This window comes from Cavia porcellus, unplaced genomic scaffold (genome assembly GCF_034190915.1).
Source record: "Cavia porcellus strain 051 isolate PalLab524CR breed Dunkin Hartley unplaced genomic scaffold, mCavPor4.1 scaffold_27, whole genome shotgun sequence".
In the NCBI taxonomy this organism is placed as follows: domain Eukaryota; kingdom Metazoa; phylum Chordata; class Mammalia; order Rodentia; family Caviidae; genus Cavia; species Cavia porcellus.
This window is the reverse complement of record NW_026947510.1, coordinates 6865917-7323924: the sequence shown is the minus strand read 5'-3', so window position 1 is coordinate 7323924 and position 458008 is coordinate 6865917. Positions and strand designations below refer to the sequence as shown.

General features: G+C 45.4%; 7 protein-coding genes, 3 long non-coding RNA genes and 1 other non-coding gene across 19 annotated transcripts; 3 read left to right on the top strand and 8 right to left on the bottom strand.

Annotated features, from left to right (window-relative positions):
* Positions 1-2460: 2460 nt before the first annotated feature.
* Sec61a1 (SEC61 translocon subunit alpha 1) lies at positions 2461-16594 on the bottom strand. The gene is made up of 12 exons (XM_003461496.5): positions 16404-16594; positions 16079-16146; positions 13549-13614; positions 13376-13454; positions 12284-12415; positions 10018-10127; positions 9627-9780; positions 6602-6762; positions 5501-5698; positions 5084-5275; positions 4561-4637; positions 2461-4042 (listed from the first exon to the last, which is right to left on the bottom strand). The coding sequence occupies exons 1-12, from the start codon at positions 16408-16410 to the stop codon at positions 3856-3858; spliced, it is 1431 nt and encodes a 476-aa protein (XP_003461544.2). The 5' UTR covers positions 16411-16594; the 3' UTR covers positions 2461-3855.
* A 28375-nt stretch (positions 16595-44969) lies between these two features.
* On the bottom strand, positions 44970-100658 carry Kbtbd12 (kelch repeat and BTB domain containing 12). 6 transcript variants are annotated; one of them, XM_013152831.2, is made up of 6 exons: positions 100422-100656; positions 92364-93533; positions 87969-88239; positions 85631-85781; positions 62574-62771; positions 44970-47120 (listed from the first exon to the last, which is right to left on the bottom strand). In XM_013152831.2, exons 2-6 carry the CDS (start codon positions 93431-93433, stop codon positions 46939-46941), a joined length of 1872 nt encoding a protein of 623 aa, XP_013008285.1. In that variant the 5' UTR covers positions 93434-93533; positions 100422-100656; the 3' UTR covers positions 44970-46938. The 6 variants fall into 6 exon arrangements, with proteins under 6 accessions (XP_013008285.1, XP_013008278.1, XP_013008280.1 ...); XM_013152824.3 differs by lacking the exon at positions 44970-47120 and adding an exon at positions 51306-51802 and having other exon boundaries at positions 100422-100658; XM_013152826.3 differs by lacking the exons at positions 44970-47120; positions 100422-100656 and adding exons at positions 51306-51802; positions 100202-100415.
* LOC111756932 (uncharacterized) lies at positions 100151-229820 on the top strand. Its single transcript, XR_010043711.1, has 7 exons — positions 100151-100241; positions 155167-155204; positions 165025-165123; positions 193849-193957; positions 223024-223136; positions 223399-223507; positions 225722-229820. It is a non-coding gene; the product is annotated as an uncharacterized LOC111756932 (long non-coding RNA).
* On the bottom strand, positions 225083-232672 carry LOC134473475 (uncharacterized). The gene is made up of 3 exons (XR_010043712.1): positions 232555-232672; positions 227292-227432; positions 225083-225252 (listed from the first exon to the last, which is right to left on the bottom strand). It is a non-coding gene; the product is annotated as an uncharacterized LOC134473475 (long non-coding RNA).
* On the top strand, positions 231619-323112 carry Mgll (monoglyceride lipase). 3 transcript variants are annotated; one of them, XM_063237802.1, is made up of 8 exons: positions 231619-231761; positions 232953-233097; positions 270642-270748; positions 301611-301747; positions 302740-302850; positions 310072-310161; positions 318477-318692; positions 321008-323112. In XM_063237802.1, the coding sequence occupies exons 2-8, from the start codon at positions 232973-232975 to the stop codon at positions 321122-321124; spliced, it is 903 nt and encodes a 300-aa protein (XP_063093872.1). In that variant the 5' UTR covers positions 231619-231761; positions 232953-232972; the 3' UTR covers positions 321125-323112. The 3 variants fall into 3 exon arrangements, with proteins under 3 accessions (XP_063093872.1, XP_063093873.1, XP_063093871.1); XM_063237803.1 differs by having other exon boundaries at positions 231632-231807; XM_063237801.1 differs by lacking the exon at positions 231619-231761 and adding an exon at positions 232076-232498.
* On the bottom strand, positions 246273-249197 carry LOC106027783 (uncharacterized). Its single transcript, XR_001201379.2, has 3 exons — positions 248986-249197; positions 248477-248643; positions 246273-247768 (listed from the first exon to the last, which is right to left on the bottom strand). It is a non-coding gene; the product is annotated as an uncharacterized LOC106027783 (long non-coding RNA).
* A 3686-nt stretch (positions 323113-326798) lies between the features above and the next one.
* Abtb1 (ankyrin repeat and BTB domain containing 1) lies at positions 326799-331047 on the bottom strand. 2 transcript variants are annotated; one of them, XM_003461487.5, is made up of 12 exons: positions 330892-331047; positions 330153-330215; positions 330006-330061; positions 329601-329745; positions 329340-329499; positions 329203-329248; positions 328844-328960; positions 328645-328763; positions 328452-328550; positions 328192-328359; positions 327446-327646; positions 326799-327377 (listed from the first exon to the last, which is right to left on the bottom strand). In XM_003461487.5, the coding sequence occupies exons 1-12, from the start codon at positions 330945-330947 to the stop codon at positions 327171-327173; spliced, it is 1437 nt and encodes a 478-aa protein (XP_003461535.1). In that variant the 5' UTR covers positions 330948-331047; the 3' UTR covers positions 326799-327170. The 2 variants fall into 2 exon arrangements, with proteins under 2 accessions (XP_003461535.1, XP_063093870.1); XM_063237800.1 differs by lacking the exon at positions 330006-330061 and having other exon boundaries at positions 330892-330975.
* Positions 331048-331350: 303 nt separating this feature from the next.
* Positions 331351-370763, bottom strand: Podxl2 (podocalyxin like 2). Its single transcript, XM_004999648.4, has 8 exons — positions 370609-370763; positions 361822-362100; positions 342992-343761; positions 342754-342828; positions 333913-334069; positions 333601-333662; positions 332039-332218; positions 331351-331645 (listed from the first exon to the last, which is right to left on the bottom strand). The coding sequence occupies exons 1-8, from the start codon at positions 370682-370684 to the stop codon at positions 331436-331438; spliced, it is 1809 nt and encodes a 602-aa protein (XP_004999705.2). The 5' UTR covers positions 370685-370763; the 3' UTR covers positions 331351-331435.
* Positions 370764-376012: 5249 nt separating this feature from the next.
* LOC111756964 (small nucleolar RNA SNORA11) lies at positions 376013-376142 on the bottom strand. Its single transcript, XR_002791354.1, has one exon. It is a non-coding gene; the product is annotated as a small nucleolar RNA SNORA11 (small nucleolar RNA).
* Positions 376143-378731: 2589 nt separating this feature from the next.
* Mcm2 (minichromosome maintenance complex component 2) lies at positions 378732-393666 on the bottom strand. Its single transcript, XM_003461494.5, has 16 exons — positions 393515-393666; positions 392550-392764; positions 391742-391917; positions 391393-391653; positions 390245-390464; positions 389947-390154; positions 388069-388203; positions 387247-387438; positions 383475-383568; positions 382179-382429; positions 381934-382060; positions 381398-381510; positions 380859-381107; positions 379891-380073; positions 379585-379740; positions 378732-379489 (listed from the first exon to the last, which is right to left on the bottom strand). Exons 1-16 carry the CDS (start codon positions 393518-393520, stop codon positions 379379-379381), a joined length of 2697 nt encoding a protein of 898 aa, XP_003461542.2. The 5' UTR covers positions 393521-393666; the 3' UTR covers positions 378732-379378.
* A 6078-nt stretch (positions 393667-399744) lies between these two features.
* On the top strand, positions 399745-409900 carry Tpra1 (transmembrane protein adipocyte associated 1). The gene is made up of 11 exons (XM_003461485.5): positions 399745-399877; positions 404899-405040; positions 405157-405289; positions 406955-407041; positions 407126-407198; positions 407290-407369; positions 407741-407851; positions 407941-408001; positions 408125-408227; positions 408384-408464; positions 409332-409900. The coding sequence occupies exons 2-11, from the start codon at positions 404916-404918 to the stop codon at positions 409570-409572; spliced, it is 1095 nt and encodes a 364-aa protein (XP_003461533.1). The 5' UTR covers positions 399745-399877; positions 404899-404915; the 3' UTR covers positions 409573-409900.
* The last annotated feature ends 48108 nt before the right edge of the window (positions 409901-458008 follow it).

Genomic DNA, 458008 nt, shown 5'->3' with positions numbered 1-458008 from the left:
GCTGACCAAAATTCAAAGGAGAGGTCCTAACCCCGTCCCTCTTAGAGAAAGAGGTTACATGACAGCTCAACCAGTTTCATGGCAGATCCCAGAGTGTGAAAGGACCCTGAGGACCCCTCTGTTTGCACAAAGCGCTGAGGTCCTTGAGTGCCTCTGCCACTTCCAAGAACCACGTTCTCACGTCCTCTCACTGAGGCTGCCTTGCCAAGGGAAGAAGTGACCTCTAGCAGCCAGCACTGGTGCTGACCAGGCTGAGCCAACTGCCCTCGCAGCTGATTGGAAACAGCCTCGCATCACCTCTGCCCCCTGCCGTGTCTGTCCCTCTTCCTCAGTGTGGGCCGCTTCCCCTGGCTGCCTCTAGGACAGAAGCCTGGCTGCCCCATCGCCGGCCGTCACTCGCGGCAGGTGGTGATTAATGGCTGGCCGTGCCGCCCGCGTCGCGCGCGATGGATGCGCTGTCACCGCGTCGCTGCGCTGACCCCGGCCCGGCCCGCGATCAATGGCGGCGGGGCGGCGGCTGGGCCGGCGCGATAAGGGCGATGGGCGCCTCGATCGTGCCCCCGCCTCCGCCTCCCCGCGTCAGAGCCGTGATTAATGGGGCCGAGTGCCACGGGGCGACACGGCCGGGCGGGGACGTGGGGATCCGGGGACGCGGGGCAGCGGCCGAAGGGACCCAGCGCCATCCCCAGACCCGCACCGCCCTCCGCGCGGAAGGGGTGGTTGCCAAGACTGACTGGGACTGGGGAGGGGGGCTTAGCCAGCGGAGCTCCTCCTCGAGCCCCCTGGGGGCCTGCTCCAGGACTGCGGGGCCACAGCGACACTCTCCAGAGCCTCCAGAGCACGGGCACACAGCACACCGGCCGGCCCCGCCCGTGTCCCGCCCTGGAGGGCGTGACCAACCTGTGCGCCGCCCCTGCCTGTCTGGTCATCTGCAGGCTTGGCTGCACTTTTAAATACTGTATTGTTGACATGTATCTAATTTTTTGGATATTGACTGATTAACCGACTGACATAGTCTCCCTATGCGGCCCAAGCTGGCCTCAAGCTCCCAGCAATTGTCCTGTCTCAGCCTTCTGAGTACTGGGATTACAGGTGGGGGGAACTACCCGGGTTGGGTTTATAGTTTGAAGTCTAACTTACACACTGTGAAAAGCACACAATTTAAACGGACCACCCCTGAGCGCTAACAAAGGAAAGTCCTACCCATCAGGGTTGTTGCTGGTGGCCAAAAGGTCCCTCGCAGTAACTTGGAGGCCTCACTTAGCTCTGCCTTCTGTGGTGACCACTTCCTTGAGCCCAGCTCACCGCCCTTGAGGAGCTCAGCGGTGGGAACGCTGCTCCTGTGTAGGTCCTACCAGGAGCCGTGGCTGGGCAGATGTGGTTCTAGTTTAGGAGTTTCCTAGGCTCTTTCTGGGGGCACTGTGTAAATTTTATCCATGTCCCACCCACACTTTAAACACAAATAGTGACAGTTATTCTGCTGCCTTTTTTTCTTCCCGGCAGCCTTTGGAGGTTTTTCTCTGTGCAGTGTCCTGGCTCCTTCCCTCCGGAGAGGTGTGGTCGTTTACCCAGGTCCCTCTTGGGGACCTGTTTGCAGCCTGAGTGGAATTTGAAAGATGAGTTTGGCAGACAGGGAGTACAGGCTCTTCACAGCACTCCAGCTGCTGGAGCGAGCTTAAGGGTGGAAGCCGCTTCCACCACAATTACTGTAATTCTCAGAGTGCAGTGCGTGGTGGGGCCCAGGAGAGTCCGAGCTTCCTGAGGGTACTGCTGGCCTGGCCCAGCGGTGGGCTGGGAAACAGTATGTTAGGAACAGAGGACAATGGGACCAAGTGGTGGAGTCACTTCTTCCTGGCCTCATTCTACCCACTGGGTCACCAAGGGGACCTGTAGGTAGGGCCAGCAGCTAGAAACTCTGGGTCTGAAGAGCCTGGGCCTTGGGTCCCTGCCCTGCTACTGTGCGGCTGTGACTGCAGCCACACCTTCCCTGGGCTTCAGTTCCAGCTGTCTCCCCTTGGCTCTACTGGGGGTGATATGAGGTCCCAGGCAGCATGTACCCCACGGGAATGAGAATGGCAAGTGAGGTGAGGTGAGGAGCCAGCATTGTCAACGTGCACATGCTGCAGAGCTGGGCCCCTGTGCTGCCCCAGGCACTGTCCACAGGGTGTCCCAAGGTGGGGGAGCTGGCACTTCCCCTCCAAGTTTCCTCAGCTCAGACCTCTCCCGGCCAGCAGGGAACTGCTGCACACACCACCCCAAATGTGAGCACACAGGGGCCTGCTGCTACTGCAAAGTGCCTGAGGAAGGACAATCACGTGGAGCTCCTGAAGCCTCAGCCAAGCCCTTGGTCCTACAGGCACATGAGAGCTTTTAAATGTCTTTGCTTGCCTTTCAGGGAATAAACACTTCACTTTTCAACAAAAAAACAAAAAACCCCAAAAAAGAACATGACCAAGCAGCTTGTAAAAAGTTGGCTTTATTCATCACATATTCACTGTATCTCAGTTGTGCCATTTTGGCGTCCACAGTGACAGTCCCCTGGAAGCTGGGATCAGCCCCCACCCGCCTTGCGACCGCCAACCGCAGGTGAGCCCGGCCCGGCCGTGGTTGCGGTGGCGCAGGGCACAGGAGTGGCTGTTCAGGACTGGGTCTGACAAGGCCACATGTGATATGGTGTATGCAGTGACGCGAACCTCTTAGGGCTTTTAGTTACGCAAACAGCCCGCTGTGGAACGAGTGTGGTGGGTTCACTGCCACTGATTTGAGTCCTGGCTTTGGGGAGGGCCCTGCCCTGCCCACCTGGCCCGTGCTGTTGCCACCCAGTACCGCCAGCCAGGAACTAGACAGGACAAAGCCCGAGAGGGTGCTGTGTGCCCTTTGCCAGGAGCCCTGGTCCCACTTGTGGCTAAAGTCAGCCCAGAGCCTATTCTGGTCCCTCCCTGAGCCTAGGAGGCTTTGCCCTGTCATCCTTGTTGCCTGTCCTCCCAGGCAGAGTGCACTTCAGACATGATTGTAAGTCTTCAATCAAACTGCAGCAATGTCCCCAGGATCCCACCCAGCTGGACCATGACCCCTGGCCTGCATATTTTCTCCCTGCTCATGGACCTGGTGAAGGCCTGGGGGAGACTTGTGGAGTCTTGTCACCTGCTTGTCTGCATCTAACTACAGAGTGGAAGTGGAAGTGGCTGAACACTGAGCCTCTCCCTTTTGTGTCTGGTGGTGGCTATAAGGGATCCCTTCCCTGGGGACTGAGGGGAAGAGTGAGCACAACCACAGACAGCAGAGACAACAGACAGTGCCAGGACCGGGCAGCCTGTTCTGAACCCCGACACCTGCTTGGCACACTGTCCGGGAGGACCCATGATGCGTGCAGCAAGTTCTGGGGAACACGTCCCTCCGAGGAGAAGCTCTGCCTTAAGACCCTGTTTTAGAAAGGGGACAGTGGAGTCTTGTAAAGAACAGTCTTAAGCCAGGCTCTCCTGGGTGACAGAGGTCACCTGCTGCCTGAACGGGTTTCAGTGTTTGTGCTTCCAACCAGAGTGGGTCACTGCCCACCTGCATGGGGGACAGTAAGGACCCCTTCAGTGGCAAGGGTTCAGACAAAAGTGACATGGACACTTGGGGACAGTTGCTTACCACCCCAGTTCTGGTGGCCAGTGAACAAACACTTCCTTCTATAATTTTTTGCCAGTGCTGGAAAACTAAAAGCAAAATTTCAAATTAGAAAATTTCTAGCACTTTACACAGTGGAATGAAAAAATATGAAATTAAAAACCCATCATTAAACACAAGTCCATATGCCACGGGCAGCACGCTCCGTGGTGGGGCTCCTTCCGGCGGCTCACGGCCTCCCGCTCAGAACAGAAGTGCACCCATACTGCCGACCTCACTCTGCTCCTTCACGAAGATCTCGAAGTACTGGTAGATGATGGTCACTGCCAGCAGAATCCCGGTTCCAGACCCGATGGCACCCAGGAAGTCAGCCAGGACCGAGAGAGCCCCAATGCAGAGCCCGCCGAAGGCTGCAGCGGTGGGGATATACCTGCAGGGCCCAGACATAGTCAGGTCTGGGCCCCCTTAAGGGCTGTAGCCCTGCCATGTAGAAGCACCATCCCCCACCACTGGCCAGACTAAGACCAGAGCTGCCCTGCAGGCAGGCCACGTGACCGAGGATGTGACGGTCCACAGGAAGACTGATGAAGTATACAAGACTTTTGAAGAGCTGGCTTGTAAATGAAAGTGTAAACTATCATGCCATGACTTCTCCTGCACTGATGCAATCTGAAGTCAGATCCAGACATTAGAATTAATCCCCGCTGCCAGGCCTGTCTGCCATGCTGTCTCCTCCTCCCCTGAGCTGGGCCATGTCTCCCTACCCAGGCTCCTCTTTCGGGGGGCCCTCCATACTTGTTTTTACATCTCTAGTGTTCACAGCTTAGAAAGACCATAAATACTTAATGACATGAGACCTTTTCTAACCTGCAGCACAAGGATGAGACTCAGTAACCCAGAAAACAACACTGCACATGGCGTGGACAATGAGGCGGTGGGGGTACTCACCGGTTGAGCTCGTGGACCATGGATGTTTCTCGGTGGCCCCGCATCACCATCTGTTGCTCCTTTAGCTGCTTTGCAACCTGTGTGAGGCCCAGAGCAGAAGACATGTTCAATTCTATGTATTTATTTTTATAATGGTAGAGATTGAACCTAGGGCCTTCACACTGAGTTTCATCCCCAGTCCTCTCTATGGAAACAGGTTTTTGGTAAATTGCTAGGTTGCCCTGGGATCTTCCTGCCTCAGTCTCCCAGTGCTGGGGGGAAAGGCACGCACCTACGAGCCTGGTTCCGATTTTAAACTGGATGCTGAAGGAAGTGGACACTTCACTGTTCTTCTGCAGCATGGACAATGTTTACACAGAGAACTTAGAACTGGTGCAAGGACTAGTGGTCAAAGTTGAAACTTTTTTGGTGACCCAGTGCTGGTTGTCGGGGACCCATATGAAAGCATCACAAATCACCAGTTGGGAAGAGAAGCAGTCATACCCCAACAGGACAGCTTGTCGTGGAGATGCCTGCTACTCACATCTTTGGCAGAGGAGCCCGAGACCTCGATCCAGGTCTTGGAGAAGAAGGCGCAGGAGCCCAGCATGAACACGATGTACACCACCGCATGGACTGGGTCCTCCAGCACGGAGCCAAATGACTCTGGGGGGGACAGGTAGTAGCACAGGCCACCGACTGGGTAAGCACGCGCTGGGCCTCCGGAGGACGTGTCCTGAGTGAAAGAAACACAAAGTCTGAGAACACTGTCTCCCCAAATCTTAACACAGGATCCAGAGCTCTGAGGAGAGGCACCCACAGGACAGCTTTCTTTGGGAAAAGAGAACAAATTTGTGAAAGGCACCACTGAAGATGACCTCTGGTGATACAGCTGGTCCCAAGCAGGACACATAACACACGCCACCTGCCAGAGGATGGCCTCCCACCCTGCCAGACTTACAGACCAGGTGCCCAACAAGCTGACAAGCAGGTTGCCACTGAAACGCGCTGATAGCATCTGGGAGATGACGTATAGGTTTGACACCAGAGCAGACTGCAGGATGATGGGGATGTTGGAGGTGTAGAAGAGCTTGATTGGATAGGTGTTGTACTGGCCTCGGTATCGTGCGGACTTGATAGGCAGGTCCACCCGGAAGCCCTGGGAAACAAGAGAACACGGTGCCCGCTGACCAGTCGGCTCTGATGCAGAGGCAGCTAGGCTTTACCCTCTGCTGTATGTGGGCCGCATGCAGAGTGGTCCCAGCAAGACCAAGCACAGCAGTGGAATGATCCCACATAACAAAAGCCAAAGTCTACCCAGGTGGTATTCACCTTATGTGACACAGACAAAAAAGGATGGAAATATATAAATCCAACTTCCAAAGTGGGTCTTTTAAGTGTGGTCAGTCCTGTGCTGTCACAGGAGCTGCTAGCTGTCCCTGGGATGGTCCTTTCCAATGCTGTGGTTTTCTAGTAGTCCCAGGGATGGAACTCAGGCTTTGCACGTGCTAGGCAAGCGTTCTCCACTGAGCATCATTCCCTGCCTTTTGATTTTTTATTTTGAGACAAGTTTCACTATGTGGCCGAGACTGGATCATACTTGTGATGACAGTCTCAGCCTCTCCCCCAGGGGTATTACAGGTAGTGGCACCATGCTCAGCCTTTTACAATGGTTTATCAACAGAAAAGCTAAACTCTACAAATACAGTGTCTTCATCTAACTCTTGGAGACAGCAAGAGTTTCAGTTATCTGGGGAGTTACAAACTCCCCAGGCCTAGAGCAGAGCTTAGAATACAAAGAATTTAGAATAAATTCGTAATGGGCTGGGTGTGGTGTATAGCACTTGGGAGGTTTGAGGTAGAAGGAGAGTTCCAGGCTGCCTGGGCTACACAGGGAGATCCTATCTCCCAAAAACAAAACAAAACAAATCCAGTCACAGAAAGGCCAACTAGCAGTTAGGTTCTCGTATTATGAAGCAGGTTAAACTTTAAACCTGAAAAGGCAGTCGGGGCCCTTGTCGATGTAGACAGCAAGGAGCTACAAGGGCCAGGAGGGACGCACCTGGAAGTAGATGACCACAGCGAAGACGAAGATGGTGGCAATCAAGTTCATGAGGTTGGGGAGGTTCTGGCGGTAGAAGGCCTCTCGCAGAGCTCGGACTTTGTCTGTGCGCGTGGCCAGCAGGTGGAAGAGCGCAATGATGGCGCCTTCAAACTCCATGCCTGTGGGAGAGGGAAGGATGGAGAAGCTCAGTTCACCTCTTGGCTTCCAAGACAAGAGGAAGACAGAACTGCTGTGACATTCATGGAACGCACGCCTATGGCCACACAAACACAGTACAGATTACTTTTTAATCTCCTCCCATTTCTGTTTCTTCTACAGAGAAGTCAGACAGTAATGGACTGGCTCAACCCTTCTGAGTTAACTTGTGGGTCCATGGCCACCAGCTGTGGGGAAGGGTGACACCAGCTTCAGAGGCCTCTATGCAGAGCGCACTGAACTCCAGCTGCAAGGGGCCAGGTGCGGCCCTGGACACCCCTGGGGTCCGAGCACCCATCCTCAGTCTGCGGCTCAGGTGCAGTTGCCCGTACCTCATGCCAACTGCACCTCCCTTGAGGTGTTCACTGTCAGAGTGGCATGGGGTGGGCCCAAGCCTGAGTTCACGCCTGACTGCAGGACATCATGGAGGAGGCAGGAAGCAGAGAACCAGCACAGGATGAGGGGCAGCTGTACCATGGCACACGGAGGCCCAGACATTGTGGGCATCATTGCAAGACTCTTGCTGTTCTAGGACAGTGTCACATTGGCAAGTGTGGCTCTAGCAGGAAGCGGATACTGTTCAGAGTGTATGTGGGCAGTGCTGGCCAATGGCACTGGGACTGACAGGTACCAGTCCTACCCCGGGATGACCACTCAGCCCTACTCCCCCTGGCTTCCTTCTCTAGCCTGCAGTGTCTTCTGTTGGTCTCTCTCCTTCCCAACTTTGGGTATGTGTGACCTACCTCCCTACTACACAAGAGGACACAGAAGCCAGCAGCCATGGGAAGGAAGAAGGGTCCTTCTCACGCTTCTCTACACCGAGCAGCACTGAGCGGTGGCCAGGCCTCCGCCTCCTTCACTTTGCTGCAGCCATACACACTGCTCCGTGAGGTGCAGCCCTACCCCAGGGCTTCTGCATCCACCGTGAGACTTTCCTCAACTGTGGAGGAGGTGTCCCGGGATTACACACCAACACTGCACCCACCATCCTGAGCTACAGTGCCTAAGCATCCAGCACACTCACAACACATTTTAGTTACTTTGTCTTTAAAGCCTGCAGCAAGGCCTGGCAGTTAGTAGTTAATTGTCAAACTATCTGTGGAATGAAAGCCGTGGAACACTAGTGGCAGGTGGATGATGCAGCTCTCTTAGCTTGTCATGATTTCTTTTATTTTTTTGAGACAGGGTTTCAATATGCAGTTCAGGCTGGCCTTGAACTCACTGTGTAGCCCAGGCTGGCCTCGAGCTCAGAGATTCTCCCATCTCAACCTTGAAGTGCTGGGATTAAAGGTGTGCACCACCTCATCTGGCCCCAAGATTCTTTCTTGAAATCTACACCTGCTGATCTTTGGGAAAGAGACTATTGGGAGGGGCTAGCGTTACTCAGAGGTAAAAGTCACCCTCCACTTGTGCTGTGCAAGAGTTCCTGTGCTGTCTAGGACACAGGTGCCCCAGTGTATCTCACAGCCTCCTTCCCCCGTGTGAGTCCCAGGTGCCCTCTGCTTGCTCTTCCCTGGCTGCAACCTCAGACCACTCTGTCCTGGGTGCCCTCCAGCACCATGCACATGAGGGGCACTTCCTAATGTATCTCTGCTCCCAGTGAGCCCCAGTCCTGACCCTGACAGACTCACCCAGGGCCTTGTCTGTCTTACCTCTCACCCTGTGCCAGTTCCACCCCGGCCTGCAACACCTGCCTTCCCCCCAGGTTCTCCCAATCTGCCCGTTAGTCTAAAATTCTCAGAAGCTCTAAGGCAGACTGGAATCACCACTCACTCTTCCCCAAGGCTCCTGACTCTTCCTGACTCAAGCTATACCCTCTTCTCTACCCTATGTCAGGCACACTTGGCCTTCACTGGACTAGTTTTCAGGCCACCAATTATATTACAGAGGATTTTATGGGTTCTGGAGGCCAAGAACTGTTTCCATGCTCGAGTTCAGGAAAATAACTCAAGAGTGCATGAATCAATATTTTTCACGGGACTCTTCTGAATAAAGAACATATTATTGACAAAAAGCCCATTTCTTTTTCCTAATAAGTCTTATTATGATGCTTCCTTTGTATATTCAAAACTTTACAAAATTTTACTTTTACTTTTTGACAGTACTGGAGATTGAACCCAGGGAGCACTAAGCTACAATTCCCTACCACCTTCCTCTTTAAATTTTGAAACAAAATCTCCATAAGCTGCCTAGGGTGGCCCTGAACTTGTGATCCTGCCTCCTTCTTTGACTAGTTTGGATTACAGGTGTGCACCATGCCCATCATTTTTTAAAATCAGAAACATTTGTAACAAGATCTCACTGCACTCTTAGATACAACACAGCATAGCAACATCTGACATGCATCTACTGTGAGTCAGGAATCACATAATGTCATGTTCTTTCTCATGTTCTCCCGGAAACTACAGTTCTGTGGTGGGAGAATCTGCCCAAAGTTACACATGGACAACTGAGAGGCACAGGCAGGATCTGGACCTGACTGGTGAACCCCAAGTGCAAGCCTCTTTCACAAAGCTGCCCCTTGCATGCCCAAATGCTCTGGTTTTCTCAGTAATTCCATTTTCAGAAAACTACTCACTCAGAGAACTCTTAGCTTGCCAAAATACATAAAGACAAGTGCATGTTCACTGTTTCAATGTAAATGACAGCAAACTGGAAATGACATAAATGCACCAACAGAGGACAACTGGTTAAGAAAAATGTTGCTAAATAAATGTTGCAATGGAGATTCACATGTGAGACAGGAGGCACACAGCACCAGGAGTGCCTAGGAGCCCCCTTCTGTGCGGCTCTTCCTGCCACCTGCTGGAGTGGCACAGACCCTTACCTCGGCCAGTGTTGACAGTGGTGGGGCTGAAGGCCTTCCAGACGATGGTCTCACAGATGTTGGTGGCTATAAAAAGGGAGATGCCAGAGCCCAGGCCATACCCTTTTTGTAGGAGTTCATCCAAAAGTAGGACTATCAAACCAGCAACAAAGAGCTGTTGAAATTTAAAAAACAAAAGAAATCTGAATAGATTATATGTTAGTTTCCCCAGCAGGCCTGGTTCCTTCTTTCTTCCATAATTGTGTTTTCTGATATAAATGGTGAGGTCTAAGTCGGAGCTTGTCCTTAGTCTTCCTCTGGTGAATTCAAAAGGGCAAGACTAAGGCCCTGGACTCCTCCCACACACAGCCACAGTGCTCTCTGGGGATTAGGGAAACTGGTGCCACATTACCTGGATGGTGATGAGAAGGCAGATGCCGGCACCCATCTCAGAGGGGTCCCCGTACATCCCTGTCATGACGTACACGATGGACTGGCCGATGGTGATGATCATGCCAAACACTAGAAAGCAAAAGGACTGTATTCCCAATGTGGCATGTCACAGAGGACACCCAAGCAGGGCACTAGCAGAGGAAGCCCTTGGTGAATGTCTTCTCCACACTGGACAGAAACAGTGGCCAATCCTGATGCTGCCCACAGGCTGCCCCCGGGATCCCCGCGTGGCCTCCTGGTCTTTTCAGTCATGGGAGAATACTGCAGAAGCAGTGGCCTAATCTGACTCTTCTTAAAGGTGAATTGCACCCAGGGATTTAGCTCAGTGGCATAAACACCTGCCTGGCAAGCACAAGGTGATAAATTTGATCCTCAGTACAAAAATCAAAACAAAACAACAACAAAAAAAAAGAAAGAAAAAGAGAAAAAGCAAATTGCGTAGCACAATCTATTTAATTCTGTGATGTCACCACCTGTAGCACCCAAGTGCGCTGTTAGGTTACCTGGGATTTAGACTTTTGACATGGAACTACATTGGGCCAACTATGAGGATGACTACTGAGACCAGCATACAGAACACTAAGAATAAAATAGAATAAACCCCTGTCTAACTTTCTTCTGGTTTTGTTTAGTGGTACTGAGCTGCACTCCTGGCCCTTTTAAAAAATTTGACACAGGGTCTCACTACATTGCCTAGGCTGGCCTTGAACTTGTGGTCTTCCTGCATCTGTCTCTTGAGTAGCTAGGCCCAGTTCTGACTGTACTTGTTTTTTCACTAGTCCTGGAATCAAACTCAGGGCCTCAAGCTTGTCAGGAAGGCTCTGTGCCGCTGAGCTATACCCTCGCCCCTGTGACTGTATTTTTAAAGGAAAAATTTTACACCACCAACAGACTGGTTACTGGCCCAGTTTCGTAGGCTACCAAGCACCATGAAAGAGCTTTGTGTGGACCGTTTCTTGTATCTCATTATATTTTATTCTTAAACACAATGGGACCAACATACTGTATTGGTTCCTCAATATAGACAGGTGTCAATTTGAGTTTTTCAGTTAAGTCTTTCATAGAAAATGAAATTTTCCTCCAACGTGTCCACCAAAAGTCCCTATCTGACTTTTTAAAAAATTACTCAGTAACCCTGAATTCTTTTTCTCTTTTTTTGCAGTGCCAGAGATGGAACCCAGGCCTTGCACTTCTAGGCAAGAGTTCTACCACTGAAATATACCCCTAGCCCAACAACCTTGAATTATGAAGAAAAAACAACAAAACCCCCCCCCTCAAAAACCCACAAAAAAATGACCAAGATTAAGGAACGAACAGTTAATTTGGGGGGCTAGATGTGGTAGCACACATCTTTAATTCCAGCACTAAGGAGGTAGAATTACTGTGAGTTCAAGGGCAGCCTGGGGTACATAGCAAAACCTTCTCTCAAAAACAAACAAACAACCTAAACCAGCTAATTTTTGCTTTTTACTCCATTATAGATTTTAAATCTTAACTTATGTCTCAAACTGATAAGTTTAGATTACATGTCTTTCTTGCTCAATTATTAATCTATTAATTTAAGATCTGAAAAAATGATGTGAAAGAAAAGACTGAGCAGGAAACTGGAAATACAATTTCCTAATTAATGTCTTTCAGTTCAAAGAGGCTAAAGCTGGTTAATTTTGGTGACTGGCCACTGTTACCATAAATACCTAGTATTTTCTGTAAGGCCCACATGGTAAACACTACTACCAGTACCTTTAACAGGTGAAGAAGCTGAACCTTAACAGCTGTCATTGCCATCTGACTTTCCCTCACAGCACAGAGCTAGCAGGTAGCAGAGCTGGACTGAGAGATCACTATTGCCCTCAGTTAGGTTCTTACAACACTTGCCAAGTACCTACCAAGTGCTGGGCACCCTGCAAGTGAGCATTCAATTGAATTGTTATGACAGCCCTGAGTTGATGCCACCTCCTTCTACATGGTAAGTAAATTGTGGCCAGTGGAGGGTGATTTCCAAACTTGCTGCTTCTACTCTATTTTGTGAGGTCCTCAGGGATCTCCCCTCTCATTCCGCCACTCTCTGGGCTGGGCACCTCTATTACAGGTCACAAAGCACCCGTGGAGTGGCTGGCTAAGGAGGTTTCACAGTACAAAGCACAACAGTTTTAATGTCCCAACTTTAGAGCAAATTCAAATTCTCGACTACAGATATCAGAACATGATATACAAGCTTTTCTTACACTTTTGGGCACCATTGAAGAGAGCTCTGTCTTTTGGGGTGTCGCCAACTTCAATGATCTTGGCCCCAGCCAAGAGCTGCATGATCAGGCCAGAGGTGACAATGGGAGAGATGCCTAGCTCCATCAGTGTGCCTGGAGGAAAGGGGAAGTTAGACAGTCAGCATTAGCTTGGAAAGGTGAAATATTCAGAATGAATAGCAAAACTGAATGGGTGCCCCTTACACAAATCCTGTATGTTTCAACTGGCCAGCAATATTTAATTTACAGAATAACCCCCAAACATCAATGATTACAGCAGAATTTAATTTATTCTGTTCAGCCTGCCAAGCAACATCTTATTCTGTTTAGGAAATCACATGGTGTCTAAACAGACTGCTACATTTAAATTCACCACGAACAGATTCATTCTGGTCTCACAGAGATAAGAAAGGTTCGTCTCTTCATCAGTTAACCGAAAAAAGGATAACATTCAAATCATTTCCAGAGTCTGCAGAGAAGGCTGGTGCACTTGTATCTAGCTGTGAACAAATCTCTACTTTCCATTATGCTAAAATGAGGTATATTTTTGACTGGTTTGGAACTTAATTTGAGCTACATTTTTAAAATGAATTAATCAACTCAGTATCAACATACACATTCAAAATCCTCCTGGCACCCTGCAGGTGACTAGTTAGAATTCACAAAACACCAGTGCGGATTTTTTGACATACACGTAATCTATAGATACGGAAAAGATACAGCTGAGAAGCAAATTACATATTCTAAAGGATGTTATCAATGGACACGCCATCATTTCAGGTATTCACAAGGCGTTCTAGTTTCCCATGTTTCTTAAAATTCTCCACAACGCAGACTTATCTTGCTATTACAGGTTTTATACTGTATTTATATCCAATTCTAAACACGATGGTATCCCTCAGTGCTGAATGCAGCATTTAATTAGGCCATTCAGTGAGACATCCCTCACTGCTGACATTCCTCACTCTTCCCAAATACTTTCTGAGCGCTGCAGAAAGCCACAGCCCATAATTAAAATGAGACTGGTTGAGCCCACACTGTGCAGGGAAGAGACACACTGAGGGACAGTCCTACCCCTGTTAGAGGCTAGAATCACTCGCATCCAGTAGAAAGGGTCGGCTGAATCTGAAGACATGATACCAAACAGGGGAATCTGGAAACAAGAAAAGAGAAGAGGACTTGGCACCTCATTTCTAGCCACTTCTATCCCCACCTCAACACCAAAACCTGAAGCTGGAGCTTTTTACCTGGCAGCATACTAAGAAGATAAAGAGGGTGATGGCTGTCCATAGCACTTTCTCTTTAAACTGAATCTGCAGAAAAGAAAGCAATCAAGTTAATAAAAATATTCACATCTGACCCTTTCGTCTATTCACTAGGACAGGCAAACCATGCACCCAACAGCACTAAACCAAGAACAGTTATAGTATGCTTATCGTATGCTACCCAAGTAGAGGGCAGAGATCTCTGTTAATCTTCCCATAGCACTGCATCTTCATCTTTATATGACAATGAGGAAACTGGCTCTTAGGCAGGCGAAGTATTGAGTCTTACATCCGCAGTTGATGTAAGTTTGGGTCTAAATCTGTGCTCTTAACCATTTGCTTTAACAGTGCTTCAACCAAAGATAAAGAACATCACAATAGAAAGTAACTTTCGTAAAACAGACAAGCCTTGATGACATCTAAGCAAACACTTTCTATTTGATTGGAGTCTGGAAATAAGAAAATCTTGTTATTCTGGAGCCAGCTAATTTGGAATTTGGGATTGTTCAAAAGTGCATTTTTATGATCCAAAGAAAACTATGTAGTAACCAATACTAGGGAAGAACAGGAAGAGCTGCATGTAACATCTGTTTAACTTTAAGAATTTTCTTAGTCTTCTAAGTCAAACAGGTGATAAGAATCATGTTACAGATGACTATCAGGTATCATTGGAAAAGTTTAGACTCTTCTTGCTCAAGGCATTGGTCACTATTAGAGTGGGAACTATTCTGGATCTTCTTCTAACACTATCTTCCCTAGTACAGTACAGTACAAGGCTGCCTACAACAGTGGATGTAAAGGGCTTAGCAAACACATGAGTTATTATGGGAGGGTCTGAGGTAGAATTAGCTAACAAATAACTGTATGAAAGGCCCAAACTGTAGACAAAAAGAAGTGTGCATGAGTATAGGGTCAGAACAGTAGCTGAGTCCTCTACTTCCACTACAGACAAGGAAGAAGACACAACACACCTAGTAAAGGAGGTGTGCCACAGTCACTCCACAGGAAGCTGGGTATTTGCAGAACTCTTCTTTGCCATGAGAACACTCCCCTTCCCAATTCTCATCCTTCCACATCAAGAAAGTAGAAGCTGGCCAAAGAAAGGCTTTCAAACTAACCAGTGATGTGACAAACTTATAATGAAATCAGTCCCCAAGAGAAAAAGAAAGGCAGACAATTTTTCCAAGATTCTTCAATTTAAAATGACCAAGTTTTTTCTGGTTACAAGCAAACCTAACAGCAAAATTTCAAAAGCTCTTTAAGACCTGTCTCTTTCACCTCTTAAATAGCCCCTAAATGCATCTTTGCTCAATACTTCAGGTCACCCTTTAGTGCAAAACCTCTAAGCCATACTCTATGTTTCTCCTTTACTTCCAAAGTGATCTACTAATCTGTCAATTCTTCTTCCTCATCCATTATTCCCTATCTTCTCTTTTCTGTCCTATCAATATGAACTACACTGAACGACTTCCATGCAAACATTGACTAATCTGGTCTCTGCACCTGCAAAATATACATTCTTGTTATCAGAATTCCCTTCCATACCCTCAAGAGACTTCTAATCCTCTTTCCAAACCACTAGACTTCACCTCTTCCAGAATTTATGTGCTATGCTCACCAAGGACACATGGCTGTTAGGAAGCAGTGTAAGGGGTAGGAGGCCTGCCAAGCTCCAGAGCCATACCCGTCCTATGACACTTGCATGGAGGGGGTCGTTTTGCAATTTAGTCCATGAAACGCAGCTCGTATGGAAGGCATTTATATGAAACTATGTATTTTATGTAAAGGAAGAAAAGTAGATCTCAAGCACCCAAATATTCCTATGGATGCTGACTAATTATAAACATATGTGACTATATTAACAATAGTCTGAAAGATTGTGGAGACAAGATAGCTTTTTATTCACCTAATGAAATTTTTCTTGTCAGACAACTTCACATTGGCAATACACTTTTGAGCTGTGGCTGTGCAGCCATGGAAATTCTGATAAAGAGTCACCATAGTGCTACACTTCTTTCTTTGTTTTAATGCATGTTTTGAGTAGCAGCAGACTCCACAAAATGCACGTATTTTCAGCACTGTGACAGTCTACATTAAATGTACAAACAGCCTGAAGTGACTGTTGTTCCGCTTAGCATCTGGGTATAAAGATCACTTCCTACAGGGGTCAAAACCACTCCAGGATCTGCTCAAAGAAGAAAGAGCAACGCAATCTGAGGATGCTAATTGAAGCCTTATTCACCCACTCTGGAGCAGAGCAAATCTAAGGCTGTGTTCACTGAGCAACAACCACCAAAGCTGCTCCAAGTACAACCATGATACGGGGCTGGGGGGGCTTCCCCAAACAACCAGGCCTCCTCTTCACAGCGCTCCGAGGTGTGACAGCGTACCTTCCACTCCACTCGTAGAGGGAGAGTTTCCACTCGACGAGTCGAAGCCATCTTTAATTGTACTCTAAACTTCAGCGCCCAGTTTCGCCAAGCCTCCTCTGATGGCGATATGGGGAACTTACCTTCCGCTCTGGCTTCTGAATTTCCGGCAGGATAACACAGAAGGGCTTGATGACTTCCAGAAATTTGACTTTGATTAAAGAAACAAAAGACTAGGAGTTAGGACACAGGGAGACCTGCCGCACCACCCAGGGATGCCTCGTGCCCAGGACGCAGCGGTGCAGGCTGGGCCAGGGGAGCGCGAGGACTCCCGAGGAGGGCCGGGGGGTGCAGGCCGCGCGCACCGAGACCCGAGCGGGCCTATGGGGTGGACGCCTGAGCGTCCACTGGAGCGGAAGGGGGCTTGATGCATCCCAGCAGCACCACGGCTGCCCCCGAAGGACTCACTCGCCATGGCGGCGGCGGCTGCTCCGGGTCGGCGTCCCGCTTCGGCTTCGCTCCGCTCCAAGTAAGGAGACGGCGCCCTCTCCGGAGCGCAGCACCTCCGCTGAAAGACACGTCAGTCCTATCCCTGTGGGGAGCGAGGCGGCGCGGCACGGGGCGGGGCCGGGGGTGGGGCGCGAGCCGCTTCCGCTTCCTGCCACGCGCGCCGGCCGACCACCTGGCCACCGTCCACCGAGACCACATCTCCCGGCATCCATCGGGGATCGCGGGGGCTTGCTGGGAAGAGGGCGAGGGGCACGCCGGGACTGGGAGCGTGCGGCTGCGCAGACTGGACGCGCGAGAGCGCGGGGCAAGGCTTGTTTCGACTACGGAGGCCGGAGTGCTGTTGGCTAGCAGGGAAACGCAGTCAACCTCACAACTTTTTGAAGATAGCGAATAGGCTCAAATCTCCGTTGTATAGGGAGCGCCAAGTAGTTTTCGGTCACTGTTGAATAGGGCGAAGGTCCGGGGGAGCCTATGGAAAGCCCTGGTTTGTCAAGGCGGTCCGCAAATCTGACTTGGGCGGCAAGGGGTGGGGGTGGGTCCCTGCTGCTGTGGACAAGTGGGCTTCTGAAGACTGCGAAGTTCACCGAGGACTGGAGCTGCTCTGGACACAATCTGGCCTGGGGGGGGGGGGGCGGGAATCCAGGAAGGCCTCCTGGAGGAGTATCTCCTGTTCCAAGCCTGCGGGCTCTGGCTAGAAGAAACGAGAGTAAAGGATGTTCCAGCTGGAGGAGGCCTTTGAAGGCTGGACGTGCTGTGATTCCCCATGGTATACGGGGAAGAAGGTTCTATCGAGCTGCAGCAATGGCTGTGTAGAGGACGACAGGCAGGACGCTAGGGTGGGTCTTCTGGAAACCGCTGTCATGCAGATATCTATACCCGTAGAGTAGCGTGTGGTGACTAATATAAGAGAAGTAGACTGCGTTAGGCAAGTTTCGTGGAGCTAAATTTTAATCTGGAAGAAGCTGGAGGTTCGATGTACAAGATGCTTTTTGTGCAGTGTTAAATTAAGGATCGCTGTCCTTCCCTCTCACTTAACTCACTTAACAGTGGGGCGCTCAAGTAAGTACAGCGGTAAGGTCTTGCAGATCTGATATTACTTGTTATCCATCCCCCGCCAAATAAAACAAGGCAGAAATGATTGTTCCTCTTGAGATGTGACTGAATGCCAGCCCTCTAGCTTCACTTCTAGGACCCATTGATAATCTCTTTTGGAGTTTTACTTAGCAGCTCCTTAACTAAATTCAGCATATAGACCATAGCCTTTATTTGACCAGTATGCACCCTGCACTATATCAATGATTAACGTATTGATATAGTAACTGAAATAAATGTTAAAAATGGGTTAATACTGTAAATCTAAAGATCATTGGTTTGTACTAACTGTTGTGGAATATTAATACCATCGGTTAGAGGCTTTTTGTTATGGCCACTTCTGAGTCACATTCATTTCAGGTTGGCCCATGTCACTGGAGAGGCTGTTGCCAAGTTCATGTATTTACAACACTAAGTGGTTTAGAAGAATCATTAGCCTTAGCCTTTTATTACAGCAGATTGTGATTTTTTTTTTTTGAAAAAAGTATGTGCAAGATTTTTATATTTACACTTTTTGGTTTTTATTATAAAATATTAAATGCATAGAATAAAGACAACAAAGTACAGATTTTTTTTTTCGGTTCTGAGGATTGAATGTAGGGCCATCACACTGAGCTAGCTCCCCAGGCATTTTCAGTCATTTTTGAGACAGGATCTTGCTAAATATGTTAAGTTGCCGAATCTGGGCTTGAACTTGTGACCCGCCTGCCTTAACCTCCCAGAGTGCTAGTAAATGATACCTTAATGGAGATATTATTTTTTGTTTGTGTTTTGTCTTTTTCGTTTTTATCGGTACTAGGGATCGAACTCACGACTGCCTGCTTGCAAGGCAGGCGCTTATGCCGCTGAGCTAAATCCCCACCCCCTAATGGAGATATTATTTACTTTAGCTTTACAAGAGAAATGTTTATTAGAGTTGGCATTATTTCAGTTAAGTTTAAATCAGTTGGACATATGTAAAGAAAGTTTGAAACACAAGTGGAAGGTAGTTTGAAAAAGAAAAAAACCCAGGTATACCGATTGAAGAAAAATGAGACATCAATTCCAAGAGAAAAATGATTGGATTGGATTTTCTGGCATGGAAATGTATGTGATGACAAAGGTGAAAACCGTAGTGAACTTTGCGTTTTTCAGCTTTTTTTTTTTTTTTTTTTTTTTTGATACAGCACCTTGCATAGGCAGAACAAAAACTCTTATCACTGGCCTATATACCAAACCCTCAATTTCTTGAACCCTGAAATTTTGGGCTGTTGGTTTGTGAAGATCCTTAAGAATGAACAAAAAGTTGTAAATTAAGCCATCTGGTTAAAAAGTGTTTTCATAAATGATTTTTATGAAATACATAAAAGCCTCAGATTATAAGGTCATAAAATATTCATAAGCAGAGGATTCAACATTATAAACAATATCAGTGATGTCTGGGAGGTAGCTTTTTCCTTTTTTTAAATTCCCCTTGGGAACTGAACAGAGAACACACAGAGCTGCATCCTCAGATTTTTGTTTTAAAAATCTGGAGATATAAAAAAAATCCAGATTTTTTTTCCTTTTGAAAAATTAGAAAATCTGAGAAGACTGGCCCATTATTCTTACAAGCTGGAAATCAGCCAAGTGGTGGCTGCTTTTTTTTTTTTTTTAGATTGGACTGAGCTCCCTGTAGTTTCCATTTGTCCCTTGTTATTTGCTAGGTCTCTGGAATTATTTGAATGTGTGGTCCCTGCTATAAAATGTTAAGGCTGGGCTCTTGACAGGATGGTGTTATCATTTTAGGCCATTTGCTCAAGCAAGCAAATCAGGGAAAGAACAAATTGCAAATCCTAATCCCCATGATGAGTGTTTGAATGTGTTTGTGTCTGGAGTGTGTCGGAGGAGGGGGAGGGAGAGGTGCTAACAGTTCACTTGGCCATGTAGGAGAAAGAGGCATGCCCTGCCTTTATTTTATGTATTTTATTTTATTTTTATTTTTTGCCCTGCTTTTAATCCCCAGCCCCCAGTTGAGGGCTGGGGATATAGCTCAGTGGCACAGTGCCTGCCTGCCAAGCATGAGGTTGTGAGTTTAATCCCTGGCACGCCCCCCCCCTCCCCTGCCAAAAAAATTAATGTACAACTTAGTGCATCACACACATTACTTCTGCTCACATCCTATTAGTTATAATCAAGTCATATGACCACACTATGGAAAGAGAGACTGAGAAATATTTTAGTCTTATCTTGAAAAGTTATGTCTGGCCAGTTTCCATTGAAGAAAACAATGGATTTTAAGAGACACTGTCAGTCTGCTGAACAGATAATGCATAGAAATGGGTCCTTGAAGAGAGAGGGGCAGGGATATGGTAGATGAGTTGGGCAAAGGTGGCCCCCTGTGACTGAAATGGAGACTGACATTGGCAAACAGCTGTGATTGGAGAAGCTAGGCTTCCCAGTTATAGCAGACATGTGATGAGCTGGACAGGAGAAATGGTAACCTCAGGAGACACAGGCCTCTAGTCTCCTGAGAAAGACCTCCAGAAGCAGGAAAAGAAAAGGAGGGAAGGCCGGCAGGCCTGACCTCTGGGGAGAATTCAGTAGCTTTTTCTGTGACTGGGATCAGAGGCAGCCACATACCATGTTCTGTCAACATATATATCAGATATGTATCTGTGTGTACACACATATATATGTATGTATATACATACCAGAGAGGGGTTTATTTTTAGGAATGGGCTCATGTTTGTTGATTCAGCCTTTCAGGTGATTAGATGATGTCTACAAACATTTTCCAGGACAATTTTTTTTTTTTTTTTTGTGGCATCAGGGATTGAACTCAAGAGTTTTTGCACTGAGCTACCTCCCCATCCCATTTTAAGTTTTGAGTCCAGGCCTCACTAAGCTGCTGAATTGCCCAGGCTGGGCTAGAACTTACAATCCTTCCTCAACTTTCCAGGTGCTGGGATGACAGATGTGCATCGCCACACCTGGCTGAGAATGGTCTTTATTTAAAGTAACTGATTGTTGATTAATTATATCAAGAAAATGCAGACAGCCCTCTGTGGAATGTACATCCAAGTACGCAACCAACCATGAATCAAAAATACTGAAAAAATAGTGAGGTCTTAAAAAAAATGTTGGGGTCTTGGCCTAGCCTCAATCTCCTGAACAGGTGGGTAAGTGAATGGCTTAAATAAAAGAGACCAGTAGTATGATTTTGGAGCATCCAGGAAGGTCAAAACTCTAAAGACAAAGAGCTTCACCAGACAGCCGTATTTATTTGCTTTTCAAGCAAAGGAAGGGGATACTAAGGCAAGCACAGGAACTGAGCAGGACCTTGGGAGTCAGTTCAAAGATTTCTTCAGTAAATTTTATCAGTTAAGAGGACTGTTTGATCTCTAAGGTTGGTAGCTTTATTGCTCTGGAATAGGGGTTTCAGCAGCCCGTGTCCTTGGCTGCCTCAGCTGTGGTGTTATCTTGACCTCAGAGCACTATGCATATGCTCTTTTCAGCACACCCATAGGTCCCTGTGTTCAGCAGCTTAACCCTGTATAGCCTGGTCTCCAACAGAACAAACTCAACTGAATGTGACTTGGACATTTACAGACTTTCTTCTTGTCATTTCTAAACAGAACAGTAAACAACCACGAAGCATTTCCATTGCATTAGATGTTGTATGTTGTGCACAGGTGATTTAAAGTCTACACAGGATGTCCAGGTTCTAGCAGATACCACACCATTTTATATAAGGGATACAAACCCATTTGAGGAGGTCCTGGAACTGACCCCCCTAATTACCTGGGAATAACTAGCTTCAAAGCAACTCTTAGATTAGTGTTTGCTTAAATAACTGGAAACCACCTAGCCCTAATCAAGTTTACACTCAAAACTGGCCAAGCTTGCTAAATCCAGATGCAAAAGCCTGTGGCAAAGAGTGTTAACCTTTGTACCACCAGATATGAGTTTAGGAATTAGGGTTTGTTTTTTTTTTTAAGGAATTAGTTTTTGATCTGAAAGGTACAAAATGATTCAATCTGTGTGGTGGTACAGGAGGCAAATCAAACCAGGGAGGTGGTACACTGAGGCAGGAGGATCAGTGTGAGTTTGAAGCCAGCCTAGGCTATGTATAGAGTTCAAGGCCAGCCTGAACTACACAGACCCTGTCTCAAAAAACAACAAAACCTATAAAAAATAATAAATAATTTTTACTTTTCTGTACTGGAAATTATATCTTTTTATTTTTGTTTTCAGTGCTGTTGTACCAAACAAAATCCTTCACCACCACAGAGCATTAACAGTTACTGGGAAGTAAGCAATGGTTGGTGCTCATAGAAATTTAAGAACCCCCTGTGTGAATTTCCTAGTTTTGCTGGATCCTTAAGACTCAGTTGTTCAAGGTAAAAGAACCAATTGAACAGGTTTGAGGAAAAAAAAATCCTGGGATTTTTTTGGTTCCAGTAACAAAGGGAAGAGCTAGCTTTCACCAAATGTGGATCTCAGAGTTCAAAAATTTGTCAGACTGAACTTCTTTCCCTCTCTGCTCTCTTTCTTTTGTATGTAGGCTCCTACCCCAGCTGTAAGCTGTTGTTTTCCTCCAGTGCTAGGAATTGAACCCAGGGCCGCAGACACGCTTCTGGCCTCCTCTCTCACGTTAGGGAGTGTGGACTGGCCATTCATTTGGCCATGTTCCACGGTTCCAGAGACTGAGGCTTCTGTGGTCACGCGTAGCTTACATTCCCACAGTCTCCAAAGGGCTGCTCAAGTGCCAATCATATATCTACATTCTACTCAATGAGAAGGAAGATGGGAAAAGTTGACAGTTCCTTTTTTTAAAGACCTTTTCTTTTGGGTGGATTTAAGACAGTCTCACTATGGAGTTCTGGCTGAACTTGAGCTCACAGAGATCTTCTTGCCCCAGCCTCCTGAGATTACAGGCAAATATCACCACACAACTAGGTTAAAGACCTAGTTTTACACACATAGCTTTCACATACATCTCATATACTAGTATTTAGTGTAGAGTCACCTGTAGGTGCAAAGGAGGCCGGGAACATATTGCTCACATTAAGTATAGTATATAATGTGTGAGTACATAGCTTGAGAAATATGTAGCTACAACCAGGTCTGAGACAGAGAAGGATTCCAGTGTTTGAGCGTTATCTCGGTGGCTCCCAGTTTCGAGACCTTTTCTGCGTAACTGCTACTTGGTCCTTGGGACTTGAAAGACATTGCAGTATTCTGCATGCAGTCCTTTATGTCTGAATCTTTTCTTTCAGCCTTAGGTCTGTGAGACTCATCCTTACTGTTGATGCAGCAATAATTTGTTGCTTTGTATTGTAGCATTCCACCACTATTCTTTTGTTGATGGGTATTCACATTGTTTTGGGATTGGACTTTTTTTTTTTTTTTTTTTTTGGTACTGGGGATTGAACTCATGACCTCGGGTTTGCCAAACAGGCACTTACATGGCTGAGCTAAACCCCAGCCCTGTGGTTGGATTATTTTAATGAGCATTGATATTCATGTATGTTTTGATTTTTCTTGGGTATTTATCTGGAAGCAGAACTTCTGGATATTCACTATTCCAAATGCTCATGTATTATTATTATTGGTATCGGGGATCAAACTCATGACCTCACACTTGCCAGGCAGGTGCTTCTGCCACTGAGCTATATCCCTGGTCACATATTATTATTATTGAAGGACAGAACAACTTTTAGGGGCTCATAAACAATTCTGTAGTGGCCCATTGTCTCCACATGAAAACCAAGCTGTGCTGGTGTTCAGATACGTAGCTGTTGCAGACTGCTCTAGAACCATCTCTCCCGCCTTCCCTCTCATGCTCACCTTCTGTCTCCCAGTTGCTGCAAATTCTTTTCTGCCCCTGGCCTCTTTGCAGACGCTTTCTCTTCTTCCACTTCTCTTGCCCATGCCTTGGTTCCTGTGCATTGCCCTTACTGTCCCCTGATGCTCAGCACAAATGTTGCCATTTAAACCTGACTGGCTTCCTTGTACGTTTGCTTCCATGGCATGCTGTACCTTGCCAAATCTATAGGCACATTCACTTGTTAAAATTATATCATTGTGTCTCTGAATTTAAATTGGAAGGTCCCTTGAAGGTCCTGAGACTCCATAGAAGCTCATCTAGCCACTTCAAAGATCTGTCATCCGGTAACTAAGGACAAAGCCCTGCTGCTGTCTCTTCCAAAGCATGTGGTAGGCAGAAGCCCAACTACAAAGGATTCCAGCCATCTGCTTCCTCCTAGTCAGCTTGGAGCTGAACACTGCTGTGCTGCTTGCATCTTCGGTACATCCACTCAGTTGCAGTTGGCCCAAGTGTCTACCTTGTTTTCTTAGTTCACACATCTCTCTGCAGTAACCGCTGTGTTTGTGTCCTCCAAAGGTTCCTGGGCTTACCTGGGCAAAGTGGTGCATGCTTCCAATCCCAGCACTCAGCAGGCAGAGGCAGCAGGATTGCTGCAAGTTGGAGGCCAACCAGAGATACATAATGAATTCAAGGCTAGCCTGAACTACATAGCAAAACCTTGTCTCAAAAAACAAACAAACAAACAAACAAAAAAGGGCAAACAATAAAATATGTATATTTTCAGACCTGGGATTTAACTCAGTGGTGCTGCGCCTGCCTGGCAAGTGTGAGGTCCTGAGTTCAATTCCTGATATCACCAAAACAAAACAAACTCAAAACTAATGATGTTGAACATGTTTTCATGTGTTGTTTGTCATCCTTATGTCTTTCTGGGTGAAATGTCTTTTCATATCACTTGCCTGTTTGGAAAGACTGGGTTGCTTGTTTTCTTGAGTTTTGTGAGTTCTTTATTTTGGTTATAGATCATTATCAGATTATGATATGCAATTACTTTATCTAAGTCTTTGCCTTGTCTTTGGAAAACAGAAGTTCTTAATTTTGTTGAAGTCCAGTTCATCAAGGTTTTCTTTTATAGACTACACTTTTGGATCACATCTAAGTTTTTTCCAAATGTGAAGTCCCAACGATTATATTCTATGTTTTATTTTTGAATTTTATAGTTTTAGGTCTTTGTGATCTGTCCTTAACTAATTTTTTCTTTGACTGTAATGTCAAGTGATTTTATTTTTAAATGTAGGTTAATTTTATGCATGTTATACATTTACAAATTGTAAAAAGACTACATATCTTAAAATGAGAAACAGGATACCCATGTCTTATCTAACTATACTTTAGACCCACTTCTCAAAGACAATCATTACTGTTACTTTCTGGGCTGGTCCTTCACATAACATTTATCTAGCACTGTTGCTCTATTGTTAACTTTAGACTTTCTGCTGGCTTCCTTCTCGGAACATTAGGTTAGCTTTCTTGTACTCTCCCACCTTCCTTACCAATCCCATCTTAATTTCCAATACAGTTGCCATAAACCAGTGCTTAGTGCCTAGTTACTATGATTATGGCTAAGCAAAACAGAACATTACATACACTTCCTTCCTTAGTTTTTTTTTAATCTTATAGTTAATTTATTTTTAAAATTTGTTTGGCCTTGTAAGTGCTGGGTATTAAGTTATCCTATGTTTGATGAAATGCTACAGTCCCTCCCAAATTGTGAACGCTCAGGTGACCTTTGATGCCAGTTCTGATTTGTGTTTTCCTTCTTGCTTCTGCAGTTCTAGGCTGATTCTTTGGGTCAGAAGCCCATCTGCTATTCTGGGATTTCTTTCACCAGGGGTGTCCCTTTAATTTCCTGTTTCTGTGACATCGTGTCCTGTTTCCCTCACTGGCAGAGCACTTTCCTTGACAGTATCCTACAGCAGGCCGCACAAAGGAATCTCTGCAAGACCTGGTCTGACTGAAGCATCTGCAGTGGCTCCCTGGTGTGTGAATTTGGTGGCTGAAACCTAGGTTGGAAATCCCTTCCCACGACTTTAAAGTCAACACTCACTGCCACATAGTTTTGCTGCTGTTGGTAAGCCTGAAGCTGTTTTGATCACCATTTCTTGTGTGTCTTCTTTCTCCTGACGTCTTCAGTGAAGCCAGGGTGGGTGGATTTCAGGTCTGGCTGCCAGCCTTCTGATAGCAGATTGGAAGGGGGGCTGGAGTTCCAATTTTTTACCATTATTGCCTCGCAGTCATGTAGTCTTCAGTGGAGCCTCATGCCCATTCAGGGTCCCCTGTTTCACTTCTCCAGATGTGCAGTTTAATTTCTGGTTAAATCGGAATTCCAGATGAGTAGCATATAATGCCTTAGGGTATACTCCATGTAACATGTACGTTATACTTACACTAAAAACCATCATTTGCTGCTAATCTAGTTTAAATTTACATTTAGTTGGAGGTCTTGATACTATTATTATTATTATTATTATTATTATTATTATTTGTCTTTTTGAGACAGGGTCTCACTATGCAATTCAGCCTGGCCTTGGGCTCACTTTGTAGCCCAGGCTGGTCTTGAACTTGCAGTGATCCTTCTGCCTTAGCCTCCTGAGTGCTGGGATTACAGGCATGTACCACTTATTTTGGTGGTTTTGAGACAGGTTCAGGCTGGTCCCAAACTCACTATGTAGGCCTGGCTGCCCTCAACCTTGTGTGAACCTCTTACCTCTGCCTCCCAAGTGCTGGGGTAACTGTACAAACATGCGCTGCGATCCTTGTTCTATTTTTTTTTTTTTTTGGTACTGAGGATTGAACTCTTTCCTCATACTTGTCAGACAGGTGCTTATGCCAATGAGCTAAATCCTCACACCACCATAGCTGTTCTTATTTTATATTAAATTAGCTAAATCTGGTATCCTTACCCAGATGACAACCTCCTTTTTCATGCTAAAAGGGTCAGTCACCCAGTTGGGAGAGCTGGAGAGATGTTGATGTTTAACTACTATAATGAGTTTAGGTTCCAAACCAGATTTTGTAGCAGCCGGTCTTGCACAAGGCTAAAGACAGAACCAAGCATTTCAGCCAGCCAGGCACTTATATACCCAATGCTTCTGGTTTTAACCCTTCCTCATGCGCCCCTATCTTCAGAGGCACTTGGTTCCTCCAGTGTCTGAGCGTCCCTTCTCTGTGCCTCACCTTTGCAAGCAATCAGCAAACGAGAACTAGAGGACTTTGTATTAACCTGTTTTTAAAATTTTGAAGTTCCTTTGGCATCTCATCTGTTACTGTCTCTCCTTATTTCATGGCCTTGTGGTTTTTTAAAAAAAATTTTATTTTTGCATTCTTTTAGTGGGGTGTCCTGAGGAAACCGATCTTGGGAGTAAACTTTTGCTAGAAGAACCAAATGTAAATTCTAGAGATGAGTAACAAATAAAATTTCCTTGGAGGGGCTCAGCGGTAGATTTGAATTGGCAGAAGGAATCAGTAACATTGATCATGGGTAGTGTTTACACGATCCCAAGAAGAAAGTCATGGAATATGTTTAAGTGCACCAATGGGATTTTAGGAAAAGGGAGAAAAACTATGCAAAGAAACAATGGTGAAGTTTGATGAAAACCAACAAGAAGCTCAATACACATCATGTGGGGTAATCACAAAGAGACCAGTACCTGGACAAATCAGTGAAAATGTTGAGAGACAAAAATCTTGAAGTCAGCCAGAGAAAAGTGATCTGTCATATTCAACAGAACCCAGGGGCTTATCATCGGAAATCACAGAGTTCATAGACAATGGGATAAGATAGTGAGACTACTGGGGAAAAAAAGTTTTACGGCTCATGCAGCTGGACATGGTGATGTATGCCTTTAATCCCAGCAGTATAGGAGGCTGAGGCAAGAGGACTGCAATTTCAAATCCAGCTTGGGCAACTCAGTGACTTAGCAAGTCCCTTTCTTCAAAACAAAAAAGAGGGATGTAGCTCAGTATGAAAGCTCTGGGTTCAGTCAGTACCTATAATGTTGAGTAAAATCAGACACACAGGCTTAAAATGCCATATGATATATTTCACTTGAGTTAGGCAAATCACAGACAAAGAACATAATAAAGGATGGATAGAAAGAAGCAAGGGAGTAGATCTCTTACAAAATGGAAGGGGTTTGGGAGAGTAAGAGAAGGGGAGGGGAAGTAAGAATGAATATGTGCCACTTATAGGAACCTAATCTCAGTGAGCGTAGTAAATGTTTTATGTCATAAGAAGAATGAAAATAGGGAAAAGGATTTAGAGATGGGAATTATAAAAAGAAGGGGGTTTAAAAAAGAAACAAGCTGTATTTTATACTTGTACCTATTCCTCAAGATAAATGTAAACTTATGCCCTGAAAACGCTAATAAAAGTTTTTTAAAAATGTATATGTAGGTTTTATGATGTGGCTCATTAGTAGAGTAAAGTGCTTGCCTAGAAGCTTTGAGTCTTGGATTCAATTTTCAGCACTAACATAAGGGTAGGGGGAGATCAGGGTGTACCTCAGAGGTAGAGCACTTGCCTAGCATGCACAGGCCTTAGGTTTGACTCATAGCATTGCAAAAACAGACAAAAATCTTATATGCTGAATGGCTATTTTTCAAAAGTGAAGCCTAAGTTAAGATAATTATGTAACTTATAAAAGGTAATTTAGATGTGTATTATTAATTGGTTTTTAAAGCTATGTGTAAACCAATGTTTATAATTATCATTTAGCAATGTAGTATGTTGGGAACAGTAGCAAAAGGAAGGTTGGGGGACAAAGCTATATTGGAGTAAGAAAATGATACTAGTTAGTAACTCAAATCCACAGGAACAAAGGAGGAGAAACTTAAGTGATAAATAAGGAGGTTAGTGTAACAAACTTTACAATATATAGCTGCTCTCTTTTTTTCCTTTAAGATGGACAGTTATATACATTTGTATTGCAATTGTATAAAGTAATCAGTAATTTTAAAAGATACTGTAATACAGTAATAGATATGTATGGTTAAGTTTCTAAGTGAATTCAATATGTACAACAATATGTACAACAATAGTAGCAAAAAAGGGGAAAGAGAATAAAGAACTATAGATACACTTCTAGATCTCACTGGAAATAGAAGTCTGAAGTAGATTTTAAAAAGATATAGATGGCGAGCTTCCAAAATTGTTACATAGATTTAGTGCAATCCCAATCAAAATACCAATAGCATACCCCAACAAAGAGAGAAAATAATCCTAAAATCCATTTGGAAGTACAAGAGACCTAGAATAGCAAAAGCAATCCTAGGCAACAAAGACAAGGAAGGGGCATTACAAACCCTGACTTGAAATTTTACTCCAAAGTCACTGTGATAAAAACAGCATGGTACTAGCAAAAAAAAAAAAAAAAAAAAAAAAGGCCTGAGATCTATGGAACAGAATAGAAAATGCAGAACAACTGCAAACACACTCAGCTACCTTATCTTTGACAAAGGGTCTAGTCTACACACCTTCTCTGGTAGAAAGATAGCCTCTTTAATAAATGTGCTGGGAAACTAACTTTCCTCATGATGAAGATTAAACCTGAACCATATCTCTTATCATGGACTAACTAAAATTGGAATGAATCAATGATCTAAATGTTAAAACAGAAACAATCTGCTGGAAGATAAAATAGGTAAACTCTTGAAGACGTAGTATGATCTGTGTCTTGATGTCCCCCCAAAACCTCATGCAGTCATAGGTGAGACTTTTTCAGAGGTGGTTGAGTCCAGAATGTGTCGTGCTGGGATGAAGGGGACTAAATTAGTCCACTGATTGGTCTGGCAGCTGCCCTAAAGTTAAAATATAAAAGGAACAGAGTGGGAGGAGCCCACCAAGAAGCCATTAGCCAGCCTTTCTGGTGAGCCACACAAGGCATGTGGGGTCCAGGAAAAGAAAAGTCAGATAGCGCTTCTCATGAGCCTGCTGGACAACTATTGTGAGAATGGCCAGATACCCTATGGCAGCCACTGTTGTTTTCCTAGTACCCTGCTTCCAAGTTCTGTACCAGTTTCACTGCTTTGTTTTGATTGGCTTTATTCTATTTTGTTTTGTTGGATTTTATTATCTTTAAAATAAAACGAAGGAATAAAAGGAACAGAAAGAAGCTGCTATTGTCAGTTGCCTGCTTTTGTTGTCTTTGTGCCTGCCACAAACCCTTCCTCCTCTGCAATCCCTGCCTTGGAGCCAGCTGACAATGAACTGAAATCTCTACAAACTGTGAGCTAAATAAAGCATTCTCCTTTAACTTTGGGTGGTGAGTATTTGTTTCAGGAATGAGAAAAGTAAGACAACATAGGTTGGGCAAAGACTTTTTTTGTTTTGTTTTGTTTTTGGTACCAGGAATTGAACTCATGATCTCATGCTTGCCAGGCAGGCACTTACACCTCTGAACAAAACCCCTGGCCCCTCTTTTTTTTTTCTTTCTTTCTTTCCTTTCTTTCTTTCTCTTTCTTTTTGGTACTGGGAATTAAATTCAGGACTTGGCACTTGGCAGGCAAGTGCTATGCCACTGAGCTCTAGTCCTGGCAAAGACTTTATGAATAAAACCCTGAGCATACAGGAAATGTTACAAAGGATCAACAAATGGGATCTCATCATATTTAAAAGGTTTTGCACAGGAAAAGAAACCAGCAACAAAGTGAAAAGACAACCACAGAATGGGGAAAAAATTTTTATTAACTATTCCTAGACAGAGGACTAATATCTAGAATATATAAAGAACTAAAAAATACCAGAGTCCCAAATTTAAAGATCAAGTCTAAAACTGGGCATCTGAGATCAATTCACACTTCTCAGATGAAGTACAAACAGCAAATAAATATATGAAAAAATATTCTACATCACTGGTCATTAGAGAGCTGCAAATTAAAACAACACTGAGATTTCATCTCACCTAGAAAGAATGGCTGTTATCAAGAAATCAACCAATAACATGCTGGTGGGGCTGTGGGAATAAAGGAGCCCTTCTCTACTGTTTGTGGGAGTGTAGACTGGGACAACCATTGTACAAATAAATCAGTATGGATATTCCTTTAAAAACTAGGACTAGTGATTCCATTTGACCCAGCTCTTCTTGTTGGTATCTTTCCAAAAGAATTCAAAGCATCATACTGCTCCATTATGTGCACATCCATGTTTACAGTGGCACAGTTTGTAATAGCCAAATCTTGGAAACAGCCCAAATGCCAGCACCTGGTGAATGGATAAAGATGTGGTTTTTTTAATACAATGAAATATTACTTTGCCATAAAGAAGGATAAACTCGAGTTTTTAGGTAAAAGAATGCACCTTGAGACCATACTCAAGTGAAATTGGACACATGTAAATAGCTCATTATTCTCTGGTGTGAGAAACCACATGTAAATAAGAACAAATGGGTATGACATTGTGAAATGGAAAGAAAATAGTCAAATGAAGAGGGGGAAGGGAGAGAAGGGAAAAGTAAAAAATAATGAGAAAAGAAGGAAAAAGTGGAACAAAGCCATTGTAAGTGGGGAGGGAAGGAGGGGGTGAAAGGATGGTAGAGAAATGGGGGAAAAAGAAACAAGTTATAGCATGGACAGCTATGAATTCTCTATGATGAATGTGAATATTATGTGTATCTAAAATGTACCAATAAAATCTGATTGGAATAGGGAAAAAAAAAGCAGTATCTCTTAAGGGCCCCAGGGCTGCGGTTGTGAACTCCGGTTACCTAGTGACATTAGCTCCATGTGAGAAGGTGAGGACTTCACAGAGACCTCGCTTGGTACAGAGGGGAATGTAGTAGGGGAACAGAAAAGAAAACTGTTTCTTCATAGAGGGTTGGTGGGCTTTTATGGGAGGAGAAAGCCCACCTGCTGGGAACTCTGGTTTGGCTGCTGTGCTGCCCGCCTCTGGTTTAAGGCTGTCTGATCCAGGTTGGAGTCGCTCTTCACCTGGAACAGGCAGGTCCTCATTTCCCACCTTTCTCCACCTTGTGTGACTGTTAACTCTGGTGCCTGCTTGAATGGATTAAGAGCCACATAGTGGATTAGGAGAGCATGGTTCTGGATACGTTAGGGAAAAAGGCAGTCAGCTCTTTTTCCTTCGGAGGGGCTCCTGCCTTCACCATTGTGTTTGGAGGTTCCTTCGGGCTTCCAACACTCACACCAGGCCGCAGGGAACTCCAGGTCTTTGATTTTTGACTGCGTTCTCTGCCTCTCTAGTGCACAGATCTGTATTCTGCATTCTTCCATCTTGACTCTGCAGGCAGCCATTGTAAACCTATTAAGTCCTTTGATGCATATTTATTTAAATTTGTCTCTATAATGAGCCATAACTGATCTGCCTTACTACTTTCTAACAGAGATAAGGAAATTAAAATTCAGACATTTTACATAAACAGTATCATATGGAACGTAATTCTGCCACTTGCTAGCTTTCATTCACCTTTATGTTTCTGAGTTTCGTCACACAGATGTACACCTTCTGGTTTGTTAACTGCCCCTGTTGGGAATTCTGTCGGATGAACACACTAAGAGAAGTTCCTGCTGTCCTGTTTGGGACATTGAAGTGGTGGTTCTTTTCCATCCTCTTGCGGCCTTCTATCAAGGGCATTGCCACTGACATTCTCTGTGCCTGGGCTCGTGCAGTTGCACCCAGGAGGATGGAAGGGTGATTTTGCCTGTGATCTCATCAAGTCCAGTAGTGCTAAATGTGTTCCCAAACACTGTAGTGCACCCGATAGCAGCATGCCTCCATCTAGGCCTCACTGTGATGGTCCTGGCTTTGCAAAGGAGGGGTGGGAAGTTATTTCTTCATGGCTGGAACTTGCTCTTCTCCAAATCCTAATGAAGCCGAGCAAGTTCCCTCTGGTTTCTTGGCCATTCCCACTTCTCTTTCTGTGAAATGAACTCATACCCATGCCCCATTTTCTAAGCCTTTCCCCCCTTATGAATTTTCCCCCTTACGTACCCCGTGTCTAGACGATGTGGAAGGGACATTGTCACTCCTGTTGTTGCTTCTCTTGACCTCAGCTGTCCAGGCTGTGTCACAAACAAATAGGTTTGCTGGCTGTTACTGTGGAGGAGCACTGTCCTTCGCCTCCTTGCAGGACAGGGGCTCTATCTGACCACAAGGGGGAGAAGCTGCTCCACTGAGCAGTATCTCTTGTGCGCTTATTGCGTGGTCAGCTCAGGGTGCTGTGTGCCCAGGAAAACCATGCCAGCCGAGCAGAGCAGAAGGGGTGGTGGTGGTGGTGTCTGAACAACAGGGATTTAACATCAGGATAAAGGGCTATAGGAGCATGGTAGGGAAGAACAAGACCCCTGGATGGTGACAGGGAAGGTGTGGCAGTGAATGACATGGGCTGTGCCCTCAGCCTGCCTAGACCTGACATGCTGAGCAGCCTTCCTGGGGTGAAGCCATCTCAGGTGTCCCGTGGAGACAGTAATTCCTTACTAGATCCCCTAGTCGGGGTCCAAGTCCATATTCTAGGGGTTGATGAGCTTTCATTCTCCAGCTTCCTAGTTTTGATGAGCCCAAGAGTACCCTTGGCAGCACAACCCTTCTCCCCAGGGCCTGATGTCACATGTGTTCTTTGGTTCTTGTCTGACCTGCAGCTGCTACAGGGTGGCTCTCTGCTGGTGCCTCGCCTGTGGGAAGTAGCTGAGTATTAAACCCTGAGCTCTGAGCAGAGAGCCAGGCTGTGGGGACACATAGCTGCAGGTTCCCCAGCCACCAGTCAGGATTACTCGCTCACATGGACTCCAGGACTAGAAGGACAGTGTACTTGTGGTTGGTGCAGGCTCTGCTGTTAGTTGAGTGGGGTGAGTCCCAGTAGCCATGTGCTTCCAGCCCCTTGACCTTGGACCTGTGGCTGGTTTCACAACTCTAAAATGTGGACATCACGGTAGCATCCACCTCCTGCAAGGCTGGGCAGGTTGTCAGGAGGGTGGTGTGCAGGGAGCCCTGGATACAGGGCCTGTTGTTGTTAGAGATATAGAGAAACTGTTACTCTTAGAGGTATAGACACATGCACATATACACAGGAGACATTGCCAAGACCCAAAAGGATGTCTTTCTGTCAGATTACATGTGTGCTTGCTGTGATTGCTACATAGAATATGTGAAAAAACTGGCTGCCTATCCCTGTCTCCTATCTCAGCTCAACCAGCCTTGGCAGTAAGGGCTGTGCTGGCATCTTAGGAATCTTACTATTCCCTCCTGTAGAGGTACACTTCTGCACACACATACATACCCACACATTCACGCCCATAGGCAACCATATGCACACCTATACACATGTGCACATAGACGCATGCACATGCACATGCATACCCTTATACATACACACCCATGAAAACACATACATGTGCACAGCTATATACACACATGCATACACATAGGCACACATACACATTGGTGCACATCCATGTACACACATACAACCCCATAGACATATAACACATGCATACCCATATATACCTATACACATATATACCCTCATATATATACACACACAATATACTTACATACTCATAGTCATATGCATCAAGCCACATTCTCATCCATACACATGTGTACATACATGCACACACACATGCATCCACAGACAGACACGTATGCACACACTTGTATGTACATAGAAGTATAATTACATATCTACAGACATACCATGTGCATGTATAGACACAAACAAATCATATACCTATAGCCAAAATAAACACACTCACAAAGGAGACAAAATTAAAAACAAACTTTCCTACCAAACGAGAACACCTCTTCACAGAAGTAGAAGAGAAAGAGAACAATTTTGTTATTGTGCAAGCCTTGGACTAGATTGCGGCATACTATACAAAGGCGCTCACGCTTCAGAGCCTGGCAGACACATTTGTTCACACATGCTCTGTTCCTAACTTCTGTCCTCCCACAAGCAGGAAGTTGCTCCCTCCTGGGAAGTGGGGAGGCAGGGCCCTCTGGATGGGTCTAAGTCAGAGGGGCCGCCTGGGCCTCCCCAGAGATGGTCCTGAAGTGCAAAACTGGCCAGAGGCTCAGTTAGCTTTTAAGCAAGATTCACACCCTGTGGTGAGATGGAGGTAGCATTTACCATGCCAGCAGTACTAAAAACGCTACAGGGAGGCATCCTCAGTACGTTTTGTACATCAGAGAAGACGTAAACTTGTTTTAAATAGACTTGTAAAACACAAATCCATATGCATTCATTCAAACATAATGCACAAACACATATGAATCCATCCATCCACACACATGTATGTCAAATAACTCTATCCATTCACCTCCTTATGGGCATTTGGGTTGTCTTGAGAGTTTGGCTGTTATGAATAAAGCTGTTCTGAACCTTCCAAGCATCATGTGCTTTCACTGCCTAGCAGCAGAATGGCTGGGCCTTGTGGTCAGTGTGGTAAAAGTGCCGCCTCACCATGACCCCAAAGCAACAGGGTTAATCCACCACAGGTCAAAATCTCCAAAATTGAGCTACAACAAACCTTTTCTCCTTGTAAGTTGATTTATCTCAGTCATTTGTTACAGTAAGCCCAAACTGACTTACATGGTATCTTTTGTCCACAATCACTTGCATTCTAATTATTGGCTTTTAAAAGTTTTTATATGTTCTGGATACATGCCCTTTGGTATGTATGATGTGTCTGAGAAATGTTTTCTTCCAATCTGTGCCTTATGTTTCCTTCTTTCCTTCTTCCCTTCTTCCCTCCTTCACTGTGTTCCTTTCTTCTGAACTGGGGATCGAGCCCATGGCATGCTAGGCAAGTGTTGTACCACTGACCCACATGCCACACCTTATTTTCCTAAGGCTATCTTTTGAGAGCAAAAGTTTTTAACTTTAATGAAGTGCAGTCTGTCTAAGTTTCCTTTATGATTGGTGCATTTTTCATCCTGTCTTAAGAAATCGTAGTCTAATGCTCCAGAGGTCTTTTCTCAGGTTTTCTTTTGGCAGTTTTATAGTTTAGTACTCTTGTTCATACCTGTGATCCATTTTGGGTTATCTAGATATATGTGGAAGAAACAAAGGTCATGGATCACTTTTTCCCATACGGATGTCCAGTTGTTCTGGAAACAAATGTTGAGGGGCTTCCCTTTCTGTGTGGGAGAACTGTGAGCCACTGTTGGGGATCAGCTGTGTTGATCTGTTTCCAGGCTTCTGCTTCCTGACACGTGTCTCATGCCTGTGTTGTGCCTGCTCGGCATGGATTTCCTTGTGGCAGGCAGTGTGTTTCTTGTGGATCACTATGACCTTTCCAGGCTTATCTTGCTCTCACAGAGAGGGAGAGTGGTCTCTCTTCTGGGGCTGGCTCATGGTTCGTTTTCATTCCATGGCTCAGCCTCTACTTGATGCCTTGGAAGTTTCCAGGCCTTTCCTTCCTGGCTGTTCCCCCACTACTGTGTGACCCCAGGGCTTCTTTGTCAAGGGACACTAGGTCAGCATTACCCACAGAGCTATGCAGGCCCTTTGTGTGGCACCTGCTCTGTGCCCTGCAAGTCCCAGCTCCCTGACTTCTCTGGAGCTGGTCTTCTGCTGTACTCTCTCTGGGTCCCACCTGTCACTGCAGCAGGGAGCTGGCAGCCAAGGAACATCTCATTTGTTTCCCTTTTGACATGGTTTGAATGTTTTGTCTCCTCCAAAACTCAGCCAGAGCTCAGTCCCCAGTGCTTGGTGTTGTAATAGTGTAATCTGGGTCCACGGCTCACAAAGTTAAAGAATGAAGTTGAGAACAAAGACAGGAGTTTATTGAGGAAAGAGGAATAGCTCCCAAGAGGCAGGGGGGTTAGGTTTTCTTCATTAGCCTACAGATAGCTGATATTTCAGGTGTGTACCACAGTGCCAGCTGTGATCTCCTCCTTTATTCAGAGCTTTAAAATTGAGTCTTATATTCTGGATTTTTTTTTTTGTCTTTTTCGTTTTTATCGGTACCAGGGATCGAACTCACGACTGCCTGCTTGCAAGGCAGGCGCTTATGCCGCTGAGCTAAATCCCCAGCCCCCTATATTCTGGATTTTTAAAAATCTCTTTTGCCAAATGATTTTTTAAAAATCTGTTGATATGGCATTTTATAGTATTATAAAAGGGTTAAAATTTGAATCCCCCTCCTTAGTTGTAGACATATTTCATCTTGGTTGCATTTTTGATCTAAAAATAGAAACTTACAGTGGCATTGCTTTTAGGATTCTAGGGGATATCATCATGCCTCCTCCAGGGAAGAAGATGTGGTTGCCTTGGGCACAGGTGGGGACCACTGTGGGATGCTCAGATGGCCAACTATTTCCTGGGTGGCCCAGGGCAGGTTCAGCAGCCCATGTTGAGGACATTGTTGTTTGGGTGGATCAGGCCACTTCCAGCCCCAGGAGACTTTCTTTTGGGGTCAGCTCCGGGGTTCGCAGGTCAGGCCTCAGTGCTCATTCCTGAGGGTTCAGGTGGCTTTTATCTTGGAGTTTGTTTAACACCCAGGAAAGCTATGGGACCCAGAGCCATGGGTATCGGGGGTCCTGGGGCATCTACCTACTGGGAGCCTGGGCATCTCAGAGTGAGATATATGGGAAGCACCTGAGTCTCTCATTTTCCCTGTGCCAACTGAAGGGATTACAGGTGTGTCCCTCTTCTTATAAAGCTACCTGATGAGGTTAGTCCCAATCACTTCCTGGAAACCAGTGCTCCTCTCCCCTGCCCTTCCCTTTGCTCCCCCTCACCCTTCTCAGTGCTTAGGGACAGTTTGTTTCAGTGTCCTCCTGGCTACTAAACCTCCACTCCAACACGAGTGCAGTGATATAGGCAGCGTGCTGCCCCTCAGTCCCTTCTGTTACTCCAAGTGCTATTGCTGTCTTTGTGAAGAAGGGAGGGGGGACCCTGGAGTGGTTTATGTCAGGAAAGGGGGGAAATCTGGGCTCTTTATTTGCATGCCCAGCATTCATAGCAAGCTTTCAACCCTTCCCCTCATTGCCACAGGCCTGCAGGTCCTATATAGGCGGCATCCTCAGCCACTTCCTGGGTTTAGTCTAGGAGGGACCCCTCCTGTTTACTGAATCCCTTTGCTGGAGTCCCAGTCCTGTTAAAATACTCTCTTTGGTGCTCCTATAAACCTGCTCATGATCTATTTCCCAGGTAGCATGGGGTGCAAAACAGTCCTGTAAATCTACTTGGGATTTTTATTCTGAGTTGTTTCAAAAGAAAGCAATAAACACTCAGAAGTGTTAACATCGAAGTGCTCCAAAGACTAAAGTCAATCAGACTAGTGGCAAGGACCCAGTGTCTGATAGAGTCAACTTATGATGCACAGCACAAGGTGGCACTGGATGGTGATGGCCAGAAGTGGCAGTGACCAGCAGCTGGCTGTGTCAACTGTAGGCATTCAGCATTACCTGGTGTCATCTGGTGATATCAGGTCTGCTAGTAGAGCTGTGCTTTGCCAATTCATGATTTCCATCTGAATTGAACAAGAAAAACCTAGGCTGATTAGTAAAAAGAGGGGCAGCCTCCTTGGAGCAGAGCTCCTCCCTGACTAGCAAAATCTTCCAGGAAATGCATCACTGAAAGATGTACTTGTATTGTGGTAAGATAATATCACAAAACACTGACCACTGAACCATGTTAAATGCATACTTCCGTGGCATCAAGCACACCTACTATTCACCTGCAGAGCTCTTTGCATTTCACAAATCTGAAGCCCTATCTTCATAAAACACTACATTTTCCTTCCTTATCCAGTAGCAATGCCCTCATTTCTGTCTTTCCAAGTTTGACTGTCCTAGATAACTAATATTAGTGGAGTCATGTGGCATTTATCTTTTGGTAACTGGTGTTTTTACTATCTCATCCACATTGTAGAATATGTCAGAAGTTCTTCCCTTTTTAAGGTTGAATAATATTCTATTTTATGGGTAGACCACATTTTATCCATCCGCCTAGTGATGGGCACTTGGGTTGCTTTTACCTTTTGGCTTTTGTGACTTTTGCTGCTTTGAATATTGGTGCACAGATCTACTTGAGTTTCTGCATTTAATTCTTTTGTGGATATATCTTACAAGTAGAACTGCTAAAACATATGGTCATACTACTTTGTTTTTTGCAATACTGAATAGCGAACCCAGGGCCTTCACACTGAACTACACCCCTGCCTCCTTTTATTTTTTATTTTGAGACAGTCTTGTTAAGTTGTCTAGGCTGGGCTTGAACTTGTGATTCTTCTATCTCAGCCTCCAAGAGTACTGGTATTCCAGGTCTAATTTAATTTTTTGAATAAATGCTACCTGTTTTGCATAATGGTAGCACCATTTTACATTCCCACTAGCAGTGTACAAGAGTTCCAATTGTCTTGTGTCTTCATGAACACTTATGTTCTGTTATTTTATGCTCATCTAAAAAAATTCAAGCAGTTAAAATGGATGCATACTGAAAAGTAAATCTCTTTGCTTCCACCTGTAGTCTGTGTGTGTGTGTGTGTGTGTGTGTGTGTGTGTGTGTGTGTGTGTGATTCTAGGAGATTCTGTGCCTACACAAGGTCATTGGCACACCTATTTCCTGTCTTTTTACACAAATGGCAGCTTCCTGTATTCCTGTATAGATTCTTCCTCTCCTGTTTATTATTGGACAGGGCAGCAAATCCTGCAGTTGGTCCCACAGCTCTGTCTCCTTCCTTGTAAAGGTTGCAGTGTGTTTGTTCATGGTACAGCTACGGCATCTCCTATGGGTGGCCCTGAGATTGCTTCTTGCCTCTGCTGGCACATTTTGACAGTGTCTTTGTGTACCCGTGGGAGTCTGTCTGTCGAACACTTTTGTGAGACAGAGCTGCTCTGAAAGGCATATAAAATATATCATGTTGTCAAGTTGTGACTCTGAGCTGGTTTCTCCAGGTCCATGAGATGAGGCAAGGACTCCTGGTGAGCAAACCAAGGGACATTAGAAATGGGAGAGAGAAAGGTATCTGGGGCCAGGCGGGTTTCAAATACAAGAAAAAGGTGATTGCAACCTGAAGTAAAGCTCTTTGGGCTTCCTGGACAAAGCTGTTTCTGCCCCCTAGGATGGATGGTATCCTTGTCCCCTTTCCTTGACAGTGAGCTGGTCTTGCTATGCAGGGAGTGACCCAGAGAGAAACAGCCTGAGTGGAGGGGCCAGACATGGACCTGTGGAGTGAACAGCCCCACTCAGTTCATGTGTGGGTCCCTTGTGTGACAACACATCTACGTGATCAGCAAGTCATGTTATGACCAATTAGTTATGTTTCTCTTTTTTCTTTGACCTTTGGCCTTTCCACCTCTGACCAGATGGTGTGGGAGGGACTGCTGATCAGAGGATGAGGGCTGCTCTTGGGCCCAACACAGCTGAGGACAGGCTGAGGACAGACCACTGTGAGCCTGTGTCATCCACGATGTTGGGAGCACAGGCTCCATGTCAGCTTGGTTGGTCACATGGCTGGCCAGTGTCCCATGAGAGCATCTTTTTAAGGTCCCATCTGGCTCAGAGAGTCCATTATGCTAGGAGACCTTGAGGCTTAAACTCCCTTTTAATATATTTTTCTTTAACTTTTTTTTTTTTTAGTTTGATGAAGGTGTTAATTGTACATACTAATAGGGGTCATGCACTATTTCAACACATGCATATAGCATGCATGGCTGGAGGTTGGATTTAATTCATCTGTTTTTTGGTTTGGTTTTTTTTTGTACCTGAGATCGAACTCAGGACCTCATGCTTGCCAGGCCGGCACTGTGTTAATTTATCTTAAATGTCAAATGTTTAGCATTTAATGAATTTGTACATGCACAGAGAAAATTTCAAAAACATGGTTATCAGCCCTATTCCTTCCTCTGTGCAGACCTGGTCATCAGAGACAGCCATGCTGAATGTTTTAGATTTTAGCTGGCATTTTTGTGCACATTTTATTTCTGAATAATCTGTTCATGCTGCTACTTACTGGTTTATCAATTTTAGATGTTACAAGTTGGTTAGCTTTTACATATCTCTTCTCTGCCGATATCTTCAAACAGCTATTTTCTTTTTTTGGTTATACGATGCTTAGATATTGTAATTACATACAATTATTCATTTTAGATCCCAGTGGTATCCTATAATTAAATACATATTTGTTTACATTGTAAAATTTTTTTGATTTCTTTATTAGAATTATCATTGCCTTGTGTTTTCACTTGCACAGTTCTCTCCATTTATACACTCCATTCCTTTCTGTGGTTCCACCATTTCCCTCGTTGCTCATCTAGTCTTTCTAGTTGTGCCTTGGGTTTGTTTTGTGTTGGAAATCTTCCCTGGAGTCCTGCTTTCTCTTTCTTCCACCTGAAATGGATGCTGTCTGGGCCCACAGCAAGTCAACTGTCTGACATTCCTCAGCCATCCTTGAAGGATTCACTCCTCCTGGTTCCATGTCTCACTTTTCTTGGATTCATACTTTCATTCTGCTTGAGAGTACCCTTGAAGAAGAGTCTTTTCAGAAGTACATGGAAGATAGATGTGGCAGTTTAAAATATGGCTGCACGTTCTTTGGCTTTACTCTCAGTGAAAGATGTCTTTTTTTGTGTGTGTACCAGGGATCGAACTCAGGATCTTGTGCTTGCCAGGCAGGTGCTTGAGCTGCTGAACGAAGTCCCCACCCTGCCCTTCCTCTTGAGTCTGACACTTGTAACTGCTTCTAGCAATGCAGTGTGGAGGGAGTGATGCCGAGAGACCGCAGTGGGTAGGTCACAGGAGCTGAACTTCTGCCAAGCTCGCTGGAACATGTACTCTGAGCTCTGAGGTTCCCATGCTGGAGAGGCTGTGGGGAGCATGGCCTTTTAGCCATCTACACCAGCCACCAGGCCGCAAACGAAGCTAGGCCTAAACACCATCCAGGACTTGTGTGAGTAGTGTTGGAACTGATGAGTCACCCACTGAGTCATGCCTGAGTTCTTGGCCTATGGAATCATAAGGTAGAACTAAGGGATCATTGCCGAGGGTGGATGTAGTTTGTTGCACAGCAAAAAGGCAACAAACAAATGTTTCCTAAATTTTGCCTTTTGCTCTTTTGCTTAGCAAATAGCAAGACTGGGAATAGGGAAGTAGGTTGAAGGTGAATTTCTTTCAGAATGTTACAGTTTTGCTCCATTAGTCTCCAGAGTGAGTGGTGGCTTTTAAGACTTCCAGTGCCCCTGTTTAGGTCCCTTCCATTGTCTACTCCATCCACTCAAGACTCTGAAGACCTCCACTTCATCTGAAAGTTCTGGAATTTCCCATGAGTTTGTTGTGAGAGATGTCTTTCCATCAGGCGACCCCCTAGGAAGGCTGCCATTTCTGGGATCATCTCCTTTCCTTTGTCTCTCTGTCTTGTCTGGGAATTTCTCCTGGCTGGTGGCTGGGTCTCCTGATTGATTCTCTAGGTCTTAATCTTTTCACTGTCCTGTGTCTTGGTTCGGCTTTCTGGGCCATTTTCTTACACGGTTGACTCACATCTCAGAATAATTCAACTTACACTTTTTGATTTTATGATTGTGTTGTGATTTGCATCTTAAATGGGCCTCAAGGCCCATGTATTGATGAGCCTGTCCTGTTGCCAGGTGATAGAACCTTTGGTGGGTGGGGCTTCATGAAAGAAAGTTAGGTCATTGGGGTTGTGTACACAAAGTGGGTATTGGGACCCCAACTTTTTTCTCTTCTTGGGTACCATGGGGTGAGAAAATCTGTTTCCCATATTCCCTACCATAACATTCTCACCACAGGCCCAAAGGGTCAGGGTCAAGTAATTATGGGCTAAAGCCTCTAAAACCATGAACCAGAATAAATCTTTCTTTCTTTCAAGTGATTTGTCTCAGGTATTTTGTCACAATGATGGAAATCCAATTAACACAGATGGTGTGCTAGCAGCATGTGTTCAGAGAAAGCACGCTTGATTTCGGCTCTGGATTGAGATGTTCTCCTGGCTACTAATATGTGTTGTGTTTCTCCCTGACACCAGCTGTGGGCTAATGTGAGGATTCTGACGTGTTTAAGTGAGGCAAGGCTGAGCTGGGGAGTTCAGTAGGGGTACTGAATGCATTTTTAACCAATAGCATTTTCAACTCATACCTTATTTCCTATTCAACTGAATTTTTAATTTTAGATCTCATTTATATATTTTTAATATTTATTTTTCTCTGGTCTTATTACATAATATGTTTTCTTTTTAGGGATGAGAAGAATCTTCTTGGAGAGTCAAGCTTATCTTGGACTCCAAGTTTTCTGAGACAGGATCTTGCTGTTGTTATAGGGTAGCTTCTTTAGAAATGGCTTGATGATCAAAAACTATTCCAGGTTTTTCTTGCCTTGAATAAAGAACTGGATAAGACAGGCCAAAACTTTATTTAAAAAGTATGATGTGAATGGGTATGAAGAAACTAGCTCCATAGAGCGAATTTGGGTCAAATAAAGAGAAAAAGGATAAAAACAAAAATAAAAGTATGAGCTGCTTCTGAGAAACTCAGTGTGGGCTATCATGGGGACTCACCATAGCAGCTCACTATGGCATCTGGTCTTCTTTCATGCTATACACATCTGGTGGGAGCCCAAGAGAAGTGTGATGGACACTTGTGATTGACAGATCCTGCTCATTTTCACAGTCAACTTTGCCACACCCTATCTCCTATATCATTGCTAGGTAGTTCAGACTGGCCTCAAACTCACTGTAGAGCCCTGCCTGGCCTCAGTCTTATAGAGATCCTTCTGTCTCAGCCTCCTAAGTGCTGGGAGTATAGGCACTCACCACCATACCTGGCTCATTTGGCTCCAATTTTACCTGCTTCCAAGTCTCTCATTTTTCTGCTTCAGCCTATATAGATCTCAGCTTGGGGTTGAATTCTCATGACTACTGCCTTTGCTCACTAGTATTTTTATGTACTTACTATGGCAAACATTATCTCAAGACCCTAACACATACTTTCTTGTTTAATCTCATGGTAACTCAGTGCTGTGTGCTGCCATTATTCCCATCGTCGTGAGGAAAGTTGGAATAGAGTGTTTAAATTTGCATAACCAGTGAGGGGCAGTGCCAGTTAAGCACACAGGTGGCTTAGAATCTGTCTGACCCTGCAGGATCCAGAAGAAGGGACCCAGAGCAGCTTTTCCTGAGCCTGCAAGCAGAAGGGGCATCTCTCTTCTTTCTTCCTACATTAACCCTTTTGCTGTTTGTGGCTGCAGTGTTTACCGTGACGTAACTTGGGGATCAGTCCTGACCCACTCCTGAAGTGCATCTTGCCTTTGTTATTATTTTTGCATTGTTCTGGTATACTGATAGTCTCTGGAAACAAAAGGTATCTTTTTTTTTTGGTACCAGGAGTGGAACTCAGAGCCTCATGCTTGCCAGGCAGGCACTGTGCTGCTGAGCTATATCCCCAACCCAAAGACATCATTTTGATTATAGCATTCTGGTTTTAGGAGTGGTTTTTCCACTTATGAAATATAATAATTCTTGGTTGCTGGAGATTAAATGAATGCTGAGCTACATTATTTGCTAAGCAGAAAATTCATACTCCTTATTTTGAGATAGTAGTCAATTCATCTGTGGCTATAAGAAATAACAGACAGACTCTGTAGCTTTTGTTTCCTTGCAAGGGCATCTCTTAAACATGCTTTCTTTATTCTCTTTTTTTTTTTGAGACAAAGTCTCACTATAACCAAAGTCATGTTTGGTTACAAATACGAAAGTCGGAGAAGAGGCACCCAAACTCACCATATATAGTCCAGTCTGGCCTTGAACTTGTAGTGATTCTCCTGCCTCAGCCTCTCAAACACTGGCATTACAGGGGTTCTCTACTACGACTGGCCCTTCTGTGTTTTCTCATGGGCCACTTTTAAAGGGAGTTTGCCTCTGCTTTACAGGTCTTACTGGAGACAGAGTTGACAGGGTCCATAAGGCATCTTGAACTCCAACAGCTAGAGTCTTCCACAATGGTCCCCAGGCTTGGAAGCTTCAAGAGCACCTTCAGCTCATCACACAACCCCAAAGCCAAGTGCCACTGCTCAGCCTGGATGGTGACCTGGTGGCTCCCTACACCCTGTTTCTTTCTACTTCCTACTTAGAATGTCTTCCCCACTTCATTCTTCTCCCTCTCCTCCTCTGTTCTCCTCTTTCATTCTTTTTTTTTTTTTTTTTGGTACTGGGGGATTGATCTCACAACCTTGCACTTGCCAGGCAGACACTTGTGCCACTGAGCTAAACCCCTGTTCCTCGTCCTCTTTCTTTTGTACTGAGGCTTGAACTCACACCCTGAACCATACCTCAGACCTTTCTTTTTTTTATTTTGAGACAGGTTCTTGTGAAATCACTAGATTGCCCAAGTTGAGCTGGATCTTGCAATTTTGCCTCAGCCTCTAGAGTAGCTAGAGGCTACAGCAGTAACACCATGAGACATCCTCTTGTGCCCTCTTGTGCCCTGGCTGCCCAAAAACTGGCTGCCGGCTACCTGTCTCCCCCTTCCTGGGCCTGCCTCTGTCTCCCTCTGCTGTCCCATTTTGGCTGGTCACTCCCGGCTCTGGGGCCGCTCAGCACCCCTAAAGCTCAGGAACCCCTCTCAAATGAAACTCACAGGAAGCTGCGGTACAAAAACCAACATGCAAGCAATCTTTCGTAAGTAATATTTTATTTTATAAGTTTGGATCTAAAGCATTTGCTTGTTACAAGTCAACTGGACAACAGTGCTGCTGTCTAGAACATGCACAGAGCCAGCATGGTGGTACTGTGGTCTTTAATCGCTCCCAGCCAAACTCCTTCCCCATTGAGCTCCTCAGTGTCTCAGGGACAGGAGGCTGTCAGTCCAGGACACAGCCGCAGTCACAGCAAGGGCTGTGCCAAAGGGCAATGGCCTTAATCTGCCTGAGGAGGTGGTGGCAGTCATGTTTGGTTACAAATACGAAAGTCGGAGAAGAGGCACCCAAACTCACCATAACCATGTGAACAAGAAACAATCTATTACGTAAAAGGAAAATTAAGATCAGAAAGAAACATTAAATCTGGGAAGTCACTCTCTGGGAACAGGTTTGGGAACCTCTGTCTCTGGGCGCCTGCCCATCCTTCAGGCAGCTCCAGCAGAGACTCACGACTTGGGGAGGCAGAGGCCATGGCCTGTCCTCGGCCAAGGCTGCCCACGGGTAGAGTGGCAGAGTGCAGCCTCCTGAGGGAGCAGAGCAGCTCATCCAAACTCAGCTTTCTGGATCCCAGACCAAGCACCATAGCTTCAGAACACTACTCCATTCTGGCCACCAGAGATCCATCCCCATGCCAGGGGACTTTGGGGACAGCCTAGCTGAACCCGTATTGCCCCTATAAACTCTTTCCCCACTGGCTCCAGTTCTAGTGGACTTGGTTTATCTGCCAGTGAGTGACTGGAGCTTGGCTGCCACCGTCACAGTCAGCATGAGGAGGCCTGTCACAGTGTGGGCTTTGTCTCCCTGGCAAAGACAGCACCATTCTGCGTGAAACTCCTGAAACAGCCCCCGCAGGTGAGCCCTGTGCTTCGGCAAAGATGGGTGGAATGAGGTAGAGGATTCCCCACATGGCATTTCAGTGCCACCCCTAAACTATACTTGGTGACTGACTCCCTGTGTTCACCCTGTGACATGGGACAGGTTCAAAGGCTGGGCCCAGAGGGCAGCAGGCAGTGGGGGTATGGCCACCTGTCCCCCAGGAGGATGCCTTTGGCCTGTGACATTCAGGGCTGGGCAGGGGCAGTTGTGGAAGTCTGGTCTAATATGTGGTGCTGACCTTGGAAGCTAAGGGCGGCAGAACCCTGTCTCTGTTCTGGGAGGAATTTTCTGCTCAAAGTGCCTGCCAAGGGGGCGTGGACACATCGCCAGTGACCAGGCTGCAGTCGGGGGCTATTTCAATGACCAGCAGTGCTGCTAGGACAGGAGCCTCAGCAGAGGGAAGATGTCCCTTTGCAGTCACTGTCTTGAGAGAATTCTCTTGCTTAAGAGCCACAATCCAAAGCCCTTTTCCTTGCAGGTATGGTCATTTAGCTACAGCTACTTTATTTATTTATTTTTTTTAAATCTTGGTAGCAAATCCTGTATCCAGGCAGTGTAGCCCAGGAGGCTGAGATGCCACACAGGTGAATAACTTGCCCTCTGGGGACCTTTGAGGATATCACCCTCTGCTCTTTTTTTTTTTTTTTTTTTTTTTTGTTTTGCTTTGTTTTTTGAGACAAGGTCTTGCTACGTAGTTCAGGCTGACCTTGAGCTCACTATGTGGCCCAGCTAGCCTCAAACTCACAGTAATACTCCTGCCTCAGCTTCCCAAGTACTGGGACGACAGGCATGCACCACCATGCCTGGCTCACCCTCTGTTCTTGAGTACCCAGTAAGTGAGATCCTCCCATCCCTGCGCTCTGAGGCCCTCTTCATGCTCCTCCCAGTGCCACCTCCTCTACCTGTCTGAGAGACCCTACATCCTTTCTCCCAGCATAGCACAGCACAGCTCTCACCCACACCGCCACACATGTAACACACGTGCACCGTGGTGGCAGCTGTGTTTTGGGATGGTACCTGCCGGCAGGCAGGGTGTGCTCCACTCTGAGGGCCTGCAGCCATGCTGGCCTCAGTGGTCCCTGCCGTCCTCCACCAGGTCCGAGGGCGGGGGGATGAGGTCTCGGGGGTTCATCCTGGCCACCAGGCAGACATCATAGCTGTCATGCATGAGGACATTGATGGCGATAACATTCCACTGGTTTTCCCAAGGGTCTAGCTCCAGGATTTCTTTGGAGATAACCTCATGGCGATCTGAGATACAGCACAGTAGGGAGACAAAATGTCATGGGATATCAAATTCAGAGGCCATTAACACTGTGGTAAACCAAGTCTCAACAAGGCACTAAGCACCAAGAGGTAATGCACAAACAAAGGCATAAAGATGCTGTGAGGGGAATGCATAGTATTCACAACATAAGAAGTTGAGAAAGGACATGCTACTGCTCACACTGAAAAATCTATTCAAACCAGGTATGGTGGCAGCTATGGTCTGCAATGCCAGCATGCTGGGAGGCTCAGGCAGGAGGATCTCGAGTTAGATCCCAGCCTAGGCAACTTAGCAAGACTCTGTCTTAAAATTTTAAAAAAGGGCTGGGAATGTAGCTCAGTATGAAGGCCATTGGGGGTTCAATCTCTAGTACCAGACAGAAATAGACACGACTCTAAAGAGAATATGGTTTTGTTTGGGCTTATATATTAAATTTGTAAACTAAATTGGGAAGGTCTAATGGTTTAACAGTCTGGTTAGAAGCTTGATGTATTTCTTGATTTTGGGAGTTGGGAGTTCCTTTATGTCTTTCAATGTAATTTATTTAGAAAATTCTAATGAATATACTATCAGTACTGAAACTGAGAATTAGGTCAGGCCTCTTACCTCAAGTGAAAAATTTTGAATAGTGCCAGATAGAGTAATTTGGACTCAGCAGAAAGACATATCTGAGATTTTCTTTTGCTCTATTTAGAATTCCTTTTTTCTGTCTTCTTGAAACGGGTGCTGAGTTCATTTATTTTCATTTTTAATCCCTTTTTATACATACATTCAAGCCTTTAAATTTCTCTCTGAATACTGTTCTGCTTTGTAGAAGATTCCTAGTGTGGTTTAGATTTCTCCATAGTTTGCAATTTCAGGCTTGAATTCTACTTTAATCCAAGACTTATTTAAAATGATGTTTTAAAATTTCCATCCAAGTATGTATAAAAGCGTGAATGTATGTGGATTCAACTGTTCTTTTGTTGCAAAATTATAATTTAATTGCATTGTGGATGGGTATGTAGTTTCCATAATTTCTTCTTTGGAAAATATATTCAGATTTTCTTTGGTCCTCTTTTATTGTTAGTTAATGTAAGTGTTCTAGAAGAGGGCTTTTTTTTTTTTTTTTACAATTTTTTTTTTTTGTGTGTGGAAGGGGTTGTTTTCTGAGATAGGTTCTTGCTGTGTAGTCCCTGCTGGCCTAGAATTTATGGTGCCTCAGCCTACTGAGGGCTGGGATTACAGGATGCACTATCAGGCACAGTGACTCTAGAAGTATTAAAAGGATGGTATATTTTTGTTTGTTTGGCATAGGGATATTTCTATGAAATTAAATGTACTAATTGTTCTACAGAACTTCATCACACCAGTGGTATCAGAGGGAACTTTTCAGGATGGGGACCTGTTCTGTCATCTCCATTGTCCAATACAGTAACCATGGCCACATGTGTTGCATACTGACTATTGTGTTAGATAACTCAGCTCCAAGTCTCCTTTTGCTTTAGTTTTACAAATCCATCTGTCCAGATAGTTTGTAAGAATGGTACACACGCATTCCCCCCCGCCCTCTGTTTTTGAGACAGAATCTCACTATGTAGCCCAGCTTGGCCTTGAACTTGCCAAGAGCCTCCTGCCTCAGCCTCCCAAATGCTGGGATTACAGGTGTGTGCCATGTACCTGGCACACTATTTCTAATAGTTTCTGCTTTCTATAGTTCAACATTGTGCTGTTAAGTGCGAAAGGGGCTGTGTTTATTGTATCAAGGTTCTTGGGAGCAGCAACAAACTGATTTTGTCTGGTGGAGCAAAATGGGTCTTCCTAAGGATGCCTGGACAGGCCACAGCGCTGCCACTGCCCCTCCACACTGCCCCTGGACGTGGCTGTTGTCTGCCTCTGCCTCACAGGAGACTGTATGGCAGCCTCAGCAGGAGTGGGCACTGCATCCACCAGGAAGCAGGGTGTGCTGCTCAGTGGCCCAAATCACATCTTCCTGTTTGTTCCTGCTACCAAGGTAAAGTAATCATCATTTTCTGTGACAGCCTTGAAGTGTGTTTTTCAGCATCACCAAGCCAGGGCTTTGTTTTTGTTTTATTTTAGTGGATGAAGCCTTCCAGTGTCTTTATTCAAATTACCGCAGGTTGGGCCTTTCAGACGACAGAACCAAGGGACTTTTTGCCACCCCTGTACCTCTGCCGCTCCCTGGAGTGCTCCCTGAGGAAGTGCAGAGCTCCGCATGCATACTGCCTCTTTTCTAGGCATCTCTTGCTTTATTTCTGTGGAGTGAAATTGCTGCACTAACAGGAAGTGAAGCAGAGACCTGAGAGCTTGAGTCACTGTGATGGGGAGAACCCTAGATGACAGACGCTGGTGACTCTCAGAATGCGCAAGGGTTTATCTTATTCCACCTCTTGGGGTCACTCTTGGCATTCCGCTGACTTCATAAAGGAGGTGGGGGTGGGGGTGATGGCATTTGCCTTGACCTATTTCTTTGAGGCCTGGATCCTGGGACATTATCATACTAACTAGAAGAGGCAGGAGGCGAGCTCCGTGTCAGGTCTTCTCAATTCAGTTAATTATCTATGAATAAACATGCTGGAGGCAGCAGCGTGGTAGTCCCTGAAGGAATCAGGGACTCTGCATGCCGCCACTCCGACTACTATGCGATTTAGAGCATTATTTCCTTCGAAGACAGGTACAGATATGTTAAGCAGGAAAAATTCACTTGAGTTTTCAAGGTAAATAACACGATGTCAAAGCAATGGTGAGTGGTAGCATGCCTGGGTCTGTCCCCTGTGCTTCTTAGGGATGCTCTCTAGAGTGGGGAGCACTGCAGTGGGAAAGCTATTTCACCCTTGAATTGGTCAGACCATCCAAAATGGGAAACAGGAGGCTCGCGGAGGGCCCCCTCAGAACGGTTCCTGCTGACTTGCTCTTCGGTGGAGAGCAGCCCTGCTGCTCATCTGTCGCAGGACGCGGCCTGCTAGCTAGGACGATGCTATGGGGAGACGTTTCTCCTTTTCTTTAAGCGGTGGGTGCCAGGTGTTTTGTCTCAGCAACAAGAGAGCGACTAAGACAATTATCATGCCTAAGAAAATTTACATTGGTTGTAAAATAATACATAATAACCTATCTTCTGAATTTCCCAATTCTCTCTAAAATGCCCAATATAACTGCTATTTTCAGACCAGGATCCAGTAAGAGTTCAACCATTTTATTTGGTTGTTTTTTTATCTCTTTGGTCTCCTTTTACTGACATTAATTTAAGACTCTAGAACAGCTTTCTTGTAGAATGTTCTAAACTTAAAATTTTATATTTCCTCATAGGATCATTTATTTTGTTACTCCTCTATAAACTGAGGTAAAATGTGAAGGTTTGATTACATACATTAAGCATTTTGGTGTGGTGGTGAAAAGTTTTCCTCCTGTATTACACAGGAAGCAAATACTGTACAGTTATCCCCTCGTGGATACAATGGTGACCATTCAGTTTCTCCACTGTTGAAGTTTTTACGTGATTTGTTTGGTAATATTTGGTGCCATGCTAATATCCTGTTCTTCAGAAGCTTTCATTGAGTGCTTCTAGCATCCAGGTATGGTGTGCCCTTGAGCTAATTACTAGGGGTCACAATGCACTGATTTTATCTACCCTTCTACCATTTCTTATACGTTAATTAGCTGCCTGTTTATTCATTGCCATCAGATACAGTCAACCATGACTTTTGATGTTTAAAGTATTCTGAATTTTGCCAGAGACTGTGCTTTTAGGCTGGCTTCTCTGTTTTTTGTTTTTTAACACGGCTCCTTAAGTCTCTGACAGCTTACTTGCTTTCTGGAACACAAATGTAACCTTCGCTCACCTCATAGTTTCTGTGCTCCAAACGTGGGGTCAGCTATTTCTCTAGGGAACATAGCTAATACTAAGCAGCCGGCTGAGCCCATTATACTAATAACACAGCAACTTTCTTATTTCACCTTCAATGAGCCCCTAGGGGCTGCAACTGAATATATCTGTGCCTGTGTCTTTAGGTTCAATGTGGTCTTATTGCGTGGCAAGGATGAAACACAGGTATGTTGAAGGATAGACCCTAATAGGCACCAGCCAGCCTGGTGGCTCTCAACCCTGCCTATTATTAGAATAGTTTGAAGACCTCGTGAAAGATGATAACACAGGCTCCATATTGAAATATAATAATTTAATTCATCTACTGTAGAGAGTTTAGGTCAGATTCCATATCTAGGTTTGAATCCCAAATTCAGCATTTATCCCCTGTGTGAGCTCTCCAGGTGTGTTCATTTCTGCACTGTAAAATAAGGGTGAAGAAAGTCTCTTCCTTGCAGGCAGCTAGGGGATCAAGCTAACCCATGCACAGTGCTTGCAACAGCATCTGGCGCTGAGTTAACGCCAGGGCGTTGTCTGCCACCCATGTTAGTGGGAATCCGCACGGTAGTGCCCACTGCGCTTCCCTCCCTGACATAACTGCTCCCTTTCCACCCTAGACTAGCTCCCAACTGGACCGCAGAAGACAGAGGGGTTTGAGGGAGGTCAGATGGTCTTGACAGATGGGGAAGCAGAAAGGCTTCCCGGTTCTGGGTGAAGGAGGGAGAGATGGGGAAGGGCTGGGACTCAGGTGGAAATGCTGCCTGGATCCACTAGAAGTCAGTCGAGGACGACAGTGAAACTGCCCTGATGGGGGTGAGAGGAAAGAGAGAGAGAGAGAGGAAGAGGGAGAGGGAGAGAGAGAGAAAGAAACCGTTCTCAGAGAGTTACAAAGTAAAACCAAGTTGGGGCTTGGTCAACAGGGTGCTGGCTATGCCCTCAGGAGCAGCCCCTCTTCTTGGTACACAAGAATTCTGGGGTTCCCCTGTGCTAAAAACACGGGAATGGCCTTTGGTGTTCAGTTCACAGGAATCTTTTGCCAATTTCCAAGACCACAGTGCTGCCATCTCTTGGATGTTCTCACAGCAGTCAGTAAGTTTTGCCACTAGGTGTCATCAGCCACCAATATCTTCTGTTTTTGTTTCCAAAAACCTGTCTCTGTAATGAGCCATTTCTGCCTTTTTTACCCAGAGACCCACTTCTAAATGCTCTCCCTACAGGAAGTTCAGAGCCAAAAGCTGACTACTTTTGGGGCAGGAAAGGAGAAAGAGTTGACTGTTTCTTTTAAAAACAGAACTATTTTCTTTTAAAAACAGCATAACCCACACTTTATTTATTTATTTTAGACAGGGCCTTACTAGCTAGTTCAGGTTGGTCTTGAACTCACTATGTAGCCCAGACTGATCTTGAACTCACAGTGATCCTCCTGCCTCAGCCTCCCAAGCACTGAGATGACAGACCGGCCTTATAAATAAATTTCATTTTAGAAAGTATACAATTCAGTGATTTTTCAAAGCACATTCACAAAGTTATACAATCATGACTGTTTAATTTTAGAGCATCTTCGTCACCTCAGCGAAACCCTGTACCCATTACCAGTCACTTTCCATCAACCCTTCCCCTGGCCCCTGATAACCATAAGATTATTTTCTGTTTCTGTGCAGTTGCCTTTCCCGGACATTTCATGAAAATGGGGTCATACAATATGTGGTCTTTTGTGGCTGCTATCTTTCACTTAGATTAACATTTTCAGGGTTCACTCAGGTCATAGTGTGTAATAGAACTTCATTCCATTTTATTGCCAAATAACATCCTACCACATAAATATAGCATATTCTATTTATCCATTCTGTTGATAAATGCTGCAGTTGTTCACTTTTTAACTGTTACAGATATTGCTGCTGTAAACATTCACGTATAAGCTTCTGTATGGACAGATATTTAGAATTCTCTTGTGTAGCAGTAGAATTTCTGGGTCACATGGCAACCCTGAGTTTAACCTATGAGGAAATGCCAGGCTGATTTCCACAGCAGCTGTATATTTTCTGTTTTCCACAGGAGTGAATAGGGATGCCAACTTCTCCAATTCTTGTTGGTATTTGTTATTCTCTAACTCTTTAACTATAGTCATCCTGGTAGGTGCAAAGTGCCATCTCAGGATTTTGATTTGCATTTCCACAATGGAAGGAGTGCTAAGCACTCACTGGAGAAATGTCTATTGAAGTCTTTTGCTACTTAAAAACATAGATTGTCTTTTTATTATTGATTTGTAAGATTTTTACATATAGTATAGATACAAGTCTCATCAGATATAGGATTTGCAAATATTTTCTCTCATCCTTTAGTAGTTGGTTGCTTTTTCATTTTCTTGATGTTGCCTTTTGAAACAGAAAAGTCTTAAATTTTGAGGCATGATTTGTCTCTATTTTTGCATATACGGTTCAGGTATATCTAAGAAACCACTGTCAATGTCACAGAAGTTTATACCTATATTTTCTTCTATGAGTTTTAGAGTTTTAACACTTATGTCTAAGTTTTAGATCTATTTTGAGTTCATTTTTGTACATGGTGTGAGGTAGGGATCCAACTTCATTCTTTGGCATGGGGATATCCAATTATTCCTGTGCCATTTGCTGACAAAAAGATCTTTTTTCCATGAGACTGTCATGGAAGCTTTGTTGACAATCAATTGGCTGTAATAGAAGGGATTACTTCTGGACTCACAAGTCTATTCCATCGATCCATATATATTCTATGCCACTATCACAGTATTGATTATTATAGTTTTAAATTAAGTTTTGAAATTAGGAAGTGTAAATCTTCTAACTTTATTTTTCTTTTACAAGATTGTTTTTAGTTATATTGAGTCTCTTGCATTTCCATTTGAATTTTAATATCACCTTACCAAGTTTTATATATAATGTCTTACTATCTATTTAGGTTTTCAATTTCTTTTACTAATGTTTTGCAGTGTACAAGGCCTATAACTTTTTAGGAAGAAAATTTATTCCTAAGTATTTTATTCTTTTTGATGCTATAGTAAATGGAATGGTTGTTTAATTTCATTTTTTGATTGTTCAATGCAAGGGTATAAAACATAACTGCTTTTCGTATACTGGTCTTATGTTCTATAACCTTGCTGAACTAATACTGGCTCTAATAGTTTTCTTGTAATTTCTTAGGATTTTCTCAACACAAGATTTTGTTAGTTAGGCATAGTAACACATACTTGTAATTCCAGCACTCTGGGTGGCTAAGTCAGAAGGACGGAAAGTTAGAGGCCAGTCTGGGCATCCTAGAAAAATCTTGTCTCAAAATAAAATATAAAAAGCACTGGGGATATAGTTCAGTGTGAAAGTCCAAATTTCCATCTCCAGGACAAAAAAAAAGAGACTCTTCCCCCCCCAAAACCAGATCCTGTCACATGTAATTACCTTTTATCACTTCCCAATCTGGATGCCTTATCTTTTCTTTTTCTTTCCTATGTTTCCTGATTATATACTCCAGCACAATTCTGAATAGAAATGGCAAGAGTTCGTGATTTTAGAGGAAAAATTTTTATCTTTCACTCTACGAATGATATTAGCTGTTGGATTTTTCATAGATGCCCTTTATAAGTTTGAGAACTTTGTCTTCTATTTCTAGTATACTGAGTACTTATATAGTGAGTGAGTGGTAGATTTTGTGAAATCTTTTTTTTTTTTTTTTGCATCTATAAAGATGTTCATCTTTTTTTGGCTTTTATTCTATCAGTATGGTAGATGACATCAACTAATTTTCAGATGGTTAGCCAACATTTCATTTTTCAGATAGATTCTGTTTGGTCTTGATAGAGCATTCTTGTTGTATGATGTAGGATTTGGTTTGCTAGTATTTTGTTCAAGATTAAATTAGGAAAAAAACGCATTCACAATAAACCAAGAAAAATTAAATACTTAAAATTAACCTAACAAAGGAAATGAAAAAAACTACATATAGTACTCTGGAAAGGGAGACTGAGTAAGACTTCAGAAAATGGAAAGACATTACTTGTTCCTGGACAAGCTGAACCTGAATACTCAAAATGGGCATACTTTCAAAACTGATGTATAGATTTAATGCAATCTCAATCAAAATACCAACAGCATGCCTCACACAACTGGAGAAAGCAATTCTGACATTTATATGGAACCAGAAGAGACCCAGAAAAGCCAAAACAATCCGGGATAACAAGAGCAGAGCAGGAAGAATCACCATCTCAGATTCGAAGTTATATCACAAAGCCACAGTGATCAAAAATAGCATGGTTGCAAACAGACATATGGATCAGTTCAACAGACTAGGTGACCCAGAAGTAATCCTGGATACATTCAGTTATCTGATCTTTGACAAAGGGGCCAAAAACATACCCTGGAAGAAAGATATCCAAATGATGCTGGGAAAACTGACTATCCTTATGCAGAAGACTGAATCCAGACCCATATCTTGTATTAAAATATGTATTAAAATAAAAATCAAAATGAATCAAAGATATAAATATTTAAAAAGAAGCATTTAATCCACTGGAAGGTAAAACAGATAAAGATCTTAATAATGCAAGCATAGGCAAGGACTTTCTTACCAGAACCTCAGTTGCACAGGAAACAATATCAAGAATTAACAAATGTGATCATTTCAAATTAAAAAGTCTGCACAGCAAAAGAAATACCTAACAGAATGAAGAGACAACCTATAGAATAAGAAAAAATTTTTTACAGCTATTCTTCAGACAGAGGACTAATATTTGTAATACATAAAGAATTAAAAAATTAGACTTCCCTCTAAATGAGACCCAATCAAAAAATGAGTGAGTGAAATGAACAGACACTTCCCAGAAGAAGAAGTACAGATGGCCAATAAATGCATGAAAAAAGGCTCAACATTGTCGGCCATTAGAAAAATACAAATTTTAAAAAACACTGAGATTCCATCTTACCCCAGGAAGAATGTCTATCTTTAAGAAACCAAATATTGACAAATGCTGGAGGCTGTGGGAACTAATACAACCACTATGGAAATCAGTATGGAGATTCCTCCGAAAAATAAAACTAGAAATTCCATTTCAGCCAGCTAGCCCTCTTCTAGGTATCTATCCAAAAGAGTTAGGGACATTATATTACAGTGACTCACACACACTTGTGTTTATAGCAGCACACTCATAACAGATAAATCTTGGAAGTAGCCTATATTGTGCATCAGTAGATGGCTGGATAAAGAAAATGTGGTGTCTACACACAGTGGAGTACTGCTTTGCCATAAAGAAGGATAAACTTGAGTTATTTGTGGGAAAATAGGAGCACCTTGAGACATTACTGTTAAACGAAATAAATCAGACACAAAAGCTCCAGTATTGCATAGATGCCCTTATATGAGAAACCCAGAGAATAAATAATGAGCAAAATAAAAGAGAGATAATAGGAAGTAGGGAGCCAGATCTTTCATAAATGGGAAGGGTGTCAAGAGACAGAGAACAGGAGGAGACAGGGAGGAAAGGAGTGGAAAAGAATGAAAGTGTTTCTGTCTATGCACCAACTTTACAAGGGTATGTGATCATTATGTACCACAAACACGGGCTAATGAAAGAGAACTCACAGATATGAAGGACTATGTATTCTTTTGTTTAAAACAAACTGTAAGAGCTAACTTGTATGCATATATATATATGTATATATATTTTTTTGAGACAGAGTCTCACTATGTAGCTCAGGCTGCCCTTGAACTCTCTATGTAGCCCAGGCTGACCTCAAACTTGTGGCAGTCCTCCTGCTTCAGCCTCCCTAGTGCTGAGATTACAGGTATGTACCATGCACCACCATGCCTGGCTTTATGCATATATTTTTAATTGACAAAATGTGCAGCACTGTAGATCTCAAAAGAAGACTCTCCCACTTATATTCAGAAAGGCTATTGATGTATTGTTTTTTTTCTGCAACATCCTTCTCTGGCTTTTGGTATCAGCATAACATTGGACTCATAGAACAAGTTGGGAAATGCCATTTTTCCCATATTTTGTAAGAATTTCAGAAGGTCCTGAGTCCTGACCTTCTTGAAGCCTAGCACTGGCTTCCTGAGGTCATGCTGGTGGTGGAGAAAAGACCTTCTGATGTGTCCCAGGCTTGCCTTTGGCCTGGAGGAAAATAACACATTGCCCATGATGTCTGTGACAGGAAGAAGCTGGGAGGGACGGACCAGAGAGAAGGCAGCTGGTGCTCCTCCTGAGATACATCACAGGTATGAGACCCATGGGGGTTTGATGTCCAATACATGTCTGCTAATATTTTCCTTAATTCTCTCTTTAGTATTCCTCTATCAAATAGACCAGTAGTGGCAAGCCTATGGCACACATGCTGCAGAGGATGTTTGTATCACTGAAAGCTTCAAAATGGTCACCATCACCAATAGAGACTGCGCTTGTGTATTTGAAGTAGTTTTTCATCAGCTTCCCAATCACATGACTTACTGTCAAATGACTTTGTAAGCTTTAGTCCTTAAAAATGTGGCCCCCATTTACCGCTTCTCTTTCTACCCTTTCTGACTCCTCCAGCCTTGACAACTAGACCTGCTAATAACATTTTTAAGAACACCACTCCCACTTCTCAACTTCTGGTTTGAGTACATTCTTTAGTGATTTGTGTGCTGGTGAGCTCATCCCCAGGGCCACCATCCTGGTCTTGGGAGGATGAAGGCCCTTTAAGAGGCAGGGTCTACAAGGGTAGTTAGGTCATCACTGCCCTTGGAAAGGATAGCCACAGTTCTCAGTGCTCTGGTTGGTTCCAGAGAGCAGGCTGCTCTAGAATAGCAAGCCTGGCTCCTACATCCCCCTGGCTTCCTGTCTGGCCGTGTGACCTGCCCTTTGTGTGCACTGTCACCTTGATGTCATCTGGCATTGTGGAATGTGGCCAAGAGAGCCCAACAGAGGCCAGACAGTTGGGACCACCTGACCCTGGACTTTGAGACTCCAAAACCTGAGCTACATAAACCTCTTTTCTTTAGGAGCCCTTAGCTTCAGTTATTTTGTTATAGCAACAGAAAACAGACCAAGACAGAGGCTTTGAAGACTCAACTTTGCGGGAATTGTGGGTTTACCTTTCCCTCTGGTCTGCACCACACCTGCCTACTTTCTGTTCCCTCATTTTTCTAGTACGGTTAAGGCATAGCTCTGGTTAGCTCAACACTGCCATCACTGTTATAAATGCACCTCACTGGTGAGTTGTGTGGTATACTTTTCCTGTCCTGTATTACTTACTTGCCATTTGCTCTCAAGTTGCTTTGTTTCTGTTAGTTTTCATGCTTTTCTGCAAATGTGTAACCTTTTTTCAAAAAACGAAGTAAGTAAAGAAAAATTTCTAGACCAAAGTCAGATGAGTCGAGTCTTTAGTGCCTCTGTCTTGGTTTGTTTTCTGTTGCTGTAACAAAATAACTGAAGCTAAGGACTCCTAAAGAAAAGAGCTTTGTGTAGCTCACGTTTTGGAGTCTCAACATCCAGGGTCAGGTGGCCTGTTTCTCTTCCTGAAGACATTGCTCTCATAGCCTTTCGACAAGCTCTGCTCTGTATGGGTTGCTCTCTGGACTTTCCCTCCATGTCCTCCCAGGAATTTCCTTTCCTCCCTATGATGTTTGGTCCTGTTTCCTGCATCTACTCTTTCTTGCGTCACATGCTCATTTTTGGTGAAGCTGCTCTTCCAGGCCGGCCTCATGCTCATGGTCATCTGGCTTCAGTCTCTCCACTAAAAAGGATATCTTGATAAAAAGACAAGGGGAAACAACGTGAGATGTTGCCTGTCAGGAAACGCACCTTCACAGTTTACTAGTTCAGCAGGTATGGTTGTGTAGGTGGAACATAATTTCTCAAAGTTTTGAAAGCATTTATTTTATTTTCTTCTCATTTCCAGTGTTATATTTTGGAAGTCTAACTCTTGGTACATTGTGTAGAATCTTTTTTCTCTCTCTCTAGAAAGTTTTAGGGCTTTTTATTTGTCCCTAACATTCCATAAGGTCACTGATGTGCTTGGTTTGGGTCTGTTTTCATCTGTTGTCCTAGGTATCTGATACATGATTTTGATCTGGAACTTTGGTTTTAGAAAATTCTCTTTACTTACTTCATGATGATTTATTTTCTCCATTTTCTCTATTCTCTGTCTATCTGTCTGTCTGTCTGTCTCTCTCTTGAGACAAGGTCTTGAACTCACTATGTAGGCCAGAATAACCTGAAACTCATGGTGATCCTCCTGCCTCAGCCTTCCAAGTGCTGGGATTATAGGCACCATACCCAGCTGTTTTTTCTGCTCTCAATTGCCAGAGTTCCTATTATTCAAATCTTGTGCCTTCTGGACTTGATTTCTCCTCTGCCCTTTTTTAATCTAATTGTTTTTGCTCTGTTTTCTGGGAAGTCATCCTCACATAGCAGTCTCTTATCTCCCTGAGGATCATTCTTCTCCTGGTACAATCTGTTTCCCCTTGGTTGCTTTTACTGTTTTTATTTCTGTTTTTTATATACATACACACTTTGCTCAAACATCTGGTGACCCTTGCCCATTTGTGAGAGTGTATCTCATACCACCTCACCATGGAAACTGGTTTTGAGATTCATGGCAAAGTGATATGGCTTTGCCTTGTTTTGTGGTTTGGAGGGGATGGCTGCCCACATCTGGGGTTCCTGGAAAGGAAGGAAGCTGGGGCTCTCCATGGTCAGTGTGTCATCTTTCCCTGAATCCCTGTTTTCAGTGCTGGATGCCTGGCCTCAGCTCTTTCCTCCTCTGCAGCCTCAACCCAGGGGGAAGAAGGGCTTGGTCTCACAGCAAATCTAGGGTGGGGGACAGGCATTTTCCTGTCTTTAGTGTCATCTATATTTCCTCTTCCAGAGTCACCTTGCCAACTCTTGAGGTTATCTAGGCTCCTTTGGTCCAAATTAGATTTCTGGGTATTTTTTTTTCTCATTGCCAGTTTTGGGTTAATCCTTCTTAGGTCTAGTTAGTTCTACTCACTCATCTGCAACCCAGCTTCCAAAATTCTGTCCTTATTCTCGCCCTTCTGCCTTTTGACTAACAGTGCTTATTCTATCACCTGTATGTTACGAGGCTGAGAGGTAAGACAAAGGTAAACTAAAGATGTTACTTTTAAAAACATTATTTTAATAAAAATTACTGTACTTATCACATTTATATACTTTTCCATTAAATGTTGACTATATTAAGATTCTATTCTAAATGCCTGCCCATGATATATTTCAATAGCTACAATACTTTGTTGAACTGACTGTATTAAAAAGTTGAAGTCTTTGGCTGTGGTTTTTTGAGAAGGAAATGGAACAAACAGGCCCCATTTATTTACTGCCAGGCAAGGGAAGAGGCTTCTGTGCCTGCTCAGGTCTGAGGGGCATGCTGTTACACAATCGTTCTATTTTGCATCGACTTCCAGCGACAATGCATCCTGTGAGTCCCACATAATCTACCCTCAGAGAGCCAGATAATTAAAACAGGCTTGGAGGCTCATATAGTAAATCATTTTCCCTCTGGCTGAAAGCATTATCAGTCCATTATGGCACCAAGAAAGGAGCTTGGTGAGTTTAATATATATCCTAGAAAACCTAGGGGATATCAACTCTCTAACTCAATAATATACTAAGTAAGATAAGGAAAAACAGAATGTCTTTCAGCTCCTTAGACACTCATTTCCACCCATTCCCTCTGGAAGGCCTGAGGCTACTGCTTGTATTCTCTGCTCTTCCTTTCTGGGCCAGAGAAAGCCAAAGCCCAGGGAGTGGAGAGGAGTTCATGGGATGAGAGGTAGAGAAGAGCTCTGCTGGATGTGGGCCTGCACTAGCTTGCTCTCCTCACCCCTTTGTAGAGACAGGCCCTGTGCTTGGTAGGTTTCTTGCTATCCTGATGGAATGTAATTTTTACTTGAGCGTGGCATATAATGCTCAAGATGGAAAAGATAGTGAAAACCTCATTGGAAAGTCTTCTGAAGGACACAAAGAGAAAGTCAAGCTCTTTATTGTGGTATATTTCAAGCATTTAAAATAGCAAAAGCAGGTGCCAGGTGTGATAGCACATGCCTATAATCCCAGCACTTGGGAGACTGAGGCAGGAGGGATCAACACAAGTTCAAGGCTAGCCTGGACTACCTAGTGAGACTATCTGTCTCAAAAAACCAAAAAGAAAAGAGAGACAGAGGGAAAAGCAAAGCAAAAATAGTAGTCTCTAGTGCTCAATACCCAGCTTTGACAATTATCAACACTTACTAATATAGTAAAATCTATTCTTCTCCCTTCTCTCATTAAAAATTTTTGCTAGAGTAGTTAAAACAGATTCCAGATGGCATATCATTCTTACCTTAAATACTCTACTTGGTCAGAATTTTCCTTCATTTATATAGAACTATAACACATTATTATCCCTAGAAAAATTAATAACTCCTTGATAGAATCTGACACCCTGGTCTATAATAAAATTTCCCAGATTATTTGAAAAATATCTTTTTATGGAGGATTTGTTTGAATCAAGAACAAAATAAGATCTGTTTATCACTCCTGATTTATGTCTTGGAAATCTCTTTGAATTAATAATGGAAACCTTACTATCCTTTTTTTGTGGCCTTGCACTAGCTCCCTAGTGTTTTGGAGTGCTGGGAACTGAACCCAGGACCTTGCACAATGCCAAACAAGTGTTCTACCACTGAGTTACATCCTTTGCCCCAAGTCCTACTCTTGAAGTTCCACATAAATGTGTGCTTAGAAAAGGAGGCAGGCCTGCAGGAGACTCTGCTCTGCTGGCATACCAGTATACAACATTACTCCCAGCTACAAGCCCTGTTTTAATCTCGCATTCTTCCAAATGTGAAGTGCCCTCAGGCCTGGTCTAATGGTTCCTCTAATGAGGTAAGAAACAGTCAATTTTAAAATAATTGCATTCTGCCTTATTTACTGATACAACTAAACAAACTTTGGAGACATTGGCCTGTCAGATTTATGCATTTCTAAAAATTTCTGTTATGTTAAAATTAGGAACCCATACTGTAGAATGCAGTGATGGTCCACTTAGATACATGGAACTAACCTCATTACAAATACATGTACTTGAGGTTGTTTCAGAAATAACCGCAAGCAAATGACTTCAAGTGGTGGTGGTGGTATAGTGTGAACACCTTCAATAAAGACAGAAATACCTACCACCCAGTGCTTCTGGTCATTCCTCTGCTCCCATGTATTCTGCCTGTTTTGAAATCCTTCCTTTATTCCTATTCCTCCAAAGTGTTTGTCCCCCTGCCTCATTTCTCCCATTCTCTCTTTTCTATATCCAACTGCTGTATATTGAGGGTCTGCTGTGTGCATAAACTAGATTCCCTAAACTAGCATCTACAGAATCCTTTCAACAGCTGGGAATGTCATCACTCCATCTGGCAGAGGTAAAGCTCAGGCATAGAGGTCTGCTGATCTGCTCACTGAGCCCTAAAAGCCACACTTTTTCCAGTGCTTGTACTTCACAGCTAAGTGGACCAGTGAAGAAAGATCAAAATTAACCTCCAGAGAGGTTCCCAAACAGTTGGAAGTGGCCAGTACCTGCTCCATGGAATCCCCCGCAGACATAGAGCTTCCCGTCCACTGCCCCAGCATTGGTGGAATTCGTTCGGAGAGAGAGAAGGGGACTTGGCATAGGTGGGCCCTCTCGCCAGAAGTCCCCATCTGGGTTGTAGATCTCCACCACATCAAGGCATTTCCGAACCTGGCCTCTATCTCGCCCCAGGCAGCCAATTCCACCTACAGAGAATGGAACACAGACAGGAGATGATCAGGAACTGAAACTGCAACATGGACAGTGCCCTGCTGGAGCAGGCTGTAGGACTGGTTTATGGAGCTTGGCTTTTCTTTCTTGCCTGATATTACTTCTTAGATAATTTCTAAGCAATGTTGATAGCATAGCCAAATTTACTGTAGTTTTTGCTTGGGTTCTCTCTATGTGTCTGTATGAGACTGATCCCATTGTGAGCCTTAGATTCAACATATCTGGTGCTGGTTTCCACAAGGTCAGGCTTGTACCTGAGGGTAATGTGCCATGAACATTGGCTTCGCTGCTGAAGGTCATCAGTGACCTTGCTGATTTAGCTACCTAGGATTGGGTCATTCCTATCCCTCATTAAGCTAGTCTCCCCTCTCCTTCTCAGTTGCACGAATGTTTCCCAATGAAGAAAGCACTATTCTTTGTAAGTTTTAGGTTTGTGCTTAAAGGAAGGCCTTAAACTCAGATAGCCAGTGCATCCCACATTTTTGGATGATACAGTTCTTCTGCCAGATACCCATTAAGTGCCCATTATGCACTTGTGCACTTAGCACAAGGCCATGTGCTAAGTGACAAGGAGTTTAAAAGATACACAGAGTATAACACAGGTTTCCTTCCCTTAAGAGATGCATGAGATAGACCAAGTCATTTATGAAAATATAGAAGAGGATAAAATGACATGTAGCTTAAAAGGGATACAAATTAGATTCAGAAATCTAGAGATAGTAGCAAGTAACAGAAATAATATTTGCAGAATTCTGATTAAGTATACCCCTCCTTGGGAAAAGTAAAATTGTGTAAGACTTCTCAGTTCAATGTAAAAAAACAAACAAACAAGCAAAAAGCAAAAAAGCAAGTTGGTAGATGATTTTTGTTTTTGTTCTCCCCTCCCAAATCCTACAGTGAAAAGTCTTTGTGGTCATCTTCTTGGACTGGAAGGATGACTCCTAAGGCTGGTGAATTCCCGAGGGGAGGGGCACTCTTTTCCTCCTGGGCCCCATTCCATCCAGACCCACATCCTGATTCACTTGACTGACAAAAACAAAAACAAACCAGCAAACAAACCGGAAAGTGCTGGCCTTGTCTATACTAACTCTTTTCCCGGGCGAGCCACTGCATGTGTAGGGTGGTGACTGGTGCTGGGTATGTTGTTTACAGCAACATCAAAACCCAAACGAGGAAGAATGGTAATCTCATGGTTTTTACCTTATGCAAAAGGGTCACTTGCTGAGAAATTAACTGCATACTGCCTTGTAGCATTTCTCCTTTTACTTCTATTTAACACCCTTTACCCACATTGTATTAGCCAGATGGTGTTTCATCAACATCTGTTTTCTTCTCTTGCTCACTGAACCTGTTCCCCAGTCCTAAGCACAGCACCTAGCACACTGGGTGTCTGAATGAATGAATGAATGCAAAATTTAACTTTCCATGTGCTTCTCTGTCCAGGTGGGTATTCTGTAAGCTCACTGAGGATAGAGGCAATTTCAAGGGCACTTTGTACAGGGCCTGCCACAGAAGGTGATGGGAGTAGCTTACTTGCACCCAGTTAGGGCTTAAGCCAGGTGTCAGAGGTGACAAGAAAGGGGTTTGTGGAAAACTTTTTGCTGCTTTGTTGATGAAGTATGGCCTGCTTCCTGTCGCAGTATGAATCCAGGGACTGAGCCTACAAACTCAGGAAGCTTTAAGCTGCTTTCTCTCTTATCCGATTGGATAAATAATTTAGCCCATTACAACTACAAGTCTGACCTGCCACGTTTCCGAGGCAGGTACACACTGGCCTCAGTCAATAGCTCAGCTCTGCTGTTTGCAGGCCATTCTCACTGTGGCACTCTGGGAGCACTCTTTTCTTTTCTTTTCTTTCTTTCTTTCTTTCTTTCTTTCTTTCTTTCTTTCTTTCTTTCTTTCTTCCTAGGGAATAAAACCAAACAAAATAAGACAGGATAAACCCAATCAAAACAGTGAAAGTGGTACAGGACTTCAAAATAGGATAATAGAAAATCAACAATGGCTACCATAATACCTCTTGTTTTCTTCAAAATAGCTGCCCATACCTTCAGGTTTAATAAAAATCAAACAAAACAGAACAGAATAAAGCCAATAAAAACAAGATAACAGGAAATCAGTGGCTTCCATAATATATTTTGTTATCTATAAAATAGTTGCCCATACCATCAGACATAATAAAATCAAACAAAACAATGAAAATGATACAGGAATTTAAAACAAAATAATAGGGAATTAACAATGGCTTCCACCTTCAGAAGGAGATCCCTATAGTTGCTATATTGCATATTGTTATTCTCTAAATAGATGCTCAGTCTACTGGTTTTAGACTTGCAAAGTCAATCAAACAATACAAGCATTAAGTTGCTTCTTTACTTCAGTAGCAACTGGTGCTGACATGTTAATAAAGATCATGCCTGTGTTTCTCATAATCAGCCAGTTGCTTATGGGAGTGGGGCTTGGCACTACAGCAAGAGGTTCCTTAGCCTAACAAAATGTCGAATTGGTCCAGAGCAGCTGAACCCAGCACCTCGCCATAAGGATAAGATGATTTAGTTGTTAATTTCTATAAGATCCAGGAGAGATGAGATTGTACTGGGTGAATACACTTAATTCAGGTAACCAGTAAGTGAGGCAAACAGGTTAAATGTGAGTCTCTGGGGGTCAGGCTAGGGCACCTTGAATGCCAGTCTCCTGAATCCAAGTCAGAAGTTCACATAAAAACCACTTAGAAAAGCTGCCCCTACACAATGCATAGAAAGAATGGGTATTAGTCACTTGATTTTTTCTGAATAATGAGAGTACTTATCATTTCTGTTGCTTTGCTACCAAGTTTATTCAATTATAATGTTTAGCCCTTACTCTATAAAACTAACCTTTCTACTATGTGCCCTTTCAACCTGAGTGGCAGAGAGTTCAGATGCTTTACTTGAGGGGCAACATGGCTTATAAGTTACTCCACCTTTGTTTTTCACCACTGACTCCTGGGAACATCCTCTGTCTCAGGTGTAATTCCCCATCAAACACACTCTGTTAGCTGCAGACTTAATGAGCTTAACTGAAGGTGAATCTTGATTAGATAAATAATCAAATAAAGGCATGATCTTTATTAATAAGTCAGCACCAGCACTACAAGAGAAATCTTTTGATGAGAGATCCTAGGGTAGGATCAGCACATCTGTAGAATGTCAATGAGATACCTCCATATCTTTAATTTATATGCTATCAAAAGCTCTGAGCAGAACTTTCCTTTATTCAAAAACAGGCAAATGAATGGAAATTATCTTTTCAAGTCATACACAAATGGACCTCAAACGCAAAATAAAGACCTGGATTATTTTGGGGATGGAGTACAGAGAGATAATTATAGAAGAGGACAATGCCTTCCTTTCTTCATTTTCATTTCTGAGAAGATGAAGACTTCCTTTTGTTGTGTTGGGTTGTGATATTCTTTCCTTTCTGAGGGTTGTGGGAGTCAGCCTCTCCTGGGAGCTGGGGGAGGACATAGAGGGAGTGGTGCCTCTCTGACAACCCCCCAGGACTTACAACCCAGTAGCCCTGGCCCCTGTGCCCTTCAACCCCAGTGCTGCCTCTAGGTGGCAGGCATACATAGCCTATGCTCCCCTGGGTTGGATCCAAACTACAAGAGAGGTCTGTAACACTTCTGAAGTTTCCTGAAGTGCTTACTAAACCCCTCTCTGGAGGGAATGGCTATGAGAGAGTGTGTGTGTGCGTGTGTGCGTGTGTGTGTGTGTGTGTGTGCGCGCGCGCGCACGCACGCGCATGTGCGCATGCTCCAGTGTAAAACTAACTCCTCTAAGCCAGAGTTTTTCCCATCTGCAAATTCAGGATAATGTCACTTTCATAAATTGTTATAGGGATTAAACTATTAGAAAACCACGGACAGCAGAAGGGTAAGGAGGAACTCATCTCTGTGAATTTCTATAGGAATTTTCTTTTATATATTAACTCTCATGCACTGACATATAAGGATAGCTCTACATAAAATGGCCAGCATGCAGTCAGTACTTGTGGTAATTTTTGTTCTTTTCTCCTTCCTCCTCTTTTACAGTACTGAGGACTGAACCCAGAGCCTTCACACTGATCTACATCCCCAAGCCTCCCCCTTTTATTTTTAGTCAAGATCTTGTTAACTTGACCAGGATTGGCTCTAATTTTTGATCCTCCTGCTTCAGTCTCTCAGAGTGCTAAAATTACAGGCACGAACTACCATGCCAAACTCTTATTCTGTCTCCTGTTCTAGGATGTTTACAAATAAACCAGTACTTACTAAAGTTTTGAAATTTAACCTTTGATTTCTCTCAATTTAATGATCTGGTATGTCTATAATTGGTGGCTTTGATTGGCTCAGTAGCCCTGAGGGTGGGCAGAGACACAAGGAAGGTCAAAGAGTTAGGAAGTCAGCAGAGCCTTCTCTCAGCCCTTGTGCCTCTCACGTGACCTAGAGTCACTCATTTGGTCATGAACTTCTGAGAGAGGTGGGAGAGGTCATGTGGACAGGAAATCTCTACAATCTGGAAGCTCCTGGCATGAAACTGGCCATGTATCTGTGGTGATAGCGAGTTGTCAGCTGACTTTTTTACACTTTCGTTTTAATTCCAGATTTAGAACCTAAAACCTTAGAAAACATGAACTGTCATTTTGCACAGTCTAACACAGGAAAGCTGCTGGCTATTTTCAAACAAAAGTCCTTACTTGCCTTTTACGAGTTTTGGATGGGGTCAAGTGACACTGACTTATTGTGTATCTTAGGTTCCCAGACCTTCCACTGATATATGCTGTTTGCTTGTGACAACTTTTTCTCAGCAAACTAAAAAAATACAGTGATCTGTCTGTTTTTTTGTTTTTTGTTTTTTTTTGGTACTGGGGATCAAACTAATGAGTTTGCTCATGCTCATCAGGCAGGCACTTACACCACTGAGCTTACACCACTGAGCCAAATCCCCAACCCCTATTGGTCTGTGTTTTATGACTCCAAACAGATTACTGTGAAAAACACATAAAGCAACTGGAAGAGGAGACCAAGTTTTATTAGTTAGAGCTTGGAGGGAAAATCAAGTGTTTGGGTTGTCTTATTCCTTGTAAGTGGAAATGTAGACAGCTGGATAGAAGGCTCTGGAGCTGAGGGTCCCCAAGTGGTGCTGAATAAGCTATGACTGAAAAATGTTGTCCTGTCTGCTCCCATTTAGCCTCAAGGATGTCTCAGTTCAGCGCTGGAGTGCACTGGGTTTCTAGCTGGATCTCAGCCTGTCAACCCCTGGGTCTGTCTTTCCTTGTCTCTTCCTTGCCCTCATGCTGGGTTTTCCTGCAGGGTCTAGTCAGGCTTGAAGCCCAGCACATAAAGAGAGAACAAGGCTGGGGAGAGTCTGGGAATGGTGAGTGGGTAGCAATAAGCTTAATGGGTGACCCGTGCATGTCACAGCCCCAGGTGAAGGTCACCATTGTGTTCAGCCACCCAGTCGGGCAGACCTACCTATGTTAACACCAGTCCTACCTATGTTTTTTGCCAACAGTATACCTGACTCCCCTCGCCCCGGCCCTGTCTTACTCACTCCTCGCATTCCTTGGCTTCCTTCTTACCTCCTTCTCGAGCTGCTGGCATTCCAGTTTTGAGCTTCTACTGTCCTCTGCGTGGAAATCAAAGTTCCTATAAAAACATACTGTCTCTATCTATCATCTTTCTATCCATCTATCTGCATCTCTCTATTAGATTAGACCCTAAGTGCTTGCGGGCAGAATGATGTTGAATTTGCATCTGTTTCCCCAGCACTTTCCACACCCAGTACAAATAATAAAGCCATGAAACCAGCCTCAATGTGTGGTGACTAACTCCTCACCCTCAGCCCAGGCCTCAGTGCTCAGCTGATCACACAGGTGACCTTCCAAGGAGCACAGGAAGGTCAGCCATATACAGAGAGCCAGAGAACCATGGTGCATATGCATGCCTGCTGGAGTTCAATCTTTCCCATGTCTGCCTGCTTACAGAGTCGTCAGCCTTTGCTAACAGAACACTGGCCAAGTTTCCAATAGTGCCTTTGTGAAGTAAGAATCCACAAGACATAAGCTCACGAGGGGCAGGTGAAGCACATCTTTCCATTCCCGAGTGTCAGTCATTGCATCCTTCCAGAGGATGTGTCACGGTATTTGTTAAACGAAAATTTGAAGAGAAAGGTCTAAGAAGCCTGGAGAATTTATGTTGTGTTTTAAAGAAAACAATTTACAGATAATGAGTCATTTGTACTCATTTCCATATTCAAGAAATGACAGGAGAGCATGATAAAAATTGATCACATATATGAATTAGGATAAACTGATTTTGAGGAAAGATAATACATTTTACTCAAAATGCCAGGATTTTTTTAAATTGGTATTTTCTTTTTTAAAGTATGACATTTTTTTTCTGTTTCAACTCTTTAAGATATAATGTTGTTCCCAGCCTTACTGATTTGAAGAAACCAAATTTAATTTAACATTTCCTTAGAGTTCAGGAGTTACAATGTGATCCACTCTCATAACAAGCCATGGAAACAGACAGTTTGTTAGGCATGCCTAATATTTTCTTTCTCAAGTAACCTGTTATTGGCATGGTGTTTTAACAGGTTACCACCTCTTTTCACAAACCCCACAACTGTGTAACACGACACTTTTCTGCAGACACAGGTAACCCCAAGCCAAAGCGGTGGGCTTTTGCTCCTGTTCTCAGGAACACTATTAGCACTGCTCACTGGTGCGTTCACATTTTTGAAGCTTCCATACACCCTGAATCAGAAGCATTTTAAACTTTTTACTTTTGCGCAACCTAAAAGCATATTTTGTATGCCCACTTCATGTTTGTACTGGTTTTACAGAATTATAAGTTTCAGCTTTTAGTTCTGTTTTTGCTTTTGCTTCTGTTTTTTGTTCCTAAGATACTCAGAATCTACTCCTCTGGGAAACCAAAGATGAATATGAAACCACATAAAACAGAGTCCTGGAATTACACACTGGCTGAATCAAGGGTAATTCCTAACTCATGGTCACAGTGATATGTGGGATGCAGGACCTCTGACCTTTTAGGATATCAGTGTTATAGTTACTCTAGGTAGGTTGTGATCTGGAAGCCATAGGGAAACTCTGGTCTTTAGAGCACTCATTTCTGGAATTCCATTTAAAGTGGCAGATAAGAGAACTTTAACACCCTTCATATCTTAGTTGGAAATAGTTGACAGATTTACAGCAATACCTTGGTGAACAGTTCCGTGCAGTTCAAAGCTCAGCAACTGGCGAATCTGTAAATCTAACTCATTCCTCAAAATGAGGAGGTACTATATACTCTGACTTTTCTGTCCATGTAAGTTTTCCTTATTTAGCATTTATTTAAGAAATATCTATTTTAGCCTAACACTCTCTTGCAATTAGATCAGGAAGCACCAGAGAATTTGCTCTGTTAATTTATCAATGGCAGGATGCTTGGACCAAATAATCTTATCTAGCTTCCTAGAATCTTGGATGCTGTTTACAGAAAGAGGTACTGTTTTAGTCATCTGTGTGTCTCTTTTAAAAACCAGCCCAGGCATTCAGTTATGGAACTCTTGCCTAGTAAACATGTTGAGCACATGCCATCTCTATTAACATATTATTATCTTGTCACTTTCCTAAACAATGTGTTTTCTGAAGTTTGGTCTAATGGATTATTCACATCAGAATTGCCCAATGCTTTCTATGATTCAGATTTCCAGGTTCCACTTTAGATCTCTATGAAATTGATGAAAGGTGAGGACGAAGAATCTGCCATTTTAATAAGCAACCTACGTAATTCAAGAAGCTCTTAAAAATTGCTTAGAGTTTTATCAAAAGAAAAAGGCAAAATCTTTTTCTGATTTTCAGATCTTGTTCAACAAGACCTGAAACCTGAAAACACAGTGAAACCTGATTCTCTTATCTCATAAAATAATTCACCACTAAAGTGATCTTTGAAATGCATTTGCTATAATAACTCAGGCCTTTTATGTAACTTTTCCCTTCATTACTCTTTAATGGCATTCAAGCTGCGAGTCAGGCTTATGCAATGCTGTTATGTTTTCAGTAAAGCAATGAGGCACAAAATGGCTTCTTGGAGAAAACAACATTGATGGGCTGGAACATTAGATGTGTAGGAAGCCTTACCATGAGCTGTCTCCCTTGACAGGGAAATGGTAAGTCCCCTTTTTAAAAAATTGCCACAGAGCTGTACCACTGATGTGTATGTGTGTGTCCTATTTTACATGATGAAAAAGTAGGGCAGGCTATGAAGATGAGAAAATTCAATTCAGTAAACCAGTATTTACCAAGTAACTACCACATAAAGCCAGGCCCTAGTTGGCTTTTGAAAGAGTCACAGAGATGAAGAAGATGTGGTCTCTTCCTAAGATGGCTGAATTACAGTGACAAGGCAGTTACAGGTCAAACATCCGCTGTTGCAAGGACCAGAATAATTCATCCTGCCAAGAGGTCACGCAGTGTCCATGAAGAGACGGGATATTTCTCGGGCTATACAGGAGTTGGCAACCCAGAGGAGGCAGCACTACCACAGTGGCAAGGGAGGGAGGCCAGTTCAGGAGCTGACACTGGGGCCATGGGCTAGAGGTGGGCTGTGTGGGGCAGAGGGGAAGCTGGGGAGCGTGATGCAGCTCTAAAGCTCCCACAAATGGTGCCTGACCCAGTAAGCCAAAGGGATTTCAAATACAATTTGAGTTTTCCAAAACACTGACAGAAAATCAAAGCATACTTATGAATTCAGAAGCAAGTGTCATTTCTCCAAAAATGTAACAGTGTAAAATATAAAATGCTTGCTAGTTTTTCTAGCCCTCATTGTTTCTTGAAGAGCTAACCTTGGTGCCATCTTTAAATCAGTGTTTTATAACAGAAGTGTTTAACAAGACCTCATGACCAGATTTCCAAGAGGGGGAACCCAGGAGGTCTTATCTTTCTCAAAAATTTACTAATGGGAGTCTGCACTTCAGCCATTCTCTACTTTGTTATTCATAAAAATGGAAATTAAAAAGTTGAAGACAAGGATTTCATGTTTCTCACATCAGTAGGATATATTACCCTAAGTTTTTGGACTGCCTCTCATAGGCAGTTAGCGTTACAGCAGTTTAATTGTCCCTTAAAATGAGCTTTCACTGAACAGATGACAAAAGGCTTGTCTTATAAAATAAGGCATCTTACAGCGAACACAGCCCCTCCATTTGTTTTTCCCCAGAGACTCTCAATGGTTTGTGTCATTTCACAATCACTGCCACTCCATCCTGCACTTCAGAACACAAATGGTTATGTTCCAGAGAAAATTCTCAGGAAAAAGGCCAAAACAAAACCCACGGTTTAAACACCTGCATTTGCAGTAAGGGTGTCATCTACTCAGAGGCTTTACAGACTGCTTATTGTAAGCTCTCCAGGAAGTTGGCCAATGCAAAGCCAATCACTATGCAGTAAAGCTGATAAAATGTCCAGGAACCATGCGAACAGTAGATCACTTAAGCAAAGAACCTACTTATGTCTTTTTATTAAGGCATTTTATAGATTTCCAGGAAAAAAATTCAATTTGTAACTAATATGCCCCTTGACATAGACTGTTTTCACCAAAATTTGAATTATTTATGTTATCCATGACAGCATGTTTTTCAAAGACAAACATTTTCACAATAAAAAGCTAGCACAGATTTTAACTGAAAGCCAAAATGATCCCATCTTTACAATTCAAATCAAACCTCCAGGGTCAACAACGTCAGGCACTATGTCTAGTAGTTTTACGCTTTCATCTTTAGGCCCTGTAGGAAGAATATATTCTGGGCATTGTTCTCTCGTTTCTCATGTGATAATAGGTACCTGCTCCACAAAGAGAAGAAGGCTGTGTCCAGGAGCAGTGGGTCATCAGTATACCCTACAATGGGAGGAAATGAAGAAAGTAGAACCATGTGGTCCTTTCACTCCAAATGCTGCTCACCTCTGATGGTCCTCAAAAATGTGTCCTTAACTTTGGCCAACACAGAAAATAGTAAAGTCCAGACCTTTGGAATGCAATCAACCAGTTTAAATCCTTTTGCTCATGTAGTTATACAGTCAGTAAAGCCTTGAATTTCCTGTTGCTAACTAGAGAGAGTCCATGCCATTGCTAGGGTAACAACTTCATTTTGAATCTGGATTAATAGTGAAATTTCTATCCTGGCAAAAGAAAATACAATCTATTAAGGAAGGCTGAGGACATTGTTAGGACTAGTTTTCATGGTCAATCCTGGAAAAGTCCGATCATTCCACTAGACTGCTCTCCAGTCTCTTGTAATGCTGTGATTCAGTAGCTTGCTGCAGTTTTCTGCCATTATGAAGTCTAAAATCTACACAGCCAATCGTTCTAACAAATGTTTTGACAAATGATTCAAAGACAAAACCAGAATAAGGGCATGTCTTTCTACATGTAGACTGCAAATCAGACCCACAAAAACTTGCCTGTAGAAGAACCAGCAACAATGGTAAACATCTGGAAAATCCCTGGTGGTCTACCCTGCTGCCTTGGCTGATAGAAGACCAAAAGGAAAGAGCAGAAATATACAAAAGTCTGAACTCCTGGAAAAGATGAATTGTTTTTCAGCTATGTTATTGAGTCAACATCAGAACTGGTTTTTGACATGGTTAATCAATCAATGAAAACTCACTTCAGTGAACATGCCTCTGGGACCCATCAGTGAGACAGACAGCTCATTCTCTGAGAGGTAGCTCATCAGTGGTTGACTCATGGCAATGAACCCCTTCTCAGGTTGAATTGACCCACTGCCCCCTCAGTAATGAACATAAAGCATACTCCTAAATGACAGTAATACACTCTCAGCTCTGTAACTGAAAATAATCCAAAATAAATTCTTGCTCACAATCCTATATAAATCATTGGTTTGCTTTGCTCAATGAGAGTTATTTCCATTAAGCTATCTCCATTATTCCTCCATTAAGTAAAATTAAATATAAAAGCACAGGACCATCTCAATAGGTACAGAAACAACATCTATAAAATTCAACGTCTAATCCTAAGAACTCTTCAGAAAATGTGTAGAGAGAAATATTTTCAACACAGTGAAGGCGACTCATGAAAATCCCATAGTGATTGATAGGGAAGAAGTAAGAGATTTCCCTGTAAGACCTGAAAACAGCCAAGGATATCAGGACTTACCACTTTTGCACAACATAGTACTAGAAGTGCCAAATAGGTTAGAGAAAACAGGGTAAAAAAGAGCAAACAGAGTAAAAAAAAGAGGTACACACACCAAAATGAAGACGTAAAACCAACTGTATTTACAGAGGACATGGTCCTAGATGTGTAAAACTAAAGATTCCACAACAGAACTGTAAGAACTAATAAATTAGTGGAAGTACACAAAATAGATAAATCAGTTGAGTTTTTAAGCTATCATAGCATAGGGAAATTAAGAAAACAATCCCATTTGTAATAGCATCAAAAAGAATAAAATATTTAAAAATAAATTTAACCAAGGTAATTGAAGATCTCTACCTTGAATCTTATAGTATTGCTGAAATAAACTAAGGAAGATACAAATACAGTAAAAACTTGGATTGTGAATAACTTGTTTTGTGAGGGTTCTCCAAGATGAACATTTATAATACATTGTAACTTGATAAATGAGTGATATCTTGCAATACAAGTAGTACATGACACTGAATGTCACATGATAACAACTAGTCAATGTCATCACCCCTCAATACCATCTTTCTCTGTCTTTCTTGCTGTGGGATTGTGGGTGATCACATCACAAGAGCAAGCAGTTATAGAGAAGATCTCATCTGCAGATGTAGTGGTTGATTGTGTCACTTTGAGAAGTTTAGATGCTTCACTAAATTGGCTTAGCAATTCTACACCTTAAGGTGTAGAAGACACAACCAATAGTGGGTCATTGCCTGAACGGTATAAAAGGACAAATGAGGTTCTGTTCTTCAGAGGGGCTCTAGTCTTCGCATATAGCTTGGACACTGTCTCCTGGCTTCCAGCACAGACTCTTGAGCATTCATTGCAGACCTATTGACCTCCCGATACAGACTTGCATGGGACACTGTAGTGAACTCCAGACCTTGGATTGAATCCTTCAGCCTCCAATGTGTAGACACCTTCTGCATGCTTCCCCATTTGACTGTGTGGTTGAGCACTATAAGCCAATCTTGTAATTTCTTATATAGTTGTGTGTCTTGTGTTATATCTGTTTCTCCAGTAAAACTTTAATACAGATTTTGTGCCGCTGCTGTAACTACACCTGACCATGTGGTTCAAGAACCTTTGGGAATGGCTTGTGGGAAGAGTTTGGAAAGGTTCAGAGATGTCACCTGAAAGAGTAGAACCAGAATGCCTTAGGCTATTTTGTATGTGAGATCCTAGTCAGAGCTCAGAAGGCCAGAATTGATAGAAATCCTGCCAGTAAAGATCAGGCTTGGGAAGTTTCTGCTGGGAAGAACTGCATTGGTTTTTGGAGTTCAGACACTGTATGTTATGGCTTGGCAGAAAGTTTATGTGCATTTTGCCCATGTTTAGAGATTTTGCCTGACACTGAGATTAAGGATGGTAGACTAATTAATATGGAAAGGCAATTTCAAAGCAGTCTAATGTTGAGGCGGTGGCATGGCTATTGTTAGGGACTTTTAGCCAGATTTATGTTGTAAATCAAGAGTGAAGAGCCCAGCAGGATGACTTAAAATGTAATTCTGAGCAGAAAGGAAGCTCCAGTAAAGCTGTGGACTACAAAGTTAGAGCTGAGAAGATTTTGATTGCTGAGAAGGAATAGAAGAATATAAAAGATGGCTTGAGGGTATCACAAGAAGCAGTAAATCTCTACTCTTTGCAAAAGAGTGGAGCATCAAAACTGCAAAAGTAAAAGACTTTGCTTTGAGGATAAAGCCACAGAGCACTATGTTCCAGAATGGTGGCAGCCACATTGTGTTCCAGAATGGCAGTGACAGCCAGACCCAGTTCCAAAATGGCAGTGGCATAGAGAATTTGTTCCTCAGAATCAAATTCAGGTGCCTGGTGATCCAGGCATTTGACCCCTACAGACAAAAGAGAAGAAAGCTTGGTTACTGCCCCAACTGGCAGCAGACTTCAGCATTTTTGTCCATGTGGCACTGATTTTAGGTGCATGCAGAATGCAAGAGATCTGGAATTAAAAAGGCTCCCACCCAGATTTCAGAAGAAGACTTGGGAGGCCAGGCAGTGTGTCCCTGAGAGGGAAAAGTGTGAAGCTGTGAATGTGAAGTCAAAATTGCAGTAGAGACTCCAGAAGTTTGGAAAAGTCAGGAATGTGGATTGCTGGAGGAAAACTGCAAGGAGGAAGGAAGGTGGACCTAGGAGATAAGCTATGAGAGCTACAACCACTGGAAGTGCCGCAGGGGTGGAGCCACATAAGCCCTCTGGAGTTTACAACCTGTTGTTTCAGATGGTCCACATGGAACTACAGCACTTAATGTTTGCCCTGCTGGATTTTGCACTTGCTTTTGTCTCAATGCTTTGTATTCGCATTTGTACCTTTTGGAATGGTAATGTTTGTCTTGTGCTATTACATGTTAATTTTTCATTTGTAGAGGGGCTCACACCTAAGAGTTTGCCTTAGATCTGGGATTTGGACTTTTCAGTAATGCTGAAACTGTTAGGATTTTGGCAACTCTTGGTGATGGACTAAATGTCATTCGCATAAAGGGATGAGCATGAGTTTTGGGGGGCCCAGGGATGGAATGTTATGATTTGTGTCTAGATGTCCCCCAAAGTCTCATGGAATCATGGGGTCAAGCTTCTAGAGTTTGTGACTGATCCTGGTCCAATGCTGGGATTATGGGTGTGAGTGATACACCCACACTGGTGTGGGTAGCCTGCATATGATATGAGGGAGGGAAAGAGGTTTGTTCTCCCTGTGTTACTTCCTTTTTTCTCTTGTTGCTTTTGGTGTCTTCTGTTGCCAGGAACTGTTGCCCTCTCCCATTGGAGCTGGCAGATTATGGACTGAAACTGCCACAAACTTAGAGCTAAATAAACCTTTCCTTCATTTTGTATACCAGGTATTTTGTCACAGCAATGAGAAAAAAAAAAAAAAAGTAACCAACACAGTAGAGTAAAAGAAGAAAAAGGTGGAGAAATCACTCACTCAAATAAGATTAGGGAGATGCGTACAATGTAGCAAACAGTGCAAAATTTTGTAGAAAAGCACCACCTAAATAAAGCGGTAGCCATGTAAGCCGCTGTAGCAGCACAAGCTGCTTATCTGTTTAATGACAATGAAATGTCATATCCTTAAAAAGGAAGCAAAGGAAGTATCATTGGGTAGGTACCTTGTTAAAAGTTACAAGAAAAGAAAAAAATTCCACTGAGCTAATACTACAGATATCAGCTATTCTGTTAGTTATAGTGAAAGTCACCTACACAGACCTGGTGTGGGTAGCCTGGTGTGGGTACCCAGACCTCCTCTCTCATTTCCCTCATACTAGTCATGGAGGTTTTCAAAAGTAAATGCAGGTTAATTTGTTTATTTTTCTTCATACAGTATTTTGTATTTTCTTTGTTATTTTGTATTATATTATGGTATTGTAGTATTTTTATATAGATATTTTTGGGTTGTGGAATTAATTATCTGAATTTTCATTATTTCTGATGGAAAAACTTGCTTTGATATACAAATGCTTTGGGTTACAAGTGTGTTTCTGGCATGAACTATGATCACAAACCAAGGTTTTAATACAAATGGAAACACACCATGTTCATAGACTGAAAGAATTAACAATGTTAAAATGTACATATTATCCAAAGCAATATATAGATTCAATGCAATTCTTATCAAAATTTCAATATTTTTCACAGAAATAGAAAGAACAATCTAAAATTCACTTGAAACCATAAAAAATTTTGAAATGCTAAAGTAATCTTGAGAAAAAACAAAGTTAGTGGTATTGACTTCCTTGTTTCACACTATACTACGAAGCTACAATTAAACAGTGTATTACTGACATAAAAACAGATGCATACCAATGGAACAGAATAGAGATCAGGAATAAACCCAAATACACATGGTTAGCTAATTTTTAACAAGGGTACCAGGAATAAATAATGGGAAAAGGAGTCTCTTCAATAAATGGTGTCGGGAAGGCTGTATATCCACAAGCTAAGAAAAAAACTGGGCCCCACCTTATTCCGTAAAAAAAAATCACTCAAAATGGGTTAAAAGATTAAATAAGACCCCAAACTATAAAAGTCCCGGGAGAAAATATAAAGAAAAAGTTCCTTGGCTGTGGCCTTGACAATCGTTTTTATAGATGTGACACCAAAACCTCAGACACCAAAAGCAAAAATAAAGTGGAACTATATTAAACTAAAAAGCTTCTGCACAGAAAAGGAAAGTCAATTACATGAAAGCATGTAGCCTGCAGATAAGAAAATATTTCCAAACTATATATTTGATAATGAGGAAATATCCCAACACAACTCTATAAGAAAAATAACTGATTAAAATGGGCAAAGGACCTGAATAGATACTTTCCACAGAAGACATATAGACAGCCAACAGTGAAAAGATATGAAAAGATAAGTAAATCAAAACCACAATAAGATATTACATCATACCTGTAGAAGGGTCAGGATAGGATTAACAAGCTAAAAAAAAGATAAAAGTGTTGGCTAGGAAGCAGAAAAAAGAGAATGCTTACATACTTTCGGTGGAAATTTAACCTGGTACAGCCATTGTGAAAAACGGTACAGAAGTTCAACAAAAAATTAAAAACAGTAGATATGATCCTTTCTCAAGTATGCAAACTTAGCATTCAAACTAAGCATGCAAACTTAGTTCAGTATTCAGAAATAAATCTGGATATACCATCTTAAGAGACTACATAGGGACAACCATATGACCACATCAATTAATGCCAAAGTCATTTGGAAATCCAAAAGAAATGGAAGCAGTACCTCAAAAAGATATATATGCACTCTCATTCAATGTGGCAGTATTCACAATAGCCAAGATATGGGAACAGCCTAAGTTTTCACCAATGGACTATTAAACAAAGAAGTGAGATATTATTTAGCTTTAGAAAAGAAGATCTTGGCATTTGCGGCAACATGGATGAACCTGGAGGGCCAGACACAGGAAGAAAAGTACTTCACAATCTCCCTTATATGTGGAATCCAAAAAAAATTGAGTAACGAGCAGAGTAGAACAATGTTTACTGGGAAGTAGGAAGTGGTGAGCTTTAGGTCAAAGGTACAAAGTTGCAGCTACCTTGGATAAGTCTACATACCTAATGCATAGCATGATGCTTGTAGCTAATACTTTACCATACAGTGGAAATTTGCTAAGAGAGTTGTCAGGTGGTCTCACCACACACACACACACACACACACACACACACACACACACACACACACACAGAGTACGCAAGGAGATGGAGAAATCATTTTAATTATGTATCTGTATATTAAAACATGCTATAAACTTTGAATATATATAATTTTCACTATAGAAGAAATAAGCTTGAACTTTAGTATGCACTGACCACACTAACCTCATGTTCTAGGAATTTAAAAAACAGATCCTTGGAGGCTCTCTACATAGACAATCATGCCATCTGAAAATAGGGACAGTTTCATTTTTTCCTTTCCAATTTGCACAACTTCTTCTTTCCTTATTCTACTAAAACTCAAATCAAGTAGAAGGAAGTCAATATTAAAAGCAGAAAAAACCCAATTCCAATTGCTGAAAAGAACAAAAAAACAATGAAGCACAGCTATTTATTTGGGGGAAAAAATCAATACAATTGCTTAAGCCTTTACAAAGATTGACAAATAAAAAGAAAAATACACAAATCACCAATATGAAGAGTGAATGATATCACTACGGTCTCTGCAAACATCAAAAGGACAGTTAGGCAGCCCTACAAACAACTTTACATTTGAAAACTTAAGTGAAATGGTCCAGTTCCTTGAACATAAAGAACTACTGAAGGCTACTCAAGACAAAATTCATAAGCCAAATGCTCAAATAGCTTACATTCATAGTGGAAAATGCTAAAAAACAACAACAACAACAACAACAAACTCTAGGCTTGGGTGGTTTCACTAGTGAATTTAACCAAACATTTAAAAGTAACACCAATTTTAAAACCACTTTCAGAACAGAGGAGAGAACACACCCATCTTATAAGACTATCATTGCCTCATAGCAACTCAGATGATAAATGGTACCAAAAAAAAAAAAAAAAAAACCCATAGACCAAAATCTCTAATGAACATAGGAATAAAAACCTCAAAAAAAGTTTAACAAGTTCAATCCAGCAATATATAAAAAGAATAACACACCATGCCTGATGGATTTTATCCTGGGCATGCAAACTTAGTTCAGTATTCAGAAATAAATCTGGATATACCATATTAAGAGACTATATAGGAACAGCCATATGACCACATCAATTGATGCTGAAGTCATTTGGAAAAACACGTGACCTAGGAAACAATTTCTTCATTCCAGAAGGACAGAGCTCTGGCAATAGTGTCTTTCAGACTCTCACAGGAAGGCATCTGGTCTTCAGTAAGGTCTGCACACCTATGATCCTTGCTGATGTTGCTGTAGAAGGGATGCTCAGGCTCTGTTGGAGGTGGTGGGGCATCACAGGAGCACCTACAGTCCTTCACCTGAGCCTCACTGTGCTTAGCAGCAGTTTCTGCTTTATTAAGTTCAGTCAGACCCTCAAAGTGCTGCTCCTCGAGGTGCCGAGTTCTTACCATGGGCACCCACATCTAGTCAATGGCATCCAGTACTGTCCAGAGGGTCTGGACTACTCTTTTCTGCACTAAGGTGAAGTAGATGTCAAATTCATAGTCAGCATCTTGCATTGCATGCCTGCCACGCTTTGCCTCTTTGTGGCCTGCTGGGCTCAGGTTGGGATTGTACCAGTCGCTGACGTGATACCATGTTCCAGCTACTCTTTCCATGTCGGATCTATACCAGGTTATAGGCAGCCATGCCGACAGGTTAGGGTGTAGACTCCTGACACATTTCTTCTTTTGTAACATAAGCACTGAATGCTGTAAATTACCTTATAAGAACAACTTAGCTGCACACTCACCATGATGTTGTATTTGCATTTTAATCTTGTTCTCTATATTTCTAATTTCTCTTGAGATTGCTCCTTAGACCCATGGATTATTAAGTGTGTAGCTCAATTTTTAAGTGTTTCGATGTTATTTTGTGTAATCTTGTTTCTAGTTTAATTATATTAGCATCAGAGAACATACTTTATATGGCTTAACTTTAAAATTTGTTAAGGTTTATTTTCTGACTCAGGATATGGTCCATTTTGGTGAATATTTCACATGCTCCTCATGGGTGCAATGGACAATCAGATTCAGTTGGTTGATGGTGTTGTTCAGTTCTATATACTTGCTGATTTTTTGTTTACTGATTCTATTACAAAGAGAGGAATGTTGAATTTTTTAAAAAAATTTTTTTAAATGTTCTTTTTTTGTCTTTTTGAGATGGGGTCTTGCTATGCAGTTCAGGCTGGCCTTGAGCTCACTTTGTAGCCCAGGCTGGTCTCGAACTTGCAAGGATCCTCCCACCTCAGCCTCCCGAGTGCTGGGATTACAGGCGTGAGCCACCACGCCCGGCGAAAATTTTTATTATAAAGTTGGGTATTTCTCCTTTTATCAGTTCTTTCTTTGTGTAAAATCTGTGGTTAGGTGCATACATGTTTAGTATTATTATATCTTCATAGACATTCAGTAATTTTATCACCATGGAATATCTTCTGTATCTCTGGAAATTTTATTTCTGCTGAAGTCTACTTTGATTGCCTTATAGCTACACCAGTTTTCTTTTGATTAGTGTTTACATGTTACATATTTCCCATCCTTTTACTCATAAACTATGTTACTACAACTGCAGTGGGTTTCTTAAAGAAAGAATACTGGTAGTTTGCTTTATTTGTAAACCATCCTGATAATTTCAGTCTGCTAACAGTGTCACCAAAGCCTTTGCATTCCAGGTACTTATTTTTATGGCTGGATGATGATATACTACTACTTGGTTTTTTTTTGCTTGTTCTCTCTTTTGTTGTTGTTGGTCTTTTCTGTGTTGGCTTCTCTCTTTTGGATATTTGAACATTTTGATGACCTTTATCTTTATGTATTTATTGTGATTTTGACTATATCTCTTTTAATAGTTTTTTGAGGAAGAATTACAAAATATGTACTTAACATTCATAGTCTATTTAGAATCAGCACTTTACTACTGTATTTGGAAGGATAGGAATTTTATGTATCTCTTTTTCATCCTCCTTTTAATGCTATTAAAACATGTTTCAGATGCCTAAATAACACTGAAAGTCCCATAAGACATAATTCTTACTTTCAATCACAGAAAATATTTCAACAAACTCAGAATCAAAATAATATTCTCTTTACCAAGATATTTACCATTTCTACTGGCTTTATTTCATCCCAGTGTTCTCGGTTTTCCTTCGGCAGAATTTACCTTCTGTCTGAACAACATCCTTCAGTAATTCTTTCAGGGCAATCCTATATATTCTCTTAATTTTCTTCCACCCTTGAATACATTTATTTCATTTCCATTCCGGAAAGATATTTTCCTGAAATACAGAAGCCTCGGCTGACTGTTCTCTTCTTTTTTGGGGGAGAAGATGCCAACATTTTCACTCTATAGCTGGAAGTCTTGATCTCACTTAACTTTTTGCCAACAAAATTCTTACTGGTATAGCAAATCTTAGAAATTTAAAAAGTATTTTATCCACATTTTCAGCTGGGAAGATCTTTCTGGATATTTAGCCAGCCATTTAGGAGAGACTTTGGCCATCTTTATTAAAATAAAGCTTTATGTTAAGAATTTCAGCAAAGTATCTCTGTTTTCGTCAGCTTTCAGTTTTCTGGGACATAATGCCTGACATAATCACATAATCTCTCCTTTAGAAGGAGAGACTTATTTGGCTCATGATTTAGAGGTTTCATTACACAGCCTGTCCTGTTGCTTTGGTTCTGTGATATGTGATATCTACCATGGAACATCATGGTAGATGAAGTCTATTTACCTCATGGCAGCTAGACAGCAAAGAAATATAAAGGGGTGGGGAAAGAGAAAGACAGAGAGAGACAGACAGACAGCTGACAGCCCTCAATATGCCTTCCAAGGGCATACCCTTAATACTGTAGCTGCCTTCAGAGGCCCCACCTTCTAATGGTTCCACCATCTCCCAATAGCACCACAACTGGCAAACAAGCCATGAAACCCTGGAGGACATGGTAGTTGCAAACTATAGCAGCCTGTAACATAGATGAACTGAGTAAGCAATGTTTATAAATTTGAACATTTACGTTGCAGGTATTTACACACATTATTCTTAACTCTAAGATGGGCATTCTACTTCTAATATTAATAATAATAATAATAATAATAATAATAATAATAAAATATTTATTAGACAAGGACATCCAGAGAATAAGAGATGGAACTAAGATTTTAATCCAAATGTCCTCTAAAGCTGGTACCTTGCCCAGTTTACTATGCTGCCTCCATGGTGGAGAAGGCTCCTCTGTGGAGACCTCCTTTAAACTATCTAGGAGACAGTAAGGAAGTAAATCCATTGCAAGGATTAGGGAGAGACTTTATTGTTATATTAATTGTCAGCAACCCCCAAAATAATGGGGATACACATAGGTCTGCCAAAGTTTTTACCAAGACCATTAAGACATATGGCACCTCTGTGAGTTGTTCAAACTAGTGAGCTCTTAAGGTCCTTTGTGATATTTGTCCAAATTCCAATTATGTATACAGTAAATAATTAAATTTAAACTAAAACTACCAGAAAAACTCTAAACAACTGATCTTCATTCATTTCAAAGCTTATAAATATATTTGGAAAGTAACAAGTGTTGGAGATGACTGGGTTGAATTTTACAGGGTGGTAAAAGCTTGCTCAAGTGACTTCTAAACTGGTCCACAGTTCTAAACATCTATAAGCTACCACAAAAGTCTTCCTAATTGGTCTCTCCAATCCTTCTTTCTTCTTAGTTTTGCTCTGTTGTTCATATCTTTACCTCAGCAATCTTCCTAAAACATTTTTCTTGTTGTTTCTGTGTGGTTTCTCCCTGTTCACTATTATTGTCTTAATTATTTGTCCATGGCCTTTCTAATCTGGTTCACAGTTATCTACTGTTGTCTCTCTCAACTCCCTGTTTCTAGTGGCTCATTCACTCATTTTTCACTTATTTTCAACTCTTACCACTTTTATTTTCATCTCCAAACCCCACTACGCCATCCCCCCACTTTTCTTTCCTGCCCTTCCTGTCTCTATCCTAGGGCATACTCCTTTATATTTTTTACAGATGCAATCTACAGATCCTTTTATAGCTGCCTCTTTTCATTCATTCAGTGGACATTTATCTGTGCAGTGAAGTGTAAGCTCCTAGGAGTACCTCTAAGGTTCCTTTTTCCATATAATTTTCTAAAAAGGATAGTATCATTTTTATTCCACATCCAGCCTATTGCGACTTCATCTTTGGGGAAGATCTCATTCTGATTCAACTGATGTATCACTTTCATCCCACACTTTGGCTATATCCAACTTTAATATGATCAGCCCCACACAATCTTGAGTTATACACCTACTGCATGCAATGTATCATAGTCTAGGTACTATCTCTTCCAGGCCTGTGACACAGCATATGGTTAAAACAAAGTAAGGAATATTTATACAGAGGGAAAATTTAATTATAAGTTAGTCTCATAACTAAGGCAGTCATAAATTGTGTTGCACAATGTTCTTGTTCTTAAATAAAACAATTATTAATGCTTAAGTACATGAATTATTTTGCTTCATGCTGTGAAAAAACAACCAAGAGATAATAGCTTTCTTTTAGTTTTTTTAAAAAAGGCATTCTATTCAAATGCTTGGTTTGCTTTCATCGCATGTTTTATTATTTTCCTTGTCATTTTTTTGCTACCCATCACCTTCCCGTATTTTTGCCAGTTAGTCATCAATACAGATGGGACTCAGGGAAGAACTGGCACAATTAACATCTTACTGGCCCAGTCAGCTTCCCCACCTCATCTCTCTTCCCATACTCCGGGGACGTGAGGGAAGGTAATAGAGGATGTTGTTAGGGGGACAGAATGCACTTAGAAGATTAAAAGACATTTTTTAAAAAAGCAAGAAAAACCATGATGTGAAGTAGGATAAAGGAATTAGGTGGTGTATTCTGGAATTGTTTTTACTTATATTGTGGAATTAACCCAAGCCTTTTGCCAGTCCCTGATGGTTATTATAAAATCACACATATTCAAGAGGTTAAAAATACCACATTCAGGTGAAAAATATTTGGTAACAGCTCTACAGAAATTTGGTGAATTAGGCAAAATGAAGAGGGCTGACATATTGCCTATCGTGTGTTTTAATAACACAGTTACAGTTGGTTGCAAAAACTCACATTTCACTGGCTAAAAGGGGCCACAGGTTTATTTTCATTTCTAAGTATGTTACTTGGTAGTATATGTAAGGATCTATTACCACTGCCTTTGCAATTTAAGCCTCTTGAAAATGCCATAAAAATAGTTTTGTTTCCAGTAGGTCAATGAACTTTCATTTAATCTTATTTGACTGTACTGTAGAAAGCAAGAAATAAAATGAAGTTTTAGGCTAGTTATGCATATATTTGAATCAAATACAAGAGTAAGGGAGATTATTTCATTTTTACTGAGGCAAGTTGCTGAGAAAAATACAAGTGATTATACTCTGCTTGCAATTTGCTGCTCCTTACCTAGAACATAAATCTCACTGTTGACTACGGCTGTGCTGAATCGGTACTTAGAGTACTGCATGGGCGCCCGCTCTTGCCATTGATCTTGGCTGGGGTCATACTGCAACAGTTTGTTGCTTAATCGATCAGGTTCTTCATCAGGAAGATCCATCTGTAGGGAATATGACAGTCAATATAACGCACCACTTAGAGGTCTTTGTGAGTACATGAGTACAATTAATCTAAGCAGACAGCCAAGAGATAAATAGAGGTTAACCACAGTGACACAAACACACCCAATCCCAGGACTTGAGCTTGTGAGTATCCTGTCAATCAGAGGAATTTATATTCTAACATGATGGTGCTAAGGTGCTGGGATATAGCAAACAATCTGTGATTCTAGTAGTGAGACACGACAGCTTTAAAAAAGAAATGAAGCAACTTAAAAATCTTAAAAATGAAACCAAACTCTCTTGAACAGTATTTAAAGTATAATTTCATGTTAACAAACTTTATAGTTGTGGATTTTAATATTTGTGTGAAACTTATTTTAATAATTCATAAGGCATTTGTCTAATGTGTGGAAGTTGCAAAAAATGTATTAGTATTTTAGCAATTAGATAATTTTTATGCCATAATTATGGCCTGTATATAAATGGCCTGAATTCAATTTTCAAGCTCTATGGACTAATATAAAGTTGTTTTTATGTACTCATTTATACATTTTTCACATCTAAAGATAATGCAAATGGAATATGTTTATATTCTTACACAGATATAAATGACTTTTCAAATTCTAGGTGAAATAATATTTTCTGTATTCAATGTATCTGGAACTTCATGACTTCAAGCTAAGGCTTCATTAAGTGTCTCTTTTTTTGTTTTGTTTTTGGATCCAAACGTTCAACAAAGAACTGACAAACTTATGAAAGCTGTGTGTAATTGACTTTAGTTAACTATCTTAAATATGCCAAGAGCTCTAAGCACTCTGATACATTCCCAACTCCAGGTTATTTTGCAATGTAATATATTGTTTTAGATATACAATCAGATTTAGATTTAGCAATATAATGTAATATTTTAGATATGCAATCAGATTAGTAAAAGCCTTTGTTATGCAGCACATGTTATTTGTTCACAGAATATAGATTAACAAATATTTACTATCTTAATTTTCCTTTTTTTTGAGACAGGGTGTCACTATGTAGTTCAGGCTGGCCTCGAACTCGTGGTAATTTTTCTGCCATGGGATTATAGGTGTGCACCACCATGCCTGGCTTAATTTTCCTTCTAATTGAAGTACTTCAGTACTAGTTTTTTTTTTTTAAAAATAAAGACATGCTCTTTAGTTGTCTTTGGAGCTTGTTCATGAAAAATTAACTATGTAAATGGACAGTTTTAAAAATGTACAAATCACTTGTCAGGTTTCGGGTACTAGATGTGATAAAATTTGTATTACTTTTTTATCTGCTAACAATAAAAATGGATTAAGTAGGAAGTTTAACTTTTAAAAACAAATATGGTACACTATAATTGGCAAATCCAAGCAAAATGCAAAATGAATACAAAGGTATCAGTTTTATCATGAAGCAAATCTGTAGGAAACAAGAAATAATGCAGACAAAAATACATTTGCCTTACATTATGGGTATGATAAATGAGATATGACTAATTTTTTTTAAAGGACTGGATGGCCAGCAGAGAGCAGCTGGAGAGACACTATTGTAAGTGCCAAAGGACCCAAGAGGACACTGAAAAGAGGGGAGAGGTCACTGAGGTCACATTACTGATTCTTTCATTTTGGCTGTCATTACTTCCTTGGCCTTCCATATAAACAGTATTCCGCTGTCCCCATTGGCTGGTGCTCTACAAAAACAGTGTTCATAATCATGATGTACTTTCCTGGACAGCATTACACTATCGCAGGATCAGTATTTTGGTTTCCCAGTTGGAGTAAGATTTTTAAATCTGGAAGAGACCTAAGAGTCTCTTGTTCCAGGTCACATAGCTATTGGATCTGGGACAGGTCTGGGATGAGGATTCAGGTTCTCTGCTCCTACTTAAACGTTCCCTACAAATAATCCCTTAGTATGAAACATCTTTCATAATTAGCAAGGATGAGAAAGACTATGAAGAATATAGCATGAATACCAAATGAAGTCATGGCTATAAATAACACACTTAAAATCCATTCTTCTAAATTGCTTCACCACTTTAAAACCTTAAATTTACATCTTATGAGACAGAAAGCAGTTTATCAAAATGTAAGTCATACTTTTATATTCAACAACTACAGCATTTCCAGCGGAGCCAGACTCAGCACAGCCATGCCAATGAGGTACACAAGAAATTTCTTAACCTGAGGGGTCCAGCCTCCAATCACATAAAGTTTGTTTTTCACTGTCACTACAGCATGACACGCCAACTGCAGTGGAAGAGGAGACACCCTTTTCCAGTTGTCTCGTTCTACAGAGTACTTATCAACATAATTTGTAATGAGGTACTGGTTTTTAATTTTCATCTGTCCTCCTACAACATAGAGGTCATTATGGACACTGCCCAGAGCATACAGCTCCCGAAATTCAGTTGTGCATAACTTTTCCCAAAACTGGTTTCCTCTATCATGATACCTGTAAATCAATAGAGAGAGAACCCAGGATTAAAGTTATGAAAACAACTCACCTAAGAAACACACTGAAGTTTCTTTTCCAATTAAAAACAATGAGATCTAGGCTTTGTAACATTAAAATAAAACAGTGGTACAGGTTCACTTTTTTTTTAAGGACTGATGACCAAAATATAATGTGCTTAAAGATGACTGATCAAAACTACCTGAAGAATTTTAGAAAAAATCATATGTAGAAAAAGTACAGATTGCTCAGGACTAGTGTTCATTTCCTAATTCTGGGAAAGAAAATCAAGAATGAGTAGGAAAGCTTTTCAGTAAATCATTTGTAATTTTGACATTAAAGAACAAGTAAAAAAAATATATATATATACACATTTGCCTTATTCAGGGATCAAGAAATATTTTCATGCTAAAGAAATTACAATTTTAGGACAGAATCCGAAAATACTTCAATTCAGCATTTCAAACAGGATGATGTGGGCTGTGTAGAATTTTAAGGATTGCTGTGGTTCTAATTGGTTTAAAACTGTGCCGACACTAGCCAGGCACCGTGGTATACACCTATAATCCCAATCTCTGGAGACTGAGGCAGGGGGATTGCTGTGAGTTTGAGACCAGCCTGAGCTAAACAATGGTTCAAGGTCAGCCTGAGTTACATAGTGAGACTCTGTCTCAAAAAAACAAAAAACAAAATTGGGTCAAGAGCACTGTATAAAAACACCATAAAGAAGGAAATGAAGGAGAGAACTGAGGGCAATGTAAGGGAGAGTAATGGGGATAGATAGATCAAAACATTTCTGGCATTCATGAAAATGCCACATTAAAATTTTGAAATATTAATATGCACTCATACAAGAAATAGAGAACACTAAGTTTTTTTAAAGCAGAAAATGCTATAGTTACAAGTTAATGAAATACAGTACTTAAAAATTCAAATAAACCCCCACCTCTGTAGAAGGCTGCTGGGTATTTAACATCTATTTTAATCAACTAGATATGGTAATTTCTTACAGGAACAGTTCCATCAGTCTGAAGGGAGTCTGGGGAGAGAGGGCCTGGAATATACATCTCAGTGCCTGCTGATCCGACACAGTAACAAATTGTCTGGCAGGAAGGGCACTCAGTACTTACTGAGTATATTTTGTCTTGTAAATCTATTCTTTCCAATCATAATTTGGAATACACAGTTTGAGAAGGACATAAGTACAAGGACACTGCAAAAGTACAGTGGGATAAATACATGAAATTAAATGTCCCAGAAAACCCAGGAACTTCGTGAAATTAAATGCAGTTAAACATATAAAAACATAGGAGAGCATGAAAAATAAGACAAAAGGTGTTCTGTTTGGAAAGAATAACAAAGATGAAGGAATAATATTATTTTGTACAGCATACAACTTTTAAGTAACATTTGAGAGTCATATAATGGGTATTTCCTGTAGCTGTTCCAGGTCAGCTGTCACATTTCCCAGAAAGAACATTTACTTAGGTAAACTGCATATCTGGCTTGTTACCAATGAATACAGAACTTTATCAAATCTTATGATGCCTGTTTTTCATATAACTCTAGGTAGAGAATGAGATTTTAGAATCACAGGTAATATTTTCACTACTATTTTTAATTGTATAGATTTAGAAGAGAAAGGAGGATTAACTGTCTTAACGTGGGGGTTACTGAAATAAAGCCAACTGAATGAATATATAAATAGAAGTAAAAATGGGTTTTTGTATTCTGAGACATAGTTTTAAGAAAGCTGGCTGGGAACAGAATACATCCCATGAAGGTTGGAAAGTACACATCTATTGGGTGATTGCTGATTTGATTTTTATAGTAATATTTAGAATGAAAAGGGGAAGAGAGAAAGTACCCATATTAAATTATAAATCTCACTTATGATAAAAGTGGATATAATATAAAAAAGTAAACAATAGTGACAAAAGCAATTAACAGGTTGATATCTTAGAGGTAACATATACCCTCTTGTATGCTGATGTGGGGAGATAAGTAGTATCAGAAATGCAAATCTTTTTCAAAAGAAATTCTTACTAGAATACTAGCCTATTTCTTCAAGAAGAACACATCTGCATAGAAATGTACATGTTACACAGAAAGGACAAACTCAAGCATCTGAACAAAGATGAAATGGTTAAGAAACAGAAATAATATTGCAGGAATGTACCACACATAGCACAATATATTCCTCACATGTATCACAAAACTGGCACTAAGGTGACTTTCTGAGGTGCTGGATTTTAACTACTCAGTCACTGACAGAAGTTTCATTTAAGCTAATAGCATGATGATTTCATTACTGGAGGAAATGGTGGGAGTCACTGGTAACTTTTACCCTAATTGTTATAGTTTAAATTTAAAGTGTTTCTCAAAAGTCTCATGTGCTCAGAGGTGGGGCTTTCAGAAAGTGATTGGATCTAGTGAGGACTCTAACTTCATCAAGTGGATTAATTCATTGATCAGTTCATCAGCTAATGGGTTTATCAGGAGTTGGGGCCTAATTGGATGATATACATCATGGTAGATATAGCTTTGAAGGCTATATTTTGTCCTTGGACTCTTGCTTTCTGTAAGTCTGTCCTGGCTGCCCTGAGGTAAGCAGCGTTCCTTTGTCATACCCTCACTGTGATGCTCTGCTTCACCTCTGCTCATGGTCATGGAACCAGCCAACCAAGCACTGAGACCTCTGAAGCTGTAAGCCCAAATAAATATTTTTTGTCTTTAAGTTGACCTTCTTATGTATTTTGTCACAGTGACAGAAAACTGATTAACACTAATTCTGACCAAAGTTGGGACTGAGTGGGCTTTCAAAACTAGGTAAGAGCAAAGATGTCCATGGATCAGAACAGAGACACTTTCAAAAAGCTGGATCTTTATTAAAAATAACTTCTGATGGGAGAATTGTGGACTGTTGAGCTGAAGATGAAGAAAAGCCATCTAAAGGATTTGAGGTACATGGTCAAATGTGCCTAAGATGCAAAAAGGGCATCTACTATAACCAAATTAAGTATACAACAAGAGCCTGGGTTCATAAGAGCCATGCCGGAGAGCCAGAGCTTTCTTCCTTTAGAATTTGACATTCTGGCTCTGCGGTCCATATCTGAGAACCTGGAGCAAGGCTGATCCTTCAGCTCAGTAACACATGACTCCAAGACATGATGTGGGTCCAGACCACTCACCTAGGGCTCCGCATCTGCTCCCCTCTTACTACAGGGGAGGGGGACACATCCTTGGGGGATGAACATGGGCTGTAGTTCAAAGCAGATACTGTGATGCCAAGTGACAAAAAGGAAGCAGTAGGTCTCTGAATCCTTTCTGTGTCACCTTCACTGTCACAAAGCAGGACTTTCTAACTGAACAGTCTGGAAAAACTGATAAAAAATCACTGAGAGGGGAAGGGTATGAAGAAAAGCTTTACCATCTAGTCTGTATTCTAGGTGTGAATTTTATATTCAGTTAGATTTAAGCATAACTCATTGACTACCTGCTGAACAAATGGTAAACGTATGTGTTTTCACAAATAAGACTCCAATGATACACTACTGATTAGCAGCCATTCTTGTTCTTCTTACTGCAATCCTAGAATTAAGATATCCTTCGGTAATGGGTATTTTTCAATACTAAAGGTTTAGGAAACATTCACAAATTAAAGTCACAGAATGAAAAATTTCTGGTTAGGAAAAAATTACTATTCTGAATGATAAACTAAAAATAAGTTCAAAAATATCTAGGTTAATAAACTTTTCTCACTGTTGAAATTTATATCAAGGGCTTTAAAAACAAAGCAATATATTATACCTTATCATATAAATAAATAGTGAAAGGTAAGAGTGGAAAACACTTCAAAAATAGCATACATACATTTAACTCAGGTAAATTTAACAAAGGAAGAGCAAGAGAAAATTTAACATGCCCAATTATGAATGCTACATTTATGCTATATTTATATTTATGGGTTTATACATATGCATACATACAACTCGGTTATGTATGCTATCCCTTATGGGAGATTTACAAAGTAATTTTGATTACATGTAATTTAAGTTATGACCACTCAGTAGTACTTGCCAATGTCAAAACAAGATAAAAATAATTTTCTGCTAGATACAAACCTATAAATTTCAACATTCTTGTTCTTTTGTCTAGAGAGTCTTGAAGCACTTGCTTCCCCAGCCACAACGATAGTGTTATTTTCCATGACAACGCCAGTATATACGGTCCCTAACCCCTCTCCGTACTTGGGAGACGAGATGAAATAGGTTTTCCGGGAAGTAGGATCATAACAAAAGCTTGCATCGCCATAGTTTCTGTGTCTTGACCTGATTCCTGAAGAGTTGTTGCCAATGCAAAGCAGAAGACTGGTGGTCTCCATGCCATAGCGAAGATTCAGAGATTGCTGCTGGGGTGTCTTGATGGCTTTGAATGCATTCTGAATGATGTCAATGCAGCTTGCATCACACAGCAGCATTGTATTCCTTTTGAGGGCCTGCCTTAAGAAAGAAGGATTTATAAGTTCCAATCTGACTTCCTTCAAAAGCTCAACGAGATGCTCTGTGCGCAATTCTTGGTTATGATTTACCCATCTCAGCACCAAGTCCAGAATGCTCTCCTCTCTGGATATGTTAAGATCATCTGATTTAATAAGTGCCAGAAATTGGTGCACTTCCACATCTAGTATTTCTTCATGTAAGCTCACTTCAGCAAAGTGCTGATACAAATACTTCTTTGACTGATCGGATAAATCCTCAGCTCCAATCTGCTTTGCGAAATAATAAATTCCTACACAGTTGGAGGCATCCATGTGGTCCATCATGTATTTCTGACACGCTCTGAAGACTTCTTCCATCTGCATAAAATAGGCAGCCATAGCCACGGTCTGCACATTAGCATTGTTGATCTCCAGAGCTGCACTGTACATGTAATTTAGTATCACTGATACACTCTCTGCTGTAATGTCATAGAGGACGACTTCCCTCTGAGTACATTCCAGCAGTCCACAGGTGAACATAGCTTTGAAATAAGGACTAAAGGCAGCCAGGACCAGTCTGTGGCAAGGGAATTTCTCCTCTTCAGCAATGAGCACTACATCAATCATTTCTGTTAATTCTCTCATGTTCTTAATTGTATTCAGTAAGTTCAAGCTGTGTTGGCATTTCTCTTTTCCCTCAGTCTTGCGCTCCATGACACACTCTCCGAAGTTTCTGGATCTTCCTTACGTTTAGCTTGATTCCTGAGTAGCTATTTGTTTTTCTGATTACTCACAGAGATGCCACGAAATACCCCTGAGGGTAGGAAAACAAGTAGTTTTCATCTAAGAAAAAATTTCTTTAATTGGAATATGCAGCATTAGTGCCAAGAAGTATTTAAAAATAAATATAATTCATTGTAAACAGAGCAATTTAAGACAGTTATTTTTGCATCTGAAAGTGTCTTTGATATGTAACTAGCAAATTATTAATTGCTACAAAAATATTTCCTAAACAGCAGTGGAGATTTTTCGAGGAGTGTTCCAGTAGGAACAAAGAAAGAAGGGACATGAAGAACATATTTGCCATTCTAGTTCAGTTAAGAAATAAGGCTAAACTGCAGGTAGAATGGCACAGGGCACCAGTTAGTATTCTCTCTAAACGCAGTCTTACCCAAAAGTTTATATGCACCCTCTCCAAGAATACAACCATGTGTTATAATGACCTGACCAGGGCCAGGCAGAATATACCCTGGAACCTGGATGATTGGGAACAAAGTACACTAAAATTCTGCTCAAACTTTGACACTGGACAAATAATTCAAAGGAGAAGATAATACAAAGATCATTTCTATTGATCTTTGAAAAGCACAGGCAAATGTCTGCTTATCTGAGAATTCACGGTGTTTGGAACTTCCAACTAAATCATGCTCAACCTAGAAAATGCACCAAAGCCTTCCGATTTCTCTGTCCTCACTCTTTGCTCAGCTCTTCTTTGTTCCCCATTTCATAGTGGCAGAAATGAACTGCTTCTTGCTTTAAAAAGCACTAGTCTAATTAAAAGTCTTTTCAAGCTAGTGGTGCCATCTTTGCCTTCCCGGGGGCAATGGAAACAGGAGGTTTCAAGATAGTTAATTAGCTGCTTTGATTTAAAGGATATTCCTAGAGCCAACCTTCACATGAGATCTCCAGCTTCTGCCTCCTTTCTTAGCTCCTACTTGGCTTAAAGATGCATATATGAGAATAAATGTTGACAGCAGAAAAGTTAGTCCTGACATTTGAGGAAGGAGAGGTAAGATTTCAATAATATGAACACAAAATTTGTCAGCTATGAAAGGTAGACATTTTCTAAACCTCTGAAGCCCTGTAGAGAATTAAGAATCTCATGAGAAATGACGTTTTTGAGCTTGAATTAAAGCTCATTTTAAGAGCAAGTGTTACGCATGACGGGAATGCTCAATTGTGTGATGGTAACTCTAAGACCTATGAAGCACCGTGCTGAAGTCTGTGGAATTATAACAACTAGCTAACGTCAGAAGCTGTACAATTTAACCTCTCCTGTCCCACTTGCTGGACTTTCTGGTATTGATGACTTAGTTCTATCTTCAGGGATTGAACCTGGGGCCTTTACACTAGCTATATCCTCAGCTTTTTTCTTTCATTCTTTTCTTGTCTTGTCTTGCCTTGTTTTGTTTTGTTTTTGTTTTGTTTTGTTTTGTTTTGTTTTGTTTTGTTTTGAGACAAGGACTAAATTGCTAAATTACTTATGCTGCATTTGAGCCTCTCAAGAGTGCTGGGATTACAGGTATGCACCACTACCCACAGGTAGTATATTATAAACAACTTCATAGTGGATGTTGTTGGATTTCTTAATCATGTAACCTGCCCTCATTTAGTGCAGTTGGGGTTGGACTGACTCCCCCACCCACTGTTACTGTTTTGGGGGCAGCACCAGACCTGAGATTGGTCTAATCAGAGTGAAGCATGGGTCTCTGGTTTGATGACTAGGGGTTCACACACTGTAAAGGAGGGAGGTCAAGGGCTGCTATAGCCATGATCCTATAAATCAGCCTGGAGACAAAGCAAATCCGAGACACAGGCAGAATAGTTATAGAATTTGAAACACGCCTTATATCCGTAGTTTTCAGTTATGAGAGACAAGTTAAGCTGATTTTAATTAGAATTGCTGATATTTTTAATCAAAAATCATTCCTTGTGTATGTAAGTGGTACATGCAGAAAATATTTAGAAAAGGTTGCCTAAAGTAATTGTAATTATATAAAATACCATTTTTGCTATTCTTATATTTTCTATTATTAAACTGTCATGTAAGAGAACCACAGAAACCTCTTCTCAGTCTCCTTTCTCCTTGTTATAAAACAACAGATCACTTAAATCATTCTTTTGAGTTTGCCTCTTTTCATGAAATGGACACAAAGTCAGCAATCTTATCCACTCTCTCTAGTGCTAGGGCTGGCAAGACAGGGCCAGACAGCAACTATTTTAGCTTTGCAGGCCACACGGCCTCTGTTGCAGTCATCCAAGTTTGTAAACTAATGAGTGTGGCTGTGTTTCAGTACGTTGTTTAATGGCGAGCAAAACCTGAATTTCATATATATCATATCATATTTTCACGTCATAAAGTATTATTCTTTTGAATTTTTCAAGTCATTTAAAAGGATGAAATCCATTCTTTTTAAAATTTTTATTTATTTATCTATTTTTTATGAAATCCATTCTTAACTCAAGGGCTATAAAAAGCAAGTGGCAGGTTGCTGACTGCTGCTCTAATGTTATAAATAAATGCATCCTCTATTTTGTGAGTAGGACAACATTCTGTCTGTGTGACTAATTTCCACTTCTCTTAGATTCAGCCGAAGAGTTCTGAGAGAGGAATCTTCCTGTTTTAAGATCACCTGATTTCCTCAGATTCTCAAATATAAATCAATTTCTTGAATAACTATTGTACATGAGTGCAGCTTCCCAGTATCAAAATTGGCTTCAACAAATAACAAAAATTCAGAATTTATTTTAAAACAGAAATAACCATTTCAAATACTCTAGAGAAACATTTATTATGAAAAACTTAATTAGGCATATGTATTTGTTAAGTATTCCTTCTTTCCACATGCCCTTTATATGTCTCAAAAGCTACTCTAATTGCTATGAATTTATAGATTAAATGAATTTATTGATGGAAATCCTGAAAAATGCCTATGAAGTTAAATTAGCCACTGCACTTCAAAAACATTCTCAGTATTTTTTTTCTTTCTTCTTCTTCTTTTATTTTTGGTTTGCTTTTTGAAAGGGTCTCGCTACATATTCCATGCTGGACTTGAACTTTCTATGTAGCCCAGGCTAGCCTCAAACTTGAAGTGATCTTCCTGCCTCAGTCTCCAGTGTGCTGGGGTTACTGGTGTACACCACCATACCCAGCTTCAGTATTGTTCTTGTAAGCAGAAAATGCATAGAAAATACTGGCATGGCAGATAGGGAATTTAAACTGAGAAAGTCCTGTGTCTGAATCCTGGGTTAGCTGCTTACATGCTGTAATCTCCAATTTATTAAGACTTTCTAAACTTTGGTTTCTTCCTTGGTAAATGGTGATAAAGTACATAAATAGTTAGATTAGTACTAGGCATCTGAATGCCCAGATTAAAGACTTTTGGTTTGCATAGACTGAGCCCTGGGTTTGAATCCTTGTTGTTGGCCTTTTTAGATTCTAGTTTTCTCACCTTGGATTCGTTTCAGATTTGAGCTGGGGATATAGCTCAGCACCATAAATGCCTGCATGGCAAGCGCAAGGTCATGAGTTCAATCCCCATACCAAAATACAAAAACAAACAAAGAAAACCACTTGAATATTTGGGAGAATGAATAAAGCCATGAATGTACAACTGTAACTTGCTTGGTAAATTTCACTTGGTTAAAGTTGGTACAGAATATACCTGTAAAATAGTTCTTCAAACAGTAAAAATATTTGGGTGCATGTACAAATCACTTGACACAGATCTAGCTCAACACAAATGAAGAGAGCTGACGGCAACTTTTTCTCATAATGAGGGCAAAGAGTACATTCTCCTTTCATCAGCAAAACAAAATTGTATAAATGTTCTCAATGATATCAATGGGAAGTTATTCTCTGCTCCAATTTATAGAAGACTGGACTGGTGCATTCTTAATAATAGTACCCATAATAATGGAGAAAAATGAGTAGCAAAGATAAATATAAATCACAAGAATAAAGCCTAATTACTTTGCAAATCCACAATGCAGTTATGCTCATGTTCATTATATTTGAGAAATGGACTGCTATAAATTTTAGTGTGGGGCAAAAATGTCATTTTCCTTAAATCACAAATGTTTTGCTCTTATAATCTTCTATGGTCTTCATATTATCTTTACAGTGGCTATTTCTCTGAATAATGGATAAAATGACTAGTCCTTCCTCTTTATGAAGATTTCCCATATTTTGCTGAAGAAAAACTAATTTAAATTTACAGCAACACTGCTTAGAATAGTGATAACTTGAAAAATTACAATGCCATTAACAGCACAGATAGACTATAGTTTATTCACTCAAAACAATGTTGTGCAGAAAAAAAAACTAGATCTACATATATTCATGTGGATGAATCTCTGTGTAGAAGACTACAGGATAATGCTGCACACTGCTAATATGTTTAAAATATGAAAGTAGTATTATATATTCTAATAGAGTAAATGTAGGCCATATATTTTGATGAAGTAAATATAAACAACTGGTAATCTAGCTAAAGGGGTTTTCTGTTCCATTCTTGGAACTTTTCTTTAAGGTTTGAAGTATATCAAAATAAAAAGTTTTAAAAATGAGAGATTCTTTAAGAAGCCATAGCACTGTAGTGGAATATAAGGAAATGAAGTGTAATTTTAAATGCAGGACAGTGGTTGCCTTCAGGAGGTGTGGAAGGAGGGGGAGAACAACAAAGAGTTTCAATAGTATAAATATTTAATTTTTCCAGCTCTATGGTGGTACCCTATATATATTTTATTATTCTTGATGCTGTTTTCATGTGTTAAATATTGTATAAGTCATAATTTTTAAAAACTGTCTTATATTTGTTGTATATCTTTTGAACCTCTAACCCTCATTATAAACCACATCTGTGCATTATCTAATTAAACATGCCCTATGTAAAGGGAGATAACAGATACATTATGAATTTTCTTTTTAGAGGATCAAAGTATAGGCAGCCCAGATATAAGTGACTAGAAAATGCAAAACATTAAAACCTCCAATCCAGTCTGAATAATAACAGCTTTGAAATTTCAAGGTTGTAGCCCTCTTGTCCCAATTTCTCTGGCATTGGTCTGTGTGATGGGAAGAGACTGGATACCAAAAACCCCTGAAATCTAGAAAACTGATAGGGCTCCTAAAGCTACACAATCTTCCTAAAACTCCCTTATTAGACTTGGGTACCCAGGAAAAACCCAGGAGAAAATATCCCAGTTCCAATGTTTAAGGCAGAATCCTCTTGGCAGAGGGACCTTTTTTGCAAACTATTCATGACCATATATAAAGTTTTTACCCTATATTTTAAAAATTATCATGGGTCTCCTTTCACCACCACTCACTAAGGCTCCTCACAGTCTGACACTTTCCATCCTTTCTTGCCTATCTCCTGACTTCCCTTCCCTGGGACTGTCAATGTTTTGTGGTATTACTGAACTGCTGACAATGCCAGAACATATTCGCTGTCCTGTCAGGAGTATCCTTCTACCTCTGTCCACCTGAAAACTGTAACTGGCTCTCCCAATCCAATCAATCCTTTCCTAGTGAAACCATCGCTTCCCTTCCATGTCCATCTGGACCCTGTTACTGCCATTTATTTATGCCATGCTCTCCTGTCCTTTCATGAAGAGCATGGGATTGGGGGAGTCTTAGGTCTTAATCACTTTCCATTTTTTAACATGGCTGTGAGGACACTTAGCAGACTTTTCTTCTATATACAAAAGTCATGCTTTAAGTTGCTAACCTCTCACTAGTCAGATGCATAATTCAGAATTATGAACAATCTTGATTCTCTTGCATAAAGCTCGATGCATTATGAAATCTACCTCCCATTCCTACACTCAAAAGTAATTCCCAGTCATCACTTCTCTGAGATTCCCATTTGTAGAGAATGTCAGGTTTACTTAGGTCAGAGATTATAAATTGGCTGCTAATCTATTTCATTTTCTTCCTTCCTCCCTTCCTCTCTCTTCTCTCTCTTGTCTTTCCTTCTTTTTGGTAAATTAGTTGTCAACATGCAAGTTGAAATATGCCAACATCTACTGGAAAAATGGAAGAGATGGCAACAATCAGCCTTTAATTCCCTGGCAGTGTGCAGGATCTGAAAAGCCAGAGGGTGCCTCTAGGATGGCACATCTGCCCTCCAAGGGCCTGGCCTCCGTGGTCCGCTGCTGAGAGCTGTCCTCACTGCCCATCTGACCCTGCTTGCTTAGATTACCTTATTGACATTTAGATTGGCTTCCCCTACTTTACATCAGAGCCTGTCCATACTGCCAGTTTCTGCATCATCTTGCTCAAATCTGATCCATGTAGATGCTTGGATCATGTGCACTGCCCTAAATGTGCTCCGAGGTTCCCACTAGTGTGGAAACGACCTGATTTCATTTCAACAGTAATAATCCATCCCGCACGGTAGGCAGTGAATAATGGTCGGACACATGAATGATGAAGACAATAAGACAAGTTTCCTTTTTTCCTTTCCTTTGATGAGATCACAATGTTTTGCACTCTCCCAGTGCTTTCTACTTTTCAAAGTACTTTAATATGCATTATAGCTCATTAGTTCCTCTTAAGAATCAGTGGGGAAAATGTGGGGCAATTATTTTCCAGGCTTTAAAGTTAAGAGAGTTGCCCAGGGATACAATCCACGTCGACTGAATTTAAACGAATCATTCTAAGTGCCAGGCACTCTTCTAGGTCCTAGCTGCCCCTACCTTACGATGGACGCTGGTCATCTGGCGAGGACAGCAGAAGGTAAGTCGGTGGAGAATTCAGAGAAAGACATTGTGAGGAAGGCCAGGACACTGACATAGGGACAGCCAGCCGGCAGGCTGTGGGGCAGACACCACCTGGCCCCTGGGACCATGAGCTCAAGGTCGCGTCAAGGTCGTGGGCTGTGCCCTCCCTGGATCCCAACCTTCCGCCCCTACTTACGCCCACTTGCTCTGCAGGGCCCCGCAACAGCGCTGCAACCCAGCCGGCATGCTCTGGGGTCGACGCACCGGGAGGGGCCTGACCCGCTGCACTGCCCAATATGGGCCTGAGCCTGACAAGCGATATAAATAGACGGCGCCGGTTCCTTGGCTGGCAGGGGGCCGCGGGTCAGCGCCTGAGGCGGGGGAGGGAAGCAGGGAGGGCGCTCGCGGGCCTTTTGGATGACAGGTGCTCCTCCGCGTTGGAGCAGGCCCAGAGCACGCGCTTCCGGCTGCTCTGCGCCTGCGCGGGTCTTCCCGCGCAGATTCTAGAGAGCAACTACCACAGCCTTCTGGCCCCTCTGCGCCTGCGCGAGTCTTCCCGCGCCTGCCCACGTGCCAGAGGGCTGAAGAAACGGAGTCACAGCGTATTTTAGAACAGAATTTAGGATTGGACTTTTCAAGGTGATGGATCTTTCGTTTAATCCGTGAAAGCTGCAAAACGAACAAAAAACTCTATACGTGTCCCTATTGCGTGGACCCCCAGTAGAGTTGTCAGGTAAAATGTGGGAGCCCAATTAAATGTAAACCTTAGATATGCAACCAGCATTTTTAGTATAATATGTCACAGGCATTGGTCATCTCATTTTTATTTTTTTAAAAATTTATTTATTTATTTGGTGCCGGGGTTTGAACTCATGATAGCGTGCTTGCCAGGCAGACGCTTATATTCCTGAGCTAAATCCCCAGCCCCAGCAACTCATTTTAAAATCAATGTTCTCATTTGTGTATGTGTGTAATACTATATCAATATCACATTGAAAATGAACTTTTGTTGGTAAGTAAATTCCCTTAAAACATTTTAGAAGGTTTTCATGTTAATGAAGACTCTTTGCATGCATTTGTATTTACATGTTATGTATGTACAGTTATTTGAGAAAATTCTTTCTTTCTTACAAACATTCCTTGATCTATCAGCCCCAGTAAAATCCTTCTACAATCGTTGTATTCCCACTTTTTTTTTTGATAAAGTGTTGTGCAAAACTAATAAGCTCTCCTCAGCTTACTGTAGTGCCCTCTTCAAATTCCTATTTGACTGTTTTATTTCACCTTTTTCATTGGTTACAAGAAGCAGGATTTCTTGTGAGGATCTATAGCTTGATATCCAGAGATATCACTTAGTGACAGAACCGAAAGAGATACTTGGTTCTGTCACTAAGTGATGTTAGATGATTCTCAAAATATTAATTTACCAAATACTTAGTGAAGTGTAAGTATTTATCGAATATACTGTTTTACCCAGAAATAGGACTGGAAGTCTTGGACTTGGAGGATGACTTTTAAGAACAGGTTGGGCCAATGAGTTTATTCTTAGTCCTTTTGTGTGTGTGTGTGTGTGTGTGTGTGCATACAAGATGTGGTGTATGTTAGCTTTAGGATCTGCAGTTTTGGGTGAAGCACCTGTAGGCCCCCTGTGGGAGGGTGGGGCTTCCAGAAGCTGCCACACCACCATTTTTTTTTTTTTTTGTCCTCACTGGTTGTTTTTGTCTCAGAGTGTTGTTGATATCCAAAGGACTCAAGAGTGTTGTTGTTGGTACATATTCACATTGTCATCCTATAGAGCTTCACATTGTAGCCATGTGCACACACCTGCTGCATCCTATTGTGTTATCCAGCTTTCCATCACTGTAACAAATATCAGAGACAATCCATTTATGAAGAGCAAAGTTTTAATTTGACTCATAGTTTTGGAAATTTGGGTCCTGGAAGAAAATGGCAGGGTACACCCACTTACCTCATGGCTAGGAATTGAGAGAGAGAAAGGAAAAGATGAAGGCCCCATAATGCCCTTTTAGGCTATCTTTCCAATCGCTTGAAGACCTCCACTAAGCCCCATATCTTCAAATTCCTGCCATCTCTCAATGTTGACAAGCCGGGAAGCAAGCCTTCAGTGCAACAGCCTTTCTGGACATTCCAGATCCAAACTGGTGCTCACCATGCCTGTGTTCTTCCAAATGGTCACACATTTCAGACAAGTGTGAGGCAAAACAGGTACAGGGAAAGGAAGGTGGGCCTGGATCTGGGGCATCCAGCACTCTGGCCTGGTTCTGTTTTCTCCCTGCAGCCTCATAGTGTCCTGTAAGTCACCAAGCTTCTGGGCTACCGTAGACAAATGATAATGGGTCTGTCTCCCTTCTGGATTATTAGGTGAATGAGTTAGGAGAGCTAATAGTGAGAAAGTACTTTGTTAACTGGAAAGTTACACCAAATCATCACCCCTCGTCAAAGGCATGTGTTTTTAAATGGGATCTCTTTTTCCCGAAGTCTTGACAGGGGTACAGAAACCATCTCCTACTGATAATCTTTATTTCCTTCTGTTGTGAACCAGTTATGGACCATATTTCTTGAAGCACATTTCTTCCACTTGGAAGACCCCATAAAAGGGAGGCTGTGAAGCAAAGCCATTATCTGTTCATTAAGCCACACTTCTGCGCTTACAAGATGTGGAGTCAGGTTCAGACAGGCCTTTAATCTTGAGGCGATTCTGGGCTACCCACAGCTTAATCTAGACAGCATTTGTAAAAAGACATGAAGCTTTTTTTTTTGGTACTGGGGATCAAACTCACAATCTTGTGCTGCCAGGCACTTAGGCCACTGAGCTAGATCCCCAGTTTGAAACCTTCTTGAAGCCAAACTTCTCTTCATATTACACCACTATTTCATTTCCCCCAGCAACAAAATCCCTAGTACTGAATATATGAATGTTCAAAGTCCTATTTTAGGCAGGGCTCAAGTAATTTCTGAACATGCAAGCATGATTAATTGTTGCCTCATTAAGTCATGACCAGAGACCTTGCATATTGTAAGATATGTAGGCTTGGCTGCTTTGATACAGAATTAAAAGGAGTCCTCTGTGTGTGTGTGTGTGTGTGTGTGTGTGTGTGTGTGTGTCTGTATGCCTGTAATTCCAGCCACTTGGGAAGCTGAAACAGGAGGGTTAGAAGTTCAAGGTCAATTGGACAATTTAGTGAGATGCTATCTCAAAAGGGAGGGATTACAGGGTGTGTGTAGCTCAGTGGTAAAGCAGTACCTCAATTAAAAAAAAAAGAGGAAGAGAAAGGAAAGAAAAAAGAAGATAGGAGAACTTTGTAATCTAAAGGGAATTTTTTTGTGTGTAACTGCATGGGTGGGCACTGAAAGGCTAATAAGGCGCCTGTGATTGACCCCAACTCCTTCTTGTTACACTTCCCCTCAAGTATCTCTCTCATTCACCTACCCCAAGGTGACCCCCACCACTTCCAGTCAGGGGGAGGAGGAAGAGGAAGACCAGCCCTTTTCTTTAAGGGAATACTCAGAAGTCACAGACATGACTTTGCTCGGATATCATTGGACCTACTAAATTCTGTGTTCAAGCCACAAGGGCGTGGGAGCTGAAAGTCCAGTTTATCCAGGGGACCAACGAGAATAAAATTATGCTGAATCTAAAGCTAGCATCCTTGGCCCTCACCCAGTTTCTAGAGATTCATGAGTTCTCTTTTCACCCTTCATGGAGCCTTGAGCCTTGTATCTCCAGCCCCTTTCAGGCTTAGGTTTGCCTTTGTTCACCTAACAATATGGTTCATGGCTCCTCTTCCAAACACTGTGAGGTCAGAAAGTATGGCTGTCACTGGTCTCCCGTGTCCCCAGAACCTAACACAGTGCTTGGCACAGAGTAAGTGCTCCATAAGTAGTTGGGAAATGAGTAAATATAATTAGAGAATGCTCATTATTTCCTAAATCCAGCTTGAATGTCACCTCTTCTGTGCATTTTTCACAGAAGACCTTGCCAGCCGAAATGATGATGCAGTTTTGTGTATTCCAGAGCGCTTCTGCTCTGCAGCACTGCTGGTAAATGGTCCTTGGCTCACAGCATTACAGTGGTCCAGGGTCTCATAGCCTTCAGGACAGAAAGTGGTTGCACTTACTTCTGTCTCCCCAGTGATCAGCACTTACCTGGCACATAGCAGAGGACTCCAAAATTTTCCCTCCAAACTTCAGGTTGAAATGCAATTGTTGCTGTGATGGTATTGGGATGTGGAACATATAAAAGGTCACTATGTCCTGAGGTTGTCCCCATGATTGAGGTTGTTAGGAGAGGGTTGATTAGGTACAGTGAAAACTCACGCCCTTCTCTGTGTCACCTGCCCTTGCCTATCCTTTCACCATGTTATAACCACACAAGAAGGCCCTCGCTAGGTGTGGCCCTTGACTTTCAACTTCCTAGCCTTCGGAACTATGACAAATAAGCTTCTTTCTTTCTTTCTTCTTCTTCTCCTTCTCCTTCTTCTCCTCCTCCTCCTCCTTCTTCTTCTTTTACAAGTTACCCATTCTATGGTATTCTATTACAGCAGCAAAAAATTGCCTGAGACAGGGGCATATTAATTGAACTGATTTGTGTTGTGAAATGAATGTCTTCTATATAGAACAAGGGAGTTTTTGCTTTCCCATTATGTGCTCTTGACACTGCTCATGGTATCTTCTCTCCCAAAGTATCCTTGTATTGGGCACTAGCCATTCCTTCTGCTTGCTAGCACTCAGGGGTGGAGTGTCTCATACTGTATTGCAAAAGAAAGGTCTGGTCTACCAGTGAACCCATGTACTGCAGCTTCTCTTTAAATTTCCACCTGAACCCTGCAATTTGTTCTTTCAGAATAATTTGGCATTGATGTCAGAATGGTTATGCCTCCCTTGACATCTGTCCCTTCCTTTGGTCATTTCCCGGATGGTTATCACATGCCAATTTCCTAATCCTTAAAATTACATGCCAACTATTTCCTAATCTTTAGAAAATAAACCCTTAAATCTTTCTGTTACCTTGGTTGCCCTTCCTAGTGGCTTGTTTTCATCTTCCCTCTTTACACCCGGTAGTTACAAATATGTGACCTGTGCTATGGTGGCCATTTCCCCATTCAACGTTTAGCTAAAGTTGCTCTTCAAGTGTTGTCAAGGGGCCTTTAAAAGCATGTTTTAAATGTTTTGGGGGGGAGGGATTAAGATGGTAGAGTAATAAGCAGCAGAGAAAAAGCCTCTTGGAGAGTCACCATCCAGATGCTAGAATATTGCAATGTGAGGAAGACAAGAAGGAAGGAAGTGGGTTTCTGGGACCCAAGAAGAATCTGAAGTGAAAATTGAAACCCATGGAGAGACTGAAGAGAAACTTCAACAAATAAGGAGGAGGTAGCCGGCTGTGTTTTCTCTCACTGTGTGAGAGGAGTTGTTCGAACTTACAGGCACATGGTGGTGGCTTGCAACCCTGGAGGCCTCTGCAGAGAGATGCAGTAGAGGGGAGCAGCAGACATGAATATAGAGGAGAGCAGCAGATGGGAGGACTATACTGGCTGGTGGTGAGTGCAAAGGGCTCATTTTTCTGTGGGAAAGAGCATTTGGCCTGGAGCTATTTTGGGGATGGGCCAGCTGAGATCAGAACACAGAACTGTGCCTGACGCCATCTAGTGGCTCCCGGCAGGACTCAGACTTGTGGAAGGAGCTTGGTAGGTGATGAGCCAATGTGACTGTCTCAACCACAAAGTGCAGGCTTGCTGAGATTATCCACTACCCTCCCAAAAAGCTACTGCTGGTTACTGGAAAAGGTTGGCATGGATCAGGATTCTGTCTCCATAGGTTGTATACCAGTGAAAGCAGAGACAAGCCCGGACAAACCTGGAAGTGGACCTTTTATACTTTCCTCTCTCTGTCATTTGTTTTTTGTTTTTCTCCTTATAGGTGTGAACTCTTTATGGTTGTGGTTCTGTTCTGTTTTTCTTTTCATCTCTTCCTTCACTCTTTCCCTCTGGTCTTCTACACTAGTTTCCCAAAGTTAATGTGATTCCCCTTTGTCCTTCAACCTTATGTCTAATCTTTTCCTCTTCTTCCAGTTCTCTACTTTCTCTTTAGCACTTAAATTTTAACCTCTGAGGGCAAGATTGACATATTAAGCACTTGTATACTGCATATAGTCCTCTGGTTTGTTATAGATTTTGTTATATAGCCGCAAATCTAGTTCATACAGGTAAAGGGTTAGCTCAGTTTATAATTTTTTAACGTGTTTGATACTAATGGTATCACTGTAACCAAAAGTGACACAATTGTTTTAAATAGCTGTTCTTCCTGGTATTCTATGACTGACATTAACTAAGGGTCACAGAAAACACTGTGGCACAGTGCAGAAGAACAAGAGACTGGGTCAAACAAGTAGCAACTTCTCATCTCCCAACAAATTGAAGAGATAGGATCTTCCAACAGATTCAAAATCCAAAACTAGCTATACCTGGAAGATACCTTGGAGAAGTAGTCATCACCTAAGGGTCCTAAACACTAGCAGTAAAGTGACCCACCATTGACAATTTACAAGCATCACCCCAGGAATTAAACTAAACAAAGAAAAGAAAATGAGAAGACACTTAAACAAGATGCAACCCCAGACATCCAGTTCCCTGAAGGGAAACCCAGGAGGCAATGAGGTGAGACAAATAAAAAGCTTCCCACCTGGCTTCTCTGAAGTGGTAACAACAAAGCAATTCAATGAAGCTCTTGAAAAAAATCAAATAAGAAATAATTCCTCAGATAAGTGCAGAGATGGTATCCAAAATAAATACCATGCTTAGTGTTGCTAGAACAGATACAGGCAAAAACATAGACAAACTTAAGAAAACTATGAAAGCCATAAATTCTCAGTATAGGAAAGAAATGGAATCTATAAGGCAGATTCAAGCAGATATCCCAGAGATATTTATGTATTCAAAGTAGATTAAGTTAGTGTGAGGACAAGATTTTAGATATAGAAGACAGGCTTGCAGTTAGCAATTATGAAAAAAAGATTTCTCAATAAAAGCAACTGACTATGATAAATCAATCCATCAGCTGCTAGATGAGACAAGAATAATATTAATTGGAGTTAAAAAAAACAGAGCAGGAGATAGCACAAATTACTAAAAAACTGTTCACAGATGTCATAGCAAAAAACTTCCCTGGGAGAAAAAAAAAGGATTTGACATACAGATAAGTAAGGTAATAGAACTTTAAATAGCTATGACCAAAAAGTGTCTATAGCCAGGCATATTATAGTCAAGATTCAAGAAATTCAACACAAGAATAGAATCTTAAAAGCTGGTAGGGGAAAAAAAACCGAAATCACCTATAAAGGAAAGCCCATCAGAGTCACTGCTGACTTCTCAGCATAGACTCAAGTCAAGGAGCACTTAGAGTGAAGTATTTCAATTTCCAGGAAAGCAATCTTCAATCCAGATTGATGAATCCTGCAAAACTCTCTTTCAAAGCTGATAGAGAAATAAGATACCTCCATGGCAAAGAACATATGAGGAAATTTATAACCACCAAACCAGCACTCCAAAATGTTTTGAAGGACATTATATAGAGAGATAACAAGGACCATACCTCCATGAACCCCAACAGAAGAAACCGACCAGGCAAGGTAAACAATTAAACAGGAGGAGGAGAAAAAAGAAGGGAGCCAACAACAGGAAAATAACATGACAAAGATAAGTCAATACATATCAGCTATAAGTATCAGTGTTAATAGTCTCTGTTCATCAATCAAAAGATGCAGATTTGTGGAAAGGATCAAGAAGCAAGATTCAACAATATGCTGCATATAGGAAACACATTTAATGAAAGAGGAAATTCATAGACTGAAAGACAAAGGATGGAAAACAATATTTCATGTGACAGGAATCCAGAAAACAGCAGGGATAGCTATTCTATTTCAGATTAAGTGAATGTCAAGCCAAGACTAATTAAGAGAGATAAAAGAGGTCACTACATCCTCTATACAGAATAATCCAAGAGGAAGAGACAACAGTCATAAATATATATATGCAACAAATACCATGCACCCAACTATATAAAACAATTACTAATGGAGATGAAAATTCAAATAAACCCTAATACAATTGTATTGGGAGACCATAATACCTCACCGTCACAAAACACAGATCAACTAGACAAAAAAATCAATAACTAAATATTAGAACTAAATTAAACTTTTTAACAAGTGGATTTAGTAGATGTCTGTAGAGTGTTCCACCCCACAACATCAGAATACACATTCTTCTCAGCGACACACAGGACATTCTCCAAAATAAACCATATACTGCCTCATAGAACATGCTTAAATAAATGCAAAGGAATTGGAATTATCCTATGCATATTATCAAGCCATAGTGCAATGAAACTGGAAATCCATGGCAAAAGAAACCATAAACACATGGAAATTAAATAGCACCCTCCTGAACAACCAATGGGTCACAGATGAAAATAAAAAGAAATTAGATAGCTTTTACAGTTGAATAATACTGACAATACAACTTACCAGAACTTATGGGACACAATGAAAGCAGTCCTAAGAGGTAAATTTATAGCGCTAAATACCCCTATCAGGAAAACAGGGCACGTGCATATTAACAACTCAATAGCAAACCTCAACTTCTAGATTAAGAAGAACAGGCTAAGCTAAAAACTCATACAAAGGAGGAAATTATAAAGATCACAGCAGAAATTAACACATTGGGGACTAAAAAAAATGCAAAGTATCAATGAATTGAAAAATTGTTTCTTTGAAAGATTAAATAAAATCAACAAACCCTTATCCAATCTTATAAAAAAGCATCTCAAATCCATGCATTTAAGAATGGAAAGAGTGAAATCATAATGGACCCTGGAGAAATCCAGAAGATTATCTATACCTACTTTGAAAACTTCCATTTTAATAAGACGGAAAATGCAGAAGTGGACAGACTCCTAGATACATATGAATTACCAAAGTTGAACCAAGATGATATAAAAATCCTAAATAAACCGTATCACATAATGAATTTGAAAATGTAATTAAAAGCCCAAGCCCCAAGGGATTCACTGATGAATTCTGTAAGAATTTTAGAGAAGACCTAATACCACTACTTCCCAAACTCTTTAATGAAATTAAAAGGGAAACAATGCTCTCAAATTTATTTCTAGAAGCAAGCATTACCCTGATACCAAAACTGGAGAAAGACTCAAGTAAGAAAGAGAATTACAGACCATTCTCCCTAATGAACATAGATGTAAAAATCCTCAAAAAGATACTGGCAAAAAGAATGTAGCAAATCATCAAGAAGATTATACACTATGTCCAAGTGGGATTCATCCCAGGGATGCAGGGATGGTTTAACATATGAAAATCAATAAATGTAATGTATCACATTAATAAAATCTAGGATAAAAATCATGTGATCATCTCAATAGATAAAAAAAGCTTTTGACAAAGCCTAATACCAGTTCATGATAAAAACCTAACTTTACAGAAAATTGGAATAGATGGTTTTTATTTCAATCTGATGAAAGCCAGCTATGACAAACTAATAGCCAACATCATACTAAGTGGACAAAAATTAAAAACTTTCTCGCTAAAATCAGGAATAAGACAAGGTTGTTCATTATCTCTATTCTTTTTTTTATTTTAAAGACAATAAAACCAAACAAAATAAAACCAAATAAAGCCAATCAAAATAAAACAATGAAAATGATATAGGACTTCAAAACAAGATAATAAGATATTGACAATGGCTACCATAATGCCTCTTGTTATCTTCAAAATAGCTGCGCTTCAGCTTCACTTCAATATCTTCAAAATACCATCACTCTTATTCAACATAGTCCTGGAAACTTTAGCTGGAGCAATTAGACAAGAGAAAGAAATAAAAAGGATAAAGATAGGAAAAGAAGTCAAATTATTGTTATTTGCAGATACTAAAAAGCTACTTTGATTAAAGAAAAACAGCATGGTGCTTGCAAAAGCAAAGCAAAACAAAACAAAATGTCAGACCTAAAGATCAATGGAACAAATTAGAAGATGCAGAAATAATTTCAGACATACTGAGCCATTTTATCTTTGACAAAGATGCCAAACACATTCATTGGAATGATAGCCTCTTTAATGAATGGTGCTGGAAAAATGGCTCTACACATGCTGAAGAGTAAAATTCAACCCACATCTTTTACCATGAGTTACACTAAATTTGAAATTGATGAAATATCTAAATATTAAAACTGAACCCTTAAATCTGCTGGAAAGTAGAATAGGTAAAATCTTTGAAGACATTGGTGTAGGTAAAGACTTTATGAATAAAACTCTGATTGCATAGGACCTATTACAAAGAATCAACAACAGGGATCTCATCTTATTAAAAAGTTTTTCACAGCAAGAGAAATCACCAACAGAATGAAGAGACAACCCACAATGTGGGAAAAAATATTCACCTGCTGTTCCTCAGACAAAGGATTACTATTGAGTACAGACAAAGCTCAAAAAAATCAGGCCTCCCAATAAGTATAAAGAACCAATCCAAAAATGGGCATCTGATGAAGAAATAAAAACAGCAAATAAATATATGAAAAAATGTTCAACATCACTGATCTTTGAGAGATGCAAATTTAAAAATGCTAAAATTCTATGTTAATTGTTTGATAATAGCCATAAGAATGGCTATTGGTTGATAATAGCCAATAACAAATGCTGGAGGGACTGTGAGGATAAAGGAATCCTTCTCCATTGGTGGTGGTAGTGTAGACTGGTGTAACCACTGTGGAAGTCAATGGAGATTCCTCAAAAAACTAGGATTGGAGGTCCCATTTGACCCAGCTATTCCCCTTCTGGGTATCTTCCCAGAAGAATTAAAAAACATTGTACCACAGTGATATATGTGTAGTAGTACCATTTGCAATAGCCAGGTCTTGGAAATGACTTAAAAGTCCATCAACTGAAGAATGGATAAAAAAGATGTGGTATTTTTTATACAATGAAGTACTACTCAGCCATGAAAGAGGGTAAACAAGGTTTTTGTAGGTGAATGAATGCAACCAGAGACCATACTCGTAAGTGAAATAAATCAGACTCGCGTGTGTAAACTGATGGGTTTTCCCCATGTGCTAGTCAAGATGGCGCTGGGACAGCATCTTCTTTTAGCGCTGGACAGTGTTTCCCTTCAGCAAAGACTTTGGCGATCTTGCAAACCGAAAAGTTGAACCTCTTGCTTTTCATGCACATGCCAACACTCCCCCAATCAGCTGTCAGTACATCATTCCACCCCTCTTTACACCCCTGTCACCTCCAAATAAATCTGTAGTTTTTCCTTTGTTCCTTCAGAGGGTGCTTGTGGCTCTTCTGCAGCCCTCCTGTGCCTACAATAAAGGCCTCTTTTCTTTCTTTCTTTCTTTCTCTCTCTCTCTCTCTCTCTCTCTCTCTCTCTCTTTCTTTCTTTCTTTCTTTCTCATATCAGAGGGCCAGACATAAACATCTTATTGTCTCCCTAGTGTGAGAAGCTGAAAGAAATTACATATGTATGTGTATATATATGATGTGTATATATGATATATATATATTATATGATAGTTAAGATAGTTATACTACTAATTTCTCTTAGTTCATTGGAAAGAATGGTTTGGACAATTAAATGCAGGCATCTTGTAGTCTGAGTAAATAATTTAGAGATAATATGCAATATATTAACCACTGTTACCTCTTCAGTATCATGTTTTCATTGCAATTACTTTTTTTTTTTTTTGGTATTGGAGATTGAACTCACGATGTTGCACTTGCCAGGCAGGTGCTTATACCACTCCAGTATCATGTTTTCAAATTGTGTTTCTTTTTCCTCTTTAAAATAAATTTTTAAAAACCAGGAATCCCCCCAAACAACAACAACAACAACAACAACAATAACAACAAAATAAAACCAGTGCCCCTGTCCCAAACTGATTTCCATGGTTATTCCCTTCCTGAAACCATGGTAGAATCTAATGATTCTATGTTATAGCTTTTGGTTAGATGATTTATGAGATTTATTCTGTCCTCAAGTTGCAACAGAAAAAAATAAACCTGAAACACAGTATTTTTAAAAGTGCTCTTACTGAAAAATAAATAATGTAACTGGTAAAAATATATCCTCTTCAAAAGGGCATACTGTTGAGAACCTACCTCAAGTCACCAACCTTTCAGTTTATTGTCTCTCAAGGAATTACCATTAATTTCTTGAGGCTCCTTTGAGAAATATTTTCTAAATGTAGAGGGGACCAAGACACTTTCTGTATGGTACTGAGAGTGGAGCCAGTGAGATCAAAATTTGTTTTGAGAGTCTGAGGTGAAGGATTAGAAGAGAAGCAAAGATGAGCAAAGAGACATTTTGAAGGGAGAAGTAAGATACCAGATGGATTAGATCGAGGTGAGAGAAGAAGGGAAAGAGTCAAAGACAATTAACTATGAGGTTAGCAATCTTTTACCAGGAAACAGGCTAAAATGTGTCAGTGTTAGAAATGGGATCACCAGGGGGCTGGGGATTTAGCTCAGTGGCTTAAGTGCCTGCCTGGTAAGCTCAAGGTTGTGAGTTCGATCCCTGGTATCAAAAAAAGAGAAGTTACTTTATAAAAGAAATGGGATCACTAGATGTCAGATGAACACTGGAAGATGAAAGTCATTTCACATGGCCAGGTAAGTGGAAAGTGCCCAATGGAGTCAAAAGACAGAGGTTTGAATTCTACTATTAACAGTGTGATTTTGAGAAGAAGATCTTTTGTTTTTTCTAGACAAGGTCTCTCTATGTGGTACAGGCTGGTCTTGAGTTCATTTTGTAGCCTAGGCTGGTCTGAACTTGCAATGATCATCCTGCCTCAGCCTCCCTAGTGCTAGTATTACAGGTGTGAATCACCTGAGCAGAAGAACTTTGAGCCTTGGTTCCTTCATAAAGTTTTGCTGAACAATTACTTCACATCTCACACACGGATGACTTAGCAAAAACAGAAAACCCCAGCCCCATGGAGCTTATATTCTAGTGGGAAAGACACACTATAAACAAAATCAGATATAGTCTCAAGCAGTGACAAGGCAATGATGAAAAAAACAGACTAAGAAATTAGAAAGAAGTGAGGAACGATGATTCCACATACAAAGGACTTAGAGAAGTCCTCTGGGGTGGTGACCTGGAGGATGAGGGATGATTTAGAGGAATTCCAGGGAACTAGCTATGTGGCCACTATATGGCTCCTACTCTATGGTCTGTAATTCTAAGTGAAGAAATCCTGTGGAACTTGGAAATAAGGATGTGGGACACAGGTATCAGGTCAGGGAGATTTGTAGATATGTAGATTTGAAGAGCTGCCATTAGCCTAGGACTCTGAGGGGTTGCATGGATGACAGAGCCAAGAAATGGGAGATGATCAGTGTTAGAAGAGCAAAGAAGACCAAAGACAGCAAATGGAGGCATTCTGAAAGTGAGGGTGGAAACAACTAAGCAGGAGATAAGAATTTTCAGAGTGGCAGACTTTTTCAGATCATGCTTACAGATACCCAGCGAACAGGTGATGGTGGTGAAGAAGGTCAGATAATGTGAAGAGGTTAGGAACTGGGACAAGGCTCTAGCTTTGGCTACAAAGTCATTGACCTGTTTGAGTATCATCTCAGAGATGAGGAGGCAGGGCAGGAGGGTAAATCGTTGGGAATGAAAGAGGAATGAGCACAGAATTAGGCAAGTAATAAACAGCCTCAAGATTTCACGGGTATGTGTTATCTTTGGTATATGTTACTCTAGAAGTGACAGTGAACCTTGTACAGTTCATGATGGCTGTACCATGTCTTCCAAAGTCCTCTGAGCATTTATGTCCAGATCCAGAAAGAGGGTAAAGGAGTGGAAAAGACAACATGAGAGATTTATGGGGTCATAGACAATGCAGATCTTGTGTCCGCTCATCTACTAGGAAGGACTATATTGGATGGATGGTCACCTCTACTACAAAGAAAGTTGAAAAAGGAGTTGGACTTTGTATCTGAGAAGATCTAAAAGATTTGGAAGGGAGGGTAACCATCTCTGTCACAGACCCACATGCAGTGGCAGCTCTTGGGACATTATGTCCTCAAGGTGTCTTGGAAGATGGGAGTTCTAAGAACAATTTGGGGAATGCTGAGCTCTGTGTCCTTTTGTGGAGAATTAGAACACAATATTAAAGGTTTTGGTAGTCTTGCAGTCAAGAGACAAAGCATGTCCTACACGTTGCTGGCTTTAAGACCTCTGGATTTCTGAGGTGAAGATGGGTGTGGGAGTGATGCAAAGAGCCTGGGAGAAGAGCCTGGGAACCCCGAATCCCTAGAGCTGTTAACACAGAAGCTTTAAGTCTGTATCATTGTGAAAACCAAGACATCTCTGGGAAAGGGCGATTCCAACATCTGAGGAGAAGGGAAATTGTCTGGCCAGTGTTGGAATAGGTGGAAGGAGTAGCAACCGAAGAAGAGGCAGAAATTCTGGCAATCTTTTGGGGAGCAGAGAGGTGGACTCCTGTTGTAACAAAGCAGGAGACAGTAAGCAGAGGTGGGGGATGAGGGAAAAGGGAGGTCTGAGAAGAAGGTGTCTAGAATGAAGCTGTGTAGAATCTCTCCAAGTACTGAATTGTCTAAATCCTTTTGGATTGTAGGAGGTGGATGGAATTCTCCCAGATATGCTGTGCAAATTAGCACACAGTAAGATTGATAGAATAGTAAATCTCTGTCTCCCAAATCTGATAAAGACAGCTGTAAAAGAAATGACAGACGACCCTGGCTCACAAATGATAGCTGTTGTCTGCAGCCCGCCCGCCTGCAGCTCGCTGTTCTTCCCCCTGGAACCCTGATTAAACCTCCCAGCAGGAGGCGGCGCCTGTGATTAGCGGGGGTTTGCAGTTTACATAATGCCTTCTGCTCCTGCTCTCATTTAATCCTCTCGCCACTCAGGAGGATGCAGGGTCTCAGGATAGTAGATGGAGGAAGATAGGGCTACATCCTTAGCACTCAAGGAAGTGGCAGGGCAAGCCCATCCTCCAGTGTCATCTCTGTTAGCCACCCCATTGCTCCATTTACTATCTTAACTTCCCTTTGCATTTATATTCTCATGTTCATATTTCCCCAGTTGTGTCTTCCTTGGTAGAGCTGAACAGAGGGCAGCTTTGTGATACTGCCCTAGAGATTTGCAATTCTCCACTGCAGGGGTTGAATTGTGCCACCCTAATATGTTGAACATATGGTCATATGTTGAAGTCCTAATCCTTGGACCCTCAGAATGAGGTTACTGAAGTCCCCCCTGCTCCCAAATCCTTAGGTTGGAATCTTACCCCCTAGTGTCTCTGAACAGGATCTGATTTGAGAGAGTGTCTGGATAGAAGTAATATAGCTAAAATGAACTCATTTGGATACATTATGTGCAATGTGCCTAGAGTCCTGTAGAAAGGGAAACTTGAAGATAGGCATATACAGAGGAGGGACTCACTATAAGCATGACAGTAGCCACTGACCAGCTGGGGAGAGAGGCGTGAGTCTGGTCCTTCCTCAGAAGACACTAACCAGCGCCACCTTTGACCTTGGACTGACAGTCTCCAGAACTGCCAGACAATTGAGCCTGGTTGCTTGGTCCACTTCCAGATTGTATTATTTCATCCACAACCTCAGGCAGATCCAGTTAGTTTTCAATGAGCAATAATTGTGCAGGTTGCGGTAAAAATTGCCCTGTAGTGCGGTATTACTTAATCCATGAGGATGTTGTAAAATGCTGTCAAAGTTAAGATTCATTGGCTAATGGTCATTCGTTTTAGGAGACAAGATGAGGTAGTCTGACCCAATTTGCATTTGTTTGTTTAGTTTTCATGGGGGAGAGGTTCCTTTTGCCCTGTAGAGGCCCCCAGGATCTTTTTCAATGATTTTTAAGTACTTGGCAAACCATCCATTTGAGAAATTGTTCTAGGATCAATTTCAAGCTTACCAACATTCAGTGTTCCTAATATACTGTGCTTTGTATCAGTTGTAACATTTGCCCCTTAGAGCACCAGGTTGGTCAGGTCTCAGTTCTTTTAGGAATAACCAAATGCTTCTAGTTCTGGACTATATTTCTCCTATTTTTACTTTGAGAAAACTTCAAATATTCAAAATATTGTGATCATATACAATGATTACTCGTATTTCTTTACCCAGGTTAATAAACTCTTAACTTGCCACATTTACTTTATTTTTGGCATGTGTGTATGTATATTTAATTGTTTATATAATTTAAAGAAATTTAAATATTGCCAGATTTTTAAGAAATTTAAGTATTTAATATTATGAATTATAATTTGAACACAGTTTGTCTTCAACAAAACTCATGCTAATAGCTGGCTGATAAAGAAAATGAGGTATTTACACACTATGGAGTCCTACTCTGTTATAAAGATGGATAAATTTGAGTCATTTGAAGGAAAATGAATCTTGAGACCATAATGTTAAGTGAAATAAATCAGACATATGAAATTAAATATCATGTGGTTTCTCTTGTAGGAGAAGCCTAAAATATAAATAAAGAGCAAAATAAAAGATGATGAGAAACAGAGAGCTAGATATTTTACAAATGGGAAGTGAACCAAGAGATGGAGGGACGAGGATGGTGGCATTAAAAGAATGAAGATGTGATATATACATGTACCCACTCCTAAGAAAATTCTTCATTCTGTGACCTAGACCAGCCTAGCAGTTGAAACCGGGGTTATAAAGGCAGGGGTCCACTTCATCTTCGCTCTCTGTTTTCTGACCTTGCCATGGTAGAAGCAGTACATGGCCCTTACCACATGCAACCATGGGATCTCGGCCTTTCCTACCTCCGTAATTGTAACCACAAATCAATCTCTTTTCTTAAATAGATTATCTAGGGCTAGGTATTCTGTTACAGCAACAAATTGGACAAGAGCAAAGTCCAGTTATGATCCTTCCCCTTGAGGCCCTTAACCAGTTAAGCATGGAATGCTAGGAACCAGGGTACTCTTTTAAATATTTTTGGTATGTTACCAAAGCTGGATGTTTCATATCACCAGCAAAGCTGTTACTATGCATGCAATCCATATAAGAATTGGCCTAAATCGGAACGCTGTCTTTTCTAGAATTTCTCCCATTCAGGACCACCCACTGCATTTACTTGTCATTTCTGTTCAGTCTCTTTTTATTTGGAACAGTTCTTTTGCCTTGTATAACTTTGACACTTTTGAAAAGTTCAGACCAGGTATTTTACAAAGCCATTCAATTTGGGCTTGTTGGATGTTTTCTCTTGCTTTGATTCAGGTTGTGTGCTTTTGCTATAGGTTTAAATTCAGGAAGACTCAGAGAAAAATAGCTTCCAGAAGGAGTTCTGCCTTCTGCTATTGACCTGTTTACTCTACTTTTGCTTTACAGCAGAACTTTCCTTTGGTCCTTGATACCAGCATGGTTTTACAGATCTTTTTAAAGGCTGCTAGCATTTCTCAGTCTAGTCAAGCCAGACCCTCATCTTTGTGACTGAAGGAGGAGGTAGCAAAGGCATAGGAGTAAAAAGATCCTTGTCTGAGTTTGAATCTTAGCTCTACTACTTACCTACAGCCTCTTGTATAAGTTTTACTCCTATCACTATCCTTGAATTTCTATAGATTAAAAAAATGGTAAAATTAAGCACTCCACTTACAAGACTGCTGAGATTAATTAAGGTAACATCTACAGTGATGAATGATGGCACATACCATGTGTCAAGTACTATTTCTGATTTTTCTTTCCTTCACTCTTCTGGCTCTGGGCCATGCCTTAGTGTTTATCCCTAGCATCGCAGATGCTGTGGCACCCACCAGCATCTCTGTCACAGATGCCGTGGCACCCACCAGCACCCTTCTTTAGGACAGAGGCACATCCATGGCACCATCAGATACTGAAAACTCTCCAGTTGTCCTCTCCTGCTATTCCCTGGGGCTCAAGGAAGTGACCTTACCCAAAATTTCGTTTCCTCCTTGGAGACAGTGTGCATTCAAGGGTTGTTGGTTGAGAGGGTATAGAGTCCTTCAATTGGGGATAATCCTGAAGGGCTATCCCAGCTCCCACAACCCTTACAGAGGCCTGGCCTGTAGCTGCCCTTCAGCCTGACTTATTTTCCTGGCCAGTCCTTTCTTCCTTATAGCTGATTTACATGCATTCCCCAACAGACTGCCTATATGTGTCTCAGAGACTCAAAAGCTGTTTCTAGGGGAGCTGACTTAAAACATCTGTTATATGTCTTACACTTTAAAGTCTCTGACCTTGATTTAATTTATGTCATTCATTTGGAAAAAAAGCTCTTCTGAGCTGTATGTTCATTTTAATAACTGTAATTGTTATGGTTATGTTTGAATGTCCTCCCAAGCCTGAAGGGATCATGGGCAGTGGGCTTTTTGGAAATGGCTACATCTAGTTTTTATGATTGATTCAGTGTCCGGTGCTGGGATTGGTGGTGTGAGTGTTGCACCTGCCCGGGGGCAAGTAGCCTGCATATAACATAAGGGAGAGAAAGAGGCTTGCTCTTCCCTTTTGCCCCTTTTTCACTCTTGCTGCATTCTGTCTCTACCGCCATGCTATCATGAACTATTGCCTCTCTGCCATGCCACTCTGCCTTGGAACCAGTTAATATGGACTAAAATATCTATAAACTGTATATAAACCTTTCCTTTTTTAATTTTGGGCCTCGAGTATTTTGTCTGAGCAATGAGAAAAGCAACTAAGACAGTAATCAATAAAAAAAGTTAAGAAATAAAGTCAAATTCATTCAAAGTTCTAATATTCTTATAAGTATCAGGGTGCATGTTTGTGAATGTAGGGGTGTATCCTACACAAATGAGACTATGCACCACATACTATGCTATAGTGGTTGCAAAGACTGCTTGTCTTTCAATATCTACTCTCCTCAACTCCCATTATCACAGAATTAATTTGTGCATATGCCTACTCATCTTACTTACATCTAGATATGGCCCTCTGACCTAATTCAGGCCAAAGGCATGTGAGAGGAGGTGGTGAGAGAAACTTCTGGGTCATGTCCTCAGAAGGAAGAGGCTTGCTTTCCCTTATAGAATGCTGTAGTTTTCATCTTGAGTGTCCCTCAGAGGCCTACGTATTTCAAGCATGGCCTCCAGGGTGGCATTACTAAGAGGTGGAGGAACCATTGAGAGGTGGCATGGAGTGGGAGGTCCTTGGGGTAGGTTGGGGATATGCACTTGGAGGAGATTGGGGGACTCTAGCCTCTTTCTTCTTCTCAGTATTCCCCCGCCATGAGGCAAGTGGTTTTCCTCTGCTGTGAACTCCAGCCATCACTTACTGCCTTAGCATAAGCCCAGAGAAATAGGGTGAACTGATCTTGGATTGAAAATTGAGCCAAAATAAAACTTGTCTCTTTATACATTGATGTTCTTAGGTGTTGCTAGAGCAATGAAAAGCTAACACTTTCCTACTGGTGACAGTACTGAAAAATGTTTAGCGTAGAATAGCAAACCATGTTCTTTCTTGATTTACCACTTTAAAAATTACATATTAACCCCTGGTAGTTGAGGCTTAGATCTTTCCAGGCATGTCTGTGTGGTCACCAAGCACTTTCTTGTGGTCGGATGAAGTCTGAGATGCCTTTGGGACTCACAGGTGGAGGTCTCCAGGGTGTCATGCTTATGTAGCTCTGGCTTCATCTTCTCTCACCTCTAAGACTATCTGGAGTATTTTTATTTGAAATCTTTTCTTTTTAAAAAAAATTGAGCCAGATTAATTTTAAATCAAGACATAAAAATTATACATATATATGGATACCACATGATGTTTCAACATATGTGTACAATGTGTAATGTTTAAGTCAGAGTAAATATATTTACATCTGAAAATATTTATCACTTTCTTTTTATACCGTTTCCCTTTTTACTTCTGTTTGTTTATGCACTCTCTTTTGCCTATTCTGTTTGTCCTAAGACTCTAATTCCTGTAGCTTTATTTAATGTTCTTTGACACAAGCTAGAAGTTTCCTGTGCTCTTCAAAATTTTCTTGGCTTTCCTTGTGCATCTATTTTTCTACTTCAACATTAAATTGTTTTGTCTAAATTTCTAAGGACAATTATTTTGTAAAATTGCAAAAACCCCTACACTATTAGTTTAGGGAACCATAATTTTGCATATTGAATATTCTATCCAAGATCCAGACCTTGCCTTCCCATCTGTTAGGGTCTTCTGATATAGCTAGTCTGTGATAGTTTTAAATTTTTTCTTTATATGGATACTGGTTGTTCAGTTTATTTTTTAGATAGTGTTTATTATTTATAGGCTCTCATCTTTCCTGGTTTTCTAACTAGTTAATGATTGACTAGCAAAAAGGGCTTGGTGTGGGCTGGGGATTTAGCTCAATGGCTTAAGCGCTTCCCTGGTAAGCACAAGGTCATGAGTTCGATCCCAGGTACAAAAAAAAAAAAAAAAAAGAGCTTGGTGTGAATTGTGCAGCAGCTTCCTGCATCATCCCATCTTCAGAAGGCCATCCAGTAGTAGGGCATACTAACAACACATGAGTGCTTAAGTGTTAATTTCTTGTAAGTGAATGCTGCTTCATAGGTTAAGGTATGATGGAAAATATCATTGTTCTTTATATTAGCACCCACATACCAGCTTCCTGCCATCTCCACTGCAGGCAGATGAATTGCACTGAGAGGCTCTGCAGCAGAAACAAGCCATGCATTCAACACCATGTATAAAATTTAAGACCTGCACTGTTGACTGTCATTGAATTTTCCACATGCATCAATCAGCATTACTGTAGCAAAATACCTGATATAAGCAACTTAAAAATAGGAAAGGTTTATTTTGACTCACAGTTTTAGAGTTCAGTTCATGGTTAGTTGGCCCTGTTACTTAGACCCTGCAACATGGAAGCATGTCATGTTGTGAGTAGGTAGTAGAAAAAGCATTTTCATCTCATGGTTAGGAATAAAAAAAGAGAGAGGAAGAGAAGTAGCCAGTGTTCCAGTGTTCCCTTTTGAGGACACAAACCTTGACATAAAGATCTCTTGCTTGACCTTACCTCCAAAAAATACCACCGACTGGGGACCCAGCCCTCCAGGCACAGGCCACAGGACAGCGTTGTACATGGAGACTGTTGCCTTTGACTCGTGGAGTTATGAAACTACATATTCCCATTTCTTGGCAAACCACGGAGGCTGGAGGCATTTTTTCCTTTTGTGTTGAAATAATAATAAAGTGTTTAAATAAAGTTAACCAAGATACAGTTGAGGGAAAACTGAGGTCCCTTTGATACTGTCTAATACCTGGTGTTTCAGTATTTTTCAGTGCTATGGTATTTACCAGCTCTGTGATTCCCCTCCAGTTGCTGGGAGCTTGTTGACTGAGATATTGTGATCTCCAAGGACAGGTGAGCTGTGGAATTTTGTATCAGCTGACTGTTTTATTACAAGTGAGCCTCTGTGCAGCACAGCACTGAACAGGCACTGGCCAGGAAGAGACAGCTTAGGATCAAGAGAGTGTTGTCCAGTAGTGACGGTGCCAGAAAGCAGTGTTCTCTGGAAGGCTTCACATTCTTGTCTTTTTAGCTCGGGTCCACTCACTAAATTCTAGTCAAAGACCCAGTGTTGGAGGGTGAATACTGAGATAACCATGGATGTTTTTTATAGGCCTATGAGACTTTGTTCAGCCGAAAAAGTGTTTTCATTGCAATTATTTCTGATTTGTTTAGTGGCTTTCACCCCCACCACCACACCCCCTCTAACCCCCAACCTTGAGCCTTTCAATCCCTTCAATGTGCTCTAACCGTGAAAAGGTGACCAACCACTGGGGTAGTCAATTTGGGGCCAGGATGGTGGGATTTAAATATAACTGTGCAAGTGACAGAATGATTCATTACCTCTTGGTCACTGGAAAAGATCAGAGTTTCTTCCCTGTGTTCCATGGGCTGATATGAATCATACAGGCATCCTGAGCACAAATAGTTCTCAGGGTTCTAGGGCCAAATTGGCTTAGGAAATGCTGCATACTAATACCCTCTCGGCGCTGTACAATGTGCATTAGCATATTAAAAGTTCTGAAAAGTACAGCAGTGAAGAGTCCAGTTTTAATTCTGCTAAGTGATTAAGCAAGTTTATTAGCCCAAGGGACAAATGTCTTTTAAGCCTAACAAGTTTCCCTTAGTACCAATTTTGGAAAGGCCCGAAGAGATTTAATAAAATTTTACTTCTTCTTTGGTTACAGAGTCCCAGCAGCCCATTAAAATGTGTGTCAATGTTGAATTACTAGAGCTAGTTTTTAAATGAAATGCAATCAAAATCTAATTCCAGTGAATTTGCTTCTTTGTTCAAAATGTCATTGGTGTACTTAAATGCATTAGATACAAGGAATGGTGTGCCTTTTAACTCCCATGAGTCCTTTGTCGCTTTCAGAAAACGACCTTTAATGCATCCATGGATTAATTTATTCAAATAATAGCTATGAAGGGACTCCTGCATCTATAGCTCTGTGCTAAATGTAAAAAGCTGGAGATATTTTGAAGACTGGGTATGGCAGGGGAAAAGTGGGATAAGCAAATGTAAGAAGCCATGCATATCATTTGCATGGCTCTTGGCCACTCTGTGGATGTGGTTCTGTGCCCTGCACTGGGTGACTGTGGGTGGGGAAGTGCCACCCTGGGCCTGGGAGGATGGTGGCCCAACCAGAAAGTAGGTCATCCTTTCATTGGAGCCCTTGAAAGTTTTGCTAGGGACACAGATACTCACAAACTAAGTCCCCACAAGTAGCAGTTCATAGTGACAACAGTACTGCTGTGTGACAGCCTCAAAGCTCTGTTGTTTAACAGTCTCCTTTCGGTTGCTTAACAGTCCCACAGGTTGATTAGGTTCATCTGGTTGAGCTGAGCTGGGCAGCTCCGCAATGCTTCTCACGGTAGATCTGCAGGTCAGCCAAGCCATCTCTGCTCCTCATGTCTCTGGACCTCCTTGTGTCAGTGGGCTTAGCTAGGAAGGTCCTCCTGGAAAACACAAAGCAACGGTGGGACACCTGGCCATTCAAGGCTCCAAGCCTCCATTTGCTTCTGCTTTGCTAACAGTTTATTGGCTCTGCACAGCAGCAGTTACACAGCACAGGGAATGATGTGGGAGCCAGCGAACAGCTGACCCATAATCCAGTTTACTCTGCTGTGTGAAGGTCCCCCTCTAGAGTGAAGGGAAGGCCCCTACTTCCAGCACTTCAGTTGCAGCCAGGTCTTTAGATCTCAGCGTGGCTCCTTGATGAAGGATTCCCTTTTGGATTTAGTGAGACCTGAGGCTGGCAACCAACTTTGAGTAAGAACTAGCACATATGTGATGGTTACATTCATGTGTCAACTTGACAGGAACATCCAGGTAATTGGACAAGTATTGTTTCTGGGTTTGTCTAGGAGGGTATTTCATTAGAGTTGGTAGACTGAGTAGACATCTACTCTCCAAAGTGGATGGACCTCATTCAATCATACAACTTCTTGGGGCCTACAGAGCAAAATATCAGAGGATATTTTGTCCCTCTTGAGATGGACATCTTTCTTCTCCTATTCTTGGACCCCAGAGATCCTGGTATTTAGGTTTCAGATTTGACCAGGAGTGACATATTGATCTACTACCCTGGCTTGGTGGCCTTCAGATGGGGACCAAATTGCACCATCAGATTTCTTGATTCTCCAGCTGCAGGTGGCAGATTATAGGATTTCATGGCCTTCATAATTGGGATAGTTAATTCCCATAATAAATATCTCTGCTTTACTATCTCTCTCTCTCTGTGTCTATGTGTCTGGCCTCTTTTCTTTCCTCTCTCCTCCACCTCTCTCTCTCTCTGTGTCTCTCTCTGTCTCTGTCTGTCTATCTCTCTGTCACACACACACACACACACACACACACACACACACACACCTCCTACTGGTACTGTTTCTCTGAAAAATAAGACTCACATACTAGGGATGGAAATTTGGCCTGTGAGTGGGCTGGTCTCTAAGCTGTGCATTCTAGTCATATCTTCCTTTACTGAAGACTCAAGCTCTAATAACTAAGGTCAGGGCTCCAGCTAGGGCCTTTATGTATAGTAGAAGATGTTTCCGTCTGCCCCCATTGCTGCAAGGCCTTTCTGAGGGAAACTTTGAAGGAAGAATTCCAACCAACCAAGGATTGTCAAGGGAAACTTCACAGAAAGATTGAGTGTTGAATGCTCAACAGACCTAAGGCAGAAACAAAGCAAAAAAAAAAATTGGAATAGAGTATAAGATAGACTTGTCAGACTCTTCCGTACTGATTCTGGGTGGGGGCTTGTGATTAGTTTGGCTACTGGAAAAATGATGGCCAACAGACAGGCAGAGACTTGCAAAGGATTTGTATGTCAGGGTGGGCCTCCGGTGCTGCTGGAAGCCCTTCTGCCTCCAGGCAGACAAGTCCAGGCCAGCCTGCTGGAGGATGAGGGAATCGAGGCTCCTGCCTCATCTGACATCGAGCCAGACCTACCAGTGAGGCTCTCAAGGGCTGCCACAGTGCTGCCCTATAAATTCTGTGCCTAACAGTGTAGAAGAGCCACTCTGCCAACCCATGGGACCATGGGAGACAATGACATACTAAATGTAGGAGTCTTTTTTTAGAGGAAAGTCCGTGATATGTAATATCAGTGTTACATTTCTTGATAGTGTATAAATAAGGCAAAAAACAGAATAAGATTGAGAATTATGTTGTTAATGATGAAAGATTATGTTGTCTAAATGTAAGAGAATTTAGGAATGAAAGGATAAATACAAGCAGCCATAATACTGTTGACTAAACTTGGGTAGCTAAAGAGGGAGAAAGCTAGGGCCCGAGAGACAGAAGGTAATTCTACTGTTTACTCTGAAGGGAGTCAACAGACAGTAATGAAAGAAATAGGAGATTTCAGGTATTATGTATATTTATTAGTATAAAATAAGTACTAGTATAAAATAAGTAATAGCATGCTACACAAAATTTGGGCCTAGAAGTATTAAACAAAACAAAAACTGGCATCTGATAAATACCAAAGGATAAATTTCAGAAAAATATAGCTGTTGTAAATAAGTATATATACACTCAATACTACTGTAGCTCTTTTCATTAGACAAATAATTAAAGTCATGTAAGGAAAAACAGATGAAAACACACTAACAATAGACCTTAATTACCTATTTCAGTCTAAAACAGGTAAAGATGACAAAAACTGACTTTTTTCAACTTGGTTACTTTGTAAACATTCTAAATGAAGATTATACAGTTCTAAGGAAAAAGTGTGCACCATGTAAGAAGTGATAGGTCTCATGTTTGAGTGACATGTATCTGGTGACCATGTGTGTTTACAGGTGCATGAAGACTGAAAGAATCATAGGAAACTGTAATTACTTGTCTAAGTGAGAATTGTGAGTCTACAGCAGTGGTGGCAAACCTATGACATGGTTGTTATTCTGTTCTTTTAACACAAAAGATATAAACCTAGGGTTGTTTTTTTCTAAACTAAACCCTCAGAATTCAGGATTAATAGCAGGGGTGGCACTTTGTAATAAATAAGTAGAATTTGGTTTGCAGTTTGGCACTCAGTGTCTAAAAGGTTAGCCATCACTGATCTATAGGTTTCAGCAAATTATTGTGATGGCATAACCTTTTAAGAAAATGCTAATTCTTTAGCATAAACCTGCACATTCATTATACACAACGGTCCTATATGGCAGTGCCGATCTGTGCGAGGATTCACATAGGACATCTAAACGTGAAATATAGTGTTGTAGGAGTTATTTTATCATATGACCAAGAGTTTATTAAGTAGCTTTCTGCTGCAATGACAAAATATATAAGGTGATAAACTCTTTTGGTAGAAAGGTTTATTTTGGCCGTGGTCTCAGAAGTTTTGGTCTGTGTTGCTCTGAGCTGTGGAAGAGGCTGCTCACCTCACGGCTACTGGGAAGCAAAGGAAGAGGTCTCCATATCTCCTTTAAGGCTATGCCCCCAATAACCTAGCAACTTCCCTCCAGACCCTGTCTCCTAAAGATTCTATGGCCTCCCAGTAGTCCCACAGGCCAGTGACCAAACTTTGTATGCATGGGCCTTTGGGGGACGCTCCAGATCCGTACAACAGCACAGAGCATCTGGCTTCTCATCTGACAACAAGAATGTAGCTGGGACCCTGGAAGAGGCATCAGTTGACTCTTGTGCTCGAAGCATCAGCCTTGACACAAGAAAAATACTGCCTACTGTTCTTTAATTGGAATCCTTGGCACTGAGCTAAAAAAAAAAAAAAAAAAAAAAAAACACCCAGAAGTGTATAAAACCAGTTCCAGTGAATTACATATTTGCAAAGGAAGAGAGGGAGAAAAGAACCGAATTCTGCGAAATTACTGATTTTGGACAAGGAAACTGAGGCCCTGAGTTGATGTACCTAAATGTACCTGAGTTGATGTATCTAAATGATGTACCTACAGTCCCACAAGCAGATAGAAGGAGTTAGATTAGCACATCTGCTGCTTTCCAAAATGAAAAGTGTTAGATGCCTTCCATCTTACTACCTGAATATTCAAAAGATTGATAATCACCCACAGTTTAGGAAACATGTTCCATTTCATAGGATATATTTAAGGTATATTGCTCTATCCATGAAGTACTGTCTGCATATTTATAGTTTTCTTCACCTGTAAGAGACATCTCATGGCAGGAAGCTTGATCCCTTAACATTTTACATCTGTAAGGTGTTTGCTTCTCCCTCAACTTTGCATTCCTCTAGAAGCAGACTCGTTGATGAGTTCTTTCTCCTTTGGCCACTGGTCTCCTTTTCACTATTGTAGCTGTTTTTGCTGACCTGATTTCTTCACTGGGACTGTTCCCAGCTGTGACAAACAAAACCCAAGAATCACAAAATTTAACAGTTGCATACATCTAGTTAAAAATAACAATGCATGAAGGGCTTCTTATGTTAAAAATTTTCCGTACACATGTTTCAAAGCCAAAGTGCACCAAATTTCAGAATAAAGCTTATGGAAACATTAGCGGCGTGAGTGGACTCTGTAAGCTGATGGTCCCCAAGCCAGATGTGAGGATAAAATACTGTGGAGAGAGAGGCAACAGTGTTTTCCAAGTTAAACAAATTTTCAAAAGCAGTAAGCATGACAAGTGTATAAGGTCTTGTGTCAACAAAGGGGACCAGGGGAAAGTTCCAAACATGGCCTAGAAATGTGTTAGGATGTGCTTGAAGATGTGGTGTCATACAGTCATTCAAAAGTACTTTGAAACATCTTCCTTATACTTGGTTCTGTGTATACTGAGTTGGTAATGGTATTCATTGCATGTGCTTCTTTCCATTTTACAAATTCTTTGTTATAAAACTTAAATCCTATCTTAGCCATCTATAACAGGTTCCAGGAATATTCCCAGGAGGTTCCTGACAGCTTAACCTCAAGCATGTCTTTTTATTTTTCTTTGTTAACTTCAGCTAGAGATTGGGAGAAGGTTGTCATTTATTAGCACTTCAAATGCAAGATGTATATGTGTATATATATGCTATACATATTTTGAAATTATATATGTGCTATATGTATGCAATATATGTGTGTGTGTGTGTGTGTGTGTGTGTGTGTGTGTGTAAAGAACTATCTGATTTGAGTTGCTATTGCTGTTCCTCTATTATGGCATATTATCAAGCATATCCCATAGAATTGCAACATAGGCCAACAATTATTCAGAAGTCTCTAGTTTCTCATGTATTAGGCATTTAATAGAATGTATTCCTATGTGTAAAAGCCTATGTCCTACTTTCAGTATATTACATAATTTTTGAAATTCTTTTGAGCTTTTATGTCTAACTCAATTTCCTCCCAATGGTAATTTCATAATTCTGTGCATGAGGAAGGGCTCAGAATAAACAGAGAGGAAATGAAAATGAAAATAATGTCAACTTGAACCAGACTGGCTGTGAGACACAGTGGATGGAAAGAGAAGGAAGCAAAAACAGTGTAAGTTGGGAGACAGACTCAGCTCCAGGGGAGGCCCACAGCGAGACAGCAGTAGTTAATTTATAATGTTTACTTGGGTTAGGCAATTGTGAACTGTCCTATTGTTAATGTACATATTTATTTATTAGGCTGACTTCCAGTATGGCTGTAATGGAATAGCTGAATAGCTGGTATTAGTCCAGAACTAATTGTAGCAAGTGGACTACACATAGGAAACAGTGACATTGGACAAGAAGTGCTTGAAGCCGTGATCCTTGAGCCAAGGGAAGCACTTGAGGTAACCTCTGTATTTACCCTGGATTTCTGCTTAGAGGTGATTTCTAAACCACAGAATGGGAAAGTTTAGTCAATAAGAGAGCTGCAGTCTCCTGGGGAGAAATTTTAGATACTAAAACAGTGGCAATTTGTGTGTTGGGTACCAGACTGCAGCTGAGTGGCCCCATAGTGCTGCGTAAGGGATCCCGCAGATCCCTGGCCAGATCTAAACTGAACATGTTCAGGCACCAGGATGCCCAGTAGAGAAAAGCTCCTGGGGAACAAACAGTTGATTAAAAAATTCAGAGGCCACTCAGTATTGAGGAATTTTGTCCTGCCAAGCCAAAGACTTTGGTGGACACCCCATCACTTGGTTAAAACCCCAGAAAAGCCATCTGTTAAGAGTAAAAATCATGTTCTCAGAGAAAAGGCTGCCTGAGAAACACTGAAATAGACCTGACTAGAAAGCAAGCCTCAGTGAAATTGAAATGATCCATCAACCTCCCTGAACAAATCTCACCATTCTCTAGGGAAAGGTAACAAAATTCAGACACTTTGTTAGGGCTGACACAATGTCTGTCACACACTAAAAACCCTCTTTCTATGTGAAATAGAAAAAAAGGCCTTATGGAAAAATAGTAAAAAGAGCTGCATTCAAAAGATGAAGCAGATATTGGAGTCAGTACACAAGAGCTTTAAAATAATTGTTATAGATATATTAAAGAATTTAGTGGAAAATGTTGGTGAAATGAATGACCAGATGGGAATAGAAATGCTATAAAAGAACCATTTAGAAATTCTAAAACTGAGAAATTTTTACCAGGCATGGTAGCACATGCCTGTAATCCCAGCATTTGGGAGACGAGGCAAGAGGATTGCCATGAGTTCAGTGCCAGCCTGGGCTATACAGGAAGACTCTGTCTCAAAACAAAACACAATACAACAAAACAAAATAAAAACCTCAAACAAACAAAAAAACAGAAACTTTTAAAGTGATGAACTCATTAGTTCTTAACATCATTTAAATCAAAATAATAAGAGAATAAGTAAACACAAAAATGATTGCATACATTACCCAAATGCAGCACAGAAAAGAACTTAAAAATCAATAGACAAGAAGCAAGGGTTCTATGTATGGAGCAAAATCAGATTATCTAATTGATGTCCCCAAAGGGGAAGACAGAAGGCCAGCAGCCTCCAAGAAGGATCACGATGAAGACCTGTGCACATCTCTGCACGTCTTAATCAAATCAATGAAATCAAAACATAAGGAGAAAAATTTTAAAAGCAAGAAGAAAATAATATTACATTCAAGGAAATGATAAAGTACATTATAATAGTGAAAAATAGTAACAAAGCTCTGAGCATGGTGGCATACACCAATAATCCCAACACTGTAAGAGAGGCTGATGCAGGAGGTTACAAAATCAAGAACCACTGGTTGTGATAGCACACACCTGTAATTCCAGCACAGGGGAGGCTGAGGCAGGAGGATTGCTGCAAGTTCAAGGCCAACCCAGGCTATGTAGTGCGCTCAAGAGCAGTCTGAGCTACATAGCAAAACCCTGTCTCAAACACATGTGCGCGCGCACACACACACACGCGTTCAAGCCCAGCCTGGGGAGTTCAGCAATATCCTGTCTCAAAATTTTGGGAAAAAAAAAAAGATGACAACGTAGCTATTGTGAAGCCCTGTTTCAAAAGGAGGATAGAGAGAAGGCACTGGTTTAAATCCCCAACACTATACACACAAAAGTAACAAAGACATTCTATTCTGAGGAACAATACAAGGAATGATGGTCAACCATCAAAATTCATAGCCATTAAAAATGATTGATGTCACAGGACAAGGGAATAATATCTTTAAAGAACTAAGGAAGAAAAGCGCTCATCTAGATTTCTATATTCAGTGAGATGTTTTCAAAAGTAAAGGAGAACTAAGATGTTTAAGAAAAGGAAAAATTGAAACAAATTATGTTTTGCTAGTTATCCTGTGCACAAGAAACATTAAAGGTTAGCTGGGCATAGTGGTGCATACTTGTAATCCCAGTACTCAGGAGACTGAGGCAGGAGGATCACTGCAAGTTTGAGACTACAATGTGAGCTCAAGGCCAACCTGAATTGCATAGCAAAACCTTGTCTCAAAAAGATGAGGGAAAAAAAAATAAGAAGAAGAAAGAAAAAGCAAAAAAAAAAAAAAAAAAAGAAACACTAAAGAAAGTTCTTTATGGTTGCTATTGATTGAATATGCTCCCACCACCAAAAAAAAAAAAGAACCCCTCATGTTAAATATTAATTCCCAATTGATGGCATTTGGAGGTGAGGCTTGTAGGAAGAATTAGAATTAGATTAGATTATGACAGTAGAGCCTTTGTCATGTGATTAATCCTCTTATAGAAGAAAAAGAAGAGATGTGAAGCTGTCTTGCATACACACTAAGGGGACCACATGAAGGCATGACTTTGGAAGGGAATCCTCACCAAGGACCTGGCAAGGCTGGTGTCCTGGCTTGGACTCCCAGCCTCCAGAACTGTGACAAATAAATGTTCATTGTTCATACCATCCAAGCATCCTGTTCTGGTAGCTGAACTGACCAAGACACCAGTGAAGAGAAAAGATTCAAATTAGAATTCCACGTATTTTTTTAAAAAAAGACATAAAAAGATTTATTAAATAGATAGGAGTAGAGACCCTCCAAAGAGAAGTGCATAACAGTCTGAAGCTAGAACTATTTATGAGTTTTTGGCAGTGGAAATCTATGGAATTTGTGAATCAACAGAAAGTGTAGGCTTGGTTTATAGGAGAAACATGATGTTCTACCCACTGGTAGAAAGTAAATAGCTCAGTGTACAGGTGAAAGTATGGCTCATTTATGGGAGAAAGGCATGGCTCAGTTGGTTGCATTTTTCTTTTTTTAAAGATGGTGATCTAAGATGTTTTGTCTAAAAACATTCTTTGAAACCTTTGAATCTGTTTTTCTTAAGGTCAGATTTTGCCCTTTTCCTTACCAATTAAGCTAATCTGTAAATTTATTGTAACTTTAAGGGATTTAGGGTATGATGGACCTATAAAGAAGAGCATAAGAAAGCAGGAGTGCAAATATGGGCAACCTGGAATAACTTTGTGACCTGATGTCACAATGTATAAATTATATTCCTTCTCTCCTTCTTACCTTCTTTATTTCCTTTACCCTGCCTCATTTCTCTCCCTCCCCTTGACACTTTGATCCCCTATTCTTAATTAAGGGATGCAGAGGGGTAGAAGGTCTGTCTTCTTTTGGCTGCTTCTGGCTAAGGAATTATGTTGACCCTGCCAACCCAGGGATCAAAAGTCTCACTCTGAGTGATCTAAAGGAGACGTAGGACGATGAGTTTGGATGTTTAGTGTACTATTATCCTTTGATAATCTGAAAAGAGGACAAAGATATTAGCAAGTCATTGCTCTTAGGCTTTAGTTTTATAAGCAAAGCCCCCAAATTAAAAGTAGAATACTGAATAGGGACTCTACAAAGCTGTAGACATCAGACAAAATTAGATGGCATTTGGCATAAATCTTTTATCTTTAATGTTTACCTCTATCTGTGTATAGATGTTAACCAAAGTATAATAGGGGGACTTTAAGGGCATAGAGACTCTCTCCTGTTTTGTCAAAATAATCCAACACCTTCCTATTTTAATTATAACAATTGCCTAGGGATACACTAAATAAAAATATCTCCATTTTTGTGGCTATTGGTTCATTAAAACTTTTATTACAGGGCATGAAATGAAAACTTTTATTACAGGGCATGGATCTGGCCTCTGCTTGGTAGATCTGAAGACCTTTTATAGGCAGCCCATATTTTTAAGGACTGAGGACCAGTAGAAACATAAATAGATAAATAGAAAAAGCTCCATAAAAACACATTTTAAAGACTATTGACCACTTAAAGCAAAATACTAAGAGGATACAGAAAGAATATTATGATATGTAGAAATAGAATTTATAGTAAGTAGCAAAAGTAGGGTTACTGGTTAAAAGGAATCGAACATTGTACCAAAACTGTATGTTAATCATTTAAAGTACAGCTGGGCATGGTGGCACATGCCTGTAATCTCAGCACTCAGGAGGCCAAGGCAGGAGGATTGCTGTGAGTTTGAGACCATCCTTGCCTACATAGTACTCTCTGTCTCAAAAAAAAAAAATTATGCTATGATAAACTAAGGAGGCGTAATCCCTGAGTAATCATTAAGTACTACATGAAGAACTATTACTAAATATTCTAGGCAGTAGGATGCTAAGTGCAATGGCTCTGAATCAGGATCATTGCAAGAGCCCAGGTGGCAGGTGTGGTTGCAGCACAGGGAATGAGGGCAAAAGCAGCAGGAAGTGAGTGGAAGAGCTTTTGGGAACCTGATTATATGGTACCTTAAGGCCACGCAGTCATTAGTCTCTAGTAAGGTGGAGTTACACAGTCATTCACTTTGTACATCTCTGTCAAGCATGATCAAGATGGACCCAGGAGCCTGGTACCCTATGCCAGGTGAGTTAAAGCAGTGAGCTAAAGTGCTGTTGCATTTCTGTGGCCTCAAACTTACAGTTCCAGAGGCCATGGACCACATAGAAGTGTTAGGGGTTGAATTGTGTCCTCTTGAAAAAAGACACTGAAGTCCTAAACCCAGTATCTCAGAATGTGACATTGTTTGGAGATGGAATCTTGACAGAAGTAACCAACCTAACATGAAGTCCCCCAGAGCAGCTCTCATCCAGTATGATGGGGTCATTTGTAGACAGACACAGAGAGAAGGAAGATGATGTGAAGTACAAGGACAAGCCAAGGAGAAAAGCCTGGAACAGGTTTTCCCTCGCCAGTGGCCCTTGGGAGGAACCACCACTGCCCATACTTCATTTGGAAACTTCTGGCCTTCAGCAGTGTGAGACAATCCATGCCTGTTAATTAAGACCCCTAACCCCAGTTCCTTATTGCAGCAGCCTAAGAAAACTCACTCTGGGAACAGGCTTAAGCTCCTGTGCCTAGAATAGGGATGATGTGAAAATTTCATATAGAGGCGCCCTCTTGCTCTCATTCATCCACCTGAGACCTGCAGCAATGTGTTTGCCTGGAATTTTTGTGAATTTGTATAGTGCTCTAGACCTTCTAGGCTTGCTCCTGCTTTGTGCCCACCTGGAATCCATTATCACCTGTTCCCTCATTAGTATCATCTTGATTTTATTCTGGGCAACACTGTACTAAAATAAAAGTAAAAGCAAAGCAAATAAAACCAAGCAGAGACTATTTCTTCGCTCCTTCTGCAGGTGACCAAGCTTCAGGCGACTAAGATCTGGTCATGGGCTCTTTGCAGAGGTGGCTGGATGAGGCTTGAAAGAGAAGCTGCTTAAAATGAGGCATCTCAGTTCAACTGGGCTTCATGCCATCCTCCTCCTGTTGTCACCTGCAGCAGCTATTTGGAAATAGATTTGTCCCTCAGTGTCCTCAGGGGATGTTGCAGTTCCAACATCCTAAGATGCACAACTCCTTTACATAAGATGGCATCACATTTGTGTGGTCCTATGAATATCCTCCTGTAGACCTTAAATCGTCTCTAGATGACTTCAAATACTGAATACAATGGAAATGCTGTATATATAGTCTCATACTGTATTGTTTGGGGAACAATGAAAAGAAAAGAATCTGTCCATGTTTAGTATAGGTAAATTAAAAAAATTTTTTTTGGCTTTGCAGTTGTTTAAATCTGCAGATAAGGACATGCAGATATGAAGGGCTGACTGTATAAGAATGTGGGTCACACTTAAGAGATGACAAGCAGAGAGCTCAAAGGGACCCACGACTTTTGATGACATCGCAGAGCTGTCATGCAGCCCGGTACTGTTTCTGACAGGCTGAGAAAAAAAAATTCACATTCTTCCTTTCATATAAGCTACTGTTTCCCAGCCTCTGTACTTAAGAGTGAAGCATACTTCTGAGCTGATCCTGCCTACAATTCTTATTTCACAAAAATATTCTGCACAGGAGTCTAGAGTGTAAAATTACAGCTAGCTGTTTACATAGCATTTCTTCTTAAAGTGTGATAGAAATGACTTTGTAAGAAGTAAAGAAAGACCAAGGGCCACAGTCATATATAAGCAATTTGCTTAATCCTTAGTCTACATCTGCAGAATAGAGATAGGAATACTTCTCTCAGGACTGTCATGAGGCAAGTGCCTCAAAAGCTCCTTGTCCCTGACTCAGGAAGAGCAACGGCACAGCTATTTCTTATTCCTGTGATCCTCCAAGAAATCCCAAGTGCAGCTGTTTCTTTTGTGGCCATTTCCTTCCTGCTCTTTTCACACTGTGCAATTCCAGGCCAAGCTCTGAATGGGGCGGTCTTGGTAGACACCGGGACTCATTAGGGAAGCGTGGATGAGCACACTGTCCAAGCAGAATGCCAGGCTTGGTTGCTTCCTTCCCTCTTTTCCACAGTGGGGTGTCCCAAGGCCCCCAGAGGGTGCTTGAAACCTCAGAAGTTTTAGTCTCCCATAAATAGGTATGGTAATGTTTAACGTGTGAGTTAGGTAAAAGATTAACAACTATGGATAATACCAAAATACAATTATTATAACAATATATTATGGTACATATTACTTAAAATGTGTGACCTCTTTATCCCTAGAATCTCTCGTTTTCATATTTCAGGAGGTAGTTGGCTGTAGGTGACTGAAACCACAGAAAGCAAAACTGAGAAGGAGGCTACTGTATTGGAAGGGAGAGTGTGCTTGGTAAAGATGTGGTGGAAAAGCAGTCCTTTCCTGGCTTCACCTGGGTGGCAGGGCTACTCCTCAGCGCTAAGGTTTCATGGTGGCTTTTTAGAAACACATCCAGAATTGCCTGGGTTGAACCTCATGACCCACATGACCAACTGCCTGGAATATCTGCGTCTATGCCTTTCCAGTTCCCAGTACCCTACACACTCTAGGAACTGAACTTCAATTCCAGAGTAGTGTGGCTAGCATACAGCAGAGCAATAAGAGGTGACTTGTCTCAGGTGGGCCGAGATTTGTGTCCTTCAGTCTTTTGCCTGCAAATCCTACAACAGCGCCTGGCACATCATAATGCTGATCCAATATTTGTCTACCAGTTGAATGAATGAAGAGTCAGGAACAATAACAGCAGTTCACTTGGTCCAGCCCACCCTACCTTTAGGTTCAGTAAATTCTGGTAGTAAGATGAAATTTGACTATAAGAAAGAGAAGTAATGGGGCCAGGGGTTTAGCTCAGCAGCACAAGTGCCTGCTTGGCAAGTGCAAAGTCCTGAGTTTGATCCCCACTACAGAGAGAGAGACAGAGAGAGAGAAGAGAGAGAGAGAGAGAGAGAGAGAGAGAGAGAGAGAGAGAGAGAGAGAGAGAGAGAATAGTGGTTTAAATAAGATGGATATTTCTCTTTTGTGTTCAAGAAAGGCAGGGTGGTGTGGAGCCAGTAGAATATTTCCATTTTCAGAGCCTTAGACTTCAATCTTGCTGCAGTATAATAAGCTTCTGTTCCCAAGATTACTGCTGGGGCTCCAGCCAATAGGAAAGAGGAAGTGGAGAAAAAGAAGGAAAGGGCAAAGCCACACTATGTATAAAGGGCCATCTTGAAAGCTGTGTCATGACATCTCCACTTGTATGTGACTGATCAGAATGTAATCACATAGCCATTCCTCTATGCTTAAAAAATGGGAGGATGTGTACTCTGTTCTGGATTGTCTGGTGCTCAGCTCAGAGATGAATTTTATAAGGCAATGAAAGCAGGGGAGTAGGTACATGGTCAACAAACCTAGACACCTGTATTTTAAATTAGCATCTATGGCGACTCCAGTGTACACTGAACAGCTCAGGTGGAATCTGAGATGCACACTTCATCTTCCTGTGAGCATGTTTTTTTTTCTCACAGAGACAATGCTGCATGCCATCCAATCCTGGTCCCTGTGTCCCTCTCAGCGACATCCCTTTGTCAGTGAGCTCATGGCAATACTTCTCTGGTAGAACTCTTTATGTTCTGTTGTTTTGAAAGCCCAGCACTCCCCAAGTGTCTAATGTGAGCCAAGAGTAATTTCATCCTGGTGAAACCTGAGCTCTACCCTTTGATACAAATTTTGCCATTTAATAGGTGAGCAAAGCAGGTCTCAGAGCTTTTTGACAACACAAGAGTGGCAGAGTTAAGGTGGAGCTTGGTCTGGCTGCATAGAAAGTGTCCATTCTCTTCACCATGGACCGCATCTGACTCATGATGGTTCGAGCTGTGATTGTTTGATATATGAAGGTGAGAAAGCAGCAAGAAAATCACTGGATATGTTTAACAGGTATGGAGGATTCAGGAAAGAATCCTGTGAGGTCAAAGCTAGCATAATAGAGATTACCCAACATGAACTACAGAGAGAATAGACAACAGAATGAAGAGTGCTTAGGGGAACCTATGAGACTGTTTGAGTTTCTTTCTCTTGTCACTAAGACAAAATACCCAATACCCAAAATTAAAGAGGGAAAGGTTTATTTAGCTTAGTTTGTAGAGGTTTTAGTCCATAAAGGACTGGCTCCAGGGCAGGGTGGCTTTGCAGAGGACAACAGTTCATGGTTGGTAGAAGACAACAAAAGGAACAAGGGACCTTAGCAGAATCTTTCTGCCCTTTTACATTCTATCTAGGCTACTGAGGTTAAGGTGGTGCCAAATCCATCAGTGGACCAATTTAGTAATCAATCACATGCCCTTAATCCCAGCATTGCAACATGAGTCAATCATGTACCCTAGATCTAGCCATCTCCGAAAAAGCGCTACCTATGACCATATTAGGCTTTGAGGGAACATTTAGATACAAGCCATAACAGGGACCATAATAAAAGATCCAAGAGATGTATAATTGAGTTCCAGAAGACAAGAAAGAGATCAAGGCTGAAATAGTACTCAAAGAATAATGGATTAAAAAATTTCCATATTTGGCAAAAGGCACAAACCTATAGGCTAGAGAAAGAGAGCAAACTCCAAACAGAATAAATACAAAGAAATCTACACCAAGACATATGGATTGTTTGTATCTGAAGAAGAAAAATACAAAACAATTTTGAAATCTAAAGACAAAGTAAGAGTCTCAAAAGTAGTAGTGAAGGAACAAGAAGTCAACAAGAAGCAAACTTTCCTTGTGAATTGGTGTCATGTGTGGGCTGCTGGTGGGGAGAGCCAAATGCCAGTCTTTTCCTGTAAGTCAGAGCCATTCACAGACTCCAGGGGAAGAGGACAAGAAGTCAACAAGAAGCAAGCGCTCCCTGCAAATCGGAGCCATGTGCAGACCACTGAGGGGAGAGCCAAATGCTAGCCCCTTCTGGTATGTGGGCTGGGAAACAAAAAGAGCCAAACTCCTCCCAACCTCCACTGCCACTACTGTGGCACTGCCACTACTAAACCACTGGCTGATCTGGAAAAACACAGGCTGCAATGAGAGCTATTGAGATAAAATATAATTTATTGCTTATAGTGTTTAGTGTTTCACTGACTTTTTAGGTCTAAAGCCGGTAGTCTGATCATCTATTAAGAGGATAACAATAGGCAATGTTGTATCTATGGAATATCTCCTTCTGAAGGTGGTAGCCATTGTTAATTCCCTATCATTTTGCTTTGAAGCCCTGAATCGTTTTCATTGTTTTCTTGCATTGGATTTCATTCTGTTTTGTTTTGTTTGATTTTATTATATCTGATGGCATGGGCAGCAGCTATTTCAAAGATAACAAGATAAATCATGGTAGCCATTTTGGATTTACTATTGTCTTATTTTGAAGTTCTTTTTTGCATTCATTATTTTGTTTTTATTGGTTCTATTCTGTCTTGTTTGATTTGTACTACGTCTAAAGTTACGGGTGCTATTTTGAAGGTGACAAGAGGCATTATGGTAACTGTTGTTGATTTCCTAGTATCTTGCTTTGAAGTTTTGTATCATTTACATTGTTTTGTTTTGATTGGTTTTATTCCGTTTTATTTTGCTTTGTTTTATTCCTTTTAAAATAAAAATTGAAATAATTTAAAAAATTAAGTAGTAGTGGAGAAATGGAACTTTATATATATAAGAAGAATAATTAGAATGATGAGAGATTTTTAAAAATTTTTATTTAAGGAGAAAAAGAAAAAACAGACAAAGGGTACAAGTTATAAAGAATTTCAAAAAAATAAACAGTAGGAAATCACTAGTTAGTAGATTACATATTGTCATCTTAGAAATAGTTGTTCAAGTTACAAAATTAAAGCATACAAAGTGGACATTCAAACAGTGAGACTGCAAACAGTTTTGTCCAATGATCCAACAAAAACTCAGTAATATGGTTATCTATCTTATATGCTTAAATATACATGCAGTTATATCCTTTAGAGCACTTTCTTTTCCTCTCTTTTGTACAATGACAATTACACATTTTGGGTTTTATTACTCCCACAGTTCTTATTACTTTTTTTTGAAGAGAATAAAACCAAATGTGACATAACAAAACAGTCAGTCAAATCAAAAGGATGGACATAGTACATAATGTAAAAACAGAATACAAGGTGATCAACAATGGTTACCGTAATGCCTGTTGCTATCTTAAAAAGAATTGCATATATCACCAGTTGTAATAAAATTGAACAAAACAGTACAGAACAAAACCAATAAAACCAAAACACTGGAGACATTAGAGGACTTCAAAAGAAGATAATAGTTAACCCAGAATGGGCATCATAGTGAATCTTATTGTCTTCACAGTTGTTGCCTATACTTTCAAACTTGGTACTATCAAGCAAAACAGAATAGAGTAAAATTAGTCAAAACAAGATGGTGAGAATAATACAGGGTTTCAAATCAAATTAATAGGAAATCAAAGTGGGTTACTATAATATATCCTACTATTTTTATTTATTTTCCTTAATTAAAAAGATAAAAATAAAAAAATAAATAATAAGAAAAGGATATTGAGATAAAAGAGGACATAACAACAAAACAGCGCAGGTAAGAACATAACCATTTAAGCAAAATAGTGTTTCACCACAAGATAATCTCGACATAATAGTAGTTACCATAGTGTCTCTTTCCTTGAAATCTTTGAGTATAACTTTGTATACTGTAGCATCAAACATATCAAAACAATGTAAAACCACTCAAGAGAATGACAGTATTACAGGGTATTTAGAATCAACTAACAGAAAATGAGCAATGGTTTCTGTATAATCTCCTTGTCTATAAAAGTTTTTGTTTATATTATCACATATAATAAAATCCAATAAGATACAACACATTAAAACCAATGGAGACAGAAGAACAAAAGCTTGATGGGACTTCAAAACAAGAGGATATTAAATCAGCACTAGCTATTATGATGTCTTGTTTTCTCCAAAATAGCTGTTACTACTATCCAACCTTCTCTGCCTCATTTCTGTTGAGCTCTTTTTCTGTCATTAGTTGTCAGCTTGTCTTCTTCATTTGCTTTCTGCTCCATTCATTGTGGCCTCTCTGCCACTATTTCTGGAATCTTGGCTTTTTTCTCTTTTAGAATGTCCAGCAGTGTTCTCTGTAGAATTGAATTGGTGGTTGCAAATTCCCCTAGTTCCTCTTTATCCTGGAAGCACCTTGTTTCTCCATTAAGTTCTAGAGACAGTTATGCAAGATATATCAATCTTGGCTGGAGGTTATTGTCTTTCAAAGCTTGAATTATTTCGCCCCATGCTCTTTGTGATTTGATTGTTTGTGCTGAGAAGTCTGCTGTAATTCTGATGGGTGTTCCCTTGTAAGTAATCTATTTCTTGTCTCTAACAGCTTTTAATATTCTGTTCTTATATTGGATTTCTGGAATTTTGATTATTGTATGCCTGGGTGTATTTCTGTTTGGGTTGTAGGTGGCTGGGGTCCTGTATGCCTCAGACATCTGAGTATCTTTACCTTTTCCCATATTAGGGAAGTTCCCCTTGATTATTTCTGTGAATAGCCTTTGCAGTTCATTTATTTGTATCCCTGCTTCTTCCTTTACATTCTTAATTCTTAATTTATAGATCCTCTTATCATCTTCTAGCCTTTGTATTGTTACTGCTTGTTTCCTTGTTATTTTTAAGAAGTTTTTCCTTTCATGCTCCCACATTACAAATCTGTCCTCCAGTTCAGATAATCTATCCTTAGTTTCTTTCAAGCTGTTATGCCAGCTTTCAATAGAGTTTTTAGTTTCCTGGTAATCTCTTTGAACCTGCTTCATATATTCTACATTTTCTCTATTTTCTCCATCAAACAATTCTCCCCTTTTTTTCTATTCTTCCATTTCACCATCTGTTTTTTCTTGGGAAGTGCTTAGCATTTCTTTAATTATTCTACTTATATCTTGCTTTACTTGGTTAAATACTTCACTTTTGAACTCATCTATGAGATCCCGGAGATATCGCTTTATGTCTATTGGTAGAGGGATATTGCATGTTTTCTGTCCTCATTCTCCTTTGCATTTACCTTTCTTGGATCAGTGTTCTCAGGATTGGGGACTGAGGACCCTTTTTTGTTGCTCTGTCTTCCCATACTTTTTGTTCCTTTCATACAAGCGTACATAGGAAGCCCAGTTTCTTTCTTTGTCGGTTACAGTTTGTTTGAATTGTGCCAGCTAAGTGTTCCCGCCCTCTACAGTGTACTAGGGAGACACAGACCTGGGCAGCCTATGCTGGGCATGCACCTCCAGGTCAGTCAACTGCTGAAGGCTTCACTGTATTAGGGTGCACTGCCAGGCACAGGGACCTGATTTGGGCTATCCTACTGGGTCTTAGTCTGTGGTGTCACCCAGCTCAAGCACTCCCCACCAATCCCACTTGAGAGGGGAATATGTGACTGAAGTTACTGCAGCCTCCTGTTCTGGCTAGTCTGCCTGGTTGCAGAATGTCTTCTGTTGGAGCCTCCTAGTTTATGGAAGGGTCCCTGTTCCTCTCACTCACCTCAGGTTGATGTAGGGCTCCCCGCAATCTCTGCTCTCAATTTGGTTTACCAATTGCTGCTTTCAGAGCTTTTGTGTCTCTATCCCTGCTATGCTGATTCAGATGCAGCAGCGGCAGCAGGAAATTCAAGCTGCAGTTTCCAGAGGCATGGGTTCTAGCTTTGGTACTGAGACTTTAGCTGTTCCAGTTGGTTTCTCTCAGCTTAATTCAGTCCTGGGTCGACAGGGTATATCTCCCCCTGCATAGGACTCCCCACACTGCACCATTCCTGGAATCTAAGCTGGCTATCTCAGAGAGCCTCCATAGCTGCTGTTATCTATCTGCCATGTTCTCCCATGAGATTTCTTATTGTAAACCCAAATATCAAGTTTAGTCATTCAAGTATTGTAATCTTCTTTCTAGTTTTTGTCATAGTTCAAAAAGTTATATTTGTAATACCATTGAGATGTTATTGGAATCCTAGCAAATTAATTCCAATCTACCACCACCAATCCAATCCACAGCAAGAATAAAGACACCAAGACATGTTTCAAGTTAAGGGGTCCCAAGTCCAATCCTTGTGAGGACATGCAGACAAAGGCCTGGATCCTAGGCCTCTCCCAGCATGTATTATCTTGTGAAAAAAGGGGGGTGGCTCAGGGATGAGTGATAGTGAGGATGTGGGGATTACTGAGTAACTTGAGCTGGCTAGCCAGATGCAAGAATGGCATCTTTGTAATTTGCAGAGATAAAAATATACAAAAGGATCAATTTACATAACCCAATTAAGGTAGCAGTGGAATCGTTTTGGGGGGCTATTGCTTTGGTTTCTGATATGCAACTAATAGGAAAATATCAGAAAATTCAACATTGCTATGAAGCAACAGGATCTAAGCACTTGATGAACATTCTGCCAAGCAACAGTGGAATGCATATTCTACTCAAATGCCTGTAGGACTCAATAACAATAGACTGTATCCTGAGTGACCAAACAAGGCTCACAAGTTTAAAGGAATTGAAATTATACAGTGTATTCTCTCAACATAATGGAATCAAACTAGAAACAAATAATAAAAAGATAACAAAAACAAAATAACACATAATTGGAATCATACAGTCTATAGTCTTTTCACGTTGGCTTCTTTCACTTGCATTTAGCTTTCCTCCACATCTTCAAACAGCTTGATAGATCATTTATTTTTAGTGCAGAATAATACTGCATTGTCTTACCTCAGTTTGTTTATCCGTTCATCTCCTAGTGGACATTTTGGCTGCTTCTTTGCTTTGACATTATGAATAAAGTGTGTAAACATCAGGTGGAGATTTTTGCTTGGATCTCAGTTTTCAATTTATTTGGGTTGATGCCAAGGAATATGCTTGCTGAATTGTACAGTTAAAAAAACTGTTCAACTGGGCATTCTCCTCAGTAATGAGAGACCTTGTTACTTTGGTGTTGTACCTACAAAGTCATTGCCAGACTCAAGGCCATATAGATTTTCTCCTTTGCTGTCTTGTAAGAGTGTTAGAGTTTTGCATTATACCTTTAGCTCTATGACCCAATTAGAGTAAATTTTTGTGAAAGGTGTAAGGTGTTTTCTTCATTATATTATTCTTGTTTCTTAGCTTCAGATCATTTGACCACATTTGCATAATTCTGTTTCAGGGTTCTTCTCCTCTTCCCTTCCCTTCCCTTCCTTCCCCTCCCCTCCCCTCCCCTCCCCTCTCCTCTCCTCTCCTCTCCTCTCCTCTCCTCTCCTCTCCTCTCCTCTCCTCGCCTCCCCTTCCTTTCCCTTCCCTCTTCTTTCTTTTGAGACAGGATCTCACTAAATAGTTCGGGCTAGCTTTGATCTTACTACACAGCCCAGGCTGACCTCAAACTTGCAGTGATTTTTCTACCTCAGCCTCCCAAATGCTGGGATCACAGGCATGTCCCACCATTCCCAGTACTGGTCTCTTCTTCATCAATACCATGCTATCTTGATATTGTACCTTTCTAGTATGTCCTGAAGTCAGGTAATGTCAATCTTCCTACTTCTGTTCTCAATATTGTGTTGTCCACTTTGGGTCTTTGGTGCTGCCATATAAACTTTAGAATTATTAGTATTCACAGAATAACTTTGGCTGGGGTTCCATCAAATCTACACATCAAGTTTGGAAGAACTCTCAATACCAGTTTTTTTTAAAATCTGCGAGCATGGAATATCTCTATTTATTTAGTTATTTGATTTCTTCCCTCAGTTTTCTTCATATGGATCTTATACCTCTTTTCTTATATTTATATCTGAATAGTTCATATTTGGGGATGCTAATGTACATGGCATTGCGTTTTTAATTTCAAATTCTACTTGCTCATTGCAGGTGTATGGGAAAACAGTTGACTTTTGAATCATACTATAATCATTTATTAGTTCCAAGAGATTTAATATTTTCAGATCCCTGAGCCAGTTGTGGTGGTGCATACCTGTAATACTAGGACTTGGGAGACTGAGGCAAGAGGATCACTGTGAGTTCAAGGCCAGCCTGGGCTACAAAGTGAGTTCAAGGCCAACTTTAACTGCATAGTGAAACCCTGTTTCACAAAGATAAAAAACAAAACAAAACAAAATACTTTCAGATTCCCTACATAGGTATAAATATATTATCTGAAAACAAAGACAGTTTCATTTTTTATTTCACAGTCCTTACACATTTTATTTCCTTTTCTTGTCTTACTGTATTAGCTAGGACTTCTAGCATGAGAATGAATGGTGAGAAGGAACATCTTTATCTTGTTGCATCTTAGTGAGAAAACTTCTAGCTCTTTCTTTTTTGTCTTTTTCCTTTTTATCGGTACCGGGGATCGAACTCACGACTGCCTGCTTGCAAGGCAGGTGCTTATGCCGCTGAGCTAAATCCCCAGCCCCAAAACTTCTAGCTCTTCACCATTAAGTATGATGAAAGCTGTAGGGCTTTTGTAGATGTTCTTTTTTCTCATTTAAGTATTTTTTCCATTAAATGCCAATTAAGATTAAATCCAAAGAGCACTTAACTACAGCTGTAGCCCTTTCTTATTTTTATTTTAAGACAGAGTCTTGCTAATTTTCCCAGACTGGCACTGAATTTATAATCCTGCTGCTTCAGGCTCCCCAAAAGGTGGAATTACAAGTGTGCACCACCACATCAGTTGTAGATGTTCTTTATCCAGTTAAGGAAGTTCCCTTTCATTTTTAGTTTTGAGAGTTTTTATTATGAATGTGTGTTGGATTTTGTCAAATGCTTTTTCCATGTATAGTGATATGACCATGTGTTTTTTTTAAATTCAGCTTGTTGCTATGATGGTTTACTTTATGCTTTTTAGTTTTATCTGGACATCTTCTGCTCATAGATCTGTAATATAGTGAGCTATGCAGCATGAATATCAAAGACAACAATGAGAAGTCTGACAGAATGGCCGGGGGACAATTTACTAAACTGAAAACTATGTCTCCTTGAGTTTCCTTGAGAACTGGGCAACCTTCCTATACGTTGGCTTCTCCTGGTGGAAATGAATCAGTTGGGCTGTTGGTCTGCTCCATTCCAGTTTTCAGACCCCACGGTTGCTCCAAGAAGCTGCATCTTCAAAAATACACTTGTCTCTTAGAAGAGATGAATTAGTTTGCATGAGATAAGGTGTCAAGGGATCATAATAAATAACATTAAAGTCTCATAAACTAGACAGTGTCCTGGTCTGAGTTATTTACACACACACACACACACACACACACACACACACACACATACACACACACACACACGCATAGTTGGTTTCCAGTGACCCAGGTGCCCTCTTTTTAGGAAAAGGACTTGCTAGCTCTCTTTCTCAAGAACTGAGATATAATCAGATTAGCTCTTTGACCCTTCAGCTCCACTTGGGCTTAATTCTGATCATGTGCTAAATGTCTTTTCAGCAGGACATTTTTCTTCTCAGCAATAAATTGTTTTGGTTTCTTATAATCCAGGATTTAAAGTCATTGATCGAGGCTTGTACACTTAAGATAACAGGCCTGACTCTAACTGCTTGGGAAATGAGACGTGCACTCCCAGACATCTTTTCCCCATGGTGTCTCTCTCACTATCCGTCTTAAGGTTATGAAGGGCCCAGTTGCAAAAGGGGTCTGAGATGATGCCTTCATTGGGAAGAGGAAGAGAATGGTCTAACGAATTCAGGGAAAAGCAGGCGGGCATGAGTCATGTCCACACGAGGGAAAGCTGGGCCAGGCACATCAGAGAACAACAGATGCTTCTAGGTTGGATCTGATATGTTCCCTGGAGGGTCATGTGTTGAAGGCTTGGGTCCCAGCTTGTGGCACTAACAGGTGGTAATGGAACTGTCAGGAGGTGCAGCCTAGTGGGATCAAGGTGGGCCATTTGGGCCATTTCTTTGAAGGTGATACTGGAACACCAGCTCCTTCCCCTCTTTCTTTCCCTACTGGTTGTTAGGAGGTGAGCAGCCTCCTGCCACACACTTCCACCATAATGTGCTCTGCTGTCACAGGCTCAGAGCCACATAGGTCATAGATTGAAACCTTTGAAACCATAAGGCAAGTCAAACTTGTCCCCCTTTAAGTTTTTTTTATCTTAGGTGTTTTATCACACTGTTGGACACCTGGCTAACATGGTAAATAACCCCAGGCCAACCACCAGCAAAAGACCACTGTGCCAAATCATGGGAGAGAAAGCTGGGTGTCTCATTTCTGCAATAAACCTGTTAGTGAGAACAGAGAGCAAGAGAAGGGTGGTCCCCAGCAGTCAGTAAGAGGAAACCAAGAGCACAGCTTGAGGGCAATACCCTAAAAACTACCCTGCTCAAAGAGCAAGGAATTGGTGTTGAAGCAGGTGATTGCCACTTTGGAACGAATTAGACAAAGCAAGGAAGCAGAGATACAGCACACAAGAGCAGATAGCTGAGGCAGCTTAGCAGCCACTGAGCTTTGTTACATAGGCCCGTTTCATCACTGGTTCTCTTGAATATGTGAGGGGTGGTGAAAAGGTTATGGATTTTGGAACCGAAAGTTAGTAGTTCTACTTTTGCAGTTTAACAACCTTGTGGCCTGAGCAAACTACTTTGAAGATAATAATATGCAATATATTAACCATTGTTAACCTCCTATTATTTTGTCATTAAATTCTGTGTCATTTTTATTCTTTTTTTAAAAACAACTTTGTGGTATTCTGCAGATAATGTAACCTAATTTAACCAAGGCTGAGTGACTTTGTCGCTAGGATAAACCTAAAAAGAGGTTTATCTTTGTCCACAGATTTTAGAACACTCAGTTCATAATCAGATGGCTCCAAAGCAAAAAGGGCATGGTAGAAGGGACCAGCAGAAGAAAGCTGTTCACATTATGGTGGTCAGAAAGCATGGAGAGAAAGGGGACCTGGAAAGGGGACCACAGTCTTGTCTCTTTCAACTAGGCCCCATCTGTTAACAGCACAGTCAGCTATGGTTCATCCATAGAGTCACCAACTGATGAGTACCACACCTTCAAAATCCAATCACCTTCCGCAAGCCCCACCTCTGATCTTGTGTAATTTTCCGGAGACTTCTTAGATCTCAATCATAACACTCAGGAAGGTTAAGCAAGTTGTCCATAGCAGCACAACTGGGAAGGAAACTGCAGAGGCATTACAGGGATTCTGGTTTGTCTCATCTTCAAGCTGGTAGCCTTTACATAGAACACTTAACTACACTTGTCCTGGGAATAGTTTACAGTCTACAACAATAATAATGTTACAGCCACTGGAGTTGTTTGGTGTAGGAAGTAGTTCCCAACTCAGTGTTTGTATTAGCTCTGTGAATTTACTTGGATCACAGTATGTAAAACCACCATGTCTGAACTTTTATATGGCATACTTTGCTCCCTATCCTTAGGGTTACACCACAAGGCCCCACTAGATGCCTAAACTACAATTAATACTGAGTCCTATAAATATGGTGTCTTTTTCCTATCCATGCACACCTATGCTAATGTTGAGTCCATAAATTAGGCATCATAAGGGATTTACACAACAATAAAGTAAGAACAATTATAACAGCACACTGTAATAGAAGTTATGTGGATGCTCACCCTTGTTTTTATCATACTTTCCCTCCTTGTTGACTGCACATAATGAAACTGAAGAAAGAGCAACCATAGATGATGGGTCCGACTCTACTGGGAGTGACATATCAAGAAAAGCTTCATTTGATGCAAAAAGTTATAAAAAAATTTATCAGAAGCTTTTGGCTGTGGTGAATAGAAAACCTAACTCAGATTGTTTAAACAAACAAAAAAAGAAAGAAAACGAATGCCTCAGTGTGCCCATAACCAGAAGTTTAAAGCTAAATGGTGACCAGCGCAGCCCCCCAATGAGACAGGAGACGCTTCAGGTGGTAACAGGAACTGCCGCTTTATTTACCGGGCTCTGGTTTATATATTCGGCCGTGACCAATCACAGGCTGCCACGAGGAAGCAGGGCGGGAATGGGATGCAGGCTCTGACTAATATATCCAGCTGTGGCCAATCAGGGGTTGCCACAGAGTCAGCACGGGGCGAATACGGAGTGAGCACGAGGTGCGCACGGGGTGGCTAGTTTAGAGAGGGACTTAACGCATTGCGGAAGCTGACGTGGTCTTATCGTCCCGGGCGGGGTGTGTTGAGCGCCTGTGCCGGACAAAATGGCTGACTTCCAGTGGGAATAATCCATGGTTCCAACTTCATTTTTGTTTTGTGATCCTCAGTTGCTCCCTCTTTGTTACTGGTTTTGATCAGCATCCAGAGGAAGAGAGAACCTCTTTGCGGGTGCCTTTTCCACAACCCCTAGCCACTTCTCTGTGTGCCTCTGAGACTGGCCTTGCACAGACAGAGAAAGGGAAATCCTTCCCAGTGCCCCCAATGGGGCAGAGTACAGAAGGAGGTCACTCCCAGGGAATGCCCTATACCCTCAACTCTGGCTGAGCTGATCTGGTACCTGTGTCCATCTTTCTTCTGCCCCTTGAGCTGAATATGGAAGCAAAACTTCTGAAAGAAAATCTAGCACTATGGTTAGGGACAAGGGAGGGCACATGCTGGGATCACAGCCAACAATGATCTTCCCAGTGGAGAAATCAGAACTAAAATTGTATGTGTGCAATTTTCTCAGAGATAGTCTCTGTTTCAAGCCACATGGTAAATGGTCAGTGTGTCTTCTGTGAATTGCAGCAAAAATTAAAGGAAAGATCAAACCTTGAGGAGATTTGAGAACGTATTTAAAGTTGAATCCATTACGACAGTATATAAACCAATTCATTCTACCTAGTGTGGCAATGCTGGTTACCAACAACACAAAAATGAACAGGGTAAGATTCAAACCCTCCAGGAGTCTACAAATAACTCAGCAGTATCCTTGGGAACATAAAACAAAAGTGGAAATATCACATCAGTTTCCTGCACAGGTAATCTCAACATCTGTCCCTGTTTGTGGGAGGCTGTGGCTATGGTGGCTCTGGGGACCAGATACCTGAGTGCTAAGTTATCAAGTACCAACCCTAGGACTCTGGCAAGTTACCAGTTTCCTTCACCTCTGCTGATTGTACCTTCAAAAGGACATTGTGGTGACTAAATGTGTTAATATACTTGAAACAGTAACATTCAGTAAGTGTTCACTCAACATTTTGCATTTTCATTATTGTCATTGTCAGTTAAGAAATTTTGTAATCAGTGAGACTCAAGATTCCTTTGGTTTTAGCACAAATAGGCGAACTGCTCTGTCAGGAAGGGTGGTTCTAGTCCTGTCCTCATAAAGTCCTTCTTCTTGTTGGGTGGAAGTGAGGTGAGGTGAGTGGGTGTCTCTCATTAGTATGATAAGATATAGATAATGAAAGAGTTTTTGGCATGATGAAAGGGAGAATATAAAGCAAAAAATAGCCTTTATTCCAAGGATGTGGAGAGAACTCCATGACCACAAGTGCCTGGCTGTCTCTGCCAGAAATGAGGGGCATGGGATATATATGTAATTTTTGACTGGGATGGTGTTTAGGGCAGGCATTGCTGATGTGTGAGCAGCTGATTGAAATTTTCTTCATGCGCAAACAGAAGCTGGGGAAGTATCAGGAAGTGGTGGGCCTTCCGTCTTTGGCCTTCCACCTCGTTAGACCACTGCCTTAATTTCTACTGAGGCAAAAACCTTTCATTCCCATCTTTGTATTGTTAGGAAAAGGGCAAAGTCTCTCTCTTACTATTTCCTGCTGAAAGGGGGCACCATATTGGGGTTTAGTGAGGTTGATGGGATGATGGTTCATGCCCATGTAGAAGCTGCTACCAGGTGTTTCAGCCAGGACAACTTCATCATTGGTGAATGCCTACATTTTAGACTAGAAAAACAAAGAGACAAGGTGCTATGAGGAAGAAGGCCACTATCATATTTAAGAACCTAGGGGAGGCAGAAGGAAAAGTGTCTTTGATTTAAATATGCCATTTTATTAAGATCTATAGCTGTAAAGTGAATAGTGGAGGGAGGGAAATGAGAGAGTATGGTATAAGGGTTTGGCACCACTGGGTGGATTGGAGTAATGTCATTATTGATTACCCCAAGGTCCTGCACTAGACGATAAGACCCATCAGGCTTGAGTACCAGGAGAATGGGAGTATTATAGGGTGAATGGGTAGGTTTAAGAAAACCACTGTCTAAAAGGTGCTTAATTATAGGTGTAAGTCCCTGTAAATGTTTGGGAGCTATAAGATATCGGGGAATGCAAGAAAAAAAATTGAAGGATCCCTGAGACAAATTAAAATAGGCATGGCATGGGTAGCACAGGTGGGATTGGAGGTAACTCAAACTATGGGATTGACAAGAGAAGAAGGGAGTCTGGAACATGCATGGTATAGGCCCTGTCTGCAAAGGCTGTGTAGGTTGACTGTCAACACCCATTACAGAGACTGAGGACTTAATATAGTGGCCTGAAAACTCAGGAAGAACACTATGCATAACTTCTATGTCCGCAAGTACAGAGGATATGTTACCTGAGACTGCCAGTGGGACTTGGGGCTCTGAGAAGGACACCTTAATAGAGAGCTGTGGACCCCAGGCTCCATCAGTCTTCAGCAGCAAGTTTGAGTAGATCAGTCAGCAATGAATCCGGTGATGATGAGATCTCCTATGAGGGCAAGGAGTTAGAGGATGGCTTACCTGCTCTCTGGTGGTGAGGACAGTTGCTCTTCCAATGGCCCTTGAGACTGCAATAGGAGCAAGACCCCAGAAAAACACAGGAAAGGGGTTGAGGCACTCTCTTGCCCAGTGTCCTTCTTTGTTATACTTGAAGCATGGTCCAGGAGGGGCTCAGGCAGCTCCACCTTGTGTTGGTTTACCTGTTTCAGAGTTCAAGTGTCACTGCTAAAAGATCCGATTGTTATTTTTCCTTTTGATTTTTATCTCTGTTATTGAAAACATGAACAGCCATATTAAGAAAGTCTCCCTATGGGATTTGAGGGCCAAGTTTAGCACTTTATCTTGGGATCTGGCCCACAATGGAAGGTATCATCTGTCTCCTCCACAGTCACAAGACATCTGGCTTTTGACTTCTGGGAGAACATGGCAGACAAATAACAGCAGCCATGGAGGCTCTCTGAGATTACCAGTTTAGAATATAGGAGCGGAGCTGTGTGAGGAGTCCTAAGCGAGGGGAGATGTACCCTGCCGACCCAGGAATGAACTAAGCTGAGAGAAACCAACTGGAAATGCAATCCTGATGCTATAACAGGAACAGATAAAATCTCAGTGCGGAAGCTGGATCCTGCGCCATTGGAAGCTGTGATTTGAATTTCCTGCTGCCCATACTGCATCCCAATCCGCACGGCAGGGAGAGAGACGTGCAAAAGCTCTGAAAGCTAGAATCGGCGAACCAGACGGTGTTGAGAGTGGGACTGGCAGGGAGCCCTGCATTGACCTGCAATGAGTGAGAGAAATGGGGACCCTTTCATAGACTAGGAGGCTCCAACAGAGGACATTCTGGGAATGGGCAGACTAGCCGGAATAGGGCCCTGCAGTGCTTTAGTCGCATATTCCCCTCTCGAGTGGGAGTGGTGGGGAGGGCTTGGCCTGGTGACGTCACAGACTAAGATCCAGTAGGCTAGCCCAAATCAGGTCCCTGTGCGTGGTGGTGCACCCTAGCAGTGAAGCATTCAGTAGGTTGACCTGGAGGGGCAGGCCTAGCACAGACTGCCCAGGTCTGTGTCTCCCTAGTACACTGCAGTGGGTGGGAACACCTAGCTGGCAGATTCAAACAAACTGTAACAGACAAAGAGAAAAAAAAAAACTGGGCCTCCTACGGACACTTGTATGGAAGGAACAAAAAGTATGGGAAAAGGGAGCAACAAGAAAGGGTCCTCAGTCCCCAATCCTGAGAACACTGATTCAGGAAACATAAATGCAAAAGAGAATGAAGACAGAAAACATGCAATATCAAACATGGCGCCTATAGACATAAAGTGGTATCTCTGGAGCCTCATAGACGAGTTCAAAAATGAAGTATTTAATGAAATAAAGCAAGAAATAAGTACAATAGTTAGAGAAATGCTAAGCACTGCCCAAGAAAAAACAGATGGTGGAATAGAAGAACAGAAAAAAAGGGGAGAATTGTTTGATGGAGAAAATAGAGAAAACATAGAATACGTGAAGCAGGTTCAAAGAGATTATTGGGAAACTAAAAACGCTATTGAAAGCTGCCCATAACAGTTTGAAAGAAACTAAGGATAGATTATCAGAACTGGAGGACAGATTTGTAAGGTGGGAGCATGAAATGAAAAACTTCTTAAAAATAACAAAAAAAAACAGCATACATAATACAAAGACTAGAAGATGATAAGAGGATCTATAACTTAAGAATTAAGAACATAAAAGAAGAAGTAGGGATTCAAACAAATGAACTACAAATGCTATTCACAGAAATAATCCAGGAGAATTTCCCTAATTTAGCAAAAGGTAAAGATACTCAGATGTATGAGGCATACAGGACCCTAGCCACCTACAACCCAAACAGAAATACACCCAGGCATATAATAATCAAAATTCCAGAAATCCAATATAAGAACAGAATATTAAAAGCCATCAAAGAAAAGAAACAGATCACATACAAGGGAACACCCATCAGAATTATAGCAGACTTCTCAGCACAAACCATCAAATCACGAAGAGCATGGGGGGAAATAATTCAAGCTTTGAAAGACAATAACCTCCAGCCAAGATTGATATATCCTGCACAACTGTCCCTAGAAATTGATGGAAAAACAAGGTGCTTCCAGGATAAAGAGGAACTACGGGAATTTGCAACCACCAATTCAACTCTACAGAGATTACTGCAGGATATTCAAAAAATGAAAAATACCAAGATTCCAGAAACAGTGGCAGAGAGGCCACAATGAATGGAGCAGAAAGCGAAATGAAGAGGACAAACTGACAACTAATGACAGAAAAAGAGCTCAACAGAAATGAGGCAGAGAAGGTTGGATGGTAGGAACAGCCATTTTGGAGAAAACAAGACATCATAATAGCTAGTGCTGATTTAATATCCTCTTGTTTTGAAGTCCCATCAAGCTTTTGTTCTTCTGTCTCCATTGGTTTTAATGTGTTGTATCTTATTGGATTTTATTATATGTGATAATATAAACAAAAACTTTTATAGACAAGGAGATATTATACAGAAACCATTGTTCATTTTCTGTTAGTTGATTCTAAATACCCTGTAATACTGTCATTCTCTTGAATGGTTTTACATTGTCTTGATATGTTTGATGCTATAGTATACGAAGTTATACCCAAAGATTTTAAGGGAAGAGACACTATGGTAACTACTATTATGTTGAGATTATCTTGTGGTGAAACACTATTTTGCTTAAATGGCTATGTTTTGACCTGCGCTGTTTTGTTGTTATGCCCTCTTTTTTTATCTCAATCTCCTTTTTCTTGTCTACTTTTTCATTTTTATCCTTTTAATTAAGGGAAAAATAAAAAATAGCAGGATATATTATAGTAACCCACTTTGATTTCCTATTAACTTGATTTGAAACTCTGTATTGCTCTCACCATCTTGTTTTGACTGATTTTCCTCTATTGTGTTATGCTTGATAGTGCCAAGTTTGAAAGTATAGGCAACAACTATGAAGACAATAAGATTCATTGTGATGCCCATTCTGGTTGACTATTATCTTCTTTTGAAGTCCTCTAATGTCTCCAATGTTTTGGTTTTATTGGTCTTATTCTTTATTGTTTTGTTCAATTTATTATAACTGATGATATAGGCAATTCTTTTTAAGATAACAAGAGGCATTATGGTAACCATTGTTGATCACCTTGTGTTTTGTTTTCACATTATGTATTATGTCCATCCTTTTGATTTGACTGATTCTGTCCTGTTATGTCACATTTGGTTTTACTTTCTTCAATAAAAAAGTAATAAGAACTGTGGGAGCAATAAGGCCCAAAATGTGTAATTGTCATTGTACAAAAGAAAGGAAAAGAAAGTTCTCTAAAAGATATAACTGCATATATATTTAAGTGTATAAGATAGATAGCCATATTACTGAGTTTTGTTGGATTATTGAACAAAATTGCAGTCTCACTGTTTGAAAGTCTCCTCTATATGCTTTAATTTTGTAACTTGAACAACTGTTTCTAAGATGACAATATGTAATTAACTAGTGATTTCCTACTGTTTATTTTTTCTGAAATTCTGTATAACTTGTACCCTTTTTCTGTTTTTTTTTTTCCTTTTTTCTCCTTAAATAAAATTTTAAAAAAAAGATCTGTTTTTTATCTTGGGTAGGTGTACAGCTGTAAGTCTAAAGAAAACAAAGCTAAAGAATCAATTAAGTATGTAAGAGTCAAATAATACAATCAACAGGGTATTTATGATTATAACTTTCGTAATGGCTTCCCACAAGGAGCTGGGGAAGAAGCAGGAAGTGGTAGGCATTCCTGCTTTGGCCTTCTGCCTCATTAGACCACCACCCTAATCTCTACTGAGGCAAAACCCTTTCAGATAATAGGTAGATAATATCTACCTTTTTAATATCTTAAGTGTGCAATATAGTGGCATTGAGTAATTCACAATGTCTTGCAAACTTTGCCATAATGCATTTCCAGAAATTTCTCAACACCCCAAACAAATTTTGTACCATTAATCAATGGGTATATGACTTCTTATCTCTCCCTCCTCAAGCACCTGGTAACCTCTGATCTGTCTTTTATCCATGTGAAATAGTTCATGTAAGTAGGGCAATGTGACACATGTCCTTGTGCACCTGGCTTATTTTTCACTCTCGCCATGGGTTGCATTGGTGGTGGTAGATTAAAATTAGCTTACTGGGATTCCAATAACGTCTCAATGGGATTACAAATATAACTTTTTGGATTGTGAGGAAAACTAGAAAGAGGATTACAATACTTGGACGACTGAACTCGGTATTTGGGTTTACAATACATATTTTAAGTGATCTGGAAATGATCAGAAGTGTGTGGAAGGAAGCACATAAATAATATGCAAACATATCTTTTTACATAAGGGATTAGAGCACACTACAGTTTTTGATACCTACTGGGGTCCTAGAACCAACTCTCTTCAAATACCAAGAGGCACATATATATGCTACATTTTAAAAACCATTCTATGTTGCTGACCTTTAGGTTCTTTGAACCTTTTGACTATTGTGAATAAAGCTGCTATTATTCCTGGTGTGGAAGTATCTGCTTGAGTCCCTGATTATCATTCTTTTATTTGGTTATATTCCCACAGCCAGGAATCCAGGAACCCAGGAATTGCTGGATCATAGGGTAAGTCTTTAATTTTTGGTATAGCAGCCAACCTACCTTCCACTCTGGCTACACTATTTTACATTTGCACTCTCACTACACAAGAGTTCCAATTTCTCCCTACCTTTGCCAACACTGTTATTGTTCCTTTTTGTTAATAACCATCCACATGGAAATGAAGTGATATTTCTCTTTTTCTTTATGCTGTTACCATATACCAGCCCACTGACATTTATTGCCTGGTTTTCTAAGGTAAGTAGCCCAAGTATAATTTCTCTTCACATAGCCAAAGCAGTGTGTAGTTTTCAAAAATACTTTACTAAATAGGAAGGAGAACAAAACAGAAAACTTCAAAGATACAAAAAGCATTACTATGGTTTGGATCAAAAATATCTTCCCAAAGCCCACATTATTCAGAAGTAGAACTTTCAGAAGGTGCATGGATAATGGGCTGATGTGGTGTTGGAGGAAGTAGGCCCCTCAGGGCATAACCCAGAAGGGCATATCAAGTCTCTTTGTTTCCTCCAGCCCCCTCTTTGTCCCTGCTGCTATGAGGTGAGCACTTTGCTCTACCATCCCCTTCCACCATGATGTTTCTGCCTTGGAGGCAGCTGACTATGAACTGAAGCCTCTGAAACTGTGAACCAAAAGAAACCCTCCCTCCTTTAAATTGCAGGTATCAGGCATTTTGTTACAGATATGAAAGGCTGATTAATAGAAGTATAAGAAGTTTAGCTTATAGAAGATCTTAGTTTATAAACTTGCTTGGAAAACAGGCCCTGCCACAGTCACCTCCTGCTTCCCCAGCCCACAGAAAATGAAACAACCAGCGAGGCTTATGATATGGATCCAATTCCCTGGTCCTGTGACCACGAGAAGACATCACCAAGTGCCCATAGGGCTCAGCCTCTCAGGCACATTGTGTCACTTACTTTGTGGCTAAGCATGGTTTTAATTTAGTTGGCTCTCAGAGGTCCACCGTCACAGACACCTACCTAAAATTCTCCTGCCATCACATATGTGATACTGTGTCACCACAAGCCCAAAAGTAATGGGACCAAGCTGCCATAGACTGACTCCTTTGAGAGCATGAGTCAGAACAAACCTTTCCTTGTTACAAGTTGTTTGTCTCAGGTATTTTTGTTATCTGTGGAAATATAACAGGTTTTTAATATCAATTTGCTACTTCCAGGGGAATGAACACAGCCTTCTCTGGCAGGGCTGACAGGAACTAAATCAGGATACACACAGTATTTGAGAGCTGGAAATATGATGATAGGAAGCAAGATAGTATATTAATCACTTTCTCATCCGTGGAATGAAGTACCTACTTTAAAGGAGGAGACTCAGTTTCCAGTGGGTTTGGTCAGCTGGGCCCAAGTCAGAAACAATATGGTAAAGGGGCTGGCTGGGGAAAGCTGCTCACACCATGGTCACCAAGAAGAGAATGAGTCATGCCCCCCCAGTAGCCCACCTACAACTGTACCCCACCTCCTAACAGTACGTTCAGTCATGAATTTATCAATGGTTTAACCCACTGATGAGTATGCTACCCCATGATCTCGTCACCTTATAACACAAGAGACTTTGGGAGGACATTTTAGATCTAAACCATAACAGATAGCAAGGTCACTATGTGGCTACCTGAACTTCACTTATGGCCCAGTCATTTTCTGTGGTCTCTCAAGAAAGTTTCTCAAGCCCTTTCCTAGAGAATCCTTTCCTTCTTTTGCAAAATAAGAATAATAGTAACAGCTACATCACGGCCTTTGTGAAAAAATAAAGTAGATATTTTACCAAAAGCATTTAGAACATTTTGGTCAAAGAATAATGTTCCACCCTGCTCCCAAAAACCCAATTCTCTGTTATTGATATTCTTTCAAAATCTTAGAATTCTTGCTCTGAAGCCTAGGATTTTTATTGACAGGATTTTGGCCTGTCATCCCTAACTCTCAGAAAGCACTGATGAGACTATACATGAGTAGGCATAAATAGAGAGAGGAATAAAAATGTTCAGATTGGTTTGACACAAAGACAATTCTCCTTTAGTAATTACAGGGCTATAAAAAGAATTAGTGCTGTGTTAGCCTTCTCAACACATTTCCAGAAGAACTTGGCTTAAGGATGAATTACAGTACAGATGAGCACTGGCTACCCTCGAAGCTCCATTGCCTGTCCCTATGGAAGTTTCAGGGCTGAATGCATCTTTTTTGGCAGCAAGAAAATTTGCCAAGCAAGAATGTGAAAATCAGAATTGCCAAGAATGAAACAAAAGCAGACACATTTCACCATTACATCAAGGTTGAGCTTTACAGCTGTTGTCCTCTCTGAATGAAAACACTGGCCCCTGGGTAGAAAAAAAATGGAATGTAATTATTGCTGGGGGGGGTGGCAACGAAAAATTGTAATGCAAAACATGATGGATGCTGTTTTGTCAATCGAAACTGCTGGAATGCGGCAGTAGAGCGAAGCGACATAATAACTCTTTCTTCTTGGCCAATCTGGCAGGCGAAAATACAGCGAGATACCACATTTTTTTGTGTGTTTCTTTTCTCCGTGTAATTATGTCAGGTTTGTAGAATGGATTGTAGAGTTATCAGTCATGAAAATAAAGCGGATACACCATATTGAAGTAAAAAGCTACAGTTCTGTTGAGTAGAGATTTCTTTTTGCTGACATGTGTTTTACAAATTACAAGGAGATCTTCTCTTCAGGTCATTTACAGGATGACCAACTGTCCATCTTTGTATTCATGCCTTCTGGGTAATGTGGATTTTATTTACATCAAGTCAGAGCTAATCACATATTAAATCATGATTTATGTCACAGTTAGGAAGTCTCAACTGAAAGCATTAATCAAGAAGACTCGATTTGCTGTGTGTATTACAGAGAGAATGGTCTGTCAGGGAATGAACAAATTCTCCTCATGTAGGTAGATGGTGAAAGGAATATTTTAATTTCATATGTTTTCAGAAATAAGAAATCTGAGTGATGATTCAAATATTTTAACAACTAATTTGAGGACCATTCCTGAAATAATTTTAATTTTAATTAATGAGGGATTAATCCTTTTTAAGAGATGACCATGAATATAAAGAGAATACATTCACATGCCATAATAAAAATAACTGACACCCCAAAGAAGATGTCTCTGAACTATATATTTAGCAAAAAGAAAAAAAATCATATATAAAATGTGCAGATGTGTGTTCAACAAGCACCTTTGGTGTCCAATGCAGGATAAAGTGGCAGCTGAAAGACTGAGGAATAGAAACCATTTAGGACATCATTTTATTGGCCCAGGAGCCAGCTGAGGGGCCCTTGACCCTGCGCCATGGCAGTCAGTTGGAAACAAGGCACTATCCTTGCTGGACAAAGACAAAAGATGTCAGAGTGAACATTTGCCTGACGTTGAAAATGATCTTTAGATGGAAGATCAGATAGGTTGTTTACATGGACGGCTATGAGACTAATATTTTGTTTGCAATATCATTGTTCTTTATTAAGAGTTAATGCTGCATTTAAAAGTCAGATCACTATTACCATACTTAAAGATTTAAAGTTTCAACCCTTTATCAGTACAGTGGTTACTGGAGTTTTTGTAACTTTGTGATAAGTCTTTTATTAATTCATTTAGAACAGCGGAGTAGTTTTTTAAGAAAAAGTAACTATATTTTTTTGTGTATAAATTATTCACAGGTTATATGGTTAGATATTTTTTAAAATTTTTTAATTTATTTTTTTATTTAAGGAGAAGAAAAAAAAGCAGAAAAAGGGTACAAGTTATACAGAATTTCAGAAAAAAAAATAAATAGTAGGAAATCACTAGTTAATGGATTACATATTGTCATCTTAGAAATATTTGTTCAAGTTACAAGATTAAAGCATATAAAGTGGACATTCAAAAAGCGAGACTGCAAACAGTTCTGTTCAATGATCCAACAAAACTCAGTAATATCATTGTCTATCTTATACACTTAAATTTACATGCAGTTATACCATTTAGAGCACTTTCTTTTCCTCTCTTTTGTACAATGACTATTACAATTGGGTTTTATTGCTCCCACAGTTCTTACTGCTTTTTTTGGAAGAGAGTAAAAGCAAATGTGACTTAACAGAACAGAATCGGTTAACTCAAAAGGATGGACATAATAGATAATGTAAAAACATAATACAAGGTGATCAACAATGGTTACCATAATGCCTCCCGCTATCTCTAATAGAATTGCCTATATCATCAGTTATAATAAAACTGAACAAAACAGTAAAGAACGAAACCAACAAAACCAAAACATTGGAAACATTACAGGTCTTCAAAAGTAGATAATACTCAACCAGTATGGGTGTCATAATGAATCCCACTATCTTCACAGCTGTTGCCTAAACTTTCAAACCTGGTACTATTAAGCAAAGCAGAATAGAGGAACATCAGTCAAAACAAGATGGTGAGAGCAATACAGGGCTTCAAATCAAGTTAATAGAATATCAAAGTGAGTTACTATAATATATCCTGCTTTTTAAAAATTTATTTTTCCTTTAATTAAAAGGATAAAAATAAAAAAGTAAATAATAAAATGGAGATTGAGATAAAAGAGGGCATAACAACTAAACAGTGCAGATCAATATATAATCATTTAAGCAAATTAGTGTTTCACCACAAGATAATCCCGACATAAAAGTAGTTACCATATTGTCTCTTTCCTTAAGATCTTTGAGTATAACTTCGTATACTGTAGCATCAAATATATCAACACAATGTATAACCATTCAAGAGAATGACAGTATTATAGGGTATTCAGAATCAACTAACAGATAATGAACTATGGTTTCTGTATAATCTCCTTGTCTATAAAAGTTTTTGTTTATACTGTCACATATAATAAAATCCAATAAGATACAACATGTTAAGACCTATGGAGACAGAAGAACAAAAGCTTGATGGGACTTCAAAATAAGATGATACCAAATCAGCACTACCTATTACGATGTCATTTTCTCCTGTTAGATGATAGCTGTTCCTATCATCCAATCTTCTCTGCCTCATTTCTCTTGAGCTCTTTTTCTGTCATTAGTTGTCAGCTTGTCTTCTTCATTTTGTTTTCTGCTCCATTCATTGTGGCCTCTCTGCCACTATTTCTGGATTCTTCGTATTTTTCTTTTTTAGAATATCCTGCAGTATTGTCTGTAGAGTTGAATTGGTGGTTGCAAATTCCCTAGTTCCTCTTTATCCTGGAAGCACCTTGTTTTTCCATCAATTTCTAGGGACAGTTGTGCAGGATATATCAATCTTGGCTGGAGGTTATTATCTTTCAAAGCTTGAATTATTTCCCCCCATGCTCTTCGTGATTTGATGGTTTGTGCCGAGAAGTCTGCTGTAATTCTGATGGGTGTTCCCTTGTAAGTGATCTGTTTTTTGTCTCTGATAGCTTTTAATATTCTGTTCTTATATTGGATTTCTGAAATTTTGATTATTATATGCCTGGGTGTAGCTCTATTTGGGTTGTAGGTAGCTTGGAGTCCTGTATGCCTCATATATCTGAGTATCTTTACTGATTGCTAAATTAGGGAAATTCTCTTGGATTATTTCTGTGAGTAGCTTTTGTAGTCCATTTGTTTGTGTCCCCACTTCTTCTCTTATGTTCTTATTTCTTAAGTTATAGATCCTATCATCTTCTAGTTTTTGTATTGTTGCTGTTTGTTTTTTTGTTATTTTTAAGAAGTTTTTCATTTCATGCTCCCATATTACAAATCTGCTCTCCAGTTCAGATAATCTGTCCTTAGTTTCTTTCAAGCTGTTATGCCAGTTTTCAATAGAGTTTTTAGTTTCCTGGTAATCTCTTTGAACCTGCTTCACGTATTCTACATGTTCTCTATTTTCTCCATCAAATAATTCTCCCCTTTTTTTCTGTTCTTCCATTCCACCATCTGCTTTTTCTTGGGTGGTGCTTAGCATTTCTCTGACTATTCTGCTTATGTCTTGCTTCAGGTCATTAATAACTTCATTCCTGAACTCATCTATGAGGCTTTGGAGATAGCCTTTTATGTCTATTGGTGGCATGTCTGCTATTGCCTGTTTCTCAGGATTGGGGGTCGAGGAGCTTTTCTTATTGCTCCCTCTTCCTATATTCTTTGTTCCTTATATATGCAAGCATATATAGGAGGCCCAGCTTCCTTCCCTGTTGGCCACAGTCTGACTGAATTGCGCCGGCTAGGTGTTCCCACCCACCGCAGTGCACCAGGGAGTTACAGACCAGGCAGTCTATGAGGGACCCACCCCTCCAGGTCAACCTAACGAAAGGCCTCACGGCTAGGGTGCACTTTCAGGTGCTGGGATCTGGCTTGTGCTAGCCTATTGGGTCTCAGCCAGCAGTGTCATGTAGGCTAGGCACTGCTCACCAATCCCACTTGAGAGGGGGATATGTGACTGAAGTCACTACAGCTCCCTGTCCAGCAAGTCTGCCTGGTCCCAGAATGTCCCTGTTGGCGCCTCCTAGACCGTGGCAGAATCCCAGTTTCCCTCACACACCGCAGGTCGATACACGGCTCCCCACCCAGCTTTTAACTCCATTCACCAGTTCCTGTTCTCAGCACTTTCACGTGTCTCTCTCCCTGCCGAGCCGATTCAGATGCAGCTGTGGTGGCAGGAAACCCAAATCGTGGCTTTCAATGGCGCGGGCTCCAGCTTCCACACTCAGGCTTTATCTGTTCCTGTTATAGCACCAGGATTGCATTCCCAGTTGGTATCTCTCAGCCCAGTTCGTTCTTGGGTCAGCAGGGTATATCCCCTCTTGGTTAGGATTCCTCCCTCTGCACCATTCCTGGATAAGCTGGGTCTCGGGGAGAGCCTGCATAGCTGCTGCTATCTATCCGCCATGTTCTCTGGATTCTCTCATATGGTTAGATATTTTTGCATATATAACATTACAGGGAAAAACTGAAGATCTAAAGAAGTAGAAAAATATATGATGATTATGAGTTGGCAGTGTTGATGTAATTAAAATGTCATTTTCCCTAAATTGATTTACAGATTTAATCTGATTTCAGTCAAAATCTCGGCAGTCTTTTGTGACAAAAATTGCTAAATGAATTCTGACACTTATATAAAATAGAAAGAACATACAGCTCTAAAAGAACCTTGAAAAAGTAGAGTGAGTCTGTAGAACTCACACAGTCTGATCCCAGGACATACCAGAAAACTAAAGCAATCAAGAGACATTATGGCATTGATGTGGGAATGGCAAATGGGTTACCTGAGTCCACAAATAGATTCACAACCAGCCATGTTCTACAGTAGTCAGACATTGAGAAATGTGTCACTGGATACTTTTGTTCTTGTGTGAGCATCACTGAGTATATTTATAAACACTAAGATGGCTAGGGGATGCTACAGAGGATAGTTTGCTAGGCAATATCACCTTATAGGGTCACCATCATATATGTGATCTGTCATTATCTAAAATATCACTATGTGACTGTAGCCAATTGGGTTTTCAATAATGGCCCTGGAACCTAATTTTTTTAAATAGGTAAAGACTTACAGACACTTCAAAAAGAATTATGAATGATCAACAAGCAAATTGAGAAATGCTCTTATCATCAGTTGCCAGAGAACTGCAAATTGAAAGCAAGATGAGGCTCCCTCCCTCTAGGCTCGATACAGTGACTAATAGTAAACAGACTGTCAAAATTGAGTGTTGGCTTGATGTAGGGCTGTTAGAACGCTTATGGGCTAAGCACAATGGTGTATCCTATAATCCTCAGAAGGCTGAAGTAGGGGAATCCTAAATTTGAGTTCAGCCTAGGCAACTTAGTGAGACCATATCTCAAAATAAAAAATAAGAAGAACTAGAGATGTAGCTCAGTGATAGATCTGGGTTCTATCCTCAATACCTTCCCCACCAGAAAAGAAGAGAACTCTCACATATTACTTGTGAGAACATAAGTGGCACAACCTTTTAGGAGATTAGTGATTTCCTATGAAGTTAAATGTATACCTACCCAGAAATTCCTCTTGGTTTTATTCAAGGGAAACAAAAATACTGTATATGTTCATAAGAAGACTTCTACAATTTGAATGTGGAATTCATTCCAAATTGTGTTGAAGTCTAGGTCCCTATTTGATGGCTCTCCTGGGAGGTGACAGATGGAGCCTTGAGGGAGGGGGAGGCAGGGGATGTCTTCAAAAGGCGCTGGAGACTCTGGTCTCTTTCTCCTGTCCTTCACTGCCAGGTAAATGGTTTTGCTCTGTGTAAACCTGCCTTGATGTGTAGCTTTCCCTACAGATTGTGGGCTGGACCCTCACATCTGGGAACCAAAATAGGTTTATGTCTTGTTGCAGCCAATTATCTCAAATATCTGGTACAGTAAAAGAAAGCTGACTCACACAGAAACACACACTAAATACTGTAGTGCCTTGGTTCATGAACTTAATTTATCCTATGATTCTGGAAAAGATGGACACATTTGCATTTGTGTGAGAAAGATGGCCACAGTCATGTTTGTCACCTGATGCAGAATTTGCTAACAAAAACAAATTTTTCCAGTGTTTCTGTGTGTGAACAAAAAATATTTGTGAACCAAAGTACCACTTGTACAAAATTGAGCAACACAAATGTCCAGTAATAGGAAAAGATATACACAGTTTATAGACCACAATAACACAGTGGAACAGACTACTAATATGTTTTGGTCTCAAGAACTCATAGTGAACACAAGGATGCACTGCGTGACTGTGCAGCTCTAGGACAGGTGAAGTAATTTGTAGTGGCCAAATCAGAGCAGGATCACCTGGAGCGAAAGTGGGCTGGAAGTGGGTGTGTTGGAATGTTCCAGAGTGATAGAGATGTTGGATTGAATGTTGGTTACATGGGTGTCAATATTTATCCAAATGTATTAAATTGCATATTAAGATCTATGTATTTCACTGTATATAAATTTTACTTCAACAAAAAATTGAAAATTCCCACTGAAATCATAGTTTCCTCTAATATTTACAAAGTAAAGTCCTTTAAAAATATTCCCATGTAATATTGTACATTAATAATTCAGGAGCACTAATAGCTACAATTTCACAGATCAGAACTAACAACATCTAAACTGCATTTCAAGGAAAATTTGTCACTTTTATTCTTAATCATTTGTAATCCTAGGTCAGTAGTTTCGTTATCATGTAGACTTTAAGCAGCTGCTTTTCCCCACTGTTATGTCCAGAGCTTCATAAGGAAAGGAGCACCTAAAAGTTCTCTTGGTCATTTCTGATCATTGAGGTCCTATTTCCACTCCTTCCTGGACCTCTTTCTAGGCTTTGCTTCATTTCCCTTTGCATACCACTTCTTTCTCAGAGAACCGGCAAAATCTTTGCATCCCATATCACTGAGTTGGGGTTCTATGTCGAGCCCATTCAATTACATTTCAAGCAGTTTATTGTCACAGCGCAACACATCAATGGCGAATGTGTCCCTGGGAGCTTGTCCTCATTTTTTAATGCTTGTTGTCCGGCATCTAGCTACAGAGCTGGGCTCCCTCCTCCTTCATTTAACTTTTGCTCATTCCTCGCTCGCTTGTTACAACCTGCAGCTCTTGTTTTGCAGTTTCTCTTCTCCCCTGTGCAGACTCCCAAGCCTGACTTTCAGTATGTCAAAGGTCCTCTGAGGCATTATGCTCAGATTCCAGACAGAGGTTTGAAACTAACACATTTTCTCCCTTTCACCTACTTCTACACAGAGAGAGATAGGGAAAATGCTCACAAATATGTTCTTCAACTTGAAGAAAGTGGGTGGAAAATGTAACCATGTAGCTCTGGAGAGAGAAAGGAAAATCTAACACATCTACCACATTACAGGAGGGGCCATTGTCTGGGTTCTGCTGTGTGGAGAAAATGACTGAAAGCCCACAGGAGGGGAACACATTGCTATGAGGCTGGCTGTCCTGACGGAACTCGGTAAGTGTCAGCTGGCTAACTACCCTAAGCACCCAAACCCTATACCCTCAAGTTACATAAAACCCAACAAAAACAGCTCAGTCCACAGATTGTGGCTCAGAGGAGAAGACAAATAAGTGTCAGTTCAAGTGGGAAAAGATCAGGGAGAAATTTTTTCTCCCACTAGCAGGGCAAATACCACCAAAGCAGGCACAAGATGAAAAGAGATGGCCTGCAAGTGTGCACATCCATAAGAACACCAGTGTGTAAGGCACTGCATGGAAACAGAAGTCAAAAGAACTCAGTCTGGGGAAAGACACAACCTAAGGAATAGAAGAAGACTTCTCCCTGTGTTTCATGATATGGGAGGACTAAAAATAACTTATGAGACTGATTCAGTGCTGAGGTGATACAGTGATATAACAAAAAGGGATGAAAAGAAAAGCTGAAGACAAAGCAAAAACAGTAAGACTCTGTTATGGCCAGATTCCCCCCACACCTAGCCAAAAAAAAAAAAAAAACCCTCATGCACTCATAGGTGGGGAGTTTTGGAGGTGTAGGGTGTGTGCTAATGGGATCAAGGATGTGACGCTGGGACAGATTTACAGTGCAAAACTAGGATTAAGGGTATGAGTGCTACCTACCCTTAGGCTGGGTGACCTGGATGAAATACAGAAGGCAGAAAGAGGTCTTCTGAGGTCATCGCTTGCTTGCTTACTGCTTTCTGCCTGTCCTGCTTTGCCGTGGACTATTTCTCCTCTGTGATATCTCTCTGCCATGCCACTATGCCTTGGAGCCTGCCAATTATAGACTGAGACTTGTACAAACTGTGAGCTAAATAAACCTTTCCTCCTTTAACTTTGAGTGTCAGATATTTTGTCTCAGCGATGAGAAAATTAACTAAAACAGACTCCAAGGGCTATTATAGGTCTAAAAAATAATTTAGGTCAAGAATTGAAATATATAAGCGTGATGAGTTTTCTGATCTCAGAAAAGGTTTCAGATACAAAAATTTCAGAGGAGAAATACAAGAAGACTAAAGCAATTAAAGAAAAATGATAGATTTGAAGAAAAGACAAAGATAGACAAAGACAAGTATAATTAGAGTCCTTCAAATACATAACTCAAGACATTGAACAGAAAGACTACTAACAGGTGTATTAGAGTTAAAGATTCCTGTAACAGAGGAATCAAAATCTCAAAGTACAAAACATTCCTTAGATCTGGTTAAATTATTGAACTATAAAACTAAAGACGTCAGACATTACATAGATAAACAAGTATTTTTTTTTTCTTGAGACAAGTTCTCACTGTATAGTTCAGTCTGGTCTTAAACTCACTATGTAGCCCAGGCTGGCCTCAAACTCAAGGTACTCCTCCTGCCTCAGCCTCCCAAGTACTGGGATTACAGGTGTGCCCACCATGTCTGGGAACAAGTACTTTTTTTTCTTTTTGAGACAGGGTTTCACAACGCAGTTCAGGCTGGCCCTGAGCTCACGTTGTAGCCCAGGTTGGTCTTGCACTCGCAATGATCTTCCTGCCTCAACCTCCTGAGTGCTGAGTTACAGACGTGTGCCACAACACCCAGCTAACAAGTATTTTTTAAGGGACAAAAATCAACCTTGGATTTCTCTATAACAGCATTGAACGCTAGTAAACATTGCAGGAGAGTAAACATTGGTAAAGTTTGTAGGGAAGAAAATACTATTCCAGAAACTTATAGCCAGCCAAACAGTTCCCCTGGCAAAGAGAAGAAACAGGAAGTTAAACTTAACCGTGAAAAGACCCAAGCAACAGTGCACATGAGACTTCCTATTTTTAAAAAACTTCTTGGTGATAAATATGACCAACAATAAGATTCAAATTTCTTTTTAATTCAGCAATAGAGAAAAGACAGTAAAAAGACCTGTATTGTATCATATTTACAAAGGAATGTTAAAGTAATATAAAAGGCCTAAACAACAGAAAAATATTTATTGAACTAAACGTAAATATTAGGATACTTGACAGAATAAGAAAAACAAAATATAGCTCATAAAGTTCTGGTAAAGCAGGACAGGCAGAAAGCAAGTGAGGACCGTGGAAGACCTCTTTCTGCCCTCTGTATTTTGTTTAAGGAGAGGAGTATAAGAATACAAATCTCATTCCATACTAGGTAGTCAATAATTTTTTCCAAAACTGAGATAATGTAAATAAAAATATATAAAGAACCTAGCTGTCTAATTGCTCTATAACCTTTTAAATTTTAAGGGCCATCTTATGATTAAAAACCATTTCTCTAATATCAGGTTTTTACTCTTTTGTCAAAGTTAAACATTAAATAGCCTTCAAAAAATATATATACATTCTATATATGTCTGTCTGATGATACTCATTTGGTGTTTAAGACTGTTTTCTTTTCTTCCTTGGTGGGATTCCGTAAGGTATTGTGTTTTTATTTTTGCTTCTATTTAAAAACTTTTCCTATGGTTCTTATTTCTTTCACTTTATGAAAACTGTGGTAATTTTTTGAAATAAATATGGGAATGATTCATGCAGTTTAGAGAAGGCAAAGTGAAGTAAGTTGCACTAACAGAGTAGGACTTTTCCAGGTCACTGCAGGAATTAAATCAGTGTGTTACTAACAGAGGGGCGGGTGGAACAGGAGCAGACTGGAAAGACTGGAGTCCATAAACTGACTTGTGTTTACATGGGAATTTGGTGCATATTCAATCTGACTTATTAAATCAATGGAAACAGTTGAGTATGGCAGCACATACCTATAATCCCAGAACTCTTTAAGAGGCTGAGGCAGGAGGATAGGAAGTTTGAGGCAAGCCTGAGCAACTTGGTGACTCAACGAAACCCTGTCTCAGTGCAAAGGCCCTAGATTCAATCCTTACTACCAAAAAAAAAAAAAAAAAGTGGGAGAATTATTTAATAAATGCTGTTAGTAAAAAAGCTTAGATGTTTAAAAAATAAGTTCTAAACAAGCTTCTAATGCTTCAAAGTTTTAAAAAGGGGCCATCACAGTGTCACATGCTTATAATACCAGTATTTGGAAGGCTGAGACAGGAGGATTGCTGTGAATTTGAGGCCTGTTTAGACTACATAGTATGTTCAAGGCCAGTCTAAACTATATAGCAAGACCCTGACTCAAAAATCTATATAAAAAACAAACAAACAAGCAAAACAAAGCTTTAAGAAGGGGAAATAAGAAATTATAAATGATATCAGAGTAGGAAAGGAGAATCATTATAAAACCTAAAGAAGAAAATTAAAATATTAAAATTGGTTACTTGAAACTTTAAATGTATGTGAAAAACCACCAGAAAAAAGATTAAAACAAAATGTGATGTGGGGAAATTTTTCATCACATGGTTAATAGGCAATTATTTAACATCCTTTATAAATTAAGAACTTGTCATTTAATAAAATGCATAAATGACAAGGACAGATAAATCACAAGAAAAAACAAAAGTAGTTCAAATGAACAGTTTCATTTTACTTGTAAATGTACATATTTAAAAACAGTGTAATTCCAACTTGGTTTGCTTTCCTATAGTCAACTTGGAAATTTAAAAACTAGATAAAACTCAATGTATGTGAAGTTTAGGCAGTGTGCAATTTTCTACACTTAAAGTGACACAATATTTTCTTGCAGGACAATTTGGCAGCATAGCATATCAAAAACCTACAAGCCCTTATATGCCACAATTTCACTTTTAGGAACTAAAGCTTAAGAAATAGTTGAGTAATGGGGCTGGGGATTTAGCTCAGCAGGCATAAGCGCCTGCCTTGCAATCATGTGGTCGTGAGTTCGATCCCTGGTACTGATAAAAAAAAAAAAAGAAAGAAAGAAATAGTTGAGTATTGTGCAAGAGAAAAAAATTACAGCAATGCCCATGGTGATTGAGAATGTCTCCTTCCCAAGTCTTCATAAAAACTCCTCTAACTGCCTCCTGCCCCATCCTCCACAAGAGATAAGGGCACGTGCAAACTTACTCTTTTCACTTTTCCCTCAACGTACGTTGTGTGTATGAAATAAAAATGACAGGAGTCCATTGTCTTGGACTGAACTCCTGCACAGACCAAGATAGCATCACTCATGCTGTTTCATGGCTCTAGGATGAAACCAAACTGTGTATCTGACCTTCCTTCCAGATATCTGATTAGTGAAACAGCTGAATTTTCCAACGATGTGATTGTGAGTTTCAGCTAACATGGTCATGACTTTCTCTGTGCCCAAAGAATTAGCCTGCAGTGACCTACCAGTAACCTATCGGTTATTTCCCTATTGTTCTGTCTCCGTATTCTTCCCTTAAAAGAAAAGCAGCTTTCAAGTGTCTACACAGCCCGTTCAACCTCTCTGAGGGGTAGAGTTCTGCTCTTTCTTTATCTTATCTTTACATCTCATGGAGCTGAACTCTCACCAGCATTTGCTTGCCTCTGAGCTCTTGTTAATAAGGAATCTTCCACAGCCCTTGGAGTCTTCTGGTTAGAAGACCCTGATTACTGGACCACTGGGCTGAAGGGAACATTGTAAAAGTATTGCAATGGGTGTTTAGGTTTTCCAGATCATACAGCCAGCAAGAGTCTGTGTTACAAATACTCAGCTGCAGTTTGAAAGCAGCCATTGCAAAATGTATCTAAATGAGCATGGTGTGGCAGTGTTCCAGTAAAACTTTACTTATGGGCGCTGAAATCCGGATTTCACATACTTTCATATGGTACAAATTAGCTTTCTTTTTTATCTTTTTCCAAATCATGAAAAAGCCATTCATAGTTTTTACACTATTCAGAAATAAGTGGAGAACTGGACCTGATCTGTGCCTGTGCTTTGCCAATCCCTGCTCTGGACCAACAGAGAAGCCTCAGTGTAGCTCTCTTATAGGTCAAGAGGTCCTCTCCAGTGTATTTAGCTTGTTTATTCTGAGCATCCTCCCCACCCCTCGCCATTAGCATCATCTTTGGTTCCCAGAAAATGGATTGTTTTCCAACAGAAAAGTAAATAAAAGGTAAGATTGCATGTAAGGTTATTTTTTGTAATTCCAGAGGAGTCCTCTGTGAATACAGATCTGGGTCAGGTAGGCCTAGACACTCTAATTACACACAATGACATAGCAACTATAATGAATAAAAGAGAAGTTTGCAACATCTACTGTATCCACGAATTAGTCAGTGGTCATCAGTTGTTGCCAGCATCACAAAAGAGAGACAGCTAGACACAATGCATCTCTTTTCTTTTATCAGTGTTGAAGGTTGAACCCAAGAGTGGTATGCCACTGAGTCACACTCTTAGCCTTTTATGTATTTTATTTTGACTCAGGTCTCAATAAGGTGCGCAGGCTGTCCTTGAATTTATAACCCTCCTGCCTCAGCCTCTCCAGTGGATAGAATTACAGGTTTATGTCACCACACCTAGCACAATGTGCCTTTTGAAAATTTCATCTTGTCCAGCAAACCTACATCAGATAAAGCTGGCAGATCTCACTACCAGTTTATGGAGAATACCAAGACTGGAGAGAGATGTTAGAAACACACAATGGAGAGGCACTCAGCAAGATTCAGGCTATGGGAAATTCCATTGAGCCAGCAATTCAGTTCCTTCAAGATCAAAATTCAGCCAGGTACAGTGGTACATGCCTGTAATCCTAGCTCTTGTGAGATTAAGTCAGGAGGATTGCTTAGAGTTTGAGGTCGGCCTGGGCTACATAGTGAATTCAGTTCAGCCTGAGTTGAACAGTGAGATGCTGTCTCAAAACATAACTAACTAACTGAATAAAATTTGAGAACCAAACCAAAACAGTGTCATGGGCTGACTCTAGATTTAAAGAAATACAAGAAAAGATCAATTAATAACCATGTGTGATCAGGAAACTTTGAACCCTGGAAATTTCATGATATTAAGAGTTTATTGTTAATTTTGTGTAATAGTGATATTATAGTGTGAGGTTTTCTTTGTAGAAACAAACAAAATCTTTTATAGTGATCTGCTGAACTGATTACAGATGTTCTTTGCAGTGTTCTCAGTCAGTGGAGGACTGAGATGAAGCAAGACACCATGTGGATCACTATTGATGTCAGAGTTTGTATGTGGAGCTCGTGATAGAATCTTTCCACTTATGTAATGCTTGCACATCTCCACAATAGAAAACTTAAAGAACAAAAACAGAAGATAAGTTGATAAATTGAGGGAAATCCTTGTATCTCATCACAACCAAAGGGCCAACTTGGGTAATGTATGGAGTGCCTGGAGATCTAGAACAAATTGCAATAATAACCCAATAAAAACAGTTTTTGCCAAGTGGCAGAAAAATTATACATGTCCAGAGACATGTGAAAACATGTTTAATCTCACTCATAAGAGAAATGAGAATTAAACTATAGGAAGAAAATATTTGTCACTTACCAGATGATCAAAAATCTGAAAGGTAAAGAACCTGCTCCATTGGTGAGGGTAAACGAAGGAGCCCCGCTGCACAGTGTAATGTTGGACAGCCTCCTAGGACACGTGTTTGGCAATGTTGATTGATATTGCAAATATGTTTGTCTGTGGTCAGTCAACCCCACTTCTGTGATTGATTAACACAAATGTGCCTGGCATATCTGTGAAATGATGCTTGGTTTATGTCTTAGTTATTTTTTCATTGTTGGGACAAAAATACCTGACATCCACAAGTTAAAGAAGGAAAGGTTTATTTCAGCTCACAATTTGTGGAGTTTCAGTTCATAGTTGACTGGCTCCAAGGCAGGTGACATGGCAGAGGGGCATCACAGAATAGAAGCAGTCCATGGAGGAGCACACAGAAGGCAGCAGCAAGCAGCAAGTGTCCACTTTGTCCCATCCAGGCTACAAGCCTTTTGGGTGGTGCCACCTACATCCAGGCCGAACCTTTCCATTAACTACACCCAGATCCATGCTGAACAAAGCAGTGAACTAATTTAGTACCACGCACCCTTAATCCCAGTATCACACACACTAGATCCAGCCATCTCTGGAAAGTCCCGCCTATGAGAGCCTGGGATTTTGGGGAAACATCTAGATACAAGTCATAGCAGTTTATACCACAACAGAATGAAAATCAACCAAAGCAGTGTTCTGTAGGGCACTGGCCAAATGCTCTGGTTCATCCTCTGATTTAAGTAGTATACAGCAGTCAGAAGAGCGAAAGCACACTCTATTGATGTGAGAAAATCTTCAGGGCTAAACTACTAAGTGAGAAAATCAGGGCCCCTGCCTGTGAGCCATTCAGAACACAGATGGGGAAACAAAGAAGAAAGCTAAGTGCCTGATGCCAGTCATTGGAGTCACTGGAGTCATTCCGAGCGCAGCGCAGCTCAGGGAAAACAAGGGAGGAAGCTAAACCCCTGCCTGTGAACGGCCAGCATGCAGGCTGGGGAGAGGAGAACAGCCCCTCCCCCACTGTGAGGACCAGCTGATTCAGAGGAACCTAGTGTTTGATTGACTTTGCAAGCCTAAAGCTGAGCAACTATTTAGAGGACAACAGTATGCAATATAGTAACTATTGTAGATTTCCTACTGTCCTATCACTGTTCTGATTCATTTTATTGCTCTGTTTTACTCCCTTTAAAATTACAGAGAAAAAAGAAAAAAACACTGAAGATGCCAGCGGGATTCCAAAATGTACAATAGATATCATGAAGGTGAAAAGGGGGGAAATATCTAAAAAAGGATGGTGGTAGCCATTGTTAATTTCACATTATTTTGTTTTGAAGTGCTGTATCATTTTCATTATTTTGTTTGGTTTTATTCTGTTTTGTTTTGTTAGATTCTATTATGCCTGAAGGTATGAGCAACTATTTTGAAGATAAGATATATTATGGTAGCCATGGTTGACTTCCTCTTATTTTGCTTTGAAATCTTGTATCACTTTCATTGGGTTTTTTTGGTTTGGTTTTATTCTGTTCTGTTTTATTTGATTTCATTATGTCTTATGGTATGGACAGATATTTTGAACATAACATGAGGCATTAGGGTAGTCATTGTTGACTTTCTAGTCTAGTCTGATTTCTGAAGTCTGGTGTCACTCTCATTGTTTTGTTTTGATTGATTTATTCTGTTTCATTTTGTTTGGTTTATTCTCTTTAAAACAAAATTTAAAAAAAAGAAAATCAGAATATTATGTAGAATGTAATACACTGAATTTTGTCCTCATGGAAGACAGTATGTTGAAATCCTGGCCTCTAGTACTTCAGAAGATGTCTGTCTATGATCAAGACTCTGTAGAGGAAATCAGGTTAAAATGAGGTCATTAGGGCTGGTCGCAGTATGATTGGTGTCTTTAAAAAGGTAAGATCTGGAGACAGACAGGCACACAGTGGGATACCATGAGGATGTTTGAAAAACATCACTTTGCAACATCTCATGTATAGATGCATCAGTGCATCTCTGATGATGGCTGTCGCTTGGCCAAGGAGAGGCAGGTGAGGGAAAAAACTCTGTCCAACCCTGACCTCAGACTCCCAGCCTTCAGTCTTTGGTACTTTATGAACAAAGACTTTATGAGCAGCTCTCACCACTTCCTACATTTAGTATGCCATGTTTCATGAGATAGGAAGGAGAGTAAGCTTCATCTTTGTACGTTTGCATGAGAAACTAGTCAATGTGATTACTGAAGGTGTGGGGAGAAATAGGGCTGAGGAACACGCAAAGGAAATTCAATGTATTGCTTTAATATTTTTAAAAATTTTGATGCATGAAAGTATAGGGCAGATTACTTTAAATTAAAAAAAAAAGAAAATACAAAATGCTATCTTTAATTCTTTGGTGTTCTGAATCATCTCTGATTTGTTTGGGATCTGCCATCCTTCAAGTCTGTTCCAGAATTTCTCTTACTGTCCTCAAATGTCTGGTGGGCAATAGCTGTCATACATATTTATTAAAGAACCTTTCAATATTTGTTAAAGACCCTGGATAGTGTTGGTAGCTGGTGCAGGGTCCGCGTCCTGTGAATTCCTTTTCCTTCTCCTCCCTTCCCTCCCCCTGTTCCTCCTCCTTCCTCCCTCTCTTCTCCCAGTTCCTCTGACACAAGCCATCTGTGAACTGAGAGTGGCAGATGTCACCTGCAAGGCACAATCAGGGAGCTGGATGACAACCCAAAAGCACCACAGGCACCCAAGAGAGAAGAGCCCTGTTGTGATATACCTCAGTCCTCAGCTTAGCTGCTTCCCTGTTTCCTCCCATCCCAGCAGTAATGGACACATCTTAGATGCCAAGTCCAGCTGTGCCAGCTCCCTGTCCCTGTCAGTACTCATCACAGGCTTGGGGAAAACAGCGTTACCCTGCATCCTGAAGTCTCTAACTATTTGATTCCAACACCTGTTCTCCCTAGAATTTCTCTAAATGTTTGATATGCAGGGGTTGCCCTTTCTTCTTTTCCAATGCTGGTAAAGCTCATAAATTTAAAACAGATTTTCATTTAAGTTTTTAATCTTTACCAGTTCATATTTGCAGTACATAATGATCACATTCCTTGTGAGGAGTTAGTCCATGCACATAACACATCTTAATTGTTTTTTCATCCCCTTCTTCTCCTTCCATCTTTTGGTTCCCTTCCCTTTTGCAAAAGATCTATCTTTCTACTTCTTATTATCTACCTTTCATTTTGTTCTTTAGCTATAGTTTGGGTCTCATATAAGAAAAATTATATAATATCTGAGCTTGCATATCTGACTTATTTCACTTAACATTATGGTCTCAAGGTGTATTAATTTTTCTACAAATAACCCGTCTATCTTTCTTTGTGTCAAAGTAAATGCCACATTTTCTTTATTCATTCATCTGTTGATGAACATATAGGCTGCTTCCAAGTTTAGCTATTATCAACTGTGGTGTTATAACCATGAGTATGCATGTATCACTGTAATATGCTATCTTTAATTCTTTGGAAAATACCAGTTGTATGATTTTACTTTCTCAACATAGAAGGGTTTCTTTTTCTCTGCAGCCTCTTTAGTACTTGTTATGATTTGATTTCTTGATGGAAGTCATTGTTTTTGGAGTAAGATGAATCTTGGTGTTGCTTTAATTTGCATTTCTCTGGTGGCCAGCAATAGTGAACATTTTTTCATGTATTAGCTAATTGTACTTCATCTCTTGAGAAATGTCCATTTATTCCAGTTGCCTATTTTTTGAATTGGCCTTTTATTTTGGAGGATATCTAGCTTTTTGAGTTCTTTATATATTTTAAATATTAGTCCTCTGTCTGAGGAGTAGCTGGCACTTTTTTCCCATTTTGTAAGTTGTCTCTTCACTCTGTTATGACTTTTGCTGTGTAGAAGATTTTTTTATTTGATATGATCCCATTTGTTGATTTATGGATTATCTATTATACACCTAGGGCTGTGTTCAGAAAGTCTTTGCCCATGTCTATGTCTTTTGAGAGTTTTACCTGTTTTGCCAGGGAGATAGCTCAGTGGCATAAGCACCTGCCTGGCAAGTGCAAAGTCCTGAGCTTGATTCCTGGTTTAAAAAAAGTTTTACCTATTTTATCTTCCAGCATATTATGTGTTTCTGTTTTAACATTTAGATCTTTGTTCCATTGTATTTTAGGGTCATACAAGGTGAGAGATATGGGTCTAGATTCAGTCTTCTGTATGTGGATAGCCAGTTTTCCCAACCTTATTCGTTAAAGAGGCTGTCTTTCCTCCAGTATTTGTTTTTGGCTCCCTTGTCAAGGAAGTATATTATGGCAGAAGCATGTGGTAAAGAAAATCTGTTCAGTCCATGGTTGTATGTGACAGAGAGAGAAGAACAGACCAAAGCCCCACAATGCTTTTGTATTGAGCATTTTTGGTAACATGGCTTCATAGTTCATTGAAATTACAAATTTGGATTCTTCTATGATTTTATAAAAAGATATAAAATATATGGTTGAATTTCTTGAGAGGAAAGACCAGACTTATTTTTTTCTCCATATATTGTATGGCATGCATTTGACCTACTGCAAGATACCCTAAGTATTAGTTAATTTCTGTATTTTCCCAATAAAATAATTAAAATAAGGAATTTTTGTTTTTTCTAATTTGAATATGCAAACTTTTAGGGATGTTAGTCTAAATAGTCAATGAGCTACTTATATAATTTATCAATTTGATCTTAATAATTACATATTATACATATATAAATATATATATATTAATATTGAAATTGCATTATACTGCCTTTGCATTAAAATTGAAACTACTTTTTTTCTGCTTTCTTATTTTATGGAAACAATTTTACTCAAACTTTTTATATGCATCTTTGAGATCAGGGGTTTTTTTTAGTTTTTTTATTTTAAAAAACAATAAAAAAGTATACATACCATGAAGAATTTCAAAAAATAGGAAATTAATACTGGCTAATACATTGCATATTATTATCTTAAAAGTAGTTGTTCAGATTACAAGATTTAGGCATAAAAAATGATCAGACAATGACAACACAAACTGTTCTTTTTGATGAAATAACAGAGATTAGTAGTATAGTTATCTATCATGTATATATATGCATAGACTTATATATTTCCCTTCCCTTTCTCCTTTCCCCTATCCCAGTTGTTCTTTCCTTTTGAGCATCTTTTTTCCCTTTCATTTTCACAATATCTGTTGTACATTTTGGATCTTATTTACTATTTCAGGTTTTTTTACACTAGAGAAACAATATGATATTTACATATGCGAGTAGAAACATTATTTTAAGAATAATTACTCCTCAAGGAACATGATTTCTCTAAGTTGAGGTTGATTGGATTAAAAAGTCTACCAACTGTATGTTAAATAGAGGGCTGGTGCACACTATGCATGCTTTGCACCTCTGCTTGTGACATCCACGGGGCCCACACAGATGTACAGAGAATCAACAAACTTAGGTTGATGGGCTTGGCTACTGAAAACTTCCTTTATGTTTTCTTCTTCCCACTATAGTAATCTAACTGTGCTCTAGGACCTATACCCTACGTTTGTTTTTCTTTAAATCAGAATTTATTATCAGTTTCTTTTAGTCAGCCACTGCTTCTCTGCTTGAACACAAGTGCACTGGCTCCTGCCTAGCCCCTAAGACACAGTTTTATTTATCAATCCATTTAATAATGATCACATTACTCACAGCAAAGGAAAGGAGAGCTAAATAGCCTCATGTTGTTTTGTATGTGCAGGCATCACATATAGCATTCTCTTAAATCTTATGAGCAATGAACTTTATTTTACAAACAAAGAAATTAAGACCTGGCTAACCTATCCATAGCTGAACATCTAATAAATCTCAGTTGGGATTTCAGGTTCAGATCTTTCTGATTAGGAAAACTGTATCCTTTCTATCTTTATAAAAATGTCGCATTCTGGAAAAGAGAAACTATGCCTTCCCATGAAGCAGGCTCCACTATGCTGATGGGTAGGAGCCTCAACCAGAAGAGAAACCAAGCCTTCCCATGAAACAGGCTTTGCCATGTGGATCAGAAAGAGCCTCAGCTAGAAGAGAAACCAAACTTTTCTGTGAAGCAAGTCCCACCATGCTGATTGGAAAGAACCTCAGCTGGAAGAAAAACTATGCCTTCCCATGAAGCAGGCTCCACCAAGTGAATTGGAAAGAGCCTTGGCTGGAAGAGAAACTACGCCTTCCCATGAGCCAATTGATGCATGGGCTGAAAAACCAGAAGAGCATCCCTCCCTACCCCTTACTGATTCAGAGGACTCAGGGTGAGATGATAGCAGCTGAGAGGAGGGAATATCTTGATGCTTGTATTATATAGTTGACTCTGCAGGCCTGAGGCTAGTGGTCTGGGCATCTACTTGGAGGTTGGCAGTGTGCATTGTGTCAACTGTAGGGGATTTCCTCCTGTCTTGTTTTTGAAATTCAATGCTGTGTTCCATTTTATTGTTTGGTTTTATCCCTGCATCTGGTAACCTGAGCAACTATATGAAGATTAAAAATGTGCAGTATTGTTATCACTGTTTTGTTTTGTTCAGATTTATTGTTTTGTTTCATTCAGTGTTATGTTTTGATTGATTTTATTCTGGCTTTTTGTTTGATTTTACTATGGCTGATGGTATGGGTAACTATTATGAAGATAGTAAGATATATTATGGTAGTCATTGTCAACATCCTATTCTGTTTTGAAGTTCTGTACTATTTTCACTGCTTTTTTATTTGCTTTAGTGTTTTGTTTTGTTGGGTTTTACTCTCTTTAAATTAAAGAAAGTAAATAACAATGTCACATTCTATGTTTCTATATTTAATCAATATTATTTCACCTCTTTCCTATATTTAAGCAATGTTAATTCCATTATGTTTGGGTTATTACTATATAGCAGATTTCAGTACCAGGAATACACTGAGTAACCTGAGGATAATAACAAAAATTTTAAAATTGTTTTTAAATAATCCAGATATGACATTTATTTTGTCATTTCATTTGTCTTTTGTTCATTGCCATCTGTAACTATTCTGTCTTGGCAAGGTCAAGAAAGATTTTTGTTGTTGTTGAAAGATTGCTTGTTTGTTTGTAGCAGTGGTCAAACTCATGACCTCACACTTGCCAGGCAGGTGCTTCTGCCACTGAGCTAAATCCCCAGCCCAAGAAAGATTTTTAATAGTTTTCAAGACACCTGTTGATTCTAGCAAATGATTATTTCCAAGTAACTAGAATGAAATTTCTTCAGCTTTGCCATCTAGTATCATTCAAACAACCCTGGTAGACAGTTGCATTATTATTATTATAAAGCTGTCAATAAAATTGTATAGCACTACTTTGCAGATAGTTAATGACATTTTGTTAAGCAGGAACATTTTCAACTACTAAGGCAAAATGCACGTTCAAAGACAGATACTGCAGTACCTTCAGAGAGAAGCAATTTTGTATTGAAACCTTTTGAATTTTTTTTATTTTAAAGATAATAAAAACAAACAAAATGAAATAGAATAAAGCCAATCAATGAAGTTAATGCAAGACTTCAAAGCAAGATAACGGAAAATCAACAATGGCTACCATAATGCCTCTTGTTATCTTCACAGTAGCTGCCATTACCATCAGACGTAGTTAAAGTCAAACAAAACAGAACAGAACAAAAACAATTTTTAAAAAACAATGAAAGTGATACAAGACTTGAAAACAAGATAATAGGAAGTCAACCATGGCTTCCATAATGTATCTTGTTATTTTCAAAATAGTTGCCCATACCATCAGACATAAAAAAATCAAAGGAAACAAAACAGAATAAAACCAAACAAAACAAGACAATAAGAACAATGTAAGACTTCAAAACAAAATAATGGGAAATTAGCAATGGTTATGATCTTCTCATTTTAGACGTTTCCTCTCCTTTCACTTTCACAATATCTATTGTACATTTTAGATACTACTAACTCCTTCAGGTTTTTATACTATGCAGACAATATGATATTCACCCATGTGAGTCCAAACCATTTCACCTGTAAGCATAATCTCAAGTTACATCTACTTACTTACAAAAGCCTTGAGATTCTCCTTCTTTATAGCTGAGTAGCTTTCCATTGTATAAAAATATCATATCTTTCTTACCCACTCTGTGGTTGATGGGCAAGTTGCCCTGCTTTTTTCTGGGTCCTTGTCTCATGGAGCATTGTCTTCTCTCCTCTGACCTTTAGTCCGAGAACTTCTTTTTGAATTAGATGTGTTTCTTGTATACCATATATTGATGAATCCTGTCTCCTGGTCCATTCTGCCTATTTCTTTCTATCGGGGAGTTGAGGCCATCTGCATTAATGGTTATGATTGACATGCACTGGCTCATCTCTGCCATGCTATCCTTCTTCCATTGCCCCTCTCCTATTTTCTCCCTCCGTTCAATTGCCTGCTTTGCTTGGTGATTCCCCTCTATTGCTGTTCCTGGAACTGTGGTCATTTTTATCTCTCTCAGGAATATCCTTCAGCATTCTCTGTAGGGTTGGTTTGGTGGTCATGAATTCCTTCAGTTGTTGTTTGTCATGGAAGTATCTTATTTCTCCATTAATTTTGTTTTTTACTTTTTTTTTTTTCATTTTTATCGGTACCAGGGATTGAACTCACAACTGCCTGCTTATAAGGCAGGCGCTTATGCCGCTGAGCTAAATCCCCAGCCCCTTCTCCATTAATTTTGGAGGATAATTTTGCAGGGTACATCAACCTGAGTTGGAAGTTGTTTTCTTTTGGGACTTGAAATGTTTCACTCTAAGCTCTTCTTGACTTGATGGTTGTGTTGAGAAGTCTGCCATGATTCTGATGAGTTTTCCTTTATAGGTGATCTGTTTCTTTTCTCTAACATCCTTTAATATTCTGTTCTTGTGCTGAATTTCTAGGATCTTGACTATTAGATGTCTAGGTGTAGATTTATTTTGGTTATGGCTAACTGGAGTTCTATATAACTCACTTATCTGTATGTCAGATCCTTTTCCCATGCATGGGAAGTTTTCTGCTATTATTTATGTAAGTAGTCTTTATGTAATTTATGTTGACCCTCTGCTTTTTTGCTGACACCTATTAGCCTTGAATTGTTTCTCTTTGAGTCATCTTGCCACAAATGAATTGTTGTTTCCTGGTTCTTTGTTATTTCTAAGAGATCTTTCCTTTTGCAATCACTAGCTGCAGTCCTATCTTCATGGTCTGAAAGTCTACCTTCAGTTTTTATATAGAAACAGCACATTTTTCAGCTTTCAATGGAGTTTTTGATTTCCTGGATATCCCTTTGAATCTGTTTCATGTATAGTAATTTTTTCCTATACTGTACATTTAAAGTTTCCATCATTTTGCTATACTCTTCTTTTTTGTCTTCTTTAGATGTACTCAACAATTCTTTCATTATGCTTGCCATTTCTTCTTTTGAGATATTATTTCTGATCTGATTGCTTTTACAGCCTCATGAAGTTGTTTCCTTACTTCAGTTTCTATCTTTTGAGAAATTTCAGGTGTGTGAACTCCAATTTATTCAAGTCCATGTCTCCTAGACATGTTCTGTGTGGGCTGAAGGTCTGAGATTTCCTTTTGCTCCTTCATATTGACATTTTCCTGGCTCTGGATGAACCAGTTGTAGGGTTCCAGGTGCTTGGCTGCACATCTGCGGTGTTACAGGCACCTGGGTTTCTCCTAACCTGGATTCCCAGGGAGGCAGTGGGTGCGGGTAAGGCTCCTCCAGACACGCATGGCTATGCTGAGGCTTCCTGATGGCAACAGGTACCTAGGGGCATGGCTAGCTACTTCTTCCAGCCCTTGCTGGTTACCAGTCCTGATGGTGGCTGGTAGGCTCTCGGTATTGAAACCTAAATACTAATCTCCAATTTCTCTGAGAAACCAGAAGTTCCAAGGACCCATCCCAGCCTGGTTCATCTTTTGGAGCCTCAGATCAGATAATGGATGCACCTGGTGTTTCATTTGCTTATTTCAGGGAATCCCCACCAGCTAGGAGGAAGTATCACCTAAAGTCACCCTAGGGGAAGGAGGCAAAATCAGAATGGAAGGAACAGTGCAGCTAAGAGGCTCTAACTGAAGCCTAAATGAGCAAGTCCTTCAGTGCTCATCCAGAGTCACTGTATGATGCTAGGAACTCAAACTTGACATCAGATATTTTTCAGTTTGGTTTTTTTTTCCTCCCTAAAGCAGTGTCTTAAGTCACTTAAAGCAGATTTCCAAAAAGCATGTCATCTTTACATAGTGCTATAGTTTGGATCTGAAATGCCCCCCATGGGTCCCTGTATTAATGTGGTGTTACTGGAGGGTGGTGGGACCTTTAGGAGGTGGAGCTTAGTGGAAGGAAATGAGGCCATTGAGGATGTGGCCTTAAAGGGAATGGTGGCACTCTAGTAGCTCTTCTCTTTCATTTCCCAGCCATGAGGTGAGCAGTTTTCCTCCCCGATGATTCTCACTATACTGTGCCTCATTACCTAAAATAACAGGGCCAGCTGACGACTGGGATTCTGACCCTGTGAACTCAACCCTTATCTCCTTACAAACTGATCTTCTCAGATATTTGTTACAGTAAAGAAACACCAGTTCAAAGACATAGGTCATTTCAGTAGATCCTTCTCTGTCCATTCAGGAGAATGTGACAGGAAAATATTGAAATATGTTAGAAATTTTGAATATATGCAAACTGAAGAATAAATAATTACTAGCATCAACATTTTAAAATTTACAGTATGTTTTATTTTCCCCGTGCCTCCATTATATTACAGTAGACTATTTTAAAGTCTCAGAGTTGTACCGGCAGGGAAAGAACCAAGAAACTAAGCTGTGCCCTCCTGTGAGCCAACTGGCATGGATCAGGAAAGAAGACAAGGCCACCCTGATTCTGAGGGATACAGGCTGACACGATAGCAACTGAAATAAAGAAACAACTTAACATTTGTACAGTTTGATTTTGCAGGCCTAAAGCTGATAGTCTGAGCATCTACTTAGAGGGTAACAATATACAATTATAGTAACTACTGAGGATTTCCTACTGTCTTGTTTTTGTAATCCAATATTGTTCACATTGTTTTGTTTTATTCCCTTTAAAATTAAAAAAGTCTGAAGCATATCAGTTAACCCATTATATTATCAGAAAACCCATATTCACATTCCCCTCACTGATTAATAACATTTATTTATTTCTTTTTTCAGTTGGTTTATGTGAATCAGACAAGAGTTCTGGGTCTCCCATCCTCTTTCAGTTCTGGGGATGAACTCCAGGACCTTACCCATGCTAAGCACACACTCTAGGACTGAATGTCGAGTCTCCTCACTTTTATCACTTGATATTACAGCCCAGAAATTGCCCTCTCGCAGAAGGCAGGTCACTCATTCCTGTTTACAGCTGCATAGTACTCCACTGTGTAGACCATTTCTTGTTCTACTCTACTCATCCTGTCCAAGGAGTCCTTGGGTTCCTTGCTGGTGGTGCAGCAGAGAGTAGCCTTACGTAGATGTTTCATTGTCAGTGTGCATCTTGGTGGATCCCTTGGAAGTGGCAGTGCTGGTCAGAAGTTATGGGATTTGGGTAGCTACAGTAGTGTAGAGTATGCCTGGCTCCTGGCTGGTTTCCCTGTGTTATGTTAATCCGCACCTATTGTCTTACAACCAAGATTGGCAGTTCAAGCCCTTTTTTCCATTGAGTCTTTTATTAGAGTACTTTTGATTGAAGTGGAAAGCTTCCTTTGCTCTAACAGAGAGATCTTGCCTCATGCAATAGGACAGGATGGGTGGGTGAGACCCTGTACAGGTTCTGTGGAGTCTGGAGAGTTACAGGAACCCCCAGTCCTGCTTATGATGCCTTTGGGGGAGTAACTGGGATACTCGAGCTTTTGCTTCCCCTGTCACTATGAACACATCCTCCACATCCTTCCAGGCAGGCACAGTTGGTCCCCATGTTCACACTCTTCTCATCGTTCTATCCCACCTTCTTCTCCCATCTTCCAGAACACTCGATTTCCTGCACACTTGTCATTCTACCCAGGTACCTTCTCGGGACATGGTTTCTTTCTCACTGGTTCTGCTCTCGGCAGGACAGGTGCCTCCTCTGCCTCCTCAGGGTTCCAGAACACTGGCACATAGCAGGCACTCTGGCATGTGGGGCAGTGCTGTGACTGTGTGCGGGGAGGCAGAAGTGTCATTGAGTCTGACTTTAGCTAAGACTGTTCAGTGCAAGTGGCGAGGGCTTTGTCTGGTGTGTGCTTGCTCTTCCCAGTGGATGGTAAGCTTCTAGGGAGACACTTCAGAAATCAGCACCAAGTTGTCTTCTGGGAACGTGCCCAGCAAGGGGTGATGGGAACATGGAGCAGCATGTCAGCCTGTGTCAAATGCACCAGGGTGGGGTCTCCGGGCAGCACTGCTGTGCATTAGGTTACTGGGCAGCACTCTCTTGCCTTTTGCTTGACTGTGCATGACACGATCTCTAAGACTTGTTCTGTTCTCTCGGTTCCTTTTTCTTTAAACCCTGTACACTCCAAGATCATCTCTGATGTGTGCTGTTCTCTGAGCCGGCTTTCCTACTGGGAAGAAAATGTGGCTGCCTATTGGCACAAATACAGCGGTATGCTTGGCAATTTCATTCAGGTTTTTAAAAAAATAGTGCTTATTTTTTTCAATTATAGAAAGAATGTATGCTTACAATAGAAAATTGGGAAGTATTAAAAACTAGAAAGGAAGAAATAATTATCCATGATTTCACTGCCTAATATCCCCACTGCTAACATTTTAGTGGATTTCCTACTAGTCATTTTCTATGAATATTTAAATGGTTGGATTCATTTTCTGGGTACATTCTCACACTTTTAACTTAAAGTTGTCATATAAGCATTGCATTTTCCCTTTATGCACAAACATATAAGTGCATACTATTTAGCTGTTTCCATAAACTCTTCATAAATATCAGTAAAAGTAAAAGCATATGTATTGGGCTACAGATATAGCAAGCAGAACATTCACCTAGCATGTGTAATGTCTTGGGTTTAATTCTCAACACTGAAAAAAAGTCTCACAAAATAAAACAGACATATTTACAATAGTGATAGAACCTCATTGTAGCAAAAGAAAAAAATGGCAAGAATGTGTAATTTGGAAAGGCAAAATTCCTCATCCCCTCTCTCCTCAGACGTAAGTATTGTTATTGGTAAAGCTTTTCTATATATGTATTAACATTAACATTAACATATTTAAACACATGTATAACTTTTAATTTCTGTCCCTTAATCACTGCATTGTAAAGTCATGAGGTAATAGAAAAACATGTTGAATAATTGTGGGATGACTCACATAATCCCAGCCTCTGCCCCTTTCCCTTCCCTGCAGACAACAACAGTTAGAAGTCTGCAGCATGGCCTCTTCCCAGTTCCTCCTCAACAGCAGTCCCTTCTTTTTGGGTTGCAGGTGGCCACTTCTGCACTAGACTAGCAGATCTGAGTAAGACCTAAAGACAATGTGGCTTTCAAGCCACATGACTGTCCACCTGACTTATGGTGCTATCCATATGTCAATAGAGAGAAAAACATTAAACATAAACTCAAAACTAAATCAAGTTTTATTTGAGAAATAGCACTGCAGTGGGAACGTACACACCATAGTACTTTAAGAGCATAATCAAAGAAGTTGAAGCAGAAGGAAGTTTGTTTTAAAATTTTATTTAAAGAAATACTAAACAAAACAGAAAATGGGTAGAAGTAATACATACTTCCAAAGAAAAAAATAAACAGTAAGAAATCACTAATTGATGATTACAGGTTGTCCTCTTACAAATTGTTATTCAAGATTCTAAAGTGGAACATATAAAGTGGGGATTCAAACAGTGAGACTGCAACCAGTTCTGTTCAACTATCCAACAAAAACTTAGAAATATGGTTATCAATCCTATACACTTAAACATACATGCAGTTATCCATATCTTCAACTATGCTGAGACTGAACAAACCCAAGCAGGCTAATATCACTCTGAACAAAAAATAATACTATTGCTGGGGGTCACATTATGACACTCCAAGATCAGCACTGGGTACTTTAGTGTCTCTTTTTCTTCAAAGTATCTGTTCATTTCATCATGTGTCATAAGATCAGTTCCCATAAACTGTTTATACATTCTACACATGCATGAGTCTTAACATGTATTTCTATCCTCTCTATATTAGAGGGAGAAACAAAACAAAGCGAGGCAAAACAAAACATATTCTTATAAACACATGAAATAAGAAAGACATATAAGACCGTTGTACAAGGAGTTCTACCATAGTTCCTGTGTTGTCTCTTGTTATCTTCAATAGAATTGGCTATATCATCAGACATATTATAATTGAATATATCAGTACATAACAGTATTAATAAAAACACAACTTTGTATATAGTATAAAACTTCAAAAGCAGGTAGTTATCAAACCAGAATGTGTATCGTAGAGTCTTGTCATCTTCAGTGTAGTTGCCTATACTCTCAGACTTGATACTATCAATCATAACAGTTTTGAATAAAATCTGTCAATACCAAACAGCAATCAAACAAATCAGATTTAACTAAGGTCAGTCATGATAAAACAGTATAAGTCATACAGGGCTCTAGATTAAGATAATAGGAAATTAAAGATGATTACTGTGCTATATCCTGATATTTTTGGGATAGCTGTCTGTGCACTCAAATCTAATGCAAGTAGACAAACTGGAACAGAATAAAATCTATCAAAAAACAAAAAGAATAAAATCTATCTTAGCAGAGTAGTGCGAATAATGTAGGTTTTAAATCCTGGTACACTATTAACAATATCTTCTGCCATCTTTTTTAAGACTCTCCCTCCCCTTTCACTTCCCCAGGTACACTGTGCATTTTTGGGTCTGACCAAGACCCTTGATTTTAAATTGGGGCTGGGGGGGGTAGCCTGCTATTTACCTAAGTGGTTCCGAACCATCTCTCTCCTAGACTTGATCTCTAATTGTATTCCTTTACCTATTAAAGCCTGTCTTTCCAACCTATCCACAAATACTAGTCTAGTTGCCCCTATTACTCTCTGGTTCTCTGTCACAGAGAGCATTGTTTTCTCATATTTGATTTTCAGTCCATGTATTCTTTTTCATGTTAATTATATTTTCTATAAACAGCATCTTGGTGGACACTGCCTCCTGATCTACTCCATGTGTGGTTCTTTTTTTTTAATTTAGTGTATCAAAGAGATTATAACCAACCTTCTCTGCCACATTTCTGTTATGTTCTTTTTTTGCCATCAGTTGTCTGCTTATCTTCTTCATTCTGTTTTCTGCTCTATTGATTGAGGCCTCTCTGCCACTGTTCCTGGAATCCTAGTACTTTTCTCTCTCTCTAGAATGCCCTGCAGTATTCTCTGTAGACTTGGATTGGTGGATGCAAATTTCCCAAGTTCCTCTTTGTATTGGAAGCATCTTGTTTCTCCATTAATTTCTAGAGACAGTTTATCAGGGTACATCAATCTGGGTTGGAGGTTATTTTCTTTCAGGGCTTGGAATATTTCGCTCCAGGCTCTTCTTGACTTGATGGTTTGTGTTGAGAAATCTGCTGTTATTCTGATGGGCCTTCCTTTATACGTTATCTGTTTCTTGTCTCTAACAGCTTTTAATATTCTGTTCTTATATTGAATTTCTGGGATCTTGATTATTATATGCCTGGGTATAGCTCTGTTTTGGTTGTAGGTGGCTGGAGTTCTATATGCCTCATACATCAGAATATCATTTCCTTTGCATATGTTTGGGAATTTTTCCTTAATTATTTCTGTGAATAGCCTTTGTAGTTCTTTTGTTTGTACTCCTGCTTCTTCATTCACATTCTTTATTCTCAAGTTGTAGATCGTTTTGTTGTCTTCTAGCCTTTGTATTGTTACTGCTTGCTTCCTTATTGTTTTAAAAAAGTTTTTCCTTTCATAATCCCACATTGCAAACCTGTCCTCCAGTTTGGATAATCTATCCTTAGTTTTTTTCAAGCAGATTTGCCATCTTTCCATAGAGTTTTTAATTTCCTGGTAATCTCTTTGAATCTGCTTCATGTATTGTATATTTTTTAAATATTATTCATCAAATGGTTCTCTCCTTTGTTTGAGTTCCTCCCTTCTTCCACCTGTGTCTACTGGAGGGGTGCTTAGTATCTCTTTTATTAATCTTATATCTTGCTTTACTTGGCTAAATATTCTACTTTTGAACTCATCTGTGAGGTCCCAAAGATATCTCTTTATGTCCTCTGGTGCCCTGTCTGATATTGTCTAATACTGCTCGTTTGCTGTTCCCATTCTCCTTTGTATTTACCTGTCCTGAGTCAATGTTCTCAGGGTTGGGACCTGGGGACTTTTTATTGTTGCTTCTTCTTCCCATCTTTTTTGTTTCTTCCAGGAGGCTCCAGTTTCTTTCTTTGTTGGTTACAATTCTTCTGAAGCACGCTGGTTAGGTGACTCTTCCCACTGCAATATGCTAATGAGTTGCAGACAGGGGCAGCATATGCTGGCCTCTCCCCTCTGGATCAGTCAAGCTGATGAGGCCTGTACTGTATTACTATGCGCCGCCTCCCCTCCGGGTTAGTCAAACTTTTGAAGCTTCACTGTTTTAGTGTGTGCCACCACTGTAGGGAATTGATTTCAGATAACCTATTGGGTCTCAGCCAGGTCACATGACCCAGGCCTAGCTCACTCCACCAATCCCATTCAGGAAGGAAACATCTGACTGAAGTCACTATTGCCCCTTTTACTTGCCAGTCCAACCCAGTCCCATAATGTCATCCACTGGAGCCCCCCTTTCTGTGGAGTGGCTCTACTCCCGTCATTCACCACAGGTCGATGCAGGCTCCCTGCCAGCTCAGCTCTCCATTCAGCTGGCTGACCCTGACCTCAGTGTGACTGTGCCTCCAGTGAGTCGAAGCGGTGCAACCTTGGATGGCTTGGCAAGTTGCCCACTGTGGCGGAAGCACTGATCCTTTAGCTGTCCCAATAATAGCACCGAGACTGTATGTTTGATTGGTTCTTCTCACCTTACTTTCTTCTTGGGATGAGAGAATTCATCTCCCTCTGTTCAGGGCTCCCCAAACTATATTATGTTGAATTCTAAATTAATCATCTCAGGGTGCCTCTGTAGCCAGCTGTTATCTATCTGCCGTTTTTGTTCTGCCCCCAGAAGGAAGTTTTTAAAGGCAGAAATGGAGAGGATGGCATCAAATATTTTCAAACAATAATCCTCCATCACTGTGATGGATACTGAAACTGACATGACATTGAACAATCACTGGGCAAACACTATTGCAGAGCAATTTTATGTGTAAGTGTGATATGGCTTAGCAGAACGTTTGTCTGTATTTTGCTCATACCCAGAGACTTTGAACCTGAGATTAAAGTTAGCAAACTAATTAACCTAGCAGAAGAAATTTCAAGGCAGTCTAATTTTGAGGCAGTGGCATGACTATCATTGGGGTCTTTTAACAAGATTTATATTGAGAATCAAGAGCAAAGAACCCAGCAGAATGATTTAAAATATTGTGAGTTTGGCCAGAAAGGAAGTTCCAGTAAAGCTGTGGACTACAAAGATAGAGCAGAGGAGATCTTGACTGTTGAGAAAGAACAAGAGAATAAAGCAGATGGCCTGAAGTCATCACAAGTAGCAGCAGGATTCTACGCTTTGCAGCCTCAAAATTGTAAAAGTGAAAGGATTTATTTTGAGAAAAAGTCTCAGAACATCATGCACCAAAATGGTGACAGCCTAGTGAATTTTTTCCTTTGAACTGGAATGAGAGTGCCCAACAATTCAGGCATTCATCCCCTATAGCCAAGGGAGAGGAAAGCCTGGCTACTCCTCCAGCTGACAGCAGAAATTGGCATCATCCATGTGGTGCTGGTTTTAAGGTCACACAGAATACAAGTGTTGTGGGATCAGGAAGGCTTTCACCCAGATTTCAGATAAAGGCCTAGGAGGCCAGGCAATGTGTCCAAGAGGGCAATATGTGAATCTGTAAATGTGAAGCCAAAGGTGCATTGGAGACCTCAGAAGTTTGAAGAAGCCAGGAACATGGATCATCTGAGAAAATGTAAGGGAGTAGAATGAGCCCAAGAGAGGAGCCATGAGAGCTACAACCACCAGTAGTGCCTCAGGGGCAGAGCCACTTTTGGATTTACATCTTGCCATAGGTTTCCTCAGATACTACACATGGACCTACAGGACTCAATGTTTGCCCTGCTGGACTTTGGACTTGCTTTGGTCACTTTCCTTTGTAATCCCCTGTTTGTAACTTTTGAAATAAAAATGTCTGTCTTGTGCCACTGAATGTTGGAAATGTTTAACCTTCTTTTCATTTGTTCAGGGGCTCACAGCTAATAGTTTGCCTTAAATCTCAGAGGTGTCTTGGGACTTGGACTCTTCAGCAATGCTGAGATTGTTTGGACTTTGACAACTTTTAGAGATAGACAAAATGCCTTTTGCATAAAGGCATGTGCATGAGTCTGGGCTGGGGTGGAAAGTTATAGTTTGTGTCTAGACGTTCCCCCAAAGCCTCATGCAGTCATGAGGGTAGGGGGTAGAGATTTTCAGAGGTGGCTGAATCTAGAATTTGTAATTAATTCATGGTCCAATGCTGGGATTAAGGGTCTTCTACCATCATGAACTTATCCCTCTGCTATATGCCACCCTGTCTTGCAATTAACAGACTAAGAGCCAAAACTTTTACAAACTATGAGCTAAATAATCCTTTCCTCCCTTTAATTTTGGGCATTGGGTAGTTTGTCTCAGAAATGAACAGAGTGTAAAGAAAATGACCTGGTCACCAAGTCTATGGCCATCTGCTGGTGGTGTAGACATGAGTACAGATGCATTTTGTTCTGTAGCTATTTACTGACTGGCTCTTCACAGGAAAAGTTTGCCTGTCCTGTGTATGATTGCTTCATCTCCTCAAGTGCTTCCAGCACTCACAGTGGTTTTGCATTTAATCAACCTCTAGAACACAACATTTTTTCAGATGTGTGAGCACCACAGCAACAACAAGACTTTTGAGTCTGTGTGCTCACAGCTTGATCCTTCTTCAGGACTTGTTTCTAAGGTCACAGTTTCTGGTTCAAGGAGCACACTTTCAGGGAATTTTGTCAGATATTACAAAGCTGCCCTCCAAAGATGTGGCAGGTGTGTGGAGTTATGCCAAGAAGACAGAACCAGGGTGGCCAGTCAGGCAGGCTATGGGGAGGTCACAAGAACTCTGAACTTGAGAAGGTGGCAGAGACAATGAACAAGATTCTCTGATAGAGCTAGAAGGTGGCATCCTGAGTCCCATTTTCAGTCCCCCCAGGATGGCTAAGGAGTCTTTGTTACACTGGGTGACTATTTACAGCATATGAGCCATTTTTCTTCACCTCCTGACTCAGTGGCCAGGTATATCTCAGTCCTTTGTTGATTCAAGCCCACACAGGGCTTGAATCCAGGGTGTTCTCTACCACAGAGCTGCATCCCTGTCCCTTTTGATTTCTAATTTTGAGCCACAGTCTCACTAAGTTTCCCAGACTGGCTTCCAGCTCACCATCCTCCTGCTTCAGCCTCCTAAGTAGTGAGATTACAGGAATGTGCTACTCAGCCCGGCACCAGCCTATTTTAAATGGCTAGATATGTGACACGTGCAGTGAATAGTCTGTCCCTGGAGAGTGCACATTGGCCTTTGAACACAGTCACCATGATACTAGAATCCAATCTCCACCTCCCCTGCAGAGGGATGAGCTAATCTCACACCCATTTCTGAGGAAACCTGCTTGTTTACCCCACCCTACTGAGTAAGGACCAAGGCCAAGAAGGTGCAGATCAGGAGAAAGGAACATAGGTGAGGAGGGACTAGTGGGGTACAGGGGAAATTTCTGGATATGCTGGACCTACTGTCTTTACTCTGGATGTTGGTGTGTTCATTGTGAAAAAACGCTAGGAACTTTGCACTTGCCAAGCAATCGCTATGAAACTGATTTATATCCTGGACCCTGAGTTGCAAACTTAACTTGTTGAGTATTTTATATGTATACTACAGTTTGGATTTTTGTCATTGTTTTGAGGCAGGGTCTTGCTGTGTGTTCTAGGCTGGCCTTAAACTCACAACAGTATGTTATCCGGGCTGGCTCTGAAGTCATGTCAATTCTGCCTCAGCCTCCTGAGAGCTAGAACTACAGGGGTATATCACCATGTCTGGCATGGGTTAGAGCTTTAGTTGAGCTTCATTTGTTTAGGGTTGAAAGGAGATGCTCTGTGACAAAGTGGCCTGGGTCCAGGTAGGAGGGTCATTGGGAAGGAGGGTGAGTTTCTGAGCCGCTGCTATTAGAAATCAACAGTATTTGTGCTTTTGCATTGGATTAAGAGTTTGGCAATCCCCTTCCCTATCCATGTTTCCTTTTCTGTGTGTGTTTGTCAGCTTTATATTGCTCTGACAAATACTTAAGACAAATAACTTATAAAGAGGAAAGGTTTCTTTTTGGCTCATAGCTTTGGAGTCTTAAATTCCCAGTTACTTGATCCCTTTGCTTTGGGTTTGTGTGACACAGAATATCACAGCAGGGACACATGGCAGAGGAGGCTTCTTCAGCCTCCTGGGAAGCAAAGGAAAGGGAGATGCCAGGGTCCTGGCATCCTCTTCAAGGCCACATCCCCATGGCCTGCCTTCCTCCACCAAGCCCTACCTCTGGAAGGTTCCACCATGTTCATGTGAGTGTGGTGGTCTGAGGACCACTCCTGGAACACATAGACCTCTGGGGACACTTCTGATCCAAACTTGAAAAGCATGACCAAAGGCAGTCTGAAAATAGCAAATTAAAACTCCCAGAAATTAAAAAAAATGATGTTTTAGATGACTTTTCCTAGACAATATTGTTATAATTTTTTTGATCTTTTTGAGGCAGGGTCTCATATGCAGTTAGGGATGGCCTTGAGCTCACTTTGTAGCCTCGGCTGGTCTCAAACTCACAATGATCCACCTGCTTCAGCCTCCCAAGTGCTACAGGTCTGAGCCATCAAGCTTGGCTCAGTTTTCTTTGTATTTTGTCACCAGCTCAATTCCAAACTCTATACTTTTGTCTTTATTTCTTCATTATCAGGTCACATACATAGACATATAGTTTGAATATCCCTTATATATTGGGGATTGAACCCAGGGATACTCTACTATGGACCTATATTCCTTTCTTTTTTATTTTTTGAGACAGGATCTCACTAAGTTACCCAGGTTGGCCTCAAACTCACTATTCTCTTGCCTCAACCTCTCAAGTTACTGGGTTCACAAGTATATGCCCCATGCCCAGCACTGTCCACTCCTCTTTAAAGTAAGCCTCTGCTGTTCCTTGAGAGGGGATTGGGATGGAGCAAAGCAGATCCTGTGGTCAACCTGCTGTCTCCACCTGGTGCATCTCAAATAAGACTTCTCTAGGGAGGGTTGTCTTTAATACTCCCCTTTCCAGAGAGCAAAATCTCCTCAATTACAGTCGTAAGACAAAAGGAATAATGACAATACTTAGAAAGGAAATGCTTTAGACGTGAAAAAATATATTAAACATCATATATTTTGCAATATGTGTGCATGTGTACACATGGAAAAAGCAGTAAATTCATAATTTTATCACATTTACTTTCGTAAAAGGGAGGCATTTATGTTGCAGATTGCACTTCACTTCATAATTTCAAATTTTATAGGAGATTTAGCTCAGTGGCATAAGCGCCTGCCTTGCAAGTGCGCAGTCCTGAGTTGAATCCTCGGTACCAAAAAAAAAAAAAAAAAAAAAAATATATATATATATATATATATATATACCCTTTATAAGTATGAAGAAACACTATAAAGGAGCCCCAGAACTGAAGCAATTTCAGTTGTTTCTTCATCTACAAAATCACAGTATCATTTTTTACTTTGAATCTACTGTTAAAAAGCAGGAACATCCCATGGACAGGTTGGAGATAGGAGCCCAGAGGGAGCTGGCAGAGTTCCAGACTTACGAGAACTCTGCAGTGAGGCTCACAGCCACTGGGTCAGCTGTGCCACTGAGAGTTCTCCCACTTCTGTATGGATTAGGCTGTTGTGTTAGGGTTCCATCACTGTGACCACACATGAGATAAATTACTTTCAAAGAGGAAAGCTTCATTTCATCTCATGATTGCAAAGTTTCAGTCCGTGGTTGGTTGACCTGTTGCTTTGGTTCTGTGATGAGGTGGCCACGTGACAGGCAGCATGTGGCAAAGGAAACCTGTTCACCTCAGCAATTAGGAAGCTGCAAGAGAGAGAGGAAGGGATGGGGTCCCAACATCCCCTTCAAGGACAAACCCTTAATGACCTACTTTCTTCCAGTAGGCTCTGCCTTTTAAAGATCCTGCCAGCTCCAATTATCACAGGCTGGAAACCAAACCTTCCACACATGAGCATTTGGAGTCCACGTCCAAACCACAGCATTCATGAAAGGGTAAGTAATAAATAATGTAATAATGTGCCAATATAAAGTATAATGTTTACATATAATTTGGAGTGTACTTACATACTTTGAATTAGCATATTTTAGTATAAATTTATTTCAGGTTTATCATAAGTTTATGTAAATTTTTGAATATCTATGTTTACATCAACCCTGTCATGAACAATGTACTTCCCAGTTCACTGCTCTGCAAAACGTGTTACCATTGCACTGCCTTTAGGACATACATCACGTTCTGAAAGTCTTGTAAGTTATTTTAAATATAGAACTTGCTGTCTACCTTCTGTTCTGCAGATATTGCCAGGAGCTTTTACCTGTGTTGTCTTAGTGTGTATTTTTAATTGAGTCTTCTTCTGGGTTATTTAGGGCATTCACTGACACCAGATTAGGTAGTTCCAGGGTAACTGCACCTTTAGTCAAGCTCCAAAACTGAAGGAGCAGATTACGTCTCAGCAGGTGCATGCAGATAACAAGTTTTTGCAGCCACATGATGCTGTTATGGTTTATACTTAGATGTCTCCTGAATGCCTCATGCAATCACAGGGAGGGCTTTTGGGAGGTGAGTAGGTTATAGAGGCTTCTATGTAGCTGACTTGCTGTTAGAGATGGGGTTTGACTGGAACAGGCAGGACACTGTGGGTATGACCTTAAAGGTGATAATATCTCCATCCCCAGCTCCCCCGTCCTTCCTGGTTACCATGCTGTAAGTTTCTTCTGCTATGCTGTTCTGCCTTGGAGCCAGCTGACTGTGTGCTGAAATGTGACCCATAATGAACCTCTCTTCCCTTAAGATGTGGGTATCAAGTATTTTGTTCCAGCAACGAATAAAGTGACTGAGACAAATACAAATACCCGAGAGACCTCGGTGCCACCTGTTCTGCCAGTCCCCTCCATCTCCACAGTCAGAATCCTGACCTGTTCATCTCTGAGTCGTCTTCCGGCTCAGCCTTGTCATTGCAGCTTGATGGCTTTTGATCTCATTGTGGGAAACTCATGTTTGCATGGATATATTTTAGAAGACCGTTGCCACCCTAATTTTCTGCTTCTGCTTCTGGACTTTGTTTTCAGGGTTGTCATTGATGACAAAGCTGATGACGTCTCAAAGGTGAAGGTGACTCTCTTTTCCCTGCTTCATCTGCTGCCCACCCAGCATCCTGGGCCTGCCATGAGCAAAGGATCTGTCTTAGTTTGTTTTCTGTTCCTACCAAAAATTACCAAAATTCGTCTGCCAAAATTGCAAGGGAGAGTAGTTTATTTTGTTCCTCAGTCCTGAAGTCCAAGAACATCTGCTCAGCTTCTGCTGAGTCTCATGCATTGCTCCACGCATGGTGGGCAAGTCAAAGGTGAAGTGGGCTCTGTGGAAGGAATGCATTTTCCAGAGAGACTTGGGGGAGATGAGAGGCTTGCTTTATAACAACCTGCTCCAAACATCTCCAGCCCACTCTCCAGGGAGCTACATTAAGCCCTTCAAGAGGGCAGAGCCCAAGGGTCATCATCTCAAAAGTACTTCCCTCCCACACTATTATATTATAGTTAACTTTCAACATGAATCTGACAGGGACTAACCAAAGCAAACCATAGCTTTCTTCTTTTCTAATGCAAATACAAAAGTAAATGATTTTATTTTTCTATATTTTCACTGAAAGAAGCAGTAGACAAACTGAATCCAAGAATACTCTTGAATATGTAGCCTTAAGTTAACCCTCTTATGTAAAGCACAAATTCTTTCCCTTTGTAACATCATGTTTTTCTCCTGCAATTTTTATTTTGACAAATTTCAAGCTGCTTCCAAAAGTTAAAAGAATAATACATGGAAATAACATCCCATGTCCCTTCACCAACTCTTAACATTTTGCTACATTTTGGTTTAGTATTTTTTTCTCCCTCTCAGCAATACACTCCACACTCAAATATACTTTTAAAAAAATCTTTGAAAGTGAATTCCAGCCATCACATTTCACTTCTAAATACATCAGCATGGATTTCTTAGATACTCTCTTACATCAACAATGTCCTCTAAGATTTTCTTACTTAATCAAATTTGTCCCCATTATTATATTATATTATATATTATATTATATTCTTCATCTCCTTTCAGCCAGAACTGTTCCTTTCTCTTTGTGTATATGCGTGTGTTTCATGACATCGAGGTTTTTAAGAGTCCAGGACAGTCATTTTCCAAAACGAACCTGGTCTTGGATTTGTGTGATGCTTCTTCCTCAGTAAATTCAGGGCACACATTTATGGAAGGGATGCTCTGTCCCTGGTGGGACACAACAGTTATCCTGTGATGTCACTTTGCCCTTGACTTCTCAAGTTAAGATTGATCACTTGATTAAGGTATTAAGCTAGCTAGAAGTGCTCTTCTTTTTTTGCAAGAAATCAGACTTTTAAATCTATTCTTGGGGAACAGTGTTTATCAAACCCTTGCTGTGTAGTAACTGTCAAGGTCTTCAGTCAAAAGCACACCTTTGTTGAATGCCCTCTATGGGTCATATAGTGTGTCTCACTTAATCCTGCCAATCTGAGAATCAGGGTTGTCCCCATTTTATAGATGGAGTAGTTGAAGTCAAGAAGGGTCAGCTGCCATCCCAAATGGCAGCTATATGGGGGTTCAGGTGCGAGACAGTATAAATCTGACATCCGCCTTGTTTTCCTCCCCTCCTTTATGAGAAGTCTGTTCCCATCCCTTTGGTCCAGGGCAGAGGAAAGAGGGCTCCTGATTTGCTTTTGTAAACTTGGGCAATAGAGTATAATGAGTTCTTAAATCTCATGCAGGCTAGGTTTGAGGGAAAATTCCTGCTTCCTAAGCACCTGTGTTTGAGTCAATATTCATTCATTATTTGCTGACGTTTGGTAATCTTGTATATCCTGAAAGTTCTAATTTTCAGAAATCAGAAAATGACTACCAAAACAGCATGCCAGGATAAATAAGCCAAAAAGTTCAAGTACATTGCATTAGTTTGCCCATGGCACCTAGAGCTCATGGGCACAGCATGCAAGGCATACAACTGTGAGGGCTGCTGCTGGCCTCCTCCTGCCTGCTCTCTCTTTTCTTACAGAAAGAACTTCTGGTTTTAACTTGGTGGATCCTGAGAAGCGGCCTTCCAGAGGAAGAACTACATTTCCCAAGTTCCTCATAGCCAGGCTCTGCCATGTGGGAACATACCTAGGAGAGATGTCTAGTTCCCCAGTTCTATCCTTGGAGAAAGGGTTGACACCCCCACTGGGCACAGAGCAAGGACAGGATGCTCATGGTACATCACACAGCAGCTGTGGTAGAGGTGAGTGCAGAATGCACCATGGCAGGGATAGAGCACAGCGGTAGAAAGGAAAGAATCCGATGTGTGGGGCAAGCTGTGACCAGCTATGTGAACAGGGTCTATGTGCCCAGGATGGCTGGGCACCAAGACAGGAGCAGGCCTCTGCAGCCCTGGACAGCTCATGTCTGTACAGTTATGTGAGCGAACACACACATATCTTTATTTTTACATCCACTTTGTGCCAGGCATGGTGCTATGTGCCTGGTATCCCAGGACTCGGGTTGAGGCAGGAGGATTGCTGCAAGTTCAAGGCCAGCCTACGCTAAATACACAGTCAGTTGAAAGCCAGTCTGTGCTGCATAATGAGACCCTGTCTCAACAAACAAACAAATGAACAAAATATAAACAAAATATAAAACTACTTTGATTTTGGAAACTTAGAGTATCCTATGTGCATATGGAGACCAAAGCAACAATCAACATCTTCTGATCCTACCTCCCATCTTCCTTTCAAATAACCACGCTCCAGATACAGTGGCTTACATGTGTCTCATCTGATGTGCTTTGAATATGCTGCTTCCTCTGCCTAAATATCCTTTCCTCCCCTTCTTTGGTTGGTAAACTCCTATTTAATCTTTGATACCCCACTCAAATATCCTCTCCTTGAGGGATCTTTCTCCAAGTCCCACTTCTTTTCAGATAGGACTCATTATTTTCTCCTCTTTGTGGCCATATTAAAGTATTAAAACCTCTATTAGCACTCATTACCCAGTGTCTTGGGTAGTGATTCACACAATCTCTCAGACTAGACTTTCCTTTCCTTATGGTTGAGACTCTATTTTCCTCACTTCTGTGTCCCCAGTAAAACTTTGTAAAAGAATCTGATGGACCTTTGGTAACTGGACACACAGCACAGAGGAAAGAATTGTGTGGCCACCCCTGTGGTAGAGGTGAGTGCAGAACACAGTGTGGCAGGGATAGAGCACAGCTTGTTCTATAAAAATTCATGTCTTTTCTTACTTTTCTTGTTGCTGAGACAAAATATCCAACATCCAAGATTTTATTTAAGTCACAGTTTGTAGGAATTTCAGTCCATAGCTGGCTCCAAGGCAGGACACATGGCAGAGGGGCAATGGGTCTTGGTGGTGAAATACGGTGAAGACAACAAGGAAGGGAAAGGCTGGTCTTTTTCTACCCTTCATGCTGTGTCCAGGCTATCAGGATGAGGGCAGTGCCAGTCCAATTACCCACTATTAATCTCAGCACTCCGAAATCCCAGCATTGCACACTCAAGATTCAGTCACCTTCAAAAATCCTCTGTGACTGCATGAGGCTTTGGGGGACATCTAGACACAAACCATAGCATGTTTCCTTCTGCTAACATGGCACATGTGTGGCCACACTTCCCACAGGACAGCGTGAGCACGCAGTCACAGCTCTGAGATGGAAACGCACATCATAGGTGTTCAGGCCTCCTTGGCTGAATAAGTTTGCAAGCAGCTTCCTGCCCTGGGTCTGCAGCGACCACAGGACTTAAAATCAAAGCCTTTGCTAGATTCGTCTCTGTCTTCCTTTCAGCTCTGCACTTTGTAGGTTGCAGTCCTGGTAGTTTCCACAAAATGCTAGGGCATGCTCCTATCTGACAAGGAGATGGGTGCCTGTTTGCTCTAGAATGTGAGGAGTTCAAAGGCTTTTCAGGAAGCTTGTTGTGTTCCAGCAGGTGTCATGGTTTGCTTTGCTGTTATTCTGGGCCAAACTTGGAACTTTGGCAGTGCATTTTGCACTGAGGTACTAATACTAGTATTAAAATGTAATTTTATTTTCTAGGGTTTTTCAGGGAGAAGAGTTTGGTACTAGGGAATAAACCCAGGGAGCACTGAGCTATTCCTCCCATACATAACTTTTCTTATTTTATTTTGAGACAAGGTCATGCTAAATTGCCCAGGCAGGCCTCAAACCTGCAATCCCCCAGTCTCAGCCTCCTGAGGCGCTGGGATTACAGGCCTGGCCACCACATCCAGATCATTTTCTTGGTTTTAATGTGCAGCTTGTGTTCATGTCTTGGAGTCTTTCCACCTGGTGACACTTACATATATTACCTGGGACCCTCTGGGAAGCGTTGAGGGACAGAATCTATGCCCATGTGGCATGTTCCTGTAAACGATGGCCTTGTAATTTCATATCCTTATTTTTGTAGAAATTTACTTTAAATAGCCTTAATTTGTAAAAAATCCTAAAATTATTCTTAGAAAATTTCTAGTATCTAACTTCATTTCCCATACTGTGGTTCTGAAACATTAATTAAAAGCATGTATTCTTCTGATCAATGTGATCATGTTTTTTAAAAAAAGCATGTATTCTTTGAGTGTGCAGTAATAAAATGTATAGAATATTCTGTGTGTGTGTGTGTGTGTGTGTGTGTGTGTGCACGCACGTGCATGCGTGCACATATACACTACTGAGGATTAAACCCAGGGCCTTGGGACTAAGCTGGCTCCCCATCTCTGTCTTTTTCTTTGAGACATGGTCTTGCTAAATTGCTGATTTGTCTAGACTGGGTTTGAACTTGTGATCCTCCTGCCTTGGCCTCCCAAAGTACAGAGTACATTATTTTCACATGCTTATTTGTTCATTTCTGATCCAGGCAGCTAGGACATTCTCTATGTCATTCTCACCATGTGCCCAGCCCCTGGGAGGAGCTGGATGAAGCTGAGAAATGCATGAATGAATGATGTGCCTTCTTTGGTAGCCATGTCTGCACATAGCTGACTACTCTGGTGGACAGGCCTGGACTCCTCTGCTTCTGCCAGGTGTGTGACATTCCTAATCTGCAGGCCTTCACTCATTCCTTCCCCACAAATGGCTCTGTCTCCTTATGACACATGCTCTTGCTTTTGTTTTTCTGTTTCTTTCAAGTACGGTCTCAAGTTCTGCTGATAAACTGGCTGTCCATAAGGTGTGTGCTGTGGTTTGAATATGGTCTGGATCCAGGACCCATGTGTTATGCGATTGAGGTGATATGAACCTTCAAGAGGAGTGCCATGTGGGGGTACCTAGGTCCATAGGGTCTGCCTGGGAAGGGACTGCAGGACCCCCTGGCTTTCCCTGCTTTTGGGTTGGAAATGGGATACTTCATCCCACATGTGCCCCCCCCCAATTGTCACTCACCTCTTGACACAAAAAGAGGACCCTCCCCCAAGGCAAGCCAGTTCAGGCACCCTTGAACTTCCCAAACCGTGGGTTTCACAACCCTCTTTCTTGATAAAGTGAGTCCTCCTCAGTTATTTCATCACCTCAGTGACAGACAGATTAGTACAATAGGCCATTTAAATGGCTTATTGTGGAAAAGAATTAAGGTTATTTTCAGAAGACAGTGGCAAAGATCTGTTTTCCTATCTATTCAGAAAGGTCTAAAACAGAACAAGTTCTTAAGCACGCAGATCAGGAAAGCTGCCAGTTTCTTATATAACAGCGGTAATCACCAGACTGTGAGGCGAGAGAGGAGGAGAGGAGAAAGACATTGTCTCCATAAGATCCCAGCACACTGAGCCATTCGGCCTCTGCTTCCCAAACAGTGCTCTGCATCAGCTGCTCTCATAGGTGCTGGGAACAAGATGGTCCCTTTCCTCAAAAAGAGCCTGTCTGAGACCTTCAGCTTTCCATGGAGGGAGACGATGGGATAATCCAGTATATCCAAAGTACTTTCATTTCCACATATAATCAGTGTAAAAATGGTTGATGCTTTATGACCTTTTGTGTGTCAAGTCTTCAAAGTCATTATGTATTTGACCCTTACAGCACATCTCACTTCAAACAAGCCACATTTGAGGTGATCACAGCTACCTGTGGCTACCATATTGGACAAATGATCACCATATTGGCCAGGGCCATTCCAGATAATAAACAAGCAAAGACACTATATATAATAATTACACATATATAGATAATTTAATTTTAGTATTGAGTGTTGTGACATTGTGGAGCACTAGGAATAGTAAGAGTATTAGGGAGGAAAGTAAAACAGGACCAGTCAGAGACAATGAGAGGACTTTGGCAGGTGGGCTGAGGATGGCTTTCTGTGGAACTGGCAGCTGAGGACTGCAGGGAGTGAGGAAGAGAAAGCCATGACAAGGCTGGAGGAGAAATCGGACCTCTGGGTGGACGGTCCAGCGCTTGCATAAGCCCTGAGTCAGCATGCAGTGGAGTATTTTAATAAGAGAGCAGACACAGAGGGAACAGTGCACAGGGACCTCTGCATGAGAGGGGGCCATCAGTACTGGTGCCAACACCATAGGTCTTGATGACCAGGCAGGGACTTTAACCTCCAGGCCCACCTCTTGCTTTCCAAGAACTTGAATCCACGTCCATGTTTCTGATTGCTTCCATGTTGAAGGTAGAAAGTTTAAATTACTCTTTCCCAGGTGCTGTCTTAGGCCCTTTATGCTTTAGATGTAATTTGTTAGCCTGTCTGCTTGTCCAGAGTCCCCCATGGTTTTTATATCCCTGTGGCTTCTGTGAATCCATTGTACTCCAGACACAAGGACAGTGTCCAGGGGTTTGGAATGTGTCATGAGCCAACGCACATTCTCTGAACGCTGCTCCGCCCCCCCCCCACGTGGCATCAGTATCTAGCATGTCCTTGGAACTCAGCTGTTCCCTTGGGGTCCACAGAGGATTCTCTGGAACCTTCCTATGAATACCAAAGATAGTGTTCAAGTCACTTTGATAAAGTGGTGTACTATTTGCGTACAACCTTTGCCCATCTCCTGTGTACTTTAAATTGTCTCTAGATGACTTGTCAATGCCGTGCCAATGGCTTTATATTGTATTGTCTAGGAAATGACAACAAATAAGTGTGAACATGTTTAGTACAGATGCAATTTTCCAATCTAAATCTTCTAGCCGCTGTTGGTTGAATCTGTAGATGCAGAATCCATGGATGCAGAGGGCTGGCTGTATTTATTCCCTGTCTATCACAGTGCTGCTTAGAAAGAGGACATACGAACACACTGTCAGCTCTTCTCAGGAACCAGGCACTTGCAGGCTTTCATTTTTTCTCTGAACTGAGGAAGCCTGACAGCCAGCTCGTCTCTGTGCTGCTCGCCAATACAGGGCCCCCCACTCTAAACACTTGCTGGCATTCACAGGGCTCCCCCACAGCAGGGGCCATAGAAGCTGCCCCTGAGGCTCAGCAAAGGCACTTTCTGTGATATGTGTGGGCCTGAGCCTGTCTCCTGCTGAGGATGGCATTCTGCAGCATTGTCTCCTGTTGCATTTTGTGGACTTCCTCCGGTGGATAGATGCATTTTAGGGCTTTCTTCCTCCTTCTCCTTTCACTGTCTTCCCCAAGTCCCTTTTCTTGCAGTTCCCTGAGCTTCCTCTAGGATCTGCAGGTTGGGAGGTAGGTAATATGGTCACCTCCACTTCTGACTACCAGGAAGTTCTGAGCTGAACCTGGGGAGTCAGTCAAGACATGTGCATGCCCTCATAAATGGGTTATGATGTCCCCCTATCAGAGGGAGCTCTCTTGGAAAGATTTAGGGTTTTTGTCATAATGGTTATGGGGCTGCTGATTACCAAACAACAGTTTATTTTAACTTCAAAAAAGAAATTTGAAGTGTTGCTCCTTCCACAGTACCTTTGTCCCATTATCATTGACTTCTTTCCACCCAGCTCCAGTCACCTCTGACCAGGTCTGACATTGGCAGCAGTGGTGTTTTCATGGCTGTAACAATGCTCTCTTTGTTCTGGTTTAATCTCTAAGTAAACAGATGAAGAGTTTGGAGTTAAGAGATAGAACCACATATTATTTGCATTTTTCAAACTTGATCTTTGTGATCTGCTGTGGGTGCCAAGTTTCTATCTCTCACAGCATTTTGTGCTCCTTCCTCCCATGCAGAGGTCCTCCCACCCCTCTTCTCTGTCCTTTCAGCGCTGACAGCCAAGAGCCTAGATGTGGGCTGGTGTGCATCTATCCGTTCAGCTTCAAATTTGCATGTTCTCGGGTTGGCATATCACAAATAGGCTGAGGCAGGAAAGCAGGGAAAGCTTCTAAAAGTGTCGAAAGGGATTCCTGCTGTGGTAGCAGTGGTTCAAATGCCACATTAGTCAGAGCAAGTCACATTGGCTGCTGTCACAGACTAAACCCAGATCTCAGTGGGTTCAGCCCAGTACGGGGTGATTTCTTGTTGTTTCACAGCCCAGTGTGGGCTGATGGTGGTGCAGGTGGCGGATGGGGGTGGTCACGCAGGGACCCAAGCTGTTCCCCTTGGGTGGCCCTGTGCCATCTTCTAGGAATGGCCTGGCATGTTCATTTCCCTCTGGTTAGAACCCAGCAGAGGCACTCAGTGAGCTGCAAGGGGGGCTGGGAAGTGGAATCCAGCTATGACCCAGGGGAGAAGTGCAGGCCACCTCTGCCCTACATATAACATAAGCTTGTGTGAAGCAATTTTGTTCTGCATTCCATAGTCAGGCGAGCCAGAGTTGGTTTGAAAAACATAGAGAATGTGTCTGTTCTTAGGGCGACACTCTGCCTTACGTGACTTTGCCAAGAGATCGGATAGGAGTCTAGAGAGAGAGAGAGTGTGTGTCAGGCTTTGTTTTGCCATATTTGACTTTATTCTCTCCCCCCCCCCAAAAGTAATAAGAACTAAGGAGTAATAAAATCCAAAATGTATAAATTTTGTTGTAAAAAAGAGAGGGAGGAAAAAAAAAAGAGCTCTAACGGATATAACAGCAAGTGTGTTTAGGGATGTTAAATAGCTGACTATATTAATGTTTTGGATCATTGAACACAGCTGTTTGCAGTCTCTCTGTTTGAATGTCTACTTTGTATTCTTTGATACTGTGATGTGAGCAACTATTTCCAAGATGATAATATGTAATCTATTAACAGGTGATTTCTTACTGTTATGTTTTTTGTAGTTCTGTATTATGTGTAACCTTACACTGCTTTGTTTTGTTTTGTGTTTTTCTCTTTTTCCTCTTAAATAAAAAAAAAAAAGAGAGAGTGTGTGTCAGGAGAATTTCTTGATATCAGTGTTTGTTTTTTGAGACAGAGTTTATGTAATTCAGGTTGGCTTTGAATTCACTTAGAAACCCAGGCTGGCTCACATTCACAGTGATCCTCCTACCTCAGTCTCCCAAGTGCTGAGGTTTACAGGCATGCGCCACTATGCCCAGTCTGATACCAGTGGTTTCTAATCATTTGTGATGTTTCCTTTTTCACACTGAGATCCCTGACCCCTCTGGGACTTGTTCTTGTGAAAGATATAAAATGGGATCCAGTGTTACCTTTTCCAAAACAACCAGCCCAGCATTGTCCAGGGCCTACCTTGCCTGCCCTCATCTCTGCCTGTGCTTGAGTCCACCTTTTGATTTTCTCTCCTTTTCACTGGTCCGTTGGTCTATTTATGGGCTGATACCATGCTGTTAAAAGATCTGCCTCAGTGTCTGGACAGGCACTGTTGCATAACCAGCCCGAAAGGCCCTTCCTGTGTTTTCACTGTCATGGTTGCCAGGAACTGAACCCAGACTTTGGCTGAACTACACTCCAACCCTGCTTGCGTGTTTAGATAGAAGATGCTTTATATCAGTTATTTAGCTCTGTAAAAATGTTTGCTGCTGTTTTGGGGGATTGCTTAAAATTTATGAACTGAGAGAACTTCCATCTTCTCAATGTCATCCCGCCCAAGGACAAGCAATCTCTTTCATTCATTCTTGGTTTTTCCTCCCTATATCTATCCCTAGGTCTATCTTGTTATGTTTAGTCCTAAATACTTTATTTTCTGTTATAAAAGGGCTTTCTCTACCTTTACATCATCTAACTGAAACAGTTATGGATTTTGATACTGATTTATATCCTACTGTCTTACTCATTTATTTACTTAGTTATGCTTTTGAACTTCAATTTTTTTCCAACCTGTGAAATTCCCAAGAATTGCCTAAGGAGTTTTTCCAAATACACATATGGAGGCTCCCTTCCAGATCCAACATGGCCAGTGTGAGAGAGTTGGTACTGCTGTTGTTGTTTTGAGAAAGGGTCTCCCTATGTAGTCCAGACTGGCCTCAAACTTTCAACGATCCTCCGACCTCGACCTCCTGAGATTTGGGATTATAGGTGTGTGCCATATGGCTGGGTTTGTGCCAGAGAGTTTTGATGCTTCTCTGGTCAAAATCTGAGTTCTCAGATCTTGGGTCAGAAGGTGAAGCTGGGCTGAGAGATGGCTGCACACCTGCTCCCAAAGGCAGCAGGGAAGAGCCGCACCTCAGCCTCAGAATCCAGGCTCTAACAGCGGACTCCAGAGAGCCCAGGGCTGCAAAGGGTGGAAGCACTTTGGGCACCAAGCTGGAAGGCCTAGAGCAGAGCAGGTCTGGGATCACAGGCCTCTCCTCCTGCCAGTGCAGCCTGTGATTTGGAAAACTAAAACCTGAAGCTGGGTCCCGAAGTGGGCAAAACTACAGTTTCAGACCCCTTGCTGTTTATTTATATACGCACATGGTCATTTGGGGCTTTGTGTGCCAAGGGCCAAGCCTATCACCCAGTTCATTTTGCACAACATTACCACTGTTGGTGCAGGGAACTCAGCTTTGTATGTTATCATTTACTTATTTTATTTCTTACTTTTTGGTGCTCGGGATAAAATCCAGAGCCTCATGCATGCTAGACAAGCACTCTACTAGCCCCTCACTCTGTATTTAGTACATTTTATTATTTTAATTTTATTTTATTACCATTTTATTACTTACGGTTGTTATGTATCTCTGCATCCCTCTCCCATTCTCCTTTCAAGCAAATACAGCCCATCTGTCCTGTTTAAAGTTTGTTATGTTCCCTGGAATTGTGGTATAGATTTCAGTGTCTATTTTACTTTGTCCACAAGCACTGTGTCTAAGAGATCTTTGCTCTGGGTATGTCTGTCCCTTCTGCTGTCACAGTGAGGGCTGCTCAGGACTCACACATGTGCCTCCACAAAGTGCTCCATGTGCATCAGAGGAGACGATGCTGCCCATCCCAGCCCTGCTCTTGCCGGCTCTGTCCTACCCTCAGGGTCCCCTGCTCAGCTCTCCCAGTGCCCAGCATGGTGCAAGCACATGCTGTCCACAGCCCAGGGTGCAGGTCACTCCTCCTGCCTTCCACCCAGAACCAGGCAGAGCAAGCTGCCCAACCCTGGCCCTGTGACATCTCCCCAATCTGTACTCAGTGTCAGGTTGCCTACTCATCTTCTCTACTTATTCATGAAACACACCCCAGGTCACCGTGAGCCATACCTCTCCCCAGAAAGTATTGTGGAACAGTGGAATTAGTGCTCTTATCTAAGTCTATTTTAGTACCCAAGCCCCTCTGTTCCCTTCCTCCTCCTCCCCAGGTACCATTACACATAGAGCTCTGTGTCTCTAACTAGGTCCCTCGAGGGCTCCTTGCTATTGCTCCAGAGACCACACTTTGCCAGCAAAAACTAGGGAATTTTGTGTACCTCCTCCAGAGCTGGAGCTAAGCATCCCAGTCTTTGAGGACCGGAGCAATCCCCTCTTCCTCAAAGCCTGGATGAGACAAAAGTCCAGGATGAAGACACAGCCCGAGATCCACAAGTCCTCCTCTGATCCTTGGAGAGGGAGGGCCACTCCCTCATCTTGCACATGGGAATCATCACTGCTTTATCCTGTAGCGTGTGCCCGCGCTGGCCTCTGCAGCTAGATGGGCTCTCTTCCTGCCCTCTTCTGCTTGGGCCATGCATCATGTGAGGGGAAATCCTGGTGCTTATCTGAGCACCTGGCGTGAGGACCAGCATGAGGCAGGTGCTTACTAAATGCAAGCTGGATGAATGCATGGATGGCAGAAGAGGTGAATGCTGCCTTCTCTGTTCAGGCTGTCCCTGAAACAGTGTCTGTTTCCATTTGTGCAGGCACCCTGTAAAGGGCTATTTTGCCATGACCATTGGTGGAGCCTTGGCTCAGTCCTTGGAAGCTTCCTTCTCTCCACGTTTTGCCTTCTTATTTCCTGTTGTCTGCTTCTGAGCCCTCAACTGCAGAGTGCCCTCTTGTGCTGTTGCCCTGACCTCCCTGCCCACTTTAGGACATCAGTGTGCCAACCTCTGGACTTGACCTCATTCTTATTCCTCTGTCTTCCTGCTGCCAGTTGTTACACGGAGACCCAGCCCTTGTGTCCAATTCTCCACTAGCCTCATTGCCAGGAACTTTCACAATGGCAAGTGCTGAGAGGACAATACCTAGGCTAAGTCACGGAATGCAAATCTGGCCAGCTTATGCCAAATCAGACTTTCCCTGGGGGCCTACAGAGCACCTCAGAGGATACACCGAGGTAGGAAGGCCAGGCTTGGAAACAACACATCAGGACTCAGACCCAAGTGTCCTACACCAGGCACAACCTTGAACCAGCGTGAGAAAGCATGAAAGCCACACTCTGCTCAGGAGTTTCCAAAGGGAGAACACTGCCTTCCTCAACCTGGGGTCATCTTGATGTACAGTTGGCCCAAAGATGTCCACAGTGGCCTTGAGTTCTTCCAAAGAAAGTGGACATGGGGATTGGTTCCAGAGCCTCCCTCTGCCATTCTAATACCAATGCTCAAGTCTCTTATGGGAAATGGCATAATATTTTCCTCTAAGATGTTGTTCCTTCCATAGACTTTAATATTCTTACACCAACAACATTTTCTCTACATCAGAGCTTTCCCAGAGCACGCTAATGGGTTGATTCATGTAATTGTCAGAATCATTCTATGAAGTAGATACTCTTATTGGCTTGATTATACTGTTGAGGAAACTGAGACTTGCAGAGGTTAAGTAACTTGCTCAAGGTCCCAAAACTTCTGAGTCCAGAGCCGATTCAGACCCCAGGGACTATACCCTTGGTCAGCACTCCTCAGGCCTCTTTGATCCAAGCTAGACAATTGCTACATCCCGGAGGGATGAAGTGCTGCTGATTAGAAAATGTTGCTCCCTGTTATGGTTTGTGTCAATGTCCCCCAGAGCCTCATGTGGTCATAGGTAGGGCTTTTTGGAGGTGGCTGGATCTAGAGTGTGTGATGCTGGGATCAAGGGTGCCCCATGCGGGACTACCTGCCCTGAATACAAGGGACAAAAAGAAGGCTGCTGCTTGCTGCTCGCTGTCTTCTGCCTGCCATGGACTGTTTCTTCTCCACAGTGCCCCTCTGCTATGCCATCCTGCCTGTCGTCCAATTGAAACCTCCACAAGTTGTGAGCTGAAATAAACTCTCCCTCCCTTTAGTTTGGTGCTGAGTATTTTGGCTCAGCAATGCAGAAAGTAACTAAAACTCTCCCCCTTCATTCTTAGTTTTGCCTAAATTATCTGGAAACATCTGTATACTGGTAACCCTTTTGGCACGGCTCCTCAGTCCTCCGCTGGGCTTTCCCTGCGTAAATGTAGCTGTTATCTCATTTGCCTTCCAAGACCACACTTTAATGTTAGGTCAGCAGCCTCTATTTTTTTTTCAGAAAAATAAAGTAGCTAGGTACACATTTATATTTTATATGCAAGCTCTGTGAGAACCCCAGGGGGGTACTTTTAGCATGTACAACTTTTCTTCACTTCACTAACCTGATTAGTCAGTGGAAGAATTTCTCTTCCACTGCAGAGTCCAAATCTCATTATACTGCTGGGACCCAGTTAGCAGCTAGCTGACATTCTGGACCTGCCAGATGCATTTAAAGAAAGTGGCACGTAGGTGGGGACCTGTCCTTTCATCTTGCTAGATTTGATTAGGTTTAATGACCTTTCCCAGCAGGCCTGGTCCTTGTGCTTAACTATATAGTGAAAATCTCCCTTTACAGAGTGATTGATGGTCAGGGCCAGAAGGACAGCTGGATACCATCAGCCCACCTTTATTATGAACTACAGAAAACTGAGGCTCAGCATGAATATCAGAGGCTCAGCCTACAGGCGAGAGGCAGCCAGGGCCAAATTCAGCTCTCCTGCCTGGGTCCCCAAGCCTGGTCATAGCTATACTGAAGACATGATGGCTTTGTCAGATGTGTGTCCCACAAGTATGTTATTTACTTAATGACTTTCTTTATGCCAACTCATACTTTAATTCACAGAACTTATTTTAAAAGATTTCTTTACATAGAAAGAAAGCGAACATTTGCCATAAAAAAATAATGACAACCCTTCAAGTGAAATTGATAAAAGCAAAGCTAAGTTAATAGCCTCTAGTGACAGACCCGGGGCTACATTTGGGACAGTAATGAAGGGACATGAACACCTGATGAGAACTTCGTCTTTGATGAACAGGAGAAAGGGACCAGCAACAGGCATTTTTGCAATGAAGTTCAGCATCACAGATGCCTGCTGCATCTCCCCACAGCCAGTTCACGTCTGTGTGTGGACAGGAATGATCATGGGAAGCACGTAGCCAGGTGGGGCTCCTGGGAGGCTCCGCTCTGCTCCAGGGATTGCCTTGTACCAGGAGAGTGCCTCTGTGTGCCACTCCTGCAGTGAGGGTCCTCATCAGTGCCTGTCCAAAGGAACATTGGCATTGGCACCTGCTAATTTACTTCCAGATTTTGATTCCAATTCATCTAATTTCAGCAGAAACTACAATGAAGGAATTCAAAATTTACTGTTTAGTTTTTGCCCTGGGGTGGTAAAAAAAAAATGCAGCAGAAAAAAGCAGGAGAGTGTCTTTGTCTTCCACACCTGTCCTTCTGTAATGACCTTGCTGGTGAAGAGGCAGCTGGAGACCAAGCCAAGCCTTGGCAACCCTCAGGGAGGGGGAAGCAATGTCCCTCCATGTATAAAGACTCATGTTCATAGCAAGGAGGCCTAGTCCTCCTTTCTCAGCCATGGACATCAATGACTTCCAACCTCCCACGCAGGATGAATGTATGCAGAAGAAATTTAACATGGAGAAAAAGAAGGCTACGGCACCAATGATTTGAGGAAACTATGCAGTAGCATTACAGACATTTGTGACTCCTCCAATTGCAGCACTTGAGAGCAGCCTACTATCTGTCCATCATCTGTAAAGTTACTCTGTTTTGTAGATATTATATATAGCACAAAGTGTTTCTTTTTTCTTTTCTCTTTCATCACCCAAATTTGTAATGATTAAAAAACAAATAAATAAACAAAAAAACTTCTTTAAAAAAATTAAGAACAGTTGGCCATTCTTGGACTGTGGGGAGAGAGAACCAGGGACCTCACCAAGAGGTGATCCCCACCTGGAAAGCAGTGCTGTGTGCCTGCTGCTGCAGGAGTGGGGACACCCACACCCAAACCCCTCTCAGCGAGTCAGCCCCATCCACCTGCTGACTGTGCTGCGGGGTGGGGTGGGGGGGATCCGGGCCTCAGCAGGAAGCGATCCCTGTGGGAAACCGTATCATTTTCATGGCTTTATTGGGTTGGGTTTTATTGTCCTTTGTTTTGTTTGATTATGTTAAATCTGAAGGCAGGAGCAGCCATTTGAAAGATAATAGGACTTATGGTAGCCATTTTGGATTTACCAGTGGCTTGTTTTGAAGTTCTTTATTGCATTCACTGTTTTGGCTTTATTGTTTCTATTCTATTCTGTTCTGCTCAATTTTTACTATGTCTGAAATTATCTGCAGCTATTTTGTTTTTTGTGTGTTTTTTTATTTAAAAAAAACAGAAAAAGGGTGGAAATAATACATAATTTCAAAAAAATAATAAGAAATCACTAGTTGATGATTACATATTATCCTCTTACAAATAGTTGTTCAAGTTACAAAAGTGAAGCATACAAAGTAAACATTCAAACAGCGAGACTACAAACAGTTCTGTTCAACTATCCAACAAAAACCTAGTAATATGGTTATCAATCCTATAAAATTAAACATACATACAATTATATCCTTTAGAGCACTTTCTTTTCCTCTCTTTTTTACAATAGCAATTAAACATTTTGAGTTTTATTACTCCTACATTTATTACTTTTTACACTAGAGACACAATGTGATATTTATAAATATGATTATTATTTATTTCACTAATGAGGATAGCCTCAAGTTGTCTCCATTTGTCAATGAAGGCTTCAAGAGTATCCTTTTTATAGCTGAGTAATATTCCATTGTATAAAAATACCACATCTTTTTCATCCACTCTGCAGTTGATGGGCATCTTGGTTGTTTCCAAGATTTATCTATTACAAATTGTGCTACTGTGAACATGGGTGCACATATATCACTGTGATATGACCTTTTCAGTTTTCCTGGGAAAATACCCAGGAGGGGAATAGCTGGGTTGAATGGAACCTCCAATCTTAGTCTTCTGAGAATTCTCCATACTGATTTCCACAGTGGTTGCACCAGTCTACACTCCCACCAACAATGGAGCAGTGTTCCTTTTTCCCCCCCGCAGCCTCGCCAACATTTGTTATCAGTTGATGTCTTGATGGCAGCCATTCTTTCCGGAGTGAGATGAAATCTCCGTGCTGTTTTAATTTGTGTTTCTCAAATGACTAGTGATGGTGAACATTTCTTCATGTATTTATTTGCCATTTGTATGTTTTCACCTGAGAACTGTGTGTTCATCTCAGATGCCCATTTTTGGAGAAGGTCTTTGAATTTGGGGGGCTTGATGTTTTTCAATTTTTTTTATATGTTCTGGATATAAATCCTTTGTGTGAGGGATTGCTAGCTAAAATTCTTTCCTATTCTGTGGGTTTTCTTTTCACTCTGTTGATTTCTTTTGAAGTGCAGAAACTTTTCAATAATATGAGATCCCAGTTGTTGATTCTTTGAAGTGTTTCTCGTGCAGTTTGCTTTTTGTTCATGAATTCTCTGCCTACCCCTATGTCTCCAAGGCTTTTTACCTACCTTGTCTTCCAGTAGATTTAGTGTTTAAGTTTTAATATTTAGGTCTTTGATCCATTTAGACTTTGTTTAGTTCATGGTGATAGGCATGGATCTAATTTCAGTCTTCAGCATGTGGAGAGTCAATTTTTCCAACACCATTTATTAAAGAGGCTATTGTTCTTCCAGGGAACATGTTTGGCCCTGTCATGGTTTATGTCCGTGTCCCCCAGGCCTCATGAGTTTGCATTGTGTATTTGTGACTGGTTCATTGTCTAGTGTTTGGATTGATGGTGTCAGTGCTCCACCCACATAGGGGTGGAGCCAGGATGTGATGTAATGGCAGGAAGAAGCTGTGTCTTGCTCTTTGCCAGTTGCTGTTTGCTGTTTGCCACCACCATGAACGGCAGCCCAGCCATGCCCTCCTGCCTGGGAGCCAACTGAGTATGGACTGAAACCTCCAAAAACTGTAAGAAATAAACCTTTCCTTTCCCAACTTGGGCATCAGGTATTTTGTCTCAGCGACGAGCATAAAGTAACTAAGTCAGGCCCCTTTGTCAAATATCAAGTGGCTGAGTGTCTTTGTAGCTGTGCTTGTATCTTCTAATCTGTGCCATTGATCCTCAGGTCTGTTTCTTTGCCAGTACCATGCCGATTTTATCATTGTGGCTTTGTAGTTTATTTTCAAGTCAGGAATTAAGATGCTTCTTGCCTTGTTTTTGTTGCCCAGAACTGCCTTTGCTATTCGAGGTTTCTTCGGTTTCCAAATGAATTTTAGGAATGTTTTCTCTAGATCTGTGAGGTATGTTAATGGTATTTTGATTGGGATTGCATTAAATCTGTATAACAGTTTGGGGATTATGGCCATTTTTGCAATGTTGGTTCTTCCTAGCCAAGAGCAAGGAATATCCTCCCATTTTCTAATATCCTCTTCAATTTCTTTTTTAGCATAGCATTATTTTTCAGCATATAGGTATTTTACATTCTTAGTTAGGTTGATTCCTAAGTGTTTCATTTTTTAAGATGCTATTGTGAAGGGCAATATTTCCATAATTTTTTCTTGGTGAGTTTTTAGTTTGTGTACAAGAATGCTACTGATTTTTGAGCATTGACTGTATCCAGCTATACTGCTGAATTTATAACTTCTAGTAGCCGTTTAATGGAGTTTTTTTGGATCTTCTATATAAAGTATCATGTCATCTGCATATAGTGATAATTTAAATTCTTCCTTTCTTTATTCCTTTTATTTCTCTTTCTTGTCTGATTGCTCTGGCTAGTGAACTTTGTTGAATAAGAGTGGTGATAGTGGACATCCTTGTCTTGTTCTGGATTTTAAAGTGAAAGCTTCCAGTTTTTGTCCATTTAGTATAATGTTGGCTGTTGGTTTGTCATAGATGGTCTTTATAAGATTGAGATAGACACCGTGTATTCTGAGTTTCTGAAGGGTTTTTATCATGAACATGTGTTGGACTTTATTGAAAGCTTTTTCTGCATCTGTTGAGATGACCATGTGGTTTTTGTTTTTGGCTCTGTTGATGTGGTGTGTAACATTTATTGATTTGCATATTTTTTAAAAAAAAGATTAAGATAAAAGAGGACATAACAACACAGGTCAAAACAGAACAATTTAGGCAACATAGTGTTTTACCACAAGACAATCCAACATAACAGTCGCTACCATAGTGTCTCTTTCCTTGAAATATTTGAGTATACCTTCATATACTCTAGTATCGAACATAAAAAGACAGTGTAAAAGCATTCAAGAGAATGAAAGTATTACAGGGTATTCAGAACCAACTAACAGAAAACAAACAATGGTTACTATATTATCTCCTTGTCTATAAAAAAATTTTGTTTATGCTATCACATATAATAAAATCCAGTAAGATACAACATGATAAAACTGATGGAGGCAGAAGAACAAAAGCTTGGTGGGACTTCAAAACAAGATGATATTAAATCATCACTAGCTATTATAATGTCTTGTTTTCTTCAAAATAGCTGTTCATACCATCACAGACAATAAAATCAAACAACCCAGAATAAAACCATTCCACTTAATGAATGAAAACATTATAAGGCTTCTAAGCAATATAATGGGGAATCATGATTACCACATACTTTCATATATTCTTACCATTTCTTACACTAGGGAAACTATTTGGTATTTATACATGTGAGTTTGATTTATTTAGCTTATGAGTATGGTCCCAAGCTACATCCATTTATTTATAAATATCTCAATGTGATTATTCTTTATAGCTGAGTAGTACTCCATTGTATAAAAATACCACAACTTTTTTATTCATTCCTCAGTTGATGGACACTTAGGTTGTTTCCAAGATGTGGCTATTACAAATTGTGCTGCTATAAACATGGGTGCACATATATCACTGTGGTATGATGTTTTCAGTTCTTCTGGGAATATGCCTAGAAGTGGAATAGCTGGGTCAAATGGGACTTCCAATCCCAGCTTTCTGAGAAATCTCCAGACTGACCTCCACAATGGTTGCACCAGTCTACACTCCCACCAACAGTGCAGGAGAGTTCCTTTTTCCCCACAGCCTCTCCAGCACTTGTTATTGATCCTGGCCATTCTTTCTGGAGTGAGATGGAATCTCAGTTTTAATTTGCATTTCTCTAATGAGTAATGATGATGAACATTTTTTCGTGTATTTATTTGCCATTTGTATTTATTCATCTGAGAATTGTGTATTCATCTCAGATGCTCATTTTTGGATTGGGTCCTTGAATTTTGGGGGTCTGATTTTTAAAAATTCTTTATATATTTTAGACAGAAGCTCTTTGTCTGAGGGACAGTGCACTAAGATTATTTCCCAGTTTGTAGGTTTTCTTTTCACTATGCTAGAGATTTCTTTTGACATGCAGATTTCTTTTGACATGATCCCAGTTGTTGATTCTGGGAAATACTTCCCGTGTGGTTTGATTCCTGTTCATGAATTCTCTGCCTGCCCCTATGTCTTCAAGGTTTTTACCCAACTTGTCTTCCAATAGATTTAGTGTTTCTGCTTTAATATTCAAATCCATTTAGATTTTAATTTAGTACACGGTGATAGGCATGGATCTAGTCTTAGTTTTCAGCATATGGAGAGCCAGTTTTTCCAACACCATTTATTAAAGAGACTGTTGTTCTTCCAGTGAAATGTTTGGCCCTTTTATCAAAGATAAGGTGGTTGAGTATGTTTGTAGTTGTGGTCCTATCTTCTAATCTATTCCATTAATCTTCGGCTCCGTTTTTATTCCAGTACCATGTTGATTTTACTACAGTTGCTTTGTAGTATAATTTCAAGTCAGGGATTATGATGCCTTCTGCCTTGCCTTTGCTGCTTAGAACTGTCTTTGCTATTCTAGGTCTCTTCTGGTTCCAGATGAATTTTAGGAGTGATTTCTCTAGATCTATGAGGTATGTTGATGGTATTTTTATTGGGATTGCATTGAATCTGTATAACAGTTTTGAGAGAATGGCCATTTTTACAATATTTATTTTTCCTATCCATGAGCAAGGGATGTCTTTCCATTTTCTGAGATCCTCTTCAATTTCTTTTTTCAATGTATTATAATTTTCCCTATATAGATCTTTCACTTCTTTCATGAGAATAATTCCTAAATATTTCATTTTTTGGTTGCTAGTATGAAGGATGTGGCTTCTCTTATTTCTCTCTCTGTGATTTTGTTGTTAGTGTATAGAAATGCTATTGATTTTTGAGTATTGATTTTGTATCCAGCTACATTGCTGAATTTATTATATCTAGGAGTCTTTCAATGGAGTTTTGGGGTCTTCTATGTAGAATATCATGTCATCTGCAAATAACGATAATTTAACTTCTTCTTTTTCTATCTTTACCCCTTTTATTTCTCTCTCTTGTCTAATTACTCTGGCTAGTATTTCCAGTACTATATTAAATAGGAGTGGTGATAAGGGACATCCTTGTCTTGTGCCTGATTTTAAGGTAAAGGTCTTCAGTTTTTGGCCATTTAGTATGATACTGGCTATTGGTTTGTCCTAGATGGCCTTTACTATATGGAGGTAAAGACCATCTATTCCAATTTTCTGTAAGGTTCTTATCATAAATGAGTGTTGGACTTTATCAAAAGCTTTTTCTGCATCTATAGAAATGATCATGTGATTCTTATTTTTGACTTTATTGATATGGATGGATTTCATTTATTGATTTACATATGTTGAACCATCCCTGCATGCGTAGGATGAATCCCACTTGGTCATGATGTATGATCTTCTTGATGATTTGCTGCAATCTATTTGCCAGTATTTTATTGAGAATTTTTGCATCTGTGGTCATTAGGGAGATTGGACTGTAGTTCTCTTTTTTAGTTGGGTCTTTCTCAGATTTTAGTACTAGAGTAATATTTGCTTCCAGCAATGAGTTAGGAAGGATTGCTTCCCTTTCAGTTTCATTGAAGAGTTTGAGGAGTGTCAGCATTAAGTCTTCTTTGTATTTCTTGTAGAATTCTGCAGTGAATCCGTCTGGGCCTGGGCTCCTCTTTGAAGATAAGGACTTGATTACATTGTCAATTTCATTAGTAGAAATTGGGTTATTCAGCAGTTTTACATCTTCTTGACTTAGCTTTGGTACTTCATATGTTTCTAGGAATCTGTCCATTTCTTCTGTATTATCAAACCTATGAGAGTAGAGGTTTTTGAAATAGGTGTTGATGATCTTCTGCATTTCTACAGAGTCTGTAGTGATTTCGCCTTTTTCATTCCTTATTGCATGAATTTGAGTTTTTTCTTCCCTTTTTAAAATAAGGTTGGCTAGGGGCTTATCAATTTTATTTATTTTTTCAAAGAACCAACTCTTTGATTCATTGATTCTTTGGATTGTTTTCTTAGTCTCTATTGCATTAATTTCTGCTCTGATTTTTATAATTTCCTCCCTTCTTTTGGCTTTGGGCTTGACTTGCTGTTCTTTTTCCAGATGTTTGAGGTGTAGCATCTAGTTATTTATTTGTATTCATTCTATTTTTCTGATATGGGAACTCAGTGCAATAAATTTTCTTCTGAGGACAGCTTTCATTGCATCCCACAGATTCCAATAAGTTGTATTTGTATTTTCATTTGCTTGTAGGTATTGTTTAATTTCTTCTTTAATTTTCCTTGTGACCCACTGATTACTCAAGAGTGTGTTATTCAGTTTCCATGTGTTTGTGGGAATTTTGCAGTATCTTTTATCATTAATTTCTAGTTTCATGGCGATATGATCTGATAACATGCATGGGATAATTCAACTCTCTTGCATTTATTTAAATATGTTCTGTGGGTTAGTATACGGTCTATTTTAGAGAATGTCCCATGTGTACTGCTGAGAGGAATGTGTTGGATGGAACACTCTTTATATGTCTATCAAGTCCATTTGTTCACAGGTGTGATTCAGTTCTGTTATTTCTTAGCTGATTTTCTGTCTGGTTGATCTGTCCCTTGGTGTCAATGGTGTGTTAAGGTCTCCTGTTATAACTGTGTTATTGCTAATTTGGTTTTTCATTTCTATTAATACTTGCTTTATATAACTGGGTGCTCTGGAATTAGATGCATATATATTTAAGATTGTTATCTCTTCCTCTTGAAGTTTTCCCCTTACCAGCATGTAATGACCTTCTTTATCTCTTCTGATCATTATTGGTTTGAAGTTCATATTGTCTGCAAACATAATAGCTACCCCCACTTTTTGGGGGGGTTCCTATTGCATGAAGTATTGTTTTCCATCTTTTGACTTTCAGCCTGTGAGTATCCTTTTGGGTTAGATGGGTTTCTTGTAAACATCATATGGTTGGATGTTGTTTCTTGATCCATTCTGCCAGTCTGTTTCTTTTAATTGGTGCATTGAGACCATTTACATTAATGGTTATAACTGTTATATATTGGATTATTGTTGACATGTTATCTTTCTGCTATTGCATCTTTATCTTTCCATTCTGTTTAATTGTATGCTTTGCTTAGTGTTTATTTCCTAAGTGTCTAAACTGTTTCAGTATTCTTTGCAGGGTTGGCATGGTGATCTTCAGCTGTTCTTTGTCATGGAAGTATCTTATTTCTCCATCAGTTTTGAAGGACAGTTTTGCAGGGTACATCAGTCTAGGTTGGAAATCACTTTCCTTTAGGATCTGAAATACTTCACTCATGCTCTTCTTGACTATTGTGCTGAAAAGTCTGCTGTGATTCTGATAGGTTTTCCTTTATCGGTGATCTGTCTTTTCTGACAGCTTTTAATATTCTATTCTTATGTTTGATTTCTGGGATGGTGATTATTATATGTCTGTGTGTAGTTTTACTTTGGTTATGGCTATTTGGAGTTCTACATGCTTCACTGATCCTGATGTCAGTTTCCATTCTCATGTTTGGGAAATTTTCAGCTATCACTTCTCTAAATATATTCTTGACATCCTTTATGTTGTCTCCTTCTTTTTCATTTATCCCTAATTAATCTTATGTTGTTTTCTTTGCATCATCTTGCAGCTATTGAATTATTTCCTGATTCCTTGTTATTTTCAAAAGATCTTTCCTGCTCACTAGCTGCAATTGATAGAATTGTGGCGTGGCTGAAAAGATAAGAAGTATGAAATATAAATGAACTTCATTTTAAGAATGCGGAGTGAGACTCCCCCGACCCTCTGGGGTCTGGCATTCTCCCTGGGGTCTGGGAATCTCTCCGTTGGACACATGGAGTGGGGGCATACATGTAGCTTAGGTTTGGGGTGGAGCCTGAGAGGCATTAGGGATGTACAGGTATCTCATTGGTATTATTTCATGTCAGAGGCAAATTTCTAGGGGTGGGGAAGATAAAGCTCCTTGGTTCTGCCTCCAAGGCTTTATTGGCTACAGTGTCCTGTCTGGGCCAAAACCCTTTCAGCAATCTTGTCTTCGAGGTCTGAAATTCTATCTTCACTTTCATTGAGGCGGTTTTTACAACTTTCAAAGGAATCTTTGATTTCCTATATATATCTTTGCATCTGCTTCATGTATTCTGTTTGTTTCTTATATTGTTCATCCAGGGACTCTATCTTTTTGTTTAGTTCTTCCAATTTTTTAACTGTGTCTTCTTTAGATATGTTCAGCATCTCTTTCATTTCTTTTATCATTTCTTTTTTTACCTGGGAGATTATTTCTAGTTTGAATTCCTTTGAAGCTTCCTGGAGTTGCTTCTTTATTTCAGTTGCTATTATTTCAGGTATTTCAGGTGTATGGCATATGTTTTCTTCTATGTACATAGCTCTTAAGGTTTCTTTGATGTGCTGTAGGCTTGAGATTGTATTTTGGTCTTTCGTTTTGTCATTTTCCTATATTTCCGTGTTTCAAGTGTTATTCCAAAGCTTCCCCTGGGCCTATTGGAAATCCTCTTCTATGTTCTCAGCTTCTGGGACTCTGGTCGCCCAGTTCCCCTGATTGAGAGTGTCACTGGGAGTGGGGGCAGGTAGGCTCAAGCCCTGCTGAACTGGTCCAGTGTGGCAGGAAGCCGCAAAGTTCAAGTTCCCTGGCTGGTGGGAGCAACGATCTTAGATCTTAACTCTTTCCCCGGGCTCTGGATGGTGCAGGTTCACTCACCCCCAGGCCGCTCAGTCTCCAAAGCTGAGAGCACAGGCAGGCAGGCCCAAATCCCTGGAGCTGGCCAAGCACAGCTGCCAGAAAGTTGGTGCAGGCAAGCCCAAGCCCTGCTGAGCTGATTTGCATATGCAAACCATCCCTGCATTGCTGGGATAAATCCCACTTGGTCATGACATATAATCTTGTTGATGATTTGCTGCATTCTACTTGCCAGTATTTTATTGAGAATCTTTGCATCAATGTTCATTAGTGAGATTGGCCTATAGTTCTCTTTTTTGGTTGAGTCTTTCTCTAGTTTTGATATCAGAGTAATACTTGCCTCCAGGAATGATTTAGGGAGGATTGCTTCCTTTTAATTTCATTGAAGAGTTTAAGGAGTATTGGAATCAAATCTCTAAATTTCTTGTAGAATTCAGCCGTGAATCCATCAGGACCTGGGCTTCTCTTTGTTGGTAAGTTTTTAATTACATTTTCAATTTCAAAAGCTGATATTGGGTTATTCAAAATTGCTATATCTTCTTGGTTGAGCTTTGGTAGTTTATATGTTTCTGGAAATCTGTTCATTTCCTCTGTTTTCCACTCTATGTGAATAGAGATTTTCAAAGTAGGTATTTATGATCTTTTGTATTTCCATGGGATCTGTTGTAATTTCCCCCTTTTCAGTCCTTATTGCGTGAATTTGGGTTTTTTCTTTCTTTTTCTTTATAAGGTTAGCTAGAGGTTTGTCAATTTTGTTTATTCTCTCAAAAAACCAGTTTTTGACTCATTAATTCTTTGTATTTTTTGTTTCAATTGCATTGATTTCTGTTCTAATCTTTACAATTTCCTCTCTTCTATGAGCTTTGGGTTTAACTTGCCCTTCTTTTTCTAGAAGATGAGATGAAGCATTAGGTTGTTTATTTGTGCTCATTCTGTTTCCTTGATATGACAATTTATTGCTACATATTTCCCTCTTAAGACCACTTTCATTGCATCCCACAGATGGCAGTATGTTGTTTCTGCATTTTCATTGAATTGTAGGTATTGCTTTATTTCTTCTTTAATTTCATCCAGAGCCCACTGGTTGTTCAAAAGGTTGTGGTTTAATTTCCATGTATTTATGCATATTTTGCAATTTCTTTTGCCATTAATTTCCAATTTTAATGTGCTATGGTCAGATATTACACATGGGATAATTTCAATACCTTTGCAGTTATTTAAGAATGTTTTATGGGATAATATATGGTCTATTTTGGAGAATGTCGAATGCACAGCTGAGAAAAATGTGTATTCTTATGTGGTTGGGTGGAACACTCTGTAAACATCTACTACATCCAATTGCTCGCAGGTATGATTCAGTTCTATTATTTCTTTGCTGACTTCTTGTCTAGTTGATCTATCTCTTTAAGACAATGGGCTGTTAAGGTGCCCTGTTATAATTGTGTTCTTGTGTATTTGGTTTTCCATTAATATCTGTCTTATATAGTTGGGTGCTCCTGTATTTGGTGCATATATATTTATAATTGTTAGTTCTTCCTCTTGAATTTTTCCACTAGCAAGTATGTAGTGACCTTCTTTATCTTTTTTATTAAGATCTTGAGTTTGAAGTTCATGTTGTCTGCAAACAGAATAATTATCCCTGCTTTTTTTCTGGGCTCCTGTTGCATGAAATGCTGTTTTCCATCGTTTGACTTTTAATCTATGAGTTTCCTTTTGGGTCAGATGTGTTTCTTGTATTCAGCATATTGTGAGATCTTGTTTCTTGATCCATTCTGTCAACCTATTCTTTTGATAGGTGAATTGAGGCCATTTACATTTATGGATCTCACTGATTTGTACTGACTCGACTTTGCCATCTTATATTCCAGTTGTTTGCTTTCTGCTTTTCCTCATTGTTTAATTGCTTGCCCTACCAGATGTTTTCTTTCTGTTGTTGTTCTGGGGATTCTGGTCATGTTAATCTCTATCTAGTATTTCAACACTCTTTCTAGGGTTGGTTTGGTGGACATGAATTTCTTCAGTTGTATTTTGTCATGGAAGTATCTTGTTTCTCCATTAAATTTGAAAGACAGTTTCTCTGGGTACATCAGTCTGGGTTGAAAGTTGTTTTCTTTCAGTGCTTGAAATACCTCACTCCAAGCTCATCTTGACTTGAGGGTTTGCGCTGAAAAGTCTGCTGCGATTCTAATGGGCTTTTCTTGATAAGTGAGTTGTTTTAGCAGCTTTTAGTATTCTGTTTTTATGCTGTATGTCTGAGATCTTAATTATTAATGTCTGGGTGTAGATTTATGTTGATTGTGACTGTTTGGCATTCTATATGCCTCACTTATCTGCATATCAGATTTTTTCCCCATGTTTGGGAAATTTTCTGCTATTACTTCCGTGAATATTTTAGTTATGTCATTTGCATTGACTCCTGCATCTTCACTGATGCCTATTAATCTTAATTGTTGCTTTTGGCATCATCTTGAAGTTGTTGGATTGTTATTTCATGTATCTGCAGCTATTTTGAAGGCAACAAAAGGCACTATGGTAACTATTGCTGGTTTCATAAGGTTTTGAAGTCCTGTATTACTTATACTGGTTTATTTTTTATTGATTTTATTGTTTTATTTTTCTTGGTTTTATCCTCTTTAAAACTTAAAAATAAAATTAAGAACTGTTGAATCCCAGGTCCCAGGTTCCACATGTATTATAGGGACAGGATAACTCAAGCTGCAGGATGGCAGAGGCAGCCAATGTGGTAGTGCTTGCTTGTCATCCCAGAACTTGGGAGGCTGAGGCAGGAGGATTGATGTGAGTATGAGGCCAGCCTGGACCACATAGAAAGTTCAAGGATGGTCTGAACTACATAGTGAGACCCTATCTCAAAAAACAAGCAAACAAATAAACAAGAAGTCAAAGTGGCTAATATGCTGCATGTGTCAGTTCTTACTGCATAACAAGCCAGCCCCAGACTTAATGGCTTATACAGACTGTACTATGTGGCTGTTGATTCTGAGGGACAGTGACTTGGGCTGGGCTTAGCTGGGTGGTTCTGTTGGTCTCAGCAGGGAGACCTACTGCTGGGGACTGATTGTTCTTCTCTAGGGAGTCTTGGTGTCCTCTGTGTATTTCACAAGTGGGACAATGTCATTTCCACCACATCCTGTTGGCCACAGCAAGTCAGAGTCCTGCACAGATGCAAGGCATGAGAGCCAGGCTCTGCCTCTGTGAGGAAGAAACCTTGAAATCATTGCAAGGCATCTGAGGACAGGCAGCCCATTTAGGTGACCATAGAGGCCACAAATACCATCCCCTGCTCAGGAGGTATCTGTCCATTGAGCCCTCCACAGGCAGCTGGCCGCATGGAGCCACTAGGAAGCTGGTCACTCTAGCTCTGCAGGATGTCCTCACATACCACTGTCCCTGACTGGCTCTTTCTCGCTTCCTTTCTCACTTTCTAGGAATTTCTGGCACAGCTCATGCTCCTCAGCCCCCACCTCTTTGGAAAACCACACAGAACCTGGATTCAGGAACCAAAACAGTGGGCATGGGCGAGAAGGAAACTCAGTTCACTGTGAGAACTTTTTGATTTTATTTGAACTTTCACATGTGCATCTATTGCTTCTTTTATTTTTTATTTCTTATTTTCAAATTTATCTTAACTAGCAGATTGAAAACAAAGATTGTACATATGAACCAATTGATGTTTTTGTACATGTATACAGTGTGTAAAATGTTCAAGTCAGGTTAAACATAATCTATCTCTTCAAACAGTTATCATTTTCTTTACACTGAAAACTTTCAAAATCCTTTCTGCAATATTTATTTTGAGACAGGGTCTTGCTATGTAGTTCAGACTGGCCTCAAACTTACCATGTAGCCCCCGGCTGGCCTTAAACTCACAGTGATTCTCCTGCCTCAGCCTTTCAAGCAATGGAATTATAGGTATGTACCACTGCACCCAGCTTTACTGTAATTTTTAAATGTGCATTGAATTACTGTTATCTGTTGTTGATCTCCTGTGCAGAACTTCTTGCTCCAATCCAGCTGTGACTTACTGCCCACTGTCAGCCTTTCCTTCTCCCTCACTTTCTCCCCTACATCTGTTACTTTACTTGGTGATAATGAAATCCTGCCCTGCTGTGCCCTTCTACCACGTCCTGGCCACTAAGCTAAGGACTCAACCTGCATTCAACGCCATGAAATAGGCAGAGGCCAATCTCAGTTAGCCTCCCTTTATGGAGATAAAAAGCTAAGGTGCCTACCCACGAGCAGGGAGTTTCTGTGAGCAGCCTTCTAGCTCCAAGGTCTGTGGGCCTTGAGCTACTCTCTGCTGCCTCTTCTTCACACAAAACATCTGGAAAGGGCTGTCTCCACTCACTGTTTACACTTACATTACACCCACCTCATGAGTCAGTGCAAACTGACACCCACCATGATTCATACATACACAGGTTCTCTCCAAGGTCACAGTGACCTCACTGTCACTGAAAGGACTACATATGGCTCTGTCCTTCTTCTACTTGGTTTCCGGGTCACTTTGGACTCTGCCACAGAATTTAAAGATAGGGTTCCCTGAGAACTCAAGTCTGCAGTGACTCAGACCTCCCCTCCTGACCACCTCCCAAAACAACTCCCCTTCCTTCCTTTACATCCTGCAGTTCAGGAAGGCACCACCCAGGGACACAAACCAGAAAGTCCCAGCGTTGGGAGGAGGTGTCACAGACAGTGGGTGGGAAGGGGCAGATGTGTAAGCCACCTGCAGGGGGCAGCCTACTCCCAGATGCAGGGCAGCAGCCAGGCCCAGATGCAGTATTCCCAGGTCTTTGGCTTTTTAGAGGAGTACAATCTAGCATCATGTGAAATGTCCTCTTTGTTTTGTTGTGGTTTCTGTTTGTTTTTTGGTGTCAGGCGTCGAACCTATGTTTTGTTATTTTGTAGTATTGGAGATGGAACACAGGGCCTTTGCACTAGCTACATCTCTAGCTCTTGCTGTTTCTTTTTTAAAAATTGGGGGCTGGGGATTTAGCTCAGCGGCATAAGCACCTGCCTTGCAAGCAGGCGGTCGTGAGTTCGATCCCCGGTACCGATAAAAAGTTAAAAAAAAAAAAATTGTTTTTATTTTGAGACAGGTTCACTAAGTTGCCCGCGTAGGGGTTGATCTTGCAATCCTCCTACCTCAGCCTCCCAGAAGGCTGGAATTATGGGCCTGTGCCACCACATTGGGCTAAATGTCCTGATATTCAAATGTTGTTTACCAATTCAAATTGTGTAAAAGCACTGTTCATCCCAGATCTCCAGCCAACCAGGGCAATGTGCAGCCCTGCCAGTCGCCTCCCCTCTCCTGGCTGCAGCTGCCATGTCTCTGTGTCCAACCCAGCCTCTTTTTTTCTGACCCACAAGTCCAACTGCCTACAGGCACCACAGCAGGTGGAACTGTGACCTCTGCTCTTTGAGAGAAGGTTGGATTCTACATTTGCGACATTAAATCACCAATCTCTAAAATTCACATTTCAAAAATTCAGATGGAAAAGTACTTTTTATTGGTCAGATTTGACCTGTGGGCCATCAAGCTGCCACAGCCAGTTTAGCGTGAGCTAAATCACCAGGAGCGATGCTGATCCTGTGTCCAGCGGGCCTCAGCCATGTTTCCCGTAGGTGTCGTGGGGTGCCTGTCTTCACAGTCCTGTCTTTGGGGGAGAAGACAGGCTCAGTGAGGGAAAGGAGCTCACCAGGAAAAAGCAGAACTGCTCAGAGGAGCTTCGTCTGAGCTTCATGTCTCTGCCTACCTTATTTTCCTTTGGTTTGACGATATGAAGCCTACTTCATCACTTGCTTTATGTGCTATCTCTCTTCTTATTCTCTACTTTTCTCACACTCGGAGTGATTTATAACTGAGGTATGCAGCATCCAAAACTCCTTTCATTTATTTTTTGTTTTCAAAGAGTACATGTTAGTGGTACATAATGATCACATTCATCATGGGGAGTTGAGACATTTTAATTCTTTTTATACTTCCCTTTCCTCTCTCCTCAGTCAACAACCAAAATTCTGGTGACTATAAACATCTGTGTTCGCCTAAACTAAACTTGTCAGTGAGAGAAATTCTTGGTTTCCTTACTGTCTCATGGCTCATTCTTTCTCTCTCCTTCCTTACAGAAGTTTCCAGCATATTCCACCCTCCTCAAATCCCAGATCATCTCTGACGGTCACACAGAACATTTGTGTCCCTTTTCTTTGAACTGCCACCTGCTTTTGATCCTAGGTTATAGGAGCAGATGCAGCCATTTTGCACTTTTCTGAGATGGCAGTAACCAGTCCTGCTCTGGAAGTCTGTGAGCATAATGCAGGAAGGACCTGGTGGCCCAATAACTTGAAAAGACAGAAATGAAAAGTCAGCAACAAGATTTCTGTACCTGCGAAAGTGAAATCCAAGTGCTTTCCCTATTACTCCTGTTAAATCCCACTAAAGCTCCTGAGCCTTAGGCATAGAACAGCACATAAAGACTTTGCAAGGTGAAAGGAAAGGCAGGCAAGTCCAGGCCTCAGGAACGTGCATGCACACTCATGGCCTCTAGCCCTGGCTCTGGAGAGGTCAGGATCCCAGGAGTGTCATGGCAGCAAACTCACAAAGCCAACAGCACAGAAAACTTCAGAATATAACTGCTTTGTACCACTCAAACACAAGGAGGGGAGCTGAGCTGAAACCAAAAGCCATGACAACAAAGGCCAAGCAGGAAACCGGAGCCTCTAGCTCCCTCTGGGACTGGCAGGGCAGGGTGTTCTTTACCCTTTTGTTTAAGTCAGCTCAGAGCCAAATAGGTAAAACAGAAAGCTCGAAACAAGGCCCAGGGTCTGATGATGTGATCAATATGTGGTCATATTTCAGTAGAAAAATGCTTAGCAAGAAACCAAAATATCTAACATTTAACAAAAGCAAGATGATCAACAGATGCCCACAAAAAGAAAAGAGATTATAAAGCAGCCATGATAAAATGCTTCTATGAACAACTATGGACACACTAAAAACATGAAACACAGTCCTAGCAAAGGAACAATGTGAAGAACAACCAAATAGAAATTTTAGAGCTGAAATATACCATAACAAATGAAATGCCCAGTGAATGAATGGTCTTAAAGGCCAAGTGTAGGGGCCAGAGGAGATGATGGGTAAACCAGAAACCAGGCATAGGGTGCCACCTCTGATCCCAGCACTTGGGAGGTTGAGTCAAGAGAGTCATCACTAGATCAAGACCAGCCTGGGCTATATAGTGAGTTCAAAGCCAGCCTGGAATACATAGGAAGAGCCTGTCTCAAAAAACAAGAACAAAACAAAGCAACAACAAAAGAATCAGTAAACTCAAACATAGAACAAATTCAGCCAAGATGAATGACAGAGAAAAAGTACACCAGGAAAGAAAGAAAAACCTGGCCTCAGGGACCTGTGACACTGTAAAAAAAAAGATCTAATATTTGTTTTGTCAGAGTCCCAGAAGGAGAAGAGAAAAGACAGTGAGATTGAAACATACTTAAAGAAATAATGCTGAAAATGTCCCCAGTTTAGCAGCAGACAAAAACCTGGAATTTTTTAGATTCAAGAAGCTGAGCAAACACCAAGTAAAATAAACCAAGGAAATCTACACCAAGACACGTCATAGTAAAACACCTGAAAACTAAAGACAAATAAAAGTTCTTGAAAGTATTGAGAAAGAAATGGCATGTTACTTACAAGACAAAAAGCATTCATGTGGCGGTATATGTTCCATCAGACACCAGCAATTCCAGAACAGAGGACGTGATATTTTTCAAGATTATTTCCAGTTCAAATAAGCCACAGGGGGACAAGGAAAAGAAAACAGAAAAAGGAAAGCTGTGATAACAGAACACAAAAGAGAAACAGCAGACTTAACTCCTAACATAATTATTATGCAAATGGTCTAAAATTACCCATCCAAATGTACACTCTGGCATAATAGACCACATTAAAAAAATTTATTTCTAACTCATAAATCAAATGTACATATCAATGGTATTAACATGAGAAGTTGATACATGTATATTGCTCAAGGCTTAAATCAGTTTAAATATATCTATCTCTTAAAACATTTATAGTGAAAATTTCAAAATTCTTTCTCCTAGCTAGCTTTTTTGGCATGGTCAGCCAATTATGTGCACCCTGCTGTACAACAGCCCACTAGAACTTGCTTCCATCTAACCACAAATTAGTACCCACTGACTGATTTTTCTTACCTTTCTTACCCCACCATAATCGCTGCCACCTTCCCTGGTCTCATTTTATCCTTAACATTTTAAATTACTCATAAGAGTGAGATCACACAATACAAGACTTGTTTTTTTTTTTATGTCTGGCTTACTTCACTTAACATAATTATCTCCAGTTCCACCCATGTTGTTGATAGGATTTTCTTATTTATGGCTCAGTAGTATCCATGGTGTATAAGTACATTTTCTTTATACATCAGAATGGATTTTTAAAAAGGACACAACTATATGTTGTCCCCAAAAAACTCACTGAAAATACCATTATGCCCAATGTAGAAAATCCTGAGAAAGCTGCAAACAAAAGCAAAAAGCAAAATTCAAAGCCTCCTCTACTGTATATGATAAGTGAGCTCAGCAGGCCCTAGAATACAAGATCAACAGACAAAAATCAATCATAATTATTTTCATAAACTCAACATTATCGTGTGGAAACTGAAATTAAAAAGCACATGACATTTACAGTTAGTTAAAAGAAACAAAAGTGTACATCTGACAAACCATGTGCAGGATTTTATGCTGAAATATTTCGACCTTGATAAAATAAATCAAACAGAACTAAATTAATTGGTGGCTATACCATGTTCATGGATTGAACATTTTGGATTTGTTTTGTTTTTGTGATATTGGGGATTGAACCCAGGACTTTCACACTGAGTTACATACCCAGCCCTTTTTACTTTTTATTGTCACTAAGTTGCCCAGGCTGGCCTCAAAATTGTGATCTTCCTGCCTCAACCTCCCACAGGCTAGAATACTTAACAGTAAAAATGACAATTCTGATGAAATTGATATATGTGTTTGATAAATTTCCTATCAAAATCTCAGCCAGATATTTTGACAAATATAAAGATTATTCCAGAATTTGTATTGAAAGGTAAAGAAACTAGAACAGCTAAATCAACCTTATAAAGGAATAAGAAAACAGAAGGAAATGGTCCGTCCCATTTTAAGGTTTACCAGATAGTTTCAGTAATGAAGATTGTGTGGTTCTGGAGGAATTGACACAGATCATTGGAGCAGAATAGAGAACCAGAAAAAGATTCACAGCAGAAAAACAGAATTTTGGCGAAGGTGCAGAAACAGTTGAAGGAAAGAGCATCAGCTTTTCAATAGACCATGAACGTGCAGCTTGGTGCATACAGATAAACAAGCGCACCTTGACCTGAACTTACTCCTTCTACAAAAATTCAGTCTAAATGGGTTATAGAAGTAACATAAAGTGCAGACTACAGAAAAGAACCAGAGGAAATCTTCAGATGTTGAACTAAACGAGACTTCTTTAACCTGACACCAAAAGAATGATCCATAAGAGGAAAAACTGATACACTGGGTCTTACCAAAGTTGGAATGTTTCCTTTGCAAAAGACCCAGGTAAGAGAATGAAAAGTTGGGCTATGCATGAAGAAAATATTTGACCAGTCTACAATAATTCAAAAACTCTCAAGACAAAACAGTAAAAGAACAATTAGGAGACATTTCCCTGAATAGGACACAGAGATGACAAACAAGCACATGGAAAGAAAGTCATCACCATTAGCCATCAGGCAAAACAAAATAAAACCACAAGGACACACTGAACAAAGGGGCTAATTTTTTCTAAGTGGTGAAAATATTTAATGCCAACAAGAATGCTTAGAAACTGGCTCTCTCACACATTGCTGGTGGGAATGTACACTGGCACAGCCACTTTGGAAAGCATCTTACTGGTAAATAAACTTACCATGTTTTTTAAAATAAACTTGCCATTTCTATGTAGCCCAACGACTGCACTTCCAGGCTTTCAGCTCCAGAGAAATGAAGACTTATGTCTACACAGACGCCAGTCCGTGGATGTCCATAGCAGCTGTATAAGGCTAGCCACAAACTGAAAACAGCCCAGGTATGCTTCAGGGGTGTTAAAGTGCTGCACCTGGAGCCTGGAGCCCTCCGCACAACAACCCAGATTTATGCTGAATACAAGGTGTGAATGCCAAAAGGTCGTCTGCTGTATGACTCCGTTTAAAAAATATTCTCAAACTGACAAAACGGTAGAAATGCAGAAGAAAGTCATGATTGCCAGGCGATGTGGGGAAAATGAGGATAACAGGGAAGTGGATGTGGCCATAAAAGGGTAACCATGAGAGAGATCTTTGCAACAAGGGAAATGCTCTATTTCTTGATTCTATCAATGTTAACATCCTGGCTGTGAAATCCTCCTGTCCTTTTGTAAGTCACTGCTAAGCTGAACTGGTTAAAGGGCATATAGCAACTCTCTGTATTATTTCTTTCAGCTGCATGTGAATCTACAATTATCTCAAAATAAAAAAAATTCATTTTTTAAAAACTTGAATGCTAAAGAGTAGAAGGCCAGGTGTGGTGGCACAAGCCTACACTCTCAGCAGCTGACTGAGGCAGGAGGATCACTGTAAGTTTGAAACTAGCACAGCCTACATAGTGAATTCAAGGCCAACCTGGACTACACAGTAAAAATGTGTCCAAAAAAAAAAAGAAAGGAGCACATGAAACACAGTAAGAAATATCTTAACACTTCGTGGTAAAAGTTTAATTAAAAGGAAAAAGATATAGGACAATATTCTCATCCCCAAGAATTAAGGTCTCACTCACGTGGTCCTAGCCTGGCTTTGAATTCTCGGGTTCAGGTCATCCTCTAGATCCCTAGTAAGCCACACCCTGGTGCTTGCCCCAGTTTCTTTACTCTGGGGTTCTTGGTCTGCTGACCACACATGTATTAGTGACAAAGCTGAGAGGAGCTCTAGATTTCTACAGAAATCTTGTTGACATCTGTAAGCCTCTCTTCAAAACTTTCAAATTATTTCAACCTGAACCTGGGGAGTGGGAGCATTTGAAGCAAGGGCTTGTGAGAGGGTCCACCACACTCTGGTCACCATTCCAGGCAAATCCAGTGCGCTTAGCAGGCCCGGCTTTGCATGTCCCCGGCTCCTTGTTCCCTGACTGCTCCAAAACCTCCCCGGCCTTGATTCCCAATAAGAAGCCACATCCACTTCTGCTCTGTCCATCTCACTGACCACCCCAGGGCAGGGAGGCCAGAGAGTGTCCCGGACCCTCAGCAGTGCCTAGGACCTAGGCTGTACTCCAGAGGTACAGTTTCAGTTCTGAAGTAAGAAAGGTGCGCCACAGCCCGCAGCCTCCTGGGACCCCCAGGTCCTGGAGGAGAGCACTCCAAGTCCAGTGCTGAAGGTATCCTAGACAGCGTTCAGACTTCCTGACCTGTGCACTTGCACCTGAGATTTTATGGGGAGCAGGGATGGATAGAGGGGAGGGCATTTGTAGGTGTAATGCAATCAGCTCTGGCCTGTATCCTGCCCAGCCTTTTATGGCGCAGCCTTGTGTGGTACATGTCTAAAGCATATGTCTGCATCAGGTATGTGTCTGTGTGAGCTGTCTGTGTGTACACATGTGAATGCATGTGTATACCTGTGTTGTTCTCTAGGAATGCCATGCTTGTGTTGCGTGTGCCTGCATGCATGTGGCATCTGCGTGCAGTGTCTGTGGGAAGTGGACACGTGTCTGTGTATCTGTGATATGTATGTGCACACGTGTGCTACGCGCCTGTAGATCTGTGCGCGTGTCCCCATGCCTGGTGCCTGTGAGCGCGCGTGTGCGCCGCGTGCTTTCCTGAACGGTTACAGTCTCCAGGCGGCCACCTCAGGGCGCGGCTGGCCCCCAGGCCGGGTGCGAGGGCGGCGCCCCGCTCCTCCCCGTGGGCTGGGCACACGTGCGCCACGGCGCCGCCTGCCTCCCCGCGTCCCCACCCACCGCGGCCGCCCCACCGCCGCCCGCCGCCGGCCGCCCAGGGATAAAGTGGTGGCGCGGCCGCCGCGCCCTATCGCCGCGGAGCCGGCGCGTGCACACTAGGACTGCGGGCGTTCGGGGACGTGACGGCGCGCTTGGCCCGGTAACCGCCTCCCGTACCCGCCCCAGGCCGCCGGGGCCGCTGCGAGGTGGGGGCAGCATCCGGGGTCCCCGACGCACTCGGCGTGGGCTCCGCGCCCCCCGCGTGCGTGTGCATGCGCGAGTGTGCGCGAATGTCGGGGTGCGCGTGTGTGTGAGCGCCCCCTGTGGTTCCCTCTCGCAACCCTGACCAACTTGCCCGCGCCAACTCCGTGTTTCTAACCCGGGTGCGGCGACCCTGAGCAGTGAAGTCCCTAGTCCCCGTGGCGTGCCGAGAACAGCCGCAGACCTGTGCCCTGTGCAGTCGGATGCGCGCGCGCGCGGGCGCGGCAAAGTTTGTCCAGAGCCCCACGGGGACACGGCCTGGGAGAGCCGCGCTCGCACCACGAGGCGCCCCGGGGTGCGCGGAGCCCGACCCTGCTTCCCTGCCGCGGGTGCCGGCCTGCGCCCCGCCTCCCGGCCCGGCGACGATTTGTTTGGGGAAAGTGATGACAGGAACTAGTGGCGGGGAATCGGCGACCGGTGTCCGCCCCGGCAGGGAGGGGAATCCGCGGGGCTGTCGGTGAGCGCGGCACCTATCGGAGCCCCAAACCAGGGATCTGGGGCGCCAGGCGCCAGGCGGGCGCGGGGCACGGGAGCTTCTGTGACTGCCGCGATGAGGAAGCAGCCCTTATTTGCCTGGTTGTGATCTTTGAGGCTTGGCGGTTATGGAATGCGAAAGCCAGGACGTAATGGAAGCAGGTTTGTGGTGTGTCTTTGGGATTTCGGAGAGGAAAATTAACCCGAGCCTCACCTACCTTGTCATTGTGCCCCCGAGATGATTCCTCAGAGGCTTAAGGGAAATGGGGTTCTTGCAGCTGAGTCTTTGTAACTACTGAGCTGACTATAATTTCCGCTTGATTACAGCTAAAATAGTCTTTAAGATGAAGTTCCTGAAATGATTTAAAATAAACACAGATGGGAAGGGGGAAAAAAAGCTGTAATGAGGCCCTTAAAAAATAAAGTGAGCATTTTCTTAAGAACAAGTGGGATTTTCAGTCTTTGGGAGGTTTGCAAGAAGCGTATGTAATTTTTAAAAATCTTTCAAATAGAGGTTTTTAAATATCAGCTTTAAAAAATGTTCCTGACTCTGCACAAGACTTTCCTCTATCTCTAGGAGTTTCTCACTTTGGGATGTGTTTGCCTTTCTTGCCAGGACTTGAAGACCCTTCCAGGATGCCCGAGGAAGGTTCTTCGCGGCAGACCCCACGGAACAATCCAGAACCAGACTTCCCTCATCTGGTCAACGTGGATGGGCAGTGTCTATATTGCCGGTACTGGAAGCCCAGTGGGACTCCCAAGTAAGTGTTCCTCCCTGGTGGCTTCTGCTCCTGCTGCCTGCAAAGCCACCCTCTCAGTGACCTACTTCCTGTACCATTCAAACCCTGACCATTGCAGTATTAATGAAGCTGAGCTTTGTACGTTACCATTTTCTGAAAAATTAAGAAGCAAGAGTTCTTGTTTCATGATGACAACTGAGACAAGGGATGGTACTGTATGGCAGTTTTCAAAAATTCCGCATGACTTGGTTTTTGCATGGGAGTGGATTTCCTGTTGTACAGGCATTAATTTCAAATCAAACCCAACAAGTAAAAAAAAACCCCTAAATGCTTAAGAAAACCAAAATGATACAGAGTTCTGTGTGTTTTAAGATCTGAAGCTATTTTGACCTTTGCTGTCTATGCCTGCTTAATTCTGAGCCTCAGAAACTGGTATCAGGTGTCATGGCGGGGCAGGGGTCTGGATGCGTCTTTGATTCCCCACCGCCTCCTCTCAGGGACTCATCTTGCTGTGGGAAGCTGGCGTGGGGACTGCACACAGCTAGACAGCTGGTCTCCTGCTGCTCCGCTCTTCCTGGGGGGAGCAGGAAAACCCTGCTTGTTTGTGTTATTCCAGGCAAGACTCTTTGTGGTGACCAGTTGGCCTGGTGACAGTCGAAGGTTTCCTGTCCGCTGTTCCGGAGCAGTGCACCTGTTCCTTAGGCCTCTTGTCTCCTAGGGAGGATGATGTAGATTATATTCCCCTCTGTGTCCTGGTAATTTACTACAGCTGTACATTTCTCCTGTGTCTTCAGTAAGGTACATATAATACTGGCAGTTGCACATTAAAAACGCACAAGCCCTGACTCAATACCACGGCTCCAGAGCAGCTGTAACAACTTAACCCTATTGCTTTCTCTCTAGTGTCTACCCCAAATAAGGAGCAGGCTGATTAGAACTCCTCCCAGTTTAGGACTTGTGCCTGTGTGTGTGTGTTAGAGAGGAAGACAGTCATCAAGCATATGATGCTGTTAATATTGTATTCTCACTCTGACTTTACTGGTTTGATTCCTACCAAATTATTATATGATGAGTTACTTGATTAATACACAGAAAGGAAACAAGGACTCGAAAGTCACAGTATTCAGTGTGTAGCTCCAAGCTTTGGGGGCTTTGTTGTTTGAGTTGCAAGGGTGTCCTAGTTTGGAGTCAATAAAAGAAAGGGTGGCCAGGAGTGGTGCGCCTGGCCGAGTTGGCTGCCCCCTCTGGACTGGGGGAGGCTGCTCTCTCTGCCCAGTGCTTTTGCTCTGCTTGAAGATGGCAGCTCAGTCCTAGAGTTGCAAGTGAACTGTGTCCTAGAAGCCACACCAGCCTTATGGTGGATGCCAAGGGCATTAAGAAAGGAAAGATGGGGGAGCTGCAGGGCTTTAGAGTTTGGAAAAGACATAGGTCTGAAAAAAGTCAAAGAAAAACAAAAAATTTAAAGACATATGCACTGAAAGAAAGCAACATATCTACTAGTATTTGTGACACTTTGAGTGTCCACCTCTAAAAACCACATTGATCGCTAAGCTGCCTGGGTCAGGAGTGGTCTTCAAAAGCATTTCACAGCTAGCCTGACCAATGGACCATAGCAGGATCCTGGAAGTTCCCTGTGGTGACAGTGTCATCCCGTGGAGCTAGACATTGAGGGGAGGGGAAGTCCGAGGTCCTGAAGAAGGAGTTGTGGCAGCTAGCGTGGCAGCCAGCATGGCAGGCAAGCAGCAAGGGCGCAGGACAGAGGATTGTGCCAACCAGTGTGGAGGCGTCTCCAAATCTCAATGATGGAGAATGACAGCAGCCTTCTTGCATGGTCTGGAAGATCCCCCCTGCCCCCAACCTGATTGCCTGCACAGCATCATTTAGTTTGTTTCTGAACAAACTACCCTACTCTCAGCTCTAATAGGACCGATTGTTCTCTTCTTCCTTGCCAGAGTCATATATAACAGTTCAGAACAACAGGGGTATACTGGGGTATGTTGGGCCTCTACTTTGCCTTGCTCTGGACCCTTTCCCCTCCTTAGTGCAGTCAGAGCTTTTTCTCAAATAATCCTGCCTCCTCCTAGTCCTGAAGGAAGGGAGAAAACAAAGAGAGGACTTGCCTGGACCCGCCCCCATGCCTGCTGTACTGATTGGGAGACCTTTCCTGCTCTCCACCTGTTGCAGCCTAATCTTTGGCCGAGGCCCTGGGCCCTCAGATGCCCCTGGAGTCCTGTGGCTGTCTTACATAACTGGAAGGCTATGTACATGTGTGTGAGCCTCCCTTTGTTAGTTAGCACTGGTTTGAGTTGTTTTTCTGGGCAAAAAGCTGCTCCCTGTGCCTCCAGAGTGCCTGCTGTGGGACACGGGCTCCAACACCAGCTCTGCAGGTGCCTCGTGCAACAGCTTGTGCAGTCTAGGAGGCAGCTGCAAGCTGGCAAACCGGCCAAACTTGCTTTCTGGACACAAGCTGTGGCTTTCTAGATTTCAGACTCCTTGAGCTGGACACAGGAGGAAGAAGGTATCTCTTATACTGGTCATTATGTTTGTACAACCAGCATGATGCTGCTCCTAATAGAGCAGGCCCAGGTCTCCATTCATCCCTGTTTTTCAGTGTCAAGGCAAATTCCAAATCCTTCAGGAGTATTTGCAGCAACAATGAATAATACTGTGCTACTTATGGTAGATCACATTTTAATTAAATGCCAGGTAGGTCCTGGGGTTGGACGAGACCCCTACACATACATGATCTCATTTAATGTTTGCATCAATCTCTGAGACCCTGATTATTGTGTGTGTGTGTGTGTGTGTGTGTGTGTGTGTGTGTGTGTTTATGTGTCCTAGGGATTGAACCCAGGGTCTATGCACTGAGCTCATCCTAAGTCCTTTTTTTTTTTAAATCTTGAGGCAACATCTTGCTAAGTCACTAGGTTGCCCAGGCTGAGTTCCAACTTGAGATCCTCCTGCTTTACCTTCCCAGGAATGCTGATTACAGTTGTGTACCAAGCCCAGCAATATTATTATTACTGCATTCCACACGAGGAAAATCAGGATCAGAGTTATAAAGCATCTCACCCTCAGATGACCCAGGTGCCAGTGGCTGAATTTGTGCTCAATCCTTTTAACTCAGAGCCAATTGTTTCTTTTAATACTCTTCTGAGCATGACAGTTTGTGAATTACAGGTAGTGTTTTCCTGATTAGTCTTTACATTCAGGGTTAGGGAGCAGATCACTTCCTAGAGTAAAAACAGACAGAATAATCCTCCTTCAGTTACTCTCAATATGCCAGAAGTGGACTGGAGATTAAAGAGAAGTACTCATTCTGGGAGGAAAATACTATGCTGAGTGACCAGCTATCTCATCAGCTTCAGTATGTTGGAATCTTAAAACACTGATTCTTAGATAAAAGAAATTCCCGTTGATGACATCAGCAGAGCCATGAATGTGGGTTGGTTTGTTTGTTGAGACAGGGTCTTGGTATGTAGCCCAGGCTGGCCTCAAACTTGTGATCCTCCTGCTTCAACCTCCATAATACTGGGATTACAGGCTTGCACCACCATGCCTGGCAGTGTGGGCTTTAGAACTGGGAGTAATATTTAGTGCCTTTTTATTCCTCCTACCAAGTGGCCCTTAGTCCCTAGAAGGGATGACAACTTCGCTGCTGAAGACTCTTTAGCCATCCCCAGAGCAGATGCTAAAGCATCCCCTTTAGCATCCCGGGCCACAGGATAAATGTTTAAATCACAATGTTGGGTAGTGATGTAATGAAAACAGTACTGATTGCAGTAGATCTGTCGAAAAGCCTTCTTTTGATTCCCTTTGACCAGGAAGGCTTTGCACCTGCAGGCAAGGGGCGGGGGAGGACCATGCTCCTGTGCTGGGCAAGTCCTGCGGTAATGGAGGCATTTATAGGGGTGGCCTAAGGCCATTGTCCCTTCCCCTCCGTTTCATCCGGTTTCATCTCACTAGGGGCTGGGTGACCTTCATTTGTGAAGAGCAGCCATGCCTTTCTTCCTCCTGTGGCCTCTGATGACCATGGTGTTGAAGGAAGGGGCCATCTGGGAAATATAGGTTGTCCAGAGGTGCACCTTGGGGAGATGAGTCCTTTGTGTTCCACATTCCTCCACATCTGCAGAGGCATGGTGGCGCAGAAGTCCTTTCTCAGGCCTGGCTTTCCTCCGTTATGCACAGCTTTTCAGCAATGTAGCTTCCTCCTCTGTGACCCTGGGGTCACGGCCTTCCTATGACTTCCTTCTTTCCAGCTTCCGGGCTACCCAGGCTGAGCTGTCCTGGGCCTGGTGCAGCCTGTGGTTTTCAGGAATTTCCTGCAAGCCACTCCCTGTTTCCCAGACAGGGCTCCACCCAAGGGGCCCTGTCTGATCGCTGTCCTTCCCCAAGCCACATCCATCACTTTCTCTGAGGGCCTCAGTGCCGTCTGGAATGCTGGGCATTGCCACCCTGGGATCCCTCCTTCCACCTGTGCAAATTACCTGGAGAAGAAGCCTTTCACAGGAAGCTGGGATATTTCTTAATGGCACAAAACATCCTCCCTTCCTGCCACTCTTAAAATGTCCTCCTAGAGTCAGCTGCCAGCCTCCCGGGTGTGGCACGGTGGCTCCAGAAGATTAAGGCCCCACCCAGCCATCTGGAGCCAGACTCTGGCGAAGAGGCCTCTCACTATCTGACTGGCTGCGATTCCTCTTCTCTGCCTTCTGGGAATTTCCTTCTCCAAGATAAGCCTGGCTCCCACCTTCCCCTGAGTTGCAAGCCTGGTATTCAGAGCCTGTCTCCCTCCCCATCTTGGGATCTGTTAAGTGTTCACAGGACCTTCTGCCTTTGTGGCTGGATGGGGTCCAAGGAGATCATCCTAAAGGAGACCTCGCCTTGCCCCAGTCCTAGTAGAGAGGAATTTAGGAAAGGGTAAAGGCAGATTCATTAAGTGAAGTCAGGAGTGCTCAAGAGCAGGTTAAAGCAAAGCCTGGCTTTATCAACCAGGTTAAAATACAAGCTCTTTGCCTGAGTCTGCAGTTTAGAGCTGTGGTACCCAACCTATTCATTGGGTTACTGTTTCTTTGAGAAAGGAAGCCTTTGGAATTTATGAGCTTATAGTATCAGAATAAACACTGGCTGATGTTATGGACTTAGTTTATCTTTAAGACTCTTAGGAATTTAAGAATGAGGAGCCTGGAGCAAAAGGGGCCCAGGGGTGAAAGAGACTTCAGTCTTGAGTAATTTTGATTCTATCTTGAAGCTTGTTATCTCAGAATTACAGTTCACAACTTATAATTTCCTTCCCTCCTTTCTACCTGTATTTTATTTTTTTTCTATCACTACTTTCCTTTACATGTAGAAGGAATAGAAAGAGATGTTTCCACCCTTCCATGCATCCCTGGTGTCCTCAGCAATGCGCTGGCTGTGCCCAGTGGGGCCAGCCCTGGGCTCACAGCCCAGCAAGCAGGTGGGACCTTGGTCTCCTGTCTTTCTCCCCCTCCCACCCAGCACCTCCGCTAGCATATGCTGCCTCCTTTCCACCTACATGATACAAAGACCCTGTCCCCACTGGTGTCAGGAAGGGGACAGAAGAAGCTCTCAGGTAGCAGCGGAGTGTGGGTAGCGGCCCAGTTGTCTGTGGCAAGGGAGGAAGAAAGAACAGTGACTCTCGGGTGTCTCCCTGAGTGGCAGGGAAGGAACTGGTGCCATCCCGGGCCTCCGGAGCCTGTTCTCTGCCAGAAGGTACTAGGAGGCCCTGAGGTGGTGAGGACACTGGGGACCACAGAGGCTACAGGATATCCGTTTGAGCAGCCCTAAAATGAACCAGCAGGATAGATGGGGGGCAGGGAGGGTGGACTGCCACAGCCCAATATGGCCAGCAAAGTGAAGGTCACCTCAGATGCTGCCGAGAAAACACAAATTAATGTTAATCACAAATGACTCCTCTGAAGATGAGAAAGGACTCATGATTGCCATTCTCTCCCCACCACGGAGAGTCAGAAATGAAGCATCCTTCAGTTGGTTTCACAGACTTCATCCTTAACTTAAAGTGGACCCTATTATGTCTGTCCCAATGATGACATTATTTAAATCAAATTCCTACCTCTTAGTAACACCTCTATCCTCTTGTCTATTTTAAATGTCTCCAAAACTTTCTTTTTCTCCTGTGAAACTGTTATTCCTCCTCCTGGCACTTTTGCTTCTGCGATCACACAGCAAACTATCTTATTTTTAAATAGGGCATCTCTTCTTCTTCTTCTTCTTCTTCTTCTTCTTCTTCTTCTTCTTCTTCTTCTTCTTCTTTTTTAAGACTTTTTGAATAGCAAAGATCTTTTGATGGCAAGAGGAAAGGCCGGCTGCTATTCTTGTGGTTGGTTTTTCTAACAGCGTCGTTAAGGGATAATTTCTTCCACTTGCTATAACAATGTTCTGCAGATACAAATCTGGCTTTGTTCTGCCGCAGAGGGTAAGCAGCAAAATAGCAAAATCAGCCACTTCTTGAATAGCACGCCTTGTTCACCCTGATTTGTTTATCAGCACCTTTTAGGGTTAGGTCTTAATCCCAGATGCACTTTGCCCGAGAACGCAAACCAAACTGTTGGTCATTGTATACACAGGGGAATGGGCATTAGTGGTTCGAACGAGACAGCTGAGATCACAGGATGACTCTTGTCCCATATTTTAGGGTCATCCAAGGTTCTTGCTGGTGGGAGGCTCTTTTCATTCCACACGGCATTGTCCCTAGGGCGTGGGGGTGGGGATGCCATGGTGGTCACTGAGGAAAACTGGATGACATTGTTCTCTGTGTGTTGGGGGCTGCGTGCTAGGCTGTGTGCGGCAGGGCTCACTCCGTTTGCAGCTGCTCTGAGCTCTTGTCCACAGCTGTCCCCTGATGGGCCTCTCTGTTCTTGGGCACCTGTTCTTGGCACCTGGACAGGGAACCATCTCATGTCCCACAATGAAAAGTCACACTTCGTCTTCTCCAAGAGGTCCATGCTCCGTGTTCGTGTTTCACGGGGGCACAGCTCCATGGATATTCAGAAAGGAAGGGGAAGGACAGATGGATAAAGGGAAGCATGGAGGGAGGCAGGCAGAAAGGAAAGAGACAACAGGAAGAAGGGAAGAAGTAAGGAGGGAGGAACAGAGCGAAAGAGATGGGGAGGAAAGAAAGATCAAAAAGGAAATGTACCCTGGTACAACCACTACGGAAATCAGTGTAGAGAGTCCTCAAAAACCTGAGACAAGAAATTCCATCTGATCTAGGTATTCCCCGTGTAGGTATCTTCCTGAAAGTAAAGACGCCCCGTCACAGTGATCCATGCACACCCACATTTGTAGCAGCACAACTCATAATAGCTAAATCTTGGAAGCAACCTGTATGGCCATCAGCAGATGAATGGATAAAGAAAATGTGCAATTTATGCACCATGAAGTACTATTCTGCCATAAAAAGGATAAACTTGAGTCATCTGTAGGGAAATGAATGCCCCTTGGGACCATAATGTTAAGTGAACTAAATGAGATGCACAAGCTTAAATATCACGTGGTTTCTCTAATATAAAAAACAAAATATAAATACAGATCAAAATAGAGAACAGATAACAGGAAACAGGGAGGAATATATGGAAAGAGGAACAAGAGTTGGAGAAAAGGGAGCAAAGGGGGACATACAAGAATGAGGCTGTGTTATGTGCCTGTGCCAGCTCCCCACGAAGAGCATGATCATTGTGTACTACAAACGTGGACGATTAAAAATAAAAAAGAAGGAAGAGACAGGGGCAGGGGAAGAAGAAAAAGAAGGGCAGGGGATAAAGGAGTGGGAAAAACACTGGACTCAAGCACCAGGGTGCTGCTGCATTTGGTGGGCTCGCCCTGACCTTGGGGTAACCCGAAGGCGCAGGATGGCATTCAGAGCTCAAGTCTCCGGCCCTTTTGGCAGAGCAGGTGTGGGAGTTCGTACACTTTCCTGGGAAGGAGGATGGACCCAGACTCAGCGTGGAGGAGGCCGTGAGCTCCAGGCTCTGGGCCAGCTTCCCACTGTCCAGATGGGAAGATGGAGGTTGGTGGTGCATTTTGATTGTCCAGGTCACATGTCTTCTCCTCCATTCTGTTTCTCAGGAGCTGCTCTCATCTGCCTTTCTTATCAGTGAACTTACAGTTCACCCTTCCCAGCAGGACTGCAGCCAGTGTGCAGTTTGGGGCAGGGCTGGCAGAGGTCTGAAGTCCCCAGCTCCTTCCTCCCCTCAAAGCCATTTGCTGTCTCTATGTGGGTGGTTCTGTTGCCAGTGGGAGGAGGCGTGCAGTCACTTTGGTGACGCCCACAGAGGCAGGGCAGTAGGAGCAGGGAGGCTTGATGTCAGGGGCCAGGAATGTGGGAAGAGGGCCGTGTTTCAGGAAGAAGTGGGGGTCCAGGAGGCCTCTAGGGAGAAGGGAGTCTGAGAAGGGGTAAGCAGCCTTTACCAAGTACAGAGGCGGTAAGGAGGTATGAGAATGGGAAGAAAGATGGAAGGAGACAAGAAATTGCAGTGTTGATCAAAAAGCCAGTCAGGAGCAGAAAGCAATGGGGATAACCAGAGCTAGACCCCTACAAGGCTCCCTGGTCACCATTGGTGAGGCGTGGAATCATAGGAAGGTTCTTGACCAGCCTGTGCTTGAAGAATCCTGGCATTTCACCCACAAAGGGGTTCTGTGGGTTCCCTGGGAGCATTGAGGCACGCTGGGCACATGGTCAAGGCAGCGAAGGGTCCTCCTTAGCCATCTCCACTGCCAGCTGGTGGGCTTGTGGGTGGTCCACCATCACCCCCTACTTCCCTCTGCCTTGGTGGCAAACAGTCACCTGAGTCCTAGGTGACAGCAGATTCTACCAGGGCCAAGGTTTCTCCCACCTTCAGGTCACGTGGAGTTTTGTCCTAACAGTTAATAAGACTAAGCTTTATTTTGGCGAGATTTCCCCCTCCATAGTAAACTTTAGGAGATGCAGGATTTTGTTGTTGTTGCTGTGCACAGAAAGGCCAGGAGGGATGACTTGGTGGTGAAATTCCCTTCGAGACAGCACATAGAATAATTAAGCACTTTGCTTTTAAGTGAAACTTCAGTGACAGTATACTGTAATAACTTTTTTTGTGTGGTAACTTTTTAAATTAAATTAACTAATTTTGAAATAGAGTCTTACTCTGTAATCCAGATCTGCTGAAACTTGCTGTGTAACTTAGGCTAGCCTGAAACTTGGGGGCCTCCTACCTCAGCCTGCTGAGTGCTGGGATTATGTATGTGAATCATACATCATAATAATTTGATGTATGTATACAGCATGTAATGATCAAATCAGAGGAGTAACGCTTTCATCTCCTTCAATATTGATCATTTCTTCAGACTCTTCTCACAGTTCTTTAAAAATATGTAATAAATGTCTGTGAACTGTAGTCACCCCGCTGTACTGTGGACACTGAAACTTTTTCTTCCTACCTGTGCTTCAGTACCTGTTGTCTAAAATCTGCCTCCCCGCCCCACTTAGCTTCTGGTGATTCCAGTTAATGGTTGCTCGGTGCAGCCTTACTGTACCATAGCCAGAGCACAGGCACAGGCGGCCTCTGCTCCTTAGGGTACCTGGAAGCAAAGACAGGACGGGAGAAGGACCTGGTATTCCCTTCAAGGCCACCCCCCCCACCTCACTTCCTTCCCGCCAGGCCCCACTTCTGAAAGGTTCCATGGCCTCTCAGTGGCACCACAGGCTGGTGACCAAGCCTTTCACCCTTGGGGTGCACTTCAGACTCAACCACAAAGGGCAAGTTGAGAGTGAACTGCAGTGTGCGAGCCCCTTCCCAGTATGCTGTGTCAAGTTCACCTGGGTCAGACAGCGTGGGAGGCCAGCCCAGAGGCGGCATGCGAAGGCCAAGGCACATCCGAGGAGTAAGGTTAGAGGAGGGTACGTTTCATGGCCATTTTAAAAATCTACCATGTAGGGCAAAGATCTTAGTACTAAGAGTTGGGACCATGGTTCAGGTTTATTACTGCATCTTTTCCTGAAGTGACTTTAGATAGGACACCATCTCTTTGACCTTCAGGCCTGTCCCTGGATGTTACATCTCCTGCTGGCAGGATTACCTGTGAACTTCTCTGGGGCACAATTCATACTTAGTTTTATCCTATCTTCTCCAGGATTTGCCTAGGAATTCCATGCCTGGTACAAAATAAGGGACCAAAACACATTTGTTGCATGTATGATTTACCCGCCCTGTATTTGGAATGGGAGGCCTGGAATAGGATAAGTCCTACTGTGCCATTGCTGTGGTTTCCCAGGCTGCCTCTAGGCAAGTGTTAGAGCCCCTGAATCCAGAGTTAGCAACACCCAGGAAGGAACATTCCCAGCAGTATCTGAGAGCAGGTGGCTGAGCTTTAACCAACTTAACCTGAACGCAGAGCTCAGCAGGTGGAAACGCATCTGCGTGTGGGTGCAGCAGGACAGCAGGTGTTTTCTGTTTTTAGCCTACAGTCAGCATGGACACCAGAATGTGGAGGTGGAGTCCGCTTCCTTTTCCTGATTCAGGGGCGGTGGTTTGACAGGTAGCAATTGAGCTTCCGTGGAGGGTCCAGACAGCTGGCTTCTTAGGCCTTGCAAGGAGTCTGCACCTCTGACGTGCCCAAGCTTGTTCTGAGCCCCTGTCTGCCTCAGGTTCACTTCAGTTCAGAGACAGAAATGAAGCAGCTCAGTTGCTGCCTTGGAAGATGCCTCTGCACATTTGTCAGGGAGGCTGTGCCAGGCACGGTGGGGGTTTGCCTGTGAACAACACAAATCCTGTGCTGGGGCCAGGGGAAGAGTAGGGAGAGGTTTAGGTGACCATAAACTGAGGCTTGAGAGTGGGAAAGGGCCATCTAAGCAGGAGGGAGCCACACTCTGTACACGGAGGCTGGAGGATGTAGTACTCTCTGAAGATGACAAGGGATCTGGGAAAACTGGAACTGCAAGTGCATGGCAGATGCATTTGGGAAGGCTAGCTTGGGCGCCTGACTTGAAATGGCTTGGTGTATAGTCTGCTAGGGTCACTGTAACACAGTACTACAGGCAAGGTAGCTTCAGAAACAGCGACAAAAATGTGTTTTCTGACAGCTTTAGAGCACGTTAGTTCACAAAATATTACAGTTTGGGAATGACTGCCCAATCCCCATGTGATAAAAGCTTGGCCCCACTCTGCGGCAGTTAGGAGGTGGTTGCACCTTTAAGAGGCGGGGTTTAGTAAAAGGAAGTTAGACCACTGCGGGTGTGGCCTTGAAGGGGATATTGGGATCAGCCCCTTCCTGCTTCTTCACTTGGTCACCAGGAGGTAAGCAGTTTTACTCCATCACATGCCATGCAATGGTGTTCCATGCTGCCACCAGCTCAGAGTAATGGGGTAACCATGTAACCAAGTAACCATGGCCTGAAATCTCTGAAACCATGAGACAATGTAAACTTTTCCTCCCATATGGTTATTAGGCCAGCCCAGAACATTCAGATAATCTTCTAGGGCTCCATATGGGTGAATTTCTAGATTTAGGTGCAGATCTTGCCTTTGCAGTTGTGACCACCCCAGGCTGTGTGCAGCTACTGTGCATCCGTCCTTTGCTGTGATGTCTTGTGCTTGTAATCCCAGCACTTTGCTGTGAGTTTGAGGCAGCTTGGGTTGCACAGTGAGTTCAAGGCCAGCCTTGACTACAAAGCAAAACTTTGTCTCAAAAAACAAAACAAAACAAGATGCTAAGGAGATCTCTCTCTCCCTATTCTCCCCATTTCCCTCACTTTGTAGTTGGAAATGGGGTCAGATGCTCACAGTGTAGAACCCACCTTACATAGAAAAAAAAGGCTAAGGTCCTGATGGGACCGTTGAATCCACACTGGGTCTCCTTGCAAAAGAGGCTTGGGTTCGTGTGAGACAAATCAATGTCTGTGCATCTTTTCCGCCACTTGCATTCCGATTTTCCCAGCCAGAGGTGTCCAAAAAAATGGAGGAGACAGGTCAGGAGATTTGGGATGCAGGTATAGTCTCAGCAGGGCCAGTGCAGACATGTAGGAACATGTGTGGGGAGGAGGACAGGCACTATGAGCATGTGTCACCTAAGTAAAGGCACTGGAGATGTTGGAGAGCAGCGGGAGATGGGACCTGAGCTGGCTAGGGCAGTGTTCTCAGCACCCTTTCCTCTGTCACATATGGCAGAGACTCTACAAGTATGAACTCCGGGTGGTCACCTTGGGATCATAGGGGAAAGCCTGGCTGAAGATACAGAGCCTCTGCCTCAAGAAAGCAGAGCAAAGAAGTATTGAGAGGGAAACCAGGTCAAGGTCTTGTGGTGTCACTTCTTGAATCTGCGCCTTGTGGTCTTTTGAGCCCTAAATGTAGGTAATATCCTCTGCCACAGTGGAGAGAATCATCATGAATCTGGAAGTGCTCTCCTTGGTGGCTATGGTCATGTTAGAGGTTGAGGCCACTTTTTAAATAGGGTGGGTAGACTCTGGAGCAGGAGAAAAAGCCCAGTTGTTTTTTGTTTGTTTTTTTGAAAGAGAATAAAATAACAGTAAAATGAAACAAAACAAAATAAAACAAAACAATGATAGAACAGTAGGAAATCCAGTCGTTACTGTTTTGCATATTGTTGTCCTCTAAGTAGTTGCTCAGACTACTGGCCCGAAGCTTGCACAGACAACACAAATGTCAGGTTGCTTCCTTCCTTCAGTTATTATCAATGCAACCTGTGTCACATCAGGTTGCTTGGGGCGGCAGGGGGCGGAGGTAGCTTCCTTGCCGGTTCTCCCTGGCTGACAGGCCCCCCCCCACCCTCCGCTGGCACATGGAGGGAAAAATACCCAGTTTTCATGGAGTTTTTAGACCAGAGTAGAGGCAGAAACCATCCTGAAAGGGAGTGTCAAACTGCTGCCCCTGTGTATGTATTAATTACTGTGTCTCTGGAGGCAAGAGACCTCCCTCTCTCTTCTCATCACTTATAGAATCAATCAACCAGAGATTCATTTCATAAAATTCCCCTTAAAAATGCATTTTACGTTACTTGAAAAGGAAGAGCAAATTAAAATTAAAGCAAGCAGAGGGAAAAAAATAGTAATATAAGAGCCACAACTAATCAAATAGAAAACAGAAAAGTGAGAGAAAATAAATCCAAAAGTTGGTTGACCAGGGTTAACAAAATCAACAGACCTAGCTAAAGCTAGATTGATCAAGACAGAAAAAGACTCAAATTACTAGAATCAGGAATGAAAGAGGGATATTATTAACAATTTTTCAGAGATACAGAGGATTTTAAAGGAAAACTATGAGCAAGTAATAACATTGAATTAGTAAGCAAAAAAAACCCCAAAAAACTACCCACAAAGCAAAGCCCAGACCCACGTAGCTTCACGGTTGAAAACTCCCAAACATTTTACAAAGAATGAACATAAATTCTTTCCCTCCAAAAAGAAGGAATACTTCCTAAGCCATTGTAAGTAACCAGTATTTTGGATGCCTAAAACAAAACAGATCTCACAAGAAAACAAAACTATGATTCAGTATTGCTCATGAATATAAAATACTATTAAACACATGAAAAATACTAAAAAACTATGGATTCAGAAACATTAACAAACTTCACACCGTGACCATGTGAGATTTGTCCTAGGAATGCAAGGGTGGTTTAATATGTGAAAATACATGAGTGCAGTTGTCCAGCTGAGTAACATAAGATACAAAACCATGCAGCCCTCTTGATAGATGCAAAAAAAAAAGTATTGGACAAAATCTAATACATTTTCTTGGTTAAGAACACTCAGGAAGCTTCCTTTCTGATACAAGGCACCTCCCTTAGCCTGATAAAACAGCTACAGAAACCTCACACCTGACATCATTCCTACTGGGTGCTTTTCCACTGTGATTGGGAAGAACACTGGCTGGCTGTCTCAGCCCTCTGTACATATTGTACTGGGAGAAGCAGATCTAAGGGTTCTGTGATGTCAATTATATTAAAAATAGAGTTGGGAGGGAAACACTGGAAATGTGAATCGTAGTCACCTCTAAATTGTGGAGTTGTGACGAGTAATTTTCATCTTACTGTTCTAACTTTTCTATATGTCCAACATTTTCCAAAGGGACCAGTTTAGGGAATTTATACCTGAGCCAACTCTTGAAATCTGATGAGTTGAACAAAAAGAGAGTGTGTTCTAGGAATGAAGATTAAACAGCACCTAGAGCCTGGTAGGGATTGAAACATGCTCAGAGCACAGGCAATGAGCTGGAAATGGCCTTGTGTGCCTGTGTGGACTTGAAACTGGGCAGTGGGTGACCTCTACGATGCTTTTGGTGGGAAGATGTGGAAGTTAATGCAGGGGCAGGAGCAGCGACCCTCGCGGTGGAGGCCTATCACAAGTACATGAAATTCATGTGAAGGCAGAGAGGGCAGCAGGAGAGAAGTGTCACAGCGGAACAGTGGGGGCCGTCAGAGCATGGCTCCTGAGGGTCAGCAGCTGTCCTGGGCTCCCCTTCCCTTCCTTACTTGGGTGGTCTTAGCTGCATAACAGGGACCATGGGAGGTGCTTGCTCCAGGATTGTCTCCTCTACAGCACCCCTTTCTGTAGCTCTTAGCAAAAGGACTCAGGGACTCCTTGAGGAAAGATGGGGCTGGGTGTTAGCAGGTTCCCAGCTTCTAGACCCCAAGTAAAACAGGCCTGGATTTCCTGCAGAATCTGCAAGAAACAAACAATATACATAACTGTAACTAACCATCTAGCCATTCACTCTCCATCCATCTACTTACTCCCTCACTCTAACCCATCCAAATATCCACTGTCTATCTGTGCATCCATCCATCTATTTTTTAATCTGCCCATCTCCTTGTCCATTTTTACTTATCTTACCCAGCCAGCCAACCATCCATCTGTCCTTGCATCTCTTACCCCATTCATCCATGTTTCATCCATCTATTCGACTTTTAATTCACCCACCCACCCAACCATTCATTCGTTTAATTCAACAACTATTTCCTGTGCACCAGCTCTATGACAGGCTTTGTACAGGGCAGTGAAAGACAGAAACCTTTAAGGCCTCAGAGTCGCTGCCTTCCAAGGCTCCTCAGCGTGTGAGGAGAAAGGCAGGCAGCAAGCCACAAGAGTACATGCTAGGACTGCTTTAGAAAGTGGCAGGCATGATGGGAGAAGTGTGTTGAAAATGAGGGGGTGGGTTTTGAAGGGTGATTAATGGCAATGTGTCTTTTACTGTAATTTTTTAAAATATACATATTCACCATAGTTTTCTATCATAGGTCAGATGTATGTTATGATTGGTTTGTAAGAATTTCTATTTAAGCCTAGATCAGCCTTGAATAGGGAAAGCAGCTGATCTGAGGAGGGCCCAAGCCTGTGTCTGGCATGTTACTGGATGCCTCTTTGCCTTACCTGCCTGCACCTCACAGCACCCGTGAGTGGTTAGCATCATTCTTGCTCTTTGATTGCTGTAGAAATTGAGTCTTAGACAGCCACATGCTCATGAATGGCAGGGTTAGGACTTGAGCCCAAATCTGTTTGCTTTAAAAGTTATCCTTATGCTCAGCACCCAACTATGCCTAGGGAACATTTACAGAAACATGCATAAACCCAGTTGTGCTCACAGAGCTGAGTTAACCCAATAGCCCCTGGGCGGTAAACATGACAACCCATATTGCAGATGAGAAGACTGAGGCTTGGGAAGGTTCCATGCCTAGGGTCCTATGTATAGGAGCAGCAAGGTCTGTGATGGGAACCACAGTTCATGCTCTTCCCACCTTCACACATGGAAACCCCAGCACAGCTCTGATTATGCCAGTGTTGCTGCAGCCGCCCACACGGTCATCCACAGAGCTCTGTGGCCTCATTATATCCATAAGATGGTGGCCATTTTCCCAAACACATTGCTGTGCTGCGCTCACCTCTCCTAAGTCCCAATAAATTCCTGATCAGTCGTTGCCATCCGCTTGGCATTTCACCACCCAGAAGAACTTGGAGCCATCTGCAGCCTTGGGGAGTTCTTGCTGTTCTCCTTCCAGGAAAAAGAGAAAAAACACTGCGATGTTACATAAGATGAAGCCAGCACACTCCTATAGGAAGCTGGGGCCTGCTCCTCTGCCCAGAGAGACTCGCGTTTGAGCTGCTCTACCTGCTGTTCCTGGTATGTTCTGGTCCAAAATAGTGCCGCAGCTGTCTTTTTTTAAGCAGAGCCTTTACACAGAACCCGTGCCATCCCTGTGTGTCAGACTTGTCCTTCCCAAGGTCCTCTTGGGCTAGGGGCCTCCTCTGCAGTCTGTGTTGGATGCTTTGTCCTTTGTTCCCCAGGGCTGGGGTGACCTGCTGGGCTGTGGTGCCCACAGGCCCCCAGGAACCTGCGCTGCTTCCCAGGATAGCTGGCCTGGCCCAACAGTTACCACATCTCCCTACTAGAACAGGCTCTTCCCACCCCACACTCATTGTAGAGTATTTTACTACACTGTTGCAATAAAACCAGGGGTGTGTGTGTGTGTGTGTGTGTGTGTGTGTGTGTGTGTGTGAACAAAGGCCAGGAAATTATGGTAGGAAAGATAGAACCCCTGGCCATTCTGGGACCATGGCTGTAATATACTTTGAGAGGTCATAAAGTACCCCCCAGATGAGTACACTCAATCCTTGGCTGCACCGTGGGGAAACTGAGGCACAGAGGACTTGGCTCCCTCTTTCCCTGTCAGAGATACAGGTAGCAGTGGCAGGAGCTGGGGAGGTGTCCTCAGGAAGTCAGCAGTGAGAGAGTGATTATGATACCGGGGATAAGTGTGCAGAGGTGATCTGCTGGTGGTTGGGTGGCCAGGACAGCTTTGCATGGGGATGACAGGCACCTGCTGGCTGGTGACAGACTGGGAGCTGGGGTGGGGACTGTCCACCGCGCTGTCTGGTGCAGCAGGGCTCTGGCTCCTTCTCCAAGACCAACTTACCCTGGCCTCCTCCTAGTTGTTCCTGTCACACAGTCCCAGGTTCTGTCTCTCACCTTCCACCTTTAGCATGTTTTCCTGCAGCTCTTTTATCTCGGATTGTTTCTCCTTAGTTTTGTTTTTTTTTAAAATCACTCACTTTTTTTTTTTTACTTTCAATCTATTTTAAGAAGAGAGTTTATCCTACCATATGACACCAGACACCAGTGTTCCATCATACACTGTAAATAGAAGGTGAACACAAGAAACAAGACTACAGTTCTGGATTCCAGCTCATACAGGAACTTGCCAGAAAGCCCCACGCCTGCGATCTCTTGGCGCTGGAAGGGAGGACAGGCATGTGAGGCAGATCAGTCCTGAGCCGAGGCTCTCTTATGTACCCAAGAATTGGCATGGGATGAACCAGGGATTACATGACATTCTTCTGGTGTGCTTTGATGTCATTTGATTCGGTGACACCAAACCCTGTTAACATATCCTGAGTGAGAGCAGCTAAGCACATCTTACAGCCAAGAGACCCCCTGTTCTGTACAGCAGAGTTCTTCATCACACAGCTAGGAAATACAGCGAGCTTTCTAACCATCCTTCTAACTCTCTTCAGACGTGCCTTCTGCCCTGCTAATAGACACATGCTCCTCAGAAGCAGTATGGGAGCTGCCGTATCTTTGCCCACAGAGCCTACTGCATAAGAAGGTATCCCAGATGGCATGTGTACCACCTGCAGTTGGCTGTGAGATTGGCTGGTGCCTAGGAGAACTTAGGAGACAGCTGTGGACCAGATCACCCTTCTCTGTGGCTTCAGGTAGCCAAGAGGCAGGCACTCATGTCCTCCCCAGCACAGCAAACAAAGACCCTCAGCTTGGCACTGAGGGCTCCTGCTCTCTCTTGGAGGCTGGGGCAGTCCACCAACATCTGGTCCTAGGCCGTCCTTTTCCACAATCTTGGGCCAGCTCTGAAGCTCTTTATTAATGGACCAGACTACCAGTCACACCATCCACAGACCATTAGTGATTTCCCAGAAGGCTAGTTCCAGATATTGATCCGACACGCCCTGAGGTGCCCTTTTGCTGAGGAACCTCTTCAGCCCTGGAGAGATTCTGCATGCTGATGAAGAGCCTTCAGTTCCCCGCCCCTTACGGTCCAGAGCTGCTGTTCCGGGAAAAACAAATCACTGCTGGAGGTGGCAGCCTCCAAAGCGCAGGAAGTTCATTGGAGGCAGGAGCTATCTGTGCTGGCAGAGTCATTGTTTCCACATAAGTTTCTAACCTAGTTTGTAGAAGGTGGTTATCCATCTCACTTGCCTGGAACTACATATCTTCTGCACCTCTAGGAGATTGCAGGAGGAAGGGGAGACTCGAGGGCAATTAAGCTTAATTAGGGAGCCCAGGATGTCAGCTTTGCTCATTATCTAGTATTTTGGGCACCAGGACTGTGGGGCTGCTCCTGCCTGCTCTGTTTTATTGGCAGTAACTAGATATTACCCTGAGGGAGGGGAGTTTGCTCTGCCCAAACCATTCTTTATCTTTATTACTACTGCACATTTGCAGTACATGCTATTTAAATTTACTGTGGAGAGTTGGTGATACACAGCACATTCCTATTCCTTTTGTCACCTCTCCCTCAATCTCTTGATCCTCCTCCCATTTGAGAAAGATCTATCTCCCTGTTTCCTGTTGTCTGAGTTTGTAATCCTCCTGCCTCAGCCTCCCAAAATGCTGGGATTATAGGCTTGCACCACCACACCTAGTTCTTGTTAAACTTTTTGTTGTTACCTTAAATTTTCTAAATTTTTTACATTTTATGTTTTGCTTTTTTAACTGACATATTAAAATTGTACCTGTTTATGGGATTCCATGTGATGTTTCAGTAATGTTCAAATCAGGATAAACAGTGGTAACTCAGTTCACAAACTTAATTCGTGCTATGACTCCGAGGCAAATGGCCAAAGTCCTGTTCATCACCCGATGTAGAGTTAGAGAATGGAAACAAAATTTTGCCAAATGCTTCTGTTCGTGAACTGAGTCATTTATAAACAGAAGCATTTGGGAACGGAGGGATTACTGTGTCCTCAAATACTTACAATTTCTTTGTGGCGAAACATTCAGAATTGTCTTTACTAGCTTTTTAGAAGCATACCGTGCGTTCCTGTTCATCCCCTGTACCAGAACACCAGAGCTTGCTCCTTCTATTTATTCTAACTGGGTACCTGTGGAATCTCTGAAATTCTTAAAGCCCAGTACCAGGGACTCTGGTACTGAGGGGCAGTCCTGTGTTGTGAGGGGTGGGGTAGAATGTCCCTGCGTGCCCCTGACCTGTGTTTGCACTGTGCTAAACACAGCCTGACAGGCACTCATTTGCTAATTCTGCAGCTCCTGTGTAAGGAGAGGGACTTTGTGTAACTCAGACACATTGCAGAGCCTAACCAGTCCCTTGTCTACTGACTAAGGGAGGAACTGAGAACTGAGGTCTTAGGGATCCGGGCATAGATCCTCCTCTTTATTCCTGTTGGGTGTGACTGTAACTGCAGCAGCCTTCTGGCTGCTTTCATGAGGCCTCATCTTCTCTAGAAAGAAAACATATTTAAGTATGTACATGTAGGTATTATGTAATGAAATCTGTTAATATACAAATGAAATAGGTATATCATGAATATATGCTTAAGATACTTGGTATATGGGTGCAGTGGGACACACCTGGAAACCCAGCTACTGGGGAGACTGAGGTAGGAGGATTGCAAGTTCAAGGCCAGCCAACTTAATGAGGCCCTATCTAAAAGGCCCTGGGATCACACACACACACTTCATACGTGCATGCATACCTCATGTGCGCTTTTTTTAAAGGAAATAAATGCTATAGGAATCATGTAAACCTCAGCCGGGCATGGTGGTGCTGGGTGGTAATCCCAGCACTCGGGAGGCTGAGGTGAGAGGATCGTTGCGAATTAGAAACCAGCCTGGCTACAAAGTGAGTTCAAGGCCAGCCTGACTGCATAGTGAGACCCTGTCTCAAAAAGATAAAAAAAAAAAAAAAAAAAAAAAAAAAAAAGAACCATATAAACCTCTCAATTCTGCTCTGAAACGTTGTCCTTTTAAAATTAGTAACCATCTTCATTGGTCTTCTGTTGCTAATAATACAGTAAAACACAATGGATGAATTATTTTTTTAAAAAGTTTGTTTTGGCTAGAAAACCTGACCCCGGGTGCAGGGCCTTGTCTAGTATAGGCGGAGCCCTAAGCAGCACATTCCATGTCAGGGACAGGGACTACATGTGTGTTTGTGTCTTCCAGCCTCGCTGTTCCTGAGAATCCACCAGATCTAGTTCTGGGAGTTCCACAGTACTGACTTTGTCAACCATAATCCCCTTCCTAAGACTGCACCTCCAGTGCTACCGCCTCTGCACACCTCACAGGGGGAGTTAAATCAGCTGCCTTTAGACCCTGGCTGCTCATGCTGCTCTCCTTCCTTCCTGCCCTCTTCTCAGTCCCAGGCCAAGCAGCCCTAGGGGACTCCCCCACCTCGCAGCTGAGGGAGATAAATCTCAAGGGGTGACATGGAGACAGGCCAGTGGGTGTTTTTTCCTTACTGAGCTGGCTGAGGATTTTGCATGGAAACAGATATGAGGACCTCAGGGTCAGTTGTTCAGGAAGACTTAGGTAACCACAAAGGGAAAGGACCAATATCTGGATCAAAATGAGTGACCTGCATGCGGTGGGCAGCTGGTCTCCCCTGGCAGGGAAATATGCTGATAGATAAGGTGATAATCACAATGGTGAGCTTCATTGTGTACCATCTGCCTCCTTCAGTTCTCACTGCAGGTCCTGCCATTAGCCCCATTCTACAGATTCAGAAACAAAAGTTCAATCACTTGGCTAAAGTCACAGTTATGGAGGAACAGTGCCTGGATCTGAGCCCAGATGAACTCGCTCCTCTGTACTGAAGGATCTTATTAAGAACACTCTCATTTGTTAAGATTCAAGCTGAGTGTCATAGCAAAGAGGCCTCAAAGTAAAGCTTTAATAAGATAAAACTAGATTTCCCTCATTTAATAGCCAAGAGGTAAGCAGTCCTTGTGTGTGGTACATCTCTGCTTCCCGTAGTCAGCCAGGGAGCCTGCTTCTGCCCATTGTGCTGTCACTGTCTGGAGAGTCTTAGCCAGGACAGGATGGTCGTTGCTTCTCTGTAACCCAGGCTGTGGAAAAGAAAAAGAGAACAGGGCTGGGCAAGCAGAGCTTTGGAAGCAGGTGTCACAGAAACCACATGCATTTCTTTCGCTCCTGTTCCACTGGTATAACTAAGACCATGCTTAGCTGCAAGGAAGGCTGGGAAGTATGGTCTCTCTCTGAGCCTCCATATGTCCCCCTAAAATGCTATCGCTGTGGAAGAAAGAGAGGCTGAAACATAGGGCAGTCTGCCAAAAAGATCGTCTCCTCTTTTGTGAATGTTAATATTAGTCTGCTCAAGGAGATTGCTGTCTGTATTCATTATTCTCAAGCAGACATGAGGTCATTTGGTCATTTAATAAATATTATTAAGGCCTTTCTTTGCAGGTGATTCTGTGATGAGCAGTGGTACCTCATAAGCCTGATTCACTATGTGACATAGCTGAGAGAGGAGACAACAACCAGGAAATAAGAAAGAGAATTGGTTTGTTAAATTCATTCATTCAACCTCATTTATTTTCATGTGTCTCATTTTAAGAAAGGACGTAGGATGTGTGTATGTAATAATATGCTGTCAACAAGATGCCACTCAAACCCATGATCTCTTTTAACCTCTTACCCAGCCTGAGAGAGGCAGGGTAGATTCTGAGAAGTCACCTGAGCGCCAGGGATCACACTGGATGGTGAACCAGTATTTGGAGTTAATCTCCTGTGGAATGAGTAAAATACAGAGTCAAGTTCAAGTGGAAGCAAATTCTGTGACTCCTGGCAAATAATCTCTCACTTTGGAGCCTCAGTATCCCCAACTATAAAACTGATGCTAAAGTCATGTATGTCAAAGAACTTGCTGAGGTTTATAGGTGGCTGAATTGAGTTTCTTCAGATGTTTGCATGAAGACGCTGTGTGCAGGGTAGTGGGACCATTAAGGGTTAGTGCTTAGTGTTAGGTCATTGGGGAGGGGGCGTGCGCTCAGGTGGTAGTTCTTGGGAAACCCCACTGGCTCTCTCTGCTTCATGGCTCAAGACATAATGTTGCTTCCATCTGCACCCCCACCACTGCTATCCACCATGATGTGGTAGAGCCCGGAGCCTCCCTCACCAGGACCCACACCCTGCCATTAGAGCTCCACCTCCAAAACTGTGAGCTGAGTAAGCTTCTTTGTCAGTGTAAGTCAACCATGTCAGATATCTTATTCTACTGAAATTTGATTGGTACTGGGCTGTCAGATCTGCTAAGGTGGTAGGTTGATGGTTACGTAAATGAGTGCTCCTAAGTATGAGTTCTTTCCCTCAACTCCTTCATATCTCTTGGTCCCTGCATGTTCCATGATGTTCCAGGCTTCACTGAGAAAACAGTGAGCATATGGGCTTAGAATGCTCATCCCATTGGTGCTGGGGTTCTCTATGGCCTCATTTCCTTGCGGTAATTTTAGCTAATCTTCTGCTTCCCACTTCCTTTCTGCTTGGTCCTGTTTCTCTCCCTGCCACAACTTCTGTGGCTGCAGCTCATCATGGACCCCTGGCCAGCCCACCCATCTTAGTGAACAGGTACCTGGGTAGGCTGGAAAGCAGAGATTCCTCCTGGTGGGAAGCTTCTGTCCAGGTGAGGAGTGTGGGATGTGCTGGGTGAGGTAGGGGCCAGCAGCACGGTGTGGGGCTAGAACACTTAAATGCACAGGCAGAGCTGAACCCTTGGTAGTTGCTGGCTCTCAGCACCAAAGAGAAGTGGAATTTGTGCAAGCACAGATTTGAGTGGGTGAAGCTGGGGGCAGGGTGTCGAGCTAATAGGCTGCTGTCATTGCTGAGGTCTGGGATAATAAGGCCGGGAGGAGGAACAGAAAGACAGATGTAAAAGAGGCATGGACAGGGAAGAGGCCCTCAGGCTGGAAGTTCTGGGCCTCAGAGTGCAGGGGTGGTCTTCAGGAGGCACTCTGGGGCACAGCAGGCAGGAGAGAGACTCAGGGTGCAGAGCAGAGAGCTGAAAGCCAGAGGCGGAAGCCCGGAGAGCCGTGCCATCTGTGGAGAGTGCCCAAGAATTCACTGCGGGGACAAGCTGGGGAGGTGTGCAGACTTGTCTTTCTATCCTAGTCCAGACTTTTCGCCTAAGCTGCGGTGCTGGAAAGAGTAGGATTTGCTCTAAACCTGATGAAATCCACAGAGTAACGTCTTGCACAACCGCTCTGTACTAGCATTGTCTGAGAGACAAAAACAAGGGAAAATAACGAAGAAGTTATCTGCTGGTAGAAACGACATGGAAGTGGGTTATCCCAGCCCCGGGTGACCTGAGGCAGTGATGCAGTCAGGTCCAGGACTTTTGAGACCCAGACGCAACAGGAACTGGTTTTGTCTGGGGTTCCCAGAAGGGTGATGTCCCCTGAAGTTCCATCTGCACTGGCTGTTGCAGTGTGAGCAGGGGTTCACTAGGCAGAGAAGGGAGTGTGTGAGGCTGAGGGTGCAGGATGTATACAAGCATGGTGGTACGAAGCAGCGTCACCCAGAAGGCTCCTATGTGCTGTAGGAGGTGCTTCACCTCACTGATCACTGGGAAAGTGGCAATCAGGGAGCTGACATTCACACCTGTGCCCCTGGCAAAAGTGAAGTTCTCTTCCCTAAGTGTTGACGCAGGTCAGGGCTGGAGGACTGCTCCTTCATCACAAATTGGAGCATAAACTGGTCTAGCCTCTTTAGAAAACAGTTTGTCGGGACGTGGTGATATTGAACATGCTCATCCTCCTTTGCTCCAGTGATTTGATCATCTAACACCAGAAAGCATCTCCAAGAAGTACCGTGTTTATTGGGAATAGTAGCACAGTTTGCGGTGGGGGTATGCATGGCCCTACTAAGCCATGGCCGAATTTGAGGAGGTTGAGACTCGGGGAAGGTTTTAAAGATAGAGGGGAAGAGGACTGCCTCCAGATATTTTGAAGCAGCCCTTGGTCATTGTGATTAATAACTAGAATGGCATCAGTCATGGCTGATCAGACAGCTACTAGGCAGAAGTCCTTGCAGAAGGATGTTTTGTATAAAGTTGTAGTGGTCTCTGTGAAACCTTGTTCAGAGTCTTTTGTGATTGTTACTGTTAGGCTGTCACACATAAGAACACTTCCATCACAGCTTCCCAGCTTGATTGGCATTTTTGGGTTAAAGTTGACACAAAAGACTCCATTTTGATTTTGACAATGTTCACATTTCTTTTGCACACCAGAGAGAAGCTCTTGCTTCTGGCTATCAGGAGATACGCAACACTGTCCATCATGGTGGGACTTGTAACATACCCAACTATTGTCCACTGATAAGAGGATAGAGAGCTAAATTATAAAGTATTCTCTCTCTCTTTTTTTTTTTTGGCGGGGGGGGTACTGGGGATCGAACTCATGACCTAGCGCTTTCTAGGCAAGTACTTACGCCACTGAGCTAAATCCCTGGCCCATAAACAATTCTTGTAGAACAATACTATGCAGTACCGAAAAAGGTACTACTGCAATGCAGATGAGACACCAAAATAGATTAACCCCCCATCTCTTTGTCCTGGGTTGTTTCCCAGTTTAAAAGACAGCCTGTGTGTGGAGCAGGTCTGGACTGGCCTGGGAGGTCTGGAGAGAGTGTCACATGTTCATCCTGGGGACATTCTTCTTTGCCTTGAAAACTCAGGCTGGGGACTGAGGAGGATTCTCAGCCTGTCTCCAATGTGCCCAGGCCTTCTGGGGTGGAGGAGAGAGGGTAGCGTAGCTGGCAAGGGATAGGTTGGCAGACAGCCAGGAGTGAATGTCCTGGACGCCAAGTGGACAGCGGTTCTGGAGCATGTCTGCTGCAGCAAATAAGGACAAGGCAGTGGGGAAAGGGAGAGAAGGCTGACACTGTCACACATCCAGCAGTGGCAGGTATGTGTGTGGCACAGCATGCCACCCATGCCACTGTGCCTGCAGCTGTGCAGAAAGGGCAAGGCTTTGCCTTCTAGCACCTCCCGGCTCCGAGGCAGCCTTCGCAGTGCCCAAAGAGAGATGTTAGCAGCGTGATCAATTAGGTGTTAAAATGCATCAAGCTGTCTGTCCCCCTCTCTTTCAGGCCGATTGATGCTAGCTTGCTTTTGCACATTTATATGGAAATACATCTTTGCTGTGGCTTGTAATTTTCTAGTTGAATAACTTCGCGGTAGACCCACTTAGGAATTTAATTATCCTTATGCCCCGAGAGCTTCATGGAGGTTCGGCGCTCAGAGGAGTGGACAGTTCAGCTATGTGTGTTAATATTCTTGCATCCCATGGCCCAGGAATCAAGAGGGACTGGTCCCAAGCTCAACTCTGCCCTGCTGCTAATCATGCGGCAGAGAGGTGGCTTGTCTATTGGATGCCTAATGGGAGGTTTTGATGCCAGGCCCTGATTTTGGCAGCTGTTACACATTTGCTCCACAGTGCTTTGAGTGACGGTCCAAGCCAAGTATAAAAGATCCGACTGTAGATTCATTGTGTGCTAAAAACTGGATGCTCTCATAGTAATGACTTAGTTCCAGGGGAAGACTGTGAATTGGAGCATCTCATAACCAGTCCTTTTAAAGCCAAGGTTCAGTCAAGGGATCAAATATGTGGCTGTTGAAAGTATGGTAGAAAGAAAGGTTTTTTTTTCTTTTTTGTCTTTTTCCTTTTTATCGGTACCAGGGATCGAACTCACGACTGCCTGCTTGCAAGGCAGGTGCTTATGCCGCTGAGCTAAATCCCCAGCCCCGAAAGAAAGGTTTGAAGGCTTCCTGACTTGGCAGAAAAGCACACTATGACTGACTAGTAATGTCTGCTGTGAGCTGAAGAGGGGGATGGTGGCTCAAATGCTGTGTGTCTATAATCTCACCATTTTTTAGATACCTCCCAGGGGCTGAACCTGTGCTGGGGTTTCTCCAGTGTGGTCTCCATTTGCCCTCATGGCAATTCTGGGAGTAATAATGATGTTATTTCCAAGGGAGAATGTCCGTGGAAAAATGTTAAGTACTAAAAGCAGGATTCAGAAGGAAACACACACCACATATTTACAATGATAAATTGTAATTAAAATTTATAATTGAATTGTAAGTAACTATAAACAAATTTTACTATCTATAGAAAGGAACTAGAAGGAAATAAAGCATAACATTCCCAATGGGTATCACTGGGTGTTAAGACTGTGGGTTGAGTTTCTTTTCTTTATGCTTGTTTGTATTTTTCTATTTTTCTACAATGACCTATATTCTTTTTTAATCATATATAAATTATGTGTGAGTGGGTGTATGCATTTTAAAAATATTACACATTTGAAAATCTGGTAGCATGCTTTTTTCACTTCATAAATGCACCAGAAACATTAATTATACTCCCCTTCAACATAATTTTTAATCGTTATTTAGGGTGTTTCTAAAGCTTTTGCTTCAACTGGGCTGAAAAATTTGGACAGGAGCCCTTACAGTCAACTCCTGCAATTCTAACACTGGGCATACCTCCTTCTGAAAGGATGAGGAAGAGGTGAAAGATGTCTCAGGTTTGAATGCATTTCTCTGTATTGAGGGCTTAGTCCCAAGCAGTGGTGCTGGTAGGATGTGGGGACATCTTTGAGAGGGCTCAGTAGGAGGAAGTGAGGTCACTGGGGGTGTGGCCTGGAAGGGAGTGGGACCCGCCCCTTCTTCCAGTCTCTCTGACCCTGAGGTAGACAGCTTTGCTCCACTGCATGTTGCCACCATGATGTTTGTGCCACAGGCCCACAGCAATAGGGCCAGGAAGTTATGGCCTGGAGACTCCAAAACTGAGCCAAACAACCAACCAACCTTTTCTGTCTATGAGCTATTATTTCCAGGATTTGTTACAGTAATGGAAAGCTGATTAACAGCTCCACAGCCCTAAAGAAGGGTGTCTTGCTCAAGAATTAGAGAAGATGTTCTTAGCAGATGGTCTGACTTAAAGGCATTTGGAGATTTTCCAGTAACTTCTGACAATTCAAGATGACTTGGCTTTTAGAAAACAAGAGCAAAGCTGAGCGTGGTGGTATAAGCCCATAATCCCAGCACTCCGAAGGCTGAGGCAGGAGCATTGCTGTGAGTTCAAGGCCAGCCTTGGCTACATAGTGAGTTCAGAGGTCAGCCTGAGCTACATAGCGAAACCCTGTCAAAAAAAAAAAAAAAAAAAAAAGAAGGAATATGAAAGCAGGCACTTGTGAAAGTCATCTGTCACATCTTGGTCTCTTCAGTTGCTATAATAGAATACCCAAGACGGAGTAATTCAACAAGGAAAGGTTGGCTGTTTTGAAAGATTTGGAGGTTTAGCACTGGCATCTGCTTGGTCTCATGGTGAGAAGCAGAGGGGCAGGCGGGCATGTGCAGCAGAGAGGAGGGACTGGGGGCTGGATGTTTTCTAACAACCAGAGCTCGAAAGGAGAAACTGGCCCCTGCAAGAACCTCATACTCCAGTCACAAGCGCTCTGCTTCTGTGACCCAGACACCTCCCAGCATGGCAGCTTTGAGAACTTGAGCCTCCCTGTCAGCTTTGGCAGGAGACAGGCCACATTTGCAGTGTAGTTAATACAGTCTAGGACGTTTCGCATGGCCACCAGCTGGATGGCCATCAGCACTCAAAACGTGTTATCACTATAGCAGTAATTATATTTGTTATCACACATACACACACACTCTCTCTCTCTCTGTTTCTCTCTCTCTCTCTCTCTCTCTCTCTCTCTCTCCCTGAGTTTCTAGTGTTTCACTCACATTGCTCTGTAGGGGTGGTGCCAAGTGGGTGGCTCTTAACCTTGTGGTTTGTGTTTGTGCAGCTCTGCTCAGCCAGAGATCTGCCCACGTAGGGCGGATTGCAGAGCTGTGACCCTGCCAAGGTCCAGGCAGCTGCCCCTCCACTGTGTACCTGGCCCCACTCTGATCACTTTATTCTTCTGGTGGGTGCACTGTCCTCATCGTGCTGAAGCTGGGAAGGGTTCCATCTGGCCAACAGCTGAGGGGGATGTGGGGAATCCCTTCAGGCTTAGGTAGGCTGCCTTTACCATCGTTATCCCAAGTACAAATACATCAGGCTGCAGCCTGTGAGGAAGACCCAATGCAGTCAGTTTTTGGCACAGGTATGCTTGACTTACGTGAGCCAGATGTATAAAAATCTGAATCCACAGCCAGTAAGCTGGGAGGCGGCCTGTCGGGTGATGGATGGGGCTGTCTGGCTGTCTAGTGAGGAGTGACCACGCCTTTGCTTGTTCCCAGACATCTTGACTTGTGCAACACTGCTGTGCACCGGAGGCAGGGGAGGCCTGGAAAAGGCAACACATGCCAAGAAGCAGGTCTGCTGTCGGCCCATCTGCCAATCTTTGCAGGGCAGGGGTTACCGGTTCTGTCTTCTAGGAAAGGTACTTGAGGTTGAGTGACTCGGCACCGGACGAAGCTGAGCTTAGAAGCTTGTGTTTTCCCATGACTCCTTTTCTCTAATCCATTCCCATCAAGCAGAATAGGCGCAGGTAGCAGTGTTTATTCTACTGTCTGGACAGGGAGGTCGGGGAGAGAAAGGAAGAGAATGGGTTGATTTAAGGAGGTGCTTTTGTTTTGATACTGCAGATGGAACCCAGGCTCGTACATGTGCTAGGCAAATGCTCTACCAGTGCACTACATCTCCAGCCCAACATGCATGGACTGATCAAATTATATGGTGCATTTAAAATTTTTTTAAATTACTACAGTAAAAGACATATTGCCATGAGCCCCCCCACTCCCCCTTCACTTCAGACTTACTAATCTCATCATTCTTGTCACTTTCTGAAACAGTTCTGGAAATCCTCTTCCATGAGTGTCTTTATGAGGTAGAATCAAAAATGTGGTGTCACATGCCTGGCATCATAGCACTCCTCCTTGCCACTGAAGCCTGGACAAAATGAAAAAGCCAGATATGGCATAAAGAGTTTCTGTAAAAGGTAAAGAACAATGTCTTACCTCAAAGATTCAGGTTGACATAAACTGCCTGTGTTGATGCTTACACGTCCTGCTTCCTGGTCCTGGGAAGAGACTGGATTGATACCATCAAGGGATCCATGCAATAGCAAGACATGCAGAAAGCACCTAGCTAGCTCAGTAAATAAGAATTTCTACCCCTTCTGCATGTGGTGCTAGCTAAGAGATACACAGACAATTCTGCTATGAACACAAAAACTGCAGCCATGTGGAATAATCAGGAAGTGAATTTGGACCAGGCATTTGCCCTGGAGGCGGCAGCTTCTTAGAGCATTCTGAAACAGCATGGCTCCTGGACAGAGACAGAGAGAGAAAGGATGAGGAACAGGGATTGAGGGTGGGAGGGAGGAGGTGGGCAACTCTCTAGTGCCTGGAATGCTCAGATGCATAGGATGGACTTGCAGACCCTTCTGAGAGTTCTGTGACTGGGGAACACCCATAATGAAAGGTAAATCTCTGGCCTGGACTTTGATTCAGTGGCAAGTGCTTGCCTAGCATGCACCAAACCCTGGGTTCCATCGCCAGCACTGCAGAGAAGAAGGCAGGAACGTGGGAGGCAGGGTGGTGCAGCCTTAGTTTGTGGTCTGTTTGGGGGGTAGAGGGGGATAAAAGCACAGCAGGAGAAAGAGGAAGGGGACCCTCACAGATTCAAGCCGGAAGCTGGCAAGGCCTGGGTTGGAGGGAGCTCTGGAGAGGCAGGCCAGGCATTCATCCTGGGGGCTTTGAGGGAATGCAGGATGGACTAGCTATGCTGATGGGCAAGTAGGAAGTCGGAGATGTTGTTTCCAGTGTCACCTATCCGAGTGCCATGGAACTGGATCTCAGTCATTTTGGGATCCTGAGATGAGTAGACACAATCAGTATGCATTTAGTAGATCATTGTTGGTTGAATGAATGAATGAATTTCAAGATTGTAAAACAGAAGCAGGTCTTTAATAGGTGATCTCCAGTCAGTTTGGGACCATTCATATCCTCTGCAAAGACCCCTCCCCAGTAGAAGCCATTTACAACCGACCTCCCCTCCCTCTCATGCTCCTCTGTTGCCTTCTCCTGGAAGCTCCTGGTGGGGCTGACTCTCCAGGAGGGGCCATCAGTGTCCTTGTTAAGACAGAGGGAGCCCAGCACCTCTTCTCTCTCTGAGCACCGCTGGATATTCTCATCTTCCTAACTTACAGAATGGCATGGACTGGTCAGTGCTGCTGACCTTGCTCTGGGAACATAACATCAGTCAGTGTCCTTTTCATTACTGACACGCTCCTCTCTGGTGCATCACTGAGCCTCAGGGTTGCAGCTGTGATTAGGAGTCCCCATTTTACAGACAAGGAAACTGAGGTATGAGTGGTCATATCACATGTCCAAGGCATGCAGCCAGGGATGGGCAGTCCAGGGTTCAGTCCTACCTGGGCTAATGGGATTCTGCTTCTTAATCAGCACTGTGGTTATTAGTCAGGGTGATTTTCAGCTCTCCCCCTCTGCCTCTCTCCCTTCTTTCTTTCCTTTCGTGCTAGGGGCACCGAGGCTTTGTGCATGCCGGGAAAATACTGTACCTCTGAGTGCAGCCCTTCAGATGACCAGCCCTTCAAATTACCTTCCTTAATAACCATCATCTAGGGCCTTCCCTTTGCCTGACCAGTCTTCTGACTTACCGCATTCCCGTGACAGTTAAAATATGTGTAACTTGTGGGTAGAGAGCAGCATTTGGGGTAAAATAAGCAAGAGGCTGCTGTTCTGGTTTAGGGTGTGCCGTATGGAAAGGTTCCTTCCAGGACAGAATGCAGGAGGAAACTTTTGCTATGGTTTTATTCTGATGGTAGTTCTGTGTTCTTCTCTGGAAAGTGCCTCTATCTCAAAAGAAACCAAGGGCTGGGATGTGGCTTGGTGGCAGAACGCTTACCCAGCAAGTACAACACCCTGGGTTTGATTGCCAGTTCTACAAACATCTTTAAAAATAAAAGAGACTAAAATTGAGCTGCGTTTCCATCAAAAATGAGTAGTCTCCTTCCCACTGTGTTCACATAGATCTTGCTGCCCTGCTGACCGTGGAGAGTGTCCTTCCTTCCCACACCCTCACTCTAAGCCTGCAGTGCCTTGAAGCCCCAGAGGGGACACGCCATGGCCCGTTCGTGGATTCGGGGCTGCTGCAGAGGCTTCCCTCCATCATGCCGTCTCCCCACTACCCACATCACTCAGCCCCCACCCCATTTCACCATCTGTCCTCCAGTCTCACACAGCTGCTCCCTTCCCTTGAACGCCCTTTGCACACACACATTCCCCAGCTGGAGTATTTGAACCTGTGTCATTAGGGACAGTGGGAGGCCACTTGGGGCTGCAAGAGTGCTGCTTGATTTGCAGCCCGTGGTTGTATCTCCTCTTTCTGAGCCATTCCATCCATCCATCCATCTATCCATCCATCCAGTAGTAAATACTGGAGACATTGTTGGCTGCTGGGGACAGGACACAAAGATGAAGTTTTGTCCTCAAAGATCACATGGTCTGCTTATATGAAATTATGCCAGATCTGGATGGGAGACATGAATGCAGGTTTTGGAGCCCCAAGAGGGAGCAGTAATGCTGTGGGGAAGCTGAGTAACTCTTGCCAGGTATGGGGGGTGTATAGATAGAGTTGAAGTGTCAGGAAACCAACATCCCTCCCTGGGATGGGTGGACAGCAGCAGGAGGAGAGGGTTGGGACAGGGCAGAGGGATGAGCCATTCAGCACCAGGGCACTGACCCCATGCCAACCCGTGACCCTTCATGAGTTAGCTATACTGCTAACTCATGGGCAGACTTGCAAGCCCACCCCAAGGACTTGAGTCTTCTGTGTAACCTCTGCAAGCTGGCTGAACCCTCTGGAACTCCTCGGTAAAGTAGGGAAAATAACAGTACCCGCTCGGTGGGGTTGTTGTGAGGGTTAAATGAGTTAACTCAGAATAACATTCTTGGACCCGGATCTGGCCAGCACCGTTGTCAGCTGTCAGCGCCTGCTATTATTTGATGCCTAGCTGTGTTCCAGCAGCACACTGGGCTATTTTCCATAAACTCGCTCAATCAGAGCTCACAAAGACCCTGTGAGATGGGCATTATTGATCCATCTCACAAAGGGGAAGTCTATTTCTAGTTTCCCGCAGGAGAGTTTGGAGCCCCTGGCAAGTCAATTCTATTTTTGTCCCCTGGGCACTTTCACATTGGAGAGAATGAGAGAGACAAGCCCAAATCCTCCCAGATCTCCTACCGAGGAAGGGACAGAAGTTAAATTTGGATTTCCACAGAGCCCACCAAGCTCCGCTGTAGTTATGGGAAAGGGATCCAACGCTCTCTCAATCCCACACAGTGGCCAAGGACAAACTTGCCTGCTGAATATTTTAAAGGCATAAGATTTGGCAGGAAGGAATTTGGGATAGATGTTGAAGAAGCAAGCGATTCCTTAGATTGAGTAGGATGCTTGGGAATAATTAGGGACCAGGAACATGCAGGTGCCCACCAGCCCTTCTTCCAAGAATGGTGTTGGGGTCATCAGGGCCAGTGTGCATCAGGTGCCCACCTGTGTGGCTGCCTGGAATGAGAACAGACATGACATCCCTCAGACTGGACCTTTCCCACCACACAATCTTAGAGTTGTCCACATCTCTCTTAGTGAGTTAAGCCGAGCATTTCTTGAGATACTCAGTTTTTCTGTAAAGAAACCTAGAGTTGCTGAGGAAGGGCAGGCCTTGTGCTTGCAGCACAGGAGGTATCAGGAAGTACTGAGGTCCTCACTCTGCCCATGGGCAGCTGGGATGGGCAGAGTCCAGCTGGGTCCAGGTCCTGAGTGGGGTGGTATGAGGGGAGGCTTGGTGGAGGTGGGAATCCTGGCACCACAGCACAGGGCTCGGTCTGTCCAGGCAGTGGTGGCTATTGGCATCCATCCCTGTCTTCCCACCTCCTGCTCAGCCCCTTCTGGGCCAGGCAGCTGGCAGCAGCCAATAAGAATGCAACTTGTCCAAGATTACCAGCCCTCTTCGCCCTCATTGTCCTGAGGCGATGGCTGAAGATGCAGAGGCCTCACTGTCAACTGTAGGATCTCACTTTGTCCTCAAGCCCCTGTGATCAGTACAATGTCCCCATTTCATGAGTGGAGAAACCAGAGGCCCATGGAGATATGTGAAATGTCCAGAGCTTAAATTGGGCCTGTGTGCTGCAGATGGGCTACTCATGCCATCAGAGAAATGTCTTCATGGGGATCTACAGCCTAGAAAGCGTGCAGCATCCTGTCCACTTTTCTCACTTACTTTGCAGCACCAGCTGAGCTCAGTTTGGTGGGATCATCCCCACTTCCCAGATAAGCAAACTGAAACCTGAGATGTAGGTCACACCAATAATTAGAAAAGTTCTGTCCTCAAACTAGAGTGTGGATGTAGCAGCCCTGGTTTGTGCATTCTGTGAGGCTCTGCAGCAGTGCGTTCATCTCAGGGCTCCAAATGCTCCGCTGGGAGCAGCCCCACCTCCTGGGGCTGGGTGCCAGGCCGACCATCTGCTCCAGGGCGGCCTCCCCCTCCTTAGCCACTGATTCTCACTGGCTGGGCTTCCGCGGCTGGGAGCAAGTTCCAGGAAAGGGGTCTCAGCCAGCCTCTCCTGCAGTGTTGTTTTCTGCCATGGGCATTGCCCTGTCACATAAGTGGCTCTGCGAATGTCGCTGCGCTGCTGTTCTCTGTTGAAGATGTGGGAGGGAGGGATCACTTTCCCTAGCCCACCTAGGGCCTGGATGTATCAGCTCCTTGACAAACATCATACCTTGTCTCTGAGTTCTGTTCTGCTTAGTAGCCGGGTGGACTCTGCAAAGCTGAAATCATACTGGATCACCACTCTGCACAGTACCCTCCCTGTGGAGGAGCAAGCCCAGGTCTGGCTGCTGGGTCAGGGCCTGTGCTGTGGGTACACACTGGATCCTGCCTCTTTGGGGTATGTCCTACCCACCCTCAAGCAGTGTCAGGACCCAGGGCCCTCTCAGTGCTGGCATAGGCACAGCTGGGGCACCCTGTCCACTCCACATCTGGATCCTCTCTTGCATGCCTGCCTCTGGTTCTTGGATGCATCACTTGAGGGCCTTGACTGCCTACTCCCCAAGCCCCAATAAGGACTCCTGTTGGCCCCCTTTGTATGCTGGGCACCAGTCACTATCCATGCTCAGCTGTGTGTCCCCTGAAGGTGTCTCTGCACTCTCTCTGGACTGTAAGCTGTGTGGGCAGGACAAACAATCTGAGTTCATCTCCCTGTCCCCGGGGTCTGGCTCTGACAGGCTCTCTGGCATCTCCTGGACTAGCTGAGTACCCTGTGGCCACCAAGCCTGGAGGCCCAGGGACCTTCATCTTTGTCTTTGTGGGAGGACACAGGTTCCTCAGAACCACCAGGCAATGTGCTAGGCAGGTGGTTTGCTGTGGGGGTCACAGGCTCCTGGTGACTATGCTGTGTGTTTACTGTCCACCCTGGCTTCTCAGTGCTCAGTTTTAGATGATTTCACAATGGAAAATTATCCCAGTGTTTTGCAAGACCCCTAAGGAGATGTTTCTGGGGGAACCAGCATCCAAGGATAAAGGTAGACATTCCATCAGAAAACCTGGTGCTAGGAACCACCCCTTTACCCCAGGGGCAATTGCAAAAGGCAGGATAAGATCAGGGATAGATGGGGGATGGACAGGAGGAGGTCGATGGTGGTTCCACCCACAGCATGTGTGTGGGGGAGGGGAGGAAGGGGCAAAGCATTGGAAGCCAGATGGCACCAATTCAGGAATGCAGCACAAGCTGGATTGGTGGAGAGGCCCTCTGGTCACTATCCCAGCTGCACTCAGCAATCTGTGTGCCAGCCTGTCTCTGAGCTAGACATAAAAGAGTAAAGACCACTCCTGAGCTGGACATACAGGAGTAATGACCACGGAGCTCATGCTGGCGGGGGCAAGCAAAAGAAAATATGTCAATGGATGAAGAACTGTAGATGGTGACAGGTGCTGGAGAGGTCAGAAAAGAGGTCAGAAAGGGCCTCCCTGACTGGAAACTCACATGAAAGACAAAGGAGATGCAACGATCAGGGAGGCCATGTGCCATGTGGGGTCCCCCACAGGTGCAGAGGCCCTGAAGTAAAAATGTGCTCCCTAGCAGTGTACACAACCAGGTTGAGCCAGCTAGAATGGGCTTACACAAGTGGACTGGCCTCATGTCTTCCCAGTAGGGTATTCACCGACCTGACGTGGATAGCTGGAGAGCTGCATGCAGAGAGGGATGGGCAGACACACAGGGCCCACACTTGGGGTGCGTATCTGGGTGCCCATGTAAGGCCCTAGAACTGAGCCAGGAAGGAGGGCGGTGGCAGAGCTACAGAGGGAGCCAGCCTTGCTCCATTGCGTGACCAGTCCCTGGAGGGCTTCAGGCAGAAGGGCAGCGTGATTTGATTTCACAGTGCCAGACCAACTCTACAGAACAGACTCAGGTCCAGGAACAAGTAAATGTGGGAGCCAGCAGCAGGGGTTGGGGGAGGGAGTGTTAATGGATCAGATTGGAGTTCAGGCGAGATGTGAGCCAAGAACCGAGACACAACCCACAACCTGCAGCAGCGGCTTCAGACAGGAATGGGGCCAGGGTGGGGATGGGGCTGGACTTTCAATTGGGGATGGGAGTAGGGTTGCAAGTGTAAGAGACTGGGCCTGCAGGTCAGCGAGAAAGGAGGCAGCCACCTCTGTTGCCTGCAGTGCGACAGCCATATCACTCAGATGAGGAATGACAGCAGTGATCTCCAAAGGGGCTGTGCTGATACAGATAGAACCCATGAACTCCCCTCAGAACATCTCCCTACCTGAAGCACACTTACCCCACTGTCTGTCCACGGAGGGGGGCTCTACAACAGCTACTTTCTCACTGCTGTTGAGTCCTGAGGACCACTATGGTCTGTATTCTGTTAGATAGGGGACTCTCAATCCTGGCCGAACACAGAGCCATGGAGGGGCTTCTTCTTCTCCAGACTCATTGTGCCTAGAGATCTGGAGGATGGGGTGACTCAAGACTTCTGGAAGATCCCCAGGTGACTTTACAGTGGCCACAATTAAGACCCACTGGGTTAAAAGGGCTCACAGCAGAGCAAGCCAGGTGTTTTCCACACCTTGCTTGGGTCATGCGTCCTATCACAGGCATGATGGCAAGGTCCAGGCCATTCCTGAATGAAACCCAAAGTCCTCTGTCTTGTGGCCCCTCATGATTTGCAACACCCAGTTGATCACTCTTCTGTGCGTTCTGTTCCCATTAAGTGTTGCTGGATCGCTCCTGCAGTTCCTGCAGTCCCCACAGATGGGAGGACTGAATCTTCAACCCCATGGGGCACTGGCCTTTCTGGGTGGGCAGATGATGGCTGGTTTGGAGGCTTCAATCATGCTGTATGGTACCAAGGAAAACAAGGAAAGAATCAGGGCTGGGCTGTGGGCTCCCATGGATGTCTGGGCAAATGGAGGTTGCTGGGGAGCCATTTAGAAGGCATGGAGGATTTGCTTATGTTTTAAGAAAGGGTAGGGAGGCCAGAGGCCAGAAGTATTTTGGAAAAATGAAGCTGCTCCAAGAATAAAATACAGTGCTGCAAAGACAGAGAAGTGCCGTTCCCCAGGTTACACAGCATGGCTGTGAGGAAGCGTGGAAATGGCACAGGCCTTGGAGTATATGCAGGGTGATCAAAATGTATGGGTGCATATTCATATTTTTAACAGACTATTATAGTAAAGGACACATGGCCATGAATCTCCCTTGCTTCCAGCACACCTACCCATTTTTGCCACTTTATAAAGCAGCTGCAGAGGTCCTTTTTCATGTCTATATGAGGTGTGGCCAAGAATAAGTAAGTGCTGCTGCCGAATGCCAGCCAGTGGGAAGGCAGGCTCATAAAAACATGGCGCTGTGTCCTCATCCACCTGTTCACTGGATTTGGCACTGTGCAACTCCTAGTTCTTCCCTAAGTCAAAATGACCATGAAAGGGAACTGTTCTGATTCAGAGTATTGAGGCAGTCAGGATAGTATGACTAACACCCCTCGTGAAAGAGGACTGCAGAACTTGTGTACTCTGAGACCCTGCTTTTACTGTTGAGCTGGGATGTGTCTGGAGCTCCTGCCCTTGGAGAGCTAACCTTGGATAGATAGGAAATGGAGGAGCCAGGCAGCAAGCGAGTGTCCAGAGCTATGGCACAGTGAAGTGTGTGCCAAGGGCCCTAGTCTTTCTGAGCTGACCTCTGTGTCCTGAGCCCTGTGGCAGCCCATTGGACCCCTGACAGCCAAGTGGTGATGTACTCTGATTTATGTATTTTACCGGCTTGCTGTGTGGCTTGGGCAGTTCACACTGCTTCTGTGAATCTCATTATCATCTGTAAAGAAGTAAAGCACACAGTGAGCTCACTGGGAGGCCAGGGTTGGCCCTGGTCCTCCTGCCTGCAGAGACCAACACAAAAATGACCCCCCACCCTTCTCACATTAGCCTCACTAATAGGTCCCTCTCTTGCCTCTTCAGGGCCCTGGTCTTCGTGTCGCATGGCGCCGGGGAGCACTGTGGTCGCTATGAGGACCTGGCTCAGATGCTGGTGGGGCTGGACCTGTTGGCCTTCGCCCACGATCACGGTGAGTACCTGGTGCACTGTTGCCTTGGCCAGAGAGCTCCGTTCTCTTCGGCACCACCTCCATCCATCTTCTCCAAGGCGCTCTGCTCTGTACATTGTTCTTGGAAAAACACATAGCTATCTAGGCAGAAAAATTTGTGTGATCAGCAGTTTCTGTGGCATCTGAGACTAAATGTAAGCTAATTGGAAATCTTTTGGAAACTCAGAGCTGGATAAATTTCTACAACAACCTGCCCTGGGCCACAAAACATTCTTGGATTTACAGAGCTCTGCTTCTGCAAATAGAGTATGGTCTTCTCCCTGGGGACTTCAGATGGATACAGTGAGGTGGGGAAAGTTCAATTTAAACTTCACCCAACACAAGAGTTTACAAAGCATTCCAAGGCAGGAGAGTGTAAACGTCTCACCAGGTCATCCTGGCTGCAAGAAATCATCAAACATGCACATGCACTTCCACACACAGACATGTACAATTCACAGACACACACTCACGTAGCATGTGTGCACAGATACCCATTCAGACATATACTAGCTTGCATACACACATACAGGTACATATCTCAAGCTAGCTGATTCTTTGTCATGCAGCAGAGCCCACAACAACCATCACAACACAATATTCATTGCCCAAGTTGGCCTGTGGCTGTCTGTCATTTCTGCGATAGTCCCCACAGCTGCAGAGTCTCTGTCAAAGTTCCCTGAGGCCAAGCATGGCGTAACCTCAGTGTAAAATTCTGCCCTGCCAGCCCAGATCCTGAAGTGCCGCTTCTGTCATGTCTGATTTGAAAACAGATGATTAAAGGTGTTGGAGAAAGAGGATCAGGGGAGCTGGGGCAGGGCCTGAGAGTCCTGGGAAAGGAGAGAAAGCTAACACGCGAGGCAGCACCAGCTGGGACATTTTGAACATCAAAATCTGCAAATCTGATTTTCCAAGAACCCTTTTAAAGCAGATGTATGTAGGTACCTCGTGATGGAGAACACTGACCAATTCTTCCCTATTACTGGTGTGATGGTCTTCAGAGCTTTTCAGGCTGTCCCAGGAATATTTGAGACTGAGAAATGGTGTGCTAGGATTATCCCGGGGGCATTTGCTGTGGGTTGCATCATTATCCACTCAGTATTTTTCACACTGTCTTATAAGGGCCTGAGACAGGGATGAATTTGTTCTGATCCCATTTGTCTCCATAAAGGTTAGAAAGCGCAGCTATGCTGTGCACCTCGTATTGCAAATTTTTATCTTGCATCTTGATGTCAGCCACCTTCTTATCAGATACACTTGGCCAAATCTGGAGAATTAAGTAAATGTTGTGCTTTATTTCTTCTGTCTGACTGATGCACTTGGAAAAATAATTTCAAAAGGCTTCCTTTTTTAGAATAAAAGGAGAAAAGAAACTCCTCCCCCACCCTGTAATGATCCCAGAGTTAACAGCTAACATGGGGCCAAGACTGTCCTCAGTCTCCTAAATAAGGGGTGAAAATGGACATTTGTGTTCACCTGACTTGGGTTCTTAGAGTGACTCTTTGGAAGAGTGACTCTTTCTCTGGCTTGTGCTAAGGGAGGCACCTGATTCAGGAAACGGAAATGAGCCTAGGGGACTTTCTGTGTCTGCAGATGGGGATGACTTGGTGTGTGAGCAGGAGAAAGCAGGTTGGAGATGCTTGCTTTATTCCCATCTGGCTGGGGAGTGTGACAGGACTGGAACCCTAAGCTGTTGCTTCTAAGGCCAGCTCTTTCTGTGATGTCCTGCTGAAGTGTCCAGGCACAGGCACACACGGCCTTCATGTGTTCCAAAGAGCTTTTGGAAATAAATACCACTTGCCCGGGGAAGGTGAGGCATTCACTGTGCACTTGGAGGCGTGCTAATGTGTAGACACACATAGCGGAAAGTACCGCCAAAGGCCTGTGATCACCCTGGTGCCAGGTCAGCCCAGACCTGTCACAGTGAACTGTTGTTCCCTGCTGCTATAGTTTGTCCCAGTGTCACTGTAACCACTTCCCACCTGGGCCCAAGTCTCCATTCAACAGGGAGTCTCGGCTGTCTGACCTGAGGCTTGTTCATTCATCCCACACCTTAACTTCCCCATTCGGCAACTGGATGGTACCCCTTCTTGCTTCGGTACAACGTAGCTGGCATGTTGTGTGCTTGGATGGTTGTCACCCCAGGGCTCTGCCCAGGGCCGACACAGCTGAAGCTGGGAGTCTGGACCTGGGGTGCCCATTCTCGTGCTGCTGCTGCCAGCTTGGTCTTCTCTCAGGCCCTCGAGGCTGCCAAGATGAAAAGAAACAATAGAGGAAAACGTTTTATAGAGTTGATGGAGCTGCCCTGTGGTGGCCTCATCACAGATTTCTGTAACCCAGTCTACAAGCACACTGGTTTCCGATAAATCCTGCAGTTACTGATCTGAATCACCATTGAAGCAGAAAGATGGACACTTTTGAGCTCTCTGGGTGGACGAGGGTAGCCAGTTTAGCTTTGTGTTACGTTTTAACCTTTGAGGTTTTAGAGAATGACCTCAGAGTTTTGAATAGCTTGCCAACAGTAAAACTGTAATAACTCTGAGCTTGTTGTCCTGGCTACTCAGGAGACAGAGGCAGGGGAATTGAGAGTTCAAGGCCAGACTGGGTCACTTAGCAAGGCCTGTCTCAAAACAAGGAATAAGAAAGGCCTGTAGCTAACAAGGAGAACAGCCCTGGGTTCCATCACAGTACTGAAAACAAAACAAAACAAAAAGTACTAACTGTTGACCTTAATTCTCAAGGCACCTGGAACAGGAAGCAGGAAGTTCTGTCATAAGAGACAGGAAGCAGAAATAATGGACGGGAAGGGGCAGGGCTCCCCCGGGTGAGGACAGCCATCTTTCCTAGCCGAGCCAGCACTGGTGTCCCCTGATTGTAGCTAGCTGCAAGGGAGGCTAACTGGAACAATACGTGACTCTGTGAGACAGAAGCTCATGATAGACGTTGGTGGTAGCTTATTATTTAAGAGTTTATTATTTTCTGTCTTTCCTATTCAGTATGTTTTCTGAATGTGTAGCTGAGTCACACCGGCTTTCATCTCATCCATCCTCGTGTTCTTTCATAAGATTGAAGGAGATAGTTTTTATTAGCATCATTATAAGTGTTGATGCAGCTCTCTAATTGTACCTTTACTGTGGGTGGGGTGTTGTACTAGGAGGACTGCCAGGGGCAGTGACTCCTGACCTAAAGGTAGCAAGGCCTGTCTTCCCCAGGAGCAATAAGCAGCTCCTCTCTAAATACATCACTTTGTCTAGTCCTCACTGTACTGTTTGGTAACTATTCCCTTGTGGGCAAGGCCGGCACAGACTGGATCTTAATACGTTGTGCATTTGTCCTTTTTCTGTACCCCTTGAGCCTTTCCCCTAGAGCACAGCCCATGACTAAGCAGAGATTAGAGACATCACTAGTGTTTGGTGAATGACTAGAAGATCAGATCAGAGATTATATCAGACCAGAATTAGAATTCTGATCAGACCAGAATTCAGTGAAGACCAAGTTAGATGAGTCCAGAAATGTTTTAAATAAAGTAATAAGATATACACATCCAAGTATCCACAATTGGAATTCCTCATTGCGGAAGGTATCCCCCTGGTCTGCTGGTGGCCAGCGGTCTGGGGCTGCTGTCAAGGGAGCATGTGGGTGATGTGGATACCACGTGGGAATAGAGGAGACACAGGCCTGTTGCTGAGGCAGTGGCATGGCATCTCAGAGTCACATGGGTGTCCCCAGGTGGTGGGGAGTGAGCAGCTGGTCTTGTCAGTTGAGTAGGAGCTTGCCAGGAGGAGGGGTATTGATCACAGAGAGCCACACTCTCACTTTGGTGCCCTTGGCATCCCTAGGGGAGCGTCACTGAAAATCAATGCCTACCTTTTCTCCCTCATCCCCAACTCTGGTGTCTTTGGGGGATACTTTGGGGTACTAGGAATTGAACTCAGGACCTTGTGCTTGCCAGGCAGATGCTGTACCACTGAGCCATGTTCTTGGCCCATCTTTGGGGTTTTTAAATAGCCCAGTGATTCCTCGCTCAAGGGTTGTCCGTGTGGTCAGCACCATTCTAGGTAGAGAAGGCCATGTAAGAAGAAGGTCTGAGGACTCTCCCGTTCCTCAGCATCACTTGCCTGTGTCCATGCAGGGCAGAATACCCTCCACAACCTTGCAAGGAAGCCCAAAAGGTCAGGGAGTACGGGGTCCGGAGAGAAGTGTTGGAGCAGGCTGGATGGGGTGGCTGCCAGGAAGAGCACCAGGACCAGGGAGCAGGGGCGGCCACCAGAGCTAGGAGAGGTGTGGCCAGCTGTGGCTGGAAACCCCAGAAGAATGTGTACTGTGGCATTCTAAATGCAGCACAGTAGAAACTGGGGCCGCCCCAAATGCAGTCGCTGGGTCCCCCAGCTGCTCCCGGTGACTCACTGGAAACCCCTTGGTCTTGCATGATGCCTGGCCACTCACTGCAGACCGCAGGCCAGGAAGGCTGGCAACTCTCCAGGGACAGGTCCTCCAGGGAGAGGCGACAGGAAGCTGCAGCCAGAACATCCTAGAAGTCATCAAGAATCTGCTGCCCACAGCGCCAGCCCCCTGTAGGGCTCATTTAGGTAGGGTACCCAGACAGTGGCCAGAAGCCCCAGACCCAGTCTCACCAATACCACAGAGAACACAAACCACTGGCAAAAATGTGCTTGCTGGGCTAGAACTTCTCTTTGTGTACAGAGTATTAGAGAACCATCCTCAACTGATTAACAGTGAATTAATCATCTGCAAATATTTGAGGGAAGGTGCTAATGCAGGGTGTGTGTGGCGGGGGATACCCAGGGGGAGAGAGAAGAGGAAGTTTGGAGAGACAGCTGTGGGCGGCCTTAGGTGTGATTCTCGTTGAGGGGACAGAAAAAGAATACTTAGAAAATCCAGGGGAAAAAAGAGAACGATGATGTATGTGTGTTTTCTACACAGGGAGACAGATTTTAGTCACTGTCCCTGGAGGGATGTATTCTAAAATAGATTGCCATCCGTTACAAGTAATATACTCTCATTGGAAATATTTGGAAAATGTGTTGACAGTTTTTCTTGCCTTGGTAAACATGAGGGTGGAAATAACAGAGCGGGTCACCCTTTAATGGTTTTGATTTCATGGGGACCCAACTTGGGCCCAGGGACAAGGATCTGATGAGCTGATGCATGCTAGTGACCTTTGGGGGGGGGTGCCACTCTCAGCACCCCCTGCAGGCTTTACTGTTCCCTTCCCTGGTCCTTCTTCCCCTCCTCCTCATGCTTCTTTATTCACAGGTACTGATCACACTTCAGGGTGTGTGTGTGTGTGTGTGTGTGTGTGTGTTACTAGAGATGGAACCCAAGACTTCACATGAGTTATATCCTCAGCCTTTATTTAATATTTAGAATCTTGCTAAGTTTCCCAGACTGGGTTCTAATTTGCAATCCTCTTGCCTCAGCTTTCCAGAGGGCTGGGATTATAGGTATCACCATGGCCAGCCCAAAGTCTTCATTTTAAAATCCACCCTTTCACTCATTCAAGAAGCATCATTGTCTCCCTTGTACTTCCACAGTGAAAGGGAAAGAGGAAGACAGGGCTCGGCCCCTTACAGCCCCGCAGGCTCATGTCCAGCCCTAAGTGTGCTTCTCATTTTCTAATCTTTGCCGTCAGCCACAAAAACAAAGCAAACACACTGGTATTTTACAGCTGCCCTGTGGGTGAGTGAATTGGGCACGCTCTTTGTAAGTCTTACCTGGGTGCTATTACGCGCTCACAGGGCTCCTCTGCACCTCCGAGTAAGGTGGGTGCAGTGATACAGGGACTGTGGGTTAGGCAGCTGGGAGCCACTGTTGGTGGTGCTGGTGGTGATGGGGGCAGTGGGGAGCCTGCTGGGAGGGAGCTGGATAATCTCAGGGATAGAGGCCTTAAAGCTTAAACATTGAGGCTTCTGTAGGAGCTAAACTGCGACTTGAGAGCTGAAAGGAAACAACTCATTATAATAAGTCCTTTATCACAAAGGCTGATACCACACGGTGCTGCATTATTCATGGCACTGCTGACTTCCAGGATGCTAGAAACCAACAAAGCCACTCTCTCCAAAGTTCTGCAAGGCTTTTTTTTATTGTTTTGTTTTGTTTTGTTTTGCTTTGCTTTGCTTTGCTTTGCTTTGCTTTGCTTTGTTTGTTTTGTTTTGTTTTGTTTTGTTTTGTTTTGTTTTGTTTTGAGACAGGGTCTCACTATGTAGTTCAGGCTGGCCTTGTACACACTGCCCAGCCTGACCTCAAACTCGAGAGGATCCTCCTGCCTCAGCCTCCCACGTGCTGGGGTTACAGCTGTGTGCTACCACACCCAGCTAAAAAGGCTCTTTTTGAGGGCACCAGCTTGCAGCACTCTTCATCAATGCTTCCCTTTCTGGCAGACAAAGAGACCCAGATGAACAGGAGGAAAGGACCCGAAGAAAGCAGACTGAGCGAGAGGAAGTGGAATATGGCAAATTGCAAGCGGAAGGTGGCCAGCAGCACCCCAGGTGGCTTTTGCATAGGCTTTTCACTAAGAAGGGTGAAGCATATCGGCAGTTAAATTGGAAGGACACACCTTGTGTTGCACTAAGCAGATTGGACAGCTAGTGTGTGGGAATCGACCACGTTCTGAGGATGAGGAGCTGGAGATGACATAAACTGAGAGCCCCAGCACAGCAAACGAGACAGACCTGCTTTCAAAGGAACATCAAGCCACGAATGTGGTGCATGCCTGTGAGCTCAGCTATTCCATAGGCTGAGGCAGGAAGGACACAAGTTCAAGTCTAGCCTGGGCAACTTAACAAGACCCGATCTCATAATAAAAATGTAAGGGCTGGATGTAGTTCAAATGGTATAACACTTGCTTAGTATATGGGAGTCCCCAGGTTCAATCCTTACTGCCAGAAGAGGGAAGGAAAATAGGAAGGAGAGGAAAAGGCATCTTTTGTTAGGGAGGTTGTCTATTCTCTGACTTAGATTTTTGGCTCTTTTGACAGATTCAAGTGGTTTGTGGTTAGATGTTTTTGTTGTTGTTGTTTTGTTTTGTTTTTTTCTTTCTGAATTCTTTTTACTGTCCCATTTTTTTGAATGTCAGTTTTTATGCCAGAAACAAGATGTTTTTGTTACTAAACCTTTGTTTTATAATTTCTGATTTGGTAATATGAGACCTCCAGACTTAGCACACAGACCTCTTGTTTGCTGTGCATTTGACACCACCTGAAAGTCATTTTTTCCCAGCTCCTTCTGATGAAGTTGGTAGTTTTCATCTTTACGAACAGAAATATTTCCTGCTCATTTTCTAAGAAACATGAAGTAGGGAAGCTGCCTGTGCCTCCCACATGGGGACTGACCTCACAGGCCCCAGTGCTGCAGAGCTCTGACAGCACCCAGGGCTCCCTGCGACGCCCCCTGGTGAAACCAAGGGATCTGTGCCCACTGCTGACATGGTCAGCACGGACACTCACCCTGCGGCTAGCACAGAATGTTGGTCAAAGCCCTGGAGTCTGCTCATGGCCTGCAGGCTCTTGGGGGCGGCAGGTGGGGCACAGTCAGGTTCTGAGTCACCAGGGCACGAGCAAGCTTGAAAACCTCCTGGGTGCTTGTGGGAACCCCCTGCCATCCAGCCCTCTGCCACCTGGTTCTCCCTGCAGAGGGATCTGCCCCAGGCACAACCAGCCCGCGATGCAAATATTGAAGGTTTTCTGGTGAGAAAAAACCAGACATGACTCTGGGTCTCTGGAGGAAGCAGCCTTTGAAATGTGTAAGTGACTCACTTGTTGAAGGAGAAAGAAAATAAGACATGGGACTCTTAGTTAAAAAGAAAGACTAGATGATCCTGGGGAAGGAGATTCTGTGCCCAAGGATGCTGCTTTTAAGGTTTGGAATCTAAGAAAAGATGGGCCTGACTGTGAGGTGTGTGTGTGTGCAGGCTACCTTGGAATACAAAGACTTTGAAAGATCTGGTTAGGAATCAGCTCCACCACTTACTTGCTGTGTGACCCTAGACCAGTTAGCCAACCTCTCTGAATCTGTTTTTTCATCTGTAGTGAGAGCAGACTGAAAATCTGTCAGTAGGGAGTTAAAAGGGCGTTCAGTAAACTAACTCAGGTAGAAGAGCTCACGTGAGCACCCCACAAATACTGTCTACGACAAGGTAACTGCTCTTAGAACAACCAGAGTCTGCGTCCACATGCCCTGTCTTTGAAAAGTTGGCATGCCTAGTGTGATTTCTAAATGTGATGATAATACAGCTTATCTGTGGGTATTTAGAAGATGTCTCAGCCGAGTATGGTATGTGCCATAGTCTCAGCTACTGGGGAGGCTGAGGCAGGAGGAATTGTTTGAGGCAGGAGCTTGAGAGCCACAGCAAAACTTTGACTTTTAAATAAATAAGGTTTCTCACAGACTAGGCGATGTCTGTGTTGAACTAATTAAGATTCATTAATTCTGGGCCTTGGTCATCGAAGCAAAGCGTTTGTAAACCTCGCCAGGTTTCATCATCAGGTCAGCTTTGAAGTAGGCGATTAGTATGACAGAGAGGCGAGCTGTGCGTGCTCCAGGTCCCTGCTGTCCCCACAGCAGAGTGCTGGGCATTTCCCACCCTTCTGCACACCACATATGTGGCTCGGCTACCTGTGCCCATTCTCCAGTTGGGCAGAGTAAAGTCCCTAGGTCATAAGGGGTAGTGGGGACTCCTTGCCCCCCAGATCTGCACCCTTTTCCCCTCCTTTCTCCCCCAAGGCTGTTAAGAGTCTGGGGTGCAAGGTTCAGGGGGAAGCATGTCTCCTTCCCAGGGCCGGTGGCTGGTGTCCCTGAGGTGGGCGAACAAGAGGTGGCTGGATCATCTGCACACCCGTCCCTCCGACCCGGGGCCTCACAGCAGTTTCTCCACCCCAGACTGCAGTGTGCCAAGGGTGGCAGCCGTGCCTCGCTGACCTCTGCCTTATCCCAACTACCAAGCACAAAAATAGCTGTTTGGCAAACACTGCTAGCCATGGTACCTCGGCTTGAGCTGGGAGTTCTCCAACTGCCCGAGCTCAAGGTCATGGATCGTGTTTGTATGGGTATGAACTCAGACTGGAAAGTAGGCCCTGGTTAAAGAAAAGGAAACCACTGTCTCCCGTAGGGAAATATTTATCCTGTCTGTGACAGTCATTTTTTCCATAGCCGGCCTGTGTGTTTCCCACAGCAATATAGCAGGCAGGCAGCATCCTGTTGTGCAGACAACCCCGAAACCTTAAGGCCATCGGGAGCCTGGCTCCGGGTCTGTGCCTGAGTGACTTACTGAGCTGTGGTTTCCCCATCTGTGCAGTGGGCCTGGTGCTTCATCCGGATACCCTGGCTCCATGCCATGAGCCACCATCTCCTGGGCCACTGCAGCCTCCCTTCCTCCTGGGTGTCCGCAGGCCCCGTCTCTGCGCTCAGCATCCCGAAGCCATGCGGCCACAGCACACCCTGATTCTTTCCCCAGTCACTGGCAGACGCTGCCAGACTGCACACGTCGCTCAGACTGGAGCATTTATTCAGTGGAAACTTTCTTGCCAAATAGGGAGAAGAACCCTGTGCTGCGGTGGCTTTCTCTGCAGGCCCCTGGGATGGATTCCAAGGCCTGGGCTCTGTGGGGCACAGGTGGGGGCTCCAGGCCAGGCACCCCTTGCTTCCACAGACCCCAGAACCAAGCGCCTCAGAGATCATGGAGTCCTCAAGGTTGAAGCATGTGTAGGAGTCCGTGTGTGGAGACCTCCGCCTGTGATCCCAGCAGTTTGGGAGGCTGAGACCAGAGGATTGAAAGTTCAAATTCAGCCTGGGTAACGTGGTAACTTAGCAAGGCTCTTTCCAAAGTAAAAATTATAAAAGAGCAAGGGTTGTAGCTCAGTGTGAAGACCCTGGTTCATTCCCCAGTATCTCAGGAAAAAAGGAAAGGAACAGTGTGTGGAGGAAGTAGCATCATCTGGGACCTGAATCCTCTCCTTCCATCCTTGGATTGACTTCTAAACAGGGCAGGCCCACCAGCCAGGACTCACGGGCACTCTGTCATCAGGAGGGGATGGGGGCCGGCAGCCATTCTCACCTGTCAGGTGGCAGCCACCCCTCACAGCTCAGCCTTTCTGCACCTCTTAAAGAATGGTTCTCTCCTCACCCCACCCCGCTGGTGCCTACACTTGACATTAATGAGCCATTTCTCTTTATTTTTCTGTAATATACACCTGACTTTTCATAGACCTTTGAAAGAGCAAGAGGGAAGAGAAGACTGTGTGTCATGGAGAATAAACAGGCAGGATGGAGCATGGCGGGAGCAGAAATCTCAGTGCTCAGGAGAAGCCAGGCAGCCATGGGGGTTGGCAGCCCATGCAAAGGTCCTGGGGTAGGGGGCCCAGGAGATGGTGTGAGAAGGAGAAAGTGGTAGAGATGACAGGAATGACACAGGGCCACTCATATGGAAGACAGGAATCAGAGGCTTAAGGCCACTGTCACCCTGATTTGATGGCATAACATGCTCTGATGTGTATGGTGGGTATATAGCAGGTATAAGCACATCTGTGCCTTCCTTGCTTTCTTTTTTTTTTTTTTTGTCTTTTTTCTTTTTATCGGTACCAGGGATCAAACTCACGACTGCCTGCTTGCAAGGCAGGTGATTATGCCACTGAGCTAAACCCCCAGCCCCCTCCTTTCTTGCTTTCATGTTGGCTGTTTACAAGGCGTCCATGATGTGTGACAAACATGGGTGAGTCCAGGTGATACTGAGCTTGGATCAGAATTTCCCTGAGCATCTCTTGGTAGCAGGGACCCCAGCTTTGCCATGCTCTCATGGTGTGCCAACTTGTCCCCAGGTCTCTGGGCTTTCCATTTATCCCTGAGTCACCCCCTCGTCTCTGACATGGCTGTGGCTGCAGTTTACCACAGGCCCCAAGCTGATCTCTAGGGTGCTGGGAGGAGAGACACAGGCTCTTTGGATACAGGAATCATGTCACCGCGTGTCGTGTGTGTGTTGCACGTTAGATGTCGACAGTCCCCAACTTGAGATGGTTCCACCTATAATTGTTTGATTTTCAATGATATGAAGCCACAGAAACTGTGCTTTTGAGTTTCAAATCGTTATCTTTTTCCAGACCAATGATTAGTATTTTCACCCTCTTCCTTTCCTGTTCTCTCTTGGTGATACTGCAGATGGAACCCAGCCCTTCACACATTACACACTCTGCCCCTGAGCCACATCCCTAGCCCTTTAAAACAAGTTTTTTAAAAAATTTGCTTTCAGGTTCTCCTCACTAAGTTAAACAGGCTGGGCTCAAACTCTCCCATATAGTTGGGATTATAAACGTGTGCCACTGTGCCTGGCAGTATGATCCTTCTCTCAAGGGGCTGGACGGCAGCAGCAGTGACAGCAGCAGCTTCTGTGAGTAGCAGCTCACCGAGAAGGCTGCCACTGTGCCCGGGCCCTGTGCCACTAGGCTGTGGCTCAGTCTGGTGCATTTTCTACAGAAGATATTTTCAGCCCATGATGGGCCTTCAGGACATAATCTCACTGAAAGCTGAACAGCATCTGTGCATGCATTGGTACTGTTTCTCATAAGCAACTAAAAACCAATCAAATAACTCGAAATCAATCAGCATTTGTAGATGCCTGCTTTCTTGACTCAGTCAGCAATGACCACAGTAATGCTGCATAACAAATTTCACACACACCCCCATCATTAACCTAAAACAACAGCTGCATCTTTCTCATACAGTTGTATGTCAACTGCTTTCAGCTGGGTTGGGCTGGTTGTGGCTCCGAGCCTCAGGTTGGGCCAGTGGCTGCTCTAGTCATGTTCTGTTTGGGGTGGATGCTTCTGGCATCTCACTCAGACTATCTCAGCGTCATTTCTGTTCACAATCTCTGGGCAAAGTGGGTCAACAGCCACACCCAGCTGCTGTAGGATGAGGATGCATATTATCCCTGAGGATCCAGGCCATGGATGCAGAAGTCACTCTAGAAAAGACCCAGGCCCACCCCACTCCAGAGCAGGCCTCTGTCCTCAAGGGTGCTGTCCATGGGGATTGGAGGTGGTACATGGGTTATGGTGATGGCTTAGATTTCAAGCAGTCCCCAAAGATGACTGGATTATGGGACTTAAAACTGACTTGCTTAGGAGAGGCAGTCACTGGGCCCATGATCTGCAAGAGTTTCCTCCTCCCCAGTTCTTCCCTTCACTCCCACTCCCTACCTGCCCCGCCGTGAGGAGCTGTCTTCCACCAGGCCTTCCACATGCCCAGAGCTGGCCATCTACGGACTGAAGTTTGATCCACACTAAAGCTTTCTCCTTTAGTTGCAGGTGTTTCAGGGGTTTCATCTCAGCAGTGAGCAAAGTGACTAAGACACGTGTCATTTTTTGTGTGCCGCAGTGTATTTAGTCTGTGATTTCTCCATCAGTTGGAAATTATGTTTGGTTGCTAAGAATAGAGACTGGTTGTTAACCATGGGTTGCTTGTGAAGAAAGTTTGTTTCTCTTTCAAGGAAGAGGCCTCTGGAGATTGCATAGGTTGGGTTTTTATTCTGGTGTGAGGAGGCCAGCAGGCCAGGTGATGCTGCCGTGGGGAAGCTTTGTGACAGCTCCCAGGAGGGGAGACAGCACTGCTTGCTGGGCGTGCAGAGAAGAGAGCCAGGTCTGCTGAGAGGGCAGCGAAGGGAAACTCAGTGAGTGCTTTGCTGTGGTCTGCAGGGAAGACATGATTCATGGTTCAGGATCTGCCAGCTTGAGTAGCTTCGTGGGCTCTGGGATGCAGGGCTGCTACTACTGGCCTTGAAGAGATCAGGGAAGGGGATTATCAGAAACATCAGCCTGCAGCACAGGTGTGGGCTCTGGACTGGCTGATCTGTACAGCAAAGGGGCACTGTAACATGGTGGTAATTGGACAGCTCGAGGACAGTCCGCAGATGTTAAGATGCAATGTAACAGTATAACCTGAGATGATGGCTGAACCGTGTTATCAAGAAACCAGCCTTTTGCTGTCTGCTGTGCCACTCGGTTTTTCTCTGGGAGTCTGCAGACATTCTCACTTTCCCTTTCCCTTTTACTCTAGATACCCTAAGTGCAGAAGCCTTTCCGGAAGTTTCGTTGTTGAATTCCTTTTCTGTTGCCAGGGCTAGAGCAGAGTCACGTGGCCGCGCCTGCATGCCGAGGAGACTGGGAGGTAGAGTGCTTCACCTGGGCCCGTTGCTGAACTGAACAGAATCAGGTGCAAGATGCTGAGGAGGGAGAATGGACATGAGGCAGGCAAGGAGCAGGGTCTGCTGGTCACTCCGTGTATGGGGTGGCTGTTCTCTCCACTGAGTATCTCCGTAGAGTCGTAGAGTCCCTGATCAATGTGTGGACTTGCGGGGAAAGGCCATGCATAATAAAGGAACCCATGGGGTACGAGACGGCATGGGTGACCAGGTGAATTGAGCCTGTGGCACAGTTACTCTGGTCCATGAGATGGAGTCTTGAGGCACCAGACAATTTGATACATTTGCTGAGGCCCTCAGTGGGTCCCCCACTATGAAATCTTATGACAGTCTGCACCCCCAACTCCATGTCCCTACTACACTCATAAGCAGCTGCTGTCTGGCCCCTTGGTGCCTATCCCTCAGTTCTCTGGGACAGACCGCTGTCTGTGTCTCTCCAGGCGCAGGTGGCCTGTGTCACCCAGGATGGAGCTGTGAGCAAACACTGCACTCTCCCCCAGGCAGCTCACATGCATGTGACTCTGGTCCCGGTCCTTCCTTCCTGGGTCACAGTGGCAGAAGAGGAATGAAATTGTTTGAACTAAGGTTTCATCTTCCCTTCTTCTCTCTGAGACTGAGCAATAGACTGGGCATCTCCTTGTGGACAAGGTTGTGTGAGCTGAAAAATAGCCCCATGTCCTCAAGGGCAGCTGGCGACAGTCCAGTCCAGCATGTCCCTGCCTCAGGGTCTAGGAACTCCCCAAATTGCAGAGAAATATGCATAGAAAAGGCTCTCCACAATCCTCTCAAGGGTGTGCAGGGAGCTGTGTACGTGGTACACAACTAGAGTCCAAACCCAGGGAGCACTGAGCTGTGCCTCCAACCCTTTTTGCAAAATCTTTTCATTCTGAGACAGCATCTTGATAAATTGCCCATTCCCATCTCCAATTTGTAACTCTCCTGCCTGAGCCTCCTGAGGAGCTGGGATAACAGTTATGTGCCATCCCAACTGGCTAAATGAATTTTCAAAACAAGATGCCATATAGCTAGGGATTGTAGCCACCTAAAGATCTGGGGTACATAGGCATTACCACACACACCACAGCTCACTAGGCAGCGCCCTCAACCCCTGTCCTTATGCCCAGGGCCGGGAGGTGTGGATAGGCTACTGGGCGCAGGGAAAGACCTGGTTGAAACAGCACCTCCTTGGCCTCAGCAAAGATAGGGTGCCTCCTGCTCATGATACACGACCTTCCTTCCTTGCTACCCACGCCCTGGCCTGTAGAGATGGCAGCGGTGCCCACAGGGACCAGGCCCATCACCCACCATGCCAGGTGCAGTGTGACGGGTGGACCCAGGAATCCAAGAGTGGCAGGGTGTTGATATCCCTGAATCTGCTGTTGGAAGGGACAGGGGCAAGTTTCCAACAGCAGAATCAGCAGTGAAGATGAGGGCTTGGGGCCTTTGTAACAGAATGAAGATGGGAAAGGGCTGCGTTAGCCCAGATAGAAATCTTAGAAACGCATTCCCAGGGCGTCCCTTTCCTTGTTAGCCTTCTGGGAGCACCGCATCATAAGTGAGGCTGTTCATCGCCGTTGGGAACTGTCACGCCTCTCTTCAGGCTTCACTTAGGCAACTGGATGTTGACCGTTGTGGGGAAAGTTTTGCATTCACCAGGGGGAATGGGGGAGGCTTCTGTGTCTCCTTTTATCTCGTGCTGTGTTCTGTCCTCCTCACAGCAGCTGGGACTGTCTAGGATGCACCGAGCAGGAGTGTGCCCAAAAAGAGGTGTGGGTGCAGATTGAGCCCTTGAGCCACCACGCCTGTTTCTGTCCTGGTAAAACAGGCGTTGACCATGCTGCCTGTGGGCCCAGCTGTGGGAAGGTGGCCCGGGGACTGTTCCTGAAGATCGAGACTGTGAGCGCCCAGGAAGCTGCAGCCTCTCTGGCTACAGTGACAGATTGGGGACTCAGTTCTCCCAGTGCAGGGAGCAGACACCATGTGCCTGTGGGGAGCACGGAGTAGTTCATAGCACTCAGTGTTGGGGCCCAGAGCCAGGCAGTGTTGGGGCCCAGATCCAAGCAGCCGAGGGCTGAAGACATTAGAGAAAGATGGCATCTGGACTGAGTATTGCAGAATTCCTTCCTCCCTTACCCCTTCCTCCCTTCGTTTCCTTTTCTCAGTGCTGCAGATGGAACGCCGGCCTCATTTGTGCTAGGCAAGTGCTCACCACTAAGCCGCACCCCCAGACATTTTTCCTCATTGCTGTTCCCCAAACAGTAAGACGTAACAGCTGTTGAGATGGCACTTGCGTTGCCTGAGGTGTCGTAAGTCATGTAAAGACGATGTGAAGTGTGTGGGGATACTGCAGGATCATCTGTAAATAGTGCGTGCTTTTCCTAAGGGACTCAAGCATGTGCAGATTCAGTCCCTTGTGGGCAAGAACCGACCGAGGAGTGATTCTTTGACCCTGCCACGCCGTGCAGGTGCTTTCTTCCTTGCGTTGCCCTTTAGGGCTGTAACAGTGAGGACAGAACTGCTCCCTGAAAGGAAGAGGTTTCCTCATGCAGTCTGAGTTACTCCCTTCCCTCTCAAGCATCGCGGAAGCTCCCAGGGAACTGGGTGGGAACCTGTGTTGGTCCATTAGAAGGCTGTGGAGGAGGGACGGGAGAGTTGGACGGGTGGGAGAGGGGAGAGTCCAGGGGGCAGGCGTTGGCTTTGCAGCAGGCTGCATTCACCTTCTGTTCCCTTTACTCGATCGTCTCAGTTTCTACACTGGGGGTGTTGTCCCACACAGGAGACCAGCCTTGCCATCACAGACGTCGGGAGAATCCCACCCGCCTATCCACAAGGGTCCTCAGTGGCACCAGGGCCCAGGATTTGCTGTCACTCTGGCCCCAAGATGTGCTGTGAGGGAGGAGAAGCCCCTTTTTGGGGTGGCTAGGGAAGGCCATGAAACAAAATCCCGTGGAGATGGGGATAGGTGGGCAGTGTGAGGGACCGAGGGACTGTGTTTGTGAATTGTCTCCTAAAATAAGCGACAGCTCTGGAATCTGAGATCTTAGGAGACCGAGTATCATTACAGCTCTTTACCTGCACCCGTGCTGACCTGTTCTGCTATTGGAGCTTCACTCCTAGAAAGAAGTTCCTGAGGGCAGTTTAACTGCCACGGCCAGGCAGTCAGCCAGCTGTGGCTATGTAACAAATACCCTCTGAAGCTCTGTCGCTGCAGGCAGCAACCATTAACTTCATTGATGACACTGAGTGGGCTGGGTTCTCGAATGTGATCCTTGGCGCTGGGCCCTGTAGCCCCATCTAGGAATCTTGGCTGGTGGCTGGGGTGACAGGAGTCACAGAGCCTGGAAGGTGTCACAGCTGATCCAGCAGGATGACCCAGGCTTGTGAGCCTGGTGGCAGTGCAGCTTCAAGAGACCACATAGAAGCCGTGAGTCCTTTTGAGCTGAGGCTTCATGTCCAGTCACTGTGGCATTGGTTCCCGCAAGGCTTCCCCAAGGAGTCTGGCCGACCTGGGAGGAGCTGAGCCAGGGCTGGGCACAGAGGGAGAAGTCAGAGCCTCTCAGTCAGCCCCACCCCCACCCCGTGGCCCTTCTAGGGTTTTGGGGAGCACAGAAGATGGCAGCCAGCAGAGCACTCCTGGGAAGGCTTTTGATAATTGCTTTGCTGTCCCAGGCAGGTCTCACTGGAGGTTAGGGAATTGTCTTGACAGCACGTATCCAGGCCCTGGAGGCCTCAGTGTGTGAAAGGGCTCCTGAGCTGACTGTCACCACCCCTCCCTCCCCTCGCACTCCCAGCTCACTCAGTTTCATGCCATCCTCCCGCCCAGTGGGAACCACACACTCAGACCACGTTGCCCTGCGCCTCTCTCGGGCAGTGATGACGGTGGGCTGATTGTGCTTCTGTGCTTGCAAGATCTGTACCTACGTGTTGACAGGATTTCAAAAAGAAAACAGGCCTTTCTCCTGTCTTTGTCACAAAGTGCCAGTTCATTGCAGCAATGTTGGCAAACACCAGAAAAGGATAAAAAAATGAAAATAGCTGTCATCACCCAATTACCAGAGATAACTGAGCATCGTTTTCTGTGGTGTATTCTTCCAGGCGTGTGTGTGTGTGTGTGTGTGTGTGTGTGTGTGTGTGTGTGTCCAGATGACAGATCAGTAAGGTTTTGGGGTTTGGTTTTGGCTTTTCTGAGACAGGATCTCACTGTGGAGGCTAGGCTGGCCTTCAGCTCATGGATCCGCCTGCCTCAGCCTCTGGAGTGCTGGGATCTTCCAGCCGGTTTTTTGTTCTTAAGAATCTGCCACAGCCCCTTCTTCCCTGGAGGCAGCTGTAGCCTGAGAGAGGCAGCTGCTCTGTCAGAGAGGCCTCCCCACATTGTTCTGGGACACTCTGGACTCAGGAACACTGTCACATAGCGAGCAGAGAGGTGCCCAGGGAGACGGGAGGAGCAGATGCTTTGTGGGGAATTTGGGGGGGCTGCAGCTGAGTGAGGCCTGATGTGGAGCCCTGACAACAGTCCAGAACAGAACACCAGGACAACAGCGATGGCCCATCGCCTCTGGGTGGATGGCCCATCAGGGGACAGGAGGTGGCCAGTGAGACTCCCTCCTGTTATTTCAGCCCTCTGGGAGGCGGAGGCAGTAGGATAACAAGATTGAGCCCAGCCTGGGCAACTGTAGTGACTTAGCAAGACAAGGTCTCAAAATTAAAAATGAAAACCAGGCTATGGATGTGGCTCAGTGCAAAGATTCAATCTTCTGTACTGCAAAAAAAAAAAAAAAAAAAAAAAAATTTAAAGAGAGACAGCCAGACAGAGACCCAGAGAGAGAAAGAGCAAGGGGGAGCTTCCCACCAGTACCCCCATTCTTGGGTCCATGGATGAGCCTGGCCCCATCAGGATCTGGAATAGGCCAAGCTGAAGTATGGCCCCCTCCTGGCAGAGTGTCCAAGTGGCACCTCCCAGACTGGTGAGGAGAGGACCTCAAGCAAGAAAAGAGCTAGAAGCCCTGGAGACATGAGGATCTTTCCCAGGGAAGGGACAGGCGAGATGAAGGGAGGATACATGTCTGTCCCCATGGAAGGACCAGGGAGGAGGCACAGGGACAGGAGAGGGGCCGTGATGGGGCAGCCAGGCTGGGTGGAAGACACAGGGTCAGGACCTGCGCAGTGGGAGTCACCCCACAACACCCTACGTCCTCGGTGTGGATGAGGCCTAAATGGGCAGGTGAGGGTGCTGGAGGTGGGACACAGGAGCAGGGCAGATCCATGAGCCAGGGGCTAGGACAGTTCTGGGAGTGACACAGAGAGACTGTCCCTTGCAGGGGGCCACTAAGTGGCTGGAGAAGTTCTCTAGGAAAGACAGGGTGTGGGCTGTTGTGATGGACACCCAGTGGATGTGGCCTGAAGTCATGGTTAGTTCCTCTCTGGTGAAGGGCAGGACGATATTCCTGTGCCTTTGGGCACTGATCCATCAGGGCCACCCCCAAGGCCCTGGAGAGCTCATCTTATCTAGCTGGCTGTTGGCCCTCTTGGTTTCCCAGCCCTCTGTGTCTCTTGCGTGCCCACTTTGCTTCTGTCTGCACCCCTCCCTCCCTAGTTCCTGGGTCTCCCATTCCATTCAGAAGAATCAAAATGACTTTTGCTTAATTAACATAGCATCAGAAATACAGAATTTCACATCTGATCTCTCATCTATTTTTGAGACACAGTCTTGCTATGTAGTTCAGGCTGGCCTTAAATTCACTGTGTAGTTTAGGGTATGACCATCCTGCCTCAGCCTCCTGAGTGCACACCATGCTGCGGGGCACATGTGGTCCTGTGAGAGGTTAGTATGCCATTCAGCCTCTCTCTCGTCCCTGTGCTAGCCACACATGGGGATGGCTGCCTGGACCGTACTGGTGTGGCCACTGGGACAATCTTCTTGGACCTGAACAGGTGGTGGCATTATGGGGAACACGTAGACCCCATGGCAGAGCTCAGGGGTCCTCAGCCAGACTTTTTATTCTCTGCCTGAAAAAACAAGGTACAAAAGAATGCACAAGGGAAACTGACATTTATTGATCAGGTACTGTGATGGGGCTCTTCACTGAGCCCACCCAGTCCTACTGGGTAAAACAGTGGTCTGGGGGATCAGTTTTCACCAGCAAATGTAGTAGTCAAGTATTCTGCTAGCATCACAGTGCTCAAAAGCAGCAGTTGGGATTTGACCTTTCGAAGTCTGTGTTCTCTCTGGCCTGTGGCCTTCGGGCATGGAGGAAGCAGAGTGGTCAGAGCACAGCCATTTACTTAGGAGCAGCAGCCGGGGGTTTAGCATAAGTGCCTGCCTTGCAAGCATGGGGTCGTGAGTTTGATCCCCAGTACCAAAAAAAAAAAAGAGTTAGGAGCAGTGGTGCACACCTGCAGGCTGAGCTGTACTCGGGAGCCTGAGGCAGGAGTGTCTCAAGTAGGAGCTTGGGGTAGGCAACCTCGTGAGACCTTGTCCCAGATTTAAAGAAATTTGAAAGCACTGTTAGAACACATTCAATCCCCAGGCTGGGGGGAAAATAATCTCTTAACTAGCTAACACAAAGTTAACATGAAGGGCAAAGGGAAGTAGTTGAAAATGAAGCATTCTGTAACACTTGGGACATTTCAGAAGTTTGCCTAATTTGACCTATTCTTGCCTGTCCCTCTGAGGTGGTCCCCCTCTGTTTGGTTCTAAGTGTACATTTCCCTCCTTTCATCCCTTCCATGTGTGTGGCAGGGTTTTATTTCTTACACTAACTCTTCTGTTATTTTCTTCTGAATTCTAAAAGCCCTTGGGATTGTCAGTTGTGGGATTTGTGCAGTTTGCTGGAGGGTCCTTTGGAATTCGCCACAAGTCCTGTTATGTCGTTAGGGACCTCGTATTCCTACATCTGCCACATCCTGGAAGTTTCCTGTGGTGAACGCCTCTCTCCACCCCTACACCTATTAGAAGCCAGAGCCCCTTTCAGAAATGAAAGGAGTGGCCAGCGTTTCTGGAGGATTGTGGCCGGCTCAGTGCTGCTCGGCCTGCAGATCTCACAAGAGAGAATCAGCAGGAGAAGGCCTGAGCGCGGCACATGAAGATGTGACCACTCATCCCAGACCCAGCCTTCCTGGAGCTCGGAAACCCAAATCGTCATCCCGAAGCACCGCACAAAAAGAAGATCATCGCGTCCAATGCCAAGAACCGCAGTTATGACACTTTTTGTCATGCTGTTTCCTCTTATTTATACAGTGGAGGGTACGATGTTTTCAAATAAATCCTCTAAATATGAAATCCTGAGGATGCTTTACTTTGCAAACGCTGCACCGGAACAGCCTTTTCGTTGGTTACATTATAAAGCATGCTGTCACAGCTTTAAAAAAAAGATCTGAGTCGGAATGTGTTTCCATAGTCCATATGCTGAATTCTGGCATCTTCGTACCTTTCTCAAGCTGCTGCCAATTAGTAAAGAAATTAATTTCTGCCTTTATCTCCTTTGTGAAATCGAGTGGCACGTAGAGGCTGCGGAGCAGACATCTTCCTCGGGTGCCGTGACTTGCAGTCATGGAGCCAGGAGGTGGTGGCAGGCTGTGCTGGGGGTCATGAGGGAAGCCTGGACAGCCTCGGACAGAGGAGGAGGAGATGGCTTTGTTGAGGGCAACAAACTGTTCTCCAGGCCAGAAAGCTGTGATCTTGAACTTTTTGCCATAGGCATATTTTTTTAGGAAGAGAAAGGAAAAGAGACGAAGCTCTTGCACTGGGGGAGGAAGTGACTGCCCGCTGGCACAGGTGCTTTTTGTGTCACCTGTGTTAACTCACCTGTCTTGTTCCTTTGACCTGTGACTTTGAGTCTCCCTTGATTCCCTTGGATGTTGGTTTCTAGCATTCGTTGAATGTACCAGTTGGGGCCAAACGTTCTTTTCTGTTGGCAACAAAACTTCATAGGCTTGTGGCTTTGAACATGGCACTGGGCCTGTGTCCTCACACCTTGGTATACAGTGCTGGTGGCCCAGGAGCCCAGAAGACACACCAGACCCTCCTTAGATGGTGGGATGGACTGGGCACATACCTGTAATCCCAGCAGGCAGAAGGCTGAGGCAGGAGTATCACGGTAAGTTCAAAGCCAACCTAGACTACATAGCAAGTCATAGTAAGTTTAAAGTCAGTCTGAGCTGACCCAGTTGAAAGAAAGAAAGAAAGAGAGAGAGAGAGAGAGAGAGAGAGAGAGAGAGAGAGAAGAAGTTTAAAAGCATCATCAAGGAAAGAGACATGGGGCACTGGCACCTTGTTCCAGTCATGGGGACTTCTGTGAAGTGGATGACTTCTCTGAGGTATATAGGTGGCCCTGGGTTGATTTTTGGTCACATCATATGGAGGAAGCATTTGACAGAACTTGGACAGCCGCAAAACTCTGCCTGCAATTAGGACTTCCGAAGCAGCTGGCCTGGAGCCCGCAGTATTTTTGGATCCATTGTTTGGGTTAATAGATTTGTTCCATGGCTGCCTCCCCATGAAAGGTAAAGAAATGGGTTACCAGAGGGAAGGAAGTCCAGAGTCCCATGGTGGGCCCTGGCCCAGCAGGGGCAGGGCTGCGGGTTCCACCCCATCATCACGGAGAGGAAAGAAATGGAAGCAAGAAAACAAGGAGGAAGAAACGTGAGTTGAGCTGCATGCTCTTCAGACCCAGTAGATGGCTTGTGCTGGGGTTTCTTTTTAATCAGGAAACCAAGAACCATAGTGGAAAGAAGGTGGCCTCTGCTGTCCACTGTATAATGACAAAGACATCGATTGACCACCCCATGTTGGCAGAGCTGTGCTGATTCCCAGACCTCCCGTGAGATGAATTCAGAGCACATTTCTGGTTCTGTAGACAAATCTGTCCTGAGGTCCATGCCTGTGTTCACAGGTTTCCATGTGTACCTCTCCTAGCACCAGCCAGCATACAGCAGACATCTAACAGAGGTAGAAGGAAGTCCCCAGAGAGCCAGGTATGGTGGCACACACCTGGTATCCCAGCATGTGGGAGGCTGAAGCGGGAGAATCACTACAGGTTCAAAGCCAGCCTTAATCATGCCTTATCTCAGACAACGAAAAAGAAAGTCCCCAGGGCCTTGACTACCTCAAGAACCACTAAAACATTGTAGTTCTGCACACCTACATGGCCTCTCTGGAGGAGGGAAGCAACAGGGTACCTGTCGTCTTGTCTCCTCCGAATACCCCCATTGGGCGCCTCTGTGGCCCTGTGTGAGCTTTGATTCATGTTCCACATGAGCCCACAGAAATAGCTGTATTGTGTGTAAGTTTGGAGGCACATAGTGCCCCAGGCTAAGCAGTGTGAGGCTTGGGGTGTTTTTCTCCCCACAGCATGTCTTAAAGATCTTCCCAGGCTGACAGTCAGGGAAAGGAGACCAGCCCTGTAGGACTCAGTACAATCTGGTTAGCGTAGGGAGGAGCAGTCTGTTCTTAAGTTTTTATTTTCATGGGGTATCCGAGTCCATGGTTCTGCATACTTGCTGTGGATGATCACAGGCCCCATGGTCCTAGAGGAAGTGACTGTGCTATTCCCAATGCACAGATGAGGAGGTGGACCTGGCAGGATGAAAGCCCTGCGGGAGGCCTCCCCAGCGCTGGCCAGCCTTGCCTCGGAGAGTTGATGTATCAGAGCCAGCTGGCCCCCCTGAAGTTGCCCTTGTGCTTTTCTGGGTTTTCCCCAGACACAAGTATGACTCTTGCAATCAGACAAAAGGTGCAGTGCACATTATTTTAAAACCAGGCACAGGCGTAGCGCTTTCTTCATCTCTGTGGCACCCTCTACATACAAAGCCCTTGTGACACTGCCTCAAGGACATTGTGGTGGCTGCCTGTTGCCTTTGGCTACTGAGCACTCCACATTTGGCTGTGATGACAGGACACCCCCCTTCATGTTTTTCATCTTAATTAAAGTTGGGCCTGACTGACCCATGTGGCTGGCAGCCAGTCTGTAGGACATGCAGATCAACAGAACATTGTCACTGAGTTCTAGAGGCACACTGTCAGTGGCCTCTAGAGACCCAGGGCCCACTTAGCGCCCTCAGAAGTATGCACCCCCTCAGGGCCAGCCTGGCAGCCAGGGGACTTCAGCTTCATGCAGGAAGCTGAGCAGCGAGCCTGAGCCCAAGTGGAGAGGCAGAGAGGCCAGTGGTCTGACTGTGACCTCTTCCTGAGCAGGGCCGAAGGGGTAGAGGTCACTCTGCAGGATGCTTCTGATCCCTGCAGTTGGCTTCTGCCAGGGCCACCTTTAGTGTGTCTGTCACTCTGAGCTCCTGGAGGCTGAGCCCAGGCACTCACCTCCATCCCTCAAATTTTAGTAATGGGCTTTGCCCACCGTGAAGAGGGAGAGATGTGATCCAGGAAAGCAGGTGCCTGGCTTGCCCTGCGTTTGCCTGAGGAATCAGCAAGACAGGTTTAGAAGGTTATGTTCCACAACCAGGAATGCCAGCGCCTTGCACGTTCCTCTGCCCTGGGAACAGGGAATCCCAGGGCCGTAGGCTGATGCATACTGAGATCTTTCTGTATGCTAGAGGTCAACTGTAAGGTCCTGAGGTTGCAAATGACCCAAGCAGCCAGGCGTGGTGTCACAGATCTGTCATCCCAGCACTCGGGATGCTGACATAGGAGGGTCACCTGGGCTATACTGTTCAAGAACAGCCTGGGCTACATACCAAGATCCTGTTTGAAAAAGCCAAAACAAAAAAAAAAGAAAGAAAGAGACACACACACACACACACAGAGAGAGAGAGAGAGAGAGAGAGAGAGAGAGAGAGAGAGAGAGAGAGGAGAGGAGAGAGAGAGAGAGAGAGAGAGAGAGAGAGAGAGAGAGAGAGAGAGAGAGAGAGAATCCAAGCTGGTGTTCCAGTGGGGAGACCATACAGTCCAGGCCTATCTCTGCACCCTCCTGGCGGTGATGAGCATGCACTGAATGCTTACTGTGTGCGTGCACGCACCGACCCCATGCATGCTCACACATTCCTTCCTCCTACCCACCGTCTGGACTCTGTGAATACCCAGGACTACAAGCTGAACCTTTAGGGAGCAAACTCACCAGACCAAGTCACAGGACAGTGACCTCTGCCATGTACTTAATGCCTCTCCCCAGCTTTAGTGTTTGGGTTGATTAGTGTGATGGTAGCTCTGGCTTTCCAGGGTGGGCTGTTGTTGGTCAGAAGAATAGTGGGCCCAAGCGTCTGGCAGGGGCTGGCATTTAGCAGGTGCCCAACAGAGTGGGTCTGTCTTCTTTCTGCCTTCATAAGCCCTGAATGACCCCACAGCAATATTTGTTGTCTGTCTGACTCCCGAATGCATATGCCAGGGGCAGGCTGGGCACCATGCACCAAGTCAGTCCCTAGAGGGAGGGAAGTTTGGACTCTGGGCAGTGGCCCTCCATGATTGGGCCCTTTCCCTGCTGAAAGGAGAAAGGATTGGGCCTGCCTTAGTTCAGGTTCTGGGACCCAAAGATCCAACTGCATCTTTAGCCACTCCAAGGCTGCCCAAAATGCCCCTGAAATGTACAGGTGAAACATCACACACCCTGGGAAGTGAATCTGTGTTTCTTTTCAAAGGAATTTGATTTACTGTGTGCCGTGTTCCTTGCTGGTGTTGGTTTGCTTTTGTTACTTATTTTTTAAAGTATTCCATTAACTTTCTTTGGAACTTATACTTTATTATTGTCATCATCATCGTCATCCCATCATCAGTCTTCTTCAGAGTACTAGGGATGAGCCTCGGGCCTCATCAACACACAGGGACTGTCGCTGTGTGTGGGATACAGTGTGACATCTCCGGGTGTAGATACAGTGTGTGATGATTTCTTCAAGGTCCCTGGTGTTTTTCTGTGTGATGGCTACATTCAAAATCACCTTGTTTTAGAATAATATTCTTTTCTGGGTGTTGTGACACATGCCTGTAATCCCAGGGAGGCTGAGAGAATTGCCATGAGTTTGAGGCCAGCCTGCACTTCATAGATGAGACCTTCTGCCTAAAAAAAAAAAAAAAAAAAAAAAAAAAATATATATATATATATATATATATATATATATATTACAATGGAGATATATATCTCCATTGTAGTTTCCACAGAGTGAAACTTGAATCACTAAGCTGTATATTCATACTGTGTTTTACTGACTGTAAACTGGGAACTTGAGCAACCTAGTGGAGAACACATCCAGCAATGTTTTATGAAACAAACCAACAAACAAAAAAGTCTATCCCTTGGTAAATCTGGGAATTTTAGTTCAAGGAAATTGAGTGGAAACTTGATTCAGTCATCCCTCTGTAATGAGCTGTAATTACGAGGATGTAGACCCACAGCCCTTCCTCTCTGTGGAGAGCTGAACAAGCAGAATAAGTCCTTCTCAGTGAGGGCACCACAGGCTAGAAACAAAAGACTTTGGTGGGGAATTGTTGAACACCAACGTAACATGTGAGCTGAGGAGCTCCCTCTAGTAACCTTACAAAGTGGGGCTGTGCTACACATTTTATGTACTAATGAAATCTAATTTTAAAAATATTTAAAAATCAAAAAATATATTAAGAAGTGGGCATGTGGCTGGAAAGGGTCAGACACACATCGAGGACATGCACCTTAATCCCCCAGCAGCTTTAAGACAGGAATTACCATCTCCCCACTTTATAGATAGGAAAAAGACTAGAAGCTTTTACTGTCACGAGAGTTGCATTTCATTCCATTGCTTTTTCATTTTGTATTTTATCACATACATATAGATATCTAAAAAATAGCTTGCTTGGTTTATTTTTTCCCTTAACGTGGAGGCATCGTGCTCAAGCTCTTCCATGACTGGCTTACTTTATATTTGATTTCTAAGATTGCTCCATGATGTTGTGTCATTTTTCCTTTATTCACTTTCACTGTTGACTGACTGTGTTGTGAGAATGTCTCCACTGTCTAGTTCTAACAGCAGCTGCTAAGAATTATTCCTGTGTCCCAGTGACCCATATCCAGGAGTTTCACTTACATCCTGGGGTACACTGGCTGGCAAAGGGTAGAGACTCAACCTTTCAGGATGCCAAGTCACCCTCCCAAGCAGTGGCACCAGTTTCTCTGTCCGCATCAACTCTATGCTTCCCTTTCATTTAGAAGTGAGACTAAGTCTCACCTGCTGCACCAACAATGGCTTGTTCCTTCTGGTGTTCATCCTCAAGGGGCTTCATTGTCCCTTTGGGCTTGTAGGAGTCCATCATGTGGTCTTCCAGACACGAGGCATCACAGTGACCATCTGTCACATTGGTCCAAATGCAGTTTCTGTGCGAGTCCTCTCTTTTGGACCTTGCTGGTAGCTGGGAATGTAGGACCAAAACCCAGGCTTCAGGAAAAGGAGGCTGCCCCTTGATAGATGGTTCCAGGGAAATTGAGGCCAACTGTTCAGAGCCCCAGCTCAGCAGGAGGCTCCTTCCTGCCGGAGGAAAGACCCCCTTGGGGTTCCCTAAGGCAAGTGTGCCTGGCTGAGAGTGGACACAGAGCCTGTCACAGAGTTCACTGATCCTTCATCCCTGACACCCCGTGCATCCCCTGCCGGGTCTCAGGAGCACCTGCGCAGGCACAGTAGGTCCTGTATGTACAGAAGCCTGGTGGAGGGCATGAGGGCCCCCAGTCACCCCTTCCCAGGCAGCAAAGGCAGTGTCCTCTCAGGGAGGGTATGGACCTGGGAGCAAGGAACCCTGACATCTGTGGACATCATCCTTCAGGAGCTGGAGAGCCGATGAGGTCATGCCAGTCCTATGCCAGCATTCCAGGTCCGCTCTCTGCTGACAAAAGACACAGCCAGGGTTGGATTCGAGAAAGTACAGAAAAGCACCAGGCTTGTCCCCTGAGAGTCCCGGGAGTGAGCAGGACAGATTGGAGTCGGCCTCAGGGTATCAAACCCAGGGATACATTTCCCTGAGCTATACCCCCAACCCTTTATATTTTTTATTTTGAGACAGTTACACAAAACTTTTTGATAAGACTTTCTGTGGTGATGTTATAGGGAAAGTAAGAAAGAAAGAGGGGCCAGTTTTTTTAATGTACTTGTGGGTAAAATCCTCCCAGGCCTAATATCCCTCTAAGCAGAGGCTGAGTGGCTCCTCCAGGACACGGCCCCTTCTCCGACCCTGCAGCCTTGCCCGCCTGTGTATGCACAGGCTCCGGGAAGGCTGCCCAGTGGCCTCAGTCTCAGCCCTGGTCGCAGCGAGCCCCTTGCCGCAGGAAGTAGGGCTCAGCTTCATCCCAGGCCCAAGCTCTACAGTCAGAGACGTGGAAAGATACAGCTGTGTGTGTCAGAAAGGACCTTTCCCCGTTTCTTCAGTCTCCAAGTCTCCTGTTTGCGGCCTGTGCTCTTCCATGAGCCGTGACAGCAAAGACCCTGAACCTAGAACCCAAAACCCAACCTGAGTCCCAGCCTACCACACGCTGGCTGGGAGCCGTTATCTCAGCTTGCAGCTAGAAGAGAAAAGAATCTGCAAGTTGCAAACTTGTGAGGGTTCCATGACGTAAAATCCAGAAACTATGTGGAAAATCCTGGCTCTATACGAATCAGTGCCTTCTTCCAGTTTAACTCTCCAGTCTGAAGACTTACCGTTTTTCTTTCTGTAAGAAAATGAGCACTAACTAGACTAGTTCTCTGAGAGAAGGGAGATGAGATGCTGTGTCTTTTGGCTACTCCCCTGTGAGCTTTTTTTGGCACCTTGTAGCTCAGAGGCTTGGGACAGAGCGTGTGGGTGTGCACGGGACCTGGAATGAGCAGGAGCCAAGGATGCGGGCTGGAATCTGTGTACTGTGCTGGGAAACAATGGGAGAAGTGTGGCCAAGACCACAGCAGCTGGGATGAGGGGGCGGAAGTGTGCAGGATGGGTTGGGCAGCCGCGGGGACTGGCGAAGACACTGGCACAAGTTAACTGTCAGCAAGGATCTCGACTCCCTCAAGTGACAGGAAAGTGCAAAGAAGGTAACTGATTTGGGAGCCTAGGAAGGTTCAGGGCTGGATGTGGTGGTAATCTTAGGATTTGGGAGCCTGAGACAGCGAATTACCACAAGTTCAAGACCAGCCTGGGGTACATAGTGAGTTCAAGGCCAACCAGGACTCAAAAAACAAAAATAAAAAACATTACAACTTATCTTTAAATGATTCCATTACTTTTATCTTTATAAATGTATATACATACAAAAAAATAAAATCATAACTTTTGAATAAAGATAAGTAGGCATATGGGTGTTTACAGGAATATTGTTCCAGGAAATATTCTTTTGTGCATTTGAAATTTTTGCAATAAAAATGTTGAAGAAAAAAGCTAGATAGCAGCTTTCTTTCACATATTGCAACATCTTCAGAATATGTTATCAGGTGAACAAAGCAAGGCATGGAATGTGTCATAGGTGGTTCTGTGTTTGAGACAGGGTGCTGACAGCGCTGTGCTGTTAGCATAGATAGACACGTTCTGTCTTTCTCCCATATCAGAATTGTGAATAACAGCAAATGCAGAACCTCCATCAGTATGTTTAGCTTTCATTCACTGGGAACTTGGTTTTACTTGGTAATCGTGACCATGGTGATCACGAGTGCTTTTATTCTATCCCAGTCTTGATTACTAATGTAATCACACTCACATCACATGTCACACTTCACACAGTGACGTGCAGACCCCAGGATGACTAGGAAAGTGTTCAAGACTACTGCAGGATTTCAAGAGGCCACAGAAGGCCAGAGGCAGATGAGGAGGCCCATGCCGAAGAGGCTGGATGAGCAGAGCAGCCCTGGTTCAGCCCTGCCCAGGGAGCAGGTCCACAGACCAAGCAGTATCCAAGAGGCTTTGTGTCACAGGCAGGAAGAAAGCTGTGATGAGCTGGCGCTGTATTCAGAGAGCCAGAAGTCCATCATTTGCTAGTTTCCTGGTCAGGGCTCATGACAGGTGACCAGGCAGAGATCCTGCATTTTGCCACTAACTGTCTGGGGGGCTCCTCCTTTAGAAGTTTAGGTAACAGGTTTGGTAAGCTCTAGGCCTAGTTTTTTTTGGTATGATTTTCTGTACCTGTGTATCGTGGTGGTCCTCAGGTAATTTGATAAGTTCCTAAATTCCCTTTTTTTTTTTTTTTTTTGGTCTTTTGAAATGGAGTCCTGTATATAGCCTCGGCTGGCTGAAACTGGTAGCAGTTCTCCTGCCTCAGCCTTCCAGATACTGAGATTACAGGTGCACACCGCCACATCTGGCAGTAAGTCATCTGTTGGTGTGAATAAGTTACCAGTTTGAGCCTTATGGCTGTGCTAGCCTGGTGGTGGTTGTTATTTGTATAGACAAGGTGTGAGGTCACTGTACCTTGGAACTTGTGCTCAAAATGGAACCACTCTGGGCAAACTGGTTCTTTAGAAAATAGAATAACACAGGCACAACCTGCCCTCTGCCTTGCAGAGGCCTGTGTTGATGTCTGTGTTTGTTTGTCCAGAAGGATGAGAGGAAGAGGGTGGAAGGGAACACAGGTAGGAAGGAGACCACTCCGTGTCTACCCTGCATACCACTCTGACAGTTGAATCATGTGAGTGGATTATCTCCTAAAATTCATTTTTTAAATAAAAAACAGCTCAAGTGCAAAAGTCTTCCAACAAAAGGAAACAGGGAGAACAGAGTTAGGAAGTGTCTTAGTTTTTCACCATTGGAGCCATGCTGTGTGCTGTAATCCAGGAGGACAGGTTTGGTTCAGCTCACGGTTTGTGGGGTTTCAGTCCATGATTGCTGGCTCCGCTGCTCCCAGGCTGGTGTGAGGCAGAGACACCAAAAGGGCATGAAGGCTTCTCTTCTCACGGTGGCCAGGAAATAGAGAGGGGGAAAAACAGATAGTTCCAGGCCTGAGACTCCCTCATCCCTTTCCACTGTCAGAGGAGCACTGTTGTCATTCCAGGACCCCTGGAAAAAGGGACAAGAAACCCCCACAGGACAGGCATGGCCCTGGCTCCCACCCAGCTCCCTGGAAACACTTCCTGCTCCTGAAGCCTTTGTGCCATCCCCTCAACCGCATGGTGGTTCTCATAGTAACAAGGTCCTTCTCAAAGGGAAATCACGGAGGAACCCTGAGGGAGAAATGAAGGGGAGGTGAACAGCACAGCAATGTGACAAATAAAACAAAAAATCCAGAGGGCCATGTGTGACCTAGTATTACTGCCACTCCATTGAGAGGATTCCTGGCAGACATACTTGGCTGTCTCATTTTACTCCAAGTTTGTCACATAATCTTCACCTGAAGCCACACAAGGAGGCAGCAGACTCAGCTCTAGCTAGCTGGTAAAAGATGATAGTGGCCGGGCTGTGAGGGTCAAGGTGCAGGGAGGTGCTGAGCCCCACACAGGCATCCTCAGCCACCGCAGAAACTGAGTCCGGGCCTGTCTCTGTGTCTCTGCCTTCCTTGGACATTGTGCCCAGAGTACTGTGCCCAGAGGACAGTTGAGCATGCTATGCTTCTGTGCTATGTGATCTGGAGCAAGTGCCTTAAACACCCTTGCTTTGATTTCCTTTTCTATAAAAGGAGCAGGCAAGAACTGCAGCATTCATGGTGGTGGGCAAGGGAGGATTCAGTGGGAAGCTACATCCAGAGGGTCAGTTGATGACTTCTCTTTCCTTTCCAGTTGGCCATGGTCGGAGTGATGGGGAGCGGCTGATGGTGTCTGACTTCCACGTCTTTGTCAGGGACGTGCTGCAGCACGTGGACACCATGCATAAGGACTACCCTGGCCTGCCCATCTTCCTGCTGGGCCACTCCATGGTAAGCAAACAGCTAGAGACTAGCTCAGATGACGCCTGGCACCCAGCCTCGTGGGGTCATGGGGTATGGTGTGGCCTGGCTTTCTCCCCACTGCGGTCCACACATCCTGCACTTAGAATTTTGGGTATCTTAGAGCTCAGGACGCAGGCCAGTTCCTGTATATAGCCCCCAGGGAAGCCAGGGCACGTCCTCTATCTGTCCTCTTTGTCCCTGCAGTGCCATCTCACAGGGTCCCTGGGGAAGCCATTCCTTAAAGCCACTCAAAAGCCTCTTTACTGCATGAATCTGCAGAATCTCCCAGGAATCATCCAGGTTTAATCATGAAGTTAGGGATCCTCCTACCAGGCCAGATCAGCCCACAGAAAGGTTGACCAGTTGGTGGAGAACTGGGACTTCTTGAAGCTGAATGCCTGGAGACATTCACCAGGGGAGGCCTCTGTAATCTTCTCACTTTCGGCCTCTGCTCTTCCGTCTCCCTTCCCTGCCTGGCCCACTGAACATCTGAAATAGCATCCTTGGCTTTAATTACCTTTGAGCTTCCAACAGCCAAGCCCTCCCTCCTCCCTCACCATCCATAGTCACTGAGCATTCTTCTTAGAAACTAAATTTCTGAAGCCTTTATGAAACCAAGAAAAAAATATAGCAATCTATTATTATGATTGGATTTTACCATCCCACCCCCGCCCGTTCCTCTCCCAAAAATCTCATATCAAACTCAGAATGGATGAGTCGCCGGTCTGCCAGCTTTTGGCTTGAAATGAAGAGACTGTGTTTATTGTTTAACTCAGGGCCCATGGGCAGGAACCTTATTTATATCTTTCTGAAATGTTCCCTCTTAGAAAACCCAGACAGGGAAAAAGAGGTGTGATAAAATAACTTCAGATCTAGTTTGTCCAACATTTGACCGTGTCCATTCCAAGGTAGCTTCTCCTCAGGCTCTTGGCCAGGAGCGGGTCATGCTGTAGGAAATATGTGACCTACTTGCTTTGCAGGGTGGAGCCATCAGCATCCTTGCGGCCTCGGAGAGGCCCGGCTTCTTCGCCGGCATGGCCCTCATTTCACCTCTGGTCCTCACCAGTCCGGAATCTGCAACCACTTTCAAGGTAAAGGGCTTTTGGCCTCACCATCCCTGGAGGTCCCCCAGGACATACAGCTTCTGTTTATAGCTAGCATCGAGGCCAAAGGGCCACAGCCCCAGCCCGGACGTCATAGCTATTGTTTGAAGGTTTGGACAGGTATCAGGCATTGTTGCTGCCAGGCTCCTTCATTCCAAAAGTCAGGCTCATTTCTCTACAAAGATGCAAGAAAAAGGCCTTCCTGTTTGTGCATGTTTTGTTGACAAGTTTAAGAGGGAAAAGGTTATACATGCTCTTTGTCCAGAGAAGTCACACCACCTGAGGGTCCCATGGCAGCTAGAGCTGTGTGCCACTGTGAAGAACTGGATACTATGACCTGGGAGGCCGTGGGCTCTGCTGCTTGGTTTATCTGAGGATAACGCTACTCATGTCACAGCTCTGAGCCTGCAGATAATCCCCAGAACAGCCTAGGTTCTGCCTGCCCCAGGAAGGTGACAGAATCAGAGGTACACAGGACTCTTCCTGTTGATGGGCATCAGTATAGAAATGTCCTTGTAGAACACAAAGCTTAACAGTAGATGCCACATAGCACTGATGAGGGTGACAGCCTAGCCACGTCCCCAGGAAACATCCTTCTCCTCCAGAGCTGGGCAGAGGTCTCAGGACTGTCAAAGGGGCAGGAGGTCATGGCCCACAGGCTTACCCTATGGACACCTGCCAAATGACAATGACTGGGGTCATGTATTAAATAATGGCCAAAGTACAGTGGCACATACTTGGAATCTCAGCTCCCAGGAGGCTAAGGCAAGAAGGCTGCCTCAAACTCGAAGCCAGCATGGGGTACATAGTAAGTTCAAGGCCAACCTGAATGATATAGTGAGACCCTGTCTCAAAAAACTAAGTAAGTAAATAAATAAATAGGTGTTAGCTCTTATCCTCTCCTGGGAACGAAAGTAGGAATGTGTTCAGTTTCCTCCAGCCCAGGCCACCCGATGTTGACCCCGTGATGGCTTCCTGTGTGTTATAGAGAATGGCAACAAGCTGAGATGAGGCAGGCTGGGCAAAAGACCTTGGGACGATCTGAGAGTCAAACCAGAGGCCAGCAGTGCACACTTCATTCCCCAGGGAGCAGAGAGTTGTCAGCACGGGCTCTGCTCCCTGCAAAGGGCGTCCCTGCTGGCATGAGGTCCTTGGTCAGCAGTAAATCTCAGTGCTGTGCGGAGCAACAGTGGAGGGCGTCACTGGATGATTGAGGTCCCCGAGCTTCATATACCACACGCCACACACTGATTCATCATTAAATGTGTGAGAGAGGCCAGACCCCCTGATGGGATTAGCAGGCAGCAGCAGGCAGGATTGTGGAGGAAAGGAGTGGCTTCCCTGCACCCCTCGGCTGAATGTTTGAGGACCACGAAACAGTCTTGGCACATGGGGTCCACACCACTGCATGACAGATGTCACTGCTGCCAGGGCTGCCCACTGCATGTGGAAGATACGTCCATGGAGAAGCAAATGGCGTTATGTTGTGCCTTAGAGAAAAGCCCAGACTGGGGGACTTTTCAGATAAAATATACAGGGAACAGAAGTGGGGCTGATGGGGATGCTTCCCAGAATCCCCCAGGGCCTCACACTGGTGGAGGTGATGCTACTGGGTACTGTGACCTTTTGGAACCCATACTAATAGATCACCTTGTCAAATCAGAAGCCGATGCCCCTTGGGAAACACAGGGCTCCTCTTATTAACCAAGACAAATTAGATTTCCTTTTTTCCTGGAGCTGAGGGCCACCTCCCACCCGGAAATCTGTTGCTGCTCCTGACTGCTGCAATTTTGAGTGACACGGCTGTGAACCTGGGCCTAGCCTGCCCGGGGTCACAGTGACCATCCCTGTTTCTTTGATCTTCCTTAATAACCTCCATGAAAGAGTGTCACAGAGTCTTTTACTAAAAATTTTTTTGGTTTAAAAAGGTTACAAATAATCTGTGAGTATGGTTTGAGTCTTGAAACTCTGGGATCAGTCTTCCTTGGTTCTTCTGGTGGCCCATTTATTTTCTGGTTTTGTTTTGTCATCTTGCTAGCCACACCTCTTAGAACTTCTCCATCCAGATCTGCAAAGGGTCTTCCTGCAGGGACAGGGCCTGCTGTAGAGAAGGTTCCTGATGGTGAACTTCGAAGGTCATCCATCAGCAGTTGCTGCTGTGACCCTCAGAAATGCAGGGCTCCCCGCCATGTGCCCTTGTCCATGAGACCAAAAGAGTAACTCGGGTGGGCAGTGTGAGACCCTGAGTCTTTGGGCACAGATAAGCACACAGGAGTCAAGCAGCTCCTCACTACCAGCATGGGAGGACGCCAGCTCGCCCCCACCCCCCAAATCTGCCACCATCTGCTTCTTAGCTGAGGCTGGTTTTCAACAAGCTGAGATATATTTAGCCCAGAGAAGGACACAATAAGGACAGAGCTTGGTCCCCCAAACACTGCAATGCTGAGGAAGTGGTTTCATAGAGAAAGTGGCAGCAACAGAGATTTAGGAACAGAAATCCCACAGACCCCACCTCTGCTGTTAGCAGGGTAGATTTGTGTCCCCTGACCTGTGTGTGTCAAAGAACAACACACACAACACTTGGGACTGCACAGCAGCTAGTCACACTCTTCTTTCTCTGGGAGCCTCAAGGGAGACAAAAATGTCCTGGGCAGAGCTTGAGGGCTGGCCCCACTGCTGGGTGACAGTTATTGTGTGAGGCTCTTCTGCTATCCCCTGAGGCAGGAACACAGGAGTCACCTAGTGCTGTGCGACAGCCCTCCTCCCAGCCAAGCCTGCAGCTCGCCAAAGTAGTGAGGAGAAGGACAGAGAGAGCCAGGTCCTCAGTCTGGGGCACACCCTGCACAGAGAGGAAACAATTCCATTCCAGAGGGCAGGGAGCACTGCAGTGCCCTCTCACTGAAATGTGAACCCAGCCCGCTTCTTGTGTAAACATCACACAGCCCTGTTAGTCATAGACTCCATAGAGCGGTTGAGGCCAAGGGGCCGGGAGACAGGAAAGCAGGCTGGGCACCGGCTGTCGCCACCCTTCAAACCGAAGCTGAATTAGCCCCCAGAACCCAGAACTCAGCTGTGACCGTGAGTTGGCCCCAGTGGCCTCAACAGGGAGCTGCAGCAGAGAATTCACCTGCTTACTCAGAGCTAGGGGTCACGTTTCCAGACACGTGACTCAGGACAGACCGTCCCTCCAGTGAGTCCCTGAAGACTGCTTAGGGGCCCTGCTCTGTGAGCTTCGCTGGGAAAGACACAAGGCATGTCTCTTGCATACCTGTGCTGAGAGTATCTGTCCTCCCAAGAGGCTCAAGACCCCTGTTGTGTCACAAGTGGCTGTCCCCATCCTAGTGCCTGGCCACAGTGCTGCCCTTGAAGAAGACTCCTTCCACACACAGCTCGGCTTGCTGGAAGCACTGTCAGGCATGACTTCACTTAAGGGCCTCAAAATCTCCCACTCCTGTCGGGTGTGGAGAGAGCCTTAGAGCCTATCCAGGGGGTGAGGGGCCCCAGGGGGCCCCATCTCTGTCTCAGCGCTTGGACAGGCCAAGTTAGGTTTGTGCAGCTGCAGAGTTTATAGCCCTGGCAACCCAACCCGACCCTCAGTGTGCTCACTCAAGGGAGATGGGGCCGCAACCCTATGAAGGCCACCTGGTAGACAGACCCCCGAGAGGGAGCAGGTGGTGTAATGATCTTGGCCCCATCTCCAGTCTCGATGAGCACCCCTGGTTGAGGCCTCTGTATCCCCTGGGAAGCAGGTAGCTGGGGCCCAGCTGCTGGTGGAGGCTGAGGGAGTCACGACTGGCCTGACTGGACCAGCCATCTGGTTTGGCCTCCATAGCCTCACTCAGCTCTGAGGGTTTGGGGGGCACTTGGCTATAGTTCCTGTCTTCCCTTTGCTTCCCATCCCCAGCCTCAACTCTGCTTCTGTCCTCCTCCTACATCCTAAGCTTTTCTCAGTCATTAAATTAACATACCTGAGAAAACAGTGGGAATCAGATAAGGTGGCCCATGCTACGATCCCAGCTAGTTGGGAGGCTGAGGCAGGAAGACCTAAAATTCAAGGCCAGACTAGAGACCCTGAATAAGAGGAGGGGAAGAGAATCTCTGTCATAGCTGCTCTGAGCATCCCACTCCTGTGTCACAGTTCACCCTTCTTTCTTGGCTTTTTGGTAGGGAAAACTTAAGTATGTGTTTTTTTGTTTTTGTTTTGTTTTGAGCCTCTGCCTAGTAGAGTGTTGTTAGAAATGGGACTTGGAACCGACCTGTTTAGAAAAAGCTGAAGGTCAGAGCTGTCTGAACTTTTGTAGTGTGGCTCCTTCAAAAGGGCAGCATGCTGCTGGCCCAAGGGCCACTCTTGGAGCAGAGGCCAGCGGACATCTGAGCAGCTATGCGTGCAACCTGGCAGCATCTGTGCATCTGTGTGCCAGGACCTCTCTGTTCTCGGCATGGATCAGGGCCCGTGAGCTTAGGGCCCAGATGTGCCCATATATACGACACTGACCAGGTGTGAGACCTGTGCCTTCAGAAGTTCAGGGCTGTACCCTCACCCACCCACATCTGTGGCTGAGTAGCAGAAAGTGCCCCCCAAGCCAGTATACTTCACTTTTTTATTTGCCCAGGAAATAGTTCTTGTTCCAGATCTGGCTGCTCCTATCTCTTAGAAACAACTGGTCACTGTGATGCCCTTTGTATAAACCAGTCCCTACATGACAAGCCATGCTGCCTCTGTACTTCCTGCTTATTTATCTTATATAAGCCCTAGATCACCAGAGATTGGGGCCCCGATATTCTGGGAATGATCCTGATCAGTGCCCATCAATGTAAATAAATATGCCTCCACGGCCTGGGCATCATTTCAGTGTTTCTCTCGCCGTGGCAGCTGGACAGCTAGGACCATTGCTAGGCTGCCTGAACCCTCCTCTACCTAGTCTGGTGAGCTTAGCCTTTCAGGTGCATTTGCTCCTGAGCCCACTACCCCCAGGCATGTCAGGGCAGCAGGCAGGACTGCCACCACACAGGAGTCCTTGTAGCCATGAGTTGGCTGAGCCCTTGTGTGGAAATAGGACGTAGGTTTAAGGACACTGGGAGTGTGTCTCCCTGGTGCCCAGAGCTCAGAAATGTGCCTCCAGAGTGTGCCAGTTGACAAATGAAGAGATCTGGTGGTGGGCTCGCATGGAGGGACTAAATGCCATCTGATCTTGGTGTGTACCCCCTTGACTGGGGGTGGGTAGGACGCTGGCTTGCGGAAATACACTGGGTCCTGGATAGGGCAGGCACACGGACCAGGGACAGAGTGAGTGGCATTGCATACAGGCCTTCCTAGCAAGTGTGGCCCGTGGCTCTCGAACCTGTAAAGCTAAATCCAGTTACCCCACAGCAGGGGTGTCGGCACAGGAGGCAGCAAGAACAGCACAGTACCTAGAAGTCGGCCATACATAACCCTGGAACACACATTACAGTTTTGTCTTTGTGATGTTACCTTGGGGCCACCATCGCTTGGGAGGAGTCCCTGGGATATTCTCCCTCATACACACAGTCTAGTGACATTTTTCTTGATTTTTAGATTCTTTTTCAACTTTGGAAGGCATGGATCCCAACTACAGAGCTTAGGTTCCCAGAGGAGCATCAGTTCCTGGCGTTCACAGATAATCTCATCCAGCTTTCAGAATTTCCCAGACTTCGTGTTCTGCCCAAGTGATGAGCCTCCTTTCCTGGTCTGGGCATGGAGCTGGCCCTGGCATAGGGCTGGCCCTGGCATCGTGAACTGTGTATACCTGGTGTGCTGTGTCCCTCCAGAGGGCTCTCCAGGAAGCTACCTCAGGCCCTAGCAGGAAGGGGTTTGCTTGGCTGGATACCAGGTTTGGTGCAGCAACCTCGACTTTGTCCCTGCAAAGGCAGGGGCGCTGTCCTTGTTCCAGAAGGGAACAAGGTGTGTACCACCCTAGTGTCAGCACCCTGCACCCACCCTGAGGAAAGATCAGAGCTCTCATGGACACACAGCGGCAGAGAAGATTGAGAGACAGTGGGACACAAATGACACACTCAGAGGGAGGCAGATGCACCATTCAGGGAACAGCCGGGCTCAACCAGCCTGCAGCTCCCTTCTGAGCATGCAGAGAGTCAGGCCTCCAGTTCCTCATGGTTAAATGGGGACAAAGCTAAGCCTCACAGAATTTTTGTAAAGATCAGAAGCCCAGGCACCAAACAGAGAAGGCTTCTGCCCTGCTCTGAGGTCCTCATGCTGTGAGCCTTCACATGGAGCCCGCTGTGCAGTGCTAATTCCAGCATCTCATAGCTTACTTTAGAAATAGCATCCTCCGTCTCCAAGGCTCTGCACCTCAGAAGGGCAGGCAGCCCCTCTCTGAGGGGCTGTGACATCTGATCTGTTTTCCTGGGATCACAGAACCGGGATAGGAAGGGGCTGAATCAGGTTCACAGCCAATGAGTGTTATGTGTGGTTCTGGAGACAGAAACCAAGGCCTAACCTGACCGTCAGCCTAGCCAGCGTGCACGAGCACCCACTGTGTGCAGACTTTCACACTCAGGAAGTCCCCTGACAGCTGAGGAAGCAGAGCAGCTGTGATGCTAAGGGCCTGCCTCCCTTCACGACGCCACTGGGCCACAAATGCAACCCAGTCAGGTCGCCTCCCTCTGCCCCTCAGGCTCCTAATTAGGATTCTCTCTGACCCTAGTTTCCCAATTCCTCGATCACCACCCATGATCCAAATGATTCTTTCCTGCTGTCTGTTTTTAGGACCCTAGAGAAATGGCTGTGTACACACACAGAACTGTTCAGATTCACACAACCGAGGAGGGATTGCAGGGAGAGTAGCCACGTGGAATCCATCGCAGGCCAAATAGACAGGACACAGCTATGTGCAGTGGTACATGCCTATAATCACAGCACTAGGCAGGTTAAGGCAGGAGGGTAGCCATGAGTTCAAGGCCAGCCTGGGCTACATAGCAAAACCCTGTCTCCGAAAAAAGAAACAAAAAATAGACAAGACATCCTTGCCTCACTGTAGAGGCCACCTCCCCCACTCCCCGACATGGAGTGAGCCCAGAGAGAGGGGCTGAGGTTGACTGAGTCAGGATTGTTCAGTGGGGAAAGCGGCCTCACTGCAGGACAGCTAGGGGTCCACCTGTCACTGTCTGCAGACTTGGGACGAACCCACGCAGGTCCCAGCTCACCTCTTTCTCCTGCTTTCTGCCTAGGTCTTTGCCGCGAAAGTGCTCAACCTGGTCTTACCCAACCTGTCCCTGGGAGCGATCGACCCCAATATTCTCTCTCGGAACAAGGAGGAGGTGAGTGTCCCACTAGAGCCAGGCAGCCCCTGGTGAGGGGATGCACAGAAGCCAGAGGCTGTGTCATGGCTTCGGGGCAGGTGCAAAGTAGCTGGCAATGAGAGTTGTGACCAAAACATGCAGAGAACTGGAAGAAGCCGTGTGTAGTGAGGCCTTTCCCGGCACAAGTGATGAAAACTGAGCCAAAGCCCTTTAAGCAACAGAAGGATTTATAGGTAAATGGAACCAAAGACTGCATCCAGAGACCCAAAGTTCTGTTGGGTGAATATGGTGGTGTATGCCTGTGACCCTAGACTGTGGAAGACAGGCAGGACAGTCACGAGTTCCAGCCAAGCCTAGGCAACTTAGCACCTTAACAAGATCCTGTCTCAAAATTTAACAATGGAAAAGGGCTGGGGATGTAGTTCAGTACCGGAAAAAATGAAGTCCATCCCCAGGCTTTTGCTAAGTGGGAACGAAGAGGCTGCCGGTGCATTTGCCCACACAATCCGTGTGCAGCAAGCCTCTCACGCTGATTCTGCAAAGCTGGTACCAGGCCTGGCTGTGTGTCCAGGAGGGAATAGCTGCAGCCATTTGAAAGCTGCCTGGTTTTTCCAAATGAGTACAGGGTAAAGAAAGTGCAATGTGGAAAATCCAGTCTTTGGAGGGGATCTGCACAACTTGGGAGCTAAAGAAAGACCAGAGCCCATGCTGATGTCAGAATCCTTGGGCACCCGTTTCCCAGACAAGAAAGGTAGGATCAGGAAGGTTAAACAACCTCTCCATATTGCACAGCAGTCAGAGGCCTCAGTTTGCCATGCAAGTGTGTGTGGCGGTCAAAGTGCTGGTCCCACCCCGAGCTCCTCTCCTGTGTGCAACCCCAGTCCCCCAGCCGGCTGTGCAGGCCCACGTGCCGTGCAGGAAACATGATGGGGACTTGTTGGGAAACAGGGCCTCCTTCCCCTGCTCTGTCCCCAACCCTGGCTCACAGCTGCATCAGGGTGACCATGGGTTTAAAGAGAGGCAGCGGCAGAGAGCGAGAGGGTGCAGACTCCCTGAGAAATCTCGGGTACAGCGTTTGAGTACGCTGAGCTGTTGATCTTCCCAGCCAGAAGCCCTGGCCAGGGAGGACAGGATAGGGGATGCAGAGCAGTTCCAGGCCCTCACTGTGGCAAAGAGCCGATACCAGGCTTCCTTCTTTGCATTGTCTTTGGAATAATGGGCGGTGCCTTAAAGGGTTTGTGCCCCTCAGAGAGATAGTGCTCCTAAGATGGCTGTGTGCCTCTCTCCTCCCACTGGCCACCTGCTGTTCTGTGCCCATGACCATCTGGTCATAGCGACAAACCCCAAGGTCTGGCCCTCTGAGGAGGAGCCAAGGGGAGGGGGGGGTCTGAAGACTACTGGGAAAATGAGCTGGATGTAGTGATATACTCCTATAATTCCACACTTGAGAGGCTGAGGCAGGAGGACCACCTTGAGTTCTAGGCAAGTCTGGCCTACATAAGGCAAGCATTTACATTCTTCTGTCACCGCCCAGGGAATTAGCCCCTTGTGTAAGGGTCCTTTGAACTTTGTGCTGGACTTTAAAAATAGCAACATAAAGGGGAAAATGTGTTCACCACAGGCCCTTCCTGCCACCTCATGTCAGGTGTTGTAAGGTTCAGCTTTAGCTGCTATTTCCCAGGGATCCTTGCAGCTCTGAGTGCTAGAGGGGCCGAGCAGTGGTGCCTGAGGAACTGGCCAGAGCAGGTGGGGAGGTCAGTGAGTCAGGGAGTCTGTCTGGGGCAGGCGGCTCTGAGCCTTGTGTCTGCAGTGGTGTTTGACGGGGTTTGCTGTGGCAGGCGTCCTCACAGCCACCTCAGACTGTCAGCGTCACCTCAGCTGCCACCCCGCATAACCACCTTCTGTCTGCAGAGCCACCTCCAAGAAGACAGCAGAAAACCTTCCTCCTGCCCAGTGCCTGTGGTTGCACGTCCTTCTGGAGAGACCTGTGGCCCATCCATCTCACTGTAACCCTGGCAGTCAGGCTTGCTGCTGGCATTTGCAGTTGTGGGAGCTCGGGCCCTGAGAGGGCAAGTCACTGACTACAGGACACACAGCGCTCTGGGCAGATCTGAGCCCAGGCTCTTTGTGTTCGGTCCAAATGCTCTTGGCAGTGGCAGCCTGGGAACAAAGATGCTGCCGCTCTGACATTTATTAGACTTGGCCACCGTCTAGGGTCCCTGCTCAGAATGCCAGGTGACAGACACTTCCACTATGCACCCACCCCAGCAGCGGCGTTGTGGGTTGCAGTGCCTCCCTTCCGTGCCAGAAAGCCCTAAATGCCATTTGAGTTATCTCTCAGGCCACAGGTGCTGCCTAAGAGCAGGGAGGAGAGATGCCTGAGCATCTCCTGGAGCCCTTGCACCACTGGCAACAGGAGCACTGCTTTCCTCGGAGCCTGGGGCAGAAGGTGGAGGGAGAAGGCTGTGTTTTGTTTTGTTTTTTGTTTGTTTTTTTTTTTTTTTTTTTTTTTTTTTTTGAGACTGGGTCTTGTTATGTAGCCCAGGCTGGCTTCAAACTCACAGCAATCCTCCTGCCTCAGCCTCCAGTGTGCTGGGTTTACAGGTGTGTGCCATCACACATGGCTGATTTTTTGTACTGCACAGATGGAACCTGAGGCCCCTTTTCACCTACTGGGTGAGCATTTGCTACCCCTGAGCCACAGGGACAGTGAAACTCACGGCTTTGAGCATGCATGTGTGGCACATTGCTGATTCCAGGTGACACTGTTTTCTGTGAGCACCAGGTACTAGGTCTGAACTCCAGTAGGAGGCCCAGATGGAGCAGCCAGCTTGGCTTCTGTCACGTTTCTCAGCATGGCCAGTGCTAGGGATTAGGGCCCACGCCATCCTGTCCCCTGCATGGTGCCATGCACATGGCTGGGAGCCCTGGGAAGACCCTTGCCAGGGCTTGGCATGCTCAGACACATCCAGGCCTTCAGCTAGTTGCAGCTGCAGCTGATGATAGGCTGAGTCACTCTGTCTGTCCCCAGCATCCCGTCTCTATAGGAGCCCCTTGAGCTCTGATCAGCTTCTTGGAAGCTCTGAGAAGGGCAGTTCTATCTGACTCCATTGAGTGTCTCTGTTTCCTCAGAAGAGTGGTCTAGTTGAGGAACCAAAAACTAACTAATGCTCTAAAAGACCCTCAAGGAGCTAGGTGTGGCGGTACACACCTGTAATCCTAGCACTTGGGAGGCTGAGACAGGAGGATCACTGAATTTGAGGCCAGTCTGAGCTATAAAAGTTGGGGGCTCTCTAAACCTGTGCAGGCCAGCATGGCTCCTCCCAGCTGGGCTTGGAACATCTCCAAGACAGGGCCTGTGCCCAGGGAAAACAGAAAAGATGTCACACTGCCTGGTGGAGTCCTCTGGGGAGACGTCCAGCCAGCAAGAAAAGTGCTGCTCTGAACAGTGTGCAGACGTCTCTGTGAGACCTGCTCCTCCAGCTGTGTTCCCTGAAGTGAGCTCTCTGGATCAGGTGATGCTGTGCCCATGCTTTGGTGATGAAAGGTGAAATCCAGGGCCTGTCCCGTGCTAGACAGACGCTCACCACTGACTGCACCACAGCCTTTTTTAGTTTTTATTTTGAGCCAGGGTCTCACTAAGTAGCCCGGAGTGACCTTGAACTCAAGCTTCTCCTGCCTCTTCCTCCCCAGTAGCTGAGATCACAGGTGTTCGCCACTGCATCTGGCCCTGAGTTAAATTTTAAGGAAGCTCGGTATGTTTTCCATAGGGGTGGCAGCATTTTCAATTTCTGCCATGAGTGCACAAGTGTCACGGCCTTTGTGACCTCTGACAGCAGTCATGGCAGCCACTTTCTGGATCTCCTCACACTTCCCATGTGGATTTCCCTGGTAGTCCCTGACCTGGAGCCACACCTGCCTCAGGCTCACAGGGCACGCAGAGGCCACCCTGTGCTGGCACATGGTCATTTTGGAGAAAAGGTGTTCACACCTCACACTCAGGAGTGTGAGCTGAGCTGAGGGACCCTGAGACTCATAACGAGACCGCAGTGATCCAGAGAAGATGACGAAAGTGCCATTCTCAGTTCCGGGCATTCTTGTCTGGGTCAGGAAGGTCAGGCTGGGCACCTTCTACCATCAGCAGGACAAGGGGCTGGGGACACCTGCCCGAGGACATGGAGCCCCAGAAATGGTGAGGACTTCATCCCCAAGAACCATCGCTGCTGAGCTCAGCCAGCACCATAGTCATCTGGAGCTGGGACCATGGGGTCCCTGGGCCATAACTGGGCTCCTGCCTCAAGTGGGTGAGTCCCTGGCCACAGCTGAAACAAGAGGCATAAGGGTGCCAGAGATATGCCAAATACCGGGGGCTTGTGAGTTTTTTTTAAAAAATTAAACTCTTCGTTTGAGATCATTGTAATCCACAAGCAGTGGTACCATGCATGGGTCATCCCAGCACTTGGGAGGCTGAGGCAGGAGAATCGCTGCAAGTTCCAGGCCAGCCTGGGATATATAGCACAACCCTGTCTCAACAATGAAAAAGAAATAGTAGAGAGATCCCAACTCCCCATTAATCAGTTTCCCTCCCAGAGGAACATCTTGCAAAATTATGGGGCGATATTCCATCCAGGATACTGACCTTGATACAGTCGGGTCATAGAGCATTTATATCCCCTGCAAGACTCCCCACTTTGCCCTTTTACAACCTCTTCCACTTCTCTCTTGCACTCTCCCCCTTATCCATGACAGCCACAAATCTTCTTTATTTTGTGATTTCAAAGATTAGTCACACAGGAATCTGGGATTGCAGCTCAGTGGAGGGCCCCTTACTTAGCACATGTGAGGCCTTGGATTCCATCCCTACCTCTGCAGGAAAAAAGTAAAAGATCTGGCTGTGATGACACATGCCTATAATCCCAGCTGCTTGGGAGGTTGAGGCAGGAGGATCATGAGTTCAAAGCCAGCCTAGGCAACTTAGTGAGACCCTGTCTCAGAATTTTAAAAAGGACTGGAGGTGTGGCTCATGGTAGACAGCCTGCCCAGTGTGCACAAGGCCTTGGACTTCATCCCCAGCACTGTGAAAAGGTGTGGGGGGGGGGAGTGGTGATGGCTGTAAATGGAATGAGACTGTAATTAACCTTGGAAATGACTTCCTGCTCTTGCTTGTGACTCGTTTTGCTGGTGTGTCACCTGGTGGGGGTGAAGGGCACCTGGCCACCTCCTTTCTGGGAAACAGAACAGAACACATTCCTAGGACTCCTGGAGTTTTCCACCCTAAACCCTAAAAGTCCAAAAGTGGCTGTGATTGGGTTGGAGGACAGGGTTCAGGCTCTCGGCGCCAGCTCTCCACCCCCATTTTCTGTTTCCCTCAGGCCCCACTCTGGCTGTGGCTGTGGTTCACATCAGTGCCTGCCCCTTCCCCGACACATCTGGCAGCTCCTTCCCCTGGCCCGGAATTGGTCATTGTGCAAACAGATCGTTATGTGCTCAAGCTATGGAAGAGGAAGCCAGGGATGGAACAGGAACCCACTGGGGCGGCGGAGCAGTGTGACTGGGAGCAGATGCCCTCAAGGGGCCTGGTAGTCAGGGTCAGCAGAGCAAAGTGTTAGGCCCTCTTCAGGGAGGGGTGGTCAAAAGACACATCACAGCAGGCCCGGAGCCCTGCCCTCTCAGAGGCCCAGAGGAGGCCGGGTGTAGACAGAATGTGCAGGTGGAGTTGGCCAAGGGACACACAAGCCTATTGAATCCCAGATTCCAGACAGCAGCACCTTACACAGGAGAGGGCTCAGTTCTTTGGCTGGTGACTTGTCAGTGCTGGGACAGTCTTGTGGCTCAGTACTTCCAGGTATGACCCTTTCCACTTGGCCCAACCCTCTCTCACAAGCTCTGTGGGACTCATGTGTCCCCTGACCAACTCCACCCCTACATGCTGTGTCTATCCCAGTCTCCTTCAGGCCTCTGCAAGGGAAGGGCTCCCTGGCCAGCAGAAAGTATATGCCTAGCTCTTCTGCTCACCTCCTATTGACCAGAACATAGTCACATGACCATACATAACTGCAAGGGAGGCTGGGAAATGTAGTCTTTAGTCTGAGAAATTATGTACCTAACTAACTATCCAGGGTTCTATAGAGGAGAACAGGAATTGGGGTGACTATTAGCAAACAAATTGTCAAGCCTCTCTGATTCTTAGTTTTCTCATCTACAGTGCCTCTCTTGAGGTGGTTGTAAGAGTTAAATGAATTACCAGGCAAATAAATGGTACAGTATATGTAGCCAGAGCTTACATGTTTACTGTTTGTATTTTTACTACTTAAGAAGAGCCTGGACAGAATGCCCTGGCGCCCTGCTGGGCACAGGCTGTAGTGCTGGCACACAGTACTGTCCCCACCATTGCTGTCATTGCCAACTGTCCTGTGAGCCACAGTTATCCACCCTGAAGGGGAGCTGGCCCTGGGTGACTGTCCCCACTCTGTCCCTATACTGCTTGCTGGTCATGTGTCCCCTTAGCCTGTGAGCAGATGGCCTGGCCCTGTGGCCTGCTGCCAGCTCAGCTGCAGGAAGTGGCTAATTCGTCTCATGTGGCTTCACAAATGGTCTGCTCTGTGGTGCTCAGCCTCCAGCATTGGGACAGAGTCCAGGATGGCAGGGTGGCCTCAGGATAACCTATCCCCTCTCAGCATAAGTTGGGAGCTCTGGCCTGGGCCCAGTGGTAGTGGGAGCAAAGGGACTGTGGCCCACAATTTTGGGAACACTAAGATGAGCCCAGGGACCTTGCACTTCAATCTGTCCCCAAACCACACCCCATTCCAGGTCTCCAAGCTGCCCCAAATCCATTAGCGAGGGTGAGAGAGGAAGCAGAGGGTGGTATAGCCTCATACCTTTCTCTGAAGTAGCCTGGGAAATTTCTAGAGACCTCTCCCTCAGTTCCTGTGGGGCAGATAGGCTGCCTCAGGCCACGGGTTGAACAATGATACTGAGCTGTCCATATGGCTGCCAAGTGAAGCCAGAAACCCAGAGAGGCCAGGGGGCATGGGATCAAGGTCCCAGCGTGGCTCTGAGGAAAGGGCCTTCTCCAGCATCGATGAGTGAGAAGTAGGCTGGTGCCCGAGGAGAGAGGATGCTGCCTAGACACATCCTGTGGAGGAGGAGAGATGGCCTAGGCATACCTGGAGCAGCTGGCCTCCCTGGCAGAGTCAGGAGGCCCCTACCGTCTGAGGCCCAGACCTGTCCTTGAGCTTCCTTTATCCTGAAGCCACGGAACAAGCAGGCCTTAGGGACTTCTTTTCCTGGCCCAGTGCCCTTGTGCTTATTGTATGCCCTTGCCCACTTCTACCAGGCAGACACCAACTCAGGATGGAGGGGGACAAACAGAAAACAAAATGAAATACCAAAACACCTTCAGACCAGCACTCTGGGAAGCTGAGGCAGGAAGATTACAAATTTGAATCACACTTGGGCACCTTAGCAACTAAGCAAAACCCCATCTCAAAATAAAAATAGAATGAAGGATGTAGGTGAATGTGAAAGCCCTGACTTGAATCCCCAGTATTTCAAAGAATAAAAAGAAAAAAGAAATCCTTCAGAGCTACTTTACAGTGAAATCACCAAAGTGAACAGTATGATGCTGCTAAGATTTTAAACACATAAATTAACACTCCAACTTTCCACAGGCCTGTGTGCAGACAGACAGCCTTACATAAGGCCCTTATGTTTCACATCCAAGAATTTGACCTGACTTTCACTTGCCATTTTCCCTGAACAATACATCTGTATCACGTTCACTGGGCATGATACACTGTGTGGAAAATTTCTAAATTAAATGGACAGATGTACGTACTCATGCAAACACAAAGGGCTACATGAGGGGCTTCGGCATCCTTGGGTTTGATGCCCTGGGGATCCTGGAATCAGCCTGGTGGGGCCAACAGGTCAGACCTAGCTCATAGGAAGGCTGAGTAGGCTGCTGGCCCATGGAAGTCCTGTGCCAGACCCAGAGGACTTGAAGGGACTCAATCCTGAGGGAAAGCTGGGTGTGGTGGCACACATGTGTAACCCAAGCACTGGAGAGGTTGAGGTACAAAGATTTCTGTGAGTTTGAGGCCAGCCTGGACTACATAGCAAAACCCTGTTTCAAGAAAAACAAAAAAAAAAATGGGGGGCTGGGGATTTAGCTCAGCGGCATAAGCGCCTGCCTTGCAAGTGTGTGGTCATGAGTTTGATCCCTGGTACCGGTGAAAATACAAAAAAAAAAAAAAAAATGGTCCCAGAAACCAAGTCTGGGTCTAGCAAAGGGAACCCCACTGTGCACTAACATAATCCCCTTTCTATACCAGGTTGAGAGTTACAACTCGGACCCGCTCGTCCACCATGGAGGGCTGAGAGTGTCCTTTGGCATCCAGCTGCTGAACGCTGTGTCACGAGTGGAACGTGGGATGCACAAGTTGACCCTGCCCTTCCTGCTGCTTCAGGGCTCAGAAGACCACCTGTGTGACAGCAAAGGGGCCTACCTGCTCATGGATGGGGCCAAGAGCCAGGACAAGACCCTCAAGGTGAGCAGCTACCCTCATGGGCATCCCTGGACACCTCTCCCGGCCTGCAGGGTCCCTGCAAGGACCAGCATGGCACGAGTGGGAGACAGACACAAAGGTCTGTTAAGGCACTGAGCTCATCTGCCCTCAGCTGTCAGTTCACAAGCATCAGCCACAGGGAAAGAACAGAACATCAGAAGATGGCATGGGCAGGAAAGGACTGCAGCCCAGGCACTGGGCAAATGAACCTCAGATGTGACAGTCACATCTGAGCCCAAGGATGCCCGGGTGCCAGGCACCCTCTGCAGCAGCCATGGCAGCTCAGGGCAGCAGGGCACTGGGCACCCAGGGAGACCCTGAAAGAAGTCGACTTCCTCTCTGGGTCTGAGCAGCAAGTGACGAGTGCTGGCTGGAGAAGGGGATGGGGACAGGAGTGCAGGCAGTGAGACCCAGGGGGAAAGGGTGCCTTTTATCAGGGCTGAGAGGAAGGATTTGGCCTAGGGTGACACAGGAAGCGGGGGCTAGGCCCAGCGTGGTAGCTTATACCTAGAGGAGACAATGCACTGTTTCTGCCCCAGCACCACATGCACACACATGCCGCCACCACCACCACCTGAACTGCCCTGTGACCCAGCCATCACACTCCTGAGTGCACCATTCACAATGACGAAGCAATGAAATTGGCCCAGTGTCCACTAGCAGGTGACCGAGTAAAGGAAACACCCATGTACAGCAGGATCCTACTCCGCCATAGGAACAAATATTTTCAGCTACATGCAGGAGCCCCCTGAGGGGGCATCATATTGAGTGACACTGGGCAGGCCCAGAACAACAGATACTGTATGTCATAGTCACTTTTCAGGTCACTGCAACAGTGCTGAGTTCTGCAAATTCAAGGAGAAGTTTATCTTGATGCACTTTCTCTTCATGGCCCCAAGGCGGTTGGTGTGGCGGAGGACAGCTCTCACCACATGGTGGGAGGAAAAGGAGTAAAGGGAGGAGCCCTCCCAGACCCCGCCCAGCGCCATCTCTTCCCACCAGACCCCACCTTCTAACAGCAAGGCAGCTGCGAGCCCCGAAACACAGCCGCCTTCTGAAGGTCCGGCTCTGAGTGCAGAAGGCTTTTGGGGATATCTAAATGGAAGTGTCACACTGCATCTCCAAGGCTAGAAAACTGTTCTTGAGGCAGTAGAGTGTTTCGGGGGCCTGACAACAGGCGGGAGAAGGCTGAGGGGACCCTGAACCTCAGGTGCAAAGTCCTGTTGGCAGAAGCAGTGAGTTCCAGTGTCCCCTACACAGGGGGCTGCAAGGAACTGTGTCGTATATATTTCCATAGAGCCAGAAGAGGGAATTTTGAGTTTTCTTAATACAAAGAAATAATAGATCTTTGAAGTTACCTGTGTGCTCATTTAAAAATAGGGGCTGTATCTTGCCCCACCTGCACGTGGCCCTGGATTCCCTTGTCAGCATCACAGAAAGAGCTCTGAAAGAGAGCCCTGGAGTCTGGCTTTGGAGGAGCCACCCATGTTCCCCTGTTCTGAGCTGGGACCCTGGCTGCGACAGAGCTCAAGATGAGCAAGGGCTCCACTCTGAGAAACTAATGCAAACGGCCAGTGAGCAGTGAGTGTGCAGAGAGCTCAGGCTGGACGTGGAGGCCCAGGTCACCCAAACTGGCAGGGCTTCAAGGCCCAGGGCTGGAGGAGGTTGCTAGGGACACCTGAAGAGCAGCCCACCAGCCTGTCTGCAAGGTCACCAGGGTGGCAGGAGTCACTTCTAGGAGGGACAGAAACCAGGTGAGGATAAAGCCATGATCTTACTGGAAGGCGAGAAGTCAAATAGCATGCGGGCACCAAGGGTCCCTGGCCTGGCATGGGTAGGTCACAGACAACTGCTTGGGTCTGAGGGAGAGTGAAAGGTGGCTTAAGATGTGTTAACCTCAGCTGGGCACATTAGAGCACATCTGTAGTCACAGTTGCTCAGGATGCTGAGGCAGGAGGATCTCTTGAGTCTTAAGAGTTCAAGATCAGCCTGGATGGGGCTGGGGATTTAGCTCAGCGGCATAAACACCTGCCTTGCAAGCAAGCAGTCGTGAGTTCGATCCCCGGTACCGATAAAAAGGAAAAAGACAAAAAAAAAAAAAAAAAATAGATCAGCCTGGACAACATAAGGAGGCCCCACTGAAAACACAAGGGCATTGTGGGCCCCGTAGTGACGGGAAGTGAATACCGAATGTTCAGGCCACAGGGAGAGGGACTGGGTGTGCACACACTCCCATCCCTTGTCTGAGTCCTCCACAACTCCTGACAGCCCTGACTCTGTGTCTCTCCCAATTGCAGATTTACGAAGGCGCCTACCATATACTTCACAGGGAGCTGCCCGAGGTGACCAACTCCGTCTTCCATGAGATACACATGTGGTTCTCTCAAAGGACAGGAGGCAGGTGTCCGCCCTGAGCCAGGGGCCTGGGGGAGGCGGCAGAGGAGGGCAGAGCCAAACAGGACCAGAGGAATCCCTAACACAATCTACTTTAAACAAAAAAGAGACGTTTTTGTCATATAATGCTAGCAGCCACTGGATCTACCCTAAGGGGTGAACACTTCGACACTTTATGCAGGAGAGAGAGAGAGAGAAAGAGAGATTGATTGATTGATTGAGAGACTGAATGTTCTCCAAGGAGGGACCGTGGTGCAATGTCCTTTAAAGTACACACACAGCCTCAGCCAACTTCTCCCAGCCACACAGGTGCCTCAGACCCTGTGCCTGGGATGCCGGCCTGCAATAATTGGAGGCACCCCTGCCTGCCCCCACCGAACTCTGCCCCAGTGCCCACTTTGACCAGCTGTAGCCCTGTGGCCTTTGCTCTGGCAGATGATGAGGTGGCCTATGTCCCCACCGAGGTTGCCTATGATCCCGTCAGCCCCAGTGTGGCCTGGCCAAGGCAGCAGGAGGCACTTGCCTGTAGGCAAGGGCTGGGCAGGACCTTTCCCTCCACCCCGGGACTGGGCCTGTCCCACAGGCGACCTTGGCCAGGCTGTTGCTTTCTGGTGCTGTGAGATGAGAGGGAAGTGGGGGGGCCTGACATTTGTGAGTGTACCCACCAGGTACTGGGTGCTCCTCAGGCAGTGGCCAGGATGGCTGGGAGAGCCCTGGAGCTAAGCTGCACCCGAGGGAGGGTAGAGGACCCTGGTCTGCCTAGCCTTCCCTTCCCTTGGGCGGCCGGTGCCACCTGGAGTCACAGTGCTGGCTCCACAGCTACCTCTGGTGGCAGCAGGAGGGAACCGGCCACCCAGTCAGGGAAGAAAACAGCGAGCCACCCTTCCAGGACAAGACCTGAACCCAGCTGCCCTCTCAGGTGCCAACCCCAGCCTGGCCCTGTCCTGGCCTCACTTAGTGCCAGCAATAAGAGGAGACCCGGCCCACCTGCCCTGGGTGCTCTCGCCTCAGGAGTCCCCTGCGAGGCTGCCAGGACTCACAGGGCTCGTCCCCATCCCTGGGGTCCAGAGCAGACCACCCTGCTGCAGACAGTGACAGTCAGCTGCCCAGGCCATGGATGTCCCTGCCCTAGGAGGGTCGCCTGTTTCGTGAGCCCCTGCCATGGGCAGCCTAGTGACAGTTTCTGCTGTCTGTAGTCTACCACGCCCTGGGCTCCCGTCAGTGACTCACCCAGAACTCCGTGTCCCCAGGCCTGGGCACTGTGGCCTCTCCCAGAGGTGTGTGATGGCAGTGTCCCTCCCAAGGGACACGGCCATGTAACTTGACCACGGTCCTCTAAGATGCATGGAGTTGTTATGTGGTCCTGACACATGTGGTCAGCTCTTACGTGACTGGCTGCAGAATCGCTCAAGAGGCAGGGTTGTGAAATTGGGGCTGTCTTGCAAAATCTTGAAGAGGGGCCAGGGGAGAAGGACGTGCCATATCCACAGTTGACTTGGGCACCACCTCACGTCTTCCACTGAGCCCCCAGAGCTCAGCATCCCATCTTTGTCTTTGGGAAGCTGGATGACCATGACATTCAGCCCAGCCAAGGCAGACCATCACAGAGAGTGAGGGGAGGACTTGGGAGAGGCGTTAGGGCCCTGGCTGGACTCTGGACCCTCAAGCCAATGTGGACACTGCTCCCTGTGTGCAGCGCAGAGGCCATGTGTGTCCTCTTTGGAAATGGACTGACAATCTTTTTAGAAAACAGGCCTCTTACAGGCCCAGGCCTTGGCACCACAGGCCCCAGGGTATCCCGCAGCCATCCAGCTCATGCACCTTTTCTTTCTCTTGCCCATTGCTAACAAAAACTAGGATCACACAGATTTTCCAAGCAATTCACCAATCTTCTTATCACCACGGCTTGGCACGTATACTGTCTGTGGGAAATGCGTGTATCACTTTAGAATATTAAAGGAGTCAATGTATGCCACAGCTAATCCTAATAAACCAGGTGTTTTCAGTGTGCTGGCTCTGTCTGTCTGCCACCATAGGTCTCCTGGAGACAGAACCACAGGCCTTTCTTCCAGGGTTTGCCAACCCCTGCCCAGACCGTCCCAGGCTGATATGAACTGTCCTGGTGCAGACTGGACAGATCCTGGTTCCTTCCACACTGTCCGGACTCTGCCTGTCCACATGGGGATGCACTTCCTGCCAGGGAACACAGCCTGACCCCATGTGTGATGGGGCTGGGAGGGAAGAGCAGTGAATGAGGGAGGGAGGAGAGGGAACAAATGGGTGGCGGGGGTGGGAGTGGGCTGTCCCTGCAGCTGGGTCGTTTCAGGGCATGCAGCTTGTACCACTGCCCAGACCCCCACCCGGAAGGGCCATGCTGGGCTCTGCAGCTGTGAGCCATGTTCCTGGGCCCTGTGGATATGTTGGGGTCCTTCTGGGGGCTGGAATCCAGGTGAGGGCCTCCCGAGGCAGCAGGCCTGTGTCACTTCTATGCCCCCTAGACTGCCCAGAACTGCACAAAGGCAGTCAGCCAGTGCCGATCCTTTCTGCACATTTCTGCCTGATTAGTCCTCTGGGCACCCAGCTTGGAGAGGATTGGTGTCCAGGCCCAGACAGCACAAGCTCTTACAGCCAGTGGCTAGGAGGGGCAGGAAACAGGCCCCCAGCGACATATGACCAGGTGTCATCACGGGAGGGCCAGCACCACACTGAGAGCTGTCACTGTGGACGGGGATCTGACAGAACTGTGGCGCTAGGTAGGGGACGCAGCCTTGACCAATGCCTCTCCGCTTCCCTATTCACTTTCCTAGACACCCTCTTGTTCCATTGCCCTGGGATCTGGAGCCATTGGCCTCAGCCTATTATAGTCCAACATGGCTGCTCCAGCTCCACCTACTTCACCCTCATTCCAGCGGACAGAAAGGGGAGAAAAGGAGAGAGTCATGCATCCTTGAAAGGGTACAGCAGAACTCAGACTTTGCATCCAGTATTTCTGCTCATATCTACAGCGGACAGGCAGGGACACAGCCAAGGGGGTGCTGGGAAAGGAGCCTGAGCCAGCTGAAAAACAAGGGGCAGCATTCAGCTATCAGGGAGTGCAGGCGCCCCAGGGCAGGGGTGCAGTGTGCCAGTCACCCTGAGCACAGTAAGCTTCCTGGAGGAGCTAGGCTTCGTGGCTGGGAGAAAACATGAGGCCCGGCTATGACAGCATGTGGCGGCGGGCACACCGTGGCCACAAGAGGAAGCCGAAGAATTGGTGATGGCTACACCTGAGTCTGAGGAGGACTAGGCAGTGTGGGCGGAGCCCAGGAGCCTCCTGCTGCTCCAGCATGGGAGGCAGGTGGCCTTGCTCCTGTTAGAGGGAACAGGCTGGGAGGGCCAGCATGGCCTGAGGATGGACAGCTTCCTGCAGAATTCCCTATCCCCTGACCAATGGGCAGCAGGAGGACAGAGACAGCAGCTGCCCATCCCTGGGACAAAACCAGAGGCCTGAACACATGAGTCTCCACCAGTGTCATAAAAGCTTCATGTCGATGACACAAAATATGGTTAAAATGCAGTCCAAGGGCTGGAACATGGCTCACTAGTGAGCGCTGGCCCAGAATGTGAGAGACCCTGGGCTCCAGCACGGGGGGGGGGGGGGGGAGCAGGTGGAGAGGGAGGAGAAAAGCTCCTCTAGCTGAGTGTGGCAGCACCTTCGTGGGGGATCCCCACACTTGGGAGGCTGGAACAGAACAGGAGGCTCACTTGAGCCCAGGAGTTTAGGAGCTCTGGTGACAGCAGCAAGAGTCAAGACACCAGCAAAAGTCTACATGTGAATCACTCTTACCTTGTACCTAAGCATTCATCAGCCTCAGGGCTGGAGGGCGGGAGGCCTGGCCCCTAAGTGCTGAAGCCAGGAGGGGATCCTTCCAGGTGACCTGAGTCGGACACCACCCAGAACTTGGCTTTGGTCCACAGGCTCACAATAGAGGTGTCTGGGTTAGTCCCAGTTTTCCCTAGTGAAAACTTTCTGTCCCTGTTCCCGCCAGAGTACCTGGCCTCGCCCTCCCGGTTGCTGCCTGTCATGCCAGCAGCTATAGTCCTTGCCCTGCTTCATGAGGGCGCACTGAAGGTTTTATAGATGAGTTTTCCAGGCAGAGGGAAGCAAATGCAGAAACCATGTGACCTTTTCTTTTCCTTTGACAAGAACTCTATTATAGTATGGGTGAAAAAGTAAATTCCTTTTCTTAAATTCTCCTTCGTGAAGTTTTGTTTTGTTTTGCTTTGTTATGGGACAGGGCCTTGCTGTCCTTCAGGCAGGCCTTGAACCCTGTATATCCCAGGCTGGTTCTGAATGTGCGATGAGCCTCCCGTGTCAGGCATGGCCACACACTAGGCTTTACCAACCTTTCAAATAAGGCGGAGTCCTGGACCGGGCAGCGCAGCCTGCTGCCCGCACATGACCGCTGCGGCACGGGCTCAGTGCCCTTTTCACCTTCCTCCTTTGTCTTCATTCAACTCAGGTTTTCTACCTAGGAAAAATCTAGAAGTGCTTTGAGTTGGGTCAGAATACCTATATTTTTCCAATAAAAACCAATGATTTTTCATTTATTTCACACTACTTTTTTGTACTCAGAAGCAGGAACTCCGGGCTAACCTCGAAGCTTGCCCCTGTCCCTTCCTAGTGCTGTCCTCGGCCTGCTGGGACACAGACGGGCCTGGCAAGCGGACGCCCAGTTCATCGGCCCTCCTCCATGGAGAGAAATGCCCGTTCTGTTAACAGTTTTCCCCAAAACATTTAAATCTCCCTTCCTAACTTGGTACACACAAGTAAGCACAGCCCAGGCTGGGACCTGGGGACTGTAGGTCGCTAGCCTGGTTTGTCTGCCAGGGCCACCAGAATGGGTCTATATCATAGGTCACAGGCGGGGGCTGCTGGATGAGATCTCAGGTGAGGCCCCTTGCAACCCCACCCACAGCACAGGCACAGCTATGGGAACCAGACCCCACTCCCCTCTCACCTGTCACTGGCTGCTACAGGTCATAGGCACCTGCCCACCTGGCCACATACACATCACCCTCTCCACAGCCAGTCACCCCAGAGCCTGCAGCTCCCCTACACCAGCCAAACCAGCCATGAGGCCTGTGAGATGCTGGAGATAAGTGGGGAGCTGTGTGATGGTATGGAGTGAGCCACTGCCCAAGGACATGCTGGACCCTGTGTGTGGTGGCATAGGCCTGTAATCCAGCACTCTGGGAGGCTAAGGCAGGACTGCCCAGCATGGGAAACAGCAAAATTACAAAGACATTTTTAATTTTTAAGAAAGGTCTATGTATCCCAGGCAGGCCTCAAACAGCGCCAATCCTCCTGCCTCAGCCTCCCAAATGGTGGGATTATAGGCATGCACCTCCACATCTAGCCAACAAAATAAAAAGGGTTGGGATGTAGGCTGAGCACCCAATAGTGGAAAAAATAAAGGCAGAGCAGAGTCCAAGGAGGCCTCAGGCCTAGGAGCCAGTGTAGGTCAGTGGGGTGGGAGAAAGGGAGGAGGATCAGGCCGGGCTGGGGTGCAAGGCTGATGTCCAGGTCTGCCAACCTCTGCTAGGGCCCTAACTGCCGCTCACCACCTGAGGGGGTGGACCTGTGCAAAAGCCAGGGCTACCCACTGAAGGCTTTCATGTCTCTGACCTCCAAGCTGCACCCAATAGACTCAGTCCACAGTGAACACAAGGTTTATTGCCACACGAAGGCACCGCTCCTCCTGCTGGTCACACCCAGGGCGCTGAGCTGAGCTGGCCTAGGCCACAGAGGAGGCGGGAAGCAGGAGGCAGGCACAGAGTGAGTGGGGATCCCCGTCCGGTTCCCTGAGTTGTGCTTGGTTGGGGTTTGGGCCAGCCTGGGCATTGCAGGACAGGCTTATCCCAAGGAGACCTCCCCATCCCGGGTCCCCAGGCACATGTGGGACGGAGACCTCCCCCACCCCGGGGCCCCAGGGCCCTGCAGGGTGCAGACCCCTCCACCCTGGGACACGTGTGAGGGCAGGAAAAGCTGCACGCACAGGTGCACAGGTGCGCACCCCTGGGGGCTCAGCAGTCCAGGCCGATGGACACGAGCAGGTCCTCCAGGGCCCGCAGCCGCTGCTGTGCCTCCTCGATAGCGCTGTAGGTCTGCACGGTGCTGGCCACATGGAAGCGGATGTCATCCACCAGTGGAATGGAGTCTGTCTCCTGCCGGGCTGCCACGGCGGCCGCCTCCTCCCTCACTGCCTCGGCGAAGTCCTCACGCTCTACCAGCTGGGGACAGGCGGGCTCAGCACGCGGCAGTCCCTCAGTCCCCCAGCCCTGCACTGGAAACAGCCTACCTTCTCGATGACCTTGGCCATGTACTCGGTGCACTGGTCTTCCAGCCGTGCCAAGCAGAACAGCTTGGCTATGCGCCACACACCCACCACGCTGTCCTCATCCAGGAGCTGTGCCAGGCTGCGGCCGCACAGCCGCTTTAGGCCAGGCAGCAGGTACATGTCAGCCACACTCAGTACATCATAGGCCACCTCGGGGGACAGCTATGGTAGAACGGGGAGTTGTACCCTGAGGTCAGCGAAGGTTTCCTAAGTCTAGCACCAACCAGGATCCTAGGGACCCAAAGGGCAGCGGAGCCCATGGCTGGTAAGCAGGTTGGCACAGGCTGGGCTCAGATCTGCTGCTGGCCATGGGGCTCTGGGCAGCTCTTTGCTCCTCTGTGCCCAAGTTTCCCTGGCTGGGAGGCCAGAGACTCGTGTCTGCCTCCAGTGAAGGCTGTTAAGGTAACAACGAGCAAAATTTTTAAAAATAAATAAATAAATAACAACTAGCTGGAGGGGACCCTAGCAAAGGTAGGGCATAGCTCTGACATGGGTGAAGGACAGCCACTGCCCCGTCCACCAGCAGCCAGGGACATCCTCAGGCCAGATACCATCAGGTCCCCCCATCCCATGCACAACATACGGGAAGGTGTGGTGCAATCCCAGCAGCTCTCGGAAAGGGAAACCCCACACCCTATCATCCCCTTCCCCCCTTCCCCTTCCTCCCGCAGTGTGACTGTGCACCTGACATCCCTCCCAGCCCGCACCTCGGTGTGGTCACTGTATACATAGTAGAGCACGTGGGTGAAGACCTCGGGTGAGATGCCATGCAGGGTGACAGCCGGAGGGTCGCCCGTGGCCTCAGGTTCCTCACTCTCTTGGAAGTGGTCATCCAGCAGGGCCCGGAAGTAGTCACTGCGGCCACAGAAGAAGGCCTGAGGGAAGCCAGATTGAGGAAGTGCCAGGGCCAGGGTCTGCCCCTAAGGAGCCAGCCCAGGGTCCAGGGCAGTGGGGAGGGGACAGACACCTTGTGGCAGAGAAAGCTGCAACCGGCCACACGGAAGCAGATGTCTGGGCAGCTATTGAAGCCATCGGGACAGGGGAAGGGCAGCTCCCCGAGGTCACCCTGGGGAGGAGACAGGACACCGTTAAGATTCCTCACTAAAGGGAGGGGCCGAGCCTGGGTCAACCAAGGATCAGAGCTACTACTCCACACTCACGCGCAGCTCAGGGGGCAGGGCACAGTCAGCCAGCAGCGCCATGTCCTCCCGCAGCCGGGTGTCAGTGGCTGGGGGCTCGATGGTCAACACCTTCACACACGTGCCTGGCTTGGAAGCCACTGTGGGGCAACAGCAGCCTCAAGGAGGAGGTCAGTCCTGCCAGCCCAGCCACCCCCTCGGCCTGGGGCCCTGCACGCACCGAACTCGGACACCTTCTCGCACTTGGCTTCCAGGTTGCTGAGCAGGTCCCACAGCTGGCACTGCTTGGCCAGGCGCTCACAGTCGCTGACGTGCTCCACACCAATGTCCAGGTGGCCTGAGGGTAGTGTGGGGTGTCAGAAGACAGGGAAGGGGCCTCCTAGGTGGCACCACCCACCCAGTTCACCCTGGTCTCTCCATTCTGAAGGCCCTCAAGGACAAGATAGGGCTGAGTTTCAGGTGGGACAGGTTCTCCCCCCACCCTGTAAGATGACCCCAGAGGTAGCCACCATGGCAGAGACCATGGAGAGAAGGGATGGGTCACCCAAGCCAACCCTCGAACCCCAGCAAGAGCATCACCTGTGTACAAGTACTGAAGCAGGGCCCCAAAGGCCACCGGGTTGATCTGTGGGCAGACAGTCAAGAGGTCAGGGGCAGCCACCAGCAAGAACTCCACTGTCTTGAATAATCAGCGTCTATCACCCTGAGGGACACACCAGGGGATGCCTGAGGACCACCATGCTCTTGCCCTTCCACTTGGTGTCAAGCATGTTGGCGAAGTAGGTGCTTCGAGCTCGCAGGATGCACCGGTGTGCCCGGAACCGCTTTCCATGTACCACGAAGACCACATCACTGTGGATACCCTGCTCCAGGAGCCTGGGGACAGTGAAGGGGGTGCTGTGACTGTTTGTTGAACCCTGAGCCACTGGTACCTGTGCATATATGCACAGTGCCCCCCAGCCCTCCTGGCCCCTCACCGCTGCAGGAAGTCGTTGTAGTAGTCATGGCGTCTGCAGGCAGCTGTGACCTGTCTGTAGTCACGTAGTGCCCGGCGGATGGCATCACTCAGCGCCCCATAGAGGCAGCGCTCACCGTCGAAGGTGTTGGCCTCACAACGGGCTCCTAGGGTGTGGGCTCAGTGGTCAGTGGGCCAGGGCTATGGCCAGGGAGGGCCCAAGGGCTCCTGATCTTCTAGGTTCTCATCTCAGCTCCCCACGCCAAAGCCCGAAGTAAGCCCAGAGACCCCTTCCCCGTACCCAAGCCACCCTACCCCTACTACCCCTGCAAGGCAGAGGCACGAGGGTGCTCTGTGCACTCACTCACACATGCATGCACACAGGTACACACACACCTACACACTCATACACAAGGGACCCTCTCACCATTGGCCAGGAGGTACAGCACCAGCTCCTCGTGCCCGCATAGGCAGGCATAATACCTGAGTATGAAGGAAGGAAGGCCAGGAGGCAGCTATCAGCAAAGCAGAGCCCCTCTACCTCCAGGCCATTACCCCCCTGCCTGGCACTCACAGTGGGGTGCTGTCCCACTTGTCCCGCACGTTCACCTCCACATCACGCTGCTCCAGCAGGTACCTGGGTAGGAAGGTCACAGTTGGGGTCAGCAGTGGTTCCCGTTCCCCAGGAGGAGATCAAGGGGGACCATGCCTCGGTAGGAAACAAAGGCACCGTGCTGAATACTGGTACCACCCTGCCGGCTAGGCCTTTCAGAAAAGGGGGAACAGCTAGGGGTGAGGCCCCTCCTTCAGCTAGAGCCCGGACAGTAGCTAGGAAGGGCAGGGGACCACTGGGACGCTGCTGGCCGCATCCCCAGGAGTGGAGCGCTGGGGAGAAGAGGACAGATTCAGCGGGCAGAAGTTGGGAGACAGCTGTTTGTGGGGTGCAGTGAGAAGGGGTCAAGCTGAGTGAGCTACTGCGAGGGTGGGGCGTCCCTGGGGACCCGCAGCCCAGGGAAGCTTCCGCGACTGTACCGGGAGTGCTGAGTGGCCTTCAACTTGGGAAGCTCCCCGGGCGGGTTTGGAGCTTGGTGAGCGCCGGGGGAGGGTGAAGAGGGGGTAGTGATGGAATGGCAGGTAGCGCAAAGTGCCGGGCAAGTAACTCCCCGCATTCCTTGACCGTGAGGGGTGGCGACCCCAGCCAGGTTCGCAGCAGCGGCGTCGGAGCCACCGCACTATCGCCACAACACAGCCACCCCCGGCGCCACTGCACCGCCGCCACCATGCAGCCGCCCCGGTCCCCGCGGGGTTCTCACCGCACGCGATTCACATCCCCTTTCCTGCAGCTAGCGAACAGGTCGCTGGTGTCCATGGCGCGGCCGCTCGGACCCCAGCCGAGCGACGCGGAGCTCCGCCAGATGTAAACATGCGCGGAGACCTAACCCGCCCGCCCGCAGCTCCGCCCCTCTCAGCTGTGTTCCGGTTCTGCAGCGGCGCCTGGCGCCTGGAGGACCGATCGACCTGGCTCCGTGGACGGAGCCTGCTGGAGGACAGAATGCGTTCGGGAAGACCGAACCTGCCCTCGGATCCATGGACCTGCACCGAGCCCACCTCAGGGTCGACTCTTCGAAGAACCCAGCCCACCTGGAGGATCTATACTGATCCCAGCCCGAGGACCAAGCCCTGCTGAGGATCGACCCCACCCACCCCAGAACCAGTCGACCTTTACGAGAGGATTGAGCGCCCACCCCAGTAAGAACGACTCAGAGGCGCGGTGCCCGGGGCCGGGCGGGTTTAATGGGTCGGCCACGGGCGCGTGGCGGGGTGGGGTAGCCAGGCGCAGCGCCCGCGTCCGGACCATCACAGGTGTGTGTCCTCTTCGAACACATCCGAGTCCTCGGGGTCGCGCTTGCCCCCCATGAGCGCACTCCAGCTTCCTGGGCCATTGAGCGCGCCGCCATTCAGGCTCGGCTGCTTCTCCTGCATCTCTGACTGGCTGTCGCTGGCCACGTCCAGCGTGGGGTTGTCGTGGCAGCCGTTCTCCACGAAGCGCAGCTCCTCGCCATGCGACTGCGGGGACAGGGTACGGGGCTGTGTCCCAACCAGAGCAGCTGCTGGTACAGGAAAGCCCCTCATTGGGGTCCCCAAGGCACCGCAGATGTGAGGTCCACAGAGCAACTTAGCAATCTTTTCCACAAAGAAGACTTTGCAGCCTCCTTGGCATATTATGGTCCCTCCACCTCACCCCTGTTCTGGGCAGCAGGGACTCCATGGCTCACAGCAGGAGCTGGGCTGCAGTGTGTACAGGGGCTGCCCACTTCTCCTGCCCATAAGTGGGACCAGCACTTACTCCGAACCTCCAGCACCCTTGGGGCCAGCAGCTGGGCCACCCGGTCCTGAATGCCCAGGACTTTTGGGGCTCTCTAGGCCTCCTCTCCAGCCCCAGCCCTGCCCCAGGCTCACCACGTGCTTGAGTTTGGGCAGCCGACGCTGCCAGCAGTTGTAGAGCAGGCCCAGCACAATGATGATGAAGCAGATGACACCGATGATCACCAGCACCACAAAGAGTGTCCCATAGTCACTGCGCACCTGGGTGGCCCGTGCCTGGCAGCTGCTGGTTGTGGAGTAGTTTTGGATGCCAATCTGGGGCAAGAGGGGCCGACCCTCAGTGGTGGGCACCTTGGGGCTCTCAGAGGTAGCTCCCACTGCTCTCAGAGGCTAGGAGCGGTACTCCCAGAGCCTCACTGTCTACCCATCTCCACCCTATCCACTTGGGGACACCTCCAAGCTTCACCCCATGGCCACTTCCCAGGCCCTCAGCTCCTCACCATGGCCTCTGCTCTGACCCAACCCAGAGAGCCTGGTTGTGGCTCTGGCCTCCATGGAGACAGTCCCCTACAGCTAGTCATTTTCCTCCCATATCTCCTGAGGGCTCCCTGATGGCATGTGGCCACCCAGCACTCTCCCCCAACCCCACTGGACCTGGTGTCTCCCCATGGGCTGTAGCACCCCAGGGCTGGACAGAGCTCCCAGCACCTCAGCACCTGGCAGGGGTGGTAGGAGGCCCTGGTGCAGAGGTCTGGACTGCTCAGGGGCTTCTAAGGCCATGGCTCCTGCCCCCCCCCCACTCATCTCCAGCACACGTTTCTCTGTCTTTAGAAATTAGCAAGTGTTCATTTTTCTTGCTGAAGTCACCCCCAGTGTCTTTGCTAAATCCTTCACTCTGCACTTTTAGAAACCCAGCGTGCCTTCTGTCGGGTCTGGCTGAACTGAGTGCCCGGCAGGGTGGGGCAAGAGGCAGGCAGGCCTGTGTGCACCCACCAGTGCCCATGAGCCCATCAGCTTGTGGGCTCCAGCTCCACCTAAGTGGGGACATTATAGCACTCAGAAGGGTGACTTTTAAGCCTTTGGGCCCCATGAGACAGCAAAGGAAGGATGAAGTAAGTCCTGTGGGCACAACCACCCCACTCCCATGCCTGCGACAGCCAAGGCAGAGGCTTAGGATCAAACCCTGCAGAGCCAGAAGGGTGAGGAAGAGCAATGATAGGTCAGTGCGGCCCAAAGGCATGTTGGGCATCTTGGTAGACATGGTGACTATCCTGTCAGAGGCAGAAAATCCCCACTTTAGCAAAGATGGTATGAGGGGCAAAAGCCCCAGGACCATGACCCACCCTGGCCTGTATGTTGCTGGTTTCCTGGCCCAGCCTGTACCCCCATTTCCCAGCCTACCCCCACTGCCCACCCTGCTCAGGCCCCCACCAGGGACACTGACCACTACCTTTCAGGATGCTTGGCTGACGTCCCAGTGGGTACTTCATGGGTACTCTGGTTCCCGTAGCATGACATGGTGTTTCTCCCATATCCCTCCTGTCATGATGGCTTCTCCCACCACTGCCCACAGCCCCTCTCCACCCAACCTGTGCAAGCATTGCATGTAACAAAGTGTCCCCTGCCCACCTCCCCCATGAGGCCTGAAATCCCCAGAGGGCTGTGTGTTCCAGGTGACCCCAGTCCCACACTCTCACCTCCTCCAGACTCCTGCGGATGTCACCCAGCATGGAAAGGACATCTTGGGTGGGCACCACCCCTGGGGGCAGAGACATGGGCATCAGCCTAGGCATGGCTCTGCCTAGGGGGTCTCCAGGCCCCACCCACCTACAAGCTCAGATGACATGGGGGGTCATCTAACATCTGCTGTAATACTGGTGGCCACCTCAGCCCTCACCCATGTGGAGGGCCCGCTGTTTGCTACTGCTCCAGGTTCACACACACCCCCACCAGAACTCCTTTGGGTCAGTGCCTACACCCTGCTTGGGCCCGCCTGCAACCCCGCTCACCCTGCTCGCCCACCAGCGTCATCAAGAGGTGCTGCTCCTTCTCACTGGGCTTGCTCAGAGAGATGTGCCAGTCCCCATGATGGCCACGGCGGTGGCGGGGCAGTACCTCCTCCACCAGGGCCAGGAGCCGCAGCCCCCGGTTTTGCCGGAATACCTCCTGCAAGGCAGGGACAGAAGCTCTGGACCCCTCGTCTTCCACCAGGCCCATTCCACCTTCAATCAGTGGCCAGAGGATCCTTGGGCTCTCTGAGGCAGCTCTGGGGACCAGCTACAAGCTGGCTACAAGCTTGCTGCTGGTGAGAACCCCAAGGTGTACCCTGCTCAGCCTCCCACATGAGGAAGACATGGGTCAGCCCAGAGACACCACTGACCAAGGTGACAGACACACCCACACACAGTGGTAGACAAGCTGAGGACATGGGTTAGTACCCATTGCCTTGTGCCTGGCATGAAATGTGTGGCACAGGATGAACATAGGAAGAGGGATCACACTCAGATGCAAAGACAGCACCAGAGCACTAGGCAGCTGGTGGCAGGCATAGGCACAGCCTGGTGTCAGTGCTGTTACCAGGGCCACCCAAAGAGTGATCTCAGAGAAGACTCTACACCTATAGCACAAGGAGCGAGAGAAGACCTGTTTTCAGTTTCACACACACTCAGACACTTTTTCTTCCCATGTGCACCAGTAATCACACAATTAAAACACAAACAGGAGCCTGGCCCAGGACAGGAACACAGGGAACGGCAGCCTCCAGCTCCCTTCCACAGCCCTCGCCTCCTGTCTATGCATGCAGGCTCTCAAGCCCCAGCCACACCTTTCCCACTGCTCAGTTCACCCATGGGTGCTACCTTGGGGCTAAGAGCCACCAGGGCCAAGAGCCAGGGCTCTCAGGAACTATGGGCATCTCACAGGATCTCTCTCCACTCCCAACATCTCTGCCAACAAGTGGTTGCTGGTTGTCATGCCAACCAAAAGGCTGCCAGGGTGACTGAGATGCTGGACCCATGTTTCTGGTTGCCATGGTGAGTGCAGGCACAGCCGCAAGCCCTGGTATTTACTGGCCTCCAGCGCAATGCCCTTTTAATGTGAAGCCTGGGAAGCAGCCACTCAGCAGCCAGGGAACCTGCAGCTCCTGTCAGGTCCCTGCTTTCCTCAGGGATAGGGCTGGCCTTGCCTGCCCAGGGCAGGGTGCAAGCACTGGATTCCAGTGCTCCCATCCTGCCACAGGGCTCGCTCCACCCATGCACAGGCTGACTCTCCTGGCCAGATACTGCCCAGCTCACACCCACAGGATCTGATGATGACAGACGTCACACCACTTGTGAGACAGAAAAATCAAGTGTTTGTGGTAAAGGGAAGAAGCCCTGACTTTGGAATCTCGTAAGTCTGGATTGCAGTCTTGTTTCTGCTCTTTATCAGCTCTGTGATTGTCAGCAAGATACTACACCTTTCTGAGCTTCAATTTTCCCATCTGAAGATGGAGGTCCTAACACCCTGGGAAGATTACAAGAAAAGTATCTGAGGCTGTAGCTTAGCCTGGTATGGTGGTGCAAATCTAATCCCAGTACTTCGAGAGTTTGAGATGGGAAGACCACAAGTTCGGGCCTGGGTTTGGCAACTTAGTAAATTACTGAGATCCTGACCCAAGTTGAACAATAGGAAAGGGCTAGGGGATGTATTACAATGTGAAGGCCTTAGGTTCTCTAGTGGAAAGGTAAAGTAAGGTAAGAAAAACACTTATTCAAAGGTGCTGTGACAACTGGAAAAGGAAAAACAGACTCAACTCAGACTTCACATCATTCACTAGAAGGCCCAGGGCACAGACAGCTCCGTGGCCATAAGCCTTCCTGCAGCCAGAGCTTGGTTTCTAAATACCTCCCCTCATGAAAAGCAGTAAGAGCTTCTCGAAAAGATGGCCAGTTCCAGGTCTGGACCAGGGAAAAACAACGTGGCCAGCTCTGCTTCTGTGCCCATGTCCTTGGGGTTTCTCAAAGGACCATCAAAGCCCTAGCCTGTTGTGCCTCTCTCCATGGTGCTGGGAAAGGCTAGGATCCCTGCGTTTCAGAGTAAGGGCTCTCTTCTGGTTTTGGAACTCCCAGCTGATAGCTCTGAATGCCCCCACTCTGTCTTCCTGCTTCCTCTGCTAGATTCTTTGCAGTTTCAGTTTCCTGTGATCTAATGTGAAGCAGAAGCTGGCAAGTCTTCACAGTGCATGCAGAGCTGGAAGATCAAATCCCCACAGATGGAGCTCTAGCTTGTAAAACTTTTCTGAGACACTGCTGACACGGTTCTGCCTTTTCCTGAAGATATGGCCTCTCCATAAGTCACCGTTATTCCTGTTCTTTTCAAATATATCAAAATTGAAGAGCCGGGCGTGGTGGCACATGCCTGTAATCCCAGCACTCGGAAGGCTGAGGCAGGAGGATCGTTGCAAGTTCAAGACCAGCCTGGGCTACAAAGTGAGCTCAAGGCCAGCCTAAACCGCATAGTGAGACCTTGTCTCAAAAAGCTAAAAAAAAAATCAAAATCATCAAACAAAGAGAGGCTGGGACTTTTGCAAACTAAAGGAGACTAGAGATGTGAGAGGTAAATGCAGGCACTGTCCTCTGATATCCTGGACCATAAGGGGTGACAAGCTGCAAAATATTTATTGGGACCATTGGTAAAACCTCAAATAATGAAGCAGATAGATCAACTCATAAGTTTGCACAAATGTTAATCCCTGACTTTGATCACTGTATTGTGGTTATATAGAGGATATTTTTTTCTGAGGGAAACACATACTAATGTATTTAGGATGGGCCAAAAGGGAACGATACCTTCAGCTTTTCTCAAATTGTTTGAAAAATTCACACAACTGGTAAATCAGGCTGAAGTGCTTGTAGAATTTGTACTATTCTTTCTATAAATTTGAAATTATTTCAAAGTACATTTACAAAAAGGAATGTGTGGTGGATTAACTAATGGTCAAGTTGTGACACCCACCTGAACTGAATCAGCGTGGTTCTGGGTGCAGATCACCCACCTGAGGATTGTTGCCAACAGCATACAAAGCAGGAATGAGGGAAAAAGGGTGTGCTGTTGATTCTCCTGGAGAAGCTTGTCGTGCTGGTTTTCCTGGTATGCACTCAGCTGTTCTCACTGTTGGAAGAGCTCAGGACCTCACTGTCGCTGAGGATGGCTGCTCTGCTCTTTGAGGGAGTTCTGGTCCTTGCCTTGAGCATTGATTCCTGGCTCCAGTGCAGATCCCTCAGCCTGCTGGCACAGATCCTTCATTCCACTGGTGCAGACTTTCTAGTGTCCATTGCTGACCTTTGGGTCTTCCCAGTATACACCCTTGATACAGATTTGCAGGAGACATTGTCAGGGACTCTAGCCCTCCAACTGGACTTGTGGGGGATGCTGCCATGGCCTTCAACTGGACTCATGCAGAACACTGGCATGGGATCCAGGCCCTTGGCTGGATTCTTTGGGTCTCTGCTGTGCAGAGATGTATTCTTCTGCATTTGATTTTTTGGGTGAATATTGTAAAATAATTCTATAAATTATGTGCCCTGTATTAAACCTATTCTCTTTCAAACCCTGGGTACAACAAAATGCAAGAAAATTAAAGACATCTTTACATAAATAAAAGCAGAGGTATCCTTGCAGGAAGAGCTACTAAAGGACACTGCTAGGGTCTGCATCTTAATGTCCCTCAGAGGCCATGTGCTAAAGGCTTGGGCCCTCCCAGGGGGTATGGGGAGCTAAGAAATGAGACCTAGTGGAAGGAATTCATGTCACTGGGTGTCCCCCAAAGGGGACATTAGGGTCCCATTAGGGTTCTCTGCTTCCTGGCTGCTATGAATGAGTGGCCTCCTTTACTACCACTCCCACCATGATAAAGCACTGACCTCTGGAACCAGGACCCAAAACAAACTTTCCCTCTTTATAAATTGTTTATCTCAGGTATTTTGTCACAGTAATGGGAAGCTGACTATTAAACATAGAGAACTGGCACTGAGAGGTGGGATTATTGCCATGATTCTACTAAACAAGGTGGTTCAGTAGCCTTTGGAGCTGGGTAATGGGAAGTGTTTGGGAAATCTGAGGAGTCGGCTAGACCAAGCCTGGAGTGCTGTAGTGGAGCTCAGAGACAAGAATGCTAGTAAGAACACAGGCAGTAAAGTCTTGCCAATGAGTTTTCAGGTGGGAATGGGGACTCTGCAAGGAAATAGAGTAGAGGTCTTCATGTTATGTGCTAGAAAATAGCGGGCCTACATTTGGACCATGCCTTGAGATTTTGTGGAGGCTGAGTTTAAAGATTATGGACTAAATAATCTGGTGGAGCAAAATTCTAGGTGATATTCAGGCAGTGGTATTTAGTACTGCTGGCTGCTTTTAGCCACATCTATATGAATGGAAATTTAGCAGAGTGGAAAGATTTGAAAAACTTGCAGTTTGGTCAGAAAAGGAGAGCCCTTAAAGTCGGACCAAAGAGGGTGTAGAGATTAGTGACATTAAAAAGGAGCCAAGCACTTTGCACCTGGACATAGGAAAGAGGCCTTGAGGGCATCTCAGGAATCAGCAAGACCCCACTTTTCATCACAGAATGCTTGGGAAGTGTTGCCCAGGATTCATGTCCGTGTGTTCAGCTGTCCAGGCACTTAGAGACCATGACTGTCACAGTCCAGGGGGCCCGGCAACTGCCTCTGCTGGCACAGACCTTGTGTCAGCTGCATAGTAAATGTTTTACAGGCCTGCTGAATGCAAGAGTTGTGGGGTCACAGAAGCATTTGATGAGATTTCAGGGACGACCTGGGGCAGGCAGTGTGGCAGTGTCAAGAGTCCCAGAAAGCAGCCTCAAGAGAGTTCTCAAGTCCCAGTCGCAGTTCTCAAGTCCCAAGCACACAGAGAATTAGTATTTGCCCTTCCGGGCTTCGCCCTTCCTTTGGTTTAGCTCTGCTGCTGTTTTTCTCATCCTCTCTTTTGGAATGGGGATGTTCGCACTGTACTGTCACATGCTGGAAGTATGGACCTACCTGACTTTCACTGAGGAGACTCTGGACTTGGACTTTTGAGCAATGCTGGAACTATTAGGGCCTTGGGGAGTCTTGAGATGGAATGAGTCCATTTGGCATTGTGAGACTGACATGAGGCTGTGAGCCTTAGAGGGTCAGGGCAGAATATAATGGCTTGAGTTGGGTGTGGTGGTGCACCCCTATAATCCCAGCACTTGGGAGACTGAGGCAGGATGACTGCCATGAGTTTGAGGCCAGCGTGGGCTACATAGTGAGTGCAAGGCCAGCCTAAACTACACAGTGAGACCGTGTCTCAAAAAACCAAAGAATATGATGGTTTGGATCTTAAAGGTCTCCCAAAAGGCAATGCGTTAAAGACTAGATGGCTGGCCTGGTGTGCCAGTGGGAGGAAGGGAAACTGGGAGGGGCTGCAGGCAAGACCGCAGCTTTGGAGGATGTCCTGCAGGGAGATTAGGCTCCGGGCTCTGCTCCTCTGCTGCTGCAAATGCCTCCATGTTTGCTCTACACCACAGTGAGCTGATTTGCCACAGCTCCCAAAGCAAGCCACCAGCTGACCAGACAAAACCACAAGCAACAGCAAACTGCCGGCAAGCTGTTTATCTGAGGTATTGTGTCACACTGAAAAGAAGCTGATTAATACTACTGGAGGAAGCAGGAAACTCAACCAGAGGAAGCAGCAGAGATACGCGATGGTCTTGCTGCAAATAAACAAGTATACTGATAGAGTGGAGCAGACCGTGGCTGCTGATAATAGTGACTGGTGCTCGTCACACTTCTTTATCAGGAAAACGCAACTGAAACCACAGGGAGGCACCGCAAAGGTGCCCCTAGACCTGTGCTGCTGTGAATGGAAGACGGGGCAGCTGGTGTGGGAAACAGTGTGGAGGGTCCTCAGTGAAACTGAAGTGGAATGATTATATGATGGAAAAATCCCGCTTCTGGGAATGGACCCACAGAGCCAGAAACGGGACACGGCGAGACACCTGCAACCTACATTCACAGCAGGTGAAATGGGAGCGACTCCCACGTCCAGGTGAAGTGGACGGGTGAACAAATGTGTTCTGTTCATACACGAAACAGTTTAAGCCTTGAAAAAGAAAGAAACTCTGACACATGCTACCACAGGTACCAGCCGTGAACACTGAGCAGAAAAGGACTGGACTTCAAAGATAAATCCTGTATGACAAGACCCAGCTCAGGTATTTGAAGGGGCTGAATTCTTAGAAACTGAAAAGAGAAAGGTGGTTGCCAGGAGTTCGGGGGAGGGGAGAAAGGAATAGGAAGTTGTTAACAGGCCCAGAGTTTCAGTTTTGAAGATGAAAAAGTACCAGGAACCTGTTTCACAAGAACATGAATATACATACACAGCTGGACTGGAATTTGCAAATGTCTAGATGGTAAATTTTAGTTTTGGCTACACTAAAAGAAACCCAAAAATTGATAGCTGGGATGTTACATATTAAATTTAAATAACACAAAAGACAAAACAAGGACAACATGTTAGAAGCATTTTAATATCTGTGGGAAAAGAGAGATATGAACATCAGGCTTTATTATTCAAATATGCACAGCAAAAATGTGCAAGTAGCCAGGTGAGGTAGTGTACACCTGTAATCCCAGCACTCGGGAGGCTGAGACAGGAGAGCTGCGCGATTGAGGCCAGACTGAGCTACATAGTGAGCTCGAGGACAGTCTGAACTACACAATGAGACCATGTTTCAAAAAAAGTACAAATACATCTGCCAAAGATTTAAGGGTCTCAAGTATCACACTGCGGGGCCTCAGTACCTTTCTCAGTAATGAGAATAAGGGCTCCTCGCAGAAATGTTGATTCCATACTGGGGGATGGAGATAAGGAGAGTATCAGACATTAACAGGTTGGCCTGAAGAATGCAGAAGCCAGGCATGGTGAGACACATCTAAAATCCAAGTACTTGGGAGGCTGAGGCAGGAGGACTGCCATGAGTTCAAAGCCAGCATGGGCTGCATACTGAGTTTAAGGTAAGTCTGAACTGCATAGTGAGATCCTGTCTCAAAAAAGCAAACAAAAAACAAAACAAAACCAACTTAAAAATGAGGCAGAGGCCAAAACAAGGACACTTTCATTGGTAAAGATGAGGTGTTTGAGTATCAGTAAGAAGAGAAACGCATCAGCTGTGTTAAAACCCCTCCGTTTATATTGATGTTGGGGCCACCTCTTTGCTGTTGCTGTTGTTTTTAGGCAGGGCCTAACTATATAGTCCAGGCTGGCTTCAAACTCACAACCCTCTTGCCTCAGCCTCCTGGGGGCTGACACTACCTGTGTCCTACCCCACCTAATTCACTCTGCTCACATTTGGATTAAACACATGCATCTGCTTTCTTTCCCATTGAACTCACTGAACAAGAGTAAAGAATTTAACCTCGAAGACACCAGACACAAATGTAAAGCCAAGCAGCTGACGAAGCCAAGCAACATGATTTGGATGGCAAAGTGGGCTGGCTTAGGACTTGCTGAGACATAGAAGCTGAGCTGTAATCAGTCCCTGATGACCCACATCCCAGAAACTCCACTGTTTAATCAGCACTGTTAACTCCCAGGATCAGAACAAAGGAACTGGTTAGGAGGCTGTGAAGAAACCCCTGGCCCCAGGCTTCTCCCCTCATGCTGCAAGCCTGACCCACGTTCTTCTCCCAGTAGAGGATCGAAGTCTAACTGCTTTTGTACTTTTCCCCAAGTGCTGGGAAGGCCTCACAACCACAGAAGATGGACCACAGAGTGACACCTTCAGCCTCAGAAACTTTAAAGAAGCACGGTCCTGACCTAGAGGACACCAGGCACAATTGAGTAGATACACGTGCATGTGTGTGTGCATGTGTGCGTGCATGTGTGTGTGCATGCGTGCGTGCATGCCTGTGTGTGCCTGTGTGTGCCTGTGTGTGTGTGTGGTGGCTTTGGGGAAGTGAATGATAATCACTATTTCCACTATTTCTACATGAATACTTAGAATCCTGAGACACCCTCGCCTCTGTCCCAGTGTGGATCCCTGGACACTGACAACCAGCCCTTCACTGTTCTGGGGAACAGACGTCCCTTTTCAAAAATTCTAAACACCCTAGAAAGAAGGACACAGTGATGCTGACTTGAGAAATTTCACCTGTAATCCTAGCTACTTGGGAGGTTGAGGCAAAAAGATCACAAGTTCCAAACCAGGTTTGCCAACCTAGAGAGACTCTATCTCAAAGTTTCAGATAAGGGCTGGGAATAGAGCTCAACCGTAGAGCACCAGGCCTCACCAGGCATGCACCAGGCCTCAGTCCCCATCGCCAGCACCAAAAACAGCTCCACCCAGCCCTAAGCTAACAGCGAGTGCTGGCAGAAATGCAGGAGAGCCTGTATGTGAAAAACCGGGCCAAGGCAAACCAATGGGGGAAGTACTCACACACGGAGAAAACCAAGTTTTTATAAAGATTTTTCTGGGCATGATGACACATGCCTTTGGTGTCACTACTATGGTGGGTGAGAAAAGAGGGTCACTTGAGCCCAGACTGGGCAGCACAGTGAGTCCCAGTCTTGAAACACAAAACAAAGAACTACAATATCACAGACAATACTGTGCACAGAAACAAAAGGATTCTTTTAAACTGAAAAGAGAAGGAGGCAAGTACAGAAGAGCCCTTACAAATTTTATAATACAGAAAGTGCGTTGCATTTTTGGTGTCGGTGGTGCCAGTTCTGGGTTAGCACTGAGCAGTAAAGACAGAGCCACTGCCCACACCCTGCTGTGCCCAGCACCTGCCCTGGCCACCCTCCTCCCACCAGCCTTGCCCAGCACTCACACAGTCTATGTTCTCAGTCATGTTCAGGATGATGTAGTTCTTCCCAGCCAGGTTGCTCCAGTCTTTGCAGATCACCTGTGCCAGGAGACAAAAGTGGGTGACACTCGGGCACCAGGGAGAGGCAAGACCTGGAGGAGCAGGGGGCAGAGGGCTGCCCACAGATGGGAGCCAACAGCCTGCACCAGGCGACACATGGAGTACCCCACACTCTGCAGACCCAGGGGAGGAAGGGCCTCACCTGAGTGGAGTCCCATGGAGTTCTGGAAGGAGCTTCTGCCACAGATCCCCTTGGGGGCTGCTGGCTGACACCTTCCTGTCCTGGGATGGCAGAGGACAGCATTGGTGCAGAGTCTCGGGGGGCAGATGGAGAAGGGGCAGGGGTCCTGGGGTATGGACGGCCCTCATCCAGGATCTCAGCCCTGAGGGAAGCTTCGGTCTGCAGGAACGAAGCTGGGGATAAGGATGAAGCCACTTCCCTGCCGATTCCCACGGTAGCCTCCTTGCTGGCCTCTCCAGGGATCTCAAACTCTACCCGGGATCCGGCTGCCAGCAGCATGGTGGCCCCGGCCTCCTTTATGGGGAGGTCCTGAGGCCCTAGGGTCACCATGCTGGGAGTGACCAAGGGCAGAGACGAGCTGGGCTCCACGCTGCTCTCCACCTCCACGCCTGATGCGGCCTGGTCCCCAGACTCCTCATGCCTGTGTCCCAGGACACCTGGGGCCGGGCTGTTGCTGCTGGGGACAAAGTCTCGAGCCTGTATGGTGGCTTCCTCCTGGGACCCGCTCACAGGCAGCAGTTCCTCCTCCTCGTCCTCCTCGTCCCTCTCCACCTCCTCCTTCTCCCTCTCCTCCTCCTCTTCCTCCTCCTCTTCCAGAGGCACCTGCCAGGGCGGCTCTACCAGGTTCAGCTTTGGCACAGTGGAGGGGAGGCTGAGCAGCTCCGCAGCCTGGCCAGCATCATCCAAGTCCATCGGCCCTGCCTTCTCCGTGAGGTCTGGGAAGCCATAGTCTAGGACAGGGACATAAGGGCGCCGCTTGTCAATCCAGCACCAACTCAGGTGGTACTTACCAATGGGAAAGGCCCACAGGAAAAGATCCTAGAGTTCTGGAAATGCTGGGGAACCACAGGAAGAAGGGGGTCAGCCTGTGGGGGACACTTCTCCCTAGTGGTAATAAACACAATTCACGTTTGTCACCAAATTCAGTGAGCACAGGAATGTGCAGACATTTTGCATATGCACCTCAGAGTAGCCACGTTGCTTTCATCTGGGACCCACGAGGAAATACTCATCCTCCCCTCAGAAAGGCTCCCCTCATCTCTCTTATAAGGGGTCTAAAGGGACCTTCTGGATGAATCCTCCAATGAGCTTTGAAGAAACACCCTCCTTCTTTCTTTTTGAGATGGGATATGTCACTCTGTTACCCAGGCTGGCCTTGAACTCCCGGGCTCAAACTATCCTCCTGACTCAGTCTCCTGAGTAGCTGGGGCTACAGGTAAGGACCACCCTTATCACCACACAGGTGAGACCAGTGACATTACTTATTGTTCCTAAACCATGCTCTTTTTCTGCAAGGGAGGCCCTGATGGGAAATGAAGCTGTTGGGCTAAGAGAGGCCAGGGCTGAGGCTGGAGCCTCCCAAAGTATGCAGACTTTCTGGGTCATGTATGCAGTGGGCCAGGGGACCGAGTCTCTTACTTCCTGGGAATCACACTCTGAAGCAGCCAATCAGGAATCAGCAGAGCAGGCTGTTTACAGGTTTCTCATGGAGGCCCAGGACTCTTCAGAACTACACATAAAAACCAGAGCAGTGACCCAACACATCAGCACAGCAGAATGCTTCAGCACCAGAATGCTTCACAATGGTGTGGTAGGGGCATTTTAAGACAGAGAAGGAAAGGCTGGGGGTTTAGCTCAGTGGCATAAGTGCCTACCTGGCAAGCACAAGGTTGTGAGTTCAATCCCCTGGCACACAAAAAAAAAAAAAAAGACAGAGAGGGAAGTCCACGCATCAATCTCCTCCCTCTCCAGAACCTCTTGCAGCAGTAGGAGAAAAGTAACTGAAGTTTTTTTTTAAATGTGGCTGTTAGGGAGCTGACACGCTACAGTTGACACTGTATTTCACAGACCCAGTGTCCATGAAAGCTGACACCCAGAAGGTCCAGGAAGTGGTCAGGACGCTGGCCTGGGCATGGTGGGTAAGTAGCCCACTGTTCCCACACCTGTCCTTGTGGCTTGGACAGTTCCTAAGAGAACCACATTCTCTGCTTGGTAACAACACTCATGAGTGCGTGCCTGGAGCTGGCAAGGGCCTGGCAAACCCACACAGGGTGATGGCTCTGTTCTGTGACCAGTGACTCCAGAGACGCCCTGAGAGCTACACAGAAAGAACCTATCCATCACCTCGCAAAACTTCCTGTGTTACCCAGGCCCCCTTCCTCTCCAGCACTGTCACTTCAGACTGGTTTCTGTCACTATACGCTGACTGGTTTGCAACATATAGAGTTTGATACAAATGTACCATACAGTGTGTTCTCTTTGGCTTAGTTCAGCACAGTTATATCAATGATTTACTTTTGTCATTGGGCATGCTGGCACATATCTATAATACCAGCACTCCAGAAACTAAGGATCACCTCAAGTTTGAGGCCAGCCTGAACTACACAGTGAGTTCAAGGCCAGCCTGGATGACACAGTGAGACCCTCTCTCTAAATAAATAAAATTTACTCTTTTCAATTGTTCAGTAGTGGTCCGTTGTACAAATATATGTGTAATATCTGTAATTAATTTATGCAAATAATTGTTGGTGGATCTTTGACTTGTTTCCAGTTAGGGATTTTTTTTTTTGGTCTTTTTCCTTTTTATCGGTACCGAGGGTCAAACTCACGACTGCCTGCTTGCAAGGCAGGTGCTTATGCCGCTGAGCTAAATCCCCAGGCCCTCCAGTTAGGGATATTAACAAGTACTATGATACCTTGCTTCACAAACTTAATTCGTCCCAGGATTCTCGAAAAGATGGCCAGAATTCACAAACAAAAATAAAATTTTGCCAAATGCTTCTGTGTGCAAACCATACTGTTCACAAACAAAAGTGCTAGTGAATTGAGGCACCTTTATATTGTTATATAGAAATTTCATGTGGACTGGGCGTGGTGGCATATACCTGTAATCCCAACAGTAGGGAGGCTGAGGCACAAGGATCGTTGCAAGTTCAAGACCACTATGGACTACAAAGGGAGCTCAAGGCCAGCCTGCACTGCATAGTAAGACCCTGTCTCAAAAAACACAAAACAAAACAACAACAAAAACAACTTCATGTGGGCACACACATTCTTTTTTCCTGGAACAGCTGGGTTACACAATGGGTATATGCATATGTTTGTTTTGTTGTATGACAGTGTGGGCTCACTGTGTTGCCCAGGCTGGTCTTGATCTCCTGGGCTCCTGGACTCAAGTGATCCTCCTGCTCAGCCTTCTGTAGCTGGGACTATTGGTGTACACCACTGTGCCCAGTTTAAATTTTTAAGAAACTACTAAACTATTTCCAAAGTGAGTGTACAATGTTACATTCCTACCAGCAGTCTTTGAGAATTCTGATGGCTCCACCAGGGGGCGCATCAGTGAGCAAGCTGGACTTGCCGTTCACCTCACTCCGCACAGTGCATGTCCTAAGGAGCCAGAGGAGAGGCTAAAAGTTCCCCAAGAAAGGACAGACCACTGACTTCCGGGAGAACATGGCGGACAGACAACAGCAACTACCGGAGGCTCTCTGAAAGGCTCGGCTCAGAGGCCAGGAATGATGTGGACTAAGGAGACATGAACGGGTAGAGATATGCTCTGCTGACTCAGGAACGAACTGGGCTGAGAGAAACCAACTTAGAATACAGTCCTGGCGCTAAAATAGGAACAGAAAAGACTCGGTGTGGAGGCTCGACCCCGCGCCATTGGAAACCGCGGTTTGGATTTCCCGCCGCCCGGCGGCTGGCTGCCTCCACAAGCGGCTCGGCAAGGAGAGACGCGCAGAAGCTCTGGGAACGGGAGTCTGCGAACGGAGTCGAAAACAGGACGGACAAGGAGGCATACACGAAAACTGACTGGTGGCGAGGTGAGTGAGAGAAACTGACCCCCTACCACAGTTTGACTCCAGTGGAGGTTTTTCTGGGCTCAGGCAGTCCTGTAAGAGCAGGGCGCGGTGGCAACTCCAGCCGCACATTCCCCTCTCGGACGGGACTGGTGAAAAGTGCCTGGCCTGAGTGACGCTGCTGGCGGACTCCCTAGGCTGGCCTAACCCAGATCCCAGAGTCTGACGGTGGCCCGGAGGAGCGACCGACTCCCGCGTAGGCTGCCTCCTCCGCGACTCCCTGGGGCGCAGCGGTGGGCGGGAACAACTAGCCAGCGCAATTTGATCAGGCTGTGGCTGACAGGCAGGGAAGCCGGGCCTCCTATGTAAGTTTGCATTTTATAAGGAACAGAAAATATGGGGAAGGGAAGCAACAAGAAAGGCTCCTCGGCCCCCAATTCTGAGAAACAGGCAATAGTGGACACCGCACCAATATACATTAAGCGCCATATAGAGAGCCTCATAGACCAATTCAGGAATGAAGTTATCAATGACCTGAAGCTAGAAGTATGCAGAATAGTTAGAGATATGCTAAGCACCACCCAGGAAAAAACAGATGATGGAATGGAAGAACAGAAAAAGAGGAGAGAATTGCTTGATGGAGAAAACAGAGAAAGCATAGAGTACGTGAAGCAGGTTCAAAAGGACTATCAAGAAATTAAGAAGTCTATCCAAGACTGGCATAACAGCTTGAAAGAAACTAAGGACAGACTATCTGAGCTGGAGGCCAGACTTGTAATATGGGAGAATGAAATGAAAAACTTCTTAAAAATAACAAAGAAACAAACAGCAATAATACAAAGACAAGAAGATGATAAGAGGAGCCATAACTTAAGGATTAAGAACATAAAAGAAGAAGTAGGGACACAAACAGGTGAACTACAAAAGCTACTCACAGAAATAATCCAGGAGAATTTTCCTAATTTAGCAAAAGGTAAAGATACTCTGATGTACGAGGCATACAGGACCCCAGCTACCTACAACCCAAACAGAGCAACACCCAGGCATATAATAATAAAAATTCCAGAAATTCAATACAAGAACAGAATATTAAAAGCTGTCAGAGACAAGAAACAGACCACTTACAAGGGAATACCCATCAGAATTACAGCAGATTTCTCTGCACAAACCATCAAATCACGAAGAGCATGGGGGGAAATAATTCAAGCTTTGAAAGATAATAATCTCCAGCCAAGATTGAGATATCCTGCACAACTGTCCCTGGAAATTGATGGAAAAACGAGGTGCTTCCAGGATAAAGAGGAACTGGGGGAATTTGCAACCACCAATTCAACCCTACAGAAAGTATTGCAGGATATTCTAAAAAGAGAAAAATACAAAGAACCCAGAAATAGTGGCGGGGAGGCCACAACGAATGGAGCAGAGAACTAAATGAAGAAGACGAACTGACAGCTACTGACAGAAAAAGAGCTCAACAGAAATGAGACAGAGAAGATTGGATGATAGGAACAGCTATTTTGGAGAAAATGACATCTTAATAGGTAATACTGATTTAGTACCATCTTGTTTTGAAGTCTCATCTAGCTTTTGTTCTTCTGTCTCCAATGGTCTAAACAGGTTGTATCTTATTGGATTTTATTATGTACGATAGTATAAGCAAAAACCTTTTAAAGACAAGGAGATTATACAGAAACCATTGTTCATTTTCTGTTAGTCGATTCTAAATACTCTATAATGCTGTCATTCTCTTAAATGGTTTTACATTGTTTTGATATACTTAATGCTACAGTATACGAAGTTGTACTCAAGGACTTCAAGGAAAGAGTCAATATGGTAACTACTTTTGGGTCGGAATTATCTGGTGGTGAAACACTATTCTGCTTAAATGGTTATGTTTTGATCTGCCCTGTTTCGCTGTTATGCCCTCTTTTTTTTCTCAATCTCCACTCCATTATTTACTTTTTCATTTTTATCCGTTTAATTAAAGGGAAAAAAATAGCAGGATATAATATAGTAACCCACTTTGACTTTCTATTATCTTGATTTGAAGCCCTGTATTACTCTCACCATCTTGTTTTTGACTGAGGTTCCTCTATTCTGTTTTACTGGATAGTATCAGGTTCGAAAGTTTAGGCATCAGCTGAGAAGATAATGAGATTCATTATAACACCCATTCTCGTTGACTTTTATCTACTTTTGAAGACCTACAATGTCTCCAATGTTTTGGTTTTGTCGGTTTTGTTCTTTACTGTTTTGTTCAATTGTATTACAACTAATGATATAGGCAATTCTATTAGAAATAGTGGGAGGCATTATGGTAACCATTGTTGATCACCTTGTATTATGTTTTTATATTATCTATTATGTCCACCCTTTTGACTTGACCGATTCTGTTCTGTTATGTCACATTTGGTTTTACTCTCTTCCAAAAAAGCAGTAAGAATGGTGGGAGCAATGAAACCCAAAATGTGTAATAGTCATTGTACAAAAGAGAGGAAAAGAAAGTGCTCTAAACTATATAACTGCATGTATATTTAAGTGTATAAGATAGAAAATGATATCACAGAGTTTTATTGGATCATTGAACAGAACTGTTTGCAGTATCATTGTTGGAATGTCCACTCTACAAGCTTTAATTTTGTGACTTGAACAATTATTTCTAAGATGGCAATATGTAATCCATTAACTAGTGATTTCCTACTGCGCATTTTTTTCTTCTGTAAATCTGTATAACTTGTACCCCTTCACTGTTTTTTTTCTTTTCTCCTTAAATAAAAAAAAAAAGAAAAAAATAAAAAAGAAAGGACAGACCACTGATAAAGGGACAAAAAAGAGATCCGTGAATTATCACCCAGTTTCCAATTCATAACCCAAGGCTATAGGAAGAAATTGAAAAATGATTTAAAATTCTTAGTGAAGTTTATTTTGAACTTGTAATTTTATACCCAACTAAACTATTACTGAAGTGTGACAGCAAAATAATGACATTGTCATAAATGAAAGAGTTAAAAGTTTTGCTGTCCATCTTCTGTCTGAGGCCCATTAGATTAGCTCACTGGAGAAGGCCCCTGACTTTGGTCTCCTCTATCCAATCCTTCTCAGTCTAAAACAGCTAGATGAAAACCAGTACCCTTATCACCTACCTGCAGTTAGGGTACCTCTTCAGAAGGGGGACTTTTATAGACAGTTAAGTTGGGTAGATGTATACTAGACAGTCAGACCAGGCTGGGACCTCAAGGGAGTCAGTGCAGAGGATGAGAATTCATCAGAACTGTGGCTGGAGGCATATCTGAAGATTAAAAGTCACAATGGCCAGTTTTACATACTTCACTAAGGGATGAAGAGGCTTGGGATTATTGGTATTGACCTTTTGAGACTTTCCAGTATCTCTTTAGGAGTGGGGTCATCCTCTCTCACCTACTAAAACTAAAACCACTAAGACTAAAACTATAGATTATCAATCAAGGTTGACAATGTCACTCATGTACTCTTGCTACCATTAAATCAATATTACCTACTATACTCGCAATCTTATTAGTTGATCAATATTTTGATCCGTGTTGTACCCACGTCATGATTTTACTGTATAAAACTTGAGAGGTATAGGGGCTGGGGATTTAGCTCAGTGGCATAAGTGCCTGCCTTACAAGCAGGCAGTTGTGAGTTTGATCCCTGGTACCAGTAAAAAGGAAAAAGAAAAAAAAAAAAAAAAAAAACTTGAGAGGTGGGCTCATTGACAACCCAGCCAGGTCCCCTGCTGTCTCTCAGGAGCTCTTCCCAATCTCCATTCCTATTCCCCATTCCTTTCTTCCAGTGCATTTTCCTACCCTAAAAAAAAAGAAAAGTTTTGCTGTCCATGATTCTGAGAAGGTTATTTAAGGATATCACAGGGGACAGAGACATGGGAAATCAACAAACCTGCAGGACTATTGTACAAATGAATCTCAGGACAGAAGTGACACAGCAAGCTTGGAAGCAACTTGTTGTAAACAGAACATGGATCCACAGAGATCTGAGAATTCTTGCAGAAAAACATTTGCTTCCCTATAGTAAAAAGTATGATTCAGCAGTTTAACTGTCTTAGTGATAACCAAGAGCCTGTGGTAATGTTTAAATGAATAATTATAGTATTCTATCCACCCTGCTCTTGCTTGCTAAGAGTATTTTTTGAGACTCGGTAAATTAAAACCTACTGTCTAGTCAGGCATGATGGCACAACCCTGTAAATTTGGGAGGCTAAGATAGGAGGATTGCTGTGAGGTTGAGGCCAAACAGCTATACAGTGAATACAAGGTCACCATGAACTACACAGTGAGACCCTGTCGCAAAAATAAAAAGTTTATTAAAAAAAGACCTCCTGTCCCCCAACATCTCTGTAACCCTCTGGAGGGAAGCTGACCTCAGTGGCTCAGTGGCTGCCAGGCATGGTGCCCGAGGATAAGTGTCTGTTGTGGCATGGTGACCACACAACTGCCGAGGAAGCCTCCGCACCCCCGTAATAACCAATCCACTCTCCCTTTGCAGACATGAAAAGTGGGTCAAGAGTCACATGATTTTTGAGACAGGGTCTGGCTAAATGGGTAAACTACCCAGACTAGGCTTGAATTTACAGCATCCCAGCACGCTGGGATTACTGGTGTGCACTTCATGATCGGCTTGTAAGATGTTTCAGAACTACTCGTGAACACACAACAAAGCAAAGCAACTGCCTGCTGAGGACAGAGTTAATCTAGTAAACACAAGTGGACTTGGCATTCTTACTAATGTCTCCAGAAAGACCAAGAAGAAAATTCTGCTCATGCAACAGGTATAGAGAGCTGGGCTGTGACAAGCACCGTGCGCACCTAATGTGCATGAAGATCTGGGTTTGTTTCCTAGAACTGCAAAACACACAAGTAGAAATAAGACAAAAAGGTCTATGAAAAAACAAAGATACTTAAAGATAACTAAGAACTTTATAGCCAGATCTATTCAAAATTAAAATGCAATGCTTAGAAACACACTTAAAATGAGCAAGAATACCAGAGTAGAGCTGAGGGGTGTTTAGGAAACACAATATAAAACCCCTGGCAGTCATGACATTTCAGCAATGTGCAGGAACTGGATGAAAGAAAGCGAAGAGGGGGTTAGGGGCTGAGCAGGGCAGTGGGTGGGAGATGCAGGGAGGTAATGGCATGGGAAGGCAGGGAAGAGATTGCAGACAGAACTGGCTGAGAGGAAAGAGCTGGCACTGGACTGTGGGGGCAGCCAGCCCTTAACTGCACCAGCCTGGCCAGGTCTAGAGAAATGGTGTGGGGTGGGGTGGGGGGCTTCCAGGAAGCACCTGCTCCCTAAAGCCATGAAGGGAGCAATGCAGTGGCTGCTGGGGCTATTCCCCCAGCAGGGTCCTCCGAGGCCACCCCCAAGAGGACAAGCTAATGACAACTATCCCCCTACCAGGCTTGACACTGACTCTCTGGAAGCCCACATGTCCACACCTGCTCCCTGGTCTGCTCACATCCTCCTCGGAGAAGTCCTGTGTCATGCATCGTGCTGCTGGCCACTGGATCCGGGAGTGAAAAGACTCAGCTACTTGCTTACCTGCTGAGCAATGCCAAGTCCCCTCACTTGTCTAGGTTTCCATCCTCCATGGCAAACAGGGATGCTGGTGTCCATGACTTATTCCTAAGATTCTTACTAGCCCGGATATGTTAAGCTGTGATGACAGTTCTGATAGACACATCTTGTATAGCAATGGCACTAAACTCAACAACTCTACTGTCCTGAAGAGAAATAAAATAGGGTTTACTTGCTTACAAACAGATAAGGCCAAGCAAGGTGGCTGCTTCCTCTCTGCCTTCCCAGCACTTCACATGGGTCCTGGGTCAGGGCAGAAGGGAGCAGTGAGGTCTCTTGCACCCAGGGCCTCACCTGCGCTGCACACACACTTTCCTCTGCTGTCCTCGTCAGTTCCTCTCCTTCCCGTCCCCTCTGGAGTGACCAACAGTGCCTGGCATCCTGGTTCCTTCCCTCTCCACATCCAAAGCTCCTCTTCCCTGACTGTGTGATCTCGCATCCTCAGTGGCTGAGTGGCCATGGATGAGTGACCCAGCCCATGTCCTTCTCTGTAACATGATCCCTGTGTGGATCAGTGAGAGTCAGCGAGACACACTCACCATTCCACGGAAGCCTATCCATTTCCCTGTCCCCAGGGAGGCAAGCACAACCTGCCCAAGGCATAAGGGAGCTCTGGGGCTACCCGGGGTTTCAGCCACTGCTCTGGGCCGACTTTCCTCCTGAGGTGCAGGAGACACACTGTGAAGTTACAATCACCTCTAGTGGCCTTAATGGAAAACTGCAACTTCCCTAAAGCCCTGGGAACCATCCCCTCTCTAACCACACAGAGGCAGTGGTTTATAGGAAGATGAAGCCTGTGTAGTCATCGCATCCCACCCTGCCTATTTGTTGTTGTTGTAGTTGTTGTTTTCTATCTAGTAAATGAGGACCTCCTGCTACATCCCCCTGGGAAGGCAAGGATCCCCCCAGTTTAGCATTCTTCTGCCTGAGGCCGAACAACCTGAATCATTCTTTACTCTCAACCTACCCATTGGCAACTCCTCCACTCTTGTGAAAACACGGGCTTTACTGCGGTGTTCGAGAGATTACAGAGTCCACAAAGAGTGTTTGTTGAGTGAATTGCTGGCAGCTGGACAAGCTCCCCCCAGAGAGACCTCAGCAAAGTCTCTGGGGTACAGAGGGACATGGGAGCCACAGGTTGTACTGGAAAGCTTGGTCTCCCAGGCCCTTTTCTTTTTTTCCTTTAATCTCACTGTGGTTCTGGCTTTTGGCCCCTACACAGAGTATGTCACCTTTTCTCTGCTACACATCCCTCTCCCCAAGTTACCCAGGGCACACTGGACTTTTATATCTGTGTTCTCAAGGGTGACCTTTGGCATCAGCTGAAATATTAATGCCTTGACAGAAGACATGGAATCAGACAGGCAGCAGGGCTGGAGAACTTGAACAATCACTTTAAATGTCCCTTTAGGTTAATGTCAAGGCACTGAAAATTATCCCCAGAGTGTAACTCTCAAGCCAGTTATTCAACTGAGTGTTAATAGAAAAACACTCAGAAGCCCAAAAAGATTTATATGAAAAGATACACCAAAAAAGGAATTCCCAGTGAAATTACAGCTGCTCTTTAATGGTCAGCCTCCTCAGTCATCAAAGAAATATAAACTAAGGGTTGGGTACACAGTGTGAGACCTTGGGTTCCATCCTACCACCACAAAGAAAAGAAAAAAAGAATTATAAATACAAATTAACAAAATATGCTGGGTGTGGTGGCACACATCTATAGTCCCAGCCCTTGGGAGATGGAGGTAGGGAGGGCTTCTTCAAGTTCAAAGCCAGTCTGCACTACAAAGTGAACTCAAGGCCAGCCTGAACTGCATAGTGAAACCATCTCCAAAACGACAAAAATCCCAACACAAAAAAACCAAAAAACCAGAATGGTCAGCTATCAACTTGGCAAGCATCTGCAGATAACTAAAGACAGTTAACAGTCGGTATTGCACAGATACAGGACCTGGCACCTGGCCTGCTGCAGGCAGGAAGGGGATCATGCTTCAGGAGCACTGCTCGGTGCAAATGAATCATTCTGCACCCAGCACTTCACTTGTTTAACTGGACCTGAAGGAAATTATTCAAGGGGCTCAACCAAGCAGGGAGCTGTCCAACCTCTTTGCCAGGCTCGGCCAAGACACAATGATCAGCCCTATCCTGGAAGCCTGTGCAGACCCAGTATGACTCCTGTGGGGATGTGGGTCAGGGAGCCAGCAAGATGCTCACACTCCAGCTTCATGTTGTCAAAGTCTACATGCATATTTCCCACAAGGGAAAAAAGTCCACAGATAAACACCAACACGTTAACACCCACTGACTGCATGACTGGATCATGGGCAATATTTATTTTCTTTTTTTTTATTTTTAATTTTGAGGCAGGATCTCACTAAATTACTGAATTGCCCAGACTGGGCTTGAGTATGTGATCCTCCTGTCTCAGCCTTTTGAGTGCTGTGATTATAGGCATTTGCCACTTGTCCAACTTATTTTCCTCCTTTATTTGGTTCTTAAATTTGTAAATACTGATATTTATCACTAGCATAAGACAAAACTTACAGGGCTTTCCCTCCACTGGTGTGCAGGTGTAAGCATTCCCTCCAGCACTCCTGAAATGCTGATGCACCCACAGGGTCCAATTCCCCGCAGTGTCACAACCTGACAAGGACTCGTGGCTAGAAACCATTTCCAGGACCCAAAAGACAGGGCCTTGATGATCCAATTTCTCTCAACTTCATTACAGGCATCAATACTTAAAGTGGCCTAATACAAATGACTTCATTGAATCAAGCAGTGGCTGACCTTCAGGTAGAAATCTCAGACTTGAGTTACCTCTACCACTTCTTTTTATTTTTTGGTCTTTTTGAGACAAGGTCTCAGTATGCTGCTCAGGCTGGCCTGGAGTTCATTTTATAGCCCAGGCTGGTCTCGAACTTGTCACGATCCTCCTGCCTTAGTCTCCCGAGTGCTGGGATTACAAGCATGCGCCACAATGCCCAGCTTATAGACGTGGTCCTGAGTGGATTACCAAGGACTCTGCCTTCCCTAGAGATTTTTTTTTTTGTACCAGCGATCAAACTCACAATTTCATGCTTGCTAGGCAAGCAATTGTGCCACTGAACTAAATCCCAAGCCCACTGTACACTTCTTAACTGGATGATTTAGTGCCACTTTCAAATCTCTCAAACCTGGTTTCCTTAGCTATAAATCGGGTGCTAATCATGTAGACTTTTAAAGAGTTTACCTTGCCACGGTGACATAAAAAAACCTACATCAAAATGATGTGCAAAAGATAAGAATTTTATTTTTGCAGGGGGAAGCAGGTAGATTGACATAGCATCTCACTATGTAGCCCAGGCCCCAGGCTAGGTTTGAACTTGTGGAATTCTGCCTCAGTCTCACAAGTGCTGGGCTTATAGGTATGCACCACCACACCCAGTTAGCATTTTATATTTACATTTTATATGTTGTAAGAAGTGTACTATAAATATCTCTATATACTTGCCAAGCAAGAAGCCCAAACTTCTTTTTTTTTTTTTTTTTTTTTTGTCTTTTTCCTTTTTATTGGTACTGGGGATCGAACTCACGACTGCCTGCTTGCAAGGCAGGTGCTTTTGCCCGCTGAGCTAAATCCCCAGCCCCAGAACCCCAAACTTCTGTGTGCACTGTTGCTTAGTTTATATTTCTTTTTTCCGTTCTTTTAAAAAATTTAAACATTGCACATTCATGATATGTGACACTGTTGATGCGATTCACCATCTTGTCCCCTCTTCCTGCTGATGGCACCTCAAGTGTCCTCTGGGGAACAGAAGTGAAGGGTGCTATCTGCAGGTCTCCATCCCTAAGACCTGGGGCTGGTACACAGATGGACCCAGACCCAAGCCATTCCAACCTGAGCCTGCATCCAGGAAAGCAGTGCTCTTCCTGCTGCTGGGTGAGAATGAGAGTCGTGGATACCCCCGCCCACAACTGCCAGCCCCTGGTGAAGCCAGCGAAGGAGAGCAGAGCGAGAGGAAGGCAGGTCCTGCAGCCTAGGCTGGCCACCTGGAGCCAGGTGCAGGTGCTGGAAACTAGTCCCTGGACACTAGCTCCTCAGCTGATGCTGGCCCACAGCCCATGAACCTCTATGGATCAGACTCCTGGGCTCACAGCCTTCCAGATGCCTGCCACATCTGCGGCAGAACTTGCAGCTTCTTCACTGGCAACCCTGAATCTGCAGGCAGAGGCCATTTTGTATGGAGCCTGGAAAACAAGAAGGGTGGAAGGTGACGGTTGCAACAGCCTGGAGATGTGCTGTGGTTTGAATGTCCCCACTGAAACTCTGGTTGGAATTTGTCATCAGCTTGGTACCACAGTGTGTCTAAGCTTCTCAGCAGACTGAGGCAGGAGGACTGCTTGAGCCCAGGAATTTGAGGTCAGCCTGTGTAAGACTGAGACCTTGTCTCAAAAACAAAAACAATAGAAAGGGAAGGAAGAAATATAATTGTCACTGCAATAGCATGAAGAGGTTGGGCCTTTAAAAAGTGATAAGGTTCCGTCAAGACCATGTAGCCTGAAGGCCTTTGCAGGAAGCAGCCAGTCAATCCTGGATTTGCCAGCCTTGAGGACTGTGAGCTGGCAATATTCCATGCCTCCTGAAAAACCTGGCCTGTGGTCTTCTGTTAGGGAAACAAAAAACAGACTAGGGAGGGACACAGAGGCAACATCAGAGAATACTCTGTCATTCACCATCCTGCAAGGTGACCGACCAGCTTAAACCCTGCTTCACGCTGTTCGGTGAAGCAGTGGTCCCTTCCCATTCCATATCTTTGTCCCCACTCTGATGCAGCCGCTCTTCTGGAAAGACTCATATTGATCACGCCCAGTGTCAGGTGAGGAGATGGGAGCCAGGAGCACAAGACCATCTGCTCAGTATCAGCCCAGCGGAAACTGCACAGCTGGTCCCTGGGCCACAGGGACACTGCTATAGGACAAGAATGGTACATGCTGGTTCTATCATATGTAGCACAAGATCCTGGTGACAAATGGATGAGTTTCTCTCTGGCACATGCCATCCTCCTGCTCACTTGGCAAGAAGCAGGCCTTGACACCTGTGCCCAGAAATGCTGATCCTGGATCGGTTCTCTGCCTAAGCTCCTTCTTAAGGCTGTGGCACCTGTCACCTCTATCAAGCAGGGAATAACTGCAACCTCTCTGGCCTCCTAGAGTGCCCACGATGATCTGGTAAACTGAGCCAACAGGCAATTCCATGAGGACATGGTGATGAGCCCTATGCACAATACAAGTCTCAGCACCAGTCTTTGGTGACACTGCTTAACTTCCAGGCAAGTGACCAGGAGCAGAGGTTATGGAATCAGATACTCCGATCCCTACTTGCAGCTGGGCTGGTATCCAACTGCCTAAGCCTCAGGTGTCCCCTGGTCAAACAGGAAGGACAATATGAGCTTCTATTTTGCTGTTTTTAGATGCTACTATCCACCCAACATTGTTAAAAGGTCTGGTGTCCGGGTGGTGCTCCTGGGAGTAGAGAGCCTTTGGGAGGTCCTATGGTTAATGGGGCATGGTCACCCCTTGCACAGACCTGTAGGTCACTAGAAGTCTTACTTCAAGGGAGATTTTGGGGACCACAGCTTCTTCCTTGCTTCTCATCCCGGGTCATGATGTTAGTTCTTCACATAACCCCGCCCCTGCCATAAGTGCTGCTTTTGACAGGGGCCCAGAGCAAAGCGGCTGCCAGCACTGGGAGAGGAGGCTCTAGGACTGAACTATATACTCCTTTTATCTCAGTAAGTCTCTACTCAGGGACTGTACAGTAGTGTGGGGAAGCTGACAGGCATATGTGCTTGCAGTGAGGACAGACTGAGATGAGAGCCCATGACTGCAGAAGCGCACCTGGACACACAGGCTCCACATGCTGGTGCCCTCCCTCTTGCGGAAGGGTGCATGACCAGAGGGTGGTCTGACTGTCACTGTTCCATGAGCCATACTGAGATGGCTCTTGCACACCTTTTTGTACTCTGCAGGACTCCTCACCCATGAAAAGTTCCCCTTCAGTCCCTCTGACTAGAGGGGCAAACCCAAGAGCTAACCAACTCCCTCTGTGGAAGCAACTGACTTTTGGGGAGCAAAAGAGAAGTTCAGTCTTCACCCTGTGGGGCTGGGCTCAGTGAGTGTGTGTTTCTAAGAGGCGGGATACTGTCAGAGTGAATGGGGAAGACAGGCTGGGAAAAGAGAGGGTATGGCCATGGATCCAGTAAGAAGGGATGGTGGGGAGAGCACAACCCATGCAGCCCTCCTGCCTCTGCTGCCCTGCCCTCACAGCTTCTCAGGTGTGTGAGGCAAAGGTGAGCAAACATGTTGTATGCATCTGTAGAGACCCCAGAGGTCACAGCTCAGGTTTAATGCATGAAGAGTGGAGATTCTTGTCACCAGAGACCCAGAGAGATCTGGAGGAGGAGGAGGAACATGGATATGAGCTCAGCAGGGCTTGTGGCCCAGGTGGAAGGTCGTATCATCACCTGGATCTCTGGACCACAAAGCATGAGCTCAGAGAGGACCTGAGAGCTTAGGACTGTGCAGTGCCAGGTAGAAGGGCCGTTCCTTCCCAGTGACCAGGGGACAGGTATATCTGTGTGTGTGGTGGCAGTCTCACTCCACACACCAAAACAAGGTATGGCTACATTAAAGTTATTTGATTAAGCTGAAAAGAAATAGAAGAAAGGGCTGGGGACATAGGCCAGTGGTACAAGTGCCTGCTTGGCAAGCACAAGGTCCTAAGTTAGATTCCTCGTACCAAAATAAATAAATAACATTTAAGAAAAAAATGGAAGGAAGCCAGGTGGGATGGTATATACTTTCAGTCCCGACACTCAGGGAGGCTGAAGCAGGAGGATTAGAAATTCAAATCCAGCCTGGACAATTTAAAAATTTAGCAAGACCCTGTCTCAAAATATAACTAATTAATTAACTAAAAGGAATAAAGATGTAGCTCAGTGCAAAGGTCTCGGATTTAACCTGCACACGAAGAGTAGAAGGAATAAAGAAGCATATATTTGAGCACAAAGTTTTCCAAACATAAAGGAAAGAAACACACATATAACATTTAAATCCATTTCAAAGAAACAAGTGTTTAGCTTAAAAATATCTAATTTCTAGATGTTAAAAATTACTATAATGAAAATATAATAAACAGTTGGCAAACTGGAAAAATGTTTTCTATATATGTCAGAGTAAAATAGGTCTCCTTTTCATGTGAAGATTTGTACAATGATCAGAAGACAATAAAGTCTCAGTGGGAAAAAGCAGAAAAGAACGGCTCCCCTCCGCAGAGCACTGTGTGCCGCGTGCTGCCAAGGGCTGGAGACTCCCTGCTCCACAGGGAGGTCTCGCTGTTACCCCTCGCTGGGGGAAAGCTGAGGCTGAGAAGCAATCACTTGCACGAATCACACTACACATCAGGTGGCAGCACTGGAACTGGAGGCTGCCTGAAGGCACAGCCTCTCCTTGTTACACGGTGCTTCAAATCAAAAGAATTAACTAGAAATGGTCATTTCATAGATATCTAAGACGCATAGAGAAGATACTCACTATATATGAGATAGACTATACAGAGAGTATAATAGAGACTAGAACAGCCAAAGAGGGTGTGCCCTATGCAGACAGCTCCATGTGCCCTCCACACCTCTCTGCCTACAGCTGATCCTGCAGATGGCACCACAGGGCCCCTCCAGGGACACGGAGCAAGGGTGCACAATGAGGACCTTGCAGAGAAGACCCTGGTGGGCATGAGCAGGTCTCCTGCTCCAGGGCCACCTCTCTGTCCCGTTGCGTGGCGTTCACTTCCCTGTGGCCAGGTTCCGCCTGCATCCTACCAACCTCTGGGAGTCACCGTATAGAACCCTGTGCAAGATCTCATTTGTTTTCTGTGGCCTTTTGGAGGAGAGCTGACATCTTTTGACCTAGCAGTTGTATTCTAGAAATGCATCCTATGGAAACAGGAAAGTGTAAAAAGGTATAAGAGGATTTGCAGCAGCATTAAACCTAGAAAGATTGCAGGATTAAACAACAGGGAAGGGGTGTAACACAGCTGATGGCCCACATGACCAAACACTGTGTAGCTGTAGCCAGGTGACGGAAGGAACTTCATGGCATGGAAATACATTTTGAATGAAAATATCCTGCACAATTTCAGCTTTGCATGTAATAGTGACTAGAAGCACTGATCCTAAACCAAAAGTAGCAATTATCTTCCAGTCATCAAATTATGGGTGGTTTTTATTTTCTTGTTCATATTACCTTTGTACTTTTCAGATTTTCTACAATGATCATGTGTTTTTATTGTAATTAGAGGAAATAAATCTAGTATGATGTATTTAAATCTAGTATGAAGTATTTAAAACATGAACACTTCTGTGACCACGGCACTTGGAAGACCGAAGCAGAAGGATTGTTGCAAGTTTCGAAGCCAGCCTGGGCTACATAGCAATACTGTCTCAAAAAATCAAAATAAACAAACAAATCAGTAAATAGTCATTTCTAACTCTGCATACATAGTGGAACCTGGCCCTGAGAAACGGCCCCAAGAAATGGCCCCACTGGCCAAGGATACCACACAACCATGGTGGTCAGAGGCTCTATTACTGTGCTCTACACATATGTCACCAGCCCCGGGCTGTATGACCAGCCTAGTACCCTAGTCCCAGGCTTTGGGACCAAATGAACACCAGCTCTTTGGGACCAAATGCATACCTGGTGAGTGACCAGGGCTAGACAGACCCAGGGACAAGGATCAGTCAACCCCGTGAAAGCACCAAGGGAGCCCTGAGGGACAACATAAGACATGAGGGAAACTCTAACCTAAATCTAGTCATATATGGACAACTGAGTGGCTGTGTGAGCTTAGGCAAGCTTTTAACCTCTCTGGGCTTCAGTTTTCTCATCTCTAAAATGGGAATACAATTACTTATCTCTCATATCATGAACATTCTAATAAATTAAATGAGTGCAAACTGGGCATGATGGTGCATGCTTATAATCTAAGCACTCAGGTGGCTGAGGCAGGAGGATCACTGTGAGTTTGAGTTTGAAGCCAGCCTGGACTACATAATGAGTTCAAGGCCAGCCTGAATTACAAGTAAAGCCCTGTTTCAAAACACAAAACAAAACAAGAGTACGGAACAGAGCTCATTAAACAACACTTAATGTCAAAGAGCCCCTCTGGTAGTTTCAGAAACTTGCTTTGCCATAGAGGAGGACAGCAGTGTGGTAGAAACAGGGAGAGGAGGATTCTGTTCTGGTGCATATAGCCTGGTGCCCTAGCCCTCTTGCCTGCCTCCTTCTCTGTTGGCCATCCGTGTCACCGGGGGTGACAGTGGGGAGCAGCACTACCTGCAGTGGGTCCCAGGTCCAGGCTGGACTCATTCAGTTCTTCCTCCTCCTCCCAGAAGTACTGAGGCGGCTGTAGGATGTGGGACTCCTCACTTTCTTCACTGGGGAAGCCAGAGCCAGGTGCGCCCAGGCCAGCCCCCAGGCCCATGGCCTCACTGGGCTCCTCTGCATCCAGAGGCTCCAGGCTGGTGGGCAACAGGAAGTCCAGCAGGGAGGTGGAGGTGAGGCCCTCAGGACCCGGCTCATCTGTCGCCACTGCACACACACTCAAGGACACTGCTGCATAGACAGAAAAGGCAATGTTAGAGAGGCAGGGAAGGTCAAGAATGCCTGTGGGTAGGGCACAGACCCACCACAGAAAGCCACTTAAAGGGACCTGACAGCTACCTCGGGCCCCCCAGAGGGGGCAAGAACAAAGGCTTTCTGCAGCAGTACTCAGGAAGAACAAGGAAGCCGGCAGGGGCAGCAAGGATCGAAGGACCTGGCTTCCCATCTGGAACCGCTGAGTGCCCAGCCCGCTTTGCTAGCAGCCATGACAGGCAGGGGCACAAACACAAGCCATGGCAGGGTCCCAGGGCTTCTGAACATACTCTAAAACACCGCCTGAGGTCCTAGGTGCTACCTCTCCTGTGTTGGTAAGCTGACAGGGTAGCCAGAATCTTAGGTCCTCTCTCCTGCTTTATCCAAAACAAATGAACAAAACACATTTCTTATTTGTTATGAACAGGAAAACAGCACTCTTGGCCAATTCCACAATGTAACTATGATTTTTGTTCTAGGTCTCTCGAACATGGCTCAGGACTCCAGTCTTAGTCTCCTCCCTGGGAATGTGGGGACTCAGGAGAGAAGGACCCGCAGACCCTTACCAGAACTAACACCCTCCATGAGTAGGAAAAGGATCTAGGAGCCCCCTCTGCTCTTGCTGGGTGAGCAAGGACCTGGCTCGATTGTAACACATGGAGAGTTTGGCGATGTTCACAGTGAAAGTGAACTAGAATGTTATCAGTGCCATGCTGAGTGCTTCACCAGCGTTCTCTGATTGCTCATCTCTACAGCCACACCATAAGGTAGCAGGCCCTTTGGTTGGCAGTGCCCAGAGAGCATCAGCCCCAGAGGACATGAGGGTGATGCAGACTTGTCACACGCATTGGAGTGTGGGCCTGGCATCCAACACAGGACCGAGAACTAAGCCCAGCCTCGAGGGGTCTCCTGGGGCAGTGCTGATGGGGAGGAAGAAGCATCCATGAGAGCTGAAGATGAGGATCTTCAGGTAGAGGGGACTTGGCGCTAGGAGCACATGGTTTACAATTGGAACCTGGACTTCTGTAGCTGAACACAGTGCCAAGAACTCCACATTTCAGCCTAATATCCTCATCTGGCAATCAGGGACAGTTGTTCCTATAGCCTCCACCCAGCCCAGACAAAAGCACAGAATGAGGTAACCCCAGGCAATGTGTGCCAGCTGCTCTATGAAGAGGTCCATAGCCAGTGTTCTGAAAACACTAGAATTATTACTCTGTATAAAGAATAGAAACTGGGAGTAGTGTGTACAACTATAATCCCAGCTACTCAGGAGGCTAAGGCAGGAGGATCATGAGTTCAAGGCCAACCTGGGCAATTTAGAGAGACTCTAAATTAAACAGAAAAATACAAATAAAAAGGGCTAGAGGTGTAGCTCAGTGGTAAATGCAACCTGGGTTTCATCTTCCATACCACTGAACCAGAAAAAACCAAAAACAACAAAATCCAACAGCACAGGGCTGGGAAGCCCTTGGCCTGGAAGATGACATCTAATAGAGATAACACAGTAACCAGAAGTGCTTTGAGTAATCAGCTGCTGCTATTCCATGTGGCTTCAGAGTGGACACCAGGACTCCCAAGTGCAAACACAGGAAGACAACAGCTGTGGCCACCTCCAGCTCTGACTCGGTGCATATCTGTGTCCCCAGAAGGCAACCCACAGGCCCTGCCCTGTGTTCCAGCAAGGCCAGCCTGGAGGTAGGGCTGAAGGTATGGCTGGGTGACAACTGCTCCAGGAGAGCCTCTGCTGACTCCTTGCCACATCCCTCCCAGAATGTCTCCATGCTGCTTCCAGGTGGCCCCGGCTCCAAGAAGTTCAGGCCAACCTCTGTCCAAGTCACTGATTCAGATAGGAACAGATATCTGTTACCTGTGTTCCTTAAAGCCAAGGTACTAGGAAGCCAGAGAAAGACAGGTCATCAATTTGGGGACCCCACCCTGACGGCCTTCTTGCTCCCCAGTGGGGATAAGTCAAGGATCCTGGATTCTGCCCAGCTCAGGTCTCCCTGAGACCCTTTTGCTCACACTCTTTTTCTTGTCATGGGGACCTTGGGCTGCTCTCACTGGGGTTGCTTGAGCCCTGTCACTGTCAGAGAAAGTACTGTCTACGCCCTAGAGGGTGGCTGGGAAGAAATCGGATTACCACCTTCCTATCCTTTTTCCCAGAGACCATTCAGTGGCCTCCAGCACAGACATCTTTCCAACATGACCCAGTGGCTCCTTCCATCAAACTCTGCATCCCTTTCTTGAATCTTAGACACCTGCATGAGCCACAGTAGCTGAGAATGCAGGAGACGCAGAGCTGTGCTTCTCCAAGGCCTGGCCTTGTGTGCCCTCCTTTATTTAAAGACCCCTGGACTAGCCCAACCAGATTGACCTGCTGTAAGACAGGAGCCCACCCAGAGGACAGCCATACCACACATCAGCTCAAGTGCCAGCCAAGGTCCCAACAACATAGGGGCAGCAGAACAAGCAGCAGGACCACAGCTGATATCACACCTAAGGATCCAGCTGAGACCAGCAGAACCCAGCTAGCAGGGTCATGCGCTAAATGAATGACTGTTCTAAGCCAGCTCTTGGTGAGCTTGGCCCTCCTGGGTCACAGGGGGTTTTGTTAAAACAGTGATAATTCAAGATAATATGTAACCTATTAACTGGTGATTTCTTACTGTATATTTTTTTCTTGAAATACTGTATTATTTGTACCCCTTTACTGCTTTGTTTTTTATGTCCTTTCTTTTTTTCTCTTTAAATAAAAAAAAAAAAACAGTGATAACTCAGCTTGATGGCACATACTTGTGATCCCAGTACTCAAGAAGATGAGGCAAGAGGATCATCATGAGTTCAAGGCCAGCCTGGGCTACAGAGTAAGACTCTATTAGAAAAAAGAAATGAGGGGGCTGGGGATTTAGCTCAGCAACATAAGTGCCTGCCTTGCAAGCAGGCAGTCGTGAGTTCGATCCCTGGTACCAATAAAAAGGAAAAAGACAAAAAAGAAAAAAAAAAGAAAAGAGACTAATACTCAGAGTAGTTAGCTTCACCCCAGAGCTTTGCATTCAGTTGGTCTGTGACAAGCGCCAAGAAATTGCGTTTCTAGCAAGACTCCAGGTGACACTTGAGTTCTGGGATCACATCTGGAGAATCACTGTTTCAAGTGGTTAAATTTGAGGGTCATTGGTCACACAGAAGTAGCCAGATGATACACTGAAAAAAATTAAAATGGAGTAGGGTGTAAGTGGTAAAATTCTGTTCATTCGTTTATTCATTCATTTACCCCAGAAGCCCAGAAATAAATAAAGTGATAATTCCTCTGCCCTAAAAAGATTCTGTTTCTAGTAGAGAGATCAGCAAGAAAACAAATCATAATGGGATAGTAGATGTGACTCTGCTGGGGCCACGGACACAAAGGCACAGAGGAACAGAAAGACAGATCTAGTACATAGCATAGTGACAGAACTACTGACAGCACCACGCTGAATGTGCTCAGGCTGCTGCAAACGAGAGGGGAGGAGATATGAAGAACAACGATGCTGGGAGGTACAATGCCTGCTGGAACTCGGCACACAGGACCAGGTACAGTAATGCTGCTCAAGGGCCATGCCCTGCTAGTGCCCTAACACCCTATGACCTGCACTAATGAGAAGCCTCAGGGACGCGTGGACTTAAGGGGGCTTTGGGGAAGCACAGTCTGAACAGTTCTTAACAATCCTAATCCAGCTTTCTGCCACATCGCCCTCTAGAGCACTGCTGCTCAGGTTGAAATGGACATAGGGCTGACTGTGGTGGTGGCACATGCCTGTAATCCCAGCATGCAGGAGACTGAAGCAGGAGGACTGCCAAGAGTTGAGACCAGCCTGGGTCACATAGTGAGACTCTGTCTCAGAAAAAAAAAAAAAAAGACAAAGAAAAGAAGAAAGAGGGAGAGGGAGAGACAGAGGGGGGGGGGCATCCAAATCAGCTAAGGATCTTGATTTAGTCTCCAGGCATGCCCAGAAGTGCTCTTGCTGGTCTGCACAGGCTAGGACTGCACTTTGAGCTAAGAAAGCTCAGAGCAACTTCTAAAATGCGAATTTAGTGCTCCTGTCCCATTCTTTAAATGGCGGTGGAGGCATTTCACAACCTGACATCGCCACCCTCTCCACAGTTACACACCACTCTGGTTCACATCTAGCACTCCCCAAGTTTCCGAGGACTGACATCCCCTTTGCCTTCTGGGTCCCACATTCCCTCCTCACATGCCCCTGCCCCTCCCACCTGTCTAATTCTTCCTCTGGCTATAAGATAGGCAAGGAACCCCTTGCTTGTCCTCTCCCAGCCAATCCTATCACCCTCTCAGTCATGGGAGCACACATTCCTCCCAGTCCTTGGCACATCAGCCTGGTCATTCTGTGCCAGGCACAGTCCCTGATACATGCTAGAGGCTTAACAGTGGTTTGAGTAAATAAATAAGCCAGTGCAACCCTCTTATTTTACAAACAAAATAACTTTTTTTTTTTGAGGCCTCGTAGGATTAAGGTCAAACAGCTAGTTAACAGCAGACTGTCATTAGCTGGTTTCTTCCCACAGGAGGTCTTGCAAGGGTTACACATGAAAGAGTGGGAAGCACTGAGGGGCTAGCTGGGTACCTGTCCTGTGGAGAAGGATAAAAGAACAGAACATTCGAGACAGCGTCAATATTTCATGGGACTCCTAAGCCACTGAAGAAAGCCGATGCTGAAGACCCCACGATGCCCTTTGCTCCTGCCCGGAATCTTACCTAGGACCTAGACTCAGGGTGGGGTGACCTCTCCTCTTGCAGTAGACCAAGCCAATCAGTGGCTCCCAGCACATGTGCTACCCAAGATCCCCTTCATCTGTGCGGGCCTTATGTTTGAATAGTTCTTTTTTTTTTTTTTTTTTTTTTTTGGTCTTTTTCGTTTTTATTGGTACCAGGGATTGAACGCATGACTGCCTGCTTGCAAGGCAGGTTCTTATGCCGCTGAGCTAAATCCCCAGCCCAATGGGCCTTATGTTTGGAAGTATGTCCTCTATAAAGAGTCCTTATTTAATAGTCATTATTTTCTAATTTTTAGTTAGTAAATCAGAATCATTTCATGTTGCCAATCAGACAGAATGCCAGTGAGGACTGAATCGTTGCTTCAGTGGACCGTGTTGTCTCACTGGGGGTAAAATCCAATACATAGTCGCCCAGAACCCTATGGTCACTCCTGACCATCTGTACTGTGCCACACACTGTGCCAGGCCCTGCCTGGATCTGCAGAAAGGAACAGCCAGTCTCTGCCCTGAGGGAAATGATCATTTTTCAGAAACTAGAATCCAAGCTCTTTAGAAGGTAGCAGCTGCTGCAGCAGGCTACGTTGCAGACGGGGTATTCCCAGGGCTGGAGGACACGGATGCCAGCAAGCAGAGCCCAAGAACTGAGTCTGCAAAACCACATTCATGCAATCCAGGAAGGAGGGAAAATAAAAGTCAGCTGCTGAGAAATGTGAGTGAGAATTAAACAATCCATGTTCCAGAGGCTGCGAGCCAGCTACAAGGTAGAACTCTTTATCCACATGCCCCGGGCTCTGGCAAGGCTGTTGGGAAAGACTGCTTCAGCCTTGTTTGAAAAAGGCAAACTGATTTTATGTAAGGATCCGGCCTTTCAGAGGGAACAATGGTGTCATAGAGAAGGAGGTGGCACCATCCAGGCTCTGGTCTGGCTCCCTGGAATTGCCTGAACCCTAGGAAGATGCTTCCGCCCTCACTGGGAAAGTCTGACCATAGAAGCCTGTTCACCTCCACCTCTGCGGACAGACATTTCTCACCCACCACCCCTCCAGCAGAGGGCTGTAGCTGGCGTATTCATGGGATTTGTACCATGACGCTGCTCAACTCAGAGGGCGGCCTGTCTTCCCTGACCACGTGGGCAAGACAGGCTTCTTCTGACACTGCTTCCTTGCTCTCTGTCTTTCCTGATGTCCTGATAGGAATTAACAAAAACTCTGAAATCCTGCTGCAGAAAAGAAATCTGGTATTTTCCCCATCTTTCATCCCTTCTCCAGCAAAGATTCCTTTTTTCTTGAAGCTGTTTTTCCTCATGATGCCTGTTTTGTCTTTATATAGCCCTTGATATTTTCAATGGCCATGGCAATGAATAATTATTTAGGTAATTAGGAGATAATACTTCTTTTCAAAGTTGCATACCATGAGATGACACCCACCAAAATAGTAGCTGAGCCTGATCATCCTGTGTATAATTACTTCTGTACTTAATAACTAATCTGTCTTCATGGGGACCCATCTAACTGAAAGTTCAGAATAATACTCTGTGTGACTGATTTTCTTTCTCTGGCACCTATAATTTCGTGTTATTTCACACTCTCAACAGAGGAGAGAAGAAAAAAAGGACCATGCAAAAGATTAAGAGATTTGCCTCAAAAGAAAATCTACCCAACGAACTCAGAGAAGGAGGCCAGTGTAACAGGCAGACAACCTGGGGCCTGAAAAAAACATCAAGGAGATCTACACGCTTTATCTTACTTTTCCAAACTGACCTTAGAGTCTTCATCTGATCCAACCATCTGTGATTTCTGCCTTTGGTTCCTCTTCCACCCTGCCCCTAATCAGCAGATTTGAAATCCAGATCTTCCTAAACCCTCAGCAGAGACCTATACAGGAGGTGCCCAGAAGCATCTGTCACACAGCCCCCACAACCCCAAGTGCCAGCCACAACAGGAATGGTCCTGCACTGTCATCCCACCCCGCATGTACACCTACATGCCTGGGTGTTTGCATGCATCTGACAAACAAAGCTGAAGGGTACCGTGGTGTATGAAGAGATGACAGATGTATATGCCCTCCTAACACACAGATAAAGCATGGGTCATGCAGGGAGTGTGCATCAGCGAGGAAGAGGAACCAAAGCTGCTGGCAGTAATTAATCCATTTGGCCACACAGGGACATGGGCAGTGAAGCTGGGCCTGGCCCCAGTAGACTTTGCAAACCAGTGCTGGTTAGCTGTCACACAATGAAGCAGGGCATTTAAGATGTGCAACAATGCTACTGGACACTTTTTTTCTCTGCACACCACTTACAGCTCTTATCTACCTGCAGTGGAGAAAAAAGAGTGGGAGTTCATTTAGCCACCCTAGGGCATGCGCAGGTGGTCACTTTCCCAGGATTGTCATTAGAAGACCTACGGCAATGGTCCCTTTATCACTTTTCTACCACATCCAGAGCACACAAGCCTTCTCCACTCACACAAGCTGACTCTGTGGTTTAACTGCATGGGAAGTGTCTGCTGGCTAGTATCCCCAAAATGCCGCAATTCCCATGCACCCATTACACTAACAGTATTCTCATGGGTCCTGAGAAGTCACTCAAGGCTATCTAGTAGTGTGTGTACAGGGCATTTAAGATGTGCAACAATGATAGTGGACATTTTTTTTTCTGCACACCACTTACAGATCTTATCCACCCGCAGTACATAAATGCTTATGTACACATATGCATGCACACAAACACACATTGTAGTGCCCCCTCCACCAGCACCCACACGTTCACACACACTTGGGCACACATCCCTGTGTTGTGTGCCCTGTCCTCATCAGACCCATTCTTGCAGACAGCCCCCCTCCCCCACTCTGGAGCAGCTGTCTGCCTCCAGGCTGTCACACCCCTTTTACCCACCCCGACCCCCCTGAATTCCACATCTGCCACTGGGAAGCTGCTCAGAAAGGTCTGTTTGTTTCTTTCTCATACTAACATATCATTTTTCACCTGCCCAGTGCCCCAGCCTGTCCTGCACCCACACATATCTGACACACATATGCAGCTGCTAAACGGAAAACACACATTCGAGTCTCACACAAGCATCCCTTGTGTGGCAGCTGCGTAGGAGCCCTCCAGCGTGTCACTGTCACAGAGACCTTCCATCCCAATGTACCCCGCCTTTTTGTCAGCTCCTAATAAAGTTACCCAGCACAGTCGAGGACACACATGCACAACGACATACACTCGCATAAACATCCATCCACCCCTCCAGCCACGTAGTTGTGTGCAGAGGCTTCCTGGCAGTTTCCCTCTGTCAGCCACAGACACCCAGCAGTGTGGCCCCCAGAAACCTTTACAAATGCAGTCTCTCCGATTTCGCGTGTCTGTCACACGCGCACACACACCGCCCCCCGCCCTGGTGTGGCCGCGCACACCTGTCACCCTGCGCGGTACCATCAGCGACGTATGTCCCATATGGGCACAGGTTAGCCCCCTGCAGGACGGAGGGGAGATGGGGTATCTGTGAGCGTCTCATGCGCACAAGCTCCCTCCCTGGTCTACCCCCGCCGGTGGCCCCTCCAACCCTGCCAGCAGGACGACGGGCCGCGGTGACACGCGACGCCTGCCCGGCCCCTTTGTTGGCGGCTAGAGGAGCTGTCCAGCAGGCACGGTCGCCCGCGCCTGGCGCCCGACCGGCCCGCCACCCCTACGCCCTAGGCTAGCGCACTCACCCCCGGCCAGCAACAGCAACAACAGCGGCGGCCGCGACAGGGGCGGGCCCCGGGCGGCCCGCAGCAGACGGCCCATGGTGCAGCCGTCGCCGCCCGCAGCCGCAGCGGCGCGGCGCCCCGAGCCCGCGTCAGGAGCGCGCAGGCGGTGGCGGCGGCGCGCGCACGCCTCGTTGGCCCGCGTGGCCGTCACTCACGCCTCGTTCCGCCCAGCCGCGTGCTGCAGGCGCGTCCCCGCCGAGACCAAGCCCGCGCACGGGCACCGCCCCTCCGCAGCGCTCCGCCCCCCCCGCCGCGGCCCGCGCCCAGCCGACCAATCGTAGGGCTGAACGAGACCTCGGGGGCAGGGCCGGGGACGCACAGGACCGCGGCCTCGTACCTGGAGCGCGCGCTGGCGTCCTGCTCTGTGGTCCCTGCGGGCTAGACGTGTATTAGTGTTTCCCGCCAGGCTACAAGCCGCACCACGGTCAACTGAGGACAGCGTGGACCTGACCAGCGGGACAGAGGTCTGAGGCGTGAGGTCAGCGAGACTTCTCAGATACTGGTTTAAGAAGCCCCCCGCACCCAGGCCGGCTGAAGACCCGGATGGGGCAGGGACCCGCGGCCCAGGGGTACCAGACACTGGAACCGGACTTGGAGTCATCTCCTTGGCTGTGGGTCCAGGGCTTATTTGAAAAAAGGGACAAAAAGGAGGGGGGGCAGTTTCTTTCTTAGCCTTTATGCCCTTTGACACTCGAGTTCACTCATGTGTCATGCACTGTGGTTTAAAGAAACCAGATTTGTCCCTGACCTATTTATAATTCAGGCAGGAGACAGACCTAAAAAAATCTAACACTGTATGATCATGTGGTGCGGACTCAGGAGACTGATAAAAACAAGCACCAAGAGACCCTACAATACCAAACCTTTAGCTGCCTTCCCCCAGAAACACGCTTGAGGCTAGCAGCCACAAGGGTAAAAGGACCTTAGGTAGGAGGGTGGCCTTGGGAGAGGACATGCTAGACAGAGAAGCCATTGGTGTCTGCCCAACAGAAAAGGCCCAGCCTCTTTAAGGACAGAGAAAAAAACACTCCTTTAGAATCGCTGCAACCTAAACGTCTCCAGCAACCACAATTTTGTGGAAATTACTTTATATACAGTAAATTAGGAAGTCACGTCTTCTCAATAAATTGTATTGAATATGCTTTTGAAAACTGTATCCTCACCTTTCTGTGCAAGGGTTACCAAACATTATAGACAATCCCACAAAACCTTTCCAGGCCAAATATTTAGGAAAAATAAGATTGGAGGTGGAAGGATAGAGAGAAAAAAATAGATTCCAGACAAAGGAAAGAACATGGCAAAATGTAACACCATGTGATAGGATGTGGCGTAGCATAGTAATGGGCATGATGATGCTATGATTAGAAGGGAAAGGCAGAAGACAAAGAGATGAGTTTAGTATTCATAACAAAGTAGTAACCCCTTATACAGGAGAGATCTAAACACAAGGAAAAAGTGAATGACATAACAAAAAGCAGTAACAGAATGTTTAAATGAAGACATCCTAATTTAATAGAATTTGTAGAACTGTATCACTTGTAGCTGAGATGAACTTAAAGCCCCACAGCCCATATTTGCTAGATGCCAGCACTGGAAAGGGCAGTGAGGACCTGGTAGTAAAGTATCTTAAACACCAGGATAGGTGATTCAAACTTATCCTGTGAGAAATTCATCTTGTCTCTCCCCTGAACCCATCAGGCTGGGGATGGAACCTAAGGCCTCTAGCAACTCTAGCATGCCAGGGAAGTGCTTTGTCTCTGAGCTACACTTTGTGATTCTCCCTTGCTGTCCTGTCTCTGTCCCTGATCCTCAGTGGCATCTTCTCTGTCCCACCATCCCACTTCCCACCAAGGCTTTGCCCGTCTCCTAGCACAGGAGTGATGCCCAACTAGGAGACGAATTCCTGCTGTTGCGGATCTTGGGGTGTGGAAGTCACCCCATGCTCAAGTACATGTGCATGTGCCTGTAGCTCACACACTTCCATAATGTCAACCCCTTCCCAGTGCCTCAAAAAAACAAAACCAAAAGGAAATTCATTTTTATATAGGATGCCATGGCATAATTAGGTCTGCATTTTAGATGGACAAATCTGATAGCCAACAAGTAGGAAGAACTACTTTATAGAACAAGGAGCAAAGCGTCTTGTGAAGAGATGGCTGCAGCTGGCCTGTTACCCCACGATGACAGGAGGCCACAACTGGCTTAGCGATGTGGCCGGAGTTGAAGAAAGTGCTCCTGAATGGAACTTACTGGCCTTGGAGAATGACCAGATGAAGCTGACTTGGTCTTTGTACAAATGCAGACTAGAGAAGACCACCATGTATAACCCAGTTTATGGCATGCTGTCTGATTGCAGAGAGAATACCCGACACACAGCTTAAAGGAAGAGAGGTCTATCTTGGCTCATGTTTTTAGTTCATAGTCAACTCCAAGGCAGGGCAGTACAGCAGAGGGGGCTAGAGGGAGGAAAAACTATTAACATCATCATCTGCCAGGAAGCAGCATCAAGGGAGAAGCCAGGAAAGATGAACCCTTCCAGGCCACTCCTACAGTGACCACCTCAGCAAGTCAGCTGTACCATCCCCACAATTGAGCATTCCAGTAGAAAGAGAAGGAGGAAGTCACTGCTACAAAGTATAAAGCCATTTTGAATTTTTTTTTAATCGGTACTAGGGATCGAACTCATGACCACCTGCTTGCAAGGCAGGTGCTTATGCCGCTGAGCTAAATCCCCAGCCCTGCCATTTTGAATTCTAATGGTCTTTTTGTTCTGAACTGTTTGAACTTCAATATTGTTTTGTTTTGATACACAGTCCCATTCCATAGTTCAGGCTGGCCTTGAACCTGCAGGGATCCTCCTGCCTTAGCCTCCCAAGGGCTGAGATTACAGGGGTTCACCACCATGCTTGGTTTGTGTTACTACCATGCTTGGCTTCTATTGTTTTTATAGTAAACATTTTGGGGGGGAACAAAATAACTGAAGAAATTTAGAGAGATGTTAGGAAGAAGTAATGACTGGTTTGGGGAAGAGAAAAATGGGGTGCACCTGTATTTACAGCCAGCCTCCTCGAGTGGGCTTCCCATTGTCTCCTTTTCAAGGACTTCCAACTTAGGGGAGCTCTTGTTTGGCGGTCAGTGTCTGTCTCAGTCTCTTCTGGATTGCTCTCAGTAGAGACAATCACAACTGCATCTCTCATCTTTGAAAAACCCCCAGCCCCTAAGGGTGATGAGCTCACACTGGAGGTGCCCTGTGTAATGTGTCTTCCACCCTGCCACTCTTGCTGCCCGGGAAAAGTAGGAAGACACGCTCCTGAAATAGCAGGACCAGATCAATAGGTGTGTCTAAAATGTTGCAGATTGCTTCAAAAGGAAAAGGCAAGTAAGATTTAATTGATGAAGGAAACCATACTTGGAAATGCATATGCTAATTACTGTTTGAGTAAAGAGTGTATTGTAATTTAAAGGTTAAAAGTAAACAAACTAAGCATTCAATTTAAGAAGTTTTTTTAAATTTTGTTTTGTTTTTTGGTACCAGGGATTGAATTCATGACTTGGCACCTGCCAGGCAGGCGCTTATGTTGATTAAGAAGTCTTAAAACACACATGGACAAAATAATTGATAAATTTCTATTACCGCTAAAGTAGACAACAAAAACCTAGTAGAAATGTTTGCTATTCACCTGTTATTTGAAAAGATGAATAAAAATAAAACTTTAATATTAAGAAAAAAATAAAAGGTGGGCATAATGGCACAGGCCTATAATCATACCACTTGGGAGCCTGAGGCAGGAGAATCACATGGTGAGTTCAGAGACAGCCTGAACTAGTGAGACCCTTTTGAAAAGTAGAGAGAGAGAGAGAGAGAGAGAGAGAGAGAGAGAGAGAGAGAGAGAGAAGGCACACAATGTAAATGTTCCCCCAAGTGCATTCTGAGGTGAGCTTTGGTTGGATCAGAGGCGGAACTGCCTTGGGAGGGTCTGTTTCCCTATTTCCCTTCCCAGCTCCTCTCTCCTTTCTCTGCTTCCTAGACATCCAGTCCTTCTCCTTGCTGAAAACCATGCCCTTTCTGCCGTGAAGCCAGCCAACCGTAGACTGTACACCCCAAACTATGAGACAAATTTAACTTCTCCTTCTTTAAGTGTGGGGGTCAGTTGGGTCAGTTATTTTATTCTAGTGATGGGAAAGCTGACCAGAGCATGTTAGTAGATATAAAAGCATGAAAAAGAAGAGAATAAAAGTACAAGTAAGATTTTAAAATTATAAGCAAAATTACATAATTTATCAATAAAACTTTAAGATCTAATTAAAATGAATGCTGTTAAGAAAAATATAAATTGACTGAAATGAAATCAAGTGGTACAAAAGCTAAACAGATGAAAAACAATGGGAGGAAAACACAAGCTAGAAATCATGCCTTAAGGACATTAATACTTGGGTTTTTTTGTGTGTGTGTGTGGTTTTTCGTTTTTATCGGTACCAGGGATCGAACTCGTAACTGCCTGCTTGCAAGGTAGGCACACTTATGCCGCTGAGCTAAATCCCCAGCCCCTAACATTAATACTTGTTAACAAGTATATTTTAGCAAAGCTTCAAAATATATACTCTTCCAAAGCAAAATTCAGAGCTTCCCAGTTCACTTCAAGCTAGTATAACCCTCATACCAAAACTACTAAGAACACAAATAGAAAAACCCTGAGCCAATATCAGTGAATACAAGCTGGGGATTTAGCTCAGTGGCTTAAGTGCTTGCCTAGTAAGTGCAAGGTCAAGAGTTTGAACCCTGGTACCAAAAACAAACAAAAAAACAATTTTAGTAAATACAAAAAGACTTCCAAAAGGAAGTAACAGCAAAGGGGTTACACCAGTGCTTTCAGAATATGAATGTATTATGGTAAGTAGGGCTTGTTTTAGGGTCATAAGATTGGTTGAGTATTAGGGAAAAATGCTACTTTTATTCTGTGCATTAAGAAGAAAAAGTTATATTTGTCAAGAGACTATCCTGGGATTTAGCTCAGCGGCATAAGCACCTTCCTGGCAATTATGAGAGTGTGAGTTTGATCCCCAGTACAAAAAAAAAAAAAAAAAAAAAAAAAAAGATTTGAAAAAAGCATATAGTTGAACTTAGCATTAACTTCTGTTAATAGAAACAAAAATGTTGGAAAGAAGCAAGAATTGTTTTTATTATTATTTTATAAAATTTATTGAAAACAGAAATTCAAAGTCTTTACTTTTAGGACTATTAACAAATCCCCTATGGGTACACTCAAAATGTCCACCTCCCCACTAAATGCTACCCACTTTCCCCCATTACTGAGTCCCGTCACATTATTACTACCCGGCAACTATGTGGAAGCGTGTGGAATGCATGTGTAGGACATTTGCTCCCAAGAGAGGTCACAAGTTTTGTGCCCCTTGTCACAATGATCCTAGATTCCTGTTGGGTGTGTTGTAAACAGAGAAGCCATTCTTCAGGCCACCTGCTCTGAGCACACCCCACTTAATGGTGAATAGTACAAAATTAACTCCAAATGGAACATACCTAACACTAACACTACAAAACCATTAGAATACAAGAGTATATTTTTATGACAGTTGATTCTGGCAGTGATTTTTGAGGTATCAAAATCATAAGCACCACAGAAAAATATATAAACTGGAGATCCAGAAAATTAAAAACTCTGCATGCTTAAAAAGTCATTATCAAGCTTAGGGTGCTGGCACACACCTACAATCCCAAAACTTGGTAAGTTGAGGCAAGAGGATCACTGCATGTTGAGGGCAGCCTGGAGGCCCAGGCCAGTAAAGCACATAGCAAAACCCTGTCTCAAATAAACCAAAAATCATCATCAAGAAAATGAACAAAAAGATTTGCAAGTCACTTTTCTGATATGGGACTTTTGTCTAGATTATAATATATTCTAAAATATATAATCAATTCTTACAAGTCAATAATAAAAAGGTAACCTGGTTTGTAAAAAGTGCAAAGAACTGAATGTTACTGAATTTGTGTGTCTATGTCACAAGAAAAGATGCTCAGCCTTCTTAACCACCAGAGAAATGCAAGTCACAACCACCGTGAGAAACCCTACCACACCTAAGGTGAGTAGAACCAGAATCATTTCTATAGCCCCTGAGGTATGAAATGGTACAGCTGCTTCACCACGTGATCCTCCAGCTCCTCAGGAGTCTGAAGGTCAAGTTGTCCCAGACCTAGCACTTCTGCTCCTGCTGGAGGCGCTAGGCCCCTGGTGCTCTAAGCACCTTCCCCCCTTTATCCTCACACTTTTTCCCCACTCCGGAGCTTCCTTTGCTAGCTTGAGGGATGACTCGTCCCAGCCATTGTCTCTATGTACCTTGCTGTGTGATGGCATCCATCCAAATGGACAGCTGCCTGATCATATCACACCGTGGGCCCATACCAAGAGTCCCCGGCAGAGTTGCCTGACCCTTGATGATGCTACTTGGATGTCTAAAAGACGTTTCCAGCAGACATGGCTCCAAGGAAGCTTCTAGTTTGTCCCACAAAACCTCAGCTCATTTTTCAAGCCAGAAACTTGGTCAATAGCTGTGGTTTCCTTTTCCCACACTCCCCATTTATCTTGTCTGATCCACCTACAAAATACATGTGTTCTTTTACCCACTTCCATCACCACCACCACCTGTCTCTATCCTTCCTTCCTCTCCTCTCTCCAGCAGCCAGACAACTCTGCCTATGAAATGCGCAGGCCATCAAAGGTTGCCCGTGGTGGGGATGAGGCCCTGCCCACCCAAGAGTTAACCTCTTGCCACACCCCTTACTGCATTCAGCCACTCTCTGGCCCCTGGCCAGCTCCTTTGGTCTTTTAAAGATCTCGTAGCCAGGCATGGTGGTACAAACCTGTACTCCCAGCACTTGGGAAACTGAGGCAGGAGGACTACCATAGTTCAAGGCCAGCCTGAACTACATAGTGAGACCATCATGAAACACACACATTTTTCATTTAGTGCTGAGGACCTGGGCTCAAGCATGCTAAGCCCTGCTCTGTCACTGAAATGCTACAGTCCTATCTTAGGTTGTCATTTTTAGAAAAGCTACCTCGTCAGTAATCTCCACATGCAATTCAATTTCATGTAGTCTTATTGCTTCTTTCATAGCTTTTCTTTCTTTTTTTCACAGCATAACTTGAAGGGGCTTTCTTCTCTTGTTGAAGTCTCCTTCCCCCAACATCCTACAACTGGAGGCTATGTGAGGGCAGGAAGCAGGACTGATCTGTTCACCTGTGAGGGAAGCAGCTTGCTAGGCTCCTGAGCAATGTAAGGAAGGCAGAGCACAGGCAGGCAGAGATGCCAGAGTTTGCATAAGTATCTGCATGCCTTTTTATGCAGTGGCACAGGCCAGAAGGGAGGAACCGTATACCATACAGCCACTGGAGACCTGTAGGCTCATTAGAAAGGAAACACCAGTCAGATACTGAGTGCCCTGCAATCTTGGGCAGCTCACCCAGCAGGTCATCTAGGGGCGGGTAGCACTGCTCCACAGGGAGATGGACTTTGCTTGGCTATCAGAGGCCACAACTGCGAACCAAGTTCCCTAGGGAGAAACCTGTCTGAGTCAGTATGCTGTTGCTGTCACGAAGCACCTCATGACTGGCTCTGCAGGTCTCTTGTGGCTCAGCTTTGGAAGGTCTGGTCCATGGCTGGCAGTCCTGTTGCTTTTAGACTCAGAGGCAGCACTTCACAGTGGAGTGTGGCAGTGCAGTTACCCAACTCATGGCAGCGAGGATGCAGAGGGTGGGCTGGCTCCCAGTGCCTTCAGGGCAGGTCCTCACTGCCCAACAAGGCCTGCCTCTGAAAGGGTCCACCATCCCCCTTTTGTGCCTCACGGTGGGGATCAGGCCTTTAGCTTCTGGGCCCTGGGGGATTTTTGAGGCATAAACTCTAAAAAGACAAAGCACTTTTGGTTTCTTCACAGCCACTCACAGAATAGCTCCTCTACTCCACCTCCTTCAGAGACCAGAGGCAGCAGATGGATGGACAAGGCCTTCAAAGCCCAAGAATGCCTGGAATACAACATTAAAACAGAACTGAGGCCACCAATACTCATGTTTACATTTTATTCAACTTTATTAAAAATTTAAACTACAGAAACAAAACCTGCATATACAAATAACCAAGTAAAAGAAATCGTCAGGTAAACACAACCAGATTAATACAGCAATGGTGACTAACAGTGGACACGAGACCCCCGACTCCATACCAGGCTGTCACAGGGCCATGGGCACCAGGCTGGCCAGCTGAGCACTCTTCCACCTTACAGCTGGGCCCATTTGCAGGACCAGATATCAGAAAGAACTACAAACACCTGTAAGGTGCTGTGGGGCAAAAGGTGGCAAAAGCTGTCCTAACACCCAGGTAAGGGCGCCCATCCTACAATACACCCAGACTCTGGAAGCACAGTGACTGATGCAAGGCACCGTGTGCAGACACCACATGCTGGTGGCAGGCTGCTGAGCAGGTGGGACAGAAACCCTGGGAAGGTGTCACCCAGAAGGTGAGAGGAGCAGAAGGTAAAGCCCAAGACATTACCATCAATGCTCCATATCAGTCCAAGACACGCTGGTGAGGCTAAGTCCCAAACCTGGATCCCAGGACACCGAGCCCCTGGAAAGTGTCCATAAAGCAGAGGGTGACCAAGCACTTCGAGTAAGGTCCTCAACCAGAGTCACAGAAGCCATGGTGGTCAGCCCAGGGCTCAGAACTGCTGAAGGATCACCTTCCGCTTCAGGTCTCGACTGAACTTGTTCATCCTGAAGAGCTCGCTGTCATAGAAAGCAGACAGGTTGTGGATGTTGATCTGCCGGGCCTGAAACAGGAAGTATCAGGGAGCCGTGAGCAATATGAGAGTGAGCTCTGTTTCCCAGGGATTCCCAGTTCCTCCAACGCCCGCCAGGCCTATACCTTGTCCACCAAGTCCTTCTCAGGCACCTCAATTGTGTCCTGCTGGGCACCAAAGCGGTTGCGCTGATAGGTCACCTGCTCGGCCACCAACTGCTTTAGGATGAAGAGCAGTAGTTCATTGTTGTCTCGCCGGAATGAGAGATAGCGGGCAAATGTCTGCAGAAAAGAGCACAAGTCAAACACTACTCCCTGCCGTCTCTGCCACATTCTTTCAACCACATTCCTCCAAGCAGTCAGGGCAGGAGGCAGACCGCACCCTGGCAGGATGACCACCCTAGGATCCTGGCCAGAGCCGGTGTCACCCACCTTCCGCATGCTGCGCATGACACTGAACTTCTGTGTGTCAATGAAGCTCTCCAGCATCACGCGAATGGCCATGTTGACGTCATCCTCGATCACATAGTCCCGCAGGTGGATGCGTGCATGGGCCTCTGCCATGCGGATCATGGACTCGATGTGCCGCACCGTGATGGGGATGCTGCCTGTGGCCTGGAGGGAAGCACAAGATGGGTCTTCCTCAGCCAGGATGGAGACAGGAAGGGGACAACAGGACAGCCAGGACCAAGAAGGTGGGCTGGGGATTTAGCTCAGAGGCATAAGCACTTGCCTTGCAAGCGCAGAGTCCTGCGTTCGATCCCCGGTACCAAAAAAAAGAACCAGGAGGAAGGAGGCTCAGTGACAGACAGCAAAAGCAGCACTAGAGCTAAGGAAGCTGCGGGCCACAGTGCAGTGTTGGTAGGACACCCAGCTGGTCTAGATCTGCTGTGTTTACAGCCAGTTCTACTGGGTATTGCGAATTATAGTTACAAAATCCACAGCAACATGAACAAGAAAAAAAAAGGTAGTTCTATGAAAACTAAGGTGAATGCTTTGGTAAAGTTAAAAGGCACGAACAAAAGCGGATGCCACGATCCAGAGTGGGTGATAGCCATCTACAAGACTTCTGGGTACCAACTGCCCTCCGGCTGCCTGGGCGCCCCTGTTGCCCTCTGATGAGCCAACCAGTTCAGACCCTGGGTCTGTGTGAGTGACAGTCATGTGACATCACTAAGGAAATTCATTGTGCACTGACAACACTGAGACAGGACAAACACATATCAAGTTCCTTCTATAAAAAAAGTACGGTTTTTTTTTGGGAGGTGCTAAGGATAGAATCCCAAACCTACTGCATAGTAGACAAGGGTTCTTCTGCTGAGCCACAGCCCCAATTTGAAGTCTCCTGGCACTCTGTGGACTGGCACCCCACAATCCCACCAGGCTGCCCCAGCCCTCACCATGGACTCCTTTCGCAGGTCACTGTACATCTTGGCCACCTTGTCCTGGTCCATCTGGTTGAGTTTTGGGTGGACCCTCTCCTTGGCATAGATGATGTACTTCTTCAGTACCTCCTGTGGCAGTGGCTCCACACCGTATGTGTTAGGCATGGTGGGCTCCTGGGCCCTGCTGGCCACCCCCTCCTCCTCCTTGTTGCTGGGGTGGTGGCGGACATGGCTGCCGACGACAAAGCGGGCCAGCATCTCATCCTAGGATGGGTAGCAGGGAGCCCTGGTGAGGCCAAGTGTGACCCCATCACACTGGCTCTGTGAAGGCACCCAAGCGTGTGGCCGAGAAGTGGGGTTAGGGTGGAGAACACGGAGCAGGGCTGGCAGGACTCAGAGGACAGCCAGGGAGGGGATGGGTGAGGAATCAGAAGTGAGGACCAGAGCTGGACGGCAGAAGAGGGCAAGGGAGCGAGATTGCACACCAGGCCACCCCACATGGGGCCACTTGCGCCAACACTCAGCATAGAACAGAACCGGGTGTGAGGCTGTACCTGCACAGGGTCCACCGTGTCCCTCACTACACACAGGACGTCAAAGCGGGAAATGATGGGCTCTGTGAGGTCCACGTTCTCGGAGAAAGTCAGTGAGGGGTCATAGCGTCCCCCTGAAACACAAAGGAGCTTCTCTGTCAGGCGAGTGCCCCCAGCCTCTGTCCTTCTCAATCTGAACACCCTTCCCAAGCCTGCTCCACTTCCATGTGGAAGGACAGAAAGACAATGAGGTCTTTCTGCTGAGCCACAGCCCCAATTTGGAGTGGAAGAGGAGGAGGGTGGGGATCCCTGCCTGACTCCTAGCGTGACCACAATGGGCCTGACTGAAACAGGAGATTCCCTCCAGAAAGGACTCATGGAGTGGAGGAGGTGGGACTGTGCTCTGTCACTTCCTGGCCTGTCCAGCTCAGGCAGGGATCAAATTTCTCCCCAGGATCCTGAGAACACCCAAGAGAGATGCTGAAGACCAGATCCCCAAACCTGTGGCCTTCAGTACTGGAGTCTGGACCATGCAGGCCCTACTCGGCCCAGCATACCTATGGGGTTGGCAGCTGCAATAACAGTGCAGCGGGCCTGCAGGGAGGTGACAATGCCAGCCTTGGAGATGGAGATGCTCTGTTGCTCCATGGCCTCATGGATGCTGGTCCTGTCCTGGTCGTTCATCTGTGAAATGCAGATGTATGCCCTCAGCACACACTGCACTACCACTGTTTCTGTAAACTGAGCCCATCGGGGAGTCCCCCCACTGGCTCCCACCAGCCCGCCTGGCCCAGGACCCTACCTTGTCAAACTCATCAATGAGACACACACCCCGGTCAGCCAGAACCAGCGCCCCAGCCTCCAAGGTCCACTCTCTGCTGACTGGATGCCGCTGTACATAGGCCGTGAGTCCCACTGCTGAGGCTCCCTGGCCCGTGGTGAAGATGGCCCGGCTGGACACCTTTTCCACGTACTTGAGGAACTGAGACTTCGCCGTACCTGGGTCTCCACATAGCAGCACATTGATGTCACCTCGCACCTTGTGTTTCCCACCTGGTTAAAGAGATGGGGAGGGAAGTGAAGAGGACAAGACCCTGCCGACCACAAAGCGGGAAATGATGGAAACCATGGGACCTGGGGCTCCACAGGCAGAGAAGGTCCTGCCATGCCTGGCTGAGGAGCGGGATACGGCCTCGGCTGGTACCTCTGACTTTTCTCAACCTGTGCGTCAGCATAGCCAAGGCCATCTCTCTAGGAAGAATATAGGCCTGGGACCAGTGCCCCAAGCTGGCCACTTAACCCAGACCTGGGTGCCATATAGTCACAGCTAAGATGCTCTTTGGGAAAAGGGGAAACCAGAAACAAACCACCTCCAAACAGAGGGAGAGCTGAGTCTACTATGCACTCCATCACATGAAGAATGTGTTAATATAAAAAAGATGTAAAGGGGCTGGGGATTTAGCTCAGCGGCATAAGCACCTGCCTTGCAAGCAGGTGGTCATGAGTTCGATCCCCGGTACCAATAAAAAAAAGACCAAAAAAAAAAAAAAAAATGCGAAGACAGAGTGGGAAGAGGACAGCAGGACATATTCTGCCCATGCACAAGAAATCTCAAGGGTACTGCATCTGCCACAGCAAGCTAATCAGAAGATGACCCACGCATGGGAAGGGACTGGGATAACAAGCGTCTGTCAAGGAAACTGCGAGTTCACCAGTGACCTAATGCAGATGTGTACTCTGTCACTTGTGTGATGTAATCTTGTTTTGTTTTTGTTTTGACAAAGTCTCAGTTTTTAGTTCAGGTTGTCCTTGGATTATGTAGCTCAGGGTATCCTCAAGCTTGAGGTGATCCCTCTGCCTCAGCCTCTTGAGTGCTGGGATTACAGATGTGCCACAACCGGCTAATCTTGTTTCTTTGAGACAGGTTAATTCTGACCCCCTATGAAATGGCTAAGTAGGGCCTAGCTGTCTTTTTATGCACCCTTTCTCCCCAGCAGCCAGGAATCCTATCTTGTGCTGCAGAACACAGGAGGATGGTTCCCCAGAGGACACAGATGGCCCTGCAGCGGGCAGAGAGTGAGGGCCCCACACTGCTCACCTGGGTTCTTCGGTTCCCCTCCAAACAGAGCCAGGGCCAGGCCTCTCTTGATGTCCTCATGGCCATAGATGGAAGGTGCGATGCTAGCAAAAATCTAGGAAAAGGGAGGGCACCATGGGACCTGGGGCTCCACAGGCAGAGAAGGTCCTGCCATGCCTGGCTGAGGAGCCAAGGCGGTGCCCAGCTCAAACCCAGCATCCAGCCTGGCTTCCTCAGGCCCCTGCACCACCATGCTCTGATGCATGGGTCCTTGGCTTGCCCCAAGAGCCAAAGACCTTGAGGATAGAGGACAGTCTCAGTCTGACTCCCAATACTTACGTCATTCGGAAAGCACCTTCCCCAGACCGCAGACCAACAGTGGAGCCTGTGAGCTCACGCGTTGCGGTAGCACCCAGGGCGGCTCTGACACAGGCAGTCTGTCCCCACACTGCCTCACCCCACCTTGGCATAGGATGGGCGTTCCCAGTTCACACTGGGGTGAGTAGGACTGCTCATCGGGTGCCAGCTTGGGCACAGGCGTGAGCAGGGTAACAGGGTGCATCTGAAGATGGGCCCCACCAAAAGGCAGGTGCATCAAGGGGGTCTTTTCTCAATTTCAATGAGGGAGGGAGAAGGAAGTGGGGAGACAGACAGACAGAGACAGAGCAAAATCTGTATGCATCTAAAGACAGAACTAGAAACGGCAGAGCAGCCTCATGCCTGTGCACAGCTGTCCCCACTGTCCCCAACTCCCCAGGTGTCCCCTTACAGCATAGTTCCCCAAAACTGGAGCATCAGCACCATAAATGGAGGAAGGCCCTGTGTCACCCTGTGAAAAGAAACATGCTTCCCAAGGGCTTTGTGGAAGACAGATGATTCCAGTCCTGGAGCAGGAAATGCCCCAGCCCGGCCTATGGTGCCTTCAACCAGAGGAAAAAAACCCAAATGGTAATCAGTCACACAGGCAGGATGCAGGTGCTGACATGCAGGGTCACAGAGAGGCAATGGGAGCCTGAATACCAGAACCACGGTGACCACAGTGCTGACAGCACGCTGATGTCACCTGCTGGGGACAACAGTATTTGCTCAGAAGGATGCTGCAGGACCTATTCCTCCTCACTCTGAGTACAAATCAGTCCTGCTACTCTAGCTCACACAACCTGTGCCACCTCGGAAGGAATCTGCAGCACATCAAGCTGAAGGGCCAGGTTGTGGCTCCAAGGCAGAGTGCTGCCCTGTTTGCATCCCTAGTGTACTGGGTGGGTGGACTCCATCCTTCAGTATCTGACTGCTCATCCCGGAAACTGCAGGTGACAGGAGCCTCCATACAGGACACAGCAACAAAACAGCAGCACAAGCGACTATCACAAAAACTGAAAGGAAAAAGGAAGAGGGGACAGGCCTCTAGATGGTAAGACTGGGACTGCATTAACTCCAAGAAGCTATTAAAAAACAACTACCAAAAAAAAGCCAAAGCAAAGTACGAGAGTATACATCTGCAATCCTAGTGTTCTGGGAGGCTGAGGCAGGAGGATTCCAAGTTTGAGTCCAGCCTGGACAGCTCAGTAAAACTATTTCACAACTTGATTCAAAATAAAGACTGGGGACATAGCTCAATTAAAAGGTATTACATTCAATCCCTAGTAAGAAGAACAAACAAAAAAAAGTAAAGCAGGGAAATGTAGAAATCCACCCTGCATCTGATACTGAGGAGCAGCTCATGATTTTTACGGTGTGACAGTTGTACTGGGGCTGGGCTTTGACAGACATACGGTGACACTGCAGCCAGCTGAACCAGCATCCTGCAATGTGAAGTAGGTTAAGGGTGAGTGCTCACACCAGCGGCACTGGGAACAATGCCACAGCGGGTACTGTGCTGTGGCTGGAATATGTTCCCCAAAGTGCTTGCTGGACAATCCCCGAGGCCCTGAGCATGGCAGAATCCAGTGGCACTTCTGAGAAGTGACTAGACAAGGAGGGGTCTCCTCTCACACAGGCACTAATACTGTGATCAGCAGGGCGGGTCCTCAGAAAAGACAACTAGAGCTCTGTCTCTTGTTCCCTCCTCTCACCTTTCCAACCCCCACCCGGCCCAACCTCTCTACCTTGGACTTTCCAGTTGTAGAACCTAGAGCTAAAGCCCTAAACTTCTGTCCATTGCAGCAGAGGCTGCTTGCTGAGGCAGAAGGATTGGGAGGCTGAGGCAGGAGGATCATAGATTCTAGTCTCACCTGGGCAACTTAGTGAGATTTTGTCTCAAAATAACCACTAAAAAGGACTGGGGATGTCACTCAGTAGTAGAGTGTCCCCAGGCTCCTGGGTTTACTCCCCAGTACTACAAAGGTGAAGAAATTAAAAAATATCCTATAATAAAAAACTTATAAACGTGGGCCAGGCACCAAGCTATGCCAAGTGCCCCACAGAACTCAATGTTAGCAAAGTGAACTCACCGACTCTTGTACTTGGATGTGGATTCTGAGTCTGCAGGATCCCCAAAAGCTGAGGCCGAGCACAGCAGTGCACACAGGTGGCCGAGAGGTGACAAGATTGTGAGGACACCCTCGGTGGACTAACCTGCCGACAAGCTCACTTGAGCTCACTGCAGGGTGGGAACACGTGGAGGACACGGGTACTTGCAGGTGCCACCCTGAAGGTGGACTTTGTTCCTGGTCCTCTCTGTGTCTCTTGCACAAGGCAAGCAGCCTCCTCCACCGCCAGGCATCAAGTTCTGCCTCGCCTCAGCCCAAAGCAATGCAGCTCGCTGGCCTTGGACTTTCAGAAATTTCTAAAACTATGACCAAAATAAAACCTTTCTCCTGTGAATTGTTTATCTCAACTATTTTGGTCACAGCAACAGAAAGCTGCCACATAATAGCCCTTAGGAGAAAATACCTGTGTCAGCTGCACCTTGCTTGTGACCATGGGAATAAGAGGCTCCATCCTGCCTCAACTTACTCATCCTGAGAAACAGGCACAGCTAAAACCAACACTATAAGAAAGTGGTAGTATAGCTGGGGATTTAGCAAAGCAGCATAAGCGCCTGCCTTGCAAGCTCTTGGTCATGAGTTTGATTCCCAGTACCAAAAAAAAAGAAGTGGCAGTGAACCTATAGCACTCGTGGTGCAGTGGGTTATGCCACTGAAAGGTCTGCCATTGCTACTATAGGCTCTCTGCCTGTTCTGTGAAAATCAGCTAAACAGGGCCAAGTGCACCTATCCCGCTGTGCAGTAAGCCAACCTTTGCTCTAGGGGGGAAGGCAGGCAGAGGCCTCCACGTGCCTTTCCAACTCTCTGCTGCTCATGGGCTGTACCACGGCTGAGGGTGCTGATAGCCCCAGCTCCAGCTCCTTTGTCCCGGCAGGACAAGGCCACTTCCCCCTCCAGGACAGGATGGCACTACTACCCTGCCTGCCATGTGGGGTGAACTCCACAAACTCAGTCCTTCCCCCAGAGCAGATGCTGGGTACAGGTGGCCTCCTGTAGGCCTTGTAGCACATGGGGAAAAGCAATGGGCTCATCCACCAGCGCAGGTGGCCCGGGAACAACAGTGTTGTCTATATCACCTCATCAAAGCCAGTTAATAACCTTGTTTCCTGCCATTCAGAGGATAAAGCCAAGGCTCAGGCCAAACCATGTTCTCCTGGAGGATAGGTAAAATGACACCATGCCCCTAGACAGGGGCCTCCACCAAGCTCAGTCACAAATTCCCAATACCCTGGGAATTTGGGGACATAATGAGGATCCAGAGGTGGCCACAGGAAGGAGGATGAGCCCCAATGCCACCCTCTACCTGCCTTTTCCCCAATTTGCTGGTCCTTGGAGAGGCTGGTAATCATCTTCACATCCTCATCTGTCAGTTCCCCCACGGCCACCTTGTTGTCCTTCTTGGCCACGTGATTGGCCAGGATGACTGTGGCAAAGACAGGGAAGCCATTGGCAGTGTTGAGGGAGCCATCGTAGTTGTTGTGGTAGATGCCAGTCAGCTCCTGGGGAGAGGAAGTGGCCAGGGAGGGTCACAGAGCGGCCAAGACCCCCACACTGCTTCCTCCGCCCTCCCCTGGGTCTCCCTCTCCACACTACAGGCATCACCGTGAAGAAATAAAAATAAAGTCAGAACTGCTAGTGTGGAGAGTGCCCCAAGGGCTCATGGCTAAAGGGTTGGCCCCAGGAGGATGCTGCTAGGACAGGTAGAACCCAGGAACTGGGCATGTGGGAGGAAGTTAGATCAAAGGGACAAGCCCTGCAGGGACACTGGACACAGTCTTCTCTTCCTCCTGGTCACAAGGTGATCAGGCCTGCTCTGCCACACTTCCAGCCGCCAATGTGATACTGCAGACCGAAAGTAACAGGGTCAAGTGATCAGGAGAGAAACCTCTGAAACTGTCAGTCAGAACACACCTTTCCTCCTTTTAACTGATCACCATAGCAACAGGAAGCTGACAAACATAGAAACCTCTCGTACCAATCAGCCAGGCCACTGCAAAGCAGAAAGCATTTGCCCAGTGGTTCAAAACTGACCTCAGTCCAAGCTTCTGGTCACCATAAGCCCAGGAGTCTGGAAGGCCATAGTGGTCACACCAATTCCCTCTTCACTTGGCTCCCTCCTGGCCACTTACGATCTCATCTCCTGGCTTACAGCTGTCCACCAGGTCAGCAAGGAGGATGGCATCTTTGGAGCGGGGCAATCGGCCAGCTGCCACTTTGCCTGGACTCTCCTGGATCCGGATGCGCTGGTAGTTCTGATAGACGGTCTGCATGGAAAAAAGAGGACATTACGGGACCCTGCCCTTCCCCTAGGATCCTCCTTATCCTGTTATTGACCTTGACCTCCGCCTTGACAAAAAGGCAGTGTTACTATTTCTGCCTCCTAACCAAGAAACCACATTGGTGGACAGTCCTCACATCTGGCACTAGACCTCAGGACACTCCAGTGCCAGACTCAAGACCTGTTTCCAGGGCAAAGCTCAACTATATGAATGTGGATGCAACAATCAGGGCACCTGGGTTCAAATCCTGGCTCTGTGTGGGGTCAAGTGGCCTGGGCAGAAACTTCTCTGTCCCTTCCCTGAAGAATGAGGATCTCATACTGTGACTGCAAGTTTGTGGGGAGATCAGATCAGGAGCATAAAGTGCCTAAAAAAATGCCCACCAGGGGCAAGTTACCCTCTGTCCCTGTGCTGTGCCCTGACACCCAGTGTGCACTGTTTCACTCACTGTCAGGAAAGAGGCGTCAGTCAGGCTACAGTTAGATAGGAGTGTGCCCACAGCCCATGTGGAGGACCGGTCTCCATCCCATAGCACTCCCAGCAGGTCCTGAGTCACTGGGGTGAGCCCTTGGAGGGGACTGGGGATACCACAGTCTCCTAATTTCTCTCTGGTGTCCTTGCTCCAAGGCATGCTCCCTGCCAGACCCAACTGTGCAACAAGATCTGAAACTGAGCCACAGCAAACCTCTCCTTCTTGGAAGTTGATTTGCTCAGGCATTTCATTACAGGAGTGGAATGCTGACTAAAACACGGGCAACAGTTTAAAGCCTACAATCTACATCAAAATCCCTGGGCCCTAAGCTTAGGCTGCTTCCTAGCTGTGTCTCAGATAATTCCTCCTCCAGATACCAAGAAGGAAGTGTAGTGGCACTCGCCTCACAGAGAGTAATGAAGTGTAAGTCCTGTGACACACACCCGGCAAGGGCCCTGTACGTTTTAGCTCTGCTTGCTTATCCTCCAAGAGTCACTGCACTAGCTCCCAAGGAGCAGAGGTGAACCTGTCCTGTGACTCAGATAGAAGTAAGGGCCTGGGCAACCCACTCAGGATCCCTCCTGTCTCTCAGACGGAAGCTTTCTCTCAATAAATATATTGCTCTTTAAAAAAAAAAAAAGTGGAGCCTGCACTTGGTCTGTGCACAGAAGGAACAGACCACACACAGGGCCCAGTGGCCAGGGAGGAGAGGACCCTGGGAGGAGACACAGCTCTATTAAATCCAGCCTTACAGCCCTGAATCAGCTGGCACCTCCTAGGCACTTCCTGTCCAGGTGGCTCTAGCTGAGACAACTCTAAGAACCTCGGAAGGGGTGAGCAGTGAGTGGGGAATACAGGGCTACAACAGGACATCCAAAGCCAAAGACACAGGTGCTGTGCCTAAGACCTCAAAGCCAAGCTAGCACACCCATCACCCCAGCTACTCCAAAGTTATAGCAGAAAGACAGCAAGCTCTAGGCCACCCAGGGTAACTCAGGAAGACATTTGTTCATAAAATCATCCTGTGAGACAGAGACAGAAAAGCTAGTGCCCTGAAGAGGGGACCAGAGAAGAATGGGGCCCTGCTCCCCCGGTGTTTCAAGAAGTTACACACTCGGACATTTTGTATGCAACTGCCTGATTTCTGAACACTGGCTTGAATCTTGAAACCCGGTGCAGGCCTGTCTGCAGTGGCAGAGGCAGCACAAGGGGCCTCGAGATGAAGGACCACAGACAGCAGGACTGCACGCTCGTACCTCCTCCATGTTGACTTCGAAGGGCCCCGCAGACTGGCACTCGGGGCAGGATCCCGGCTTCACCTCCTGGTTCTGGGACTGGCAGAAAGGCCCGAGCACGAAGCTGCACTTGTTGCAGTTGTACTTGACCATGCTGAGCTGTGGCAGAACGCCCGTACAGCTGGTCACCACACCACTTGTACGGATCAGCTGGTTCAGGTGCAGCTGCCTGCGGGGAGCAGGAACATCAGGGCCTGACTGGACTCCAAGGACCTGCTCCTCCCTGTGCACCCTGCTCGAGCTTCTGCTCTGGGCTTACCTCAGTGACCGCAGCTCTTCTACCAGGGGCAGGTGGGAGATTCGGACGTGAATGTGGGTGGCAATGCGGTCATATTTGGGATACATGGCCAACACCACTTCCAGGGCCGCCTCGTCAAAGATCTGCAGCAGCTCAGCCGGTGCCTCGGGCAGGAAGTAGGCCAGGACGTGCTCACGGGCAGCCAGGTCCTCATAGTTTACCACCAGGCTCTCGCGGTTCTCTAGAGGACAAGCAGAGACTTGGTAGGGCCACAGAAGCCCACTGAGGTGTCTCCCCATTACCATGATGCCTACATGAATGAGGCCAACCCAGCCAGGTGACAACTGAATCGGTTTTCTTTTCTTTTTCGTTTTTATTGGTACCAGGGATTGAACTCAGACTGCACACTTGCAAGGCAGGCGCTTATGCCACTGAGCTAAATCCCCAGCCGACAACTGAATCTGAACGCCCAGCCTCCACCTTCACGTTCACACCTTAGCTCTGCAATTTAGATAAGCAACACAACCCAGATATCCACTTGCCCTTTTGTCAAGAGGATGTGTCCCAGTGTAGAAAGCTGCTAGAGGGGAGATGAGATGGGAGTAGGTCTACAGGGTCACAATCCTGAAAGACTGCAAGGCCCAGCCAGGAAACCTACAAACAAGTGCTGCCATACACAAGAGAAAAGGAAGAAAGTGTGGGAAATAAGGTCTCTGTGTTAAAGCCAACTCCTACCATACAGAAAAGTATTGCTACTTCTATTGAGACAAGGTCTTCATCAGTTACTAAGTTGCCCAGATGAGGCCGGAACTTGAGATCCTCCTGCCTCAGCCTCCTCACTAGCTAGGGTTACAGCCTGACTTGTGTCGTTCCTTCCTGATCAAAGTTGCAATCCAAGGGACTGGGAGTGTAGCTCAGTGGTAGACGATACAACAAACATGTGCAAGTCCCCTGAGCTCAATCCTCAACACTAAATTAAAATCACAACATCAATTTTATTTAAAATCTATCCACATTTAAGTAAGTCAAAAACTATGGAGTAGAGATGAGGATCCTAGTGAAACAATATGTTTGCATTCTCAGAGAGATGGATGTCTCAGCTCCTGTTTAGCTGTGGATCCATCACCCAATGTTCCCTGTCCTTGTTCCCTGCAAGGACAGGGACGCACCTTTGCACATATCGCTGATGCGCTCCTTGAAGACATTGTGGCCATGGCTGTCCACGTGGGTGCGCAGGAAGTTCTTGAAGCGGTGGTGGATCTCCAGCCGGGGGCCCGCCATGCTCACCCACTCACGCACAGTGTGGCCCTTGAGGTCCTCCAGGTTCTCGATGCTCTCAATCATCTCCTCATCCTCCTCGCCCACCTCTGTGGCCCGCTCCACCTGGCGGCGCTTGCGGCTGGGGCGATCCTCATCTTCCTCATCGCTGTCTGGGAGCATGAGCAAGGGACACCTGGAGTGAAGCCTCTCCTGGCATCCTTCACACCTCCCTATACCATTGCAGATGGCCACACTTACCATATAGGAGCCCCCGGCGCATGCGGCCCAGGCCTCGGCCAGCCTCTCGGTCGCGCTGTCTCATGACCCTCTCAGCCGCTTCCCTCTGACTGGCTGTCAGCTCCTCCACGTCCTCATCATCTAGTGCCAGCCCTTCAGCCTCATAGGTATCCAGCTCGGGGATGGCACGGTAGTCCCTGACAAGGGCCCAAAGAGATGCAGTTGGTCCCCAAACACCCACCCAGGAGCTGTGCCTGCTCCCCAAGGCTCCAGGAGCCACAATAGCCTGGCTAGGACTGGAGCCTCCAGGTCAGGACATAGAAGCTTCAAAACGGAAACCTAACCTTGTTCAATGGCAGAGCTTACTGCTCTGTGTTCCAGCATTAAGGCTCTATAATCTTTAATAAGCATTTATAGACATTTTAAACACTTGGTCTGGTAAAAATTAGACACAATCATTGTTTACTGACAGAATCTCAACCTTGACTCATCCAACCCACTCCTATGCAATCTTTCTTTGAGAAGTCTCAAAGTAGCACTCTTAGCTGCTTCCTTCCTTAATTGGCACCTCTTGTCAGGTCTCTTCAGGAGATCTCTGGGTCCCCTGGGATGCAAATATCATGGAGTAGTCAAAATTTAAGAGTTTAGTCTTTCTCATTTATATACAGCAAGTTAAGACAGATCTGCAATGTGGCTCACAACCCTATCTTTTGCAAATTCTGGTCCAAGCCACACTCATAAGACTGTCATCAGATTCACCTCCCCAGCATCCAAGGCTGGGCCATCAGGCACAGAGCACTTTCTGCAAAAGACTCCAGCAAAAATATACCTCTCCATGCCATCTCCAATCAGCTCTTCTCCATCTTCTTCTTCCTCCATGGGCCCTTCTGTACCTAGCAAGCCCTCAGACTCATCTTCAAAAGGAGGAAGGTCCCGACCAGGGCTGGAGGTCAGGGCGTCCGTGCGCCGGGAGCTTCGCCCAGGGCTGGAAGTGAGGGGGTCATTGCCTCGCTGCCTAGGGGCAGGACTGGACTCGGAAGATTCCTGTAAGGGAAGCAACGTCTGTCAAACACCTAGGAGAAGGTGGACGAGGTTTCACTTCGTTTTTACTCTTGGAGGACCTCCCCTGCCACCTACAGCAACTCTCTCCCGAAAAACATACCAAACCTCTCCAGTTTCAAGACCTTCAAGCTGCCACTTCCTCCCACGCAACTGCTCTAAGACCATGGGTCTGGTACACACAGGGCTCATTTCCTCAACACTCCGGTCACCCACAGGTCTCTGCATCTTGGTTATGAAAACTCTCTAAGGCCAGGTGGTTTCTCGACCTGTGCACCATTTATCCCTTCCCTTTCGGTGGGCACTCGATCACCTAAGCATCCATCGGGTGCCAGGTATTCCGGGTGCCAACAAAACGTAGGGCGTCTGGAATCCACAGGATGGCGGCACCCGACAGCAAACAAAATCGACAGACAAGGAAAAATCACAGGATGAGGTGAGGAAGATGCGAGACTTGGCCATGAGAACAGGTAGCGCCCAGGCCTAGGCAGGACGGAGTGATCGCGCGGCTACAAGGGAGGGAAGAAGCCGAGTACACTGGGGTGCCGTGAAAATCCCACGCTATGGGGCCGGGGGTTTAGCTCAGCGGTATAAGCGCCTGCCTTGCAAGTGTGTGGTCGTGAGTTCGATCCCCGGTACCGATAAAAAAAGAAAAAGACAAAAAAGAACCGAGCCTGAAGCACCCGCGCCCGACCCGGTTCGCGCCCTGCTGTCCCAGCCCGCTCGCTCGCTCACCGCCATAACTGCGCCGCTCTCCGCTCTGCTCCGGCAACAAGCAGTTTTCCCGCGAAAAGCCGCCCGCGTGACCTGTGCAAGCCCGGGAAACGCCGGGAGGGGTGCAACGTCATGACGTTGGCGTCGATTTGCGTCAGGCGCGGGGGTGTGTAAGGGTGGGTTAGAGGCCTGCCACGCCCATTGGACTGTAGGCCACGCCTACGGCCCTGGGGCGCAGGATCTTTCTTCTGCTCTTGTGCTGAGGTGTGGAGGGGGGTTGGTGCGAGTTAAGGCCAACACCTCACTGCGTGACGTTAACCCAGGCATAGCCAGACAACTGACGGACCAGACAACTGAGACCCAGAGCCTGGCTTTCTGAACGCTTCTTCCTGCTTCATGAGCAGTCTCAACTTTTCCCGAAACTCTTTAAGTGTCAAGCTATCTGGATTTTGCAGGAAGTCACCTCTGAGATTCAAGAGTGAATTATCCTTACCGAGAATGTTCCACAAAAAAAGACCTGTGGCAGGAGGGTTCCAAGTTCAAACCCTACCTGGCCACTTAGCAACTTAGCAAAAGCCTGTCTTAAAAAAAAAAGGCTGGGTGTAAAGGCCCTGGGTTCAATACTCAGTACTGAAGAACAAAAGAGCAAACAAAACTCAAGGGTGCAGAGGTATGGGGAGTAGAGGACCGTTTGGGAGCGTGGGAGCCATTCTGTAGTTCTGGCAAACAGCTTGGGATGTCAGGATGGGCGACACTGGCACTGAGGAGCTCAGATCACCAGAGGTTTGGATGTGTTCTGGGGAGGGTACAACAGTGCCTGTCTTAAATCCTCTTGCTTCCCCCCAGGAAGGAGGGCTGAGACCCTAGAGGTGGATGGGTCTTCCTCCTGTCCAGGAGTTCCCAGGAAGCGCTGGCTGGCCAGGAAAAGAGATGCTCAGGAGGTGGAGTCCATAGTACCCCGTGCTTGGAGACAGTAAAAGAGAGGAACCAGGCTTGGGTCGGTGGGATGCTGGTACCACCGTTGAGATGGGGATGCAGAAGAATTTGGGAATCAGAGGATGAGTTTGTTTCTGGCTGAGTGGAAGGGTCCAGGAGGCCCTGGGATGCTCACACCTGGAACTTGAGAGGGCATCTGGGCCCAGCTGTGATTACTTCAGGGGTGGTTAGAGAAATCTCCTCCTTACACACTCTAAGTCACTTATATCACTCTGCTTTCTTTTTTCTTTCCTTTTAAAATTGTTTTTTAAGCCAGGGTCTCACTATGTAGCTCAGGCTAGCCTTGAATTTGCAGTGAACCTTTTGCCTCAGTCTTCCAAGGGCTGGTGTTACAGCCATGAACCACTATGTCTGGTCACTTTACTTCATGAAACATCACTGTGGTTTTATACAGTGGAGTATTACTCAGCTATAAAGAAGGATATGCTTGAGGTTTTTATGGGTAATTGGATGCAACTTGAGACCATATTCACAAGTGAAATAAATCAGACTCGCATGTGTAAATATCATATTGTCTCCTCAATAAAAAAAAGTAAATAAGATCCAAAATGTACAATAAATATTATGAAAGAGAAAGGAAAAGAAACTGCTCAAAAGGAACAGCTGGGATAGTATTGGGAACCCGGCCAAGAGTCCTGATTGTCAGTGTCAGGAACCTAGTCAAGAATCCCAGTACTCAAAAGTCTCTGGACCCAATGAGCCCCTACTCCCAAAGCAGCCACTATTTATTTAGCAGTATCCAGTCATAAGTGGGGCTGGCAAAAGGATTACAATTCATCCTACTCCAGAGGGCATAATCTTATATGAAGTACTTTGACTGGAGTATAATCCTGTGATGATTTAAGAAGGCGTAGATGATCTTATGCTTGGAAGAGTCAATGGGAAATCCCAGATGGGTGGTATCAACAATCCCAATCCTACCTTTCATCCCAGGGAAATACACAAAACCAGGAAATTTGAGATCCCCAACAGAATAGGGGAAAGGAGAAAAGAAAGAAGGGAAAAGACTTTATATACACACACATATATGGTAGATAACTATACTACTAACCTCTGTTCATCAAAAAGAACAGTTTGTGCTTTCATTGTCCAATGGTTTGAACATTTTTTCACGTCTATATCTTGTAATCTGAACAACTACTTTGAAGATAACTACGCAATACGTTAACCAGTGTTAATCTCCTATTATTTTGTTTTGAATTCCATATCATCATTTTCATTATTTTTGTTTTAAAAAATCTCTGTGGTTTACAACCAAGGTGTCCTGTAGAGCCCAGTTCATGAGAGGTAGCTCTGGCTTCATTGTCACCTCCTATCCTCTGCTCACCTTTGCCAGCATTTGGTAGCCTGGCAGGCTGCTTTCTGAGCTGTGCATGGTTCTCCACTGCAGACACCTTAGTTCACAACCTGGGGTCTACCCTGTAGTTTTTGCACCAGGGACTGTCATAAGTATCATACAGCATTTTCCCACCATGCACCTCCAACATCATGGGCCCCGTGGCCATGAGGATAGCCCTTTCTTGCCGTAGGCTTGACTCCAAGCTGGAGGCCTTTGTTACCCAGGATGGTCAGGTCATAGCAGCCCGTACAAGTATGGAAAGTGCTGTCTCTAGATCCCAAAGAGGTCCACAAGCACTGCACTTACTTTTTGGTGACCGAGTGTGTCCTTTCTTTTGCTGAGGGTGGTACCCGATATGCCCCAGACTGATAGGCTCCTTGAGTACTATCCATACAGCACCATAATGGGGTTTATTTTTATTTTCTGTGGGTATTAGGATTCAAACTCAGGACCTCAAGTTTGCCAGGCAGGGGCTTATGCTGCTGAGCTAAATCCCCGTCCCTATTTAGGTCTTTTATGAGGGAGGGTTTCACTATATAGTTCAGGCTGGCCTTGAGCTCACTTTGTAGCACAGGCTGGCCTTGAACTCAGTGATCCTCCTGCCTCAGCTCGAGTGTTGGGATTACAGGTGTGTACCACCACACCTAGTTTGTTTTGTGATTTTTGAATTTCGTAGTAGTAGGGATTAAGGGCCTCAACATCTGCTCTACCACTGAAACATCCTGACACTTTATTTTGAGACAGGTCTGACTAAACTGTCCTCTGGCCTTGAACTTGCAATCTTCCTGACTCAGCCTCCTAAGTAACTGGGATTACAAGAGTGGGTCACCATATCCATCTGTGATACTGTTTTTTTACTATTTCTGCTGGGTGGAGATAGTTATGTTGATGTTTTGGGGGCTTTCACTTGATTTTGGCCACTATGAAAATTCCCATCGTGCAGATCAAGTAACCGGTGTGGCTCTCACTCCTGAGTGTGTCCCTCCCTGTGACACAGGCTTCCTGGTCCTATGGAGATTGAACCCATCTGACTTTTACTTGGCCTGTAGCATTTGGGATTGCTGTCCTCCCCTATGCCATTAGGGGGCACCATTCTGCAACAGCAGCAACATCTGTCAGCTGTACAGAGCATGCAACCCTCCTGCTTGGTGTCAGCAGGAACAGCACCTGAGAATCAGGTGTTTATTAAACTACCATTTGTTGAACTTTGTGGATGCCACACTACCTATGCTCTCAGACCTCCTCCCTACAAGAAGCCTGTACTGAGAGAGAGACAGAGAGAGAGAGAGAGAGAGAGAGAGAGAAAGAAACAGAGAGATCGCCCTAGAGAGAAAGGGTCTCCCTGTGTAGTTGAGACTGGCCTTGAACTCACAGTGATCTATCTGCCTCTGCCTCCCCAGTGCTGGGACTAGAGCCTTGTGTCACCATGCCTGGCTCAGAAGCCAGTACTCTTACTTTTTCCCCCCAAATTGATGCCTTTGCTTCTATTTACATGTCTTATATGCAATATATAACCAAACATAATACTATAGTACTGTACAGTACAATCAGCAAAAATTACAGTACTGTATAAAAGAACTGAGGCTTTATAAATAAAATATGTCAAACTGTTAAAAAGGCAGAAGCCAGTCATGGAGGCTCACCCCTGTAATCCCAGTGCTTGGAAGGCTGAGGCAGAAGAATCATTGTGAGTTCGAGACCAGCCTGGGCTACCAAGTGAGTTCAAGGCCAGCCTGAACTGCATAGTGAGACCTTGTCTCAAAAAGAAGAAGAAAAAAAAAAAAAAGACTAAATAAATAAATAAAAAGTTGGGGCTGGGGATTTAGCTCAGCGGCATAAGCACCTGCCTTGCAAGCAGGCAGTTGTGAGTTCGATTCCTGGTACCAATAAAAACAAAAAAGACAAAAAAAAAATTAAAATAAATAAATAAATAAATAAAAAGTCAGGCCATGAGCCGGAGTGGCAGCTGTAAGTCTGAACAGTGTGCCTCAGTTGAAATTTTAAACAGTCCTTAAACAGGTGGTTACAAGGGGAGTATATGTATTATATTCCATCTTTTGAATACTATACTTTCAGTGGTCTGAAAAACAAGACAAAGACATATGAAACATCAGCCCACAACAATAACAAATCATGCAACAGAAAAGAATTCCAATACACAGTGTCATACCCAGAAAAATGGGAACTTCCCCCCAGGTTGTTCCAGAGAAACAGGACACTAGCCAGTCATTAAAACTAGCATCAGAATCTGACATTGCACTGACTATAGTGACTAAATATCTTGAAATGCAGAAGAAATATTGCAGAATTGTCAGGAATGTACACACAACATCCTGTTTTTTTGTTTGTTTTGGGTACTGGGAATCAACTCATGAGCTTGCACTTCTCAGGCAGGCACTTATGCCTGCTAAACTATGTCGCCAGCCGCACTATTGCTTTTGTCATTTAATAGAATACATAAGAAGATAATGCATAAGAAAGGTGGTCATTAGGCCTGGTCACAGAAACCCTCCTTCCTTATGCCTGGTAGGGGTGGTTTCCTCCCTGCAGGCTAGAAGCAGCTTAGGATTCCTGTTTTGTTTTTTGTTATTCGTTTTGTTTTGCTCAGTATAGGGGAGCGGCAGGTGTGTACTTGTTGGCAGGCACTCAGGCCTGTGCTGACTCTGTGGTTTGGTCATCAGTGACCTCAATAGCAGGCTTGCCCAGAGTCTCCAGCAAACGCTGAAGTAGTAGACTCTGCACGCCAGATGAGCTCCAGCCCCGGAGGCCCTGGGAGTACCAAGTTCTAATGGTCACTCTAGTCTCCTTTCGCCTGACCCCCCCTAGCCTAAACACTGAGATAGAAGAGAGCTCCCTCCCGCCAGCCCACCTGTGCCTTCCCTAGCACCTGCCTTGGGTGACTTCATAACCAAGAATCTGCACTCTGCACCAGACACAGAGCCAGCCTAGGCTCTGCCCTGGTGACAATGACATGGCTGGGCTGCCCGGACGAGGGGGCGGGTACCAGCCAGTGTAAAGTCAGAGAGGCTGCCCACCGGGTCCAGAGAGGGTGTCAGAAAGATTACTTCGAGAATGTGACAGGGATACACAGACGCAGAGACCCAGAGACAGAAACGGATACAGAATGGGTCGATGAGGAGACAGGCAGAAGCAGAATCCAGAGACGGACAATCCTGGAAGGCTTTCAGGAGGAAAGGGCCTCAGACACTGCAGTCAAGAGATGGGGAGGCGCTGGGTCCCTTCTTAGCTGTTATTTAACTACTCGGAGTCTCAGGTTCCTCCCTGTAAAATGCGACTCCTAGTGCAAGACTTGGGTGAATGGGTGTCACTCTGCGTGCCCCCATCAGCACCTTCCTGGCAGCTAGGCAGTGCATGTGGAGGAAGGGCCACCCAACCCAGCCCAGGCGACCAGAGGTTCCAGAGACAGCAAGCAAGGGCAGTCCCCAGAGGCCCCGCCTCGGACCGCCCGCAGAAGTCTTTGCTGATCGCCGGCGGCAGCGATCGCGGCTGCTCACAGTTGCATGCCTTTGGAAGACGCGCGGGCGGAGTTAAGGCACCCTCTGCTAGCCAGTCCGCGACGGAGGCCACTTTCCGGGTGAGAAACGCACAGCTCCGAGTCCCGGAGTTGTTTCTTTAAGAGGTCAGCGGAACGCCCCGCCTCTTGGGGGTCCTGATTGGCCTCTTCCGAGTTTTTCAGCGGGGGTCTATTTCTATAGGCTACCGAGGACGGGGGGGCGGGCCTCACTAGCTTCAGCAGGGACAGTGGCTGTTATTCTAGTTTTGGCTGGACGAAAAAGAAGGTGTAGTCTCCTGGGTCGCCGCGGCCGTGAAAGAGGGCGGCACTGTAGCATCGGGATTGGCGGACTCCTCGCGCTGGCCACATCTTACCTACTCGTCCCCTCCTCTTTCCGCGCAGCCAGCCTCCACGCCTCTTGCGCGACGTTCCCCGGCCCCGCGGCTGACCCGGCCAGGGGCAGAGTACTGCGGCCTGCGCGGTTCCCGCGACCCGGGTCCATCCGGGAGCCAGGCTGAGCGCACCGGGCTCCCAGGTAAGGAGGAGATGACCCTTGCCCTGAGTCTGCCACGGTGGACGCCTCCCCGCCTCTCTGCGTCTTTCCCACGCATGTCTCTTCCCACTTCCGCGGGGGACAGCCTTGGTCCCAGGGGTTCCGGGGACTCGCGGGAAGAGGATTGGGGTGACAGGCATCCCCGGGACTCGGGGACAGGGAGGGCTGGGGAGGCGACTGTGGGCCCCTGTGGCCAGTGGGCATGTGCTGGAAGATTCTGGGGTCCCTGTGCACAACAGGGGTGGCACGAGCCCCAATATCCTCTGATACTGGGGTACCCGGGATCTTGCTGCCGCCCACACGGGCCCTGCGCAAGCAGAGACCACTGGTGCCCGGCTGCTTGTTACTTGTCCACCTGTCCCCTTGTCCCCTGCGCTGAACACCGACTTTGCCAGCGCTGTGCTAGGGAACTGGGTCACGAGCCAGGTCAGGACATGCTGGCGACAGACAGTAAACACCTCCAGGGCAGACTGGAGACACAGGTGGGCTGGCCAGGTGTCACCAAAGAGGCCGAAGCAGTGGTGACAGGGGCTGGGGATTTAGCTCAGCGGCATAAGCACCTGCCTTGCAAGCAGGCGGTCATGAGTTCGATCCCCGGTACCGATAAAAACGAAAAAGACAAAAAAAAAAAAAAAAAAAAAGCTGGGCCTGGATGAGGAGCCCGAGCAGGGGACAGCTTTCATTACCATGCCAGAGTGGAGGGAAGAGTCTCCGAGAAGCCAGCAGGGCCTGTCCAGTCTCATTGGGCCTCACCTTCTTCCTGGTGGCTCCTGCCTGGGGTGTGTGTGTGTGGAGGGAAGAGTCTCCGAGAAGCCAGCAGGGCCTGTCCAGTCTCATTGGGCCTCACCTTCTTCCTGGTGGCTCCTGCCTGGGGTGTGTGTGTGTGTGTGTGGGGTCCCTCTCTAGGACAGTGTCTGCCTTCCTGTTCCCAAGGCTGGAGGATAATGGGGCAGCAGAACTGGCCTCTTTGCTGTGGTTTGGATGCAGGATTTGAAAGCACTACATCCCTGTGGTGGTGGGAAGAGTCGGGAACACTACAGGGCTTCACTTCTGCGGACCCCAGTTGCTCTGGGCAGCAAAAGCTGGGTGCAGAGAGGGCATGGCCCTGGGGGGTGGGTCTGCAGTGTGAGGGTGGGCTGGAAGACGGCCCCTGAAATGCTAATGAACAGGACACTCCCCCCTCTAGTGGGAAAGAGCCATTCCTCTCTGTGCCTGTGGTCACTTGCCAGGCCTGCAGTGGCCGCAGGGTACTCTGTGTCCCTAGCTCCTCCACTGTGAATGCCCCCTCCCTTGTGGCCCCACTCCTTCCTTTCCCGATTTCCTTCCCCTTTCTCCACAGCCACCAGCCCCTCTCCTCTTAGGGACATCTGTCCCCAAGGCCAGGAGCTCACCAAGGGGAGAGTCCAGAGCACCAGGCAGGGGGAAGTGAATGTAGATGCTCCTGGGCCAACTGTCTAACAGTTCCAGGTGGAGAAGGCTGGGACACACTCTTTGTGTGTCTCCTTTTCCCTCTTTATGGGAGGATGGAGTCCCTCTGGCTTACAGCCTGGACACCTGTCATCAGGTGTAAAGCACCTTACACTGATCCTGACCATAGGAAATGTGCATCACAAAAAATGTTGATTTTTTAAGAAAAAGTATTGGTATATAGTCCAGGCTGGCCTTGAACTCACAGCAGTCCTCCTGCCTCAGCCTCCTGAGTGCTGGAATTACTGGTGTGGGCCACCACACCAAGCTTGTTGTATTTTTCTTAAAGAAGCATAGAGGGATTTATTAGGTAGAAATTTAAAAGAAATAGAAATGCAAGTGCTGGTCTTCAAGAGAAAGAGGCACATTACAGTATTTTCTGGAACTAGAACCATTTATATTTCCTTTGAGAGTAGAATTTGAGTCTGTAGGAAATTTCTCTTGGGTTTTGGTTTATGAGAAAAATATGGCCCACCCATAGGAAGATAACAGCCCATTCATTGGGAAGGATCTAATTTACCGGTTAAAAGGGGTGGTCTGTTTACAATTGAAGCAACTCTCCTGCTTCAGCCTCCCTACTGCTGGGATTATAGGTGTATACCAGGGTACTTTGCTTATTGACTGGTCCTACGTGACTCAGGAGATCGCCTTAGGGAAAGCAGTCAGCACCCTCCTTCTGTCTTTACCCCACAGCATTTGGACCCAGCAATGGAACCTTTTCTGTTCCTCCCAAGTTCTTCCCCTGGTAAGAAAAGGAGCAGTTACCCTGAGTGTATGTTAGTGGTGTAGACACTGACTTAGCTGGTTTTGTTTGATCCTCATAGCGACCTTGCTAGGTAGGTATTATCCTTCCTGTCGCACTCAAGCAGGGCAGTGAGTGATTCATCCAAGGTCACCCAGCAAGCACGCGGCAAAGCCAGAAGTGCCACCCATGTTGGAGGATGCCATAGCCTGGGAAGCCAGAAACTTTTGGAGAAATGGGAATTTGTGGGATTTTATAGCTGAAAAGGCCAAGTGTGGCTGTATCCTGGGGCTCAAGTGAGCTCTTCACAGCCCTGTCGTCATCTGTCTCTCAGCTCAGTGTACCTCTGTGTTGGCTTTATTCTCAAGCGGGTCCCCAACTAGGGAACTAAAGTGATCCCCCTCTCACTGACATCTCAGTGGGAAGTTTCCCGATGGATGGTGAAAGTCCGTCTCCGGGCTGGGGATTTAGATCAGTGGCATAAGCGCCTGCCTTGCAAGCAGGCAGTCATGAGTTCGATCCCTGGTACCCATAAAAAGGAAAAAGACAAAAAAAAAAAAAAAAAAAAAGAAAGAAAGAAAGTCAGTCTCAGGGGCAGATTCTCATTGGCCAGGGCCATAGTCTGTCCTGATTGGCCAAGCTTAGGTCACAAGCACATCTCTGGTTGTGTAGGAGGGAGCTAGCCATACCTGCCTCATAGGCAGAGAGAGAACTGGACTTCCCTTGAGGAAGCAGGGTTTTCCTGCTGACTCCCCTCCGCTTTGTCCTGTTACTGCCACTGGCTCAAGCCACTGTCCCCTCTTGGGGCACTGTTGCCGTATCTTCTCAAGGTCTCTTTTCTCCTGTTCTGCATTCTCTGGTCTCTCTCCCCAGAATGCTCTTTGTTCAGCTTTCGCCATGGCTGGGACTTTCTCAGCTGTTTAGATCTCAGTTCCGGTGTCACCTGTTTACCGCCCACTCCAAAGCAGTGTCTTCATAGTCCTTGAGGTTCAAGTGTGGCCCCTGAAACAAGGCCAACATAAGAAAAGATAACTCTTGTCTGTGGCCTAGCAGTCTGTGCGGGCAGCCCAGGACAGGTGTGAAGGGACCCCATGCAGCTCCTTCTTGTGGATTTATACTCCTCAATGCAGGTGTCCAATCTTGTGGTCTAATGTGGCTGCACTTGCTCCCACCATCACATGCATATTCTAGCCAGTGGAACTGGCAAGCCTCATTCTTTGCTCAAGTTCAGTTGTACAGATCTGAGCCACATGGCCACACCCAGCTGCGGGAAAAGCCCCACTGTTCTGGGAAGCCTTGAGCTATGGTGCATCTGCTGCTGAGGGGGAGGGTGAAGTCAGCCCACCCAGTTAGGTCCTTCCTGCCAGAGCTGACGCTAGCATCTCATGGTTCAGGCACATAGAAAGGACGTCCCTGGGTTCCCTCCCCCACTGCTGACTTCAGGTCAGTGTCAGTGACACACAAGCAGTGCTCCCTGGGCATCTCGAAGGTCATGCTGCAGTGAGGCCTTGACTTGTCATTAAGACAGTGTGTTTAATTTCTAGAATTCACCAAAGCCAGGAATGATGGCATGCACCTCTGGAGACTGAGGCAGGAGATTCACGAGTTCAAGCCCAACAGGGCAGAGCCATTAAGGGGACCCTGTCTAAAAGTATAAAAAGGGTTCAGGATGCAAAGGCCCTGGGGTCAATCCCCAGTACTGCAGAAATATTCTCAAGTATACTAGTGATGTAGGAGCCTAGGTGCTGTCCAAGCGCTTCAATGCAGTGAGCAGTTCCACGCCTGCTGCCCTGTGTCTGTGGAAGCCTGTTGTCCTTAGGGATCCTACTGCCCCTGGCCTAGCGCTTTCCTGGCACCTGTCTGGGCTGCAATCTTCTCTTGCCTGCCATCTGGTGGCCAGCCTTGGGAATGTGCTGCGGTTTCTGGGCTGTGCTGTAGGACTGGAGACCTAGTCACCCTGCCACTGTGTCAGGCCAGCACTACAGGCATCCACACCCCCAGATCCTGGCCCAGCTCGAGGGCCCTGGATTCCTGGACACTGGCCAAGTCTGCTCCTTTCCCCTGAGTGTCCCTTGATCCGTGAGTCCGTGTCCCAGTCTTCCTCTTACTTCACCCTGCCCCCTCGCCCCAGGTGGTCCTTAGGGCCCTAAGCTGGACTGTTGGATTTTCATGGTCAGATCGCCCTGTGGGCACCTGGCCTGTGACAGCTCCCCTGGCCCCTCGGCCGTGCTTCTGCCTCTCCACACCTGTCTCTATTTGGAGACCTCCCATGTGTCCCCTGGCCCAGCCCTAAGTCCCCTGGGTGGTGATCATCACCAGCCCTTAGCTGCTGTGTGGCCTCCAAGGGTTGGAGGGGTCTTGTGGTCAGTTCTGCATGATGTGGCAGGCAGGGGAACTGAGGTACGGGGGTGTCAGGATGTCAGGGGCAGACCTGGGTTCCAAAGCTATAGCCCGTGTTCTGGACCTGTCTGCCGCCACCTGTCTGTCCCTAGCCTCTTAGGACCAAATGGGGTGAGACAGGGTGATGCTGAGTAGCTGGTGTTGCTGTACCTGGCACTTGGGAATGCTCAGATGGACAGTGGCCTGTGTCATTTGAGGTGTATGCAGTGGAGCCTGTGACAGGGACAGTGCCCCTGCCCAGAGGGTTGGGAACCCCCACCTGGCCTCCCTCCAGAGCTGGGCCCCAACCTGGGGTCCTGGGGGCAGGGATAGGTTCACCAGTGCTATCTGGCCTGGTTTTCCCCAGGGTCCCAAGACCCAAATGCTACTAACCGTGGAGCTTTTGACACCCCAGGACTGGCTCCCGGTAGGATGGACACTCTGGAGTGGGCGATGTGGCCCAACAAGAGCACTCCAGTGCCCCCGCCCCAGGCGCCAAACATCAGTGTGCCACACCGTTGCCTGCTTCTGCTGTATGAGGACATTGGCAACTCCAGGTGAGGGTACTGTCTGCGCAGGGGTGGCTCAGCTGTGTGGCATGGGCTTGCTGGGCCCGTTGAGGGGCGCAGGCAGCAGGGACTGGCCAGTGAGCCCACTTCTGTGCTGCTGCCAGGGTCCGGTACTGGGACCTCCTGCTGCTCATCCCCAACGTGCTCTTCTTCGTCTTTCTGCTCTGGAAGCTCCCGTTTGCTCGGGCCAAGATCCGCCTCACCTCCAGCCCCATCTTCATCACCTTCTACATCCTGGTGAGTCTGCTCTGCCTCCAGCGACTCCCCTTAGACAGAAAGGGGAAGTAACTGCTGCCGTGGCCCAGCCCCAGCTCAGGCGTGGCTCTCTCTGCCTCTGTGGCCTGAGCTCAGTGAGCTGTTCCGTGTGGACACAAAGATGGCCATGAGCAGCTCGGAGCTGAGGTCTCCTCCAGAGCCCCTCTTTCCTGGAGTTTCCGCAGACCCACGTTCACAGCCAGCCTGTGGCCAGCGAGGGGAGAGGGAGCAGAGCAGGAGAGGGGCTCAGCTGGGCCCAGACCGAGGAGACCAAGCGAGGCAGGTGTCTCTAGAGACAACGGGGTGGTTCAAGAGGGAAGGGAATGGATGCGGGGCGAGGAGACTTTGCAGTTGTGTTGTCACCCATCATCGGACTGTCTGTTCCTCTATCCTTCCTGGGAGACCTCCCGGGGCAGACTTGTCTCCACAGAGAGAGAGAGCATGACTTCTCATTATGTGGTTGTACTGTGCATGGGACAGGTCCAGATTGCGAAGCTACCTCCAGGTGCAGGCTACCAGGTGCAGGGCTGCCTGGCTCCCTCCCTCCAGGTTGTGATCCTGCAGGGTCTTCTCTGCTCTGAGATCCTTAAATGAACTTAGATGTCAACACCTGACTGGCTCCATGGTTCCCTGTATATGGCTCAGGCAGGGGCAGGCAAGGGCTGGGAGCCCTCAGGTGTTTCTGGAAGTCCCAGCCCTGGGCAGTTGCTGCCCTCCTGGCTCTAAGAGGGCAAGGACTAAGGGACCTCAGGCCTGCTTTCTTTTCTGCCTCTCCCACAGCCTTCTGACCATTTACTCCTTGTGTATTGGTTCAGTAAATAACTAAGCACCTACTACATGCCAGGCAGACGTCCTGCTTGCAGGAGAGGGCAAATCCACGGCACATACCCAGGGCAGGGCAGTCTGCACTCTTGGTCTGCTTTCTTTTGGGGGCTTTTGGCTACAGAGCCTGGGAGACAGTGGGGAGAGGACTGTGAGCCCGGGCTGTGCAGCTGTGTGACCCTGGCTAGCAGCTTGTCCCTCTGTGTCCTCCTGGGTCATGTGCGACCCACGTCTTCATGAGCACCAATGGAGACCTCCCATCAGGTGCAGGTGGCAGTGTTAACCTTTGCAGCCTGCCCTCTGCACGGGATCAGCATGGTAGTTTGCAGGGCACACTTCTGCTACACTCACCTCACGAGGCTCTCAGCAACCAAAGGAAACAGGTGCTGTTTTTACCCTTACTTTATTTATTTTTATTTTAATTTTTTGTGCCGGGGATTGAACTCATGACCATGTGCTTGCAAGGCAGGTGCGTATGCCACTGAGAGAAATCCCCAGCTACCCTTACTTTAGGGATGGGGAAGTTGAGGCATAGAGAGGCTGTCTGAGGTCACAGTGGGGAAGCGGTCTGTCTGTTACCAGGGGTGGTAACTAACCATGGAGGCCAGGAAGTTGGGTTGTGGGGCAGAAGCAGCTGTGAGACCAGTGCAGTGGGAGTCTCGTGCTACCTGAAGCCACTGCCAGCCTCCCTGCCTCCCACTCTGACTGGTCACCTCCTGCCTTGCCTGTGGTAGCAGAGCTCCTATAGAGTGGTTAAACTTGCTGGCCCACCCCCACCCAGGCCTTCAGCTCCCTGACCCCCACCTGTCCCCTCCCTCCCCACAGGTGTTTGTGGTGGCCCTGGTGGGCATCGCCCGGGCTGTGGTATCCATGACAGTCAGCACCTCCAGTGCTGCAACAGTGGCTGACAAGGTGTGTCTGGGCCTGCCCTCAAGGGATGGTGGGAGGCCGGCCTGGGGCAAGTGGACCTCAGGCTGACGGCGCCCATCTGTCTAGATCCTGTGGGAGATTACCCGCTTCTTCCTCCTGGCCATCGAGCTGAGTGTGGTCATCTTGGGCCTGGCCTTCGGTGCGTTGCCACAAGGCCTCCCCTGTCAAGGTGGGCTGACCTGACACCCTTACTGGGCTGTCTGCCCCTAGCTGAGCTGGGTCTCTTCCAGGTCACCTGGAAAGCAAGTCAAGCATCAAGTGGGTGCTGGCCATCACCACTGTGCTATCCCTGGCCTACTCAGTCACCCAGGTATGAGGATAGTGCCAGGTTGAAGTTCATCAGGCGCAGCTGGCAAACTGTTAGTTCACCAGGGCACCTATCCCCAGGGAGGTTCTGGGGCTCCCACTGGTGATCCTGACCCAGGGCATACAGCTGTGAGAGGGGGAGGTGCAAACCTGCCAGTTACCTGCAGCCAAAGTAGCAAAGCCAGAGGTGTGCAGACCCGGGGGAAAGCTTCGGATATGAAGGCTGAGGGCTGCACCTCACCCCTTGCTGCCCTTTGCTCAACACGGGCCTGTTCTGGGTGCTGGGGTTCGGTGCCCAGGACAGCAGGCTGGAGTGGGTGTGGCAAGATGGAGGCCCGGAGGGGCACTGCATCAGAGAAGGCCTTCCTCCTGCAGGGCACCCTGGAGATCCTGTACCCTGATGCCCACCTGTCTGCCAAGGACTTCAACATCTACGGACATGGGGGCCGCCACTTCTGGCTGATCAGCTCCTGCTTCTTTTTCCTAGTGAGGGCCAGGCCGGGGCTGGGGACAAGGAGGGGCAGTCTTGCTCTAGCCCCGGGCTCTATGCCCTTAGCCTTGTCCTCTCTCCGCAGGTCTACTCGTTGGTGGTGGTCCTGCCCAAGACCCCGTTGAAGGAGCGCATCTCCCTGCCTTGTGAGCTGGAGCCTGGGAGTGGGGGGAATGGGTTTGAAGTTGCGAGAGTGGGGTGGGGAGGCGGGGGGCGGAGCCTGGCCAGTTAGGCAGGGCCTCAGACCACACCCCACGCCATCCCCACAGCACGGAGGAGCTTCTACGTGTACGCGGGTATCCTGGCGCTGCTCAACCTGTTGCAGGGGCTGGGCAGCGCGCTGCTGTGCGCGGGCATCATCGAGGGGCTCTGGTAGGCACTTGCGGGGGGGGGGGCGGGGGAGGGGGGCGGAGGCGTGGTTGGAGATGCGGCCCGGCGTGGGGGCGTGGCCAGGGGGAGGCGTGGCTGGGCGGGGGGAAGGAGAAGGCTTAACCCACAGCCTAACTGTCCATCGCGTCGCCCTCACAGCTGTGTGGACGCCACCACCTTCCTCTACTTCAGCTTCTTCGCACCGCTTATCTACGTGGCCTTTCTGCGCAGCTTCTTCGGGTGAGTCCACCGAAACCTGCAAGCCTCACTGCTCACCGCCCCGGGTTTGAGCACTGCACACGCCCCCGTGTGGCCATTGGCGGGACTGTAACTTGTGTGCACCTGCTTGCGCGGCTGTACTTGCGCATCTATCTCTGTCTATACCACGCATCTGCACAGACTCTCCACACCGTGAAGAAGTATGCACGGACAAGCATATGTTGCCACATGAGAGCATGACTGGAAGGACTGCCACCCCCTGTGTAACACACTAATCCATCGCAGGGAGGATGGGTTGCGCACCCAGGGTGTGCACACACGCCAGGTTCCACACAACCCCAGCTTCCCCAGAGCCCAGCAGGGAGGTGCAGGCCGGGTGTGCATGCACCATGGGGAAAGGGACATGCAAGTGGAAGTTGTGCAAGGGCTGGGCAGGGGAGCTGCAGACTCGGGGATCCAGCGTCTCTTCTGTTGGTGTGGTGGATCAGGGTGTGGGGTTTAGAGGCCGTTGGGTGGACCTGGGGGATTGCAGGAGAGATGGGAATAGGGTCTAAACTGGATCCTACAAACTATTTCACTCCCCAGTCTCTGGCTCCTGTTTGTAGCCGGGAACAGCCCCCTCAAATCCATCTGAACACTGAGGGACCAGGGAAGGACCAGGGAAGGCCAAGTGGGCAGGGTCCAGGGAGCAGGGCTTGGCCCCAGCTTGGGTTTCTGCAGATTTCCTGTTTCAGAGCTTCCTGCCCCGGCTCCCAGGGCCCTAGCAAGGGCTGGGTTCATGGCCAGGCTTGCTGAACTCAAGCATGAGGGTTTGGACAGCTGTGAGCATGATTCCTTGAGACCCACAACCTCCTGACTGTCCCTCATTCCCCTCTCTTTTGCCACCAGCTCAGAGCCCAAGATCCTCTTCTCCTATAAATGCCAAGTGGACGAGGCAGAGGAGCCGGACATGCACCTGCCCCAGCCCTATGCGGTGGCCCGGCGGGAAGGCATGGAGGCTGGAGGGGCAGCGAGCACGCAGTTTGACTCTGCAGGGGTTGCCTACCTAGACGACGTGGCTTCCATGCCCTGCCACGCTGGCAGCATCAACAGTACGGACAGTGAGCGCTGGAAGGCCATCAATGCCTGACGGGCTGTGGCTCAGCCTGGGGACCTATGGGAGACTTGGGGAGGTCAAGGCCAACCTCCCCAAGGTGGGGGACATGAGGGCTCCTGCACCCTAAGTCTGGAGGCTACTTCCTGTTGTCCCCCTGTGCTCCAGCTAGGGACTCCCTTGCCATCTGCCCTCGCCCTGCTCAGTGCCAGGCCCAGGTGCCATCTCCCAGGTCACAGCCTGGCACCCTGGAAGGCTCTGCTTGATCCCAGGGCACGGTGGCCTCCTTAGAGCCTGCTGCGGGAATGGGCTGCAGTGTATATATTTTCATGTTCTATTTTTTAATAAAAAAGGAAACAAGCCAGAGGTGTTGCTGTGGAGGTTTCGCAGCAATGCAGGGGCTGGTTGGGGTGGGGACCAGAGGATTGGGAGGTTGTCGGGGGCTGGGGAGTACAGGCCAGATGGGGAAAGAGAGTGTCCTGCCATTTGCAGGACCTGTGTTCCTCCTGCCATGTTAGCAGGGCTTAATGAGACACTGAGAGTCCTGTGCTTCCTCCCCTTCCCCTGCTCGGCCCCAGTTTTGCCCTCTATAATGTGGTAATAGGGCTCATTTTAGAGGTTTGGTGGTGCACCCCTCATCCCAGCACTCCGGAGGCAGAGGCAGGATAATCGCTGTGAGTTGGAGGCCAGTTTGGGCTACATAGTGAGATGCTGTCTCAAAAATAAAAAACAAGAAAACCTGTCTTGCAGGATTTATTGGGGTTTTTTTTGCCTTTTTTGAGACAGGGTCTTGCTATGCAGTTCAGGCTGGCCTTGAGCTCACTTTGTAGCCCAGTCTGGCTCCCAAGGCTGGGATTACAGGCATGCACCACCACACCTAGCTCTTGCAGGTTCTTGTAAGAACTGAAAATAGTTCAGAGGTCTGGCTTATGGGAAAGGCCCAGTAACGACAAAACAGTATTTTAACCTCCCGGTAATTTCTAGGCCTGCAGGAGGCACAGAGAGTGGGTATAGGAAGGCAGTCACAGCAGGAGTGTGCAGGTCACCGAAGGTGGGGAGTTGTAAATGTAGCCCTGGGGCCACCGAGTGGCTCCACAGCCAGCTGCTCTGGTTCTGGGCTGGGTTCTCAGACGGGACCTCTGGCCCAGTAGGTGGGTCTCAGGACAGACAGCAGCAGGGGGCTGAGTGGCATTTGTCTCACTGCCAGTCCTGGCCTAGGAAAGCACCAAGGGCCTCGACCTCACAGCAGCCTGTAGGCCAGGAACCATCATTTGGTGCTTCTTGGATGAGGGACAGTGCAGGCACAGGCCTGGCAGGGTGACCTAAGAGGTGGCTGTCCTGTGCCATTCCTGGGTTATCCATGCGTCCCCAGGAATCACCCTATAAGTGGCATCTGAGCCCGTTTCACATGCAGCCCCATCTGGGGTTCTCTGTGAGTCCTTGGGGGTCAGTGTGGAGGTGACCAGTTTGTACCAGCTGCACCAGGTGTGACAGGTATAGACTCCACCTGTTACCTGTCCCCATGGGCCCAGGCACAGGGTGCAAGGGCACAGTGGAGCTGTGAGTTACGGTTCCTGGTGCTTTAGTCAGATGACATCTGACTCTGCACCTGGCTCTGCAGGCCCTGGTGGTCACGCACACGCTCTACCTGTCTGCTTTCTGCAGACAGAAAGGTCACATTGCCCAGCCTGTGGCAGAGCGGGTTTCGACCCTTGCGTGGCGCTGTGACAAGGACCAAAAACACCTTCCTCACGGTGGAGGCTCTGAGCTGTTACGGGGCCAGGAGCTTCAGTCCCACCAGGCGCACAGGAGACCACAGAGTGCGCCCACGCCCAGTGTTTTCTTCCCTGTGTCTTTGGGGACAGAAACTCAACAGGACGTGAAGCCAAGCAGCATCCAACTGCCACAGTGAAGTGTGAAGCCACTCTGCCCGTGGCACTGCTGTTCCAGGAGGCTCTAGAGCAGAATCACTTCTTGGCTGGGCAAAGGCTTCAGGAAAGACCCCGCCTGAAGAGTGACCCCTGAAGGAGGAGACCAAACCCCAGCTCCCTGCACTTGAGCACCCACCCACTCGGCCTGGAATCCTGAGACTCAAAGACGGGTGTCTGAGGTCATCTGGTTTCAGTAGTGAACCCCGAAGGGGTGTCCAGAATGTCTCCTGCTGTGTTTCAAATCCTGACCTCATCATCCTCAGAAAGTGCAGTGAGTTTGGTGATACACGTGTGTAATTTCATCACTCTGGGAGGCTGAGGCAGGATGATCACAAGTTTAAGCCCAGCCTGGGCAATTTAGTGACTTACTGGGATCCTATCTCAAAATAAAAAATAAAAATGACTGGAAATGTAGCCCAGCACGATAGGTCTTGGGTTTCAAAGGATATTAAAACACCAGCACGAGCCTGCATGTGGTTTATCAAATTAACCATCAGGGTTTAAGTATTAGGAGGCATCATGCTAACACATGTGCATGCACACGCACACACACACACACACACACACACACACACACACACACAGAGTTTTGATTTCTCCCAAAACAAACCAAACGTCCCAGACTGCCCTGCCGCCAAGTCCTGATGGTCCCTGGCCTAGTTGCCCTGTGCCTGGAGCCCTGTACCCAATAGAGTGGCTACTTTTTCCTTTATGTTTTGTTGAGACAGGGTTTTGTTACACAGCCCAGGCTGACCTAATGATTGCAGTGATCCTCCCGCCATAGCTGAAAGCTGCCTGCTAGGAACAAGTATTATAGGCAGCTGAGTTAGATAAATATTAATAGCCAGAAAGGGGCTAGGCTTTCAAGGAATCTGGTGGGCAGCAGAGGGATCAGAGCAGGGTGAAAGTGCCCTTGAAGTAGGGGGAACTGGAGAGTAAAGTCACAGTGGTCAGAGGAGCGTACTTCCCTAAGGGGCGCTGGAAGTTTGAAATTACAGTGTAACTGGTACTGCCCGCTTGAGATTTTCCCTGGAAACAGATCAGTACCTCACTAGGGCTGGGCCATCCTCCTCACCCCTGGGCCATCAAGACTGAACCTGAGACTGAGCCTGAGACAGACCGAGTCTACTGAGACTGTAGATTAATATTGACCAGTCGTGTGCTCCTGCTATGAGCCCCGCTCCCCCATGGGCTCCATGCTAGCAAAGCAGCTATGTGATCTGACTGGTTGCTGATTTGATCCCCAGTGTACTCACCCCATGACTGCCCTATAAAAGCATTCTTGGTGAGACGACCTTGTTGGCAACCCACTCAGGATCCCTCCTGTCTCTCAGGAGCTGTTCTTACTCCCCAGGAAAACTTTTGACTCCCAACCTCCTTTGTCCTCTGGCTGGGAGTAATATTTCTCCTGCCTCGCAAGCATCCGCACCAAGACCTGTTACTCACAGAAGATGCAAGCAGCTTTGCAGCCTCGTGCTAAGGAAAATAGCTCCGTGTAAACACATTCCGGTCTCCACCTGACGGGAGCCGCTTCAGGGAGCCAGAGCATGGCTCTGTTCTTGCCACTGTAGGGAGCGGGGCCATTTTCTCCCTCTCTCATTCTTCCTGTGGAGTTCTTCCCCAGCAGAAGGAAGCGTGTGGGCTTCATGGCTAAATGCTGAAAGTTCATTTGGCACTCAGAGGTGGCAGGCAGTAGGTCCAACAGCTCCAAAGTTGGGCTCCAGGAAGATAAAGAGCTGGCTCAGACCTGGACCAGGGGACCTGGCCCCCTGCCTCTCAGGTGCTTGGGGGACTCAGGAAGGTAACTGTGTGCACCTCAGCCTGAGGAGGTGTGTAGGGCTGCCTTGTGAGGTAGACACCAATAGACCACAGCACCTTCAAAAAAAGGGGAGAGCTTGGTGTGGTGTTCCACACCTGTAATCTCAGCATTTGGGAGGCTGAGACAGAAGGATTGCCATGAGTTTAAGGCCAGCCTGGGCTACATATTTCAAGACCAGCCCAGAATACATAGCAAGACCTGGTCTCCAAATGAAAAAAAAAAGAAAAAAAAAGCCCCCAAATACATGTATAAAAGGAGCAAGAGATTGAGGTCATATGGTAGCAGTCCAGATTAGTGAATGGGGCTCCATAATGTTCCCCATGGCCCAGGTCCTCTACCTTTGTGCCCCATCCTTGGCAAGGTGTAGGTGGGCCTCTCAGTCCCAGGATAGTTGCAGCAGCTCCAGCCATCCCATTTTACTTTGTGCACTGCTGTAACTAGTCTCCCATTTCTGTGGGAGGACCTGTCCCAGAGCTACACTTAGTAACTCACTCCCACTTTCTTGGCCAACACTGGCTGACATGGTCACTCTATCTGCAGGACAGCCTGGAAAACATGGGGGTGTCCTTTTAGCTGTTGGAGGGGCTGAGTACACGCTGCTCCCAATAAATCAGCAAGCAGGTGAGAAAACAGGTGCCAGACACCTGACAGGCTTTGCTCTATGCCCTATGCCCTGCGGTAATGAATGATCAGGGAAGGAGCTGCTGGGGATGCACTACCCCACTGGCCACAATTCTGCCTTCTCCAGGTCACTTATGTAGGCTTTATTTATTGATGTATCTATTTATTTATAGACAGGGTCGTGCCATGAAATCCAAGCTGGTCTTGAGCTCACTATGTAGTTCAGGCTACCTTGAACTCAGTGATCCTTCTGCTTCAGCCTCCCGAGTGCTGGGATTACAGTGTGGGCCACCACGACCAGCTCTGATAGGTGTGGAAGCAATCAGTTTATGAATACAACATCACAGATACAGTTAAAATATCTGTGTGACCCATTTCTGCCTGGTTTCCTCTCTGACCCAGCAACAGGCAAACAGGATTCTTCTACATGTGGATTTTGTGTGGATCAATGCAGCAGTGCGTGTGTGTGTGTGTGTGTGTGTGTGTGTGCGCGCGCATCCATAGTCAGTGTCTCGGGTGCTCTGGAATTAACCGAATGAGCTCACAGCCTTCATCTGTGCATCTCTCTGCCTCCTCCTTCTGCTTCGGGCCTCGTCTGTGTTGACACTCGTAGCTGCTGTGCGGCACTCTGCTATGTAAATAGAGAATCATTTATTTGTCAGTTCTGTCAATTCAAGTTGTTTGCAAACTGGGACGACAAACGAGGTTCCCTTGTGCCTTCCTGTGTTTGATTTTCTCAAGTGCTCTCCAAGGAGCCAGGTGTGGCGGTGCACACCTGTAATCACAGCACTCTGGGAGGCTGAGGCAGGAGGATCCCAAGTGTAAGCTCAGCGTGGGGAACTTAATGACTCAGGGAGACCCTGTCTTAAAATGAAAAATGAAAAAGGGTTGAGGGTTAGCTCAGGGCCAAAGCTCTGGGTTCAGGCTTTTGTACTGCAAAGTAAAACAAACCTCTCCCTCCTGGATCATCGGAGAGCAACTGTCAGTATCACATCAGCTGCCTTGAGGACCCAAGGGTGTTTCTGATTCTCTGTGACCACATCAGGAAAGTCACACAGCTTGGAGCCCACATCTGACTCTCAGAAACTGAGTGTGCTTTGCCAGTGGCCAAAGGGATGCTCTTAGGACCAAAGGATCTGGCTCAGGACCACACATGGCCCCAGCTCCCCCAAACTTCCTTTCATCTGGTTTATTCCTCAGTGTTTCCGTGCCTGAGTCACCTGCATTGCTTTTTTTCCAGGGGAAAAGAACCCAGGTCCTTCCCACTGAGATACATCCATACTTGCCCTTTAAAATGTTTTTGAGACAGAGTCGCTAAATCACTGAGTTGCCCAGGCTGGGTTTGAAATGTAATCCTCCTGCCTCAGCCTTCTGTGACCCTAAGCATTCCATCTCCAACCTGCCAGCCATCAAGGGCTGAAGACTGTCTGTCATTGGACTTTTTCAGGATTAAAAAAGTCATTTTTCCACAACCATTTAAAAAAGCACAACAGTGGATATTGTGTTGAAATTCACACTTCGGTCAACTCCGATTCTGCCACTGCCACCTTGCCCTGTAGATCCCCTACCTGTCACTAGAGGGCGCGCTGGGCCCGGCTTCCGCCTCTCCACCGAGGACCAGGAGGAATCCACAGAGACAACCTTGAAAAAGTCCTCGGTCAGAGATTGTGCCTAAAGCAGCTCTAGCATGACACCGATATGCTGTTATAAAAAGGGATGTCGGGGCTGGGGATTTAGCTCAGCGGCATAAGCGCCTGCCTTGCAAGCAGGCAGTCGTGAGTTCGATCCCTGGTACCGATAAAAAATGAAAAAGACAAAAAAAAGAAAAAGGGATGTCGGCTGGCCGGGCGTGGAGGCTTACGCTTGTGATCCCAGCTCTCAGGAGGCTGAGGCAGGAGGATCGCTGCGAATTCGAGGCCAGCCAGGGCTACACAGTAAGATAAAGAAATACACAAAAAAATACACAAAACGAAAACAATAAGGACGCATCCTGAGAAACGCTGTGGAGACTCGTTTCTGCCTTCGAAGCTGCTCGATTCCGGAAGCGGAGGTAGTGCGGCTCAGACGCCTTCGAAGCGGGTGGCTGCAGAGGGTTCTGGGGGCTTTAAGCATGGTCCCGCACGCCAAGCTCTTCTGGCCGGCTCCTGCTGGCCGCTCCTCTTTCCCAGGGCAAGAGACTGGGATGTGTGGTGGGGAGCCAATTTGTTGGGGCCTTTATAGTGCAGTTTTCTCTGCTGGACGGTGTTGCTGTCCTTTGGGCTAATTCCTGCTTGGCTTTATTTATTTATCTTAGTTTGTTTGAAGGGGATCTCATTATGCAGTTCAGGCAGGCCTCATACTCACTATGTGACCCAGGCTGGCCTCGAACTCTCAGAGATCCTCCCGGCTCAGCCTCCCGAGAGCTGGGATAACAGGTGTGCACCACCATATCGGGCTATGGGGCGGATTTCTGACCCTCTGCTGCCTGGGGCAGAGGAGAACCAGCTCATCTCAGGAGCCCAGCGAGGTGTGCAGCCCTTCCCACAGTAGTGCCCAGCAGAAGAAAGACCTTCTGGGCCGGGGACAGAGATCTGTCTGCTCCTAGCTACAGGACAGAGGTTGGCAGAGGTTCTGGGTGAGAAATCACACGCAACCCTTTACACACACAACACAGGACAGAGGCGCACGAGTGCCTGCAGGAACCTACACATGCATACACATCAAACGGTTTAAAAACACGAAGCCCAAGAAAGAGAGCAAACAGGGCATGTTGGCCCACTCCTGAATCCCAGCACTCGGGAGGATCGCACTGAGTTTGAAGCCAGACTGGGCTGTGTGGCGAGATCTTGTCTCAAAATTAAGACAAAAACCAACCAACCAACCAAAAAAAAAAAAAAAAAAAAAAACCAAACCAAACCAAACCAAAACAATAACAACAGAACAACAACAACAACAACAACAAAGAAAAGACAGAAAGAAAAAGAAAAAACAGCACAGACCCTTTGCCCTGGGAAGTCCATCTCCGGGCAGTCCCCCTGCGGAGCGAGGTCGGGACGCACGCCAGGGCTCGGCTTCAGGACTCTCCCGGCACTGCGCTAACTGTGGCCCTGCGCGGGTCACAGCGCGGGTCCCGAGGTCGGCACGGAGCGCAGCACGGAGCCCTGAAACCTGGCGCAGAGCGGGTTTGGGGGAGTTAGCGCCCTCTGCTGTCGAGTAAAGAAACCAAAAAGCAGCTTGCGGGGAGTCTGCACCCGCACGTCTGGAGAGAGGGCGGACGCTTTACCCCGGGGCCTGGGGCGGGGACCACGCTGTTCCGAGTCCGCAGATTGGGGCGATTGTTAGCAAGTCCAGCATTGCTTCTTGGGTAGGAAAAATTAAAATACGCGGTAAATTTTAAAGCTTGACTTTTGTTTTTTTAAATTTTTTGAGACAAGAGCTTGCTGTGGAGCCGGTGATGGCCTTGAATTCACGGAGACTCTCAGGCCTCAGTGTTCCAAGTGCTGGATTACAGGCCACCATGCCTGGCCCAAAACTTGATTTTGAAAAGGACCATGAATTCTACACATGAAACTCTCATGTGAGGGAGGAGGTCTGTGTAAAGCTGAGATTGCAAAATTGTTTTGAAAAGAACAGGAGTGGGAAAAACCTTAGTACCTAGCAAGAGGAGGCAAATTAGGAAGTCCAGGTGTAAATATCACGTACGGGTACAGATTCCCCGTGTGTGATGAGTGTGATCAGTATGTATCTCAAAAATATACCAATAACCTTAATTTAATAAATGCAGAATGAAAGAAAGCCAGGTGTAGAGTTCGAGTGGAGGACTGTACAGTGGTTATGAAGGATGGTCAGCTTTTTTTTTCGGAGTAATATTCCATTGTAGATGGTCAGCTTTTAATCAGCAAAGGAAACCACTAAAGTGAAGAGACAGTTTACAGTGTGGGGAGATTTTCTAGCCCGCTACTCCTCAGGAGAGGATTAATGTATCTAGAATATATAACTAACCCAAAAAATCAGGCCCCCACCAAATTTAAAGAAGCAATCCCAAAATGGGCATCTGAAATGAAAAGACACTTTTCAGATGAAGAGATACCGCCAATAAATACATGAAAAAATGTTCAATATCGCTGACCATTCAAGAAATACAAATTTGAACAACATTGAAATTTTATATCACTCCGGAAAGAATGGGCACCATCAAGAAATCAATGAATTCCCAGCACTCACGAGGCTGAGACAGGAGGGTTGCTGTGAATTTAAGGCCAGTCTGGGCTACACAGAGTTCAGGACCAGCCTGGATTACATAGGGAGACTCTGTCTAAAGTTCACACCCCCCCAAAAAAAAGAAAATGAAAAGAAATTAACCAATGACAAATGCTGGAGAGGCTGTGAGGAAAAAGGAACCCTTCTTCATTGCTGGTGGGAGTATGTACTAGTATAACCACTGTGAAATCAGTGTGGAGAGTTGTCAAAAAACTAAAACTAGAAATTCCATTTGACGAAGCTATTCCACTTCAAGGTACCTTCCCAAAAGAGTTCAAGACATCATTTTATAGTGATCCATGTTTATAGCAGCACAACTCATAATAGCTGAATTTTGGAAGCAGCTCATGTGCCCTTCAACAGGTGAATGGATAAAGAAAATGTATTTACATACAATGGAGTACTACTCTGTCATAAAGGAGAAACTGCAGTCATTATTAGGAAAACAGATGCATCTCAAGACCATCATGTTAAGCAAAATTCAGACACAAGCTCCAATATTGTATGGTTTCTCTTGTATGAAAAGCTTTCTATATATAAAGTATGAAATAAAAGGCAGGTAATAGGAAAAAAAGAAATAACAAAGTATTGTAATTCAGCACAGACAACAACGTATCTAAAAGTTTTTACCTTGGCACAACTGTCTTACATGTTTTCTGTGTTTTGTGGCTTCTTAGTCTGGTTTTCAATCTGTATACATAACAATTAACTTTATAAGGTTTTATAAGATAAATAAATGAATTTGATGCTGGAAAAAAAAAGGGGGTGGAGAGAGGGGGAAGGAAAGGGCCTGAATCGTGTTCACGAGTCTACCCTGCCAATGAGTGTGGGCATCAGATGCTTCCAACCGGTGTGAATGAAAGTCAGAACAAGCCGCGCACGGTGGCTCCCGCCTGCAGTCCCAGCCCTGGACGAGCTCCGGGCGAGAAGGGTCTCTGAGGTGTATGAAGTGGGAAGACCACACCGAAGGAGCCCGAGACAGGAGAGCGCTTACAGTGCCGTCGTCTGTCCAAAGTGCATGCGTGAGTATGGAGTCCCCCAGGGGCCCTGGGAGCCCAGAGCAGGGCCTAAGGCCCGGGTGGGGCGCCCAAAGCTGGTGCCAAATGGAAGACAAAAGGTTAGAATGACCAGTGTTTGTCCTTGGAGAAAGGACCTAGTGGGCTAGGATCAGGGGTGGGGAGAGAGAGACTCTTTTAGCTGTGAATCCACTTGTACTTTGCACTAAAATTTTTTCATGTATCTCGAAGACTCTTCCTGATCAGAGCTCACCCAGAGCCGCCCCATCCTTCATTTTGTTTTGTTTTGACTTTTATTTGTACAGGGTCGCAGTACCTGATGACCACACTCACTGTCAGGGGCTGGTTTGTGTACAGGACATGTTTCCTTTCCTTCCTCCTCCTCCCACCCCCTTTTAATTTTTTTCAGCATGCCTGTCATCCTAGTACTGGAGAGGCTGAGGCAGGAGGATCGCTGCAAGTACAAGGCCAGCCTGGACTACATAGCAAGGTCCTATCTCAAACTGCTCCTTCCAATTATTATGATCATTACTATTTCGATTGCGTGTGTTTCCTGCACAAAGCCTAAACTAAAAATAAGGAACAAGAAAGCATAGACCTGCTCAGGTTCGCACGGACAGAGCCATCTGGGGAAGCTGGTGGGGAGCTACTGCCTTCCCACGCAGTGCCCACTGAGCGCCTTGTCTCTGTGGTCCTGGCTTGGGCCTGGACACACAGGGCGTGGGCAAGGGGCCAGCCAGCGGCAGTGGCCTGCAGTCCCACTGCCTCTTGAATTCCCTCTGGCTGAAATGCCAATTTTCTGCTAGGCTGGCTGGGCCGCTGCAGAATCACTTCTGCTAACAAACCGCACCAGAGAGCTGTGCAATTAGGTGATTAAATTGTTTGAAAATGAATTTAGAGTCTGATATTTGGCTGTGAGGATGGATCTCAGCCTCACCTCTGCCCTTTATTGGGGAGGCAGAGGGAAGCACTAAATGGTGTGGGGAGCTGGGCGGCACAGACTTCGGGTTCTGTGCAGGAAGGAGCGGGCTTAGCAGGTCTGTGCTTTCTTATTCCTTATTTTTAACTTTAAATTTTTTTTTTTGTACCAGGAATGGAACTAAGAGCCTCACACTTGCCAGGCAGGCCTGTACCACTGAGCTACATCCTCCGCCCTTTAGTTTTAATTTAGGACTGTACTGCCAGGAGGCTGAGGCAGGAGGCTTGATGCAAGTTTGAGGCCAGCTTGGGCTACACAGTGAGACAAAAGAGTTCTTAGGAAGTGTCCTGCGGGCGTCACTGTGCATGCAGCCCTTGGAGGGGAACCAGGCAGGGAGCTGTGGCATCCTGCTAGCAGCCACAGGCTCCCATTTCTTTTGTTTTGAAAACCTCGAAATATGCACATGGTAAAAAATAAAAAATAAAGAAATCAACCATCCAGTTAGCTGTGGTGGTGCACACCTATAATCCCAGCACATGGCAGGCTGAGGCAGGAGGATCACTGTGAGATCAAGGCACACAGTGAGATTTTGTCACAAAAAATCAAAAGAAAAAAAATCAAGCATCCAGAAGGACCAATAGTGCGTGGCCGTCTCCCTCCACCCTGGCTGTGGCCTCCTGGGACAACTTTGCCTTTTTTTTTGTTTTGTTTTGATGGGGTGGGGGTGGTGGTGGTGGTGCTGGGAATCATTCCAGAGATTTCACACATAAGGAAATGCATCTTTTCCCACCCAAATCATAGCACCCTATAAATATTCTTCTGCACTTGGCTTCTTTCCTCCTTCCTCACCAGAGCCATATACATTATCTCCCAATTTCAGATTTCTGAATAGAAAATACATTCTCACAGATCTGAAAAACTAGTGCTATATACTGAGAATTCTCTCTGTCCCCTCTGCTTTGGCCATCACAGGCTGCAGACAAGTGTCCCCTGGAAATGGACAGGGTCACGAGGGTCTGTCAAAGAGGAGATGGGGACCGCAAGCCATCCCGAGGAGTAGGTTTTTTTTTTTTTTTTTTTTTTTTTATAGACAGGGTTTCACTAGAAAGTTCAGGCTGGACTTGAACTCACTTTGTAACCCATGCTGGCCTCAAATTTACAGCAATCCTCCTGCCTCAGCCTTCTGAGTGCTGGGATTACAGGTGTATGCCACCATGCCTGGCCTGTTTTGTTTGGTTTTTTGAGACAGAATCTTGCTATGCAGCCCAGGCTTGTGTTGAACTTGTGGTGATCCTCCTGTCTCTGCCTCTTGTGTGCCAGGATCATAGGTGTGATGGCTTTGGAGTAGTTCTTGCCTTGTTGTAGAAAAGCACTTCAGGAGGTGCCTTAGAGAGTGAGCAGGGGTGTCCAGCTTGTGGTCATGAGGGCACAGTCCCTGAGGGAGAGGTCAGCCCGGCCCATTCACAGAGGAATCCAGATTTTACAGACTTGCTGGGGTGGGGTGGAGTTTGACTGTCAGCATCTCAGTTTGTAAGGTGACTTTAGACTTAGTTCTTACTGCTCTAGAGGCCAACGAGGTCCCCAGAAGATGGCTGCTTCTGGTGGGAGCAGGACAGCCTTAAGAGGCTCGCTGGGGTCTGAGCTGACTGCAGATTCAGGGCAACAGCCGGAGATTCCAGCCCCTCGATGCTCATTGAGTGTCCCTGCACACTGCTTCTCTTGCTGCCCTGGGTCTGGAATCGGCAGGCACAGGTGCAGTGGATTTAGGCCTCAGCCTGTGGTGGCGGCTCCTGGACAGAGGCTCCCTAAGATGCACAGCTGTGCAGGGGTGAGCAGCTTCCAGGGAATAAAGGAGGCAGAAAGCCGAGGTTGTGTCTTGTTCTGCTTTCAGTTATGCACTGGGCATAATGCCAGCACTCGGGAACCTGAGGCAGGAGGATTGCTGCAAGTTCATGGCCAGTTTGAGCTGCAGCGTGAGCTCAAGTCCAGTCTGACCTACAAAGTGAGACCTTGTCTCAAAAATACAAAACAAACAAGCAAACAAAACAAAACCCCCTAAAAAACAAAACCAAGGAAGAGTCACTGTTTTGTTTTTAAAGTAAAAATTACTTTTAAGTCCCTGACTGCTTTAGGAAAAAATACAAATCCTGCTCTTACTAACAAGTTAAGGACCGAAAGTTTGTCTGTTCTTTGTGTAAATTCCTTTTAGTACTCCCTACCCAGAGTACGAGACAAGGTTTCACTAGGTATGGAGCACAGGCTGGCCTCAAACTCACAGACAGCCTCCTGCCTCAGCCTCCCGAGTGCTGGGATTACAGGCTGGGTGCACTACATTCAGCTAAGTGCATTTTAAAATTTGACATTTCCTTAGGTGTCTTTCTTTTCTTATTTCTTATTTCGGTGCTGAGCCCTTGCCCACGGTAAGCATGAGCTGCACCGTGAGCACACAGACCAGCCCGGTCACCTTTTCCTAGGCTGACACCGCCACCCTTTCCCCCTCCCCAATCCTGGGATCAGTGTGACTTCTGTTTTGTTCCAGTGCCAAAAGGACATGGACGGTGAGGGCAGATTAAATTAAACTACCTAGAGACTGAGAATTACGCACTCCAGTCCCTTCTGCTGTGCTTTTCACTTTTCCAGGCAGGTGCAGGGGCAACGACCTCACGCAGGAGGACGCCGAGGTCGCAGCCTCGCAAAGATCTGGGGAGGGGCGCGCATGGGGTCTCCACGCCAGCTCTGCGCCCGTGCCCCGCCCCCTCAGCGCAGTGCCCGGCGGGCGGCAGGGGGCGCTGCGGCACCGAGAACCGAGTTGGGGAGTTGGGGACGCAGAGCTCCCCGTCCCGCGGCTCGCACCGACCCAGCCTCCCAAATCCCTAGGCGGGCACCCCCGGCCAGTCCCTCCTCCTGGCGTCACTGCAGTCCAGCTCGTGCCCTCCCAGCGCCCTCCTTCTTGGTGGAATGGAAAGGCCACTGCCGCCATTTAGAACCCTTTGGGGCGCTGTCACCTTAAGTAGCATCCAGTTCTGGTGGCTGCTGAGGTCCCTCTCATCGCAGGCCGAGGGCCATGACTGACAGCACCCTTTCCCGGGCTGGCTGGGAATCATCACCATTGTCCTTGTCTCTGACGTCCCCTGTCAGGAAGGTCTCGCTCACCATGGGACATGGAGGAGCCCCAAGCTGGCCCACCCCATGTCTGTCCTCTCCAGCCCCCTAGAAATTCAGGGAGCGCCTCCCTGCACCGTTCTCTAATGCTATCCAGCTGCCCAGTCCTGGCAGGTGACATAGCAGTGAAGGCTGACCTGAGAGTGGACTCTGCCCCCAGATGTTCCTTAACTGCTCAGGAACCTGGCCTACGATGATGCTGGTCTCCATGCCCCAGTTGGGATCCCTGGCCTTGGGAGGGGACCCATGTCAGCCCAAAATCTTGCTTTTGGTCACCTTTCCTGAGCACCAGGGGTCTTAGTCCCTTTCTATCACAGGAATAAAATACCTGTCTCCTGTCAACCCATTAGAGAGGTTTGAGTTGGCTTGTGGTTTTAGGGGCATCAGTGCATGGCTAATTGCTCCAAGGCAGGAGCAGCCTGGTGCAGGAAGGCTGCTCAAAACATAGCATCCAGGAAGCAGAGAGAGAGGACTTACGCTAGGGACAAGAACATACCCTTCCAGGTCTCCCCGCTGTGACCACAGTAGCCAGAGCCCATCTTATGCAGCACCGTCAGCCACGAACTTAGCCAGGGCTGAATCTACTCATGGGCACAGTACTCGGCCCACTTTCCAGAGCTCCATCTCTGAACTCACGAGCTTTTGGGGTCTAAACCACAGTACGTCTGAGTTTTCCCTCGAATGGTCCTGAGGAATCTCACCACTGCCTTGTGAGTTATGTTCCCATTATATGGATGCAGACACCTGGACCCAGAGAGATTCAGCCACGGGCCCAAGGTCACACAGCTTGAAGTGGAGGCGCTGAGTTTGCATCCCGAGAGAGACAAGCTGCTCCTCTCCTGAGAGGGGTGCAGACACGGAGGCCTCTGAAGTGTCACAGTGGTCCTTCCAAGGAACAGAAGGGGAAACTGAGGCCTGCTTCCAAGCCTCATAGCTCCATGGAGATAGTGCTGAGCTGCTGGCCTCCAGGGTTCTAGAAAGAACCCATGTCTTTATAGGTTATGAGTGTGGTGCTGTCAGGAGGGACTTCTGTCCACAGCAGACCCCTGCTGGGTGGGGCCAGCACTGCTGCCCACCACCCATTCAGAAATCTGTGAGAAGCACCCCCCTTTTTTTGTCTTTTTGAGACAGTTCAGTCTGACCTTGAGCTTGCTTTGTAGCCTTCGGAGGCTGGTCTCAAACTCACAAAGATACTCCTGCCTCAGCCTCCCAAGGGCTGGGATTACAGGCGTGAGCCACCACGCCTGGCACTCCCTTATTTTTAACTGTCAACAACCAGTTCACTTTTTTCAAACCACACAGGTAAACAGACCTTCCAGTTCCCTATGCTGGATGCCACTGGAATGCCTCGGCTCCCTGCCCAAATCCTGCTGCTATGGGCCTCATTGACTTTGGTTTGGTAACTTCTGCTTTCCATGCCTCAGTTTCTCCATATACTGAATGAGCACAATGGCTCCCTCTTGTGGAGGACAGTGTGGACAGAAGAAGAACCACAACAATAATAAAAGGCTGAGCAAGGGTGAAGGGTGAGGGTCTCACCAGCTCTCAGCACAGCAGAGGGAGCACAACTAGTTCCTCCTGGGCCCTGGGCATGAAATATCAAACGTCCCAGCCCCAGGGCCAAGGCCCTACCTGACCTGGGACCTGCTGGAAGCCCTGGCCCCCCTCCCTGCACACCCTCCTGACTCAGCATCCTGCAGCACCCTTCCCCCACTCCAGGACAAGCTGGGCTCTTGGCCTCTGCCAGAGCCCCTCCCCACACCGCGGTTGGCTGGCTCCCTCTTGCTGTTCAGGCCTCAGTTTAAATGTCACCTCCTTGAAGAGGCACCCCCTGCCAACACTGTCACTCCACGTTGTTTAACTCTCTGTCTCCCACATGGTGCATCGGACCCCTCCCTGCCTGCTTCTGGTGGATGCTCCCACCCAGGGTCAGTCCTGTCTGTAGCACTTTGTCTTCTTGTTCACTGCAGGGTCCCTCAGTGCACTGCTCATATGGGAGGTTCTCAGTAAATGGATGGGTGGAGGACAGATGGGTGAGTAAGTGGATGGGTGGGGGTGTGGATGTGTGGACGAAGGGACGGGTGAATAGGTGGATGGACAGATGGGTGGGTGGGTAGATGGGTAGATGTGCAGATGGGTGGATGGGTAGGTGGATAGATGGGTAGATAGGTGGATGAATGGATAGATAGGTGATGGGTAGATGGACAGCTAGATGGGTAAGAGGGTGGGTAGATAAGTAGATGGGTGGATGGATAGATGGATGGATGAATGGATGGATGAGAAGACAAGGTGGATGGATAGATGGGTGGATGGATAGATGCATGGGTAGATGGATGGCTGGATAGATGCATGGGTGAATGGATGGATGGATGGATGGATGGATGGATGGATGAGTAGATAAGGTGGATGGGTAGATGGGAGGATGGATAGGTGCATGGGGTAGATGGATAGAATGGACAGTAGGTGGGTAGAAGAGTAGGTGAGTGGGTAGGTGGATGGATGGGTGGATAGATGTTCCGGCTGGGTGTGGAGTCTGTTCTTCTTCCCCAGGCTCTTCCTAGGGATCCAATTAGTGAAGGACCCCTGAGTGCCACAGCAAAGCAACCAGATGGGTTGGCTCAGCAGCATCCAGTCCTCCCCACAGGCAGCCAAGGCCCATCTGGAGCTTTGCTTAAAAATACTGAAATCGGGTTGCTCAGTGGCATCACTGGGCTCTGCAAAGGGAATTGTGGAGTTAGGGACAGCTGGACCCTACAACTTACTCTTTCCGGGCTCAGACAGCCAAGGTCACGCAGCAAGGTGGGGACTGGGTCCAGTGAGCCTTTGGAGGGGCAGTAGGAATGGGGTGTGGCGGAGGTGGGAGGAGCTACAGAGGATGACAGCTGCACCTTCCTCCTGCGCTAGCCCTGCCCATGGCACCTCATCTATGCAACCTCGGTCCCCTAGGGGTGTGGAATCCTTCCAGACAACTTTCTGCATGGCCACTGGGGGGCGACATATTAAACAAAATCGCCTCCGCTTACCTCTTTCCAGGGCTGCCCCAGGGCCAGGACAAAGTCCACGCCTTCAGCTGCTGAGCCCTCTTAGGGCCCAAACCCGCGTCCTGAGGTGTGCTCTCCTACTGTCCGGACCAAGGCCACATGTTGCTGCCAGCAATCTTCTTGACCCTTTTCACTGGAGGACTGGCCCACTGTCACTCTGGGCTGGGCTGGAGCTATTTGTCTCAGTGTCCCCAGAGGCCAGATGGACTGAAATATCTCTAAGGATCTGAACCTCTGAGGCACTGTGTAGTCCAGGCTGACCTTGAATGTGCAGTCTTCCTGCCTCAGCCTCCTGGATGACAGCCGTGTGTCACCACACCCGGTGGTCTCTTCTTTTCTCTGACAGTAGCTTTAGTGTCATGATTTTACGAGTGTATGATGAATGAAGGAAGGGAGGGAGGGGAGGGGGGAAGGACCCTGTTGGGGAGTCTGCAACCCAGAAGGGCCCCCCTCCCCCTGCTCCCTCCACTCCACCTCTGGTTCCTTCCCTCCCGCCTCAGGTTCTGCCGTGTGCACTCCAATCACACCCCGTTGGCCTCTCTGCCGACCTGGAGCCACTTCTCTGATCCCTACCCACCGGCTCTTGAGTTGCTGCAGCTGCCCTGGCCTCCAGCTCCTCACCCCTCGGAAAGCTCCAGGGATCCTGATGAGTATAAACCCTGCTCCACATCCTCCATCATGAAACACCCAAGTTCCCAAAGGACTCCAGGACTCTCTCTGCTGCAAGGCCTTCTGATGAGCCCTATTTCTCTGCAATCTGCTCCAGTCTCCTCTCCTATCCCCGAACTGGCCGAGCATTGCACTGCTGCAGGACCTTTGCATGTGCTGTTTGGGTGCTTGGCTACTCTCCCCTGCTCAGTGCTATCGCCTCCTTCCCGTCTCTGCCTCTGCTGAGCTGATTCTGCATCCTGTCCTTTCTACCTTGAGATTTTTTTTTTTAGCTCTGTCACCAGACATGCCGGCTGTACTTATGCTAATCTGTTGTCAGCCCTCTTTGGTTTGGGGGTCTGTGCACCAGGGCTTGTGGCTGCTTTGTTTCTGTAGAGCCCCAGGGCCCAGGTCGGGGTCCAGCACCTGCCCAGCATGTGTGGGGTGGGTATTGACTCTGCCTGGCTGCGGCGCCTGGGGGAGCTCAGCTGAGGCCGAGCCAGTGTGTGCCTGGTCTTGTGTATGCTTGGCAGCTGCCAGGCCAGTGTTGTCCAGGCGTGCATTTTGCCTACCCTTGGAACCAGAAACTCTGCTGTAGGCCACCTTTGGTGACAGCTGGTGCCTCGTGGTTCCTGATGCACAGGAGTGAGCCTGTCACAGCTGCCTGTCGCAGCATTTGTTTTGCAGGTGCAACTCACTAAGCTACGCTGCACACCAACCTGCCGAGGGGGTGGGCGCCCTGGGCTCTGCTGCTGCTGGTGCCCGGGACACTCAGCCCCTTTCCCAGGTGACCTTCCTGCCAGCCTAGGCCATCACTCTTGGACCTCCTTTGGTGTCTAGGGACTTTAGGGCTCCTCATGCTGGCCCCTGTGGACAGTGCTGGGCCCTCCCACAGTTCCCAGCTCCCTAGGCCCCCATGCCACACTGGGTACCCAGGGACAGCCTGGGCTTGGGGTGACCTGGCAGCCACATACTTCCTGCCTCTTAGGCAGGATAAGCCCAGTGACATCTGCTCTATGGTGACCTCAGCCAGGTGAGGTAACAGCCCAGCTGCCTACCTGCCTGGGCTTCTTTCTTTTTAATGTCTGCAAGCCTGGGTATCCCTAGGGGGCCACCCTGTGTGTCTAGCTAGGTGTCCCTCTGTGAGCTTATCAGTCTGCACACCTGGGCACCCCTCTCTGTCTATCTTCCTGGGCATCCCCATGTCCTACCCTGGTCCTGCCCACATGCAGTCCCCTTAGAGGCCCCTTTAAGCCCATACCTCCCTCTGGTGCCTGCAGTCTGCAGTGTCACCCAGCACAGATGTCCCTACAGCTCTGGATGTCCCCTTGTCCCCACCTTGTTCTGCCCTCCCACCTTTGCCATGGCCTTGCCCCCTCGTGGCTCCCCTCCACTGGGGCTCCTGCCCTCTACAGCCCTGGCAGCCCAGCGGGGCCCTGCCTGGTGCTCCCGCAGCTCCAGTCTGAAACACACAATTTAGCCCTTAATTACTATCTGCTCGCTAATTGCCCGGTGCCTCAGCTCCTTAGCTTGTGAGCGCCTCAGCCAGCGCCACACTCTGGTCCCCACCCACAGCCCCTTGGGGGTTTCAGCTGCTGAGCCCAGCAGCTGCTTTCTCCTGAGCCCAAGCCTGAGGTGGAGGTGTGTGTACCTGGTGGCTCGCACAGGGCAGAGCCGGCAGCCCATGCCTGTCACACAGGCTGAGGAGACAGCAGGGTGCCAATGCCTGCCCTGCTCCCCTGGGCCTTGGGGGCACGGGCTGCACACAGTCCTGCTGTGACAGGGACATCTGGAGCCGCAGCAGGGGTCTCCTCATATCTTCACTCCCACTTTGACTGCTCTCAGGCTCCGAAGCCCACAGCCAAGCCGGAAGTTGGGCTTTAGCTCCTGCTCCAAAATACTGTCTACCTGGAGCCACCCTGCAGGAGCAGTGGCTGTCATCTGTCACCTGGACATGGCAAGGGCCTCCTACAATTGATGCTTGTACCATCTGGGGGCAAGAGGACATGTCATTTCTGTCCTCAGCCTTTGGACAGGACAAAGTACCAGTCTGCCTGTCTGGCCTGGGCCTGTTGGTGGCTCTGGCTTCTCATTCTGCTCTTGCCTGCCCCTGGCACCTGGATCACACTGTGCCTGGACCTTGGTCCCCAGGTACCTGCTGGGCCTCCCCTCATTCACTCTGTCTCTGAGCATGTGCCACCTCATGGACAGGCGTTGTTGGTTGAGGGTTCTCCCAAAACCCAGATCAATGGGCGCGGCCATTGGAGGCAGCGGCCCCAGGATAGTGGAGGCCTGCAGTTACATTTTGTTTGTTTGGGCTTTTTGAGACAGGGTCTCACTAGGTAGCCCAGGCAGCCCTCAAACTCAAGGTGATCCTCCCACCTCCGCCTCTTGAGTGCTGTGATTACCAGTGGACACCACCACGCCTGGCTTAGTCTGGTCTTCCCAGCAGTCAGGAGAGCAGGGAAGAGCTAAGGCTGTGGTTCAAGTGGGAAGGGTCCACCGGCAGAGCCCCCACTTCTTCCTTGGGAGCTCAGTCTTCATCCCCTTAGGCCTTTAGTAGATTGGGTGAGAGCCACCGTGTCATAGGGGTGCTCTGACTTCCCCAAGGTCCATTGATTTAAATTCAAACCCATCTAAAACACCTTCAGGAGCTGCATACCTGTCATCCAGTACTCGGGAGGCCAGTGCCTGCCAAGGAGCACCCAGGCCTCCAGAGGTCCCGTGCAGTCCAGGAGTGACTCAGTGCAAGCACTCTGGCACCCAGCCTCCCTCCTGCCAGCTGGCTCTGCGAGAGTTCATACCCTGCGTGTGTATGTGTGGGGGTGCTTATTGTTGTCTTCGACTGAATTTCCTGCACTTTGTAGGACAACAGAAGCAGGGCCCCTCTGCTTGGCCACCACCTCCTCTGGACTCCAATATGAGGCAGAAGCAACCTGGGAGGTCCAGGACCCAGGAGAACATGGAGGAGAGCAGGGCACCCTCCTGGGGCCTGCGGGATCTGGGGAACAGACATTTGGCTTTGCCCTGAGCCCCTGTGGCTTTGTCTGTCACATAGCGAGCCTGAGACCCACGCTCCCCGCCATGCTCACACCCAGGGCTGCCCTCAGCAGGCTGGCTGCCCACCTGGTCTTCCCAGTTGCTTTCTGCTGGTGGTATCCTGTGCGTACTCAGGACTCAGGAGCCACTCAAGGGAGTGGCATGTGGAAGGCACACAGCAGCCCCCAGGGCCAGGGGTCCAGAATTTGAATGCAGGATCTCTGCACTGAGCTATATCCCTGCCCTCTTAAAAGTTCTTTTACTTTGAGACAGGTCTGGCCAAGTTGCCAAGTTGCCCAGGCTGGGCTTGAACTTGCAGTCTTCCTGCCTCAGCCTCCCAGAGTGCTGGATGACAGGTTTGTGCCACCGTACCTGAACTTTAGGAAATAGTAGGCCAGTGATTTGAACCTGGAAGTGACAAAAGACCGGCACCTCGCCTACCAGCAGAGGGAGCCCATCCTCAGAGGGGGAAGGAAGTGGGGAGCAACAGGAGACTTGGAGGGCGGGGCTCCGTTTGGTTTTCTAAGGTTTGGGTGTCATTTTCCTAACCTTACATGAGTCTCTGAACCTAAACGGTCAGGTTCTGTAACACACGATGTGTGCTAGGAAATATTGAGGATGAGCAGGCCCCTGTGGGGGATACTGTGAGCTCTCTCCACGCATGCTCCAAAACTGTGAACCAAAAGAAAATTTTACTCTTCACAAGTTGACTTATGCAGTCAGATATTTATACCAGCAAGGAAAGCCAGTGCACACAAGTGGTCTAACATTGATTTCCAAGTTTGGATGGTTGCACCCTTAACAAGCATGGTGGTAGAGGACTGTGATCCCAGCTCTCAGGAGGCTGAGGCAGGAGAATCTTCATGAATTCAAGGCCAGCCTAGGCTGCATAGTGAGTTCAAGGCCAAAGTGAGCTACATAGTGAGACCTTGTCTCAACTAATCAATCGACCAACCAACCAACCAACCAACCAACCAAAACACAAGTCCAAGACAAAATAAATTTTTTTCAAGTTGGTGATCTTTGTGTTCAACTTCTTAGCAGTGCTGATTAGAAGAACACCATGCTTACCTCACAATGTGCCTGGGGGGTGAAATGGGAACGTGGGGGGTGACCATTCCTTGTCTAAGCCTTTTCTCCATTATCTTCAGCCCACGTTTCCCTGGCAGGGAACTTCTTAAGCTACTTGTTCATTTCGTCAGGGCTGGTTTAATTAAAACCAGGGACTCTAATCCGCAAATCCACTTACCCGGGTGATGTGCTGAAACAGAATGCACCCAGAGAGCCCCTCTTTGAGCTGTGCCCTCTGCTGCATGGGGACAGGGCTGTGCCAGCCTTGGGCCTGGGAGGGCCTTCGCAGACATCGATGAAACCATTTCTGTGAGCTTCTGTGAAAACGCGTGCAGAAGTTTCCTCAAGGTGGTTCAGCCAGCGTGACACGCATCTCTCCATATTGGGGGCCCTGGCTGGAGCATGCAGTCCTGCAACTGTGTCCATTCTGGCGCTTCTCATTATGCCCTGCCCTGGCTGACCCAAGCCTCTTCCCTTCCCCGTGGGATGCTGTGGCCTCACATACCCACTGACCCTCCAGACCTGGTGGGTCCACAGCAGTGGGGACAGGGTGCAAGTGATTTTCCTTGGTTCCTCTCCTGCTCAAAAATGCTTTTTGGTGCTTTGGACTTGGGCAGCAGCACAGGGAGGCTTCCTTTCATGCTTCGAAAGGGGGAGGTGCTCGTGACGAGAGAGGGGGTGGCACCAGAGTGTGTGACTCAGCACTGCTGTGTCTGCTGGGGTGTGTGGGAGTGTTTATGTGCACGTGTGTGATTGTTTGGGTACAGAGTTGGATGTGGGGGTGTCTCACCCCCAAGCTATCTGCTACCAGTGTCGTCTGTGTCCCCAGGTATCCGTGGGTGCCACCAGAGCTGGCTTCCTCAGGGCCCCTCACCAGCCTGTGCCTTACTCCCCATCTTTGCCCCCATCCCAGGTCCCTTAGCAACCAGCGTGGTCCTCTGCAGACAGCAGGTGACATGAAGGGGGGGAGGACGGGGAGGGCATTCCCGCAGCCTTGCAGCAGGGTGTCTTCCAGGCCTGTCCCTTTTCACTGAGCAGATGCCCACCCCACCCTGCCGCCCTTCCTCTCTTCTCCTCCTCTCCCTCCCCAGACTCCCTGTGGAAGTTGCTATCTCCGCCAGAGTGCCTCAGTGGGATGGACAGGGTGTGGGGACGGATGACAGCAAGGGCGTGGGTCCTGGGGTGCTGCCGGGCCAGTCTCAGTTCTGAAGACTGAGGTGGGAACACATCTGGTGGGGAGGACCTGCCCTCTGCACCTCCTCCAGGGACACGGTTTCCTTTCCCCAAAGCCAGGCACAGACTGAAGGGTCAGCAGGGAATGGCTCCAAGGGCCCCGCAACACGGGTCTCTTCCTGGGACCTTGCTTCTTCCTGGCCTCATGGGACAGAGTCCTTCACCCCTACTGTCACCCAGATGCCACCCCTTGGGGAATCCTGTCCAGGCTGGGGCCACGCCACTCCTTCAGCCACTGTGCTTGCTGTACAGGATGATCCTGTTTACTCTGCTTTCTATTTCTTGTGCCAGCCCTGAAGCATCCGTGCTCTAATACTAGCTGGACTTAATCTAGTGCTTATTCCGTGCCGAGCACCATTCTGGGCCCTCTAATATCTTGTAACTTATTTACTGTTGGAGCGGCCGCAGGCTATGGGGGCGATTATCATCTCCCCTCTGCAGCTGAGGATGTCGAGGGAGGGGAGTGACCAAGCATGGTGCTTACGCTCACAGAAGGACAGTGTCTGGTGCACTTGGAAGGGCCTGGAACTCTCTAGAAAAGAGGAGGGGAGTATAGGGCCTCCCAGCACTCAAGAGAGTGGACAGTCACCTCCTGCCCTGCAGAAGTGCTTGCTGGAGAAGCCAGTGGCTATCGTGGCCCCAGCCAGGCAGTCAGTGGCTGAGGTTCTTGAGTGGCCACTTCATGGACAGAACTGGTGGAAGCTTGGATGTGGTGACAGTGACCCCTAGAGACAGGGCCTGCCTCATCGTGCTTGTCAGAAGATGCCAGGACCTGGAGACAGCACTATGAGTGTAAACTAAACAGTTGCCTGGTCCCTCTCACCCCTATTGGTTGCCAATGTCACTGCTGGTTTCTGATTGTATAAAGAGAAAAGAGGAAGCATCTGTCATGGAGGAAGGTGGAGGGTGTCATTCATGTGACCATGGGCTATGTCTTTTATACACAGTTGGTGACATCTTGAGCTGATCTCATGGCACTCTCCTGCCTCAGCCTCCGAGCACTGGTTGAGAGGCTATGGTTCATGTCAAAGCCACAGTGTTCATGGATGTCTTTGGATGTGGACTCTGTTCTTCATAATTAGAATAAAAGCCAGTGTTTTGTCATATCCTCTGGACTTTTCTCTCCAGGGAAGGTGTCCCCGTCTAACCCCACATTGCACATCTCCAAGCAAGAGTGGAGCCTGGCTCTGCCTTCCAGCCCTGCAGCACCCGGGCTGAGGTCACGGAGTGCAGCAATGTAGGTGGGTTATTGGTGTCATGGTGACCTCAGCGCACGAGAGGACACGTGGAGGAGGGACTGCGTGTAGCAGATGTGCAGAGCTCACATCCCTGCAGGGGCACCGACACTTACACGCTCTGGCTGTCTCTGAGCCTCTGCATGCTGATACTTCCAGGGGCTGCACCCGCTGTGTCTTCAAGAGACTGAGTAACAGAGAGGGCGCTTGGCTTGCTCAGTTCCCTGTAGCCTCTGCGGGCTTATGGCAGGGAAAGGCTCTACCTGGCCCTCATCCTTTCATCCTCTACACCATCACCCTCTGGGATGCTTCTCAGTCCACTGCCAGCCATTGCCCTTTGTCTTGGGTCCATTTCCAGGGCTCTGCCAGGGACAGACACACAGTGGGTAGGAGGTCAGCACTGCCCTGAAAACGAGGCAGGGCAGTCAGAGGAGGCAGGAGAGCAGGAGGGGGGCTGGGCAGTGTGTGTGTGGGGGCATCCCAAGCTCCCTGCCAGAGAGACAGGACAAACAGCGGCTACCCATTGTCCTGTGTAGAGGGCCATTGTCATAGTATTTGTGCTTTCCAACAGCTCCCTCGCCAGTGCATACACATGCGCGCTCACACACACACATACACATGGGCCTGCACACTCTGTCAGGACCGCAGGAGGGGACTGGACACAGAAGCAAGAGGCCTGGAAACCGCTGGATGGGAAAGGAGAGCCGGGTCTCAGGTTTGCTGCTGGTTTTCAGGGTGACAGGGGAGGATCTGTCTCGCATGCTGGGAAGCTGTGTGGACTGTCAAAGACCTCAAGGCTTTGCTTTTCTGTGTTTTTTTGCATTCAATAAATACTTACAGAATGAATACACACAGTTCCCATATAGATTTACAGCAAATGGAATCAGATTTTCCCCAATTTAATGGTGATTTATTACAAAGATGGGCAAAATAACCCAGGTGTGGTGGCATGTGCCTATAATCCAGCACTCTACAGGGCTAAGGCAGGAGAGTTGCAAGCTTGAGTCCAGCCTGGGAAACTTTAGGGGAACCTGTCCCAAAATAAAACTTTTTTTTTTATCAGTACCGGGGATCGAACTCACGACCACGCCCTTGCAAGGCAGGCGCTTATCCCGCTGAGCTAAATCCCCAGCCCAAAAATATTTTTTAAAGGGTTGGTGAAAGCCAGACATGGTAGTGCATGCCTGTAATCCCAGCACTCAGGAGGCTGAGGCAGGAGGATCGCTGAGTGTTCTAGGCCAGCCTGGGCTACATAGTGAGTTCAAGGTCAGGCTGAACTGCACAGTGAAACACTGTCTCAAAAAACAGACAAACAGAAGGACTGGCAAGTAGCTCAATGGGAAGACTCTGGGCTCAATCTCTAGTACAACAAAAAAGAACAAAATAATAAATGACAAAAATAAGATCTTCACCACTTCTAAAAATCCTTAATACTACAATAAAGAGGAGTCTTGTTATTATTCTTATGATTATGCATGATATCAAAACAGAGGGTATAATTTATTTTCATTTTTTGAGACAGAGTTTTGCTACATAGTCTTGGTTGGTCTTGAACTCACTATGTGGTCCAAACTGGTCTCAAACTAATAGTGATTGTCCTGCCTCAGTCTTTTGAATGCCAGTATTACAGATATGCAACCCCATGTCTGCTTTAATTTAGTACCCTAACCTTCTGCTCTTAACTTTTATATTGAAGCATTTATAGATTTATAGGGATTTTCGGAGATCATGTAACAAGGTCCCATGCGCCCTTTTCGCAGTACCCCCGATAGTAACATCTCTTTTTGTTTGTCCATTTTTGGTTTTTGAGTCTTGCTATGTAACTCGGGCTGGCCTCAAGCTTACTATGTAGCCAGGCTGGCCTCAGACTTGCAGCGATTCACTGGTGCCGTGTGAATGTCTGTTTCTGAGATTTGTAAATCAAGGATGTAGATCTGCATAACAGTATGCATGGTCAACATAGAGAAATGTCCCTCATCTCAAGGACCCCTCTTGCTGCCCCTAGTGGTCACACCTCCCTCCCTGTTGCCTCTCCCTCCTCAGCCCCTAACCATCATGGTATTACTGTCATTCCTACACTTGCATATAAAGGAAGCCTCACTGAAGGTGACCTCAGGAGATGGGCTCCTTGCTCCCTGCTCCACAGGACACCTTGTGATCTGTCCACACTGCTGGTTTGTGCGAGAACTAAAATTAAAAACTGAGCAGATGACCAGGGATATGGCTCAGAGGCACAACGCCTGCCCAGCAAACACAAGGCCCAGAGTTTGATTCTTGGTACCAAAACAAAATAACAAAAACAATAAAAACCTCAACAGATGGGCTCAAGGTCAAAGGGAGGAGACAAAGGGAAGAGTCTGTGAACTGAAAAATGAAACAGTAGAAATTACTCAGTCTAGACAACAATAAAAACCAGACTTAAACCATGAACAGAATCTCAGGTAACTAAGGCTGTAACAAAAGACCCAGGGTTGTGTCATCAGTCACAGAAAACAAAGCTGAACCAGAAAAGTTCTTAAAGAGAGAATGGCTGAGAACTCCCCAAATTTGGTAGAAGACACAGAACTACAGATACAAGACAATGAACAAAGCTTAAAGCAAATAGCCCAAAGGATTCTATGACAAGACACATTGTACTAAAACTTCTGAAAATAATAACCAAGAAAGAATATTTCGAACAAAAGAGAACCACACTGTACCTGGGAGGGAAAACAATTTTAATGACAGCAGATTTTTCATCAGAAACCATGGAGACCAGCAGAAAGTGGCACAATATTTTTCAAATTCTGGAAGAAAAGAACCTTCAGCCCCAAATCTAATATCCAGTAAAAGGAGAAGACATCAAGACATTCTCAGGAGAAAGAAATGAAGAGAATTTGTCACAAGTGCACCCACCCTAAAGGAATCACTGAGGACATTCCCCAGGCAGAGAGAGCGGTGGAACATTTAGAAGGAAGAATAAGCCCCGAGAGAAAATATGGACAAGACTTGATAGCCTTCTGCTCATGAGTTTTCTAAACTGTATTTGGCATTCCAAACAAGAATTCTAGCAGTGTCCAGTGTGATTCTCAATGTATGTTGAAGGAATCTTTAAGACAATTGTGTTATCAATGAGGAGAGCACGGGAACTTGGGCTTCTGTATTCACCCCATCTGATAATATCAGCACCCACCCACCGGGGTATGTTCTGTGTGGTGTAATACTGTGCCTAGATGACCACGAGGAAATCCATATGACGAATATGCCCAAAGGCACCGAACGTAAATCAGAATGGAATTTTAAAAAGCAAAGTACTTTTAGGAAGGCAGGGAAAAGAAAGAAGAGAAAATAAAACAGGGGCCCAATCAGGCGTAATGGCTCACACCTGTGTCTCAGCCTACTCAGGAGCCTGAGACAGAACGATGGCCAGTTCAACGCCAGTCTGAGCAACTTACTAAGACTCTCCTCCACATTAACAAAACAAAACAAAACTGGGAATGTAGCTCACTCATAGAGTGCTCTGCCTACCATGCACAGAGCCCTGGGTTTAATCCCCAGGACCACAAAACAAACAACCAAAAAACCACCCACCCACGATCCAGGGACTAGGGACCATCCCCACTGGATACCTCATCTGCCAGGCTCGGTCTTGCTGTCCTGCTCCCAGGATGTGAGGAATTAGTGGTGGCAGTGTTAGCCTCCCAGTTTATGATATTCATTATAGCAGCTCCAACAGGCCAAGGCAAATGGAAATGATCTAATATACAGATGCAAAGACAGAGGCTTGCACAGAGAAAAAAAAAAATATATATATACATATCACCCAATCATATGTTTGTTAAAAGGACTGAAGGCTGGGGGTTGGCTTTATCCTCAACACTGCAAATGAAAAGGAAAAAGAGAAACAGAAAAGAAAAAAGAAACAAAGAGGAGGAAAAAAAAAAAGAAAGAAAAGAAAAGGAACTTGCAATTGAAGCTTGAACTCCTGCAGAATTTGCTGAGATTCTAGACTTAGCTGGCCTTGTCTGATGCTGTTTTGGAAGGGAAGCTGAGGGGCACTGAGATGGGGTACAAGTGTAGTCCACAGAGGTGGGAGGGGTTTCGGTAGGTGCAGGGCAGGATAAAGAGCTCCAGGGCCCCCTCTTTCCTTCCCTGTCTCTGTACCATGAATTAAACCCAGAGCCTTGTGCTTCCTCTGCAAACTCCCTGCACCACGCTCAGCCCAAGACCGTCTTATTTTTTGTGTTGAGAAGGGTCTCACTAAGTTGCCCAGGCTGGGGCTCCACCTTGTGAACCTCCTGTCTCAGCCTCCCCAGTAGCTGGCATTAAAGGTGTGCACCACTCTATTTGGTGAGAACCCATTTCTTTGTCTCTTAGCCTTCCTTGTGGACCTGTAGATCTTGACAATCCCAAGGAAAGGGAAGTCACAGCACAAAGACGAATTCCGGGTTCCTTAGGGATCATCCCCTTGGTGTTAAGGAACCTGTTGTATAAAATGATATCCCACTGCATGTGGTCTGTCTCCCTTTTCTCTCACATATGTGAACACTGAGGCTCTGTGAGGGACCAGGTTTGCCGCACAGGCTGCAAGGAGCATAGCCAGTGAATACTCAACCCTGGTACGGATGCCAGCTTCTTCACGGTTGCTCTGCTATCCTGTGATCCAAAGCAGCTGCTCTGTCTCCAGCCACTGCATCTGTATTCCAGCCAGAGGGAAGAAGGAAGCATTACCTTTCCTTTTAAAAGCAATTTGAAGTTGTATGCCCTGTTTCTGCTCAAGCTTCATTGGCCAGTGTACTCACTCCCTGTCACAGGGGAGGCTGGGAGATGGAGTCTTCCTTCTGGAAATTTTATTTCTGTGACAAAGATGTGGAGAGTCAACGAACACCTTCTATCTCCTCTTTCCCCAATGCACGCAAGCTGGGCAGGGTATGGACTCCATTCAGAGCACAGACACGCTACAGGAAGCACAGATTTGCGAGAGGCTAAATGACCCGCACCCTGGGTCAGGCACTGTGTCAACATCACCTCTCTCATCTTTACTGTCCATCTGAGGAAAATGAGTTTCATGGGTCTGAAGTGTGGGCTGGGTCAACTTCCTGGGGGGATGGAAGTGGATCAGGGCATGGGCATGGGGTGGTTGCCTGCCCACAGTGAGGAGGGCAGCAAGGGCCACTCCCTGCTGGGACATCCTTCAGCGTTGCGTTGCCTGAGTTCCCGAAGACAGGGACCAGGTCATTGCCCTCTCACCATCTCAGAATGTGGGTGCTATTTGCCATTCCTGTCCTCCCTGGATGCCCCCTGGTCTCTGTTCCCAAGGAGGGAGTTTGGGTGCACCAGGCACAAAATGACAGCAGAGCTGGCTGGTTCCAGCTTAAGTCTGACCCCTAACTCAGGTAGGTGCTAATGTCCTGAGCTGCGTAGCAGATACCGCCTGGGATAGTGACACTACATGCGAGGAGCCTGGGACTGGGCTTTCCAATGGCAAGGTGGACCTGCATGAGGCAAAGCTCCTGCTGTCCCGGGCCCCCAGCTGGCTCCCTTCCTCCATCTCTGCCCATCCCTCGCCCAGCCCACTGCCCACCCTGTTGTTCTCTGTGCTCCACATTCCGTCCAGCCCCAGGAGTATCACGCTGCTCCTGTGCCCTGTGTTCTAGCTCACATGTCCCCTTCTTCACCACTCTGTCTAAGCTGTCCCCCTGTCCAGCCCCTCTGGATCCATCCTGCAGTCCCCAGGATTCGATCTCTAAACTGATCTTGTATGAGGACCAAGTGTGCAGCCCAGGTGTTACCTGCAGGCTGGGGCTTTGTCTTGCACATGGCTGTGTGCCCAGCCCCTGTCATACAGAAGTGCTCAATAGATGGGTTTGATCATGGGATGAATACATCAGTGAATGAGAAGGTTTTTAGTAGCCTAATCCGAGGCAGAAAGAACATTCTGCAGCAAGTCACCCAAGCTAGGGACAAGTGAGTTCTTTCTTGCCCTCAGTCTGTAAACCCCAGTTTTCTGAACCATAAGAAAAGAAGAGGCACCCCCCAGCCCCAGAAAGTGGGTATGGAGGGGAGAACCAGCCAGGGCTTTGTCATCAGAGGTCTCTGTGATCTCCTTCACAATGTCTCTTTCCTTCTGCTCTCACACCCTCGTCCCTCTGTGTGTGTGTCGCTGCCTAAATGTCCTCTTCCTATAAAGACACCATCCCTGGACTAGGGCCCACCCTCAGTGACCCATTTTATTATACTAACTTCTATAAAGACAATCTCAGATGAAATACTGGGGCTTATGATGTCAGCATATGAATTTGAGAGTGACACAATTCCTCCCATAAAATAGGGGAACAGGTTGTCCCTAATACTGACAGACCAAAAGTCCTAACATTTTTGATTCCTTTCTGTATTTACTTGGCATGTTACAAAATGAAGGCACGGCTCTGTGGCTTAAAAAAAATCGGTCCCTCTTTGAAATGGTTGCTGTAGTAAGTTAGCCCTTTAAACACACTTCACACAAATAATGCACCACAACTGTGCCAGTAACAAGATGATTCCAATGCTATTCAGAAAATGCTCACTTTGTGCCTTGCAGATGTGGGATCTGGCCACGGGACATAACTTTTAAGTTTTGCAATGAGCGGCTCCGTCTTTTCATCTTATCATGCATCTCCATATTTAAGGATGAAATACTCTAAGCCCCTGGCTCCTCAGATCTGGGCACTGCCAGTCACACCGTTGGTGAAACCTCCCTTGCTCAGTCCCCTGCAGCCCTAAGAGCTGCTGCCTGGGCACCCGCCCTGCAGACAAGGGGGTGGGAGCCAAGGCCCGCTTGGGTAGCATCACCATGGTAACCTCTCCCCATTCTGCTCCTCGCTGAGACCCGGGCATCTGTGGCCATGACGACTGGTCCCGCCACTAGCACATCTGCATAGCAACCAGAAAGGGTGCCGAGCGCAGCTGAGTCCTGCGGCAGGAGAGCAGGTATACTTAGAGCTTTCTAAACCATTACGGAGAAGATGGGCCCCTCCATGCAAAAACGGACAAAGGACCAGGACAAAAGCCTCGGAACCACAAGTGGCTAATAAATCCACAACAAGTGCTCCACAGCGCCTGCAATCATAGAAATGCAAATGCAAACAACAATAAGACACTTTAAAAGAAAAAACTGCAATTGGCAAGAGATGAGGAAAACAAAAAGATAAGACCCCAGTGGGGAGGGAGGTGGGGGTGGGGAAACGGGGACGGCACAGCCCACGGGGTGGGGTGCACATTTGAACATTTCTGGGAGGTCCACTTGGCAATGGGTATCAAAAGCCTTTCTAATGCACATACCTTTTGAACCAACAATTCGAGTTCTAGTCATTTATTACAAGGTAATAATTAAGTGAGTAAAGATTTAGCTACAAGTGTGTTCCCTGTAGGGGCAATTATAATAGCAAAAAGTTTGAAACAGAGTGAGAGAGAGAGGTGATTAAATCATCTGTTTTGCATTCATTACAAGGGAATGCTATGCCACCATTAAGAAATGTTATCAAAGGCTTTTTAATGGCATCAAATGATTTATAATAATGTAGTGGAAAAGCTGATTGTAGAATGGATAGATAGCACATGGCAGTCTAGAGGGGAAGAGGCCCCCTCCTCAAACCCCAGTCTCCCAAGTCCTCTGCATACAGGGAAGAGATGCCATGATTCAGGAAAACACTTTCCATGGCTCCAGGAGGAACCTTTATGTTTCTGTGCGCAAAACAGCATGCCTAAAGTATGAGATGTGATCGAAATATATGCTGAATGTCAAAATTAAATAATTACTATAGTAAAGACACACTACCTGGAATCTGCCTCACGAACCCCTCATTTTGAACACACGTATCCCATTATTCTTGCCGGTTTCTGCAACAGTTCTGGACGTCTTCTCTCCCCAGTGTCTTTAGGAGGTTGTAATAAAAACCGCACTGCTGGCGAGCGCCCATGGAAAGCCAGGCTCATAGAAACATGGCGCTGTGTCCTCATCCTCTTTATTCACTGGGTCCAGCCCTCTGTGGCTTCCATCTCTTCCCCAAAGTCAAAATGACTACGAAAGGTAAATACTTTGAATCCATTTGGAACGTTGAGGCAGTAATTACAGCGCAACTAAAGATACTCAGAAAAGACGACTTTCAGAACTGCTCCAGAAAGCGGCAAGAACAGTGGTATAAATGTGTTCAAAGTGAGGGAAATCTCTTGACGAGGTTGTATCTTTTATTATAATTTAAAAAAATTAACCATAAAATTTATGGATTATAGTAAATAATTTTATACATAATTATAGTAAATAATTTTTCACATATTTAAACTTTGGGTCAAGGGAGGTTGTGCAGTGTGGGGTTCAAAGCTGGACTGGGGTCTTTAGAAAAGCCTGTCATCAGGGCAAGGAGAAGATGGAACAAGGAGAAGCCAAGGAACAAGGGAGAGCAAGGATGCAGTGCCAGTCTAAGGTCAAAGGCCTGGATGCTCACCAGAAGGTCTGCACTGGAGGCTGCAGAAACTGGAGACTGAAGTCCTAAGACCATGGAGAGGGCTGGAGCTCTTCCAAAATGGCACCACTTTCTTTTCCTCTCACTTTTTTTCCATCCAGGCCAAGAAGGTCCAAGTGAGGTCTTCTTCCCTCAATTTTCTGTCCTGTGCATCAGTCATCCATAGGTGCATCCAGAAACATGATTTAATATTTGTTAGGTGTGTCTTAACCCATCAAATTGACCATGATTAATGGGGATAATCCACTCCTTTTCAAATTGACAACCAGAAACATCTCCAATCATATGTAGCCTCCGGATAGAATAATAAGTTTATGATTATGCTGAACATGATACAACTGTCCTGCATATAAAGGGAAACACCAATTCCCTCTCCAGAGTAGAAGGCACTGTTCTTCTCTGAGTGATGATTACTTTTCTCTTAATAGCTTGAATATTATAATGTATAGTTAATTATACTTAAACATCCATATTAAGTCAGTATTATGTTACAGTGAAAGAAAACAAATATTTCTGCTTAACATATATGTATATATGCACAAACATATTAATGAAATAGGAAAGAAGTATTCAAGTATTTGTGAGATTTATAATTTTCATTTCTATAACTGGTTATATACTCATAGCTGACATTTATAATTACTTTCCTCTATTATTATTCTGTATTCCCTTGGTCTTAAGTAGCCACCCCAGTAGGTCTTAGTTCTTTATCTACAGGAGTGACCCATACTTTCATTCTTTTTTTTCCATACTGGGGATTGAACTTAAGACCTTGCGCTTGCCAGGCAGGTGGTTATGCTGCTGAACTAAATCCCTGGCCACAATAAGCTCTTTTTTTCTTTTTGGTACCAAGGATTGAACTCACAACCTTCCATGTGCCAGGCAGGTGTTTATACCGCTGAGCTAAATCCCTTATACTTTCATTCTTGAAGTTTCTGGGCCATTTGTCATTCTGCCCAGATTGGGTTGTTGTAGTTTTCCTTAATAACAGGGCATGGCAATGATAAAAGATGTTCTAAGGGGTCTCCTGTACTCCAAATGTGTTCTTCCTTACCTCCATTGTGGAGGCAGCCCGATTTCTCTGTGGTAGTCTGAATCAGTTACCCTAATCAACAGCTTAGCTCTCTTTTTAACTTCTTGACTCAGACACATAAGAGACTAAAATGGCCAGGTGAAAGTCTTAGCTTTCAATTCAATGGAATCGATTTCTGTGCTTCTTGGCATAATCCTTTCTTTCTCTGGAACTAAGATTTCTAGGATAGCAGAGCATAAGGTTGCAGGGGCAGGAAGCAAAACTTTTGCTAATGGGTCATTAGGGGTAAAGGTGACCTCCACCTCTAGTTTTCTGGACCTGCAAATCCTGGCTGTAGGAGACACAGCACAAGTAAAGTATTGCTTCTTGGCTGACACAGAACTGCATCTTTCCAAGGCCACCCCACCCTTCAATCAGTCTAACTGCTTCTGGGTGGTTAGTATGATAAGTTCAATGAATTTCTCAAGCATGAGCCCACTGGCACATTTCTTTGGCCGTGAAGCACATTTCTTGGTAAGAAGCAATGCTAGTGGAATACCATGATAGTGGATGAAGCATTCTATGAGTCCACAGATGGTAGTTTTGGAAGAAGCATTACATGCAGGCAAAGCAAATCCATACCCAGAATCAGTGTTTATTCCTGAAGAACAAAACACTGCCCTTTCCACGATGGAAGTGGTCCAATATAATCAACATCCCACCACGATGCAGGCTGATCCCCGGGGAATGATCACTTCGTATTTGGGACACCTCACTCTCCATACCACTTTTCTGTAATAGCTTTCTTATTACTGAGACTCAAAACTCCATGCCTACAACTTAAGTGAAGACATGTTTAATTTGTTCAAAATTTTTGTCCATGGTTTTATGGCTCCAAGATAGAAACATGGTGAAAGGGTGTGCAAGAGTAAACCTGCTTAGTGGTGACCAGAAGAGAGCATAGGACCAGTGCCAGAGGCAAGTGGCTGGAGACCAGTCATATGGCCTCAGGTCACACTTCCTTGACCCACCCAGACACATGCAGGGTGTGTTTTACTAATCCCCTTGATGGCTCACATGTCAATCAAGTTGGCAGTTAAGCTTAACCTTCCCAGGTATTAAGTTTTCTGAGTTCTTTGTGTTTTGAGTTCTAGATATTAATCCTCTGTTAGAAGAAGAGCTGGCAAAGTTTTCCTCTCTTTCTGCAGGCTGTCTCTTCACCCTGAGTGTAGTTTGATGTGGCTTCTTGATATTACTCTCCATGCTATTGGAGTCACACTCAGGAAGTCTTTACCTGTGCCTATGGCTTCGAATGTCCCCCTGTATTTTCTTCTAGTAGTTTCAAAATTTCAGGATATACCTAGGTCTTTGTTCTGTATTGAACTGATTTTTGAACAGCATGAAAGGTAAGGTTGTAGTTTCAATCTTCTATATATAATTGTCCAGTTTTCCTAGCATCATTTGTTAAAGAGGCTTTGTTTTCTTCAACTTCTGTTTTTGGTTCCTTTGTTAGGAATCTGATGGCTGTAGTTGTGTGGGTTTGTTTCTGTGTTCTCTATTCTATTCCATTGATACTCATGTCTATTTCTTTTTGCCAGTTTCATGGTATTTTTGTTATGATGGCTTTGAAGCATGTTTTGCAATCATGTATTGTGATGCCCCAGCCTTTTTGCCAAAGATTGCTTTGCCTACTTTGATTCTTTTGTGTTTCTATATGAATTTTAAGATTGTTTTTTCTGTTGTATAAAGGATTGAAGAATTGCTCTCTCTCTCTCTCTCTCTTTCTCTCTTTCTCTCTGTCTCTCTCTCTCTCTCTCTCTGTCTCTCTGTCTCTCTCTCTGTCTCTCTCTCTCTCTCTGTCTCTGTCTCTCTGTCTCTCTGTCTCTCTCTCTCTCTCTCTCTCTCTCTCTCTCTCTCTCCCTCCCTCTCACCCTTTCCTTGTCTTTTTGAGACAGGGTCTCACTATGTAGTTCAGGCTGATCTTGAGCTCATTTTGTAGCCCAGGTTGGACTCCAATTTGTAAGAGCCCTCCTGCGCCTCAGCCTCCCACGTGCTGAGATTACAAGTGTGCACCACCATGCCCGGCTCTCTTTCTTTTTGAGACATGGTTTCATTATGCAGTTCAGGCCTGAACTCACTATGTAGCCCAGGCCAGTCTCAAACTTTCGATGACCCTCCTGCCTCAGTCTCTCGAGTGCTGGGATTACAGTTGTGTACTTCCACACCTGGCTTCATTGATATTTTGATGGGGATCACACTGAATCTGTAGATTGAGTCTGTTAATAGGCCCATTTTAAAAAAAATTTTATTTAAGGAGAAAAACAAAAAAAGCAGAGAAAGGGTAAAGTTATACAGATTTACAGAAAGAAATAAATAGTAGGAAATCACTAGTTAATGGATTACATATTGTCATCTTAGAAACAGTTGTTCAAGTTACAAAATTAAAGCTTATAAAGTAGACATTCCAACAATGAGACTGAAAACAGTTCTGTTCAATGATTCAACAAAACTCAGTAATATCATTATCTATCTTATACACTTAAATATACATGCAGTTATATCGTTTAGAGCACTTTCTTTTCCTCTCTTTTGTACAATGACAATTACACATTTTGGGTTTTGTTGCTCCCACAGTTCTTATTATTTTTTTGGAAGAGAGCAGAACCAAATGTGACATAACAGAACAGAGTCCGTAATAGGCCCATTTTAACATTACTGATTCTGCCAATCCAGGATCATGGAGGTCTTCCCATCTTTTAATTTCTTCTTTCTCTTTTGGTACTGGGGATTGAACTCATAACCTTGCACTTGCCAGGCAGGCATGTGATACTGAGCTAAATCCTTGGCCCTTTAGTTTCTTTTTCTGGTGTGATTTTCATTGTAGAGGTCTTTCACTTGTTTGGTTAGGTTGATTCCTAGGTGTTTCATTTTTTGAAGTGATTGCAAATGAAGTTGTTTTCCTGATTTCATTCTCAGCTAATTTATTATCAGTGCATAGAGAAACTATTATTCTTTAAATATTTACTTTGCATGTTGGTATTTGTCTGAATTTGTTTAGCATTTCTAAAAGTCTTTTGATGGAGTCTTCAGGGTCTCAAGTATAGAATCATATCATCTGCAAATAAGAATAATTTGACTTTTCCTATTTGTATTTATTTCTCTTGACCAATTGATATGGGTAACATGTCAAGTACTACATTGAACAGAAGGGGTGAGATGGGCGTTCTTGTCTTGTTCTTGCTTTTAGCGAAAATACTTTCTGATTTTCCCCATTCAGTATGATGTTGGTTATGTTTGTGTGATGCATAGGGTTTGTTGTGTTACAGTACCATCTTTCTCTACTCAGGTTCTTCAAAGCTTTTATCATGAAAAGATGTTGAATTTTGTCAGAGGCTTCTTTTTTATCATTTCAGATGATCATGTGATTTTTATCATTGATTCTATTTGTGCGGAATCATGTGTTTGTTGAGTCATCCTTGCATTAGTAGAATAAAATCAATATGATCATGGCACATGATATTTTTAATGGATTGTTGAGCTTATTTTGCAAATATTTTTTTTTTTTTTGGTCTTTTTCATTTTTATCAGTACCAGGAATCCAACTCACGACTGCCTGCTTGCAAGGCAGGCACTTATGCCACTGAGCTAACTCCCCAGCCCCAGTTTGCAAATATTTTATTAGGGACATCTATCTATTTTCATCAAGGATACTGGTTTATAGTATTTTCTTTTTTTTCTTTTTTTTTTTTGTCTTTTTCCCTTTTTATCGGTACCAGGGATCGAACTCACGACTGCCTGCTTGCAAGGCAGGTGCTTATGCCGCTGAGCTAAATCCCCAGCCCCTGGTTTATAGTATTTTCAACATTGTTTTGTATCTTTACTGGTTTTGGTATCAGGGAATATTTGGTTGGTAGGATGAGTTTGAAAGCATTTCTTCCTTTCCCTGTTTCATGAAATAACTTGAAGAACATTGGCATTAGTTAGTTTTAAAGATTTGGTAGAATTCAGCAGTGAATCTCTTGGGTTTTGGGCTTTTTTTTTTGTTGTGAGATTTTATTACTGCTTCAGTCTAATTGCTTGTTATTGATCTATTTAGGTTTATATATCCTCTTGGTTAAAGTTTGATAGATCACTTGTGTCTAGAAGTTTATACATCTCTTCTAGATTCCTCAATTTACTAGAGTATAGATTTTCAAATAGTTCCTTATAATCCTCAGGATTTCAGTGATGTTTGTTCCTTTTATATCTCTAATTTTATTGATTTGAGACTTCCCTCTCTCTCTTTCCTCCCTCTCGTCTGGTTAATTTGGGCAAGGATTTATCAATCTTGGTTCTCTTTCAAGGCACAAACTCTTTATTTCATTGATCTTGTTCATGGTTCTTTTAGTCTCCATTTAATTAATTTCAGTTTTGCTCTTTATTATTTCTTTCCTTCTACTGGATTTGGTTTTGGTTTGTTCTTGTTTTTCTCTGACTTTGAGATTCATCATTAGGTTATTTATTAAGAACTCTGATGTTTTGATGTAGGTGCTCAGAGCTCTGAACTTTCCTTTTAGCACTGACTTCGTTGTATCACAGAGATTCTGGTGTGTTAGATTTACATTTTCATGTTTTTTATTTTAAAGAGAATAAAGCAAAACAAATCAGAATAAAACAATGCAAGCGATACAGGACTTCAAAGCAAGACAACAGGAAATCAGTAATGACTACCATAATGTCTTTTATTTTCTTCAAAATAGCTGTCTATACCTTCACACATAATAAAATCAAACAATACAAAAGACACTAAAACCAGTCAAAACAAAAGAATGAAAGCATTACTGGACTTCAAAACAAAATAATAGGAATTGAACAATGGCTACCATAATGTCTCTTGTTTTCTTCAAAATAGCTATGCATATTATAATACATAATAAAATCAAATAATAAATCCATTCAGAACAAAAGAATGAAAGCATTATAGGACTGCAAAATAAGATAATAGGAAATCAACAATGGTTACCATAATATATCCTGTTATCTTCAAAATAGCTGCCCATACCATCACAGTAAAATCTAACAAAACAAGATGAATAAAACCAACCCTAAAAAAATTGTGAAAATAATACAAAAATTCACAATAAGATAATAGGAAATTAACAGTGGTTACCACTTTCCATTGATAGGCATTTGCTTCCCTATCACTTTCATAATAACTATTGTGCTTTTTGGATCCCACTAACTCCTTAAATTTTTATGCTAGGGAGATAAGCAGTGTTCACCTGTATGAGTCCAAACCATTTCACCACGAGCATGATCTCCAGTTGCATCCATTTACCTACAAAAGCCTCAAGATTATCTTTGTAACTGAGTAGCTTTCCATTGTGTGGAAATACCCTATCTTTATTATCCATTCTGTGGTTGATGGGCAAGTTACCTCTGCTTTTTCTGGTCTCCTGTCATGTGGAACAATTGTTTTCTCCCCTTTGATTTTCAGTCTATGAATTTTCTTTCCAGTTAAATATATTTCTTGTATACGGTATACAGATGCATCTTATTTCTTGAACACTCTGCCTGTGTTTCTTTTTATTGGTGAATTGAGGCCATCTACATTAATGGTTACAACCAGCATACATTGGTTTGTCTCTGCCATGCTGTCCTCCTGCTGTTGGCCCTCCACTTTTCCCCTTTGTCCAATTACCTGTCTTGTTTGGTGATCCTCCTCTGCTGCTATTCCTGAAACCATGATCATATTTGTCTCTCTTTAGAATATCCTTCAGCACTCTCTGTAGAGTTGATTTGGTGGTTATACATTGCTTTAGCTGTTCTTTACTATGGAAGTATCTTACTTCTCCATCAGTTTTCAAGGATAGTTTCGTAAGGTACATCAGTTTGGGTTGGAAGTTGTTTTCTTTCAGGATTTGAAACACCTTACTCCACTCTTGATTTGATGGTTTGTTGTTGAGAAGTCTGCCATGATTCTGATATGCTTTCTCTTCTAGGAGATCTCTTTCTTTTCTCTAACAGCTTTTAATATTTTGTTCTTGTGTGGAACTTCTGGGATTTTGAATATTATGTCTGGGTGTAGATTTATTTTGGTTATGGGTAGTTGGAGTTCTATATGCATCACTTATCTGGTGTAGATTTATTTTGGTTATGGGTAGTTGGAGTTCTATATGTCTTCTTTATCTGTACACCAGGTCTTTTCCCCATGTTTGGGAAGCTTTTTGCTATTTCTTCTGTATATAATCTTTTTATGGCATCTGTGCTGACCCCAGCTTTTTTACTGACATGTATAAATCTTAAATTATTTTTCTTTGCATTGTCTTGCAGCTGTTGAATTGTTATTTCCTGGTTTCTTTGTTATTTTAAAGAGATGTTTTCTTTCATGATTGCTAACTGCAATCTTATCCTCAAGGTCTGAAAGTCTATCTTCAGTCTCTTTTAAGTGGTTTGGTCCAATTCTTTACTTTTCCATATATCTCTTTGTATCTGTTTCATGCATTGTCCTTCCTATATTGTTCGTTCAAGCTTTCCATTATTTTCCTATGCTCCTCTTTTTTATATGTCTTCTTCTTCTTCTTTTTGTTTTGTTTTTTGATACGAGGGATTGAACTCATGACCTTGAGCTTGCCAGGCAGGCACTTATGCTGTTGAACTAAATCCTTGGCCCCTATCTATGTCTTCTTTAGCTATGCTTAGCAATTCTTTCATTATGCTAGTGATTTTTTTCTCTTATCTGAGACATTATTTCTGTTCTGATTATTTTTAGTCTCAGGAAGTCACTTCTTTACTTCAGTTGCTGTCCTCTCAGAGAGTTCAGGTGTGTGGCTTCCAATTTATTCCATGACTATATCTTCCAGGCTTATTCTGTGTGGGCTGGAGGTCTGAGATTGCCTTTTGCTCCTTTGCCTTGGCATTCTCCTGGGCTCCCCCCAACAAGCTGGTTGTGTGGTCCAAGGCACTTCCCACATTGGCTGCCCCTCTGTGGGTAGGGAATGGGACAAGCACCTGAGTTTCTCTGAATCCAGGCCTCCAGGGATATAGCAGGGAGTGGAGTGGGTTTCTCCAGACCCATGCAGCTACACTGAGGGCTTCCCGATGGTCAGGAGTGTGTCGTGGCAGGAATGCTTTTTCTCTCAGCATGTGTGTCTACACTTGGAATCCCCCGAAGGTGGCGGGCACGTAGGGGTGTGTTTGTATGATTCTCCTGGTGGATGCTTGGCTGCCTGAAGGAAGAAATGGTCTCCAAAGGTGGCCTGCTGGTGCATGGGGCATATCTGGCTGTTTTTCCCCACTTACACTGGTTACCCAAGGGAAGCGAGCTTTCCAGCAGCAGCAGTGGGTGAACAGGGGCAGATCTGGCTGTGTCTTCCTGCCTTCACTGGCTACCCACCTCCATGTTCATTTGATTTTAGGATTTTTTTGTTACTGGGGACAGAATTCACAACCTCACACTTTCCAGGCAGGCGTTTGTGCTGCTGAGCTACACCCTGGCCTATTTTAGGAATTTAAAAAATTTTCCCTATGATTTCTTCATTAAGCTTTGATAATATATAAAGTAGAATCCATAATTCATGTTCTAATTGCTCAGTACATTTTATAGTGAGTGGTTGTCCTTCTACATTATGTCACTTATTACAATACCTTTGTAAACATCGGTGCTCCATTATTTTTATTATGCATTTCTGCGTGAGTCAGTTTTCATGGACTATCACATTAGTGGAGGGTTGATGTGGAGAGCCAGGGTCCAGGATCACACCTGAGGCTTGCTGTCCATCTCCTGTGCTGACTTATCTTCACCCAACAGTTTGCAGTTTGTAGTGCAGATCACCAAGCAGAGTCTTTCACCTGGTGATCTTATTCTCTCTCTCTCTCTCTCTCTCTCTCTCTCTCTCTCTCTCTCTCTCTCTCTCCATCACAGCCCACTGTTTTCTAGACTCAAACTGAGTACCTGAAAGGAAATGCATTTTCTTTTCATCAGCAAAGACTCTGTCCTTGTGTTAAGGGCTGTGGCTCATAATGAGACCTATCCACCTGGCTGTTCTTTCTGGCACCTGCAGCCACAGTCCCTCTTTTTGTTTTTACTTCCATCCCTGCTCTGTTTGGCTGACTCACCTGCTCTTTGGCTTGGCATTTCAATTCAAGCTTAGTTTTGATCAAGGTGGAGTTTGATTTTCTTACTACTTCTGGGGGATTTCAGCAAGAAGGGGAGAACACCAAGTTAATGGAACTGTCTTCAAAAGGTTTGTTGATATTTTAAATTTTGTAATCATTTGATGCACAGATTTTATTTGATGTAAGTGATAAGACACATACCCGAGCCTTTAGAAAACATAAATTTCAAGAAAAAATTCTAAGTTGTTCATAGAGGTTAAATGTGAATGATACTGTCATACCTCAGCAGACAGTGAGGTTTCATTGCTGCATGATGCTATTTTTATACTTTAGCAAACTGGCTTCTTTGTTGGAAAGCTCAGGAACTATCCGCAATTGATTTACTCAGAAAGAGCTTGTTAAAAGGACACCAGAGCCCCAGAGAATTAAAAGGATCTGCAGGATCTTTTAAAGGGTTAAACCTGTAGATATTTCTCTCAGAATCTTCCTCTGATGCCCATTGTTACTGGCATCATGGTTCATTGGAGATTAGATCTCATGTCTTTCTTTTTTATTTCATTTTAAAGAGGACAAAACAGAATAAAATCAATCAAAATAAACCAATGTAGGAGAGACAGGACTTCAAAACATTATGAAATCAACAATAGTTACCACAATGCCTTTTGATGTCTTCAAAATAGTTGCAGATAATTTTGGACATAGTAATAATCAAACAGAACAGAATAGAATAGAAACAATAAAAACAAAACAATGAATGCAATAAAGGATTTCAAAACAAGTCAATAGTAAATCCAAAATTGCTACCATAAGGTATCTTGCTATCTTTGAAATAACTGCTCTTGCCTTCAGATTTAACATAATCAAACAAAACAAAAGAGAATAAAAATCAACCCAACAAAACAATGGAAATGTTATAGGACCTCAAAATAAGACCATAGGGAACTAACAGTGGCTACAACCCTCAGAAGGAAATCCCCCCTAGATACCACACTGTGCCTCTGAGCCTATGATCAGACCACTGGCCCTAGACCTGCAATGTTAGTGAAACACCACAGCACCACAGGCATGCACTTGCATTTCACCTCCATAGCTATCATCGCAGCCTGTGTTTCTCTGGATACACCAGTCACTTAGAGCAGAGTGAGGGGATTGATACTTCTTGTTTGCCAGCCCATGCCCTGTAAGGGGCTGAGGTCTGGCTGTTTCCAGTCTGGTGGTGGCCTGCATGTGGCATGCTCCCAGACTGGGCTTGTTTGCTGGCGTGACCTTTTCTCTCCCCCAGTGCACGAATGGTCCCGACTCAAGGGGAGAGGCTTGAGTCTAGCTTTTCCCTGTTTGACAGTGGCCTGCACATCTCTCATGCTCTTCTTGATTCAAGGGAGACTGCTGAGCAAGATCCTAGGGCCCTTAGTTGTTGCTGAAGCAAAGAGTGGGTTCTGCCTCTTGTCAAAATCCATAAGTAACACATTTCCATTGCAAATGAAAAGGTGATTCACTTGTTAAGCAGCAAGAGAGAGTCAAGTAGACAAATTGACTTCCATCACAACATCACACTTTGCCCATGTCAACCTGCACTTCCTTTCCAAACATTCAAGTATTTAAATCTATGTGTGGTTGGCCTCAGATGCAACACAATTCTTACTGAACATGATCCCTCTTTACAAAAGGAGACCCCTACAGTGCTTAAAGACAGAAGTCCCCATCAACCCAGCATCTCCTTCAGAAACTCATTTCTTCTCTGGTGAAATTTCTTGAAACACAGAAAAAGGCTTATATGTTGGGTATCCAGGAAGAGCAGAGGAGTCATAAAGCTAGTCCTGATTGCCAGGACTAGCTTCTTTTGGGTCGTTCTGACTTCTGGGTACATTTTTCTTTTGCAAGTTTTCTTTAAAAGGCTTTTTATTAACTTAAACAAGGTGTTGAAGGATAAGTTTTTCCTTGGCTAAGATGATTTTAATCCCCACTTGTATCTGATCAAATCAGCAACATTGTCTTTACTATAATTATTTTGTTTCACAAAGACCGGTACTTGACTTTCTCTAGTTAGTTCTTGGTGCTGTAAGAATAAAACAAAATAACCTGGGTCATGGAAAGGAAGGTAACTGCGAAAGCCAGTTGGGATGAGATGTCCAACATGGGAGCTGTCCAAGGTAGCAAAGCAGCCTGGAGAGCTATCCAAGGTAGTAGAGGTAGCCTGACCTTGAGAACTAACATGGGCTTTGTTTCCCTGAATCTTTGCTCCAAGCTATGAATTTCTCCTTGAGGGCCATCTCACTCTTCCAGTAACAATTTTCTGGAATCCAAATGTTAGGTGAAATTCTTGGAATCTGGCCATCCCTTTGGTTCCCCGTCCTGCTCATGTGGAACACGATCACTCTTGGCAATCCAGGTGGTCAAGTGTCCCCAGCTCATGGTTGTTACTGCATGTCCCTGTCAGCTCCCTTTTGTCTCCCTCAGTCCCAATATTTGGTTTATTCTTGCTGGCTCCTGTCCCCATGTCTTACTTTCTGAGAGAACTTCAATAGATGTGAATCACTGGCTTTTCTGTTTCAGAAACTTTATTGCTGATAATCTGGATTGATTGGTAGCCTTCTCATTCACTGCATCATAAGTACAAATGTGCTGAATCCAGTAGTGAGCCTTGCTTCAGGGACAAACTTACCTCAACACAGAGAAGTGGGGAGAATTTGGGTGAAATCTGAGCTGATTTGGGGAAAGCTGCCACTGTTCTTTTACACGGTGGCTCTTTCTTAGTTGAATTTCCTCATTTCCCCCTGGGAGCAGAAGCTGCATGTCTTTGCACAGACATAGAGCTATGCAAAGTAATGGTGACAAGGGAGATTGGATCTGTGAGCAGTGCTGTTTCCAAGCCTGCCCCCAATAAAAGGGACACGCAGTCACCACAGCACTCCATGCACCTCATATCTGATCGTGGTCTCTTACTCAGATGCAAAGGAGGGGAGACTCATGATTTGAGGTAATTCTCTTTGCTTAGAGAGATTCCAAGGGAGATTTTGAAATAAAACAAAAATTAAACAACAAATACGCCAGGTTTGATTTCACTTGTTTAAAAACAAAGTTTGCATAAGTATAAACAAAACAACTCAAAGGATGTATACCAAAATGTTAACTGTGGTTATCTTTGAGTTGTAGGTGACTTTTCTTCTCTTTGCACTTGTTTTCCAAATCCTGAGTCTATAGTAAACCATGATCACTTTTTGAATAAGGAGAAAAAAAAGACAGTAAACGTAATTTAAAAAGTATTGATATCTGAAAATATAGATCTATTCAGCCAGCAAATTAAGGGAGAATTTCTTCATTTTATGAAAGAAAATTTTAGGTTTCAAAGGGGTTCACAGTCTGGTGAATAAAAGAGGCACTTGATAGCTATTTGCTGAATCAATTAATAAATGAATTCACTCTGGGGTCTCTTTGCATAGCAGTCTCCCCAGTGCATTTGAAATGAGAGCAATTTACAAAATCACAGTTTTCACCTTTCCCTCAAAGCTAACTAAGCATTGTGAGAATTAGAAATTCAACTGTGAGCAGTTCTTGCTCTGCTGCTAATAGCACTCATGGCCCTTTCCCTCATGATCTGGCCCCTGACTCAGTTTCCTTAACTGAAAAAGGGGATAAAAGTCACTTGCTATCATGATACTTTAATGCCTGTGCAAAACTTTTAGGAAGCATAAGATTTTGTCAAACAGTAGAGTGAAATGTTTAAGAGTCTGTGTGAATAAACACAGTGGCATTTTGTTAGTCAGCTCTGCTTTACTGTGACAAAATGCATGAAATAATCAACCTAAAAAGAAGAGAGGCTGCCTGGCTTCATAGCTCATTTGTAGCATACTTGACAAGCTTGAGTGAGGCTCTGGATTTGATCTCCAGTATGAAAAATAACAACTAGAGAAAAGTAAAGAAATATTAGAAAGGCTTCTTTGAACTCATGGCTTTGAAAGTTTCCACCCTTGGTTCTGTGCATTTGAGCCTGTGGTGAGGAAGAGACTGACATCTCACAGCTCTTCAAGGGTGTAATGCCAGTGACCTCAGCCTTCCTGCTGGGCCCCACACCTCATCTTCTAGTGGTGCCAGAGACTGGGGGCCGGGCCTTTAACACAGGACCTTTGGAATCCACTTACCCATGTCATTAAGAGGCCAGAGAAACAGTGGTGGTCAGAGTAATGTTTTCATTGTAAGTTGTGGATGCAAAATGTGCCACAGAGATGTGTGCAGTCTGGTGGATCCCTATTGGCAGACACCCATGGAGACACCCACAAGGTCAGGCCAGTGAAACCTTAGGAGCACCCTGGAAGTTTCTCTCATGCTCCTGATTTTTCCTCTGTGCAAATGATTACTGTCTTGACTTTTATTTTGATAGCCACTTCCTCTTCCTATTGTTCTAGCATTATACCTAGCATGCATTTCTTTTTATTTATTTATTTATTTTTGCGGTGCTGGCGATGGGACCCAGGGCCTCATGTGTGCTAGGGAAGCACTCAATGAGCTGCACAACAGCCCTTAAACACGCACTTCTAAAACATGGCTGGTTAGTTTTGATTTAAAAGCATGAATGGAGTCACATAGTTTGTCTTCATTTTGCTTGGCATCTTTCATTTAGCACTTTATGAGGCTCGTTTACTCTCTTATGAGTGATGTGCTCATTTTTCTTGCTGTATGGTATTTCATTCAACAACTGCACCGCAATTTGCATTTCCGTTTTCCCCCTGGTGGACATGTGGCTCTCTTCCAGCCCAGGAGTGTTATAAACAGAGTGGCTGTGAACAGTCTTTGGCTTGTCTTGCACGCTGTGTACATGCCACTCGGAACTCTCCCATTAATGAGTGTGCATTTCTATTAGGTGCAAAGCTTGGTCATGACTGCTTGTTTCTGAAGTATGCACGTTGTAACTTTCATAAGTAATGAGAAACTGATCGCACAAATAATCACAAGGCGTGTGAGAACTCTCATGAGAACAACTCCATGCAGTAGTTTTTGCCAGCACCTGGCATTGTCTGATCTTTTAATTTCAGCCCATTCTCCTAGATATATAAGGATACTTTATTGTGACTCAATTCACATTCCCATAATTACTAATGAGATGCAGCACTGTTCCATGTATTTATTGACAACTGGAACATGCTATTTTGTTTTGTGAAATACCTATTTATGACACTTTTATACTCCATGTTTTGTTTTTTCAATTGATATTTAGGAGTTCTTTTCTTACTAGTGATATGAGTCTTTTGTCTGTATATGTTGCTATAAACATAACGTTAACATTTGTTACATATGTTACTAATATCATTTCTCATTCTGTGGCTTGCTTAACAGTGCCTTGATATATTGATATATTTCAATATACTGAATTTATTTTCTTTCTCTCTCTTTTTTTTGAGACAGGATCTTGCTATGTAGTCCAGACTGAACCCACTATGTAGCCCAGGCTGGCTTCAAGCTCATGGCAATTCACCTGCCACAGCATCCTGAATGCTGGGATTACAGGTGTGTACCACCATACCTGGATTGAATTTCTTTCTTTTTTTTTTTTTTTTTTGTCTTTTTCATTTTTATCGGTACCGGGGATCGAACTCACGACCGCCTGCTTGCAAGGCAGGTGCTTATGCCGCTGAGTTAAACCCCTAGCCCCTGGATTGAATTTCTTAATTTATATTTAATATATTTTTTAAGACAGGATCTCATTATGTTGCCCAAACTAGTTTCTAACTTGCGATTCTCCTGCCTCAGCTTTCTGGGTGCTGGGACTAGACTTGTGCACTACCATGTCTGGTTTTTAACTTTTCTTAAAAGTAATTTACTTTTAAGTCCCAATATATATTTCATACATATGTATTTTCTATCTAAGTAAAAAAAATATATATCTTTGATATGCCCTTGTTTTCTTTGTTTTGTTTTTGTTTTTTGTACTGGGGATTGAACTCACAACTGTGCGCTTGCAAGGCAGTTACTTACGCTGCTGAGCTAAATCCCCAGCTCTGTTTATTTGTTGTTTGTTCCTTAACAGTTAGACTTCTTGGAATCTTATTTTAAACTTTTTCCTCAAACCTGAGACTACATACTCTCTTTTTAAAAATTTTAAACAGAATAAAACCTAACAAAATAAGATAGAATAAAGCCAATCAAAACAAAACAATGAAAGTGGTACAGAATTTCAAAAGGATAGAAGCAAATCAACAATGACTACCATAATATACCTTGTTATCGTCACAGTTGTTGTCCATACCATCAGATAGAGTACAATCAAATAAAGCAGAATAAAACCAACCAAAACAGAACATTAAACAAAACAAAACAATAAATCAGAACAAAACAAAACAGTGAGAACAATATTGGATTTCAAAAACAAGACAAGGAAATTCCCCATATTTGCTATTGCATACTCCATAGATGTTCAGACCCCTGGCCTGAGGCCTATAAAGTCAATCAGACAATACAAGCATTTAGTTGTTTTTGTACCGCAGTTGCTATCAGCTCAGCCTGTTCTCTGAACCGGCTGGTTGCTTAAGGAGTGGGGTGGTGTGGATCTTCTTGATTCTCAGCCCACCGGCCAGCTGGCTTGCAGGAAGGGCAAACTGGCCTCTCTCTTCCTGGGCCTGCATGGTTTGCATGGCTTACGGAAGGGCAAATTGGCTTCTTGCTGTACTTCTCCCAGACCCAACATGGCTTCTCAATTTTTCTTTTTTTAAATTAATTGAGTGCTGAATACATGTGGGTTTGTTTCTGGTTGCTCCCCTTTCTGCTCCTTCGTTCTGTTTGGTTGTCCCCATCCCACCCTGTCCCTGCACAACAGCTTCACTGCAGGGCCAGATGTCTGGGGGAGCAATTTCTCCTACTGTGTTCTTTTGGTTCAAGGTTGGCTCGATCCTGCCTGGTGGCTTGCTCTTCCATGGA

What these genes read in the sequence shown, in the direction of transcription:
- Sec61a1 (XM_003461496.5), bottom strand. An exon ending in TTCAGAAGCCAGAGCGGAAG is followed by an intron (nt 13,615 to 16,078) that starts GTAAGTTCCCCA and finishes TCTTTTCTGCAG; the next exon opens with ATTCAGTTTAAAGAGAAAGT. An exon ending in CGGGCTCCTCTGCCAAAGAT is followed by an intron (nt 4,638 to 5,083) that starts GTGAGTAGCAGG and finishes GGCCTCACACAG; the next exon opens with GTTGCAAAGCAGCTAAAGGA.
- Kbtbd12 (XM_013152824.3), bottom strand. Translation starts at nt 93,433, where the DNA reads ATGGAGCGCAAGACTGAGGGAAAAGAGAAATGCCAACACAGCTTGAAC. An exon ending in AAGAATGTTGAAATTTATAG is followed by an intron (nt 88,240 to 92,363) that starts GTTTGTATCTAG and finishes ATTGATTTACAG; the next exon opens with GTATCATGATAGAGGAAACC. An exon ending in CAGTGAGATTTATGTTCTAG is followed by an intron (nt 62,772 to 85,630) that starts GTAAGGAGCAGC and finishes CATTCTCTGTAG; the next exon opens with GTGGAATTGGCTGCCTGGGG.
- Mgll (XM_063237801.1), top strand. Translation starts at nt 232,465, where the DNA reads ATGGAATGCGAAAGCCAGGACGTAATGGAAGCAG. An exon ending in GGCCTTCGCCCACGATCACG is followed by an intron (nt 270,749 to 301,610) that starts GTGAGTACCTGG and finishes TTTCCTTTCCAG; the next exon opens with TTGGCCATGGTCGGAGTGAT. An exon ending in TCTCTCGGAACAAGGAGGAG is followed by an intron (nt 310,162 to 318,476) that starts GTGAGTGTCCCA and finishes TTTCTATACCAG; the next exon opens with GTTGAGAGTTACAACTCGGA.
- Abtb1 (XM_003461487.5), bottom strand. Translation starts at nt 330,947, where the DNA reads ATGGACACCAGCGACCTGTTCGCTAGCTGCAGGAAAGGGGATGTGAAT. An exon ending in AAGTGGGACAGCACCCCACT is followed by an intron (nt 330,062 to 330,152) that starts GTGAGTGCCAGG and finishes CTTCATACTCAG; the next exon opens with GTATTATGCCTGCCTATGCG. An exon ending in TACAACGACTTCCTGCAGCG is followed by an intron (nt 329,500 to 329,600) that starts GTGAGGGGCCAG and finishes CACTGTCCCCAG; the next exon opens with GCTCCTGGAGCAGGGTATCC.
- Podxl2 (XM_004999648.4), bottom strand. Translation starts at nt 370,684, where the DNA reads ATGGGCCGTCTGCTGCGGGCCGCCCGGGGCCCGCCCCTGTCGCGGCCG. An exon ending in TGACTGAGAACATAGACTGT is followed by an intron (nt 334,070 to 342,753) that starts GTGAGTGCTGGG and finishes CCTGCCTTGCAG; the next exon opens with GAGGTATTCCGGCAAAACCG. An exon ending in TCCGCAGGAGTCTGGAGGAG is followed by an intron (nt 332,219 to 333,600) that starts GTGAGAGTGTGG and finishes CTCTTGCCCCAG; the next exon opens with ATTGGCATCCAAAACTACTC.
- Mcm2 (XM_003461494.5), bottom strand. An exon ending in TCGAAGTCAACATGGAGGAG is followed by an intron (nt 388,204 to 389,946) that starts GTACGAGCGTGC and finishes TTTTCCATGCAG; the next exon opens with ACCGTCTATCAGAACTACCA. An exon ending in TCATTGATGAGTTTGACAAG is followed by an intron (nt 382,061 to 382,178) that starts GTAGGGTCCTGG and finishes TGCATTTCACAG; the next exon opens with ATGAACGACCAGGACAGGAC.
- Tpra1 (XM_003461485.5), top strand. Translation starts at nt 404,916, where the DNA reads ATGGACACTCTGGAGTGGGCGATGTGGCCCAACAAGAGCACTCCAGTG. An exon ending in TGGCCTACTCAGTCACCCAG is followed by an intron (nt 407,370 to 407,740) that starts GTATGAGGATAG and finishes TTCCTCCTGCAG; the next exon opens with GGCACCCTGGAGATCCTGTA. An exon ending in TTTCTGCGCAGCTTCTTCGG is followed by an intron (nt 408,465 to 409,331) that starts GTGAGTCCACCG and finishes TTTTGCCACCAG; the next exon opens with CTCAGAGCCCAAGATCCTCT.